Source organism: Stegodyphus dumicola, chromosome 3 (assembly GCF_044657685.1).
Source record: "Stegodyphus dumicola isolate Sdum_Otavi_A_Nest chromosome 3, ASM4465768v1".
NCBI classification, from domain to species: Eukaryota; Metazoa; Arthropoda; class Arachnida; order Araneae; family Eresidae; genus Stegodyphus; species Stegodyphus dumicola.
This window is the reverse complement of record NC_140770.1, coordinates 8,601,865-9,178,580: the sequence shown is the minus strand read 5'-3', so window position 1 is coordinate 9,178,580 and position 576,716 is coordinate 8,601,865. Positions and strand designations below refer to the sequence as shown.

At 33.7% G+C, this 576,716-nt stretch overlaps 4 protein-coding genes, 1 long non-coding RNA gene and 1 other non-coding gene across 22 annotated transcripts in view; 4 read left to right on the top strand and 2 right to left on the bottom strand.

Annotated features, from left to right (window-relative positions):
- The window catches only part of LOC118197552 (uncharacterized), a 214,945-nt gene extending 43,102 nt beyond the window's left edge, over window positions 1-171,843 (top strand). The window contains exons 8-33 of the mRNA XM_085812555.1: window positions 2,240-2,422; window positions 8,536-8,667; window positions 15,981-16,166; window positions 18,372-18,503; window positions 26,802-26,978; window positions 32,223-32,354; window positions 36,815-37,000; window positions 44,744-44,875; window positions 45,515-45,700; window positions 59,467-59,607; window positions 66,299-66,484; window positions 70,906-71,040; window positions 84,361-84,543; window positions 88,994-89,125; window positions 89,209-89,391; window positions 99,001-99,141; window positions 107,136-107,330; window positions 117,817-117,954; window positions 121,927-122,118; window positions 125,347-125,478; window positions 128,932-129,114; window positions 131,124-131,264; window positions 142,498-142,680; window positions 149,744-149,884; window positions 153,708-153,890; window positions 166,734-171,843. Of these exons, the coding sequence (XP_085668681.1) occupies window positions 2,240-2,422; window positions 8,536-8,667; window positions 15,981-16,166; window positions 18,372-18,503; window positions 26,802-26,978; window positions 32,223-32,354; window positions 36,815-37,000; window positions 44,744-44,875; window positions 45,515-45,700; window positions 59,467-59,607; window positions 66,299-66,484; window positions 70,906-71,040; window positions 84,361-84,543; window positions 88,994-89,125; window positions 89,209-89,391; window positions 99,001-99,141; window positions 107,136-107,330; window positions 117,817-117,954; window positions 121,927-122,118; window positions 125,347-125,478; window positions 128,932-129,114; window positions 131,124-131,264; window positions 142,498-142,680; window positions 149,744-149,884; window positions 153,708-153,890; window positions 166,734-166,903 (4,205 nt within the window). The 3' untranslated portion in view covers window positions 166,904-171,843. The remainder of the gene's footprint in view (window positions 1-2,239; window positions 2,423-8,535; window positions 8,668-15,980; window positions 16,167-18,371; window positions 18,504-26,801; window positions 26,979-32,222; window positions 32,355-36,814; window positions 37,001-44,743; window positions 44,876-45,514; window positions 45,701-59,466; window positions 59,608-66,298; window positions 66,485-70,905; window positions 71,041-84,360; window positions 84,544-88,993; window positions 89,126-89,208; window positions 89,392-99,000; window positions 99,142-107,135; window positions 107,331-117,816; window positions 117,955-121,926; window positions 122,119-125,346; window positions 125,479-128,931; window positions 129,115-131,123; window positions 131,265-142,497; window positions 142,681-149,743; window positions 149,885-153,707; window positions 153,891-166,733) is intronic.
- Window positions 171,844-180,552: 8,709 nt separating this feature from the next.
- LOC118204970 (uncharacterized) lies at window positions 180,553-228,653 on the top strand. Of its 5 annotated transcripts, none has more exons than XM_085812551.1 (9): window positions 180,553-184,095; window positions 194,840-194,942; window positions 197,023-197,153; window positions 203,311-203,542; window positions 217,385-217,459; window positions 221,284-221,326; window positions 226,052-227,050; window positions 227,973-228,334; window positions 228,455-228,653. In XM_085812551.1, exon 1 carries the CDS (start codon window positions 181,242-181,244, stop codon window positions 182,175-182,177), a length of 936 nt encoding a protein of 311 aa, XP_085668677.1. In that variant the 5' UTR covers window positions 180,553-181,241; the 3' UTR covers window positions 182,178-184,095; window positions 194,840-194,942; window positions 197,023-197,153; window positions 203,311-203,542; window positions 217,385-217,459; window positions 221,284-221,326; window positions 226,052-227,050; window positions 227,973-228,334; window positions 228,455-228,653. The 5 variants fall into 5 exon arrangements, with proteins under 5 accessions (XP_085668677.1, XP_085668676.1, XP_085668678.1 ...); XM_085812553.1 differs by having other exon boundaries at window positions 182,191-184,095; XM_085812550.1 differs by lacking the exon at window positions 226,052-227,050.
- On the bottom strand, window positions 206,159-283,933 carry LOC118191003 (uncharacterized). Of its 6 annotated transcripts, none has more exons than XR_015040128.1 (12): window positions 283,795-283,933; window positions 267,955-271,157; window positions 267,255-267,417; window positions 264,872-264,982; window positions 261,146-261,255; window positions 253,963-254,167; window positions 247,627-247,750; window positions 241,028-241,228; window positions 231,871-231,970; window positions 228,748-228,819; window positions 228,159-228,594; window positions 220,487-221,654 (listed from the first exon to the last, which is right to left on the bottom strand). It is a non-coding gene; the product is annotated as an uncharacterized LOC118191003 (long non-coding RNA). The 6 variants fall into 6 exon arrangements; XR_015040126.1 differs by lacking the exon at window positions 267,255-267,417 and having other exon boundaries at window positions 220,488-221,654; window positions 228,159-228,316; window positions 228,419-228,594; XR_015040127.1 differs by lacking the exons at window positions 220,487-221,654; window positions 267,255-267,417 and adding an exon at window positions 206,159-206,313.
- Window positions 283,934-298,912: 14,979 nt separating this feature from the next.
- Window positions 298,913-500,173, top strand: LOC118203169 (uncharacterized). Of its 7 annotated transcripts, none has more exons than XM_085812548.1 (14): window positions 298,913-299,060; window positions 384,933-385,081; window positions 434,316-434,457; window positions 447,272-447,580; window positions 457,070-457,402; window positions 460,512-460,622; window positions 464,148-464,255; window positions 467,201-467,306; window positions 476,840-477,022; window positions 480,120-480,282; window positions 483,764-483,855; window positions 489,191-489,342; window positions 491,907-492,183; window positions 499,776-500,173. In XM_085812548.1, the coding sequence occupies exons 2-14, from the start codon at window positions 385,032-385,034 to the stop codon at window positions 499,928-499,930; spliced, it is 2,181 nt and encodes a 726-aa protein (XP_085668674.1). In that variant the 5' UTR covers window positions 298,913-299,060; window positions 384,933-385,031; the 3' UTR covers window positions 499,931-500,173. The 7 variants fall into 7 exon arrangements, with proteins under 7 accessions (XP_085668674.1, XP_085668670.1, XP_085668669.1 ...); XM_085812544.1 differs by lacking the exon at window positions 298,913-299,060 and adding an exon at window positions 312,888-313,760 and having other exon boundaries at window positions 464,151-464,255; XM_085812543.1 differs by lacking the exon at window positions 298,913-299,060 and adding an exon at window positions 312,888-313,760.
- Window positions 365,376-365,448, bottom strand: TRNAI-GAU (transfer RNA isoleucine (anticodon GAU)). Its single transcript has one exon. It is a non-coding gene; the product is annotated as a tRNA-Ile (tRNA).
- Window positions 500,174-524,967: 24,794 nt separating the features above from the next.
- On the top strand, window positions 524,968-572,366 carry LOC118190776 (uncharacterized). 2 transcript variants are annotated; one of them, XM_035361547.2, is made up of 7 exons: window positions 524,968-525,666; window positions 541,372-541,413; window positions 542,366-542,425; window positions 551,766-552,707; window positions 563,244-563,297; window positions 565,267-565,541; window positions 572,097-572,366. In XM_035361547.2, exons 1-7 carry the CDS (start codon window positions 525,144-525,146, stop codon window positions 572,178-572,180), a joined length of 1,980 nt encoding a protein of 659 aa, XP_035217438.1. In that variant the 5' UTR covers window positions 524,968-525,143; the 3' UTR covers window positions 572,181-572,366. The 2 variants fall into 2 exon arrangements, with proteins under 2 accessions (XP_035217438.1, XP_035217439.1); XM_035361548.2 differs by lacking the exon at window positions 563,244-563,297.
- The last annotated feature ends 4,350 nt before the right edge of the window (window positions 572,367-576,716 follow it).

Genomic DNA, 576,716 nt, shown 5'->3' with positions numbered 1-576,716 from the left:
ATAAATTTTAAGAGCTTTAAAACAAGGTTTTTCATTATCTGACAACCTCCGTTCCTCGATATGGTCACTAATTTGTTTACTGCGTCGTTGCTGGGAAATGGTCTTATTTTCCGTACCTCGGGATGTTCTGCAATTTCTTCGTATGTGGCCTTCAACTCCGCAGTTCCAGCATTTTAGAATTAGTTTCTTTTCACTTACGTTCCGTCTCAAGCCACTGACTTGTCTGGTAAAATCATCTGCTTTATATTCCGTACCCTGGGGTGTTCTGCAATTCCGTCTTAGGTGACCTTCACTACCACATCTCCAACACCTTAGAGCCACTTTCTTCTCCCTCCTACTCCGTATCAAATCGTCGACTTGTCTGGCTAAATCATCTAAACGAGCCATCAGTTGATCCACTGGCTCATGGACTTGCACAGCTCTAACTGGGTAGCGATCTCTACTAGTTGCTTGCTGGGCTGCCTCGAACTTCATGGCGTACAACAGAGCGGTTTTTATGTCCTTTACATCTGCCATTCGAAGAGCTTTCTGTATTTCAGGATCCCGGATGCCGTCGATGAAATATTGCAGCGACAGGATTTCTCTTGTTTCTGTCGGGCACTCCGAAAAGGCGTGATGTGACAGCCTTTCAACTTACGTGGCGAGCTCCTGAAGTGTTTCGGTAGGCTTCTGTTGACGAGATTTTAATTGGAGCCTGCTGTAGTCTTTTAAACACTTCTCTTCAAAGCGCAACTCCAAGGCGCCGGACAGAGCTTCGAAATCTAACCTTTTGTTTTCGGGAAGAGTCTGACGGATATCCGCTGCGTCGGCTCTTAGAGAAGCGGCGAGATGACAAGCCTTAGCTTGGGAATCCCATCCATTCGCATCTGCCACGATAGAAAATTGTGTCTTATACACCTGCCAGGAGGTCTTCCCATCATATGTAGATAGCTTCAGAGGTGGACGAGCAGGCATTGGTAAGAATTTAAAATCATCACTCCTGCTCCCTGCCGACGCTACGAATTTCTTTAAAGTATCCATTTCTTTGGCAACTGCAGAAACTCTCTCATCAATTTGTTGTTCGATTTGGTGTTGGACGGCACAAACTCTTCCTTCAATTCGTTCCTCCACAGCAGAAACTCTCCCTTCTATATGTTCTTTTACAGAAGAAACTCTTTCTTCTATTTCTTCTTTCACCGAAGAAACTCTTTCTTCAATATGATCTTTTACGGAAGAAACTTTTTCTTCAATATGTTCAACTTTATTTTCAACTGCGTCAATTCTGCCTTCCATAGCTTCAAATTTATTTTCTATTATGCAAGTAATTTCTCTTTTCATTTCTTCTTGACCAGCTTGAACGGCTTTCATTTCGTCCTTAACGGATTCTTGGCCCAATTTCATTTCTTCCTTAACGGATTCCTGGCCCAATTTCATTTCCTCTTTAATTTCTTCTTTAAAAGATGTTTGGCCAGCTTCCATCTTTTCTTGTACAGCTTTTATATCTTCCTTAACGGAGTTGACGGCTCCTTCCATCTTTTCTTGGAAAGCAGCAAATGCAGTCATCATTTGCCTGAATTGTTCTTCCATCGCTCTTGTTATTGGCATTCAAATCTCACTTCTGACACCAAACATTGTTGCGTGCGTACGGGTTCGTTATGAAATGAATGCACAAGTCCAATGAAAAATGAACAGAAATTTATTATTATCACAACAAAAATGCTTAAATTTTCTCAAATTATCATGCAGAATTACAATATCTCACAGTAGTTATCTTTTAACTACTCAAATATCCAATAGAACGTAATTCAAAACAGCTAAAGAACGCTAATCCGCGAATTCGCTACAATCAACAAGAGCTGTTTTCTAAACCACAACAAACTAAGCAACTAACTACAAACTGAGATGTTTTCCTCCTTTTATAAGATTTTAAAATCACGCGCAAAATCACGCGCTAGAATTTTCCAGTACTTTCTCGAAATCAAAAAGAGATATTTATTTATTTAATGCACGCGCTCTTGTATTTTCAATTTCCCGGCTTAGCTTTCTTTTAATATTCGTCACGCGCTGCACTGCGCGAGAAATAAAACCATTTAATTTATAATTGAACTAACATTAGCTTTCTAAATACCAAATTCGTAACAATATTATTTAAGCTTGCCATGGCCCGCAGAAAAGGACCACATGATGGACCATCTTTCAGCCTCTTCTGTTTTAAAATTGCGTTATTTTCTTTGCTCAGATGTATTTTTTTCCTTTTCAGATGACAGCGGTAGCAATGCCAGTAGGACAGTACTCCAGGAACTGGAGGGAATCGATGACGATTGCGATCAGCATAACATACCATTCGTCAAAATCGATGACAGTCAACTGGAATCTCTCTATGGAATTAAAAATCCTCCAGCTCTAGGATTCTACAAGAAACAAGTTCCTAAGTTCTATGACGGTATGTTATCGTACATTGTATTACGTGACATTAACGTAGTAGATTTCATGACTTGGAAAACGAATATTATGAAAATACTGATAGTTATGCTTTATTCAACTTTCTTTTTTTCCCCCTTTCAAAGACGCATCTTTAGATCCAGAAATATATTCCATTAAAAGTAAAATGGTTTCTTCGGTTTTATCTGTCCTTTCCGTTTTCGTATTATCATCATCGCCTAACAGCCTTTCCCATGATTTGACAACTGCTGTAGCCCAGCGCTGTACAACCGAATAAGCAACATCGTTTACATTCATGCGTTTCAATTTTTCAACCATTTTTTGTCCTTCTCCGATTGTTTTTATCATTTTGGACTGTCACAGATTTTTTTTTCCTAAAACTATTTACCAAGTCGTTTTGAGATCATCCTCCTTGGTAGAGGATAGAGAGTTGTAGTAACTGTTTGAAGTCTTCTACTGGATGACTTCCGTCTTTTAGGACATTTTGGATGTTGTTAATCATTTTCACTCATTGTTCTTCTAGAAAGCTTATAAGGTATTTCTCCCGCCTTCTTAATATGCCTTCGTGGTGTAATGGCCAGCACACTCGGCACGTATTCGAGAGGTCCGTGGTTTGAGTCCCGGCGAGGGCATTGCTCATTTTTCATCTCTCCTGCTTTCAAAAAATACCTAATGCCTCTACAAGCCTCAAAGGGACTTTCTTCATCCAGCATTATCGTATACTATGACTTCTCATCATCTAAAGACCACAGATTTTGAAACTTCCGAAGAATCTGGATGTCAGGACCACTTGATGATATGCCGCAACACTCCTTTGAATATAAGTTCAAGGGTGTGATGATGGCAAGCCAACCACAACAATGCTCGTCCGTTTCCTTTCGTTTCTGGTACATGCCCTTTGGATCAAGTCCCATATTAGACGCTGTGGTACATTAGTACAAAGCACTTTGGTATTAGAAATTTCACTAGTCTGAGATAAAAGTGATCAATGTCTGCAACCCCTAAATATGTATTAATTAATTTTCTTGAAATTTGGCGTAGATATCTTTTACGTCACCGAGACTTGGGACGTAAGCAAAGTCATATCAAACTCATATCTTCGGAAACATGAAACAGCCCGGGACCACACTTGAACTGCGGAATCAAAGATTAAAAATCTGATGTGGGCATCGCATGACTTCCTTGCACACCTATTCAGTTATACATATTTTTGGTTGCACTTCATTTAAAATTATTTCCTCGAATGATCCTAACTGAATGATTCCTCGAGGCAAGTGGAAAATGACATCAAAAATTGTAAGTCTGAAATTAGGTATCCCGGTTCATTTCTGTTCTGCGGAACTCAAATTTTGTGCATTTTTATTTTTTCATAACGAGTATTAAACTTTCCCAAATACAAGTATAGGAACCAGTGAAGACCACAGTGAAAGTTCCATTTCCTTATTTGTCCAAAATTAGTTTTTTTTTTAAAATCAGACGTTATTGGTATTATTATTATAAGGGTACAGCCCCGATCCTCATAGAAGGCACAAGCCAGCCCACACAAAAAAATTTTCACTTAACGTTTTTTACATTTTTACACAATTTTTCAAAAGAACACACAATTTCACATTACAAACAGTTTACATTTTTTATTCACAATACCACTTAACTTTTTTTTTTTTTTTCCTTCAAGCATACTTACATCTCTTGATTGGCTCAGTTACTTAACTCCCTAAATAATTGATAGTTACTACCTTTAGGATTTTTAATTTTTAATTTTTTTTAATATTAATGTTTACAAAAAATTTTTAATATTACAAAGATAGCAACTTGACACTCAACTTTACCTACATAAGCGCCATCTATATAATTTGAAGAACGCACTTACTTCTCTAGAATTAAAAGTTAGTTAGAATTAAAACTTACTATTTACTTGCTTTAAGTATTTTTAAAAAAATTTTTATGTAGTATTTAAGTATTTTCTAAATATGAAATTATATTTTTAAATATATATTTGTTTTTTAAAAATTGTGAATTAGTTCTTTTTGTCTCTTATTGATTTATATGGATTATGTCTAGTTCTTTTTTAGTTTCTTTTTATTGATATGCATATTCGTGTCGGGGATGTTTCTGTAGACAAGGGTTTCTAAAATACATTGGTTTCTAGATTATTTTTTATTTTTTATAAAAAAATTAATTTTTAAAAAAATTTAATTAATTTTTTTTAAAAAAATAGTTTAATTTAATACTTGACTTTACTTGCTTGTTTCTCAAAAGATTTCATTAATATTTTCCTTTTAGAACTATATTCTTAAATTTAATTCTTAAATGTTAATTTCTAAGCGTACCACTTTATTGGTATTACTTTTGGTTTTGACTTTTACCCTTGCCTGCATGAATGACGAAATACGAATTGAATGATTGGAGAGTAAGGTTTGGAGGCAACTTCCCCTTGATAAGTCTGTCTCCTGCCTACTCAACAGTCATTCACATATGCATTTTTAAAAAATTGTTTAGTTTAATTTTAATTTGCTAAATTAGTGAATTTATTTTCATGGATTGGTTTTGCACTTGATTTGCTTATGCTTCTGAATTTAAATGATATTGTAGATTAGTTCGAGAATTAAATCTTTTATATGTTTGCACATTTTTTTAAATTTTTTTTTAAAATTATTTTGGCTTTCTTTCTTTTTAATGCTTTAAATTTGCTTTTTTACTTTTATGCGTGTTTGTTAAAATTTAAATTTAAATTTGTTTAAATTTAAGGAAAAACATATAAATTCCAAAATCTGAGTCTCAGTGCCGTATTCCAATTCTATCTTTGTTCGTATTTATAACCTTCATTATTGTCTCTGCAAAATCTTTCAAAATTGAATAGTTCCTTTTAAAATCTTTCCTAAAATTCGATGAACGTTGAAATTTTGTTTCTATATTTCTCTCTTGCATTCCGGATAAGCGTACATTCATCGACGAAGTGCCTGGCAACCCCAAACTTATCACAAATTAAGCATTTATCATTATTCTGTAGATGGAAACGAATAAAATAAGCCGGGAAACTCCCATGATTAGTCAGTACCTGATTTATATCAACATTATTTATAATGTTGTTCATCTTCTTGTTTAACTTTATATTTTTCATTAACTCTTTTTTTTTTCTCATAAGACGACTGCCAGCAAAAATTCCATTATGTTAAATCCAGTTTTCCATTTTAGCAATGGTCTTTTGTCTTAAATATTGGATATCAAAATTATCGGTCCCATTCCCAAGTGCCGCCATTTTAGCAGGGGTGTCCACTCTTTCATTTCCGACAATCCCACTGTGGTGCTTTTACCCAGTGTAATTTAACAATATGTTTTCTTTCAGCCTTTTTAAACAAGTCTGTTATTTCATTAATCATATCAAATCATGAATATTTTCGTCATTTAAAACATTTTTCACGATTGCAAGTTTAAGACTATGACCGGCGATTGCGAAAATTAAGGCCGGGTGAGAGGGAGTTGGGTGTATGTATGTATTTTTGGTACTGCCGATTGCATAACAAAAGGGAGGTCCACAACTAGATGTTATAGCATTCCCATATACAAAATTTCAACGTTCTACGGCTAATCGTTTTTGAGGTATGTGAGGTACAATAATACGTACATACATGTAGACGTCACGAAAAAAGAAATTTTGAATCTATTTTACAAATTGTTTTTTAATGAAGAGCCTTTATGCTGTCCGTACATATAGACGACTCACAAAAAATAGTCAAAATATATTCGGTCAAGATGAATATTTCCGTTGAAATCCGAAACCCAACATTTTTTGTGATTGCAATATTTTCTTTGTTTCGTACAAGGAGGCAAAAATAGTAAGCATAATTAGTGTTTTACAATGAAAAACGGTTATGTTAAAATAATGCAATTATTGAAAACATTTTCAGTATCCGCTGCTTAATGCGATTTCGTTTATCCACAGTTATTTCGATAACATTAACTGAAAAATTACAGTAAACGGCCAAGCAAATATCCTTCATTACAGCAATGGATGCTAATTAATTTAATATAAATATAATTAATTTTTTACATAATAATTATATTTTTAATGTAAATATAACGAGAAACATTTACATAAGTACTTTCACAAGAGTTTAATTAGGAAAATGCAAAAGTTTATCTATGAATTGCTCATAACGCTTGTGGACATTATTGGACATATGCTGTGTACTGCTAATGTACTTGGGCAATACATCTACATCCTAATTTTTCGTAGATGTTTTCAGAATTTTTTTTTCTTCCCCCCCAGGAGCAATTAAAAGAAAAAAAAAAGTCTGCGAAAATTTCTTTTGCCCCTGAAGAAAAAGAGCCTGTATCTGCTCACCCTCAAAATCGATAGCGTTATTCAAAATTGACTCCAAACAAAGGTTGCTTTTTTGACTTAATTTTAAATGGTTGATAAAAATCGAAACCTAACTGTCTGGTGACATTGTACGGTCATTAGGATTTTTTTGAAGCAGGAAATGTGAAAAATGTGCAGTGCCCTCACCGGTACTCGAGCCCTGAACCTCTCGAATACGCGTCGAGTGTGCCACCGTTGCACCACGAAGGCATGCAGAAATGAGGGAGGAAAACCTTATATACTCCCTCTTTGAAAAGGCGACTGGGGATTAGAGGACCCAATCGCCAAATCCTGGTGGTGAGGAATTATCATCCGTCACCTTATAAGGTATTTCTCCCGCCTTCTTAGCGTGCCTTCGTAGTGTAGTGGTCTGCACGCTGGGTGTGTATTCCAGAGGTCCGTGGTTCGATTCCCGTAGAGGGGGTTGCTCACGACATAGAGAACTCTGCGAAGCTACTGGTACTTAGGCAGTCTCGGCCACGGGGAGTATAAAATTTATGAACTTGGTGGTTCTGAAGGCCCTGAGAAAGGTCACTCATTGGCTGGCCTCGGGGTCTGGCATGTCCTGAGCGGTACGGCTCTGGTAGCCGGGGGTGACGCCCCCGGTTTGCTGGGTAATGGCCCACGCCTACGTTCTCGCCCATGCGACTGGCAGGTAGCAAATTAACAACCAGTGCTGCCTGGTGAATTCCAGGTGGTGCACCAGCCCCTCTGAGAGACCGGAGTGGAGGTTGAACCTTCGCGCCTGGTCCTGAGGGGAAGTTGGATCTGCAGTACGGACTAATGGGTCACGCGGAGCACAGCAGCCAAGAGATTGATTGATGTCTCCTGCTTCCAAAAAATACCAAATGTCTCTACAGTGGCGCCCGAAATAAAAGGCCGGTGGATGATGATTGTCCACACCCAGGGTTTGGCGATTGGGTATCCTAAAAACTCTAGTTGTCCTTTAAAAGAGGCTGGAGTATATAAGGTATTTCTCCCGCTTTCTTAGCGTGCCTTCGTGGTGTAGGGGTCTGCACGCTGGCTGCGTATTCGAGAGGTCCGTGGTTCGATTCCCGGTGAGGGCGTTGCTCAGTTTTCATCTCTCTTGCTTCCAAAAAATACCTAATGTCTCTACAGCATTTTTTTAGTTCGTGTGCCACTGTAGAGTCATTAGAATGTTTTAAGGCAGCAAATGTGAAAAATGTGCAGTGCCCTCGCGGGGACTGGAACCCTGGACCTCTCGAATACGCGCCGAGTGTGCTACCGTTACACGACGAAGGCATGCAGAAAAGAAGGAGAAAGTAACCTTATAACTTTATGTGTTACTTTGCCACATTTCTTTGTCACTTAGTAAATTTTATAATTCATATTCACCTTATTTGTCAACTTTGCCCGTTTAAAAATTACTAAGACAGTTTTAAAAATGTTATTTTTAGCCGGATGGTTGATCGTAGTAAGCGAAGCATTTTACGTATTTTCGTACACAAACGGTAGGGATCTTGGCCATTCGATCATAATATCCGAATGATAACATTACCGGCGATCACATTAAGAGCCGGATACTGTAGACTATTAACCGTTCCTTTCTTGCACTCGCCAGTGCAGAAACGCGCCAAATCAGCATTCTAACCGAGGCCGCTACTTCTGTACCGTAATTTTTAATATTTAATGATTTAAGCCTTTATAACTATTATAAAAAATTGTTTGTAAATGAAATAAACAATAAAATGCTCGATTTCTCATCATTAATTTACTGAAACATTGTGCAGGTGATTTAACGAATGAAGAAACAGTCCTGCAGTGGTTACTGGAACAGATGAAAGCTGAAGAGATTGAAGATGTGTCAACCCCTGTGTTGCATCAAATGATTAAAAACACCGATTTCCTGAGCATCTTATTCTGTGAGTATATTAATATTATTTGCGAGTTATTATTATTGTTATTAAATTATTTATTAACATTTATTTATATCTTTTTAATCTGGTAAATTACTATTAAATGTACCAGATGAAAAAGATATATTGTTGCGTTTCTACGGGTTCATGGATTTGGAGTGACTGAGGACAGCACTTGATGAAGTATCGAAACACAATGTATTCCCAGTATTACTCAGGACAGTTCCAAGAAACACGTTTACGGTCCAAAAACTTTGTCAAGCACGCTCAAACAATCAGCAGCACATCCTTCGGGCTGCAATGGTGAAGAGAGCTTCACAGAAAAACACTAAATACAGCTCCTGACTCTGTTGATCGCTTTCGGGGTTGATCACTCAACGATAAACTCGGCGATGCATTCGATACACTGCTACTTCGCGTACAGGCAGGATTTATATAGCTTTTGGCCTGCTTCGAGAACATTCTGGGGCAAACCGGTACGAATTCGTTCTAGAATATTCTCTCTTCGTCCATGGCATAACTCCAATCTTGTCTCCAAATGGGCAGTTTCGCGCCAAATCTGGTAACCATGCCTTTCCTTGCGATTTTCTAGCAACCTTAAACCCGCTTTGCGGGGATTGGATTGGATTATTCAGTTATGGCAAAGCACACGAGGGCTATCTGCCTGAAGGGAGGGATGCCTTCGTGGAGGACTTTCTATGGGAAACTGGCTCGTATACACGTTTCATTGGAAACGTGGGCCCCACGTTACACATGAGGGAAACCACGAAAACGCCCATGCAGCCAGCCCGTTCGCGAGATTCGAACCTCGGACCGAACTACCAGGGTTCGGCTTCTTTACCGCTCGGCCGCTGGTGGGCCGCCACTTTGCGAGTAAAGTTATCTTACTGCAGCTGGGCAATTCGTAACAATATAAATTACTGTAGAGCAGTGGTCCTCCAACTGTGTCCTGTGTAACTGTGTAAAAATTTGAAGAGAAAGTTATAAAGCAGTCGCACCAGTTGACTAGTGTTTATTAATACAATGGAGCACATTTTTCAATTGAAGAAAGCTATAAAAATATATTTCGCTGAAGAAAAAAACTAAGTATGTCTAGATTACAAAAAAGCCCGTTCGAGTACTATGATAAATCTGAAGGAAGGCTTACTGGTAAAAGAAAAGATTCTACAGATTCGACGTTAAAATCTAAATTTAAGCAAGAGCAGCTTTTAGATTTCTGGTTGTAGATACATGCGGACTACCTAAAAATTTCTCACACAGCTTATCAACATTTTACTTTCTCAACGCATGTAGCAACAAAAATTATACAGGGTGAATCTGAAACGTGAGCGGGGTGATAGTCCGAATCTTGAATTACGAAGTTATTTTTTATTTTTTTTTCATATTTTGTACGAATTTAATAATAGTTTGACGAACAAACTCGACAATTTAAAAGTAATGTGTCGCCACTCGTTATATTGTAATATATTTAGGTTCCAGACTTAATCAGTAAATTTAGGATTTAAAAGAAATGTCACCTACCTGTCAAACTACCTGTCACCATATTCCAAAGATTAGCCTAATTTTGATATCATGGTCACATCATTAGCACTCTAATTAATACTCTTATTAACACTAGATAAATGAAACAGAGAATCTGTCTAATTTTAAAACTACACTGGTGTGCAAAAATTAAGGACGAGACGGTTTTTTCAATATAACTTTGTACAAAAGCTTTCCAAATCAACACATTTAATACCGTAAGATCCCCAATACGTAAGGACATGAGTAACGTAAGCAACACTTACTAAAAGAGAAATCAGAGGGATAAAAAGAAGCTTTATTGAAAAAGTAGCATGGAGCACAATGCGACTGAAGGCCGAAACATCCCTGTGATGGGTGTCCAGCAAGAAACATCCGGTCTTTCATAGGGAATATGACCTCCCCTGACTGCTAGGCAGGTTTCACAGCGTCTGCCCATGCTGAGAACGAGGGTGTCAATGAGTTGTTGAGGCATTGCTGCCCATTCGTCTTGCAGCGCCAATCGAAGCTCCGGAATCGTTACTGGTAGTAAGGTACGAGCTGCCAAGCGTCTGCCTAGAAAATCCCATATAAGCTCGATGCGATTGAGATCCGGAGATCGTGCCGGCCAATCCATACATTCAATATCCTCACTCTCTAAGAGGTGTTCGGCAGCTACTGTGCGATGACATGGTGCATTGTCGTCCATGAAAAGGAACTGCGGACCCATAGCGCTTCAAAAAGACGCACATATGGAAGAAGAATCTCGTTACAATAACGGGTCCCGTTGACTGAACCTGCGTCGAAGATGTGAAGGTCTGTACGACTACCAAGCATGATGCCTCCCCAAACGAGAACACCGCCACCTCCATACCTGTCCCTTTCAATGATGTTCGAGGGATGATTGCGGCTTCCCCGCTCTCTCCAGATGAGTATGCGATGAGAATCGCTACTCAGACTGAATCTGCTCTCATCTGCAAAGAGTACTCGTCCCCATTCATTGTCTCTCCAATTCCGGTGTTCCCGGCACCAGAGAGAACGCCTTCTCCGATGGGCAGGCGTTAGAGGTACACACTGTACAGGGCGTCGTGCAAACAGACCACCACCGTGCAGTCTTCTGGCCACGGTAAAACGCGATATCGGTCGTCCAGTCGCCTGTGTCGTGTGTCTAGCGATTTCTCCCGCTGTCTGCCGCCTGTTTCTTTTGGCCTGTAAGGCAAAATACCGGTCATCTGCGGGTGTGGTTCCTCGTGGACGACCACTACTAAACCCCCGGATAGCTGTTCCTGTAGTTTGAAATTGTCTCCATAGTCGTGAAACGATGCTGTGAGCAATTCCGAACTCTGCAGCCACACTTGTCACACTGCGGCCTTCCTCCAACTTCTCAATGATTAGACCTCGGGTAAAAGCATCCAGATGTCGTCTAACAGATTGATTATTCGCCATTTCTCGCTGAGGCAGCAACTCGGTGTGATTTTAACTGCTATACGGTGTGCAATCTCTTTGCCAGGAATACTGATCTTACACCGACAACATGCTTTATACTACTCGGACACTCCCCCATTACGTCTACCTGCATATCTGCGCATGGGCTACCGTACATCACATTACTTAATGTCCTGATTGGTCTTTCTGTCCGCTCTGCCTCTTCGTTCAGCTGATATGCTAACTTTTCGACTTCGTCCTTAATTTTTGCACACCGGTGTATGTTTGAAATTTAATTAGAAAGCTCAGAGATTTAAAAGTAATGTGTTGCCACTGATCGAGATAAAATATTTTTATATTCCATGTGTCAGTGCAATCCCATTCTATCAGATTTAATCTGTCTGTTGTTAACAATGTATTTAAACGCAGAAGTAAAAGTAATACACGCAGTTTCTCCTTTAATGTTATTTATTATTAATTACTAACTGCACCCGTAAAAATGACATTAGCTGGACTTATTAAAATCATTACATTTATAGTTTCTTTTTTTATGATAATTTCTGTATTTCTTCGCGTATTTCCCCTCTAGCATTTTAGCTCCAAGCTCTCAAAATATAAAAAAATATTCGGGCCATTTTACCCTTCTGGAATGCGCTCGTCGCTTCCCTAAACGAACGAGTTCCCAAATTTTTAAAGTCCTCCACGTGTTTTTCAGGTTACTAACAAAGACAAATCCTCGCAGACTACATGCAAAGGTCACGCCGAACCTTTCTGTTTTAATTGTTGAACGTTTTGCTAGCCTCGTAAGGGAATCGGCCATCGCAGGGAAGTAAATGCAAGCTGACATTGTCTGTGATTTCGCCGAGTCCACTGCATATTCACTTTCTCTAATTACTCATGGATGATTCGAGGCCTAAGGTGTAGCAGAGACGACAATAAGAACGTTCAAAATTCAAAGTACAGGGTGCGGTAGTTGTGGATTTTATGGCGCATAACCTGATAAGATTATATATGCGAAATACATGTTAATTGCATCTATCCGCAAGCTATCGCCGAGCACAAGTACAAAATAAGAATGGGCTTATCAAACGGAGTCATCAAATTTTTAATGCTGAGATGAACAGCAGCACAAAACTCAGATAATGATTTCATATATAAAACTGGAGAAAATAATAAAAGATAAGATACATTAGAGCAGGGGTTCCCTTATGCCCCGGGTACCACGAGGCCCCCTTCCCATCGTTTAATGTGTGCCCATCGGTGTGCGATCACAACAAAAATGTTTTAGTTTTCAATAAAATTCTTTGTGAAAGTTTTCTCATTGTTAATGAAATAGAAACTGCGTCCAACACAGATACCAGCACAAAGCAAAATGCGACCGATCTTTTTTTTTTTTTTTTTTTTTTATGTGAATGCACTGTTAACTCTATCCAACTATAAATTCTCATTGAAAAAGTAACTGGTGCCCGCCGTCCAACAGGTATTCTAGAATATGGGACAAAAAGGTTGGGAACTCCTGCATTAGAGTATTTAACATTCAAATACCAAGAAACTACATCAAATGCCTTCTCCGGGATTCGAACCCGGGCCCTTTGGCACGGCAGTCAGCTACGCTAACCACTGTATCGGTTGGGCGGCCGAATTAAATTATAAATTTCGCGAATAGGTATACAGAGGCTGTTCGCACATTTTTTAGACGATTTTGGTAAGCGGTAATAAAAAATCGTTTTCTGCAAAAGAAGTAATTGCAATTGTACTATGTTTTTAAAAGTCAAAATTATCGTCTGTGGCTTGAAAGTTTTGTTTTTATTCAAAATGGCGAATTTAACAAAGCAGTGGTTCGAAGGCTACATTTACGCTCTTTCCGAAGAGAAATATGCATACTCCGTTATCCAAAAACGATGAGAGAGTCATGGTTTTGTGATATCTAAAGCGTCGATAGGTAATATCATCAACAAGAAAGGAAAAAACGTCAAATTGGAGCCTCAAGTGGGACAAAAATTCCAAACGAGTATCCAAGGAAAAAACGGACATCTTCGACTATTGCAAAGGTCCGTTGTTTAATGTTAAAAGAGAATCCCTCTAGTCAAAGGACAGTTGTAAAGTCATTAAAATGCTTGGCGTCCACTGTAAACAAAATGATAAACGTTGATTTAAATCTTAAGAAAGCGAAAAAACGCAATGTATCGGTTGTCTTCTTCCAAAGCATATCGCTCAACGCAGGACACGTTGCAGAATTCTATATGAGAAACACTTATCCTAAGAAAAATGGAAAAAATTGTCACAATAGATGAACCATGGGTGTATTTAAATGATTGTAACAAAAAAAGTGCCATTTATTATCATAAAAGGGGAGAAAAAAATTTAAGTACATGGTTCAAAAAATCGAAAGAAAGTTTTTCTATGGGATTCGTGATTGTTGCTGGTTTTTCTTATAATGGCAAGTTAAAAATAAAGAGTGCAAAAAAATGTCAAGATTAACTCCAAATACTATCAGGAACATATTTTATCGCCCATTTTTCTGAATGAAATACCATCGCTTTACCCACAGTGCCATCCATCTGTGAGACTCCATCAGGACAAAGCTAGCAGTCACACATCAAAATCCACTGTAAGAAATGGAACAGAAAACGTGTATCAAGGCCATACCCTTCACCGATATCCCTACTAAATCTCCCGATGTGTCACGTATGGATTTTTGTGCTTTCGGACTTTTAAAAACTGCACTATCCAAACGTTGTCACAAAACCCTAACAGGACTCTGGAAAGGTATTCGGAAGGAATGGGATAGAATACCTCTTCTGCCACTTCAAAAGGCATTATTGTCCTAGAAATTGCGGTGTCGAAAGATAGTTGAGAATAAGGGATGTCAAATAGAACATTTAAAACACAAGAATTTTATGTAATTTAGTTTTGTGAATACAATATACATCGTCTAAAAAATGTGTGAACAGCCTCTTACATTACATTATAAAGCATTTTATGATATTATATGTTATATATATATATATATATGTTACATTAGACTACATTATACTATAATAAATTATATTATATTACATTCTGTTATATACCACACTACATCATATACTTTTCTTTTTAGGCTGTAATTTTCATCGTTTTTGTTAAATTCCTCATTTGCATTTTCTGAGATAGCTCACATGCTGGTTCAAAGTTACTAGGCATTGTCCTCTCCTCTCTTCTTCTTTATCACATTTTTAATATCACACGCTTCTTTCAATCACTACAATTATTTTTTAACTTTTTAGAACTTATTTATTTATTCTTCCAAAAAAATATTGTAGGATGGCATCGTCCTTTATAATCGGATGATGCGACAAGCTGTGAAAATAAATCTTTTACTTTTCCGAAGATAGAATTCAGACGATTCCGCCATATTAAGACGATGGCGCGATTAAAAGATGTTTGCGTGTAAAAGACGATTCCTTCTCTTCATCTGTAAATAATCTCATCTATTTCTTTCTACGTACGTAATTACTTTGTAGTTTGTAGCAGTTATTCATATTTACGTTAAATATTCGAGTTATTCATAAGTCGGAATAGTCATTTCAAGCCCGTAGACAGCCACCTTGGAAGTAAGTTTACAGACATCATATGCCTAGGCAATAAAAAACCGATCGAATGAATTATGTATTGTTACGAATTACGTATACATGTGAATATTTTTATCGAAATTATTTATAAACTGTAGTATCTCTAACTTAACGTAACATGAAAGGCCTCAAGAAACGAAGCTTCCCTGGGAAAACAAGGTTACAGGGGAAAGTTCTTTAACATTGAGGTAAATGGTAAGCTTTGCCAAAGTCGCCGAACGGGGCGACCGTTTGGTGATATTTTGGTACTATATCTATGTAACTGTAACTGGTCCAATTCGTATGTAACTGTATCTGGCCCTATGTAATTGCAACTATGTAGCAATTCCAGCACCTTCCAGCAATTTTGAGAAATAGCAAGTATTGGAAATTTTTCTGGCAGACGGAGTTAAACTATATATAAGACCTTGGAAGGCTATCTGCCTAAGGGAAGGGATGCCTTCGTGGAGGACTTCTAAGTGAAACTGAACTTTCTAAGTGAAACATGGGAAAAAAACCACGAAAACGCCCATGCAGCCAGCCCGTTCGTGGGATTCGAAAACTTGTACCGAATTACCAGTATTCAGCGATTTTACCGCTCAGCCGCTGTTGGGCCCGGAGCACTATGTACCTATATCGCTAATACTGTAAATTATTGTTACGTTAATTTATCAGTTTCAATAACGAATGCAAATATCATAACTGTAATTATTATTATAATGTGTATAAAATTCCTAATTATTATTTTTACTGTCACAACTTATACTATATAACTTAACGATTTCTTTTATCTAACTGCAGATGACAAAAACAGCGAAAAATCCCAAGCAGTCATAAAAGAGTTGGAAAATATCGACGACGAAGCGGATCAAAGAAATCTGCCGTTCGTAAAAATATCCGATGATGAATTGGCTAAAATGTATGGAATTGATGATGAATTGCCCGTCCTCGTATACTTTGAAAATCAGATTCCGTGCATCTACAGGGGTAAGTACGATAGTCAGTAAAGCGCAAAAAGTGTTTAAAAAATGGTATGAATTTAATATACATTATCTAGGTTTAAAAGTACATGCGCAAGAGGGTAAAGGTGTGGTGTGTGGTGTATTTAATTATGGCAAAGCACACTAGGGCTATCTGCTTAAGGGGAGGGATGCCTTCGTGGAGGACTTTCTTGTTGGTATGCATATAGTGATGAACTGTCGCCAATAGCACGATAAACTGTATGAACTGGAAACCCTGAAAAAGAGTTAACTGTGTAACTCTCTTATTCTATACACTTACTTTTCTCACTCCTTCAGTAAAGGACAGTGCTATGACACTCTCTATAATATAACTCCATTTTTTCAATGTATATATTTGGAATACTAACGAATTTTTATCTACTTTTCATGTATTAATAAAGAATGTGTTTTGTGATCTTACAATTTCCGTCTACACCTATTTTGGATTACAAGTTAATTAGGTATGATCTCGCTTGATGCTGCGCTGGATAGAAGGTAAGAAGAATTATTTTGCTCTCTATTTTTTATTAATTTGTTGTGAAATTTCGACGCTATAAAATGTTTTATAACATTTCTAAGGGAAACTGGCTCGTATACACGTCACACATGGGGAAAACCACGAAAACACTCATGCAGCCAGCCCGTTCGCGGGATTCGAACCTCGGACCGAACTACCAGTGTTCAGCGACTTTACCGCTCAACAGTGGCGTTTTCGTCGTTTTCCCCATGTGTAACGTGTATACGAGCCAGTTTCCCTTAGAAGGTCCTCCACGAAGGCATTCCTCCCCTTAGGCAGATAGCCCTAGAGTCTTTGCCATAATCACACACGCACAGCACAGTCAAGAGGGTAAACGAGAAAAGTCACTAAAAAAATCCATAAAAATTACTAAAAATCTCTAAAATCACTGAAAAACCTTCCAAATTGCTAACATGCGTTCGCAGAACGAGTTCCCCTAAATTTTAAAATGGGTACGTCCACTTAGCAATTGTTTTCGTCTTATTAACAAAGATAAATCCTCGAAAACTGCTGCTTTATAGCAGCTTATTACAGGAACCGACGCATGGCAGCAAAGCAAACAAAAACTGGCATCCATTCTATGATTTCGCGGAGTCGGCTGCTCATTTAACTCTTCTCATTATTTACGGACGATTTGAGGCGTAAAGTAGCAAACGCGACGACAAGAAAGGTGAGATTCAAGTTACAAAGTAGAAATGAAGCTATATCTAATCAGATTTTGTAATATTAATATTACTTCGTATTCTTGTAGGAATATAGGTTTATTGTGATAGTTACCCGTAGTTTATCCCTGCCTGTAGTTTTCATTTGTTATGCTCTTGTTGTAACAGCGTCGTTCAGAAATTAAGTAATTAGCAACCTTTTTCCCTCTGGACTTTTGGACGATAAAATTAATAAAAGAGAAAAGGGGATACACGAAGAGAAGTAGTATTATACTTGTGTAGAGTCATTAGGATTTTTTTGGAAGCCAGAGAGATGAAAAATATGCAACCGCCTTCGCCGGGAATCGAACCACGGACCTCTGAAATACCGGTTCAGTGTGAAGAACCACTACACCACGAAGGCTCTCTAGGAAAGTGGGAGAAATACCTTATATACTCCCCTTTTTAAAGGGCGACTAGGGTTTTAGGGGACCTAGTCGCCAAATCCTGGGTGCGGAGAATCATCATCCACAACCCTTTTAGTTCGGGCGCCACTTGTAGAGTCATTAGGATTTTTTTAGAAGCCAGAGAGATGAAAAATATGCAACCGCCTTCGCCGGGAATCGAACCACGGACCTCTGAAATACCGGCTCAGTGTGAAGAACCACTACACCACGAAGGCTCGCTAGGAAAGTGGGAGAAGTACCTTATATACTCCCCTTTTTAAAGGGCGACTAGGGTTTTAGGGGACCTAGTCGCCAAATCCTGGGTGCGGAGAATCATCATCCACAACCCTTTTAGTTCGGGCGCCACTTGTAGAGTCATTAGGATTTTTTTGGAAGCCAGAGAGATGAAAAATATGCAACCGCCTTCGCCGGGAATCGAACCACGGACCTCTGAAATACCGGCTCAGTGTGCAGAACCACTACACCACGAAGGCTCGCTAGGAAAGTGGGAGAAATACCTTATACTTGAACACATTTATTTTCGTTGTTATGGATATTACGTTAATCGTTACAATTCTTCTACGCAGGAGACTTGATGAAAGAGGAAGACGTTTTGGATTGGCTAGTAAAGCAGATGTCTAGCGACGAAATTGAAGAAGTATCTGACAAGCTTTTAGACCTCATGATCACGAAACATGATCTCCTTGCTGTTTTATTTTGTAAGTATGCAATTGCTGTAAAGCTTGAAATATTTCACATAAATGCTTCGTAATCCATTATTTTATTATTTTGCCCGTATTATCACATTGGCTCTCGCTAGAATACAAATTATTTTATGTGTTGTTGTAAATGTTTGTATCCCTTTTGATTTTCTGTATTGTTGTAATATTCTGTATTGCTTAATTTATTTATTGATTATTTTCAGAAGGGTGATTTTATCGTTTTATTTTGATTTTAATTTAATTTAGGGTCACATATCTTTATCTAAGTGTTTATTTGTTGCACAGAATTGTAGGTCTTTTAATTCTAAATGCAGCAACGTTGGAATTGTAAAAAATATCTCGATAAGAAGGCAAGATATACAGGGGTTGGACAAAAATATGGAAACACCTTTAAAAAACATGTTTCTTTGCTTAATATGGTGTAGGAAACCCGTTGGCATCCAGCTTGCAGTCTTCTCGGAATGGATAAATACAGTTCCTGTATGTTTACCAAGGGAATATTATACCATTCTTCCTGCAAAACGGTGGCAAGTTCAGATAACGATGTTGGCGGTGGATAACGATAACGCACTTTCCGTTCCAATGTAGACCACAAAGGTTCGATAATATTCAGGTCTGGTGACTGTGGTGGCCAGGGAAGATGGGACAACTCATCCTCGTGCTCAGAAAACCAGTCCTGGACAATGTGAGCTGTGTGAACAGGGGCTTTGTCGTCTTGGAAGACACCATCACCATCGGGGAACAAAGTTTGTACCATGGGATGAACTTGATCGGCCAAAATGTTCACATAAGTCTTGGCAGTCATGTGCCCTGACACAGTTATCATGGGGCTAGCAGAGAACCACGCTATGGCTGCCCAAACCATAACAGAACCCCCGCCATGTTTCACTCTTGGCAACAAGCAGTCTGTATTATAGGCTTGAGATCGCGTTCTCCAGACGTAAAGTCGGCCAGAAGTGGGAAACAATGTGAAAGAAGACTCGTCAGACCATATTATTCGCTTCCACTGCTCTATAGTCCAGGCTTTATGACTTAAACACCACCTTTTCCTGTTACGGGCATTAGCATCACTGATGAGTGGCTTCTCAATTGCAGCAAGGCCAGCAATTCCCTGTTTATGAAGCTCTCTTCTAATTGTTTTGGTACTCACAGGGTTCGGTAACACAACATTCATTTCAGCAGTAACTTTTACAGCTGTGGTCTTCTTATTTTTCGTCACAACTGCCCTTAATGATCGTCTGTCACGATCACTCAGGACACACTTTCGTCCACGCTGTGATTTAGCAGATGATGTTTTTCCGCTTTTCAAATATGCGGAATAAATCTTCGATACAGTACCTCTTGAAATACTAAACACCTCGGCTACCTTGCTTACGGAAGCACCTACCATACGTGCTCCAACAATTTGCCCACGTTCGAAGTCTGTTAACTCTGACATAATGCAATGACAACCTCACATAACAGTACTCCGACAACAACTGAACTGTTTAGCACATTTACGAAGTTGTATAGGTGGCATCAGTAGTCAAAAACGCCAGCGCCACCTACATATTTCATTAAAATCAATCTTTCTTTTTAAACATGCATTTTACAAGGTGTTTCCATATTTTTGTCCATCCACTGTAGGTGCTTTCGTTCCTATGGAACCTTGACGATAATTTTTGACGTCAGGTTGGCGACATTAGAGGATTTCTCGCCAACCAGGCGACATTCTGGAATATTCGCGAAAGCACATTTTCGAAGCTTTACGTCTAAAACTTCCAGAAGTCTGTAGTGCCTTTGCTGCAGGGTATAAATAGGGGTCGGAAAGTTGAGAACATCAGTTACGAATCATCTGTCATACTTAGCAGCTAGCTGAACTACGAGTCAAGATTGACCCTGAGAGTGATTTGAGGAACTTCGTGATTTCTTTTGCGTGCTGAGGAGCAACTGCTAAATATCCGCTTTCTCCTTGGGTTATTTCCAACTATTGTTGTGTACTGTGTGTGCTACTTATTGTGCGAAAGAACCTCAACGACAACGTACAGGCCTACAATATAAATATTCTGAATATCATAGTAAATTTGACTGTAATACTTATGTTTTGTTGTCGCGCAGGACTTTCTAAGGGAAATTAGCTCATATTCACGTTAAACATGGAAACCAACCGTGCAGCCACCCATTTACCTGGGATCGAACCCGAGTCACACTTTCAGTATTCAGTTGTCTCAAAATTCGACAACTAATTGGGTCAGCGCCTTGGCAGACTCGTGTCAAGTCGAAGCTAAAAATAGCCGCGGTTTGAAGGGTACAATTTTTTATAAGCTTCTATATAGCTTACTCGTGGTGTCTATTGTGGTCAAAATATTGTCATCGAATTTAACCTACTTCCCGCTAAGCAAACGAGTTCATATTCTGTACATACACTGTTTGTCGATTACAAACCAATGTGATAAAGCGATGTTTTTAAAATTCGATTGAAAATTTAATGTTTAAGCGGTTTCTCGCGAATATATTCTTGAACCTCTTCAAAAATCCAGACATTTGCTTCTCTCTCCCCCCCCATCAAATCATAAACTCTTTGCCTCTGAAAATAGTATTAAAAACGTTTCTTTCCTTTTTTCATCAGTTCTCAAGACCTATTCAGAAAACGCCTACTTTCACTACTTTTAGCTTTATTATTCAGCATCACTTTATTCTCACTTGCGCCGCATAACATTCAAGATCAAAATCGCAAGATATTTAAAAACAGGCTACTTTTAGAATTCCCGAAAAAAAGTTAGAGATTACCATATTTGGGGGGGGATTCGTTATATTATTTCATTGAAAACCAGCCCCCTAAAATAGTTATCCTAAACAATTTAATGGTTTTATAGAGACATTAGCTCTTTTTTTTTTTTTTTTTTTTTTTTTTTTTTTTAAAGCATGAGACATGAAAAGAGCAATGCCTTCGCCGTTACACCACCAAAGGATGTTGGAAGAAAGGAGAAAATACCTTATATACTTCCCTTTTAGAGCGCGACTGGAGATTAGAGAACCGAGTCGCCAAATTCTGGTGGTAAATAATCATCATGCACCACCTTTTTTAGTCGCGGCACCACTGTGGAGTCTTTGGGTTATTTTTTAATCTTGGCGACGTGACAAAAGTGCAATGCCTTCCCCGGGACTTGAACCTGGACCTCTCGAATACGCGCCGAGTGTGCTAACCATTACATCACGAAGGCGTGCAGAAATGAGGGAGAAAATACCTTATATACTCCCCCTTTTAAAGGACGACTGGGGATTAGAGGACCCAATCGCCAAATCCTGGTGGTAAGGAATTATTATCCGTCACCTTATAAGGTATTTCTTCCGCCTTCTTAGCGTGCCTTCGTGGTGTAGTGGTCTCCACGCTAGGTGTTTATTCCAGAGGTCCGTGGTTCGATTCCCGTAGAGGGGGTTGCTCACGACGTAGAGAATTCTGCGAAGCTACTGGCTAGGATCTGTACCCTAGGCAGTCTCGGCTACGGAGGTATAAAATTTATGAACTTGGTGGTTCTGAAGGCCCTGGGAAGGGTCACTCATTGGCCGGCCTCGGGGTCTGGCATGTCCTGAGCGATACGGCTTTGGTAGGGGTCATTACCCAGCAATCACCAGATTTGTTGATTAGGGGACCTAATCAACAAATCTGGTGGTGACGAATTATTGTCCACCACCTTTTAGTAGTTCGGGCGCCACTGTAGAGTTATTAGGTTAATTTGAGGCAGGAGACATTAAAAATGAGCAATGCCCTCTCCAGGAATCGAACCTGGACCTCTCGAATACGCGTCGAGTGTGGTACCGTTACAGCACGATGGTATGCTGCAGGGAGGAAGAAAATACCTTATAGTTTCTGTTAGTTGGCTGTTCAGTAATGTTCCTCGTAGGCCGTAGTGTTTTGTCCGCTCTGGCGGCAATTCCAAGGGGAATAATATGTACACACACCTTATAGTTTTAATTAGTTTAGCTAGTATCATTTCAAAAAAAGTATTTAATACGTCTAATCAGTCATCTCGTGATTCAAATGCATTCTTATTTCAATCGATTAGATTTAAAAGTAGAAAATATATTCTTAAGAACTAAGTTTGTTGCTTTTAAATCGCTTTGTTTGATACTGAATATCAGAGAGATTAGAAGTTAAATGTCTTATCTTTTATAGAAGGGCAACATGTTGAGTCATGGAAGATAAAAGTATTTTATTTCGAGCAATGGCAGCATATTTGCTTTTAAATAGGGGATTTTGTTTTTAAAAGTCAAAAATCTAATATCTCATTTTTGCCGAATTTCAACAATTCCGTGATCTGGAGATAAAAATGATTCATTTTGAACAGTGCTGCCACTGTTTGGTTGCAAATTACTTATATATTAATCAAACTTATATATTACTGCTACTTATATATTACTTATATATTACAATTACTTATATATTACTAAATATATTAATCAAAAATACATTCAATTCGTCTAAATTACGAAATAAATCAAAACCAAATTCGAAATTCAAAATTCTGGCTTCGAGGTGCCCATGTTCAAAATTCGGTGATTCTATGTGCTGCCGTTTTTCCACAATTGCGAGGAACATAATTTACATTACATCTACAATGCATATACTGATTCCTCAATATTTCATTTCTTTAAAAATAATACATGGTGATTACAACTGATACCAACAATCTGAAAAGTGATTCGAATACAGAAGTGCGTTTCGAGACCATAGAAACAGGTCATCTTCATTATTTAATAATTGGAGATTAATTATTTTGTCTTGTTATTAGACAGAATATTTATTTAGAAATGGGAACAGCTATTTTGGTTGCCCATTCTGTTTACATTCCGAGATGTAGATATGCACAATGCAGTAAGAACCTTTGTTACGATGTGTGCGTTTAAGAATAAGTTTCGGGTAGGCCTAATACTTTATTGAAAAAATTAATTACGCGTACATTTTGTCTTTCAATAAATGTTTCTTTCTTGTCTTTTAAAAAGTTTCATGAGTCACTGATTTTGATACAAAAGAAGCTAACATATATAGATAGACAGATAGATATCTGTAATGAAGCAAACTTAGATGTAATTAGGTTAGAAACAGTTGATCGCGTGTTGTAGAAATGCTGATTGCACAGGATGTTGCTCCGTAATGAAGAGCAAACTGGGCAGCCGAGGCAGATTCAGTACTCATCTTTATTACCAAAACCATGTTGTGGCCACAAAAAAATTGGCCTCGTGGCTTTTCGAGAAAATTGACATTTTAGATAGCTTTGCGGTAAAAAGAGAAGCAGCAGTTTATCTAGGCCGAAGTGCAGAATCCAAGTGAACTAACTATTCAGAACCAGTACTTAATTCGTAATAAGTTAGTTTCGGTTTTCAATGCATTTGATTGGATAATTAATAAAGCTGTTATATTATTATTATATTGTTTTAGTTCCATTTACATCATCAGCTTTATGTAAGAGTCGTAAGGCATGGATTAGCGTCGAAATGATGCAGTGCAGAAAAATGTATTACTATTTTTAGACTAGAGAGGGAAAGTTCCCAAATTAAAATTAAGTATTAAGGGGCTATTGCTAATTTGAATTACAATTTACATTTTCTTAATCTTTTTTCACACACGCACATATCTATGTATATGTTACGGTGAAACACCGAAATCTGGAGAATGTCGACTTTCACCGGTGAATGTCACACATTCACATAGTCTCTTGGTGTATGTCCGAAATATTTTCCAAATACTCTTAAATCTGACTTACACCGGTCAATGTCGACATTCACCATGTACTAATGGTGAATGTTGAACATGTAACAATCTTATATTTTCTTCTCCGTAATTCAGTCGCGAATAAACGCACCTGAGACTTGAAATAAGAACGTAAGAACATGAGAACCTAAAACACACAATGCATTCAAAATGAGAAAGGAAAATAATAGAAGTTAAAAACTTAACTTAATTATACAGTACGTTCTAAATGAGAAAATAATCTAACAGTCATAAAAAACTTACTAAATTATGTGATTCAAATCTTATTTATTGCAACAACTTAAACTATTATGGCACTTTATGACCTCTCTTTTCGTCTTTCACCGGAGCATATCTGTGTATGTCGACAATCACAGATATGCTGTGGTGCAGGTCGAAAGGAGAGGAGTGTGTGTACACACTGTCATTGCAAAAGGAAGTGTTCCACAAATAAATGCAGTGTTAAAAGCAACGGCCTCCTGTGCAATTCAAAGTGTCATAATAGTTTAAGTTGTTCCAATAAATAAGATTTGAATCACATAATTTAGTAAGTTTTTAGCTTTTATTATTATTTTCCTTTCTCATTTTGAATGTACTGTGTGTTTTAAGTTCAATGTTATAAAGTTCTTATTTTAAGTCTCAAGTGCGTTTTCTCGAGACTGAATTACGGAGAAGAAAACATAATATTCTTATATATTCAACCTTCACCATTGGTCCGTCGAGAATCGAAGGTGAGCTCTCCCATTTTATTCTCTATTAAATTTGAAGAGTATAACTGTTATAAATATGGAAGTTCTAAAAACTAGAAAAAGAGTGTTAAAAAGTTCATTGACGCGGCATAAAGATAAAGTTGTTTCGTCATTAGATGTTTCAGATTCAGTTGCGTTGCAGCTATTTGAAACCAAAACTAATGAAATTTCTAACGAACTTAAATCTGTATTTTATTCAATTTTCGAAACATGTAAACCCGAAGAATTAGATAAATATGTTGAGGATAAAGAAGATACAGATGATATTGTTGATGAATTGCTATTGATGATTAAACGTAAATTAGTAGACTCAGGAGCTGGTTGACTGTACTCAGGAGCTGGTTGACTTTGTATTTAATAACAAAGATTATCATCACAAAGATATTTACTTTATTATGTATTTATTAATCATTTTGTTGCTGTAGAGGAACGATCTGGCTCCAAAACATTTTAAATTCTCAATCACAAAGCTGTAAGATCTGTTACAGCAAGTACACAAAAGAAAAGAATACTCAATTCAAATTACGTAGGTCGAGAGTATAACGCGCTAGCAGCGCGTCCTGTCGGCAACTCTTAATCACTACTGAACATACTCCCGACCTTGAAACCTTACGGGTTTCAAAATATTACAATTAGTATACACTGTTTTAAAGCACAATATAATAACAAACAATTGTAAGCAATAGCAATACAATGGTTAAATTTTTAAAATACACATTAAATCATAGATGCAATATAAACACTATAAAGAAACACATTACAATACATAAATCTAATTACAATTCACAGGAAGAACACAAATGTCTCTCACATTTCTTTTTAACATTTTACCACCTGGTAATACTATGTTAATCACTCGAACTTTTTTATCTTTTACAAAAATTATTTCTGCAGTTCTACCTTTTAACCATTTTGTACTGGGCATATGCTCATCCTTGACTAACACAAGTGAATCCACCTTAACATTATCTTTAGTAAACATCCATTTACTACGTTGTTGAAGGGTATTTAAATAGTCTCTCTTCCATAACTTCCAAATTTGTTTACTATATTTCGTTATTTTTTGCCACTTTGAGAGCCTATTTTCTGGTATCTCAACAAGTTGGGGTTCAGCTATTGAAGTTAAAGGCCTCCCTATGAGAAAATGTCCGGGGGACAAGGTTTCAAAATTATCAAACTCGGATGATAAGGGAGTAAGGGGTCTAGAATTTAATACGCTTCCAATTTCTAGAATCACAGTGAGAAATTCTTCAAGAAACAGATGAGCATTGCCAATAATTCGTTTCAAATGAAACTTAAAAGATTTCACCCCGGCTTCCCAAAGGCCGCCGAAGTTTGGTGATTTAGGAGGAATAAACCTCCACTCAATGTTTTCACTTAGCAGGTATTTAGTCAGTGTTTCGCAATTTTCTGAGCTCAATGCTTGCACCCACATAATTCTTTGCATTGTCACTGAATAATTTTGCACATTTACCCCTGCGACTAAAAAATCTTTTCAAACAAGCTATAAAGGCATCTGAAGTAAGATCAGAGACAAAATCTAAATGGAAAGCTTTGGTGCTTAAGCATACAAAGAACCGTCCGTATTTCTGGAGTGAGTAAAGCTTTTTTATTATAGCATTAGAGGAACTATCCATAGAACTCTGTACATGGTGAATGTCGACATTGACTGGTGTAAGTCAGAAGTAAGAGTATTTGGAAAATGTTTTGGACATACACCAAGCGACTAGGTGAATGTTGACATTCACCTCTGAAAGTCGACATTCTTCAGATTTCAGTGTTTGCAGCTAACTCATTATTACTTTTTCATTGCAGATGATGCTTCTTCGGACACTCATATTTTGAATGAGCTAGAAAAAATTGATGACGAGGCGGATCAACAAGGAATCGTATTTTTGAAAACGAGTGATTTAGCTGCGGCTGAGAAGTACGGCATCGAATATCTTCCGGCTCTAGTATTTTTCTACCGACAGATGCCTAATCTTTACTCTGGTAAGCAGCGGAAAAATTTTTCAAGTTCTTGCAATCTGCTTTATACTTTGCTTTTCTAATTTTTATTCCCTATGTCATTGATCTCAAACTTTCAGCTCCCCGAAGCAATTACATTTCAGTTATGTATTTTCTGACAGTACGCCGTTGCAAAGTGTTCAAGGATTTAAGCTACACTCCTATCCATAAATTAAGGATAATTCGGAGTCACGCAGAAATCGAACTCTAAAATAAATATATAACCTGTAAAATCACTACACACATCTTCAAGAATCATATGCAAATTTCAGGAAGTAACCAGATGACACCGATGGTACGTCACAATGACGAGAGTGATATATAAAGAATACAGGCAAAGAAGTAAAATTGTTCGCAGGCGCTTTATAAGCATTTTAGTGCAATAACCGAATAGTTATGACACAAAGGACGCATTTGGATGATTTTTTACGTGGTAGAATTATCGGCCGTCTGGAATGTGGGCGTACCCAACTGGAAGTATCAGACGAACTTGGACTTGCCCAGAGTGTCATCTCCAGGCTTTGGCAACGATTCCAAGATGATGGTAATGTGAGTAGACGTTACAGCACAGGTCGCCCAGAGTTACAACGCCGAATGAGGACCGGTATTTGGCAGTTACTGCCAAAAGAAACAGGCGGAGCACAGCCTCAGATCTGTGTCGTCAGCTCTCTGCAGCCACTGGTACGACGGTTTCAAGGCAGACCGTGTACAGACGCTTAGGGCAGATTGGTCTATATGCTCTTATACCTGTCAGATGCGTTCCACTTACTGCAACTCACTGTCGCTTGCGGTCAGCCTGGAGTAAAGAGCATGCATTGTGGATACCGCAACAGTGGGCTTGTGTGATGTTTTGCGACGAGTCCAGGTTTAGCTTGCTGTCCGATTCTCGCCGGACTTTCATATGAAGAGCTCCAGGTACCCGTTAACAGCAAGAAAACATCCTTGAACGACACCGTTACGGTGGTGCAGGAGTGCTCGTTTGGGGTGGAATTATTCTGGGTTCCAGAACTGACCTACATGTTGAAACTGGAACAATGGCAAGCCAAATCTATCGGGACGTCATTCTGGAACAACATGTACGCTTGTTTCGGGGCGCCATGGGTGCACAATTTGTGTTTATGGATGAAAACGCCCGTCCTCACCGTGCAAACATGGTAAGCGAATGCCTTCAATCGGAGGATATCACTCGTATGGACTGGCCAGCATTCTCACCGGACTTGAATCCAGTAGTGCACTTGTGGGACATACTTGGCCGACGAGTTGCAGCCCGTCATCCTCCTCCTACATGTCTACCGGAACTTCGGAGAGCATTGCTTTTTGAGTGGTGTAATATTCCCCAAGATCAGATCGATAATTTGATACTCAGCATGCCTAGGCGTTGTACGGACTGTATTGCATCGTCTGGGAGACATACAATGTATTAACAATCATACCAACCATGTAATATTGGTTTTTTGTAAATAGGTGTTTTTTGTAATTTGCTCCAGGGAGAATAATCGCTAATTTTTTTAATAATATCAAACATATAGCATCTCTTTTTTGCTCTTTACCTTTTGTTTAATAAATAAGCTTTACAAATAAGTAAAATTTGCTTTGCTTCTAACTCTTCCTTTGCCTGATTTTGCATTATCCTTAATTTATGGACATGAGTGTATTTGAAGTCAGCGTTTACATTATTATAAGAAAAGAATATTTTTATTATAAGAAAAGAAACCATTTGACCCACGAGCATCAACAATGCGCGATGAAGATAATTTTTAACGATTTTTCTCCACTGCACGGACATTATGCAAATAAATTTTACATCTGCATTCAAAATTGATAACTATTTTCACTCAATTATATGCATTTTAGTTTATGTGTTGAAGGAAAAAAATAATAAATAAAAGAAAGTGTCTAGGTTGCCGTTATTTATTACCGTGTTTTTTTTTTTTTTTTTCCCTTTGCAAATTTTCTTTGAAAGTTTTAAATTTGTTCATCATTAGTTTAAATTATCAACATGTTAGAGAATTATTTGAAAGTAATGCTTTTCTATCAATATATTTGAATTACTAAGCGTAATCAAAAAAAGTATATCAGAGGCCCCTAAATTTGAAATTTCAGAAAGACAATAAATATCAATTTCATTTTTTCCTTTTGTGTTATTATTATTATTATTTATCTACGTTTTGGTAAAAATGTAATAAGTGAAATTTAAAATTTAATTAAAGTATTTTTTATTTTTTGATAATTTTTTCCCATTTCTATAAAAATATCTATGTCGTTTGCTGTTTTCAAATCGTGCATTCGAAATTTCGGTGTCCGCCAATAACATCGCGGCAAAATCATCGCGGGCGAAAACGTCGCGGAGAAAACAACGCAAGGCGAAAACGTCGTGCTACAAAACATCGTGGGAGAAAACATAGTAAAGAGAAAACATCGTGGTACAAGATATCGTAGTCAAAAATAAAGCGGTTCAAAAACTTCGCAGTTTAAAAACATCGTCGTCGAAAATATCGCGGTGAAAAATAAAGTATCGACAAATCATCGCAGGACGATAACATCGCAGACCTGCTTTTTTCAGACTTTAATAATTATAAATATTCCCATAATGATTTGTGAGCGCGAAATGGAAAGAAAGATAATTTTTACTTTTATATTTTTTATTAACTAATAAATTTTTGCTGAAAAAGTAAGAAGGAAACTTAATACTTAAGAATAAACTGAAGCAGAACAAGAAATAATTTTCATTATAAGAGTATTAGATTGACAAAAGTGAAGAAAATAATCTCATAATTAGCAATTTTTTATATATAGGTCATGCAGTTACGTAGCTTCCTTTTTCTAAACTTTTTAGATTATACTTTTAATGAAACATTATCAGTAAAATCTTTATAAAAATGATTTATTAATGACCTTTGTTAGTTAAATATGTCAGTTTAAAATTCTATTAAGTGCTATAAGTTGCCTTAATTTTCTATGCTTAAATTTCCTTCCTACTTTTTCAGCAAAAATTAATTACTTAATAAAAAATATGAAAGTAAAAATTATCATTCTTTCCATCTTGCGCTCACAAATCATTATGGAAATATCCATTTACAATTACTAAAGCCTGAAAAAAGTATGTCTGCGATGATTTGTAGATACTTTATTTTTTACCACGATATTTTCGACGACGATGTTTTTAAACTGCGAAATTTTTGAACCGCTTTATGTTGGACGACGATATTTTGTATCACGATGTTTTAGAATTGCGATGTTTTTTCTTTGCGATGTTTTCTCCCACGAAATTTTGTATCACAATGTTTTCGCCTTGCGTTGTTTTCTCCGCGACGTTTTCGTCCGCGATGTTTTCTGCTGTAACCGAAATTTCGAATCCCTTTTCAAAGAATGGATTTCTTCATCGACTCTTTTACTCTTTTCTCTATAATATACAGTGTAAAACATAATAGAAATAATTGTACATAAATAACTTAAACACGACAATTAGGTAAAATATAAATAAATGTTTTGAAAAATGATTTATTAGATTTATGCGCTTAATTATTTTTTTCGTATTATTATTAGTTCTAATTTTATGTGCATAAACAGGTTTAGAGAAACAAAAACTGGTTGCCCAAAATTTTTATTTTAATTTCGATTAAAATTTCAACTTAATTTTGATTTCAATATGTATGTGCACTTGATGCAACATTTTTTAAATATTTACCATAAAGTTCCTTAATTTAATTATAATAACTTAACTTCGTTCTAAAATATTCAGCCTGTTTCTTGTTTTTGATTTCAGTATTGTTTTCTTGGTTCCTGTTTTCATTGTGCTTTCTTGTGTACTTGCGTTTTATTTTTTTATATTGCAAAAAAATATTAAATATTATTGATTTTTAAAATATGTTAATAATAAATGTTAATATTATAATAAAATAGTTTCCCTTATTTTGTATGATACAGTTTTCATCAGTAAACAATTCATTATCTATTTTGTTGATTTTTTTTTTTTTTTTTGTAATCAATGGATCATGCCGATCAATTAACGAAGATTATTCGGCTATCGACCTCTTGATGACCATTAATCCCTTTTAAAATTTCATCGAACCCCAGCGGGTCAATGTATGAGATCGTTACAGAATTATATATTTTACAACTAAAATGTGTCATTATGAATTTATTTTGTTTAATATTCGAACAAAATTATGTTGGTTAATTGGGCTTTTTCTGCTTTTAAAGTGATTGAATTATGTTGTTCTAATGTTTTAAGTGTTGCTACCTAACGTGGCCACCATTTGAAAAAGTAGAATAGTGAATTACATCAGCTTTGTGCATTAATTTCAATATTCTTTTTGCCGAGTAGGACCAAAAATAAACCTTGAATTTTGTGCACCGAAAAATATGCCTTCCTGCCCGCTGGCCGATTAGCTTGTTTTTTGGGTAGAAATCTTAATTTTAATTTTAGAAATTGTTTTCAACTGTATTTGCTGTTTTAGGTTTTTCTTCATTTTACAATTATTAATGAAGATGCTTTGAGTTTTTTATGTATTTTTGCCTTGTTTCAAAGTGAGAACCGAATAATTGAATGAAAAATATACCTGTAATGAAATTCGAGGAAATAAATTTCAATGAAATGCAGCAAAAAATGTGTATAATTTAATAGATCGTTTATTATGTTTTTTTTTAATTCCTACTATTAGCTCACACTCTCCCTATATCTTGTTCAAATTTTCAATCGTTAATAAAATATTTTTTAAACTTGTAGTGGATGACACTTGATGTTAATACAGTTTTTTCACATATTAAATTTTTTTTTTTAATTTTAGTCGAAAGATAAAATTGAAGACGTGACGAAAAATTTTAAAAATCGCTTTTTTGTATTAATTTTTTTTGTAATTTTAAAATTTTTCCTTTGTTGACCTAAGGAATTGACTTTAATTTTTTTCATTTAATTAATCATTAATTAATTAATGTTCAATCGTTAATAAAATACTTTTTATTCATCCCCTCAAGTTCAAATACACTTTTTTAAACTTGTAGTGGATGACACTTGATGTTAATTCAGTTTTTTCACAAAAAAATTAAATTAAAAAAAATTGTTTTTGTATTTTTTTTATTTATTTTTATTTTATTTTATTTTTAAAATTTTTCTTTGTTGACCTAAGCAGGAAATGACTTTAAAAAAATTTTAGATTACTTATTAATAATGTATTTAAAAATATTTCGTTTCAGTTTCTTTCTTTCTTTATTGATTTATATTTGCAGGTGATATTTCGGATGAAGATGAGGTGCTTGAATGGTTTGTGAACCAGCTAACGAAAGATGAAATTGAAGACGTCACAGAAAAAATGCTTCTGCATCTAGTCAAAACTTCACCAGCACTTGCTGTATTATTCTGTACGTAATTAATTCTATGCTACTTTATTTAGATCGATTGTTCAACAGCCTGATAACGAACAAAAGATATTTCTAAAGATGGCTGTGAAATAATTTGCTAGTTTTTAACGTGTTCAATAAATATTCCATTATTAAATTTCTAGAATAAAAATAATAAAATATACTGGAGTATTAATGCTTACTATTAGAGGCCTAAAATAGTTATTTTTAAAAAAATTATTCTAAAAATAGTTAGTATAAAATAAAATGGTTACCCTAAAAATAGTAAATTATTTTTACTAAAAAATAATAACATAAATAAATAGTTAGTGATTGTAAAAAGTTGAAAATAGTTATTATTAAAAATATAAAAATTATGATTAGTTTGGTTTATTTAGTTACGGCAAAGCACTCAAGGGCATCTGCCTAAGGGAAGGTATGCGTTCATGGTTCTCTCCATTCTCTAACGAATCGAATAAGAATTTTTTTTTTTTTTTTTTTTTTTTTTTTTTTTTATTGCTGAGTGCTCTCTGTATCACACATTGCATTTGTTTATTCGCTTTTCCGAAAATGTACTTGCAAATATAAATATTACAGTTACTTGCAAATATAAATATTACAGTTACTTGCAAATATAAATATTACAGTTACATATATATATTACAGTTACATATAAATATTACAGTTACATATAAATATTACAGTTACATATAAATATTACAGTTACGTATAAATATTACAGTTACTTGCAAATATAAATATTACAGTTACTTGCAAATATAAATATTACAGGGCGGAGGGGCGGTTCGCCCCAGTCGGCATTTTGCGCATGAAACATTACTTTATAAGATTTACTTTCGTGGATGTTCAAGGCAGGTGAAGAATTATGAGATTCTGAATCGCTGTTTATTGAGAAATTAAATTGAGAAGAAAAGTAGTTTTTGCTCTAGATAAAATATTTAAAGAAATTCCACTAGATTTCGAAAGCTGCACTTTTTTTTTTTTTTTTTTCTTACTGTACTTTTTATTCTATCAAAACTTTTGAATGAAAATTATGAATATCATCTAAATTATGATAACCGTGTTATTCACAAAGAAGAATTCTTATTTGAGAGAGAATTATTTCACAGTTTTATTTCCATTATTGCTAGGAAAACGGAATAGTAACGTGGAAGGGCGGTCCTTTTGAATTTTTGTAGCTTATTTCAAAATAGAATTTCCAGAACAAAATTTTAAATATTGTAATAACACTAATTTTCCTCCTAACTGTTATTAGTTACGAGAAGAGTTTTCTGAATAAAAATAATTTAAAAAGTATTTCTAAACTATAAATGCTTATTTTGCATTTAAGAAATCTTTCTGTAACTGAAAATGGAGCTGTCAAGTAGATCCATACAATGCCATCGTTGGTCTCGGTAGCAGAAAAAGAAAATATTAATATAGTTTTAAAATGTTGGAATAAAGATTTTTCTTCAAAAATAAACGTAGATTTAATTTATTTCATTCTGACAATTTTTTTTTGAATTTGTGTATCAAAAAAGGCAACAAATTCAGAGACGTCCCCAGGCGGCAATCTCAAGTACGGCACGGGATGGCAAAAGTTCTAACTGGCAACCATGCCCCTAACAATCATTCAGTCAAGCAATGTCGCCATCGCATGCGTTTTTTTTTTTTTTTTTTTTTTTTTTTTTTTTTTTTTTTTTTTTGTTTTGTTTTGTTTTCTTTACTCTTATATATTTGTAAATTGTACATTTTTTGCTTTAAAAATGATTCACTTATGTTGTTTTTATCTTCCGGTTAATTATTTTATGCCTTTAGTAAATCTGTGTGCAATATTTTTAGAATTATCAGCAATTTTAAAGTTGTTTAATTGCCGCTAAGCCTGTTTTTAATGGCGGCCATTGATGTTTACATTTGAAACAGGAGACTAGTGGATTTGTTGCCAATCTAGAGAAACTTAGCTTCGCAACAACAAAGATAACGCTTTCATTTATTATTGCCAATTAAATCATGCTTAATTCTTTATGGAATTTTTTCGAGGAAATAAGCGTTTAAGATTTACTTCGTAATTTTTAATGCAGATATTTTGAGTTTTTATGTATTTTTGCCTTGTCGCGAATTAAAAACTGAATGAATTGGATGAGAAATACTCAATCGTCTGTGAAAAACTGTTTCTTTTTTGTTTTGTTTACTTAATTTCTTTTGTACATAGTTCTAGCTTTATTATAGTATTTGAATAGAACATATGGCAACGATTAGATAATACTTTAAATGATATACATTTTGTGCATTCTGAGTTATAATATGAATGAAATATGTAAACCTAGCATCAGAGTGTCGTTGTGGTAAACAAAGTGAATTTTAAAGAATGCATTTATTCTATTGTGGATTATGCGGTGTCGGCGAAGTAGTTTAATTCAATCTAATAAGTTTAAATAAAATGCAAGAAAAAATGCGTATAATTTAATATTCCGTGAAAGGAAGTCATGTGGTGTACACGTCAGATTTTTTAATGTACAGAGAAATCCTTAATTAACAATTAAAATTTGTATATAAAATTGCTAAAATAAGTTGATAATTTTTGTCAAAGAAGATAAATACCGATAGTTTGAGAACTTTTTTAAAAAAGAAAAAATATCGCAAAACCATCAACTTGCACCCAATTAGTGTCTCACCTTTTCATTTGTAAAAAATCGCTAAATTTGGCCAAGGTGGTCGCATGCTACTTATTATGTTCTTGGATTGTCGTTTTTGAAGTTTATCTTAGTGTTTTTAATATTCGCCAAATTAATTTTATGTGTCACCAAATTTCGCCAAATCTCATGCAGCTTTCGCTTTACTACTAAAATATCTATGACCTAATTATATGTACTTAATTTATGTACTGAAGTTAGTTACGTTATATTATGTTTATATATCTATAATTAATTTTAAAATAAAGTAAGTTTAGTAAATCTTATAAATGTGCAACAAACAAAATAAGAAGAATGAAACTGTGGCGTATAATAAGCACGAAGATTTTATACTAAAATCCCAATCACCTTTACAAAACTTACGCTGAATGAGAGAAAGGCCGGTTAATTAAAAAAGTACAAAGAATTAGTAGTTTGCAAATCAGAGTTTTAAAAATAAATTAAGTAAAATGTTTTTTACACAATAAGATTTTATTTGAAGTCATAAAAATCATTAATGAAATGAAAGAAGAAAAATAATTGACCATGCTATTTCAAAGGAACATGAGATTAAATTATTCTCTTCGCAAAATTCATATACGAGTTTATATCACAAATAATAAAAAGCGCGGGATGCCTTTGATAAATTTATAAATATATTGACTCAAACATTTGACAATACAATTCTACATCGTTACTTATGTTTTTATCATTCGTGACATAAAAATGTAGATGAACTTTGGAAAGAGAATTATTTAATCTCTTATTCCCGTTAAACCTCGTGATAAATTATTTTTCTCCTTTTAATGCAATAGCATATCCATTTTTAAAAAAGTATATTTTATAAAAACGTTTTTTAGTTTCCTTTTTTTATTGTCAATGACACGTTATCCATCGAATTATTCAATTGAAAAATTATTTTTCAACAGTGAAAGCTACAAGTACTACGAGTGAAGTAAATAAAACGTTTATAATAATAATAAAAGATTTATTTTCACAGCTTGCCGCGTCATTCAATTATTATCGATGATGCCATCCTACAACTGCTCGTCCATCCTGATGGAATGCGGCCTCGAATTCTCGTAGTAAGACCATCAGCGTCTGGGGATTTGAAAAATTAAATTAAAAACAAAAACATTCAAGAAAATCTGAAAGGTTTTAAATTTTAAATTACGTCCAAAGGGGTGTTTTTTTAACGTTTTGTGTGTTAGCTTTATTTATTAAATATCATGTTCTACGTGCTCAATCATAAAATTCAGTTCAGCAGCAATATCGCAAAATAATTTTAAAATAAGCCTATCTTTAGAATTTCCGATACAGAGTCTCGCGCGCTGAAGATATTTTCTTTTTCCTTACAGTATTGCCATTGCTTGCTTCGAAACCATGGAGTTTGTTAATCAAAAATTCGTTGAAGTGTTACAAAATATGAAATCGATAATAAAACAAATTTCAAATTCAAATTAGGGCTTCCACATGCCCATATTCTATGGAAGATTACGTTATTCAAATTTGGATGGCTCTAGGTACCGTTGTGTTATCACAGTGCGAGAAACATACATACATTTATGCAGATTCCTTAATATTTAATTTCTTTAAATATAATACAGGGAGATTATATTATGTGTCAACAATTTGAAAAGCGAAACAACGTTTATCGTGAATAGACACAAAATGCCAAAACGAAATTAATAGTCTTTCTGAGCAAATTGCCCCTTTGGACTAAAAAGTATGTGTTATAGTATGAACATATTTATTAAACATATATTTGTTATTTTTTGTTCGCATAATTTTATATTTTCTTCTTCATAGATGACGCTGATTCTGCTATCAGTTCAGTGGTATTAAAAGAGCTGGAGAATATTGATGACGATACGGAACAATACAGCATTCCTTTTGTGAAAATAAGTGATTATAGCCTTGCTCAACAGTTCGGTTTGAATGATGAACTTCCGATTCTTGTTTACTTTGAAAACCAAATACCATCCATTTATGAAGGTAAGTGCATAACATCTCTATGGGAAAACTTAAATGAGTATAATTCTTGTATTAATCAACGTAATCTTAATTTTTCATGCATCGGAAAATTTATTTAACTTTGTAAGAAGGTGAGGCCTTCAGTTTTATCACACACACAAAAAAAAAAAAGGAGGAGGGTAGAAAAAGAAAAATATCTGAAAGGATTTCAGATTTTAACGGTCGCAAAAGATGGTTATGGTAAGGTTTTCTACGCTTTTGCTGAGCTCGCAGTCTACCAGTCTGCTGTTGCATTCAATCCTGCTAAACTATTTCTTTTTGTCTTTTTATCTTTATTATTAAGCATCATTTTCTTCGTACTCAAATTAAATTACAAAGCAAAATTACAAAATCTGATAAAATTTGAAACATACATATTAATAACTTTCCGAGAGGCAACCTATTGCTTTCAAATCTCCGAGATAGCTAATCAAAACTTCCTTCAATTCGCACGATATCTGTATATACAGGGTTATCCAAATTAAACTTCCCCAACTGAGAGGCCTGTGCAGAGTGTTGTATGGGTCATAATGTGATGAAATTTTAAAAACAGACACTTCAGATCATGCGCTGGAGATTTAGTACACAAAAAAAATTAGTACAAGAAGTTGCCGATAGGTGGCGCTGTAACACTAGTTAATGGGCATATTGCAGCAACGTGATTTGCAGAAATAAAGCTTCTGCGCAACGTATCCAAAAGACGAGCCCTACAAAAGTGGAAGACAGGCCTTGCACAGGCAGTTGTTTCCAGCTCGCTGATGCACAATGGCGACTTTGAAAGACAAAGCTCTGTTAGTGAAACTTTTCTGCCAGAATGACGAGAACTTCTGTGCTGCGATATCAGCATTCCGTCGGCTGAAGATCATACGCCGAGTACCAGTGACACCACGCGCTCTACGAGACATGATGCAGAAGTTCGAAAGAACGAGACAGCTTGGAATTTTACCAGGTAGAGGACGACAGGTTGTGGAATCTGCACGCTAAGAAGACGTTGCTTTGGCGGTCGTGGACCCCACTAGCCAATCGCCACACGGTGTTGTCAGTATGCCAACTGTTTCCCGTGCTGTTGATATGCCCTATACGACCGTCTGGCGTGTGATGCGTCGAATCCTCGGTTATTTTCCTTAAAAAATCCATAGTCGTCATCAGCTGTCCGATGGGGATCCTGTAGTTCGGGAAACATTTGCGTTGCAGTTCCTTGCCAGAATGGAAGTCGATACTGCTTGGCCGTGGAACGTCCTTTGAACGGATGAGGCCCATTTTCACCTGAATGTTCAAGTGAATACGCACAAATGCCGCATTTGGGCAAGTGAAAACCCGCGCGCAATCCATCAAGTGCCATTGAAACCTCCAAAGGTTACTGTATGGTGCGGTTTCACTGCAACATTCGTCATTGGCCCTTATTTTTTTTGAAGAGGTGACTCCACCAGGGTTCAAAACCTGCTCTGTCACAGGTACCAGGACATATTGACAACGTTTGTGATCCCTGAACTGCAACAACGTGGCCGCCTCCAGGACACGATATTTATGGAGGATGGTGCACCTCCCCATATTCTTCGTGGCTTCTGGTGTTATAACAACATAAGATTACAACAACGATATTCAACAGGTGTTACGGGCAACTTTTACCGATGCACGTGTGATCAGCCGCTGTTTTCCTACAGCTTGGCCTTCCTGCTCGCCTGATCTCACGCCATGCGACTTTTGGTTATGGGGAATCTTAAAGGATCGGGTCTACCGAGAACACCCAGCAACCTTGGCACATCTGAAAGACGCAATTATTCGACATGTTCGTGAAATTAATGTGGACTTACTGCGTTCCACTGTGGAATCCACTGCTTTGCGAATGGAAAGAATTGTGGAGAACTACGACACACATATAGTACATCTGTAGAATGTCTTGTTGATCTGCAGCGCCACCTATCAGCAACTTCTTGTACTAATTTTTTTGTTTAATAAATCTCGAGCGCATGATCTGAAGTGTCTGTTTTTAAAATTTCATCATATTATGACCCATACAACTCTCTGCACAGGCCTCTGAGTTGCGGAAGTTTAATTTGGATAAACCTGTATATATAAAAAAGAAAGTCTGTTCGATGATAAGTCAGTCACTACTATGACTGTCATCACCAAACTTTCTACCATTCTTTTCTGGGTCCTGGAAAAGGTCGACGTCCACTTTTTTTCAGAAAAAAGCAGCTAAAATTAGAGATATTAATTAAACACTCGGAAAATGCTAATTTTCACTTTCATTTTTCCGAGTGGCAAACAGTCTCGCAAGCTGAGGATGAAAAATCTGCTTTATTTCGAAAGTTGTTCCCACTGCTCGCTTTCAAATCCTAGAGTATAAATAATTTTCTAAATTCTTTTATTAATAATTTTCTAGAAATAAAAAATTTTCTAAGTTTTACCATGAAATAAAAATAGCACTGCCAAATGTTAAATACGTTATCTCCGCCGCTCAACCGGTATAGTGGTTAGGGTCATAATATGTCATAATACAGGGAAGACCCAATCCTCCTAGTCCCACTGGACCATATGATTATAAAGGGTCGACCCCCTCAAGACCACAAAAGGAAAGAAGAGAGAAAAAGAAGCTAATTAACTAAAAATAATTGGAGGTTAATTAACGAACTAAAAATAAGGAAGAGACATACAAACAACGAAGCACAACACCAAACATTCAAAATCCAAAAACAATTAAAAACCCCACGGGCAAACAGAGTGGCGGAAACTCTCAAGAAACATTCATTCACATGAATTTTCGGAACAGGCACAGGCGGTCCAAAGCCATCGAGGAATTCCCAATTTAAATAACCTACAGAAGGTCAAACCGAATTCCCTACAGTATTACTTTAATAGCATATTATTTGTATAATAATAATTCTATTTAAACTATTAATTTATTTTTAAAATTTGCTTTAATAGTCCTACCACTATCTGAATTCAAATGTATTAATTATCTTTAATAATCCTATGATTATGAAAAGAAGCTCCAAGAGTGCCAATAACCAAAACTGGAAAAATTTAAGATTGCCATGTATCATATTAAAAAACTTTAGTAATTACTCCATTAAGAACAGAATATAAGAAAAATTTCAAAACTTTAAAATTTCAAAACATTTTAAAATCAAAAACTACAATTAAAACTATAAGAAAAATTATAAAAATTCCATAAAATTTAAAATTTTAAAAATCAAAATCCTAAAACTCAAAACCATCATTAATTTCCATAATTTAAATCTGGTAATCCATCAGGATTCTCAACATTTGCAAGGCCATATACATGTAACAATCAACTGCAACCATAGTGGTTAGGGTCGCGGACTCACGTGCCGATAAGCGATAAGCAACGGAGGACGTGGGCACTGTCCACGTCCAATTTTGGTAAAGGGACGTGTCCCTTTACCAAAAGGTTAATCGGTATAGCACCACGTCCACCTATATCTAGAGCCTAAAGAGGAATCACAAGACACCACGCACCGGGCTTCCAAACCCAAAGCCAAATTCAACCCGGGGGCAGTCCAACAGACCAAATGCCCACGAAAGACAGTCCCAACAACCGCCCAGCCCCACATTTATTAAATAAAATAACAAAAGCATGCGGGGCCAAAAAGGCCGAGTTTTGACAATAAGCAAAAATTTTACAAAGGTGTAATACACAGAAATATAGAATATACATAAGCTAAAGTACAGTCTGATGTTGGGCAGCCCGATAATATACAATGAGTAAAATATAGACAGTAGAATTAGACTTAATGACAATATAACATAAAAATAGAGAACATAGTGACATAATGAATGTAAATGATTACAACAATACACAGAGGATATACCAAAAGAAATAAAAATAAAATAATACAATATCCATCAGTGTGTGACTGGAAGTACTGATACATGGGAAATGCGTAAAGCATTCAGAATTCGACTGAATTCAAAAGACTAACAACTGGATCGGGATACATTGCATAGCCAAGTACATATATTTGACAAAGCAACATATTGAACGTCAGTGTAATAAACTAGATATTCGCTATGACAAAGTCATGTTACAATACCGCAGGTAGTAATGTGATACAGAAGAAGTAGGTAGCGTACAGTTCGAATCCCGGAGAAGGCATGGATATTTGTAAATTTATAGTGTCGGTGTGGTATGGCGGCACTCTAAATATACGGCGAGCCGAAAGTCCTCTCGTGTGGTTCGTTGAAAGGGGGGACGGGTGGGAGACACTCGGACCCGTCTCCCCCTGGGCGTTCTTCATCAAAATTGCGGGCGGAACTGAGCCAAATCTCACTGTCACCTGATAGGTGCTCAAGGCTGTTGCCAACGGCAGGCGTAATCTAGCGCTCCTGGCAAGAATACGTCAGATAAGTGAGCATATGCAGCAGCAACAACAATACATGATCTCTAATTCAAAAATTTCGTGGGAAGCATTTCGACTATTCCTGTCTGCGTACGACTTTAATCAGCCGAAATATTATTTAAAAAACTTTTTTAAGCAAAAATTTGTAATTTTTAGAAAATCTAGATATATATATGTAATAATAAAATTCCACTAATTAGTCAAGAATACACTTAAAATTCTAACTGTATGTTCTTTTCATTTTTAATGGCGACGTTCTCTTATTTGAAAGTATGTGGAATTAAATTCACAGCCCCGTAGTCAAGTTGTTTTTCGCGCCTTTTCTACACGTACAGTTATAGAATGTTCTGGAAGTATTTTAAAGCGAACTGGATTGGCTGACGTCATTTCTTGGAAGCTCCGCCTTTCCAGAGGCTATAAAAAGACTCGCAAAAGGAATATCGGCGTCTTTTTCTTAAATGTCACGATGCAGTAAACTTCATACAAAAAGTTATTAGTAATTCTTTTTATTTACTCCGGATATCTGATTTTTGTAACTGCTATTTCTCCTGAATAATAATAAATGGATCCTGTTTTTTTTAAACTTATCGTCTGATTATTTAAGCTACGACTAAAGCTGATACATCATATATATATATATATATATAAAGAAGAATGTATTTGTGTATTTGTTCACGTTATTGAATTCTGATCAATTATGATCCATTTTTTGCCATATTGAATGGACTAAAATTATATATTAAATATAGATAAAATTATATAAAAAAATATAGGTGAAATATTGGATGGAACTTTAGCTTTTACGACCCTTTGATTAGAAAGACGAAAAACATTAAAAACTGCATGCCATTGTTGCTCGTATAATGAGAGAGCATTAAAATAGTGGTACTATTCTGTTTTGAGGGCCGTAAGAAAATTGCAGCGAAAATGTACGCGCAAAAGCGCCAAATCTAGCAAACGCGCCCATTTAACAGCGCGCCAAATCTAGCGTACGCATTGATTTCAGATTGCTTAAGTTTATATAGTTCTACATTTCTTAGGGCGCCATTGAAATACTAGTTTAATTTTTAAATCCTTTTTTGATTTTAAATCCTTTTTTGATATCCTATGGATTTAACAATTTGGGAATTGACCATGACGAAAAGTCGGCAATAGAATTTTGGGTAAAGTGCAAAATCACCCACTGCTTGACGCGTTTTTAAAAATTGCACATACTCGGTATCCATGTGCACATCGACCATTTTCACTTAAAAAAAATTCCTAGAATTGCACAAAAATGGCACTGCGCACACCCTTGACTTTATATATGTACACATCGACCTATTTTCACTTAAAAAGTAAAAGAAAATTGACAAAAAATCCAATTGTTTTTACCCTTGTAAAAAGCGGCAAACAAATAACCGAGCGATTCTGCACTTTACCGAGAATATTTTCAAAGAAAAGGCATCATTCATTATAGAAAATTACGTTTGAACAACCAACGAGATGAAATTATGCTTTAGCGATAAGTCGGTGGCGAAATAGCGATGCAGGCATCCATTCGGTTATGTTTAGCAATTTTTATATAAATTATAATAATGATCTGAAATAGGTATTGACTCTTATGCTTCCATTCAGTCATGTTTAGCCTTTTTCATATAAATTTAATAATAAAAAAGTATTATATGAAATTAACCTTTCATCTAAATTAAAACATCAATCTTAGTTATTTACTACTATACTTCCTTTCTTGCCGCAATTATTAGGGTTGCCGTAATTCTTTTTGGCAGCTTTGGCATCAACAATACTTCGGCGATTTTTTACGGCCCTCGAAACCGAATAGTACCAAAATAGTTTATTTTTCTATGGAAATTTTTTATGCGGGTTCCACGCCTCATCAGACTGAAAAATGTACGACTATGAATCGTATTTTTTGCATCATTATTAGAGAAGGATTGCAGCGGTTCGTTCTCTCATGTTAGACACATTACTCTCTATCTAACGTAACTGTCATCAGGTACTTCCGCTAGTATGAAATAAATAAAAAACAAATCCGAAATAAAAATTTTGGGCATCGAAGTGCTCATGTTCAGGTGGAAGACTAATTACCTTCAAAACTAAGAGGCCGTACATGCCGCCGTTTTTATACAATGAGAGGAATTTACATTTAAGAAGATTTTTCATTAGTTTATAGTGTTGCGTGGCCCCAACTTGTCAGCGAGCCCACTAGCGGCCGAGCGGTAAAGTCGCTGAACACTGGTAGTTCGGTCCGAGGTTCAAATCCCGCGAACGGGCTGGCTGCATGGGTGTTTTCGTGGTTTTCCCCATGTGTAACATGCATACGAGCCAGTTTCCCTTAGAAAGTCCTCCACGAAGGCATCCCTCCTCTTAGGCAGATAGCCCTAGTGTGCTTTGCCATAATTAAATACACCACCACCCAACTTGTCAGCAACTATGGTAGTGACTGCTATGAACTGTAAATTACACAATCTCGTAATCAGGGTTTAAATCCCTTTTATTCCACTTTAGAAATAACTGCTGCGTTCACTTGACGCTCACAAACTACGCCGACCCGGCGGTTTAACAAAAAAAGAACTGTGAAACTAAAAATTAATGACAGGATGAATAAACAACCAGATCACTACCTACGAGGGCCCACCAGCGGCCGAGCGGTAAAGTCGCTGAACACTGGTAGTTCGGTCCGAGGTTCGAAACGCTGAACACTGGTAGTTCGGTCCGAGGTTCAAGAAAGTCCTCCGCGAAGGCATCCCTCCCCTTAGGCAGATAGCCCTAGTGTGCTTTGTCGTAATTAAATACACACACCCTACGAGGCTCTAAAATCGTAACTAACCTAACCGTGTTCTAAAATACAGCTGAGATTCAGCAAGCTTACTAATTAAGCAGTTGAAATATTCAGTGAACTACCGAGATAGGCACACAGGCCGAAACGCGCGGATCTTAAATTTCTACCTAGCAACCTTCACGTTAGCGATTCAAGAAGCACACCTACAATCTCGTTTCCCTTCTATTTAAACTCAACTTACTTCTGCTAAAATTTGAATACTCTGCGCGTTTCTACTACGATTTACATACTCTGGCATTGGCAATTCTAGGGGAAAGTAAAGGCTTGACAGGAAAGATAGCTTAAAATAAATGTTAGTTAAAATAAATACAAACCCTACATGTTAATAATGGATAATTAGCTGAATGTCGCTCTTTTTCTTGTAATACATATTTTTTAATTTTTTGTATAATTTATTGCCACAATGGCAGTCCGAGAAAAAAAAATTTTTTAGTGCAACATATTCGAATATTGGTTTTAACATTATTCTTCCAAAGAGTAGCAACAACTTGCATTTAACGTCGATATTTTTTTTTGCAGGTGACCTTACCAAAGAAGAGGATGTGCTCGCTTGGCTTATAAAGCAAAAAACAGAAGACAGCATTGAAGAAGTTACAGAAGAAATTCTTCTAACTTTGATTAAAGAAAGGGGATATGTTCTCACCTTTTTTGGTAATTTTCTTCGTTTACTTGGATAAATCTTAAGACAAAAATTAAACCTTGCGCGTTTGCTTTAAATCAGGCATGAGAGAAATAACACAAACATTTTTCTTGAATACTAAATTTCAGTAAAATTAATACGAAATAAATAATGCATAAAAATGAATTCCTAAGTAGCTTTTAAATAAGCTATTAATTTCGGGAATGCAAAACTGAAAATCATATTAATCGGATAAAAAATATTAGGAATAAAAGTCTTCTGGAATACTAATTCAGAAGTCAAACAACAAAACTCAGCGTTAATTTTCAAAATTTTCCCAGGACTAGTTTCGATGGTTTTACCGAACCACCATCCTCAGCTGCAAAACCGCAAATGAACAAGATAGGAAATAATGATGAGATAAGATAAGAAAGCCATCCCGAGATTTGAAAATATCCGGTTACTTTCGCCAATAACCAGTCTGTTCGCTTCTTATTATCATCGGACACTAAAACAAGATCTCCTATTTTCAGAGGTTGTGAAGCTTTTACATGTTCATAATTTTGCCGTAACTGTCCGAGATACTAAACCTTAACGCATTACTGAAGCTTCAAATGTATATTTTATTGTTATTGTATTAGTTTTAAATTTCGCTTATTTTTTTTTTTCAGCTCCCAACAACTGCACCATTTGCGAAGCTATACTCCACGAATTAGAAAACATCGATGACGAAACCGATCAGCACGGAATTCTGCTCGTGACCACTGACGACATGAACGTGGCGATGAACAAAGCGAACGTTACTGAATTCCCGGCTCTCGTCCTGTTTCGGAATGAAGAACCCGTAGTCTATCAAGGTAAATCCGTCTTGCAAAACCATTCGAGCTCAAGTATGAAAACAGTGCAATAAACTTTCATAGCCGTGACGTTTTTCTTCTGCTGTTGCTATTCCCTATAACTTTTCTGTTTAGAACCAGAGGGCTATTAAATAACTTTTTATCCGATTCAACTAACAAATGGTTGCTAACAAATGTTATCGCCATGCATTATTAAAAAAAATAATGAGGCAGAATGTAACCGCTTTCGAATCACTGAGTTTATTAATCAAAATTAATTTCCTTCGTAATATAAAATAAATATAAAACAAGTTCGAAATTATGAGAAATTTTTACTAGACTTTCAGTTTTAATCAACAAACTCAGTTATTTAAAAACGATGTGTTTCCACTGCTGGAAATAAAATGCTTTTATCTTCAGCGCGAGCGTGATGCCATTCAGTAAAGCGTAACTTTCAAATTAAATCTCTTTGTCGTAGATTAAGAAAGCATTGATTTTAGTAAAAATGCATTTACATTCTGAGGTGTCTAATTAGAAATATTAACTATATTTCTGACACTAGCTGGACTCATTAAAATCTATACAGGGTGTCCCATAAATGTTGAGACAAACTTCTGGGAGAGGTAGGGCAACTCATTGGGATTAAGAATTGCATAGGAACCCATGCCCGGAATTGTCAGGAGTAAATGGTAGCAGAGGTTGAAGATGGGAAAGGAAACAAGAGAGTGATTAATTTAAAACATTTATTGGACATGAATAAAAATGGTGTACGACAGCTTGAAGGCTACAACAGATGCTCAAAGTTTGCACCATCAGACGCCAAACATGCCTGACACCGACGGACCACTGATTGCTGGACGTGTTCAAACACATCGAAAGTTTCTTTGATTGTAGTAGCTGCGCAGGCGAGTCTTGCCACGAGATCCATTTCAGACACAACAGGATCGTGATGCACGATACTTTTGATGGCTCCCCACAAAAAAGAAATCAAGGCTCGATAAATGTGGTGAGCGTGGATGCCAGGGAACCGGTCCACTGCGCCCAATCCATCGATGCGGGAATGTTCTGTTCAAGTGGCTACGAACTTCCAGTCCTGGATGAGCAGATGCCCCATCATATTGGAACCACATCTTCATAACCTCTCCGTTCGTATAGCGTTTCATACTCTTCTTCAATCCTCACTTTCCACTAGCACTCTTCTGTATAACACCATCAGGCGGCGTACAGTGACGTATCTGGGCAGGAATTCCTGTGCAATTCTTAATCCTTATGATGTGTCCTACCTGCACCAGAAGTTTGTCGCAACATTTACGGGATACCCTGTATATAGTTAGTTAGTTCTAAGCACTGGCCCCCAGCCCACCTAGCAGGCGAAACCTGCCATATGGCTATGAGGGGACAGGCCAAGCCACAAAAGCATAACAAAAAAAAAAAAAAAAAAAGTAAAGTGGATACATACATTCCAAGCTTTCTCGGTGAATTAGTACATAAATGCGTCTTTTCCATTTCTGTCTTTTTTCTGAAGTTTAAAATCTTTATAAGTTTTACTTTCAATTAGTTATTATTATTCAAATCTTCTTTATATTATCAAAATTCATCTTAAATTTATAAGTTACCTCAATTATTTCTGTTTTCAGTATGATTTTCTGCTTTGTTATATCTCGATACCAATATTCTTCTTATTCTCATTCACCGTTTGCATAATATTTCTTGCAAATTTTCTAAACAATTTATAATTACTAAATAAATCCTCAAACTTCGCAAATTTATATTTTTCTCTCACACTTCCAGTCAGGCAACAGTCCTCGACGAAATGCTTTGAATCGCCAAATTTATTACAAATTTTACATATATCATTTCCTTGGAGGTGGAACATTTTTAAGTAAGCAGGGAACCTTCCATATGCAGTGAGAATTTGATTAACATCTGCATCTCCTAAAATTCCCATTTTTTTGCTAATTTTTAAACATTTTAGATAGTTTTTGTTTCTTTCAGAGAGATCCTATAATTTTTTCCAGTCTCTAATAAGCTTGTCATATATAATTAACTCAAGGATTTCAACGCGAGCCATGGCAACGTTGTACAGAAAAAAAATTTTTATCTCCAGCGCGCGCGTCTCTGTATCGGAAATTCTAAAGATATGCTAATTTTAAAACTATTTTGCGATATTGCTGTTAAACAATTTTATGGTTTAAGTGCGAAGAACGTGATATTTAATAAATAAATGTAACACACAAAATGTTAAAGAAACACCCCTTTGCACGTAATTTAAAAATCTGAAACATTTCAGTTTTTTTTTTTTGGGGGGGGGGGTGGCTCGTGAAGATGGACTTGTGTTTGACCGCTCTCAAAATCGGTAGAGTTAGTATAACTAAGATTGCTCATTTAGATTAATTCTAAAGGCTATTAAAATCGAAACCAGCGATTCTTTGTCCGTTGTGAAATTTTATTATTCATTTGACTTTATTTTAACTTCCCAATAAGCGACGTAATTTCCATGTTTCACGGAGGGGCGCGATTTCGGCAATTGGATAGCAATACCCGACTGGTAACATTAACTGCTATATCGTTAACCATCCCCGAGTGATGATATATTATTTTCGTTTATGCTGTACAAACTCTTACTTCCCATTGACTTACACGAAGAGGAATCGCAGAAGCATACTGTTACGAGCGTACGAAGTTCGTATAGGCTTGAATTCGCACAGAACCGATGAAAGTTTGATGAAATTTATTTCCCGACAACACTTTAACAGTTCTGCAACTTTCCACATAAAAATACTTATATAAATGTTCTCAGAATGACCATTACCATTTCAAACTACTGAAAACGTCGAACACAGTGCAATGCAAAGTGCCTCAGAAGCAAAAGCCTTGCACGCTGATCTCTCAATAATACTCTGAACTTCGAGCTAAACTAAAAACGGATGCTCTTTGCTCCTATAGTTTTTCGACCGGCGGCCACAGAAATTACCTGTAGCTTCGATATCCCGAAATTGCTGGAAGGTTCGTTCGCTCTGCATAAAGTGTTTCTATCATGTGTTCGCCTAGGCTCGTGCACAAGAGTTGTCTCATTAAAATATTACTACACACATACTATCATATTGTTGCGTGCGTACGGGTTCGTTATGAAATGAATGCACAAGTCCGATGAAACATGAACAAAAATTTATTATTATCACAACAGAAATGCTTAAATTTTCTCAAATTATCATGCAATATTACAATATCTCACAGTAGTTATCTTTTAACTACTCAAATGTACAATAGAACGTAATTCAAAACAGCTAACAAACGCTAATCCGCGAATTCGCTATAATCAACAACAGCAGTTTTCTAAACAACAACAAACTAAGCAACTACCACAAACTGAGATGTTTTCGTCCTTTTATAAGATTTTAAAATCACGCGCTAGAATTTTCCAGTACTTTCTCGAAATCAAAAAGAGATATTTATTTATTTAACGCACGCGCTCTTGTATTTTTAATTTTTCCGGCTTAGCTTTCTTTTAATATTCGTCACGCGCTGCACTGCGCGAGAAATAAAACCATTTAATTTATAATTGAACTAACATTAGCTTTTTAAATACCAAATTCGTAACAATATGTTCTAACACCAACTGTTTACCCTAATATTTATTTGCATCATATGCTCCTATTTGTATTATATCTGCTTTGCATCATGCGTTTCTATTAATAGAATAACATATGCCCTGTACCATGTGTGCCAATAAGTTATTTATGTGTTCTGCATCATTTCTCATTAGTATTATCTCTGTTCTGCATCATGTGCTTTTAAATAGCACCACATCTTCCCAAAGTCATGTGTTTTTATCAGTATTATAGTTGCCCTGAATCATGTCTTTTCATTAGCTCAATATTTACTCTGTATCGTGTAAATACTATTAACATATTTGCTCTGCATCATACACTCCTATCATGTGTTATCCTAGGTTCATGCACTATGAGTTGTCTCCTCATAGGTATTACTACTCATACACTACCATCTGTTTCATATGCAACACCAAGAGTCCATTGCTAATAATTATTTACAACAGATAAGACAGATAAGGCAGTTATAAGCTAAGGCAGATAAGACAGATAAGGCTGTAAGGATCTTAAGTTTTACTAACGTTTATTTTTATTTTAAATCTTTACTATCACTTCTTATTTTCTACTTCCGGCCAAAATTATAAGCGTGAAGGAGTTTATGCAAAGTTGTCTGGCGAACGCCAAGTATTTAAGTGTGGTCTTTTTGCCAAGAGAGAGAGAGGAAGCAGTGAGTTCGAAGCAGGCCGCTTACCTTAGAAGTTACGCAGTTGCTATTTGCCTTCCAGGCCAGAGGTTTTAATCCTCTTGATAAATTAAACGTATTGTAGTGTTCACAGTCTCTGTGCTACATACGCTTCCTGTTACTATAAGGCCAATCTTACACGTGTATTATTCTAAAGTTAAATTAGAGTTTAGTTTTATTTTGATATCTTTTACGTTAGACCCCGAGTGGAGGGTCATTGTATTCCGAAGTACGGAAGTCATTGTATATAAAGAAAAATAAAGGGTTTTGTATACCCTTCGTCTGTATCCTGTCTACTTACTGCAATTAGTGAACATAGCTTTAGTAAGCTCTCTGTTCTAGTCAGGTCATTGTATGTTTCCGAAGAAGGTTAGAAGAAACATTGAACCTGATAGTGGCGCCCGACGAAGAAGAATAACCATGGCCGAGTTTCAAGAAGAACCTGTGCTGCCTGCAGAAACGGTTGAGAATCCAAAAATGCCAGCTGCCGCCCTGGAAGAATTTGGGTACATCGTCCAGACCATGCGCGCTTCGATGAAACCAGAAGCAACATTTAATGGAAACTCACCGGTAACCAGTTTTTTGGAAAAACTGGATGACCACTTCATGCTCTACCCCGTGCACGAGTTTCAAAAAGTTACCTTAGCTACCAGCGCTTTGAGGGGCCAAGCGCTTAACTGGTTCAAATGTATCGGCAGAAGTCTCTTGGGTCAAGCAGGAAGTCCCACCTATACTTACGAAAATTTCAAGACTGCCCTACTAAAAGCCTTCCCTGTTGTAAGGGATCGTGCGAAATTAGAAACAGAACTTTTCAGTATATATCAACAAAGAATGGAAAACCTCTCGAGCTTTATTTTAAGAAAAATTCACGTTTTCAAGCTCTTGTATGGAAACCGTCCGGATCCTGAAATAATTCAAGTGATTTTGCCGAGGTTACTACCCCAAGTGCAAGACTTTATTGAATTGAGAAATCCGACTACACTGGAAAAATTATTTGAGCTAGCAATCCAGTTTGAAAGTAGAAGAACGGCGGACGTCGAAAGAAGACGCCAATATCAACAGCGAAACCAATTTGGTACGCCAAGACTACAGCAAACTCAAGCACATGGCTACGGAGAAAAAGCGAATCAGTGGGCAAGGAAACCCGAGCATTCAAAAACAGCCGGCGAACGTCGACAGTTCAATAGCAACCCAGGAAAAAAGTCTCAAGGCCAGGGGAAAAAGAAGGAAAGCACGGAAAGGAAAAATAATTTAAACTAAAACGGATTTCTGCTGACGAGAGGGTGCGGAAATCCGAAGGCCACGAAAACCCCTCTTCCTACAAGTTAAATACAGTAATGGTGAAAAATTTAACTCTTCCGAAGATTGAAGTCTTGGTAAATAATATCCCGGCCACCGCACTCCTGGATACCGGCGCGCAGTGTTCCTGTGTGGCAGAAGTCTTTTTTAGAAAGTATTTTTGCAAATACCGCATATATAATGCGGATAATACAACAGTATTAGCGGCGCAAGGAGAACAATGTAAGTGCGTAGGTAAAGTACCTTTGTACATCCGTATCAAGGACGAACAAGTAAAGGTGATGTTTTTTATAGTAAAGAATTTGCAAGCACATTTAATCCTAGGAATAGACTTTCTTTCAGACGCACAAGCTACACTGGATTTTAATGAAGCGTCCCTTAAGCTGACGATCAAACCAGTGCGTGTAGAAAAGGTTGAACCGCCAAGGTTAAATCTTGACCACCTGCCTAATGACGAGCAAGATAGCATCCGACAAGTGGTAAGTGAATTTGCTTCCTTATTTAGTGATATTCCAGGATTTACCCAGGTTACTAACCATAGTATTGACACCGGAGATGCATTGCCGGTTCGTCAAAAACCATACCGGTATGATAAGAATAAGGAAAAAATTATAGAATGGCATATTACCGATATGCTACGTAAAAAGATCATAACGCCTATCTCAAGTAGTTATGCTAGTCCGGTGGTTTTATGTAAGAAAAATAATGATTATCCTTTGGAGCATCCAAAAAGGTGGAGATTCGCTATTGATTACCGTAAATTAAATTCCATAACGAAATATCCGGTATATCCGTTACCGATCATAGAAGAAATTTTAAGGAACATAAAATCAACCAAATTTATGACGACTTTAGACTTAACGACTGGTTATTTTCAAATAGGGGTGAGGCCCGAGGACGTGCCTAAGACTGCTTTTATAACCAAGTCTGGCACTTACGCATTTTTGCGTATGCCGTTTGGCCTTTCTGGGGCCCCAGCAACATTTCAGCGATGCATGGACATTGTGTTAAGACCTGTTCTCGGAAAGTCCACATTTATCTATTTAGATGATATCATTATTACTAGTGATAATCTCGACCAACATATACAGGATTTAAGACAGGTGTTTTCTTTATTAAATGAGGCCGGTCTAAAAGTTAATGTCGAAACGTGCAAATTTGCAGCCCCTGAATTAAAATATTTAGGTTACAAAATATCGCAAAAAGGGATCGAGACAGATGAATCAAAAATAATCGCTGTACAAAAGTATCCGACTCCAAACACGGCAAAGAAGCTCTCTTCTTTTCTAGGACTTTGTTCATATTATAGGTCCTTTATAAAAGATTTTGCGGCTATCGCTGAGCCATTGTTAAAATTAAAAAGGAAAAAGGCAAGATTCTCGTGGACGGCCGAAGCCAATAGTGCTTTCGAAAAATTAAAACAAGCATTAACGCAAGCCCCTGTGTTGAAATTTCCTGAAAAGGATGAAAATTTAGAAATTTCAGCGGATGCTTCGGATTATGCGGTAGGAGCGGTACTTTCGCAAAATCAGCAGCCCGTGGCATTTTTTAGCCGAACTTTAAATCAAACACAAAGAAACTATTCCGCGACCGAGAGAGAGGCACTTGCAGTTCTGTTAGCAGTGCAAAAGTTCCGAGTCTATTTTGGAAAGGCGCCGATAACAGTATATTCTGATCATGCGGCGGTAACTAGATTGTACTCAGGGAAAAATTTATCCCCAAGGTTAATAAGATGGGCACTCAAGCTGCAAGAATATAATCTGGTAATCAAGCATACCCCCGGAAAGGAAAATATCGTAGCAGATGCCCTATCACGAATTAAATTAGACGAACAGGGTAATACCGTAAAAGTTGAAATGCTTACAGCGTGTACAATAAATTCCCGAGAAACTGTAATAACCGAACTGGGTAAGGATCCTGAGTTTGGAAGCATTTATGAGTATTTGAAGGATCCTGAAAATTTTAGCCACCAAGATATTGGGGCGATAAGAAATAGGGCGGCCCATTACGAACTAATAGATGGTCTATTATTTTATACAAAAACTACGAATTCCAACAACGAATTTCGACCTGTTATCCCAGCTAGTCTTAGATTAAATATCCTGCAAGAGCTCCATGACAGCCCTTTAGCTTCTCATGCTGGTATTCGAAAAACTACTCAACGCGTACGCGAGGCAGTCTACTTTCCTGAACTGCAAAAGTTAACAAGGGCGTATGTCCAGTCCTGCCCAACATGTCAAGCCGTTAATTATATTAATTTCCGCCCGGCCGGGTTTCTAAATAGTATTAAATCCGAATTTCCCAATGAAATAATTGGCATCGATTTATTGGGCCCTTTCCCAAAAAGTCAGTTAAATAAAAGTCGCTATCTCCTTGTTATGGTTGATCATTTTAGTAAATGGACCGAAATTGTTCCCTTAAAACGAGCCTCCGCGAAATTAGTTACTGATTCTATTTTAAATAAATATATTTTAAAATACGGGGCGCCCCTAAAAGATATATCGGATAATGGTCCTCAATTTGTAAGTAATATATTTGAAGACATGTGCCAAAAACTGGGCATACGTCATTTAAAAATGGTCCCGTATCGGCCGCAATCAAATATAGCGGAACGGGTCAACAGAAATATAGTGAAAATTATCCGTAGTTATGTTAAAAATTTTCATAAAAGCTGGGATAACTATGTCAATGAATTTGCTTTCGCCCTTAGGACCGCAAAACATGATACAACGGGCAAAACTCCTGCTGAGTTATTTCTAGGCAGAAAGGTTATAACACCGTTAGATAAACTATTTTATGTGCAACAAAGAGCCCCAGAATTTAAAATGGGTGATATAGAAAAACTAATAAAAGAAGCAAAAAAGAATACGGAAGTAGCACAAAGAAAACAGAAGTTATACTATGATCTGAAACGACGGGGAGTAACTTATAAAGTAGGGGATGAAGTTTTAAAAATTAAGCATTCACTTTCTTCAGCACCAGGAGATAAAACTGCCAAATTTTTTCCACGCTTTGAAGGACCATATGTTATAGAAAAAATAACTCACGCTGTTCTAGTGTTAAAGGCAAGAAATGGTGAAACCTGTTCCGCAAATATTGATCAAATTAAGCCCTACTTCGATCGTAATAAAATGCAAATCTTTTCAGATCTTTTGCAGGATCCGGCACGGCAGACACCGCAGGTACAAGTTCCAGAGGTGGGAAAACGACAAGTACAAGGGCAAGCCAATGAGAGACAGAAGCAAGTGAAAAGAAAATTGCCCGGAGGAAAAATTGAAGGTAAAAAGAAAAAGAAGCCGTTCCACCGTCCAGAAAACAGAGTTCACGAACACCCCCAGAATGAAGAAGGGAGAAGGACGACGTATGTGGAAAGAACCGGGAGAAAGGACGGCAACTATAACCCGACTTTAAAACGGAAGGTCGACTCATCCGACAGAACTCTCCGCAGCAAAAGTCGCCGAACTGCGGAAGGTCCATCAGCGGCGGAGAAAAAAGTACAAGAAAAATTTGAACGGCCAACAACGAGGTCCAAGCAGGATCACGACAGAAGTATCCCGGTTCCACCAAGACCAGCTGCCTTCAAACGGCCAAGACCACAAGCAGAAGACAAAAGGAAGGTGTTCAAGGGTGGCCGTACTGGTGAAAAACGGAAGCTTCCAGAGGAAAGCACTGAAGGGCGAGCCCGTACAAGAAGGAGGATCAACCAAGCTACTATCTGCTATACCTTTAAAGACTGGGCCCAGAAAAGGATGTCTGAATATTACAAAGATAAGTAAAATTTTATGTTACTTTGCAAACTTGAGTTAATCTTTCATTCTTACTGCAAGTGGCAGATTTCAAGAAGTTTTACCTCATGCGAGGTCTACCTTTATCGCCGAAAGGGCGAGAAATGAGTTGTGACCGATTTTCTTATTATGTTTTTCAATTACTCGCGCGTAAAACTAAAGTTGATGTATAATAGCGTTGTGTAAGAACTTAAATATTGTAAAAAAAGTTATTGTATAAATTTTATTTAAAACATTCTAGCAAGAGAGAAGTTTTAGTCTGAAAGACTTTTTGAAATGTAGTATTATTTCAATGTAGAAAGAATTGGCACTTGCTTTGAAAAGAATAGAAGTTAACAATGTACTACTAATGTATGTTTTCAAATGTGTAAAATTAACGGCATGTTGATATGTTCTTATATACATGTGAACTGTTATTTTAAATGTTAAGAAATACTGTGATATGGTAAAAGTGAAAGTAATGTTAAAAATTTGTTATTCGTGTGACTGTAAAGATTAAATCATGGCAAATATGTGGTAAAGGTTGAATGATGGAGTTAGGCTCTCTGACGCTACACTTTAGAGTTAGCCACTTTTAAAATAGTACCTCAGGGTTTAGAGTTGAAAGTAGGGTGTGTTAAGAGGTCTCGTATGTTGAATTTTAACACGTTAGTGTTTTGATTGTAGGAGGAAGTGTGGCACACGTAGACAGAAACACATTCGTGTTTGGTGTTCTTTTACAACACATGTCAGAGAGCACGGGGAGAGATAATTAAAATAATCATGAATGAAATAAGAATGTTAAGAGAAGTATATTCTATATGTTATTTGCAATGTCATTCTGTAACATTTCATTAAACTAGTTTTCCTTCCAGATCTCTGGAAGGAACCAGAATTGAATAAAGCTCCTGTTTAGATGCAGTACAGATGAAAAAAAAAAAAAGATTGTTGTATATCCCGGGAGCTGCTATTGTAACAAATTTCTTTCTTTAATATTTTCTAGTTTCTAGCGAAGCATTTTTTGTAAAAGGTTGGCCTCGCGTTAGTTTCTAGAGCTAAAAGTTTTCAACAAGGTCGTTTTAGACCTCAGTTTCAAACTAATTAACTCTGGCGGGAAGTATGTAAGGATCTTAAGTTTTACTAACGTTTATTTTATTTTAAATCTTTACTATCACTTCTTATTTTCTACTTCCGGCCAGAATTATAAGCGTGAAGGAGTTTATGCAAAGTTGTCTGGCGAACGCCAAGTATTTAAGTGTGGCCTTTTTGCCAAGAGAGAGAGAGGAAGCAGTGAGTTCGAAGCAGGCCGCTTACCTTAGAAGTTACGCAGTTGCTATTTGCCTTCCAGGCCAGAGGTTTTAATCCTCTTGATAAATTAAACGTATTGTAGTGTTCACAGTCTCTGTGCTACATACGCTTCCTGTTACTATAAGGCCAATCTTACACGTGTATTATTCTAAAGTTAAATTAGAGTTTAGTTTTATTTTGATATCTTTTACGTTAGACCCCGAGTGGAGGGTCATTGTATTCCGAAGTACGGAAGTCATTGTATATAAAGAAAAATAAAAGGTTTTGTATACCCTTCGTCTGTATCCTGTCTACTTACTACAATTAGTGAACATAGCTTTAGTAAGCTCTCTGTTCTAGTCAGGTCACTGTATGTTTCCGAAGAAGGTTAGAAGAAACATTGAACCTGATAAGGCAGCTAATTAAAACACATGATGCAGGGCAGTTATTCTTATAACTGCCCTGCATCATGTGTTTTAATAGTATACACGCGTGCTTTATATCTGGCACTGTTACACGCGTGCTTTATATCTGGCATGCACCATGTGTTTTCACTAGTATCACAGCTTTATCTCTGCTCTACATCCTGTGATCTTACCAGTATTATTACGCGTTTTTATATATCACATAGTATCACATCTGCCCAGCATTATATGTTTTAACAGCATCATATGAATGCATTATTAGTACTCTACTTAGTAGTCTGTGAGTATCTTCTGTGTATTCGTAATGTATGGTCTAAATGTTATAAGTGTTATGTGTTTCAGGTTATTCAATGTTGTTATGTGTATTATGTCTTATATTGTTATGCCACCTCCCCCCCCTTTTTTTACTTCCTTGTACGAAGTAAAAAGGAAGTATTGTAATCGCGAAAAGCTTCAGGCAGCATATTTCAACAAAAATATCCACTTTGACCGCTTTCGAATGCAATTTAACGATGTTTTTGCCTGATATCTGCACGTAAGGACAGAATAAAATACTCTTTTCCTCCAAAAAAACTAAAAAACTGCTTTAAAATGAATTCTGAAGAGAATTTTTCGTGGTGTCTGTACGAACGTATGTACGTACGTACGTATCTCACATAACTCAAAAACGAGTAGCCTCAGAACGTTGAAATTTTGTATATAAGACTACTATAACATGTAGATGTGCACCTCGTATTTTGGTTTTAATCGGCCGCGCCAAACGTATATAAATATATTTATAAATATATCCACTCTGTTACCCGGCTCAGTGATCTCAGTTTCTTTACTCTTATATGTTTGTAAATTGTTTTTTGCTTTAAAAATGATTGAATTATGTTGTTTTATCTTCCGGTTAAGGGTTTTATGCCTTTAGTAAATCTGTGTGCAATATGTTTAGAATTATCAACAATTTTAAAATTGTTTAAGTGCCGCTAAGCCTATGTTAATGGCGGCCATTGATGTTTACATTTGAAACAGGAGACTAGTGGATTTGTTGCCAATCTAGAGAAACTTAGCTTCCCAACAACAAAGATAACGCCTTCATTTATTATTGCCAATTAAATCATACTTAATCCTTTCTTGAATTTTTTCGAGGAAATAATCGTTTAAGATTTACTTCGTAATTGTTAATACAGATATTTTGAGTTTTTATGTATTTTTGCCTTGTCGCGAAGTGAGAACAGAATTAATTGAATGAGAAATACTCAATCGTCTGTGAAAAACTGTTTCTTTTTTGTTTTGTTTGCTTTATTTCTTTTATACATAGTTCTAACTTTATTTTTAATTTCCTGTAACCACTGTAATCCTAAAACTTTCAAATATCATACACATCACTCGTAATGTAGACCATGTCAACCGCCCTTATATGGCCATGTAACTTTCTCATTAAGATTCAAATAAACTCTCGAGGCAGCCTGATGAGGCTCCAGGGAATTGTTGCCACTAGATAGTGGAGGACACGGGGCATATACCTCTTTACCTATGTTAAACATCAGGCGCCCTCGTCCTCCGTCACCTGTCACCTGTCCTAAGGTGAAACTAATCGGAATTAATACCTGATCAGCAGAGGTCAGATCTACTTGTACAACCAGCAGCCACCATAACTGGGTGGACTGCCAAATCAACGACGCCTATTTTGTATCAGCCAAAGTAAATTGTTACAAAAACTAAAGAATATGTATCAATGACATCTTTGCACTTTGTGCGACATATGTACAAATGGATATATTACGTAATCAAAATTTGCATAGAGAGCTAAGCAGTTACAACTGCTGTCTTCAACCATATTTATAAAAAAAAAATACAAGTTTGAAAGTTATTAGAAACCTCTTAATATCATGAAGTCTTGAATTCATATTTTGTTCCAAATCTTATTTTGTTCTTAGCTAGTTGGGAACGGCCACACACTTGAATCCCAGTCAAAGCAATTAGATCATAATTACATGAAAAATGGGGTCACTATTTAAATTAATTTTTTATAAATTCTCAAGTCTAAAAACCAAAACAATAATAAACAATTAACAAATTATCAAATTTCGTTATTCATAGTTAATACAAAAAACAGAGCAGTCAAATTTAATTCAGAGAACATTTTCTATTTATAATGATTCTTATCTATCTAAATCAATTCTTATCTAGGCAATAATTTTTCTTAATTATAGAATAAATGCCCTCCTAATTAATATATTCCAGTTTGAAATACAATTATTCTCAAAAGCTAAGAAAAGGAAACAAATAATATAGCAATAACATTTAGTTTGCTATTTTAAGACATAGCCTTTAACTGAGAACGTAACTCTTTTTTAAAATCAGGGCAAGCATAAGAATTAGAAGTGTGACAGACGATTTCGAATATGGTGGCCAAAAGCCTGGCAATCTTAGCATCTTAAAATTATACACAATTACATAGAGCCAGATACAGTTACAGTTAAGCAATGATCGGGCTAAATGTCGTTAAAAGGTAGCCAGGCTTGGCGACTGTGGTGATAAAAATTGTCAATATGGCGAGATAACAATTTATCTCAATTTTAAAAAGGACTTACTGTATCCCTATTTTTTCGTCAATGCTTCGCATTCTGTATAACATCTCATGATGCAAGAAATACTAATAAAATTGACATATTATTTCTGTAAAATTATTTACATGTGTTCAAAATTTGTAACAATAGTTATTTTTCAGGTGATCTGATGGAAGAAGGTAAAATTTTAGAATGGGTCACAAGAGAGGAGACACTGGATAGTCCGGATGCTATTGAAGAAGTCAACATTCGAATGCTCGAAAATCTTCTCAATACCTCTCATTCCGTTGCAGTATTATTCTGTTAGTATAATTATTTTTTTCTCTTGCGTAACCTATCAAAACCTTAAAACCAAGGTTTCCTAACCTTTTTCTTGCATCTACACCTCTTAAAAGCAACCCCCTTACACCACATGCAGCGTACAACATCATTTTAACGCAAATAATTGTACATAAATAACTTAAAGCTAACAATGAATATTGCGTTTACATACACATGGTCTTGCAGATTCAAAATGTAAATCAAACTCCACGCAGGAAAAGGAAAGCGTTTGAAAATCGTGACGTCTATGGAGAGGCCGGAACTATAAGATTAAAAATATTAACAAAAGCTTTGAAAAAATGACTTATTCATGCGAAATTATGTTTTGTTTTATTATTACTTATAGTTTTACAAATGTAAACAAGTTTTCTGAAAGAAAATTACAGTTTCTAATGGCACAAAAATTTGATTTGTATTGATGCAATTTTTTTAAAATATTTGTCATGAAATTGATTAAATTAATTTTTAAATCCTCGCTTTCAAAAGTATTCCAACTGATTCTTGCTCTTCATTCTTATTTTCGATTCTTCATATATATTATTATTACGTTTTCTTGTGTTTTTTGGTTTTCCTTTTTTATATTGCACTAATTGCATAAAAATTTATACATTTAAAGAAATATTATTATTTTTAAAATACATTAGGTAATTTTAGTATATTTTTTCTCTTACGTACATTTAATATGATATCCCTCTTGCTACACCATTTCTTACTAGCTTTATATCAATAAACAATTATGAATTTTATTAAAAAACTGTTTTATAATCATAATCTTGTGATTTTAATTATGCCGATCATTTGCCGATGCATATTCGGCTATCGCCACCCAGTCGACCTCTTGATGGTGGCCCTTTAAAATTTCGTTGACCAAATCAGAAAGCGTATTCGTTGCGATGTTATATCATCACTCGATGTTTTTAGGTGCTTTGTTTTTTTACCTCGATATTTGGCGTGACAGTGTTTGGAAACTGCGACGATTTTGCACCCCTTTATTTTTTACCACGAAATTTTAAAACTGCGATGTTTTTCCTAGTTTTCTTTTCTCTCACGATGTTTTGTGCGACGACGTTTCTCTTTGCGTTGCTTTCTCTGCAACGCTTGCTTCCGCACTGTTTTTATCTGCAGCCATGTTTCTGGCCCTTTTCTTATTACCTTTCCCGTCACTAAAATTTCATGCGGGACGAATACAGGATCTGAGAACAGCCGACAGGTCTGAAATTATTTATTTATTTATTTATTTTACTTCCTTGTACGATGTAAAAAGGAAGTATTGTAATCGCGAAAAGTTTCAGGCAGCATATTTCAACGAAAATATCCATTTTGACCGCTATCGAATGCAATTTAACGATGTTTTTACGTGGTATCTGTACGTAAGGACAGAATAAAATACTCTTTTCCTTCAAAAAAATTATAAAACTGCTTTAAAATTAATTTTGAAGAGAATTTTTCGTGGCGTCTGCACGAACGTACGTATGTATCTCGCATAACTCAAAAACGAGTAGCCTCAGAACGTTGAAATTTTGTATATAGGATTGCTATAACATGTAGATGTGCACCTCGTATTTTGGTTGCAATCGGCGCGCCAAACGTATATAAATATATTTATATATATATCCACTCTGTTACCCGGCTCAGTGATCTCAGTTTCTTTACTCTTAAATGTTTGTAAATTGTACATTTTTTGTTTTAAAAATGATTGAATTATGTTGTTTTTATCTTCCGGTTAAGGATTTTATGCCTTTAGTAAATCTGTGTGCAATATTTTTAGAATTATCAGCAATTTTAAAGTTGTTTAATTGCCGCTAAGCCTGTTTTAATGGCGGCCATTGATGTTTACATTTGAAACAGGAGACTAGTGGATTTGTTGCCAATCTAGAGAAACTTAGCTTCCCAACAACAAAGATAACGCATTCATTTATTATTGCCAATTAAATCGTGCTTAATTCTTTCTGAAATTTTTTCGTGGAAATAAACGTTTGAGATTTACTTCGTAATTTTTAATATAGATATTTTGAGTTTTTATGTATTTTTGCCTTGTTCCGAAGTGAGAACTGAATTAATTAAATGAGAAATACTCAATCGTCTGTGAAAAACAGTTTCTGTTTTGTTTTGTTTGCTTAATTTCTTTTATACATAGTTCTAGCTTTATTATAATATTTGAATAGAACATGTGGCAAGGATTAGATAATTCTTTAAATGATATACTTTTTGTGCATTCTGAGTTATAATATGAATGAAACATAATACTGTTAAGTAAACCTAGCGCCAGAGTATCGCTATGGTAAACAAAGTGAATTTTAAAGAATGCATTTATTCTATTGTGGTTTAGGCGCTGTCGGCGAAGTAGGTTTAATTCAATCTAATAAGTTTAAATAAAATGCAAGAAAAAATGCGTATAATTTAATATTCCGTACAAGGAAGTCATGTGGTGTACACATCAGGTTTTTTTAACAAAATGAACATTTTATATTAACCAAATGAAAAATATTTTAAGTGAATTTTAAATTTCCCTTACTAAATATTTATCAGAACATACATAAACAATAATAATAATAACGCAGGGGAAAAATTTCAAAAGTTATATTTATTTCCTATCTGAAACCTTAAGTTTCGTCCTTGCAAGACATTTTTGCTTTTGTTAATCTTTAAATAATTTTAATCTAAACTAGAATTCTAGAAATTATGAAAAATTTATGTTTTCAGAGAAGATTCACCAAATGGAAAAAACTTCGAAATAAATATTAATAATCCAATCTGTTTCTCTTATTTTTTATTAAATTTTCTTTGACGCATGAATAAAACACAGGTATGGCTTTACGGAAATAACTATAAGCTTCTTTATTTATGATTACAGCTGGACACTGGATGGCGTTTTGTTCCCATAAAGTTTCTTGTCTTGGAAAGAAGGTACAAGAAATTAACTTCCTCACCGATTGTGGATGCTAGTCGGAAATCGTGCTCTTTTATTATTAGTTTTCAACTGCGTAGAGGGGGGGGGGGATCTGTTCATATACAAATTCCATTTCCCAAACAAAGCGATTATTCTTTAGTTATATTAATTATATCTTTTCTACAGATTAAATTTTCCCCTTTTTAGACGTTTTATAACAGTGGTCTCAGCCTAGCTGCTCCCAAAGCAATTTCATGGGAGCCGCGAAGGTTGCAAATACGATGTTGGGAAGATTTCAAGATTTTAGTTATTTGAAGTCTGAGTTTACGCTAGTTTCCTAACCATTTAAAACAAACATACATAACGCACTGAAATCTGCTGCCAATGACTCCAGTAGATTGGAAAACGCAGTAAGTGTTCCGCAGTCCTATTTAAAAAAAAAAAACCACGCTCAATAGCCTTTTGGAAAAATGGCAGAAAAGATGGGAAAAGGAAAGCACAGGGAGGAGAACCTACAAGTTCTTTCCAAAACTCACGTGCTCAGTTAATACATACAGCGGAGCACAAACTCAATTCTACACTGGCCATGGTCCCTTCCCACATTATCTTAAGAGGTTCGGCATACGAGCATCAGATTTGTGTGAATGTGTTGCGGTAGGTGATGCAGATCACTTCCTTTTCAACTACCCACAAACCGATAAATTGCATTTAAAAATGCCAGGCAGTGAATACTGGCCGCAATGGGCGGAGAATACCCGCGGCAACAAGCAGGCGAAAACTGGAATACACTGGTGTGTAAAAATTAAGGACGAGACGGTTTTTTCAATATAACTTTGTACAAAAGCTTTCCAAATCAACACATTTAATACCGTAAGATCCCCAATACGTAAGGACATGAGTAATGTAAGCAACACTTAACTAAAAGAGAAATCAGAGGGATAAAAAAGAGCTTTATTGAAAACGTAGCATGGAGCGCAATGCGACTGAAGGCCGAAACATCCCTGTGATGGGTGTCCAGCAAGAAACATCCGGTCTTTAATAGGGGATATGACCTCCCCTGACTGCTAGGCAGGTTTCACAGCGTCTGCCCATGCTGAGAATGAGGGTGTCAATGAGTTGTTGAGGCATTGCTGCCCATTCGTCTTGCAGCGCCAATCGAAGCTCCGGAATCGTTACTGGTGGTAAGGTACGAGCTGCCAAGCGTCTGCCTAGAAAATCCCATACATGCTCGATGAAATTGAGATCCGGAGATCGTGCCGGCCAATCCATACGTTCAATATCCTCACTCGATGACACGGTGCATTGTCGTCCATGAAAAGAAACTGTGGACCCATAGCGCCTCTAAAAAGACGCACATATGGAAGAAGAATCTCGTTACAATAACGGTCCTGTTGACTGAACCTGCGTCGAAGATGTGAAGGTCTGTATGACTACCAAGCATGATGCCTCCCCACACGAGAACACCGCCACCTCCATACCTGTCTCTTTCAATGATGTTCGAGGGATGATTGCGGCTTCCCCGCTCTCTCCAGATGTGTATGCGATGAGAATCGCTACTCAGACTGAATCTGCTCTCATCTGTAAAGAGTACTCATCCCCATTCATTGTCTCTCCAATTCCGGTGTTCCCGGCACCACAGAGAACGCCTTCTCCGATGGGCTGGCGTTAGAGGTACACACCGTACAGGGCGTCGTGCAAATATACCACCACCGTGCAGTCTTCTGGCCACGGTAAAACGCGATATCGGTCGTCCAGTCGCCTGTGTCGTGTGTCTAGAGATTTCTCCCGCTGTCTGCCGCCTGTTTCTTCTGGCCTGTAAGGCAATATACTGGTCATCTGTGGGTGTGGTTCCTCGTGGACGACCACTACTAAACCCCGGGATAGCTGTTCCTGTAGTTTGAAATCGTCTCCAAAGTCGTGAAACGATGCTGTGAGCAATTCCGAACTCTGCAGCCACACTTGTCACACTGCTGCCTTCCTCCAACTTCCCAATGATTCGATCTCGGGTAAAAGCATCCAGATGTCATCTAACAGATTGATTATTCGCCATTTCTCGCTGAGGCAGCAACTCGGTGTGATTTTAACTGCTATACGGCGTGCAATCTCTTTGCCAGAAATACTGATCTTACACCGACAACATGCTTTATACTATTCAGACACTCCCCCATTACGTCTACCTGCATATCTGCGCATGTGCTACCGTACATCACCTTACTTAATCTCCTGATTGGTCTTTCTGTCCGCTCTGCCTCTTCGTTCAGCTGATATGCTAATTTTTCGACTTCGTCCTTAACTTTTGCACACCAGTGGAGAGGAGGTCATCAGGCTTTGCTCAGCAAGATACTAAGAAATTCTCCCCCTCTCTTGAGAATTGTATCTTCGCAGCATAATTTTAATAGCAATTCAAAATTGTATGCGATGAGAATCGCTACTCAGACTGAATCTGCTCTCATCTGTAAAGAGTACTCATCCCCATTCATTATCTCTCCAATTCCGGTGTTCCCGGCACCACAGAGAACGCCTTCTCCGATGGGCTGGCGTTAGAGGTACACACCGTACAGGGCGTCGTGCAAATATACCACCACCGTGCAGTCTTCTGGCTGCACGGTGACAACTGAATATCAACACTAGGAAAATAGCTCACCCCGTAGAATAATAACAGGACTGTAAGAGCAAAACTATTGTAGTGTAAGCATATTACTATCCAGTTTGTATGTACTTGATAAAATGATAAAGCAGTTTAAATGATATTGGAAATCCAGTCAATGTGTAAATGAATTACAAGTTTAATTTGATTATCTCAGTAAAAGTATTCTAAATATGAATTCATATAATGTTTAAATGTACACATAGCTGTCATGATTTTATGTATCTATCATATGTAACTTGTACAAGACAATGATTGTAATCAACCTATCTATGCTTATACACAGGCCTTGTATGCCCATGTAATATTTATATGTATATTTTTACACGGAGGAAATTTTCCTTTCTGCCAGGATGACTATTTAACACTGTAAGACTTTTACAACAAAGTCAGGTCAGTGGTTATCTCAGGCGGCGCTCAGTGTACGTGAGAAACTTTCTTTTACAGTCGAAAATTAAGAAGAAAACGTGATGAAGATAATTTTTTGTAATTTCTCTCCAAAGGAGCGAATTTTATCGGAATCGAAATGCCATTAAGTGTCAAGTCGTCATAAGAGATCAAAAAGTTTATAATAATTTATACACAAATGTACCTGTACTTTTATTTATGCGTCGAAGAAAAATGTAAGAAATAAGAGAAATAGATTAGGTTATTAGTATTTATTCTCGAGTTTTGTTCCACTTACAAAATTTTCTCTGAAAACTTAGAAAATTTTCATAGTTTGTTTATTTTTAATTTAAATATAAGTAAATTATTAAATGATTAATTAAGCATGTTGGAACTATTTGAAATATCGGTCTAAAAATTTAATGTTTGGCTATACATTTGAAATACAAAGTGTAAGAAACAAATATGTCTCGTAGGTAATAAACTGTAGATTTCGGACAAAAAATAAATATAATTTTTTCCTTTGCTATATTATTATTCCTATTAATGCATATTTTCATAAATATTTTGTAATAGAAATCTAAAATGTATTTAATATATATTTTATTTTGCTAATAAAAATTTAAATTCTGGCCTGCCAGCTATTTTTCAGATCGTGCATTCGACTGGCATGCGATTTAAATTTGATCCAACTGTTTTAAAAAAGGCTTTTGTCTAGATATTAATTATCCTTTCTCTTTTACCCTAGACAGTAAGATCGATTGCCCGCTATGTGACGAGGTTTTGCAAAGTTTAGAAAATATCGACGACGACGCAGAGCAAAATGATGTGGATTTTGTTAAAGTCTCCGATACTAATATTGCAGAAATCTACAATGTTACGAAGTTTCCCACAATGCTTTTCTTCAGAAAGCAGACCCCGTTCGTTTATGAAGGTACGTATCGTACTGGATATGTTTTGCCAAACAAAATCATTAAATCTCCACACCATCTTGGCATATCTTATTTGTTTCCTTTTATTTTGGTAAGGACATAGTGTACGATCTACCGGTTTTAATTACATAGAACATAGATGGGTTAGTTGTACATAGATGGCGCCACTAAAACGCTATTTTAAAATTCGAGCAGAAGATAAAATTGTGGAAAGAGAAATGATGAAAAATTGGGGGGTATTTTTTTTTTTTTTTTTTTTTTTTTATTATTTATTTATTTGGTAAAATCAGCTTTTATTTAAAACTCGCAACAAGAAAGAAAATGATCACACATTTCCGTGGGAAGATGAAATTAAATATTTCTCTTTACAAAATTCATTTACAAATTTGTGTCGCGAAAAACAGAAGCTTGGGGGCGCCCTTGATAAATTTATAAAGATGATGGCATATACTTCTTCAAATGCATTTATATCTATGATTGACAGATTTCGGTATTTGGGAGCCCATGCTTTTAATATTTGCGATATAAATGTATAGATCAATTTTGTAAAGAGAATTCCTTAATCTCTTGTTGCCATAAAATTATATTATAAATTATTTTTCTCCTTTTAGTTCATTATTGAGTTAATGACCATTTTTGAAATTTTTTTGAAATTTGTTTTTTATTACATTTGAATTACAGTGCTGTGAAAATATCTAGCTAGCTCTTTTCTACGGAATGCGCAAATAATTGTTCGATAAACCAGGTGAATAGAAAAAATATTTTCTTGCGCTTTGCAATTTTCTTCAAAGACCTCGAGGCCAATTTGCTTCTCTGTCATATATCATATGTGCTATACTTGGACATGAGCAGGGTCTGGATTTTGACGACCTAAAAGTTCACTGAAATCGCCTTTAAAATAGCCGGAAAGTGCACTTAAAATAGAAAAAGACAACCTTAAAAATAAAAAAGGTTCCTCCAAAAATAAAAAAAATAGTAGCACAGAAAATGACACAATCGACAAGCATTGAGAAACGGATTAAAGCTTAAATAACGCCACATATCTTTCACTTGAATTTTTATTTTTTCTTCCAAATTTTCAACCCGACACAAGTGTATTACAACTGCACTAAATTATTAAGAGCGTCTTGAATAGTTGTATCTTAAACCTGATATGTGAAAGCACATTTTATGTCCCAGGCCCTTACGAAAAGATATAAACAAAATATATACAGGGAAGATACTAAATTTTTAAAAGTACACTGCTTTTTTCGGCGGTATTTTCAGGGCAAAAGAATCATTTGACGAAAAGTATGATTGCCAGACGTCCATTTGCGTTCATTGCATTCTTAATCCAATAGTTCCTTTATATAAGTGGAAAGATTCAACGTCATTCGTCATTTTATCTTCTCCGTCGGACGTATATTAGATGAATAAAGGCAGAAAATAAAGGAGATTTTATACAGGTAGAAAAATATATTGCACGCAGCGTTGAGTGCATAATTCCAAGAATTTGTCGGTGGAGTAAAAATACCCCCCCCCCCCACTGCATGTATTCCTATGAAAAGGTCATGCACAAAAGGTCTCCAAGAGGCAAGAAATATTGATATGGAAAAATTCATACCTTCTAGTGTCATTCATACCTTCTGGAAAAAACGTCCCATGGTATATAGGACTAACAGGTTACTTAATCAGTTTCCTATGGATAGGACATGTCTACCTAGTAAAAATATCCTTATAAAAGACAGTTTTATTTCCAAGATAATTTTATTTCTCTGTTGGATTACTAGACTAGACCTCAGATTGTCCAAAACAGTACCCTAAAAAGCCCCCCAAATACTCTAAAAACTTTTAAAAAAATTCTTTGAATGAGAGTCTGGTCATGAGAGTATTGACTTTGAGAGCAAACATAATTCTATGTATTTTAAAGATAATTTAGTTGACTTCGAAACCAAAATTCAAATATCATCTGTATGTGGTTTTTTGACGGATTAGGCATTAAAGTTATTTTACTACATGAAAAATACTTGAAAGCATTTTTTGCCAAAACAGTTTTGCCCTTTTATATCCTTATAACCGTTTCCTATTAATTTATTTAAACTGCTTCGTATTAATTAAGACACAATAACACGTCGAACAAATACTAATTCAGAAGTCAAACAACAAAAATCAGCGTTATATTTTCAAAATTTCACAGGATTAGTTTCGATGGTTTTACCGAACCACCATCCTCAGCTGCAAAACCGCAAATGAACAAGATAGGAAATAATGATTAGTTAAGATAAGAAAGCCTGGACAAGAACAAGCAAGTGGCGCCCTCTGTTGATGAAACCAGAACTAAAACATAATTTCTTAAATCCAGTTCTCCAATGTAAGATGTTTTTTGAATAATTTTGGCAGCAGAAAAATTGAAAGTGTGATTTTCGGACCAACAATGTTGGGCAACAGAAGATTTTTGTGTTTCCTTTTTTTTAACATATGCCTCATGTTCCTTGACGCGAAATTTTAAGTCTCTCTTAGTTTGGCCAATGTAAATTAAACCATAAGTCTTTCTTAGTTTGGCCAATGTAAATTAAACCACACTGGCAAGGAATCCTATAAATACCCCAGGAATTCATATCCGGAATGGGGTCCTTGAGTATGGAACTCGGAATTTTATTGAGGGGAGAATAAACGACCCGAAAGTTAAATTTCTGCAAAATATGTGCAACTTTATAGCTAACTGATGGAAAGAAGGGAATGACAACAGAATTTTTATAATCTCCTAAAACAAGAGTGTGCCTTTTAGTACGTTGAGATGAGAATTTTTTAACTGCTTGATTAATAATGTTGGGTGAAAAGCCCCTGTCAATAGCTATTGCTTTTAAATAATTTAGTCCTTCATCAAGGGATAGTTTTGAGGAGCAAACTTGAAGAGCACGGAAAACATTGGAATAAAATGAAGCTAACTTTTGTTTAGTCGGATAACATGATTTAAAGTGTGGTGGGAGGCAAATCGATGAAGCTTTACGGTAAATCGTAGTACTGAAGTTGGATGTGTTACGTGTGACCAGAATGTCGAGAAACGGAAGAGAATTGCAAGTCTCAAGTTCAAAAGTGAACTGAATAGCAGGATCAATAGAATTCATTGTTGAAAGAACTTTATTTAAATCATCTTTATTAACTTCAAACAGGGTAAAAGTATCGTCTACGTAGCGGAACCATACCGGGAAAGTTTAAAGTTTCAAACAATTTTGATTCATAATAATGCATGCGTCGTATTAATTCATAACGTAATTAAACATTAGCGATGATTCTAAATTAAAATAATCTCACTTTAAAATCGTAAATACTTCTTAATGTTAATTTATTTCAAACGATTTTTATTATTTGAAAGTCAGATTATAATGTAATTAAACGTTTTCCGCGATTTTGAATTAAAATGTTATGTTAACTTTAAAATTATATGCGGTTCTTAATATTAATTCATTTAAAATTATAAGGTATTTCTCCCACTTCCCTAGCGTGCCTTCGTGGTGTAACGGTAGCACCCTGGGTAGGTATTCCACAGGTCCGTGGTTCGATTCCCAGCGAAGGTGGTTGTTAATTTTTCATCTCTCCGGCCTCCTAAAAAATCCTAATGACTCTACAAGTGGCGCCCGAAATAAAAGGGTTGTGGATGATGATTCTCCGCTCCCAGGATTTGGCGACTAGGCCCCCTAAAACTCTAGTCGCCCTCTAAAAAGGGCAGTATATAAGGTATTTCTTCCACTTCCCTAGCGTGCATTCGTGGTGTAGTGGTTCTGCACACTGGGTCGGTATTCCAGAGGTCCGTGGTTGTATTCCCGGCAAAGGCGGTTGCATATTTTTCATCTTTTCTGCTTCCAATTAACCTAATGACTCTACAAAATGATTCGTATTAATTGAAAATAAAATCATTACGCACCTGAGCATTATCCCTGATATGAAGTTAAGAAAAGTTTATCTCAACTTAAAATAATAAGCAGTTCTTGCTAATTCATTTGAAATGGCTCTTGTTAATTGAGTGTGAAATCATAATGAAACTTAACATTATCCATGATTTTAGATTAAAATTCCCTCCTTAAATTTAGAGACTGTTCTTATTAATTCAATTAAAATAGTTCTTATTAAATAAAAGTAAAATCATAGCTTAACTATGTTATCCGTGGCTTTAAATTTAAATGTTCTTCTCGCTTTAAAATTATTTGCAGCTTTTATTCATTCGTTTAAAATGTTTCCTAGGAACTGAAATTCATAGTAGCATAATTAAATATTAATTATGAATTCAAGTTAAAATGTTGTTATGGCCTTAAAATTATCAGCGGTTCTTATTAATTCATTTGAAATGGTTTCTATGAATTGAATACCAAATCATAACGTCATTAAACATTGTCCATGATTTTTAATTAAGATGTTATTCTTAATGCAACGTTACCTATTATAGGAGATCTCAAGAAACCAGACGCGCTCTTACAATGGCTGATTGAAAACAGAGACAGACCGGATAGTTTCATTGAGGATGTCGACAGAAGGCAATTGGAAGTGCTTCTTGAAGAGCAAACTGTTGGGGTCTTCTTTTGTACGTATACGAATTTCGTAATTTCATATGTATTTCATGTCGTATCTCCCTCTTTTTTACTTCCTTGTATCAAGTAAAAAGGAAGTATTGTAATCGCGAAAAGTTTCAGGCAGCATATTTCAACGAAAATATCCATTTTGACCGCTATCGTATGCAATTGAACGATGTTTTTGCGTGACATCTGTACGTAAGGACATAATAAAAGACTCTTTCCCTCCAAAAGATTATAAAACTGCTTTAAAATGAATTCTAAAGAGAATTTTTCGTAGCGTCTGTATGTACGTACGTATCTCGCATAACTCAAAAACGAGTAGCTTCCGAACGTTGAAATTTTGTATATAGGACTGCTATAACATGTAGATGTGCACCTCGTATTCTGGTTGCAATCGGCCGCACCAAACGTATATGATCTCAGTTTCTTTACTCCTATATGTTTATAAATTGTGCGTTCTTTGCTTTAAAAATGATTGAATTACGTTGTTCTTATCTTCCGGTTAAGGTTTTTATGTAAGTTTTATTTTAAAAAATTTGCATGCAATATTTTTAGAGTAATCAACAATTTAAAAGTTGTTTAAGTGCGGCTAAGCCTAATTATTTTTGCGATGGCGGTCATGTTTATTTACATTTGAAACTTGGCGGAATAACGGATTTATTACCAGTCTAGAGAAACTAAGCTTCGCGACAACAAAGATAACGCCTTCTTTTATTATTGCGAATTAAATCATGCTTCATCCATTCTGGAATTTATTCGAGGAAATAAGCGTTTAAGATTTACTTCGTAATTTGTAATATAGATATTTTGAGTTTTTATGTATTTTGTCTTGTCGCGAAGTGAGAACTGAATTAATTGAATGAGAAATACTGAATCGTCTGTGAAAATCTGTTTCTTTTTTGTTTTGTTTGCTTAATTTCTTTTATACATCATTCTAGATTTATTATGGTATTTGAATAGAACATGTGGGAACGATTAGATAATTCTTCAAATGATATAAATTTTGTGCATTCTGAGTTTAATATGAACGAAATATAACGCTGTTAAGTGAATCTGCGTCAGAGTGTCGCTATGGTAAACAAATATAGTGAAGTTTAAAGAGTGCATTTATTCTATTGTGGTTTATGCGTTATCGATGAAGTAGATTTAATTCAATCCAATACGTGTAAATGAAATGCAAGAAAAATGCGTATAATTTAATATTCCATGCTAGGAAGTTATTTGGATTTTTCATCAGATTTTTTTAACTAATTTTATCGTCTCAAAATCGAGAGCGGAAAATTTTGCAAGCAATTTGATTTCCGAAAGTCACAGCTACAGTAAAAATATAACAAATGATAAAGAGTCGTAGATAAACTACCAGTAAACTATTACAATATTATTTCTTTCAAAAAAAAAAAAAAAAAAAAGCTACATTCCAGTAAGAATACACAGTAAAATTCACACTGCAGTATCTGACGGGTATTGAGCTGATATCTGACCGTCACTGAGCCAGAAACATCGCGGTCCGGCTCAGCTCCTTTGTAAAGTTCTGGACATCTCACAGGAATTAGTCTTGACCGCAGATCTCGAGAGGGACACCGGAAGAAGGAAGGAGAAGGTTAGGCGAATAAAAGACCCGGATTTCGAAAGATCGAACAATTCGGCAGTAAATACGGGCTACAATGAGCTGGAGCGTAAATAATAGACGTAATCTGAAGTCCCATGTTAGAAAAGTATGTTAAGTGTGAGAAAATCTGCGGCGTCTAGATACTTGATGAAGAATCTGCACAAAATCTTCCTACAAGTAGTAAAGCCGCTGAACACATTCAGGCCGGATTTTGAATCCTGGCGAACGAGCTGACGGCATGGTGGGTTTTCTCCGCGGGTGACGTATACATGAGTCAGATTTCTTTAGGAGGTCTTCAACGAAGGCGTCTTTACATGGAGGTAGGAAGTAAGATGGAGTGGCCCTAAACAGATTTCTCCCGTACCAATGCAATGCCAATGATTTAAAAATTTCGGAGTTCCTATGGTTCAAAACCATCTACCTCCACATCAGAATTAATAAAAGCGAGCAGAAATAAGAAAAATTTGGCATAAGTGATTTACTTGATGCACACTAGAGGGAGCCACAGGCTCGAGAGAGTTTAGGGATAGAGATGAGAAATAAAAACTTAAGTTTCATAATTTTTTTATAAGTTTTTTGGTTTTTAAAATTTTTTTGTATTTTATATTTTATACTTTTTTTGGTTTTTTATAATTTTATATACACAGTACAAACACTAAAGCAAAAAGCGGATAGGAAAGATTTTACGATTAATAGGCTCATTGGCATGTGGCTTGTGTTAGGGAGTGCAAATAATTATAGAGATCGCGATGAAAATATTCTTAGGCAGATTTGAAATCTGCGGGAGATGTGATTCTTAAGTAAACAGATTGATAACTTTGCTTGAAGATCTTGATAGTGGTTGCAGAAGATGTAATAAGCAATTATATGGCAGCTCGCTGAAGAGACGTCCTTCCTTCATGGCGCGGGAGCTGGAACATCCTGTAGCACGAGGTGCGCCAAATTCCCCTTCGAAACCACAACCTAACAATAGCCTACCTCCATTTTGGAGCGAACAACCGGAGGAGGAATTGCCTCCCACCCAACCTGCGGCTAGGGTAGAAGAAAACAGCGATCTCGTGGAGCAACCCGGAGACGGTACTTCCCCCCCTACTGAAAGCTCTAAGAACTCAAAGAGAAAAATTCCTTTCTTCTTTGTAGAGCCAAAAGACTTTGAATTTCTTACCTCCTTAGTGCAAGCTACTGTGCCTACGGCCATCTGCAGGATGAAGGGTAAGTTTCTCCGCATAGAAATGCAGTCCGAGGAAGACCATCGTTCGGTAGCCCAAATTTTAAACAATCAGGGCGCCGAATATAAGTCGTTTAACCTTAAGCAGGATCGGCCCGTAAAGGCAATATTACGCGGCTTACCCAACTCAGCAAAAACAGAAAGAATCAAAACTGAATTGCAACTCCTGGGTTATTCTGTTATCTCTGTAACCCAACTCCGTAGGCACAGGTCCCGCTACCCAATGCCATTATTTTTAGTACAGCTAAATCCTGCATTAAATGTCTATGACATTTTTGAAGAAACCACAATGTTCGGCATTGAGATCAAGTTCGAGAAGCATATCGGGAAGAAGGGACCGAGCCAGTGTTGGCGCTGCCAAGGCTTCTTCCATAGTTCCGCAGTGTGCACACTGCCAATCCGGTGTCTGAGGTGCGCCGGCCCGCATTACGCGTACCAATGCACCAAAGACCCGGAGGAAGCCAACACCTGCGCGAACTGCCTTGGGCGGCACGCAGCCAACTGGTTTCACTGTCCCCGAAACCCAGCCAACAAAAACAAAAACCCCCCTATTAGATCGGATAGCGGGACTGCAAAATTTGTACCGGCTCCGGCTAAAGCTCCGATTAGCAGCACGGATCCCTCATTTAGTGATGTCGTTTCCGGACGGAAAAATCCCGGACTACCATCATCTACCAAGGACCAGAGCAAAGCACCTGTGACGAAGCAAGCTCCCAAGCAAGCGCCGAAGCAGCGTCCTCTCCAGCCAACTCCACCGGCCCAGGCTCCAGCCCCGACCGTAGATGATGGAAGTTGCACAGATACCCTCCGGAGCGTTTTCCAAATCGCCTCGGAATTCGGTATCGAACACAAGATCCTCCTCGAGGCTTTTAGAAATGCTCTCCCCAGGCTCCGAAATGTCTCCACGGGGCCTGAGAGAGCATTTTATATTTATGAGGCATACTGTGGCCTCTTAAACTAACGGCCTCAAGTTCAACTGTGCAACCAGTGAAGATTCTCTCCTGATCTCCTACTGGAACGCTAACGGAATCAAGAAGAAGATTCACGAAGTCCGGGATTTCATTAATGAGCATCACATGGACCTCTTCCTCGTTCAGGAGACACATCTGGTTGAGGGACTTAGCGCGAACATCGCGAATTATTTCTGCTACCGAAATGACAGAGAGGTATGCATCAGTGACACTGTTCGTGCTAGTGGCGGCACTAGCATTTATGTAAAACGCTCCCTAAAACATTCTAGGATTCCCACGCCACCACTGGAGGCCTTAGAAGCGACTATAGTACAAATTCATATTCCAAATTGTCCCCCAATAGCAGTAGCGTCCTGCTATATGCCTCCGAGACAGGGACCCGCATTTATCTCTGATCTCAGAAAATTAAGTGGTGTTGCAAATAACCTGATTATCGCAGGAGATTTAAATGCCCGTCATAGAAGTTGGGATTGTGTCACTGCCAACAACTATGGCGATAAACTCAAAATTTGGGCTCAGGACGCCCGTATCCAAATTATTGCGCTAAACACACCCACCCATTACCAGTTTCCTGGGGGGTTGGGTGCTCCTTCCATTATTGATCTGGCCTTATTTAAAAATATCCCAGTAGATTATTCGATCGAAGTGATTCCGGAATTGTCCTCTGACCATTATCCGGTTCACCTCACCCTTAAAACATCCAAAATTAACCAAAATTTACCGGCGCAAGTCTCCACAAATTGGGACAACTTTCGGTATGTCTTGGAAAATGGTATTCTCCCCCCTATCAAAATTCACGATAATCAGGAGGTTGATTTTGCCATTGACAGGCTCAACCAAACCCTAGGAAGCGCATTTACGGCTGCTTCCAAACCCAAATTCAGGCAAAATTATTATAAATTACCTGATCACATTAAAGATAAAATCAAAATTAAAAACCGCCTTCGCAGAGACTGGCAAAATACACGTTCGGAAAATTTTCGAGTGCAACTGCGAAGGATCCAGAATGAGATCAAGTCTGACATTAAGAAATACACAGACGAAAAATACGCAAACTATCTTAAGTCCTTAAAGACTTCCGATAATAGCCTCTGGGTTGCTAGTGCACGGCTTCGCAAACCAAAACACGACATTCCCCCCCTAATGGGCACGGTCAATGACCGGATGGCATTAACGGACACCGAAAAGGCTGAACGCATAGCAGACAGCCTTCAAACACAATTTTCACCTAACACTGGACTCATGTTCGATTCCTGTGCAGAGCACACGCATGAAGTCCAACACCAAGTTGAAGAATTTCTCTCCTCAGATACAAATTCTGAGGATCCCATCACCACAACAATGACTGAGATTTCTGCTTTGATCAAAAATCTCACCCCTGCAAAAGCACCTGGCCTGGATAGGATTTCTAATCGCATGATTAAAAATCTACCAGTTAAATTCATATTTTACCTAGCAGTTTTGATAAATTCAATGCTAAGGCTAAAATATTATCCCCATAGCTGGAAGAATGCATTAGTCATTCCTATTCTAAAACCTGGAATGGACCCAAAGGTCCCTCAAAATTATAGGCCGATCAGCCTTCTGTCTTCACTTAGTAAAATTTACGAAGCTATACTGCTTAGATACCTGAATGATTTCTGCCGAAACCGAAACATTATTATTCCTCAGCAATTCGGCTTTCGTGCTAAACACTCAACTCAGGCCCAGCTACTGAGGGTAGTTGAAATCATTCATACAGGATCTCACAGTGGAAAGCCTACAGCTATTGTTTATTTAGACGTAGCAAAGGCTTTCGACAGATGTTGGCATATCGGAATTTTATTCAAGCTCATGCGACTTGAAATTTCGGCTAATTTTGTGCACATAATGCACTCTTACCTCACTAATCGTACCTTTTCTGTCAAAGTAAAATATTCTGTCTCTTCTCCTCGCCCTATCCTGGCTGGGGTGCCTCAGGGAGGAATTCTTAGCGCCACGCTCTTCAACTTGTATGTAAATGACATACCACAAGCACCAAGTGTCGATCTAGCACTCTATGCAGACGACACAGCCATCATTTCACAGCACTCAACATTACATGCCACTCTCAATCACCTACAGCTGTATTTAACAGACTTGGAGTCCTGGCTCATTACCTGGAAAATCAAAATTAATGTCGCAAAAAGTGCCGCCACAGTTTTCTTTTCCAGAAAGAGGAATGTCCATAATCAACTCCCTCCACTCAGATTATTTGAAGAAAATATACCCTGGGTGGACTCCTATAAATATCTGGGAGTTTATCTAGATGCGAAGCTGCTCTGGAATACCCACATCAATTACGCCATCTCAAAAGCAAGAAATACAAGAACCCAGCTGATGTCTCTCCTCAAAAGAACCAGCAACCTCTCCCTCAACAATAAGATCCTTTTATACAAGAGTACCATCCTACCGATCCTGACGTACGCAGCTGTCGTCTGGTCTACTGCTGCCAATAGTCATCTAAAGAAAATACAAGTATTCCAGAGCGTCACGCTTCGTATCCTGACAAATGCTCATTATTTCGTCCGTAATGAAGTGCTTCATAACGATCTCAAAATTCTACCCCTAGATGCCTTTTTCCGGCAAAATTCGGCTAAATTCTTTAATAGATTAACGCAGATCGAAAACCCAGTCTTGCATTCGCTTCCTGCTTATGATCCAGCTGAGCCCAGCTCAGCTAAGCGACCTAGGAGCGTTCTTGAGAGAACTTATAACATCTTTCCTAGGAAGCCGAAGCGGAGGTGTCTGCTTGACTAGGAATTCTTTCTAAAAATTTTTAAATTAACAAGCACTTCACGGGCCTAACCCGACGACCCTTAATTAATTCCATACTTCCACATGCCCGCCGGACCTAATCCGGCCTCGTTTCTCGGTTTTATATCCGTGCTGCTATAGGTAACATGCCCCTCCACTTGCCAAGACCTCATCTTTTCATAAAACACGGCCCAGACAATCTTAAATCAGACTTGCAATAGTTTTAACGTTTCTCTATTATTTTATCACCTAACTTAATTATTCAACTTAAACTGCCTAATTTTTTGAAGTTTAAATTAATATTCTAATCTTCTAAATCTAACTCCCTCACATGCTACTCAAAACACTTTATTAATGTATTTTTGTTCCAGCAATCTGCACATGTACAAGCTTGCATATCTTCAAACATCAACAGCAATCAGGTATTTTTGGTCATTTCTGTCCCCATTTTTTATTTCTTTCCACTTTTTAATCCACCTCTCCTCTCCAACTTTTAACGTTTTTCTTTAATTCCCTTCCCTTTAACTATCCTAAAACTTCTCCGTCTTTTCTACAGTTAACTTTCTCTCACGGTTCTTTCCGCTCCAAAAGTTGCTCCTATTGTACTCTCGCCACGGGCGATAGGAGAACTTTTTCTACTCTTGAATCCTTTCCCCCCTTCTCTTCGTTCCACTTTCCCTTGCTCTGCTTTAGTCGTAAGACTCTCTCCCCCCCCCAGCCCATCCCCAAAGCATTAGCGACTACTGCGGTTTTCCGTATTACCTAATACACCTTTCCCGAGCCCTGGAAAATTACGATTCCCGGCTAATTGTCTTTCAATCTTTGCGATTCCATTAATGCAATGCATTCAGGAATCCGCCCTTATCCGCCACCTCTCTCTCTTTCAACCTAGTAAAACAGGTTGAAAGCAGAAAGAATTTATCGTCCATAGAATGGACTCCTTATTCACTTCCTTCCCCGTAAGCCCATAATGGTCTCCTTCATTACCCTTCAGCCAGTGCTTTGTCTTAATCACCTCAGTTTTCCTTAACGAAGTTGTGGAGGTAATTGCATTAAGTTGCAAAGGTACTCCGGAAAATATCGCCTTGGGCTTGGGAGCTGGAACTGATGTTGAGAGGGCGTGTCTTGCCCTTTTGGATGGAGGGTAGATGCCGAACTCTCGGCCAATCACGGCTCTCGGTCTCTTCTGTGAGCTGCGAATAGCAGGATCGTATGCAGGAATCCGCTGAAGTGCTCGGTTATCAATCTGTTCAATTTTGAGGAATAAATTTTGACTAAGTTTTTTAATATGGTAATCTACAGGTTTAATATTTAGGTCCGAATGAATCACATCTGTACGGACGTACCAGGCTGCATTCAGGGCCATACGTAGGGTCTTACTTTGAAAGGATTGAAGTTTTTTCACATGAGTTTTTGCAGCAGTACCCCAGATTGTACATGCATACATGAAGACAGGTCTTATAATTGATGTATAGAGAAGAATTTTGTTTTTAATTGACAGTTGGCTCTTCCGAGCTAAAAATGGGTAAAGTTGGGCTCTAGCACCTTTCGCTTTATTGAGAACACTTTCAATGTGAAGGCGCCAGGTTAATTTAGAATCAAGTACAACTCCTAGGTACTTGTAAGAGTTTGACCAGGGAACATAGTCGTCAAAGAATTTAATATTAATGGAAGGGTACGGGAGGGGGCTACGTTTGAATATCATAGCAGCACATTTAGCAACATTAATTTTTATTTTCCAAGTGATGAGCCAGTGCTCAAGGCTAGAGAGATAACTCTGAATGTTTTGGACTAAGTTTTCCAGGCGTTTGTGTTGAGCTAGGATGGCCGTATCATCTGCATAAAGTGCAAGAGTGATACTTGGTGATTTTGGTATGTCATTTATGAAAATGTTGAACAAAATTGGGCCTAAAAGTGACCCTTGGGGGACGCCGCTTAGTATAGGACGGGGTGTCGAAATGATAGAATTAACTCGTACAGAAAAAGATCTATTAGTGAGGTACGAATTAATTATATGAATTAAATGGGCCGAAACGTCAAGTCGTATGAGCTTGATAATAATTCCTATATGCCAAGTCCTATCAAATGCTTTGGCTATGTCAAGAAATAAAGCGCCAGTAAGCATTTTGTTACGAAACCCTTCGTGAATGAACTCCACTGTCCTCAGCAGCTGGTGCGTGGTGCAGTGTTTTGCTCGAAATCCAAATTGTTCGTCAATTAGAACGTTGTGATTTCGGAGAAAATCATTCAGGCGTTTAAGTAACACAAACTCGTATATCTTTGATAACGAGGATAGGAGGCTGATAGGTCGATAATTTTGAGGGTTAGAAAGGCTTTGGCCTGGTTTTGGAATAGGCACAATAAGTGCTTGTTTCCAGCTTTGAGGAAAATAGCAATGCTGTATCATAAAATTTATAAGCATTACTAAGAAAAATAGATAATGGGTGGGTAAATTTTTAATCATACGATTAGAAATAGAGTCCATACCAGGGTTTTTTTTGGGTTTGAGCTTGGTAATGTATTCACTTACCTCGCTCATGGATGTATATTGTATTTCTCTCGCAAAAGGCGAGGAGAGGAAACGTTCAACATCTTGTGGGAAAGAACTTGCGTTGTTCGCAAAAATTCCTTCATTATGTGGTGTAAATTGAGTTTGAAGAGAATCCGCAATTAATTCGGATTTCTCAGCGTCTGTGTGAGCCACCGCTGCGTCCGTAGCTAAGGACGGAATGTTAGATTTGTGTTTGCGTAGGCGGGCTGATGCGCGCCAAAGACTGTTATCATTGGTCGTTAAGGACTGAATGTAATTCGTGTAATGTGATTGGAAGAACTGGTCACATGATGCCTTGATCTCATTTTGGAGAGTACGGAGTTGAATTTTTAAGCCAGGATTTCTATTTCTTTGCCAAAGTCTCCGTACTCTATTCTTTTCTTTAATTTTGAGTTTAATTTCTTGAGGTATTTTACGAAAATTGGGTCTGAGGGTGGGTTTTGATACTTCCTTATAAGTATCAGTTAGGGTGTTCGTTAACTGATCTACTGCTTTGTCAATATCATGGCTGGATTTAATTTCGAGGGAGGGTATGCTTTTAGAATTTAATTTAAAGCGAAAATTGTCCCAATTTGTAGAGACGAGTGCCGGAAAATTTTGAGTAAAAATAGTACAGCTAAGGTCAATGGTTACGGGGTTGTGATCTGATGATAAACAATTTTCAACAGTCACTTGATATCCAAAAGGGATGTTTCTAAAGAGTGCCAAATCTATAAAAGAGGGGGCACCCCGTGAACCATATCTAGTGGGGGAATCCGGCGCAATGATTTTAATTTGGGCGCACTGAGCCCATTTTAGGTGGCCACGACCAGCAGGGTTTGATCTATGGCAACGCCAATGCTGGTGGTGACAATTTAAATCACCAGCTATGATAAGATTATTTGAAAAATTGAGCAGTTTATTAAAATCGACCACAGGAAAATTTCCACCTGGTGGAAGATAGGCAGAGATCAGGACTAGGGATGGTGAATTTTGAATAAAAATTTCGATAATTGTTGCTTCAAGTTTGCTCATATTTGGAGTGTCAATTCTGCGATGCGGGATTGAATTTTTTATGTAGATACAAGTGCCACCATGATAAACATCACGTGTATTCGAAGCTTGCCTGTCATTTTTATAAAGTGCATAATTTACAAGCTTGGGAGCTCTCCCTGGCTGGAGTTTGGTCTCTTGGACAAAAATGATATCAAAATCCTTCTCTTCTACATAGTCTCTAAACTCATGGAATTTGGAAAGAATGCCATTTGCATTCCAGGTGCATAGTTTTAGATTTTTCAACCCTTTCAAGGTATTGAATTTTAATGAATGTGGGAATCAGAGAATTGGAGAGTAATATAACTCTCAAAGATATAGTAGGCCGCGTCAGCACCAGATGGAGCCACTCTGAGCTGCGGTAAGGCGTTTTTGAATGCCAGAAGTAATTTGCTCTGGTCAATGCCAGGCTGATTAGAAATTTGGATTATAGCCAAAAGGATCTCGGTACAATTTAGAGTCGGATTTGCTCCTAAGGGGACCGATAAATTTGGAATAAGTGGGGGTGCAGTCTGTTGCATACCCGTAAGGGCAGCAGAGTAGGATACTCCAGGACGAGTATTATTTGCACTGGGAGTGTGTGCAGCCGGCAGTGTTGGAAATGAGTTATGTTGTATACTAAATTTGTTCGTGTTGCCAACGGTCTGACTGGGTTTTGTACTTGGCTTTGGTGGTTGACGATTTTTGGATCCAGGGAATCTTGGACAGGATCTCCAGTTTGCTGCGTGGCTTCCAGAACAGTTAGCACATTTGTTGGGTTCCTCGAAGGGCTTGGTGCATTCCTTCGCCTGATGCGGACCAGCGCATCTGACACATCGTTGAGGTAACGTACAGACCTCCGAAGAATGAAAGAATCCCTGGCAACGCCAGCATTGCGAGGGACCTTTCTGCCCTTTGAAGTGTTCCATCACCACTTCTGTGCCAAGGAGTTCAGTAACTGAATATATTTCTGAAGCTTTGAGGCTGTTATGTATCTGGAGGTAGAAGAGTGGCATTGGCATTTTTGTCTTGAATTTCTTCAGCTACGATATCTTATGGATTTTAAAACCAAGTACTTCGACCGCAGTCTGCACAACGTTGATCGGAGTGTTGGAGGGTAATCCCCTAATGACCACTTTGAGTGGTCTGTCAGATTTTAGTGTGTGAGACTTAAATTGAATGTTGTTTTCTGTGAGAAATCTGACGACTGTCCGATAGTCTGTTTCATTAGTGGTAGTGAGTCGTAGAAATTCGATGTCTTGTTTGGATTGGACAGTCGTTGCGTGTCTGCGTAGCTGATTCAGTAAAAAGAACCAATCAGCTCGCGGTTTAATGAAGATGGGTGGTGGTGTCTGAGTTTTGGGTGTTGTAGTTTCAGCCGGCTGCTGCGTTACGTTTTCTGTGGTTTCTGTGACGTTTTGTATGTTAGTGTAAGAGTTTGTAATTGTAATGTTGTTAGAGTTTTCTTTTGTGTTGGGTGGTTTCTTTGCAATCAAATGTTTAGGGGGGATTGCAAAGCCGTCGCTGTCGACTGGCCTGGATCTTTTTTTGGTATCTGAAGCACTGGCGGATCCCTACGTGGTGACCAAAACATTGAGTCATTTACCATTAAGTTCAATGGGTTTTGACGCGATCGGATGTAAATATTTTGTAATTACGTCGTAAATATACATATAAATGTATATATATATATATATATATATATATATTTCTACAACACTTCAGCTCCTAAGTATAAGAAAACAACATATTTTTAAACAACATTTCATTATGAACGGAATTAAATGCTATACTTTTCGCAGGACAGTTTTCTCAGAATGGTTTAATGAAATATTTTCACAAGTTTTCGCTAATTACATTAGAAAAAAAAAATTAAGGTAATTCGATTTTATTCGGTTAAGGTACACAAATTAAGATCAAAGTTTATTGTATTATTAATATTAAAATTATGCATTATTTCTTTTCTATTTATGGAGCTTCTTCCTAAAACACTTTCTTAAATATGACATGATTTTTTGGCTTCTGAGGCATCTTTTAAATCGAAAAATATAAGTCTATTTATAATTAATGCTCTATTCGGTTCATTTTAAATTAGAGAATTATTAGAAATTAGCGAAATACTTTAAATAGTACTTAACTTTCTCTGAACATTTCTGAAAGGGAATAAAATAAGGATTTTATTTTAATTAACCCAAATAAGTAAAACGTAAGCCCAAAGTGATTATTTTTCAGATATATAAAATTAAAACGATGAGTTTAAAATGAGCAGCAGTAAAGCCTCTCCTTTAAAAATTTTTAAAATGTACATGTTACAATAATATATGGATGTGAAAAAAAATTATTTTATTTAAAACATTTTGGCATTTGGAACATAAAATAAAAGTAGCGAATACTCTATCAAGGGTATCGAAAGACGTATACAATTTTAGAGGTACCGTAAGGTATTTTTCATTCTTTAAGCATAACATTTTTGTTGAAATCTATATTTTTGTAGTTCAACAGCTTAAAATTTTATAAAACAAATTCATAATCAAAATCGCTGTTGTTAGTTATCGAAAAATAACCAAGATGTGATTTTTGCGTAGATGTCACTAAACTATACAAATTCATTACACTATGAATGTTTCTTTCATGCGAAAGTGTCCCTTTTTCGATTTGTATGGAACTGCCGTGTATCGAAATACTATCAGAACACTGTCAATGGAGCTTCTGAATGTAAATAAAGAATACCCCATCTGGTGACCGAAGCTTCGAAGCAGTGCTTTACTTCTAGCTCCGGTTGGCCATTCCTTCCTTTCTTACTTCCATACGTCCTTACCCTTTGACAGATAGCCTTCGAGTGCTCAACCGTAATCAAATAAATCACACCAAACTGCAAAAAATACATTTCAAATAACAAATACAAGACGAAATTAAATAGATGAAATGCTAATACGAAAATTTAAATGCAATATATTGAATAAAAACCATTGACTTAATATGATTGACTAATAAACTAGCCTTCAGGGAGAGAAACTACGAACAGTAAAGGAAGGAGAAAATGATGCGAATATTTAAAAAATTTTCAGAACCTAAGCGCTGAAAATCTGGGGTGGGGAATACGCGAGGATATAAAGTAGTTTAGTATGAAAAGGAGATAATATTCTTCTGTAATCTTTGCCTTTTTTACCTCTCTCTAAACAGATGATGAAAACTGTACAGTATGTGATTCTATTTTACAAGAACTTGAAAATATAGATGACGATTCAGACCGTTATGGCGTACAGATACTGAAAACGGATGACATCGAATTTGCGGCAGAGTTGGGAATATCTTCTGTACCGTCATTTGTATATTTTGAGAACATGATTCCAAGCATTTACGATGGTATGCATTTTCATATCTCATTTATAATTCAGTTGTGCATGATAGTTTCACACCAAAATGGCTCTTGTAGTTTGTTTGTATTAAATATTACTCTGTCATGGATAATAAAGTGCAAAAGTATATAAATAACTATTTAAATACATGATTCCATTGATCAAATTAAAAAAAAAAATCTGAAATATTTCAGAGTCTTTCTTCTTTTCTGAAATATTAACATCGTCAGAATTTGCCAGAGAGTTTGTTAAGGTTTTAACCCCTTGCCTGTGGAATATATTTGAGAAAAACGTGCCAAAAGTGGAAAAAATTTCTGTTTAATTTTGTTTGTTCATCAAAATGTTAGAAACGGGTTATTTAAAATAAAACGAAAATTTAAACAGAATAACTACTATATTCAATATTTTCACATATATTGGAAATGTTAATGAATTTTTGCTCAAATTACAGCAAAATAAAACAAATTAAATAATAAATAAACTAATACTACAATATTATTTATATCAACTGCCATGAATTCCATGTCCCTCAGATTCCTTTGAATTTCACAAATCCTTTACAGCATGGTAGTATATACGAAACCGTGACAGGGAACACAAGCCTACACCATAGTCTTTACAATAAACTCGAGTCTCACGTCGTATCCTCTCTACCTTTTCATCAGTTTTACGACAACAAAGGAAACGTTGTCTGACTGGAGTAGTCTTTTTCTCCATTGGTGGTATATGTTCAGGAAAGTGTCGACCCGTAAAAAATCTGATTTGTTTGGGCATCGAGTCTTCTGGAATGCATTTGCGTCCACAGAATGCCATGCATTGGTTATGTAGATTTCTAGATCTTGTCAATTAGGTGGAAGAGGAGTCGGATGCGTCTTTCCACCATATCCCACACATTTTCTATGGGCTCAAGATCCAGGCTATGCGGTGGCCAGGGAAGGTGTTGGAAATCAGACTGATGTTCAGCGAACCAATTTTGAACAATTCTGGTACGATGTAGAGCTGCATTATCGTCCATGAAGTATCCGCGCCGCCATCAGGGTAAAAATGCAACATTGCATGGTGCACTTGATCTGCCAGTATATCTAGGTATCTCATGGCTGTTTGTTTACCCTCGAGGAATACCAGAGCAGCACTTCCATGCCAGCAGAACATGCCTCGTATTATGATACTCCCACCAGACTCTTTCACAATGCGAGTAAGGCAAGATGGGTTCATGTCTTCGTGGGGTTCTCGTCAAACTCAACGTCTTCTGTCATTGCAAAACATGGTGTCGAGCGTGATTCATTCGATTACATTACCCGTTTCGGCTAATCTTTGGAATATGGTAACAGGTAGTTTGGCGACATTTTGGTAAGGCGATAAAGGTTACTAGCTAGGACTTTAGCAGTAATCTGAGAAGTACACAGTTCGAATAACAGATTATTTTGTCTCAGAGAAATGAGAGATCATGAGACATGTCATGTGACATTTTCCGGAAAATTTCGATCGTGATTTTAGCTAATAAACACTTAGAAACAATTTCGCTGCTTAAGTGCAGAATCGCCCACTTATTTGTTTGGCGCTTTTTACAAGAGTAAGAAGAATTGGATTTTTGTCAATTTTCTTTGACTTTTTAAGCGAAAATAGGTCGATGTGTACATAGATAAAGTCAAGAGTGTGTGCAATGCCATTTTTGTGCAATTCTGGGATGTTTTTTTTAAGTGAAAATAGGTCGACGTGTACATGGATACCGTGTATGTGCAATTCTTAAAAACGCGGCAAGCAGTTTGCGATTCTGCACTTTCTCCCAATTTCGCACATAATCTTCGTCATGATTAAGCATTTTTCTTCCATAAAATTTTTAGTATAAGCGTAATTCGGCTAGCAGATTGTTGGAAAAAATGTTGAATTTTAAAAAAAAAAAAAAAAAAAAAAAAAACCTTTACTTCGTGAAAACAAAATGGCGTCCAAAATAAAACTAGCAGGTTGCTGTAACAGGGTTGGTCGCCAAAAAATCGCCAAGTTACCATAATCCGAAGAATCACCCCCGTTTCCAATCGCCAGATGTCCAGTGTCTTCTTTCCCGTCACCACTGCAAACGAATTCTTGAATGTCGGGCAAAAATGACTGGTTTCCTCATAGGCACCCGACTATGCACTCTGATAATCTTCAGTTCTCTGTGCATAGTTCGAGCTGAAATCTGTTGGGAAAAGTTTTGGTTGACGATCGCCCACCAGCGGCCGAGCGGTAAAGTCGCTGAACACTGGTAGTTCGGTCCGAGGTTCGAATCCCGCGAACGGGCTGGCTGCATGGGCGTTTTCGTGGTTTTCCCCATGTGTAACGTGTATACGAGCCAGTTTCCCTTAGAAAGTCCTCCACGAAAGGCATCCCTCCCTTTAGGCAGATAGCCCTCGAGGCTTTGCCATAATCGCACACACACACATTTGGTTGACGATCTGTGTCAGTTGAAGCACAGTGGAATCCATGTTCTGCCGTACAATTAGTCAGAGACGACGCCGATCACTCTCTTGAAAAACTGTGCTCGAACCGCAGTAACGTTCAACTTTTGAAAACCTTTGACATGGCTGCTTTTGAGAAGCTAGCAAGATTCTGCTGTCTTCGAAATCCACGCCCCTGCTAAACGGGCACCAACAATAATAATACACCAACAACAACAATATAAACGGGCACCAACAATAATAATACAACAACAACAACAACAATATAAACGGGCACCAACAATAATAATACACCAACAACAACAATATAAACGGGCACCAACAATAATAATACATTAACAACAACAATATAAACGGGCACCAACAACAACAATATAAACGGGCACCAACAATAATAATACACCAACAATAATAATACACCAACAACAACAATATAGACAGGCACCAACAATAATAATACACCACCAACAACAATATAGACGGGCACCAACAATAATAATACACCAACAACAACAATATAGACGGGCACCAACAATAATAATACAACAACAACAACAATATAAACGGGCACCAACCAACAATAAGCCTTTTTTTTTTTTTTTTTTTTCCAAATGGTGAAATATCTATCATTTTTCGCATTTTACTTCATTCATCGTGAGAAGCATTCTTACACCTTATTTATACTAGCATTCTAACCACGTGTAACCCACATCATAAAAAAAATTACATACTTCATCCCTAGCACGCATTCAAATGAAAATTTCAAAGGTTTCTAATTAATTGGCTAGTGTGTGTATATCAGATTTTCAGCTATTATAATTCAAATATATTATTTCAGGTCAGAAAGGATGCAATAAGACATTTCTGCTGAGATATTTTACACAGTGAACTGCATTCAGATGGTGTTCAGTTAGAACACTGAACATACTTGAATGCAATTCGTACAAAAACTCAATTGATACTTCCACGCCAACGGATGCGTTAGAACGGAAACGGAATAATAGTCGTCTGAATTATAAATATAAAATGTGAAGAATTAATAGAAAGAATAGCATCTGTGACATTCTTGGAAGTCACCTTCACACATGCATAATTAGGAAAAAATAAATAAAAAGAGAAAAATTTTAATGTAGCCTTCCCCTACAGTCACCCCATAATGTATAGCATTTATTTCAGCTATTTATTATTTTATTTATTTAGGTATGTTATTGCTTAGCATATTTATTACCATTTATTTATTACATGTATGTTACTGTATTATTATCTATCATTATATTTATTTCTGGTACATTATTGCATTAAATACCGTATTTCCCCGCGTATTCTTCACCCCTTTTTTTACAAATAGTATTGTCCAAAAAACGAGAGAGGAAAATTATGCCAATCATTTAATTTTTGAAGGACACTGTTAGAGGGAGAACATAACCGATGACAATTGGTGGTGAATGAACTGCACTTAACTATCACAATATTATGTCTTTAAAAGAAACCTACATTCCAATAAGTAATATTAATTGTACAATATCAAATAAGATACCTTCGTTTCTACTTCCCTGTAACTGTAACCTCTTCCGTTCTTATTGGGTTACTCTGCTACTCATTAAGCCTAATCCATTCATAATTAGAGAAGGTGAATAGGCAGCCGACTCGGCGAAATCGTAGACTGAATGTGAGTTCGTGTTTACTTCCCCGTGATGGGTCAGCTATTCTATTAGGCTGCAATTAAGTTCAAAACTTATAAGGAGAAAGGTTCGGCGTGACCTTAGCAATCTGCGAGGGTCCTTTGTTAATAAGTCGAAAGCAACCACTACGTGGGCGAATCCATTTTAAAATTCAGGGTAGCTCGTTCTCTGACCGCATTGGAAATGGGAAAATGAGGCGAATATTTTAAAATTTTTTTTCCAGAACCTGGCGCTAAAACGCTGGGGAAAAATACGCGAGATGGATGTATGGAAAATTGAAGCGTGTATATTGAAAATATCGACGTGAGATTGTATTATTGACAAAATTTAATTTCAGGAGACCTCATGAGCGAAGAAGATCTCCTGCAGTGGTTAATTGAGCAGAAAACAGAAGACACCATAGAAAATATCAACAGAGATATGTTATTCAGGATGATCGAAGAACAGGAGTACCTAGCAATATATTTCTGTAAAAATTTCTCCCTTATTCTTTTACTGAATTTCATTGTTTATTTCCTTCTAAATATGCTTATAATTTTATTGTTTGGGCAGATAAAGAAAATGATAAGGAGAGCAAAGAAATACTAAAGCACTTGGAACAAATAGATGATGACTGCAGCGATTACGAAGTGCAATTATTAAAAATGTCCGACAATCTTATGGCAAAAAAATACAGAGTTCGAAATCCTCCTGGTCTAGTTTTCTTTCGTCACGGCAACCCTATTACGTACCCTGGTAAGTTGAAATTTTGGGTTAAATATTTTAGATAATTTTATTATACTGTTACGAATTTTGTATTTAGACGGCTAATATTAGGATTAAGGGGACTCGGTACCTTTTGAATGATTTTTTTTTTATTTAAGCACTTTCATCTACTTTTTATGAATAATATTAAGTGATTTTATGAGACAAAATGGTTTTAAGCTGAAAAAAAAATTTTTTTGCTATTAATTTTTGTTTAATTTGAATTTTTTTGACAAAAAATTCAACAATTAAAAATTCTTTCTTCTTCCAAAATTTTCAATATTTTTGCTTCAATTTTTTTAATTGTATTCATAATAGTGTCTTAATAACTTAACGGATCGATTTTTCGATTACTGAATTAGTTTCTGAGAAAAAAAAAATAAAAAGCACATTTTTATATAAAAACTTAAAACGAATTTGAAGTTACAATCAAAGCCAGACAGATTTTTCCTTTACACTACCACCGAAGCCGATTATAAAGCTACAGTTGATAAATTCAAGAAAGCACAGATTAGTTTTCATACGTACCAAATTTCCTCAGCCTCTTCAATTAAAGTTATACTTAAGAATATCTCAAGATCCTACACAGAGCAAGTAATTCACGCAGAAGCTTCCCTATAATTAAAGTAAAGCAATTCACGAAGAAAGCGGAAGACCAAATTATCCATTTACCTATATTTTTCCTTGAACTAAAAAGAAATTCTGCAGGAGAGAAAATTCATCAATTAAACAATATGTTCGGATTCAATATCACAATAGAAAAATATCAGCCCAGAAAACGCCCAATTCAATGTTTCAATTGCCAGGAGTTCGGGCACTCCCAAAATAACTGCTTTAAAAAGGTCAGGTGCTGTAAGTGCGGACAAAATCACAGATCCAATACCTGTAAATTAAAACCAGATGAAACACCAACTTGCATTTACTGTCAAGAAAATCACGTTTCTTCTTATCGTGGTTGTAAGGTATACAGAAAAAGATTCAATCATTTAGAGAAGATAGAAAAACCACAAGAAATTCCTACTAAAGATGACTCTCCCGAATTTATTCAAGCTTCAGGCCAAACTAATCAAGAAATGCCTAAAAACCTTTACAGTGACAAAGTTAAGCAGAAAAACCCGCAGGAAAATTTAGCAGAAATCATTAACATTTTCAAAGATCAGAAAACCCTTTTTCTCGTGAAATCAATAACCACAATAGTTCAGAGAATTAAATCAGCTAAATCAAATATGCAGAAACTTTGCCTAGCTTTTCAAGCCATTCTGAACTGTGCAGATAAAGATTAATTCGCAGCTTCTCTCAAGACAAGCATAGCCGAGCGGCAGAAATTCTCAAGTTGCAAATCCTCACATCGTGGAGCCACGTTTACTTCTCTTCTAGAGACTCTGCACTAGGTGCAAAAAGTACGTTCCATCTTACTGGATTCAACTCATCATTAAAGACACCCTACTTATAATATATTGGTAAAGGCCGCACTAGGCCGATTGCCTCTTAATTGTGTTATGACATAGACATATCGGGCCTTTTTCTTAAATGTCACGATGCAGTAAACTTGTAAGGATCTTAAGTTTTACTAACGTTTATTTTATTTTAAATCTTTACTATCACTTCTTATTTTCTACTTCCGGCCAGAATTATAAGCGTGAAGGTTTTTATGCAAAGTTTGTCTGGCGAACGCCAAGTACTTAAGTTGTGGCTTTTTGCCAAGCAAGAAAGAGAGGAAGCAGTAAGTCAACGCAGGCCGCTTACCTTAGAAGTTACGCAGTTGCTGTTCGCCTTCCAGGCCAGAGGTTTTAATCCTCTTGATAAATTAAACGTATTGTAGTGTTCACAGTCTCTGTGCTACATACGCTTCCTGTTATTATAAGGCCAATCTTCCACGTGTATTATTCTAAAGTTAAATTAGAGTTTAGTTTTATTTTTATACTTTTTACGTTAGACCCCGAGTTGAGGGTCAGTGTATTCCGAAGTACGGAAGTTATTGTATATAGAGAAAAATAAAGGGTTTTGTATACCCTTCGTCTGTATCCTGTCTACTTACCACAATTAGTGAACATAGCTTTAGTAAGCTCTCTGTTCCGAGTCAGGTCCTTGTATGTTCCCGAAGAAGGTTAGAAGGAACATTGAACCTGATAAACTTCATACAAAAAGTTATTAGTAATTCTTTGTATTTACTCCGGATATCTGATTTTTATAACTGCTATTTCTTCTGAATAATAATAAATGGATCCTGTTTTTTAAACTTATCGTCTGATTATTTAAGCCACGACTACATTTATGATTCTTCAACAATTTATTTATTCCTGACATATATATATAATAAAACATAGCAGTAGCAGTATAGATTAATCAATTGAGCAGTAGCTCAATTGATTATATGAATATAAATGACAAGCTTTTGTTTAAAACCTTATCTGGCTAGAAATATTACAAAAATATAAAATGAGAGTAGAATTTTTCTTTACCTGTTTTTGTTTTTTAAAACACGCTCAAAGCAATTTTAATGCATGAATTAATTATAATATATTTTCTAAAACGCTTATAGTCATTATTAATAATATTAATTTGTCGTTTTATTCATTTTTAAACAGCAAAATTTGAAATTTTAACGGACATAAAAGATTTTATTTAAAACCACTCAGCAGCTTATGTGATTTCTTCTCTCATTTTAGCCATTTGTTCTGGTATATAAATTGCATTTTAAATTAATTTATGTGCATTTTAATTAATTAAAAAGTTTAATGTTTGTTCCAGCACTATTTCAATAATGCTACGGTCATAAATCTGATCACTTTCATTACACCACCTCTTTCTGTTAGTATCTAATCACAGATAATTTCAACTTTTGAATAAACATAGCATTTTTGTTGACTGATAATACATATAAAATTATTTGCTGAGCTCAATATAAATATATAAACTTGCCAGTTTAAAGGCGAAAAATTTTTTTTTCCAACTTTAATTTGTATTTAAATAAATCAGTAGTATATACGCATAAATAGAGTTTTTTGATAGTTGGAGTCATATTTAATGACACTCCTTTTCATTTACACTGATTTTTAGTAAGTTACTGAAAAAATTAAGAAGTAAAAAAGAAATAAACACTGAGAGGATGTGGCATTTAAAGGGGTGTCAAAATTTTGGGTATATTTTATTTATTATTTATTAATATATATTGGGGTACCGAGTCCCGATTAGGAACGGGGAAGACGGGCACCAAACCTTTACCATTTGGTTGACTCATACACCTTAAAACCCATAAGATGTTCCAATAGGTGACTGTTGCAAGAATTGGGATAACTTATTTATTTTAAAAGATATTATTTCCAACTTTTTACAGCTGCCTACATAATATAGCTGCTTTCTGAAATAGTAATCAGAAAGTTTGTGTTGCCACAAATATTTTTATAATTTAATCCGCTTTGTGACAACATTTTTCGCCATATTTTCAAATTGCGCGCACGGTTTAAAACATTCTGTTTCATAATTTAATTCCATATTTAATATATAGCTTTTATAACATTTGTAAACTACCGTGAACCTAAAATTCTAAAAATTTCATGTTAAATTTTTATTTTATTTGGAGTTGAGTTTATAAAATGTATTTTATTAAAAAAAATCTGTAATGTTTTTGTCCATAAAACTTTTCAATATTAAAATATTCATCAGATTGTTGGTTCAGTTAAAAAAGAGTGCCCAAATAAAGAATTCCATCCAATTTCAAATATGTACCATTAGCCATTTTTAAAATATCATGCGGGCAAGGTGGAAACATGACGAAATATTTTGTCACAAAGAGGATTAAATTACAAAAATATTACTAGTTTCCAAAGCAGTTATATTATGTAGTCAGCTGTAAAAAGTTGGAAGTAATTGCTTTTAAAATAAATAAAATATCCCAATTCTTGCAACAGTCACATATTCGAAGATCATAAGGGGTTTAAGGTGTATGAGTACCCTTAATTGGTTTAGTCTCCCCACTGCGTGATCCCAGCCGTTTATTGAATGAATGCACAAATTACATAATACATAAATAATACATAATAATAATAATACATAAATATATAATTTGGAATGAATGCATAAAGATATTATGTTTGACAGAGGTTAAGTTTTCGAGAGTGATCTACATTTAACTTGTTGGATACATAAATCTTTGTCCACCAGCTAATGGCTTGTAACTTTTTGGTATGACGTTGTGGAAGATGTGCTTTGTAAGTATCTTCATAAGTTTGTAAGAGGCTATTTGTAAAGTTATTAAGATCCTCTGTTGTTTCCACATGATTAAAGTGTGGTACCATACTGGACAGGTGTCCTCGTATACCACTCTCTGTAAATATGTGGAGTTCCTCACTTTGTTATTCTAAATTAATGTTGGAAGTGAAGAATCTTAAGAACTGATAAGCGAATAATCGCTCAAGTTCGGGTGACAAGAAACAACAAGATAGAAGGATAACTAACCCTTTATTATTCCAATAAGATTTAACAAAACTCCGCCTGAGAGTGTACTGTTGCGTGCGTACGGGTTCGTTACGAAATAAATGCACAAGTCCGATGAAAAATGAACAAAAATTTATTATTATCACAAGAAATATGCTTAAATTTCATCAAATTATCGTGCAGTATTACAGTATCTCACAGTAGTTATCTTTTAACTACTCAAACGTTCAATAGAACTTAATTCCAAAACAGCTAAAGAAAGCTAATCCGCGAATTTGCTACAGTCAAGAAGAGCAGTTTTCTAAACAACAAACAAACTAACTACGAACTGAAATCGAAATCGAGTGAATGGTTAGGCGGCATTTAGTAGCCTCTGCTACTTTAACCGTCTCTGTTGGAGATATGCCCTAAGGCGTTGGGAAGAATTAAAAATTAAGGTGATTTACCTTCTTTGGTTCAAGCATCTGGCCGCCGTACAAGCTGTGATGTATCTTCACTAGTATGAAGAAAGATGATACGTCGAGGCCAGTCACGTGGGTGGTCACCCACCCAAGTACTGACCCCGAGCTCTGCCGCTGTAAACAGGTAACTACGAACTGAAAGGTTTTCCTCCTTTTATAAGATTTTAAAATCACGCGCGAGAATTTTCTAATACTTTCTCGAAATCAAAAAGAGATATTTATTAAATGTTTAATGCACGCGCGCTTGTATTTTCAATTTTCCGGCTTAGCTTTCTTTTAATATTCGTCACGCGCTGCACTGCGCGGGAAATAAAACCATTTAATTTATAATTGTACTAATATTAGCTTTTTAAATACCAAATTCGTAACAGTACAAACAAAGCCCGCGCACTTGGGCTTGAACTTAAGAGACTAAGAATTAACTAAAGAAATATAGCCGAAGCTATCAAGATTCAAATCGAGTTGGCCCCTTAACTTATTTGACTACGAAGCTTAGCAAGATCCTGAGTACGGCCGAGCGTAATAACAGCTTGTATGAGAGAGAAAGTGGCCAAAAAGGCAGACGCGCGTAAATCAGAAATTCTGATTCTCTCTGACTCTGTAACTAACTTCGTGGTTTAAATACCGTATTAAATATTCTCCAAAACAAATTACTAGAATAATCCTCATTAAATATTCAGCAAGATTCCAAAACTTCTCTCTGGCCGGAAGTAGTAAGTTGAAGTTAAGAATTTGACAGGAATGGAATTTTAACTTAAAATTTAACTGTTAATAAAATTAACATAATCCTTACAAATATTTGAATTTTCTTGCCAGGCGACTGGCATCTTTTGATTATTACGGTAGATGAAACTTGTGCGATTTGGAAAGCTATATATTTATGATCTTAAAGACTATATTCATCAGAGACTGTCCATTTTTGAATATATGGTGCTACGAATTGATTCGATATTGTTAAGTCTGGCCATCCTATTGCAAAAATAGGGTCAAAAGAAGGAGGAGCGTCTGTGCTATTGTGAGTTATAAGATTTTTTGAGGCGACGTAGTCTTTTAATTAGCGGCCTTTAGTATCTGTGGTATTGTAACCCCAGATGGTATTGTGGGCATTGAAATCACCGATAATAAGCTGATGAGTTGAAGTTTGAGAACGTAGAATGAAACCTGAAAATTGTATATCTCCATCAAGTGAAGCAGTAGGTGGTGAGTAGATTGAAATTAGAAGCAATTGAAAGCCCAGTTATTTCTAGGAAATCCCTACATGATCTCTTTCTACTACCTTCAAGATTGACAGGGTCCAGTCAGAGTTACCAATAACTATGACAGCACGCGGAGGTTGCTCTAAATCTGCTTTTTGGAAGATACTCCATTGCAATGGCAGACCAACTATTATTCCATCTCTAGTAAACGGCTGCTGAAGAAATATGATATCAGCTTGATAATTGATAGCAAAGGTAATGAGATGTGCAGTTGCAGCTCTAGCTTGCCTGATATTAGATAGCTAATATTAGCAGAATTATAATTAAAATTGTTTTATTTCCCCGTGCGAGACGAGTTTTAAAAGAAAGCTATGCCGAAAAAATATAAATATATGAGCGCGTGCATTTGACATTCAATAAATGGATATCTTACTTGTTTGTATTGAAATTGAATAAATGTAATTGACTACTGTGTTAGCTGTAACCTTAATACCATCCATCCTCTTGTTGGTTTCCAGAAATCCGGAGAAGCAAACAAATTACTAGAACTCTCTGGTGACCGATTGAAAGCTTTAAAATGCCGGAGAGAGATACAGTGGATGGACAAAAATATGGAAACACCTTGTGAAATGCATGTTTGAAAAGAAAGATTGATTTTAATGAAATATGTAGGTGGCGCTGGCATTTTTGACTACTGACGCCACCTATACAACTTCGTAAATGTGCTAAACAGTTCAGTTGTTGTCGGAGTACTGTTATGTGAGGTTGTCATTGCATTATGTCAGAATTAACAGACTTCGAACGTGGGCAAATTTTTGGAGCACGTATGGTAGGTGCTTCCGTAAGCAAGGTAGCCGAGGTGTTTAGTGTTTCAAGAGGTACTGTATCGAAGATTTATTCCGCATATTTGAAAAGCGGAAAAACATCATCTGCTAAATCACAGCGCGGACGAAAGTGTGTCCTGAGTGATCGTGACAGACGATCATTAAGGGCAATTGTGACCAAAAATAAGAAGACTACAGCTGCAAAAGTTACTGCTGAAATGAATGTTGTGTTACCGAACCCTGTGAGTACCAAAACAATTAGAAGGGAGATACAGTGGATGGACAAAAATATGGAAACACCTTGTGAAATGCATGTTTGAAAAGAAAGATTGATTTTAATGAAATATGTAGGTGGCGCTGGCATTTTTGACTACTGACGCCACCTATACAACTTCGTAAATGTGCTAAACAGTTCAGTTGTTGTCGGAGTACTGTTATGTGAGGTTGTCATTGCATTATGTCAGAATTAACAGACTTCGAACGTGGGCAAATTTTTGGAGCACGTATGGTAGGTGCTTCCGTAAGCAAGGTAGCCGAGGTGTTTAGTGTTTCAAGAGGTACTGTATCGAAGATTTATTCCGCATATTTGAAAAGCGGAAAAACATCATCTGCTAAATCACAGCGCGGACGAAAGTGTGTCCTGAGTGATCGTGACAGACGATCATTAAGGGCAATTGTGACCAAAAATAAGAAGACTACAGCTGCAAAAGTTACTGCTGAAATGAATGTTGTGTTACCGAACCCTGTGAGTACCAAAACAATTAGAAGGGAGCTTCATAAACAGGGAATTGCTGGCCGTGCTGCAATTGAGAAGCCACTCATCAGTGATGCTAATGCCCGTAACAGGAAAAGATGGTGTTTAAGTCATAAAGCCTGGACTATAGAACAGTGGAAGCGAGTAATATGGTCTGACGAGTCTTCCTTCACATTGTTTCCCACTTCTGGCCGAGTTTACGTCTGGAGAACGCCATCTCAAGCCTATAATACAGACTGCTTGTTGCCAAGAGTGAAACATGGCGGGGGTTCTGTTATGGTTTGGGCAGCCATATCGTGGTTCTCTGCTAGCCCCATGATAACTGTTTCAGGGCACATGACTGCCAAGACTTATGTGAACATTTTGGCCGATCAAGTTCATCCCATGGTACAAACTTTGTTCCCCGATGGTGATGGTGTCTTCCAAGACGACAAAGCCCCTGTTCACACAGCTCACATTGTTCAGGACTGGTTTTCTGAGCACGAGGATGAGTTGTTCCGTCTTCCCTGGCCACCACAGTCACCAGACATGAATATTATCGAACCTTTGTGGTCTACATTGGAACGGAAAGTGCGTTCTCGTTATCCACCGCCAACATCGTTATCTGAACTTGCCACCGTTTTGCAGGAAGAATGGTATAATATTCCCTTGGCAAACATACAGGAACTGTATTTATCCATTCCGAGAATACTGCAAGCTGTTTTGGATGCCAACGGGTTTCCTACACCATATTAAGCAAAGAAACATGTTTTTTTAAAGGTGTTTCCATATTTTTGTCCAACCCCTGTATCTCAGCTCAGTTAGCTACTGTTATTATTGTAGATCGGATGAGCTTTCTCTGTGTTGTGGATTGCATTCTATTTAACGTTTTAGTAGTTTGAAGGACAACTGCTGATTATTATTGCGTGATATTGTGAACATCTGTACAAATATTTCTGAAAAAATTCCAGTGTTGTGTTATATTTCTTTTGATAAGAATAAATTTTATTAACCTTTTACAGAATTGTGCATTCAATCTGTTGCGAACCTGTATTCACGCAATAATACATTTACTGTACATTTATATATTTATTACCGGCTGAGGTTTATTTATCTATTTATTACCTATTTAACTTAGAGAAAATGGCTATCTCACTAAATTGGTGAGATATCGCCATGCTGACGACAGTTTTGGAGACTAATTTTTTGTCGCCAAATTTGGTTAGAAATCGTCTACCCTCCAAACTGGGGGACATTTGGGTCAAGTCTATGTATAACTATTAACTGGTATTTTGATTGATTAAATGTAACTAACTATATGTAACTGTAACCTATATGTAACTGTAACCGTATCCGGCCCTCATATGCCTTCCGGTAATTTCGAGAAATGGAAGGTACTAGAGATTTCTGGGCAGCCGGGCGAAAACTATATGAGATTGGAGAGAATGTTGGTTTTCAGGTGTTTAGTTCAACGTGTGTTTGGAGTACTGAAAGATCTCCGTAGGAACTTTTCCCTTTTAGATGCCCTTTGCACTGCTCTGTGTTTAACGTTCTTTGTGGTTCAAAGTGAAAAACCACTGATAGTACTCTAAGATACTGAGAAGAGTGGATAAGTATTTTTGCGGAAAGTTGCAGAACTGTAAAGAGTTTCTTTGATAGAAATAAATTTTATCAAGCTATTATGGAATCTGTGTGCATTCAATCCTTTACGAACCCATATGCACGCAATATATTGTACAACAATCGGGTAAAAATGTTGGTAAAGAGTGAAGTTGCACGTAACTGAACATGCAAATAACAACTCCTAGCATAACGAGTGATGATTTTCTCTTTAATTAAAAAACAATGTCATTTCAATTCCTGCTATGGTAATTGGTATAAAGATTGCCAATGCCATATTTTTACATTCGGGACTTCTATTTAATAAAATGCTCTTTCTCCTTCTTTAGGTGATTTAACAGATGAAGAGGAAGTTCTTGAGTGGTTGACGAGCCCGGATAATATGGAAAGCAGCGATGCTATTGAAAAGGTTAACAGAAGAATGCTGGAAAGGGTTCTTGCTCGATGTGACTACCTTGCTGTGTTTTTCTGTAAGCTTTAGTTTGACTTTTTTATTTTATAACTTTATACGAATAAATTATCCATGAAAAGTATATATTATAATAACAATTTCACTGCTGTGATGTATAGTGCAGCTAACGTTCCTGCTTACCGTAGAGTTCGAATACTTGAAAAGGTTTACATGTTCGTTAGCATATACAGTAGGAGCATCTTAAGGGGACTCATACACCTTAAAACCCGTAACAACTTCGAATATGTGATTGTTGCAAGAATTAGGATAACTTATTTATTTTAAAAGCAATTACTTCCAACCTTTTACAGCTAACTACATAATATAGCTGCTTTCTGAAATAGTAATCTGAAATTTTGTGTTGCCACAAATATTTTTATAATTTAATCCGCTTTGTGACAAAATGTTTTAGCATGTTTCCACCTTGCGCGCACAGTTTAAAACATTCTGTTGCATAATTTAATACCATATTTAATATATAGCTTTTATAACATTTGGAAACTACTGTGAACCTCAAATTCTAAAGCTTTCATGTTAAATATTTATTTTATTTTGAGTTAAGTTTATAAAATGTATTTTATTAAAAAAATTGTAATGTTTTCGTGCATAAAATTTTTCAATAGTAAAATATTCATCAGATTGTTGGTTCAGTTAGAAAATAGTGCCCATATAAAAAATTCCATCCAATTTCAAGTACGTACCATTAGCCATTTTTAAAATATCATGCACGCAAGGTGGAAATATGGCGAAATATTTTGTCACAAAGAGGATTAAATTACAAAAATATTTGTGGCAACACAAACTTTCTGGTTACTAATTTCCAAAGCAGCTATATTATGTAGTCAGCTGTAAAAGTTTGGAAGTAATTGCTTTTAAAATAAATGAAATATCCCAATTCTTGCAACAGTCGCATATTCGAAGATCATAAGGGGTTTAAGGTGTATGAGCCCCCTTAATGGGATCGAGGCTAATGTTGTCATATGGGTATTATTATGCCCATGTCCGCCTATATGGATATGGAAACATGGAAAATACACCGTTTATTTTGATGAAGAATTCGATTAATACTGTAGAAATTTCGAGAGCCAATGAAAAATCACAATCAGACTCCACCATTAAACAACGGATCGAACTAAGCACGTCCATACACCGGACTCACAAACACACCCGCAACGCAGGCTCAATTTCCGCATCCGCACCAGTACGGCAGAAATATCGCGTGTCCGGCTCATGAAACAAAGCCCAGAGGGAACATGACATTAGGAAATGCCAGACGTGGAGAAGTGGAGGCATAAGATGGGCTTGAGGGGGTGAAAAGAACAAGTGACAAGTAACGGAGGACGCGGGCACTGTCCCTTTACCATAAAGGTTAATCGGTATCGCACCGCGCCCACCCCTGTCTAGAGACAACACCAAGAGGAGCAGCGCAAACATGAGCTACCCACACCCGACGCCGAAGCTCAACGCCCGATGCAAGCCCCCGCACCGTCTGCTACCTCAAAGGCCACTGGGAATTTATTAACCCGCGGGAAAGCGCATGGTGTGTATCATACCGCACCCCTACATAAAAGTGGAATATTCTGTGCTGCATTCAGTAGCTGAGTTTCTAGTTGTGGATGACTCTCAGAACCGCTTTTTCTTTGCCTGTGTATTTCAGAAAATGATTTATCGGTATTTTGTTGAAACTGGGGTATGACACACCCCACGCGCCTGTCCGTGTAAGTGTTTTTCTGACCGAATATTTAGTTCGGAAATTTATTTCTAGAGTGTAAGAGCAAATATTTCTACTCGATTTTAAAGTACTTGACATTAAATTCTTGAAAATTTCTAACCGCATTATGGTAAAAAGACTGACTCCTTATGGATTGAGAGTGGAATTCATCTCTATGAATTGGAGATGCAACGGCTGTGAGATTTATTAGAAATTGAAAGCGAGGACGATTACATTTCGAAAACTGAAGATGAAACTAGGAATATTTTCTACACTGTTTTGGTTTCGAAAAGGATAAAACATTAATTCCTAATGTTCCTAAAAAAGGAAAAACTGTTCTTATGCTTTCAACATTATATAACATTATATTGTACTATAGATGATATTATTGGAGAAAATAAAACGTCAGGAATTATATATTTTTATAGTATGACTAAAGGAGCAGTGGATATGGGGGACGAAATGTCAGCCAATTATTCAATTGCCAGCATTACAATTAATGAAAAAAAGTATTGAACAAAGATCAGAGATTAATACTTTAAGAAGAAACTGACGTACTGCATGCAAAACAAGCACATGTTTCGACGAAGAATTAAAACGAATACATGAAATTCGAAACAACTAAGTATGAAAGATGTGGTAAATTGCCCTCGCGCCAAGGACAGAAGAATGTGAATGCAATGTTTAAAATGTGAAAACATTCTGTGCCGAGAACACATGAATGTATTTCGTTCAAAGTGTAAAGAAATAAAATAAGCATTGTGTATTAGAGATGCAATTAAACTTAGAGGCATGTTGTTTATTTTTTTATTATTTTCATTTATCTTAATTTTAACTCTAAGATTATTTTGGAAATTAATTGTTTGAAACCCAATTATTATTCACGTATTTATAATGCACGAGAACAAAAAAAAAAAAAAAAAAAAAAAAAAAAAAAAAAAAAAGCTTTAAAACTAAATAAAACTATTTTTATCGTATTTTAAATATTGGGGTATGTGATACCCCACGCGCCCACTCTAGTAACTTTTCTTGGTGCGACTTCCGCCGGGTTAAAAACACAAATAAAAATAATACATGCACAAACAAGGGGGAAAGAATTTACAATACAGAATGAGGATATAAACAATCTACATACAAGTTAGGTTAAGAACTAGTTGGTTTTGTACAGGAGTCATAATTATTGCATATGTAATATAAGATATTAAATTTACGAATATTAATGGTGAAGTGACATAATACATTGAAGGATTGTGGCCAGTGAGATAACTACATAAATGTTACAACACAGAGCTAGCAGACTTATTACATCAGATGCGCACAAAAAGGAAATAGTATTATATACATAAGGACAGCTATAATACTCCTAAACGCTGAACATGCTAAACATGCGGGGACGACTAAGCACGAAAGAATGCTGATTGTACTTAATAGGACAAAATGTGCAAAAGAAGAGACATTACAAATTGAAATAAACAGTCTAAAATTGAAACGTTATATGGTATAAAAAATATTGGGAAAGTGGCAATTAAGATGAGAATGGACATACAAAATGACAAATACAACATCAAATGATATCAAATGAAATCAATACAAATGATGGATAACATAAAATGTGTGCAAATATATCAATACAAAAGTGTACAGCATTTATATACAGAATACATTAATGTGGAACAATATATTTCTTTCCCGACATCAGTAAATAAACATAGAATACACAATGCAGGGGTGACCAGGAGTCACAATCCTAAGAAGGCAAATGTAGAAAGTAAGAACCACTAAACGAAGCAGTGAGGAAAACTGAAGGTGCATGTTTGTGTTGTGCTTAAATAACAGAAACAAATCATGACACATAAAGCATAATTAAATGTGGAAAATAACTGACTTATTACATAGTTAAGATACAAATACAAAATACAAGGGTTATATACAAAAATTGACAGAAGCTGTAAAATATATAAATGAGAAAATCATAAAATCATAAATCATAAATACATAACCAAAATTAAAATTAGGTAGAGAAATTTGAGTTCTGGCAACTAATCGCTTCTAATCATACCCCAATAGAATTGTTTTGAAAAGGAATCTGCGGCGACCTCGAGAGCCAATCAAAAACGCTTCCGCTATAAAGCAGTTCAAACAGCTCCTTTTGCGATATCGGTACTGTATTCTTCGGTTCAGGCAAGGCTGGAGCTTGCAATTCGGGTGCCTACGCAGGTGCGTTACCCCGTGAATAGCACAATGTCCGATTTTCTAACACTTGGAAAAGGAAAGTAAACAAGGTTGCATAACAGTCCTTGGAAGTATGTGGCATAATTAGAAGACAGGCATGATGGCATAGGAGTTGAGGAACATCTGTAGAACCGAGGAGAACCTTGCTACCCCTGAGGGCAGTACGCTTGAGGTGAGAGAAGTACAATTAATGTGCGCAGAATGATATCGAGTCAAAGAAATGCGTGATAAAGCTTCCCGAAGAAGTGTGAAATCCTTATGTGTACATATATTTTACAGGTACAAGTAATACAATTCGATGCAATTACATATATGGGATACAATGCAATAAAACAAAAGAATATGAGAACACAAAAATATGTATAAAGATATTTTTTTTTGGATAACTACGCAATAATAAACGGCCTAGAGGAGGTGCCGAAGCACCGCCCGGGGTCTCTTTTTGTTTACATTACTTGCTGGGTCGTAATATAAGATGGGGATTGTGGGGTTATTGACTTTATTGATGTTGTCAAAAAATCTTTTCGCTATTTCGGCAAAATAAGTTTGGATTTCTAATATGTCTGTTTCTTTATGAATTGCTTTATTTCTGCCATGAATCCAGGATCAAATCCCAAGGTCATTTATCATTTTCAAGGCACATACCGAAGAGTAATTACGTACCAAACAGCACCAAGCGATCGTGAAAAGATGAATGCAGTAGACGCCGCTTAATGAGATCATGATTAATGTTATCGTTCGATATTCTATCCGAATATGTGAAGTCCCATCCGTTTATATACATAAACATGGAAAATATGAACGACAAATTAGCTAAAGTACAGAGGGTGTTTACACATTTTTTTTTTAGGTTGATTTCGAGGCTAATGTTTAAAATGTAAAGAATATTTCTTTAAATGTTCGATCTGTTAGCCTCTCTTCTGCACTATAAATCTGCTTCCTCAATTCCTTGATAGGAGAGCTTTTCGTAAAATTTCGAAAGGTAGTAATTTCCGTCCCTCTTCCACTAATTTCTAGAGTTCGTCCATCGCTGTGTATTCGCGCTTAGGAAGAGATGTTTTTGACCTACAGATGACACATCAGTGGACTTCGCAGGAATACGTTTGTAGGGTTTATATTTATTTTAACTAACATTCATCTTTCCTGTCAAGCCTTACTTTCCCCTGGAATTGCCAGTGCCAGAGTATGTAAATTTTAGTACAACGCGCAAAGTATTCAGATTTTCAGCGGAAGTATTCTGAGTTAAATAGAAGGGAAACGAGTTCGAAGTGTGCTGTTCTTACTTCACGAGCGCGGAGGTAGTTGGCCAGAAATTGAAGAACCCCGCGTTTCGGCCTGTGTGCTTGCCTGGAAGTAGTGTTAATCGTTCAACGTGATATTCAAAGTTAGCTGAATTAGCAGCGGTATTGTAAAACGCGGTGAGGTTAGTTACGTTTAGAGAGCCTCGTAGTTAGAGTCTTGTTATTATTTTCTTTTTAGGTTCTTATTTTTATTTTACCGCCGGGTCGGCGTAGTTTGTGAGCGTCGAGTGCACGCATTTGTAATTTCTAAAGTTGAATAAAAAGGGATTTAAACTCTTCTCAAGACTTTGGTCTATTTCCAGTTCTCAGCAGTCACCACTTTGTTGCGTCCAGGTTGGAAGCGCGCAACTTTACACGTTGAAAAGGTATATACTTATATCACTCTTCATTTTTGCAAGGAAAGCAGTGGAATGTTTCGTAGTGTGCTTCTACAATAGTATTTCTTGCAAATAAAACGGTATTCCTTTTGTACAGAGAGTGTTTATATACTTTTAGAACGATTTCGGCAATTCGAAGCGTTTAAAATGCAAAAGGTATTATATGCGATTTTTATGTTGTAAGAATTATGTTAATTTTATTAACATTTAAATTTTAAGTTTCTTTCCTGTCAAATTCTTAACTTCAACTTACTACTTCCGGCCAGAACGTAGTTTTGGAATCTTGCTGAATATTTAATGAGGAGGAGCGGTATTTAAACCACGAAGTTACTTACTGAGTCGGAGAGAATCAGAGTTTCTGATTTATGCGCGTCTGCCTTTTTGGCCACTCTCTCTCTCAAAGCTGTTATTACGCTCGGCCGTACTCAGGCACTTGCTAAACTTCGTAGTCAAATACGTTTAAGGGGCCAACTCGATTTGAACCTTGATAGCTTCGGCTATACTTCTTTAGTTAATCTTAGTTTAATTCTTAGTCTTTTAATTCCAAGCCCAAGTGCGGGCTTTGTTTGTACACTCCCAGGCGGAGTTTTATTAAATCTTATTGGAATAATAAAGGGTTAATTACCCTTCTATCTTGTTGTTTCTTGTCACCGAACTCAAGCGATTATTCGCTTATCACTTCTTAGATTCTTCACTTCCAACATTAACTTAGAATTCCGAAGTGAGGAACTCTACAATGTATTTAGAAGTTTGCTATATCTGTATAAAGTAACTGTTGATAGCAAATGGTTGCGGACTGTGTATTAACTCAGAAACGTCAAGTTGAAAAACTTAAGAACACTGATTTTCTTTTATGTACAATAATGCCGCTTAAACGGACAAAGAAGGAGTAAGGATTATAAGGTATTTCTCCCACTTCCCTAGCGTGCCTTCGTGGTGTATTGGTTCTGCACGCTGGGCCGGTATTCCAGAGGTCCGTGGTTCGATTCCCGGCGAAGGCGGTTGCTAATTTTTCATCTCTCTGGCTTCCAAAAAATCCTAATGTCTGTACAGGATTACAATTAACAATTAACTGCCGCTTTGATCGGGCAGAGGAAAAGAGACTCGATGCGGACCGAGTGCATGCCTATGGTTTACTGATTAGTACTGGGCTCTCGCCACCGGCATTACGTGGCGCTGCAAACGTTAAGCCGGTACAATTAGACAAATATTCTAGCCGAGACGGACATTAAGTCTATTGGAAAATTGAACGAGACCAAAAAGTTCGCTCGTTACACCGGGGGTTCATTATAACCCGGATTCTGATAGCCGAGTTTGATATGTATTTACAGATTTAATTATATCCGATTTTTGTCCATCTAAAAGCTATAACCGTATAAAATACGGTATTATTTTATACGGTTATTATGTTTTATACGGTTGTCTCCCTATAACCGTATAAAATATCATTAGATTTCTGAGAAATTGGAGATTACAAAAAAGATCTCCCGTTACATACGGAGTTTTGGGTTTGCTAGAGCAAGGTTTAAACTGTATATGTTACGGTGAAACAGCGAAATCTGGAGAATGTCGACTTTCACCGGTGAATGTCAACATTCACATAGTCGCTTGGTGTACGTCCGAAATATTTTCCAAATACTCTTATTTCTGACTTACACCGGTCAATGTCGACATTCACCATGTACTAATGGTGAATGTTGAACATATAACAATATTATATTTTCTTCTCCGTCATTCAGTCGCGAATAAACGCACTTGAGACTTGAAATAAGAACATGAGAACCTAAAACACACAATACATTCAAAATGAGAAAGGAAAATAATACAAGTTAAAAACTTACTTAATTATACAGTACGTTCTAAATGAGAAAATAAAATAACAGTCATAAAAAACTTACTAAATTAAGTGATTCAAATCTTATTTATTGCAACAACTTAAACTATTATGGCACTTTATGACCTCTCTTTTCGACTTTCACCAGAGCATATCTGTGATAGTCGACATACACCGCTGAGGGTCCGAATATACAAGAATGTAATGAAATATTCGGTCTTTCACCGACGTATTTGGTGAATGTTGATATTCTCCGGTGAAAGACGACATTCTCCAATTTCGGTCTTTCAGGGTAACATATATACAAAATTCGTCATATCTGAGATTTAGGAGTTCCCTTTAACCGTATAAAATAGCATTAAGTTTATAGGATATTCCAAGAAATAAAAAATTTCGTTCATTATATGCGATGGTTTTCTATATAGGAGTTTGAATGTATACAAAATTAGTATTTTTTACCCATTTAGTTACGAATTTCCGAGTTTCTTATTTTTCTTTTTTTTTTTTTTTTTTTTTTTCAAGTATGTGCAGCACTAATAATTTTTTGTTTTACTATAGATAGAAAATCGCATTGCCGTAAATGTGGCAAAGCACTGGAGGAGCTCGAAAACATCGATGACGACGCGGAGGCAGAAGGCATCCATTTCGTGAAAATAGAAGACGACAAATTAGCTAGATCCTTCGGAGTTTTCAACATGCCTGCTCTCGTCTTCTTTCGATTTGGTGATACAGAGGATGCTGTGGTTTACGCTGGTTAGTAACTTCTAATATTTATTATTTGTTGTAATGCTACTTATACTAAAGAAAGTGTTTGCGTTTTAATTCTGTTTACTGAAATGCTTTTGGGTACACGGTATTTTTACTTCCTTGTACGAAGTAAAAAGGAAGTATTGTAATCGCGAAAAGCTTCAGGCAGCATATTTCAACGAAAATATCCACTTTGACCGCTATCGAATGCAATTTAACGATGCTTTTGCGTGATATCTGTACGTAAGGACAGAATAAAATACTCTTTTCCTTCAAAAAAATTATAAAACTGCTTTAAAATAAATTCTGAAGAGAATTTTTCGTGGCGTCTGTACGAACGTATGTACGTATCTCGCAACTCTCAGTAACGAGTAGCCTCAGAACGTTGAAATTTTGTATATAGGATTGCTATAACATGTAGATGTGCACCTCGTATTTTGGTTGCAATCGGCCGCACTAAACGTATACAAATATATTTATATATATATCCACTCTGTTACTCGGCTCAGTGATCTCAGTTTCTTTACTCTTATATGTTTTTAAATTGTACATTTTTTGCTTTAAAAATGATTGAATTATGTTGTTTTTATCTTCCCGTTAAGGTTTTTATGCCTTTAGTAAATCTGTATGCAATAATTTTAGAATTATCAACAATTTTAAAATTGTTTAAGTGCCGCTAAGCCTTTATTTTCATGGCGGCCATTGATTGTTTACATTTGAAACAGCAAACTAGTGAATTTGTTGCCAATCTAGAGAAACTTAGCTTTGCAACAACAAAGATAACGCCTTCATTTATTATTGTCAATTAAATCATGCTTAATCCAATCTGGAATTTTTTCGAGGAAATAAGCGTTTAAGATTTACTTCGCAATTTTTAATATAGAAATTTTGAGTTTTTATGTATTTTTGCCTTCTCGCGAAGTGAGAACTGAATTAATTGAAGGAGAAATACTCAATCGTCTGTGAAAAACTGTTTCTTTTTTGTTTTGTTTGCTTAATTTCTTTTATACATCATTCTAGCTTTAATATAGTATTTGAATAGAACATGTGGCAACGATTAGATAATTCTATTCTTTAAATGATATAAATTTTGTGCATTATAAGTTATAATATGAACGAAATATAATACTGTTAAGTGAATCTAGCGCCAGAGTGTCGCTATGGTAAAAAATACTAGAGTGAATTTTAAAGAATGCATTTATTCTATTGTGGTTTATGCGCTGTCGGCGAAGTAGATTTAATTCAATCCAATAAGTTTAATTAAATTCAAGAAAAAATGCGTATAATTTACAAGGAAGTCATGTGGTGTACACATCAGATTTTTTTTATTGTGCTTTTTTAAGGTGCAAGTAGAGCAACCGATTTTCTCTCTAGTGGCATGATTGATTTCACAGAAAAAGTAACGTTTTGTGACGATTATTACAAATTCATTTTCAAAAGCAAAGAAAATGCCTGTGATGCAATAGCATGCATTTTGATGCGTGTGTGTTATGGAGTGAAAAACTGAATATTTTACGCTTTGCTGAACGATAACACACTTTGAAATATTTTAATTTGGGCAGTGCAACACATTTCTCTTAAACAGCTAACTAATTTAAGAGATAATTTTATAATTTCTCTTATTAAATTCGATACAAATTAATATAATTGAGTTTTCCGACACATCGCTTTTTATATCGCCGAGTATTCTGATTAAATTTGACATATATATCTCATGCTTTTGCAGAATGGCAATGCAGAGTTTTAAGATCGCTGAATTTTTAATCAGAAGTTTGTTAAACTCGAGTAAAAAATATATATATATATATATATATATATATAAATTTAAACAAATTTAAATTCTAAACAAATACGTATAAAAGTAAAAAAGTAGAAAAGAAAATTTAAATTCTAAAAAAAGGAAAAAAGCCAAAATAATTTAAAATAATTTAAAAATATGCAAACATGTAAAAGATTTAATTCTCGAACTAATCTACAATATCTTTTAAATTCAGAACCATAAGCAAATAAAGTGTAAAATCTATCCATGAAAATAAATTTACTAATTTAATAAATTAAAATTAAATTAAACAATTTTTTAAAAAATGCATATGTGAATGATCGTAGAGTAGGCAGGAGACAGACTTATCAAGGGGAAGTTGCCTATATATATATATGTTGTATGAACTTAAATCCATTTAGTGCGAATACAAGTTATTATTACTTGCGCAATTGCTGCAAAGTTAGTTAATAATAATTTATTTCCTAAACAGTATTGATTAATTGATTATATTATCTCCTAAGTTTAATTAAAGTAGAATTATTTTAAAAGTGTGCATCCATACTGGTAAGTTATATTTTGAAAGATGTTTTGAAGTAATTTGAAAGCAAAATGTTAATAATGTTTTAACGGGGACTGGAGTTAAATCATCACGAAGAATAATATTACAATTGTAAAAGTAAAAATTAAAACATGTAATTATTGTCATTGATCGGAAATTAGTTGACTTTTCAAGGGGAACAAACCAACTCCCGTTCAATGATCAATAATTGATAAAAATACGTAAATATGAAAGTGTTTCGTCTTTACTCGAGTTATAAGTTAAAGCCAAACCGGCAATTCTAGTCAGGCCAAATATTTCCGTGAATAGTTGTTACTCAAAGAGAACTGATTCTCATGAAGCATTTTAGTCAATTCAATTTGGAGTAAAAATCAATTACTGTAGAGAAATCTTGTAAAACTCGAGTAATCGTCCCCGACACTATCATCTTTATGTATTTGAGTACTATATTATTTGTAGAAATTAAACATTGGAAATTGTCATTATGAAATCGAAATCAAAGTAAAGTTGAAATAAACATAGAAGATTATAAAAAAGATAAATAATGCAAACTTTGCAAAAACAAATCAAAGAAAACATAAAAATAATATAAAAATAATAGAAAAATAAAATAGAAAATAATATAAATAAGATCAGTGAATGTACATGAAGATATAAAGGCCAGAAAGGTATTAAGTAACTTACATTCTTTCTAGTGGGGGAGGAGTTGGCAGTGTGTTCTCTTCGTGTCTGACTCAGAAGTGTAGGGTGTCCGAAAATTCTTAGCGGCAGTAGGGGCTTTGAATTATATCAGTCGGTAAGACTTGGGTGAAGAAATTTATGGTAGTGGGTGGGACTCGGAATTCTTGAGGGATGTATTTTGTGGAGTTCTTATCTGAGAGAGACCGTCTGTTAAGATTTTTTTAAAAATACTAGTGAATGGAAATTAATTAATTTCTGGCTAATTGTCGTGTCGCAATGATTAAGAATTTAAGAAAGGAAAAAGGCATTTTCGCTATCCAAGAGCTAGTAGACAGTCTAAAGGCAGGAAATAGGCCCATTTTTTTAGTAACAGTATAGTAACAGTATATGTCTGAAGACAATTAGCTTTTTACAATATATACAATTGAGTAATTACACTATATACAAATCTTTCAACTGACAGTCATCCAACTTATACCGCCTTCTCAGGTTTAGGAATAAATTATCATATCCCTATCAGTTAAATGATTTAGAGTGAGTATTTAACGCCTGCTCTTTTAAGGCAATGGTTGATAAATTGAAAGGGAATTAGATTATTTTTGAGAATTTTGATAAGGATCAAAATTTCGCGTTGTAAATCTATTGTATCTGTGCATATAGTTTTAATTCGTTGTATTTGATTAATTATAGTATTGTTAATTACTTTTTTGGATATGTTGGAGTTCCAATTTATTAATTTGTTAGTATTGAAATTGAAGTTTCTTGTTTTGTCAAAAAGTAAAATTTTTTTGTAGTTAATGATTTGAAGATCTAGAAAGTCTATGCTATTTTGTGAATTATTAGTTTTATTAAGTTTAAGACAATTTGGATAAATGTCGGAGTTTTCAATTTTACCAAAATTATTAATTGTAATAAGGTCATCAATAAATCTGTAGGTGTGTTTGTAGTAATTTAACTCTTGTGGTTGTAGATTTTTTTGGAAGTTAAATTCTTTGACAAATAAAAAGATATTACAGATCGAGGTGCTGGAATGTAAGCCCATTGGCAATCCTCTGACTTGTTTAAAAAGTTGATTTTGAAACTTGATGTAGTTATGAAAAAGTGTGCATTTTAGGTAGGTTTTCCATTTGTCAAGAGTCATGATATTGAGTATATTAGGGAAAAGTTTTGGTAGATCAAGTAGACTGGTATAGATTTCTTCTAGAGGAAGTGAGGTATATAAGTTTTCAAAATCATAGCAGTTAATGTTTTGGATGTTAATGGTTTGAATGGTATTAATGACAGGAGTGTTATTATGAATGATCCAGCAATAGTTATGATTAGTGTTACAATCATTGAAAATAAATTTACAGATTTTATTAAGTTGAATTGAAAAATAATAGTCTATACTTTTCTTGTAATTATTAGTTCCATTAGCTATAAATCTAAATTTTAATGGTGTTTTATGGAATTTGGGAATCGCATAAAGATTAGTAAATCTGTTGTAGTTTGCATTGAAAGTAATATTGAGTTTCTTATGAAAAGTTTTAATCCTGTTCATTATAGATGTTTCTGTAAGGTTGGCTGATTGATAAGTAGTTGCGTTGAGAAGTTCTTTATGAATAATCTCAGTGTAGAATTGTTTTCATATAATGCTAAAGTTATTAGTTGCTTTATCTATTTTTGTAATAGTAAAAAGCTGTTTTAATTGACTAAGATGTAAGTTGCGACCAGTTCAGTGTACTTTTAAATTTGAGGTGACTGATTTCTGTGGATATGCGTTGAAGAATTTTAGCTTTCCATTTTAAGAAGGTATCTATGGGAAAATTCAGTTGATAGCTTGCTTTAACTATAAATTCGTTGATGTTGTTTTCGAAAGTCTTGTAACAGTAATTTGTAGTCATGTTTCTGACTGGTCTAAATTTTGTACCATAACTCATTAGTGTTTTTAGTTGATGGTTTTGTATGATATTCAGGTTGCCAGTAATTATGTGCTGGTGATGAGAATCTACGTAATTGCTGTAAATTGGTGTCTTACAATGTCATTCTGCAGTTTCATCTATTTCATGGTGGTTAGTAAGCAAGTTGCTTAAGGTCCTTTGATATTTAAATGCAATCATTGGTATAGTGTCAACTGCGGGGAAGTAATCTTTACAATCTCTGATGATTCTTGAGAAATGAATATTGTCAAACTGCGGATGCAGAAAATTGACTTTAAAATAAATTTTGCGTTGAGTGAGACTATTAGAGAGTCTGAAAAGACTAAAATCAAGAATCATGTCTTTAATGATTTGTATGTCGTCGTAGCTTTCTTGAATGAATTTTTTTAGTTTGATAAGGAATTTATTAGTACAGGAGTGTAACCACTTTGGATACACTTGCATTGAAAAAACAATTGAAATGTTTTTTTGACTCAGACTGTTTCCCAAGAAACTTCTCAACTCAAACTCTCAACATGACTCTTGACAAATGGAAAACCTACCTAAAATGCACACTTTTTCATAACTACATCAAGTTTCAAAATCAACTTTTTAAACAAGTCAGAGGATTGCCAATGGGCTTACATTCCAGCACCTCGATCTGTAATATCTTTTTATTTGTCAAAGAATTTAACTTCCAAAAAAATCTACAACCACAAGAGTTAAATTACTACAAACACACCTACAGATTTATTGATGACCTTATTACAATTAATAATTTTGGTAAAATTGAAAACTCCGACATTTATCCGAATTGTCTTAAACTTAATAAAACTAATAATTCACAAAATAGCATAGACTTTCTAGATCTTCAAATCATTAACTACAAAAAAATTTTACTTTTTGACAAAACAAGAAACTTCAATTTCAATACTAACAAATTAATAAATTGGAACTCCAACATATCCAAAAAAGTAATTAACAATACTATAATTAATCAAATACAACGAATTAAAACTATATGCACAGATACAATAGATTTACAACGCGAAATTTTGATCCTTATCAAAATTCTCAAAAATAATCTAATTCCCTTTCAATTTATCAACCATTGCCTTAAAAGAGCAGGCGTTAAATACTCACTCTAAATCATTTAACTGATAGGGATATGATAATTTATTCCTAAACCTGAGAAGGCGGTATAAGTTGGATGACTGTCAGTTGAAAGATTTGTATATAGTGTAATTACTCAATTGTATATATTGTAAAAAGCTAATTGTCTTCAGACATATACTGTTACTATACTGTTACTAAAAAAATGGGCCTATTTCCTGCCTTTAGACTGTCTACTAGCTCTTGGATAGCGAAAATGCCTTTTTCCTTTCTTAAATTCTTAATCATTGCGACACGACAATTAGCCAGAAATTAATTAATTTCCATTCACTAGTATTTTTAAAAAAATCTTAACAGACGGTCTCTCTCAGATAAGAACTCCACAAAATACATCCCTCAAGAATTCCGAGTCCCACCCACTACCATAAATTTCTTCACCCAAGTCTTACCGACTGATATAATTCAAAGCCCCTACTGCCGCTAAGAATTTTCGGACACCCTACACTTCTGAGTCAGACACGAAGAGAACACACTGCCAACTCCCCCACTAGAAAGAATGTAAGTTACTTAATACCTTTCTGGCCTTTATATCTTCATGTACATTCACTGATCTTATTTATATTATTTTCTATTTTATTTTTATATTATTTTTATATTATTTTTATGTTTTCTTTGATTTGTTTTTGCAAAGTTTGCATTATTTATCTTTTTTATAATCTTCTATGTTTATTTCAACTTTACTTTGATTTCGATTTCATAATGACAATTTCCAATGTTTAATTTCTACAAATAATATAGTACTCAAATACATAAAGATGATAGTGTCGGGGACGATTACTCGAGTTTTACAAGATTTCTCTACAGTAATTGATTTTTACTCCAAATTGAATTGACTAAAATGCTTCATGAGAATCAGTTCTCTTTGAGTAACAACTATTCACGGAAATATTTGGCCTGACTAGAATTGCCGGTTTGGCTTTAACTTATAACTCGAGTAAAGACGAAACACTTTCATATTTACGTATTTTTATCAATTATTGATCATTGAATGGGAGTTGGTTTGTTCCCCTTGAAAAGTCAACTAATTTCCGATCAATGACAATAATTACATGTTTTAATTTTTACTTTTACAATTGTAATATTATTCTTCGTGATGATTTAACTCCAGTCCCCGTTAAAACATTATTAACATTTTGCTTTCAAATTACTTCAAAACATCTTTCAAAATATAACTTACCAGTATGGATGCACACTTTTAAAATAATTCTACTTTAATTAAACTTAGGAGATAATATAATCAATTAATCAATACTGTTTAGGAAATAAATTATATATATATATATATATATATATATATATATGTATTTTTTTTTTTTTTTTTTGAAAAAAAGAGGACTTCGACCATTCCCAGGACCCAGAAAAGAATTGTAGAAAGTTTGGTGACTGTTTCGCGAACAAACACACAAACAGACATTCTCCCTTATACATACGAGGCGAGGCGTATTCGGAAACTAAGTACTTTTTTGAAAAAAAAAAAAAAAATAGTAAAACGATTTTTTCGAATCCAATTTTATTTTTACATGAAAATACATGTCTTAAACTATTTTTCAACATAGTTTCCGGAAATGATCAAACACTTGTCATAGCGGGTGACCAGTTTTTGTATACCATCGTCAAAGAAACTTCCCGCCAGTTTCAATAACCACGACTCCACAGCATTTTTCGTGTCATCGTCAGATCGAAAACGCTTGCCACCAAGCTCGCGCTTCATGTGCAGGAACAAGCGATAGTCGGACGGCGCCAAGTCCGGGCTGTACGGCGGGTGATCGAACTGCTCCCAATGAAACTGTCGAATTAACGATTGAGTGACATCGGCAGTATGGGGCCGAGCATTGTCATGGAGCAACACAATTCCTTTACTGAGCAGTCCTCTTCGTGTGTTTTGAATGGCACGCCTTAGTTTTGTTAAAGTCTCACAATATGGTGCCGTATTAATGGTTTCACCTCTGGGAGAAATTCAGTAAGCAGAACGCCTTTCCTATCCCAGAAGACAGTGCACATGATTTTTTGCGATGACATTGTCACTTTGAACTTTTGTTTTTTCGGAGAATGAGTGTGTCTCCACTCCATCGATTGTTGTTTCGATTCTGGTGTGAAATGACAAACCCAAGTTTCATCGCCTGTCACAATTTGGTTTAAAATGTTTTCTCCCTCATCACTGTACCGCGTCAGAAATGTCAGGGCACTACCAAGTCGCTTTGTTTTGTGAAATCAGTGAGCATTTTTGGAACCCATCGGGAACACAGTTTGCGATAATTGAAGCGGTCAGACACAATTTCGAACAAAACAGTACGTGAAATTTGTGGAAATGCCTCTGAAAGAGTTGTCATTGTGAAGCGTCTGTTCTCATGAATTGCTTCATCAACTTTCCTTACCAAATCATCGGTGACAACTGAAGGCCGACCACTCCGAGCGTCGGCGTGGACATTTGTTCGACCTGCATTAAACGTTCTTACCCACTTTCTCACCATTCCATCACTTATCGCGTATTACCGTAAACTTCTGTCACTTGACGATCAATTTCGGCCGTTTTAACATTCCTCGCGTTCAAAAATTTAATCACGGCACGAATCTCACAGTCAGCGGGAGAACTAATTGTCTTAAACATTTTGAATGTGCACAGCAAACTGAAAACACAACATAGAGCAACCAAAATGGCGACAATTGAAAGTTAGTGAACAAGGAAGACTAGTGCGCATGCGCGGGACGCCTACCACAGCGCTGCGACGGCGCTAGAATGAAACGGTACTTAGTTTCCGAATACGCTACGTATATAGTATAATAAAAAATACCGATTTATGTGTTTTAAAGATCTTAAGTTTGACTAACGTTTATTTTATTTTAAAACTTCACTATCATCTCTTATTTTCCACTTCCGGCCAAATTAAAAGCGTTAACATGTTTATGCAAATTGTACTCACTAAAATTGTATTTAAGTTGTGGCTTTTTGCCCAAGAGCAGAGTTAGATGGGAAAAGAGTGAGCCTTCTTGCAACTATACTTCACGCGAGCTCCGATCAGTTGCTGTCTGCCTTTAAGGCCAGAGGTTTTATTCCTCTCGAAATCTAAAGACGTATTGTAGATTTCCGCAGTTTGTATACTGCATACGTAATAATTTAAAAGGCCAGTCTTAGTGTTAGTCATTTGTGTAAAATATTCAAAGTTAGCTTTTATTTAAATTTTATTTAGTAGTTCTTATATTTTTACGTTTAGACCACAGGTGATTGGTCTTTGTATCCCGAAGTACGAGAGGGCCTGTAATATCGTGGAAAATAAAGGGTAATTTAACCTTTCTCATCTTCTCCTCTTTGCTACACTCCATAGGACATAGTTTGTAGTCAAACTCACTATCTAGTCAGGACACGTCGATTTCACGCATTGCGGGAAAACGACATCACCTAGAGACACCGAATTTTGAATTTTGAATTGGTTTTGTATTTATTCAATACTAGCCGAAGTATCCGGCGTCTCTCGGGCTTTGCGCGAAGTGAACAGGTTGTATTTAGGGGGATTGGGAATTTTTTTTTTTTTTTTTTTTTTTTTTTTCAAAATCCCAGGCAGACAGTGATTTTCTTTTTATTATGGTTCAAGAGGAATTCTGCAAAATTTTAATAAAGCTCGACTAAAACTATAGAACAGCGTAGAATTTGCTTTATTATCTCGGTTATATCTATTTTTCGGAAATAAGCTTCTACTTCCCTCGATCTCATCACCATTTTCGAAATATTCGGGAAAAACTGATAGACAGCTCACATAAATTCTGCTTCCCTGTACTAGAAAGTTCTACACTTCAGAGGTCAAACAACAAAAATCAGCGTTATATTTTCAAAATTTTCACAGGACTAGTTTCGATGGTTTTAGCGAACCACCATCCTCAGCTGCAAAACCGCATTTTTTGCGTTCGGTAAAACCATCGAAACTAGTCCTGTGAAAACTTTGAAAATATGTCGCTGATTTTTGTTGTTTGACTTCTGAATTAGTGTTTATTCGGCGTGTTATTGTGTCTTGAGTTCTACACTGTTGCAAAGAGTAAATGAACAGGGTGCCATACAAAAGTTCTAGTAAGAACTGATAAGAGAAAGCAATAACGGTGATGTGAATGCGAAGTGTGATGTGGTTTCAAATTTGAAACTATGTAGAAACATTGATTTTTTTTTTTTTTTTATATATATATATATAAAACCTCTCATACATTCTTTGATTAGCATGCGTGACATCTACTGATAGCGAGAAAACAACAACGCTGACACGAACCTGCCATGGATGACGTGCACACAAGATGGGTGCAACGAGAATACCTTTCTAATGCAGTAATCTTGTTGGTAAGAAATGTATCTCGCCACATTGAATGTGAAAAAGAAAAAAATGTGGCGATTGCATTTTTTATTTATTTGACTGTAAAATAAACGTGTTTTTTCAGGTGACTTGAAGAATGGCTCAGACATTCTGGATTGGCTGATTACACAAAAAGATCCCTCTAGCGACATGATTGAAGAAATGGACGGAGACGAGCTTGAAGAACTGATAGAAACGGCAGACTTTCTTGCGGTATTGTTTTGTAAGTTCAGAAAAAAAAGGGGGGCTTCTGGAGCAATGTTAAGGCCTTTTGCTGTTTAATACATTGGTATATGTGGTGCACCTAGTACAAGTACCGATACAAATATGTCGAATTGCTTGTAAATCCACTCATTTATAGTCCTTATTATCCTCGTTTGCCTGTCCTGTAGAGAATTATAATAATTGGTCAATCTTTGGATTATGGTAACTTGGCTATTTTTTGGCGAAAATTTGGCGACCAACCCTGCTACATCAACCTGCTAGTTTTTGTTTGGACGCCATTTTGTTAGTGTCAGTTTGTGTTGCCATTTTGTTGTTTGTCGAAGTAAAGGCATGTTTTTTTTTTTTTTTTTTTTTTTTTTTTTTTTTTTTTTTTTTTCCCTCAAAATTTTTTTTCCATCAATCTGCTAGCCCAATTACGCTTATGCTAGAACTTTTATGGAACAAAAGTGCTTAATCATGACGAAGATTAGGTGCGAAATTGGGAGAAAGTTCAGAATCGCAAACTGCTTGCCGCGTTTTTAAGAATTGCACATACACGGTATCCATGTACACGTCGACCTATTTTCACTTAAAAAAACATCCCAGAATTGCACAAAAATGGCATTGCGCACACTCTTGACTTTATCCATGTACACTGCTAAAGTCCTAGGTAGTAACCTTTATCGCTTTCCCAAAATGTCGCCAAACTACCTGTTACCATATTCCAAAGATTACTCTTCTAATTATATATTACAACTGAATTATTCTATATTCCTATATACTTATTTATCAGTGTTATTCAATGGAATACGACAAAGCACGCGATAGCACGTTAAGCCCTAACTCTACATTTTCTACATGCTTACACCGAAACAAAGCAGACACATAACTAACCGACAAATTTGGCAAGTTTATCAAAAATTAAGGTTAAATTTCTCTCTGTAGTGTAACTCCTTGCGCCATCTAGTCAAGGAAAGAAATACTTTTAACTCAATTTCTAATGCAGCTCATTCACTTAGATTGGAACCCAGGTGGAACTACCAGTGTTCAGTAAAATGAATAATGACATTTGGCGTAATCTATACAGGACATTCAAATAAGATTTTATTTCCTTTCCTTAAATATTGGCCTTATTTCCAATAACAAAGTAGAAATTTTATAAAAGCCCTGTGGATAGGAGAATGGTGTAGGCATAAAATCTAAACATTTCATAGGGTCATAATAGTCATAATACAGGGAAGACCCAATCCTCCTAGTCCCACTGGACCATATGATTATAAAGGGTCGACACCCTCAAAACCACAAAAAGAAAGAAGAGAGAAAAAGAAGCTAATTAACTAAAAATAATTGGAGGTTAATTAACGAACTAAAAATAAGGAAAAGACATACAAACAACGAAGCACAACACCAAACATTCAAAATCCAAAAACAATTCAAAACCCCACGGGCAAACAGAGTGGCGGAAACTCTCAAGAAACATTCATTCACATGAATTTTCGGAACAGGCACAGGCGGTCCAAAGCCATCGAGGAATTCCCAATTTAAATAACCTGCAGAAGGTCAAACCGAATTCCCTACAGTATTACTTTAATAGCATATTATTTGTATAATCATAATTCTATTTAAGCTATTAATTTATTTAAAAAATTTACTTTAATAGTCCTACCACTATCTGAATTCAAATGTATTAATTATCTTTAATAATCATAGAAAAGAAGCTCCAAGAGTGCCAATAACCAAAACTGGAAAAATTTAAGATTGCCATGTATCATATTAAAACTTTAGTAATTACTCCATTAAGAACAGAATATAAGAAAAATTTTAAAACTTTAAAATTTCAGAACATTTTAAAATCAAAAACTACAATTAAAAATTTAAGAAAAAATATAAAAATTCTATAAAATTTTAAATTTAAAAATCAAAATCCTAAAACTCAAAACCACCATTAATTTCGATAATTTAAGTCTAGTAATCCATCAGGATTCTTAACATTTGCAAAGCCATATCTATGTAACAATTAACTGCATTTCCTTGAAATATTGTATGTATAAAACATCTACAATGCATTACATAAAACACTACACAGAAAAATTTCGAAATTTTCGTAGTAAACCTATAAATTCTCATAACTGAGAATATAATACATGTAATCAAAAGATAAATATACACAATACTAAACAAATATTCCAAATTCAACTCTATTAGAATTAATCAAATCCATTGCACATTTAGAATATGTTTTTAAGATTTCCAAGTTCCATGACTTATCTCCCAAACATTTCTTTCTCAAATTTTCCAATAAGGAACAATGATTCAAGAAGTGATCTGCGTTACCAACTTGATGGCAATGACCACACAAGTCTGAATTTTGTAAATTAAATCTCGAGAGGTACGCGGGAAATCTTTCATGCCCAGTTAAAAACTGGTTTAAATCAATATTACTAATTGGTCGCATACCATTTTGAATTTTAATAGACTTCAAAAGACCCACGCACCTCTCTGATTCATTCCATCTAGTATTCCAAATATCATTATAAAACTTTTTCATGTTTCTAATTGCATAACTTCTCGAACCAGAAATTTCTATATATTCATACAGAAACAAAAACTCTGCGGAACAAAAACGAGGTAATAAAATATTTGATTTAATAAATAAACATATAAAGTTCTATGCTTTTAGTTGCAAAATTAACTGCAGTATTCCTAATTAACACTATTTCATTGAACTACCTAAGAATTTAGTGAAGAGTAACAGTATTCAGTACCGTCCATTGACAGTTGCTTCAGCTTTAACTGATTCAGTACGAGCCGCTAATAAGTTACTCATTGATATTGACACATAAAATAATTTATTCAGCACAGATTATTAATAATTGATTCAATACAGACCATTAACGGTATGGACCATTAATAATTCAGTTCAGATTATGAATAATTGATTTAGTACATATCACCGGCAATTTGTTCAGTACGAATCATTAATAATTTATTCAGTACAGACCGTTAATAATTGAATCAGCACCAGCTGATTCAATACGAATTATTAATAACTGATTCAGTACGGACCATACGGATAATTAATTCAGCACTCATTGATTTAATACGGATAATTAATCATTGATAATTGATTCGGGAAGGACTGTTATGTGACCAGACGGATTTTTCTAATTCCGTCCTAAATTTCGTCCAATTTTCTTCAACTTCGATTTGAAATAAACACTGAAATCTTTTTAAATTCGCTGTCAGATATCTTTGCGAACTGTGAATGTTAAAAAATATAGAACCTTTTTAATTTAACTTTTAAACAGTAATGAATATTTTATATATAATCAATAATTTTGAATGACATTTCTGCTCGGCGATAAATACATAAAATGTTAAGTTTTCTACTTACAGAGCCCTTTTATCCCAAGCAAAAAAGCTGTTTTTATAATGAATGGATATATTTTGACATTCAGGTCATACTGGTTCTTTACACTTTTCAAAAATGTACCAAGTTCGTCTTAATACTGTTTTTGGCATAACATCTTGAAGGATTTTAAATTTTATTTTATTGATTAATTGACTGATTTTTTGGGGGGTAGAGGATGGTTAAGGACTTACACAGTTCAGGCTAGTTTCAAGAAAGTGATCACCAAATGGAATAAGATATTATCAGGGCTGCATTATAATCGAGTTCTTTACTTTTACTATTCAGAGATTCGATAGTAAACAATTGTCCAGTAGATTTTCAGTTTATTTTAATTGAGAAAGCCGTAAATATGCACATATGTGTCAGTATTCCTGAGGAGGTTAATACCTATATTACACTTCAACAGCATTTCTAAACGCTGAACGTCTGCCATTTTTATGAAAATATCTGCAAATGTAATTGCGCTACGTACCAAGTATAGTACTTTATTATTAGAAAGTTTTATGACGCATAAAAATTTTATGTTTATAATTGTTTTCACTTGCCTTCATTCTAATGTATTCAAAAATATTTGAATAGATGATCCCGACGAAGAGGACTGTCCAGAGTGTCAAGAAACTCTTGCTGATCTAGAAAATATCGATGACGACACCGACAGGCATGGAATATTATTTGTTAAAACCACGGATGACAGCATAGCTGCGGATTACGGCATAACGAAATTTCCCGCTCTTCTGTACTTTGAGAACAATGTTCCTAGCATATATGAAGGTATGAAATCTTTTTTTTTTTTTTAATTTCGTACACCGTTTCCCCCTCCTTTTCTCTTGTACTTATGTATTACCTCATCGACCGTGAAACTGACGCCAAGCAGCGCGATTTAGAGCCAGTTATGGACTGCTTGGCGCTCTGCTTGCCTGCTGGCCGCGCTGCTTGGCGTCAGTTATGGAAACTGACGCCAAGCAGCGTGATTTAGAGCCAGAACGTGATGTTGCAACGCTCTTCTAATATCTGTACTTTCGTTCGGAGTAACCGCCGCTAAACAGTAGTGATGCAATGAAATTCAATTAATAGATTTCGTTATTGAGACGACTCACATTTTTATTATTCGTGATATAAAATTGTGGCTCAGTTCTCTAAATAGGATTCGTTGATCTAATATTCCCATTTAGCTGTGGTATAAATTGTATTTCTCCTTTTAGTGGACTAATATCCATTTTAAATAAAAATTGTATGGTATAAAAATATTTTTCTAAATTGTATTTCATTTTCTGTTCTCAATTACAGGTTATCAATAATGAAATTTGTAGTTATTATTAAAACACGAGCAATAAATTATTATCAAATTTTGAAATACAGAAAAATAACTGAACATCATTCAGAGAATGACTCTGAATTTCACTCGCTTTGAAATTTATTTATCAAAATTTAAAAAGAAAAAAAAAAAAAAAAAAAAAAAATTGAATATCGCGAATTTGTTAAATGAGCCAAGATGGAAACTTCGTCATTAAGTGTAACAAGATTACAAACTCAAAAGGAATTTTTCTCGAATTTGTTTCAGAATGCAACATATTAAAAAAAAATGAAGAAAATTGCTCAATTAATATTATTTTTTATCATTATTATCATCAAAGTGGTTATACGGAAGAGCCCAGGTTCAAATCCAGGAGAAGGCATGAATGTAATTTGCCCGTCGCTTTATTGAAGGCAACGGTGGCCCACCTATTAGGCGCCTCTAAAATGAAGAGACCGTTCCTTAAATTTTATATCCGATACAACTTTTGTTTTCGAAATTTTAAACTTTTATATCCGAAGAAATTTTGGTTGGCGAAATTTTAAAATAATAAACGTCCAGAAAGGAGAGCGATTTTGAAAAATTTGCCATAATTTCAGAAATTAAGTTAGAGTTTTCATGCAAGTTTCATTGAAGCGATTTTCCTCCGCTCTATTCGATGGTGCCAATAGTAAATTTCTGATACGCTCTAGCTTGTTCGTTAAACGAAGATACGTGCCTAAAATCGTTTAAACATTAAATAAATGAAGTTTTAATAGAATTAACCATATTGCACTCAACAACGAACAGTATACAGTGGTGGCCAAAATTGTGGACACTTTTGGAAATTTTTATGTTTTTGAACTTTGTATGCTTATAGAAAATGTTACGTTTCGCAAAATGCAAACTTGTATATATCATTTTAAAGAAAATTTATGACTGAATTCAATACAAAACACAAAACTCAATTATTTGCAATACAAAAAAGTTATATGTACTTTAATATAAATAAAAAACACAGTTATGAAGTGGTTTGTAATGTCTAGCTTTTCTGGCCAATCACTGTTCTTGTTCTGAGAACCAATCAAATGTTAGTAACTGCCGGTAGAAGCTGACATCATGTTTACACTTCAAACAATTCATTATTTTGCTTTGTTCTGTAGAAGGAGGACCTGTTTCTTATACACTGCAATTACAAGTAGAAGTTTTTGTAAAAATTTTTAGTATTTAGTCAAGAAGCAATGACATCAAATAAAAGAGTAGATTGGACACCTGGAAAGAGATGTAATATTATTGTGTTATGAGAAAGTGGTCTTTCCTGTGTTGAAATTGCAAGACAGGTGGGTGGTTCAGTGACTACATCTCGAGTCCGAAAGTTTTGTTTACGATATCAGGAGACAAATTCAATAAAAAACAAAGAAGGAAAGGCCGAAAAAGGTGCACCACATCTATTGATAACAGAAGAATAAAAAGACTATGTCTCCAAGATGGAAAAATGTCATCAGCGGCCATCATAAGTGATCTGAATGATGCTGGTGTTTCTGTCAGTTCAAGAACAAACAGGAGAAGACTAACAGATGTTGGACTGAGAGGTAGAATTCCACGAAAAAAGCCTTATCTTAATTTTCAGCAACGAAAAAATAGACTACAGTAGGCAAAGGAACAAATTAATTGGACAGATGATCAGTGGTCACAAGTTATATGGAGTGATGAAACTAAGATATCGTTATTCGGTAGTGATGGGCTAAAATATGTAAGACGTAGAATAGGAGAAGAGCTACATCCTGACTGCATTCAAGCAACTGTGAAGAACCCAGTTAGTGTTAGGATTTGGTCATGCATATCAGCAGACGGTATTGGTCGCCTTCATGTCATCGAGGGGACACTGAATGCCAGAAAATACATTGACACTATTCTAGAACCAAAACTTCTGTCTTCCATCAGAGAGCTCTTTCCCAACACAAAGTACGTACAAAGAGCATTAAATTGTTGTCATGGCCAGGAAACAGTCCTGACTTCAATCCTATCGAAAATTTGTGGCACCGTTTGAAAACTCTTGTCCGAATGAGGCGCCTATCAAATAAAAGGGAACTAATTGAGGCTATAATTGTTTCCTGGCATCATGTAATAACGAAAGAAGAGCTTAAAACTCTTGTCAGCTCAATGAAACATCGATGTGAAGCTGCAATCAAAAATAAAGTGTACCCTACTAAGTACTGATAACTCACTGCAATCATCACTATCTAATGTATATCGATAATTATTATCGTTTAACTTTTTTCGTATTGAAAATAATTGAATTTTGTGTTTTGTATTGAATTCAGTAATAAATTCTCTTTAAAATGATATATACAAGTTTGCATTTTGTGAAAGGTAATGTTTTCTATAAGCATACAAAGTTCAAAAACATAAAAATTTTCAAAAGTGTCATAATTTTGGCCAATACTGTATTTACTAAATTTGAATTCGATAACTTATCGGGAAGTATTTTAAAAAATCGATGACAAAATTCCATTCACAGTAAAACACCATGAGTGAACTAAATAAAAGCTTATAATAAAGAGGCGTCAGTTCTTCAGAATTCCGCAGAAGTGACTGGCAACGTTTTGGCAGGATTTCTGACAACTTTCACAGTTGACGGGGTAGTACATAAGTACCGATTTTTCCTAATTTCATTTGAATATGCAATTGCATTTTAGATTCTAACTTTTTGTTACCTTCAACAGGTGATATTGCAGCTGAGGAGGAAGTTCTTCAGTGGTTAATTCACTCCAAATCCGAAGACACCATTGAAACCGTGAATAAGGATATGTGCGATAAACTTATCGAAAGCACACCATACCTCGTAGTAGTATTCTGTAAGATTTGCATTTGAATAGATTGTTGACCGTGCTAAAGTAAATTGCTATAAATTACATCAATCTGCTAACAGAAATTGCTACTTGAAAAAAAAAATTCTTTCTTGTTTGCACTTTTTTCTTATAAATATCAAAGATTTAAAAAAAAAAAAAAAAAAAAAAAAAAAAAAAAATAGAGAAGTATTGTAATGTACAATAGTTGGTAAAATGAAAGCTTTCATAAAAATTTAAACAGTTTTACGTTAAATATCTTTTTATGGAACATCATTACTTCCTTTGCGTATAAATCGATATTTTAAGCATAAAATATCTTCTACATTTAGTTGCAATTATTTAAGAGCCATTTATTATATTTAATATTATATTGATTATATTTAAAATCATTAATTGTTTAGTTGAAATCTAGGAATCGATCTGTACGCAGGATCTGTATGCACCTAAAATTAGTGATTATCCAGATAAAATCTAGAATTCGAATTGTATAATACACCGTGTTTCAAAAGGAATATCTGTATTACTTAATAAAAGTGTTTTAATTCTATAATACTTGTCAACGCAAAAACATTAATTAAAAATGTTTTTACTTAAAAAAAATGAAAAAGAAATAAGATAAATTAAAAAATATATTGACTATCTATGGGTTTCCGAAGACTGTTAAAAATACATTTTTTTCAGGCGAAACAGTTTGCTTTTTTTTAAAAAAAAAGCCCAAAGGGCTATTAATTTCGTTTTGGCACTTTGCGTCGAAAACTTTAAAAGTCTGAATCACTTTTCAGTTTGTTGCCACCAAATATTATCGCCTTGTATTATATTTAAAGAATTAATAAAAATTAAATAATGAAGAATCTGCATGAATGTATGCATGTTTCTCGCATTGTGATAAAACAACGATACCTAGAGCCATCCAATTTTGAATAACGTACGTCTCCACCTGAATATGGGCATCTGGAAACCCAAGTTTGAAATTTGTTTTATTATCTGTTTCATATTTCGTAAAGCATTTATGAGCTTTTGATTAACAAACTCGACGATTTCAAAGCGAGCAATGGCAAATGTACGGAGGAAAGAAAATTATCTCCAGCGCGCGAGACTGTGTATCGGAAATTCTAAAGATATGCACTTTTTATTTTGTGATATTGCTTTTGAATTGATTTTTATGGTTTAAGTACGAAAAACATGATATTTAATAAATAAAGGTAGCACACAAAACGTTAAAAAAACTCCCCTTTAGGCGTAATATAAAATCTGAAAGCTTCCAGGTTTTTTTTTTTTTTCGGTATACTATATAAATTAAAATTAATATTTTTTGTTGATTTATTTTTAAATCTCAGTTAACAATCCTCATCTAAAATTGAGTTTTCATTTATTTCCATTTCGTTCTTTGCATTATTCTGAGAATCTCATTCCGGTCATAAACTACCCCGAGCTTCATTTTCAGTACCAGCTCTCCACCAATAATCAGCTTGTTCTCCATCCATATAACTTAATATAATTATGGAATAGCATCAGCTTTTTTGCTTTCAAAGATAAAAAACATGATCGTTAGTTGGTAATATTTAGACGATCGACTTAATATATCTAAAATTAGTGATTATTTAGATAAAATATAGGAGTTGATATATATGTATATATATATATATACCGCATCTGTATCGGAACTAAATCACTAAAATTAGTGATTATTTATGTATGAAAATCGATCAGTCGATGTACTCGCGGGATATATCTAAAATTAGTGATTTTATACATAAAATCTAGAAATGAATTCTACGTCGGATATATAAAGCTAATGATTGTTTAGATGAAATCTAGGAAATCGATATATACACAGGATATACATTTAAAATCATTAATTATTTAGTTGAAATCTAGGAATCGATCTGTACGCAGGATGCACCTAAAATTAGTGATTATCTAGATAAAATCTAGAATTCGAATTGTATAATACACTGTGTTTCAAAAAGAATATACGTATTACAAAGTGTTATTTTGTCCAAACTATCGATCACTACGCCTCAGCTCGGCTATTGGCGAAACGAATACGTAGTCTAGTTTATGCTAATAACCGCTAGATGTCAGTTGTCTTCTGCTTTACGTGGTAACCGTCATATGTTTAAAATGGCTACTCGAAGCAGAAATCATATTGTGTTCTCGAGTTTGATACTCTGTGATTTCTTCCTGTGGCGTTTCATTAAAGACAACGTTTATGTATCACCACTCCCACAGAGCCTGGAAGAGGTGAAAAACCGCATCCGTACTGTTAAAACATCAGTGACGACGGATATGCTTGCCCGAATACGGGAGGAATTTGAGTATTGATGTGATATTGTTCGTGTCGCTGATGGAGGACTTATTGAACATCTGTAACATCTGTAATCCGAACTTGAGAGGTTCGTACCTATGTGTGTAAAGGTTCATATTCGTATGTCATACAGTTTTATAAATATATGCATTCGAAATACGTATACTCTTTTTGAAACACGCTGTATATCTAAAGTTAGTGAATATTTATATATATCTAGGAGTCAAATTATACTCCGGATATATTTAAATTAAGTGATCATTTGTATAAAACCTAGAAGTCGATATCTATTATGGATATGTCTAAAACTCATTATTTTATAAATTTAGTGATAATTTAGAGATGACGAATATTCGGAAACATACAGTCTCTAGTTCCATTCTTGAATATTTTCTTTTTTATTCTTTAAGGGGACTCATACACCTTAAACCCCATAAGATGCTCGAATAGGTGAGTGTTTCAAGAATTGGGATAACTTATTTATGTTAAAGGCAATTACTAGCTTTCTGAAATAGTAATCAGAAAGTTTGTGTTGCCACCAATATTTTTATAATTTAATCCACTTTGTGACATTTTTCGTCCTTTTTCCAACTTGCGCGCACAGTTTAAAACATTCTGTTTCATAATTTGATTCCATATTTAATACATAGCTTTTATAACATTTGGAAACTACTGTGAACCTAAAATTCTAAAAATTTCACGTTAAATTTTTATTTTATTTTGAGTTGTGTTTATAAAATGTATTTTATTAACAAAAATTGTAATGTTTTCGTCTATAAAATTTTTCAATATTAAAATATTCATCAGATTGTTGGTTCCGTTAGAGAATAGTGCCCATATAAAGAATTCCATCAAATTTCAATGTATGTACCATTAGCCATTTTTAAAATATGCGCGCAATGTGGAAAAATGGAGAAATATTTTGTCACAAAGAGGATTAAATTACAAAAATATTTCTGTCAACACAAACTTTCTGGTTACTATTTTCCAAAGCAGCTATATTATGTAGTCAGCAGTAAAAAGTTGGAAGTAATTGCTTTTAAAATAAATAAAATATCCCAATTCTTGCAACAGTCAATTATTCGAAGATCATGAGGGGTTTAAGGTGTATGAGACCCCTTAAATAAACTTATAAATTTTTCTTTATTTAGATAAACCACAAAATAAACTATCAGAAGAAATCTTAGAGCATTTGGAGAACATTGATGGATTTACCGATGAGTACGGCATACAAATGGTGAAAACACAAGATAATACTGTCGGTAGACGTTACGGAGTGAAACAGTTTCCTGCTTTAATTTATTTCCGGAACGGCCACCCAAATGTATACAAAGGTAACAGTTTTCCTAATGAATAATTTGTTGGCGATACTGAACTTGCACATGAATATTGATTTTGAAGTTTCTTATATTCGCTTCGGACTTAAGCAGATATTTTATTACTGCTATGCATTTTCTCGTTGTAATTGACTGTAAATTTATCTTGCAGACATTTAACATTTTAGATACAAAAATATGGTAAATTTGTAAAGAACATTCTTCCTCGTAACCATCGTGTAATTGGATGCACGTTCGGCTAGTAATCGGAAGGCTGAGTTTGAGTTCCGGCAAGCGCAACGCTGACTTTTCCTGGTTTTTGCTCCGAAGTAAACCTAATGAATCAGTAATTGGCACACGGAGAGAAACTTTTGGCTGACTTTTCCTGGTTTTTGCTCCGAAATAAACCTAATGAATCAGTAATTGGCACACGGAGAGAAAGTTTTGGCTGACTTTTCCTGGTTTTTCTCCGAAATAAACCTAATGAATCAGTAATTGGCACACGGAGAGAAAATTTTGGCTGACTTTTCCTGGTTTTTGCTCCGAAGTAAACCTAATGAGTCAGTAATTGGCACACGGAGAGAAACTTTTGGCTGACTTTTCCCGGTTTTTGCTCCGAAATAAACCTAATGAATCAGTAATTGGCGCGCGGAGAGAAAATTTCGGTGTACCACCAAGGTGCCTGGGTCCAAGACCTTAACTCCTCATCGAAGAATATTGTAATTTGCGAAAGATACAGAAATATCTTTCAAAGACACTTAATATAAAAGATTCAATGATATCAAAGACAATTACTTCTGAAATTCATATTTATGTGGCATATATATTTATCTATCAAAGACAATTCTGAAATTCGTATTTACGTAACATATATATTTAGATATCAAAGATAATTAATTCTGAAATTCATATTTACGTGGCATAATTCTTTTTTTTTTTAAATTTATTTTTGGAGGTTTTATAAGAAGTAAAAGGTATACATTGGTGGTCTAAGTTAATAATGATGTAGGTCGGGCAAAGATCTCAAAAAAATTATTAAAATGCTATCTGGAAAGATATGAAAGGGAGGCCTTCGAACTGATGATAACCTGTCAAATCAGATGACATACATACATATATATAACTAATAGATATAAGTGTGAACCAATGGTGAGCTATGATAACTTAATAGTGAGAATACATACAAAGAATTATACACCTATATATAAAAGAGAGTACAAATTAAATGATACTTATATCCATTAATCTGGTAAGTTGCCAAGCATGACCATTGGTCTTTTGCTGAAAGATGTGTCATTTACATCATAATCATAAACACAGACCCTTATTACACGGTTATTAATGCGTTTTGGTCGTTAAAGAGTTTGCGAGAAGTGCGACAATAAAATGACCTAAGCTGGTTAATGCGTTATTAGTCATGTAATTCTAAATTCCTCACGTACCACAGAGAGTTAGTAATCTACCGCAGTACACAGTTCTGAGCAATTTGTAATTTCTTTCTGGGTGATTTGCATGAATGCGCCCAAACCGGGTAGGCATAACACAGTAGTGTAATTGGTGTCCGAGCTAAAATGACATTGAATTTGGAGACTAGCCTTTACGATAGCCCTTTACGATAGCCCTTTATCCGATAGACTTTCCGATAGCCCTTTATGTGGAGTAGAATGTAGGGAATTTTCTCCCTCCTTACTTCGCAGTGTAATTGTAAGCATGTCCGGCTAGCAATACACTTTCCATATCCTTTAACGAGCAGATATACGCCCTTGAGAAAGTAATCCGTAGGTTTGTACGCAAAATGCGCCTATGCTATGTTCTTCAAACCTATCAAAAATGCTTTGTTCTTCAAACACATAGCGAGAATTCGCTACGCAGTCTTTTTAATGTAAGGTCTACAGTGAATGCTCTCGAAACGAAAACACGAAGACTGTACAGTACATTATATATTTCTGTACAAATTTAGATTAGTTTTGATGCGAAATATAAAATGTCTTCTCTAAATTCTGATGTTTTCTCTTCTGTCTGTTTAGGAAACCTTAGGAATGAAGAGGCTGTTCTGGACTACATTCTGAGCGAGAATACCTTACAGCTTCCAGAAGAAATTGAAGAAGTCAACGGTAAAATGCTGGAAAAACTTATTGAAAAATATCAACTGCTGGCCGTTTATTTTTGTAAGTTTGCTTTATATATTTAATGATCGTGAAATAAGCATGGAATTCTTCTTTCTTTTAGATTTTAGTATTCCTACTCTTAATTTTCATGCAGGTTCAAGAAATCGAGCAGGCATTTTTAAGCATTTTTTAATAAAAGTGATTATTTTTGAGAGCTTTATTTAGTTCACTCATGGTATTTGCTGCTGTGGTCGAAAGTTTATCGCCGGTTTTTATACTACTTCCTGTTAAGCTGACCAGCTCACATTTCGTAGACGGACTGCTTGTAGATGACAATATAATCTGGAGAAGCGATTTTTTTTTTAAAAAAATTCAATTTAGATTCCTTGAGATTTAATACTGAAATAATTTTTCCACATACAGAGTATGTTTACATATTTTTAGAACGACTTCGATAAAGAATTTTAAAAAAAAGTGTTTTTGCATAAGCATTCCTGGCAACAGTTTATTATTTGAAATGAGAAATATCGCCCACCACTTTTAAGTTCATTCTTCTTTCAAAATATTGCATGTGAACAATTTGTTAATTGAAGAATATTTTCGTGGGCTTTACGAAGAGAAATATTCCTATTCCGCACTTCAAAAATATTTCGAAATGCGTGGTATTCAAATTTGTAAGTGCGAAATAAGCAACATTATTAATGGGAACGTTAAAAGTGGTGAATCATTACTTCTTGGTGGAAAAAAGACTCCAAACGAATACCCGAAAACGGTATGTATTGTTTTTACTTCCTTGTACGAAGTAAAAAGGAAGTATCGTAATCGCGAAAAGCTTCAGGCAGCATATTTCAACGAAAATATCCACTTTGTCCGCTTTCGAATGCAATTTAACGATGTTTTTGCGTGATATCTATACGTAAGGACAGAATAAAAGACTCGTTTCCTCCAAAAAAACTAAAAAACTCCTTTAAAATGAATTCTGAAGAGAATTTTTCGTGGCGTCTGCACGAACGTATGTACGTGCGTACGTACGTATCTCGCATAACTCAAAAACGAGTAGCCTCAGAACGTTGAAATTTTGTATATAGGACTGCTATGACATGTAGATGTGCACCTCGTATTTTGGTTTCAATCGGCCGCGCCAAAAGTACATAAATATATTTATAAATATATCCACTCTGTTACCCGGCTCAGTGATCTCAGTTTCTTTACTCTTATATGTTTGTAAATTGTACATTTTTTGCTTTAAAAATGATTGAATTATGTTGTTTTTATCTTCCGGTTAAGGGTTTTATGTCTTTAGTAAATCTGTATGCAATATTTTTAGAATTATCAACAATTTTAAAATTGTTTAAGCTCCGCTAGCCCTAATTTGATGGCGGCCATGGCTCTTGTTTACATTTGAAACAGCTGAGTAGCGGATTTGTTGCCAATCTAGAGAAACTTAGCTTCGCAACAACAAAGATAACGCCTTCATTTATTATTTAAATCATGCTTAATCCTTTCTGGAATTTTTTCGAGGAAATAAGCGTTTAAGATTTACTTCGTAATTTTTAATACAGATATTTTGAGTTTTTATGTATTTTTGCTTTGTCGCGAAGTGAACACTGAATTAATTGAATGAAAAATACTCAATCGTCTGTGAAAAACTGTTTCTTTTTTGTTTTGTTTACTTAATTTCTTTTATACATCATTCTAGCTTTATTATAGTATTTGAATAGAACATGTGGCAACGATTAGATAATTCTTTAAATGATATACATTTTGTGCATTCTGAGTTATAATATGAAGGAAATATAATACTGTTAAGTAAACCTAGCGCCAGAGTGTCGCTATGGTAAACAAAGTGAATTTTAAAGAATGCATTTATTCTATTGTGGTTTATGCGCTGTCGGCGAAGTATGTTTAATTCAATCTAATAAGTTTAAATAAAATGTAAGAAAAAATGCGTATAATTTAATATTTCGTACAAGGAAGTCATGTGGTGTACACATCAGATTTTTTCTAAAGTCAAACTGGTGGTAAGAAGTGAAAATCCGCCGACGCAGAAAATCAATTGCAAAGTTGTTAAATACATCAGTCGTATTAATAAATAAAATAATAAACCAAAATTTAAGACTTAAAAAAGGTAAGAAACATAATGTTCACCAACTTTTACCAAGGCATGTGACGGGGCTGAGAACGATTTGTAAAACCCCGTATAAAAACTACTTAACAGGAGACAAAGGCAAATACATCGTTACTCTCGGTGAAGCATGTGTTTACTTAAAAGACTGAAGTCCCATTTACTATCGAAAAGGAAGAGAAAAATATGTACAAACTAGTTCCTCGATGCAAAGCAAGTTACTGTAAGGGGTTTATGATTGTCGCAGGTTTATTTTACAATGGAAACTTGAAAATAAGAATAATGGAAAAAATGTTTATACCAACATACTTTCAAGAGTAAGTTTTACTTCCGATATTTACAGAAGAAATTGCATTTTTTTTTATCTCAATGTCTTTCAAAGAGGGAAACTTCATTTAGAGGAAGCTAAAAAATCATATTTCGAGAAGTACCATTGTATTCCTAGAAAAAATGAAGACTGATACAGGTATCACATATATACTACTTTTCCAACCCATTCCTACGAAGTTCCTTAACGTTTCACCTGTAGACTATTGTGTTTTTAGTCTTTCGAAGACATCTAAGCGCAAACGCGCCACGATAGATGGACTCTAGGAAGTATTGGGAGAGGAATGGAAATCCATACCCTTGGAAATTTTACAAAAAGCCCTTCTGGTTGTGGAAATCAGAATGCAAATGTTTAGTTCAGTAAAAAGGCTATTGGATCAAATATTTAAAAAATACTATACATTTTAAACATTAATTAAACGGCCCCGAAATCGTTCTGAAAATGTGTAAACACCCTCTGTATATCTTATTTTGCTGAACAAATTCAAAACTGAGTTGCATCATCGATTAGTGCCTAAAAATGTTTTGAATGGAGTTTACATGAAATCTGAATGTGTTCTCTGCCTTGTTAGCAAATTCGCCTTATATTTTTCAATTATTTGACGTAACAGAATTATTTGACATAAAAGAGCAATTTTTCATCTTCGACAAAAATATTTTTCATTTGAATAATTTGTTGAATAATGTTACATTGAGAATAAAAAGATATAAGTACGAATTTTTAAATAAGCTGTTATTTTGATGATTAACTTGTAGAGTCATTAGGATTTTTTGGAAGCCAGAGAGATGAAAAATTAACAACGCCTTCGCTGGGAATCGAACCACGGACCTCTGGAATACCGGCCCAGCATGCACGCTAGGTGTTGGATGCATATTTAATATTTGCATTTCTTTTTTTCTTTGTATATTTTATTTCCTCACTGCTTAATTTTATGTTATGATTTTTGCAATAATCTTGTTACTGGCAACGTGCTTTATTTTACTATAAAGTTTGTGTGAATGGCAACAATTGTTCATGTTTATGTTTCAGTAGAATAGCGTTCTTAGCCGCACTGCGCTGCAGGCAATTTTTCTCTTAAAGAATTTTATGTTTTAGAATAGCAATAAAGTTTATTGTGCAAAGCTGATGCTTTTTAGTTCAAGGCAACTATTTGGTTCCCCAGGTGAGGAATTTAATGCTATTTAATGTGTTATTATTATATGCTTTAGAACTGTGTTTAACGAACTTTTAAGTACTGGTACTGCGAATCGTCTGCGTGACGTCAGAAAGATAAGCGAAAATATTTTTTTGCTGCTTAAGTATCTTGTTGAAGTTATTTGTGATTATTAATCATTATTCATGGTAATAATGACAGAATTAAGTGAATCTGACAAGGTTTTTGGAAGAGATATTATAAGGAGTTTTTAAATTCCTTACAACAAAGATACAAATGGAAGCAACAACTTCCAAATTTGTCTGTAGGTGATATTGTATTAATTAAAGAGGACAACATGCCTCCTGGTGTTTGGCCTTTAGGTCGCATTGTTGAAATCCATCCAGGAAAGGATGGCAATGTTAGAGTTGTTACAGTAAAAACTGTTAATGGTTATTTTAAAAGACCTATAGTAAAACTTTTACCATTGCCATTGCATCGGGAATGATCTATTGTTAATGCAATGGCAAGGGTGGGAGTTAATGTCGGATGCATATTTAATATTTGCATTTCTTTTTTTCTTTGCATATTTTATTTCCTCACTGCTTAATTTTATGTTATGATTTTTGCAATAATCTTGTTACTGGCAACGTGCTTTATTTTACTATAAAGTTTGTGTGAATGGCAACAGTTGTTCATGTTTATGTTTCAGTAGAATAGCGTTCTTAGCCGCACTGCACTGCAGGCAATTTTTCTCTTAAAGAATTTTATGTTTTAGAATAGCAATAAAGTTTATTATGCAAAGCTGATGCTTTTTAGTTCAAGGCAACTACTAGGGAAGTGGGAGAAATACCTTATATACTCCCCTTTTATAAAGGGGATTATTTATAAAGGGCGACTAGGGTTTTTAGGGGACCTAGTCGCCAAATCCTGGGTGCGGAGAATCATCATCCACAACCTTTTTAGTTCGGGTGCTACTGTAGAGACATTAGGTATGTTTTTGGAAGCAGAGCGATGAAAAATTAACAACGCCTTCGCCGGGAATCGAACCACGGACCTCTGGAATACCGGCCCAGCGTGCTACCGTTACACCATGAAGACACGCTAGGGAAGTGGGAGAAATACCTTATAAACTATAAAAAATATTTCGTCATGTACATTCATGGAATCTAAAGAATAAATAATTCTCTTTACAAAATTTATCTACAACTTCCTATTATCACGAATAATAAAAACGCGGTGCCTAAATAACGAAATCGATTTATATTGTCAAAAGTATAAGTTATCAATGTAATTTTATCAATGGCGCCCCAAGCTTTTATTATCCGTGAAAAGCAAAATCGTGTATAAATTTTGTAAAGAGAATTATTTAATCTTTTGTTCCCATTCACCTATGCGATAAATTGTTTTTTTTTTTTTTTTTTTTTCTCTTTTCCTCCTTTGATATTCCTTTTGTAGTGGAAATTACATCATATCTGATAGAACGTAATCTGGTGGACGTAAGTGTAATTAAAATTATATATATTGTATTATAAAAAATTATACTCGGAAGATTTTAGATTTATTCTTAATCCTCCCCATCTTAATTTTAGCATTTTCGGACAAACTGAGTCAGTTTGGAAATTCAACGAAATATGCACACCTATGTTTTACTTTTGGACTACTTTCTATAGCTAAAATGCACTTCGCAGTCGGCTTAACATTGTTACGAATTTTGTATTTAGATAGTTAATTTTAGTAGAATTATAATTAAAATCGTTTTATTTCCCCGTGCAATGCAGCGCGAGACAAATTTTAAGAGAAAGCTATGCCGGAAAAGTAAGAATACAGAGGCACGTGCATTTAACTTTGAGTAAATGGATATCTCGGTGCCCAACTAGCACAAGAACGTTCAGAGAACGTTCAGTGCAAGTGCTTCACAAACGCGTCGGGAACGTTCAAGCAGAACGTTCAAAATGCCGTCTATATGTTACAGTTCTAAGACGGTCAATAACACGTCAAATACTTGTGTTTGTAACACTTTCATGCAACGTGTCATTAACGTTCTAGTACAACGTTTTTGGCACGTTGTACCTGAACGTTCTGAACCACGTATTAGCAAAGCAAGTTACTGTAAGGGGTTTATGATTGTCGCAGGTTTGTTTTACAATGGAAACTTGAAAATAAGAATAATGGAAAAAATGTTTATACCAACATACTTTCAAGAGTATTGCAGTTCAATAACGTCTATGTATTGCAGTTCAATAACGGATGGCCCACCAGCGGCCGAGTGGTAAAGTCGCTGAACACTGGTAGTTCGGTCCGAGGTTCGAATCCCGCGAACGGTCTGGCTGCATGGGCGTTTTCGTGGTTTTCCCCATGTGTAACGTGTATATGAGCCAGTTTTCCTTAGAAAGTCCACCACGAAGGCATTCCTCCCCTTAGGCAGATAGCCCTCGAGGCTTTGCCATAATCACACACACACTCAATAACGGACAGTAGTACGTCAAAAGTGGCACTACTATCACTTTTTTATAACATTCTATGAATGTTCTTCTAACGTTCTAACAGAACGTTCCTTTAACGTTCTGGCAGAACGTGGTGAATCACGTCAATATGTTACAGTTCAATAACGGGTAGTAGAACGTCGAAAAATGGTGTTACTAACAATTTTATAAAACGTCTCTTGAACGTTATATGGAAGCTCCGTTAACCTTCTAACAGAACGTTCCTTCAACGTTCTAACAGAACGTTCTGTTAGAACGTTCTAGCAGAACGTTTCTTTAACGTTCAGGCAAAGCGTTCTGAACTACATCTGTAAGATGTAGTTCATTAATGGACAAGAGAACGTCAAAATGTGGTACTAATAACAATTTTATATAACGTTACTAGAACGTTATATGAAATTTTCTATAACGTGCTAGCAGAACGTTCTCTTAACGTTTGGGCAGGCGTTCTGAATGTCGTCTATAGATTAAAGGTTTATAACGAGCAGTAGCATGTCAAATACTTGTACTGTTCCCCCATAACACAAGACATCCTCAGGATATCCCATTTTAGTTGCAATGTCCCGGGAAGCAGTTAGGATATCCTGAGGATGTTGATTCTCAGATATCCTGAAGACTTCTTAAGTCAACATCCTGAGGATATCGTATTCAAGTCTCAATGTCTCGGGATATATGAAGATCTCCTCAGGATGTTGATTTTCAGATATCCTGAGGACTGCGTAAATCAACATCTTAAGGATATCCTGTTCAAGTCGTAATGTCCCGGGATATATGAAGATCTCCTGAGGATGTTCTTTCTCAGATATCTTCAGTACTTACTTTTTATGGAAGCTCATATCTGAAAATATTAAAATAAAGTAACCTTGTACCACACGCAAGTGATGTTATAAGAATCGAAATCTTACTCTATGGATTACCTATTTTGCATATGAAAATTTAATTGTTATGCTTACGCACTTATTTTTGTCTTGTATATGTTGGCTGTAAGTATTAAGTTATAATGTTTTCAAATTTTTGTTTTTGTTTCACAATGTCTAGTGATCAGAGTCCTTTCTTACAAATTATAGGCACGTGTTTTCAGCCGTTTTGAGTTTCATATTGAAATTGTGTTTACGATTAAATTCTAATTGCTACATAATATATTTGTAAACATTATTTTAGATACTTTTCTAATATCTTTGAACACAAATATTATTTACGTTACAGGTTAGCTCAGAAAAACCTTTCATGAAGACATTTATCCTATGAACAGATGGGCATGATGTACATCCATGCCTTATCTGGCATTCGAACTTGAGCCCTTCTGTACGGCAATCTGTCACTAATCACTTACTCGTCTCTGAGGCACTAATCAGAAACATCAAGTTATAAAAGTATTCTATTAAATTCATCGATAGTTCTTAGCATAGAAATAACTATACTTTGAAACTGCAAAAGAAAAAAATACTTTTTGATCTGTTACACTATTTTATTAGTAATGAATGATGTTTAGTACCGTGTAGTAATTAGTAACAATAATTTTTTTTTAACAAACGAAATTTTAGTTTACAGACGCAGTTAAAAACTAGTCTGTACGAGGTTTAACTTGCGTTAATTTGAATTTATAAACAGAAGAATAATTTTATTGGGCTAAAAAATTCATTGCAGTTTCTTCGTTCATTTTCTGGTAAGTTCTTTAATAATGAGAATTATTAGTCTTTCAAAGCGACTGAGGTAAAATGTAACTTCCTTTTTACCTCTCTGTAATAGGAAAATGAGGTTTAAGAATGGGAAGAACTAACATTAAGTTCTTACTCTCCTCAAACCTCAGTTTGCTACCTCTTTAAACATATAAATATTCGATCTTTGCTAAACAAAGCGCGAAAAAAATATATCCAGCGCTCTGCAGTCTTATACGTTATGCCGGCAATGCTACATGACTCCTCATAATTTAACAATAATTACTGCTTTATTAATTTATTTGTAACATCCAGAAAATACAGTAAACACGTTTGTTCAAGGTATATAACACAAAGTTAAATGTTGTTATGAAAACTCAAAATTAGATAGCAGATTAAATAGATGTTCAAACTTTAAATTAAAATGCTTTAATTTTTAAATTAAACGCGTTCTTTAAACTCAGCAGTTTTATTACTTTATTTTATACTATAAATAACAATTGAAGTTGAAAATCTTAAATCTTTATTTACATTATTTATCATTGTTCGTAAAACTGCTTCTCAACTTTTCTTTGCTTTTGAGAAAGCGAGCTTCGCTAAGAATGTAACACCTCTAAGCACTTTTTCTGTAGCCGATGCCCCAAGAAAATTTCTCTTTTGTTAACGTGGCAGATTTATGTGTCAGACTTTCCTTCTTTGTATCACCCTAAAAGGGAAACCATGGAGGTAGGAACCATGAGGGAAGCATCCCTTCACAACAAAACCGTTGGGGGGCTGAATGCCCCCCAACGGTTTTAATTGCTCCGTAATAGTGATATCCTTGAAGAACTCCACAAAGTGGAAAGTACACGTGCTTACTTTCTGATTTCCAGAATTCAGCTATTCTGCTAAATGTTAATAGCCGTCGTTCCAAATTCTGTTTCAGTTAGGAACTGACTTGCTGACGCTTGCAAGCGTGACACTGAGAGAGTGCGAAAAGTAAGTTTCAAAATCTTTCCTTTATTCTACAAAAATGATCAGAAGTAAAAATATTATCTCAGATATCTAAAAGACGGATTTACAGCAGAATAAATTAACGTATATTAGCGGATTCGTCAGAAGATGAAGTAGCATTTAATTATGAAAAAAGCCTGTATCGAATTTTTGCGCTAGCAAATATTCTTTAAGTTCCATTTCAAACTGTGATTCGAAATATGAACTTTTATGTCTCAAGAAGAACTGACTGATGACGATTACCAAAACGATTATCCCATTTTACGGAATATTCCAAATATAGGACTAATAAATATTCCGTTAGACTTTATGCACCTTGTGTGCTCAGGAGTAGTACAAAAAATGATTACTATTAGGATAGGCGGAGGCACCTTACAAGCACGATTGCCACATAAAAATGTTGAGCTATTTTTTTTTTTTAAATGACCAGTTTTTAAAACCTTACGTACCAGTTGAATTTGCAAGAAAACCAAGGAACCAACTCTAAAAGAATTGAAACACTGGAAAGCTACAGAATACCGTCAATTTTTATTGTACACTAGCCCATTTATTATTTTTTTTTTTAATTTAACAAAAAGCTATATGATCATTTTTTACTACTTCATATTTCGATTACACTCTTATGCAAAATACAGAATCAGACGGCAATTTATGAATACGCACAGTCTCTATTAAAACTCTTCGTAGTAAATTTTGGGCTTTATTATGAAAAACAGTATATGTCTCATAATGTTCACGGCCTACTGCATATTTGAGAAGGTGTAAAAATGTTTGGGTCGTTAGATAATTACAGTGCATTTAAATTTGAATTTTTATAGAAATAAATCTTCTATAAAAAAATTGATTAGAAAATCTTCCGCTCCATTACAGCAAATAGCAAGACGAACTCATGAACTGTTTAATCATATTGTAGCTATGAATAATGATTCAATCAACGTAACCGACTTAAGTTCAGAATTTCAAAATCTACACACATCTGGTCCACTACTTAAAGGTTATTAAATGCTTAATTTTATTATTGAATTTTGAACACAAATTAACTGAAGTCAGAACTGAATTTGTAGAATAATTTAATTATGAATATATCGAAGAATTCAGTTTTGGGCTATTGAATGGTTAAAAATGATCGAAAGATTTTTAATATCTTAAAGCAAAATTTTCTCTTATAATATTTTGTATTAATAATTCATTTCAAGTCTCTTGCTCTGTTTTAGATATATTTAAAAATTATTAAATAAATTGAAATTCAAATTAGAAAAATAAATTGTATAAATATTCTTAACATTTCTTATTTCTCCATAGTAACCACAGATGGAGGACCTGAGACTGCCTGTGGAAAAAAAAGCAAGTTTCAGGTTATCAAAACACCTTCACACACTTTCACTGGAATATAAAGAAGATTTCTGGGGATATACTGGGGTGTAACATTAAGCAGTTGAGAGTATGTATTTAAGAGGTTAAAGGGATATTGTAATTAGTATTTCAAATCCTGATAACATCCCATACGCCGTCGGTGGGACTTAGATAGGATGTCCTAAGGATATACTGGGATGTGACATTAAGCACTCGGGAGGATGAGTTTAGGAGGAAACTGGGATATTACGGGATGTCCTGAGGATGTAGTAAGTAGGACTTTAAATCCCAATAACATCCCATACGCTGTCGATGGGACATAGATAGGATGTTTTTAGGATGTTAGTGGGATATCCCGGGATGTCCTGAGGATGTAGTAAGTAGGAGTTCATATCCTAATAACATCCCGCACGCTGTCGATGGGACTTAGTTAGGATGTCCTGAGGATATCCCGGGATGTGACATTAAGCACTCAGGAGGAGGTGTTTAAGAGGTTCGCGGGATATTCCGGGATGTCCTGAGGATGTGCGCATATCCCGCGAGCAACATCCTCGGGATATCCCAAGGATGTTTTTGTGCTATGTGGGTTAACACTTCTGTATAACATGCAAAGAACGTTCCGAATCACGTTTAACTAGAGCGTTTTGAGTTACGTCTAACTAGAACGTTCTGAGTTCGGTCTATATGTACAGACTCTGAGTGACAACTGTACGTACAGTTTGTATTGAAATTGAATAAATGTAATTGACCGCTATATCAGCTGCAACCGTAATTCCATCCTGCTATTGCTTTGAGAAATATCGAGAAGCAGGAAGTACTAGAAATTTCTCGCGCCCGTTGAAAATCTATAAAAGGCCAAAGAGAGAGCATCAAGTTCAGTTGCTTAGTTCCTGTTGTTGCAAGTTGTTTAGTTCCGCGTGAATTGAGATATTTGGATTAACTTTCTCTTTAGATACGCTTTAGAATGCGTTGTGTTTTTAAGTTTTTAGTAGTTTGAAATACAACTACTGATTATTACTGCGTGATATAGTGAACACTTGTACGAATATCTCTGAGGATAATTCCGGCGTTCTGTTATATTTCCTTTGATGATAATAAATGTTTATTAACTTATTATCGGACATGTACATTCAATCTGTTACGAACCCGTACGCACGCAATAATATGTTACCCAGATTTTCCATTTGAAATTGAAATGTATTCATAATTTTCTTGCAGACGAGAAGGAATGCGAGGAATGCATAGACATTTTGAAAGAACTCGAAGAGATCGATGAAGAAGCTGATTTGTTTGGGATCGGCTTTGTTAAAGTAAGCGACCCAGCTTCGGCTGTCAAGTGGGGAGTTCACAGTGTTCCGACCCTGGCCTATTTCAGGAAGAGAGTACCAGTTTTCTATGAAGGTAAATGTTTATCCCCCATTACTCTCACTCATTATTCTCTTCATACAGCTTTCAACTCATATTATTATAGCATTTGGTCAGAATAATAATTCTTCATATGACTTTCAATATATAATTCTAGGTGCTACTTTGGTAGACGGTTGCACGGATTTTTTGGCGATTTACGTTGGCGCAATTGTTGGCGCGATTTTTACAATCATCAGCCATCTTGAAAACGCTGTTTTTACGCATAGTAAAGTATTCGAAACTTAAAAAAAAAAATAAATAAATATCGTTAAAAGTAATGGATTAATTTTTTCTTGAAAATGTCGTTTTTTAAGATGGCAGGCAAGTGTAAATAAATACATTTACTATGAGTATAAAATACTAAAGTAAGGCTATTATTACTTTCATATAGCAAAAAAGAGAATAAAAACACCGCTATAAAAGCATTGTGCCAACGTTTAATTAGATTAAAATATTAGTCAAATTGAATATCGAATTAAAAACCATCCTACCAACATTTAAAAGAATTAGAATATTATTAAATTCAAATACTTTAAAATACGTTATATAAAATATAATTAACATTAAAACATATGTGACAATAATTATTTACAGCAATTTTTGAAAATAGTGTATTAATTTTTTTAACAAAAATTGAAGTATATAATTATAAAATAAAAGAAAAATATGTACTTACATTTTTTTGGAGTAATTTAGCCTCTTGTTTATTGATAAGTACCACAAAAAAAATCGAAATCACAATTGAATCGGCTCTTTTAACCATCTTCATCTGTTATCCACATATCTCGCACTTCATTGAAGAAGCAATTAGCTAGGTTTCCTTAAAAAATTTAAAATAAATTTCCTCTGACGCTATTAACAATTTATAAATAAATCTTTGGTTGGCCAAAATAAGGTCTCAAAAGGCAATTTTTTTATTCCAATACCAATAATTCTTGGCAATTACCAATAACAACATTCATCTTCGAAACGGAGATATCCATTCCATTTGAAATCTGACGAATTCGAAGAGATGAATAATAAAATTTTAAAATGGCGCTGTAAAGCACAAATATTCAGTAACCAATCAGGGAGCTGATTACATCACGCATACAATTAAAATTATTTAAATAATCATTCATAATAAAATCATTTTTAAAACAAATGCAAAATTAATTTGTATTTTAATATTTAACAGCCATAAATAATGTTTAAAACATTAGATTAAATTTAAAGATATTAATAAAACCAATTACTTTTTAAGTAAGGTGACGTCATTGATTACATCATCAACAACATAAAATTATATAAAATATTATAAACAACAAAATTTTTATTTCAAATAAAAATGTAAAATTAAATTGAATTTTAATATTTAGAAGCCATAAATAATATTTAAAACACGGAAGTTATGCATAATAAAATGCATTATTTTTTTAATAACGAAGTATCGGTTACCATAAATAACTTATCCAGCAATGGGTTTACCATAAGTTGTATTACTCGCCAAAAGAAAAATCGCCAAAAAATCGCCAAAATCCGTGCAACCGTCTACCAAAGTAACACCTAATTCTAACTCTTAGTTATAATCATTATTCGCTTCGTTAGTGTTGACCGCATCCTAACGATTAATCGCCAAATATTTCACGGTTTTTGACAATCTATTGACATTTTCGTGTTTGTACGTGGTTCGATAAGATAGCTGTTTATTAGAGAGTCATTTGTTCGTTTAGAAATCAAGGAAAAATTGTACCTTACTTTTGATTTTTATGGATCTCTGGGGCTTACCTCGAAGTGAAACGGAGGCAGTTCGCTATTTGCAGAATTATGACATACTATCGGAAAATCGAGAATCCGAACTTTTCGCACTCAAAGAAGCTATACGTCAACGAAGATCGCATTTTTTTGGAAAAAATGTAGTAAAAGTATTAGAATGCGTGTAGGAAACCGGTTCGAAGGAAGTCGAATAACATTCACAACAGCCTTGCGTTTCATGTATTGCTGGTATGAAGAACAAACGTCGGGCCGAAGTGGTTAACGTCGCTGACTGCTGTCCCGAAGGGCACGGGTTCGAATCCTGGAGAATGCATGGATGTTTGTAAATGTATAGTATCCGTGTGGCATGGGAACACTCTAAATATGCGGCGAGCCAAAAGTCCTCTCGGAAATAAGAGTGGGAGACCCTCGGACCCGCCCCCCGGCGTGACGTCGATCAAAATTGGGGACGGAACTGAGCTAATCGCACTGTCACCTGTTAGGTGCTTAAGACTGTTGCCAACGATAGGCGTAATCTTGCGCTCTTTGCAACGAGGAATTTCGTGGGCTTGGAGTGATGTTACTGTCAGACAAGTGAGTCAACAATAACAAACGTCGGTCAAGTTCTACAAAAAGCAGGACAGGACAGGAAAAAGTGCAGGGGGCACCACGACATCGTCATAGACAAAAATGGTATTGCCCCACTGCACTAACCTTTTCTGGCATTTATTAAGATAAAAGATTACATTTCAGGTCATTACATTGCGCAGTTGACATAATAAATTACATTAAAGTAACAAGTTATTTACATAGGAAAACAGTTATACAGATAAACTGGGGTACAGGTAATCGAGGTACAGATATATTGGTATACAGGAATCAATATGCAGATAACATGTTACAATTTACAATTAATTAGGTGTTGCAGTTTGACATTTGTTGGTGTGCTTGGAGGAATACCTTAGCATTTGGGAAGATGGATGTGACGTGAGTTATAATGCTATGTTATTTTTGTGTTGGTGGTACCGTTGTGTGATTGTGCACAGATTTTGCAGAGTTTACTTTGCGCAGAGTTCATTGTGCATAGAGTTCAATGTGCACAGAATTGTGCGCAGCAGCATGGAGAGCACTTTGTATAATGAGCATCAGATAATAGTGTAAAGTTCAAAGTACTGCGCTTTGGCAGTTTGAAGGCACTGGTAGTTGATAATCATCACTCACATAAATAGTAATGACTTAAGATAGGAGCACTCCCTGTTGAAAATCATATTTGAATCATATGAGTACCTTAGATTGTTTCCATGGAAAGTTAAATGGTGAAGCTGCAGATTAGGTGTCGTTCTTCGGTGGAGGTGAGCAAACAGTCATGATTCTTTGGACAGCTCTGTGGTGGCACTTCGATTGCTAGGTATTCATCATTACATCCGTATTGTTATTTATGAGTGGTTGTAACCGTATTGTTCTCTACCTTGTTGTTGTAGCTTGTCTATGATTAGTTTAATGTTTTTGTAGGTGTGTTGATGGTTGATTAGGAATATTTTAAATTCCATTCCCACTTGAGTAGGGTGTTTGACGTGTAGGTTGGCGGTTAGTGGGCAATCTAGCAATTGCCGACGAAACGTTAGTGAATTGGAATAATTATCTGCGTTCTCGAAATGGCCGCAGCAGCAAAAGGAGACAATCGGCGGCGTCTGATGCGTTGTGAAGATCGGCGAAAACATGTTCCCGCGACGCAAAAATGCTGCTGGAACAATGCTGCCTGCACAGTGGATTTTTTTTTTTTTGGGGGGGGGAGCATTTGTCGCGACACATTTCTTGTAATGGTCGCCTATCGTAGTAGCATTACAAAAATGAACGAAATTGAAAAGAAAGAAGAACGATAATTTTTTCCGCTGTTGGAAGGTATATAAAACACTTGGACATATGACTTGAAAATCTGTGTATATTCATTGTAAAGTAAATCAAAAATATAATTTCATCGATCCTGAAACTGGCACGCACACGCAAAATATGGAATGCGTATGCGGAAATGTTAAATGGCGAAACAAAAAGCATGGAGGAACAGCTGGCCACCAGCTCTGATCCTACCTTTCTCTGGAGGCAACGACACGCTGCAAATGGTATGTTCGATGTCGTTCTAAAGACAATCGCTAAACACTTTCCGACGGAAACTAAAATGTGACTATATTCGCCAATAAGGTGCATTTAATACGAACCCATTATTCTTCATATAACTTTTGTGTAATTACTCATAATCCCTACACCTCATGCCTTAACATACATTTTATCTTTGATAGAATGTTAATGGTGCTACTTTGGTAGACGGTTGCACGGATTTTGGCGATTTTTTTTGGCGAGTAATACAACTTATGGTAAACCCATTGCTGGATGAGTTATTTATGGTAACCGATACTTTGTTGTCATTTTATTAAAATAATAATGCGTTTTATTATGCATAACTTCCGTGTTTTAAATATTATTTATGGCTTCTAAATATTAAAAATCAATTTAATTTTACATTTTTATTTGAAATAAAAATTTTGTTGTTTATAATATTTTATATAATTTTATGTTGTTGATGATGTAATCAATGACGTCACCTTACTTAAAAAGTAATTGGTTTATTAATATCTATAAATTTAATCTAATGGTTTATACATTATTTATGGCTGTTAAATATTAAAATACAATTTAATTTTGCATTTGTTTTAAAAATGATTTTATTATGAATGATTGTTTAAATAATTTTAATTGTATGCGTGATGTAATCAGCTCCCTGATTGGTTACTGAATATTTGTGCATTACCGCGCCATTTTAAAATTTTATTATTCATCTCTTCGAATTCGTCAGATTTCAAATGGAATGGATATCTCCGTTTCGAAGATGAATGTTGTTATTGGTAATTACCAAAAATTATAGGTAAAGGAATAAAAAAATTGCCCTTTGAGACCTTATTTTTGCCAACCTGTCTTTCCTAATCAAAGATTTATTTATAAATTGTTAATAGCGTCAAAGGAAATTTATTTCAAATTTTTTGAGGAAACCTCGCTAATTGCTTCTTCAATGAAGTGCGAGATATGTGGATAACAGATGAAAATGGTGGAAAGAGCCGATTCAATTATGATTTCGATTTTTTTTTTGTGGTACTTATCAATAAACAAGAGGTTAAATTACTCAAAAAAATGTAAGTGCATATTTTTCTTTTATTTTATAATTGTATACTTCAATTTTTGTTAAAAAAATTAATACACTATTTTCAAAAATTGCTGAGATAATTATTGTCACATATGTTTTAATGTTAATTATATTTTGTATAACGTATTTTAAAGTATTTGAATTTAATTATATTATAATTCTTTTAAATGTTGGTAGGATGGTTTTTAATTCGATATTCAATTTCAGTAATATTTTAATCTAATTAAACGTTGGCACAATGTTTTTATAGCGGTGTTTTTATTCTCTTTTTTGCTATATGAAAGTAATAATAGCCTTACTTTAGTATTTTATACTCATAGTAAATGTATTTATTTACACTTGCCTGCCATCTTAAAAAACGACATTTTCGACAAAAAATTAATCCATTACTTTTAAAGATATTTTTTTTTTTAAGTTTCGAATACTTTACTATGCGTAAAAACAGCGTTTTTCAAGATGGCTGACGATTGTAAAAATCGCGCCAACAATTGCGCAACGTAATTCGCGAAAAATCCGTACAACCGTCTACCAAAGTAGCACCAAATCGTTAATCTTGCTCATATTCTTCATATAACTTTCAATTCAGGATTTTCATGGTTCTTATTCATAAGCATTGCTCTTCATACAGCTTTCAGCTCTTAACTTGTATGCATAATCATTATCCTTTACACAATCTTTCAACTCGTAATAACTACTCTTCATATAGCTTTCACTTCATAACTCTAACTCTTAGTCATAATCATTGTTCTTCATCTGCTCATACTTTAACATACTTTTTAAACTTTAGTAGAATGTTTAACCTCCATAACTCTTAAGGGCCGTTCCCACTGGGGTTTATCTGAGCTAACGGACACAACTAACGTAGCCGACCCATCTCCAAAACCAGTTTTTTTTCCATAGGGCAGCAAGCTGAAAAATCTGAACTGCAGGCCTAGCGGGAACAGTCTTCATATAACTATCAACTCACAATTCTTATAAGTGTTATTCTTAGTCATTATCTTTGTGCAGCTTTAAACTCACAAAGCTCATAACTCATTTGCATAATTATTATTCCTTATATAGCCTTTGTACAATTCTCATAACTCTTGTTCATAATCATAACTCTTCGTACAGCTAGTTCTTATTCATAATCGCTATTCTTCATAAGTTTAGTAGAATGTTTGATTTTCATTAATTCTACTCATAACTATTATTCTTCATATAGCTTTTAACTCGGAATTTTCTCAATTCTAATTCATAATCACTACTCTTCACAAATCTTTTAACTTAATTAGTAGAATCTTAATCCTCATTAATCTTACTCGTAATCATTGCTTTTCATAGAGGTATTGACTCTTAATTCTCAGAACGCTTACTCATAATCATTACTTTTTGTATAACTCAACTCATAACTCTTACTCATTATTCTTCATGAGTTCTCAATTCCTAATTCTCATAACTCTTACTCACAATAATTATACTTCACACAGCTTCATACATTTTTTTTTTTTTTTTCCTTTGAGAACATACAGACTCCCCGTGCACCACATATGTACAACACGGGGCTTACAGAAGTAAGTTAACTAGAACATTAAAGGTTACGTGTATAAATAAACATTAAAAATTACATGCATAAATAAAGCGAACGAAAGCAGAGAACAGCAGTCAGGACTTCACGAAAACAGATAAGTTCACTGGCCAAGTCACTCCGAATATTTTCAAATCGTTCTGTAAGCATAATCTAGGGCCATCAAATGTAGGGCACGAGAAAATGAAATGTTCCACATCCCGAGAAACTCTTTTTGAACGTTCACATAAATTGTTTGATCGTAGATTAAGACGAAACAGATAACTTGCAAATTTACCATGACCAGATATAAAAGCTTCATACATTATACTTCATACCTCTAATTTTCATAACTCTAACTCAAATTTATTACTCTTTATATAGCTTTCAAATCATAATTCTCATAACTGCTACAAATAATCATTACTCTTCACACATCTACCAACTCACAATTCTCACATGAATTCCTCTTCCTATAGGCTCCTTGTATAATTACTCATTCTCACTACTTATATAGGTTTATTAATATAATGCTTTATTAAAAATAATCCATTTTTTATTCTTGAATTTTGTTCATCTAGGTTCCTTAAGCGATCCGGAAAGAGTTTTAAATTGGCTAACTAGTCAAGATATAATCGAACTGAAAAATGAAATTGAAGAAGTTAGCAGAAAAATGCTCGACAAGCTCTTACAAGAAAATGATTTTATTGCAATATTCTTTTGTAAGTATAGTGATTTATTACTGACATTTTAAGCCTATGATATCTGAGTTAAATGCACAATTAAATAAGCGTGGATCGGTAAATAAGGTAATGATATAATATCGGTAATGAAGCGGTAAATCAACAGAATAATACATCTAAACTTCATTGTATTTTTATTGATGTCATAATAATCTCTAGTTTTTGTTCCGCTGTTGGTATATCTAAGTTACAAGTTATCAGGATATACAAGGGTTTTTAGAAAGGCGATTAAAGGTCTCCTTTCTTACATACTGATTTTAGGCACTTAGTTTCTTAATATTGTAGAGTTCCTCACTTTGGAATTCTAAGTTAATGTTGGAAGTGAAGAATCTAAGAACTGATAAGCGAATAATCGCTTGAGTTCGGTGACAAAAAACAACAAGATAGAAGGGTAACTAGCCCTTTATTATTCCGATAAGATTTAACAAAACTCCGCCTGGGAGTGTACAAGCAAAGCCCGCACTTGGACTTGAACTTAAAAGACTAAGAATTAAACTAAAACTAAGCTTAACTAAAGAAGTACATCCGAAGCTATCAAGGTTCAAATCGAGTTGGCCCCTTAACTTATTTGACTACGAAGCTTAGCAAGGGCCTGAGTACGGCCGAGTGTAATAACAGCTTTGAGAGAGAGTGGCCAAAAAGGCAGACGCGCGTAAATCAGAAACTCTGATTCTCTCCGACTCAATAAGTAACTTCGTGGTTTAAATACCGCTCCTCCTCATTAAATATTCAGCAAGATTCCAAAACTACGTTCTGGCCGGAAGTAGTAAGTTGAAGTTAAGAATTTGACAGGAAAGGAACTTTAACTTAAAATTTAACTGTTAATAAAATTAACATAATCCTTACAAGATAAAGCACAGAATTTTATGAAAATCTTTTCAATGCTGCGGGTGGGATTCTTCAGTACGTTAATTCATGTTTCGATGAATATTTTTTAGTTATCTAGAAAGATTTGTCAGAAGCAAATATACTGAAATTAATCTAATTAATTCTTGGGGAATTTATAACGTATCTTACTGATTACAGGTGAAAATAACGCGAGGAAAAAACATCGCAGTTTTGAAAAATCGTCGTAAAAAAATATCATGGTAAAAAAAAATGAATCATCTACAAATCATTCAATCATAACATCACAAACATGGCTGAGAAAACTTTATGTGAAGTTTGGCGTCATAATTTGTGAGCACAAAAAAAGCAAATAATATTTGTAACTCTACATTTAAAATTTTGTATTAACTAATAAGTAACTAATAAGTCAATTTTTTTAAACTTCTCATTTAATACGTTGGAAGAGTACATCTCGAGGTGCTGTTATTAATTTTCTTGTGTCACCCAAACTGGTTAGTGGTTAATGACTCTGACTACCATACCGTATGGCTCAGGTTCGAATCCACGATAGATCATGGTTGTTATTAAATGTATAATGTCTTTGCAGCATTGGGCACTCTAAATACATGGCGAGTCGAAACTCCTCTCATGTAGTTCCTAGGACCCAGCCCCCGAGGTGCTGTTCCTCAAAATTGGGGGGGGGGGAACTGGGCAAAATCGTACTGTCACCTATATACGGTGTCCAGAGCTCTTGCCGACGACAGGCATCATCTTGTACCCCTTCCCACGATGAATTTCATGGACTGTTTCAGATTCATACAAAAAGAGATCAGTTGCAACAGCAACACAATTTTCTTGTTGCCAAATACTGGTCAAAGTTTTGAAAGATATTATTTAATAAATCCCGTGACCATATCTTGAGATTATAAAGGTATTTTCTCCCTTTTTACTTCCTTGTACGAAGTAAAAAGGAAGTATGGTAATCGCGAGAAGTTTCAGGCAGCATATTTCAACGAAAATGTCCATTTTGACCGCTATCGAATGCAATTTAACGATGTTGTTGCGTGATATCTGTACGTAAGGACAAAATAAAAGACTCGTTTCCTCCAAAAAAATTATAAAACTGCTTTAAAATTAATTCTGAGGAGAATTTTTCGTGGCGTCTGTACGAACGTATGTACGTACGTACGTGTCTCGCATAACTCAAAAACGAGTCACCTCAGAACATTGAAATTTTGTATATTGGACTGCTATAACATGTAGATGTGCACCTCGTAATTTGGTTCCAATCGGCCGCACCAAACTTATATAAATATATTTATATATATATCCACTCTGTTACCCGGCTCAGTGATCTCAGTTTCTTTACTCTTATATGTTAGTAAATTGTACATTTTTTGCTTTAAAAACGATTGAATTATGTTGTTTTTATCTTTCGGTTAAGGTTTTTATGCCTTTCGTAATTCTGGAAGCAATATTTGTACAATTATCAACAAATTAAAAGCTGTTGAAGTGCGGTTAAGTTTCAAATAACATGTCGGACATATTTGTTTACATTTGAAACAGCACAATTGTAGATTTGTTGCCAATCTATGGAAACTAAGCTTCGCAACACAAAAATAACGCCTTCATTTATTATTGCGAATTAAATCATGGTTAATCCTTTCTGAAATTTTTTCGAGGAAATAAGTGTTTAAGATTTACTTCGTAATTTTTAATGCAGATATTTTGAGTTTTTATGTATTTTTGCCTTGTCACGAAGTGAGAACTGAATTAATTGAATGAGAAATACTCAATCGTCTGTGAAAAACTGTTTCTTTTTTGTTTTGTTTGCTTAATTTCTTTCATGTATCGTTCTATCTTTATTATAGTATTTTAAGAGAACATGTGGCAACGATAATTCTTCAAATGATATAAATTTTGTGCATTCAGAGTGTCGTTATAGTAAACAAATAGAGTGAATTTTAAAGAGTGCATTTATTCTATTGTGGTTTATGCTCTGTTGACGAAGTAGATTTAATTCAATCCAATCAATTTAAATGAAATTCAAGAAAAAAAAATGCGTATAATTTAATATTCTGTACAAGGAAGTCATGTGGTGTACACAGATTTTTTCCGCTTGCCTTTGTGGTTTAATTGGAAGCATATTCTAGAGGTCCAGTGTTGCAGTTACGGCGATGGCATTGCACAATTTTCACCTCTTCTACTTCAAAATAGGTGCCCACCAGCGGCCGAGCGGTAAAGTCGCTAAACACTGGTAGTTCGGTCCGAGGTTCGAATCCCGCGAACGGGCTGGCTGCATGGGTGTTTTCGTGGTTTTCCCCATGTGTAACGTGTATACGAGCCAGTTTCCCTTAGAAAGTCCTCCACGAAGGGCATCCCTCCTCTTAGGCAGATAGCCCTAGTGTGCTTTGCCATAATTAAATACACCACACCACATCTACTTCAAAATAACGTAATGGCTCTGCAGTGGCGACCAAGCTAAATCGTAATGGATGGTAATTCGTCACCAACAGAATTTGACGACTGGGTCCCTTCATCTCAGATCCGCCTTTAAAATGGGGAGTATATAAAAAGTACTTTCGCCCGCCTTTTCTACGGCCTTCGTGGTATAATTGGAAGCACCCTCGACGCGTATTCGTGCGGTCGAAGGTTCAAGTTCCGGCGACGGCACTGCTCATTTTGCTCTTCTCCTTCTTCAAAACAATCTAATGAATTTACAAGATGGTAATATTGATTTTTTTGTTGCCCACATATTGGACAGTTTTTTTTTTCCTAATATTTAACGTGCTCAGATAACATACCGCGAGAAAATGTTATTAGTTTTTTTGTGCCCAACATATTGGCCAATAACTGTTTATTTAATACGTTGCAGGAACGTATCTCCGGATGCTATTATTAATTTTCTTGTTGCCACCATATTGGTTGGACATAACACTATTTATACGCCTTCATGATTCTTATTTTTTTATAGATGATGGAGATTGCCCAGCATGCGATGAAGCTCTTCGTTCTTTGGAAGAAATAGACGACGAGATAGATGAATTAGATATACTATTTGTCAAAATCAAGGATGCTCGCTACGCTCGGAAATACGGAGTTAAAAATTTGCCATCTTTAACTTATTTCCGCAAAAGATTTCCGACTGCTTACCATGGTAAGTTTGTTATAAATTTTTATTTAGTGAAAAAGTTTTTCAATTTCCTTTGACACGCTTAACAAAGTTTCAAAGTTTTATCACAGAGTATGTTATGATACTACGATATACAGTAGTGGCCAAAATTGTGGACAATTTTGGAAATTTTTATGTTTTTGAACTTTGTATGCTTATAGAAAATGTTGCGTTTCGCAAAATGCAAACTTGTATATATCCTTTAAAGAGAATTTATTACTGAATTCAATACACAAAATTCAATTATTTGCAATACAAAAAAGTTATATGTACTTTAATATAAATAAAAAACACAGTTATGAAGTGGTTTGTAATGTCTAGCTTTCCTGGCCAATCACTGTTCTTGTTCCGAGAACCAATCAAATGTTAGCAACTGCCAGTAGAAGATGACATCATGTTTACACTTGAAACAATTCATTATTTTGCTTTGTTCTGTAGAAGGAGGACCTGTTTCTTATACACTGCAATTACAAGTCGGAATTTTTGTAAAAATTTTTAATATTTAGTCAAGAAGCAATAACATCAAATAAAAGAGTAGACTGGACACCTAGAAAGAGATGTAATATTATTGTGTTACGAGAAAGTGATCTTTCCTATGCTGAAATTGCAAGACAGGTGGGTGGTTCAGTGACTACATCTGGAGTCCGAAAGTTTTGTTTACGATATCAGGAGACACATTCAATAAAAAACAAAGAAGGAAAAGGCGGAAAAAGGTGCACCACATCTATTGATGACAGAATAATAAAAAGACTATGTCTCCAAGATAGAAAAATGTCATCAGCGGCCATCAGAAGTGATCTGAATGATGCTGGTGTTTCTGTCAGTTCAAGAACAATCAGAAGAAGATTAACAGATGTTGTACTGAGAGGTAGAATTCCACGAAAAAAGCCTTATCTTAATTTTCAGCTACAAAAACAAAGACTACAGTGGGCAAAGAAACACATTAATTGGACAGATGATCAGTGGTCACAAGTTATATGGAGTGACGAAACTAAGATATCGTTATTCGGTAGTGATGGGCGAAAATATGTAAGACGTAGAATAGGAGAAGAGCTACATCCTGACTGTATTCAAGGAACTGTGAAGAACCCAGTTAGTGTTAGGATTTGGTCATGCATGTCAGCAGATGGTATTGGTCGCCTTCATGTCATCGATGGGACACTGAATGCCAGAAAATACATTGACACTATTCTAGAACCAAAACTTCTACCTTCCATCAGAGATCTCTTTCCCAACAATGCTTCGTTTATTTTTCAGCAGAATTCTGCTCCTCGCCACTCGGCCAAAATATCGAAAGAGTGGTTTCGTACAAAGAGCATTAAATTGTTGTCATGGCCAGGAAACAGTCCTGACCTCAATCCTATCGAAAATTTGTGGCACCGTTTGAAAACTCTCGTTCGAATGAGGCGCCCATCAAATAAAAGGGAACTATTGAGGCTATAATTGTTTCCTGGCATCCTGTAATAGCGAAGAAGAGGTTAAAAGTCTTGTCATTAAAATGAAACGTCGATTTGAAACTGTAATCAAAAATAAAGGGTACCCTACTAAGTACTGATAACTCACTGCAATCTCAACTATCTAATGTATATCGATAACTACTAACGTTTAACTTTTTTTGTATTGCAAATAATTGAATTTTGTGTTTTGTATTGAATTCAGTAATAAATTCTCTTTAAAATGATATATACAAGTTTTCATTTTGTGAAACGTAACGTTTTCTATAAGCATACAAAGTTCAAAAACATAAAAATTTCCAAAAGTGTCCACAATTTTGGCCACCACTGTATACTAGTACTTCACCGTTACGAATATTTTTTATATAAAATCATAGTTTTTGAAACGATGGTATTATATTAGAAGGCATTTTCTCTCTCTTTCAAGCATGTCTTCGTGGTGTAACGGTTAACACACGCAGCGCGTACTCGATAGGTCCAGGTTCGAGTTCTGGCGAGGGCATTGCTCATTTTTCGCATCTGCTTCAAAAATTCTTTATGACTCTACAGTATCACAAGGACTATATCCACTTTTCAGTCGATATTATCATAAACGGCTGACATGATGAATTACATGACTGAATTTTTACCTTTTTCATGAAATACTTTTTAGGCTTCCGTAATTCCTTCGTGGCCAGTTTTACTCCTAACATTCTAAACATGGAACATTTTAAAGATTATTCATTTTTTTCGGTAAAATTTGCAGAAATTCTGGAGAAAATAGAAAGAAGACCACGGAATTCGTTACATCCGATTTTCCCACCTTTTTTCCCTAGCAATATAAAATAAATTGAACAGTCGCGGACTTGAATAGAGATGGTGACAGCTTTTGTAAATTAACCATTTTTCATCAAGATATGAATCAGCCTGGCACCCTTTCGACGTCCACGAAGAATACAGCCATTGTGGAGATTCCGGGACGTTCCTGTGAAGATCTAGGTGAACAGATGGAACGAAAGTTCCGGAAACTTATGCAAGTTTGCCAACGCTCGTCAAGATGTAAGGGGTGCCGCCGCTTTTGTGAAGTTCATTTTACACCACGAACGATGCAACCTTCATCAAGAGCCCGGGACACCTGTGCAAATGTGTTTGTTTCAGTGACTAGTCACCACATCCTTATGAAGCTGAGTTCACAACTTGAAGAAAGCAACTTCCATGGAAGTGCCGTACCTTTAGGATGGTTCTTCTTGGCGAAATCTCCTAAATGTGCCCGTACCCTCAAAAGTAGTCGCCATTTTAAATACAGTTTTTAACTTGAAGAAAGCAACTTTTGTCGAAGTGACCTTTATAAATAATAATGTTATATAAATAATCCCATTTCAGCTATAATCACTGAGAGTCATACAGATTGTGACAGTGATGCAGATTGATATAGCATAAACGTTTACAGATATTAATAGATATATATGTTATAAAAAAATAGGTTAATAGTTATAGGTTAGTAATAGATATAGCTGAACAGATATAGGTTATTAATAGATATAGATTAATAAATGTAGGTTATTATGGACTTCAGCTTAACAGATATGGGTTATTAGATATAGGTTATTAATAGGTAGAGGCAGATATAGGTAGATATGGATTAAGCGATGCACCCAGATATAGATGAAAATAGATATAAATTAATCGATACAGATATAGATAGATGTAGTTACTAGCTGTAGGTTATTAATAAATGGCGGTTAATAAGTACAGATACAACAATTATTCATGACCTGCTCTGCCACTGGAACTACAGGTAAGTATACATATAGGTACAGATAACAAATCTATATATTGTTACGAATTTCGTATACGTGTAAATACTTTTAGTAAAATCGTGTACAAATTGTAGTATCTATTGTATAATACACTGGAGGGCAAAAATTAAGGACGAAGTCGAAAAATTAGCATATCAGCTGAACGAAGAGACAGAGCGGACAGAAAGAGCAATCAGGAGATTAAGTAAGGTGATGTACGGTAGCACATGCGCAGATATGCAGGTAGACGTAATGGAGGAGTGTCTGAGTAGTATAAAGCATGTTGTCGGTGTAAGATCAGTATTTCTGGCAAAGACATTGCACGCCGTATAGCAGTTAAAATCACACCGAGTTGCTGGCTCAGCGAGAAATGGCGAATAATCAGTCTGTTAGACGACATCTGGATGCTTTTACCCGAGGTCGAATCATTGGGAAGTTGGAGGAAGGCCGCAGTGTGACAAGTGTGGCTGCAGAGTTCGGAATTGCTCACAGCATCGTTTCACGACTTTGGAGACAATTTCAAACTACAGGAACAGCTATCCGGGGGTTTAGTAGTGGTCGTCCACGAGGAACCACACCCGCAGATGACCGGTATATTGCCTTACAGGCCAAAAGAAACAGGCGGCAGACAGCGGGAGAAATCGCTAGACACACGACACAGGCGACTGGACGACCGATATCGCGTTTTACCGTGGCCAGAAGACTGCACGGTGGTGGTCTGTTTGCACGACGCCCTGTACGGTGTGTACCTCTAACGCCTGCCCATCGGAGAAGGCGTTCTCTGTGGTGCCGGGAACACTGGAATTGGAGAGACAATGAATGGGGACGAGTACTCTTTACAGATGAGAGCAGATTCAGTCTGAGTAGCGATTCTATCGCACACTCATCTGGAGAGATCGGGGAAGCCGCAATCATCCCTCGAACATCATTGAAAAGGACAGGTATGGAGGTGGCGGTGTTCTCGTTTGGGGAGGCATCATGCTTGGTAGTCGTATAGACCTTCACATCTTCGACGCAAGTTCAGTCAACGGGACCCTTATTGTAACGAGATTCTTCTTCCATGTGTGTGTCTTTTTAGAGGCGCTGTGGGTCCGCAGTTCCTTTTCATGGACGACAATGCACCATGTCATCGCACAGTAGCTGCCGAACAGCTCTTAGAGAGTGAGGATATTGAACGTATGGATTGGCCGGCATGATCTCCGGATCTCAATCCCATCGAGCATGTATGGGATTTTCTAGGCAGACGCTTGGCAGCTCGTACCGTACCACCAGTAACGATTCCGGAGCTTCGATTGGCGCTGCAAGACGAATGGGCAGCAATGCCTCAACAACTCATTGACACCCTCATTCTCAGCATGGGCAGATGCTGTGAAACCTGCCTAGCAGTCAGGGGAGATCATATCCCCTATTAAAGACCGGATGTTTCTTGCTGAACACCCATCACAGGGATGTTTCGGCCTTCAGTCGCATTGCGCTCCATGCTACGTTTTCAATAAAGCTTCTTTTTATCCCTCTGATTTCTCTTTTAGTAAGTGTTGCTTACATTACTCATGTCCTTACGTATTGGGGATCTTACGTATTGGGGTACTGAGCAGAGTAACAGAGTAGATATATACATATATACATATATTTATTTATATACTTTTGATGCGGCCGATTGTAACCAAAATGGGAGATGCACATCTACATGTTATAGCAGTCCTATATACAAAATTTCAACGCTCTGAGGTTACTCGTTTTTGAGTTTTGCGAGAAACGTACGTACGTATGTACAGTCGCCACGAAAAATTCTCTTCAGAATTCATTTAAATCAGTTTTATAAGTCGTTTGGTGGAAAAAAAATCCTTTACTCTGTCCTTACGTACACATGTCACGCGAAAACACCGTTAAATTGTATTCGATAGCAGGCAAAATGGATATTTCCGTTGAAATATGCTGCCTGAAACGTTTCGCGATTATAATGCTTCCTTTTTACTTTGTACAAGGAAGTAAAAAGACAGAAATTATGATCCCGTGATGATGATACATCGTCATCAGCGTGTCTGGTGCAATCAATGGGTTTCGTTGAAAATTTTTAATTCTAAACAAAAATTGTAAATTCCAAACCAAAACTCTAAAAAAAAAATCTGGTTTTAAATAATTCCAACATTTAAATTTAAGAAAAAAAAAATTATTTTAAACCAAAATCTTTTTTAAAAATCTGATTTCAATTAATCTATATTATTTTGGGTTTCAGATTACTAGCTCTTGGGGGTTAGGCTAACAGCAGCAATAAAATATAAACAACTAAAAGTGCTTACATAAAGTTGGAAGAACAAATATTTCTTTGATTGTAAGACACGTGAAATTATGGAAGTTATTATCTCTAATTTTCAACGTCTGCTGGCATCTCTTTCAAGTGTTTATTACATGAATTCTATTCATTCATCGCGGAAGAATTGCACCTCTAAGACAGCCTAGAAAAATACAGAAATATAACCGTCATTAGACAACTTTTTCGTTGATGATTTTCTAAATATACATCCAGCGACAGGCAACTCCTTCAGCGTGCACTCAGAATGTTTTTCATTCTCCTGAAGAATGAAACTCTACTTTAAATGAATGCATTTTCAAGTTGAATTGCAATTAATTTATGAAAGATTAGATAAGATCATAGAAATATGCGATTAAAATTGTTACGAAACGCTCAGCCGCGATAAGACAGCTTCCTCACAAAGCCGGTATAGGGTTGCCAGAAAATGACAGGGAAAGGCATGGTTGCCAGAGTTGGCGCAAAATCGGCCATTTGGCGATATGCCATAGACGGAGCGAGAACTTTCTGGGGAACGAATTTTCCAGAATGTTCTCGAAATCAGGCCAAAAAACTTTATAAAGCCTGCCTGTACGCGGAATGCAAGGCATCGTCGAGTCTATCTTGAGTGTATCGTGAATTTTATCGTGAAGGAAGTTATGTGACTGCAACATCGTCCTAAAACGCAAATCTTCTCAGACATTTTAATTGATCTCAGATATTTTAATTGATCTTGAGTGTCTTGAGCTCCGAGAGCAATCGCCGAGTCGGGAGCTGTATTTAGTGTTTTGCCGTCAAACTCTCGTCACCTGAAGGCTATGTTGTTGATTGTTTCCGCGTGTTTATCAGTTTTTCGACGATTGCTAACGGGTCTTTGGAACTCTCCTGTGAAATAAATACTGGCGAATAAATTGTGCTTTGATTCTTCATCAAGTGTTGTTATCAATCATTCCAAATCCACGAACCCGCAGAACGCAACAATATAAAAGAATTCTTATTTTTGTATTTAGACGTTTTCACTTCATTAACCGCTTAAAACATTTGTCATAAAGCGTAAAAAATATATAATGATTTAAGCGAGTCCAGTTAGTGCCATTTTATAAAAATAATTACTATTTCTTATTAGACATCTCGTAACTTAAATGCATTTTTATTTCCTTGTACGACATAAAGGAAGTACTACGATTGCGAGAAATTTCAGATTTTAACGGAAATATCCATTTCGTCTGTTCCCAGATCCATTTTGACTCTTTCTTTCGTGGCGTCTAATAGATTGTCCTGTTTGAGGAAAAATGTGTAGGGTAAATAAATTGTACTTTGCTAACTGGAAGTGAATTTTTTTTTTTTTTTTTTTTTTTTTTTTTAAATCCTGAGATATAAACCAATCCGTCAAATTGTTATTAAAGGTAGAAAAATGCTACAACGGGTATAACTAATTAAACTAAAAATTAAAAAAAAAAAAAAAAAAAAAAAGAAGTAATACTAAGAAACTTTTAACCACCTTTTGTTTAATTTCAAACAGAGCTTTTCAAGGGCTTAATACAGTCTCTTCTGTATATATAATAAAAGAAAGAGTCTGTCTATGTGTCTTTCGTTCGTGCTGCGCGTAAGCTAATAGACCCAGGGCTACGAAATTTGGTACATAGGTGCATCTAGACAGCCTAGAAAAATACAGAAAGTGAAATAGTAGCGATTTTTTCAAAATTCGAATCAGATTTTTTTTTAATTTTATCTTTTTTGATGAAATCACATCATTTTGAATAGTTTCATTCTTTTAAAAATGTGATTTGGGCAAGAGTTCTTCATTCATTGCTTTTTATACTGGACTGCTGACTGTTGAAAATCAGCACTGTTGCCACTCGGGAAAAATGAGGGCGATCATTCTGTGCAGTTTTTAAATTTAATGCTTCTCTGGGATACTGGACGTTTGTCGAGAGAAAGCAACAGGGAGTTTTTTAATTTATTTATTAAGATATTTAATATTTGTATTAAGGAATATTGCTTATTTCATTGTAATTTTTTTATTTGTAATACATTTTTATTGAAATTTGTGTCTCTTTTTTTAATTTTTTTTAAATGTTGTTCTGCGCAGTTTTTAATGTTTTTAGTTTAAACTGCGCAGTAAAATTCTGCACAGTTTTTAAATTTTAAATCACGAATTTTGTTATTAATGTATCATGAACTGCTTCAACAAAACTCAACAAATTGGGGCTGTCTCGCTGAATTGGCGAAAAATCGCCAAAAGTCACCAAATATGGTGACCATTTAACGACAATTTAGTCCGATCCCTCTACCACTGTAATTGATCCGTATATATAATTGCAAACCTAGCCGTCCCTTATATGTAACTTTAAACGTATACGCTTTCCAGCAATTTCGAGAAAAGGAATGTGCTAGAGATTTTCCGGCCGCCAGGGCGGAAAACTGCATAAGACTGCACAGAGCATCAGTTTTCGTTTTTTCAGTTTAGAGTTGACTTTTGAGCATATAAAGATCTCCGTGGGAGTCTCGCTCTTTAGATGAGTTTTGCATTGCGTTGTGTTTAACGTTCTTAGTAGTTTGAAGTGGTAACTACTGAGTGTTCTCTGTGATGCTGCGAAGAGCTGCAGAGTAATTTTGTGAAAATTCCGGAACTATAAACTGTTTCTTTTGGTAAATAAATTTATCAAGCTATCATCGGTTCTGTGTGTTTTCAATTCATTATGAACCCGTACACAGGTAACAATGTATGCATATACACGCGCACTCACCCACTTATCCGACTTAAAAATCCTTACCTGGCCTTTATTTTCGCAGTCGTTGGTCATAGCCATATACATCCAATTACAGACAAATAACGAATAGCAGACAGATAACGGTGACAAAAATTTACAGACAAATAACGGTGACAAAAATAGGTGTGACAGTGACAAGCAGTATTATATAAACAATAGACAGACAGTGTTTTGCGTGACAAAAATATTAATGTTTTTGGCAGTTTCAGATTTAAAAAAGAAAATAATTTTAGGCAAATAACGAAATGTAACTTTGAATGCTGTGTCCCGTTATATATTTGGGAAATATATACCGGGATACAGTATCTTATATATAGTACACTTATATATCGGAAAGTTTTATACTCGATATGAAAAAGTAAAACTGCAAAAAGTTTGACTCCCAAGACGAATTAGGATAGTCAACTTCAAAATTTGCAATTTTTGATGTCGTTTTCAATTTACCTTGAGGCATCGTGAATTAAGTTTAGAATAATCGGAAGAAATAAATTTAAAGGAAGTACAGCAAATAATGTGCATAATTTAATAGGCGTACAAGGAAGTCATGGGGTGTCCACATCAAATTTTTATTTAAATTAATCAGATTAAAAAGTAGGAAAACTATTCTTAAGAATTGCGTACATTGCTTTTAAATCGCCTGTTTTGTAAATCAGTAATAGGCAGATTAAATATACGCTTTAGGTTTTATCGAATGGTTGAAAGATAAAAGCATTTTACTCCCGGTAGTGGCAACACGTTGGTTTTAAATAGCGGTGTTTGTTGATAAAGGCGTTAAGATTAATATTGTTACGTTATTTTCTTCCTTCACGTTCGTACGGGGTTCGTAGATTTGGAGTGAATAACGACGACACTTGATGAAGTATCGAAACACACTTTATTTATCAATATTAATCATATAGCTCCAAAATCACTTTTACAGTCGTCGAACTGTTATAAACACGCTGACACGTTCAGCGATACAACCTTCACACTGTCAGGCAATAACGGCGGAGACAGCTTCACTGCAAAGGACCGGAGTACACCTCCCAACTCTGCTTGGTCGTTCTCGGAACTCCATGTACTCTCGAGACTCTCCACGCGACGCACTAAAAGACTCTCTCGATGCACTCGACGACCAACTCGGCGCTAGACTTCGAGACACTCGCTCAATGACTGACTATCAGCTCACTAGACAAGGCATACACACTAACTGACTGCGGACCAGCAGGGTTTATATAGCTTTCGGCTTGTGTTCGAGAACATTCTGGGCTGAACCGTTAAGAACCTTCTGGAGCATCTCCATTCGTCCATGTATATCGCCAATTTTGTCGCCAAATGTGGCAACCATGACTTCCCTTGCCATTTTATGGCAACCCTAAAATTGCTTTGCGGGGAAACCATCTTACCGCGCCTGTATATTTCGTAACAATATCAAGCATTTTGTCAAATGGTATTTTGTCAATGGTATAGTCAAAATGGTATAGTAGTTTTGTCAATGGTATTTTGTCTGCGCTTTGGGGATCAATTTGCTTTATTTCCAGTGGTATTGTCACTGCTCACTTTCAGATCGCTGCAAAAATTCATTAAATTCGTAAAAATGTTAAATAAATTGGAAACAATTTCAATCTTCGTGGTGTCCATGTTCGGGTGAAGATCTACTTTTGTTTAAAACTTCGGCGGCTCTAGGCACCGTCATTTGTCCATAATGTAAACTGCAAAGAACATAATACATACATATTTATGTACATGCATAAGATTCTTAGTATTCATAGTCCTTTATTAATCATTATTTATACTATTAGTCATAATTTTTTTATATTCAGTACTTATTAGTAGTAGTTTATTTCTAGTTAGTTGTTTATAATCATTACTTACATTATTTTTTAGTTATTGATAGTCATTGCTTATTATAATTAGTTTATTAGTAAAAGAATGATTTGGGGGATTTTTTTATCATTATTTAGTCATAGTTTATAGCCATTATTGATTATAATTAAGTCGTTTATGAAGTTTAGTAATTTTCTGTGGTATCATAAATTGTAACCAAACTTTAAATAGACTGGCAGTGAATTATCGATAAGTAACAAATGAAACTTTGGAAGGGTGTAAAAGACCTTCTATTTAAAGCTAAATCAACGCAAATTAGTTTAGCTTGGCAGTTAGTTTACATATTAGTTTACTTATTGGAGCTTACAACTCATTCCAACCACATGTGAGGAGATAATTGTTTCAATGGGTGACAGATCTGGAGACCGTACATGCCAGGCCAGCAGTCGAATACCCTATGTATCGAGGTAGGTCGGAACACAACGTGCAACATGTGGTCTTACATTACCTTGTCGGAACGTGGCATTTGGGGGCTTTGAAGATAGGGCACAACCATTGGACGAGAGATGTCAGAAACGTACTTATTTGCTTCCAAATTACCATCTACCCGAAGTAGAGATGTGCGTATCGTGTACCCAATGGCTGCCCAAACCACCAGACCAGGTGTAGGGCCCCTATGCCGATATCGAATGCAAACAAGCGACGTGCGGTCTCCTCGGACACTCCAGACACGTATACGGCCAATCAGGATACTGCATGCAGAACCGGGACTCGTCTGGAAAGACGACAATGTGCCACTCCTATATCCAGCTTTGTCTTTCGGCCAAAGAATATGTATTTTTAAGAAGGAAAGCTCCGAACGGAAAGGGACACAACTGCGCATGCGTGAAATATCTGTCGCCAAAAAGCGCCAAAGCTCGAAGCTGATGTCGAAGTTCGAACAGGCTCGACGGTCACGTTTATCAAGAGTTTAAAGCTGTGTTACTCCATTTTCTTCTCTACATATTGATAGATATAAAATCAGACATCAAACTGCGATATGGATAATACAAGTTCAACTAGTAAAGCACGAAAATTCGAGTTTAAATTATCGCGAAAAGTCAAAGAACGATTCATCTTAACCTGTGTTCCTCAATTTCCTGTACAAAAAATCTCGGGCAGGTACATCACAAAGGGGAAAATTCTCGCCAACAGGTTCCGTCGCCAAATCCCTTGGCGAATTGTCCCTCTTCTTTCTAGCGGCGTAGAAGACAAACTGGTTTACATTACGTCTATGGAGCCTTTCTTTCTTTACATAGACTTTCTTTGTTTCGGCGCACCGCAGTCGTCGTCTCTCCCTAGGCTGCTTTGTCAAGGGAAGCCGAAGTAGTGGTCGCCTTGCTCATAGTCGATGCTGCTGCAAACGTCGACTCACCGTACGAGCAGATACTGGGCGTGTTGCAAAGATACCCATTTCCTGACTAATACCTCGTTATGTGGTTTTACCGTCTTGCAGGGCTGACCTCACAATATGTCTGTCCTCTCGAGCGTCGGTCATAGGATCTCGGGCGTTGAGATTCTGCATGCCGTTCAGTATGACCTTCAGCAACCCATTGATTCCATATTCGCTTTACAGTGGTTGGATGTCGACCAGTGCGACGGACGATATCGCAGAACGATAATATAGGCAACGATCCTGCCGCTATCGAATTCCGACATTTGCTAGTAAGCATTCCTTCTTGTTATTCGAGATATAACACGATATTCTGAGCAAACTTCGACTTTACAAAGCGCTTTCCGAAGGAGAAATCCACCACACAACTTTTCTTTTATGCAGTGCTTCATATGTCGTTTCTCCCTCCATCGTCTTCTAAATGCGCTGAAATATAGGGTGGCCCAGAAGTCACTTTACATTTTGAAAATTAAATAACTTTTTTTCTATTAATATATTTCTTTTTCTCTTTTCAGAATTAAAAAATATAATCCCTGGAAATTTTTGGCATGAATAAGTTTACAACAGAACAACGAGTGAAGATAATTGAATTTTACTTTAAAAATGGACGGTCAATTGTTGCAACGCAAAGATCGTTATATGCGCCATTTTAATGTTCGACATCCCCCTAGTAGGTCTGCAATAAGGAACTTAGTGACGCGTTTTCAAGGTTCAATTAGTGCAATCTTTAAAACCAGCAGACTTTCAGAAACGAGTAAATTATGCTGTCAGGTTTCAGAGAACTGCAAGAAATGACAATGAGTTTATTCACAAGTTGATCATGGGAGATGAAGCTCATTTCCATTTGAATGGACATGTGAATAAGCAAAAAATAAAAAAGAATTAATTAAATACAGTCATTTAAGAAAAAGTTATTTAATTTTCAAAATGTAAAGTGACTTCTGGGCCACCCTTTACTAATCATTGGCATATACCAGCTTCTTCCTTTTATGTCATTTTTGACGTTCGTCAGATCATTCCTTCCTGGTGTTGCAGCTTTAATGGTCAGCGGTGTATTTTGCGATTTCGCTATTTCATTTTGTGTGGCGTAAGTACGAAGAAAGCGGTGTTTAATAATAAAGCTAAAGACAATAAAATGTTAACAAGAGTCCAAGAGTAGATTGCGAGCTCAGCCAGAGCATGTAAAAGAACCTTAACAAACCCTCTATATTGTTCAGTTGTTTTTCTTTGTTCATGTATTTAATTCTTGATGGGAAAAAAATCGTATTTTAAAAATTTTAATGTTTTCTTCTAGGTAATCTGACAGACACAGGTGAAGTTTTAAACTGGTTAAAGAAGAACCGATATCGCAGTCGAGAGTTAAACCTTTTTATGTTTGCCATCATAGCAATGGGTGCAGTTTTCATCCAATACACCTGTTTCTTGAAATTCTGTTTCGGACCTATGGTGGAAAAACAGAGCTAGCATACTAAACAAATTAAATAATAATAATAATTATATAGAAAGAATATTTAGCCTAAGGAAGAATATTATATAAGCCCAGGCTGACCATATTTCCTTCACACAAAAGCGGGACGCAGCACGAGGGGGACGAGGATTCATCAAAGAGAAATGTTAGAAAATGTTTAATGATACACTATCATTAAACTTACTATGCTAATTTATATGCAACAATTTTGCCGCAATTTGAAGATTTGTTTTACCGGTAAAAAAAAGTTAAAGTAATTGTTCAACTGCAAAAGATTTTGATGTGGCGAACCCCCCACCAATTCTGTGTTTTAAACAGCAACGAGTTTTAAGTGAATTTAAAAAAAGACCTACTTTAAAAACAATGTAGCAACCAGCAATGATATGAAATTTCCAATTTTGCCAATATGAATTAAAGATTTATCATCTCTGGTAAGAAAGAATGGTTACTCCTTACGTATATTTTATGCAGATTTTTCGTTTGAAATCATATGCTTTAAATGCACAATTCAGGAAAAAGCGAAGTGTAATAGGGTGCCTCTAGAAATAAATAAAATTCTTTCCATATTTTACGATCAGATGAACACAATACAGGTGAAATTAAAGGAGCCTATGTGTGACAGATCCTATAGATGTTATTAATTGATATAGAGGTTTTCCTGTTTTTAACGTTACTTGTGTATTAAATTGAATTGCATTTTAAAAACCATTTCGCAAATATATCTACAAAACTCTTATTTTAGTGATTCTATATTTTTTCACAAAAATATGTTAATAGTGCCAAGTAAATGACCAATTCTAGTTTACCATGTATAGTCAAAATTTAATATGCTATTGTCAATCATATGTGTTTTTAAATACCAAATTTCAGATGTTTTGGATTATATTCTGATATTTTTTCACGAAAATCTGTTCGGTTTAAAAACACTGTTTCACTTTCAGTTTATCCATTTTAGCCAAAATCTAGTATGTTGTTCCCATCGATATAAAAGTCTGAAATACTAAAATTGAAAAGCTTTCGATTTTATTTTAATATAGCTTTTCATTAAAATTGTTGTGGTCTTAAAGAAAGTGTCACTTTCTGTTGCCCAATTTTAATCAAAATCTAATCAGCTCTTTACATAAATGCGGAAAGCTTAAATACGATGAACAGAAATTTTCAGAACTTTGCTATAAGAGTCATCCTGGACGAAATAATCTTCCCACCCACATACACACAGAGATACGGACATATGTCATTGTTAATGTAATCCAAACTATTGTAGGGTCGTAATTTGTGCTTATTGATTGAAAAATATAGAATTTTAAAATGTGCTAAACTTTTAACTAGTCAAACTCCCTGTAGAATGTTTGAAGCGAAAACATTACTTCCCTTTCCTATATGTATAAGTTACTGAAAAGTAAAAATTACTTATTAAATACACTGTAATTAGGTATTTATTCCAAAATTCAATCAACAGCTACTTACAAATTGGATTTTATTTCTTTTGTTTCGGCGGAAATTTCGTGGTTCTCTTAAAAACAAATTCAAAACATTCTTCTTTTTAGCAATTTTATGGCCAAATAATGGCGCTTTCCATTTCCAGAAAATTCATCGCAGTTTTTTCCGTTACTTCCAAATTCTACAAGCGCTTATTTTAAAATTGATAATAAGGCCAAAACGTATGAAAATGGTTTGAATTAAAAAAACGCGTAAGAAAATGGCGACTTGGTTGACGAAGAATTGTTATAAGCATGGAGGTAAGAAAGAGCTTCTGACTTCCTGCCTGCATGGTTATAAGTATGATTGCCAGAAGATTGGTTTTGTGCAGGGTTGCCAGAGTTTGGCGCAAACTGAAAATTTGGCGATTTCTAATAAGATGGTTGCGACGATACGTAAATACCCATATTTCTACCATGAACAGTCAACGATGATGAAATGTCCTAATCTACCTCTTTTGAAGAATGATATTTACTTAAATTTAAATCTTTACCGTAATTTGAATATGAATTCTCTTGAATATTATCTTCTCTCTCTCTCTCTTTTTTTTTTTTTTTTTTTCCTTATAGGGATGCTGTATGAATTACATTGGAATGAGAATGGGAGATTTAAAAAATAGAGAATAAATCTAACTTGAAAGTCATATAGATATTTTGAGACTTGGCGATAAGATTAAGCGAATCAAAAACTTCACTGCGCACGATGTCAAAACATTGTTAAACATTAGTAAAGAATGATCAGCTGAGTGCGTCCACTCCACATATATTTTTTTCTCTTCGCATTTTCTTTAATTACGCTAGTAAAATAATAGTAACTAATATTGCATTAAAGTTTGCAGGTTAAAGTTTTGCAATGTATCAATAATGCAATTAGAGCACCATTTATAGATTAGAATATGCTATTAACTAATTAATTAAAATCATTATGATATTGACTATAAATCAAATCGAATTACCATTTTTTTTTTTAGCCGAGCTGAGCAAAATTCATGATTTGTACGCCTGAATAATTTATAAAAGCAGGGATCGCCCTGCTTTGGAAAATTGGTAAGAATTTAAATTTAATGGAATTAAGGATTTAACAACATATTAAAATTACTTAATGGAACCCTTTCCATGTATATATTCTTAATCACTTTTTATTTATTTTCATATTTAAAAACTGTGTTTCAGTGGCGCTATATATGAAATAAATGGCTTAATAAATTTAATAAGCCATTTAAAAAATAAACTGCAATTTATTTAATATAAAATATTATTATAATATAATATAATATCAAATGAATTAAGATTTAATTAACATTCATATATTTTGTTAATTTTTAAATATGAAGAATTTAATAAATATTAATACAATTAATTAATTCTATAAATGATTAATGAAAGGGAATTACTACATTTTAATACAGTATTTTATTATAATTATACGAATTATTATAATAAAATAATGATATTTTGTTCTAATAAATAAAAGTTAATAAGCCATCTAATAAATAAATAAGAAATATGTAACGAACCGCTTACATTATTAACATGTTTTCTTTTACAGTATGTCTGAACCTGTCATAATTTCCGCATACTTCATAGAACAAAAATTGTATCAAAATTTAATTTTCTTAATGCATAAGATAACGCATTCCTGCAAACGATCCAGAAGCCTAGAAAAACTTCAACTAAACCTGCCAAGCGATAAGATACAGGTCTAAATTTTTTATTGTCTTAGTGCATAATCATATATTGAGTTGTATTATAACTTTTTTTTATTCTGAAAATATTTCAAATATCAGTATTAACCGAATATCTCTATTCAATAATTATCCTTTCCCGTGATATATCATAAATAATTACAAGTTATGAATAATTATTTATGATTGTCTAATGATAGCATATTTTGGTACTATTCGGTTTTGAGGGCCGTAAAAAATAGCCAAATCATTGTTGATGCCAATGCTGCCAAAAAGAATTACGGCAACCCTAATAATTGCGGCAAGAAAGGAAGTATAGTAGTAAATAACTAAGATTGATGTTTTAATTTAGATGAAAGGTTAATTTCATATAATACTTTTTTATTATTAAATTTATATGAAAAAGGCTAAACATGACTGAATGGAAGCATAAGAGTCAATACCTATTTCAGATCATTATTATAATTTATACAAAAATTGCTAAACATAACCGAATGGATGCCTGCATTGCTATTTCGCTACCGACTTATCGCTAAAGCATAATTTCATCTCGTTAGTTGTTCGAACATAATTTTCTATAATAAACGATGCCTTTTCTTTGAAAATATTCTCGTAAAGTGCAGAATCGCTCAGTTATTTGTTTGCCGCTTTTTACAAGGATAAATACAATTGGAATTTTGTCAATTTTCTTTTACTTTTTAAGTGAAAATAGGTCGATGTGTACATAGATAAAGGCAAGGGTGTGCGCAGTGCCATTTTTGTGCAATTCTAGGATTTTTTTTTTAAGTGAAAATAGGTCTATGTGCACATGGATACCGAGTATGTGCAATTCTTATAAACGCGTCAAGCAGTGGGTGATTCTGCACTTTGCCCAAAATTCTATTACCGACTTTTCGTCATAGTCAATTCCCAAATTCTTAAATCCATAGGATATCAAAAAAGGATTTAAAATTTAAAAAAAAAAAAAAAAAAAAAAAAAAAAAAAAAAAAAAAAAAAGGATTTAAAATCAAAAAAAGGATTTAAAAATTAAACTAGTATTTCAATGGCGCCTTAAGAAATATAGAACTATATAAACTTAAGCAATCTGAAATCAATGCGTACGCTAGATTTGGCGCGCTGTTAAATGGGGGCGTTTGCTAGATTTGGCGCTTTTGCGTATACATTTTCGCGGCAATTTTCTTACGGCCTTCAAAACAAAATAGTACCCATATTTTTAGGCATAATGAAAAAAGGAACGAAATTGTCATTTAAAAATACTCTCGTCCCTTTCGAAACGGAATATATGGTCAGCCGATATTCACCTCTACTTTTCACTCTGCGTGATAAAATTCCAACAGCCCAGTTTCACCGCATTCCTTTTGTTATTTCATTTTCATACATGATTCATGAGATTTTTGCTATACCACTTCTAAATTCTTATTTCGTTCCATTTGGCTAATTAAAAACTAATTTTAAAAAATGTAAATATTGTAAAATACTTTTATTATGAGTATTTATGCCTCTGTAATTATTCAAATTGTATATTAATTATGTATTCATAAATATTATACAAAATCACGTCTATTAAATAATATGTTTATTGAAGACCAAAATTTGGAAGTATTATAAAATCTACATCAAAATAAGATGTTTTTGAATTAAATATGCCAATAACTCCTATTAAACGTTAAAGTTTTATTCTTCATGTAAATTCATAACTTGGCTCAGATTTTATTTACAAATTCATGTATATTTCAGTTGTTAAATCAATAAATTATCAAGTTTCATATATATTTCAGTTTTGTTTGCTATTATTTTGAATGCGCTTTGTAATATTAATATTGTAATATTAGTACGTGTTCGTAATAAATTGAACGCGCACAGAACCGAAGATAGCTTGATAAAATTTATTTATTCCAGAACGGTAAAGTGTTTCTTTTGGAAAAGGAATACTTTACAGTTTTGGAACTTTCCACAACAAATACTTGTACAACTCTTCTCAGTATCACATAGCACAGTCAGCAGTGACATTTCAAACAGCGCAAAATGCATCTAAAGAGCGAAGCTTACACGGAGATATATCTCAATACTTCAAAGTCAGCTATGAATTGAGAAACTGATGTCTGATCACGGATTATTTTTAGTCCAAAGGGATTTGAATCCCGAAGGACTATTAGTTTCGTTTTGGCATTTTGCGTCGGACGGATAAATGTCGGTTCACTTTTCAAACTGTTGCCATAAAATGTTAGAGTCCTGCATTATATTTGAAGAAATTAAATAATGAAAATCTGCGTAAATGTATTTCTCACATTGTCATAAAATAACGGTACATAGAGTCATCGAATTTTGAATAACGTAATCCTCCAACGAATATGAGCATGTGGAAGACCAAATTTGAAATTTGAAATTTGTTTTATGATCGATTTCCTATTTTTTAAAACTTTGACGAATTTTTGATTAACAAACTCAAGGATTTCAAAGCGAGCAATGGCAACGTTGTGCAGAAAAAACATTTATATCTCCAGCGCGTGAGTCTCTGTATCGGAAATTCTAAAGATAGGCTCGTTTTAAAACTATTTTGCGATATTGCTGTTGCACTGGATCTTATGGTTTAAGTGCGAGGAACATGATATTTAATAAAGAAAGGTAACACACAAAATGTTAAAAAACGCCCCTTTGGACGTAATTTAAAATCTGAAACATTTCAGTTTTTTTTTTTCTTTTTCTTTTCTTTTTCTTTTCTTTTTTTTTTTTTTTTTACTTCTGGTATGTAGATACCTATAGTTTTAATTTGTATTTGTGGTATTTGCCCTGTACCATTCACGGTAATTTGTAATAAAGTGGATTTGCATTGTCACCCGAAGGCGAAAATGTCATGATTATTATGAGAAAGGCCCTAGTAAATGTCCATAAGTCAATTTAAGTTGAATAATTTACTAAATGAGAATTATTTACGGCACTAGAATGCGTAAGATTCGTTAATTTTTCGAAGTTCCATTTTCATACATGAATTCAGGATCACGTGACTGTCGACGAATGTTGAACTTGTATTGACGAAGTTATTAAATTATTAATATGCAATTTTTAACAAAATCCTAAAGCCGTTTTGTCATTTACTAATAGCAGATTCCATACTTTTCCGTGCAGTTGAAAATCCAAGACAACACAAATAACATTCTCTTGATAAATTTTTCTATGTCGGGTTTCTTTTGCTATTGGTTGTGGGAGGTCATGTGATTCAAGTAGATTCTCAGTCCAGTAATTATTGTTATTGGCGTTGGTGTTAATTAGCATAATGCACATATAATTAATAGATAAAATTATTAATCAAATAAAGTAAATCATAGTAACTCAAAAGTAGTTGTCACGCAAAGTCTATTTAACCTGCTTTTGCCAGATATACACTTAACACAATAACACATTAAAATTATTTATATTTTACTCCCAACGCGAGTCATGATGTATTATATGCTTTTTGACCTATTTTCAATTCTTGGGTCGTAATTTGTTAATTCCTTTACTGCTGAGTACGAAGAATGTTTTTAGTACTTTCGAAGAAGTTGTGAGCCGTAATTAGAACTGTATCATAAATAGGTTTAATTTTAAGTTCTTCATAGACGATTGAATTTCTCACAAGCCATGGTGCATTTGCTATCGCTCTGAGGATCTTGTTTTGTAATACAGTAATTTTTTGTCTTTTTTTGTTTGCGGTAGCCCAGGCTGGGATTGCATAGAGGATAATGGGCCTAATTAGGGTGAGGTAGGGACTTCTTTTTGTCCAGATACTTAATTTTGAACTAAACTAAACTCAGTGGCGTAACAGCCCTAATGGGCCAAGGCCTGCAGTGCCCGAAATCTGCTTTCTTGACCGTGGGCCCCGGGGTGCGTAAGCATATGCCCTGAACAAGTGGTCAGCTTGGTCTCAGGAACCCCTGTGTTTAGTCCTCAAGCGAACTTGGTACTCATTTTATCGACCCAAGTGATGGAAATCAAGGGATGAAAGGTTGAGTCGACCTTTGCCCAGCCCGGGAATCGAACCCCAAACCTGTGGTGCTGCTGCGCGATGCGCTAGCCACTGCGCCACCGGGCCTAACTTAATTTTGATTTACATCCAATTAAGCCACAGATTGCCATGAAGGTGGAATTTGCAGGATTAATTACACCATTTGTATGCTCCTTGAATGTGAGTTTTTGTTCAATTATGATTCCTAAGTATTTATAAGAACTTGCCACTGGCAGAACTTCATTAACTATTTTTATTTCAGTATTAACTCTCGTTGTAGCCTTGTACCATCGATATAGCACCACACAGCACTTGGAAGTGTTTAAGCTAATTTTCCACATCTTGCACCATTTAGAGACTGTGTTTACTTGCAATTGCTGGTTGTTTGTTGCATTTTGGGGATTCATGAACTATGTGACAATAACGGTGTCATATGCATAATTTAAAATACTTGCATTGAGAAGGTTGGGAAAGTCGTTTAATATGTTAAAAAGCTTTGAGAACACCGCAGTGGATGGTCTTCGCAGAGAGAGTGCCGCCACACACATCTTTTTAAGTAAGAAAGTATTAGTAGAATGAAACTGTTCGAAGAAGGAAATTTGAAATTTTGGGGATGACACCGTTTGCGAAGCACGGTCGAACGCATTTTCAAAGTCCAGGAAGCATGCTGTCTACTCCAGATTTTTTAATTGTGAGATCCTTTTTCGGTGAGTTCTTTTTGCAGAAGTGCTATATTACTATTGCGTGGTAGTTCCTTTATGACAGCTTTTACGGTGGAAAGGGATTTCACGTTCCTGAAGCATGTGTGTAATTTCACGATAATATTCGATTCCGTATATCCTGATGTTAAGAGTATCACCCTTAAGGTTTACTTTTATTTTTTGTATACCTAAACCTTCAATTCCTTCCTTTAGTACTTCTTAGTCCGCGTTGAAGTCAGCCAAGACTAGGTGGGGAATGTGCTTAACGGTTTTCTTTTGGGTGGAGAAATTCTCCTTGATTGTCACACACCTCTTATCCGTTTGTTCGGGGTTTAGGTCTGAGAATTTGTTCTTTGGGCTGGTTCTATGATTTCTGGTTTAGAGAGAGTTCTTTTGTGTGTAATCCTCCGTGTTGTGAATCCATTACTGTCTGTTATAGCGGATTTCTGTTGTTTTTTGTGCTATTTCATTTTTTGTTAGCTTCCGAATTCGTTCTCTGTTTAGCATTATTATTTAATAAAATTGTTGCGCATTCTAAGTACTATTTTATTCTGTTAAGATGCTCATTTAGGTTTCCTAATTTATTGACTTCCTCAATTTGATTTTCCAGATGAATTTTAGCTCGCGTTAGATTAGAAATCCTTAATCTGACGTATTTTCTCTAAAAAAACTTTAGCTTCTACAATCTTATTCTCCTCAATAGCAACCGTCTCCGTTATCAATGATGGCCGAACCTAACTCAGTAAACTAAGATGTTGGCATCCTCTGATAAAAGAAATAATGCTTACCATGGACGTCTTCTAGGAAATCCACAAGCTAGCTGGGCGTTCAAGCAATCTTGACATTTTCACCGACACTTAAGCGGAGCTCGAAAAAATCTCAGCCCGTTTCTAAACGATGAGAGCTAATACCAATACCAATATCAGGCGGTATATATTGGTCATAAGGTTTTCACTGACGGGTCATCCTCCAATCCAACCAATATCAATATTGAATATTTCCTGAATTATCGCTCGGAGAGCGATGTTATCAGCTCAATTGAAAATACTGCCACAAACCGGCATTTGATTTTGGCACATCTATGGCGATGGAGATTCGCGAGAGCGGAGGAGTGGTGACGAAGGAGAAGGGGGTAATCATGAGTTACCGTGAAGAGTACACTTCGTGACGATGTCATCAGGCAAATAATAGCAGAAAGTTCGTAGTGGCGAGAGAATGCACGGGTCACATGATTTTTAGAGTCCAATCCAGTGAGGCATAATGAGGAGCCAGGTTCCTGGAGCTTCATCCTGAGTACTTGAATTTCAGGGCAGCCAAGTGGTTACGGGAGCCAATCCGAAGCTTGGGCTAGGAATTCACTTCCATTGGTGATGAGAGCTGATACTCTCTCTCTGGTCTTATATAGTTTTGCTCCGGCCGCTGAGAAATCTCTAGTATCTTTCGTGTCTCGAAATTACTGGAATTCGCATACGGTTAGCGTAACATATAGGGGCCGGATGAAGTTACAGTTACAATAAGAATCAATTACAATTATTCGATTACAGTATCAATTAGCTATACAGGGACCAGCTATATATATATCTCATTCTTGAAAATGGTCGCCAAATGGTGGTTAAGTTTGGCGATCATTTTCAATAATGAGATAATTCAAGGCACAATGCAGCAGAATTTAGGACCCGTAGAGTTGAGGACACATAGTAGTAGAATTTAGGACACATCAGGTGGCACAAATTTGTACAGGCGAAATCTTGGTAAGCTTAATCACAGACGTTAAAGATATATTAAGAAATGAATCAAACATCAGGAAATATTCATTGATCGATGATCTGAGTGATGAAAATGCATGCTTAAAACTATCTGGCTTTGCAGCGCAAGACACTCTACATTGCTAACAGTTAATATGTGGAGTTGGGAGAACTCATAAGCGAAGACAGATAAATAATAGCTTAATAATCGGTTTCTGGTCAGCTGACAAGAAAATAGTCTATAATTTACTCTAAATATCATTTTTTACATTTACCACATTATTAGAAAATAATTGCATTAACTATCGCATCATACGTGCGTACGTTCGTGGAGAATATTGTGTCAGGCTTCATTCAAACGAGAGCTCTGTGGTCGTAAGAAGCATAGCCGAGCTTCATTACTCTAGACCTTACTACGTCACAAAAACTGGTTGAGGAATTTTCCCTGAATGTTCTAACTTTACAATTTTATGCCAATTTGTTACAAGAACCGACCATTCACAGCAAAGCAAACATTAACTGACAGTCTGTCGGCGTCGTTGCTGAGTCAGCTGCTTAATTACGCATGCTCAACTTTACTTTCTATAAACGGCTCAACTTTACTTTCTACGGCTTAAATCCTATTACACAAGTGTTAAAACGAACTTAATGACTTTTACGCAATAAGCCACAAAGCCCTCGTCTGAGCGAAGCCTGACAGAATCGGGAACTGATTGGACAAACGATGTTGACTCACATCATAATGAACAATGTCTTTCTTTCCATCGTTTCTTCCCTTTTCCCCCTTTATCTGAAGCATTCGCCCATACATTTGGCAGATTACAGTTTGCCTGAATGGAGAATAATTGCGGTTGAACGAAAAAAATTTAGATATAATTTGTGCAGTTTCGCATCACAATATAGCTTTGAATGCTCTGTTCTCTCTAAACGTAACTAGACTTAAACAGAACTCTGATAAAAGGGGTTGATAAAAATTGGCTATTAAAAGAAAATTTTAATTTCGAAAAGTATAATTAAGAAATTTTAATGAAAAGATAAAAGGCTGGTTAAGTTTTGAAGGACTACTTAGAAAAATTCATGAGTATTAGGAAATTGACCTTGAAGATAAATATAAATATTTTCTACATTTGAATGTGTACTGAACCTGGATCCAAAGCCATCGATTTTTTAGAGTTTTCTCCTTACTTCTGAAGGCTGTATTAAAGCTAGTGGATGTTTGAAATATAGGTCTAAGAAAGACGATTAGTAGTAGTGTATGCAAGAGAACAGCTCTATTTAGCAATGAAAATTAGTAGTAAATCTAATAAATTTTCTGCATTTAAAGTGCATGACAAAACAGAAACGCATTTACGCCTTGTATTTTAACTTTGTGTATTTAACTTTGTGTGCGCCTTGTGTTTAATCTTTCCTTGGCTTTGTAATTTAGACGTGTGAGATCTATGGCAAATAGAACAGTAGCATGGAAAATTCTTGCAGTGTATTTTCTGCAGCAGATTTCGAATATGTTTATTTCTTAATACTTTGCTTCTAATATGAAATGATTTCAATGAAGAACATACTAAATACTAATTCAGAAGTCAAACAACAAAAATCAGCGTTATATTTTCAAAATTGATTAGCAGCTTATTAAGAATGGACGTAATGATTGGGCAAATTCAACACATTTTGAAAACACATGAAAGCAGTGCATCTCACCTTAAACATAGCTCAAAATGCAGTGAACTCAAAATGACTTTGCATAATTTATGTACTATTGATGCAGCTCAACAAATACTTTATGATGCAGAAAAGGCTTACTGGCAATAGGTTATTGCAGGGCTTATTTATTTAATTCAGTATTTAGTCCGGTAATGCCTTGCATTTAGAGGTTCTTCGAAAGAGTTGTATCATAGTGATAATGGAAAGTTTTTTAAGTTGGTTGAAAGCATAGCAAAATTTGATCCAATAATCGCTGAACATCTCCACAAAATTCAAAGATCTCAAAAGAAGAACATTGCTCATTACTTACGGGATCAAATTCAGAATAAAATTATAAGCATTATTTTAGAAGGAATTAAAATGCTTTATTACATATGATTAAATTGTCAAAATATTACTTACTAATTCTGGATACTACACCTGATGTCAGTCATACCGAACAGTTGACTTTTGTAATTCGATTTGTTTATAAGAACGAGGAAACCAATAAAGCCCAAATTGAAGAACGTTTTTTAGGATTTCAATCTGTCGACGTCACTATTGGACAGGGTCTGTTTGAATACATAAATGGTCATTTAAAATGGTCATTTAAAATTGTTAGAACTAAATTTATCAGATTTACGAGACCAATCTTATGATAATGTTGCTAATATGAGAGGAAAGCACAAACGATTGCAACAAAAATTATTGAAAATAACTCGAGGGCACTTTATATCCCCTGCTCTGCCATTTTCTAAATCTAGTTGTAAATGATGCAGCTAAAATTTCCTTCGAAACAGTTAATTTCTTCGGAGTAGTGCAGGAGCTTTACAACTACTTTTCTTCAACCGTTAAACGTTGGTCTATTTTGCAACAGTATGTTGAAAATATTACTTTAAAGCACTCTCCAACATCAGATGGGGGAGTAGAATTCAGGCTTTAAGACCCAACGGTCAAAGAAAACGATTTGAAGAGAAATTTGAGAGCGTTAATAAATATTTAAGAAGATCAAGCAAGACACATAGAAGCAAGAATTCAAGCAAAAAAAATGATTCAGATGGTTTCGTCGTTTAAATTCCTTTGTTCCATTAACATCTGGCACCATATTTTAAATTTAATAAATGTAACAAATGAAATCATGCATGTGATTTACAAATCGTGACTGACAATTTACAAAATCTTATATCAGAACTCAATAATCGTACATCAGATGAAGCGTATGGATATGCAATTGCCAATGCAAGTATCGTTGCTGATGATTTGGGGGTGGATACGGAATTTGCACAAAGGCGAAACAGGTTTAAAAAGAAACTATTTCAAGATCAAACAAACCAATCAACAATCCGAGACAAAAAATTTAAGGTTACATTTTACAATATAAGATTAGACACTACTATTTCTTCAATTACTGAAATATTCAGTCTACATTACATTTACTTCATTACATTTCATTTCATTACATTTAAGAACATTACATTTACTTCAAGTACACTATATACCTAATTTAAAAATCTGGAGTGACAATGAAATTTTAAAACATTGTAAAGAATTCGAACAAAAATTAATGGATGCTAAAAATGTTAATGGAAAGGATATCGATGGATTAAATTTGTTCGAAGAAATAAAATCTTTGCGATGTTTTACCAAAGAGGATATGTCATCTATTGATATTTTAAATCATGTTTATGAAAACAATCTTACCGATACATTTCCAAATATTGCAATAGCTTTACACATTTCTTTAACCTGCCAGTTTCGGTGGCTACTGGAGAAAACGAAATTTTTCAAAACTTAAAATTATAAAAAACTACATGCGATTTACGATGGCGCAGGAGAGATTATCGGGCTTGTCAATTATATCCATAGAGAGCGAAATTTTGAATAAATTAAATAGAAAGGAATTGATATTGATACGCGCGTTTGTAGCTGATAAAGCTAGGAGAATCAGTATTTGAATATATTTTCTAATTTTTATATTTTACTTAAAAAATGTTTTATCATTGTTTTGTTTTTAAAATTTATGAAATAATAAAAAACAATAAGACAAACACGTGTTTTAATGTTATAATTTTAAAGCCTTTCAGTTCGAAAGTCAAGTATTGAATATTATAAAAGAGTATTTCACATATAATTTGCAGCACTTTATAGGAGTGCAACAAAACCCCATAAAAGGGAGCCAAATTTCAATTTGAACAAGGGCGCCTAATACCCACGCGGCTCCTCTTCTAATCCGAGTTTTTTGCATGTTAGCTATTCATCATTAGACTACCTTTCTAATTTTAATACTTAACATAAAAGATTTTCTGTGTAGTCTATAGAAAATCACGAGGTATGTAAATAACTTTTTCAAATTTATTAAAGTCTATGTACATGAAAACGTGTAAAATTGTAGCTATATTATCAATGTATACATGGTAAAACTTGGAAGATCGCTGGAAGTTTGAATGGTATTTTATGCACATTATGCCTAAAAACACTTTTCTGAGCTTGTGGACTTATTTATATTGCTTTCAAATTCTCATATTACGGACAGATATTTACTTTCAAATTCAGTGTAATTTTATTTAATAATATATTTCGTAGTCTTATCCGTAGGCTGTATGGCGCCCATTATAAGATTATTATTATTATTATTAATTTTAAGACTTATTAACTTGGCTTCAACTTTGTGACGTCATGCTTACTCCATGTATTCTAAATTTCATGGCTATAACCAAGCGTTTACAAAAGTTCCTTGATTCTACGGGCAGAAAGATAGAGCTGTTCGAAGCAAAAAGTTGTTAAGGTATGTACGTTGTGATATATTTTGTTTGTAATATTGGCTCAATAAAAATTGCGAAGAGTTTGTCAGAAGTGGCTATACATTATAGAAAACGAAGCTAAAGTGTTCTGCCAAGTGGTAAATTATATCTGGAATTTCTTTCTACAACAGTAATTATTTTTTCCGCAAACGTATACTTTTTGAAGTACGGATTGTTTTGTTTGGCCATACGCTGGATAAATGTAATATTTGCAATATATGCCAGAAATCATTAAAAAAAAAGCTGATTTACTACTACGTATTTATGCAGAAGAATATGATATTATGTAACATGTCATTCATACGTGAACGTCTGTTAGTGGAACGTATGTGTATCCATTCAGAAGAAAAATCACATGCATGTGATATGTGTAACAAAGTATTCATTCAAAAGCATCATTTAATGCAACATATGCGTGTCCACATATCAAAAAAACTTCATGAATGTGATAAATGTAACATGTCTTTCGCGCAGAAACATCGTTTAGTGGAACATAAGCATACACACACAGGGGAAAAACCTCATGCATGCGATAAATGTGACAAATCATTCGCACAAAAGCATAGTTTAACAATGCATATGCGTATACACTCAAGAGAGAAACTTCATGTGTGTGACACATGCAAAAAGGCATTCAGACTAAAGAATCATTTGGTGGATCACATGCGTATCCATACAGGAGAAAAGTCATATGTGTGCGATATATGTAATAAATCTTTTACGCAAAAACGTGCTTTATTAAAGCATATGAGTGTACATACAGGGGAAAAACCTTATATATGTGATAAATGTAACAAATCATTTGCTCAAAAGCATCATTTATCTCAACATATACGTACCCATACAGGAGAGAAGCCGTATGTATGCAATATATGCAATAAATCATTTGCACATAATCATCATTTGTTATATCATATGCGTGTGCATACTGGAGAGAAGCCTCATGTATGTGATATATGTAACAAATCATTTGCACAAAATAATTTAGCGTCGCATATGCGTATCCATACAGGAGAGAAGCCTTATGTGTGCCATGTATGTAGCAAATCGTTTGCACAAAATAGTAATTTAGTGTCGCATATGCATGTTCATATGGGAGAGAAGTCATATGTATGTATTAAATGTAACAAATCTTTTGGACAGAAACATCATTTAGTAGTACACATGCGTATCCATGCAAGAGAAACTTCACATGTGTGATACATGTAGTAGCATGTCATGTACTCGTAAGCAAGATTTTTTAGAGCATATAAATAACCATATACAGAGAGATGCTTTGCATATGTGATATAATTCTTTAAAGAAAAATCTGATGTATGCATGTAAGGAGAAAACTCTTATTAAAAATGTACGGTTATATTATATGCAAAAAATTATTAATGAAATAATAATTGTAATTATTCAAACAAATATAGTTTGCATATTCATTAACATATGTATACAGGAGAGAAATATTATGCAGTAAAATTTCAGAAAATGTTAGATATTTGAAAATTCCAGGTAGTTGAACGTATAAAAATTCATTGTTTCATTTAAAGCCAAATGACTAAAAAAAGAACTTTCTGGTCTAAAATTATAAAAACAATCATCTTATTTGTTAATAGCTAAAATATTAAAAGCCTGTGTAAGATTGAAAAAAAAAATTGAGACATCAAAGCAACATTAGGGGTCTTAAACGTGTAAGAGTAAAATATATTTTTGGATTAAGAAATGTTAGCAACCATGAAAGCTAATGGATGTCTCACCAAACTGTGGTGATCATTTCCACAGAATTTTGAAGGACCCAATAATTTTTTATTTAGATAATAAACAGAAAATTTGCTGATATAATATGTAACAAATTGAAATCACTAGATATGATTTTTCATAGTGCATTGCTGTCATTTATCTCTTTTCAAATAAAGTTGCATATTGTGTCTGATGCACACTTTTTTCGATGCTAGGATCTTGTAATACTTCATTGCTGTATTATGCTCCATCGAAGGCAGGTTCCAAAATTGAATAACTTTTTTTTTTTTTTTTCAAAATATGAAGCAAAAAATGATAAATAGCAATTAGCTTATATTCTTCTTGACAGAAACTAAACCAATTTATTAATTAATCAAGAAAATAAACTCATGCATGAAGATCTTAAGACTATATAGTGATGTCATGCTTATCTATCACTGGCACTAAATTCCAGTGTTTGAGGATCACTTTGTTTTCACCTAAAAAAATGAACTGAATTTTCTTGCTTCTTTAATTTTATTGATTGATTGATTGCTCTTGTATAGAATTCTTAGCATGTTTTCATTTTGAGAAGAATTGTTGCCTTTCGCCCATTTTTTTGGCACAAAATTAGTCCCCGTGTTTGCGAATATTCTCCGAAGTCGTCAATGAATTCATGACTTTTTGGTAGAGGTATAACTACTTTATAAACTACTTGCATGAAACTTTTTGCCATACGAGATGTAACAAAATTATGAATTTAAGAATATTACGCATTGGAGAATCACTAAAGAATATCATCAACTTTGATTTATAATAATTTATATTTTAATCAACCTCATAAGGAAAGCCAGAAAGATGGCCAATTTCCAGATTTCAAAATTAAATATCTGGATCAAATTTTGGGTCAAAGCTCAAAAAATGGAAACCAAACTAATACATAATTTAAACATTTAATTTTGACAGTGGCACAGAATTTAGCAGTTTTCAAAAATATGTCAATATGATGTACTCTAGTTGTATGTCGAGAAAAACTGATTAATTAAATATACAAATCTATTGATGGAAACGTATTAGCAAGTTCATCAGCAACAAACTGACAGTTGTCGAGCTATGAAAAGCAATGCCATTTATCTGTTTGTGGATTAAAACCTTTGAAGATTCGTAAAATTTTGAGCAGTAAGGAAAATAGAGAAATACTCCAAGTTTCTATCAAGAATGACTGAAGAAATATTGATAAAAGATGACAGTTTACTAAAGCATTAAAATAGGTATCTAAATTATTATTTTTCAGTACTATGTGTTGATTGTTGGTGGAAATTTCAGTAGTGGCCACCAATCAATGTGAAATTCTGACACCCATGGTTATTGGCACTAAATCTTGCTACTTGGCTGGTCGATGTGATAATATGTAAGTACCTGTTTTTTACTTACTAATTCATTTATCTTTTATTAATTCATTTAATTGGGCCAAAATGAATTTATCTTAATTAAGTGAAACTGACTGTTTACATGTGTTGTAGAAATATCTGCTTATTACCTTAATTCCAGCATTTTTTAAGCAATGAATCATTAGTCTATAAATAGTGAATGCTTATTTGTAGTGTTTCTGTGTTACAGTTATGTATTTCTTTAACTGTTAAAATCATTTGTGCTTTTAATGAACTGAAATTTATAGTATGAGACAACATTTATGATGATAAATATGCACTTATGTGATATCATGAAACAAATAAGAAACCTCAGATGAGTAAATAATAATTTATTCCTTGCTAAACTATGATTTCAGCAACTCGCATAACAAGAAAACAGTTCCAAATTATCCTAATCAGTTAGCATTTATAATTGGTAGGTAACTTTTTATACTTCACATTTTATTTACCCATTTGACTTATTCTGTCTTGGCAGGAACGCACCAAGTATCTTCGATGTTGTCGTGCAAAATACTGACAGGCGACTTTTTTTTTACTCTGTTTGTATTGAGCCAAAATTACCACCCACTAAAACAACACTGAAATTTATGACACTCTTTATACTTGTTAATACAGGTACGTATTTTTTACTTGAGGCAAACAGTAGACACACATGTAAAAAAAATATTAATTTTTTTTTTTTTAACTACTCTTATATGCGCTCTCAGGTCGCCAAATATTTTTGGCAAGGAACTCCACTTTGCTATATTACTATCTAAACTTTTTTTCTACATTTCGAACTTTAAGCCTAAAATATCTCCGAAAACACACAATTTAAGCTAAAAATCCGAAACAAAAAATTTAGATAGCAAAAACATAAAGTTACTAACCAAAAATATGTGACAAGAATCCATGTACACAGCGATATGTTTTAACTTAAAAAAAATCTACGAATTGCACAATCTAGGCAGCGAAAGAATCTGCAATCTACACACACCTCACTTTAATAAATTTCAAAGAATACCATGCACTGTTTAAACTTATAAAAAATCATCTACGAATTGCACAATCTAGGCATTGTGCACAAATCAACAAAATAAACTAAAATTACAAACAATTCAAATAACAACAGAAGTTCATAGTAAAAAAACAATGAATATAACATTCTACAAAACAAACACAAAATAAAATGCACTTATCATAATACATATGTGAATAAAATTTCGCCAGTCGCACAACGTCTGTGAACAAAAGTGCCACGATTTTGCTATATCGCATGTCTTTCTGCGATTCAAAATTTCAAAAGTAACGATAAAAATTTCCTCTGAAGTTAACTTACTACATGAAAAACCACAATCCAAATCTCAAAACTCAGCTGACAGCCACGTACTTTACCAGCAACCATTTGACTGTAAACCCACGCAAGTCTATCAGAAACATCATTCTTCGTCGGAGTTCTCATATCAGCTCTGCATTTCGGACACGCCAGTTGAAAAGTCCTGACTCCCACAGAAATTCTGAAAATGCACTTCCATCTGCATAAACACACCCATGAATAAAAGACTCGTTAACATCGTACCTTTTAATACTAAATTTACTTTGCACACAATCTAAAGTGCGCGACTGAAATCTTGCCACCATGCCTCTCATTGCAACATTCAAAACACGCACAACACGAGCCAACAAGCAATTAAACCATTGCAACAAATATAATACATATACAGTCGAAAGTCGTTAATCCGGACTCGTCGGGACTTCGACGATTCCGGATTATAGATCATCAGTTTAAATCTCGTAAGATGGCATGCAGAAATTCTAAAATTAAAAATATGAAACCTTAATTTATGAAATAAAGAACAGTTATAATCTAAAGGGTATCAAAATTTACAAAAAAAAGCTTAATATTTATTTGTTTACTTTATTAAACATTTCTTTCAATGTAAGTTATTTTAAGTTGCTTCGTTTTATGTGATAATACTTTCTCTTTAATTCTATAAACAGACACAATTTCTTGTTCAGTTACAAAGTCCCGTTAATTGTTGTGCCGAGAATACCGACTAACTTGTCAATCGAAATTTTTTCGTTTTCACTAACCTCTCTGCCACATTCTTCATGTCTTTATCCATTTTTTGCAGCAATTCCACGTTTTGTTTGATGGACATCGAAACATACTTTCGTTTTGTATGATCCTTTGGAAGCTCCAGAATCGGGAAATTCTGTTTGACATAATCGAAAGTTCAAGTTTACTTTTATAAAATTGCTCTTACAGTCTGCAAAAAATAATAAGCCAGATCCAATTCGAAGGTTAAGGAACAACGCAATCATCAACAGTAACTGAAATAGATAATTAGATAATTTTAGATTATACGGTCCGTTATACATAAAACGCCCACGCGAAAACGTATTCTGCGTTTGCGCACACGCATATGCGCACTTATCATAATACATATAAAGTAAAGTGGTAAAAGGTCTTGTGCGCACGCGTAAACGCCTATGCGCATGTGTCAACGTGGCGCATGCGTAGAAAGTTTTTAGCTTTGAGGTCTGGATTATAGATCATTCCGGATTATGGGTGTCCAAATTAACGACTTTTGACTGTATATGGTGCTCTCATATGGCTAACGACAGTGAAAGATTAATAAACCTGCACTGACCACAAAAGCATTTAAATGTCAAAAGGTTGCCTACAAACATCATCGTCCACCAAACCATCCCACAGCACGGAATCATGCCAAAAACCAGCGCAGAGCACATATCGCTACATTTGGTGATCTTAGGGTGCATGTAAGAGTAGAGCTTTTTTTTTTTTTTTTCACAATAAAATGACAGTAACAAAACAAAACACCATGTTAAAACTCTAAAACGTGCCAAATTATTAAAAAGCAAAAGGTTAAAGAAGATATATTTAGATTGCCCATGCGTTGTTGTTGTCTTGTCCATATTACATGGAACAGAGTTTGTCAGAGCCTACTCCGAAGAGAGGTTGGACATCTATTTCCCCCCACTCCCCAATTTTGAGAGAGAACACCCTGGGCGGAGGATTCCGGGGATCTCCCTCCAATCAACACGAGAGGACTTTCGGCTCGCCGCATACCACACTAACACTGTACATTATCCATATCTCCTTCCGGATTCGAAACTGGTCTTCGGTACCATAGTAGGCTCCTCTAACCACTATACCATCTGGGCGACTGCCCATGTATTTGAATACATGATAGAAAACAACAGAAATGTCTTGTAGAAATTGGAATTCTATAAGATTTTAGTAAACAATGGAAATGTCTTGTAGAAACTGGAATTTTATAAAATTTTCAGTATCCAGCTGCTTTAAAAAGTCAGACTCTATAGAAATGATAGCATGATTTTCAAGCTGCTCCTGGCCCATTCTAGATCATAAGAAATCCATTTATTAACTTTAATTTAGAAAGCAATCTCTTTTATGAAATAAAGAGCAATTATGATCTAAAGGGTATCAAAATTTACAAAAAAAAAAAAAAAAAAAAAAAAAGGGCCAATCTTTGAAATATGGTAACAGGTAGTTTGCCGACATTTTGGTAAGGCGATAAAGGTTATTAGCTAGGACTTTAGCAGTGTACATAGATAAAGTCAAGAGTGTGCACAATGCCATTTTTGTGCAATTCTGGGATTTTCTTTTAAGTGAAAATAGGTCGACGTGTACATGGATGATAACGTGTATGTGCAATTCTTAAAAACGCGGCAAGCAGTGGGCGATTCTGCACTTTCTCCCAATTTTGCACCTAATCTTCGTCATGATTAAGCACTTTTGTTCCATAAAAGTTCTAGCATAAACTAAATAAACAATTCAGCTAGCAGATTGTTGGGAAAAAAATGTTGAGTTAAAAAAAAAAAAAAATTCTTTACTTCGTGAAAATAAAATGGCGCTTCGTTTTTCGTGCCATACGTGCATGCGTAAACATTAAACACCCATGCGTAGCATTAAACGTGCATGCATAAAGCATGCAAAAAAAAAAGTTTGTGGCTTTGAGGTCCGGATTACAGATCATTCTGGGTAATGGACGTCCAGATTACAGACTTTGTACTGTACATAATAAAATTGTAATATTTGGAAATGAGTGAGTTAAGTTATTTATTGTAATGTAGTTGTTTTACTACAGACTTCACATTTTTATCACAATTTTGCAGAAATTGTAATTCGTGTAAAAGTTCTGTTCCATTCACATCTTTTCCAGTTTGATTTTTGTTGGTTAAAGCTTCAAGTTTTTTATGAAAATTAAATTCATCGTGCTCAGTGCTTCCCAAATTCGTTAATATTCCATAATAATTGCTGTAATATTTCAAAAAAATTACCGTACTGCCAAATTTCAGTAAGTATTTATAGAAAATTAGGTAAACTGAATGTATAGTTAAAACTATAAGTTTTTTTTTTAAGTTGAAAAAAGCATTATTGTAATTATTAGTATTATCATATAAAGCTGAGTTCACTTAATCGTTTACCTTACTTTTTAATTATTTTTCACAATCACTATATTAGCAAATCAGGACTATTATACTATGAATACTTATGGTGCTCTCATATGGCTAACGACAGTGAAAGATTAATGAACTTGCACTGACCACAAAAGCATTTAAATAAACCCAAAATTTGCGTGCTTAAACCTGAAAACTTTTGACTGAACAGTGAATGGTGTACATACCTAGAGCCCCTAGAGAAAAAAGAATACTAGTACAGTTTCGCCACCAGTCGGTACTGGTAAGTAAGAAACTTATCGTAGGTGGCTTGAAGGCTTTGTTGTCATTGTGCACCACATGACCTTGCTGCTATAGACGGCACGTCCCTGCTTCTCAGTGATTTCTAAGTGGAACCTGTGTAAGGACCCTGTATTGCTTAACACAGAAGTCTTGTGAGCTTTTTCATTCTCAGAGAAAAAATGGAATGATCAAATAGTCTGGTGAAATATTGATCTCCTCTGTAGTGTTAACTTAAGGATTTGCATAAGGATTGCCGTAATGGCCAAACGCGTGCTTCAAGTTTGTTCATGTGAATGCATAAATTATGTAAAACATTGTACAGATTTAGAAAACTGAGTCACATTTTACAGGTTAGCATTTAATTTATTTAAAATTTAATGTTGTTTCTGAGCTGTCTGTTTAGGCGCAATTTTTTATAATACATGTTAAAATAAGACCTCTGAAATATCAATTACTTGAATTCTTTATACACCAAAAATTACTTAAAACTATTACATAGAAAACAAAATAAGTTTTGTATGCAAATTAAAGCAATATCTTATTTCCTCGCACATTTTTCGTTTTAGTTTTATAGCGCTAGGTCTGAAACTTTTAAAAATATCTGCATAATTTTTCTGTTGTACATAGTTTTTCTCTCTAAAGGCTAGTTTATTGGTGAATTTTATTCCCTTGATTATTAATATATTTGTTTTTATTATTATTATTTGTATTGTCTTTTTTGTATTAGCATTTCATCCATTTTATTTTTCCTGCATTTATTACTTGAAAGTATTTTATGCATTCTTTGTTAAGCTGTCATGTCATGACCTGAACATGTCAAATATTTTCATATTTAAGAAACTTTCCAAACTTGTGATTTCAGCTTACTTCTGGTATTTATGTTCCAATTCATAATAGCCATATTTACAACTGATACATTCGATTTTTTGAAATATGGGTCTTTTGTTTACCCTTTTTTCCTTCATCCTTCTTTTCCCTGAACTTTGGGCGAGACTCATTTACCCGAGGTGCCACTGGAGTTTTAATAGGGAACTGAGCCAGGCAGTGGCTGAACTTCCATCAGATATGAACTCGATATCCATGAGATATTGCAATAGTATTAATATTACAGTGCATTTTAAATCGAATGTAGGGGTTTTTTTCTCTTTAAGAAATAGTAATTTGATAGTTCCCAATAGTTTATGTATGATTAATTTTTATTTATTGTGTACTTACTGTAACTCTGGAAATTAAATTACATTCATAATTTTCCTTTGTTGATTTTGAAAGATAAAATTAGTTGAGGAATGAATACATGAGCAAGTATGGTATTTAAATTTTTTGTAACTCTATCAATTCTAATATGTATTTCTCCCCAAATAAAGCAATTATTGTGAAACATTGCAACCATTACTATAATTAAATCTTCTCCTTCAATGGTACTTATTATGAAAAACAGGGTACAGATTCAGAAAACCGAGTCACATTTTACAAGTTAGCATTTAATTTATTTTATTACAAACTGAATCTTACTTAACACATACTTGGAATTTCTTACTTATAAACTAAAACTGAATTTTACTTTACAATTTATTAACTATGATACATGATGAGGAAGATGGATTGACAAAGATTCAAATCCTTCAATTAAACACATTTTATTTTGAAACATCACTGTGTACAAGTGCAGAAAAATGGCACATTCAGTGAACAGCTATCATGTGGCTGACTGACAAACTGACCGAGATTAACTCCACTCAGGGAAATCGAACATGCTACACCCTCTATTGCAAGAAGTTTGTTTGTTTATTGGGTGGTGCCATTGATTGACATTTTGGTGAACAATTTGATTTTTAGAATGCCCATTACATAAGTATTTCCCTGGTTAGATTTCCCTGGTTAGATAACTTAGTAAAGTGGAGATAATGAGTTGATTACTATGAAAAATAACTATAAAATTTTTTTTACATAAGAGTTGGTCGGTCACTGAATATGCTTAGCAAAACAAATTTTGATTGCACACATGAAAATGTAATATGAAAAGAGTATGCATTATGCATTTGATCATTTCACTGGACTAAATAAGAAGGAAAGGAAATGTTATGACAATTTATTATGAAAGTAACACAGCCCATTTTCACTACTAAATCTACTCATGATACAAAAATCTGCATTATACAGTCAAAAGTCGTTAATCCGGACTCTTCGGGACTTCGGCGATTCCGGATTATCGATTTTTCCGGATTATAGATCATCAGTTTAAATCGCTTAAGATGGCATGCAGAAATTCTAAAATTAAAAATATGAAACCATAATTTATGAAATAAAGAACAATTATGATCTAAAGGGTATCAACATTTACAAAAAAAAAAAAAAGCTTAATATTTATTTGTTTACTTTATTAAACATTTCTTTCAATGTAAGTTGTTTAAGTTGCTTCGTTTTATGTGATAATACTTTCTCTTTAATTCTATAAACAGACATAATTTTTTGTTCAGTTACAAAGTTCCGCTGTTCCAAGTCCTGTTAATTGCCGTGCCGAGAATACCGACTAACTTGTCAATCGAAATTTTTTCATTTTCACTAACCTCTCTGTCACATTCTTCATGTCTTTATCCATTTTTTGCAACAATTCCACTTTTTGTTTGATGGACATTGAAACATACTTTCGTTTTGTACGATCCTTTGGGAGCTCCAGATTCGGAAATTCTATTTGACGTGATCGAAAGTTCAAGTTTACTTTTATAGTATTGCTCTTACAGTCTGCAAAAAATAATAAGCCGGATCCAATTCGAAAATTAAGGAACAACGCAATCATCAACATTAACTGAAATAGATAATTAGATAATTTTAGCTTATACCGTTCCTTATACATAAAACGCGCACGCGAAAACGTATTCTGCGCTTGCGCACACGCAAATGCGCAGTCGTAAGAGGTCTTACGCGCACGCGTAAACACCTATGCGCATGTGTCAACGCGGCGCATGCGCAGAAAGTTTTCAGCTTTGAAGTCCGGATTATAGATCATTCCGGATTATGGGTGTACGAATTAACGACTTTTGATTGTATGATCTTTGTGATCACGCTGTTATTGAACTTTGCCACTTGAACTGATCTTGTGGTTTTATTCTGTCCTCTTTTTGGATTATCCACTATTTTAGCTGTAGACTCCTAGGCAGGAATTGTTGGCAGTATCATTAATTATGAAAGCTGCCTTCATTCTGTCCAAGAAATCACAACCTGCCCGTACTTTTGTATCAGTTTTCGTGGTTTTGTGTCATATTTCATGACAGGATTTCCATGTGGATCAGTATATAGCTGAGATAAGGGTGGAATGATTTTGTCTACATGAAGAGAAACATGTGCAGGTTTTTCATTCAGAATGCAAAAATATCTTTTCCTTAGCATATGCTGTATGATAAGGTTTTATGCAATTCATCCTTTCTTGTAACTGTCGAACAAAGTTAGAAGCCGAAACAGGTTGTTGCGTAGCATGTGCACACAAATCAGCTGGTAGTCGCAGAGATAATCTATACACACTTGAAGCCTTAAGGTCTGTTTTGATGGCAGCTCTGAGACACAGAAGAATTATTTGCAAAACTTTCTGTCCTTATGATTTTCATGAGCTTTTATTGATCTTTTTAACACTTGATGGAATTGTTCTACCAGACCATTTGCTTGTGGATGAAAAGCACTGGTTCTGATTCTCGTGGTTCCTATCAACTGGGTCAGCTGTCTAAAAAGGGAAGCCTCAAACTGTCATCCCTGATCTGTGGTTATAGTGGCGGCAGGACATCCAGAGTGAAATGTCCAACACTAAGCAGTGCACAAAAGATTGTTTCTGAATAAGTATTAGAAATTGGTATCAGGCTATCTTGTATACCTGTCGAAGATCGTGAGATAGTGTGTTTTCTCTTCCTATGGATGTAAAGGGTCAATGATATCAATGTGCAGGTGAGAGAACCTAGTGTCAGTTACTGTAAAGGTACCTAAAGATGTTTCTGTGTACTTGTGAATTTGACAGGCATTGCAACTTTTCATCCATTCTTTGTTGTTTTGCTTTGATCCATTCTTTGTTGTTTTGTTGATGTGTGGGCACACATACCTGGAATGGATAAACCGATATGTACCTGGTACATCAGGATGTGAGAGACCATGTGAGTTGTTGTACTGGCACTGGTTGTAATGCTTTCCTGGATCATCTCGTTGAGTGTCACTAAATGCCTTGAAGTGTAGAGCTGTCAAATTAGAAATAAGGCTGATTTCTATTCTGGAAATCTATATATGTACTATTGTGTTGTTTACTCCACTTATGCGGCAAATATCAGTGCAGAATTGTTCCCATTGATGTGGGCTGCATTTTTCCAGTTTTTGCTAAAATGCACAAACCAGTGTTTTTTTTTTTTTTTTTCTGTTTTGTTATTGGTGGTGTAAATGATCAAATTCCAACCTTCAACCACGTTCAAAATCACTTCACTGCAGTATATATTGCTAACAGTTCTCAATTATATGTGGAGTAGAGCTTCATCCTTCTGGAGATGACTGCTTTTAATAGACCAAATCCAACTGGACCTCGTGTCCATATTATGTGGTGACTCTGTATAACTTCAGACAGACCACATATGCTTGTCCTGGCGTCTGCCTTATCAACTGTCGATGGTGGGTTATATGCCTACAAAAGTCGCAGCGGATGATGGGCAATCAGGGCTCATTTCTGGAGAGGGAGAATGAGAAATATCTACCACATCCAAAGGAGGCAGCAAGTGTGCAAATTATCTATTCTTAGAAAGGGAGGTAGTGATGAAAAATAACAATATGGGACTCTTTTGAGACCCCTTAACTGGAATGAGTGTACGCTAAATCCTTTAACGAGGATCAACAGGAGAGCCATTCTGATGCCAGCAGCCATATTAATTTTAATATATAAAAATTTGCTTTTTATGTGATGTCATATAATTATACTTTAGTTTTAAAAGTTTATAGCTTATTGTAAAGTAATGTATATAAAAGTATGTAAATATAGATTTTTAAATTATTGAAAAATTACAGTTTGATGGAATTAATGGAGAGAAATCTTTTTAATCCCTCACTTTTAGAGAATTAGAATTTTAGTCTTAGCTTTTGTATTTTTTAATGCTTTAGAAAATTTGGCTGTTTGTTTTGATATTTCTGTCATTTGCAGCAAAAATGTTTTTTAACGAGGCTGCTTGACACATAACCCAAATATTTTCTCTAAAACTCAGTACTTTAAAACTTACTGAAGCACTTGATGATGGAGAAGTGCTCTTTGTTTGTGAATTGATTAACAAAACCAGTTCACGGTACTGAGCCAGCAAACAATGATTTATTTAAAAGAGCAGTAGCTCTTTTAGAATTAGCCTATCGAGACCTTTTATTAGAAGCATGCCAGGATGTTTCGATTCTCATTTTAGGGAAAAAAGTAATAATTATCCTATTATGTTAAAAGTGAGTTTAATTTTTATCATTTCCCAACATTCTGAGTAATTTTTATTATGGAATTTTATTGTTGGTTCTATGTAGAAAGGAGGTTTTATAGAATCTCCAAACTGCAGCTGAAAGAAATCAGTCTATGTAGTTAATGGTTTGATTGAGTTGATTCTCCCCATCCTACTGCTCATTTGATTCTCTCCACTTTTTACTCCATCCTTCCAGAATGTTCTTTGATTCACTCCCTGTTCTTTGATTCACTCACTCAGCAAGGTTATTACATTAGTGAGAGGTGAGTCATAAAAAAGAGGATTGATCCAGTCCATTGAGTGAATAGCTCTGATCTGATCCCATAAAAGAGCAGTTTTGTGCTCACCTTTTATGCCTAAGAAAATCAACACGAATTACAGTCAAATAATTGGAGATCTGTGTAATGAACTTCAAAGTGAAAAAGTAAACTGAAGATTTCATTTTAGTAACATTTTATAGATTATTTGTTATGTACTAAAATTTATCGGTAGGAATATTTTCTGTTTAGTGATTTTAAATATTTTTTTATTATGTTAAATTTCTGATTTATTGCAGGTCAGCAATGCACACGAAAAAAATGAAGCGTAAAGAAACTATATTTCCACAAGCAAAGTTAATTAATTTTCTGCAATCAAAAGGCAGAGAATATGAAAAAGAGGTAAACATTTGCAAATACCTTTCTAGTTTTAAATTGCAACAGTTATCTCATTGAACGAAACAAACAATTAATGTAATTTATATTTAAGATATGCAGTTGTGTATATTTCATTTTCTGGAGGGGATTATATTAGAAACTTTATTAACATTAAGTATTTTTATACAATATTTTTGTGTTCATTTATACTGTGTTTGTGGGAATTGTGGCATGAAATACATCACAAGTGTTAAATTTCTTAAATTATTATTTTTAACATTTAATTAGTTATTTGCCAAACTTCATTACAATCAGTCCTCTCTCATATGGTCTTTTGTGTTTTCATTTAATTACAAGAAAATATAGCTTGTAAAGGAAAGATATTTTGTATGTTTTTTGGCATGCTGCTATTTGATGACACCCACATCCAGTTCGCACGCACCCTTTCGCAAAAGAATCCATTTGTGTTACATCTTTATAAATCTAATTTGAATTATTTCCAAACTTTGAATTCTAATATTTTTTTTAATTTGTTTTTACATTAGAAAATATAAAATGAATTAGAAATCTCTAGAAATGTATTTAAAAGATCCAGTTTCATTCATTAGCTGAGAATGACTGTTTGACTTCTCAGTCTTTCTCAGAAATCTGTGCAAGTGTTAATGCAAATCTTAAACTTGTACGTGGATTACATTTTGATGTCTTCGGTATCTTTGTTAATTTTATAGCTATTTTTCTGCTATACTTAAATTTTGCATTTTATGTCAGATTTGTGAATTTTACTTGGAAAGAGCTTTACATCTTTAATTTTTTTTTATTACTGGGGAAAAAATTTTCATTTTTTTTAATATTGAAAGAATGATAAATTTGAAGAATAAAAATTTATAAATCTATATCGTATTTTAATAAACTAAATAAATTTAAATTTCAAAACAAGACAAATACTGTTTAGAGAATGCCATCAGACAAGTACTTTAAATTCTAAAATTTTCACTTTCTGAATCTTGCATCATTTATCATTATCTCCAGTCACATATTTCTCAACTGTTTGACTAAAAAGATTGCATGTTAGCAAATCCTGGAAAATACAGGGGTGTCGACAAATTACTTGCACAGAAAAAAAGCAGATGTTGCAGACCTCTAAATCAAGTACATGTGGTTTTACAGAGAGAAAGTAAGTGTTAGTTTCATGGCTATAGGAAATTATTTATCCAAGTTTTGTACCCCTTCTCATTTTTTACCTGAGGCAAATGCTCTCACTTCTTGAGGTAATTTGATAAAGTCATTTGTAAATATATTTTGTAAGCAAACTTTTCAGTGATTCCTGAAGTTGTGGTCTCCATATTTCTGATTCAGTGTCCATTGTTTACTGAAGCTCCCTTCCCCAAACTTTTGAAAATTCTGCAAACGTGAATACAAGGTTGTTATTGTGATTTTGATTGTCACATTGGCGTGTTTCTCTTCTATTCTACTTTATAAAGTGTCAAACATTATTCAAATTAGAATAAATCAAGAGCATTATTTGTGAAGTCACCTAAATGATATACACAAAAATTACAAAATGATGCTTAAATGCAAAATAGCTTATTATTATAAATAATTGTTAAAATATTATTATAAAATTATAAAAATATAAAAATTTGTAGCTTATGGAACTAAAAAATGATAAACTGTAATTTTTACTTTTAATTCTTAAAATTTAAAAATTAAATTAATAATTTGAAAATTTAAAAAATATTTTTCATTATTATTTTTTACTGTCGTTAAATGAAATTAAAACTTGTAATTGAATACGAATTAAGGGGGGTGAAATAAATATAGCATTAAACTGTTTTGTAAAATTTTTACTTAGTTACTACTTATTTTTTATTTAGCAAAACTGTTTACTAAATTTTACTTTTGAAAATGCTTGAAAACTAGCATTACCGTAAAACTGATTACATTCCTACAAAATCAATATTTTTTATATATATTTCATATCAATATGACAATGCTATAGAAATTATGCATTACTTTGAATGCTGAAAAAAAGCTTAATATCGGATGTTTTATTACTTACAGATATGCTGTATCAGTTTGTGAGTTTTTATATATGTATTTTTAGCAATTTGCTGAAGACTCCACATGAAGCACAAAATTCCTTGCTGATATTAGGAAGCTACATGTATAAAAGTATGAAGTGTTATGCTTGCTTAGATTCTGTGCATTTTGGCTGACCTGCTGCAAAATCTAGAAGTAAGTAATATATAAATAGTTTAAAATGATACCTAAATTATTGATAGCAGTATAACAGAGCTGCCAATTCTCTCGCTTTTACTAGGAGACTCCCAGTTTTTCGATACATCTCTTGGTCTTTTGTTAGATCACCAAATCTGTCGGTTTTTAATTTTGAACCAACACTAATGAAAGTGTTTTGCAGCAAATAAAATTTGCGAAGTTCAAGTTTTATTATTGAATTAATGAAGTTTAGACTGTGCAAATTTAATTCCCCCATCTCTAGTTATTTTCAAGATAACTTTTTGTACTAAATTTTGATTGATCTCAATTGTCTTAATCTATTGTTAGGCATTTATAGAATTTTATGTGAAGATTCAAGCAATGTTTAATCAGTAAATATTTTTGTATAATTTTGTTTTAATATATATATATGGAGTCATTAGGTACATTTTGGAACAAGGAACACAAAAAATGTGCAATACTTTTATGGGGATTTGAATGGTAGACTTTCCAAATTCTGGCCATATATGTTTCCAGTTACACCAGGAAAGCACCGGGGGGTTTGAACCTAGTTGCCAGATCCTTGTTGTGAAGAACTATTATTCATGTTTTAATTTGTATCACCGTAAAGCAATTTTTTAATTTTTAGTGGCAGGAAATATAAAAAATATACATTGCCTTCATCAAGCTTTGAAGTTTGGATGTTCCAATTACTAGTCAGATAGGCCTCTAATTACACTATGAACAATAAGGAAGGTATCTTACAAATATATGGCACTTTAACTATGCTTATCCACAGAACAGTATGTACATTAATTTTATTTTTACCATATTTAAAAGCACTTTGATAAATTAAAGCTTTTCTCACTTATTCAGAATTTTCTCAACATGAAAATGTAAGATAATTGCAAAATGAAATTAGCAAAAGAATATAAAATTTAGAATATGTATTTAAATATTAATATATTTTATGTCAAAATCATTGTAAATAGTTGAATAAACAGAATCATGTTATAAGGGGAATTAGAATCATTTTTTAGTTCTTTTAAAATGGTGCCACTGTACAGCATGAAAACCTTCCAGAAATTCCCAGTTTTGGGTTGGTGAACATCCTAGTTTATTGGCAGCTATGAGTAAAATATGTATTATGGAAATTAAAAAAATTTATAATATACATGAAAAGAATCATAATAATGCTTACATAGGAATATGTAATTGACGAATTATGTAATATTACTCATACATTCTCTTTCAGATATGTCACTTTTCTTATCTTTCAGAAAACTGACACTTAAGAGGTCAAAATGTTCATGCAACTTTTAACAGTACCTCAAAGAAATGTTTCAGTTTTCAGTTAGCATTAAATCCTTTCCATTGTGGCTTAAGATCATAAACATTAAGAACACATTGTTGCTATTCAGCTGTGCACAACATTTTTATTTTTAAAAATAACATTATAATTTCATATGAAATTAATGTCATAAAATCCCTTTCACCGAAAAGCACAAAAAAGTGAATTCTTGAAAGATTATTTTACATACGCTTTTTAGTAATTTGCAATAAGTGTTATTTTATAGCCTTGTGTCATAAGTAAAAAATATGTTTCTAAGACCATATACTGTTATTGATTGCAAAATTTCTAACTTTACTCCTTTGCTGTATTATTACTTACAGTCAAAAGTCGTTAATCCGGACTCGTCGGGACTTCGGCGATTCCAGATTATCGAATTTTCCGGATCATAGATCTTCAGTTTAAATCTGGTAAGATGGCATGCAGAAATTATAAAATTAAAAATATGAAACCGTAATTTATGAAATAAAGAGCAATTATGATCTAAAGGGTATCAAAATTTACAAAAAAAAAAAAAAAAAAAACTTAATATTTATTTGTTTACTTTAATAAACATTTCTTTCAATGTAAGTTGTTAAGTTGCTTCGTTTTATGTGATAATACTTTCTCTTTAATTCTATAAACAGATGTAATTTCTTGTTCAGTTACAAAGTTCCGCTATTCAAGTCCTATAATTGCTGTGTCGAGAATACCAACTAATTTGTCAATTGAAATTTTTTCATTTTCAATAACCTCTGTGTCACTTTCTTCACTATCGGAAGCGAATTATAATGACGAGGAATTTGGTTTAAATCATATCAAAGACGGAGTGCATCGAGATGAAGTACTACATTTAGTAAGGAATTATAAGCCATATAAAATAAAAACATCTGCCCTGAAGATAAAGATAGTGCTGACAGATCAACTTCCAATTCATAATCGTGAGTTCAAGCTTACTTTTATAAAATTGCTCTAACAGTCTGCAAAAAATAATAAGCCAAATCCAATTCGAAGATTAAGGAACAACAAAATCTGCAACATTAACTGAATTAGATAATTTTAGCTTAGCTTATACCGTCCGTTATACATTAAATGCGCATGCGTAAACATATTATGTGCATGCACACATGCATATTCGCAGCCATAAAGGTCTTATGCACATGCGTAAACGCCTATGTGCTTGCGTCAACGCGACGCATGCGCAGAAAGTTTGTAGCTTTGAGGTCCGGATCATGGGTGTCCGAATTAACGACTTTTGACTGTATTTAACTTCTGTTATATTATTATTTAATTTTACTTCTGTTGTTATATTATTGCCTGTATCCAAAATAAAAATCAGATAATGGTGATGACATTTTTTAGTAAACTCCAGCTTGCAATACTCTGTCTCTCTTTTTCCTTACTAATTTATTCAAAATGAGTTATTTCAAACAATCAATTACAATGCATAGTAATGTACATTTTGAATTGAATTTGTAATATGCATTTATTAATATTTTGCTATTTTTCTGTTTATACTAACTTGCATTACAAAAATGTTACAATACTGAAGCTTTTAAAATTGAATTTTTTAAAGTGAATTTTAATATTTAACAATAAAGGTCAACTTCCTGAGTTTGCAGTTGCTAATAGTATTTTAAGAAGAAAATGTAATAGTTGTATGATATTTTAATCTTTTTGAATTGAACAAGAATTTCTTTTTTCTTTAATAATAAACCTCTTTTTTAGATGTTAGATTATACACTGGTATTCAGACTGAATTTTCTTTTAATGTACATATTTACAACTTACCATTTTATACTAAAGTTGAAACTCTTGGATGCACTAGAATGCATATTTATTCACATGTTTGTTATGTAATTACAATTATGATTAACACTGTACTTCTTCCTATGGGATGAAAGCATCTTAATATAAGTTAGCTGCATAATTATATTGTAACTACATCTTTCTAATTTTCTCAATCTTTCTGGCATTGTTATGACTGTGTAAGACTGCTTTGGAACAAAAGAAGAATTATATTATTATTATTATTATTGTAATTAAATTATGAAACAGTGTTATTTAATTTTATTCAGTTAATGTTATGTTCTTCTTATGGATAAAAATGAAAGGCCAAATAAAATCAATAGAATTGTGAAACAAGTTAGCACTAAATTATTTTTAATGTCAGTTATTGAAAAATGTGTTTTATTTTTTCAATACTATTGATATTCCTGTCACTAACTAAAAAAATATTTTTGATGTATACTGAACTTTTAGAAACTTACATAGATTATTTCAATATATATATAAAAGCTATAGCCCTTGAATGAAATACATTTTCCAATAAACTAATAAATTTTCATGCCTTTCATTTGGATTTTGCCTGTGTACATGTTAATATGTTATACTGTATGATCTTATTTCCTATCTGTTTGCTATGCTGGTTCGCTGTGATACGTAAAATAATTTATCGTAGGTTTTGTGTGATATTTTTCTGCACTTGTTGCATCAGTACATGGAGAATTGAGGGTTCATTCTATGACTATTGATGGAGCTGTCACATGTTTTGCTCCATTCCATAGTGTAAATTATCTCAAGGGTCTTTTTGTATTTCTATAAATACGTAGGACTTTTTTAAAAAATTTTTAGATGTATATTTTTTTCCTGTGTAATTTGTTTCAATTATTGTTGATTGTAAAATAACGAAATTTTTGTGCTTAGATTTTCTCAAAAAAAAAAAAAAAAAAAAAAAAAAAAGTAGATAATAAGAAACAAGAAAATATGAATAAAAATCTGTTTAGCAGAAATTTAATGTTGCAGACATATAATGGCAATGCTTAGAGAATAAATTTGAAAGTTTCATTAGAAAAACCCTATTTGTCCATTTTAACTGTTTACTGAATGAAGTAATGTTGTAGTTTGTTCTAAAATGTTTAAAATTGAGTGTTAATCTAGGATTAAATTGTTATATAAAGAAGGTTCATCCTATACTACCGAGAAAAAATGGATAAAATGATTTCACTTGGAGATCAATGTAAAGAATATGATTCTTCCGAGGTTTGATCATTAAATTTATTGACATCCGAAAATATTGTTTGTGCACAGGAGGAAATATTGAGTAATAAGAGATTAAAAGTGAGGGAGGTTCAAAATTGGATCCATCTTGGAGGGGGGAAAAAGATATGAGCTGAGCAGTTTACATGGAAGCATTCACATAAAAAAAAGTTTGTGCAACAGTGTTCTGTACCTCGATTTCTTTTGTCTGTTCCAAAACTGTAATGTGTCAGTGTAATTAAGAAACAGCAGTCTTGACTACATCTCTTTGAGCCTGGATTTAGCTACAAATGGTTATTATCTATTCTTTAAAATGAAACTTAAACTTCATGGAAAGAGTTTAATTCTCTAAGCAGTCAAAGATTTAACCCAAAACCCTAAAATTTCCTAAATACAAACATGCCATGAATAAATGGCATTTTCTTGATTATAATTTCAAAATGATCCTCCTCCTCTGTACTTTGAATTTGTTTCTTCCAAAATATAAAACTTAATTGTACAGTTTCAAGATGCCAGTCTGTGTGCTTAAAAGTCAGCTTTATAATTTAATTTCATAATAGCCTCTTAATTCCTCATTTTTAATTTGGGTATTTCTTCCCTGTATTCTAAAAATCGTAATAACTTTTGCGGACTGTGCAATTCGAGATCAAGGAATTGGAATTGTCTCCAGCGCACGAGACTTTGTATCGGAAATTCTAAAGATATGGTCATTTTAAAATTATTTTGTGATAATGCTGTTGAATTGAATTTTATGGTTTATTTGCAAAGAACATGATATTTAATAAATAAAGGTAACACACAAAACTTTATAAAAAAAGACCCTTTGGGCATAATATAAAATCTGAAAGCTTTCAAAATTTTTTTTTTATTTATTAGTAAATGTAACTTGAATATATTTTGCAAGTTAGGGCGAATTATATGTTTGCAGAAATATCTTGTACAATTTTGAGAATAGCAACTTTTAAGGATATTAATTTTTTTGGTGCAACAATGAAATAATATGGCTGTTCTAAAAATATTAAACACAAAGATAAATACATGAAGAAATGATAAATAAATCATAAGTATATCTATTAAATATTAACATATAAAACTGTGAAAGTGAAAAACACTTATAAACCTTTTACACATATTGTTAATTAATAAGAGAATAGATTTGATAAAAAAATTTTTAATCTTATGCTTGGTTGAATGATAATACACCTAAAAAATATTTTTATTTGGTCAGTGGGCATTGCATTTCTCTAAAATTCTTGAGTTTGTTTATAATTATTTATACATTTCATCTTACTAGATTTAAATTGATAATTTAAAATTTGAAAATTTTCAAAACCTAGAACTGCTGAAATCCAGATGATTCTGGATTTTGGTGTTTGTACTGCATTAAAATTAGAGTATCAGGCTAAAAAACTGTTGGATCTACTTAGTATGATGCACATTGTATCTTATGAATCTTGTACCTTCGTTAAAGTAATTGCATATGTCCATGCACTAATATTTCTTTCTAATATTATACATTGAAATGATTGATTCTGTATTTGCACACACCATTTCTTTCTTAACTCCCCCCTTTTTTTTTACTGCATGATTATGTATTTGAAACATCTACAAATAATCCTGATACTTCTTAATAATTATCGTTTTTGTATTTGGAGGAGCAGTTTGCAGTTCTGTGAAAGAAATTCTTGGACAGATTATGTTTCAAAGAGTTCCTTCTGTATTCTGGAATTTATGTATGTGTGTATGCAAATAGAGTTTCTTACATAAATCATTTAATTTTTCTAATAATTGACATTTTTATTTTAGGAAGAACTTTGAATATGTGTCCTCCTCACTCATTTCAATTCCGATGCCCCCTGGCCTGTTTGTAAAGTACCTCTGTGATATACTCTTCATTTCATCAGTTACGAAGCAAATTGGAAACAAAAGCAGAAACACCCAGAAATAAAGGCATAATGTATAATTACAAGTGACACGGAGAGCAGGAAACTTGTTTGATTTAATAAAGATGAAAAAGAATGTGAAACCATAGAAAGAAGTATGATTTTATTTTAAGTATTCTACATTATGCAATATACTAAACATTAAATTTGCTTATATTAAATTTAATTATTATAATTTACTTACTTAATTATTACTTTATTAATTTATAATTTACTTATATTAAATTTAAGATTTTTATATTTACTAGTACAATGATTTTATATTTACTAAGATGTATATTTATTATTTTAAATTTTAATACTTAACTAATGTTGCATTTTAATTTAATAAATATTTTATGTTAGTTATTCAACACTGACCTTAATTTTCTTATATAGTTTCTTTCTTTCTTTTCCTTTATTCTAGTGGTATTTATGCATTAGCACTACTTTTTTTGTAGAAGAAAAAGAATGACGTATTTTTCTTCTGTATAGATGAAAAAAATATTAAATGTGTACATATTTTACATTTTTATTAAGTATTTACCCTGAAAAATCGATCAATGAAACTAATTACATGCAGGGTTTTGGTCCTTTTGTTCTGGTCAAAATTTCGTTCTTTCAGAAGCGTGAAAATTCATTACTTTGAGAAAAGATTCATAGCATTATTTCCTTTAGCTGAAAAAATCTGTGTTCCTGGATAAATTTTGTCATAATTTCTCAAGTTGCAGACAAATCCCGTAAACATACATTTTAAACTTGAGCTTGGATTAAAAAAAAAAAAAATTCGAGAGCTTTCAGATTTTGTATTATGCCCAAAAGGACTTTTTTTTAACTTTTTGTATGCTACCTTTATTTATTAAATATCATGTTCTTCATACTTAAACCACACAAAATTCATTTCAACAGCAGTACAGAACAAAGTCCAAAATCCGGACTTGTCGAGACTTCAGTGATTCGGGATTTTTTCAGATATTAGATCATCAATTTAAATCTAGTAAGATGGCAAGTAGAAATTATAAAATTAAAAATATGAAATCGTGATTTATGAAATAATCAAGTATTTATGATCTAAAGGGTATCAAAATTTACAAAAAAAAAAAAAAAAAAAAAGCTTAATATTTATTTGTTTACCTTATTAAAAATTTTTTTCAATGTAAGTTGTTTAAATTGCTTCGTTTTTTGTGATAATACTTTCTTTTTAATTCTGTAGACAGACATAATCTCTTGTTTAGTTACATTGTTGAAGTCTTGTAATTGCTGTTTCGGGAATTCCGACTAGCTTGTCAAATGAAATTTTTTCGTTTTCAGTAACAAACTTCTCTGTCTCTTTCTTCACTATCGGTAGCGGTATTTTTTAGATCTAGAGCCGTCATACTACAAATTTTGCCATCCATTATTTGATTGATAATTAAGGAGCATTGTCATCATAATGAAAAATTTCTTTTATATTATCTTCATTTATTACCTACCGCTTCTCCACGTTTTTTTACAAAATCCGTTAATTAGAAAATTTCACCTTTGTTTTGCAATATCCGAAAACCTTTAAAATTTGCAACTATCATCATCAAATTTAGCTACCGTTCCCTACACATATTGGCTATGCATCATGAGCTTGGCGACTAACGACAAGTTCTTCTGTTAAATTTTACCTTGCTTCTATTGCACAGAGACAATTAAGCCTGAATTGTATTAGTTATTTATTATACTTATGTCTATTTCTTGCACATGCTTAAGGCTTATCAGAATTCTGAATTAATAAATTCCCACATATACTTAAGCCTTATTGAGGGCTGGCACAAGTTGTCATATTTTGATAAACATGCAGTGATTAAAGGAAAGTATAATAAATAATGATTCGCCAGTTTGGCGTCAGATCAGCGATGTATCTATGTGAAATGTTTCGGTTTGAGATATGTGTCAAGCAGATACACGGCAAGGAGCCAACTTGCTGATCGTACAAATTTATGCTAAAATGATTGTTTCTTCAATAAAAAGGTATTTTATTTAGTGTCAAAGTGAAATTAATCGGGACTCTCCAGATGTTTTATTATGCGTGGAGAGGGAATCAAATGTGCTTGCATAAAGCTTACAAGAAAAAACGTTGTTGTTGGTTTTGAGGTCCGGATAATGGATGTCTGGATTTCAGACTTTGTACTGTATCACAAAATATTTAAAAACAGTCTATCTTTAGAATTCCGATACACAGCCTCGCGTGCTGGAGATAAAAAAAAAATTTGTTGCCATTATTCGCCTTGAAATTGTTGAGTTTGTTAATCAAAAATTTGTTAAAGTTTTACAAAATTTGAAATAGATAAAAAAATATATTCAAAATTTCAGGTTCTAAGTGCCCATGTTCCTTGGAGGACTATGTTATTCAAAATTGGATGGCTCTATGTACCATCATTTTTTCACAATGCGAGAAATATTCATGCAGATTCTTCATTATTTAATTTTTTTAAATATAATACATGAACAATATTTGGTGGCAACAGTCTGAAAACTGAATCAACACAGACTGTGAAATGACGCAAAATGCCGTTTTGAGACTAATACCCCTTTGGGATATAAAACATCACAGTTTGTCCATTAAAACTTGGAATATAATGAAGTGAATGCACACAAAAAATGGCAATCTTGTTTATTAGGAATTTTTATGTGCATGATTACCATCTTATTTTGAAACTTTGATGGTTTTTACTAAGGTGCGTATGTTATTACATAGTTATTTCTCTAGCATTATATTTATGCTAAATTTCATAGGGGCATTTTTCTGTTAAACTCCTACTATGAATTCTTAGTGCCATATTTCCTTCCCCCGCTCCATGCCTTTGCCTTGAATGCTACATGCTTTTGCTTTCTGCTAGTTTCATTCTTGAAACCTTTTCTGAAAATAGGAAATAGAAAGAAAAACAATAATAGTTATTTTTAATCAATGTGAATTTCATTATATTTTTTCATCAGCAGATACTTTTATGTGCATACATAATACCTTTTGCTTTTGGAGTTTTTTTTTTTTTTTTTAAATCTTTTACTTTTTATTTTGGAAGTTAAAAACAGTAACTCAAAACAGATTCGAGTTTTCCTTTTATATTGGGATATGTTAATTGAAGTTCTTTAATTTCGTTTATTTGTTTTCACTCATATTATAATTATTTTACAACAATTACCATTTTTATTTCTTTGCTAGTATTTAATTATTTGTTTAATATGATATCTTGTTACTTAATATTGTCAAAATAAATATTCTAATTAAAAATCGGTTGTTTTTCAAACAGCAGCATTTGTTTAAATACTTAATATCATAATACGTTTGTCTCAAAACATTGTTGTAATCATTCATTAATACATTTGGGTTTGTTATATAAATTTATGGCTTTGATAAATTTAATTTGTTGTCCCCCCCAGGATCTTGCATTAAAAACAACATTGAATTTATTTTTTATTGGAAATAATATCTTGAGGCCAATGACTAATATATTATCATTACTATCATAATCATAATCGCAGTCGAATGTCATGTTTTTTTGTTAGTCCATAGTTAAGTTTGTATTTATTATATTGGTAGACTCTGAACAGCTTTTTAACCCAAAAAGGGGCTGTTAGTCTCAAAATGGCATTTTGCTTTGGTTCACTATAAATAATGTATCACTTTTCAAATTGTTGCCATCAGATATTATCAACATTTATTACTTTTAAAGAAATTAAATAATAAGGAATCTGCATGCAATATAAGTATGTTCCTCACATTGTGAAAAAACAATGGTATGTAGAGCCATCAAATTTTTAATAATGTAGTCTTGCACTTGAACATGTGCACCTGGAGGCTTGAATTTTGAATTTGTCTTATTATTTATTTCATGTTTTATAAAACTTTAATGAATTTTTGATTAACAAACTCAATGATTTGAAAGTGAGCACTAGCATCACTGTTTGAAATAAGCTATTATCCCCAGCATGTGAGGCTCTGGCCATTTGGAAAAATATATGCTAAATAGCTTTCAATTTTAATTAACAAACTGCAAATATGTGTTGCTGTGGCCAGAAATAATTTTTTTTTTTTAAATTTTTTTTTTATCTTCTGTGTGCCAGCACGTTGCCATCCAGTAAAGCCTAAGATACTTTCAAATTTAAATTGGAATGTTATTACTTAACTAAGGGATTTAAAAGCAATAAACACATTTTGTAATATTTTTTTCTGGTTTTCAATATGATTGATATAAATAAACTTGTATTAAAATTGTGAGATGTCTAATTAGAAACATTCAACATTTTAATGAAATTACACCAGCTGCATTCATTAAAATCATTATGTACATTTTGTTTTTTATGAAAACTGTTTTAGGCAGCCTGCTGTGTGAGCAGTTAGTTTTTAAAGAAATAATATAGCAAATATAAAAATATGCATGTAACACGCTATTGGGAATTCTAAACGATCTGTTGTTTTTAAAATATTTTGTCATTTTGCTGTGGAATTGAATTTTATGTGGTGTAAGTGAAAAGAATGTGTTATTTAATAAATAAAGTTAAGACATGAAAAGTTAATAATAAAAAGACCCCAAAAAATTATTAGCCATTTTACTAAAAAAAAAAAAAAAAAAAAAAAAAACTGAATATATTATGAACTGAGAAAAGACTGAAAAAATATTAAAATGTATGCCAACATTTAACACTTCATAGCTGTATTCACCAAATGGACATGCTATACAGCTTTTAAAAAATTACAATTTTATTGTTGAACTGTATGTAGTGTAAATGCAGCGAAAACAATACTTAGTAATAAAGCTAAAAGGAGTAAAAAAAAAACGAGAGAGAGAGTTAGTGGGAGTGGGTGCCATAACAAACTGGTAGAATATGAGCTCAGGGAGAGCATAAAAACCATAACAATTCCTTTAGGGTGACCGTTAAATCTGAAACCTTTCAGATTTTTTTTTCATTGCTATTACAGTACAAAGTTCGAGATCTAGACATCCGATATCCGGACTGACCCAAAATCTGGACCTCAAAACCGCCAACAATTTTTTTTTAATAAATGCTTTACGCATGTGCATTTGATTTTCCCCCCTGTAGGTAAAACATGTGGAAAGTCCCGATTCTTAATTTCCTTTCAGCACTAAACAAATACCTTGTTATTGAAGAAATAATTTAGCATAAATTTGTGTGAGCAATAGTTTGGCTCCGTAGCTTCCATCTCAAACTGAAACATTCTACAGTCAAAAGTTGTTAATCTGGACTCGTCGGGACTTCGGCGATTACGGATTATTGATTATTCTGGATTATAGATCGTCAGTTTAAATCTGGTAAGATAGCATGCAGAAATTATAAAATTAAAAATATTAAACCGTAATTTATGAAATAAAGAACAATTATGATCTAAAGCGTATCAAAATTTACAAAAAAAAAAAAAAAAAAAAAAAAAAAAGAGCTTAATATTTATTTGTTTACTTTATTAAACATTTCTTTCAATGTAAGTTGTTTAAGTTGCTTCGTTTTTTATGTGATAATAAATTCTTTTTAATTCTATAAGCAGACATAATTTCTTGTTCAGTTACAAAGTTCCGCTGTTCAAGTCCTATAATTCCTGTGTCTACCAACTAATTTGTCAATCGAAATTTTTTCGTTTTCAATAACCTCTGTTACTTTCTTCGCTATCGGAAGCGAATTATAATGACGAGGAATTTGATTTAAATCATATCAAAGATGGAGTACTTCGAGATAAAATACTATATTTAGTAAGGAATTATAAGCCAAATAAAATAAAAACATCTGCCCTGAAGATAAGGATAGTGCTGACAGATCAACTTCCAATTCATTGCGTGCACAGCGTTAAAGATAAACAAAGTTTAGATAAACAAACGTTAAAGTTTAGATAAACAAAGGATATGCCTTTATCCATTTTTTGCAGCTATTCCACTTTTTGTTTAATGAACTTCAAAATATACTTTCGCTTTGTAGATCCTTTACATATTAATAATTATATATATCAGAAATTCTATTTGACATAATCGAAAGTTCTAGCTTACTTGTATAAAATTGCTCTAACAGTCTGCAAAAAATAATAAGCCGGATCCAATTCGAAGATTAAGGAACAACGCAATCTGCAACATTAACTGAAATAGAGAATTTTAGCTTAGCTTATACCGTCCGTTATACATTAAACGCACACTCGTAAATGTATTTTGCGCACGCGCACAAGCATATTCGCAGCCGTAAAGGTCTTATGCGACGAATGCGCAGAAAGTTTGTAGCTTTGAGGTCCGGATTATAGATCATTTCGAATTATGGGTGTCCGAATTAACAACTTTTGACTGTATATAGAAATATCATTGATTTAACTCCTACTAATAGTTTATATCCCTGACTCCAACCTGGCGAATCATTAGTTATTATATTTTGCTTTCATCACCGCATATTTATCAACACATGACAACTTGAGTAGTGACTCATGCAGCGATGGCTAAACATTTTTTTGATATTAGTAATTTTTTATTATTATTACAAAGACTATGGTAACCTTTTATGTTGACATTCTTACACTTCGCAACGATTACAGATTTAAGGTAAATGCGCTAAGAAATATTTCTCTTTTGAAATTCTCTTTTCTGTGAGTTCGTAAAATATTACACTACAAAAAGCTTTCCCCCCTTTTTTTTTTTGAAATATTAGTTCTTTTATTATGCTAGATTAAATTTGGTTACTAATCAACATTTTAACAAATTGAAGATAAGTTTGTATACAAAATTTTTTATTCAGATATGTTAATTTTATGACGACTTTTTTTACAAACATAATAGCATTGATAAATATCATAAAAATAATTATAATATATTAAAATTATATTTAAGAAATAATGTTACTATAAAACATTTTTATTTTCTGCTGCCATAATTTAAACTGACATTACTTTCCATTTCTGTGACTTAAGAATATTTTGATTCTGAAAAATAAACACAATATCAAATGCTATGAAGCACTTTCTAAAACGCTTCTCAGAAAAAACAAAATATTTTAAAATTAATTTCATTTGTCTTTTACATTTTTCATGATAAGAGTTTTTTCTTGTATAATTGTTTTAGTATAGTTAAATATGTATCATTTCTCTTTTGAAAATTCATTTTATCCTATTCTTTTTTAAATTCTCCCCTTTCCCAAAGATCTGGCTTTTTGCTCTTACAGAGTTGGTAGGGATAATTTTTCTTTTGGATTTTAGATCTTGCCCCTTGGAAAGTTTGGAAGGATTTGAAGGCAAGATTTATAGACTTCATAATTAAAGTAAAATGTCACGAAATGAAAAATGTCTTCATGGTATTTATTAACTAGCAATGTTTTATAGGAAAATTGCGATGGATTTCTTATCTTTTGGAAAATGTTTGGAAGAACAGTAAAAACAACATTATTTGAATTTTCTCCTTTTCATCCCAGAAGTGTTTCTTTTAACATGTTCATCTTTCCACTAGAGCTAAGCATTGGAGCAAGAAAAAAAAAAAAAAAAGACACACAATACAAAAGCTGAAATGCAAGTATTGGAGCAAGCAAAAGCTTAAAATTTATTAAAAGTATGTTCTTGACCTAAATTCTAAAAATTTTGCCATCCCTAAATTTTCTTCCTTGGTACTTCACTAAATTCTAAAAATTCTGTGACATTGGCTCTGTCTGTATATCATTTGATATATATTCTCAATACTCGCATGATAAAGAGATAAAATTAGTAGTTTCTTCTACATTCTAAGTGCCTTTAGAATAACATAAATCTTGAATTAAATCTGATTCTAAAATGAAGAAGAAACTCGTTGAAGAAGAAATTGATTTTATAAAAGCAAGAAAATTATTCTTCAAAGGTACATTATTGAAACATTAACAAATTACAAAATGAAGCAGAGATTGGTGAGAATATTCATTTGTTTATTGAAAGAAATAAACTTAGGGAGGAAATTGATATAAATTAGCTGAAATATCTAGAAAATTTTCATATTAAAAAGGCACATACCTATTTTGTTGTTGCTACATCAACAAAATAAAAAAGACCCATAAATATTTTATTGTTTGTTGTTGCTACAACTACAAATCATAAATAACTTGTACCTTGTAATGTATAATTATACTAATCTTATTTTAAAATCAATATTTTAAATTTATAACAGCCACAAAATGATATTAGTGTTTTTTTATTGCATATATTTTAGAAACAAAAAAAGTTTTTGTAACTGTAACCATGCAAATTTATCATGACTAGGGATATTTAACTATGTAATTAAATTTATTTGTACTAACTGCTCATCCATAGAAGTTATCCCTATATGTTAAGGTGAGCTATTGCTTTTCCTTAATTCTTATTGTAGAAGCAAGATATAACAGAAGAATGCAAAAATTTAGCATAAACTATATTCCTTATAGCTAATGAGACTTAATACAAAACAGCCTATCATCTCTGGTGTTTCAGTGGCTTATTGGAACTTTATGTTCAATATTTTAGATTGAATGGGTTGCAAATCTACACAAAACTTTGGCATTAACCGGGTCAGACAAAGTGCAGCTAATTTTCAATAATTACCAACCACATCAGCGTCAGGGATGTCATCTTATGTTTTGCTGACTTACAACACACTGCCAAATGAAAGGTTAAAATATTTTAATTTGAGCAGTGGTAACACATTTCTTTTAAGTTTTCTGATTAAATTTGAACCATAGATGTCTTGTGCTTTTACCGAGTGGCATGCACATAAAGCTTTTATATCGCTTGATTTTTTAAGCAAAACTTCCTGAAATAAATTTTGCACAAATGTGAAATAAATTTTAAAAAAATTAAAAATTTGGGCTTTGAGGTACACATGTTCAAGTAGAAGACTACGCATGTTTACAATTTGGTTGCTCTAGGTGCTGCCATTTTTCCACGATACAAATAAAATTTGAGAGACAAATATAGTGCATTTTGCTGAGTGGCAATACATTTCTTTTATTTTTTCGGAGTTTTTTTTATTAAATTTGAATCATAAATATCTTGCACTTTGCAAGAGCAGCAATATAACGCATTAAAATTGCTGAGTTTTTAATTAACAGTTCCTTAAATTCCCACAAAATATGGAATAAATTCAAACTTATATTTATCTTCTCTCTCAATTCTGCTCTATTTATTCTGGTCATTTTTGTTGGTTAGATTTTGTAATTCAGATATATTGACAGCTAAATATTAAATTCCTAAACCGATATTTCAAATAATTCTGGCATTTAATTAGTTATTAAGTAACTTGCTTTAATTTTAATAAAACATTCTGATTAATTAGAATGTTAATCCTATAAAACAATCTAATTAATTGTGAAAACTTTTTAAGTTTTCAGAGAAAATTTATCAAGTGGGACCAAACTTGAGAATAAATAATAACAATCTAATCTCTTATTAAATTTTTCTTTGATGCATAAATAAAAATACATATGTTTGTAGTAAATAATTATAAAGTTTTTTTTATTTCTTATGATAGTATGGATGTGGATGGTGTTTCATTTCTGATAAATTTTGTAGCCTTGGTGAAAAATTACTATAAATCATTTTCATTACGGATTATAGATGGTGTTGGTTCAATGGGGCTGTGCTCTTATTAATTTTCAAATGCTAAAAAATTAAAAAAAAAAAAAAAAAAAAAAAAAAAAAGGCTGTTCACATTTAAATGTATTTCCAAACAAAGTAGTTATTCTTAGTGCAAAAGTTAATAATTAATTTATTTTCTGATAATTACAAATAAAAATAAACATATCTTTGAATAAGATTTATATCGCATTGAATATTAATTAGCTTCATTTTATGTATTTTCTAGTGAGTTATTCATGTTTGTTTTTAATGCATATGAAAATAATATCAGTGTGGACTTCTGATTATTGAAAATCTTTGCAGCAAATGTATAATTGAAAAAATGTCTTTACAGGCCACATAAATTTTCTACTCATAAATGTGTTATTTTGAATCATATTGCAAATTCACTGTACATTTTTTATTGTTTCAATGTTTGTTTTGAATATTTGCTGATAATATTTGCAACCATAATAATTGTTTTTAACTACATTTGGGCCAGCATCCATGTGTGGTTTATCAGCTGAAAGCCAAAACTCAACAAACCTCAAACGGTAATAATTATATTTAACTGCATTCAAACAGGCATCTATGATCAGTGTGTGGGTCGATCAACTGAAACACTGAATGTATACAAATCTGAAACAGTAATGATTGTATTTAACTGTATATTTGTACAGGCATCCTTGCTGAGTGTTTGAGTTAATCAACTGAAACCCATTTGCTGGCAACATCTGGAAGAGTAATAATTGTATTTAATTACATTTTTACAGGCATGATGCCTGTAAAAATGTAGTCAAATACAGTAATGATGAAACTCATTTGCGTGTTGCTGGACTGAAATCTATTCATCCATCATGCTGCACTGCAGTGTAGTCAAGGAATAGGTTTGCATTTATCGTGATAATCATACCTGATAATCATAGACAGTGAAACCTTCCTAAGGTGACCTCTTATAGTTCTTAATGCTTTGGGTCTTCCATGGAAGTGGTCACCTCATAGAGGCGATGTTTATGTTTTGAAAAGACGTCACTTTTTAAAGTAGTCCACCATGACAGATTTCACTTTATTTAGTTGAAGATAAACCCATTCCTTGAATGTCAATTTATTGCTTTCCCGTGTGCTTGATTAAATTATATATGATTTTGTGTTTGTAGTTATTTTTGTTTCCAAATTTGATTATTAAAAATATTTATTCAGAACCAGAATTAGAAACATTGCTTGATTTTTTAATGCTTTTGTGGCTGTTTCCTGTGACAACCACAAAATCGTATCAAAATTCATTTTTTATTTATCTTTTTATCTGAATTACTGCATTCCAATCTGGCATTGGAATTTAAGCCTCTGCGATTTTAAAAGCGGAAAATTAAGAAAATAAAAATGATTTTATAATAGGTGTTAAAAAACAAGAAATACTTTTATTTGCTAAAATGGACTCTAATATGAATATAACAAGGTACCAAATTGATTGAGACTTTCTTCAGATATAATCTCACTTCTTACGGACATTTGCACTGTCAAAATACCGAATTCTCATCTTCACTGTTGCACCAGAGCATACCGTTTTCTGTGCCATTAAAAGGTAGATTTTTAGATAATTTCTTTAAAGATGTGGAGGAAGTAGGAGATCAACAGAAACAACATGTTAAAATATTTGCTTTAAATTGAAGTCGTACTCTAATGTTAAATCTTAAAAATATGAATAATTAGGGACAGCTTTAAATTTGAAGTAATGCAGTATTAGGAGTTCTTTTCATTTTCTTAAATGTTTGATATCTTAATATCTTCTAAATTTCAGTTATCATTTAAATTGCATAGCTACCAACTCTCCCGGTTTTTCGTTAAATCACTCAATCTCTCAGTTTTTAATTTTTAGCCTTTACTAAAGAAAATGTTTGCCAGCACTAAAATTAATTGAATTAACAAAACTGAAATCAAGCAAATTGCAAGTGATTTTCAGAATAATTTTTTTCTATTAAATTTGGTTTCATCTGAAATGTACTTTTTTATTGATCTTAGTAAATTTAATGCGATTTAACTGGTCTTAATATACTGGTGACATTTGTAGATTTTTATACAGTACAAAGTCCGTAATCCAGACTCATTGGACTTCGGTGATTCCGTATTAAGGGTTTTTCCGGATTATAGATCAATTTAAATCTGGTAAGAAATTATACAATTAAAAATATGAAACCGTAATTTATGAAATAAAAAGCAATTATGATCTAAAGGGTATCAAAATTTGCAAAAAAAAAAAAAAAAAAAAAAAAAAAGGGCTTAATATTTGTTTACTTTATTAAACATTTCTTTCAATGCAAGTTGTTTAAGTTGCTTTGTTTTTTGTGCTAAACGCGCATGCGTAAAGCATACAAAGAAAACGTTTGTGGCTTTGAGGTCCGGATTATAGATCATTTCGGATAATGGACGTCTGGATTACAGACTTTGCAGTGTACAAAGATTCGAGCAATGTTTAATCAGCTAATACTTGTATTCAATATATGGTACATATCAAAGTTTATCCACAGAAATACTGTGTACATTAATCATTAATTTTATTTTCATCGCATTATTTAAAAGTATTTTGATAAATAGAGTAGTTTCACTATTTGGGATTTTCTCAGCATGTAAAAAAAAAAAAAATTAAACTAGCCATAGAACATAAAATTTAGAATATCTATTTAAATGGTAAATTTAAACAAATTTAAATTCTTAACAAATACGTATAAAAGTAAAAAAGCAAATTTAAATTCTAAAAAAAAATTTTACATCAGAACTGTATTACAAATAGTTCAATAACCTGAATCATTCATTATAAAGTGAATTAAAAGTCAGTTTGAAGATAATTTGAAATGGCGTTGCCACTCAGCCTGTAAACCTTTTGGATTTTAAGATTTCGAGAACGCAGCTATAACATTAATTCTAGCAGAAAGATAGGTTTATATATGTGTCTGTATCAGTTACAGGAATAGGAAATAACCATATGTTTATATGAAGAAGAAATTAGAAATTTGAAAGCATGTTCAAAGATCTGCATTATAAAAGTTCCGAGTTTTCGTAAATTTTTAATTTTTAGTTATTTATTTATATTTTTTCCTTTATGATTTGCAACTTAAGTAACAAAGTTCAGTTTAAAATAATTTTCCTTTTTTGGTTATTATCTTGCAGTTTAAAATTTTTCTGTTAGTTTGCAGGTATAGCAGTTAATTAGCATTGAATTATTTTGTTCTTAAAAATTTAAGAATATTATGTAATGTAAATGATGCACACAATGTAAATAACACAAACACTTAACTGAAAATTTCTTTCTGGACTTCTGTACTATGTATATAATAGTTTGAATTTAATAACTGCAAGTTTGTCTTGAGTTTTTTTTTTTTTGTCTAAAATGGATTAAAAAATTGAATGATAGACTTATTTTAATATACAGTACAAAGTCCGTAATCCGGATGTCCGTTATCTGGAATGATCTATAATCCGGACCTCAAAGCCACAAACATACGCATGCATGTAAAGACAGTAAAGCCTTTGAAGAAAGTGACAGTGAGGTTATTGAAAACGAAAAAATTTCGATTGAAAAGTTAGTCGGTATTCTCGACACAGCAATTACAGGATTTGAACAGTGGAACTTTGTAACTGAACAAGAAATTATGCCTGCACTTGTTTTCATTTTAAATTTTATTACTTCTCACTGTAAATAATAGTCTTTATTGTGTTCTTTTTATTAATTTTAAACTTTATTGATGGATTTTATCAGTTAAGACTTTGGAATAATTTGAATAGCGCTTCCGGAAATTATTTTAGAAGATAAGCAATTTTTTAAGTATATTTTCATGTAAAATAAAGAAAAAAATGTTTTTAAGGGCTAATTTTAACATATATAAGAGCTCAAGTAATAATCTAAAACGATACCAAAAAATTACGATGCTAGAAGCGAAACTTTTGTTTTTCTGATTTTTGTTATAAAATTACACTTAGCGATGGAAAACCTCCGTCCTGTACGGTGACTGCCTTTGATTCTCTTCCGCCCCGCATGAGCATCTTAAACAAAGGTGCGCCATCACGATAAGGTTAATAAAGTAAACAAATAAATATTAAGCTTTTTTTTTTTTTTTTTTTTTTTTGTAAATTTTGTTACTTTTTAGATCGTAATTGCTCTTTATTTCATAAATTACAGTTTCATATATTTAATTGTATAATTTCTGCATGCCGTCTTACCAGATTTAAATTGATAATCTATAATCCAGATAAAAACCCTAATCCGGAATCGCCAAAGTCCCGACGAGTCCGGATTGTGGACTTTGAAAAATTTGTATAGTTTCTTTTTCTTTTTATGTGCAGTTTTTAATTGGAATATGTCCGAAATTTTTTATCACATAAAGCATTATTCTGATTTTAGATTTTGATCTTGGATATAATTGACATCATTCCTGAACTAGGCCAGCCACTGATGAGAAATAAAATCAAGATCAAGGTAGATTTCTTTTATTGCTCATTATATAATTATGTTGTATTAGTATCCAGCATATTAGTGCAGTAAAATAACTATATGTGATATGCAGATACTTTTGGTCTTTTATGAAGGTGGCTGTCTTAAAGACAGGTGATATATCAGTGTCTGTTTACATTCTCGAAAGTACTGGTCAAGATATGTGCCAGCTGTCCAGTTTTTGATTGAATTTTTGTTAAACATATTTCTCTGGACTCTTGTCTTATTTCTAAATTTTCTCATGAATTTCATGCAGCTTGGCATATTATCCCTAATTTCTGGGAACTAAAATTGCTCGATTTTTCTTTAAATTACCAATAAAAAAAAAAAAAAAAATGTGATTTATCATTGGCAAGCTATTTAGTGTATTTAGTAACTGAGAGTAGATATGTCTAAAAACATCCTGTTTCAATTCTCCAGTGACCATCCAGCATAATTGCAGGTTCTGCTTGCACATGTCACTCAAGATTGATGCTGTTCTTTGTGTTTATGTTGTAACTAAATGCTTTGAAAAAATTTTAAGGTTTAAAATTAAACAAAATAACAACCTTTTTGGTCTACATTCTGAATTAAATTAAGATTGATAACTAAATCGATTTAAATTTTTTGCTCCTAAAGAAGACGAGCCTTCAAATCCGATTGCCCTCAAAATTTATATAGTTTTATTCAAAGCCTGTGTTAAAATAAAAAATGTTTTCTCTTTTGCTTGATTTTCAGTTTTACATTATTTCTTCCAATATAAGTCTTTGAGGATGAGTAAAATCTTTGAGCTATAAATTTGGAAAGCTGGAATGTTCCGATGGAATTTTAAAATATAGCTAACTACCTATCTAAAATAATAGTCGCCATCTTAATTGTTCTTTATACCAGAATGTGAGAAAATTTTGTTGTTACAAGGATTAACTTTCTATCGCGATTAATGGTGACACACTGGAATAACTTTCATTGGCAAAAAGAGGTCTTCTTGGTAATTTCTATGAACAAATGGTAATTTGGTGATGAACAAATGAAAGTTTCTGTGCTACTTTTTTTCTTAAAGAAAGCAAACATCTGATGCTGTTGTTAATAATCAAATGAATATTGATCAAAGTGTCATTTTTGTATAAGAAGTAAAAAGAAAGTATTTTTGTACAATTTGAATTCAAGAATTAATATATAAATAGTTCATTATTAAAAAAAAAAAAAAAAAAAAAAAAACTCTCACATTTAGAAAAATCTTCCGATTTCTAAGGAAAATTCTCATTTTTGAGTCTGATAGGTTGAGTCATATGGGTCTTTTTTAGAAGGGTTTATTTTAAGAAGGTGGGTGTTAAAAAATAATTAAAAATGTTAAATTAAAAAAATAAAACCATCAAAATTTAATTTTTTTTTTGGGGGGGGGAATTATTTTGCCCATATAAAAACTGAGGCAATAGTTAAAAATATGAGTTGCAGTCTCCACTCTGAAAATCAAATTTGAAAACAGTCGAATGATAACCATTTATGCAAAGTTTGGGCTTTTTTTTCTGTCTGATCCTTGCTAGATATTTTGATCATAAGGAAGGTGTTCAATTAAAATTCTAGATTTAATCGCTCTTCCTGAGGAAATATTAGAAATAATCACCAAGTACAGTATTGATACGTTGGTGATTCAAACAACTTGACACATAAGTTGGTGGGATATTATGCAATGCAATATTATTAATTGCAAACAATATGAATTCAAATTTCAGAGCAGTTTTTGCAAGTGCTATTTGTTCAAAAAAGAAACAAATAGTATATTTTCCCAATTCATTAATCAATTAAATTGCCCAATAATCAGGAAAGGTTGCGCAGCACACATAATCCATCATGCAGTTCAAACTGCATCAGATTTGCAGGTAATTAAAGAATAATTAGCAAAATTTAGTTTATATTACTAAGTTTATATTTTACACTTCAGTTTGTGTAGAGCCCTGAATATTCCCAACATTATAGTGCCTCAGTCAATTTTTAATCTATGAGTCACACTTTTTACATTTTCTTTTTTAGATAGAGTGTAAAATTCTCCTAAATGTTAAATATAGAGACTGAAAAAACATGTATAAAAATATAGATTTTTATAGTTTTCAGAAAATAAAATTGTTTAAATTTTAAAATGCCACATTAAAATATTTGTGTTATAAGTGGTTTATTACATATTTACACGGTTTGAGTAGAAAATCTGAAGAGTTTTTTTGCTGATGCAAAAGTAGAATACTACCTAAGGATATCCAAAACAAGATACCCACAGTTGGAAGAATGTTAACAATCGTTTAATCCTTTAAGATCATGTTTTCTTTCATCTAGAGCCCACCAGCAGCCGAGCGGTAAAGTCGCTGAACACTGGTAGTTCGGTCCGAGGTTCGAATCCCGCGAATGGGCTGGCAGCATGGGTGTTTTCGTGGTTTTCCCCATATGTAACGTGTATACGAGCCAGTTTCCCTTAGAAAGTCCTCCCCGAAGGCATCCCTCCCCTTAGGCAGATAGCCCTCGAGGCTTTGCCATAATTAAATAACCTAACCTTTTCTTTCATCTAATAAAGTTTTAAATTTCTTTTTTAATTAATGAGCCAAAATTGTATTTCAGTTCCCCCATATATGAGCACGAGTGTTCATTATTCAGTAAAAAGAATGGAAGCAAAAAACATATTTTAAAATTACAGAAGAAATTGATCTAATTTTTATATTAATATATATGTAAAGGACGATCTGATATTATATTTCTACCTCCAAGTTTAAACAATATAATTGAAAATGAAAATATAGACCAAAAGTGGTTTAATAATCAAATTATAATTTTATATGAATATTGTTTTTTTATCTAGGGGTGAATGATTTCAGAAAATTGCTCATTTTAAATAGATCAATTTAAAATGTCAAATAGATTGGACCAAAATAGAAGAAATGATAGATTTTGTGAAAAAATATATGCCCAAAAATGAATATTTGGCACTGGAAAATGAACTATTCAATGAAATATATTTGAAGAAACATCCACTCCATAAGCGTTGCATTCAAATTTTTAATTATTTCAGTGAAAAGCATATTCTTTGTGTGCATCTTACAAAAGCTATAGAATTCATGCTTCGTTCACTTGGTACCAGCACAGCTACCAAAAGGGTGTTTTCTATTATAATTCACTAACAGCAGAAAAATCGCATTAGAACATTGATACTATGAAGGCACTGGTCATAACTTCGAGTGCAATACTTGCGAAGGCTTCGAAGAACAAATTGAAAATTGCAATGAAGTACTTAAAAAGGTCCGTTGCATTACAAAGTACAACTAATCATTTGCATGAATTATTTATACTTTTGAGTAAATTTTTTAATATATTTGTATGTTTTTATTTATTTATTTTTCAAATATAGTCTTTTTGGTTGATGGGGAGGGTCAATGCCTCAGAATGGCCCACTGAACAAATGGTCACCATAATTTTATCAGACCAAGGCAATTTTAATAAAGCAAAGACAGTTGTAGAGTGGCAGTAAAATGCACAGAAAATTTATTATACTATATGATAAATAAAAAGCTGGTTTAAATTGTAGCTTTACTGAGTGTTGTGACAGTGTACGAAGGAATATCACCATAAGTGTTATAAAAAGTACATAGAAAATTCTCTGCTTTAAATAGCACAGATAATAGAGAGGTTAATGTGTTTTAATCATTTTTGAATGGAACACTGATTTGTTACTATTTGTGCTTTTGATTTTCATATACTCGATGAGTTATCAAGCTGTAAATAAAATTTTATCTGTATGAATATTATTAGTAAAATTAATCTTAAAATTAATGTATTTTTTATTTCAGAACTTAGCCTCCTGCTGCTTTTAGTAATATCAAAGAAAGTGTGGTAAGAAATTATATGACTTTTTTTAAACTTAGAATAAAACACATAATTAGTGATAGTTTTTAGAAGTGCAGAGGCTTTGTGTTTTTGTCACTGCTGGTTAATTCTTGTGAATTAGTTGTTGTTGGTCAGTTGGATAATAATGGCAGTGTTTGCCAATAAGGGCACTTGCGAATGTTGCCGTTCATGGCTGGGTACAGAATTGGGGAACATGAAGACTGTAGATTTTAACTATAAGACTGTAGATTAATTAAACCAATTTCATCTACGGCAAGCCTTCTCTGAAGTGAGCAATTTTGGCAATATCATTCCTGCACAATGCCTCAGTTACCTGAAATGAATGAAACTTTCAAACTTCTCATTTAGAAATTATCAAATAATAAGTACTGTGTATTTCCACAGATAAAACAATAGTTGAATCATACAAAAATGCCCTCATCTAGGTTTGTCTTATAGGACTAAAATTCTCATATAATTATCTGGGCATTAGCTCCTCACTTTCATTGTAATTATTAGCGATTAATAATAATTATTAGTGTTATTTATTATTTATACTTATTACTATAGCATCATAATCTAATAATCATATAAAAATCATTAATCTAGAATTATTTTTCATTTTCACTTTATGGAAATGATGATACGAGTTAACCGTGCGTCTGTGCAGAAACTGCTTTCCAGAGCATAAGATTCCATGATTAAGATCTCCTTTTTGAAAAACTTTATATTAATCTATACATTTTTCAATACTCTGCATAGAAATGCTTGTTATTTAATAACACCAGATACCTTTTTCTAAGCTAATATTTTAAACTTCAATTTGTGTACAGGCGCTGAAAACGTTATAGTGCCTCAGTCAGTTTTTAACATACAAGAGTCACACTTTTTGTGCTTTATTTTTTAGATTGAGTGTAAAATTTTCTCAAATGTTAAGTATATAAACTGTAAAAAGTATGAAAAGTTAGATTTTGTAATTTTCACAGATTTTCTTTTTTAAATTTAAAAATACCAAATATGAATATTTGTATAATTTTTATAGGTGGTAGTATATGATCACTAATTGTGGAAGTAACGGGCAGGTAAGAACTTCTGCAGGCATATTATAAGCAACCATGTTAAATGTCTGATCATTCCATGGTGCAAAATGGATCACATAGTTTTTGTGAGGGTGCCCACACTTTAAGTAAATCCAATTTTCATTTGTACTACTGATTAATTAAATTAGCAGGGGCTGAAAAAAATCTTCAGCATCTTTCTGAAAGACACTGGATTGATGTAAAAGGTATTGTCACTTTTGTCAACCAGAACAATTTTTCAGGCGGTGCTTCTTGGAAGGGGACTCGGGTACTTTATTGGCCCGATCAAAAGCCACACATTCTGTCCAAATTTCAGTAGCCAAAAATAAGATGTCTTATGCTCACAACCTTATAAAAATGGTTACATCGTAATCAGTTGTTACAGTAGCATTAGCAGTAACTATGCACATTTCATTGCATAAGAAGTCCCAGTAGTTAACAGAAAGCTACCAAAGTATGACTAAAAGTTGTAACCAATTTTGAATAATGATACTGCACTATGTACTTTATTTAGTATGATAAAATGAAACTCTATCTAACTACCAATAATTTCCCTGAATCTACCAGTAAATGAGTACCAGCATTACTTTTTCTGCTGCTTTAAATTTCAGGACGTGGCTTATGTTCGGGTCAATAAGGTATTTCAATGAATTAAATCTTATTTTCACAGAAATGACAAACTGTTATGTGTGTAAGAGGTGCAAATGTTGCATATATGTATATTATTTTTCTTCTTTGGGTATTGAATGAATGTAGATTGTAAATTTATTCCAATGTTCATCCCAAATGCTTTGTCAAATGTTCAATTATTTATACATTATCTGTAATGATCTAAAATACCCTTGTGTCTCATTGAGAGAGAAATACTTAAGAATTTCATTTATGTTATTTCTAATGGAGAAAAAGTAAAGATGTGGAGGGAACTTGAACATTTTGTTGTACATTGCAATCTCCAGTAATTGTATCGTAATATAGTCATGCATTTTCCTCAGAATTGCTCAAAGTGTTGCCCATTGCCATAGGAGTTTTGTATGTAAAAAAAATGATTAAGAATCTCCTAAAACCTACCGTACCATTGAGAAAACTAAAAGAATGCTAGATTTCGATAACGTCATCGATTGTTTTACGCATGATACACGTTAACGATAAGGCACAGTCAGTAGCATGGCAGATTGAACAAAATGTTTTAATTTATTTCTTATACATTATTTTATAGCAGTTCTGGTATATAGTGAGCAGGGCAGCAATCTCAAACTGCCCAGGTGGTAAAAGCTCTAGCTATGTCACCAAAGTGGTCAGTTCCCCATTTCAAGCCTAGTCTGGTAAGAGTGATATAATTATTTGTTTCAGGAGCAATCACATTAGTATTACCAAGACTTACTAGAAAATGTTAATAATTAATGCATCAAGCATGCTGTTCAATGTCTAGATATTCCATTCATATATACTTTCATAAATTTAAAAATATGATTTTTGTTTCAAATTGAATTTAAGACGATATGTCCTCGCCCGACGGGTTCACTACGAAGCGGGAATTTTGTTGCCTGCAAAATGATGATGTGAAATGTTTCATAAGCCAAAATATGAAGCAAGGTCAATAGGTTAAGGGTTATACCCTTAATTTATATGCAAAAAGACTTTTTTAATTTTCTTCTATAGAATTTCTCATAAAATTTAAGATTACGGCAAAATAAATAAATAATGAAGATAAAGAACAGTATCCTTATGTACATTCACTTTTATGAAAGACAAAATTAGTATAAAACTTCGAAAAATATTTTCACCATTACCGCTCCTCCAAAAAAAAAGGCAAAACGCAAATGCATGCTTCGGCTTTTGTGTCATGCAGTTGTTGCACATGAATGTGAATAATTATGATATAGTGTATAGATATATTTTTGGAAAGTAATTTGATTTCCCAAGAAGAGTGATGCAGAAGAAAAAAATGTTAGCCGTGAATGTTAGTCTTAGCAACGAAATAAGCATCTTTTTTTTTTTTTTTTTACACCAACATTGATTGAGGTAAAAACAGAAATTACAGGCATGGTGGTCTGACGGATACAAATGATAATAAGATGTTAATAGAGAATTTTTATAATTTCTCCTTTTCATCCAAACTGTAAGCTCTCAACTTCTAGTACCCAATCTCCGACAGCTGGATGAAACGTCATCGATACTACTGCATTTGCAACTTTTGGTATGCTCGCTTTCTTTTCGTTATCTAAAGCTGAAAGTACATCTTACATATGTTATGTATGCATATTTATGATAGCATTTTTTTAATGAGAAATTTTCCACAGAAGATATTTCAAAGTGTATGAATGATAGATTTCTAGACGTTCACAGGCTCATTGGCCATTGGATATGTAGATGATGCCGATGACATGCTTACTAGAGAGTGTTGATTGTTAGCAAATGATATGATAGTTCTCGCGACGATCAATTATAACTGTTCGTATGACTGGCATGAAAATATGAGTAACTGAACGACTAGGCTTGAAATGGGGAACTACCCACTTCGGTAAAACTCATGACCTTTTTTCTGACCTGAGGAGGTTTCAGTTTGCTGTCACTGTATATTAAAATTGCTAAAAAACATCAAAATGATGTATAAGTAAATAAAACACTATGTTTAGTTCCAGCATTATGAATGCTATTTATTTGTGCAGCAAATTAATCCCGGCAAAATCATTGATGATGATTTCGAAATCTTGCATTACTTTTTTGTGATTTGTTAAGTATGGTATAATATGGTAAGATTTCATTAATGCAACACATTTAATAGATCTTGGGTAATTCTTAATAACTTTTTATTTACAAAACTACTCCCAGAGTAATTCTGAGGAAAATTCGGTTATATTACGAAATGACTTCTACGGATTGCATTTTACAATGAAATGTGAAAGTTCCCTCCATGTCTTTACTTTTTCCCACAGAATAACATAAATAAAATTCTGAAGTCTGCCTCTCAATCAAAAACAAGGATGTTTTAAATCATTACAAAGAATGTATAAAAAATTGAACACTTGACAAAGTAGAGGTATAAAACATGCAATAAATTTACAGTCTATAATCATTCAAAATCCAAAGAAGAAATATATGCAGTGCACCTCTTGTGCTGTGTAGCAGTTTGTTATTTTTTGAAAAAAAAGGTTTCATTTATTGAAATGACAGAGTCCCCTTTCGAGAAACCCGACCGGACAAATCGTTCTGGTTGACAAAAATGAAAACAGTTTAGAGGTGGTAACTAATGCAGGATTTTTTACATAACGGTACCGAAGATGTATTCGAACTGCGAGTGAATAATGAGCAACCATCGAGGGATGCATATCTCCCCTTGTAAAGGTGTTTCATTAAAACGTGTCTAAGGGTTTTTCCTCTCATATTTGTTTTCTGCACTACTTCTGAGAACCGATGTTCCTTATGTGAGGTCTGCTGCAAATGTGGCAGTTTCTATCTCTGACTCTTCTTTCATGCCATGGTTTCTTGATGATTTCGGCTGTGTTCCATTCAATACCGAGTTTGGATACTCCAGGGAGTAACCCGAGATGTTCTATTTTTGTTGTCGGCAGAGAATTGTAAATATCTTGCTGATAATTTTCTCGATGTAAAACTGATATATTGAGTTTTTGTGTTTGTGTCTTCATTACAGATACGAATAGTATACATACCTGAAATATCTGTTGTGGTAGCATCTGATTTGCCCGTTCTTAACAATTTCCAGATGAACGAGACTGGTGTTGTGGTGAGTTGTTTATAACCAAATCTTTATAAAATGGAACCGATAAATGTTCCAATGAAATAATTTTCATTTGATTCTTCTCTCGGTAGCAACTTTACTTTTCAGAAATGACTGTAGAAGCTTATCTATTGATTTTCTTGTTTTACAGATTTCCATCTTGGTGAAATCAATAAAGTTTTCCAGCAAAATTGGGAAGGTTGCAGTTTGTAATATGTACTTATATTTGTTTTCGCAAAGTTCAGGCATAGAACAGAATTCGTTCGCTCATTTTGAGGAAAATGAAAATTAGCTGGGCGAGCTGGTTTAAGGTACACTGTAATCTGAAAAACGCTGCCATTTTTTAAAAATCAGATCAATAAATAAAATGTTATTTAATAACTTCTCAGTTAATTGTAAACTGGTTAGGAAAGACTGCTTTCAAATTTTACTTAAAATGAGTAAAGTCTGTTCTACACCCAAGATTTATGGAAATGAATATAAATACTTACAAACTTCAAGACATTGCACTATATGAATCAAAAGTATCCAGACACTTATATTGTTTCTCCCACAGATAAGCGAAAAAGTAATATGATGTCGGGCCACCTTTTGCTGCAGTAACAGGTGCCTATTTCCGCAGAAAGCTGTCTACTAGTTTTTCGAGTGTTTCAGCAAAAATTGCATGCCATTCCTGCAGAAAAACACTGGTGAATGCCATCACAGACTTGGGACGATGTAGCCATTGGAGTTCACATTCTAATGCATCTGACAAGTGTTCTGTGGGATTCAAGTCTGGGCTTTGAGCAAAGACGGTCCAATTTCTAAACTCCCATGTTTCCAAGCCACCTCTGCACCAGCGATGTAATATGGCCAGGAGCATGATTGTTTTGGAACGGGAATAATCCGTTCCGAACTTTTGTCACAATGCAGGTAATGAGGAATTTCCATAGAGGTTTCTGCCCTGAGAGTGCCATTATGCTTGTACCTTCAAATTTCACTTGCAAATACAGTACAGTCAGATACAAAATGTTCACCAGGCACAATCTCCACAAATCCAAAATCGTTTAGTTCAAGTTTTCCTCCTATTGTACTTTTCTAAGATTTGAAATAAAGATTGCAGGCTTGTCTGGCTTCTTTTATACTTGCTGACAGCTAGAAGCTCAACCTCACTTTCAGATCACTCTTACGACGGGTGTCTGGATACTTTTGATCGCATAGTATAAATACACTCCCAATTTTATTGGAAAACTTGACAAGCTTCTACAGTTTTTTTAAAAGTAAAGTTACTATCAATGAATCAAATAGAGTAAATTCATTGGAACACTCTCTTACTATTTCATCCCCCCCACACATCTGCTACATTTTTAAGATTTGGTTATAAACTCACCATAAACCCCAGTCTCATTCATCTGGAAGACCGGGCAAATCAGATGCCACTAAAACAGATACTCGGGTATGTATATTATTCGTATCCACAATAAAGACACAAATGCAAAAATTCATTATATCAGTTTCACATCTAAGAAAATTATCATTAGAAAATGCAATGCATTAAAAAAAGATATTTACAAGCTCTCTGCCAATCAGGGTATCAACAAAAATAGAACATCTTTGTTTAAATACCATATTTCCTCATATACCCTCCCTTCTTTCACTAATTTTATTATTTGAAAATCAAGAGGGAAAAATTATGCGAATAATTTAATTTCTAAGACAAGCCAATTTTGGTAAGAACATAGCAAATGAAAAGTAGTCACTTCAGTCGATTTGATTTTAAAATATAGAAAAGATTCTTTCCTGAATGCACTTAGAAAGGGAAAAACACTGCAAGAATATATTTTTTAAATTTCAGGAATCTGGTGTTAAAAGCTCAGGGGCATATGTGAGGAAATACAGTACTCCCTGGAGCATCCAAACTCAATTATTGAATGGGACAAAGACAAAATCATCAGCAAACTATGACATGAATGTAGCCTTAAAGATGATAGAGGTAGAAATTGCCACTAAACCATATTGCATAAGAGACCTTTCAACTTACCAAGCATCTGGACATCGATTGAGAGAAGTACCGGAACCCTGAAGAAAACTTGAAAGAGAGGAAGAACTTGATCGAGCCATTCGTTCCAGCTCCAGCTGAATTCTTTCTCATCACTTCATCAACATGGATCAAAAAGTTGAAAACTTTAGCTTTCCTAACTGTAAAGAGCTTAACAGGTGAACTTTTATTATAAAATGTACAGTTAAAAACAAAAATGCTGATTTTATTAAAGCAAATTATATGTAGAAATTTTGTCTTACAAAATACATAACTAATGAAACTTTAATTTTTTGCAGCTGACTGATATCGCAGTTCATTTACTATATATGTGAAGATTAAAAGAATCGCCGTATTTTCTTGAAGGACGGTTTGCAGCAGCCCAAATTCATTCTCAAGATATGTTTTCATGTATGTACATTTTGAGTTGGAATACCACCTGCATAAATACATTAATAACATTGAGCATAAAATACATTAAATTTCATTCATGTGTTATGATTTATAAACTCTTTTCTTATTATATACACAGAACATATACATTATGACAAAAAGCTAGGAACAAAGAATTAGTATCTAAATTCTCACTTACAACCAGGTTTCGTATTTCCTATTCCAAAAAAGTATTTGTTTTTTTCATTTCACAGAAACTGGAAGCATCACCCTAAAATAAAAATACATGAAAGATAAATGTCCATACCAATGGTACACACAAAAATAAAATGAATATAAAATTGGTCTTTCCAACGATAAATATTACAGATGATAAATAAATATTAAATCTTATTTCAAAAAAGAATTTAAAAAACAGATTGTTTTGTAGCAGTTAGACATAAAAACATCTTGAGTAAAAAATAATAATTATGTGGAGTATGACTGATATCTATTAACATTATTTATAATATAATTACAAATAAGAGATGACGTATTCTAGACAAAAACATCTTAATATCAGTTAAATACATAATTTAACTACTTTTTCCTTAATCCAGCACCTCACAAATAGTCCCAATGGCAACAGCATGCATACATAATACTATTTCACAATAGAAAAAGATTAGGTTATTTTGTTATACGGCTTCTAGTTGAACTACTAGTCATTGATGGGGCAACAAAATAAGTTATTTGATATTGCAGGGGGGATACCATTACAAAATGCATTTATTTTTTATTGGATACATTATTAAACATATCTAATGTGGATGCACATGACTTCCTCTGCAGCCTATTAAATTATACACATTTCCTCGAAGTGCAACATTTTTTGCTGCACTTCGCATAAACTTATATCATTAGACCATTAGATTCACTTAAACTAAAAATATAACATAAAAATACAGAAAATGTGAAATACCAAATTAGTTAAAAAACCAATTTTTACAATTAAAATTAGTTTTTTCTAGGTCAAAATATGGAGTTCAACCAACAGGCAGGAAGACCAAATTTTCAATACAAAATTGAAAGTCAACTTTTGGTCCCACGGGGCAAAAATACACTGAAGTTGGTGCACAAACTGACTTAATTTACTATTCTACTAAGAGATTCAAATACAGTGGAACCTCGAGATAAAAGTTTATTTCATTCCAGCATTGAGCTCGTATCTAGAAACAAACTTCAACATCTAAGAGTTTTGGACAGTGCATGGAAGTAACTATAACTCCTTTGGCCACATCAAGTTTCTTAATTTCTTCCTGCTTCTTCCTAGTTCAAATCGTCAATGTCAAAAGGCCGCAAGTTTTCACCAATTCCGTCACTCTTACACCACACTTATCTATCTATTATTTCTTTATTTTTCCTTGCAGCACTATCTGAAGCAACAATCTTCTTGGGAGGCATCGTGAAATGATTATTTTCATGTTAAATGTAATAAACAATTGACTCACAAGGCACACAAACATGTAGATGAAACGATACTGAGTGATCTCACGAGGGGATTTCCTAAGTTGAGCAAGACTGAGAAATGGCACCATGCATAACCAACACTCTGGCTCATTGCCTGTTACTTGAGTCAATGCTCATATTTAGAGATAAATTTTTTCCTCTTATCTTAAATTTCTTGTATATAGAGGTGTTTGTACCTCGAGGTTCCACTGTATAAACAAATGGCGGCTTCACGCCGCTTTTAAATTGTTAATAATGCTACAACTATTGCATGCAGATTAACAGAAGGCATAACAACCTTAACCAAAATATAAGAACAACATAATTCAACACTTTTAAACTGAAAATGCACAATTTACCAATACGTAGGAATCAAAATATTAAGCTCAGCGAACCAGATAACAAGATGGGAATATAAATGTTTGGTAGGGCCAATTGCAACAAGAAAGGGAAGTGTGTAATTACATATTATAACATTCCCATATATAAAATTTCAACATTCTACAGCTACTCGTATTTGAGTTATGCAAGATACGTACATATGTCACAAATCTCTTCTGAATCCATTTTAAATAAATTTTACTATCCGTTTTGGAGAAATGAGTCCTTTATTCTGTCCAAACATACAGATATTATGCAAAAAAATTCTAATGGATTCAAGAGTAGTCAAAATGGCTATTTTCGTCGAAATATGATACTCAAAATTTTTTGCAATTACAATACTTCCTTTACTTTGTACAAGGAAGTAAAAAAATAGAATGATTTAAATTATTAAAAAGTGCTGTCACTTTTAATTAGGAGCACAATGATTGAATTTGAATAATAAATTGAAGATCTTATGCTTTGCCAAATAGCAACACCATGAGAATCAGCTTTGTGGGAAGGCTGTGTGAAAGATAAATTAAAAAGTTTTATTCCTTACACAGGAACAACATACTGATTTTCAACGAATTAATCAATGTTTCAAAATTAATCAAAGCTCTGAAGGTTTTCCAAATGGCAACATTCTGAGAATCCACTTGCTGCAGATGTACATGGAATATAAATTATGGCAGTTATATTTCATGTAGTATTCATTGCCAAGGGTAATTTCTACATTCTTTCACTATCTGTCAGTTTATAGAGTTTAACACATTTAATTATTATTTATTAATAGTGATGTTTTATTGTACCAAATTACATGCACATGTTGCTATGTGATATTACTGTTAACAGTAATTTACCTAGCTCAGATTATTTTATGTAAAAGGATTAAACATCTGACCTGAAAAGTATATTGTAACTGAACAAAAATGAGTAAGTGAAAAAATAAATCTTAAATGAAACTTACGCAATAAAAAGAACACATTGAAGAACATGTGAAAGTAACAAATAATAAACAATAAGAATCTCCATAACCTGAATAGTTTCCAAAGTCTAATAGGATCCCCCCCTCCCACTTCAGCAACTGGAGGAAGACATGCTTCAGAGAAATTTAAGAACATTTTAAATGACAGAAAACAAAACCATTGGCGCCATCTATTGAACAAAAAGTGCTTAACTAAGAAATTCGTGAACAATTTAAAGTAAAAAGTGATCAGGATTGCATCATTAAACAAAAGATTTTTGTAAATGTTAAATGTTTTTGCTTTTCCAGGAAATATAATTCTCCAATGTTTTCTGAATCATCTTAGCTATAAAGAAATATGAGGAGGGATTTTTATTAAACAGAAATTCATAAACTTTGATGTTTCTTACTTAAGTTCCACTGAATTTCCCTTTCACATACAGAGAAAAAACAGTAATTTTATAAAATATTTGTAGTTAAAATTATTTCACAAAATAAAATACATACTTGGAATACTCTGGCATAAGGTGCATGTGGTAACATCATCTTCGAATTCTTTTCTTAGTATAGTGGCTCCACGATTGTTGTAGTAGGTACAGCATTCATTCTATAATTCAAAATACATGCGTATGCGTAAAATTATTTTAGCAATTTACCTCATAAAGCAATTCATTTCAAATCATACTATTTCTTATTTAATTTGTTTACCAAAGGCTAGTTATAAGAATTCTAACATATCTGGATAAATAAAATGAAACAAGCAGAATAAGTAACAAATAAAATTGGCAGTATTATTGTCAAAATTTAAGATTCATGATTGTCTTCACGAGAAACATAATTCGCACATTAAAAGATATAGCATTTAAAGTGATATAGCATTTAAAGTGATAAACATATAATTGTAAACAAATATGCTTGTATTTCTAATTACTATTTATGTAGAGTTGGAGACCCCTGTTTATGAAATAGATATTTTAATGCAGATGTTTCTAATCGATAATTTACCAGATGAATGAAAAACACACAAATACAAAAATAAGCACATTTAATTAATGCAAAAACTGTGTCTGCTTTTATATTAGGGTTCTTTAATACCAAGTCTTTTTTTATATAATGTATATAGGTAACAGTGAAGTTGAAATGTAACCTATTTCCGTTAAGTAGGTAGCATTTATATTATGCCTAATAGGAAGGATGAAAAGTACCTGTAACTAAATACTTATTTGCAAATTTTGTCTCAGACTATAAGGACCCTATTATTATCTTTATCTATGGATTAGGAGGCATGTATTTTAATGTAATTGTGTGTATGACTCCTGTCATATATCATAGACTAAAAATTTTTAAAATATTTAATTATTAAATGTTATCTCTTCAAAAAATTCTCTATGATCTTGTATAATGGTTTGAAATGGTTATGGTCAAATTACAATCAAACATTGAAAATAGCTTCCTTTCAGAATCTGGCTGACCGATAAAGTTGCCGAACACTGGCAATTCAACCTGGGTCAGTTGCATGGGTATTTTCATGGTTTTTTGCATGTGTAACATGGACAGAAGCCATTTTCTCTTAGAGAGTCTAAATTAAAGCATCTTTTCCCTTATGCAAATAGCCTGCTCGTGTTTCATCGTAATCTAAATACACCATTGATCTTTTAAGAACCTGTGATAAAAATTTTCTTCCTTACATTTATTTTTCTTTTGACTCTTAGTGAACCATATCTTCTGACAAAAGCAATCGAGAATCTGCCAGTTTTACCGGAACAGTTGGTAGCAGTACAAGTTTAGTTACTGTGACTTTATTTATTTTCCTTTATCGAGTTATTGTATTCAGCAGACTACTCATAAAGTTTTTGGCCTTATTTTACCTCTTGATCTAAAATATAGCATAGCTAGCTCAACCTTCTTATTTTCTTTTCCTCTGTAATTAACCTGAAAAATTTGTTTCTTATACTGCAAAGCCACATACATCTACATAGTTGGGACACTCAGATGAAGCAACTACAAGCATAAATCTGCGATGATAATAATCTTTGAGAAGAGTTAAATAAGTCACGTGGAAGAAGGCTAGAAAGAAAAAATCAAACCAATGAAAAGAAATGAGACAGGAAAATCACAGTTAGGAGATATTTCTATCATGAAATTTATTAATTAAAGAACAAACCTTAGTGCTATTAAATGACATATTTTGGGGTAGAGAATAGTTTTTAAAACGGAAGATTAGACTCAAGTATCTATTCACAGCAAAGTGCACTATTACTATTAGTGCAAAGGCATTTGACTTTGTGGATAAGTTTCTAATAAGGTTGGTTTTCTTCGGAATAAACTGGAAAGAACCGAAAGTTAATGGAAAAAACTGGAAGAGATTAACAGTGATCCATCCGTTGAGATGGTACACAGGATAAATCTACTAATAGCTTATTAGAAAATACAGTCAAAAGTCGTTAATACGGACTCGTCGGGACTTCGGCAATTCCGGATTATAGATCATCAGTTTAAATCTGGTAAGATGGCATGCACAAATTATAAAATTAAAAATATGAAACCGTAATTTATGAAATAAAGAACAATTATGATCTAAAGGGTATCAAAATTTACAAAAAAAAAAAAAAAAAAAAAAAAAAAAAACTTAATATTTATTTTTTTACTTTAATAAACATTTCTATCAATGTAAGTTGTTTAAGTTGCTTCGTTTTTTGTGCTAATACTTTCTCTTTAATTCTATAAACAGACATAATTTCTTGTTCAGTTACAAAGTTCTGCTGTTCAAGTCCTATAATTGCTGTTTCGAGAATACCGACTAATTTGTCAATCGAAATTTTTTCGTTTACAATAACCTCTGTCACTTTCTTCGCTATCGGAAGCGAATCATAATGACGAGGAATTTGATTTAATAAATCATATCAAAGACGGAGTACATCGAGATGAAATACTACATTTAGTAAGGAATTATTAGCCAAATAAAATAACATCTGCCCTGAAGATAAGGATAGTGATGACAGATCAACTTCCAATTCATTGCGCGCCACGGCATTAATGATAAACAAAGTTTAGATAAACAAACGTTAAAGTTTAGATAAACAAAGGATATGCCTTTATCCATTTTTTGCAGCAATTTCACTGTTTGTTTAATGGAATTCGAAACATACTTTCGCTTTGTAGATCCTTTACATATTAGTAAATATATATCAGAAATTCTACTTGACATAATCAAAAGTTCAAGCTTACTTTTATAAAATTGCTCTAACAGTCTGCAAAAAATAATAAGCCGAATCCAATTCGAAGATTAAGGAACAATGCAATCTGCAACATTAACTGAATTACATAATTTTAGCTTAGCTTATACCGTCCGTTATACATTAAATGCGCATTCGTAAACGTATTTTGCGCACGCGCACAGCCATAAGCCGTAGTATTCGCAGCCGTAAAGGTCTTATGCGCATGTGTCAACGCGACGCATGCGCAGAAAGTTTGTAGCTTTGAGGACCGGATTATGGGTGTCCGAATTAATGACTTTTGACTGTAATGTTTTCCAGATACAGCAATCAAATGCAAAGTAATTAAAGAAATTTCTCAAAAGAATTGTGATGAAAGGTTATCAGCAAAAGGTGTGATAGCATTCTTATCCATTTACTTATGATTAATGGGAAGAGATTATGTTCTGGGTAACAAGAAATAGAAAGTGACTCCAGGAGAAGGGGGGAATCAATCTATTACTTTTTGTGTTCTTTTTTTAAATAGAAAGTGCACCATTTCCCAAAACCTTACTTTACTGGTGCATTACATTCTGTTATAAGGTGTACCGTTTTTGAAATTGAACATAAACAGCATAATACAGTTAAGAAACTTCTGAGCTGTTCTTCAGACTCAGCAGAATTACAGCAACTTTTCCATTAAAAATTACAAAATAAGTATACATGGAACAGCAGAATTTCTGAACACTGTTTTTCCTTCCTTCCTCAGTGACATGACAGCCCAGGGTGGGAACTGGCCTTCTCAAGAATTTTCTTCCAGACCTCTCTTTCCTTGGCAATGGTCTTCCACTTAATCACTCTTAAAGTGACGAAGTGTTCCAAGTTCTAATTGTCATATCCTTCAAGAATTTACCAGGTCGTCTCCTAAAGTTCGGTCTGGAAGATTTCATTACTTGAGATTTCGTAACAGTTTTTTTTTTATATAGGGTGGAGTTGTTAGCACCACATCCAACTGCCAAACTGGAAGACCAGGGTGTTGCTCTTCATCTGGTACTTTGTCACTGGTCTGTCCAGTTTAGAAGACACTACCAGTAGCTAAGCAACCACCGGCATAGCCCAAGCGGGTTTTAAGTACACAGCAAGATGACAACACTGCTTTTACTGTGATGTAAATGAATTGTATACTTTAATTTCCTTTTCATTATGCTTGTATTGTTTCTAAAGAATAATGTTATTTTTCTGTATAAGCTTAAATTCAGCTTCAGAATCTATCTAAATTCACAGATGTGAAAGCAAATCTCGTAGAAACTGTGCAATATTAAAAAAAAAAGAAACATAATTGCAAGTATATAAATAAGGATAATTAATTAAATAGAAAATGAAAATACAGGATGCGTACACATTTCCACACATGAGAATTTAATCTTTTAACAAAAAAATTTAAGGCCCTATTAGCAAAAAGATATTGAATAAACTAAAGCAATTATCTACACCAGAGCTTCACTTGCAATACCACTCTAGGTATAAAACCTATAAGCCAGGTATATTATTATTAAACATAATCTAACATTTAACTTATTTATACAAAAAATTCAAGAATAAATACATCTTCATAAAATGTTTCAAGTAATTGCCATTAGATTATAAAATTTCTTGAAAGATTTATATTTTACATTTATAATAGTCAAACATATTTTAAAGAAAATTAGTGATTTTACATTTAAGCTTTACTAACGGGCCTCATTTCGTCATATACTTGCACAGTCCAGAAGTTTATGCAGATTTTATGTATAGTGGCATGGGTTAGATTGAGAAGTAAAATAATAATCAGCACGATTCGTAAATGACTGACGTTCACGTGATTGGTAAGTGTTGTAGATTTGCTGGAGTAGTAACCCAGTTATTACACAATATTTAATATAAAGTTCCGACAAGCTGCCGAAGCAACAGAGATAAGTTGTTTGTATTATTCGAAGTCTCGTTAGATCTAAGGAATAAAGTTTATGTTAGTTTTGTGTTGTATCTTGCATCCAAAATAAGGCTTAAGCAAAAGTAATAACTCACATCATACATAGAGATAACTTCTGAGGATTGATTACAAATAATTAAATTACATTTTAATTAAATAACTAACCTGAGTACCCTTTAATGACAAATTTTGCAGCAAAAATACACTTTTTAAGAAAATAAATTAAGACTCAAATATCTAATCACAGCAAAGTGCACTATAATTACATGTACACGAACAGTGGACTCTGCGGATGAGTTTGTAACAAGGTTGGTTTTCTTTTGGAACAGATATGTTTCTTCCACTACAGTCAAATTAAATGGAAGAAATTAACAGATTAACTTATTTGAAAGTAAATATTTTGTTATTTTTGCACTCAAATGCAAATTAATTAAATATTTTTTTTCCAGAAAATGTAGTGGAAGTGGTAAAATTCCTAGTCATTACAGATGATTAAAGCAAAGAGGTTAAGTTCTGACTAACAAGAAGCAGCAAGTAACTTGGGAGGGGTGGATAATGATACAGCACTTTTTATGATACTTTTCAAATAAAGAGTTCAACATTTCCAAAAATCGCACTTCATTACATTCTATGCATTATGCATTACATTCTGTTGTAAGGTGGAAACGAGTGCATACAGTTTGAGAAATGTAACATGAATAATGTAATAAAGTTGAGAAACATCTGAATTAAATACAGAATGAAAATATTAGTATCTAATAATGTCATAAGCGAATTCTTCAGGCCGTTTTTCCCTGGTATAGAAGAATTTGCCAAGCATGTTGGGAACACATCATTCCAAAATCTTATTTTATCCTGATACCATTTGCAATACGTTAAATCTCTATGTTTCATTTCTGATTAAGTAAGTAACATACCAAAGATTAAAAGTTCAGTAGAATTAGAGTAAATTTATCCTCTCAAAATTACAAAATAAATTACAGCATGCAATAGCAACACTGTTCTGTCTTATACACCGTTTTCACTGTGGTGTTAATAAACTTTATATTTTAATTCCTACTTTAAAAATCAAATTTTCTTGTATTATTTCTAAATAAGAATTATTTTTCTAGTTCATGTGAGCAGAAAGTCGGTTTCAGAACCTATCTAAATTTACAGATGTGAAAGCAAATCTTGCAGCAGCTAAGCAATATTTAAAAAAAGAAAAGGAAAAGTTATTTCAAGCTAGTACAAGAATAATAGTGAACAAAACATGGATTATGATGATATAAAAAAATTCTGAAGCTCAAAAAGCAGTTTCCTAATTCAGGCTGATTTTTTTCGGCCGTGGAAAACCAAGGGAAAATGTGAATGTGATTAAAGGGAAAAGAAACTTCAAGCAACCAGCCCTTCCAACGAATAAACACAGCAAAACTAATGTGAAGCAAAATTGTTAGACTTCCGTACCTTTATCTATTTGAGCTGCAGAGGAAGGAATAAGAGACACCTTCCTTGCACCAGGATTGATGCAGTGCTGCAAAGTTTTGATAGTCTAAGGGGGTGTGGTACTTTTGCTTACATCCGGAGCACAGTACCTTGACAGTGGCTTAATGGTACTTCTGCACAGTACAATTTCACACAAGTTGAAAAGCAGGAACACTTCTGTGCAAAGAAATATCATTGCTGTATGGGTAATAGCAGTTTGTATATTTTAGTGGCATTTCTACACAAATCACATCTTGGCAACCTTTTGATAGCTTGCAACAACTTTGATTATTAATGTTTTATAAAAGTCCAAGCTACTGGATTATAAAAATATAGATTTTTGCAAAATGTTTCTGTTATGGATAAAGAATGATAAATAGCATAAAATACCTTAAAAATATGCAAATATCAGAAAAAAAGAAAACACTTTAAGGCTCAATTTCCTTATAACTAACTGGTAAAAGCATTGAAATTTTTACATTTCTTTTGATGTCCTTGATAATGTATTTTCTACTTTTATTTTATGTTCCAAATAGGTCAAGTTAAATTTTATAAATAGGGTACAACATGTAAACATAAATATTTATAAAATTATTTTAAAACATATTTGGAAATCAAGGATTTATTCATTGATAAACTCTGTGAATGTTACTGTGAAAAAATATAGTTATTAAATGCATCTACATTTATAATGATTACAAATATTATCTAGATACATAATGTCCGTAGCATTTAATTATAAACAAATTAAAATTTTGTTGAAAAATATATTTATAAAACTATTTAAGCAAGAATTGTTAATACTAATAAGCAATCTCTTAAAAGGTGTCATATAAAGCACGGTCTATGAAACACATACCTACAGTGGAATATTTAGAATGTGTATTGTTGAATTCAAAGATAAAAAAAAATTGATAAGTATTAAAATAATTATTTCCTTAGATGTTTTAATAATTCAGTTACAAGTTTTAAATAATATTAATAACACCTTTTTTTAATACTTTCCCAAAATCCTCATAGAAGGTACATGGAAATCAGAAACTGGCATCAATATTTAACACATTTAACTATTTAAATAAAAGGTGCTCTAATTTGAAATGAAACAAACAGACCATTAATTACAGCATGACTATGATTTTTGGTTTTAAAGATGCCTCAGAAGCTGGGTTACATTAAAAAGAAAATCATCTGATATTTGAAAAATTATTTCAGAAGGAGGCTCTGTAAATATAAAAGAAATAATGCATGATTTTAAATCAACAATAAAGTAAACTTTAATTTTAATTTTTGCACTTGTTGACGAGATAAAATCGAATTACCTTAAAATTCTTTTCTAATGTAATATGCAAAAACTTATGGAAACATTTCATTCAAATTAAAAAGTATTCTCAGTACTGGAAAAGTATAGTATTTAATTCAGTTTAGATTGAAATGCTCTTAAAAAATGCATTGTTTCACATAGTTAAAACTCTGAAATATTGTAGAATAAGAAAATATATACATTTATACTTATATTTATGACATAATTACGAAATGTTTACCTCTGAACATGTCAAAACTTATAAATCTTAATGGTAAATCATTGAATGTTTTGATAAACAAGAGGGCTATATCACTGTTTCAGGGAAGTGTATGGGAAAACCCAGTTTGGGCATCACCTATCCTTCCATCCTGCAGGACTTGAAGAAAAATAGCTCTTTTAGAAATCAAAATTAACCAAAACTTAAAAGCCAAATATGTCTGGAATCTTTACAGAATAAAACTGAGTGCTTTATTTTCACACTGTGTACATATATATCATTTTATGGTACTATTCGCTTTTGAGGGCCGTAAAAAATCGCCAAACTATTGTTAATGCCAGTGCTGCCAAAAATAATTGCGGCAGCCCTAACACAAGAAAGGAAGTATAATAGTAAATAACTATGTAAGATTGATGTTTTAATTTAGATGAAAGGTTAATTTCATATAATATTTTTTTATTATTATAATTTATATAAAAAAGGCTAAACATGACTGAATGGAAGCATAAGAGTAAATAACTATTTCAGATCATTATTATAATTTATATAAAAATTGCTAAGTATAACTGAATGGATGCTTGTATCGCTATTTTGCTATCCAGTTATTTCTAAAGCATAATTTTATCTCGTTGGTTGTTCAAACATAATTTTCTATGATGAATTATGCCTTTTCTTTGAAAAAATTCTCGGTAAAGTGCAGAATTGCCCACTTTTTTGTTTGCCGCTTTTTACAAGGGCAAAAACAATTGGATTTTTGTCAATTTTCTTTTACTTTTTAAGTGAAAATAGGTTGATGTGTACATAGGTAAACTAAAGGGTGGGCACAGTGCCATTTTTCTGCAGTTCTGGATTTTTTTTTTTTTTTTAGTGAAAATAGGTCGATGTGTACATGGATACCGAGCATGTGCAATTCTTAAAAACGTGTCCAGCAGTGGGTGATTCTTCACTTTACCCAAAATTCTGTTGCAGACTTTTAGTCATGGGCAATTTCCAAATTGTTAAATCCATAGGATATCAAAAAAGGATTTGAAAATTAAACTAGCATTTCAATGGCACCTTAAGAAATATAGAACTATATAAACTTATGCAATCTGAAATCAGCACGTATGCTAGATTTGGCGAGCTGTTAAATGGGCACATTTGCTAGATTTGGCACTTTTGCACACACATTTTTGCTGCAATTTTTTTACGGTCCTCAAAACGGAATAGTATCCATTTTATAAATCCAACTCAAATTAGAAAATAATAAACAGGAAAAGATTTATTGTTAATTGCATATTTATAAAAACACATTTTCCCTCCTTCTGTTAAAGAAATAAAACTATCGCCATTTCTCCAAACAGAAACTTTTATTTGTCATATCTAGATGTTCATGATTTTAAACACACAAGAAGAATCATCCACTTATCAATAACTTTACTATATAGTGATAACTAGTAGCAAGCATAACTAACTAATATTTTTAAAAAAGCAATTTTCTTCATCATATAGCAAAAATTTAGAATCTCAATTATTACCTTGTATTCTTTGGGTTCAACTTGAAAGATGACGAGTTTGCACTATTTACTGGCCACTTAACAAAAGTTTCCTCTTCTTCCACCTCTCGACTCTTTTCCTCTTTTCAGACTTATCAAAGGTAAAGACATATTGTTTGCACTTATTGATGATTCCTGAAGATCGAGGCAAGGTGTCTTTTATGAAGCTCAACCAGGAACTTTCTAAAACACATAATATATTAATTACACCATGAAAAATTATAAACAAAGTATTCATATTTTATTAAAAATATATCTATGTAACAACAGTGCAAGATGTTACATCAAGTTATCTTTTTACTCAGTACATTAGAATTTTTCAGTATCATTTATTTTATTGTTTATCCAATTTGAAGATTTCTCAAAGGAATCGTAGACTAAACAAGTCAGTTTAAATATAATATATATATATTTACAAAAGTTATTTTACAAGGTTTCTGAAAACCTGCAACACAGCATGAAGATAAATATATAAGTATGTTGAAAACTGTTTTAAAATAAATTTCTCACTACTTTTTTAAGGGAACATCTGCAAAGATCTGATGGATTGTGTATAGTCATGCATTTTCACAGCAAAACTGTCATATTTCTACTTAAAACAGGAAGAAAATCAAAAGCAAAGTGTTATAAAGTAAAAATTTAATCAGTAAAACTTTTAAAGATAGGGCAACACAAAGACTGTAATTCTGCTTTTTTTTTTTTTTTTTAAAAAAAAAAAAAAAAAAAAAAAAATCTCAAATTACTTTTGTAAACAGAAGCAAAAGGAATTTCATTTGTCATCAAATTGGGTTCCAAACTAGAATTTGGAAAATCGCAAAACTTGCAGATTCTCAATAACATAATTTTTTAAACAGTTTTAAGTTTTGATTGTGGCTTAAGCCACACTGATCGAAAGAAGTCTGATGGTATTTCCTCAAAGCAAATTTGCAATCAACGATAATCATAAACACATGATAAAAAAAATTGCACTAATTGTAATTTTATCATAAAATTATCCGATCTCCAATTGTTTTTATCTTGTACTCCAATCTGCTTCTTTCATATGACTGGTATCAGACATTTTCTCCATAAATCCTGAATTAATAAACTGAATTTCTTTCTCATCATTTTATCAACTTCACTAACTGTAAAGAGCTGAAACGGGTGAACTTTTGTTATAGAAATGTATGTAGTTAAAAACAAATTATATGTAGAAATTTTGTCTTAAATAACCTAATCATGACCTAATGAAACTTTCATTTTTTTCCAGCTCCCTTGATATTATAGCAGTTTGTTTATTATATTCAAGAAGATTAAAAGAATCGCCAAATTTCCTGGAAAACGCAGTTTGTAACAGTCCAGCTTCATCCTGGAAATATGTACTCATATATATTGTTACGAATTTGCTATTTAAAAAGCTAATGTTAGTTCAATTATAAATTAAATGGTTTTATTTCTCGCGCAGTGCAGCGCGTGACGAATATTAAAAGAAAGCTAAGCCGGAAAAATTAAAAATACAAGAGCGCGTGCGTTAAATAAATAAATATCTCTTTTTGATTTCGAGAAAGTACTGGAAAATTCTAGCGCGTGATTTTAAAATCTTATAAAAGGAGGAAAACATCTCAGTTCGTAGTTGTTGCTTGCTTAGTTTGTTGTTGTTTAGAAAACTGCTCTTGTTGATTGTAGCGAATTCGCGGATTAGCGTTCTTTAGCTGTTTTGAATTACGTTCTATTGGATATTTGAGTAGTTAAAAGATAACTACTGTGAGATATTGTAATACTGCATGATAATTTGAGAAAATTTAAGCATTTTTGTTGTGATAATAATAAATTTTTGTTCATTTTTCATCGGACTTGTGCATTCATTTCATAACGAACCCGTACGCACGCAACAATATGTACACTTTATGAGTTGGAATTCAATTTATAGTAAAAGCATAAAATACATTCAATTTAATTCGTGTATTATGATTTATAAATTGTGTACCTATTTCTTGATACACAAACAGATATACATTATGACAGAAAACTGGGAACATGGAGTATTATCTTCATTCTCTCTTACAACCAGAACATTTTGCATTTCTTATTTCAGAAAACTATTTTCCCCCGATGAAGGTGATTTTCATTTCACAAGAACTGCAAATATCACTCTAAAATAAAATTAAATACGTTAAAGTTAAATGAAATGATCATATAAATGATACACAATAAAATTTCCAAACTCACACTGCAGAAGCACCTCAAAAAAGAATTTTAATAAATATTTTTTAGAAATTTAAAAAGCAGTTCTTTTGTAGTAGTTAGATATATTATGAATTAAAATACCTTGAATAAAAAATAATTCATGGACACATGTATTAACATTATTTATGGTATAATTACAAATGATAGCTGGCATTCTTTCCTATAAGACAAGAACATCTTAACACCAGTTGAATGCATAATTTAACTATTTTTTTCATTAGTCCTTTTAGCTAAGTATGTTTAAGTTTTTTTTTGGCAACACACTGCTTTTAAATAGCTCATATTTTCAATCAATAACAGATTAATCTTCAAATTTAATCAAATATCTCAAGATTTTTCAATTGGCAACATTTAAAGAATCCACTAGCTGCAAAAGTATGTGGAGTATATTAAGGCAGTTATATTTCATGCAGTTGGCAACGGCGTTTTACTGTCTATCAGTTTCTGAGGCATGATCGTGTCAACAAAATTGATTTTAACTGAACAGTAAAATTAAAAAATGCATATGACAAACTATAAATTCTAAGAAATGCTACTATGTAAATATACTCAAAGCATACCTGTATAGTACTAGCTTTTATTTTACCAAAATTATCAATTAAACTTCACTGAATGGACATGTTGTTGTGAATAGCATTTGCTATTATCAGTAGTTTACTTGGCTCAGATTTCATATAAAAGGATTGATCTGAAAGTCTGTTATAATAAAGAAACGAAAAATGAAACTTACATGACCCTGCTCCCCCCCCCAAAAAAAAAGAAAGAAAAGAAAAACAGCTACATGTGTAAAAAATAATAAATAAGAATCTGCATAACCTGAGGAGTTTTCAACGTCAGTAAAACCCTCATCTTCAACAGCTGGAGAAAAGGTGAGTTTAAGTGAAAACATCAGAGAGAAATTTTAGAACATTTTAAATGGCAGAAAACAAAGCCAGTGGCGGCATCTATTGACCAAAAAATGGTAAAGAAAGAAAATTCTTGGGAGGGACAGTTTCGAGAATGTTTGGAGATTGACGGCATTTATTGTCAAGCAAAGTCTTACTTGAGTTTCATCATATTTCCGTTTCATATACAAAGAAAAACACAGTAATATTAAAAAATATTGATAGTTAAAATTTTTTACAAAATCACATATATACCTGAAATACTCTATTTTGGCTCTATTTGAATTCTTTTCTTAGTGTTGCAGTTTCACAATTGTTGTGATACTCAAGATGATACAACCTTTACATTATAATTCAAAACACATGTACATACATGTGTACACATAAAAATTTTAGCAACTTACCTCATTATGTAATTTATTTCAAATTATACCATTTTTTTATTAGGCTACATAATTTGTTTACCAAAGGCTAGTCATAAGAATTTAAGCAACATGAAGAAAGAACAAAATGAAACAGTAAACAGAATAAATAACAAGTAAAATAAGCGTCAGTGTTATTGGCAAAATTAAAGATGCATGATTGTCATCACAAGAAATATAATTCTAATGTAAAAAAGACAATGTCAGTAAACTCATTTAAAATTATAAACCTATATTAAGTATAGACAAATATGCTACTGTTTATCTAATTAATTAGCATTTCTAAAAAATTACATAGTATTTTATTGAAAACAAGTAATTTTTTTTTGTCTTTTTTTTTTGTCATGGTCACGTGGAAATGGGCACAGATAAAATCGATGAGTGGCAAGAGTTCCCGTGGGCATGGGGTTTGGGACTCTTGTTCTATGTTATTGAGAGATAAAATAATTAAGATATTTCTAGTCAGTAATTTACTTGATGAATGAAAAATTAAAATAGAAATAAGCACATTTATTAATGCAAAAACTTTCTCTATGCTTTTATATTAGGGTTCTTTTACATCAACTTTTTTTCCTTAATATACAGGGTGATTATAATTAAAGTTTAAGTTTCAAAACGCTATAAAAAAAGAACCACTCATGAAAATGACGTCAAATTTGAAAGGAACGTTATTGAAGAAGGCGGAAAGCGTATGGTAGAAGAAAAAATTTAGTTTCAAAAGTTAGCAACAGATGGCACTGCAAGCAGAAGAAGACGTAAATTAAAATTTTACTTAAATTTCAGTGTTATAAAGCCGCCAGGTACCAGGCTGTTCCTCATTTCGCGTCTCAGACGTTCGCCATGGGTGTTTCACTGCAGGATCGCGTCTGCTGGTAAAGCTGTATTACAAGAATGACGATTGTGCAAGAGTAGCTCTGCAAAAATTCAGGACACTGAAGGGTATAAAAGAAGGCGTTGGTCCAATGAGTGTCGTAGGTCTAAAGAAAATGAGGCAAAAATTCGGAACAACAGGTTCGTTTGATGTGCAATCTGGTAGAGGGAGAAAACGATTGCATTTGACGGTAGTTGAAGAAGTGGCCACAGCATTACAAGAGGGGTCGGCCGGTGGTGTGCAACCGTGCAGTGCACGAGAAATTGCCTGAACATTGGACAGGCCTACGAGCGCGGTGCTGAAAATTGTACGAAACATCCTGCAATGCTATCCGTACAAAATTGGCCATGTGCAGGAGTTGCTTCCGTCTGACTTGACAGCTAGGGAGACGTTTGCGTTAGAATTCCTGGCTCGCATGGAAGTGGATAATGAATGGCCGTGGAAAATTGTGTGGACAGTTGAAGCCCATTTCCATCTGATAGGATACGTGAATACCCAGAATTGTCGAATATGGGCAACAGAAAATCCACTGGCAACGCACCCCTTACCACTTCATCCTGAAAAGGTCACGGTATGGTGTGGCTTTATGGCATCATTCATCCTACAACCATATTTTTTCGAGCAGACGGGTGCTTCCGGTCCTGTTATCGCAACCGTCACTGGTCAGAGGTATGCGTCGATTTTGCGCAACCACGTGATTCCAGCTCTGCAACAGCGTAGACGTGTGGATGAAATCATTTTTACGCAAAATGGCGCTCCTCCGCACATTGCACATCCCGTGAAGCAGCTGCTGAGGGGCCATTTCGGATATGCTCGAATTATCAGCCGTCATTTCCCTACAGCCTGGCCGTCCCGATCGCCTGATCTTACTCTGTGTGATTTCTGGCTGAGGGGATATCTGAAGGATGTTGTGTTCCGTGCTCCAACTGCAAATTTAGCGGAATTAAAGGCACGCATTTCGCAACACATTCTGAACATCACCCCGGAGACACTGCGATCTGTTGTGGAACATGCTGTTTGTCGCTTTCAAGTTGTTGCACACAACGGTGGACACCATATTGAACATGTTTTGCGCCAGTCTCGCGACAGTTCCGAACTGCTTTGATGAATGGTTCTTATGCGGTATGTCGCCGCAAAACTCTTGAACCCGGTTTGTCCCTTTCGATGTGATATGTACAGTCATGCAAATAAAATTATTCAACAATTCTAATTTGTCAATGCGTTTTAATGTGTAACTTCCACCTTAACCCGTTGTTTTACGAATCATTTCTCGTTTCTCGTCGTGATTCTCCCGCTTACAGCGCCATCTGTTGCTAACTTTTGAAACTAAATTTTTTCTTCTGCCATACGCTTTCCGCCTTCTTCAATAACATTCCTTTCAAATTTCACATCATTTCCATCAGTGGTTCTTTTTTTATAGCGTTTTGAAACTTAAACTTTAATTATAATCACCCTGTATATAGGTAATAGTGAAGTTCAGATGCAACCTATTTCCATTAATTCAGTGGACAGCACTTATATTATGCACAATGGACAGGATGAAAGGTATTTGGTAACTAAATACTTATTTGCAAATTCATCTATGGCTCAGTCGGCACGTTTTTTAATGTAACCACGTATACCCCAGTTACAAACTATACAGATTTAAAAGGAAAAAAATATTCTCTATGATCCTTTCTAATTAATTAAAACAGTTGTGCTCAAATAAAAAACACCAAAAATAGCTTTCTGTAAGAACCTGGCCCACTGGGTTCGACCAAAGTTTGTTTCCACACGAATGACCAGTCACATGAGTGATTTTGTGGTTTTCCCCATGAATACAAGCCAGCTTTCCTGAGAGAGTCCTCCACAAAGGCATCCTTTCCCTCGGGCGAATGGCCCTCGCATGGTTCATCGTGATCAAAATGATCTAATGAAAATTTAAAAATTTGTGATAAAAATTTTCTTCCCTGAATTTCTTTTTCCTTCGACTCTTTGTGATCCACATTCTTCTGACAAAAAAAAATAAAGCTTCTGCGAGTTTTATCAGAATGGTTGGCAGCTGTACACATATAGTTACTGCAAATTAATTTACTTTCACTTCCCTTTATTGAGTTATTCTACACAGCAGAACATTCACGAAGTTTTAGGGCTGATCTACCTCCTGTTCTAAAATATTGCATAGTTTAATATTCTTACCTTCTTATTTTCTATTCCTCAGATACTCTGACATAGTTGGGCTGTATAGATGAAGCAACTATACGCATGGACCCATGATAATAATAATTTTTGGCAAGAATTAGATAAGTCATGTCGAAGAAACCTAGAATAAAAATAAATAAGACAGAGAGATTACAATTAGGAAATATTTTTATCACAAAATTTATTAATTAAAAAACAAACCTCACTACCATTATAAACGACCTATTTTGGAATAAAAATACAATTTTAAGAAAATACTCCAGTACCTAATCATAGTGAAGTGCACTATGATTGTGCAAGGACAGTTGACTTCGTAGATGAAACAGGGTAACTTATTTCAAAATAAATGTTTTCCATATTCAGCAATCAAATGCAAAGTAATTAAATAATTTTCACCCCCCAAAAAAAATTACTGATAGTGTGGTAGAATTTTTATTCATTTACCTACAATTAAAGGTAAGAGATTAAGTTCTGATTAACAAGAAATAGCAAGAAACTGGGGGAGAATTATCTATTACTTTTTGTGATATTTTTCCAAAAATTACTTTACGAATGCCCTTTTCAGATGCATTACATTCTTTTGCGACGTGGAAGGAGTGCATATGGTTTTTGAAATTTAACATGAACAATATAATATGTTGTTGTTACATATGAACAATATAGTTAAGAAATTTTCTAACAGCCCTTGAGGCTCGGAAGAATAAGCAAATTTTCTCTTCTCTTATATTTATCAATTCAAAACTACAAAATATGTTACTACACATAACAACAAAATTGTTCTACTTCTAGATACTGCTTTTACTGCGATGCAAATGAATTTTATAATTTAATTTACTTTTTAATGCAAATCTGCTTGCTTTGTTTCTAAATAATTGTGCTATTTTTCTTACACATGAGAACTGAAATTCAGTTTCAGAATCTATCTAAATTAACAGATGTGAAAGCAAATCATGTAGTAACTACACAATGTTTTTTAAAAAAGAGAGCAACATTATTGTAAGTATATAAATTAGGACAATTAATTAAATAGAAAATAAAAATACAGGGTTCAAACACATTTCTGACATGAGAATTAAATGCTTTTAAGGAAAAAGATAAAATTCTCAATGCTAACATAACCATCATAATATTAATTAAGGAAACAGAAATTCAATCTACTAAAGCAATTATAATGCTTTTCTAATAAAATCTGTAAGTCAGATGTATTATTATTAAACATAATCTAACATTTAATCAAATAACTTCAGAAAAATAGTCAAGTAATTAGCATTAAATTATAAAATTTCTTGAAACAGTTATATTTTACACTTATAATAGTCTCATATTTTAATGAAGATCAGTAACTTTTCATTTAAGCTTTACTAACAGGCCTCATTTTGTCATGTACTTGCTCAGTCCAGACGTTTATGCAGATTTTGTGTCTAGTGGCGTGGGTTAAATTGAGAAGTAAAATAATAATCAGCATCATTTTTAACACACTGATATTGGTATGGTTAGTAAGTGGTGAAAGCTAGTTGCACTTTGTCTGTCTGACCCAATTAGTGTCGCAGCTTGGTGTAGATTTGCTAGAGTTGTAACCCAGTTAATATACAGTATTTAATATAAAGTTCAAGCAAGCTAAAGAAGTCTCATCAGCAGCAAGGATTAACGTTTTATATTATCTTCTATATTTTTGCATTGTATCTTACTTTCACAATAAAGATTAAGGGAACGCGATAACTCAACATGTAATGATAACATCTAAGGGTTGGTAAAATTAATTAAATTCAGTAATTAGATACTCTTAGGCATTGTAGATTTACAGTTACTATTAATTTTTTTATTTCTAAAAATATTCATTACAAAAGCGCTAATAAAATCAGTATCTAAGAACACATTACAGCAGTTATAATTTATGATATTGATTCTAAAATGATAGAATACATTAAAATGATATAAAATTTGAAACATTTCAGATTTTAAATTATGTCCAAAGGGGCATTTTTTTAACATTTTGTGTGTTAACTTTATTTATTAAATATCATGTTCTTTGCATTTAAACCATAAAATTCAGTTCAACAGCAATGTCGCAAAATAATTTTAAAATGAGCCTATCTTTAGAATTTTCAATACACAGTCTCGCACGCTGGAGACAATCCCTTCCCCGTACAATGTTACCACTGGTCACTTTAAAATCGTAGAGTTTGTTAACCCTTTGATGCACGGTGGTTGCGCCCTGAAACCACCAATTTTCAAATTTTTTCTTCCTCTTCCTTCCGAAATTTTTGAGTGAAAATCAATTGATTACTGATCTTTTACCTCTAAATAACACAAAATGACTTCAGAATCATACATGTTTTAGGTCTTAGTACTTCAAGTCGGATGCCTTTTAAAATTCGCTTTCGATGAGACAAAATAACTTCCTTTTATTAATATAAACAACTTTAAATTTCAAAAGTTATTCATCGCACATCATGATTTCTAATATAAACAATAAAAAATAGCAATAATTAAACTGCATATATAAAAACAACCCTCTATATGTATGGCATTTGCTTTGTGGTTTCAGGGTGCGACCATTGCCCCAGAGCATTGTGCATAGAGCATTGTGCCACAATGCTTTAGAGGCTCAGTGGTCGCGTCTTGAAACCACTGCTCTTCACAATGGCGTTTGGCGTTTGCTTGCTTCTCGAATAGGAATGTTTATTTTTACCCGGACATAGATAAGGGGTTTTGAAATCACAGAGTTATTTTATTACTAAACAATACATGCACCTGCCCAGTAAAAAGGTCTTTCTTTTCCAGCAACTTCAACACACTTGCTCCCCAAGCTAGTATTGTGATTTTATAAATTCTTTCCTGTGGTTTAAATTTAATGTACATATACTTTGCTGTAATTAAAAATAGAAATCGCATAAAGTTTTATTTAAATTTAAAATATTTTATGAAAATTTTGGAACGAAATACGAATTAAATAAGTGCGAATGGGAAAGGAATGATCCCTATCAAAGCCAAAAAGACTAAGCCCCTCCTCATTAACATAAAAAACCCACAAATGTCATGTGCCAGATTAAAAGAAACTAAATAATGCTGGACATATACCAGTGAAATTTAGATCCAATGAGTGTACATTTTCTAGCACAAGGAAGAAACCTCATAGAAGAAGATACATGTGGCGAAACGTGCAATGTGGGCAAGCACGTACCAAAAAGACAAAAGAAAAAAAAAAAAAAAACACTGAGTCTTTTTTTTATCCTTATTGTACTGAGTTTTTTAATCCATGTAGCCAAACGTCCTTATTATGTAGGTACTTTCACTGCTATAGAAAAATTAGATAAATGTTTATTTTTTAATTTTTCTGACAATTTACTTAAATATAATAAAAATAAATAATGTAATATATATATATATATTATATATTATGCAATTCCTACATGCATTTTGTTTTAAATTCGTAAATTTCGTCATTTACTGGAAACGTGCACGGAGAAAGGTAAGTTTTTTTTCCCTACTTACCTCGGTAAATTTCAAGTCCTTGACGCGCGGTGGTTTCACAGTGCGACCACCACCCTCAGAACAATGGGCAAGAGTAGATTTTCTTAAATTCATATATTATTTGTCTCTAGGATCATAATATTCAATTTCTAGAGTTTTTAGTTAAAAAAATTATAAAAATAATATCATGCGCATCAAAGGGTTAATCAAAAATTCGTTAAAGTTATACTAAATATGAAATTGATAATAAAACAAATTCTAAATTTCAAAATTGGTCTTCCACATGCCCATATTCATAGGAGGATTACATCATTCAAAATTTGATGGCTCTATGTACCGTTGTTTTATCACAATGTGAGAAATATACATACATTCATGCAGATTTTTCATTATTTAAGTTCTTCAAATACAATGCAGGGCTCTAACATTTGGTGGCAACAGTTTGAAAAGTGATTCGTCATTTATAGTGATTCAACAGAAAATCGCAAAACAAAACCAATAGTCCTTTAGGGACAAAGCCCCTTTGGAATAAAAAGCTAAAAAAATGTTTTGTAGCAGTAGCACACAACAAAATATTTATGCAATTTTTTAATTTGAAAATTTTCCTGATATTTTAGCTAATTTACATCAGTTCTCTTCTCTTAAGCATTTTTTCAAAGTTTATTTGTTTCAACACACCAGTCAATATTTCCACTAGTCTCTCCTTCATCTTCTAATTTATTAATTTTTCAATAATAAAACCTTGAAGTACAATGTTCTCTCTCTTTGTGTAATCAATTTCTTCTTCAATAAGTTCCCTCCTTATTTTAGAATTTCCAGATTTAATTGAAGATTTCTGTTATTCTAAAGAACTGCTTCTATTTAGAATGTATAGATAAAACTATTTTTAATGCTAATTTCTTTAGTTGTTCTATTAGCACTGAAAATAAATATGAAATTATATATGATCAGGGCCAGTATGGCAAAATTTTTAGTATTTAATGAAACAGGGAGCAACAAAATTTAGAGATGGCAAATTTTTAGAACTTAGGACAGCACTAGGCAGCTGAATTTAGGACTCATTGGAGATTAAAGCAGATTTTATATATATAACCAATATTATTTTTTTTAATATTCATTAAAAAAGCATTATTAAATTCACAATCTAAGAATATTTTACAGTTTAAAATAACAGATAACTACACATATAATTTATGACATTGATTCTAAAACTATATAAGGATAATTATACATTAAAGGCTACAAAACATATATTTTGTAGTTACAACATACAACAAAATATTTATGCATCTTTTTAATTAAAAAAATTTGCAGATATTTTAGCCAATTTTTATCATTTTCCTTCTCTTTAACATCTTTTCAAAGTTTATTTGTTTTAATAAACAAATTAATGCTGCACTAGTCTCTGCTTTATCTGATAATTTATTAGGTTTCCAACAATCTACCATTTCATTTCAGAATTTTTAGATTTAATTAAAGATTTATGCTATTCTAAGAAGTTGTATGTATTTAGAAAATATTTAAGACACTGTTAATGTTATTTCTTTAATAATATGAATATTGAAAATAGATATGAAATGATACATAGCTAAGAGCGGCACAATTTTTTTAATTTAGTGAAGCACAGAGCAACAAAATTTAAGGATGGCAAAATATTTAGACTACAGAATTTAGACCCACAGAGATTGTACCAGGAGGCAAAACGACTAGCAGCAACCTTGTGTAGACATAGGAGATGAATCTTTTAAATTGTCAGTTTTAATTTTTGTATTACTAGAAAAAATTCTTTCCTACAGATCCCAGCCCATGTAAATTGTAGATTAAAAAACAGTTTTACAAGTTTTTAAATCTGAACATAATGTGAAGATAAATGTATAATGACAAAAATCAGTTTAAAATAAAATTTTAGTGATTTTTTTTAAAAGAAAATTTGTGAAGCATACAGGTTGTGTATAACTCTAAGGTCATGCGTATGCACAGCAGTGCTGTCATATCTTTAACTTGTGTATGTTAGAAAGGACAAAATTGGCAGAAAATTATTTCCAATAATTAAGAGATGTAGAAATTTTAAAATAATTAATAAAAGCAGTAATTCTGATTTTGTTACAAAATTTCATAAATCACTTTTATACACAGAAACAAAACCAATTTGATTCATCATCAAATCTGATTTGAAACTGGAATGGCTGAGACCAAAAAACTGCAAACAGATTTTCAATCAAGCACTTTTCAAATTATTAAGTTCTGAATGTGATTAAAGCCCACATTTATGAATAACGAAGGTCTGATGGGCAATATTCATCTTCTCAAAGCAAATGCATCACTGACCATAATTAAATTACATAATATGGCAACATTTAAGCTTATAAATGAGATTAAACTCTTGGCAGCTAGCCCTTTTAAAGAAAGGGATAGAATTAGGAGCAAACTTATAACTTTTCCATAGCTTAAGCTCCTCGAGCCCTTTAGAAATCAAAAAGATAATTTTAAACACTAACAAATATTTAAATATTTTATGTCATTAAAAACTTTTTTTGGGGGGGGGGTCGGATCTATTTATTTCATTTAAATTGAAAAAATGCAACAAAAATATTCAAGATTATTTTTCATATGTATAAAAACACACTTTTATTTATTTACTTCAAAAAATAAAACTACTGACAGTTAGAAAAGCAGTAATTTTATATGCATTTGTGATTACAAACATACACATATATATATATATTTAATATGTGAAATCAACTAGTAACACCATCCATTTTCTGGTGAATAATAGTTTAGCACCAACAACAACCAGCATGTTTAAAAAGCAGATTCTTCAAAATACAGTTAAATTTTAAAAAATCAGTTATTACTTACTATTCTTTGGGCTCAATAAGACAGCTGTTTCATGCTGTTCACTGCCATATAGCAAAATTTTCCTCTTTTTTTCTGCATGACTGTTGTTCATCTCATTTTATACTTCTTAAAACTAAAGATGGATTGCTTTCTGTTGATCAATGGTTATTTAAGATCAGAGTATGATGCCTTCTGTGACACTTTCGATACAATTATCAGGAACTTTCTATAATACATAATATATTAATTACACTATAAAAAAATTAAGAAGACTACAGTGGAACCTCAAGATAAGAACACCTCTAATATACGAGAAATTCGAGATATGAGGAAAGTATGAGCAAAAAATTTGTCTCTATATATGAACATTGACTCAAGTAACGAGCCGGGCTGTTGGTATACGTGGCGCTATTTCCCGATTCGGCCCGACTCTGACAATCCCCTCGTCAGGTCACTTGGTGTTCTTTGATCTTGTGCGTGTGCACTTGGCGTTTGTGCGCTTGTGAATTAATTGTTTGTTACATTTAACGTGAAAATAATTATTTCGCAATGCCTGCCTCCCAAGAAGATTGTTGGCTCAGATAGTGCTGTAAATAAAAAGAAGGAAGCCATGGCCATTGAAATTAAGAAAAAAATCATAGATGAACATAAGCGTGGTGTAAGAGTGATGGAACTGGCGAATACTTATGGTTGTTCGACATCAACGATCCACACTGTTCTGAAGAAGAAGGAAGAAATTAAACTTGATGTGGCCAAAGGAGTTACCATTACTTCCAAGCACCATTCAAAACTCTTAGAATACGTTGAGAAGCTGTTGTTGGTGTGGATTCACGAGAAGCAGTTAGAAGGCGATTCAGTTTCGGAAGCTATCATAAATGTAAATTATGGTTATATTATTTACCATTGTTATTTATTAGAAAAATGTATTTTTATGTTGATATTTTTGGAGGTGTAAAACACATTAACTGGATTTCCATTATTTTCAATGGGGAAGTTTGTTTCCAGATACGAGAAATTAGCTCTATGAGCTCAATGCTGGAACAAATTAAACTTGTATCTTGATGTTCCACTATATTAACAAAACACACAAATATTATGATACATATAGTAACAGAATATGATGATTCAGACATATTAAGTTACCTAAATAATATTAGAATATTTTACCGTTTAATATATTTTAAAGGTCTGTCAAAGAAAAGGCAAATCACCACTGGAAAAAAAAAAATTTAAATAGAAATCGCGGAAAATGGATTTTCAGTTGGACTCTTTTTAAAAAAGTTTTAGTTTTCATTGTGGTTTAAGTTGCAATTTTCACACAAAATATATCACTGATTATAGATATATAATACACAAAAGATATACTAATTGTAATTTGATTATAAAACTATTGGATTATCAACTGATTTTGCTTCGTGCTCCAATCTGCTTCTTTGGACAATGGAAATCTCTTCATAAATTTTGAAAATACTTCCATTCAATTCAATATAGAAACCTGTTCAAATTTATTCCATCAAATAAGAAAATGACTGTGTAAATTTTGGGACAAAAGTACTTCTGGTTGCAGTTTCAAGACAAAAGTTGAGTACTTTCTAATTATCCACAGTGATCTCCTCTCAAAAGTTGTCACTTAGTTTTCATCAAGCTGATATGGGAAATACCACACCTAATATGAAAATGGTGGCCGAACTAAAAATTCCATAAAAGAGCAATGAATCAATATAAGAAATACCTGTAGTAACACATTTACTTTTTTCCAAAAAAATCTTTTTTTTTTCATTGTTGTTTTCTCCATGTACACAGTGACTTGCATTCTCTTAAAACAAACATCAAAGAATAACTGCATAAATTTAGAATTGCATATGTTGTTCTTCCAATGCACACTGCAATCTATTTTTGCTTACAAAATTCAGAGAATTGTATAAAGTTGGCATTGCTCACAAATTTTGTTTCGTAAGCTTCAATCGTTTAAGAAGTACAATTTCATGGAGTGCAAATTTTTGCATTCTTTTTGCAGTTGGGGAAAAACACATTTCTGAAGAAATGTAATGCTTTTTTTCTCATCATCAGGCAAACTCCATAATCCCATAATGACTCCTTTGAAGAAAAACAAATGTATCCAATGCATAATTAATGAGAATAATTAATGTCAAACTTGAGCGTGAAAATCCACACTTGCCTGCTGCCCACAAACCTGTGTTGTTGCATTCATACGTTTTGGAGCCGCCTCGGATAGACAATTTTAGAAAAATAATAAATTGCCTTTGGAATATTTCTCAGCAGGATGCAGATAATCAGAAAAAAAAAAAAAAAAATACCACCACTTAAGCATAAATAACTCTTTTAGCAACTAAAATGATAAACAAAAAGATAAGACAAAAATATTTAGATACTTTATACAAATAAAATGGGTTTTTATTTCCATTTTCTATGCATACCTTGCTCTCCAAAAAATCATAAAAGACTCCAACTTTATATCTTTCACAAATCTGTTCAGATTTTTGCGTTTGCTGACGATATTGACATAGTCGCACGCACTTCACACTTAGAGAGGCTTTTACATCTCTAGAGGTTGCAGCCAGCAAAATGCATCTAGCAATCAACCAAAATAAAACTAAATACATGCCATGTGGTAATAACAGCAGTCTCTATTTTGAAATTGGGAATTACAAATTTGAAACTGTTAGCAAATTTAAATATTTAGGATCAGAAGTTAATACTCTCAATGATTTAGTGCCCGAGATCGTAGTAGAGTCACAGATGCTAACCGATGTTTTTTCAGCCTAAAAAAATACTTGAAGTCTAACTTCATTAGCAAAAAAACGAAAATTTTAATTTAAAAAAGCTTAATCAGATCTATTATTACATATTCTGATAAAACCTGGGGAATGACAGAAAAATCTAAAAGTATCATTTCTGTCTTTGAAAGAAAAATTTTGAGAAGTATTTTTGGTGGCATAAAATGTAACAATATCTGGAGAAGAACTCTGAATTCTAAAAATCCTTTAAAGAAATAGATATAGTAAAATATATACGGATTCAGAGATTTAAATGGGCAGGACACCTGTGCAGAATGGATGAAAATCGAGTAACTAAAAAGATCTTCTCAGCCAGACCATTCGGCACCCAAAAAAGAGGGAGACCTAAACTTAGGTGGCTCGACTGTTTGGAAACAGACTTATTTATTTTAAAAATAACCAATTGGATGTCCATGGCCAGGGATAGAAGAGCTTGGAATTCGATTCTGAGGAAGGCAAGGGCCCATCCTGGGCTGTCTGACCATTGAAGAAGAAGATGCATACATTTCATTTCAAAATACCCACTCGAATTAGAAGAAAGGAGGGAAAAGATTTCTTGCTATTTACATATATGTAATAGCTCAGCCTCATTTCTGTTACTCAATAAAACTATCCTCAGTCAGCCAAACAGACAACTTATTCGGGATACCTACACTTTCTTGATTTTACACACACACACATAGATATATAAAAATATAATACATACAAAATGCATAACATGTAAAAAATTAATTAAAAGCATCACATTTTATCTGGGCTAAAAATTCTTATTAATAAGAACAACAAATTCACAGATTTCACTAGTGAATACAATATAATGCAGCAAAGTTTTAAAACTCGATTATTACTTGGCTGCTCGATGGCAGCAGTTCTCTTTTTACACCTAATGAAACTAAAGATACACTGTTTGTGTTCATTAATGATTACCGAAGATCAAGGTATGGGATCTTATATGAAGCATTTTGTTTGTTATAAAAAACTTTCTAAAATTCAAAAATATTCAGTTGCAGCATAAAAGTTATTAAGAAAACTATGTATTATTAAAAATACATCTTTGTGGAAACAGCAACAGATCATCAATTTATTGTCTCATTACTTAACATATTACAATTTTTAACTCTCGTGATTATACACTTTGCCTTGTTGCTCCATTTAAATGTTTGTCAAAGAAAACACTCATAATTTTAGACTAAAGGAGACAATTAAAATATTCTATATATTTATAATGAATTTATTTTATCAAATTTCAGTAAATCTGCGATGTAACTTGCAGATAAATATATAAGCAAGTTAAAAATTATTTTAAGGAAAACTTTTAATAATATTTTGAAGATGGGTCCATATACAAAGCCTGCGGATTGTGTATGATTAAGGTGACATGCATGGGCAGCAATACTGTCACATTTTCAAATTATTTATATTTAGAAATGACTAAAATTAAATTTAATGTTTTATATATTTAATCAGTAAAAGGGTAGAACTTTTAGTATGGGTACAAGAGACAGTAATTCTGAATTCCATAAAAGATTTCAAAAATCACTTTCATATGTAAAATATGTAGAAATAAAATAACTGGATTTGTCACCAAACTTGATTTGAAAGTGGAATCGCTGAGAATGAAAAACCTAAATGCCTATGGATTCTCAATCAGACACATTTCAAAATAATAGCTTTAAATGTGATTTATGCTCACATTGATGAATTAGAGAACTCTGATGAGAACTATTTATTTTTTTCAAAGTAAATGTAACAATAAACAAAATTATAAGTATATAAAAATATGAAAAACATACTAACCATAATTTTACTATAAAATTATGAATTTTCATTTGTTTGTTTCAAAAGGAAACTAGGTGTTTTTTTGGGGGGGGGTGGTCACCTAATTGTAAATCAGATAAAATTTACAGATTTGCTAAACCTTGGAATCTTGAAATTCTGAAATTAAGTCTGTTTTTTAAAGTTAGATATTTGTCATTTTCAGGAGGTGTTTATTTTATATCTGAGATGCATTAAAATAGATGTGTCTAAATTTTCTACACTACACAAAAGTTTGGTTGAATGCACACGTAAGACAATTATTGCCCTTATTATGTCATTATCTTGCTAGCAGCAAGAGTATCTCTAGTCAAAAGTCTAAGTTCTGACATATTTCTCTATCTGAAAAGTTTGCAGACTGAATTAAGTCATGCTTCCTTAATTGTTCAGTTGTATTGTATGTCATCTGATTCATTATAGTTGGAACAATATCAGAAGAGCAATAGGACGGTTGGTCAGTAAGTCAGTAAGTAAGCTTTGAGAGGCCTTGATGACAGACGCTGGTCGTTATGATTTTTGTAATGTCAAGTGGAAGTGTTACTGAAGAAGTTATTGCTCTTGCAGTGTCATAGCATGTCATAACAGCTCCAAGACCATGAATTGTAAAGGACCGTGTATACCAATTTATCTTTATGTGGCCTGCCACAATACCATTCAAACAATTAAAAAATTTCTAGGGTATTTCTCATCTTACAAATCCTCCAACTAGAGAAAATTTATTTATAGTAATCTTATGATTGGAAAAATAAAACATAACTATCATCTCTTGAAATGTACAAACTCCTTTTACTGAAAGTAATGTCAAATGAATAAAGCAAAATGTAACATTTTTAAGATGACACACTTTGTATTTTAAAAGATTATTATGTTTATTACCAATATTTTTTTCTTATTTTACCTTCTTCATTTCTTTAGAGAACAAAAAATGTATTATCTATTAATAAATTTTTGATTTTATTTTTCTCACTTCTCATTTTCATAAATAAAGTTTATCATATAAGATGTTTCTCATATGAGATGTTATTAGCCTGAAAATTATTTCAATAATTTAAAATATTAATTTCCTAACATTTTGCTTCATTAAAATCCTCTCAATTAAAATAATATTTGAGATGCATAGCAGTAAACAAAAGTCATTATAAATAAAACACTTGTGAGTACATTAAAAATTTTTTTGTTCTCTAAAGAAATGAAGAAGGTAAAATTAAAAAAAAATATTGGTAATAAACGTAATAATCTTTTAAAATACAAAGTGTGTCATCTTAAAAATGTTACATTTTGCTTTATTCATTTGACATTACTTTCAGTAAAAGGAGTTTGTACATTTCAAGAGATGATAGTTATGTTTTATATTTCCAATCATAAGATTCTAAAAAAGATAAGTTCTAAAAGAGGTTTCTTGCAAGCACAATCATATTTCTTCAAAGACCGTGTAGAAATCTTGTTTGTATTTTTTCCTTTTTATATCTAAAGGTTCTTGGTTCTTTATTTTCATTCGCTTTGCCTTAAACTTTTCAATAAAAATATTTCTCAAAATCTAATTCATCACTGGAAGAGGATGATAGAGACTCAATTAAAATGTCTGCAGTTTGATTGTCCTGATTCGAATTCTCCAGTTGTTCTGAGAATAGTTTCATTCTTAATAAAAGTTCATAGTTTTTTTTTTTTTTTTTTCCTTTTTAATTTATTCGTCATCCAAGAAAATTCAGATCTACATATATTGAACCCAGCAAGATCTCATTGTCTAGCAAACTAGTTTATCTTTTCTTCATTGAAGAAATGATTCCTTCTGCAATAAACCCTCCATTTCAGAAAGAACAAACATCACATTCTTCCATTCTTGCCATTTTTCAGATTGCAGCTTTTTTGTGGCTATATACGGTGTAGAAAGAAGAGTTTCCAATTCTGCAAGATCATTCCAGTCTTTCTGTTAGTGAAATATTAGGGTTATCTACATCTTCTAAAAAAAATTCTTAATTCTAAAAACCTCTTTATCATTAGAAATGTACTTCCTTATCGCGTTGCTTGATCAATAAGTGTTTCTTTTCCTGTTCGCTTCCTAAGAATGGCAGCAATTTTGGGAGTTCTTGTTGCTTTTGCTGCTTATCTAAATTTACCAGTGAAATTTGCAACTAAATAAATCAGTTTAATCACTAATCGCAAATATCCCATCCATCCTTCTCCCTTATATTTATTTATTAATATGTCAAGAAAACAGAAAATAACTATTTATTAATGTATGGACTTCATTAGTCCATAAATAAAAATAATAACTCAGCTTATTATTAATTTTTTTCATTACATTTTTATTTCATTTCAAATTTAAACTGTCCAACAAAAATTGGAGTCGGAGTCGACCTGTTTTTAAGCGACTCCTTTTAAATCTGCCCGACTCCGATTCCGACTCCACCAAAATTCCAAAATCTGCCTGACTCCGATTCCAACTCCACAGCCCTGCAATGTAGTACACGTAGCCCATCAAATAGGGAAAATAAAAAATTTTGGCCTGTAATAAATAATTAACCCTCTTTAAAGTTATGTATTTTTATGCATTCCTTTTCATTATCAACATAAATCAGAACAAAACTTACGATTATTTTTCACATAATATTCTTTATGTAGCTTTCTTGCTTTCTTACTGCTACAGTATTTTTCTACATAAAAGCTTCTATGAACATTGTGGATCTTTGAAAGAAGTCATCTGAAAAGGAAAAAAGAAACATCAACAATTAAATATTTGTAGCAAAAAGAAAATAATTCCACACCTATACTGGTGTGGATACCTCTAACTATCCTACACCTACACTATCTGGGATTCTATTAGGAGGGCAATTTCATCTAGCTATCCCGCTATAAGAACCATCCTGGCATTGAAAACTGCCTTGCTGCAGGAATGGGATCAACTGCCTCCTTCCAGTATCTCGTCAATCTACATGAGCTGTTTGACTATGAGAGGGGGCCATATCCCACATCACACTCATTTTCAATTCGAAAATTTCAATGTGAATTTTGGATATCCTTGTACTATGAGCTTTGCTGATAATCATGTGTACATATAACCACTTTTGAATGGTATATCTCTTTCTTTGTTATAAATACATATTAATTCTAAATTTCGTTAAAATCTATCTACTAGTTTTCCAGAAACTCAACATTATGGGCAGGTTCTCTTAATTTTTCATAAGAGTGTATTTATAATATGATTCTGATGTGAAATATATTAATATTTAATTAGATCCTCTAAATTTTATGTTCTTTGGCTAATTTCATTTTGTAATTTTCTTACACTTTTATACTGAGAAACTACCAAGCAAGGAAGAAACGCTTTAATTTATACAATTACTTTCAAGCAGGATGAAAATAAAATTAATTAACGACTCTGCATGCAATTTTATAGAAAAACTGAGTAATGGACCATATGTTGACATAAAACAAAATTAAATACAAATATTTACTGATTAATTATTGACTGAATTTTCCCGTAGATGTCTATAATAGATTAAGACAACTTAGATCAAATGAAATTTAACATGAAAAATTAGTGCTTTTCTGTTAATTGGGTGTTCGTCACCAAATGTGCATCAAAGGACCAAATGTGGTGCCCAGTAATGATTTTTACATTATGTTACATTTTTTATGGAACCATATAAGCATCTTTTCATAAACTTGTTAACCTTCTTATAAGAAATTTTATAACTGAAAATACATGACTAGGATCAATACTAAAAGAAATAAAGGTCTTAAACCACATTTTTCAATCACAAAACAAACATATTACATTTAGTGGTTAACAGAGAAAATATCATTCCATGAATAAGCATTACATTGCCCTGCAAATTTGTGAAGGCATACTTATGTGTAAGTTATGCAGATGATTATATTTGCAAGTCAGTTAAATGATTAAGACATGGAATATAAGTTCCCAAACAATATGCAAAGCATATTTGTTTTGGCAGTGCTATGTTTATAATACATGAGTTTTTTTGCTACAACTAAGTTTGGAATGACAAAGACAACATAATATCTTTAAAATGTCATCATGCTTAGTATCAGCAAATGGACAAGTTCACAAGTGGCTTTGTTTTAGACATCTGCAGGTAGACCAAGGGATTTTGTGTTTTTCCCCCTCTGAATTTTTTAAGTGAGATAGCATATAGCAGATATCCGTAGTAAAAAACCAGTAAACTTAAAAACTTCCTCAAGCCTTTAACGGTTTCTGGTTTCTTAAAGCTTAAAATTGCAGCTACTCTTTCAGGTGAAGGTGAAATTAAAGTAAATTCATGGAATGCACTTTAGGATTTACTATTAAATGGATATGGTATTGAATCAATTCTGCCCAACTAAATGAATTATTATCCAACGTAAAATGCAAGAGAAAGAAACTATGTGAATACTTGCTAGTAATTAAAAATCTGTGTTCTATATGTAATATTGAAAATTCTGCTTTACTAGAATAAATTATTTTAATGATATAAATGATATTGAACAAAATAAATCAGTTTTATTTATGGTTGTCAATCTTAAGCAGGCTTTCAAGAAAAGCATTAGATATATAAAAAATAAATAAAACTGGATAACAATAACTGTAAATCTGTTAAGCCTAATTTACTACAGCTGACGATGACAAAAGTAAAGAAACTGAAGCTAATGCAACAACTTCGGCTGTCGCAAGAGTAAGCATCAAAGCTCCTTCCTTTTGGAAACCAAATCCGAAGATATGGTTAATTCGACAAGAAGCACAATTTAGAGATGAAAAATTAACTGTAGGCTGAACGAAATATGATTATATGATAATTCCATGAAACTTGACTTTTTTTCATAAGTATCCAATATTTTGCTTAGTTCGCCACAAGATGGCAAGTATCAGGCAATTATGGACAGATAAGTTTCATTATATGCAAACTCAGGGGCTAGAAATGGGTGATAAAAAAGCATCTCAGCTGATGTGCGAAATTCATAGTTTGGCAGGGACAAAATAGCAGATACCTTCCTAAAGACATTGTGGCTCCAGCATCTACCTGTTAATACACACAGCATTATATCTGTTATTGGCAAAGATTTATCAAAGGTGGCAACGATGGCTGATATGATTTGAGAATTAAATCCTATTAACCCTTAAATAGTTGCTACTTTATCCATAACTGTAAACATGGAACTGACTGAAAGCTCATAAAAACAGGTTAGTGAACTTTGCTTACAAGTTTCCACTTTATCCAGGCAATGGTGAAATTAATCCCTATAATCATTACCAGTCCAAATCAAGAGATAGGAGTTACAGTGGTAACAAGTCCAGTGATATCTATTACTATCACAAAACATTTGGAACAAATCATTTTTAAGTGTAAACAGATATACAACTTTTCATCAGGATCACAAACAACAAGCACCTTCTCTCAATGATGGTTGGAGCAACAAGGGGTGGAGCTGAGGCTTCTTTTTATCAGCGACAGAGAATTGACTACCCAGTTTTTAATTGATACAGAGGCAGAATTCTCCATTACCTCCAGATAAGAGAATCATCTCAAAATTAGAACTGTTTGCTGCAAATGACACAAAAATAAAAACATAACAAGCTGAACTAACTCAGACAAGCTAACTCAGACACAAGGGACTGTGAGCAAAGAATTAGAAGTGGGGAAGGGATTAGAAAGCTGGCTAGATATTTGGGCTGATATTGAAGTCTTTAAAAAAACTTTTGAACTCTTTAAAATAAAGAAGACGTAGCATTTAGTAACTTGTGAATGGCAACAGTTTGGATGCATGTAAAAATAGAACTATATTAGTATTGCAGCGGTCTGTATTATATATCACTCTAGGCATATAAATAAATAGTTTAAATAGTTACAAGTGCACCTTTTATATTTTACACCAATTAATAAATTTTTTATTTCATTTTTTCTCATTTCTTATTTTCAGTAAGAAAGTTTATTATATAAGATGTTTATAGCATGAGATGTTATCTGCCTAAAAATTATTTCAATAATTTAAAATATTTATTTCCAAACATTTTGTTTCATTAAAATCATTTGAATTAAAATAATATTTGAGATACATAGCAGAAAACCACTATAAATAAAGTCACTATAAATAAAAGACTAGAAAGTACTTAAAAAATTTCAGTTTTTAATCTAACACAAAATAAAAGTAAAATAATGATATGTAGTACATGTAGCTGGAAGTCTATCAAAGAATGAAAAAAAAAAAAAAAAAAAAAAAAAAAAAAAAAATTGGCTTGTAATAAATAATTAATGCTCTTTAAAGTTAAATACGTTTATGTATTCCTTTTCATTATCAACATAAATCAGAACAAGACTCACCATTATTTTTCACACAATACTATTCTTTATGTAGTTTTCTAACTTTATCCAGTATTTTTTCCACATAAAAACTTCTATGGAGATTCTGTGTTGATCTTCTGAAGAAGTCATCTGAAAACGAAAAAAGAAACATCAACAATTAAATGTTTGTTATAAGAAGAAACTAATTTTCACATATTGAATTATCTAAAATCAGTTTACAATTTTCCTTGCTCACAGAATTTTTAGATCTTTATGATTATTTGCCCTTAATTGAACCAAACATATTGATCCTGCCTTAGTTTTCTGTATATTCTTTCTGGCAGACTACACCATCATCTGGACACTTAGATAGGATTCAATGTCCATTTTCTTTATTCTATGCAGCAAATGAAGGTACTTTCGTATTATCACGACACATTTTAGTACAAATTGCCAAAGCTACAGAATACTCCCAACTCTGGTAGCCATGCACATAACAATTATTCAGGCAACCATGTTCATGATAAATATTCAGTTTTTAATGTTGCCATTTTTGTGTGCATTTTGTTGTATTCCAAGTTCAAATGACTTTTATGCAAAAATTTTGATTTATTTCTTCTTTAAACTCAATTTTAAAATTTATGCTTGTAGGATTTTCTTATAATAGAAAGAAAGAGAGGTGAAACTTCTGCAGGAATACATTATTTTGCCTCAGAATCGCTAAAGGAACAATGCTTCGAATTCTTTATTAAAGTGATCACTATGAAATTTCCACCACAACAAAAACTCATTTGTTTTACTGAGGTTTACTGATTGTCTTTTGGAATAAACATACAGCTGAAACACAGAATATGTATGCATATGATATCTAATTTTTTTTTAATAAAAGTACCGTTTTTTCTATTAAATTAACAAAACTGCCCCAAAGTGGTTCTGATAATACATAAGTACCCCAATGGTCCCTTCATTTTCAGCTTTTTTATCATTCTAAAACATTTTGAATAAGATCCATATTTTAACATAACATTTATTTAACTGATGTATTTTATGTACCTAAACTGCAAATTTGTAAAGAAAGTGTACGTATGTTTAACAATAATTATATCTGTATATCAATTGTGCTGACATGCAGATGCAAACAATCCTGCAACTTGTTTTTGTTAAATATAAATGTTAAGTCGTGAAGATGACGAGCGATTTAATTAGCTAATTGCTTTTCTTCCAGTATACAGAACATGTGTTATGACCTAGTACACTGAAGTCGTGTATCCGACTTAGCACAGTAACACCTAAGGGTGCCAATAGAGGCCATTTGTCTTTGTCATTCCAATGTGCTTTCAAAAAATTAATAATGGAAATTTCCAAAGACTTAATATCTCTGTTTTCAGTAGAGGCTTCTCCTAATTCAATTTCCTTTGCGTATGCTTCAAACAACTTTGGGAAAACCATTATGTCATAATCACGTCAGGATCACCACTGTGCTAAATCGGGTACATCGTTCTAATGTGCAGGGTCATAACACATGTTCATTATACTGGAAGAGATGTAATTCACTAATTAAATCACTCATCATTTTCACAACATAAAAAATTTTTCACTTAATAAAAGCTATAAGAAGCAAAAGCAAGACTATTTACTAAGCATGACCAAGACAACTTAATAGACTACTTACTAAGCAAGACCAAGACAAGATATATAGCTACAGACAAAATAGGCAGATGCCTTGTTTTGCACCTGCTAAGTCTTTCTGCAACGATGGGAAAAAAAAGCTTAGGTGCAAAGGAAAGGTATATAAAAAGGGGGCAATTTTGTATTTTATAGGAGAGTAAAAAAGAACTTCATATATTTTATACAAGTTAAACTTTAGCTACAACAGAAAAGTAAAAAAGAATAATTCTAACATGAGAAACAAAGCAATATGTTTGCCTTTACCTTGAGATAAAGTATATACAAAAGACAAAATATATATTTTTTCAACTAAAATAACATTTACTATTACTGTTCCCAACATATTCATACATTTTTCAGAAAACAGCATCAGATGAAATCGTAAATCCATACACAGTGCGAGATCACATCAACAAAAATTCAATAAATGAATAAATTGCAGTTACTTTTTTTATTTAACATTAATATTTTTTAATTAAGAATAATATTTATTTATTTATTTAACCATCGTAATTTATTAAATTTGTACTAGTTTAACAAATTACGGCACACACCAAGTTACATATATGTATATATGTACAAAGGCCCACATGATATGGAATTAACAAAATGTATTAAACAGGTGCATACAAGTACACATAAGAATAATACCACTTTACATATCTAAGTGAGGAACATGAGCAAGATTTTTTAAATCTTACTGGAGAAGTTGTGGGGAGGGGGGAAATCAATGGAATAAAAGGAAAATTCTTACAGTCATACTGCAGTGTCTCAAAGCATTCTTCATGTTGCTTGATATCCCGATTTCGATGTGGTGATCAGCTTCCGAACATGAAGATGCCTAAGCAATTTGCCTTTCAACTCACAGGAATCTAAACATCAGTCTGGATTGGTTAATGCATGGAATTTCAGAAATCCTTCAAACAAGTAAATTGGATGAGAGAAAGAAACAAAAAGAATTTATATAGGAAAGGAGGAGGGAGACAGGGAGAAGCCCCTCCCCCATAAAGAAACAAATTGAGAGAGGGAGAGAGAGAGAAAGAGCAATCTTGATGAGGACTCCTGTGTCCATAAGATGAAAAAGGAAGCAAAAACTTGACTCTAGCTCAGGTATACACAAAATTTAGCATGCTCACAGTAATTCATACATAAATACTCATGTAAGGTGGGGTTAAATGATATCCCTAAAATAGGGCCAGGGAAATGTTAAAGAATACAAATAAATAAGTGCAACGTAAAGAAGAGCTTTGCAAGAATAGAATGATGAAATGGAGATAATTTGAATAATGAAGGGGCGGAAGAAGAAGAACATAAAGAGGGGGGGACCTGGAACTATTGAAATGAGGAGACATTTATTGAATAGCTATGGACAGTAAGCAGTGACAAAAAGTGATTAAATGATACAGTTATTTTAAAACAGGAAGTAAAGCTCAAACCAAGTACTTGGTACTTACTTTTTTGTAGTTTTGTCTGTCCTGAATGCAGGGTGTTGACGGTATCTAGAAGGGATATTTCCCAGTTGTAAAGCATTTGTCAAACAGTTTTGTTCCTTTCCAGCTATAAAGTGTGCTATGGACTCGTGGCCTTGTAGATAAGTAGAGTAGGAGTAGAAAGGAAAAGGAAAGAAGGGAATGGTGGGCAAATATTAAATGCAGGAAAGCAATCAAATGAGTTAAGCTGCAGAAAAGGGTGGGGGAAAGATAGAGAGAGATGGATGGTGGTGGAAAGGAACAATAATTTATAGCATGTTAATGAAATTGCAGTCCTTTACGAAGTCTCCTTAGAGTTTGAGAATGAGGAAGTGTAATAGAGTGCGAGATAGATAGAAAGAGATCCAGAAAGTGCAAGAAGATGATTTTGAAGAATGTTCCTGGGCACGGAGTAAAGAGAGCAATAAAACAGGTGTTCGAGGGTGTCAGGAATGTTGCAGAGCAGGCAAAGAAGGGAGTATATTTTATTAGATTTAAATAAAATTTCACGAGTTAGAATAGCACCTGCTCTAAGCTGCCGCAGACAGATGTCAACTTTCTTTTGGGGATGCGCAAGTAGCCCTTTTTGGAAAGGGTAATTGAAGAGACTGGATGCTGAGGGTTGGTGGAAATATCTTGGAGAAAAGAAATGAATTCATTATTTAGAGAAAGAGGATAAGTACTATTTTTATTTGACAGGAAGAGGGCAGAAGAGTAATAGGAATACCTGTAGGAAGTTTAGCAAGTCGATCCGCCTTTTCATTGCCTACCAGGTCGATGTGGGAGGGGATCCACTGAAAGTTGACTGATTTACCCAGGGTAGTGCAAGTCTGCTTAAGGATATAAATATCAGATAGAAGTGAATGAAGAAAAGTAGAAGATGGAAGCCCTTGAAGGGCCAGTAGGCCAGATTTGCAATCAGTGAGGATAATACTGTGGGAGAAGTTTGAAGAAGAGAACCACAAAAGCGCATCACGTATAGCAAGGAGTTCGAACTGCATAATGGTGCATTTATCTTGCAGGGCAAAACTTTGTTGAAAGCCAAAGTTTGGGACAACAAACGCTGCACCATTATGAATTCGAGTAAGTGAGCCATTGATGAAGATGGTAATGGAGTCTGGGGAAAGGTTAGCTAGTGTGTCCAGGCAAAGGGACTGAATGGCTAAGTCGGGTAAGGAGGATTTTGAAGGAAGGGAGGGAATCTAGCACCAAGAGGGTGCTGGAGAATTGATAGGAGAAACTGGGGATTTATAAACAAAGAAAAATCTTGAGTTTTAATTTTAAAAAATTCACTGATGTTACCTGAACGAGTTGGTAAAAGCAGCAGAGGAGCCAAGGGATGATTGTGTGATGAGATGTAGATCTATGTAGAAGATGAAGGAGCTGGTGTTGGGCTTTAAGAAATAGAAGTTTATGTTGAGATTCAACCTCAGAGGAGGGGGTGAAGCGGAAAAGTCCAAGAGTTCTCTTAGTGGTCATTTTGTGGGCAATTTCCAAAGGTTTGTGTATATTATTAGACAGGTTGCACAAGGGAAGGCTGTAAGTGGAGGTAAAGCAGAGAGTGGAGATATAGAGAAGGAGCTGTGAGGGTGGGTTAGGGCCAATAGAAGTGCCAGTGCAAGATTTAAGAATGTTGGAGGCGGTTTTGGTCTTTGAGGTTATTTGTTTGATGTGAAATAAGAAGGAAAATGAGGTGTCAAGAGTGACTCCGGAAAATTTGTAAGAGGCAATAGGAATGGGGAGGTCATAGATCAAGAGTGTAAGGGGGCAGGAATGGTGTTTTTTTTTTGGAGAAGAATAGATGATGGCATTTCTCTGGGGATAGGGAGAAATCCCACTCTGTGCAATAGTCACAGACTTTGTCGATTGCATATTGCAAATTAACGTCTTTGTCTGAAATAGACCAAATCGCAATATCATCAGCAAATATAGCATTGAGGAGTGAAGGGAGGTCATTGAGCATGAGATTGAAGAGAAGAGGAGAGAGCACGCCTCCTTGTAGGGTGCCATGATCCATAGAGAAGGGACTGGAAAGATGAGAGCCAAATTTGATACTGGAATCACAGGGAGAAAGAAATAATTTAATATATTCATTGATTTTTGTGCCAAAACCAAGTTTAAGAAATTTTCAGAAGAGTGCTCTAGGATTAACAGAGTCAAATGCACTTTTTAGATCAAACAATATGGCAGAAATCTCTTTTTGGGGATGAAAGGCATCTTGAATGTCGATGGTGAGGAATAACAATATCGATTGATTGTGAACTTTTTGCAATGTATTTAATTTGTCGGTTGACTTCATTTACTCTGCGATAAGCTCTTAGGTCCATTGGGCCTTTAGAGCCATACAATCTTTTTGAAATGAGTTCTAATTGTGCAGAGTAAAAGAAGTAAGATTTTCTTCCAGACAGATGCTGTTATTTATGGGTGCTCTCACAGGCAGCATGTTGAAGGTGAGAGAAAAATACCTCGCAGTTGTAGAGGGAAGAGAAGGAGGCCCGGTTTGAAAATTTGGCTATTTTAAAGACAATTTCAGAACCGTCAAGAATCTTTTTCTTGACAGTCTGAGAAGGACAGAAAGAAGGAAAGTAAAGGAGAAAGGAATATGGTTGCTACCAATAAGAGTGGGGGTGTGCATGCCAGGCAAGCCGACTGGCGAAATTGGATGAAATTAGTGAAAGGTCGAGGGTGCTGACACTGCCAGAATGATGACAGTAAGTAGGAGCAGGATAGTTCATCAGAGTTCATTGGGATTGTAGAAGAAATTTTTTAACTGGGATCCCACTAGCATTTGTGGATGCTGAGGGGGATTGTAGACTTTAATAAGGAGAAGGGGTTTCCTTTAAAGGTGATTTTAATGGCAATAGCTTCATATGGGAGTAGTGCAAAAGATGGTCCAGGGAGACTTCGCATTGCGGGAGATCACAAAGAATAAGAGTGGTGACTCCACTGCACTACACTCTCTGTCTTTGCGATAGAATACGAAGCTGTTAAAGCTGGGAAATTTTTTCCTTTCCAGCCTGGTTTCGCTTAGAAATATGGCATGCACTTTGGTGAATGGATTGCTACTATGCATGACAGTAAGACAGCCGTTGAGTCCATTGCAATTGCACTGAATAAAAATTGAAGACAGAGACTTGAGGAGACCGAACTTAGGAGAGGCTCAGCATGGTTCTGTAGGATGGAGACAGCTGAAAGACAAAGTTTATGTGAGAGGAGGATAAAAATGGTAAAAAAGCAGTAGAGACCTGAAAACAGTAAATTCGCATAGTAAAGACATAAGGGAAGAACAGGGTAGAAGAGGGGTGAGGATGAGCCGGGCTGGCAATGAAACATAATTAATGCAGGGAAAGAAGTTTGTGATAATTTTGACAACTGGGCAAAGGAACTATTACAAACAGATAACACAGGAGAGATATATGAAATGAGGTACATGTAAATATATATTTATATATGTAAAGTATATATAACATATGAGAAATGCACTTTATATGTGTACAAAACGTTAGAAATGAAAAATAAAAAACAATTAATATGAATCAAGTGAAGGACAAATGCTTAAGAAGGCAGACTGAAAATAAGGTAGATTGCAAGACATAAACAATATACAATTCCTAAAAAACACACATACACACACAAAGTGCAGGGAATAAGGAAAAAAGAAGTAAGGCATTACTTTTACTTATTCAAATCTTTTTTGGTTTCTTCTAAATACTTCTTGGCATAGAACCTGTAAATAATCTTCATACTGCCCACCAACCAGTATGAATAAATGATGCGGAGGTAATCCTAATTTCTTCCTAATACACCAGCCAAAGGTACTTATGACGAAGTGTAAAGAAATTACAAGAACAGTGGGTAGAAGTAGCTGGGGAATTTCAAGGAGGCGTGACAGTGGGAGAAATGCAGGGGTGAGAGGGCACCTCCTAAGACTGGGCTCTGCTTTTTCAGTAGAGTAGAAGAAAAATAAGCATAGGCAGAAAATGCTCAAAAGGGCCTAGAACTTGCCAAATGAATTTAGACCAGATATGTTTACTCACACAGAGCATCAGTGAAAGCCGGAATAATGTGTGGGCAAGCGACCAGCACATACGTAAACGAAAGCCTGAGGTAGATAAAGAGGGAAGCATAAGAGGAGTAGGTGCAGAAGGGGGTGGGAAAGGGTATGAAAGTTTACAAAATGTATTTAAATTAATATGGAAAGGTACTAAAAAAGGATGCAAAGTGAATACGAATTTAGGAAACGGGATAAGGGGAGAACAGTTTCACTGTGGAACTATCTACGAGGCATAAAGCCAATGTATGTCGCACCTTAATTTTAGATGCTGAGTTTTTAGTCTAGAATGCAATAGTAAAAAGACATGATAAGATTGTGTAAAAGGAAAGTAATTGTGGTGAGATAGAGAATGCAAACTACCAAGAGAGTAAGATCAAAGAAAGAAAGCTTGTATTTATGCAGATAGCATAAAAAATAAAATATATAGATGTACTTGTAATATAAATGAATCAAATTTACACCAATTTTTGCAGTAAAATTTGTAAGCTAAAAAGGAATTCCAGAGGGTTTAAGAGGATAAAAGTGGTGAAAAAAGGTTAAAAATGAGGAATGGATAAATATGTGACAGTGCAAAGTTAAAATAGTAGTGAAGAGAATGAGGCATCAGAAGTGAGGAATGAGAATATAGGCAAGAGATACTGAGAAAAGGGAGCGAGAGGAGATTTTAAAAAAGCAGGAAGACTATCATTGCTCATGACAACGTAACAAGTTTTGTGCAGTAGAGAATTTGTACGAGGTGCAGGGGCGTGAGTGAAGGAGGGTTTAATGAGATGCAAAAATGTGATGTTAACTTACAATTTAACTATTTTGACCCGACTTTTGCATGATTAAAATTTAAGTACGAAAAGTAGTTTAATTTAATGTTGACATACTAAAAGAAGTATAATACGAGTTTAAAATTTTTAACTTTTCCCATTTCCTGGAAATCTCCAGGGACAATATGTCCCAATCATATTATCAACTGGGACTATTTGTCCCAGTCGTCTAGGATATTACCCTTTCTTAGAAAACAAATATAAAATTTATGGTAATATATAATGTGAATATTACAAAACATAAATTTTGTCATATGCACTAGTTCATATACAGCAGAAATTTTCATATATGTTTTATAAATACAAACATAATATATCAGCATGTAGTAATTTGATCACTGGTGGGACATATTAGCCCACTATTAAATACGACTGGGACAATATATCCCACAAAAAGAATTTATTCAAAATTTCCTGAATCTGACATAAAAAAAAAATGTTAAATTACTACTTAATAAGAAAAATATCATACTAAGTATGCCTTAAATACAATTGTACTTGCTGTAAAATAATATAAATAAATAAAGCGAAACTTGAGTAATCAGTGTGCTCAAAAACATAAGCGTGCCATCTGTAATCTAAAAGTGCTTCCATGCTTCTTTATTCCTATATTTGTTTCCTAATTCCTTAAAAACACTAAAAATGTCAAAACCCATTTAAAAGTGGGTTTTACTTACCCAATAGGGTATGAAGTCTAATCTCTGGGACGTATGTGCCTATTAGGACCGAAAGGGTTAATCAAGTTTGAGAAGAATTTGTGAAGAAAGGGATAATTAATGAAGAGTATTGAGGCGTGGGAGGGAAAAGCAAGAGTGGTAGTAATGGGCAGAGTTAACTGGGAATGGGCAGTTCGAAAAGGGAGGGATTTTGAAGTTTGAGATAGCAGTGTACAACACAATTAGTGGCTTGCAAATATGAGCAGTAGAGGTGAAATACGCTAAGTACCTAATGGAGGCACCCATACTTGACCCCTCTTTAGGCAGAAAAGCGAAAGGAAGGAGGAGAGAAGATTCTGAGAGAGAGAAAAAACTGTTTTATTAAAATAAAATATTCTAAAGTTTAAATCAGAGGCAGTAAATAAAGAAGTGCAAGATGGATCAGTGGAAATTTAAAGAGCACAGAGTTTTCTTTGAGGGGTGTTTAGTGCCAAAGAGATTTTTTACTTTGAGGAAGCTGTGAATTATCTACCGAAGCTATCCAGAGCACATAATACAGCCGAGCGTAGCAACAGCTTACAGAGACGTAGCCAAAAGGCAAACACGGGCTATTCAGAAATTCAGATTCTCTCTTGAAGTCAGTGGAACTTCGACTTAAATACCACTCTTTCTCATTTCCATTAAATACGATTCTAAAAACTCATTTTGGTAAGGAATGGTAATCTGAAATTAGGAGAGATAAAAAAGGAGCTTTACCTTAAAAATAACTGTTATAAACTTAGAATAAACCTTGCAAGTTAAATTTTTAAAAAAATGAAAAAAAGAAAAGGGAGGTTGCAAATGATTTGTAGAAAAGGCTATACGTGATGAAGCATGTTCGTCAAAGTTTGAGTATAGTACATGGATGGAATAGTGTGCAGAAGGGCAGACAAAGAAAGAGTGTTGAAGTGCGAGATGGGAAGAAGAGAAAGAAGGTAGGCGGAGTTTACTGGGCATCGGAAGTTGAGGAGAAATTTGGATAAAGCACATCAGAAAATTTTTTATAGTGAATAGACCTATATACACATTTCCGTACAAACACATATGCAGATGTTACAGTAAATGAAAAATAAATAAATATTTAATGAAGAAATCATTAAATATTTAGAATAAAGATAAAATTTTAAAAAAATTCTGAGGGGGTGCGGGGGAAGATGATGCAATAACGTGAGCTGTATGGATAATATGAATTCCCCCCCTTTTTTTCCAGGAAGAATGCTTGCATTGTGCAGTGGGATGTATAGTATTGTACGATCCATTTATTCATCTCAGAAAGTGAAGTACAGTGGGGTGTAAGATCAATAATACCAACTATGGGAAGAAGGAGGGAGGGGAAAAAGAAAAGAGAGGAAAAAATTAAATTAAAAAATCAGAAAGCTTTCAGATTTTATATTATGCCCAAAAAGGCCTTTTTGTAACGTTTCATGTGTTACCTTTATTTATTAAATATCACGTTCTTCGCACTTGAACCATAAATTCAATTTAACAGCAACATCACAAAATAATTTAGAAAGACCATATCTTTAGAATTTCCAATACACTGTCTTGTGCGCTGGTGATAAAAATGTCTTTTTGTGTGTGTTTATTGCTCACTTTGAAATCGTAGAGTCTGTTAATCAAAATTTCGTTAAAGTTATACAAAATATGAAATAGATAATAAAACAAATTTCAAATTCCACATTTGAGCTTACAGATGCCCATATTTGAATGCAGGACTATATAATTCAAAATATGATGTCTGTAGGTACCGTTGTTTTTTTCACAGTGCAAAAGACTTGCATACATTCATGCAAGTTACATATATAGTTTCTTTATAATTGCAGCTACAGTTTTAGGCACATGAAATAGTGCAATTAAATAAATAGAAAGTAAACAAGAGTTCAAAAGTCCAGTTACAATTAAACCACCACACATACATCGAAGTGCAAAGTAACCAACATTCAGCATCCATGAAAATGTTCAACCTACAGCAAAATTTTAAAACTATGCCCAATCACTGAATACTGTTTTTGGTCAATGAATAGATCTTACTTTTTTCAGAACAAACAAGTCTATTTCTTCACAGCAAAAATTTATTTTAAGTAAAATGCAGAATCTGACAGTATTGTGAATATATTTTGAGCATTTATATATGAGCATTTTACATGGCAGCAGAGAATGAGAAAAATAGCTACCGGTGAATTTAGTTGAATATAATGAGAAAACCCGGCACACCTGCCTTTAAATTTCTAGGAAGTTATAGCTCAAATGATATTTGAGTTATTGAAGTTAAAAGTTAGTTGGCAGAATTTTCTATACACCAATGAAACAGACCTCTTCAAGTGCAACACCAAGATGGCAGATACTTTTAACAGAATACACATAATGTGGCATATTAAAAGATGTAGCCCTTATATTAAAGTAACTCTTCCTTTTTACCATTTATTCTTTAAAAACTTTCTCTACTCATCTCTTACGATAAGAGATGCTTAAGTTTCACAACATCAGGTGTTTGATGACAGAGAAATGAAAAACGAGCTGAAAGATTATTAATGTACAATGTAGCAACATGCTTAATGCACAGTTAACACTTTCTGCATCATTTTCTCCAAGAAAAGATATTTTTACAAAACATTTAACAGATCTGAATATTATAATTATTAAAAATTAACAGAAAATCAGGCTTTCTTATTATTTTTACCACATTTTCAAGAAATGCATCTTTCCCTGGAAACTTTCCGAGATGGAGTTGGACCGCTTGTTGTCTGAAAACTAAAGATTGATGATAGTTGCAAAAATAAACTAAATCTCATGATGTAAAAATTGCACTAATCTCTCTACTGTATAGTCATTCTCTTTTGTGCTGCTCTAGATACACTGACTTTTCAAAAAGTAAAATTTTGCGTGAACATGAAACACAGTTTGGGGAAATCTAAATGAATATTACAATAGGATTTTTAAAGAAAGGCTTGCCGAGCTAAGAATATTTTTAAAATCAGTTCTACCAAACTGCAGTGCGGTGATTAAATCTCATCATGGGCTATTACTAAAAGGTGTCAAAGCACCATGCTTTAACACATTTAGATTTTAATTTATAGCATTAAATTTACATCTAGCTTAAAGATAAATTAGCAGTTTAAGCATTACATCAGAATTGATGACTTTCAACTCATATTTCATTAAGCTTTGGTTACTCATAATTTGATTGTATCATCACTGAAATTCATAAAAATATTATTTTGCTAATTTGCAGCCCTCTCATCAACCTTAATATTGATAATAAAGTTTCAAATAAAATATATAAACTAAAGGTGTTTCTTTACCCGATTTCACATTTTATACCGGTTATATTAATTAGCTTATTTAGTACTGATGTGGGGTACTACTCCATTTCTGGGGGGAGGCGTAAAAAAATCACCAAACTATTATCGACGCCAGGGGCGCTTCACTGCAGTAAACCTAGCACAATTTACGAGTTCAGTTTCCTGCAATTCACAAGTTCAATTAATAAGTCACCCAATTCACAAGTTCATTCATTGCCTGTGACTTTTTTCAAGAAATAAATATTTATTTAAAGTATTTTTTTCGGGGATGGATTTCACGATTTGGATGAAAAGTCCACGACTGAATTTATTTCAAAAAGAGGCATCATCAGAAACAAACAGTTGTACTTGATCTTGGAATGAAATTCAGTTTCGAACAAAAAAACCATGAAATGGCACTGCAGGAAAGGATCTTGTAATAAGAGAAAAGTATTCCAAAATCCCTTTCCTCACAATCCTGAGGTTCATATATTCAAGGTTCATCAACTGAATTTTGCAAATTACAGCTTAATGAGCAATAATAAAACAAACGAACAAAACGAAGGTTATGAAAACGAACAATAATACAACTGTTAGGGCAGTTACATGCAGGAAGTTTACACAGCAGCTTTAATAATCCGGCCATCAGTGAAAATCGGTGGAAGCTTCGAGATTGTCGAAATAGATGAAAGCATTTTCACTAGGAGAAAAAGACTCGTTGAGTTTTCAGGGAATTTTGCACGGAATCCAATGAGTACATTTTAGTTGCAGTTCTTGATCAATCACCAAAAACTTTACTGGCTGTCATTAAGGTGTTGGTGTATTTAATTATGGCAAAGCACACTAGGCCTATCTGCCTAAAGGGAGGGATGCCTTCGTGGAGGACTTTCTAAGGGAAACTGACTTGTATACACGTTACACATGGGGAAAACCACGAAAACGCCCATGCAGTCAGCCCATTCGCGGGATTCGAACCTCGGACCGAACTACCAGTGTTCAGCGACTTTACCGCTCGGCCGCAGGTGGGCTGGCTGTCATTAAGGAAAATATTACAAAAGGAACGTTCATTTACACAGATTGTTGGAAGGCATACAAACTAGATGAACTGTGAGATGCCGGCTTTGAATATTTCACTGTGAACGATAAATTTCATTTTGTTGATCCAGAAAGTGGATGTCACACCCAAGTGGTAGAGCACCTGCGGGAAAGTACAAAATGGCATTGAGGCACAGCTTGACACCTTGAATCGTACTTATCTTGGTTTACGTGGTGACAAATTACTAAAAAAATTAACTTTTTTTTTCAATGATGGAAGCTATTACAAAGTGTTATGTCTTCTCCGTAAATTAATAATTCAAGATTAAGATCTAGATTTCAGATTTGTGCCTTATTTTGTGTCTGGTGCGAGATTTAGCGAAAAAAATTTAACCTTTGCCACGGTCACCCAAAATGGAGTAGAATCCTTTTCGGTTATCGGGACCGGATTCAGAATTGCACGTATTTGTGCACATGGGGGTATCCACGTAGATACAAGCATATATGTACATATATCTATATACATACATACATTTCTGAATCCCATCCTGATAAAAGAAAAGTACCAGCTATTTCAATAAGGTAAAACATACAAGAGCTATCTGCCTAAGTGACAGGATGCCTTCATCAAGGATTTTCTAAGGAAAGCTAGCTCATATTTCCATTATAGACTGCAAAAATGATGAAAACCAACCAGGTAGCCATGCTGTTAATCTGGAATCAAACTTCCATTATTCATCAGTCTTAACAGCATATCACTTTGAGCAATTAGCAGTACATGAACAATCTTAACATTTGGCCACTGGTGTTATTAATTTCATATTGGTATGCATATCTTCTGTACATATACTTGTTACACAATTATGCTACAGTTTGATAAACATGCCACAAAAATTAAACTTGATAAATGCCCTAATTTCAAAAATTAAAAAATATCAATTTCCTCCAAAAAGAAAATATAAAAAATAAAGTCTTATACAAGTACTTATACGGAAAGGATTTTCAAAATAATTCACACTCTTGAATGGAAAGAATCTCGATTTTTAAGGTGAGTAATGAAGTGAAAGTACAATGCTAATTGTTGATTAGAAAAACTCTTCTGCAGCACTGTAAAAGATTCGGTAAGATATTTAAGCATCAGGGATCACTAATGTTACATAGGGTATTAAGGAATTGGAAAAGCCTGAACAAAACACAGAAATACAGATGGACAAACCAAGAATGACAAACACAGTAGGATTAAATCACAGCATGACTTTCCATGTGCAGTTCCATATTCCATAGCAGTTAGTAGAAGGGTATAAATGAATAATAAATATAAAATAGCAAAGACAGCCATCACAAGGCACTGTGCAGTGATGTTAGACTGAATGAATAAATTACTCAAGTTCATATTTAATGATACCAAAGCTTTGTATACTATTTACAACACTGCCTGTATGTATATCAGTATGGGTTAGAGTAGAGAGAAGAATGCCTCTTGTATTATTCAGTTGTTTCATTTATTGCCAAGTTGTTGTTTCATTTATAGTAGCCCGAGTAGTATTTTATGAAAACCCTATTATGACATAATCGGTTGCATGATTGCGGTAAATTTATAAGGGCTTGTGGCTAATCTTTGGAATGTGGTAACAGATAGTTTGGCGACATTTTGGTAAGGCGATAAAGGTCACTAACTAGGACTTTAGCGGTGTATATGGATAACGTCAAGAGCGTGCGCAATGCCATATTTGTGCAATTCTGGGATTTTTTTGTGAAAATGGTTGATCTTTACATTATGGTAACTTGGCGTTTTTTTGGCGACCAACTCTCCTACAGCAACCCTCTATTTTTTTTTTTTTTTTTCCCGCCGCTATTTTGTCTTCACGAAGTAAAGACATGTTTCTTTTCTTTTTATCTACTGAACACTTCTTCCAACAATCTACTAGCCGAATTACACTAATGCTAGAAATTTTATCTAACAAAACTGCTTGATCATGACAAATATTCACTGCAAAATTGGGAAAAAGTGCACAATACCATACTCCTTACGCGTTTTTCAAAATAACACATACACATAAACCATGTACACGCTGACTTATTTTTACTTAAAAAAACATCCCAGAATTACACAAAAATGGCACTGCGCACACTCTTCACTATATCTGTGTACACTGCTTTTTTCTCATAAATTAGAAAAATTTCACGAAAATACATGACAATTTTCTGAATCTTTAAACCCGGTAAAAAGAACATATATGAAATTACCTGATCGCGAAAAAGTTTATACCCTTTCCAAATATGAACATTTCCACATATAAAATAAGTAAAATATCCAAAAACTTTTACCTCTAAATCATCTATTATATTATACACGTCACCAACGAATTCGTACCGCAAGCATTACAAATACTTAGTGTCAAATATTTAAATTATTTCCATGCACGTTTACTTCAACTTAAACGTATACCAAATTCCTACAAACATAAAATTCACAAAATAACTATCATTTAGACTAGAAGAGAAACACGCTGAGTGACAATCAAAATCGTAAAAAACAACCTTATATTTAGCGTAGGTATAGCGTTTTCATTATACCTACGCTAAATATAAGGTTGTTTTTTACGATTTTGAACTATCATTTAATTAAAATATCACTAAACCATGTACACGTCGACTTATTTTTACTTAAAAAAACATCCCAGAATTGCACAAAAATGGCATTGCGTACACTCTTCACTATATCCATGTACACTGCTGTTTTCTCATAAATTAGAAAAATTTCACGAAAATGCATAACAATTTTCTGAATCTTTAAACCCGGTAAAAAGAACATATATGAAATTACCTGATCGCGAAAAAGTACATACCCTTTCCAAATATGAACATTTCCCCGTATAAAATAAATAAAATATCCAAAAACTTTTACCTCTACATTATCTATTATATTACAAATGTCACTAACTAATTCATACCTTTACTTCATAACAAATGGTTACAAATACTTAGTGTCAAATATTTAAATTATTTCCATGTACGTTTACGCAAATTACTTTACTTCCGCCTTACATTTAGAACAATGCATAAAAATAATATCCTCAAATAATTAAAAATACTAACTTACCTATTCTTCTTCAGAATCTTGATTACGTGTCCGATAAACTTTTCTTATTTCTGTTTCAGGATCTTTAAAATCATACTTATAGTTCACACCAAGATACCAGGTAAAATAAATAACTTCATAAAACATCTTTACTTCTATCTCGCACAACCTTAAAGAAATACTTATTACCCCTTTCAATCCCACTAAATACCCATTTCGAATTCACTTTAGTTAGGGCCATGGGATCCAATAATTAACGAACACTGTTTCACACAACACAGAATAAAGGCAAATACAAAATTTCCAGATTTTTTCTCGATTTCCCCCCTTTTCCGATTAAAGAACCGTAATTCGTCCATTAATATCACATGATCTCTCATTTCCCTAACACAAAATAATGCGTAATCGGAACTGAGTACTGCTCACATTATTACCAAAGTCCCAGGTAGTAACCTTTATCGCCTCCAAAATGTCGGCAAACTACCAGTTACCATATTGTAAAGATCAGCCGTGAAAATAGGTCGACATGTACATGGATACCGTGTATGTGCAATTCTTAAAAACGGCAGTTTGCGATTCTGCACTTTCTCCCAATTTCGCACCTAATCTTCGTCATGATTAAGCACTTTTGTTCCATAAAAGTTCTAGCATAAGCGTAATTCGGTTAGCAGATTGTTGGAAAAAAATGTTGAGTAAAAAAAAAAAAAAAAACATGCCTTTACTTCGTGAAAACAAAATGGCGTCCAAACAAAAACTAGCAGGTTGCTGTAGCAGAGTTGGTCGCCAAATTTTCACCAAAAAATCGAAAGGCTACCATAATCCAAAGATTAACCGAGCTTGTTTGTGTGTGTTGGTTAGGAAGTATGTTGCTTATTTTGTGGTTTAGATGAAAAAATGGCTGAACTTGGTAAAATTAATTTGAAGTTTCTGAAAGATTTGGAAAGAAAGGGGAAAAGAGCATTATTTGACTGGTGTGTAAATGAAAGTTTACTTAGTAGCCATTATCAACTATCCTGTTTGTAGGAAGGAAATGTGTATAGTCAAACGTCGGATAATAAACGTCGCTACGGAGGATATTTTTTACTCTTATTTTGTGAATTTATGTGGCGACGCCAGTATACAGATTCTAGTTCAGATAATTTTAAGAAGATTTTGGATGCTATTAAGGAATTTTGTGTCTGAAGACATGTTAATTCGTAAATAAGATGGTAAGTGGATATTTCCTTTGTGTAGTGCAAAGATGAATTTCCTTTTTTTTTATGTCATTTCCTTGTTTGATTTAAAATATAGTTTATTGAGATTATATATTTTTTGTTGGCTGTTCCTTTAACTTTTTAAATGAATATAGTTTGATGTGTACATGGTTTATATGGATATAGTTTGATGTGTACAAGTCATGGGAGTGCGCAATGCCTAGTTTGTGCAATTCTCTGATTTTTATTTATTTATTTTTTTTAAAGTGAAAATAGATCATTGTGTACACAGATACCGAGTTTATGCAATTCTTTGTCTTGTTATTTTGGCTTTCTGTACCGGTGACTTTTGGTGCAAAAATTGCCGCTACATAAGCCAAAGAGTTGCACAAACTTGGTACCCATGCACTGCCCAAAATCGCCAATTATCACCAAGGGGTACCCGTAAATATATTTTTACCATCAGTATGATTCAATGATGTATATATATCAGTATGATATTGATTTCTTCTCTCTGAGGAGGAACAAGAAAGAAAGATTTATAGTAGATTTTTTTCAGAAGAAAATAAAAATGTGCATAAAATGTATAATTATTAATACTAAATCATGGTTTCAATAACACAGCATACGTTGAATATAGTAATTTCAAATTTCTGAACACTTCATTTTTATGATACCTGTATATTATTTTCAATTTTACACCACCATTTTTGGTTGATCTGTGTTTTCTAGTTATGCATACATTGATTTGCCCGGATGATCAAGAAGTCAGCTTACACAGCCTTTACAGAGATAAAATACAACGCACAAAACAAAAATGGTACGTTGTGTCATATCAGCCATACTGAAAGAAAATGTTTGAACACAAAATGCACAATACTGAGGGAAGATGATCAAGTAAAATGCACATTATGGAGAAAAAAAAAATTCCACTTGTTATAAGATAAAAGGCCAAAACATAAAATATTAATTACACCTCATTATTAAAATTACAACAGTGCTGTAATGGAAAAGTGTTAGTATTTTAAAGTTCTCTTGCAGTTGTGTTGTTGCAATTGTGCACCTGAATTCACATAATTCATAAACTCTAAGTTAAAAAAATTATGTATGACAAATTTAAAAAAAAAAAAAAAAAAAAAAAAGTGGATCAAACACTTTTAAGAAATAAATACTATATTTAGGCTCGAAAGATTAAATTTATGTTATTATATATATTTAATAATTAATAATAATCTGATAGAATATAGTCATTCATTGCTCTGATAGTATTATCTTTTAACTTATATATCTTAGGACTTATTGTCTGAATACCTTATTAATGTATTCAAATATAGTCCTCATAAAATAAAAATTTATTTTATGGCATTTAAATTTTTTAATACAAGGCATTTAAATGAACCCATATTACCTGTCACACATCGCATAACAGATAAAGACCATAGTTATTTTTTTACTAGGTAAAGTAATTCCAATTCTGAATCTTAAAGATCTAATTGATAATCATATTATATTAAAAAAAAGGAAACGTTACACCACGAATGAGATAACAGTCTGTTTTCAATTTTCAGTTCTGACTCAAAACCTCTCTTCAAAGAAACTACAGTAAAACTTTAAGATATATTCTCAATATCAAAAAAACTATGCCTATAAATATATCATTTATCAAATACCTTGTCAAATAATACTTTGTTTGCAATACGGCAAATGTTCCGGAGCTTGTAACAAACTTTAATACATTTTCAATTTCCCTCTTCCTGTACCAACAAAGGAAACAAGACACGAACAACTTGTTGTGCACCTTAATTTGAGTGTTTTTGCCCTGGAGGAGAAAAATAAATAGAAGGAGGAAATAAGAACCATTATCAGGTAATGAATTATTTAAGTGATTGCAAAAGATTTCGTGTAACTTGTCTTAAATTGTTCATATTGTTAAGAATATGAGCTAAAATATACCATTTAAAAAAATTTTAGTTACGACGAAACTCGGCTAGGTGAACTAGGTGAATTAAATGCAAGGAGCAGTTTGACAGGTTTCATTCTATGAATCCAACCCTAATATTAATATTTTTAACTAATTAATTTGAAATTATCTATGTCTCTATTTGATAACCTATGTCTCTATGACAACAGGCGTCTCAAGACCAGGAAAAGAAAATGCTTATCTTCACTGTCACTGGCTGTATACAAGGCCAACTTGGCCTTGCTGTATACCACGTGACACTCCCGAAAGGTTTTAGGCGCTATTTCTTCTCCGCGAATTGTCAGCGATTTGTTTAAATCAAGGATTTTGCTTTCTTTTATAATTGAAATGGAAATTGGATTTTATTATCGAAATGTTTAAATGTAAATCTTGCAGTAACAATAGATATTAATTTGAAATTCGATTGTTACCTATGTCACAGAGAATGTGTAGCATACTCTGTGTTTGAAGGTGAACAATGATTTTCCTGACAACGAATACGTAATAAATAGCGTTCAAAATGCGTTTTATTAATTTTGCAGTAATATAAATGTTCATAAAATATCGGAGGGATATTTTAAGAATTAATTCTCGATTTAATTCGAGTATATGATGAGATGTGGCGAAATTTGGGAAGCTATACAATTCCCATGCGTCATTTTTGTACTAGCAACAATTTTCAAAATCACGTCAAAGCCATATCGTATATTAGGCTTTTACTTTAATACTCTACCAATAGCTCAATGAAACGAAAAGCACCACACGGGACAAAAGCTCAGGGCATTTATATTAGAACTTTGCGCTTACAACACTCACCTCAGCTTTAAGCCGCAGTTGTTGTATTTCCGCTATCAAATGCAGTCATGCCTATGCTACCGGCGTATGCAAAGCCAGGAATTTTTATTTATTTATTTATTTTTTACATTAAATAGATACTGATATTTCTACACAGTTTCAGTTTTGAAATGACGTCACCGATTTTAGACTGATTTCCAAAAATTAAGGAATAATCACAAAAAATAGCGATGACTCTTTCAAAAATAAGCCAAACCATATAAGACCTAAGAGACTTTCAAATTTAACTTAGTAAGTGTTTAAAAGCAATAAACACAGATCTTAAGAATACTTCTTTTTACTTTTTAATGCAATTTTAATAATTTTAACTACTTATTAATGAAAATTTTTTAATTATATAAAATGCAAATTTTACCTCACGTCCACTTATTTGACGGCCACGTTACTGCTTGCTGACTGATAAGCATTCCTGTTTACGGCGGTGCTTTAATCTTGTCCATAGTGCTGTCATGCCGATGTAGATTGAGCTAATTTACGCGTTTAAATATAGCTGCGTAGCCTTTGGCTAAAGACTAAAGGCTAAAGTTTCAATTTAAAATACTGTTCACGCCTTAAATCCTGGCTGATTTGTAAGTGGGAGTGCCTTCTGTTCAGCTTATTCAGTTCATAGTACAAAAGTCTTTTACACCCCTAGTAGATTTCTATTTTTATATACAAACACAACAATAAGTGGCTTAGTCTTGATTTAGTGCACGTTACCAAAACGCGTGAGATATTAAAATACGTAAATAATTTTAGTGAGTTATGCCTAAAACTTTAATATCTTCTTTATAATGTCGCATGAGAAGTCTGAAGATAGCTAAGCTTCGCCGGAGAAATGAGATTACAGAGATAAATGGGCGAGATATCGCCAAGCTGGCGATGATTTTAGGACTCATTTTTGCCGCCAAATTTTGCAAATAATCGCTAAAAGTATTCAAACTCGGCAACAATTTTAATCCGGTCTGTGTATAACTGTAATTGGTACAGTAATTGAATAACTAATTCATCGATATATGTAAGTGTTACCGTATCTGGCACTTATACGTAACTTTAGCGCTGATTTCAAGAAATGGAAGGTACTGGAGATTTTTCGGCGGCCAGGGAGAAACCATTTAAGACGGCGGAGAGAGCATCAGTTCCCAGTTTAATGTCAAAGCTGACGTAATAGTGTGAGATCATGCGAGCTGCGCTCTTTGTATGCGCTTTGCATTGGATGCCGTTTTACGTTCTTAGTAGTTTAAAGTGGTAACTACTTGTTGCGCTCTTTCATACTGAGAACAGCTGTACGAATACTTCTGTGGAAAGTTCTAGAACTGTGTTTCTTTTGGAAAAATAAATTTTATCAAGCTGTTATCGGTTCTGTCTGCATTGAATCCATTACGAAACAGTACGCAATATTTTGTGATTTTGCCACTGAACTGAATTCCATATTGCGTAAGAGCGAAGAATGTGATATATAATAAATAAAGATAACACGTAAAAAGAATTTTTTCGTTGTCCATCTAAGAAAACTGAATAGGAGTAATTGCGAAGGATATGTGGACTTGCTATGTGCAGTAAGAGCGAAGGAAACGGTGGCTAATAATAAAGCTAAAAAGACCCACACACACAAATAAGGGAAGGGGAAATTCTGAATGTTTTCGGATTTTACATTACGCCCCCCCCGGGGGTCAACGTAGAGAACTCTGCGAAGCTGTTGGCTAGGATTTATACCTAAGCAGTCTCGGCAACAGGGGTATAAAATTTTTGAACTTGGCGGTTCCCGATGGCCCATGGGGTGGATCCTATATTCACTCTTCATGGGCCGGGAGGTGTAAGTCCTCATCCAACAGGATATTGGTAGCCAAATAGCAAACTGGACCATTGAGAGTCTGGTTACTGCTGCCCTTGGTATTCCATGTAAAGCCTAAGGAGAGGGGCATCACGCCTAGTGCTGGCAGGTAGCGAAAAAGTTGTCATCTACCCACTCCACCCGCTCCCGCTGCAAGTTGTCATCTACACACCCCACCGTGGTCTCGGTCCGGCCGGGGCGGTGGCTCTGGCTGGCCCGTGTTTAGCGGTAATGATTTAGAGGAAGCCTAACAATAGTTGGTGTCTCGGGGTTGTGGGTCCCTGGGCCCAGCTGGTGTGTCTAAAGACGCCCGAAATCGTTGCGTTGGCTAATTGTTTCATATTGGTCCCCATTATGTGATTCAGTTCACGGGGTGGGTATAAAGTTACGTTACGTTTACATTACGGCGAAAGGGGCCTTTTTTACTTCCTTGTACGAAGTAAAAAGGAAGTATTGTAATCGCGAAAAGTTTCAGGCAGCATATTTCAACGAAAATATCCATTTTGACCGCTATCGAATGCAATTTAACGATGTTTTTGCGTCATATCTGTACGTAAGGACAGAATAAAAGACTCTTTTCCTCCAAAAAAATTATAAAACTGCTTGAATGAATTCTGAAGAGAATTTTTCGTGGCGTCTGTACGAACGTATGTACGTACGTACGTATCTCGCATAACTCAAAAACGAGTAGCCTCAGAACGTTGAAATTTCGTATATAGGACTGCTATAACATGTAGATGTACACCTCGTATTTTGGTTGCAATCGGCCGCACCAAACGTATATAAGTATATTTATATAGTATATATCCACTCTGTTACCCGGCTCAGTGATCTGAGTTTCTTTACTCTTATATGTTTGTAAATTGTACATTTTTTGCTTTAAAAATGATTGAATTGTGTTGTTTTTATCTTCCGGTTAAGGATTTTATGCCTTTAGTAAATCTGTGTGCAATATTTTTAGAATGATCAGCAATTTTAAAGTTGTTTAATTGCCGCTAAGCCTGTTATTAAAGGCGGCCATTGATGTTTACATTTGAAACAGGAGACTAGTGGATTTGTTGCCAATCTAGAGAAACTTAGCTTCGCAACAACAAAGATAACGCCTTCATTTATTATTGCGAATTAAATCATGCTTAATTCTTTCTGCAATTTTTTCAAGGAAATAAGTGTTTGAGATTTACTTCGTAATTTTTAATATAGACATTTTGAGTTTTTATGTATTTTTGCCTTCTCGCGAAGTGAGAACTGAATTAATTTAATGAGAAATACTCAATCGTCTGTGAAAAACTGTTTCTTTTTTGTTTTGTTTGCTTAATTTCTTTTATACATCATTCTAGCTTTATAGTATTTGAATAGAACATGTGGCAACGATTAAATAATTCTATTCTTTAAATGATATAAATTTTGTGCATTATGAGTTACAATATGAACGAAATATATACGTTAACTGTTATATAATTATTGGATTATATAACAGTTAACTTAGTTTCCGTTATATAATTATTATATAAGTTAACTGTTATATAATTATTAATACTGTTAAGTGAATCTAGCGCCAGAGTGTCGCTATGGTAAACAAATACTAGAGTGAATTTTAAAGAATGCATTTATTCTATTGTGGTTTATGCGCTGTCGGCGAAGTAGATTTAATTCAATCCATAAGTTTAAATGAAATGCAAGAAAAAAGGCGTATAATTTAATATTCCAATACAAGGAAGTCATGTGGTGTACACATCAGATTTTTTTACGTTTTATGGTTACCTTTATTTATTGAATATCATGTACTTCGCACTTAAAATTCAATTAAACAACAAATAATCGCAAAATAATTTTAAAACAGCATGTCTTTAGAATCTGCGATACAGAGACTTGCGCGCTGGAGATAAAAATGTTTTTCTTTTCCGTGCACCGTTGCCATTGCTCGCTTTGAAATCGTTGAGTTTACTAATCAAAAATTCGTTAGAGTTTTACAAAATAGGAAATTAATAATACAAATTTCGAATTTGGGCTTCCAGATTCCCATATTGAGGTGGAAACGTACGTTATTCAAAATTGGATGGCTCTAGCTGCTGTTGTTTTATCACAATGCGTTTAAAATACATACATTCATGCAGCTCATTATTTAATTCCTTTAAATATAATACAGGACTCTAATATTTGGTGGCAACAATTTAAAAAGTGAAACGTCATTTATAATGAAACGCCACAAAATGCCAAAACGAAACTACGTCCTTCTGGCTTTTTTTTTTTTTTTTTTTTTTTTTAAATCTTTACAAAGCTTTTTTGGCGATGTTATAATCTGAAACCTCTCATAATTTTTTTGAAATTTTATTATTATTGTTATTATTACTTTGTTAAGAAAAATCCAAAGGCATATTAAAGTGATTAAATGCTTGGGCACCACTACGATGCACTATCCACGCGAGCGAGTGATCATCGATTAACAACCCTCTCGCGGACTGCGCAAATAAAACACAAAAAAAATATATATATATATATATATATATATTATAAAGATAATCAGTTCGAGTTCCAAAGCAATACGCCTATACTCTGTTAAACTGTGTAAAAGTATACATTTTTCTGATGCCCTCAATAACACCGCGTCCACAAATGTCCCTTATACGGTCTTTAATATTTGCAACCATTCTTCTTAAATATACACTTCCGATTACTGAAATGTTCATGTTACGATATTTTTAGATTTAAAAAAAAAATGTTTTGTATAAAGTAATGAATTTTACCTTTTTATGCGTTACTTCAATCGCTACATTTAAATTGAAGAATATATTTTAACGTTACAAAAAATGAAAAACAAAATGTTTGACTCCCATACGACAAAAATGGACCAAGATATTTAATTTCAAATTTTGAAATTTTTGATGTCATTTTCAGTTTAAGGCCCACTAGCGGCCGAGCGGTAAAGTCGCTAAACATCGGTAGTTCGATCTGAGGTTGGAATCCCGGGGCTGGCTCCATGGACGTTTCTAAGGTTTTCCCCATGTGTAACGTGTATACGAGCTAGTTTCCCTTAGAAAGTCCTCCACGAAGGCATTCCTTCCCTAACCAATTTCAATTTGGTTGGTTAATAAAAAAAGTTGGGATCATTCCGTGGTTGAATTTTTAACCACGAATGATTCCTCCTAAACGGAATTCAGTTATATTCTTTTGTCCTTTGTGATTTCAGAGTGCCATTATTTATAATTTTGTTACGTTTGGAACGCCCAGGGAGTTTCAAATAATTCACTAGTTTTCAAAGATGAAATATACGTTTTTAATATTTTTATGAACGTTCTAGTCTAAAGGGGTTTTGTTCCTAAGGGACTATTGTTTTCGTTTTGCGATTTTGCGTCGAATCATTCTGAATGTCCGTTTCATTTTTCAAACTGTTGCCACCCAATGTTAGAGTCCTGCATTATGTTTGAAGAAATTAAATAATGAAGAATCTTCTTAAATGTATGTATGTTTCTCACACTGTGATAAAACAACGGTACTTAGAGCCATCGAATTTTGAATGACGAAATCCTTCTGCAAATACGAGCACGTGGAAACCCAAATTTGAAATTTGCTGTTTGTTTTATTATCGATTTCATATTTTGTAAAACGTTAACGAATTTTTGATTAACAAACTCAAGGATTTCGAAGACAGCCATGGCAACGTTGTACAGAAAAAGCATTTTTATCTTCAGCACTTGAGACTGTATCGGAAATTCTAAAGATAGGCTCATTTTAAAATTATTTTGCGATATTGCTCTTGAACTGAATTTTATGGTTTGAGTGCGAAGAATATGATATTTAATAAATAAAGGTAACACACAAAATATTAAGGTAAAAGTTTACAATTGGGTGCCCCTTGTTGTTTGGCGATTCTTTTTTGACGCCAAGATCGGCGCCAGGAAGACACAATTTCAAGATGGCCGCTACACAAAACCAAAATAAGAAGTCAAAGAATTGCATAAACTCTGTGTCCATGTACACATCGATCTGTTTTCACTTAAAAAACATCACAGAATTGCACAAACTAGGTATTGTGCACTGCTTTAAATTTGACCATGTATACATCAATCTATTTTTATTTTAAAAAAATCAAGAGGCTAAAGCAAAGTTAAACTATCATGGTAACCAGAAATGAGATTTGATCGCCAAAATTTTACAATAAATTGTCGCTAATCGAAGGGGCACCATTCTAGAGCCAATATTTAAAAAAAAAAAAAAAAAAAAAAAAAAAAAAAAATAGATAAAAATTTGAAATGTTTCAGATTTTAAATTACGTCCAAAGGGGCGTTTTTTTAACGTTTTGAGTGTTACCTTTATTTATTAAATATCATGTTCTTTGCACTTAAACCATAAAATTCAGTTCAAGAGCAATATCGCAAAATAATGTTAAATTAAGCATATCTTTAGAATTTCCGATATACACAGTCTCGCGAGCTGGAGATAAAAGTATTTTTTTTTCTATATAACGTTGCCATTTCTCGCTTTTAAAGCATTGAGTTTGTAAATCAAAAATTCGTTAAAGTTTTGCAAAATATAAAATCTATAATAAAACAAATTCCAAATTTGGGATTTCAGATGCCCATATTCGCAGTAGGATTTCGTCATTCAAAATTCGATGGCTCTATGTACCATTGTTTTATCACAATGCGAGAAATAGACAATCATTTATGCAGATTTTTCATTATTTAATTTCTTCAAATATAATGCAGGACTCTAACATTTTGTGGCAACAGTTTGAAAAGTGAACACCGACGTTTATGAGTCCGACGCAAAATCGTAAAACGAAAACAATAGTCCTTCAGGGACAAAGCCCCTTTGGACTAATAAAAAAAAAAGGCTCCTTTGACCGTAATTTAAAATCTAAAACCCTTCAGATTTTCTTTTATATTTTTATTACATCAGAATCATAATCCGGTAATCATAATTACGGTGCAAATGGTTACGAGTCAAATCAACTTAACGGTATAATCTAGGTATAAAGGTATTTGTATATTTAGTGATCGAGAGAGGAAGAATTGTTATTGCTTTGTCTGTCTCACTGAACGAACGCGCTGAGAGCTTAAAGTTATTTTGAGCGGGATCGGGGGAACATAAAGGCAGAATTTTACTTCTTACTTTTTTCTTTACTTTACAGAGCAAACTTCTGGCAGCTGCCAGGAAGACGTAATCGTCATTTTATCGTCCCGGCCGGCTCGAGTCGTATGACGTCACAAAACGAAACTCTCAGTTACATTTCGTTCTTAACCGCATACTTGCGGGTCCCGCGTTCTTTGTATTATTAGTCACTGCTTAGAAAAGAATAACCTATTTTTTTCTAAATAGCTTGCATAAAAAGAGATCAATAATAAAAATCGACGATCTGGTCGAGGGTTAGAATTATTGGCTCTGACTCCAAATTAATCTTTACTTTTACAACTCTGTTTCATCAAATAACGTCAATCCACGTTTTAAATCAAAAATAATCTTTATTTCGCTTTTAGCAAAATGTAAACAACTTTTTAGAACAATATCATTAATAATCTATAATTGCCATTCTGAAAACAATAAAAAACAAATAAAAAGATATTAATCAATATTGAAAAGTTTCTGTATAAATTCAAGCCACAACGGAATTACTACACCTATCTCCTTCGAAAAAATGTCTGACGTGGACCGGGTGACTTCCTTGTAAGGCCTATAAAAATGATACTTTTTTTTTTTTTTGTTTGTTTTTGTTTTTGTTTTTGCTGCACTTCATTTAAACTTATTTCCTACAATTCTTCTAACTTAATTAACTCATCCCTCGATGCAAGTTGAAAATGACATCAAAAATTGCAAATTTTGAAATTACATATTACGGGCAGTTTTCGTCGTCATCATCTTGCATTTTTATATTTTTCATTACGAGTATTAAAACTTTCCCAAATATAAATACAGAAACCGAGAGACCGTATTCAAAGTTAGATCTCGTCTTTTGTCAAAAAGGAATTTAAAAACAAAATGTATACGAATATTTTCATTCATTCATATTATTCCCAACAAGTATAAATATTTCTGTCATTTAAAACACTTCTGTCATTTGAAACATGCGACTATTACTAATGTTTTCGAAAAAAAAAAGAAAAAAAAAATTCTAACTGTATGTTCTTTTTCATTTTTAATGGAGACGGTCTCTTATTTGAAAGTACGTGGAATTAAATCTACAGCCCCGTAGTCAAGTTGTTTTTTCCCGCCTTTTCTATACGTACAGTTATAGAATGTTCTCGAGATATTTAAAGCGAACTGGATTGGCTCACGAGACTGACGTCACTTCTTGGAAGCTCCGCCTTTCCAGAGGCTATAAAATAACTCGCAAGAAGAATATCGGGGCTTTTTCTTAAATGTCACGATGCAGTAAACTTCATATAAAAAGTTATGAGTAATTCTTTTATTTACTCCGGATATCTGATTTTTGTAAATGCTATTTTCTCCTGAATAATAAATAATGGATCCTGTTTTTTAAACTTATCGTCTGATTATTTAAGCTACGACTATATTGATGATTCTTCAACAATCTATTTATTCCTGACAAAAGCTGATACATCATATATATATAATAAAATTCCATAGTCAAAAATACACTTAAATTTCTAACTGTATGTTCTTTTCGTTTTTAATGGCGACGGTCTCATATTTGAAAGTACGTGGAATTAAATCCACAGCCCCGTAGTCAAGTTGTTTTTCTCGCCTTTTCTGCACGTACAGTTATAGAATGTTTTAGTTATAGAGATTTATAGAGATACTTAAAGTTATAGAGATATTTAAAGCGAACTGGAATGGCTGACGAGACTGACGTCATTTCTTGGAAGCTCCGCCTTTCCAGAGGCTATAAAAGGACTCGCAAAAAAATATCGGGGTCTTTTTCTTTAATGTAACGATGCAATAAACTTCATACAAAACTTTTTTTAAAGTTTACTGCATCATGACATTTAAGAAAAAGCCCCGATATTCTTTTGCGAGTCCTTTCATAGCCTCTGGAAAGGCGGAGCTTCCAAGAAATGACGTCAGCCTCGTCAGCCAATCCAGTTCGCTTTAAATATTTCCAGAACATTCTATAACTGTACGTGTAGAAAAGGCGGGAAAAACAACTTGACTACGGGGCTGTGGATTTAATTCCACGTACTTTCAAATAAGAGAACATCGAAAATTAAAAATGAAAAGAATATATAGTTAGAATTTTAAGTGTATTCTTGATTATGAAATTTTATTATTACAAATATATAAATCAAATTCTAAAAATCGGAACGAAAAAGAAAAGTTTAATCTCTTTTGTTTAACGCTTCAAACAGAGCTTGTCAATTGAAAAGTGTTTTGAGGCCTTAAACCAAGTTGATTGATGAGTGACGAAAACATATTTCGCTCTGCTGAATTTCTTGAGACTCAGAACCGCTTTAAGTTAACCCAACTTTCTTTTCAAACAGAATTGTTTTAAAAGCTTCATAAAATTCAGCTGTTTTCCCTACACGCCTTCCCACTCGTACAGTACAAACAATTATATACACACACTCACAAAATATACAAAATTTCAACGTTCTACGGCTAATCGATTATGAGTTATGCGAAATACATACGTGCGTAATAAGTGCACACAGATGTCGCGAAAAAAGCCGTTTTGAATTCATTTTAAGTCCATAACAGTAATTAAATTTTAATACAGTTTCCCTTAATTAGATGTATTATTTACTTGTTTCCGTAAATGTAATATAGTTTGTAGAAACATTAGGTATTTTTTTCAAAGCAGGTGAGATAAAAAATGAGCGACGCCTTCGCCGGGAGTCGAACCACGGACCTCTGGAATACGCGCCCAGCATGCAGACCGCTACACCACGAAGGCACGCTAAGAAGACGGGAAAATTACCTTATAAGTTAAGCAGTTTTTCTTGTTATGAGTATACACTTATTGTTATTTTGTGCTGTTACAAAGTCTGAATATCGTAACCAAGTCGGGTAAAAACCAACTGTATAAATCAGGGATGGGCAAACGTTTTCGGTCGCGGGCCAAAAATCCTAAAAAAAAAAAAAAAAAAAAAAAAAAAAATGTTTGGCGGGCCAAGATAAATTTTTCTACAATTTTAAAAACAATATACAATTATTACAATTTCAATATGTTAATGAGATGAATGGTAATAGTTATTGCGATTTCATTTTTAAAAGTTCCTTTGTAATGAGGTTTGAAGTGAGATGTACTGATTCTAAGGAACGAGGCTAAATGTTTTAAGGAACGAGGCTGTCCATTTCTGAAACAATTCTTTCTAAGGTTCATAGCTGAAAACACTTGTTCACATATTTAAGACGAAGCAAACATAGCACTGATCTTCTGGACGGGAGATATTAAATTTGGGTACTTTCGATAATGATTTATAAAACTTTAACTTTGGCATATTTAGAAACAACTCCTTGAGATGATCGTTAGATTGCAACTCAATTAATCAAAGCTGCAAATCTGACCTCACTGCTTCACAATTTACGTTGAAAGGCATGGTAAAAATATCCAATTCTGTTTGAATGGCACTAAAATCTTGAAATCTGCTTTCGAACTCAAAATGCAGTTTATTTCAAGCCATCTTCATAATTCTTAAGCGCTTCTCTTTATTTACTGAGAGTATCGAATTTAAACTCGGATTGGATTGGATTGGATTATTTAATTATGGCAAAGCACACGAGGGCTATCTGCCTAAGGGGAGGGATGCCTTCGTGGAGGACTTTCTAAGAGAAACTGGCTTGTACACACGTTTCACATGGGGAAAACCACGAAACAACCCATGCAGCCAGCCCGTTCGCGGGATTCGAACCTCGGACCGAACTACCAGTGTTCAGCGTCTTTACCGCTCGGCCGCTGGTGGGCTGAATTTAAACTCGGGAAATGAGACAAGTCGTTCTTAGCTAGCTGCCCAGCAAACAGATTAAGTTTTAGTGTAAAAGCTTTGGGATGGGCCCAGGTATCGTCGATAAATTGATTTTTCCCTTGCATCCTGACATTCAAGTTGCTCATATGACAAAGAAGATCTGTGAAAAATGCAAAGTCCGAAAGCCATTCTGTATCTTCTAATAGTAATCTTGTAATTATACAGGCGCGGTGGGATAGCTTCCCCGCAAAGAAGGGTTAGGGTTCCCATAAAATGGCAAGGGAAGACATTGTTGCCATATTTGGCGAGAAATCGCTCATTCGGCGACAAAATTGGCGATATACAATGGACGGATAGAAAATCTTCTGGAACGAATTCTTACCGGTTTAGCCTAGAATGTTTACGAACACAAGCCGAAAGCTTTATACACTGACTACCAATAAGTATTTGGACACCTATGCAAATGATGATATCTGCATCCTAAGGTACGTCACGGACTCCGCCGGTGTATATCGTGTAGGAAACAGCATCGGCTTTAGTCGCATGCAAGATGCCTCGCAGTTCGGAGCTCTCCGATTTCGAGAAAGGTATAACTATCGGGTATCGCAAATGTGGCCGATCCTTAAGGGACATATCTAGCGATCTGAAGTACCCAAAATCGACAGTGGCCAATGTGATTAAGAAGTGGAAGGTGAGCGGTGATTGTCGGAATGTGAACCGAGTCGGCAAACCAACGAAACTGGGAGATAGAGACCGACGAGTGTTGTCCAGAGAAATTCGGAAGAACCGCACCCAACCGATGGCCCTCATCCGCGAGGAGTTTCAACAGGCATCCGGGAGTATTGTTTCAATGAATACCATCCGTAAGGAAGCACATCTGCTTGGTTTTCATGGTCGTGCTGCTGCCCATATGCCTTTGATCACAAAGACCAACCGCGCTGCTCGGTTAATGTGGTGCAAAGCACATCGAAATCGGACCGTAGATCAGTGGAAACGGGTTCTTTGGAGTGACGAATCAAGGTTCACCCATTACGGTTCGGATGACAGGGTCTGAGAACCTGGAGAACGTCTCCTGCCAGAATGCATTGTGCCAACAGTCAAGTTCGGCGGAGGTGGAATTATGGTCTGGCGGTGTTTCTCCTGGTATGGGCTGGGACCCTTGGCCTCCATTCATGGTAAGCTCAACTCCGATGCCTACTGCACTATTTTGGATGACAATGTGCTTTCTGCGTTGTGGCAGTTTTACGGGTTGGACCCTACTTTCAGAACGACAATGCCAGTTGTCATGTTTCGACGTTAACCAAGGCTTGGTGGTTCAACTTGGTGACCAACCAATGGAGTTCAACCAATGGAGTGGCTTGGTGACCAACCAATGGAGTTCATCGAATGGACTGGCCTGCCCAGAGTCCAGACCTTAACCCCATCGAGAACCTTTGGGACGAGTTGCATCGCCGAATTCAGGGGTGCACTACCCGTGTAAAATCGGTGAAGGAACTTCTATATCTTCTCCAAGACGAGTGGAAGAAAATACCACTAGCTGCCATACAAAGACTTGTGGAAAGTATGTCCCGGAGGGTCCACGCTGTAATTACCTCTCGTGGAGGCTCTACCAACTATTGATTTTGAATAAAGTTAGTTTTTCTTTTCTATCACATGTGTCCAAATACTTATTGGTAGTCAGTGTATAAATCCTGCTGGTCCGCAGTAAGTTAGTGTGAGAATGTGTGCCCCGTCTAGCCAGCTGATAGTCAGTTAGAGAGTGCGCCTCGTCGAGAGGGCGAGTCAGAGGGTGTCTCATCTAGTTAGTCCGTGCGGAGACGATCGAGTTAACAGCCGGTCAGCGAGTGCCGAGTGGGTCGTCGAGTGCATCGAAGAGTCTCTTAGTGCATCGTCGAGAGAGTGTGTCAAGCTCCGGGAACGACTGGACCGAAGAGTCGGGAGCTGTGCTCTGTCTGTGTGCCGTCGAGTGCATCGCGAGTTGTAGCGTGGAGAGGTTCGAGAGTACGTGGAGTTCCGAGAACGACCGAGCAGAGTCGGGAGCTGTACTCTGGTGCTTTGCGGTGAAGCTGTCTCCACCGTTATAGCCTGATAGTGTGAAGGCTGTGTCGCTGATTGTGTCAGCGTGTTTATAGTAATTTTTCGACGAATGTAAAAGTGTTTTGGAGCTGTCCTGATTCATATTGGCTAAATAAAGTATGTTTCGATACTTCGAGAAATGTTATCGTTATTCACTCCAAATCCACACGAACCCCGTACGAACGTGAAGAAAGAAAATAACGTAACGACGGTGTCAGAAAAGAAAAACGTAACAATATGTTAGATATAATAATAAGACAAATAATAATATCATTATTATTAATATAATGATAATCATAATATGTTAGACAGAATAAAAATAATGATAATAATAAATAATGTTACGAATTTTGTATTTAAAAAGCTAATGTTAGTTCAATTATAAATTAAATGGTTTTATTTCTCGCGCAGTGCAGCGCGTGACGAATATTAAAAGAAAGCTAAGCCGGAAAATTGAAAATACAAGAGCGCGTGCATTAAATAAATAAATATCTCTTTTTGATTTCGAGAAAGTACTGGAAAATTCTAGCGCGTGATTTTAAAATCTTATAAAAGGAGGAAAACATCTCAGTTTGTAGTAGTTGCTTACTTTGTTGTTGTTTAGAAAACTGCTCTGGTTGATTGTAGCGAATTCGCGGATTAGCGTTCTTTAGCTGTTTTGAATTGCGTTCTATTGGACATTTGAGTAGTTAAAAGATAACTACTGTGAGATATTGTAATACTGCATGATAATTTGAGAAAATTTAAGCATTTTTGTTGTGATAATAATAAATTTTTGTTCATTTTTCATCGGACTTGTGCATTCATTTCATAACGAACCCGTACGTACGCAACAATAATATAATGATAATAGTAATTGTTAATATAATAATTATTAATATAATAGACACACTGCTTTCTAAATGTGTAATTTCTCCTTATCCCCTTCTTTCAGAACTATTATATACTGCATAAGTTTTCCTTCTTGTTTTTCGAAAGGTATATTATAGAAAGGAAATTACTCAATTAACACAGGCGTAAAATAACTACTCTTAAATACAAAATGTTCCATATATTTTAGTGACAAGCTATGGAACTATCTATTTTCATTAACTAAGTACGGCAAACACCACAGTCTATTAATATTGTAATCTAATTTTGCTTTCTTGTTGTTTTGGAGCGACATCAAAAAGAGTGCACGTAAAAAAAGTACCATTTTATTGTTTGCAGTAAGCACATTCCGCGTTTCCAACATGTCCGCCGCAGCGAATTCTAAGATGCAGCTTACGAGTAAAGGTTTTTAGCAGAAAGAACTAGCGTTGGGTCATTGGGAAGGAGTAGAAACGATCTAAGAAACAGAATTCATCTTTTAAATTTTAAAAAACATTTGAGGTAAGTGATTAACTTTACTATTATTAAATAACTAGCTGCCTAAAAATAGTTATCTTAAAAAAATGATTTTGGTGAGTTAAGATTTTCAGTGTTATTTTATAAAAATCTTTAATATTTCAAATTAAATATCTCAAGAAATATATTTTTATTAAAATAAATGCGATTCAAAAGTAGAAAATGTATTTTTAAGAACCACGTTGATTGTTTTTCACTCCTTTGGCATATTCATCGGTAAAAGAAGAGTTAAATTTGAAATTTCAATGTTTTATGAAATACTGAATGGCAACACGCTGGCGAGTGGAAGATATTTATTTCCCTCAGTGGGAACATATGTATTTCAAACATACGCGTTTGTTGATTAAAACTGAAGAATAGAAAGATAACTATCTTTTATTATGGCGAATGGCAACGACTGGCTCGGTGGATACAGAACAAGTTTTATTACGAATAATTTGTTGTTAAATAGTTGAGTTTATTACTAAAAAATTATTTAAAATTTATTAAAATACGAAATAATTAAAAAAGATTCCAAATTTAAATTTCGAGCTTCGAGGTGCCCATGTTCAGGTGGACGAATGTGTGTGTTCAAAATTCTTTGGTTCTAGTTGCCACCGTTTCTCGCAGAGCAAGAAATATACAAATATACCTATATACATACATACTGTTACGAATTTGTACATAGATAGATGATTTTAGTGCAATTATATGTGAAACTAGTAGCTTCGCTGCCAGCCTTCGTCTGGCTTTTAAATGTACCGAAAAAATGGCTGAAGGGAACACCGAACGTTACATTTAAAAACTGCGTAGAATTTTACTCTGCAGAACAACTTCATAAAAAAAAGTTATTACCTATAACAAAATTACAATGAAATAAGCAATATCCCTTAATACAAATATTAATTTTCCTAATAAATAAATTAACCAACTTCCCTTTGCAAAATCTTAAGAACTCAAATGGTATAAAAGAGGTTAAGAACTTTGTTTCCTACACAAATCACTCAAAACTTTTCAATATCTTAAAAACTGTGAAATGAGCAATAAATAACACAAAAGAATACAAAAAACAAAAAATTCTGAAAAGCAAAGCAAGATTAATGATATTTTATCTTATCTTTTCAAGAGAAAAAAAAATTGCAACGAAATAAGCTATATCACTTAATACAAATATTAATTATCATAAAAAAATTAACCAACTTTCCGTTGAAGAAAAAAAATCATGCAAAACTTTTCAATATCTTACAAACAGTGAAATAAGCAAAAAATAACATGAAAGCAACTCAATAAACAAAAAATTCCGCGCAGAATTTTACTCTGCAGAACAACTTTATAAAAAAAAAGTATTATATATATAAAGACAATGAAATATGCCAATCTCTTAAAAACAGTGACATAAGAAATACGATGAAAAATTGTTGACAAACCCATATTTCTAAAAGAATGAAACTATTCAAAATGATGCGATTTCATCAAAAATCTATCAACAACAATAAGAAAGGAAAATTGTCGCCAAAATCACATTTGTAAAGATGTGAGATGTGAGAAGTGTACTCGGAAGCTTCATTTAAATTTTTTTTTTAAAAATGAGAAATATTATCATTTTTCCAAAATTCTTTTTGTATAAGCAGTCGCAAGGATGAAAGTTTAACGTGTCCAAAAATCAAAGAAAGATAAACTGTACATTTTTAAACATAAACGTTTTTAGAAAAAACCCGGTTGAAAAGGTGTTATTAAGCTCACTTAAATAAATTCGCATTTAATCGATTTATTGAAACACGAAATTCATTTTAAGTTCGTAAAATAGCTAAGTGCCTACGTTTCATGACGATGTGAAAATGGAGTGCGTAGAGCAAAATCTCGCTTTCCTGTAGCCCATTATGTCTCAAAATGACGTGATTTCGTCAAAAAACATAAAATAAAAAAAATTCGAATTCGAATTTCGAAAAAATCGCTTCGAGGTGCACTGGCTCTTGTCTAGATGCACCTATGTACCAAATTTCGTAGCCGTGGGTCTATTAGCTTACGCGCAGCGCGAACGAAAGACACTCACACACACAGACAAACTCTTTGTTTTATTATATGTAGAGATTGTTGTATTTTTATGTGTAATATAATGCAAAAAACATTTTTTAAAGAGATAATTTATGTAGAAAAAGTAAGAATACGGAGGAAGCCCATTTAACACTGAGTAAATGGGCATCTCGGTAATTTGGCGAGATATCGCCAAGATGACAATGGTTTTGGTGACATTTTGGTCCGGTCCCTGTATCACTGTAATAGGCATTTGTAAAGATCATGACTTGTAAATATCGTGACTTGTAAAGATCATGACTTGTAAAGATCGTGACTTAAAGAGAACGTGAAATATAAATAATAGGACAAGAACTTGCATTTTACGGTGTGGCAACAAGAAGAGGATTCGGAAGATTTTTATGTATTTTGTTTAGAGAGTTTAAGATATTAGTATTTTAATAGTTGTAAGAGTTTTAACTGTAGTAGTTAAGAGTTTAAAAATTTTAATAGTTAAGAGCTACTGCATTTATTTTTTTGGTTCTGTTATAAAATTCAAATAAAAGTATTTTATTCATTCCGAAAATTTAGCTTTGTTCTTCCTACAAGGTTCAATATCCGTTATATTGAAATAAGGAAAGGATTTTTACTGGCGCAGCCGGTAGGATCGGGATTTCCCCGCATTACGAACCAAAATAACTCAGGTGAGAGCTCAATTTAACTTGTAAACGTAAAATAATTAATTAAGATTATGAAAAGTTAATTATTGTTTCCGTCATGGAATCTTAGTTTATTTACTTGTCAAAGTAATGAATACGCCAGTGTTCGTAAATTGTTCAGTGTTCGCCAGTGTTCGTAATGTAATTTCGTTTGACTCGCCAGAGTAGGTGAACAACACATTAAGTATTGATTCCACTGATTGATTTTCGTGCCGAATAAAATTAAATTAATTTTGAATTATATTTAAATAGAAAAAGAAAAGAGAAAAAAAAATTGCCTTTTATAAAACTAAGAGTCTATTGACTGAATAAAATCGAGACATGACTTTTATGGGACGTGGGAAAAAAGAGGATTTGCTGGTTTTAGCTGCTGAATCAGAAATTCAAGTGGATCCAAGTATGAAAATCGTGGCGATAAAAAATGAAATAATTACATATGATGAGCATTTGCTAAAGAAAGTGATACATATGATGAAGCATTTGCTAAAGAAGTGTTTTTAACAATTATTGAAGAGAGGAAAAGAAAAGAAGAGGAACAGCGAAGAAAGGAGAAAGAAGAGATTGAGGAACAGCGAAGAAAGGAGTGTAACAGTTTTAAATACTATTAAAATCTTGTAGTTTAAATAATTTAAATAGATGAACATTAAGGTATTTGTGAATGGCAATATTTGAAACCAGACTCGAGTGCCTCGTGCGACTCTCGCACGAAGAATGTAATTTATTTTTAAATGATAGAATATGTTTTCTCTTCTTGTTTGTATGTCGCCATTTTTTTGAGTGTTAAATAAAAGTTATTGCTGTGTTCCATCATTGGAGTTGCTTCATTTCGCCAAAGAAGCATCACAGTCTTAATTATTTTTTGGAGGCACCGACCGAGGTCGAATAATCGTGCGTATTTTTATTTTATTAGTTCATCATTGAACATAGTATTAGTGATACCAGATTATATTACCTCCTGTTAATATTGAATTGCTTTATTTTATTAGTTCATCACTGAACGCAATATTAGCGATATCAGATTATTACTTTCTGTTAATATTGATTGCTTTATTTTATTAGTTCATCACTGAAAGCAATATTAGTGATACCAGGTTATTACTTCCTGTTGATTTTGAATTGCCTTATTTTATTAGTTCATCACTGAACGTAATATTAGTGATACCAGATTATTACTTCCTGTTGATATTAAATTGCCTTATTTTATTAGTTCATCACTGAACGTAACTTCCTGTTGATATTGAATTGTCTTATTTTATTAGTTCATCACTGAACATAATATTAGTGATACCAGGTTATTACTTCCTGTTGATATTGAATTGCCTTATTTTATTAGTTCATCACTGAACGAAATATTAGTGATATCAGGTTATTACTTCCTGTTAACACTGAACTGCCTTATTTTATTAGTTTATCACTTGAACGTAAACTTAGTGATACCATTTTAATGCCGTTTCTACTAGAGCTCAAAGGAAAAGAAAAATAGCTGAAGAGAAGATCTTGGAACCGATGAAGGAAGAAAATAAAGCATCCAGAGATGTTTTTAAAGAAGAAGATAATTTACCGGAGCTCAATTCGGAAGATGAAACTCTCATGAAACTGGTAAACATTGACTCAGAAGAAATTGCACAACTTCAGCTTGCTGATAAAGAACTGTCTAAAATCATCCAAGAAGTTAAAGAAGGTACATGCAAAAATGAGAACTATAGTCTGACAGGAAAAGAACTTTTAGTTAAATCACCGGAATTAAACGTGGAAGTTTTTACGAAAATTTGAAAAACGATAAAGAAATTAATATTGAGAATCATTTTGCAATGCAACGTTATCATCATCTTTCGGCTTTCGATTTAATATCAATGCTGCTACTAATAGACGAAGAAAACAAATGTCGAAAGCAAATGACAAATGAATATTATCCGAAAGGCACAGATGAACTGAAGAAAGGCTTTGCTGTGAAATATAGCCGAGGAACTGGTCCGCCATGGAAGAGATCTAGGCGCCGTCAAGAAAAAAAAAAAAAAAAAAAAAAAAAAAAGGAAGACTAATTTGAACACTGTCCCTTTTCTTCCTATTTAAATGTGGTGTAAAAATATTTGTTTAAAATTTAAAATTTTCGGCCTGAAAATTTGAAAACTTATGAGAGAAGTTATCTTTTCTCTTTAAGCAATTGAGCAAGCCGAGCTTATAAACTTTCGAAATTTACAGAATTTTCCCTTCGGTAAAAGTCTCTCCGTTGGGGGAGAGGTTGTAACAGTTTTAAATACTATTAAAATCTTGTTTAAATAATTTAAATAGATGAACATTAAGGTATTTGTGAATGGCAATATTTGAAACCAGACTCGAGTGCCTCGTGCGACTCTCGCACGAAGAATGTAATTTATTTTTAAATGATAGAATATGTTTTCTCTTCTTGTTTGTATGTCGCCATTTTTTTTGAGTGTTAAATAAAAGTTATTGCTGTGTTCCATCATTGGAGTTGCTTCATTTCGCCAAAGAAGCATCACAGGAGAAAGAAGATATTGAGAAACAGCGAAGAAAGGAGAAAGAAGAGATTGAGGAACAGCGAAGGAAAGAAGAGCTTGAGGAAAGGCGAAGGAAAGAAGAGCTTGAGGAACAACGAAGGAAAGAAGAATTAGAAGCACAGCAGAAAAGAGAGCAAATGGAGTTTGAATTGAGGAAACTCGAAATTGAATCTCGTGTTCGACTAACACAAACTCCACCAACAAATGAAAATGGACATCATAATTTTGATTTAATTAAGCTTATTCCCAAATTCAATTTAAGACACGATGATATTGTGATTTATTTATCCTTATTTGAAAGAAAAGCTAAAAGGACAAAGATTGATCCTAAAGATTGGGTTTCATGTTTATTGACTTTAAAGCCATCTGAAATCATTCAATTAATTGGTAGGGAATCTGAAGAAAATTTTGAAGATCATGAGTACATTTAGGCCATTTTATTGAAGAGATTTAAATTAAATCCTGAAAGCTTTAGAAAAAAATTTGTGATGCACCAAAAGAGGGCTAAAAAATCATGGAGAGATTTTTGCTACGAAATTACAAGTTATTTTGAAGAATGGATCAATGGTCTTGAAATTACAAATTTTGCCGCGTTAAAAGACTTGATTATTACTGACCAAATTAAGAAAAGAGACCATCTTCTTGATGACTGGGCGAAGTTCGTTTCTCCAACCAAATTAGCTGATAAATTTGACGAATATGACAGTGTTCGTAATATCTCAAAACGGACTGGTGGTAATCCATCAACAGACAGAACTAATAAAAAATGGCAACCTCGTTCTCCACTTCCAGAAAGAGCTTTCAGAAATAAATCGCTGTCCGCTGAAAACACGCCAAGAGTGTACCCATTCCGTAAGAGTGACGAACCACAAAAGCCTAGTTTCAAATAACTTGCTATAATTGTGGAAAAGAAGGTCATACATCTAAGTTATATACCAAAAATCGGATACCAAGAAGTGCTTCTGCAACAGCACAAAACAACTTAATACAAACACAAGCACCCCTTACAGAAAAAGAAAAAACAGAAGTGCTAACTGCCAAGATCTCTATTCCTGTCTCAAAATCAGTGGACGTGTCTAGAAACATAGATGAATTAAAACTTGTCAAAGTTAAATGTGGAGATATTATTCTAAATGGAATCGTAGACACGGGAGCACAAATTTCTTCAGTAGTCCGTGAGAAATTGGTTGACAACATACCTTGCGAAGAAGAAAGTAAAATAGAGATATCTTCTGCTTTTGGTGAAAACGAAATTACTCCACTAAAGATTTTCCAGATGAAAATTGACGATGATTTTCACCTGGTCCATTACATGTGTCCATTAGGTGTCCATTACGTGTGCTGTTTCAAAAAAGCTAGTTACCGACTTGCTATTGAGTTCTTCAGCTTATGAAACACTCTGTGGAAATATCGAACTGTGGAACTGTGATCGTCATTGGGATGCATCCCCCTTAGAGTACAAAGAGACAGATGATGAACGCTCACCAGTTGAAGACAATACTACAAATTTGGCTGTTGTTAATCAGATTTCCCAAGAAAACATAGAGTCTCTGAAAAGAACGAACAGAGTAAGACTAGAATTCAAGACACATCAAGAACAAGACGAAACTCTGAAAAAATGCTTTGAATGGGCAAATAAAAATCAAAATTCGGTACTTTTCCGTTTCGCCGGCGCAGGCGATAAAGTCGCCAATAATGATACAACTGTTGCCAAACGGAATATCCTCGCTGGTAACCTTTTACGCATCATATCAGATTGATTGTTTCTTTCAATACTGGCATACAATTACATAGAATTTTTACTAGTTAAATTTTATGCCGTAAGACCATTCGCGGTAATTAATTAGGATGCAATTACACCGCTCACCCGAAGGCGAAAATGTAGGAAATTCAAAGTCAAGGGTTAAATTCATCAGTTCTAATGAGAATGCACTAGCGAAGTAAAGCACTACGGTTTCACATAATTTCTGAGTAAGCTATTCGTACGAATTGAAATAATTCTTGCATTTAAACCTGCATTCCAAATTAAGATTTAACTTGAAATTATTGTAGGTAATTACTAAGAAAATTAGATTTTTGGAGCGTAGTTTACGCGAGATGAGATCACTTGGAGTCACGTGATGTGAACCGGCGAATTGGGATGTTGAACCATGAAAGCATAGTAAATTCTTAAATTAATGTCTTTATTTATTGGAATTTTAAAATTTTAAACGATATTATGCATTCAAAATTAAAAAATTCTTAGAACTAACATTTTTTATGTGTATATTTTATGTTGTCGCCAACAAAGTCTGCTTGGCGAGATTTGCGCCGGCGAAACGGAAAAGTACCCAAAATTCATATACTTTCGATGATGGCATATTACCTCATTCCGAATATATCTGTGGTGAAAAACATTAAGCAAGTTGTGTTACCTTTAGGAAAAAGAAGGCAAGTCCTAAGAATGGCACCTGAAATCTCTCTTGCCAGCCATCTCGGTGAGAAAAAGACAATTCAACCAATCAAGTACTCATTCTTTTGGCCTACTATTAAGCAAGATGTTAAAAAATTCTGTGAAAGTTGTAAAGAACTGCCCTTTACAGAAATAGAGAAAAAGTAGATGATAAAAAGAATGACTTAATAATCCATAAGGAAAGTGTGAAAGCTGACTTAGTAACTGAAAATGAAAATGTAAATCACACAGAAGCTGCAGATCTTGAAACTGAAAATAAACTTGCAGATAACAGTGAACTATTACAATTTACTGAAAAAGAAATTCTGGATGATAACAGAAACAAAAAGTACAATAAGGACAGCATAAATACTGTTGAGCTTGGAGATGAAAAAGAAAGTGTAGATTATACAACAAAAGTTGAAACTGAAAAGGAAAATGTCATCATCCACAATGAAACTGAAAACCACAGAAACCTTTCAAGTTCAAGGGTGAAAACATGGAAGATTGAACAGAAAGTTATTCGGATGACAGCGAAGAACTGGAAGACGAGAAAGAAACGGAAGGAATTGCTGAATTAATAGAAGAATTCGAGTCCGAGGTAGACGATCTACATCATGTTGATGAAGAATTATTAGAAAAAGCAGAAGAAAAAATTGCTGAGATTTTTTTAGTTTATAGGACTTTCACCAAGCACAGAAATCCCATATTTGAAGAAACTGATAAAGCTGAAACAATTAATGAATGGTATGAGCTACTTGACAAATTTACTAGCATAGAAGCTGCTAGTAAAATGGTGGTTCAAGATGACATCACATCCTGATAAGTTATGGAGCTCAGATTTTGCACATTCACTTATTCTGTATAACAACACAATGTGGTAAAGCAATCTTTTCTAAATTGAAGTTTTTAAAATTTAATGCTGAAATTGTTTTTGGCACATACCTTCTTTTCGTAAACAACTGCAAAAATTCGTAATTTTACTGCTTCCACCATCCGGTAGAGCGGAGAGCATGTTTATATTGAAGTTTCTATGAGATTTTCTTATATTTCTGTAAAATGTGCACTTTTTGCACATTTTGATTATGTTGTCGAGATTGAATTATGTTGTTCTTATGTTCCGGTTAAGATTTTTATGCTTTTAGTTAATCTGCATGCAGTAGTTGTAGAATTATTAACAATATAAAAATATAAAGCTCATTATCCACTAGGCCTAACGAGGCTGCTATTTGAAACTCTTAAGAGAATAGTAAATTAAGTCCGTTGGTGCACCAACTTCAGGGCCTTTTAGCCCAGTGGGACCGAAAGTTAATTTTAAATTTTGTGTGTGTAACTCTGTGTTAAATTGTAAATTGTAGAAGTATATTTATAGTCATTTTATGCAATGCATTGCTCAAATTAAACATTAAATATTAATTTATCTTGAATTTTCTTTCTTTTCTTCTGGGACAGCGTATGTAAGTAAAATTTAAAAATCAGCCGTATCGTATTTCAATGGAGATATCCAATTTGGCCGTTCCCGAATCTATTTGGACGATTCTTCTTTGCGTCACTTCTATACGCGCGTAATGAAGGACTCTTTTTTTTTTTTTTTTTTTTTTTTGCAAAACGGATTTCAAAGCGGATTGTAAAATGGAATAAAAATGGATTTTTCGTGTCATCTGCATGTACGAACGTATGAATCTGACATAGCTCAAAAACGATTAGCTGGAGAGCATTGAAATTTCGCGTACGGGACTGGTATAACATCTCGTTGTGCACCACCCTTTTTTTATTGAAATTAGCAGTACTAAAAGTATGAAAATGCACTTAATCCTCTTACCCGACTTTAAAGTCCTCACCCAGCCATTTTTTTCCGCTATCGTTGGTTGAAGTTATTTACTTCTAATCAAAGAAGTTTCTGAAATGAAGAAAATATTCATGTTTCAGCAATTTAATATTAAAAAAAACATTGGACCCATAATCGATAATAATTTGAAAAATTATCGATTTTTAATTCCTATAGTAAAAGATTAACTTATTTATAATAATTATACAATAATTATTATATATACAATAATTATTCACAGTTATTAAATAATTTATAATAATTATACTATTACAAATAATTGTGACATGTATTTTTTATTTTCGTGCCAAGATCTATATGTATTATTATTCATACAGGCTGGAAAAAATACTAAATTTATTTTAGAAAAAAAAAAAAAAAAAAAAAAAATGCTAATAAATGCTAAGATTAATATCGGCAAATATCACATTAATTTAACTAAGATCTAGACATAAATCGCACAAAAAAAGTTAACCTTGTTGTCCAATTTTTTCTACGCTACAAAAAATATACTTCTGCTAAAAAGTATACATCTATGATTTTCCTTGATCTTATTTTTTAAAATAAGCGACTGTATACGCACACACATATATATATATATATGTAATAATAAAATTCCATAATCAAGAATACACTTAAAAATCTAACTGTATGTTCTTTTCATTTTTAATGGCGACGTTCTCTTATTTGAAAGTACGTGGAATTAAATCCACAGCCCCGTAGTCAAGTTGTTTTCCCGCCTTTTCTACACGTACAGTTTTAGAATGTTCTGGAAATATTTAAAGCGAACTGGATTGGCTGACGAGACTGACGTCATTTCTTGGAAGCTCCGCCTTTCCAGAGGCTATAAAAAGACTCGCAAAAGGAATATCGGGGCTTTTTCTTAAATGTCACGATGCAGTAAACTTCATACAAAAAGTTATTAGTAATTCTTTTATTTACTCCGGATATCTGATTTTTGTAATTGCTATTTTCTCCTGAATAATAAATAATGGATCCTGTTTTTTAAACTTATCGTCTGATTATTTAAGCTACGACTACATTTATGATTCTTCAGCATTCTATTTATTCCGGACAAAAGCTGATTCATCACATATATATAAATTCAACATGCTTGTTTTAAAAAAAAATCGGAATGCAAGTTTAAATCATTACGAACCTTTACTGTTGAACAAAACATCTTCATTAAATACTGTAAAATACACCAAATACAAACCTAAAACACCAAATAAAGTAAAAAATACAATTTAAATTAGAATTTCCAATTGACATTAGAGTTAAGTCAAATTAGAGTTTCTAATTTTAATTGTAAAAATTGAAAGACAAGCAGCAATTCACCCAACATGCAGGAAGACCAATTTTTCGGTGCACAAAACTGAAAGTTTACGTTCCATCCCATCGGACAAAAGGTAAAGGTAAAGGTAAAAGTATGGGGGACACCAGCGATGTACCATAGGTCAACTGGTAATGCCTTCCCATACTAACTCTTTGAGAGAGAGAGAGAGAGAGAGAAAAAAAAGGGGGGGGGTGTAATTGCAAGTTTCATAAGAATTTGCATAAAGGACACTGAATTTGATGCGCCAACTGACTTAATTTCCCGTTTCACTAATAGTTTCTAAAGTAAATAAATGTCGGCCTCATTAGGCCTAGTGATACTTCAACTTTTAAATTGCTGATAATTCTGCAAGTACTGCATGCAGATTAACTAAAGAAGTAAAAACCTTAACCGGAACATAAGAACAATTTAATTCAACCACTTTTAAAGCAAAAAAAGGCACAATTTACACTAAAGTATAAGAATAAAAAAATTGAGCTCACTGAGACAGGTAACTGAATGGATATATATATTATAATCCATTCCTTCCGCCTTCTTAGCGAGCTTTCGTGGTGTAGTGGTCTGCACGCTCAGAGCGTAATTGAGAGGTCTGCGGTTCGATTCCCGGCAAAGGCGTTGCCTATTTTTCATCTTGCCTACTTCACAAAAATACCTAATGTCTCTACAGTGGCGCCCGAACTAAAAAGGTGTTGAATGAGGATTCTTCTTACTCAGGATTTGGCAATTGGGTCCCCTAAAAACCATAGTCGTTCTTTAAAAAGGGGAGTATATAAGGTATTTCTACCGCTTTCCTAGCGTGCCTTCGTGGTGTAGTGGTCTGCACGGTGGGTCGGTATTCTAGAGGTCCGCGGTTCGATTCCCGGCGAAGGCGTTGTTGATTTTTCATCTTTCCTGCTTCCAAAATACCTAATGTCTCTAATATATATACTGTTACGAATTTGGTATTTAAAAAGCTAATGTTAGTTCAATTATAAATTAAATGGTTTTATTTCTCGCGCAGTGCAGCGCGTGACGAATATTAAAAGAAAGCTAAGCCGGAAAAATTAAAAATACAAGAGCGCGTGCGTTAAATAAATAAATATCTCTTTTTGATTTCGAGAAAGTACTGGAAAATTCTAGCGCGTGATTTTAAAATCTTATAAAAGGAGGAAAACATCTCAGTTTGTAGTAGTTGCTTAGTTTGTTGTTTAGAAAACTACTGTTGTTGATTGTAGCGAATTCGCGGATTAGCGTTCCTTAGCTGTTTTGAATTACGTTCTATTGGACATTTGAGTAGTTAAAAGATAACTACTGTGAGATATTGTAATACTGCATGATAATTTGAGAAAATTTAAGCATTTTTGTTGTGATAATAATAAATTTTTGTTCATTTTTCATCGGACTTGTGCATTCATTTCATAACGAACCCGTACGCACGCAACATATATATACTTTTTGTGCGGCCGATTGCAACTAAAACGGGAGGTGCACAACTACATGTTATAGCAGCCCCATATACAAAATTTCAACGTTCCGCACGTTTTTGAGTTACGTGAGATGCATAAATATCTACGTACAGACGTAACGAAAAAAAAATCTCTTCTGAACCCATTTTAAATCTATTTGGAAAAAAAGAGTCTTTTTATTCTGTCCGTACGTGCAGATGTAACGCGAAAGAATACTTCAATTGGATTCGAGGGCGGCCAAAATCAGTATTTTCGTTAAAGTATGATGCCAGAAATTTTTCTCGATTACAATATTTCACACGAGGATGTAAAAAGGATACAGATTTTTGTATCTGGATCAAGAAAGGAAAATAACATCACCTTTTTACGCCCAAATATAAATGAAGTTATCAAAAAACTTCACTGTTAAATTTCACATTAAATGTAATTTTTAATTAGTCTTTAAATAAACTTTTTGTTTCCTTCGTAAAGCAATTTTACTTCATATTTCATGGAAAGCTATTATCGTAGATTATTATTTAGGTAGCGTATTATAGGCATATCAATCAGTTAACCAAATTAAATTCTTTTAAATATATTTTATTTTTAAGGGGGCTCATACACCTTAAACCCCTCATGATCTTCGAATATGTGATTGTTGCAAGAATTGGGATATTTTATTTGTTTTAAAAGCAATTACTTTCAACCTTTCGCAGCTGATTACATAATATAGCTGCTTTGGAAACTAGTAACCAGAAAGTTTGTGTTGCCACAAATATTTTTGTAATTTAGTCCGCTTTGTGACAAAATATTTCGCCATGTTTCCACCTTGCGCGCATGTTATTTTAAAAATGGCTAATGATACATACTTGAAATTGGATGGAATTCTTTATATGGGTACTATTTTAACTGAACCAAAAATATGATAAATATTTTAATATTGAAAAATTTTACGGACGAAAACATTACAAATTTTTTTTAATCAAATACATTTTATACACTTAACTCCAAATAAAATAAAAATTTAACGTGAAATTTTTAGAATTTTAGCTTCACAGTAATTTCTAAATGTTATAAAAGCTATATATTAAATATGGAATTAAATTATGCAACAGAATGTTTTAAACTGTGCGCGCAAGGTGGAAACATGACGAAAAATGTTGTCACAAAGCGTATTAAATTATAAAAATATTTTTGGCAACACAAACTTTCTGATGACTATTTCAGAAAGCAGCTATATTATGTAGTCAGCTGTAAAAAGTTGGAAGTAATTGCTTTTAAAATGAACAAGTTATCCCAATTCTTGTAACAGTCACCTATTGGAAGATCTTATGGGTTTTAAGGTGCATGAGTCCCCTTAATGCGCTGCCAAATTTTTAAATTATTAAAAATGAAAAGGTTTAGAATCACGAGGTTAGGGAAATAAACCGGGAGAAAACGGGTCTAAAAATAAGGCTGGGATATAAATAACACTGCGGAATATTACAGATGTTCGGTAATTTTCGAACGACCCCTCTCCTCTTCTGGCGTAGGCAGGAAGAGACAGAAGCAGACGAGGTCCGTTGTGCCTAAAATGGATCCTACGGACGCCGGAGAGAGCAAGGAATCTAACCACGAGGAACTAGACTTTCTCTCGGCTATTTCTTAGTGACTGACGCAATCTTATTATTCTGTTATTCTCTTTGGAACGTTTTCGAAACAAATCGATCGAAATTAACGAATGTTCGACAAGTAAGCGGATTATCTTGAGACGCTATTTGCACGGGACAGAAAAATCTTTAAAAGCGGGATTTTAGAAGGAAAAAAAAAAAAAAAAGAAAAGAACAGATGCTATAGTGATCGGTTCTGACTGCCAATTTCCTGGAAAAGATGCTGATAAACTTTCAACATTTCTGATGCGATCTTCAGAATAATTATTTCCAAAATTTATTCAAATTTTTTTTCGGGAGAAGTGTTACGAATTTTTTTGTTCTACAACATACTTCATCTAAAACTGTATTTTGTACGGTTTGGGGCAGTCAGTATCTTCTGATTTAACATCCCATATTGTGGGAACTATAAGAATTGATTCTTCAGAAAGGGTGAATCTGTGAAAAGTAATTCCGACAGATGAATTACCCCGCCCCGTGCAAAAATCAAGTGCTCATTTTTTTATGATAAATATTTTACGGATATGGAATATTATTTGTATATCAGTTAACGAATAGAACTAGAAGAAATCAATATTCATCCTAATTCATCACAATTGATACTGTTTTCTTAACTTAAGAAAGTTACGATTTGCTCAGAACTTCTTCAACTTCTTTGAAGAAAAAGAAGCTGGTCATTATGACGGGCAGAAAAGACCAGTTATCCGTTCTTTTGAGCGGTGGATTTCCTTGGGGGTTTCGACTGCAGGGTGGAGCTGGAACAGGATTACCCCTCGTCGTTTCTAAAGTAAGTTTGAATGTTATTTTGTTCCCCCCAACGAAAAACAAACATATTTGCAAGTAATTATTTTCTCATAAGTTTTTAATCACGTTATGCATTACTAATTTTGATTGAAAGATTGAGTCAGATTCTAATTAACCGGTAGCGGATAAGGCGTAATGCAAATTAACCGGTTTCCTCTTTATTTGTATTATTAATTAATGAAGAATCTGTATGTATGTATGTGATTTAGTAAGCATGTATGTTTCTCGCATTCTCGATACAACGACATCATCTTGAACCACCAAATTCTAAACACATGTGATATTTCATCCATTATGTGCAATTTAAAGCCCGAATTTTTTAATTTCAAATTAATTTTTTATAATTTAATTAATTTTTTGTATGAATTTAACGAATTTTCGATTTTTAATTTCAAATTAATTTTTTTAATTTATCTCATTTTTTGCACGAATTTAACGAATTTTCGATGAACAAACTCAACAATTTAAAAGCCAGCAATGGCAACAATGTTCGAAATAAAGCATTTTTACTTCCACGGAGCCAGACTGCTGCCATTCGGCAAAATGCAAGATATAAAGCTTTCGATTTTAGTCAACACACTAGACTGTTTGAAAGCAATGTGCTGCCACTGCCCGAAATGAAATTAATTTTATTTTCCACGCGCCAACATCTTGCCATTCAGTAAAGCTTTCAAATTTAATCTATCTGTTACAGATGAATTAATTAAGCGCTATAAAAGCAATAATAAATGCAGCTCTTAATTATATTTTTCCTGCTTTTAAACCTGATTAATTAAAATAAAAATGCAATGTGAAATATTGAATATTTTTATGAAATGGTACTAACTCAACTCGTTGAAATAATTACATATTTTTCCTTTTTTATGGTAATTATATTAGGCGTTCGCCGCGCAAACGAATAGCAGTCATATAAGTATGTGTGCGTATGTATGTGTGCACGTATATAAGTTTTTCGTATTCTTCGAAAAACTGCCTCAAATTTTTAAATTCAAGCAGTATTCCACCTGAACATGTGCACCTCGAAGTTCAGATTTTGAATTTAGGATTTATTTTTGACTTATTTCGTATTTTGTGCGAAATAAATGAATTCTTGATTAACAAACTCCACAATTAAAAAGCAATGTGTTTCCACTCGTCAAAGCATAAGGTATTTGTTTTTAAAATTTAAGCTATTTGAAAGAAATGTGCTGCCGCTTCTCGATATAAAATATTTTCATTTTTCTCTCGCCAGTTTGCTGGCATTCGGCAAAACCTAAAATATTTAATTTTTCTTTCTAATTTAATGTGTCTGTTATTGGTTAACAAATGATAAACGATTTAAACTAATAAATTTAGTTCCTTATATCTTTGTTATTATTAATTACCGGCACAACACATAAATGATGGCTCGCGAGACGCCAAAGGGGTAGATTGCTCCGAAGTTCGAATTCCTCCGAACGGGCTACCTGTATGGGTGTTTTCATAGATGTTCCCGATGTGGAACGTGTATACTATACAGTTTTCTTTCGAAAGTTCTCCACAAAAGCATCCCTTCCCTTCGGCAGATGCCCTGGAGTGCTTTGCCATAATTAAACAAACCAAACCAACACCTGAAATGCTGCACTCATTAAAATCCTTATGTATATTGTTTATTTCTTATAATAATTATTTTAGGCTTTTATTTTCTTTCTTATTTCCTTTCTATAATAACTATTTATATTTATGACAACTAATGTAATAATGCCTTATTCAAACTTTCTTATAATAACTGTTTATTATATATTATTTATAACAACTGTTTAATTAACTTTTTTATAGTAACGATTTATATTTTTTACAATGATTATTTTTTATTTTTTTAGTAATAACTATTTACTGCTTTTATAATTATTAGTTCAAAGGGGCTTTGTCACTGAAAGGACTATTGTTTTCGTTTCGCGATTTTGCGTTGGATCGCTATAAATGTCGGTTCACTTTTCAAACTGTTGCCACCAAGTGTTAGAGTCCTGCATTATATTTGAAGAAATTAAATAATGAAAAATCTGCATAAATGTATGTATATTTCTCGCATTGTGATAAAAAAAGGTACATAGAGCCATCGAATTTTGAATGACGTGATTCTCTTACGAATATGGGCACGTGGAAGCCCAAATTTAAAATTTGGAATTTGTTTTATGATCGATTTCATATTTTGTAACACTTTAACGAATTTTTGAGCAATAAACTCCAGGATTTCAAAGCGAGCCATGGCAACGTTATACAGAAAAAACATTTTTACCTCCAACGCGCGAGACTGTGTATCGGAAATTCCAAAGGATATGCTCAATTTAAAACTATTTTGCGATACTGCTGTTAAACTGAATTTTATGGTTTAAGCACGAAGAACGTGATATTTAATAAAAACGGTAACAGACGAAATGTTAAGAAAACGCCCCTTTGGACGTTATTTAAAATCTGAAACCTTTCAGATTTTTTTATTTTATAATCATGTTTCTACTTTTCTGTGCGAAGTCAAGGTTATATGAAGTTGTCATAACATTTATGCACATTTTTTACTGCATTTCATTCAAACGTATTTCCTCGACTTTATTAATTTCTCACTTGATCTCTCGAGGCAAGTCGAAAATGACATCAAAAATTGCAAATGTTGATATTGAATATTCTTCTCAATTCTTGCCGTGTGGTAGTTAAGCTTCTTGCATTTTTATTTTATCTTGACAAACATAAAATTTTCCCAAATATAAGTTTAGGAAAAGACAGAATGCATGAAAAGTTAGATTTCGTTATTTGTCCGAAATAAATGTTTTTAAATTTAACATAGCCGGCCAAACAAGTGTTTTAAATGATGAATATTTTTATCATTTAAAACACTTCTGTTATTTAACCCAGGTAAAGAGGGTTTATGCAATGAAGCAGATTTAGACGTAACGTTGTACAAATATTAATTGCACAGAATGTTGATTCATAATGAAGCGGATTAAATATTCATCTTTACTTCAGTAAACATGTTGCGGCCACAAATAACTTAGAGTGCCAGTTTACATTTTTCACAGCTTTGCCGTAAAAAGAGAAGTGGTAAGCAGCAATCTATCTAAGCCGAAGTGCAGAAAGCAATTAAATTGTGTTCTGGATGAAATTTTAATTCATAATGAGTTAGTTTCGGCTCTCAATGCATTTGATTGGGTAGTTAATGTTGTTGCAGAATTATTATTGGCTGTTTCGAGTTTTAGTTTCATTAGCTAGGGTATTGAATTGTAATCTTATGTGTCACTTGCTAAAGTTTTGTTCATAACTCATAAGTATTATGTTCACACAGATGTAACCATTTTTAATATCTATATTTTGTAACACTAATCAATGTGTCCTATGAGTGGATCTCGTGTGGCTCTAACATGAGTCAGCTTTAGATAAGGGTGGAAGTGGCGCTAAACCAATTAACATAATGGTAAAGGGGTGGTGCCCACGTCCTCCGTCACTAAACTAAACTCTTCTCCTTAACTTTCCGAAAACTCATTGTTAACAAATTTTAGGATTTACTAACTGTTGAAACTGAATACGCGAAAAAGTACAGAATCACGCGAAAAATTTACAGTTATAGCGCGGGTTCTTTACGGAATAGTAACAAAAGACGTCGTGGGCCCTCATAGCACTGTTTCGAAAGGGGTAAACAAGAGAGCTCTCGCACAGTCGTGACTCATCGAACTCGACTTGTTCTAAACAAAAATTTTCGCATAGTAAAGAGGACGAATACCGCACTACAACTGCACTATTAAAATTCCTTAAACATGCATGATTCTAAGTAAATAAACAAAAAGGCACATAAGGGGAGGAATACCTTCGTGGAGGACACTCCAGGAAAACTGTCTGGTATTGAAAAAAAAAAAAAAACACGAAAACCAACCATATAGTCAGCTCGTTAGCCTGGATTCGAGTTCAGGTCGAAATGTTGTTGCTGCGAATAGGATAGGATGTCCTAAGGATATACTGGGATGTGACATTAAGCACTCAGGAGGATGAGTTTAGGAGGAAACTGGGATATTACGGGATGTCCTGAGGATGTAGTATGTACGACTTTAAATCCTAATAACATCCCATACGCTGTCGATGGGACTTAGATAGGATGTTTTTAGGGTATAATGGGATGTGTTTAGGAGGTTAGTGGGATATCCCGGGATGTCCTGAGGATGTAGTAAGTAGGAGTTCATATCCTAATAACATCCCGCACGCTGTCGATGGGACTTAGTTAGGATGTCCTGAGGATATCCTGGGATGTGACATTAAGCACTTGGGAGGAAGTGTTTAGGAGGTTCGAGGGATATTCCGGTATGTCCTGAGGATGTGCGCATATCCCGCGAGCAACATCCTCGGGATATCCCAAGGATGTTTTTGTGCTATGTGGGAATACTCACTTGTCTGACCTATAGTCAGCTCAAGCCCACGAAATTCTTCGGGGCAATGAGCGCAAATTTGCGCCTGTCATTGGCAACAGCCTTGAGCACCATACAAGTGACAGTGCGATTTAGCACATTTCCGCCCCCTAATTTTGATGGAAAGCACCCCGGGGGCGAAGCTTTCTGACCCCTCTTTCCCTACTCCCAACCTCTCCAGAAGACTTTCGGCTCGCAGGATATTTAAAGTGCTCCGAAACAGCACGGACACTAAGTGATAAGTGACGGAGGACGTGGGCACTGTCCCTTTACCTTAATGGTTAATCAGTACAGCACCCGTCCGCCATTATCCAGAGCCGCCGATGGGGTTTGCACGGACACTAAGGATATTTATAAACGTATAGCCGAATTCGAATCCGGACCTTTGAGCACGGCAGTCAGAGACCGCTAACCACTATACCGGTTGTTCGGCGCGGGTCGAACTACCAGTGTTTAGCGAATTGAACGATGGTGGGATGCAGAAGATCAAACATGGATACAGATACAGGTAGAAGTGAGCGGAACATTAGAATTTTGCCATTGGTCGGCAGGTATAATCCCGCCCACAAGCCGTGCAGTTCCGCGTCTGTTTTGACGGAGAACACCCTAGGGGCCTGTCCAAGGGTTTCCCATCTCTCCTCTCCTACAACAATCTCTCGAGAGGACTTTTCGATTGCCGAGCAATTTAAGTGTTTCCCCACCGTACTCACACTAACGCTTTTGAAGATGCAGATATGATTAACTTTCATTCTTACTTTATAAGGTATTTCTTGTCCAAGGGTTTCCCATCTCTCCTCTCCTACAACAATCTCTCGAGAGGACTTTTCGATTGCCGAGCAATTTAAGTGTTTCCCCACCGTACTCACACTAACGCTTTTGAAGATGCAGATATGATTAACTTTCATTCTTACTTTATAAGGTATTTCTCCCACTTCCCTAGCGTCCTTCGTGGTGTAGTGGTTCTGCACACTGGAGGTCCATGGTTCGATTCCCGGCGAAAGCGTTGTTAATTTTTCATCTCTCTGGCTTCCAAAAAGACCTAATATCTCTACAAGTGGCGCCCGAACTAAAAGGGTTGTGGATGATGATTCTCCGCACCCAGGATTTGGCGACTAGGTCCCCTAAAACCCTAGTCGCCCTTTAAAAAGGGGAGTATATAAGGTACTTCTCCCACTTCCCTAGCGTCCTTCGTGGTGTAGTGGTTCTGCACACTGGGCCGATATTCCAGAGGTATGTGGTTCGATTCCCGGCGAAGGCGTTGTTAATTTTTCATCTCTCTGGCTTCCAAAAAATCCTAATGTCTCTACAACTTGTCAAACAATAAATTAGCTGAGTTACGAATATCTGCATTAAGAAAAATCGCTTTGTTTCGGAATGTAAACAGCTTTTTCTCACAGTTGGAAATGAATAGTGATGGGCAACTTCGGTACATTCTTGTACCCGCTACTAGAGTAACGGGTACAGACAAGTACCCGGTACAAAATACCCGTTACTCAAGTAACCGTTATTTTGAAAAGTACCGAAAACCGATTTCAAGTACCGAGTACCCAAGTAACGATTTCGAGTACCGAAGTAACGAAATACCGGAGTAACGGTTTGCTGTACCGGAGTACCCTAGTAACGATTTGGAGTACCAAAGTACCCTAGTAACGACTTGGAGTACCGAAGTGCCCTAGTAACGATTTGGAATACCGAAATACGCAGCTAACGATTTTGCGCACTGAAGGAGCTCTGCCACGTCACCACGTGTTTGATTTTATCTGTACGGAGTAAGATTTTGAATATCAGAAAACATGTCAAGTACGGAAGTGTCTGAGGAGCAGGCCATTCATGGACACAAGGAGCGCATATCTCCATTTCGCAAATACAACCAGATACTACTGTCCTCGTACCAAAACCGAAGTGAGCTGAACCCTCATCGATCCTCCAGTAACGAATACCGAAATACCGAGAAGAGACGCATATTTTCATTACAAAGTAACGAATACCGAAAAGTGCCCGTTTCGGTACAGAAGTAACGAATACCGAAAAGTTCCCGTTTCGGTACAGAAGCAACGAATACCGAAAAGTGCCCGTTTCGGTACAGAAGTAACGAATACCGAAAAGTACCCGTTTCGGTACAGAAGTAACGAATACCGAAAAGTACCCGTTTCGGTACAGAAGTAACGAATACCGAAAAGTACCCGTTTCGGTACAGAAGTAACGAATACCGAAAAGTACCGATTTCGGTACTGAAGTAACGGGTACTTGGATGTACCGATTTTCAGTACCCGTTACAAAATACCTGGTTCCATAGAAATGCCATCCAGTGCCAAGGGTCCAGCTGACGTGAGAAATGTGGAGGTACATAATTTTTAACAAACAAACAAGCATATGTATTTTTATTTATACGTCGAAGGAAAACTTAATAAATAAGAGAACGAGACGAATGAGGTCGCTGTTATTTTCTGGCAAGTCTTGCCCCACTCGATAATTTTCTGTGGAAGCTCAAAAAGTTTTCGTAACTTGTCTTCTTTTTAGTTTAAATTCAGTTAAGTTACTTGATGATTAATTAAACATTTTAGAATAATTTTTAAAGAAATATTTCATGAAAGAAATGTCAGTTTAATAATTTAATATTTATCTGACAAAAAATTAAATTACAAAGTATAATCAACGAATTCAACTCTTTTCGTATAAAGCAAGTATAAAATTAAAATTTAATTAAGAAATTTAAATTTCAAAAAAAATAATAATAAAAATAATTATTGCTGTGAACTATTTTACAATATCATTTAAATAAATATAAAATTTAAATTTAATTAAGAAATTTAAATTGCAAAAAAATAAAAATAAAAATAATTATTGCTGTGAACTATTTTACAATATCATTTAAATAAATATAAAATTAAAATTTAATTAAGAAATTTAAATTGCAAAAAAATAAAAATAAAAATAGTTATTGCTGTGAACTATTTTACAATATCATTTAAATAAATATAAAATTTAAATTTAATTAAGAAATTTAAATTGCAAAAAAATAAAAATAAAAATAATTATTGCTGTGAACTATTTTACAATATTATTTAAATAAATTTAAAATTTAAATTTAATTAAGAAATTTAAATTGAAAAAAAATAAAAATAAAAATAATTATTGCTGTGAACTATTTTACAATATCATTTAAATAAATATAAAAGTTAAATTTAATTAAGAAATTTAAATTGCAAAAAAATAAAAATAAAAATAATTATTGCTGTGAACTATTTTACAATATCATTTAAATAAATATAAAATTAAAATTTAATTAAGAAATTTAAATTGCAAAAAAATAAAAATAAAAATAGTTATTGCTGTGAACTATTTTACAATATCATTTAAATAAATATAAAATTTAAATTTAATTAAGAAATTTAAATTGCAAAAAAATAAAAATAAAAATAATTATTGCTGTGAACTATTTTACAATATTATTTAAATAAATTTAAAATTTAAATTTAATTAAGAAATTTAAATTGAAAAAAAATAAAAATAAAAATAATTATTGCTGTGAACTATTTTACAATATCATTTAAATAAATATAAAAGTTAAATTTAATTAAGAAATTTAAATTGCAAAAAAATAAAAATAAAAATAATTATTGCTGTGAACTATTTTACAACAGCATTTAAATTCTAAGAGGATATGTAAATTAATTGCACGTAACTAAAACCATGAAAAAATATTATTAAAAAAAAATTGCATAAGTGAATAATTGTTGAGCAGGCAGAAGAAAGACTTTTCAAGGGCAAGTTGCTCCCAAACCTAACTCTTCAATTACTCAATTCGCATTTCGTCATTCATATAGGTAAGGGTAAAAGTAAAATTCAAAATCAAAAGTAAAACCAAATGTTGTGAATTACCTAAAAAAGAAATTTTAACAGTGGAATTTTGATAAACTAGCAAGAAAATGACTAGAGTTAAAATTAATTAAAAGTCAATTAAGAGTAGAAAACCAAAGTAATTTAGAAACCCTTGCCTACTGGAAACTTCCCCAACACGAATTATGCATATAAACCTAATATAAACTATATACATAACTATCAAAATATAAAAATAAAAAATAATAATAAAAAGGCTAATAAATAGCAAGTTTTAATTTAACTTACCTATATCTACAGATTTGAATTTCTGAGTTGTACAAGCTTTTGCTAAACTAGTTGAGTTGAGTAGTTTATTACTGCTAACTGTTAAAATAGAAGGCTCTAATCCAATGTAAAGTTGAGTGTAAAGCTACTACCTGTGAGAGCTATTGTAAAAACCTATGCTGTAAATTTTAAAAATGTAAAATGCTTGTTTTGTCTGCAAAAATATTGCTAACTTTGAGTCATGTTATAAAGAGTAAAAAGTAAAAAATAAGAAGTGATACTAATTAAGGTACAATAACACGTCAAACAAATGTTAATTTAGAAGTCAAACAACAAGAATCAGCGTTATATTTTCAAATTTTCACAGGAGTAGTTTTGATGGTTTTACCGAACCATTAACCTTTTTTTCCCTCCGCTTTTCCAGCTGAGAATGATGGTTCTGTAAAACCATCGAAACTAGTCCTGTGAAAATTTGAAAATATAACGCTGATTTTTGTTGTTTGACTTCTAAATTAATATGAACTGCTACTGTTTGTGAAAATAGATGATGCAAACTACTAAAGATGTAAAAATATTTTTGAAAAAATGGTTTTGAACAAATTTAGTAAAAATAAAAATAATTTTTTTTAGTAAAAATAAAAATAAATTTTTTTAGTAAGAATAACAATTCTAATATTTAAATTGAATTAATTTAATCTGAATTAGAAAATTATTGTAAGAAATTTTTTGTACTAGACTGCATTATTTAAAACTGAAGTTACAGGTTCAATCAAAACTTTAACTAAATACTAGCCAAAGGTAAGGAAATTAGAAAAATTAAATAAAAATCTTCACTCAATTCGGGCTATAAGTGAGACTTTCGAAAAGATTGGCCCTTCATTAGTAAAAGGAAAGAATACAATATTGATAAAACATACATTTTTACAAAATTATATTTACAAGTAATCCTTAACTCTTCAAAATCTTCCATTATCCTCCAGTTAAGGTTTAAAGTAATATTATCATACCATAAAGAGTTAAAAAATTAAAAAGAAAAGTTAATGTCTGCTTTTTTAATATAGAATTTAATTAAATGTTTGGAACCTGATTTTGAACTTAAACATTAATTAGTTTTATTATTTCTTCCTTTAAATCTTCTATTTCAGTACATATATTTTTAATTCTAAATATTTGGCTATGAAAAGTGTTACCTATTACTTTTTTAGAGATATTCGATTAATTAATTTAGATATCAAACAACAAAAATCAGCGTTATATTTTCAAATTTTCACAGGACTAGTTCCCATGGTTTTACCGAACCATCATCCTCAGCTGCAAAAGCGCAAATGAACGAGATAAGATATAATGGTTAGATAAGAAAGCCTGGACAGGAGATAAGCCACTGGCGCCATCTGTTGATGGAAACAGAACTAAAACATAATTTCTTTAAAGGCTGAAGGCAAAGATGTATTGGAATTAGGGTCGTTAACTGGAACAGAAATATTTTTTTTTTGAATGTGAAATGCCTCTACAAAATCCAGTTCACCAATGGAAGATGTTTTTTGAATAATTTTGGCAGCAGAAAAATTGAAAGTGTGATTTTCGGACCAACAATGTTGGGCAACACAAAACTTCTGTGTTTCCTTTTTTCTAACGTAAGTCTCATGTTCCTTAACGCGAAATTTTAAGGCTGTCTTAGTTTGGCCAATGTAAATTAAGCCACACTGGCAAGGAATCCTGTAAATACCCCAGGAATTCATATCCGGAATAGGGTCCTTGAGTATGGGAATTTTATTGATGGGAGAATAAACGACTCGAAAGTTAAATTTCTGCAAAATACGTGCAACTTTTACCTAATTGATGGAAAGAAGGGAATGACAACAGAAATTTTATAATCTCCTAAAATAAGAGTGTGTCTTTTGGTGTGTTGAGATGAGAATTTTTTAACTGCTTGATTAATAATGTTAGGTGCTTTTCGGCGTCTTAATTGTATCTTACTCTTTTACGATTAATTAGTTTAATAGTTTCAAACTGGAATGTCCTCCTTTTGTCATATAATTTAATTTTGCTGTGTTTAATTATGAGCAGGTCTAGGTATTCAATATTATCTTGACTCGTATTAATTCTATTAAGTGTTAAACTAAAACATTCCGCCTAGCTTTTAGCTCTAGGTTCTGAAAATTTTAATGAAATTTTAAAAATATTCGCCGTCATTCTCCCCGTCCTCTACTGTACATAGTTTCTCCCTCCGAGATTCGTAAGTTCTATTCCCTTGATTACTTTATTAGTGATTACTTTTTACTAGGTGTATTCAATGTGTATTAAATCCTTTATTAACATGTCACCCATTTTATTTTCCCTCCTATTTATAATTTGAAACTTATTTCGTGAGAGTTCTTCGTACTAGGCAGCTGTCATCACAACTTTGAAACTTTCCAAACTTGGGCTTTTACCTTACCACTATTGCTGACGTTCCAGCTCATTGTAGGCTTACTTACTGTTGATGTGTTCGATCTTTGGGAACCCGAGAGTTTTGTTCACACCCTTCTCCTACATTTTCCGATATCCCTCTCTTGGGAACCGAGATAAAGACTCATTCATGTGAGCTGCTTCTAGAGCTTTACAAGGTAACTGAGCCAGATAAGTCGTGTTGTGCGCGATTTTCATGGCTTTACGTCATCGATTCGATTCGATTTAGGATCGATTATTCGTAGTTAGAAGAAATTTCTTCTGACGTGTGATTTCTCACGAATTTTCAAAACCATTAATAAAGAAAATAATCATATTCTGTTAGCTTTCAAGGTTAAGAGTGGAAGCTAAAATGAATTTACAGTTCATCATCAATATGATTTCTAAAGTTAAATGAGTATATTAAATTTGCAATTTAATGTTTTGAATTAAACTAAATTACTGCAATGAATTTATTCAACTAATCATAAGAATACGAATAAATAATTTAAGTTTTTGATTGTTACCTCCATCATTATTTTTATTAATTATATCATCAATAGCTGAAATGGGGGTGGGGACTGGTTGAACTGTTTATCCTCCTTTAGCATCATTAATAGGACATGCAGGTTAGATTAATAGATTTTGCTATTTTTTCTTTACATTTAGCTGGTGCTTCTTCTATTATAGGTGCAATTAATTTTATTTCTACTATTATTAATATACGTTCTTATGGAATAACTATAGAAAAAGTTCCTTTATTTGTGTGATCAAAAGCTTCAGAAATTGCAATTAAATCTTAATATAATTTTTTTTTAAATTCTATTTATTATTCACTACTGTAGACGTGACAATGCTAGTCACTTTTTAGCATTCAATTAATTTTTGCACGATTTTGTGAGATGATCCATTTTTTTCTTATCCCATCGCATATAACGAATCACCGGGTATAACGAATCAAACGTCAGGTCTTTTGAAGTTCGTTATAGCGGGAATTGGAATGTATTAAATGATTCTGGAAAAATATTACTAATTTCTGCATTATGTTACAGCTGTAAATGAATTACTAGTTGGTGTGTTGATGTCGGTGTATTTAATTATGGCAAAGCACACTAGGGCTATCTGCCTAAAGGGAGGGATGCCTTCGTGGAGGACTTTCTAAGGAAAACTGGCTCGTATACACGTTACACATGGGGAAAACCACGAAAACACCCATGCAGCCAGCCCGTTCGCGGGATCCGAACCTCCGACCGAACTACCAGTGTTCAGCGACTTTACCGCTCGGCCGTTGGTGGGCCCAATGAATTATGAAATGTTAAAAGATAACCTTCCTAAACGATGAATAATTGAGCCTCGCTGTAACGAACGCTGCTTATAACATACAGAGTTCCTCACTTCTATTCTATTAAACTACGTGTCGAGGATCCTAATGAACTGCTTAGTGAATAATCGCTTAAGTCAAAGAACAGAAGCGTAAACCCGAAGGTTAATTACCCTTTATTTACTCCAAATAAAGATTTAACAGTCGGCCCCTTTCTCAGGGCGTACAGAAAAGCCTCCACTTGGGCTTGAACTAAAAATAATAAGAAATAAGACTTAACTGATGACTAACTAAACAGATTTAGCCGAAGCTAACACAAATTCTAACTAATTGGCCCTTTAAATATCAAACAAGCTGGCGAAGCTATTAAGGGCCTGAAATACGGCCGAGTGTAGTAATAGCTTAGAGAACGTAGCGAAAAGGAAAACGCGCGCTAGTCAGAAACTCTGAGCCTCTCTATCGAAGTCACTGGATTCTTAATGCTGGACTTTGTTTGTAATTATTATTCAGAGTGATATTTAAACTAAACCTCACAACATTTTAAGGGGTATCAGAAATCCCTATACCGACAACGTTAAATTGGCCATTTTCGATGTACCTTTTCTCAAAATCTGCTGTAGATACAAGCTTGAAATTTTTTCTGCAATTAAAGTATACCTAACTGATTAGACTGAAATGAGCTTTTGAAGCATTTTGAATTTTAGAATAAATTACGGAATATTTTGTTAGGCATAGTAAAATTTAGCACTTTTCTCACACACAAAAAAAATTAAAGAATTTTTTTTTCTAAGTTTATTACAAAAAGCTCATTTCACTAAATATTAGGGAACCTAATAAATAAGCCATAAAAAGTTCAGATACCTGTGAGCAGTAGTTCCTCAGAAAAGGTACATCGAGTATAAAAAAATTTCGTTCGGAGAAAAACGCGTTTTTATGTAAAAATCCTCATTGATCAAAGCAGTAGATGACAAATTAAAACATTTTTGACATTTTAAATTTTCATAGAGGTTAAAGAATGGTATTTTTAGAAAGATAAAAGTGAAAAGAATTTGAAAATGCAAAAATCCGAAATAACAATTTTTTAAAGATTTTGAGGTTCCAACACCCCTTAAAGCATTTTTTACTTTATAGAACATTTTATTTTTTACATTTTATAGAATGCTGAAAACTGATCAGCAATGTACGAAACGATTAACATTTCGTACATTTTCTGGGCGTTCTCTAGAATGCCAAATGACGAGCAGGCAAAGTGCGAAAGACATCTCCGATTCGTTTCGAATATCCATACATTTCATACATTCTATCAGATGCCTAGGCACTGTAGAGAATGGCGGCGTTTCATATATTAGCCATAACATTATCAAAACGTTAAGCCCATTAAAAATCTGGTTAATTTTGTTAATTAACGAATTAAATTGATAATTAAATTATACTGGCAACTACTACTTACTATCACACGCATTTAATTACATTTGTAAAGGGTTTTTATTTTTTTTAATCCCAAAGGGGGTTAGCCAAGAAGAGCTATTGATTTCAAAACGGCATTTTGCATCGATTCACTTTTTTAACTGTTGCCACCAAATATTATCGCCATTATAATATTTAAAGAAAGTACATAATGAAATATCTGCATGAACGCATGATTGTTTCTCGCATTATGATAATACAACGGTACCTAGAGCCATCCAGTTTTGAATGACGTAGTCCTCCACCGAACATGGGCACTCGGAAACCCGAATTTTGAATTTCGAATTTGTTTTATTACCCATTTAAAATTATGTAAACCTTTAACAAATTTTTGATTAACAAACTCGACGATTTTGAAGCTAGCAATGGCAACACTGTACCCCCCCCCAAAAAAAAAAAAAAAAAAAAAAACTGATGTGTACAACACATGACTTTCTTGTACGGAATATTAAATTATACGCATTTTTCTTGCATTTCATTTAAACTTATTGGATTGAATTAAATCTACTTCGCCGACAGCGCATAAACCACAATAGAATAAATGTATTTTTAAAAATTCACTCTAGTATTTGTTTACCGTAGCGACACTCTGGCGCTAGATTCACTTAACAGTATTATATTTCGTTCATATTATAACTCATAATGCATAATATTTATATAATTTAAGAATAGCATTATCTAATCGTTGCCACATGTTCTATTCAAATACTATAATAAAGCTAGAACTATGTATAAAAGAAATTAAGCAAACAAAACCAAAAAGGAACAGTTTTTCGCAGACGATTGAGTATTTCTCATTCCATTAATTCAGTTCTCATTTCGCGAGAAGGTAAAAATACATAAAAACTCAAAATATCTACATGAAAAATTACTAAGTAAATTTTAATATAGATATCTATAAATTTTAATATAGATATCTATAAATTTTAATATAGATATTCCAGAAAGGATTAAGCATGATTTAATTGGCAATAATAAATGAAAGCGTTATCTTTGTTGTTGCGAAGCTAGATTGGCAACAAATCCAGTAGTCTGCTGTTTCAAATGTAAACAATCAATGGCGTCCGTCAAAAGAAAAGGCTTAGCGGCACTTAAACAACTTTAAAATTGTTGATAATTCTAAAAATATTGCACACAGATTTACTACAGGCATAAAAACCTTAACCGGAAGATTAAAAAAAAAAAAAAAAAAAAAAAAAAAAACATAATTCAATCATTTTTAAAGCAAAAAATGTACAATTTACAAACATATAAGAATAAAGAAACTGAGATCACTGAGCCGGGTAACAGAGTGGATATATATATAAATATATTTATATATGTTTGGTGCGGCCGATTGCAACCAAAATACGAGGTGCACATCTACATGTTATAGCAGTCCTATATACAAAATTTCAACGTTCTGAGGCTAGTCGTTTTTGAGTTATGCGAGATACGTACGTACGTACATACGTTCGTACAGACGCCACGAAAAATTCTCTTCAGAATTAATTTTAAAGCAGTTTTATAATTTTTTTAGAGGAAAAGAGTGTTTTGTTCTGTTCTTACGTACAGATATCACGCAAAAACATCGTCAAATTGCATTCGATAGCGGTCAAAATGGATAATTTCGTTGAAATATGCTGCCTGAAACTTTTAGTGATTACAATACTTCCTTTTTACTTCGTACAAGGAAGTAAAAAAACCTTTATCTCTAGCGCGGGAGACTGTGTGCCGGAAATTACAAAGATAGGCTCTTTTTTAAATTATTTTGTAATATAAAATCTGAAAGCTTTCAGATTTTTTTTCCTTTAAACTGCTAATTTGAAAGTAATCCCTTTTCTTCCTTGAAAAGATTTTTTTTTTCCTCTCTCTTTTTTATTTTTCCCTCTTTAAGATTTTGGCGACCAAGCGAGCGATTGTTTGGCAACTTTTTTGTCGATTCAGCGGGTCGTGGGTGGCAGACGATTTTAGACGCTCATCAGCTGCCTGTCGTAACGAGTCTAGAAATTCAATCCAATCTGCATAGTTGAGTTCCAATAATGAAAATTTTGAAACAAGTTTCATTTGACGCATGGCAACTTCTTGGCCGCTTTTTCATCGTCGTATTCTCTATCCAGTAAAGTGTTGTTCAATATCGACATCAAATTTCTCTTGTTAAAGTTGCTTAATATAGAATTAGAAATGTACTTATCATTTTTTGTCTAGTGCAAATTTTAATATGTACAGTATTTTTATGCGTATTTCCCTCCCTACAGTGGTGGCCAAAATTGTGGACACTTTCGAAATTTTTATGTTTATGAACTTTGTATGCTTATAAAAAATGTTACATTTCGCAAAATGCAAACGTGTATATATCTTTTTAAAGAGAATTCATTACTGAATTCAATACAAAACACAAAATTCAATTATTTGCAATACAAAAAAAAAAGTTATATGAACTTTAATATAAATGAAAAAACACAGTTATCAAGTGGTTTGTAATGTCTAGCTAACCTGGCCAATCACTGTTCTTGTTCTGAGAACCAATCAAATGTTAGCAACTGCCAGTAGAAGTTGACATCATGTTTACACTTGAAACAAATCATTATTTTACTTTGTTGTGTAGAAGAAGGACCTGTTTCTTATACACTGCAATTACAAGTAGGATTTTTTGCAAAAATTTTTAATATTTAGTCAAGAAGCAATGACATCAAATAAAAGAGTAGATTGGACACCTAGAAAGAGATGTAATATTATTGTGTTACGAAAAAGTGATCTTTCCTGTGCTGAAATTGCAAGACAGGTGGGTGGTTCAGTGACTGGAGTCCGAAAGTTTTGTTTACGATATCAGGCGACAAATTCAATAAAAAAAACGAAGAAGGAAAAGGCCGAAAAAGGTGCACCACATCTATTGATGACATAAGAATAAAAAGACTACAGGGGTTGGACAAAAATATGGAAACACCTTTAAAAAAAACATGTTTCTTTGCTTAATATGGTGTAGGAAACCCGTTGGCATCCAAAACAGCTTGTAGTCTTCTCGGAATGGATAAATACAGTTCCTGTATGTTTGCCAAGGGAATATTATACCATTCTTCCTGCAAAACGGTGGCAAGTTCAGATAACGATGTTGGCGGTGGAGAACGAGAACGCACTTTCCGTTCCAATGTAGACCACAAAGGTTCGATAATATTCAGGTCTGGTGACTGTGGTGGCCAGGGAAGATGGGACAACTCATCCTCGTGCTCAGAAAACCAGTCCTGGACAATGGGAGCTGTGTGAACAGGGGCTTTGTCGTCTTGGAAGACACCATCACCATCGGGGAACAAAGTTTGTACCATGGGATGAACTTGATCGGCCAAAATGTTCACATAAGTCTTGGCAGTCATGTGCCCTGACACAGTTATCATGGGGCTAGCAGAGAACCAGGATATGGCTGCCCAAATTATAACAGAACCCCCGCCATGTTTCACTCTTGGCAACAAGCAGCCTGTATTATAGGCTTGAGATGGCGTTCTCCAGACGTAAACTCGGCCAGAAGTGGGAAACAATGTGAAAGAAGACTCGTCAGACCATATTACTCGCTTCCACTGCTCTATAGTCCAGGCTGTATGACTTAAACACCACCTTTTCCTGTTACTGGCATTAGCATCACTGATGAGTGGCTTCTCAATTGCAGCACGGCCAGCAATTCCCTGTTTATGAAGCTCCCTTCTAATTGTTTTGGTACTCACAGGGTTCGGTAACACAACATTCATTTCAGCAGTAACTTTTGCAGCTGTGGTCTTCTTATTTTTCGTCACAATTGCCCTTAATGATCGTCTGTCACGATCACTCAGGACACACTTTCGTCCGCGCTGTGATTTAGCAGATGATGTTTTTCCGCTTTTCAAATATGCGGAATAAATCTTCGATACAGTACCTCTTGAAACACTAAACACCTCGGCTACCTTGCTTACGGAAGCACCTACCATACGTGCTCCAACAATTTGCCCACGTTCGAAGTCTGTTAACTCTGACATAATGCAATGACAACCTCACATAACAGTACTCCGACAACAACTGAACTGTTTAGCACATTTACGAAGTTGTATAGGTGGCGTCAGTAGTCAAAAACGCCAGCGTCCCCTACATATTTGATTAAAATCAATCTTTCTTTTCAAACATGCATTTCACAAGGTGTTTCCATATTTTTGTCCATCCACTGTATGTCTCCAAGATAGAAAAATGTCATCAGCGGCCATCAGAAGTGATCTGAATGATGCTGGTGTTTCTGTCAGTTCAAGAACAATCAGGAGAAGATTAACAGATGTTGGACTGAGAGGTAGAATTCCACGAAAAAAGCCTTATCTTAATTTTCAGCAACGAAAAAAAAAAAAAAGACTAGAGTGGGCAAAGGAACACATTAATTGGACAGATGATCAGTGGTCACAAGTTATATGGAGTGATGAAACTAAGATATCGTTATTCGGTAGTGATGGGCGAAAATATGTAAGACGTAGAATAGGAGAAGAGCTACATCCTGACTGCATTCAAGCAACTGTGAAGAACCCAGTTAGCAGATGGTATTGATCGCCTTCATGTCATCGATGGGACACTGGATGCGAGAAAATACATTGACACTATTCTAGAACCAAAACTTCTACCTTCCATCAGAGATCTCTTTCCCAACAATGCTTCGTTTATTTTCCAGCAGGATTCTGCTCCTTGCCACACGGCCAAAATATCGAAAGAGTGGTTTCGTACAAAGAGCATTAAATTGTTGTCATGGCCAGGAAACAGTCCTGACCTCAATCCTATCAAAAATTTGTGGCACCGTTTGAAATCTCTTGTCCGAATGACGCGCCCATCAAATAAAAGAACACTAATTGAGGCTATAATTGTTTCCCGGCATCATGTAATAACGAAAGAAGAGCTTAAAACTCTTATCAGCTCAATGAAACGTCGATGTGAAGCTGTAATCAAAAATAAAGGGTACCCTACTAAGTACTGATAACTCACTGCAATTATCACTATCTAATGTATATCGATAACTATTATCGTTTAACTTTTTTGTATTGGAAATAATTGAATTTTCTGTTTTGTATTGAATTCAGTAATAAATTCTTTTTAAAATGATATATAGAAGTTTGCCTGTTGTGAAACGTAACGTTTTCTATAAGCATACAAATTTCAAAAACATAAAAATTTCCAAAAGTGTCCACAATTTTGGCCACCCACTGTAGGATTTCAGCACCACATTCAGGAAATTTAAAAAATATTCGCTACGTTTTTTCCTTCCTCACTGTGTCCAGAGAACAAACCCTCTAAAATTTTAATATGGATTCGCCCAAGTAGTAACTGTCTTCATATCTACATACTATAATAAATGGAAGAGTCCTTGTGTGTGTGTGTGTCTTTCGTCCGTGCTGAGCGTAAGCTAATAAAGCCAGGACTACAAAATTTGGTACATTAAGGGTGCATTTAGACAAAAACCAGTGCACTTCGAAACGATTTTTTCAAATTCGAATGTTTTTTTTTTTTTTTTATTATTTTTTTTTATTTTATGATTTTTAATGAACTCGCATCAAATCGATAATTCTCTCTTATTACGTCAGCAACAATGCTACGCAGCCATTGTTGCTGATATCAGCATTGTTGCCACTCGGAAAAATGAGTGTGAAAATTAGCGTTTTAAGAGTTTTTAATTAATATCTCTGTTTTTAGCTTTATTTTACTTCATTGTACGAAGTAAAAAGGAAGTATTGTAATCGCGAAAAGTTTTAGGCAGCATATTTCAACGAAAATATCCATTTTGACCCCTATCCAAGTACGTACATATCTCGCATAACTCAAAAACGAGTAGCCTCAGAACGTTGAAATTTTGTATATAGGACTGCTATAACATGTAGATGCGCACCTCGTATTTGGGTTGCAATCGGCCGCACCAAACGTATATAAATATATTTATATATATATCCAGTCTGTTACCCGGCTCAGTGATCTCAGTTTCTTAACTCTTATATGTGTGTAAATTGTACATTTTTTGCTTTAAAAATGATTGAATTATGTTGTTCTTATCTTCCGGTTAAGGTTTTTATGCCTTTAGTAAATCTGTATGCAATATTTTTAGAATTATCAACAATTTTAAAGCTGTTTAAGTGCCCCTAAGCCTAATAATGTTTTTGATGGAGGCCACTGCTTGTTTACATTTGAAACAGCAGACTAGTCGATTTGTTGCCAATCTAGAGAAACTTAGCTTCGCAGCAACAAAGCTAATCCTTTATTATTGCGAATTAAATCATACTTAATCCTTTCTGGATTTTTTTCGAGGAAATAACTGTTTAAGATTTACTTCGTAATTTTTAATACATATATTTTGAGTTTTTATGTATTTTTGCCTTCTTGCGAAGTGAGAACTGAATCAATTGAATGAGAAATACTCAATCATCTGTGAAAAACTGTTTCTTTTTTGTTTTGTTTGTTTAATTTCTTTCATACATCGTTCTAGCTTTATTATAGTATTTGAATAGAACATGAGGCAACGATTAGATAATTCTATTCTTTAAATGATATAAATTTTGTATATTCTGAGTTATAATGTGAACGAAATATGATACTGTTAAGTGAATCCAGCGCCAGAGTGTCGCTATGGTAAACAAATAGAGTGAATTTTAAAGAATGCATTTATTTTATTGTGGTTTATGCGCTGTCGGCGAAGTAGGTTTAATTCAATCCAATAAGTTTAAATGAAATGCAAGAAAAAATGCGTATAATTTAATATTCCGTACAAGGAAGTCATGTGGTGTACACATCAGATTTTTTCTTTTTGGGAAAAAAGTGGATGTCGACCTTTTCCAGAACCCAGAAAAGAATTGTAGAAAGTTTGGTGACGATAGCTATAGTAGTGACTTTGTTATCGGCGAACAAACACACACACTTCCTTTATACCATTTGAATTCTTAAAATTTTGCAACGGGAAGTTGGTTAATTTATTTATTAGGATAATTAATATTTGTATTAAGGGATATTGCTTATTTCATTGCAATGTTTTTTTTATATAATACATTTTTATTTTTATTATTGTTATTTATATTTCTGCAGAGTAAAATTCTGTTGCAGTTTTTAAATTTAACATTTGGTGTTCCCTTTAGACAATTTTCCGGTACATTTAAAAGCCAGACGAAGGCTGGCTGCGTAAGGACTAGTCTTACTAATAAACTCACTCAAATAACCTGCGAAGATTACGCCGAAACTTTCCCTTTTACTTGTTGAAAGTCATTCCAGTTTACTATAAGAACCATTCATTCAAAAAAAAAAAAAAAAAAAAAAAAAAGCACACACGATCTGAGATTGAGTCCACGATTTCGCAGAATCGGCTGTACGTTAACCTTTTATAATTACTTGAAAATGATTTCAGGTCTAAGGAGTAGCAGATATTAAGTTTCAAGTTACAGGGAAATAGAAAGGAAGATACCTTATTAGATACCCTAACGTCCATATTAATATGTATTTTCTTGGAATGTAGGTTTCTTTCGAAGAAACAATACTGACGTAGTTACACGTATCTGAGATGATATACCAGGCCTAATAGCTATTATTGAAAGTCTTTAAGTAACAAGAATCAGCAGAATCAGCGAATATTTTGAATAATATTCATAAAATTGCAGGATTATCGTCGGAGATCGGTTGCAGAAGTGTAAACGATGAAAGAGAAGCCTGTGCTCAGGCAGTAGCAGTGACAGGAAGGAAGTTGAGGTACTGGCGTCATCTGTTGATGAAAAATGAAAACAACTGCTAAATAATTTCCTTAAACTGTCTTCTCTTTCGTCATTTGCCCTTCTGAAGCTGAAGAGGAGAGGTTCTACGGTTAAACGCTCGAAACTAGTTCTACAAATTTACGAATATTACGTTGTTGTCGTAACATCTCCAATAATAGCCGTAGTTTATCCATGATTGCTTTTTGTTTTTTATATTCTTACTGGCGCCACTCCTTCGAATATTAAATCATTCGTACAATCATCCATTCTCGATTTTCGAAAGATACTAAACTAAATGGCGCAAACAGCCCAGCTCTAATGGGCGAAGGCCTGCAGTGCCCCGAAATGGGTTTTCTTGACCGTGGGCCCCGGGGTGCGTACGCATTTGCAAGTGGTCAGCTTGTCGCAGGACCCCCCAGTGTTTAGTCCCCACGCGAACTTGGTACTCATTTTATCGACCCAAAGGATGAAAGGCCGAGTCGACCTTGCGCAGCCCGGGGTTCGAACTCCGGACTGTGATGCTCCTGCGCGATGCGCTAGAAACTGCGCCACAGGGCCTCTTTCGAAAGATAAAATTAATAAAAAATGGAAGATAATATGCGAGGATATATAGTATTTGCAATTATCTTGCATGATTTAAAGTATCCAGCTTAACCTTGGCTTTACGTAGAGTGAAAAAGGCTTCATTTAGGATGATGGGGGGTGACAGGTGACGGAGGACGGGGACGCCTGACGTATAACAGAGGCAAGCAAGCATATGTCCCGCGTCCTTCACTATCTAGAAGCAACAACTCCCTGGGGCCCCAGGAGGCTGCACCGGGAGTTTATTTTGATCTTAAATAAAAATTACAGGGTCATACAAGGGCAGACGAGTATTACATTTGCTTGTTAGTCTACAGAAGTACGGTAGTTATATGACATCGAATATAGAAACAGAAAATACATACTCAAATAACGGTACAAATACACTAATACAAATACAGAGATAACTGATACGAACGCATGTACGCAGGTACAGAGTTCGCTAGTACATTCAAGCAGTAGGCAGCGCGTCAGTCTCATAATGATGGGGCTTGGTAGTTTTTGCGAAACTCTCTTTCCCTTTAGCAAAAAACTTATACAGAGCGCACTTAAATTTTCCTTTAAACCCTAGTGGCAGCCCACTAGCGGCCGAGCGGTAAAGTTCCTGAACACTGGTAGTTCGCTCCAAGGTTCGAATCCCGTGAACGGGCTGGATCAACAGGCGTTTTGGCGGTTTTTCTCATGTGTATCATGCTAATACGAGCCAATTTCCCTTAGAAAGTCCTCCACGAAGGCATCCCTCCCTTCCGTGTAGTGCCTTACACGTAAATAATAGTAATAACACCTAGCGGCACATCACTTCGGATTTGCTCAGTTGTACTTAAAACAGCTTCTATTAGCCAGATTTATAGAATTACTTAGTTTAGTCTGTTTTCATAGACTTTCATTGATTAAGGTGATAGATATTTACATTAATAAAGAAAGTAAAGTAAAGTAATGTTTATAACTATAATTGAATATACAGTCAAAAGTCGTTAATCCGGACTCGCCGGGACTTCGGCGAGTTCGGATTATCGATTTTTCCGGATTATAGATCATAAGTTTAAATCTGGTAAAATGGCATGCAGAAATTATAAAATTAAAAATATGAAACCGTAATTTATGAAATAAAGAGCAATTATGATTTATCAAAATTTACAAAAAGAAAAGCTAAATATTTATTTGTTTACTTTCTTAAACATTTCTTTCAATGTAAGTTGTTTAATTTGCTTCGTTTCATGTGATAATACTTTCTCTTTAATTCTATTAAACAGACATAATTTCTTGTTCAGTTACAAAGTTCCGCTGTTCAAGTCCTATAATTGCTGTGTCGAGAATACCGACTAATTTGTCAATCGAAATTTTTTCGTTTTCAATAACCTCTGAGTCACTTTCTTCACTATCGGAAGTGAATTATAATGACGAGGAACTTGATTTAAATCATATCAAAGACCGAGTACATCGAGATGAAATACTACATTTAGTAAAGTATTATAAGCCAAATAAAATAAAAACATCTGTCCTGAAGATAAGGATAGTGCTGACAGATCAACTTCCAATTCATTGCGCGCCGTGTCGTTTCCCTCCCCCCGCAGAGCAGCGTGAAATTGATAAACATATTTCGGAATGGTTTCAGAAACGAAGGATATGCCTTTATCCATTTTTTGCAGCAATTCCACTTTCTGTTTAATGGACTTCGAAACATACTTTCGCTTTGTACATCCTTTACATGTTAGTAAATAAATATCGGAAATTCTATTTGACATAATCGGAAGTTCAAGCTTACTTTTATACAATGCTCTAACAGTCTGCAAAAAATAATAAGCCGGATCCAATTTGAAGATTAAGGAACAACGCAATCGGCAACATTACCTGAAATAGATAATTAGATAATTTTAGCTTATACCGTCCGTTATACATTAAACGCGCATGCGTAAACGTATTATGCGCATGCGCACATGTATATTTGCAGCCGTAAAGGTCTAACGCGCACGCGTAAACGCCTATGCACATGCGTGAACGCGACGCATGCGCAGAAAGTTTTTAGCTTTGAGGTCCGGATTACAGATCATTCCGGATTATGGGTGTCCGAATTAACGACTTTTGACTGTATATGCAGTGAAAAAAAATCTCATGACCGGATAAAGGCAGCCATTCTACACTGTTCTGGAAAGTTCCACGCTGTTACATAGAGATTTATATCACGGCGCCACATAACGGCTTCAGTAAGGACTAGCTCCTTGAGCGGTCGGCCGCTAAAATTAGCTACTAGAAAAAAAAAAAAAAAAAAAAAAAAAACATAGTGATATTTATTTTAAAGAGTCCAGGTAGTGCCATTTTTCGGTTTCAGTTAGTAATTAATGATACCTGAAATGAATCTATGTTTACTGCGTTTCAGTTGCTTAATTTGGTAATAAATATCGGACAGATTAACTATGAAAGAAAAATTAACTCTACATATTAATTACGCTTTGTAGAATTCCTGATGTGGCGGCTAATTCTTTATATTTGAAATCTTAGTAGAATAGTGAATTTAGTCACTTGGTGCATCAACTTCAGTGTCTTTTTGCCGAGTGAAACCAAAAATAAACTCTCAATGGTGTGCACCAAAAAACCTGTCTTCCTGCCCTCTGGCAGGTCGCTTATTTTTGCGTAGTTTAAATTGCAAAAATAAATTTTTAAACTGTTTTTAACTGTATTTGGTGTTTATTTATTTATTTATTTATTTATTTATTTTCTATATCTTTAATGAAGATATTTTGAGTTTTTATGCATTTTGCCTTGTCGCGAAGAGAGAACTGAATTACTTGAATGAGAAATGTGTCTAATGAAATTCTTGGCAATAAATTTAAATGAAATGCAGCAAAGAAATCTGTATAATTTAAAAAGTCATTCAATGAAATCGTGGTGTTCATATCAGATATTTTTTATTTGATTTCAAATGACTGGAAGAAATTCTTTATCCTTCCTTTCCGGTGCAGCGAGATTTTCTAGCTGGATAAACTAATATTGGCTTCAGTTTTAAAAAACAGTTTTTGAAATATCGGCAAAAATCTTTAATAATTGAATATTTTATAATACGCGAAACAGGGAATTGTGCGAAAGTTGAGGGTTGCCTATAGACTTTTGAGCTAAAAATCGTTTGAATATTAAATTATAAAAAATCTAAATCGAATCGTGAGAAGATGGCTTCCCCATATTGTACTTCTTTTATTGGAATCAGCAAGTCGGTTAATAGTATCAAACTATTGTAGAACGCGTTTTTTAAACATAAGCAAAGTTACAGAAATAAATTTTAAATCAATCACTTATAAAAACTGCAGGTTACATATGATCCACAAGCAATGTGTGTACCAAAATCTGAACTCGAAAGTTTGGTTTGGTTCTTTATGTGATTACAGCAAAAAGCCTCGAGGACCATCTGCCTAAGGGGAGGAATGCCTTCGCAGAAGACCTTTCTAAGGAATCCTAGTTCGTATACACGTAAAAGCTTATCAGGAATTAGAAAAACTAATAGTTAAGTCCGTGATAAACGCTTGACCTTGACAACAAACATGTTAAGTGAACTAAATAAACCAGAATGGAATCGCGGTTAATGTTACCATTCGGTTGTTATCGAATCACCGAAGTCCCGCACGTCAGTATACGATAACATGGAAAATAGTACACTTATTGGAATCAGCAATTCAGTTAATAGACAGGTGACAGGTGACGGAGGACGGGGACGCCTGGTGTTTAACATAGGTAAACAGGCGTGTGTCCCACGCCCTCCCCTATCTAGGAATAACAACTCCCTCGGGCCCCGTGAGGCTGCCTCGGGAGTTTAATATACAGATCTAAAGATAAATACATGACCAAACAGGGGCTGAGGATTATTGTTTGACAATGGTTGCGTGACAATAACTTTGTGGGTGTGCATGGCTGTTGGAATAACACAGATACATAAAAATATACAAAACAAATACAAGAATAAATACATATACAGGCAAAAACAAACAAATACTAACAGATACGAACATAAGGATGCATTGATATTAAGATAAATATGAAGAGAGACACATATGTAAGATACAAGAGTAAAAACAAGAGTAATAAATACTTATAGAGTCATACGTGTATTGCTGGTATCCTTGGGGTTGCAAATGTGCTGTGAGAACTTAAACACAGAGATGAAGCTATTAGTACCGGATGTCGAGTTATGGTGCCAGGAGTTAGTGTTAGAGTTCGCTGAAAGTACAGTCTGCACTATAGTTCAAATTTGCAAGAGTTCAGGCTACACTAAAGTTTAGTGTACACTGTGGTACTAATAGCACTAAATTTGGATTTTGGCACAGTCGCTAAGTTTTAATGCAATTGCTATAGGTTGGTACAGTCACTACAGCGCAGACACTATGTTAGGCACAGTAATTTCAGTACACAGTCACAATGGTTGCACAGTTACTATGACTGTGAACAAGTACGGTGTAGGTACTGATCTTCACTGATGTGTGCACTAGTGCTTAGGCATAGTCGGAGCTGGTGCATGATGTATACGTGCAATAGAATAAAACTATTGTCGCCGAGATACAGCATAACAGCTGCCAAGTTACCAGATGTCTCCAAGCTACACTTGCCAATGATTAGGAGTTGCCAATTTACAGTTGTTGCCAAATGCTAAGTAACAGCATCTAATTAAAGATACATCTAGGTTTAGGCTTTAATTAGCCGTCTAAAAAAGAATAAAAAAATCTGATGTGTACACCACATGACTTCCTTGTACGGAATATTAAATTATACGCATTTTTTCTTGCATTTCATTTAAACTTATTAGCTTGAATTAAACCTACTTCGCCGACAGCGCATAAACCACAATAGAATAAATGCATTCTTTAAAATTCACTTTGTTTACCATAGCGACACTCTGGCGCTAGGTTTACTTAACAGTATTATATTTCGCTCATATTATAACTCAAAATGCACAAAATGTATATCATTTAAAGTATTATCTAATCGTTGCCATATGTTCTATTCAAATACTATAATAAAGCTAGAACTATGTACAAAAGAAATTAAGTAAACAAAACAAAAAAGAAACAGTTTTTCACAGACGATTGAGTATTTCTCATCCAATTCATTCAGTTTTTAATTCGCGACAAGGCAAAAATACATAAAAACTCAAAATATCTGCATTAAAAATTACGAAGTAAATCTTAAACGCTTATTTTCTCGAAAAAAAATTCCAGAAAGGATTAAGCATGATTTAAAATAATAAATGAATGCGTTATCTTTGTTGTTGCGAACCTAAGTTTCTCTAGATTGGCAACAAATCCGCTACTCAGCTGTTTCAAATGTAAACAAGAGCAATGGCCGCCATCAAATTAGGCTTAGCGGCACTTAAACAATTTTTAAATTGTTGATAATTCTAAAAATATTGCCTACAGAATTACTAAAGGCATAAAACCCTTAACCGGAAGATAAAAACAACATAATTCATTCCTTTTTAAAGCACAACATGTACAATTTACAAACATATAGGAGTTATGAAACTGAGATCACTGACCCGGGTAACAGAGTGGATATATTTATAAATATATTTATATTCGTTTGGCGCGGCCGATTGCAACCAAAATACGAGGTGCACATCTACATGTTATAGGAGTCTTATATACAAAATGAGGCTACTCATTTTTGAGTTATGCGAGATACGTACGTACATACGTTCGTTAAGACGCCACGAAAAATTCTCTTCAGAATTCATTTTAAAGCAGTTTTATAATTTTTTTGAAGAAAAAGAGTGTTTTATTCTGTCCTTACGTACAGATATCACGCAAAAACATCGTTAAATTGCATTCGAAAGCGGTCAAAGTGGATATTTTCGTTGAAATATGCTGCCTGAAGCTTTTCGCGATTACAATACTTCCTTTTTACTTCGTACAAGGAAGTAAAAACATTAATTTGACGTATATTTTCAATGCCTTTGTCGATTTTAAAGGGATCAGATACAGGTCTCTCTTCTTTAGGAATAAAACAGATTCGTTGTGAACATCTCCACCCGAGTAAGGTTACTTTTCCCCTCAGTTTTAAACTTTACATTGGCACCTCGTTTTTCAACGAGGATTGCCCTCCGAAAAATTAAGGATACACCTGTCAAATAATTTCCCAAAACTGCTTTTCTCTAATTAAAATGCTATGAAAATACCTATTTAAATGTTTAACCAGAATAACGCTTAGTGCCTTGCAGTTAACAATATGTAAAAACTGTTATTAGTATATAATATTCAACCTTGTTAGTCTGGAGTCTTCCCCGCCGTGATGGTATATAATTCCGTTTGGTTCATGTCCGTGGTCGGAAGCCATCATAGCGGTGCACTCACTCACTCACTCACTCTTGTTGTATTTATGTTAAATTAGTTAAATTCCATTACTATTTTGAAGGACAATTTTACTTCCTTGGAAAGGAAGTATCGCCGGTGGAAAAATTTCGGATACAGATTTCATGCATTTCGACTAATCCCGAATCCATTTTAAGTATTTCTTCGCGTGATGTGTCAACGTATGAACAGAATAAAGAACTGTATTCCAAAATGAATGGTAAAATGGATTCAAAGCGGATTTTTTTTTTAAGGCTATCTTTCTCTGTCTCGCATAACTGGAAAACGATTAGCTGTAGAACGTTAAAATTGTGTATATGGGACTGCTATAACATTTAGTTGTGCACCTCCCTTTCTTATTGCAGTCGGGAGTATCAAAAGTACATATATAAATTCTTTGGATTATGTGCTCTTAGTTTATAGGAAAAATTTGGATTTGAATTTTTCACTAAAGTATTTTATTATTTCACTTACGCTTTCAATTCTTTGAATAGAATTCTTTTTATTCAAGATTTTAATTTGAATTTACTTTGTATTTTCCTTGCTTTGGGGGGAGAGGCCAGAATTTTCAAGGGAACTGTTATAATTTAAATACATTGAAATGGTTCATCGGCTAATTTTGGATAGAAAAAAGCAAGGATTTTTGTGGAAGAAGAGGTTTCAATTGATTTCAGTGTTCCTTTTCCTGACGAATAGGCATTGAGGGTGATTGAATTCCTCTTCTATTATGTTTTTTTTTCTTTCAATTTGATTGATTTTTTTGATTGGGGTATTGCTTGTTTAAGGAGTTTTGGTTACAACATTTATTAAATTCTTTATTGCATTTATAGTGTTAATAGCATTATTTGAAATTTATTATTTATGAATTTAAATTTTTGCTCTTTGTGAAAAATTGGTTCTAAATTTCTTACTTTATGTCTTTACTGATAATTTTTCAGAAGCTTCCTGCGGCAGAATTCTAGGCATGATTATATTTTGTCTTTTTAAAAGAAATGTTTTGTAATTTTATATATATATAATGTAAGAAAGGCATACTAATTAAACTTAAAGGGACCTGTGAGGTCAAGAATTCATTTTGTACATTGAGCTGCAAAATCTGAAATAAAATTAAAAAGGAAATTCTTCAAGCTATAGCCTATAAGCTAAAGTGATACTTCGGTTCCTTTGCAAAAACATATAAACACAAAGTGAAGATCCAATTGTAATGCAAAAAGTAAAAACATAATATGTATGAAATACTAATTAAGAAAAATAGCAAAAGATGAAAACTTAACTTGATTCAAATTTAAAAGTTAAAATGTATGTACAATAAAGTGTAAGCTACTCAAAACACATTAGAAAAAACTACAAAAACATCATATTAAAATCAATAAGTACTACAAGCAGCGGTAAATGAAATAATTATCCCAATTCGAATATCATCATGAACTTTTCAAGGGAAATGCATGGTGAGATTCGAACTCTGCTAAATTCCAGAACGCGTTTCGTCAAACAGAACATTGAGACTGATAGCCAATAATATATATAAACATTAAAAGTACAACATGAAAGCAACAATTTAAGTCGGCAACATCAATATATATATATATATACACTTTTAAACTACTTTCCTCACTTTTAAGTCTTTGTTTTCGCAATCGTTGGCCGTAGTTATAGACTGCCAAGGACAAAAATGTTTTAAATGACGAAAACATTGTTTTGAAAATTTCAAATTAAAAAAAAATAATTTTGACGAATAATTAAATATAACTTTGAATGCGGTCTCAATGTTCCTATAATTATATTTGGGAAAGTGTTGTTCTCCTTATGAAAAAAATACAAATACATAAAGAATCTGAAAGGTTTCAGATTTTAAATGACGTCCAAAGGGGCGTTTTTTTAATGTTTTGTGTGCTTCCTTTATTTATTAAATATCATAAATAAAAGTAATAAGAGTAATAATTTATTAAATATCATAAAATAAAGGTAAATAAATGTGGAGATAAGAATGTTTTTATTTTTATTTATTTTTTTAATTTTTATTATTATTATTATTATTATTATTATTATTTTGTGTGTGTGTGTGTGTGCAATGTTTGTCATGGCTTGCTTTAAACTCGTTTAATTTTTTAATCAAAAATTCGTTGAAGTGTTATAAAATCTTAAATCGATCATAAAACAAATTTCAAATTCAAATTAAGGCTTCCACATGCCCATATTCTATTGAAAATTACGTTATTCAAATTTTTATGGCTCTAGGTACCGTTGTTTTAACACAATGCGAGTAACATACATACATATATTCATGCAGATTCTTCATTATTTAAGTTCTTTAAACATAAGATAGCACGATAATATACGATGGTAACGATTTGAAAAGTGGCACAAGCCTTTAAAGTTTCGACGCAAAATGCTAAAACGAAATTAATAGTCCTTCAGGGGCAAATTGCATCTTTGGACTAATAATTTAGACTCCCATACGACCAAAATGGACTGGGATATTCAATTTCAAAATGTGCGATTTTTAATGTCATTGCCAATTTGACTCAAGGAGTCGGTTCATTTAGAAAAATTTGAGGAAATAAATTTAAATGAAGAGCAGCAAAATGTGTCTATAATTCAAGGGGGCTCATACACCTTAAACTCCTTATGATCTTCGAATATGTGACTGTTGCAAGAATTGGGATAACTTATTTATTTTAAAAGCAAGTACTTCCACCTTTTTATGACTGACTACATAATATAGCTGCTTTCTGAAATCGTAATCGGAAATTTTGTGTTGCCACAAATATTTTCATAAGTTAATCCGCTTTGTGACAAAAATTTTCGTCATGTTTCCACCTTGCGCGCACAGTTTAAAATTATATGTTGCATTATTAAATTCCGTAGTTTATATATAGCTTTTATAACATTTGGAAACTACTCTAAAGCAAAAAACTGAGAATTTCATGTTAAATTTTTATTTTATTTGGAGTTGAATTTATAAAATGTATTTTATTAAAAAAATCTGTAATGTTTTCGTGCATAAAATTTTTGAATATTAACATATTCATCAGATTTTTGGTTCAGTTAAAAATAGTGCCCATATAAAGAATTTCATCGAATTTCAAGATTGTACCATTAGCCATTTTTAAAATATCATGCGCGCAAGGTGGAAACATGACGAAAAATTTTGCCACAAAGCGGATTAAATCACAGAAATATTTGTGGCAACACAAACTTTCTAGTTACTAGTTTCCAAAGCAGCTATATTATGTGGTCAGCTGTAAAATGTTGGAGGTAATTACTTTTAAAATAAATAAAATATCTTAATTCTTGCAACAGTCACATAATTCGAAGCTCATAAGAGGTTTAAGGTGTATGAGCCCCCTTAATAGGCGTACAAGAAAGTCATGTGGTATCCGCATTAGATTTTTTTTTTCTTCTCTCTCAGTGTTATTAAAATATCCGCGGATAAACGTGATGACCTTAAACGGCGCCTACTCTAATACAAATAGGCTCGAAGTTTAAGACTTCCCATCTCACAACGGTTCAAAAACTTCCTATCGTAAAAGCAACTCTTAAATTTTAACTCCGAACCTTTGGCAACGGGAACTGTACGGAATCTTCCTTCATAACAGGCTGGAATATGATTACATCGTCTGGGATGTCGGCACGCGGAACGGGCAAAGCCCCTGAACCGTCTTACGGCTCCGCCCCCGAAAAAGCAAACGTAACGACGGGGACTGAACGGTGCTGAGTGAGCGACATAAGATACGAAGCTTCTTTTTCAGCTGGCGGAGGGGTTTGGAAGCTAAATTTAGAAGCAGGTATGCTTTATGAATGATGAACATCTCGCATTTGATGAAATTCTTACGCGGTGTAGCCCAAGAGTTTCGTTATTTATCGCTTGGAAAGCTTACTTAAAGTATCTGAGGTACATCATCTCCAAGCGGATGAAAACTTGGCTTTCAGCGCATTCTACAGAGGGTGATTATACATTTTTAGAACGATTTCGGAGCCTATAATTAATATTTAAAATGCATAACTATTTTTACTTCCTGGTACGAAGTAAAAAGGAAGTATTGTAATCGCGAAAAGTTTCAGGCAGCGTATTTCAACGAAAATATCCATTTCGACCGCTATCGAATGCAATTTAACGATGTTTTTGCGTGATATCTGTACGTAAGAACAGAATAAAACACTCTTTTCCTCCAAAAAAATTATAAAACTGCTTTAAAATAAATTCTGAAGAGAATTTTTCGTGGCGTCTGTACGAACGTATGTACGTACGTACCTATCTCGCATAACTCAAAAACGAGTAACCTCAGAACATTGAAATTTTGTATATAGGACTGCTATAACATGTAGATGTGCACCTCGTATTTTGGTTGCAATCGGCCGCACCAAACGTATATAAATATATTTATATATATATCCACTCTGTTACCTGGCTCAGTGATCTCAGTTTCTTTACTCTTATATGTTTGTGAATTGTACATTTTTTTGCTTTAAAAATGATTGAATTATGTTGTTCTTATCTTCCGGTTAAGGTTTTTATGCCTTTCGTAATTCTGGAAGCAATATTTGTACAATTATCAACAATTTAAAAGCTGTTTAAGTGCGGTTAAGTTTTAAATAACATGGCGGACATATTTGTTTACATTTGAAACAGCAGAATTATAGATTTGTTGCCAATCTAGAGAAACTTAGCTTCGCAACAACAAAGATAACGCCTTCATTTATTATTGCGAATTAAATCATGCTTAATTCTTTCTGGAATTCTTTGGAGAAAATAAGTGTTTAATATTTACTTCGTAGTAATTTTTAATACAGATATTTTGAGTTTTTATGTATTTTTGCCTTGTCGCGAAGTGAGAACTGAATTAATTGAATGAGAAATACTAAATCGTCTGTGAAAAACTGTTTCTTTTCTGTTTTGTTTGCTTAAAATCTTTCATATATCGTTTTAGCTTTATTATAGTATTTGAATAGAACATGTGGCAACGATAATTCTTAAAATGATATAAATTTTGTGCATATAAGAGTGTCGTTATAGTAAACAAATATAGTGAATTTTAAGTGCAAATATAGTGCATTTATTCTATTGTGGTTTATGCGCTGTCGACGAAGTAGATTTAATTCAATACAATCAATATAAATGAAATTCAAGAAAAAATGCGTATAATTTAATATTCCGTGTGTTCCATGTGGTGTACACATCAGATTTTTTTTTTTTTATTTCTTTAAGTCCAAACGACTTGCAACAAATGTAGTTAAAATAGCATAGCTGCAATCATCAGCAACCCGTTTAAAAACCTCTCATCATCTTCTTTCATTAAATCTAATTAGAGGCTTAATTGTTTCGAATTGCACTTACATTCACTCGAAAACTTCCACTTCGTTCTGGCTGACGAGATGCGTAATTGCCTCAAAAAGCTGACGTAAAGTCTCGAATGAGTGTTGTATTCTTATAGGCTGACCCGCAGAGACACACAAGGAGAGCTTTATTTGGACACATCAAGTGCCTTATTTCTCATTTCCTGCTTCCAGCTTTGCCTTAGTCCTAGAGTTACGATCGAACTGAATTGTATTTCATACTATCGTCATTATTTACTAAAAGTCTGATCATTTCTTCAACGCGCTAAAACATATCGAATTAACAGTTCTAAGTTCTGCAAAAAAAGAAAAAAAAAATTTGAAATGTTTCAGATTTTAAATTATGTCCAAAGGGGCGTTTTTTTAACATTTTGTGTATAACATTTGTTTATTAAATATCACGTTCTTCGCACTTAAAACATAAAATTCAGTTCAACAGCAAATATCGCAGAATAGTTTTAAAATGAGATTTCTTTAGAATTTCCGATATAGAGACTCACGCGCTGGAGATAAAAAAATTTTTTTTTTCTGTACAATGTTATCATAGCTCGCTTTGAAACCCTTGAGTTTGTTAATCAAAAATTCGTTAGAGTTTTACAAAATAGTTGTCTTCCACATGCCCATATTCGTAGGATGATTACGTCGTTCAAAATTCGATGGCTTTATGTATACTGTTGTGTTATCACAATGCGAGAAACCTACATACGTTTATGCAGATTTTTCATTATTTAATTTCTTTAAATATAACACAGGACGATAATACTTTGTGGCAACAGTTTGAAAAGTGATTCGTTGTTTGTAGTGAATCGACGCAAAATCGCAAAACGAAAACAATAGTCCTTCAGAGACAAAGCCCCTTTGGATTAAAAAATTGTAACTCCGCTACTGCATTCAAGTATTCCCCCCTTTTTTAGTCCAAAGGGACAAATTGCCCAGAGGGATTATTAATTTCGTTTTGGCATTTTGCGTCGATTCACTATAAACGGCGAATCACTTATTAAATTGTTGCCACCAATATTATAGCCCTGTATTATATTTAAAGAAATTAAATAATGAAAAATCTGCATAAAATGTATGCATGTTTCTCGCATTATGATAAAACAACGGTACTTAGAGCCATCCAATTTTGAGTAACGTAATCCTCCACCGAATATGGGCGTCAGGAAACCCTAATTTTGAATTTGTTTTATTATCTATTTCATATTTTGCAAATTTCTGATTAACAAACTCAACAATTTCAATCCCCGAGTTTCTTAATCAAAAATTCTTCAAATCCGTACAAAATACGAAATCACAAATAAATTCGGAATCCAGAATTCCCGCTTCGATTTGCCCACGTTGGGGTGGAGGAATACGTACATTAAAAATTTGGTGGCTCTGTGTGCCGTCTGTTTTTCACAGTGCCAGGAACATACAAACACATACATAGAGATTCTTTATTAATTTTTTTTCAAATATTACATTGGGTGTCAGCAGTTTGAACAGTAATTTGGACAGGAAAGATATACGGAAACAAAGTGAATTTCGAGAAAGCACTGGTGATAAAAACTAAGGGGTATCAGAAACCCCTATACCGACAATGTTAAATTGGCCATTTTCGATGTACCTTTTCTCAACATCTGCTGTAGATACAAGCTTGAAATTTGTTCTGTAATTAAAGTATACCTACCTCATTATACTGAAATAAGCTTTTGAAACATTTTGAATTTTAGAGTAAATTACAGAATATTTTGTTAGGCATAGTCAAATTTAGCACTTTTCTCACACAAAAAAATTAAAAAAATTTTTTTTTCTGAGTTTATTACAAAAAGCTCATTTTAGATATTAGGTAACCTAATAAATAGGCCATAAAAAGTTTCGATACCTGTGAGCAGTAGTTCCTGAGAAAAGGTACATGGAGTATAAAAAAATCACGTTTGGAGAAAAACGCGTTTTTATGTAAAAATCCTCATTGATCAAAGCAGTAGATGACAAATTAAAACTAGATTTTTTTACAGTTCTAATTTTCATAGAGATTAAAGAATGGTATTTTTAGAAAGATAAAAGTGAAGAGAATTTGAAAATGCAAAAATCCGAAATCACAATTTTTTGAAGATTTTGGGGTTCCAACACCCCTTAAAGAAAGAGAGAGAATTTTTAGTTTTTAGAGACAAAAAATTAAGTACAAGATGGAGAGATAGGACTGCTTAACTTATGTGAGTTACAAATGTGAGCAAAACGCTTTTTCTTTCCATAGATATAATACAGGATGGAAAGACGGAAGACAAAAATTTAAGATAATGTTTTTAGGTTTCATAAGTCATTTACCGCATTTTCTCCCATATTTATCTCCCACTAGCCCAAGGTTCTGAAAATTTTAAAAATATTTGAGTCATTTTCCTTTTTCTTGATATATTCAAAGAACAAGCTGCTCTAAATTTTAAAACGGGTTCATCCACGTAACGATAACTTTCGTCTTACTAATAAAGACAAATCTTCGCAAACTACCTGCGAAGAACACGCCGAGCCTTTGCTTTCTAGTTGTTGAACTTTATGCCAGCCTACTATTGTAAGGATCTTAAGTTTTACTAACGTTTATTTTATTTTAAATCTTTACTATCACTTCTTATTTTCTACTTCCGGCCAGAATTATAAGCGTTAACTTATTTATGTAAATTTGTCTGGTGAACGCCAAGTACTTAAGTTGTGGCCTTTTACCAAGCGAGAGAGAGGAAGAAGTTAGTCGAAGCAGGCCGCTTACCTTAGAAGTTTTACTCAGTTGCTGGTTGCCTTCCAGGCCAGAGGTTTAATCCTCTTGATAATTTTAAACGTATTGTAGTGTTAACAGTTCTCTGCACTACACACGGCTTCCTGTTAATATAAGGCCAATCTTCCACGTTTATTATTTCAAAGTCAAGTTAGAGTTTAGTTATATTTTTATATTCTTACGTTTAGACCACAAGTAGTGGGTCTTTGTATTCCGAAGTACGGAAATTATTGTAAATAGAGAAAAATAAAGGGTTTTGTATACCCTTCTTGTGTATCCTGTCTACTTCCCACAGTTATTGAACATAGCTTTAGTAAGCTCTCTGTTCCGAGTCCTTGCATGTTCCCAAAGAAAGTAAGACGGAACATTGAACCTGGTACTATAAGAATCGACCTATCACAGCGAAGCAAATGCGAACTGACATTCAACCGAGTGTTCTGCTTATTCACCTTCTTTCGTTATTTATGCGCGCTTTGAGGCTAAGGAGTATCGGAGATTGAAGTTGCAGGGAGGTAGAAATGAAGATATCTTATTAGATACTGTAATTTTCAAATTAATGTGTGCTTAGTTGAATGCAGGTTCTTTACAACTAATATTAAGATAATTATCAATAGTTTATCCGCGATTGCTTTTCATTTGTTATGTTCTTACTGTAACCGTGTCCTTCAGAAATTAAATTATTTATATAATCCTCCCCTCTCGATTTTCGGAGAGTAAAATTGACAAATAAAAGGGGCAAAATTTGTGAGGAAATGTAGTAATTAAATGAAAGATAGAGAGAGAGAAAGTAACAATGCTTAACCCTCAAATGCATATAGTTCCAATTTGGCAACATACTCATATTGAGTCATGCAAATCAAATCAAAAACAAATTTTAGCTTACTGCATAGTGGAACCAATAGGATACATACAACTATAGGATACATTTTTGTGTGTGTTGTTATTTTGATGTATTCAAAGGTTTAAAATTGTTTAAATAAGTTTATAAAATATGTAGTAGTGCATAAAATTGTTATTACACATATGCCTATCATATTTGTTTTGCATAATGCAGACATTTGGCAACAATTTTTTTTTTTTTTTGAAAAATTGGAATAAAAACTTAGTTTAGATCGTTTTTAGTAGTTTTCCTATTTTATTTGATACCAATTCTAATGTATTTTTTACTTAAATTTAAAAAATAAAATTTAAAAAAAATCTCAAAGCTTTCAAATTTTATATTACGTCCAAATGGGCGTTTTTTTAACGTTTTGTGTGTTACCTTTATTTATTAAATATCACGTTCTTCGCACTTAAACTATAAAATTCAATTCACCCGCAATGTCGCAAAATATTTAAAAGAGCATATCTCTAGAATTTTCGATACACAGACTCGCGCGCTAAAAATAATTTTTTTTTTTTTTTTCCGTACAGTATTCCCATCGCTCGCTCTGAAATCGTCGAGTTTCTTAATCAAAAACTCATTAATGCTTTAAAAATTAAGAATCAGAGGCTCTACTCTTATATACGCCCTAAGATCACCAAATGTGGCGATATGTGTTCTGCGCTGGTTTTTTAGCGCGATGGTTTTGAGGATGAAGTTGCTTGCATGGCAACACTTTTGACGATGAAACTTAACTCTTTTGCTGCAGTGGTTTAAGGGGGTCCCATACACCTTAAAACCCATAAGATGTTCGAATGGGTGACTGTTGCAAGAATTGGGATAACTTATTTATTTTAAAAGCAATTACTACCAACTTTTCACAGCTGACTACATAATATAGATGCTTTCTGAAATAGTCATCAGAAAGTTTGTGTTGCCACAAATAATTTTATAATTTAATCCGCTTTGTGACAACATTTTTCGTCCTGTTTCCAACTTGCGCGCACAGTTTAAAACATTCTGTTTCATAATTTAATTTCATATTTAATATATAGCTTTTATAACATTTGGAAACTACTGTGAACCTAAAATTCTAAAAATTTCATGTTAAATGTTTATTTTATTTTGAGTTGAGTTTATAAAATGTATTTTATTAAAAAGATTTGTAATGTTTTCGTCCATAAAATTTTTCAATATTAAAATATTCATCAGATTGTTGGTTCAGTTAGAAAATAGTGCCCATATAAAGAATTCCATCGAATTTCAAGTATGTACCATTAGCCATTTTTAAAATATCATGCGCGGAAGGTGGAAACATGGCGAAATATTTTGTCACGAAGAGGATTAAATTACAAAAATGTTTGTGGCAACGCAAACTTTCTGGTTACTAGTTTCCAAAGCTGCTATATTATGTAGTCAGCTGTAAAAAGTTGGAAGTAATTGCTTTTAAAATAAATAAAATATCCCAATTCTTGCAACAGTCACATATTTGAAGATCATGAGGGGTTTAAGGTGTAGGAGTCCCCTTAATTGCTTATTGGTTCGTGTCGTGCGTGTTTTGAAGTGGCCTATGTTGCAATGATAGACGTTGTGGCAAGATTTCAGTCGCGTATTTTAGATTGTGTGAAAAGTAAATTTAGTATTAAAAGGTACGATGTCGGAGTTCTTAACGAGTCTTTTGTTTACGGGTGTGTTTATGAGGATCGAAGTATATTTTTAAAATTTCTGTGGTACTTTTAAAACGGAGTACGAAATGCGGAGCTGCTATGAGAACTCGGACGAAAAAAGGGCGTTTCTGATAGTTCTTGTGTGGATTTGCAGTCAAATGCTTGCTGGTAAAGTATGTGGCTGTCAGCGGAGTTTAAGATTTGGATCGTGGTTTCCGTGTAGTATGTTAACTTTGGGGAAAGTTTTTATCGTTACTTTCGAAATTTTGAATAGCAGAAAGACGTGTGATATAGCAAAATAGTGGCACTTTTGTTCACAGACGTTGTGTGACTGGCGAAATTTTATTAACGAATGTATTATGGTAAGTGCCTTTTATTTTACTGTTTTTATTTTGTAGAATGTTATGTTCATTGTTTTTTTACTATGAATTTCTGTTCTTATTATTGTTTTTGAATTGTTTGTAATTTTAGTTTAGTTTATTTTGTTGATTTGTGCGCAATGCTTAGATTGTGCAATGCGTAGATTTTTTTTTAAAGTTTAAACAGGATGCTGTTTACATGGTATTCTTTGAAATTTATTGTTGTTATGTTAATTTATTAAAGCGAGGTGTGCGTAGTTCGTAGATTCTTTTCCTGCCAAGATTGTGCAATTCGCAGTTTAAGTTAAAACATATTGCTGTGTACATGGATTCTTGTCAAATATTTTTGGTTAGAAACTTTACGTTTTTGCTATCTAAATTTTTTGTTTCTGTTTCGGATTTTTAACTTAAATTGTGTGTTTAAAATGTGGTTTTTGCATGGGCGAAATCCACGTTTTTGGAGACATTTTAAAGTTCGAAATGTAGACAAAAAATTTAGATAGTAAAATGGCACCGTGGAGTTTCTCGCCAAATATATTTGGCGAGAAATTTGTCGCCAAGCGAGGGCGTATATAAGAGTAGTTCCAAAACAGATAATAAAAACAAATTCCAAATTTGGGCTTCCAGATGCCCATATTCGGGTGGAGACATACGTTATTGAAAATTAGATGGCTCTAAGTACCGTTGTTTTATATCACAATGCGAGAAACATGCATATATTCATGCAGGATCTTCCTTAATTAATTTCTTTAAATATAACGCAGTGCTGTAATATTTGATGGCAACAACTTGAAGAATGATTCGCCATTTGTAGTGAATCCACGTAAAATGCCAAAACGAAATTAATAGCCCTTCTGGGCATAATGCCCCTTTGGGGTAATAAAAATCCATGCATTTAAGGGTTAATTTGGGTAAGGCATAAAACTGAAAAGACTGTTTTTAGTTTTCGTTCAGCGCAGAAAAATGACTGCAGATGAAACGCTTCATTTAAATTACAGGGGAAAATGAACATAATATTTTAAAATTTCCATTCATTACAGCAAACTAAAAGTTCTAAAACATCGTTCTGTGGGAATTACACAATTGCAGAAGGGACCTATTAGCCGTGAGGCAACGGAAGAACAAAGAACCCTTTTAGCTAATCTAAATCTATCGCTTTTTACTTTTGATAACTTGCCAAATGTACTGCTGCACCGAAAATCAGTCTGAAGGGAACTGCTGACATCAAGTTCAAAACCTTCTATTTTTACCGCCTTAGAATACAATATCAGTATTGAGAATGAGAACTCTCATTATAGAGAGAGAAGCACATTTGTCGTTTTAGAATGGCAGAACGTAATTTGTTGCTCGACCAAATGAATGAACTGTCGAAGATATATAAATCACCTCGCTTTATGTGACATTATACTTCAATGATTAACTTCTTAACGGGTGTTGGAACCCCAGAATCTTCAAAAAATTGTGATTTCGAATTTTTGCATTTTCAAATTCTCTACACTTTTATCTTTCTAAAATTACCATTCTTTAATCTCTATGAAAATTAGAACTGTAAAAAAATCTAGTTTTAATTTGTCATCTACTGCTTTGATCAATGAGGATTTTTACCTAAAAACGCGTTTTTCTCCAAACGTGATTTTTTTATACTCGATGTACCTTTTCTCAGGAACTACTGCTCGCAGGTATCTAAACTTTTTATGGCTTATTTATTAGGCTCTCTAATATTTACTGAAATGAGCTTTTTGTAATAAACTTAGAAAAACATTTTTAAAAAATTTTTTTGTGTGAGAAAAGTGCTAAATTTTATTATGGCTAATAAAATATTCTGTAATTTATTTTAAAATTCAAAATGTTTCAAAAGCTCATTTCAATATAATCAGATAGGTATACTTTGATTACCGAAAAAATTTCAAGCTTGTATCTACAGCAGATTTTGAGAAAAGGTACATCGAAAATGGCCAATTTAACATTGTCTGTATAGGGGTTTCTGATACCCCTTAACTTTCCGCAAGGGCAAAGAACTTCAGTTTTGTAAACTTCCACACTCGTTTCAATACATGTTTTAAACTATCTGTTTAATATTCACCTTATAAGATATTTCTCCCTCCTTCTTAGCGAGTTTTCGTGGTGCGGTGGTCTGCACGCTGGGAGCGTATTCCATAGGTCCGCGGTTCGATTCCCGACGAAGGCGTTGCTCGTTTTTCATCTTGCCTGCTTTTCGTCTTGTCAATCTGATGTGTAGAATAAAATGTAATGTGTAAACCATGTATCGCAATATATAATATGTAGTGTAGTATGTACTGATAAACTATCTTGTTAATTTGATATGTAGTACATTATCTAATACGTAAGCCAAGTATCGTAATATGTAATGTAATCGTAATAGTGTCATATGGATCATAATATATAATGTAATCGTAATAGTGTCATATATATCGTAATATATAATGTAATATGTAATGTAGTGGTAATAGTGTTATATGTATCATAATATATAATGTAATATGTAATGTAATCGTAATAGTGTCATATGTATCATAATATGTAATGTAATATGTGATGTAGTATGCACTGATTAATAAGCAACATGACACACAATGCAAAGTCCAACTGAAACAATGTGAATGCAAACTTTATAATAGTATTATGCATAACGATGTAGGCAGTGTATCGAGTAACGGGTACAATTGGCATGGTCCAGATGACAATTCAATATGCATCCAGTGTATAAGGCCTATCATGTGTATACTTTATCCTGTATAATGCAATGCCTGTGTATAACTAATTTCCTGTGAATAATTTAACCCGTATCGTGCTTATAACCCCCTATTGCGTATAATGTTTCTATGTATCATTAATTTCCCCGTGTATAATGTAATGCGTACCCAGTGTATAATGATAATATAATGCGTATCCTGTGCAAAATAACCCTTTTATAATGTACCAATATAGGGTTTATTAGAAAAGAATTTTAATGTAATAAGTTGATGTGAAGTTAATGTAATGTTAGGGTAAGGTATTAATTCGATATGTAGTATATAATGCAATGTGTAAATCATGTATCGTAATATATAATGTAATACGAAATATAAGATAAAGGTGGACGTGGTGCTGTACTGATTAACGCAAATCGTAAAGGGACAGTGCCCACGTCCTCCGTCGCTTATCGCTTATCTTGCCTGCTTCCAAAAAAATACCTAATGTCTCTACAGTGGCGCCCGAACTAAAAGGGTGGTGGGTGATAATTCTCCACACCCGGGATTTGGCGATTGGGTCCCCTAAAAACCCCAATCGTACTTTAAGAAGGGGAGTATATAAGGTATTTCTCTTGCTTTCTTAGCGAGCCTTCATGGTGTGGTGGTTTGCACGCTGGGCGCGCATTCCAGAGGTCCTCGGTTCGATTCCTGACGAAGGCATTGCTCATTTTTCATCTTGCCTGTTTCCCCGCCCCCCCAAAAAAATACCTAATGTCTCTACAAACTCTACTATCAAATTTCTTCGTTAGTAAAATCAATTCCAATTTCTGCAAGGTATATTTTAATTTTAAAACAGTTATTTTAAGCTTATGCTTCTTTTCTATCCTTCCTAGCTTCAGATTACAACTCCCTACCAGAATGAGTTCCCAGAATCGCGTTAAATGCAAATGAGAAGTAGAGTGGTATTGAAGTCAAGTTCCACTGACTTCGACAGACAGAGTTAGGAATCCTGATTATCCCGATCGCGTTTGCCTTTTGACTACGTCTTCTCTAAGCTGTTACTACGCTCGGCCGTATTGCGTGCCTTTGGACAGCTTGGCTGACCAATTTAATACAGGGTGGGGCAGAGGAATTTCCTTATTTGAAACGCGCGCCATCTAGCGACACTTATTCCGAGGAGGGAGTGGTGGCGCTCATGAAAAGAGTGGTATCTAACGTTTTATGTCATATTGCGTTGAATAGTTGTATTAAAATTGCTGTATAGTTGTATTGTATTGTGTTGTATTTAGCACTATTGATTGAGGTTGTTTAGTTGTATTTGAATTTGTCATTGGAACTATTGCTGTAGTGTATCCTCTAATATTGTTAACATTGATTTGCATTGTCTTGGGTCCTCCTTGAAAGCTATGATCGCTCGTCACGTTTTGCGAACTTCTCCGATTGGATTGTCTTGCTCCTTTTGATACTTCTCTTCTTCCCCTTTTCTCCGTTTTCTCATCTGAGATTTTCTCCACGTCCGGATTTCTTTATGTCAAGTGCCCTTGGGCTTTAATTCTGGAACCGGCAACATTGCTCTTCGCAATACCTCGGTCAATTATAGAGTTTAAGTCTAAGTCTTATGTCATGTAGGTTTAGTACGGATCGTGCAATGGACGAGAGAGAAATACGCGTTCGCCGTGCAGTCGTACTGTTCAACGTACTGCATTTTCATCCATATAAATTGGCAGTGGCGCAAAAACTTAATCCACGCCATTTTCTTTCACGAAAATATGCATGCAAAGCCGCTCTTGACAATATGCCTCATGATGCCCTTGTGTTCTTGAGCGATGAGGCTCATTTTCATCTTTCCGGTTGCAGCATGCATTCATTAACTAATTAACTAAATTTATACCTGCCTCGTCAACTAAATGACACTACACGACTGGATTTAGCCCAACTGAGAACCCCCGATATCAGGCACGGGGCGGGCAACCAGCAATAAACCACCTTGGAGATGGTCCAAGGTGGTTTATTGGAGGTTTATTGGCCCTTGGAGATGGTCCAACTGAGGTCCCGGTGCCCACATCACAGGACAACAACTTCAAAATCAATCTCCACCAGAAACACTGACCCACGGCTACACTGGTCAACCAAGACCACCGTCCCAGCGATCAGAGACCACGATGGGGTGGGCTTATAAACTTGGCGCTTTGACCGGTCGTTGAAAATGCTACCCACCAGTACTACACGGGATGCCCCTCTCCTTCGGCTTTACATGGAATACCAAGGACAGCAGTGACCAGACTCTCAATGGTCCAATTTGCTATTTGGCTACCAATACCCTGGTGGAAGGGACTTACACCACCCAACCCATGAAAAGCAAGTATGAACTTACTCCATGGGCCTTCGGGAACCGCCAAGCTCGAAATATTATACCCCCGTGGCCGAGACTGCCTAGGTACAGATCCTAACCAGTACTGCGCAGAGTACTCTACGTCGACCCCCGGGGGGGGCAAGATGCATTAAGCAAAACATGCGATAATGAAGTGGCAGGAATCCGCGAGAATTTCACGAGCAGCCCCTCCATACAGAACGCGTGACTGTTTGGTGAGCGTTGTCCAGAATACGCATCATTAGACCATGGTTTTTTGAAGACCATTTTGCTGGACGCCTTTTCTCCTTACGAGGCGATCGTCAGCGGCCAGCGCGCTCGCCTGGTTTAGCCCCGTGTGATTTCTTTTTGTGGGGCTATCTGAAATCTCTAAAGTGCAAAGACCCTGGCTAAACTAACAAACAATATTCAAGCTGCTATCGACAACATACCCGTCGATCTGCTGGTAAAAGTGGAAAAAACTTCAAAACTCGACTATCTTCATGCATTGACAGAACGGAGGCCACCTTAATGATATTGTTACGAAAAGTACAGGCGCGGTAACATACCTTCCCCACAAAGCAGTTTTAGGGTTACCATAAAATGGCAAAAAGGCAGAGTTGCCACATTTGGCGAGAAATCGCCCATTTGGCGATTCACAAAATTGCCGATATCCCATGGACGGATGGAGAACCTTCTGGAACGAATTCTTACCGGTTTAGCCCAGAATGTTCTCGAACTCAAGCCGAAAGCTATATAAACCCTGCTGGTCCGCAGTCAGTCAGTGTGTGTGTGCCTCGTCTAGCGAGCTGATAGTCAGTCACTGAGCGAGTGTCTCGAAGTCTAGCGCCGAGTTGGTCGTCGAGTGCATCGAGAGAGTCTTTTAGTGCGTCGCGAATTAGTGCATCGTCGAATTTTGTCTTAGACTGTGCTGAGTCGAGAGCTATACTCTTGTGTATCGTCGAGTGCATCGCGTGGAGAGTCTCGAGAGTACGTGCAGTTCCGAGAACGACCCAACAGAGTCGGAAGCTGTACTCTGGTGCTTTGCAGTGAAGCCGATTCCACCGTTATTGCCTGACAGTGTGAAGGCTGTGTCGCTCATTGTTCCAGCTTTATAGTTGCTTTATAGTAGATTTTCGATGACTGTAAAAAGTGTTATTGGAGCTGTCCTGATTAATATTGGGCTAAATAAAGTGTGTTTCGATACTTCATCAAGTGTCGTCGTTATTCACTCCAAATCTACGAACCCTGTACGAACGTGAAGGAAGAAAATAACGTAACAACTGGTGACAGAAGAAAGAAAAACGCAACAATATTATTTTTAAACCGTAATTAAAAAAACTTTAACTGTCTCTCTGTAACTTACAAAAAAAAATTAAACTGATATCGCTTATACTATTTGTGTTATTCATTTTTAAAATAAGGTAGATTCCCTGCCGCACCCTGTATTACGGGCCAACTAGTTTAGAACTGTGTTAGCTTCGGCTAAATCTCTTAAGTTAGTCAGTAGTTAGTTCTTGTTTCTTACTTTTTGAGTTGGAGCCCAAGTGGAGGCTTTCCTGTACGCCCTGAGAAAGGGGCCGACTGTTAAATCTTTATTTGGAGCAAATAAAGGGTAATTAACCCTTCTTGAAGTTGACGTTTCTGTTCTTGGTCTTAAGCGAATAATCGCTTAGTAGTTCACTATTAAGTTCCTCGACATTACATTTAACAAGATAAAAGTGAGGAACTCTATAATGTCAAGAGGAAGCTAATGAGTGGTTAATTCAACAGATTAGAATTATCTCAAATAACTGTGAGTCTAGAAAATTTAACATTTAGGTACGAACACGTTTGAACTGCAAAGTGTAGCCAACGGAAATTTCTTGCAGATACTGATCTTTAGATTTGCGACAGAAGATAGTAACTATAAAACGAAATTCTTTTTAGATTTTATAAAAAAAAAATAAAAAAAAAAAAAAAAAAAAACTTTTGGGGAAAGTGCAGAATTACCCACTGCTTGGCGCGTTTTTAAGAACTGCACATACTCAGTTTGCACAAAAATGGTATTGAGCACTCCCTCAAGTTTATCCATGTACATCGACCTATTTTCACAAAAATCCACTTCGTACTCTTGTAAAAAGCGCCAAACAAACGCCAAACAAATAAGTGGGCGATTCGGCATTTTACCGAAACTTTTCACTTTCTTTAAAAAGAAAATTTTGACCTGTCAACTGTTTTCAGATCGTGCAATGGACCCTTATGCAATTTTCGTTTGAGGCCTTCGCGAGTGTATTATGACATTTAGCCCAAAGGGAGTTAACTCAGTAGAATTTCGTTTTGGCATTTTGCATCGAAAACTTTAAATGTCGGTTCACTTTTCAAAGTCTTGCCATTAAATATTACAGCCCTGTATTACATTTAAAGAAATCAAATAATGAAGAAACTGCATGAGTGCATGTATGTTTCTCGCACTGTGATAAAACAACGGCGCCTAGAGCCATCCAAATTTGAATAACCACCCCAATATGGGCCCGAATTTGAAATTTGTTTTACTATCTATTTCATATTTTGTAAAACTTTAGCAAATTTTTGATTAAGAAACTCAAACGATTTCAAGGCAAGCAATGGCAACACTATAGGAAAAAGAACATTTTATAGTGAATTTATTAATTTATTTATTTTATACAAGAGTATACTAAAACCGTCACAGAGTAAGATAAGTACTTTTCTTATACTGAATATTTATTATAAAGGAATTCAAAATAAAATTAATTTTGAAGTACTTTTTGAAATATTAATTCGGAAGTCAAACAACAAAAATCAGCGTTATATTTTCAAAATTTTCACAGGACTACCTAGTTTCGATGGTTTTACAGAACCAGCATCCTCAGCTGCAAAAACGCAAATGAACAAGATAGGAAGTAATAATTAGATAAGAAAAGAAAGCCTGGACAAGAATAAGCAAGTGGCGCCATCTGTTGATGAAACCAGAACTAAAACATAATTTCTTTGAAGGCCGAAGGCAAAGATGGATTGGAATTAGGATCGTTAACTAGGACAAAAAGATTTTTTTGAATGTGAAATGCCTCTATAAAATCCACTTCTCCAATGGAAGTGGGGCTTCTATATTTAAGACACAATAACACGCCTAACAAATAGTAATTCAGAAGTCAAACAACAAAAATCAGCGTTATATATTTTCAAATTTTCACTGGACTAGTTTCAATGGCATTTTCTAGAGGCATTTCACATTCAAAAAAAATCTTTCTGTTCTAGTTAACGGTTCTAATTCCAATCCATCTTTGCCTTCGGCCTTTAAAGAAATTATGTTTTAGTTGTTCTGGTTTCATCAACAGATGGCGCCACTAGCTTATTTTCTGTTCAGGCTTTCTTATCTTATCTAATCATTATTTCCTATCTTGTTCATTTGCGGTTTTGCAGCTGAGGATGGTGGTTCGGTAAAACCATCGAAACTAGTCGTGTGAAAAAAATGTTGAAAATATAACGCTGAATTTTGTTGTTTGACTTCTGAATTAGTATTTGTTCGGCGTGTTATTGTGTCTTAATTTTTGAAATGTCTTAGAAATATTTCTTATAATTTTGTATCTACATCTTTTTTTAAGCAGTGCCACTATAAATGTAATTAATAATAAAAAAAAAGCCATATACCGAATTTCTTCGTGTATTTTCCCCCTTTTCTAACTAATTTTATCTTCGGAAAATCGAGAGGGGGGGGGGAAATGATGCGAGTCATTTAATTTCCGAAGAACGCGTTTGCAGTACGAACATAACAAAGGAAAAGGAGGCATGGATAAAGCTACTCGTAACTATCACACTATTAATCTTTCAAAGAAATCTACATTTCAGTAAGAATTCATGGTAATATTACGATTATATCTGACGAATATTGAGACGATGTTTGACGGTAACTGAGGTGGACACATCTCTCTCCAATTCAGTTACCCTATAAAGGGTTACCCTCAAGTGAATAAGTCTCGGCCTATTCTAAGAGGGACATCGGATACGGATTTCTAAAGATCGAACACCTCAGTAGATACAGCTATATTGAGCTGCAATGTAAATAACAGAAGTAAGGTGGAATCCCGTCTCTGCAAAATTTCTCCCACCTGAAACGTCCGTGTACCGTAACGAAGAATCTGTACAAAATAAATTTCAAATAATAATTATAGGGGAAATAAAAAAGATGAAATGCTAGAACAAAAATGCAAAAACAAATTCAACACGCTGAATAAAAATAAAGATAATAAAAAAAGTCAAAGCTTTCAGATTTTAAATTACGCCCAAAGGGACTTTTTTAACGTTTTTTGCACTACCTCTGTTTATTAAATATCATGTTCTTCGCACTTCCATAAAATTCAGATCAACAGCAATATCGCAAAATAATTTTAAAATGAGCCTATCCTTAGAATTGTCGATACACAGTCTCGTGCACTGCAGATGAAAATGTTTTTTTCTGTACAACGTTGCCATTGATCGCTTTGAAATCCTTGAGTTTAAAATTCGTTAATGTATTACGAAATGTGAAATTGTTAATAAAACAAATTCCAAATTTGGGTTTCCAGATGCCCACATTCGGTGGAAGATTACGTTATTCAAAACTGGATGGCTTTAGGTACCGTTGCTTTATCACAATGCGAGAAACATACATACATAGATGCAGATTCTTCATTATTTAATTTTTTTAAATATAATACAGGGCTGTAATATTTGGTGGCAACAGTTTGGAAAGTAAATAAACGCAGAAAGCTAATCAACGCAAAATGCCAAAACGAAATTAATAGCCCCTCTCAGCTTCTCTTTGGGCTAATGAAGGGAATGCAATTTACCAAGAAACTAACTCTCAGATGGAGAAAATATATGCAATAAAGGATGGGGAAAATGATGAAAGTATTTTTAAAATTTTCAGAATTTAGCGATGAAAAGCTAGAAAGAAAATTTCGTGAGGAAATACTCATTAAATAAGTAAAATATGTATATAAGGGAAAATGTGTAATAAATATGTATGCGAGATAAAAAAATATATAAATCAGAATTATAAGTTAAGTTTGCAATGGCAACTTAATTCTTCCTTTTTCATTTTGCTTTTTCCCCTTTCAAGTCTATAAACATTTATTGCTTATAAGAAATTTTTTCTGAACTGTGTCTTTTCTAGATGAATTCATTTCATAAGACTTTTACTCTAACGGAAATAACATATATAAGCCTTTAACCAATAATAATTTCGGCTATAATTATTAATTATGTGATATTATAACGTCATGAATCATGTGCTTTACATTTCGGAAAAAGAAATAACTTCAATTTTGTAAACTTACAGCGGGTTACACTTTTTTTCACTGAAAGTGAGTTTAAAGGTTAAAAATGGTGTTAAAAAGGGCGCCCACAGTTTTATTATTAGTGACGTAAATTTGCAATTAGTTTTGTAAAGAGAATCATTTAATCTTTTGTTGGTATGAAACTATGTATTACTTTTTACTTGGTTTTCTAGGGTTAATCTTTGGATAATGGTAACTTGGCGATTTTTTGGCGAAAATTTGGCGACCAACCCTGCTACAGCAACTTGCCAGTTTTTGTTTCGACGCCACTTTGTTTTCACGAAGCAAAGGCATTTTTTTTTTTTTTTTCCTACTCAACATTTTTTTTTCTAACAATCTGCTAGCCGAATTACGCTTATGCTAGAACTTTTATGGAACAAAAGTTCCTAATCATGACGAAGATTAGGTCCGAAATTGAGAGAAAGTGCACAATTGCAAACTGCTTGCCGCGTTTTTAAGAATTGCACATACACGGTATCCATGTACACGTCGACCTATTTTCACTTTAAAAAAATTCCAGAATTGCACAAAAATGTCATTGCGCACACTCTTGACTTTATCCGTGTACACTGCTAAAGTCATAAAGTACCCTTTATCGCCTTACCAAAATGTCGCCAAACTACTTGTTACCATATTCCAAAGATTAGCGGTCCACCAGCGGCCGAGCGGTAAAGTCGCTGAACACTGGTAGTTCGGTCCGAGGTTCGAATCCAGCGAACGGGCTGGCTGCATGGGCGTTTTCGTGGTTTTCCCCATGTGTAACGTGTATACGAGCCAGTTTCCCTTAGAAAGTCCTCCACGAAGGCATCCCTCCTCTTAGGCAGATAGCCCTCGAGGCTTTGCCATAATCACACACACACACACCAAAGATTAGCCTAGCCGTTTTCTATAAGATATTTCTCCCACCACCTTCATATCGATTAGCCTAGCCGTTATTTTGGTTTGTAGAGTCATTGGGTTATTATGAAGCAGGAGACGAGAAAAATGTGCAATGTCCTTGCCGGGACTCGAACCTGGACCTCTCGAATACGCGCCGAGTGTGCTAACGGTTACACTACGAAGGCATACTGGAACGAGAGAGGGAGAATGATAGAGCGATTGGAATTTAGGGGACCCAGACGCCAAATCCTGGTGGTGAAGAGTCATCAACCACCACTTTTTTAGTTCGGGCGCCAATGTAGACTCGAAAAAGGTTAAATTACCGTTTTATTCACTCAAATAAATAGTACAGTCGGCCCCCCTCCCGGGCTTACAGGAAAGCCTCTACTGGGGCTTTAACACAAAATAAGAAAATAAGAAAACTAATCTAATATTAACTAAACTAGACGTAGCGGGAGCTAGACACAGCGATCTAACGTAGTTGGCCCTTATATTAAACTAGCCGGCGAATATCAATGGGCACGTGTAATACGGACGAGCGTAATAGCTTCAATAATGAATTAGCCAGAAGTCAAACACGCGCCTCTAAGGACTGATAGCACACTCTATCGAAGTTAGTTGTGTAGAGACATTAGGTTTTTTTTTTTTTTTTTTTTTTAGGCTACAGAGATGAAAAATTAGCTACCGCCTTCGCCGCGAATCGAACCACGGACCTCTGAAATACCGGCTCAGTGTGCTGACCACTACACCACGAAGGCACGCTAGGAACGTGTATACGTGTATATCTTTGAGGCTGTTTATGGATTTTAAAGAAGTACATCAGTTCTAATATTTTAACTTTTTCCTCTTCACTTTCATGTTTTCATGCTAGGAAGGTGGGAGAAATACCTTATATACTCCCCCTTTTAAAGGGCGACTGGGGTTTTTAGGGGACCCAATCGCCACATCCTGGGTGAGGAGAATCATCATCCAACACCCTTTTAGTTCGGGCGCCACCGTAGAGACATTAGGATTTTTTTGGAGGCTGGATAGATGAAAAATTAACTACCGCCTTCGCCGGGAATCGAACCACGGACATCTGAAATATCAGCTCAGTGTGCTGACCACTACACCACGAAGGCACGCTAGGAAGGTGGGAGAAATACCTTATATACTCCCCCTTTTAAAGGGCGACTGGGGTTTTTAGGGGACCCAATCGCCAAATCCTGGGTGAGGTGAATCATCATCCAACACCCTTTAGTTCGGGTGCCACCGTAGAGACATTAGGATTTTTTTGGAGGCTGGATAGATGAAAAATTAGCTACCGCCTTCGCCGGGAATCGAACCACGGACCTCTCAAACACCGGCTCAGTGTGTTGACCACTACACCACGAAGGCACGCTAGGAAGGTGGGAGAAATATCTTATATACTCCCCCTTTTAAAGGGCGACTGGGGTTTTTAGGGGACCCCAGTCGCACTTTAAACACCCTTTAGTTCATCCAACACCCTTTAGTTCGGGCTCCACCGTAGAGACATTAGGATTTTTTTGGAGGCTAGAGAGATGAAAAATTAGCTACCGCCTTCGCCGGGAATCGAACCACGGACCTCTGAAATACCGGCTCAGTGTGCTGACCACTACACCACGAAGGCACGCTAGGAAGGTGGGAGAAATACCTTATAGTTGAACTTTCAATAAATACTATTAACTTATTTGCATTCCAGGCGATTTTAAAACCTCATTCTGATAGGGAGTTGTAAGTTGGAAACGATTGAAAGGAAAGGGTTTCAAAATTAAAATAACTGTTATAAAATTTAAATACACTTTACAAGTTCATTAATTCTTTTGTAAGTTTTAAATAAAAGCTTCTTTTATAAAAATTTCTTTTGTAATTTTTTTTTTTTTTTTTTTTTTTTTTCCAAATTCTATATATGGTTCTCATTTAGCCACGAGTGGAAAATTTTCAGAAATGGGAGGAAATGACTAACAGCAACCACGTGATAAAGATTAGTTTGACCTTGGTTAAGTCTGGCCCAAAGATCATGAGCAGACGAAAACTGTTAAAATAGGATGATGATGAAGCCATTCGCCAATTTTCGTAATACAGAGACTTCAAATTCAAGGAAAGGCTTTGACAAGGAATAAGCAGAACTGTTACATCTTTGAGGCTGTTTATATGGATTTTAAAGAAGTACTTGAGTTCTAATATTTTAACTTTTTTCTCATCACACTCATACAACATTCTAGAAACTTAATTTTTAGCCCAAAACGGCTATTATTCTCGAAATGCGATTTGGCGTGGTTGCACTTTTCATTCGAGCCTGTTGCCATTCCGAAGAACGTAAAATACTATTCTATCATACTGAATCTGTCTTTTATTCATTAACAAGCTAAACTATTAAAAAGCAATGCTTACATTTCTTTTAAGAATATTATTTTTTCCTTTTTAATCGGAATGGCTGAGATAAAATTTTTTCAATTCACGATACATCTTATTAGCAATATTAAATACTTTTACAGAATGACATACATATTTTTTCACGTTTACATATACAGAAGATAGTAGAACGTTACGATGTTAGTCTAAATCCATATCCGTCCAACATCATATCAAATATTTCGTTTTTCCGCTTAAGTCATCTCTACTGTTAATTTAGCTGATAAATTATATTCAATTATAAATGATCCCTTTTAGGCGATCTCTAAAAATCCGAAACATTTCGGTTTTTTTTTAATGTTAAAAATCTGATGTGGACACCACATGACTTCCTTGTACGGAATATTAAATTATACGCATTTTTTTCTTGAATTTCATTTAAATTGATTGGATTAAATTAAATCTACTTCGTCGACAGCGCATAAACCACAATAGAATAAATGCACTCTTTAAAATTCACTATATTTGTTTAGTATAACGACACTGTGAATGCACAAAATTTATATCATTTGAAGAATTATCTTATCGTTGCCACATGTTCTATTCAAATACTATAATAAAGCTAGAACGATGTATGAAAGAAATTAAGCAAACGAAACAGAAAAGAAACAGTTTTTCACAGACGATTTAGTATTTCTCATTCAATTAATTCAGTTCTCACTTCGCGACAAGGCAAAAATACATAAAAGCTCAAAATATCCGTATTAAAAATTACGAAGTAAATCTTAAACACTTATTTCCTCGAAAAAATTCCAGAAAGGATTAAGCATGATTTAATTCGCAATAATAAATGAAGGCGTTATTTTTGTTGTTGCGAAGCTTAGTCTCTCTAGATTGGCAACAAATCTACAATTCTGCTGTTTCAAATGTAAACAAATATGTCCGCCTTGTTATTTAAAACTTGACCGCACTTAAACAGCTTTTAAATTGTTGATAATTGTACGAATATTGCTTTCAGAATTACGAAAGGCATAAAAACCTTAACCGGAAGATAAAAACAACATAATTCAATCATTTTTAAAGCAAAAAATGTACAATTTACAAACATGTAAGAGTAAAGAAACTGAGATCACTGTGCCGAGTAACAAAGTGAATATATATATAAATATAGTATTTATATACGTTTGGTGCGGCCGATTGCAACCGAAATACGAGGTGCACATCTACATGTTATAGCAGTCCTATATATACAAAATTTCAACGTTCTGAGGCTACTCGTTTTCGAGTTATGTGAGATACGTACGTACGCACGTACGTACATACGTTCGTAGAGACGCCACGAGAAATTCTCTTCAGAATTCATTTTAAAGCAGTTTTATCATTTTTTTTGGAGGAAACGAGTCTTTTATTCTGTCCTTACGTACAGATATCACGCAAAAACATCGTTCAATTGCATTCGATAGCGGTCAAAATGGATATTTTCGTTGAAATATGCTGCCTGAAACTTTTCGCTATTACAATACTTCCTTTTTACTCCGTACAAGGAAGTAAAAATTAATCGTAGAATTACTTTAAACTCTACACACAGATTTTCTACATTATTATACATGCTGTGAAACATAGGGTGAAAATTTAACACCATAGAATTCTAATAACCTTCAATAACAGGCATGAATCTTTTTAATTATGAATGTTTTAAGAGGATCAAATGTCAAACTAGTGAATTAGTATTTTCCAATTATTCTGCTTCGCTGTACGTTTATAGTTAATACAGATAACATAAAGTCAAAAACAGTTTTTCATCAGCACGCGGGAAATAAAAGTATTTTATATCAGGCAGTGGCAACACGGTGCATTTATGTAGTTGAATTTGTCGAATAAAACGGAAAGACTAACAGCAGAATGGCAGCAAGCCAGTTGGATATTAAAAAGGTTTTATTTTGGACAGTGTTGCCAGGGCTGGCTTCAAACTTCTGAATTTGTGAATCCAAAATTTATTAAATTCTTACAAAATATGAAATAAATTAAAATCAAACTCGAATTTGCAAATCCGGATTTCGAGGTGCCCATGTTCGGGTGGAGGAGTAGGCGGATTCAAAATTCGGTGCTTTTAGGAGTCCGAAAGAAAACAGGTTCTTCATTATTTAAAGGTAGTGATTTGTATTATGCTGTGAATGGAATTATTGATTTTTTATAAGACAGGAGATATAGACGTGCCACACCGGATTATGCTATGTTCTATGGCTTCTCCGGAAATGACTTAGGTATTTCGTTAAAGAGATATACAGTAAACTATATTCAGGGCTTGGGTAATTGTCGATGTTTTAACAGAACCGTAAAAAACCATTTTATTCTTAAATATAGCGTTTGTAAAATGCGTTTTCATTTTTAGAGCATTAAGTGTGTTTATTCCCGTGAATGAAAAATAATTGTGGAATCAAACTTTAATTGTTTCATGAAAAGTGACGTTCTAAGACAGTCGTGGCTTTGCGAAGACACTTACTCATGGATATTTCAAGTAGAATTTATTGCAGCGATATGGTAAGTATCCGTACACATTTAGTAGATTTTAATTATTAACTAACTTCCTTGGGTATTTTCCGCTTAATTTCTTAGTGCAAAGTTTTGCCAAAATTTTTTAATATTAGCATCATTTCCCCCTTCCTCTCTTGTGCGTCGTTTTTTTTCCTTGAGGGCTAATTCATTGGTAAAATGTATTTCCTTGATTATTTTAAATTTTATTCAGTATATTCAATTTGCATTCACAATTTTGTATGAGCATTTCATCCAATTTATTTCGCCTCGCATTTATTATTTTTGTACTGAACGCGTTTTCTCCACATTCTTCGTTAAGCAACCTGGATGTGCCAGGTATTAGCACACTTTCTTTCAAATATGTGATTCCGCCTTACTCCTATTATTTATGTTTCAGCTCATTGCAGCTTTATCTACTGCTTATGTCTTTCATCTTTCCAAATCAGTGTCTTATGTTTGTTTCTCTTATCTTTCGTCTCTTGGATGTCCCTCTTGGAAACTGGTTTCAAGACTCATTCAAGCGAGGTGCCCCTGGGGCTTTACGAGGGAATGTCGGCTCAATATCCGTCAAATATTACAATGTTAGTATTACTATGCATTCTTATTGGAATGTAGCTTTTTTTTTTTTTTTTTTTTTTTTAAGTAGCAACCAGTAGTTTATCCATCACTACATTTCATTTTTCATGCTCTGACTGTAACCGCATCTTTCGGAAATTAGATTATTCGCATAATTTTAAAAAAAGGAGAAAAATACGCGAGGAAATGTGGTTTAATAAGCTTTTATTCACTCATGGTAATGTACTGGGAATATAATTTTGTAATCGATTTTTAACTTACTTTTTGTTAAAGTATCGAGTTCGAATTTTGTACTCATAACTATTTGTGGATGATTCGAATAAGGGTTTTTCCAAATTTAATATTTAAACGATTTTTCGTACATAATCTTCGTTTAATGAACAAATTAAGCATATTAGAATTTAAATATTTGCACCAACCCGTAGAGCAAATTTTTAATGAAATTTGTATCACATTTTAAACTTCATTTATGCAATTTTTTGGTGAATTTTTAAAAATCGCTCGTTTTTTATGACTATTTGACATTTATGATTTTAAAATTTCTACGCCTAAAAATATATTCGTTATAAAATATTAGACTCTATACAGATTAAAAAACAAGCCCTTCACCCTCTTTTAAAACAAAAATAATGAAATGATATTTACTGGTCGATTTTCTACATTTTTTTTTAATATGCTTCTTTCATTGCATGTTGTTACTGCGTCATAATGAAATCCACAGCTCCATGGTTTATTTTTCCGTTATATAAGTTTATATTTATTTTTCGCAGCATTCCATTTTAAGTAATGATTTTTTTTAATGTTATTAGTGTGCCTAATATTTATTATATTGTTGTACGGGACATTAAAATTCTAACAGGCAAAAATATGTATGACAAGATTCGAAATTTTCGAAGTTTATGAAAGAAACTCTCCCGTAAGGCTCGAAGATTGTTCTAAAGAATATGCTAGTTGAAGGGTAACGTTTCTTAGACTTATTTTGGATTAGTGAATAAGATAGTACATACAATTGTGTTTGGTTTGGTTTATTTAATTATGGCAAAGCACACTAGGGCTATCTGCCTTAAGGGAGGGATGCCTTCGTGGAGGACTTTCTAAGGGAAACTGGCTCGTATACACGTTACACATGGAGAAAACCACGAAAACGCCCATACAGCGAGCCCGTTCGGGGGATTCGAACTTCGGGGACCGAACTACCAGTGTTCAGCGACTTTACCGCTCGGCCGCTGGTAGGCCACACACAATTGTGTAAAAATGTGGATACAAATTATAAAATAAACAGATAAAAAAAAATCTGAAATGTTTCAGATTTTAAATTACGTCCAAAGGGACGTTTTTTAACATTTTGTGTGTTACCTTTCTTTATTAAATATCATGTTCCTCGCACTTAAACCATAAGATCCAGTGCAACAGCAATATCGCAAAATAGTTTTAAAACGAGCATATCTTTAGAATTTCCGATAAAGAGACTCACGCGCTGGAGATATAAATGTTTTTTCTGCACAACGTTGCCATTGCTCGCTTTTAAATAGTTGAGTTTGTTACTCAAAAATTCGTTAAAGTTTTACAAAATATGAAATCGATAATAAAACAAATTCCAAATTTCAAATTTGGGATTCCAGATGCCCATATTCGTAGTAGGATTACGTCATTCAAAATTCGATTGTTCTATGTACCGTTGTTTTATCACAATACGAGAAATATACATACATTTATGCAGATTTTTCATTATTTAATTTCTTCAAATATAATGCAGGACTCTAACATTTTGTGGCAACAGTTTGAAAAGTGAACCGACATTTATGAGTCCGATGCAAAATGCCAAAACGAAACTAATAGTTCTTCGGGATTCAAATCCCTTTGGACTAAAAATGCGGTGAACGGATTTTTTTCAAAATTTGATTTAGATTTTTTTTAAAAATTTAATGTTGAAACGGTTTCGGGTACATATAGCTTCACTTAACGAACAAATCAAAACTAACAGAATTTTACTGTTTGCTTCATCAAACAGAGCGGAATAAAATCTTTTAAAGAAAGTTTATATCCCATTTTTAACGTTATTATTAGTCCAAAGGAACAATTTGCCCCGAAGGGCTATTAATTTCGTTTTGACATTTTGCGTCGATTCACTATAAACGGCGAATCACTTTTGAAATTGTTACAACCAAACATTACAACTCTCTATTATATTTAAAGAAATTAAATAACGAAGAATCTGCATAAATGTATGTATGTTTCTCGCATTGTGATAAAACGACGGCACCTAGAGCCAACCAATTTTGAATAACGTACGTCTCCACCCGAATATGGGCAACTATAATCCATAATTTGGAACTTGTTTTATTATCTATTTCATATTTTGTAAAACTTTAACGAATTTGTGATTAACAAACTCGACGATTTCAAAGCCTATTGTCTAGGCCTAAAGGTTTGAAGTATGTTTCTCTGTCTTTAGAATTATAAATTTAATATTCATCGAAAATAATATGAATCGGGATAAATATATAAATATTTCTAATGAAAACCTAAGCATCTGCGAGGAAACTTCAAATGCAAAATACATGCAAGTTCTACGAGAACAACGATCGTAAACATACAGCCCTAAATGTTCGCTTATTGAAATGCTGGCAGAAGGAAGTCCAACAGCAGATTGGTAATCTACGATTCTCAGTGAGGATGTAAAAGACCTTAAAAAACCGTATAGTGCGACGTTAAAAATTTGAATCCTTTCGCATTTTTTACTTCCTTGTACGAAGTAAAAAGGAAATATTGTAATCGCGAAAAGTTTCAGGCAGCATATTTCAACGAAAATATCCCATTTTGACCTCTTTCAAATGCAATTTAACGATGTTTTTGCTTGATATCTGTAAATAAGGACAGAATAAAACACTCTTTTCCTTCAAAAAAATTATAAAACTGCTTTAAAATGAATTCTGAAGAGAATTTTTCGTGGCGTCTGTACGAACGTATGTACGTACGTATCTCGCATAACTCAAAAATGAGTAGCCTCAGAACGTTGAAATTTTGTATATAGGACTGCTATAACATGTAGATGTACACCTCGTATTTTGGTTGCAATCGGCCGCACCAAACGTATATAAATATATTTATATAGTATATATCCACTCTGTTACCCGGCTCAGTGATCTGAGTTTCTTTACTCTTATATGTTTGTAAATTGTACGTTTTTTGCTTTAAAAATGATTGAATTATGTTGTTCTTATCTTACGGTTAAGGTTTTTATGCCTTTAGTAAACTTGTACGCAATATTTTTAGAATTATCAACAATTTTAAAATTGTTTAAGTGCCGCTAAGCCTAATAATGTTTTTGATGGCGGCCATTGCTCTTGTTTACATTTAAAACAGCAGGATAGCGGATTCGTTGCCAATATAGAGAAACTTAGCTTCGCAACAACAAAAATAACGCCTTCGTTTATTATTTAAATCATGCTTAATCCTTTCTGGAATTTTTTCGTGAAATAAGCGTTTAAAATTTACTTCGTAATTTTTAATACAGATATTTTGATTTTTTATGTATTTTTGCCTTCTCGCGAAGGGAGAACTGAATTAATTGAATGAGAAATACTCTATCGTCTGTGAAAAACTGTTTCTTTTTTGTTTTGTTTGCTTAATTTCTTTTATACATCGTTCTACTTTTATTATAGTATTTGAATACAACATGTGGCAACGATTAGATAATTCTTTAAATGATAATAATTTTGTGCATTATGAGTTATATTATGAACGAAATATAATACTGTTAAGTAAACCTAGCGCCAGAGTGTCGCTGTGGTAAACAGTGAATTTTAAAGACTGCATTTATTCTATTGTGGTTTATGCGCTGTCGGCGAAGTAGGTTTAATTCAATCTAATAAGTTTAAACGAAATGCAAGAAAAAGTGCGTATAATTAAATATTCCGTACAAGGAAGTCATGTGGTGTACACATCAGATTTTTTTTCTTTTATTGAACTGAGTTTTGGTTATAGAATAAAGCAATTATTTTTAAATGGTTCTTACGTTTCCAATAGGGGGACATGCAATGAAATATGTTATTATTTTTTAAATCATTTTGATTTAGCGAGTGCAGTGTAACTGAAATTTAAAAGAAGTTAAAATGTAAAAAGTTAAAATTAAAAGCGGGAAAGTTTTTTTTATCGTATACCGTATACAACTAGCTGAATCTGGCTTAAGTTAACAAAGTAATGAGACAAACTTGCTGAAATATTTCTTAAACTAGCTCGTGATTGCCAACTAGGTCACGAATTTAGTATGTATTAGCTAGAGTCTTAAAATAATTCTGATAGAGAAAAAGGCTTGTAGGCTGAGAGAACTTTTAAACAGCAGCCAAAATACACCAACGAATATTCAAGGTTACCTCGTGTCTGAGGCAGAGCATGTTCTTGTTAGTGAGAGCCGACAAGAGTTTCGTTATCTTTTCCTAACAGATGGGGGGGGGGGGGAAATGAAGATGAAAGTTGTTTTCCGTGTATTACTCGGCACATTTTTATTGCTTTTAGTTAAGCGTTGATTTATTTTATGTACAGCTTAAGCAAATTCCATTTAGATATTTTTACAATGCAGTTTAAAGCAATGGTTTCAAACTCAAAACTCCATACCTGAAAACAGCTTAAGGCCTGCTTTTTTTTTTTTTTTTTTTCACTTCCTTGCACGAAGTAAAAACGAAGTATTGTAATCGGGAAAAGTTTCAGGCAGCATATTTCAACGAAAATATCCATTTTGACGGCTATCGAATGCAATTTAACGATGTTTTTGCGTGATATCTGTACGTAAGGACAGAATAAAATACTCGTTTCCTCCCAAAAAATGATAAAACTGCTTTAAAATGAATTCTGTGTAAATCTGTGTGCAATATTTTTAGAATAATCAGCAATTTTAAAGTTGTTTAATTGCCGCTAAGCCTGTTTTTAATGGCGGCTATTGATGTTTACATTTGAAACAGGAGACTAGCGGATTTGTTGCCAATCTAGAGAAACTTAGCTTCGCAACAACAAAGATAACGCATTCATTTATTGCCAATTAAATCATGCTTAATCCTTTCTGTAATTTTTTCGAGGAAATAAGTGTTTAAAATTTACTTCGTAATTTTTAATGCAGATATTTTGAGTTTTTATGTATCTTTGCCTTGTCGCGAAGTGAGAACTGAATTAATTGAATGAGAAATACTGTGAAAAGCTGTTTCTTTTCTGTTTTGTTTGTTTAATTTCTTTCATACATCGTTTTAGCTTTATTATAGTGTTTGAATAGAACATGTGGCAACGATAGGATAATTCTTCAAATTATATAAATTTTGTGCATTTAGAGTGTCGTTATAGTAAACAAATATAGTGAATTTTAAAGAGTGCATTTATTCTATTGTGGTTTATGTGCTGTCGACGAAGTAGATTTAATGCAATCCAATCAATTGAAATGAAATTCAACAAAAAAAAAAAATGCGTATAATTTAATATTCCGTACAAGGAAGTCATGTGGCGTCCACATCAGATTTTTTTTCTTCAAGTTCAAAGAAACTTTGTCCCTGAGGGACTACTGTTTTCGTTTTGCGATTTTGCGTGGAATCACTCTGAATGTCCGTTTCACTTTTCAAACTGTTGCCACCCAATATTATCGCAGTGTATTATATTTGAAGAAATTCAATAATGAAGAATCTGCATCAATGTATGTATGTTTCTCGCATTGGGATAAAACAACGGTAACTACAGCCATTAAAATTTGAATAACGTAATCTTTCATAGAAGATGGGCATGTGGAAGCCCTAATTTGGAATTTGTTTTATTATCAATTTCATATTTTGTAACACTTCAACGAATTTTTCGTTAAAAAACTAAACGATTTCGAAGCGAGCAGTGCCAACACTCTACTGGAAGAAAAATATTTTTATCTCCAGCGCCCGAGACTGTGTATCGGAAATTCTAAAAATAGGCTCAATTTAAAATTATTTTGCGATATTGCTCTTGAACTGAATCTGATTGTTTAAGCGCGATAGATATGTTTAAGCGCGCGAAGAACGCGATATTTAATAAATAAATGTAACACACAAAGTATTAAAAAAACACTCCTTTGGACTAATTTAAAATCTGAAACCTTTCAGGTTTACTTTTTTTCCCCTTTTTTTTACAAAATAAAAAATATACCAAAATAAAAATTATTTTAAATCAATTCAAAATTTCTCTTTCTAAGTAATTATCAAAGCATATATAAACAATAGTAATAACTTAGTAAAGGTGAAAATTTTTTATTTAATAAATATTTTGAGCCCGAAATCTAAATTTTGCTACCCGTAAGATTTTTTTCTTGGTTACACTGTAATTCAAAAATACTGGCAGCCAAACATTAAACCTTCAGACTGAAATTTATTTTATATAATTCTAACATGTTTAACTAATAATTAAGTAATTTAATTTAAATTCAAGATAAACAAATTATGAAAACTTCAGTTTTCATAATTTGTTTATCTTGAATTTAATAGCGCCGATTGCAACCGAATTGCGGCCGATTGCAACCAAAATACGAGGTGAACATCTACATGTTATAGCAGTCCTATATACAAAATTTCAACGTTCTGAAGCTACTCGTTTTTGAGTTATGCGAGATACGTACATACGCACGTACAGACGCCACGAAAAATTCTCTTCAGAATTAATTTTAAAGCAGTTTTATAATTTTTTTTAAGGAAAAGAGTCTTTTATTTTGTCCTTACGTACAGATATGACTCAAAAACATCGTTAAATTGCATTCGATAGCGGTCAAAATGGATATTTTCGTTGAAACATGCTGCCTGAAACTTTTCGCGATTACAATACTTCTTTTTTACTTCGTACAAGGAAATAAAAATGAAAACTCCAGCTCTTTTTCTTATTTTTTAAGTTTTTATTCGATGCACAAATAAAAAATACTTATGTTTTATGTAAATAATTATAAACGTCGTTATATCTTACTATGGCATTGACACTCGATGGCGTTTGGAATTTGACAATATTTGTAGCGTTATAGCCTAGGAGAGGATTTAGTAGAAATTATCTTCATGGCTTATTGACGCACATCGAGTTATCTGTAACACGCGATGCTCAGTGAAAGTATAAAAAAACCTTAACAAATCCTCTGGCGCGATTTATCCCAACGGGCTATTAGTCTCAAAACAGTATTTTGCGTCGTTTCATTTTCTGCGTTGGTTCACTTTTCAAACAGTTACCACCAAATATTATCGCCATGGATTATATTTAAAGAAACTAAATAATGAAGAATTTGCATGAACGCATGAATATTTCTCGTATTGCTAAAAAGCCACGGTACTTACAGCAACGGTACTTTTAAATAGTTTGTGCTATTGCTGTGTAATTGAATTTTATGTAGTTAAAGGGCGAAGAACATGATATTAAATAAATGAAGGTAACGCAGAAAACTTTAATAAAACGCCCGTTTAGGAGTGATATAAAATCTAAAAGCTTTCAGTTTTTGTTTAATGTTATACTTTTCTTTTCTTTATTTTCCTTTTAATTTTTTTTTCTTTTTTTTTTCTTTTTTTTTTTTTTTTTTTTTTTTTTAATGTTATACTTTTCTTTTCTTTATTTTCCTTTAAAAAAATTTTTTTTTGTTATACTTTTCTTTTCTTTATTTTCCTTTTAAATCTTTTTTATTTTTATTTTTATTTTTATTTTATTTTATTTTATTTATTTTATTTTATTTTTTATTTATTTATTTATTTATTTTTTATTTTTATTTTTATTTTTATTTTATTTATTTATTTTTTTTTAATGTTATACTTTTCTTTTCTTTATTTTCCTTTTAAATCTTTTTTTTTAATTTTTTTTTATTTTTTTTAATTTTATTTTTATTTATTTATTTATTTATTTATTTATTTTTATGTTATACTTTTCTTTTCTTTATTTTCCTTTTAAATCTTTTTTTTCTTTTTTTTATGTTATATTTTTCTTTATTTTCCTTTTATTTTTATTTTTATTTATTTATTTATTTATTTATTTTGTGTGTGTTTGTGTGTGCGCGCGTTTCAGACCAATTTAAAGGATTGTGCATGAAGTTACTTATATCTACCATTTAGTAATGAAAAATCTGTAGGTATGTATGTACGTATGTCCTCGCATTGTTGAAAAACGATGACATCAAACATTAAACACACGTGGTCTTCGACTCGAACATGATCAATTCGAAGCCCGAATTTTGAATTTCGAATTTTTTTAAAAAAATTCATTTCATATTTTGCGCGAGTTTAAGAAAATTTGAATTAAAATCTCAGCAATATAAAAGCCACTATGCAGAGTTTAGTCAGGAATTTCATGTATTTTGGCACGCGACAAAACGCAATATATTTGTCTTTCGAATTTAATCTACAGACTCACCGATTTAAAACACGTTTACGTTATCTAAGGTTATATGAATATGTCAAAGCCAAGAGGCTATTTATTATTAATTTTATTATTAGGGTTATTTTCCTAAGAAAAGGGGATGCCTTTTTAGAGGAGTTTCTGAAGAAAATTGGTTCGTACGTTGCATATGGGAAATACCATGAAAAATAACATGCCTCTAGCACGTTCGCCTGAGTTTGAATGTAAAGCAAAGTCGAATTACCATTATGCAGCGATTTCCACCACTTCGCTACTTGTAAGTCCGCTTTGAAAGAAGTGTGTTGCAGCTGCTTGAATTAAAGTATTTTTATGTTCCAAGAGGCATTGTGTTGTCTTTCAGCAAAGCATTAGATGATATTTAATTTTTTAAAAAGTATGATAGTCATGCTTCAAATTTAATGAGAAAAGTCAATAATATAAAAGAAAAGCGTTGCCACTTGGCAAAACCCAAAATATTTGCGCTTGGAATTTAATTAACAAACTCGACGTCCTGAAAGAAATGCGTTGCAACGACCCAAATTAAAATATTTTTAACTTCAGCGTGGCAGCGTTTTGTCGTTCAGTAAAGCACAACCTAATATTTAATTTTCTTTTCAAATTTATTCTGTTAAAAGGTGATTTAAGAGCATTAAAAGCAGCCTCATTTCGGTCATTATTAATTATTATCTGAACACGTCAAATGACGTTAGTTGAATTCATTAAAATCATTACATGCATTCTTCTTTTTTATATAATATTTATTATCTTTTTTATATAATATTTATTATCTTTTTTATATAATATTTATTATCTTTTTTATATAATATTTATTATCTTTTTATATAATATTTATTATCTTTTTTATATAATATTTATTTTAGGCCGACGGCCGCGCAAGTGGCTAGCATTTAAAAACATAAGCATTAAAAATATTTTAAAAATAAGCCATTGTAAAATTTTAAGAAATTACACACGTTAAATGTACAGCAATGATAATATTTTGAATAAATAAAGTTGGAAGACAAAAATTTTTTCAATCAAATATTAAGGAAAGGTAACAAGTTATATATATATATATATGTTAATAATAAAATTCCATAGTCAAGAATACACTTAAAATTCTAACTGTATGTTTTTTTCATTTTTAATGGCGACGGTCTCTTATTTGAAAGTACGTGGAATTAAATCCACAGCCCCGTAGTCAAGTTGTTTTTCCCGCCTTTTCTACACGTACAGTTATAGAATGTTCTGGAAATATTTAAAGCGAACTGGAATGGCTGACGAGGCTGACGTCATTTCTTGGAAGCCGCGCCTTTCCAGAGGCTATAAAAGTACTCGCAAAGGAATATCGGGGTCTTTTCTTTAATGTAACGATGCAGTAAACTTCATACAAAAAGTTATTAGTAATTCTTTTTTAGGTACTTTTTCGTTTTGACGGCGCAAACGATAAAGTCGCCAATAATGGTTTAACTGATGCCAGACGGAATATCTTTGTTGGTAACCTTTTACGCCTCAGTTTCAAAACAAGTTGAAGCCATTTCTTATCAGATTGTTTCTTTTAATACTGGCATACAATAATATATAATTTTTACACGATATTTAAATTTTATCCCCTAAGACAATTCACAGTAATAAGTCAATTAGTTCTAAGTCAATTAGGTTCTAAGTCAATTAGAACGCAATTACACCGCTCATCCGAAGGCGAAATCAAGTGTTAAATTCATCAATTCTAATGAGAATGCACTAGCGAAGTAAAGCACTGCGGTTTTACATAATTTCTGAGTAAGCTATTCGTCGAATTGAAATAATTCTTGCATTTAAACTTGTATTCCAAATTAAGATTTAACTTGAAATTAATGTAGATAATTACTGAGCGAATTAGATTTTAGTAGCGTAGTTTACGTGAGATGAGATCACTTGGGGTCACGTGATACGAACTGGTGAATCAGGATATTGAACCATGAAATCATAGTAAATTCTTAAATTAATGTCTTTTTACAAATTTATTGTCTTTATTTATTGGCTTTTTACAAAATTTTAAACCATATTAAAATGTTTATGCCTTCAAAATAAAAAAAAATTCTTAGAATTAACATTTTTTATGTGTATACTGTATGTTGTCGCCAACAAAGTCTGCTTGGCGAGATTTGCGCCGGCGAAACGGAAAAGTACCCTTTATTATTTACTCCGTAAATATGATTTTTGTAACTGCTATTTCTCCTGACCAATAATAAATGGATCCTGTTTTTTAAAATTTATAGTCTGATAATTTAAGATACGACTACATCTATATTTCTTCACCAATCTATTTATTCCGGGCAAAAGCTGGTACATCATATATATATATATATATATATATATATGTGATGTGAACCAAAGTAGATTATATACTCGTATATATATCTAAATACCTTCACTTCACGGAAATATTTGGCCTAACTTAATTTGCCAGTTTGGGATCACCATTATTATATGGGTAAAAGACGAAACACCTTCGTATTTATTTATTAATTATTGTTCATTGAACGGGAGTTGGTTTGTTCGCCTTAAAAAGTCAACTAATTTTTTTCCGATCAATAGCAATAATGGCTTCCTTTCAATTTAATTTCTTTTTCCAATTGAAATTTTGTTATTCATGATTTACTTCAAGTCCCCATAAACATTTTTAACAATTTACATTCCAGTTACTTTAAACAATTTCCGGAATTAAACTTCCAAGCTGTGGGTTCACTTTTTTTAGATACTTCTACTAAAATTAATATTAGGAGATAATATAATCAATATTACTTTAGCAAATAAGTTATAATTATCTTACTTTGCAGCTATTGCGCAAGTATTAGAATAACTTGTTTTCGAACTCAGAGAATTTAAGAACATACAACGTTATATATATATATATTAGAAAATTCTATGCATTTGTGTTCAAAATCCTAAAAACTTAACTTTCATTACTGTTTTCATCGACAGATGGCGCTACATTCGTTTCCGTTTGTTCTGTCCTTTCGTTGCTCTCCCGCAATGTTTACAGTAAGGAGCTCGACTATTACTTATTTCTGGATACTTAAAATTTTCTGACACTTGCATTTTTGAAAGTTCGTATAGTTCGTACATTTTGTGCGAAATATTGAAACGCAAACTTCAGATATTTTTCTTACATATTAAGCTTCATTTTAAGCTTTGTTTTTTTGCAAAATACCATATTCCTTGTAATAAAATAATACGGTACTTTGAGGGCCGTAAAAACTCGCCAAACTATTGTTGATGCCAATGCTGCCAAAAATAATTGCGGCAATCCTAACGCAAAAAGAAAGGAAGTATAATTGTAAATAATTATTTAAGATTGATGTTTTAATTTAGATGAAAAGTTACTTTCATATAGTACACTTTTATTATTATAATTTATATAAAAAATCTGATGTGTACACCACATGACTTCCTTGTACGGAATATTAAATTCTATGCCTTTTTTCCTAAATTTCATTTAAATATATTGAACGGAATTAAATTTACTTAAATTACATAAATCACAATAGAATAAATGCGTTCTTTAAAATTCACTCTATTTGTTTACCATAGCGCGACACTCTGGCGTTAAATTCACTTAACAGTATTATATTTCATTCATATTATAACCCAGAATGCACAAAATTGATATCATTTAAAGAATTATCTAATCGTTGCTACATGTTCTATTCAAATACTATAACGATGTATAAAAGAAATTAAGCAGACAAAACAAAAAAGAAACAGTTTTTCACAGACGATTGAGTATTTCTCATTCAATTAATTCCGTTCTCACTTCCCGACAAGGCAAAAATACATAAAAACTCAAAATATCTGTATTACAAATTACGAAGTAAATCTTAAACACTTATTTCCTCGAAAAAATTCCAGAAAGGATTAAGCATGATTTAATTGGCAATAATAAATGAAGGCGTTATTTTTGTTGTTGCGAAGCTAAGTTTCTCTAGAATGGCGAAAAATCCACCATTCTGCTGTTTCATATGTAAACAAGCAATGGCCGCCATGAAAAACATTATTAGGCTTAGCGGCACTTAAACAAATTTAAAATTGTAGATAATTCTAAAAATATTTCATACATATTTACTAAAGGCATAAAAACCTTCACCGGAAGATAAGAACAACATAATTCAATCATTTTTAAAGCAAACAATATACGATTTACAAACATATAAGAGTAAAGAAAGTGAGATCACTGAGCCGTATAACAGAGTGGATATATATATAAATATATTTATATACGTTTGGTGCGGCCGATTGCAACCAAAATACGAGGTGCCCATCTACATGTTATAGCAGTCCTATATACAAAATCTCAACGTTCTGAGGCTACTCGTTTTTGAGTTATGCGAGATACGTACGTATGTACGTACATACGTTCGGTATAGTTTTATAATTTTATGGAGGAAACGAGTCTTTTATTCTGTGCTTACGTACAGATATCACGCAAAAACATCCTTAAATTGCATTCGATAGCGGTCAAAATGGATGTTTTCGTTGAAATATGCTGCCTGAAACTTTTTGCGATAACAATATTTCCTTTTTACTTCGCACAAGGAAGTAAAAAGGAAAAACGAAAATCTGAGAGCTTTCAGATTTTCAGATTTGTCAGATTTTAAATTACGGGACTACTTAAACCATAAAATTCAGTTCAACAGCAATGTCGCAAAATAATTTTGAAATGAACCTATCTTTAGAAATTCGATACACGGTCTCGGGCGCTGGAGATAAAAATGTTTTCTCTATAAAACATTGCTATTGCTCGATTTTAAATCGTTGAGTTTGTTAATCAAAAATTCGTTAAAGTTTTTTAGAAAAAAAGAAATCAATAATATAAAAAACAAAATCTGAAATGTTTCAGATTTTAAATTACGTCCAAAGGGGCGTTTTTTAACATTTTGTGTGTTACCTTTCTTTATTAAATATCATGTTCCTCGCACTTAAACCATAAGATCCAGTGCAACAGCAATATCGCAAAATAGTTTTAAAACGAGCATATCTTTAGAATTTCCGATACAGAGATTCACGCGCTGGAGATAAAAATGTTTTTTCTGCACAACGTTGCCATTGCTCGCTTTGAAATCCTTGAGTTTGTTAATCAAAAATTCGTCAAAGTTTTAAAAAATAGGAAATCGATCATAAAACAAATTTCAAATTTCGAATTTGGTCTTCCACATGCTCATATTCGTTGGAGGATTACGTTATTCAAAATTCGATGACTCTATGTACCGTTGTTTTATCACAATACGAGAAATATACATACATTTATGCAGATTTTTCATTATTTAATTTCTTCAAATATAATGCAGGACTCTAACATTTTGTGGCAACAGTTTGAAAAGTGAACCGACATTTATGAGTCCGACGCAAAATGCCAAAACGAAACTAATAGTCCTTCGGGATTCAAATCCCTTTGGACTAAAAACAAATTCCAAATTTCAAATTTGGGCTTCCACATGCCCATATTCGTAGGAAGATTACGTCATTCAAAATTCGATGGCCCTAGGTACCGTTGTTTTATCCCAATGCGAGAAACATACATACATTGATGCAGATTCTTCATTATTTAAGTTCTTCAAATAAAATACAGGGCGATAATATTGGGTGGCTTTTATCAAAATTCATCAAAAGTACCTAAAATTTGTTTAATTTTTGAAACACATTAAAAAATCATCTAAATATAAATAAATGTATTCGTATTTTTCGAGTTTTTGAAAGGAGGAAAGAAGTGATACTTCAAAGGAAGTGATACTTTACCAGACACCCGAACCAGTTTTCCATAGACATTCGAAAGCGAAACTTTACATGAAGCTCATAATAGTTTTGAATGAAAACTTATACTAAAATATAATCCAAATCTTTTCGACTTTAGCATTTACGATCTTCATACAAATGGCAGCATATTAGATTTCAGCTAAAATGAATGAACCGGGAGTGACTTGAAGCTTTGAACAGACTTTCGTGAAACAATATATGTATTAAGAGATAATATAAAACTTTTCAAACATGGTATTTAAAATAGCCATGTTATTGAGAATAATATTTAATGTTTACATGCATAACCATTAAAAAAGAGGATATAATGATTTTAAAGAATCCTAGCTGGTACAATCTCACGTGTATAGTACTGAACTGAAAAAAAAAAAAAAAAAAAAAAATCAAAGGTTTCATATTTTAAAATACGCCCAATTAAACTGAAATCCTTGATTTTGTTAATCAAACATTCGTTGAAGCTTTACAAAATATGAAATCGGTAATAAACCAAATTCCAAATTTAAAATTTGGTCTTACAGATGCCCATATTGGCAGTACAATAATGTCATTCAAAAATTCGATGGCTCTAGGTACCATTGTTTTATCACAGTGCGAGAAACATACATACATTGATGCAGATTCTTGATTATTTAAGTTCTTCAAATATAATACAGGGCGATAATATTGGGTGGCAACAGTTTGAAAAGTGAAACGGACATCGATTCGCCAAATCGCAAAACGATAACAATAGTCCCTTAGGAACAAAGCCCCTTTGAACTAAAAGTAATAATATAATTTTAAAACGTTGGAGTTAATATTTTTCTTCAAAAATAAATATTGAGTTTTAGTTTTTTTAATATGTCCTTTTGACATTCTTTTGGGCATTTAGATGTATATGAAGGGGGGTGGTAAATTCAGAGATCGCCCTGGCCTAGCCACGCTGCTGCATGAGAGAGAGGTTTGTTTGCAAAGACCAATAATAATACCTATTTTCTTGTTCCAGGTCCGGAGAAAAAGCAAGGCTTACAAGCGACTGTGTGAAGGAGACTTGATTTTGAGCGTGAACGGCAAGTCTTGCCAGAATCTCACCTACGACCAAGTTATGGAGATCGCGGACAAAAGTGGCACAGATTTAACTCTCCAAGTATTACGGTGAGTGGAAGGCGCTTCATTCATTTTTACAGCTTTCTCTATCCCAGTTTCATTCCTCGACCTGGATGGTCATTTGAACCAAATCGTGGATCGCTCGGTTAACATAGTAAATTTAACACAGTTGTGGTCCCATCAACGAAAACGAGTCAAACGGCGGGATCGTGCCGTCACGATTTTACTCGACGTGAATGCATACGCGGACACAAAGTAATCAAAACGACTAATTCAGAAAGCAAACAACAAAAATCAGCGTTATATTTTCAAAATTTTTACAGGACTAGTTTCGATGGTTTTACCAAACCGCCATCCTCAGCTTCAAAACCGCAAATGAACAAGATAGGAAATAATGATTAGATAAGATAGGAAAGCCTGGGCAAGAATAAGAAAGTGGCGCCATCTGTTGATGAAACATAATTTCTTTAAATGCCGAAGGCAAAGACGGTTTGGAATTAAGATCGTTAACTAGAACAGAAAGATTTTTTTTTTAATGTGAAATGCCTCTAGAAAATCCAGTTCTCTAATGGAAGATGTTTTTTGAATAATTTTGGCAGCAGAAAAATTGATTGAATAAAAAAATTGAAGTGGGATTTTCGGACCAATTCCGAGTAAATTCCGAGTTCCATACTCAAGGACCCCATTTCAGATATGAATTCCTGGGGTATTTATAGAATTCCTTGCCAGTGCGGTTTAATTTACATTGGCCAAACTAAAATTAAAATTTAGCCTTAAAATTTCGCGTCAAGGAACATGAGGCATATGTTAGAAACAAGGAAACACAGAAGTCTTCTGTTGCTCAACATTGTTGGTCCGAAAATCACACTTTAAATTTTTCTGCTGCCAAAATTATTCAAGAAACGTCTTCCATTGGAGAACTGGATTTTCTAGAGGCATTTCACATTCAAAAAAATCTTTCTGTTCTAGTTAACGATCCTAATTCCAATCCATCTTTGCCTTCGGCCTTTAAAGAAATTATGTTTTAGTTCTGGTTTCACCAACAGATGGCGCCACTTGCTTATTCTTGTCCATGCTTTCTTATCTTATCTAATCATTCTTTCTTATCTTGTTCATTTGCGGTTTTGCAGCTGAGGAGGGTGGTTCGGTAAAACCATCGAAACTAGTCCTGTGAATGTTTTGAAAATATAATGCTGATTTTTGTTGTTTGACTTCTGAATTAGTATCAGAACCCTGGCTACATATTTTTTCACCTGAGGCAAAGATCAATCAATCAATCAAATAAATTATTGCTCGAGCTGTTTCCAGCTCATGAGGATTTGCCAAAATGCACATGGCTTTAAAAATTCTGAGGTGGAAAGCTGAGGCATTGAGGTGATGAAGAAGGAGAGGCAATTTCTTACTGAATTTTAATTAGAAATTTGAATAACTTTAACTAATTTTACTAAAAAGCGTTTTCGTCATAATTCTTACTTGAGAAAAACACGAAACACTTTCGAATTTATTAATTATTGTTAATTGATCAGCAGTTAGATCATTTCCCTTGAAAAGTCAACTAATTTCCGGCCAATGACGATAATTACTTGTTTTATTGATTACATTTTCACTTTTAATTATACTGTTACGAATTTGGTATTTAAAAAGCTAATGTTACTTCAATTCTAAATTAAATGGTTTTATTTCCCGCGCAGTGCAGCGCGTGACGAATATTAAAAGAAAGCTATACCGGAAAATTGAAAATACAAAAGCGCGTGCATTAAACATTCAATAAATATCTCTTTTTGATTTCGAGAAAGTACTAGAAAATTCTCGCACGCGATTTTTAAAATCTTATAAAAGGAGGAAAACCTCTCAGTTCGTAGTAGTTTCTTAGTTTGTTGTTGTTTAGAAAACTGCTCTTGTTGATTGTAGCGAATTCGCGGATTAGCTTTCTTTAGCTGTTTTGAATTACGTTCTATTGGACATTTGAGTAGTTGAAAGATAACTACTGTGAGATATTGTAATACTGCATGATAATTTGAGGAAATTTAAGCATTTTTGTTGAGATAATAATAAATTTTTGTTCATTTTTCATCGAACTTGTGCATTCATTTCGTAACGAAACCGTACGCACGCACCAATTTTTGGTGTCAGAAGTGGGATTCGAACCCACGTCAACGTTGGACCAGAATTGTTGAAATTTGTTCATTTAAAAAAAAAAAAAAAAAAAAAAAAAAAAATTGCTTTTTAGTAAAAGGAGTTAAAGTTATTCAAATTTCTAATTAAAATTCAGTAAGAAATTGACTGTACTGTTAAGTTTTAAAATCAATCTTAAAATCGGAAAATAATTCTTATAAGAGTGAATTTTATTCTCTTGATAAAATTGTGCCCCGATACTTTCGCCTTTAATCAAATCAACTCAATGCAAACTTGTAAAAATAATGAACACAATGCAATATTTGTAAAAACAATTAAACAAGGGAAAAAAAGGTAAATAAAAATATATTCACGTAGTACTAAAATGGAAAAGAAAAAATGTATACTAAATAGTATAATAGAAAATACGACATTTCTTTTATAATATATATATATATATTTGATATGAGATGCGTGTTTGACTAGGGAAGACATTTGCTGTCTCGAGTGGATTGAAGTTAGTAGATTAATGGAAATATCAGTTACGTAATAGAAGATGCGGAGAACTTTTGAAGAATCACAACATCACTTGATAATCCAAATGTATCTTTATTACTTGTTGATTGCTCTATGGCATGGCACATCCCAATAGAGTCCGATCTGCAATCCACAATTTTGATAATGAGGCATTACATTTTTAACAGAAGCAGCCAAGCAAGAGACGCACTTTAGGTAGCAAATACTGCGCAATGAAATTCGGCAAATATCAAAACGGTCTCAAAAACGAACTAAAATTGCCGATTTGTTTACGAAATAAACACATGCAATATGTATGAAAACTACTAGTTTAGATTATCTATGTTCTTTAGTTATCCGTGACCTGTTTTACCGGCACCAGTCCGGATAATCGAGAGTACACTAGGTATATGCACATACATAAACGCGCCAGTTATCGGAACCGAATTTATTACCGTTGTATCTTGTTTTATCAGAACCTTTGTTTTCAAGATTTTCATCCGAGATCAGGGGTTGCCAAAGGGGTCGGTATTGACCCCTGGAGATCGATCAGTTCTTAAAGGGGTCTATAGTCGAATATTTACCGGCAGTTTATCGGCATAATCAGAATCCCACTGATCTTATACCAATAAAATTAATATATGATCAATCAAAAATATACCAATAAAATCGATAATTAATTGTTCATTGGTATTAAAGTTGTATCATGTAGTAAGGTATAAATCATATAAGTAAATACAAAGAACAAAAATGTGCTAAAATTATTTCATATACTTTAAAAATCAATAATATAATTTTTTGTGCGATAAGTGCAATATAAAAAAGTAAAACGCAAAAACACAAAAAAGTACGAAGAACGCAAAGCTAGAATGGGAAATAAGGAACACGTTGAAAATTATGAAAGAAGGGATTTAAAAATTAAATTAAGTGATTTTTTGCTAAACATTAAACCAAAGCACATCAATACATCCAGCATGGCATGAATTAAATTCGAACTTTCGTGCCATTAGAAACTGTGATTATGTTTCTGGAAACTTTCTATTTGTAAAATAAATGATCTTGGCATCGAAAATAACTAATAATAAACAAAAATATAATAAACAATCGTTTTCTCCAAAGCTTTTGTTCATATCCTAAATTTAATTGCTACATTTAAGGCTATATATATGCAATTATTTGTATTAGAATTATGATGTATATTATAGGAAAACACTAAGGAGGTCGATGAAGAAACAAAGGGGTCATACAATAAAAAGGTTGGGAATCTCTGATTTAAATTATTTTTTAGGTACTATTCCGTTTTGAGGATCGTAAAAAATCACCAAACTATTGTTGATGCCAGTGCTGCCAAAATAATTGTGGCAACCCTAACGCAAGAAAGGAAGTATAATAGTAAATAACTATTCAAAGATTATTGTTTTAATTTATATGAAAGGTTAATTTCATATAATACTTTTTATTATTATAATTCATATAAAAAAGGCTAAACATAACTGAATGGAAGCATAAGAGTCAATAACTATTTCAGATCATTATTATAATTTATTTAAAAAAAAGGATAAACATAACTGAATGGATTTCTGCATCGCCATTTCGCTACCGAGTTATCGCTAAAGATAATTTCATCTCGTTAGTTGTTCAAACATAATTTTTTATAACGAACGATGCCTTTTCTTTGAAAAAAATTCTATTCCAGACTTTTCGTCATGGGCAGTTCCCAAATTGTTAAATCCATAGGATATCAAAAAAGGATTTAAAATCAAAAAAGGATTTAAAAATTAAACTAGTATTTCAATGGCGTCTTGTTGGATGAGTAGAATTTTTCAGCATAATTAAGAATGGAAATAGAGAGTTTTAAAATATATATATATTAGTGGGGAAAGAAATTTAGAACTTACGCAATCTGAAATCAGCGTGTACGCTAGATTTGGCGCACTTTAAATGGGCACGTTTGCTAGATTTGGCGCTTTTGCGCATACATTTTTGCTGCAATTTTTTTATGGTCCTCAAAACGGAATTTTACCATTTTTTATATTAACCATCATATTCAAATTTCTAAGAAATCCGAACTTTTAAACGAAACAGATACAATTTTTCTTTCCCAGTCAGATCTAAAATCTCTTAAAAATAAAATAAAATGCACTGATTCTAAACTCTACCGGAGCAAAACTCTTCAAAAGACAAAAAAAAAAAAAAAAAAAAAAAAAAATTAAAAATCACTTGCCAAAGTCGCAGTTGCGTTTCTCGAAGCATGTGCTTGATCCTTTTTCCCCATGAAGTCCAACTTAACGTAGTCTTGTTTCGACGCAAAAATCCTTGTTTGGTGTACGATTTTTGTTCTTCGTCAACCCAGGACGCCTGTTTATATTATTCAGTAAACAATCCACTTTTTAACTCCGCATAATTATATATATACATAATTTATCATAAGAAAACTTTTTAATACCATCTCCAAAGAACAGAAATTCAATTAAAACCATAAATTATTATAATAAATATATTTTATATAGTATTTTAAATTTGTATTTATATAAATATGGTTAATCAGATAGAACATTAAGACACAGGCGATAAATAATTAGATTCTAAATTTTTATACGGAATTAAATTAAGAAATTTTACTCTAGAAAAAGTATTCAAAGGTATCCCTACGTTGATTTCAAAAGTTGTATATTTTTTTAATTCCGTCGAAACTTCTGAATGCAAATTATGAATTTTTAATTTATGACCACAATGACATTCCTTGTTAGCAAAGGACATTTCAGAGTTTTATTTCAGTCATTACGAATTTAAACAAAAAACAGGGACAGGTAGTCTATTTGAATTTTTGCATTTTATTCTAAAATATAATATCCAGAACAAAGTTCCAAATATTGAAATACTAGTAAGAACTTTCGTCTCAATTTCTGTAAGCGCTGCTAGTTGCGAGAAGCGTTTTCTAAATAAAAAGAACTTACGAAGTATTTAAGAACCACAAATGTACATTTTACGTTGAAGAAATCTTTCTCTGCTGTCTAAGAGCAATCTATAACACACAATCCAGTCACATTAATGTGACCATCTGTCAAAAGCAAGAATAACCACCTTTCGCAGAGCAGATAGCTGTCAGACGTGCAGGAAAAGAGTCAATTAGGTTCTTAAAGGTGTTCACTGGGATGTTGAGCCATGCAGACTTCAGTGAAGTGGCCAGCAGCGTTAGATTACGCGGTTGAGGATCCATGGCACGAACAACCCGAACGAGGTTGTCCCACAGATTCTCGATTGAGTTTAAGTCCGGGGAGTTTGTTGGCCAGGGGAAGACGGTAAACTCATTCTGGTGCTCTTCGAACCACGCACGTACCCTGCGAGCTATATGACACTTCGAACTGTCCTGCTGGCAGATGCCATCATTCTGAGGAAAAATAATTCGCATGTAGGAGTGGACATGGTCCGCAAGAGCAGATGCATATTTCTGTTGATCCATCGGGCCTTCCACAATGATGAATGCACCCAGAGAAAAGCCACGAAAACATTCTCAGATCATAATACTCACTCCTCCAGTTTAGACCTTTCCGGAAGTTGCTGCAGTGTTTTCTTTGCGACGTTTCCCGCGGTATCCGCCAACATCTATCTGTCCGATGGAGCATGAAATTCATCGGAAATGAATGCAGTGATTCATCGGAAAAAGCCACCTGCCGCCACTCAGTAGACGTGCAGTTGCGATACTGACGCAAATTCCAGCCTTCTTCGCCGATGAACTACAACGCTGATGGAACGAGACGGCTCCCGACTTAATGCGACCTAATATGCGACAAGTGGAATTAAGTGCCGCCCCGCCCTTGAACAGTCGACAATGTTGCGACCCCACGGAGCAAGGCTAGACAAGGCTGTACCAGTACGGCCTCTGCCGAGCCTTATTAGGCCTCAGGGGCATCCAGAGAATAATTAAATTTGTAACAGAAAACCAGAATTCAATTGTAAAGGAGATGTCGCGATAAGGCATCCCTCAGATAATCATGTAACATGGTCTAAGTCTTGTATATATTGTAAATAGTTATTTCTTTGTATTTTGTTCATTAAAATAATAAATAAAAGAGAATTAAAAAAGATTAATAAAAGTAAGAGGATCTAGATTGCGATCCTCAAATAAAACTATTTGTTGGTGAGACATATAATTTCCCGACAAATCTTCCAGTCATTGGATCGCACTATGGTGTGTGATGCTTTGGAGACTTCGCCGAAAGGCCCTTCAAGATACGATGATCAGCCTAAGGGCATCTACAAACACGGCACCCAAAGACCAGTACCAATAAAGGGCCATTTAAATCAGCACAAACTAAAGTTGCAGATCCCTCCCGCCTGATACGGAGGGACCAAACCAAGTGTCTACGTGGATTCAAAACCACTTACGAGCCAATGATACCGGTCCGCTCAGACCTCATCCTCCCGCCTAATACGGAGGATGGACCTCCCCAGACAGAGGGAGTGTCAAAACAGGTTTTCCACAGTTGCGAAAGATCGCAGGAGTGGTGAGTAAAATTCGATTGATTACTCTGTCCTGAGGGTTCTGTGAAGTCTGTTATTATGCCCTCGTGGTTGAAACTGCCTAGATACAGATCCTAACCAGTAATTCCCAGGCGTTCGCCTGAGTCAACCCCCGAGGGGAGGGGGTGTCCGATGAACTACAGTCAGCATTGGGTGCTTTAAACAGGCGTTTGCTGCCGAGGCCCATTCTCAACAATGTTCGCTGAACTTTCGTTGAGAAGACACTGTTAGAAGACCCTTGGTTCATCTAAGCGGTCGGTTTCTCAACGGTTGCACGTCTATTCGCCCAAAAGCCCACCAGCGGCCGAGCGGTAAAGACGCTGAACGCTGGTAGTTCGGTCTGAGGTTCGAATCCCGCGAACGGGCTGGCTGCATGGGCGTTTTCGTGGTTTTCCCCATGTGTAACGTGTATACGAACCAGTTTCCCTTAAAAAGTCCTCCACGAAAGGCATCCCTCCCTTTAGGCAGATAGCCCTCATGTGCTTTGCCATAACTGAATAATCCAAATCCTATTCGCCCAAACGCATCTTCGTAGACGTCATTCATCTCTGTCATCTGTGGTCCGTGGTGCATCACATTTGCCGCGTCGCTGAATTTGGATAGTGCCATTTTGTCATGCACGGTATACTTTTACCATGGAACTGTTGGCATGCAAAGTTTTACAGTTTAAAAATTAAGCCGTTTCGGAAATGCTTCCACCCTTGGTCCGAAAGCCAATGATCATGCCCTTTTGGACATCAGATAAATCGCTCCGTTTCTAATTTACACCAACGATCGCAATGTTTTACGATTCTTTCAGACACCCTTTATATATGCCCCACCGCAATGGCCCCATGTAAAAGAAAAACTGCTTTTATTATGGATAGAGAAAAAACATCTTTGTTCACTATCATTTGCAGTGCTTCTGTTACGTACAGTATGTATTCCATCCAGTATATCTATATTAAATTTTAGTATTAAACAGTGTTTTTATAATAACAATGGGATATTTTATAAGAACAGATTAATTACTTTCCCTTTATTTCTTACTGTAAAATTTCATTTGATATATGTTGAAGGATCTGGAAAGGATTAATGACGCATACCCAAAGTAGAAGGTTTTTTTTTTTTTTTTTTTACTCCGATTTAGATTCTATCGAATTTACTTAGAACCAGTCAGTCAGAACCAAACCCAATCCTAATTCAACAACCCTCTGTTATTAATAACTTAATTTAATTTTAATGGCTGTCTTGCAAGAAACCCTATTTGACGCAAGTTTTATGTTGAATTTTAAAATCGACCAGTTACCTCTGTTTTATTAAATAACTCCGCTACGCTGCCAGTCTTCGTCTAGCTTTTAAATGTACAGGAAAAATGCCTAAAGCGAACACCAAACATTGAAGTCTGCAGAATTTTACTCTACAGAAAACTTTATAAAAAATAAATAAAAAATAAATAAATAAAAATAATAAAAATTTATTACATATTAAAAAATTTTAAATGAAATAAACAATATCGTCTAGTTTTTAAATGTACAGGAAGTACATTTAAAGGCTAGACGTACAGGAAGTTCTAAGTTTTCTACAGGAAGTACTAAGTTTTCTATTGTACATGAAAATACAATAGAATGTTCCTAAATGTACAGGAAGTTCTAAGTTTTCTATTGGTACAAATCGCGGCTTCTTCTTAATCATATTCTGATAAATTTACATTTTGAAATAAATTTTCATTATGAAATTCCAAACCAGATGTTTATGTTGACGGTCCAACTTCAATTGCCTGTCCGTCTAATCCAGGGGCGTAGCTAATGTTTTAAGCTCCCGGGGACCCCTAAAGATTTTGCGCCCCTTTCTGTGTTCCAAAAATGGAAAACATTTCATTTTGAAATGTGTATTATTAATTTGGCGCTCCTTGGATACTGCGCCCAGTGTTAGAGCCCAATTTGTCATTTATGTCATTTGCTACTAAATAAAGCCCATTTATGTCATTTGCTACTAAATAAAGATTCGGAACTAATTTGACTGAAAATTTAAAAACATTTTTTTTTTTTTTCGGAAAATTTATTTCTAAGAATTTAGTGTGAAATATTTTCTTCTTTCTGCTGATTTAAAATATTCAAGTAAATTGAACTAATATTAATACAATTTACTAAGATGCATTTGTTATAAGCAATTGAAATATTGAAAACATCTCGGGTAGATAATAATTATACACTATTAATGAAAAAGAGCTATAATCATTACTAATTTTTTTAGAATTTTTTTTTTTGATTATTTGGATATTGTAATTGTATATCAGAAGTAGATACATCAAGTTCTGCCCAATTAATGATAAGATTTATCTGGGTTTTATAGAGGTAAATAAAAAGTTTCTTTTTGAATTATTTTATTAATTTGAAAGATACAAGTTTTTCTTAATGAATTGTTTCTTTTTATGAATCTTTACTACTATGAAAATAATACTAATAATATATTTAGTTGTTCAATTATCTCTAAATAGTCATCCTATTTTTTAGAGCAATTATAAACAAAAAACGATTTGAAAACAATTAATCACAATACTTTGCTTGCGAAGCAATTCACAGAATGTACGCACTTTATGAGCAGCGACTAAGTATATGATTAAAAATAAAGGTATACCCTGTTAATTCAAGGATACGCGCCACCGTACTTGTTAAGCCCTTGAATGTAAGAATTAGTCTTTCGTAATTCGCCACATGGCCCTTTTTGGGTAACTGGTAAACTGGAACCTACAATAGGTATCTGGTTTACATCACTAAGGTTTTTCAGAAATGTCAGCCACTTGAGTGGGTCGAGCGAGCCCATGACTGAGTAGTCTTAGCACATGAAAAAATAAAGGGAAAAAATACTAATTAAACACACAAAACAAAGAAAAAATAGAAAATAAAAAATAGCAAAATACATGTGCCCTTAAAATGATAAAAATATATTTGAGTTGAGAATACAATAATCATTTTGAATGGCGACTTTTGGTTGCCACATTTAAAAAATGTATGTATATTACCATTGCCAAAAAAAAAGCAAACTAAACAACGACGTTGAGGTGCAACAGCTTCTCAGCACATAAAGAATAAATATATGCCTATAAAAAACATTCCCAATTCCTGTTGTTACATGTTACAAATTCTTAGATTTTTTAAGTACCGTAGTTCCGTATGGTAGCGCGAAATCCTCACAGAACATGTTTTTATTGTTCACATTCGCAATCAAATTTTGTTTTACACAAACGAAAACAACCCGAAGAAATGAAAACAAAAGTAAAATAAAATTAAAATTAAAATTAAATCTCATTTTATTGCTCAGAAAATATAAAACATGCAAAACTGCAAGAGTATAATTAACAACTTTTATTTAAGTAAGATTAAATTAAAAATATTCAGATATATATTCAATTAATTCAGTTCTCACTTCGCGGCAATGCAAAAATGCATAACACCTCAAAATATCTTCATTAAATATTGAAAATACAGAAAAAAACACCATTAACATAATTTAAAAAACAATTTTTACAATTAAAATTAAAGCTTCTACGCAGAAACAAGCAGTTGCACCAGAGGCAAGAAGGCAGATTTTTCGGCGCTCAAAACTGAAAGTTTCCTTTCCGTCCCGCTCGGCAAAAAGGCACTGAAGGTGCAGAAACTGACTTCATTCACTATTCTGCTCAGTTTCAAATATGAACAAATATGGCTGCTATGGTAAAAAGAAAACTTAGGCTTAGCCGCACTTAAACAACTCTTCAATTGTTGATAATTCTACAACTATTGCATGCAGATTAACTAAAGGCACTAAAACCTTAACCAGAACATACTAGCAACATAATTCAATCCTTTTTAAAGCAAAAATGCACAATTTACCAAGATGTAAAAATAATTAAAAAAAAAAAAAAAAAAGAACTGAGCTCACCGAGCCGAGTAATCGAGTGGGTATATATATACTTTTAATGGTGTAGATTGCAACCAAAAAGGGAAGTGCAAATCTACATGTTATAGCAGTCCTCTATACAAAATTTCAACGTTCTGAGGGTACTGGTTTTTGAGTTCTGCGAGATACATACGTACTTACGTGCAGACGTGACCAAAAAAATCTCTTCTGAATCCATTTTGAGTTAATTTTATTAATGCGTTTTGAAAAAAACAATCCTTTATTTAGTGCTTACGTACAGATATCACGCCAAAGCATCGTTACATTGCATTCGATAGTGGTGAAAATGGATATTTTCGTTGAAATATCATACCCGGAATTTTTCGTGATTACAATTTTTCCTTTGCCTCGTACAAGATAACAAAATCTTTCATTTACTTGGAATAAACTGAATTTGTATCTAAATTCTAAATTAGTATTAATAAGAGAGATATTATGATCTTGTGTTGAGAAATTAACTAGCTACACCATTCTTAATTAACCATCAATATGGTAATCTTCACTTTTCTCATGCTTGCTTCTGTTTCTAGTTAAGTGTCATCTACTGCCTCTCCCTTTGTAACGACCGTTACAGCTAACACAGTAGTCAATTACATTTATTCAGTTTAATATAAATTAACGGATATCTATTTATTAAATGCGCGTGCTTCAGTATTTTTACTTTTTCGGCGTAGCTTCTCTTAAAACTGCGCTGCATTACACGGGGAAATAAAACGATTTTAATTACAACTCTACTAAAAATTACTAAAACTAAATACTAGAATATATTCGCTATTCTCTCCAGATCTAGGTGTCATATATTATTGTGTTGTCTTATTCATCTGTATTATAGCTCTTATGGATTGCTGAGGTATTTACTTACTTCTTCAAGCCTCATGACCTATCTGTAAAAAAGTGAGGATTCGCATTTCTTTTCTTAAATAACAATAAAAACAATATACTAGAAATGGTTATAAAAAGGTAAAAGTAGTTGTTTCAGGAGGAGTGAGTCCAAGAGCAGGCAGATAAATCGCGAGCTCAATGGCAACAGGAAAATAAAAAACCTTAGCAAACTCTCTGATGCGAAGTTACAATCTAAATCCTTTCAGACTTTTTCTTTTTCCTTTTTTTTTTTTTTTTTTTTTTTAATAGTACGTTCTTATTTTGAGTTGCTGTGTTATTTTACATAACCAAAAAGCTTGTCTACAAATTAAATTGCTTCAAAAGAGTTAAAATATTAACTGTCAGTTTTTAACTGTCACATTTTATTCTCCTTTCCTGCAATTTTAACTGCAAATAACCATCAATGGACTAAACCACGAGTGCGTTTCGTTAAATCTTCAATTGCTGTAGCTGCTTTTATATTACCAGTCATGATACAGAGTCAACCTAGCAGCCATTATGGTGCTGTTCCAAGGCGAAAATATTTCAAACACGTGGCATCAGTTGCTGAAATTTATGAGAGTTATTTATAAATTTCAAGTTAAAAAATATTGAATATAATAAAAATAACTTTAAGAAACCTCTTCTCCTCTCTTCCAAAGGCAGATGCGATATTTATCATTTAAATGTTACAATATTATCTTTACAAATACAGCATTATTATTTACAATTATGGAATGGCGGGCCGCGGGTGGCACGTAGCAAAATGGCTGGTGTCGAATGGCACCTGGGCTCTGAAGCAAAATTGCTCTACCTACGAATATATGTTTCGTCCTACTGCTCCTCCTCTTGCTGCTCCTTCTCCTGCTGCTCCTTTTCTTGCTGCTCCTTTTCTTGCTGCTCCTCTTCTTGCTGCTCCTCCTCTTGCTGCTCCTCTTCCTGCTGCACTTCCTCTCGCTACTCCTCTTCTTGCTGCTCCTCTTCCTCCTGCTTCTCCTCTCGCTGCTCCTCCTGCTGCTGCTCCCCCTCTTGCTGCTCCTCTTCCTGTTGCTCCTCCTCTTCCTCATGCAGCTGCTCCTCCTTCTCCGGCTGCTCCTTGCTGCTCCACATACTCTTGAGAGGAGCAGCAGGAGGGGCAGCAAGAGGAGGAGCACGAGGAGGAGCAACAAGAGGAGGAGCAGCAGGAGGAGGAGCAGTAGGAAGAGGAAAAGGGGGAAGAGGAAAAGCGGCAGGAAGAGGAGAAGCAGTAGGACGAAATATAATTATGGGTAGAATAATTTTGCTTCAGAGCCAACATAATGGCCTGCTAGGTTGACTGCTGTTTTCGAAGGAAAAATGTTTGACAGCTTTATCATGACTGCTAATATAGAAGCAGCTACAGCAATTGAAAATTTACCGAAACACACTCGGGGTTTAGCCCATTGACGGTTATGGCGACTGCAGGTAAAATTTCAGGAAAGGAGAATAAAATGTGTTATAATTAATAAAATAACTGACAGTTAATATTTTAACTATGTTTTGAAGCAATTTAATTTTTAGAGAAAAAGAATAAGTCTGAAAGGATTTAGATTGTAACTTCTCATAAGAGAGAGTTTGTTAAGGTTTTTTTTTTTTTTTTCTGTTGCCGCTGAGCTCGCTATTTATCTTCCTGCTCTTGGATCTTGGACTCACTCCTCCTGAGTATTATTAGTTTATTGTTGTTATTTCAGAAAAGTAATGTAAAACCTTACTTGTTCCAACAGATAAGTCATGAGGCTTGCAGAAGTAAGTAAATACCTCAGCAATACATAAGAACTATAATACAGATGAATGAGACAACAGAATAATATATGACACCTAGATCTGGAGAGAATAACGAATATATTGTTCCGGAATTTGTATTTAGTTAGCAATTTTAGTAAAATTGTAATTAAAATCGTTTTATTTTCCCGTGTAGCGTTTAAGAGAGATCAATTTCTTTATGTCTGGTCTTATTTAGTAGGGTCATTAGGATTGTTTTTGTAAGCAGGCAAGATGGAAAATGAGCAATGCCTTCGCCAGGAATCGAGCCACGGACCTCTGGAACACGCGCCCTGCATGCAGACCACTACACCACGAAGGCACGGTAAGAAGGCGGGAGAAATACTTTATATACTCCCCCTTTTAAAAAGCGACGGTGTTTAGGGGACCCAATCGCCAAATCCTGTGTGTGGAGAATCATCATTCACCACACTTTTAGTTCGGGCGCCACTGTAGAGTCATTAAGATTTTGAGAAGCAGGCAAGATGAAAAATGAACAACGCCTTAGTCCAATTAGTCCAATGGGGCTTTGTTTCTGAAGGACTATTTTTTTCGTTTTGCGATTTTGCGTCGAATCACTCTGAATGTCCGTTTCACTTTTCAGACTGTTGCCACCCAATGAAGAATCTGCATAGATGTATGTATATTTTTTGCACTGTGATAAAACAACGGTACTTAGAATCATCGAATTTTGAATGACGTCATCCTCCTACGAATATGAGCATGGGGAAGACCAAATTTGAAATTTGGAATTTGTTTTATTATCGATTTCCTATTTTGTAAAACTTTAACGAATTTTTGATTCACAAACTCAAGGATTTCAAAGCAAGCCATGGCAAACATTTTTATCTGCAGCGCGCGAGACTGTGTGTATCGGAAATTCTAAAGATGAGCTCATTTTAAAACTATTTTGCGATATTGCTGTTGAATTGAATTTTATGGTGTAAGTGCGAAGAACGTGATATTTAATAAATAAAAGTAACACACAAAATGTTAAAAAAACACCCCTTTCGACGTACTTTAAAATCTGACACTTTTCAGATTTTCTTTTATATATATATATTTACTTTTTTATAGTAATCAAGCGGCTAGTCTATTAAAAATTATTCTCTAAAGAAACACTAAAATCGGGTCTTGAAGGATATATTTCTCGAGATCTTTTTCCTTTATCATCGTATTTCTAGTGGTCTAAGAGTGCCATCCTAAGTTTTACTAACGTTTATTTTATTTTAAAACTGTACTATCACTTCTTATTTTTTACTTCCGGCCAGAATTAAATGCTTTAACTTGTTTATGCAAATTGTCTTGCTAACGCCCAAGTACTTAAGTTGTGGCTTTTTGCCAAGCGGGAGAGGGAGAAGGAGTTATAGGAAGCAGGCCGCTTGCCACTGCAGTTTTAAGTTTTCAATCGGTTGCTGGTTGCTTTAAGGCCAGAGGCTTGGCCCTCTTGATATCTGTAAACGTATTGTAGTTTCAGCAGCTCGGCGTACTACATACGTACCCTTTTAAATAAAAGGCCAGTCTTAGTGCTAGGCATTTGTATACTAATTCAAAGTTAGCTTTTAGTTAGAGTTTTAGTTAGTAGTTTTATATATTCTTACGTTCAGACCACAAGTGGTTAGTCTCTGTATTCCGAAGTTCGGAAGTACCTGTAAAGTATTGAAAATAAAGGGTTTCGTATACCCTTCCTGCTTGTGTCGTCTGTTATACACAAATCTTGAACATAGCTTGAGTAAGCTCCCTGTTCCTATTCAGGACACTCCAAGTTTCCAAAGCAAATCAAGAGAAACACAAGTCCTGATAAGAGTATGCGGAAAAAAACCCCTCCAGAGATAATAGTTCCACGGCTTCCTCCCACAATTAGGGCAGCGTAGCGAAATTTATTTACCTTTCGGCTTTTAAATAGGTTCTTCCTGTTTCTAGACTGAAACAAAACCGAGTGTGTATACATTGAACGGACGGTGGGGTTTTTTTTAAGAGTTATTTCGTCGGATATCGTTAAAACGCCCACCTGTCTATCCCGACTCCGTGGAACCCCTTCTGTTGCGATGGACCTGTGCCAAGGGATCCGCCACAAATCAGTTTCACTTTTCTTTCACTCTGAGTCTCAATGCTCACTTTTTTGTTGGAGTCATTTTCGTGTGTGTATCATTTTTCCGGTAAAACGAAGATGCCATTAATAGTTATCGCCATGAATTACTTGTGAAGAAATAATATAGTCTGAAAAAAAGAATGTATGGCAACATATTAAAAAGAATGTTGCCACCAACTGTTATTGCCATGTTACTAGTTTAGAAGAGCTATGAATTTCGTTTTGGCATTTTGCGTCGAAAACTTTAAAAGGCTGTATCACATTACACATTGTTGCCACTAAATATTATCACCCTGTGTTATATTTAAAGAAATTAAAATTTGCATAAATGCGTTTCTCGCACTGGGATAAAAAAAGTACCTAGAGCCATCAAATTATGAATCACGTAATCCTCCACCCGAATACGGGCATCTGGAAGCCCTAATTTGGAATTTGCTTTGTTATCTATTTCATATTTTGTAAAACTTTAACGAAATTTTATTAATAAACTGAACGATTTTAAAGCGATCGATGGCAGCAATGTACGGGGGGTGGGGAAACATTATAATCTCCAGCCCGCGAGACTGTGAATCTGAAATTCTAAAAATATGCTCTTTGTAAATTATTTTATGATATTGCTATTGATTTGAGTTTTATGGTATAAGAGCGAAGAATCTAGTATTTAATAAATAAAGGTAACACACAAAACATTAAAAAAAAACACTTTTGGCTTAAAATAAAATCTCAAAACTTTCAGATTTTTTATTATTAATTTTTTGTAAAGAAATACTATAATATAAAAAATTCCCATGTGCACACCACATGACTTCTTTGTACGGAATATTAAATTATACGCAATTTTTCCTACATTACACTTAAACGTATTGAACTGAATTAAATCTACTTTGTCGATAGCGCATAACCCACAACAGAATAAATGCACTCTTTGAAATTCATTATATTTGTTTACCATAGCGACACTCTGGCGCTAGATTCACTTAACAGCGTTACATTTCCTCCACATTATAACACAGAATACATATAAATTTATATAATTCGAAAAATTATCTAATCGTCGCCACATTTTCACATTTTCTATTCAAATACTATAATAAATCTAAAACGATGTGTAAAATAATTAAGAAAATAAAACAAAAAAGAAACAGTTTTTTACAGACGATTCAGTATTTCTCATTCAATTAATTCAGTTCTCACCGACAAGGCAAAAATACATAAAAACTCAAAATATCTATATTAAAAATTACGAAATAAATCTTAAACACTTATTTCCTCGAATAAATTCCGGAATGGATTAAGCATGATTTAATTCGGAATAATAAAAGAAGGCCTTTTCTTTGTTGTTGTGAAGCTTAGTTTCTCTAGATTGGCAACAAATGCGCTATTTTGCTAAGTTCGAAATATAAACAAACATGTCCGCCATCGCAAAATTCATTAGGCTTAGCTGTACTTAAACAACTTCTAATTTGTTGATAACTTCCCAAATATTGCATGCAGATTTACTAAAGGCATAAAAACCTTAACCGGAAGATAGGAACGACATACTTCAATCATTTTTAAAGCAAAAAAATGCACAATTTACAAACATATAAGAATTAAGAAACTGAGCTCACTGAGCCGAGTAACAGAGTGGATATATATATCTATACACATATATTTATATACGTTTGCTATGGCCGATTGCAACCAAAATACGAGGTGCACATGTGCATGTTATAGTACTCCTACATACAAAATTTCAACGTTCTGAGGCTACTCGTTTTTGAGTTACGTACATATGCACAGACGCCACGAAAAATTCTTTTTAGAATTCTTTTTAAATCAGTTTTATAATTTTTTGGAGGGAAAAGAGTCTTTTATTATGTCCTTACTTGCGGATGTCACGCAAAAACATCGTTAAATTGCATTCGATAGCCGTCAAAATGGATATTTTCGTTGAAATATGATACACAAAATTTTCGCGATTACAATACTTCCTTCTTACAAGGAAGTAAAAATGGAATTAAACTGCCTCGACTGCCATGTTTCTTAGATATTACGATCTCAACATATTGGCATACTACGCAATCAGAATTCTTCCTCTTCAATATGGATCTAATAGCTATTACGCATCATCAATGTTCCGTCTTTTCCTTTGCTGTTTATGTCAATGAGCCAAACAGTATCATCACCAGTGGCCTGAGACCTCAATGTAAAATTTATTCAGCTCTTCAAATCATCGTTTTGTGATAAATTCAAAGGCAATGTGAAAAAAGTGAATCATCAAATTTGCGGTGTTTGGTGTTTTGCAAGTGCTACAAAAAATAATCACGCCATAAATCCAGAAGTTGGGATGTCTAGTGAAAAGCAATATTGAATTTGCTTTGGCTATTTCTTATATATTTAGGGGGAAAAAAAGGTGTTTTAAATCATCAAAGTGTGCCTTGGCTTCACAGAAGTGTTATCACCGAAATTGTGGCTACGATTGTGAAAATCAATTACCTAATTAATGCCTTCATATCTTCAAGATATCTACGGCTCCATCAATCTACGTACGCATCAACACTGCTCGGTTTTTTCCTTGATTTTATTATGTCATATATTCATATATTTACATACTTTTGGTGCGGCCGATTTCAACTGAAAACGGAGGTGATTTTCGAGCTATTAGAAGATGAACTATTGGACATTCAAGAGATTCTAGTACTTTTTAATCCAGCACTAATGTTTAAACTTTTAGTGGAACATATATGTCCCGTTGGTAGTCCAAGGGTTAAGGTAATTGCGAAAATAAAGCACATTCATTTTATTTAGAACAATTTAATGTCTTAGAACGCTGAACGAAGTAGGATGCTTCTTAAAATAGCTTCTAAATTAAAAGCTTGTATAAGTATTACAATAACAGTTTTTTTTAAAATACTTTTTTAGAAAATGTCATGTCTCTCACTGGCAAAGAATCATCTGGAGGAAAGTTTAGTTGAGATTGAGCCAGATTTTTAACACCTACACGAATTTCACAACAAATAATAAAGAATTAGGTTCAAAGAACTGTAAAGTGTTCACTGAGCTATAACTATACCGTTACGTGTTGCCATCACTTGCAGGTTAATAAATACTCAATATACAGAATTAATACGTAAATAAGTATCAAATATATCACAACCGTAAAATAACTAAATAGCAAGATTTTTGGAGGAACACTAAAAATTTTGCATCCAGTGGAATTATCTGTTTTGAATACAAAAAATATGAAAGCGATTTTGACTGTAAATATGTTGGTTCGCTTAATCAGACTTTACAGCTTGTAGTGTCATTCGTTTTACTTCCTTGAACGAAGTAAAAAGGAAGTATTGTAATCGCGAAAAGTTTCAGGCAGCATATTTCAACGAAAATACCCATTTTGACCGCTATCGAATGCAATTTAACGATGTTTTTGAGTGATATTTGTACTTAAGGACAGAATAAAAGACTCTTTTCCTTCAAAAAAATTATAAAACTGCTTTAAAATCAATTCTGAAGAGTTCGTGGCGTCTGTACGAACGTATGTACGTACGTGCGTGTGCCTACGTACGTATCTCGCATAACTCAAAAACGAGTAGCCTCAGAACGTTGAAATTTTGTTTATAGGACTGCTATAACATGTAGGTGTGCACCTCGTATTTTGGTTGCAATCGGCCGGAGCAAACGTATATAAATATATTTATATATATATCCACTCTGTTACCCGGCTCAGTGATCTCAGTTTCTTTACTCTAATATGTTTGTAAATTGTACATTTTTTGCTTTAAATATGATTGTATTATGTTGTTTTTATCTTCCGGTTAAGGTTTTTATGCCTTTAGTAAATCTGCATGCAATATTTTTAGAATTATCAATAATTTTAATGTTGTCTAATTGCCGCTAAGCTTTTTTTTTATGGCGGCGATTGATGTTTACATTTGAAACAGGAGACTATGAATTTGTTGCCAATCTAGAGAAACTTAGCTTCGCAACTACAAAGATAACGCTTTCATTTATTATTGCCAATTAAATCATGCTTAATTCTTTCTGGAATGTTTTCGAGGAAATGAGCGTTTAAGATTTACTTCGTAATTTTTAATATAGATATTTTGAGTTTTTATGCATTTTTGCCTTCTCGCGATGTGAGAACTGAATTAATTAAGTGAGAAATACTCAATCGTCTGTGAAAAAACTGTTTCTTTTCTGTTTTGTTTGCTTAATTTCTTTTATACCTCATTCTAGCTTTATTATAGTATTTGAATAGAACCTGTGGCAACGATTAGATAATTCTCTTCTTTAAATGACATAAATTTTGCGCATTATCAGTTATAATATGAACGAAATGTATACTTTAACTGTTATATAATTATTGGATTATATAACAGTTAACTTAGTTTCCGTTATATAATTATTATATAAGTTAACTGTTATATAATTATTAATATTGTTAAGTGAATCTAGGGCCAGAGTGTCGCTATGGTAAACAAATACTAGAGTGAATTTTAAAGAATGCATTTATTCTATTGTGGTTTATGCGCTGTCGGCGAAGTAGATTTAATTCAATCCAATAAGTTTAAATGAAATGCAAGAATAATTTAATATTCCATACAAGGAAGTTATGTGGTGTACATATCAGATTTTTTTTTAAAGCAGGAAAGGATAAAAATGTGCAATGCCCTCACCGTGACTCGAACCGTGACCTCTCGAATACGCGCCGAGTGTGCTAACCATTACACCACGAAGGCATGCAGAAAGGAGGGATAACATTCCACTTTTAAAGGGCGACTTGGTTTAGGGAACCCGATCGCCAAATCGTGCTGGTGAAGAATCATCATCCACCACCTTTTTAGTTCGGGCGCCAGTGTAGAGACATTAGAATTTTTTATGCTGGAGACATGAAAAATGTGCAGTGCCATCGCTGGGACTCGAATCTGGACCTCTCGAATACGCGCCAAGTGTGTTACCCGTTACACCCCGAAGGTATGTAGAAATGAGAGATAAAATCGCTTGGTTACGGCGTCTGATGTGGGACGCTCATGAGACCTTATGAGCTTGGAAAAAAATCAACCCTTAAGCGGTTTGCGTGGGCACCTTAAAAAATAACCAGTTAGTGTTACTTCATAAAAATATTTATTATTTCTAATTAGAACAGAGATGGACTAAGCAAAGTAAACAAGCATCAAAAATGCGGGCACTACCCCCCCCAAAAAAAAAAAAAATCCCACTGCTGGTTTCACTATGGAATAATGCCGCAGTACAAAATCTCTTCAGTGCTTTAGGACCTCTAAAAGTCTCAGTTCGGCCCTGAATAGATTATATGATCAATTAAATGCATTTTTAATTCCTTGTACGGAGTAAAGTAGGCATTATTGTAAAGGCGAAAAATTCGGTTACCAAATTTCAACGGAAATATCCACTTTGATCAGTTTTTGCTTGATGTCTTTGTGTACGGACAGACTAATGGACTCTTTATTTGAAAACGGGTTGTAAAATGCATTCAAAGCAGAATTTTCGTAACGTCTGCACGTACGGCCGTACGTATATCCGCACAGCTCAAAAACCATTAGGCACAGAACGCTGAAATTTTGCATATAAAACTTAGTTGTGCACCTTCCTTTTTTACTGTAATCCACCATACTAAGTATATATACACTGAAGTGACAAAAGTTATGGAATACCTCCTAATATTTTGTCGGTCCTCCTTTTGCCCGGCGAAGTGCAGCACCTCGACGTGGCATGGACTCAACAAGTCGTTGGAAGTACCCTGGAGGAATATTGAGTCATGCTGCCTCTATAGACGTCCATAATTGTGAAATTGTTGACGGTGCAAGGTTTTGGGCACGAACTGACCTCTCGATGGTGTCCCATAAATGTTCGATGGGATTCATGTCGGGCTATCTAAGTGGCCAGATCATTCGCTGGAATTCTCCAGAATGTTCTTCTAACCAATCGCGAACAATTGTGGCCCGGTGACATGGCGCATTGTCATCCATAAAAATCCCATCGTTGTTTGAGCACGTGAAGTCCATGAATGGCTGTAAGTGCTCTCCAAGTAGCTAAAGGTATCCATTTCCAGCCAATGATCAGTTCAGTTGCAACAGAGGACCGAGTCCGTGCCATGTAAAAACAGCCCAGACCATTATGGAACCACCACCAGCTTGAACAGTGCCTTGTTGACAACTTGGGTCCATGGCTTCGTGGGGTCTACGCCACACTCGAACCCTACTATCAGCTCTTACCAACTGAAATCATGACTCATCTGACCAAGCCACGGTTTTCCATTCGTTTAGGGACCAACCGATATGCTCACGAGCCCACGAGAGTCGCTGCAGGCGATGTCGCGTTGTCAGTAAAGGCACTCGAGTCGGTCTTTTGCTGGCATAGCCCAAGGAAGACAAATTTCGCCGCACTGTCCTATCGAACACGTCCCACGTTGATTTCTGAGGTTATTTGACGCAGTGTTGCTTGTCTGTGAACATTGACAACTCTACGCAGACGTCGCTGGTCTCGGTCGTTAAGTGCAGGTGGTCGGCCACTGCGCTGTCCATGGTGGGATGTTATTCCTGAAATTAGATACTCTCGGCACACTCTTGACACTGTGGATCTCGGAATGTTGAATTCCCTTACAATATCCGAAATGGAATGACCCATGCGTCTAGTTCCCATGAGTTCGTTCAAAGTCTGTTAATTTTCGTCGTGCGGCCATAATCACGTCAAAGCCTCTTCACATGAATAACTTGAACACAAATGAAAGCCCTGCCAAAGCACTTCGCATTTATACATTTCTACGCGATTGCATGTTGCTATCCCATGACTTTTGTCACTTCAGTGTATATACTATGTATTAATGAAGTCTCCCAAATTTTATATTTGAGAAAGTTTTATACTCATTATGGAATGAAGCGAAAATGACAACTATAATTGAGGGAGATATTTAATTTCAAAATTTGCAGTTTTGGTTGTCATTTTCGACTTCCGTCGAAACCGAAGATCGAAATCGATCGGTTCCGTCGAAAGATCGGTCATAAGTTAGAATAATTCGAGGAAATAAATTTAAACGAGGTGCAGCAAAAGAATATACATAATTAAATACGCCGTACAAGGAAGTTATGTGGAGTCAGATTTTTTTAAGAGATCCGATACAGCGTACCAAATTTCTGCTCCACTGATGCTTGTTTTATCAAGGCTCGTTTCTAGAAAATGAGTTTCCGTAAAAATATCACATAATATCCATTTACCAAAGCTCGGTCATTACTATAGCTATCGTCACCAAACGTTCTACAATTCTTTTCTGGGCCTTGGGAAAGGTCGACGTCCACTTTTACCCATAAAAAAGTAGCTAAAATCAGAGATATTAGTTAAAAACTCTGAAAACGCTAATTTTCGCCCTTATTTTTCCGAATGGCAACAGTCTCGCACGCTGGAAATGAAAATCTGCTTTATTTGCAGAAGTGTTGCCACTATTCGTTTCCAAATCGTAGAATTTATTAATAAAAAATTTCTAAGTTTTCCAATGAAGTAAAAATAGCATTGTCAAACAAATACATTATTCCCGATTCCAAAAATTCGCGGAAAGCCATTTCGACTATTTCTGTCTTCGTACGACTTTATTCAGCTGAGATATTAATTAAAAACTCCGGAAACACTCATATTTGCACTCATTTTTCCAAGTGGCAACAGTCTCGCGCGTTGGAGATAAAAATGCTTTATTTCGAAAAGTGTCGCTACTGCTCGCTTTCAAATCGCTTAGTTTTAATAAAAAATTCGTAAGTTAGTCAAAATTTATATATATAAAGAAGAATGCCTGTTTGTGTGTTTGTTCGCGTTATTGATTTCTGATCAATTATGATCCATTTGTGCTACCTTTAATCGACTAAATTTGAATATAGGTGAAATATTGGATGGCAATTGTGCTTTTACGACCATTTCATTAGAAAGACGAAAATCGTTAACAACTGCATGCGATTGCTGCTGCTATAATGAAAGAGAATTAGTTTATTTTTCTGTGGGAATTTTGGTACTATTCGGTTATGAGGGTCTTAAAAAAATTGCAGCGAAAATGTATGCGCAAAAGCGCCAAATCTAGCAAACGCGCCCATTTAACAGCGCGCCAAATCTAGCGTACGCATTGATTTCAGATTGCGTAAATTTATATTGTTCTATATTTCTCAAGATGCCATTGACATACTAGTTTAATTTTTAAATCCTTTTTTGATTTTAAATCCTTTTTTAATTTTAAATCCTTTTTTTGATTTTAAATCCTTTTTTGATATCCTATGGATTTAACAATTTGGGAATTGCCCATGACGAAAAGTCGGCAATAGAATTTTGGGTAAAGTGCAGAATCACCCACTGCTCGACGCGTTTTTAAGAATTGCACATACTCGGTATCCATGTGCACATCGACCTATTTTCATTTTAAAAAACATCCTAGAATTGCACACAAATGGCACTGCGCACACCCTTGACTTTATCTATGTACACATCGACCTATTTTCTCTTAAAAAGTGAAAGAAAATTGACAAAAATTCAATTGTTTTTACCCTTGTAAAAAGCGGCAAACAAATACGTGAGCGATTCTGCACTTTACCGAGAATATTTTCGAAGAAAAGGCATTATTCATTATAGAAAATTACATTTAAACAGCCAACGAGATGAAATTATGCTTTAGCGATAAGTCGGTAGCGAAATAGCGATGCAGGCATCCATTCGGTTATGTTTAGCAATTTTTATATAAATTATAATAATGATCTGAAATAGTTATTGACTCTTATGCTTCCATTCAGTCATGTTTAACTTTTTTCATATAAATTATAATAATAAAAAAGTATTATATGAAATTCACCTTTCATCTAAATTAAAACATCAATCTTAGATACTAGTTATTGACTATTATACTTCCTTTCTTGCGTTAGGGTTGCCGCAATTATTTTTGGCAGCATTGACATCAACAACAGTTTGGCGATTTTTTTACGGCCCTCGAAACCGAATAGTACCTGAATTCTTTATGTGAGTTCCATACCGCATCCGACTTAAAAATGAATGACTGTGATTTATATTTTTTGCATCGTTATTAGAGAAGGATTACAGCTGTATCGTTCTCTCTGTTGTTATATACGTTACTCTCCATCTAACTTAACTGGCATGGGATACTTCCGCTAGTCCAAAATAAAACAGAAATGATCGCTGCGCTCTTCGAATTTCTTAGTTACTTTTGTACAGGATAGAACTCCTTAAAGAGGGAATTGTTTTATTTTTTCCCCGCTTTCTGCAACCCTTTACTACGAACCCGTTCGCGAAGTGGTTTTTTAAGTGCCACATAAGAGTAGCAAACTAGAAATACATCTCTTCAAGTCTCGAAAATTCCCCCACCAACGGAAGAGTTGCACTTGATCCAAAGTTAGCTACACACACCGGCAGGAATAACACGGACGCAGAGGAAGACAGAAAAAAAAAAAAAAAAAAATGTGTGCAAAACAAGAAAGGATAATGAGTTCTCTACTTTTGCTCCCACTTTCATTCCAAAGTGTTAGAAATCGCGATGCTAGCGCGACATGCTCCCCATCCCCAGGGGGATTGAATATCTGTGCGAAATATTCGTGTGGAAAAAAATAGCAGTCATTCGAATGGATGTTCTGGAGAGTGTCACCTGTTGTGTCCTGGCCTTTGTGACCTTCGCAGTGTTCCGCAAAGAGATCTTAAGGGTGAAGGACATACTGGTTTCGTTCTGGATACCAAAGAAAAAGAAGAAATCTCGGGATAAGAAAAAAGAAAGGTAATGCAGTATTATGAAATTCTTTTTTTTTTTTTTAGTCCAAAGGGACAATTAGCCCAGAAAGACTATTAATTTCATTTTGGCATTTTGCGTGGATTCACTATAAATGACGGTTCACTTTCCAAATTGTTGCCACCCAATATTAGGGTCCTGTGTTATATATAAAGACGTTAAATAAGGAAGAATCTGCATAGATGTATGTAGTATGTATCTCGCATTATGATAAAACGATGGTACCTAAAGCCATCCAGTTTTGAATAGCGTACGTTTCCACCCGAATATGAGCATCTGGAAGCCATAATTCGGAATTTGTTTTATTATATACTTCCTATTTTGTAAATCTTTAACGATTTTTACTTCCTTGTACGAAGTAAAATAGAAGTATTGTAATCGCGAAAAGTTTCAGGCAGCATATTTCAATGAAAATATCCATTTTGATCGCTATCGAATGCAATTTAACGATGTTTTTGCGTGATATCTGTACGTAAGGACAGAATAAAAGACTCTTTTCCTCAAAAAATTATAAAACTGCTTTAAAATGAATTCTGAAGAGAATATTTCGTGGGGTCTGTACGAACGTATGTACGTACGTATCTCGCATAACTCATAAACGAGTAGCCTCAAAACGTTGAAATTTTGTATATAGGATTGCTATAACTTGTAGATGTGCACCTCGTATTTTGGTTGCAATCGGCCGCACCAAACGTATATAAATATATTTATATATATATCCACTCTGTTACCCGGCTCAGTGATCTCAGTTTCTTTACTCTTATATGTTTGTAAATTGTACATTTTTTGCTTTAAAAATGATTGAATTATGTTGTTCTTATCTTCCGGTGAAGGTTTTTATGCCTTTAGTAAATCTGTATGAAATATTTTTAGAATTTCAAGAATTTTAAAGTTGTTTAAGTGCCGCTAAGCCTAATAATTTTCTTGATGGAGGCCGTTGCTTGTTTACATTTGAAACAGCAGGATAATGGATTTGTTGCCAATCTAGAGAAACTTAGCTTCGTAACAACAAAGATTTCATTTATTATTGCGAATTAAATCATGCTTAATCCTTTCTGGAATTTTTTCGAGGAAATAAGTGTTTAAGATTTACTTCGTAATTTTTAATACAGATATTTTGAGTTTTTATGTATTTTTGCCTTGTCGCGAAGTGAGAACTGAATTAATTGAATGAGAAATACTGAATCGTCTCTGAAAAACTGTTTCTTTTTTGTTTTGTTTGCTCAATTTCTTTTATACATCGTTTTAGCTTTATTATAGCATTTGAATAGAACATGTGGCAACGATTAGATAATTCTTTAAATGATGTAAATTTTGTGCATTCTGAGTTAGAATATGAACGAAATATAATACTGTTAAGTGAACCTAGCGCCAGAATGTCGCTATGGTAAATAAATAGAGTGAATTTTTAAAGAATACATTTATTCTATTGTGGTTTATGCGCTGTCGGCGGAGTAGATTTAATTCAATCCGATACGTTTAAATGAAATGCAAGAAGAAATGCGTATAATTTAATATTCCGTACAAGGAAGTCATGTTGTGTACACATCAGATTTTTTTGATTAACAAACTCGACGATTTCAAAGCGAGCAACACTGTACGGGCAACACTGTACGGCAACACTGTACGGGGAAAAAAAAATTATCTCCAGCGCGCTAGACTAGATATCGGATATTCTAAAGATAGGCTCATTTTAAAATTATTTTGCGATATTGCTGTTGAATTGAATTTTATTGTTTAAGTGTAAAGAACATGATATTTAATAAATAAAGGCAACACATAAAACGTGTAAAAAAACGCCCCTTTAGGTGTAATGTAAACTCTGAAAGCTTTCAATTTATCTATTTATTTTTTCTTTAGTAACATTACCGCATTTATAAGGGCAGTTAGTAGAACGAAGGTTAATTTTTACCTCGCTCTACGTATATACGTAGGTGGCAAGGAGTTATGTTTTCTTTTTAAAAATTGCATAGTGAAATATTTTTACAAAAATGTCTCCCAACCTGTATATATGTCTGTATCTGTGATGACTTTTTCATCCACGATAAGTACTTAAAGAAACTTCCAAAATTTCTGATTTTGTGTTTAAGCGTTCTATATTCATATAAGGCAGGGGTTCTCAACCGGGAAGGACTTTCACAGTTTCGGCGGGGGGGGGGAGATGCTGTCAGACTTTTATTTGCCTGTTGGATAACTAATTTAGTTTAGAAATATAAAAGAATTACTTTTATTCAATTTTGGTATTTATCAAAATTACCTACAGTTTTGTTTAATTTATGAAACGCATTAAAAATCATCTAAATATAAATAAATATATTGGTATTTTTCGAGTTTTTGAAAGGAGGAGCGAGGGTATTTGTCTAGCGCTGGTGAAAGGAGTGCATGGGGCACAAAAAGATGAGCAACACTTGTTGAGAAAAGTTGAGACTTAAGAGTTGCTAAAACAAGGCAGCCGGAAGTGATACTTTACCAGACACCCATAACAGTTTTCCATAGACATTCGCAAGTGACACTTTAGATGAAGCTCATAACAGTTTTGAATGAAAATTTATATTAAAATATAATCCAAATTTTTTCGACTTTAGTATTTAAGATTTTTATACAAATGGCAGCATATTAGATTGCAGCTAAAATGGATGAACCGGAAGTAATACTTTACAGGAAGCTTTTAACAGACTTTCGTGAAACAAAATACGTATAAAGAGATAATTTAAAACTTCTCAAACTTTGTATTTAAAAGAGCAGTGTTAATGAGCACAATATTTGATGTTTACATGTATATAAGCATTAAAAAGGAGCATATAATGATTTTAATGAATCCTAGCTGATGCAATCTCACGTGTACAGGTAGAGATTAATAATAACTGAAAAAAAATTGAAAGGTTTCAGATTTTAAATTACGTCCAATAGGGCATTTTTTTAACATTTTGTCTGTTACCTTTTCTTATTAACCCGGCAGAAGTCGCACCAAGAAAGGTTACTAGAGTGGGCGCGTGGAGTATCACGTACCCCAATATTTAAAATATGATAAAAATAGTATTATTTAGTTTTAAAACTGTTTTTTTTTCTCGTGTATTATAAATACGTGAATAATAATTGGGTTTCAAAAAATTAATTTCCGAAATAATCTTAGAGTTAAAATTAAGATAAATGAAAATAATAAAAAAATAAACATCATGCCTCTAAGTTTCATTGCATTTCTAATACACAATGCTTATTTTATTTCTTCACACTTTGAACGAAATACATTCATGTTTTCTTGGCAAAGAATGTTTTAACATTTTAAACATTGCATTCACGTTCTTCTGTCCTTGGCACGACGGCAAAAAATTTATCACATCTTTCATATTTAGTTGTTTCGATTTTCATGTATTCGTTTTAATTCTTCGTCGAAACTTCTGCTTTTGTTTTGCATGCAGTACGTCAATTTCTTGGAAAAATATTAATCTCTGATCTTTGTTCAATACTTTTTTTCATTAATTGTAATGGTAGGTTCTTCAAAAACAGACTTCTGTTTCTGGTTAGTGGATTAGCAGTTGAATTTAATATAATTCAAGCATTTATTACAGCAACATTCAGTGCAGGAAAGAAAATTCCCATTGGCCACCTTTAAAATCACTTGCGAGTAGAAATAGTTACTGTTACACTCTAAAAATAAATTTCTGAACTAAATATTCACTCAGAAAAAAACTTAAACGGACAGGTGCGTTGGGTGTGTCATACCCCAATTCCAACAAAATATCGATAAATCTTTTTCTGAAACACACAGGCAAAAAAAAAAAAAAAAAAAAAAAAGCGGTTCTGAAAGTCAACCACAACTAGAAACTTAGCTACTGAAAGCAGCTCATAATTTCAGTTTCACAAGTTAGGAATATTCCACTTTGATGTAGGGTTGGGGTATGATACACCCCACGCGCTTTCCCGCAGGTTAAATATCATGGCCATCGCACTTAAACTATCAAATTCCATATTCAAGAGCAATATCGCAAAATAATTTTAAAATGAGCATATCTTTGGAATTTCCGATACAGAGACTCACGCGCTGGAGATAAAAAATGTTTTCTTCTGTACAACGTTGCCATGGCTCGCTTTGAAATCCTTGAGTTTGTTAATCGAAAATTCGTTAAAGTTTTACAAAATATGAAATTGATAAAAAACAAATTCCAAATTTGGGCTTTCACATGCCCATATTCGCAGTAGGATAATGTCATTCAAAATTCGGTTCTAGAAACACACCCCACAGGAATAATGTTCACAGAATAAGGCTCATAGGTATAAATGCTTACAGGAAAAAAGCCCACACAGAAATATGCTCACATGGAAAAAAGCTCACATGGAAAAATGCTAACTTAGAAATATGCTCACACGGAAAATAGCTCATATAGATATATGTTCACATGGAAATAAGCCCACTGATAAATAAAATACGTAGAAATATCTTTACATTAATCAATCAATAATTAATTGATTTGAACATCGTACACCTACTTGAATTTTTTTAAAGGAAAATTATTTGATCATTTGAAAAAATTATTGGACAAATGCTCATATTAAACAATGAGAATTATAGTAAAATTTTGCATGTACTGTAATATTTTATACCACTGCCCCCTATATTATATGGCCTTGCAAATGTTGAGAATCCTGATGGATTACCAGATTTAAATTATTGAAATTAATGGTGGTTTTGAGTTTTAGGATTTTGATTTTTAAAATTTTAAATTTTATGGAATTTTTATATTTTTTCTTAAATTTTTAATTGTAGTTTTTGATTTTAAAATGTTCTGAAATTTTAAAGTTTTAAAATTGTTCTTATATTCTGTTCTTAATGGAGTAATTACTAAAGTTTTTTAATATGATACATGGCAATCTTAAATTTTTCCAGTTTTGGTTATTGGCACTCTTGGAGCTTCTTTTCATAATCATAGGATTATTAAAGATAATTAATACATTTGAATTCAGATAGTGGTAGGACTATTAAAGCAAATTTTAAAAATAAATTAATAGTTTAAATAGAATTATGATTATAGAAATAATATGCTATGAAAGTAATACTGTAGGGAATTCGGTTTGACCTTCTGTAGGTTATTTAAATTGGGAATTCCTCGATGGCTTTGAACCGCCTGTGCTTGTTCCGAAAATTCATGTGAATGAATGTTTCTTGGGAGTTTCCGCCACTCTGTTTGCCCGTGGGGTTTTTAATTGTTTTTGGATTTTGAATGTTTGGTGTTGTGCTTCGTTGTTTGTATGTCTCTTCCTTATTTTTAGATCGTTAATTAACCTACAATTATTTTTAGTTAATTAGCTTCTTTTTCTCTCTTCTTTCCTTTTGTGGTCTTGAGAGGGTCGACCCTTTATAATCATTTGGTCCAGTGGGACTAGGAGGATTGGGTCTTTCCTGTATTATGAATATTATGACCACTGCCCCCTACACGATATTTTTTTTTCCTGTAACTCCCAATAGTTTTTGTTTTTTATTATTATATTTTTGCATACTTTTGATGTGCATCTATAGAAATTTATGTTTGAATGTAGTTATTTAAGTTTGGGGCCAAAAAAGTTCTAGAAGACCACAGTTTCCAATCGAAGTGTGGAATCATTATGAAGCAGCCTTCGAAAAATCTCCTAAAACAACAAATTATTACGAAAGCTTTCATAAGGTATTAAATTCATTATTTAATTGTATCCATCCCAGTATGTGGTTTTTGTTTGAAGGATGGAAAAAAGATTTAGCCTGTCAACGTTTATTACTAGCTATTGCAAATACAGGGCGTACTGAAGTAAAAAACAAATATGAAAACTTACATTTGGTAATTGCGAATAATGTAAGAAACTATGATGAAATCGATGATAAAAGTAGATATTTACATATATTAGCTAATATTCAGTAAGTTTGTAGATACATTAGGTATTTGGGAAGCAGGAGATGTGAAAAATAGACAAAGTCTTCGTCGGGAATCGAACCACGATCCTCTGAAATACGCGCCCAGAGTACCACCACACCACGAAGTCATACTAAGAAGGAGGGAGAAATACCTTATAAGTTTATGAGAAATAAATATTTATGATTTATATATAACAAGTTATTTTACGTAATTTAAATAAAATATTTATTTCTATTTGCTTATTCTTCTAAAATGAGCCCACCAGCGGCCGAGCGGTAAAGTCGCTGAACACTGGTAGTTCGGTCCGAGGTTCGAATCCCGCGAACGGGCTGGCTGCAGGGGCGTTTTCGTGGTTTTCCCCATGTGTAACGTTTATACGAGCCAATTTCCCTTAGAAAGTCCTCCACGAAGGCATCCCTCCCCTTAGGAAATAGCCCTTGAGTCTTTGCCGTAATTAAATAACCTAACCTTTTCTTTCATCTAATAAGTGTCCGATAGTTTTAAATTTCTTTTTTAATTAATGAGCCAAAATTGTGTTTCAGTTCCTCCAGATATGAGCACGAGTGTTCATAATTCAGTAAAAAGAATGGAAGCAAAAAACATATTTTAAAATTACAGAAGAAATTGATCTAATTTTTATATTAATATATATGTAAAGGACGATCTGATATTATATTTCTACCTCCAAGTTTAAACAATATAATTGAAAATGAAAATATAGACCAAAAGTGGTTTAATAATCAAATTATAATTTTATATGAATATTGTTTTTTTTATCTAGGGGTGAATGATTTCAGAAAATTGCTCATTTTAAATAGATCAATTTAAAATGTCAAATAGATTGGACCAAAATAGAAGAAATGATAGATTTTGTGAAAAAATATATGCCCAAAAATGAATATTTGGCACTGGAAAATGAACTATTCAATGAAATATATTTGAAGAAACATCCACTCCATAAGCGTTGCATTCAAATTTTTAATTATTTCAGTGAAAAGCGTATTCTTTGTGTGCAGTTTCCCTTAGAAAGTCCTCCACGAAGGCATCCCTCCTCTTAGGCAGATAGCCCTCGAGGCTTTGCCATAATCACACACACACTATTCTTCTAAATGTTTATATTATAATATTTGTGACTTATACTTATTATTATTTTATTTTTTTAACAACTAAAATTGTAATAATTTTTCGCTGTTTATTCTGTTTCATTTTTCTCCCTTCCTCCCCTCTTTTTTCTAATTCAAAACGGCTCATTTTTTAAATCTTATATAGCAATTAAATCTACACTTAAGTTATACAGTTTTTGATATATATGTTATATATACCATAAGAAAAAATTTAATTAAATTAAATAAATAATTTAATTTAATTAATTAAATTTAAATACAAATTTAATTAAATAATTCTTCGCGTCATTGCTGCAAGGAATGAAATTTAAATTTAAACAAATTAAATTTAAATTTTAACAAACACGTATAAAAGTAAAAAAATTAAAAAAGCAAATTTAAAGCCAAAATTTAAAAAAAAAGCAAATTTAGAGCCAAAAAGATTTAAAAAAATTATTTAAAAAAATGTGTAAACATATAAAAAAATGATATTGTAAAATGATATTGTAGATTAGTTCGAGAATTAAATATTTTAAATCTTTTAAAAAAGATTACAATATCATTTTTTTAAAAGATTTAAAATATTTAATTCTCGAACTAATCTACAATATCATTTTTTTATATGTTTACACATTTTAAAAGAGATTTAAAATATTTAATTCTCGAACTAATCTACAATATCATTTTACAATATCATTTTTTTATATGTTTACACATTTTTTTAAATAATTTTTTAAATTTTTTTGGCTTTAAATTTGCTTTTTTACTTTTTTTTACTGTTATACGTGTTTGTTAAAATTTAAATTTAATTTGTTTAAATTTATATATACCATAGATGTTTTGGTAATTTAAAGAATTTTTCTTTGAAAAATTCAAGTAGGTATTATGTTCAAATCGATTAATTATTGATTGATTAATGTAAGCTCTTTCTACGTATTTTATTTATCAGTGGGCTTATTTCCATATATAGCATTTATCTATTTGAGCTTTTTTCCGTGCGAGTATATTTCTAAGTGAGCATTTTTCCATGTGAGCTTTTTTCTCTATGTGGGCATATTTCTGTGTGGGCTTTTTTTCTTGTGAACATTTATACCTGTGAGCATTATTTCTGTGAGCATTTTTCCTGCGGACTTTTTTCCTGTGGGCATTTTTCCGGTCACCTCAAAATTCGATGCCTCTAGGTACCGTTGTTTTATCACAGTGCGAGAAACATACATGCATTTATGCAGATTTTTCATTATTTAATTTCTTCGAATATAACACAGGTCGTTAAAATTAAGTGGCAACAGTGAAACGGACATTCAGAGTGATTCGACGCAAAATCGCAAATCGAAAACAATAGTCCCTTAGGGACAAAGCCCCTTCGGACTAATGAATCTTCCTTTTTTTCAATCGCTTGGTTAGAATAAATTTTAAAAGAAAGTTAACACTTCGCCAAATGGTAACAAACTGACGCGTGGAAAATCAAAATTATTTTATACTGGTCAGTTGCAATATTTATTTTTTCTTAACATTTTCAAAACAAACATACGTTACGTTTTACGTTTTGATGGGTGGCAACAGACTTCTTTTATATAGTTCAATTTTCTGATTAAATTTGAAATCTGACGCTTTGCGAAGTCGCAATATGAGACTTTTATATCATTGAACTTTTCATCATAAATTCGCTAAATTAACGTAAAATATCCTTAAATTTGTTCCATTTAAATCGCTTCGTTTGTTACTCAGTAACTTTTCAGATTAATTCAGAAAATTGAATAACTTAGGCTTTACTAAATGACACCATTCTGAGGCGTGAAAAAATATTTTATTTCAGGTAGTGGCAACAGATTGTTTCTAAATAGCCGAGTTTGTTGATAAACTGAAAGCTAAACATCGCACAATTTCCCGAAAAGCAACAGTTTGATATGCAACAATGTTCTGCCATTGCTCGCTTTGAAATATCTGAGAATGTTTATAGAAAATTCGTTAAATTCATACAAAAAGCGAAATAAATGAAAAGCAAATTCGAAATCAAATATTGCGGCTTCGATATGCCCATGTTCGTGTAGAGGACTACATGCATTAAAAGTTCGATGGCTCTAAGGGCCGCCATTTTTTCACAGTACGAATTACGTGCAAACATACATACATATAGATTCTTTATTACCTTAATAATAAATAACATTTATGAGTAAAATTAGTTGAACGAAGGATACTTTTTACCTCATTCCTACCTGCATACAGAGATAAGAGGTCATGTTTTCGATAAGGAGTTTTCAATAAATAAGCGCGAATTAGGGTCCCCAGACCGGGATTAATATTTTTACAATAATGTCCGTCTGTCTATGTGTATGTGCGTGAGGGATTTTTCGTCCACAATAACTCTTATACCAAACGTCCTTATACAAACATCCATGCCTTCTCCGGGATTTAAACCTGGCCCAGCGACACGGTAGTCAGCAACGCTAACCACTTTACCGGTTGGGCGGCATGTCAGGACTATTGCTAGGAATAATAGGTTACAGCCGAAAACATCGCGGCAAAAACATCGCAGACGAAAACGTCGCGGAGAAAACAACGCAAGGCAAAAACGTCGTGCTACAAAACATCGTGGGAGAAAACATCGCAAAGAGAAAACATCGCAGCTCTAAAACATCGTGGAACAAAACATCGTCGTCGAAAATAAAGCGGTTCAAAAACTTCGCAGTTTAAAAACATCGTCGTCGAAAATATCGTGGTAAAAAATAAAGCATCTACAAATCATCGCATGACGATAACATCGCAGACATGCTTTTTTCAGACATGCTTTAATAACTAAAATGGATATTCCCATAATGATTTGTGAGCGCAAGATGGAAAGAAGAATAATTTTTACTTTCATATTGTTTATTAATTAAGAAATTTTTGCTGAGAAAATAAAAAGGAAACTTAAGCATTGAAAATTAATTCAACTTATAGCACTTAATAGAATTTTAAACCGACATAGTTAACTAACAAAGGCCATTAATAAATCATTTTTTTATAAAGTTTTTACTGGAAATTGTTCATGAAAAGTGTAATCTATAAGTTGCATTTAATTTTCTATGCTTAAGTTTCCTTCTTACTTTTTCAGCAAAAATTTATTAGTTAATAAAAAAAATGTGAAAGTAAAAATTATCCTTCTTTACACCTTGCGCTCACAAATCATTATGGGAATATCCATTTACAATTATTAAAACCTGAAAAAAAAAGCATGTCTGCGATGTTATCGTCATGCGATGATTTGTGGATACTTTATTTTTTACCACGATATTTTCGACGACGATGTTTTTAAACTGCGAAGTTTTTGAACCGCTTTATTTTCGACGACGATGTTTTTTACCACGATGTTTTCTCTTTGCGATGTTTTCTCCCACGATGTTTTGTAGCACGACGTTTTCGCCTTTCGTTGTTTTCTCCGCGACGTTTCCGTCCGCGATGTTTTTGCGGCGATGTTATCGGCGGACACCGGAATAATAACCAAAGTAACAATTAAATAAATTAAACAATATTTTAAACCAGGCAACTCATACCTTAAAACTCATTCATCTCGTAATATCTCGAAACTAACATCGAAACAGTTCACAGAATCGTAAAATTAGATCATAATAACAAGGCTTATACACACACACTGACCAATGAATCAGAAACCTTTGAGATTTTCATTTGAATGCGGAAGTGCGCAAATTTTTTTTTTATGACGTGAGTTACACGTGGTTTGAAGGCTAGTATAAGCAAGGTGTAAAAGTGCTTTTTCATGATGAATGAAGTAAAATGGGAAAAACGACAGATCTTTCAACATTTGAAAAGGGCTTATTGTTGGTGCTCGTTTAGCAGAGCCCTCGATTTCGAAGACAGCAAACACTGGATTCCAAAAGGAGCCATATCTAAGGTTTTCAAAAGCTGCAGTCAGAACCCGCAGTCCTTCACTAGAAGACATAACTGCTGTTGGAGTACAGTTTTCCAAGAGAGTGACCGGCGTCTTCTCCGACGAATTGCACGGCAGAACAGGGGCTCTACTGCGCTTCAAATGGCACAGATCGTCAACCAGTGTTCTTCTACAACAGATTTCCTCTCGAACCATGCTCAGAGAATTGCAGAAGAATGCGAAGTCGTGTTATCAGGTTCAATGTTCCGTCTTACTTTCTTCGGGAACATGCAAGGACCTGACTCGGAACAGAGAGCTTACTAAAGCTATGTTCAATAAATGTGGGAAGTAGACAGGATACACAAGAAGGGTATACAAAACCCTTTATTTTTTCTCTATTTACAATAGCTTCCGTACTTCGGAATACAAAGATCCACTACTTGTGGCCTAACATAAAAAATATAAAAATAAAACTAAACTCTAATTTAACTTTAAAATAATAAACGTGGAAGATTGGCCTTATATGAACAGGAAGCCGTATGTAGTACAGAGAACTGTGAACACTACAATACGTTTAAAGTTATCAAGAGGATTAAACCTCTGGCCTGGAAGGCAACCAGCAACTGAGTAAAACTTCTAAGGTAAGCGGCCTGCTTCGACTCACTGCTTCCTCTCTCTCGCTTGGCAAAAAGCCACAACTTAAATACTTGGCGTTCGCCAGACAAACTTTGCATAAATACATTAACGCTTATAATTCTGGCCGGAAGTAGAAAATAAGAAGTGATAGTAAAGATTTAAAATAAAATAAACGTTAGTAAAACTTAAGAACCTTACAGTGTGGCTGTGAGAAAACTACTCATTTCGGTCCGACATGCAAGAATTCGTTTGTAGTGCTGTCGGGAATGAAGACACTGGACATCCGAGGATTGGAAACGGGTAATGTGGTGCGGTGGTATGTGGAAACGGGTAATGTGGTCCGATGGTATGTGGAAACGGGTAATGTGGTCCGGTGGTATGTGGAAACGGGTAATGTGGTCCGATGGTATGTGAAAACGCGTAATGTGGTCCGATGGCTTCATCCGAAACGGGTAATGGGGTCCGATGGCTTCATCCGAAACTGGTATGTGGTCGTATGCATCACGCACGCTACACTTTATTTTGCACTGATGGAAGATGTCGAATTTGGCGAGAACCCCACTGAAGCCGTGGATCCATCTTGCCTTACTCGCACTGTGCAAGGGCCTGGTGGTAGTATACGGGCATGTTCTGCTAACATGGAATTGGTACCCTGGTGTTCCACGAAGGTAAACAAACAGCCACGAGACACCTGGATATAATGGCAGATCAAGTGCCCCCTGCAATGTTGCATTTTTACCCTGATGGCGACGGCTACTTCATGGATGATAATGCAACTATACATCGGGCCAGAAGTGATCAAAATTGGTTCGCTGAACATCAGGCTGACTTCCAACAACTTCCCTAAACTCAGCCCGGATTTTAACCCCATAAAAAACATGTGGGATATGGTGAGAAGACGCATCCGACAGTCCTTTCCTCTTCCATCTAATTGGCAAGATCTAAAAAGCTGCATAGCCAATGCAGGTTAATCTTTGGATTATGGTAACTTGGCAATTTCTTGGCGAAAATTTGGCGATCAACCCTGCTACAGCAACCTACTAGTTTTTGTTTGGACGCCATTTTGTTTTGGCGAAGTAAAAGCATTTTATATATATATATTACTCAACATTTTTTTCCAACGATCTGCTAGCCGAATTACGCTTATGCTAGAACTTTTATGAAACAAAAATGCTTAATCATGAAGAAGATTAGGTGCGAAATTGGGAAAAAGTGCAGAATCGCAAACTGCTTGCCGCGTTTTTAAGAATTGCACATACACGGTATCCATGTACACGTCCTCCTATTTTCATTTAAAAAAAAACACCCCAGAATTGCACAAAAATGGCATTGCGCACACACTTGACTTTATCCATGTACACTGCTAAAGTCCTAGCTAATAACCTTTATCTCCTTACCAAAATGTCGCAAACTACCTGTTACCATATTCCAAAGATTAGCCCCAATGCATTATATTCAGGGCGTAGCTAGAGGGGGGCAAGGGGGCATCTGTCCCCGGGCGCAGAATCCAAGGGGCGCCAAACTGATGTTATGACATTTTAGAATTAAATGTTTTTCCATCCTTGGCAAGCAGTAGAGGGCACGAAATCTTCCGTTGTCCCTCGGCGCTGAAAACCTTAGCTACGACTCTGATTGTATTCTCTGGACGTAAATTCACTCCAGAAGCCTGTAGACTCGATGCCCAAACGAATCGAAGCAGTTATCCGTGCAAAAGGTGGTCCAATAAAACACTGATCGTGGGTTTCTAATTCATTGGCCAGCATGTGTAACATTCTATTGACTATATTATTGGAATAATGAAATTTACAGTTTAAATTACTTGTATATTAGAATGACATCCTACCTGTTTTCCAAAATTAAGAAGAACGTACCAGAAGAGCAAACGAAGTGAACCAAAATTTTTGGGAGCTTTTGTTACAACTTTAAGTAGTATTCATTTTTACAGGTCAAGATATCCGAATTAAGTCCGGATATCTTCATTATCCGAATACTTTCATCAATTTACATGACAAATATAAAGAGTATAGCAAATATTAAAAAAAAAAGTATAGCAACACGTAAGACTCTGTAAACGTGAACATCGATTAGCTGACTGCGTCCACGATAAACACATTTTTTTTCCTCTTTTCGCCTTTTTACTTCGTTTGTACGAAGTAAAAAGGAAGTACTGTCATCGCGAAAAGTTTCAGGCAGAATATTTCTACAAAAATATTCATTTTGACGGCTTTCGAATGTAATTTAACGATGTTTTTGCGTGATATCTGTACGTAAGGACAGAATGAGAGACTCTTTTCCTTCAAGAAAAGTATAAAACTGCTTTAAAATGAATTCTGAAGAGAATTTTTCGTGGCGTCTGTACGAACGTATGTACGTACGTACTTATCTCGCATAACTCAAAAACGAGTAGCCTCAGAACGTTGAAATTTTGTATATAGGACTACTATAACATGTAGATATGCACCTCGTATTTTGGTTGCAATCGATCGCGCCAAACGTATATAAATATATTTATAAATATATCCACTCTGTTACCCGCCTCAGTGATCTCAGTTTCTTTACTCTTATATGTTTGTCAATTGTACATTTTGTGCTTTAAAAATGATTGAATTATGTTGTTCTTATCTTCCGGTTAAGGTTTTTATGCCTGTAGTAAACCTGTATGCAATATTTTTAGAAATATCAACAATTTTAAAGTTGTTTAAGTGCCATTAAACCTTTTTTTTATGGCGGCCATTGATTGTTTACATTTGAAACAGCAGACTAGTGGATTTGTTGCCAATCTAGAGAAACGTAGCGTTGCAACAACAAAGATAAGGCCTTCATTTATTATTGCGAATTAAATCATGCTTAATCCTTTCTGGAATTTTTTCGAGGAAATAAGTGTTTAAGATTTACTTAATTTTTAATTATTTAATTTTTAATAATTAGTAATTTAATTTTTAATAATTAGTAAATTTTAATATAGATATTTTGAGTTTTTATGTATTTTTGCCTTGTCGCGAAGTGAGAACTGAATTAATTGAATGAGAAATACTGAATCGTCTCTGAAAAACTGTTTCTTTTTTGTTTTATTTGCTTAATTTCTTTTATACATAGTTCTAGCTTTATTGTAGTATTTGAAGAGAACATGCGGCAACGATTAGAGAATTCTTTAAATAATATAAATTTTGTGCGTTCTGAGTTATAATATGAACGAAATATAATACTGTTAAGTAATCCTAGCGCCAGAGTGTCGCTATGGTAAACAAAGTGAATTTTAAAGAATGCATTTATTCTATTGTGGTTTATGCGCTGTCGGCGAAGGAGGTTTAATTCAATCTAATAAGTTTAAATAAAATGCAAGAAAAAATGCGTATAATTTAATATTCCGTACAAGGAAGTCATGTGGTGTACACATCAGATTTTTTAATATCATTATATCCTGATCCTATTCAACTATTTTCTCATGGGAATTATTAGTCCAAAGGGATTTGAATCCCGAAGGACTATTAGTTTCGTTTTGGCATTTTGCGTCGGACTCATAAATGTCGGTTCACTTTTCAAACTGTTGCCACAAAATGTTAGAGTCCTGCATTATATTTGAAGAAATTAAATAATGAAAAATCTGCATAAATGTATGTATATTTCTCACGTTGTCATAAAATAACGGTACATAGAGTCATCGAATTTTGAATAACGTAATCCTCCAACGAATATGAGCATGTGGAAGACCAAATTTGAAATTTGAAATTTGTTTTATGATCGATTTCCTATTTTTTAAAACTTTGACGAATTTTTGATTAACAAACTCAAGGATTTCAAAGCGAGCAATGGCAACGTTGTGCAGAAAAAACATTTTTATCTCCAGCGCGTGAGTCTCTGTATCGGAAATTCTAAAGATATGCTCGTTTTAAAACTATTTTGCGATATTGCTGTTGCACTGGATCTTATGGTTTAAGTGCGAGGAACATGATATTTGATAAAGAAAGGTAACACACAAAATGTTAAAAAACGCCCCTTTGGACGTAATTTAAAATCTGAAACATTTCAGTTTTTTTTTTTTTTTTTTTAATTTTTTAAAAGAAGTATAAAATTTTCCTAAATATGAAGACCAGGGTAATGTATAAAAAAATTAGGTATAGTTATTTGTATAATGACTGAAAATATATGTCAACTACCAAAGGTTGCGAAAATAAAGGCTTTCGTGAGGACTTTCGTGGACAGGGTACATTGCACACATGTGTGCTAACTTTATATAATATGTCTGCTTTTCATCTCAGAACATTCAATTTCCTGATACCATGCCCAAACGGTGCATGAAGTTTTTTATGGTTGTGTAAACATTTATGTGTCACCACACACGTTATCAACGTATGTTTGTCTAGAACAGCACATGTTTTCTGTTGTTATTACGCAGTCACATTTCGGTAACTGGCAGGAAAATGTTCGCTATTTATAAAGAGAAGAAGACGTCGGGCAGTTGGTGAAGGAACCTTTCACTCCATTCTTTATTTTCCCTGCCTGTCTGTCTGTCAAATACACGCAACATTTCAGTAATTCTAGTTCGACAGAATCCAGAGCGCTTATCATTAACCGCTAGATTCTTGGCATTTAAAAGCAAACAAATCTGGTGCGTTCTTCTCAGATTACCAATTCTACCCACAGTGCAGCTCCTGTAAATGGTTAAATTAGCCTACCCCCCCAACCCGAATTCTCGTAACTTTCAAAAATGTCGGCGAAGCTCGCTCTATTATTATTATTTTTACCTCTCAGCAGTTCTAATTTGCATTTTTGAATAGTTTTTGGAAAATAAACATTAATAGAATTTAAGATTAGCATAATTAGACAGAATTGCGACTTATGTTAAAAAACCAATATTTTTATAAGCTTTTATTTAATTCACGCTTTGTGTTTGTCGCATCGATTTTAAAACTATTTCCTCGTAAGTTATTCAAATTTAGTACACAGACTATTTCACGATGACAATACGGTATAGTGAAGCAATTGTGTTCGAAAATCCGATTTAGGCTTTTTTTTAGTCCAAATCCCAGAAGGGCTATTAATTTCGTTTTGGCATTTTGCGTTGATTCACTATAAACGAATCACTTTTTAAACTGTTGCCGCCAAATATTACAGCCCTGTGTTATATATGAAGAAATTAAATAATGAAGAATCTGCATAAATGTATACAAGTTTCTCGCACTGTGATAAAACAACGGAACCTAGCGCCATCCAGTTTTGAATAACATACGCTTCTACCCGAATATGGGCATTTGGAAGCCGAAATTTGGGATTTGTTTTATTACCTATTTCATATTTTGTAAAACTTTAACGGATTTTTGACTAACAAACTCGATGATTTCAAAGCGAGCAATGGCAACACTGTACGAGGGGAAAATAAAACATTTTTATCTCCAGCGCACGAGACTGTGTATCGGAAATTTTAAGGATATCCTCATTTTAAAATTATTTTTCCATATTGCTGTGGAACGTAATTTGTTAATCTTCGGATTATGGTAACTTGGCGAAAATTTGGCGACTAACTCTGCTACAGGAACCTGCTAGTTTTTTTTTTTTGGGGGGGGGACACCATTTTGTTTTCGCGAAGTAAAGGCATGTTTCCCACCCTCAACATTTTTTTACAACAATCTGCTAGCCGAATTACGCTTATGCTAGAACTTTCATGGAACAAAAGTGCTTAATCATGACGAAGATTAGGTGCGAAATTGGGACAAAGTGCAGAATCGTCCACTGCTTGTCGCGTTTTTAAGAATTGCATATACACGGTATCATCCATGTACACGTCGACCTATTTTCACTTAAAAAAACATCCCAGAATTTCACAAAAATGGCATTCCGCACACTCTTGACTTTATCCATGTACACTGCTGAAGTCCTAGCTAGTAACCTTTATCGCCTTACCAAAATGTCGTCAAACTGCTTGTTACCATATTCCAAAGATTAGCCCGTAATTTTACGGTTTAAATGCAAAGAACATGATATTTAATAAATAAAGGTAACACGCAAAACGTTACAAAAATGCCCCTTTGGGCGTAATGTAAAATCTAAAAGCTTTCAGGTTTTTTTTTTTTTTTTTTTTATTTCGCAAACGTTTTTGCGGCCAACCGCCTGAAGTAGTCATCACAAAAAGAAAAGGTATATGATAATTTCGATGAATCCAGCTCGAATCATTTCATAGAAATATTTAATATTTCTTATTAGACAATTTCCTGGCTTAAAGGCATTTTTACTTAAATCAAGAGGATTTTAAGAAGTGCGTCGACTGCTTTTAAATCGCTACATCTGTTACTCAATAATAACAAATTAAATTTAATTTACTATATCGTTATCTTACGTTTTGGCGAATGGCATCACCCTGGTACGGAGAAGATAAAAGTATTTTTTTTTCAAGCTGTGGCGACACATTGTTTTTAAATACCTCAGTTTCTTGATTATAGTTGAAAAGCTAATATCAATTAGCCGAATGTAAATTGTCTAGTGTGATACAGATAAAAATGCTTTATTTTGAACAATTTTGCCACTGCTCGCTTTGTTTTGAGTTTGCTAACGAAAAATTCATAAAATTTGCACGAACTACATTAAAAAAAAAAAAAAAAAAAAAAAAAAAAAAATTTCAAAATTCGGATTTCGGGCTTCAGGATGTCTGTGTCAGGTGGAAAGCAACGTGCATTCAAAATTGGGTGGCTCTAAATGGCGGACTGCGAAGAACATACAAAAGCGTACATACAATTCTTAAATTATTTAAGCGTAACGATATTGAATCGTTTTTTCGAACATATCCTCGGTTAACGAACAATCTAAAACTTATTTAAATTTATCGTTTTCATTCTCGTAGAGAGCGGGGGGGGGAATCTTTTAAATACCATTTATATAGTATTTAAACTTAATTTCTAATATTTTGGCAAAATCGCTGGATTTTTTATAACATTTTATGTAACAGAAATGTTTGAGTGAGCAGACATTGAGAATAAATAAGAAATGTTTTAAATAAAGGAAGCTTATAGAATACTTGTATGATAATGAATGAACTAAATGGAGAAAAATAAATTATCATATAGTTTCATGGGAGCAAGACATTAAATAATCATCTTTATAAAATTCATCTGCAATTTTCTATTACCAACAACAAAAGCATAGTCTCCTAAATAAACAAAACTTAATAATAGAATTGCACTGACGAAAGTGAGACCAACTGACTTATAAAAAATATCTCCCGCATGGTTAGTATTAAATATGGAAACTGAAATTTTTAGCGTTATAAAACGATAATTTTTATTTAGTGACGATAATTTTTATCTGAGTATGAGAAATACGCTGTATAGGTTCTTAGTTCAATAACTGGAAAACTAAAATACTTACAGTTTCAAAAAACTTCTATTAATAATACTTATTTCGAAACGAAGAACACTCTTCTTAGAGATAATTTTATAAAACTATAAAGAATAAGAATGTTATATCCAAATAACATATAAGAATGTTAGTTACAAATTTCTTGATGTTTTTAATTCAAAATTCTAAATTCACGAAAAAGGTTTCGCTTACCTTTTTCTTCCAAATATTCTAATCCGGGCTAAGCTATCTAGACAAAATTTCAACGACCTGTAATTGAAATTTATATTCAAAGAAAACATTTTTATTTGAAATAATTCTTACATTTTCGAATACGAAAAACGTAGTTACGAAATATTGCATATCTACACAAAAACAAAACGATCGAAAAAGAATTACAGGCGATGTCTTACATCTCTTTTTGAAATCTGAACTTTTGTTGGTAATGTTAATGACATTAAAAAAAAAAAAAATCTGATGTGTACACCACATGACTTCTTTGTACAGAATATTAAATTATACGCATGTTTTTTTGCATTTTATTTAAACTTATTAGATTGAATTAAACCTACTTCGCCGACAGCGCATAAACCACAATAGAATAAATGCATTCTTTAAAATTCACTTGTTTAAAATAGCGACACTCTGGCGCTAGGTTTACTTAACAATATTATATTTCATTCATATTATAACTCAGAATGCGCAAAATGTATATCATTTAAAGAATTATCTAATCGTTGCCACATGTTCTATTCAAATACTATAATAAAGCTAGAACTATGTATAAAAGAAATTAAGCAAACAAAACAAAACAGAAACAGTTTTTCACAGACGATTGAGTATTTCTCATTTAATTAATTCAGTTCTCACTTCGCGAGAAGGCAAACATATATAAAAACTCAAAATATCTATAGTAAAAATTACGAAGTAAATCTCAAACGCTTATTTCCTCGAAAAAATTCCAGAAAGATTTAAACATGATTTAATTGGCAATAAATGAATGCGTTATCTTTGTTGTTGCGAAGCTAAGTTTCTCCAGATTGGCAACAAATCCGCTAGTCTCCTGTTTCAAATGTAAACATCAATAGCCGCCATTAAAAACAGGCTTAGCGGCAATTAAACAACTTTAAAATTGCTGATTATTCTAAAAATATTGCACACAGATTTACTAAAGGCATAAAATCCTTAACCGGAAGATAAAAACAATATAATTCAATCATTTTTAAAGCAAAAAATGTACAATTTACAAACATATAAGAGTAAAGAAACTGAGATCACTGAGCCAGGTAATAGAATGGATATATATATATAAATATATTTATATACGTTTGGTGCGGCCGATTGCAACCAAAATACGAGGTGCACATCTACATGTTATAGCAGTCCTATATAAAAAATTTCAACGTTCTGAGGCTACTCGTTTTTGAGTTATGCGAGATACGTACGTACGTACGTACGCACGCACGTACGTACATACGTTCGTACAGACGCCACGAAAAATTCTCTTCAGAATTAATTTTAAAGCAGTTTTATAATTTTTTTGAAGGAAAAGAGTATTTTATTCTGTCCTTACGTACAGATATGACGCAAAAACATCGTTAAATTGCATTCGATAGCGGTCAAAATGGGTATTTTCGTCGAAATATGCTTCCTGAAACTTTTTGCGATTACAATACTTCCTTTTTACTTCGTACAAGGAAGTAAAAAAACAATAATTGTGAAAGATTACAACAACAAAATGGGAGGAGGGGACCGCCTGGATTATCAAATTATCCTGCTGTTAGAAATAAGCAGAGATATTATTATTTTTCCATTATGCTTTATTTCCTTATAATTTTACTTAATATACATTGACATTCATCCACTACGAAAGTCATGTATGGAAAGTTATGATGTACAGAGAAAACAACATTACACGCTACGAAAAACAGACGGGGGGGGGAATTTTCGTGGACAGGAGAGGACTGCGAAAGGGTTAATAAACAACGCTACGCAAACAAAATACCTTTCGCTGCTAATTTGGCCGGCGCAAGAAGTTTAAAATTTTATATCCGATGCATTTTTATATGAAGTATTAAAATCACAAACGTCAAGTAGTCTAAAAAAATGTACCGATTTTCGGAAATTGGTCGAAATCCAGAAATTTTTCATACAAGTTTCACTATTATTTTCCGCTCAATACAATGGCGATTCTGGTATGCTTATGTGTTCTTCAATGTTATGGGCAAAATCACGATGAAACTTTAAATTTAAAAAAATCGTTTCACCACGTTACATTTTCATTGCGAAACAATGTTTGCACAAAGTTTGAGGAGGCAGGCTAAAAATCGAAGACAAAATTCCACTCACGGTGACACACCATGAGCAAATTAAATAAAAGCCTGCACGTTTCTTTTATATATATATATATATTATTACATATATATATATATATATATATGTAATAATAAAATTCCATAGTCAAGAATACACTTAAAATTCTAATTGTATGTTCTTTTCATTTTTAATGGCGACGTTCTCTTATTTGAAAGTACGTGGAATTAAATACACAGCCCCGTAGTCAAGTTGTTTTTCCCGCCTTTTCTACACGTACAGTTTTAGAATGTTCTGGAAATATTTCAAGCGAACTGGATTGGCTGACGAGGCTGACGTCATTTCATGGAAGCTCCACCTTTCCAGAGGCTATAAAATGACTCGCAAAAGGAATATCGGGGCTTTTGTTCTTTAATATCACGATGCAGTAAACTTGATACAAAAAGTGATTAGTAATTCTTTTTATTTACTCCGGATATCTGATTTTGTAACTGCTATTTTCTCCTGAATAATAATAAATGGATCCTGTTTTTTAAAACTTATCGTCTGATTATTTAAGCTACGACTAAAGCTGATACATCACATATATATATATATATATATATATATATGGGCTCTTTAGTTTCGAAATCACAATTCATACTCAAACAAAACATATTTAATGAAACATTAATACATCTATAATATCGTTCATCTATTAATACAGCATCTATAACACTGTTTAGCCATTAATACAATATCTATATCATCTTACATCTCTTAATACATCTATTCAACTTACATCTCCTCTCATAAAACAAAGTGGCGAGAGTTCTATCAATTTCACTCGTGCAGTCAACAGCTAAAATTTAGACAGCGCGCGAGAAAAAATATTAAGCTATGGATTTAAAATCCCACATACAGTGGGTACAAAAAATATTTGCACACATACATTTTTGTTCACAATTTATAAGAAAATGCATTAAGAATTGGCATTTAATTGGCATTAAAAAATAGAATAAGCTTATTCATTTATTAATTACAAAAAATACAATAATATTAATAAAAAACATTTTTTTCAACAATATTAAAATAGTTTTTGTCAAAAAAGTATTTGCACACTCAACTCAACTTTAGCAAATTTGCATTTTTATGCTATTATTTGACAGTCATCCCTCAGTAAATAACATACGTAAGACGACTATAAAAGGAGGTGTTGTCGAAACGTTATCAGTTGATTGTCGATTCAAATTGCAATGGCACCTAAGAAAACTGAATTTCCGATTTCGTTGCGAGAAAAAATTGTTTCTCTACGTGAAAATGCCCTAAGTTATCGAGAAATAGGTAAAAAAGTAAATGTTTGCTTCTCTACTGTTGTTCGGTATGTTATAAAACGTTATAGAGAAAGAGGATCTACATCAAATAACTTGCGCTCTGGACGCCCAAAGAAACTTTCACTGCGAATGAAGCAAAAAATCATAAGAGAAATCTATTTGTTAGTGCAATTGCTTTAGCCAATGATGTCGCTTCAGCATCTAGAGTTCAAATCTGTGCCCAAAGTGTTCGAAATGCCCTGCACGATGCACACATTTATGGGAGATCACCAAGGAAAAAAACCTCTCATAACTGAACGAAATAGACTGAAGAGACTTGAATTTGCTAAGGAATATATCAATAAGCCAATTGATTTCTGGAAAAATGTCATATTCTCCGAAGAGGGTAAGTTCAATATCTTTAAATCAGATGGCAGGAAATTAGTTTGGAGAAAACCTTGTACTGCTTTTCATACCAAAAATGTGTTACCTACAGTTAAACATGGAGGAGGTTCTGTTATGATTTGGGGGTGCATGGCTAGCAAAGGAGTTGGTAATTTGTGTTTCATTGAGGGGAATATGACAGCTCGAACCTATATTGATGTGTTGCGAGATAATTTGCCACAAAGTGCAATAAAATTGAGTATCAGTAATTCGTACTATTTTCAGCAAGACAATGATCCCAAGCACACTGCCGGTATAACACGTATTTGGTTGCTTTATAATGTACCCAGAAAACTTGCCACTCCACCACAATCCCCAGACTTAAATCCTTTGAAAAATTTTTGGAATTCTTTGGATTTAAAAATAAGAAAAAGGAAGATTTCAAGCAAATCTGCTCTTAAACAAGCCCTTATTGAAGAATGGTCTAATACTGACCCTACTGTTACAGAAAATTTAATTAAATCAATGCCAGCAAGATTACAAGCAGTAATAGATGCTAAAGGAATGCATACTAAATATTAGTTATTTGAAATTTGCTTATATATTTTACTTCTTTTGTATTCATGCAGGTGTGCAAATACTTTTTTGATACGAGATATTTTAATTTTTGTTACAAAAAAGCATTGTTATTTATATTATTGTAATTCTTCTGTTTGTTTTGGATGATTAAACTTATTCTGATTTGGCAATACCAATTTTTTTATTTCTTAATGCTTCTTTTTATGAATTGCAAACAAAAATGTAGGTGTGCAAATACTTTTTTTACCCACAGCATATGTGTGTGTGTGTGTGTTCCATAATTGCTAATCACAGATTATACTTAAAATTTTTCTCTCAACAGGCAAGAATCGGACAAAGAAAATCTTGCTCCCCAGCTACCAGCATCTTCAGAAGCAGTCAAAGAACCTCTCCACTCCGTCACCAAGCTAGAGAATGGATCCCTTACAAACGAAGTACTTTCTGTCAAAGAGACCAGCACCAAGGTGAGACTTTTTCAAGGTCTGTCTGTGTTGATTTCACGAGAACTGAGCGGCAGCCAAATAGCTTAATGCAGAGAGCAACTGCCAAGTTTATTTACGAAATACAGGAGATGCCACTTAATGTGATCGCGGTTAAGGTTATCATTCGGATTTTGTTATAGAATTGACAAATTCTGAACCATTTGCATACGAAAACTAGCAAAAACATCATTTATTGTGATTAAGAATAAACGATTTTAACTGAATAAGAACGCCAATTAAGGTCAAAATAGATTATACGAATTGCAAAGCTCCCGAGGAATGTCGCCAAATAAAGAATTAACCTTTCGAGTGTGGTGTCAGTGTGTAAGCTTTTAAAAAATTTGGTACTTTTCCGTTTTGCCGGCGCAGGCGATAAAGTCGCCAGTAATGGTACAACTGATGCCAAACAGGATATCCTCGCTGGCAACCTTTTACGCCTCATTTTCAAAACAAGTAGCAGCCCTTTCTTATCAGATTGATTGTTTCTTTCAATACTGGCATAAAAGTACATAGAATGTTTACCAGATAGTTCAATTTTATTTCCTAAGGCCATTCCCTGTAATTAAGTCAATTAAGATGCAATCACACCGCTCATGCAAAGGCGAAAATATAGAAAAGTCAAGGGTTAAATTTATCAATTGTAATGAAGCGAAGTAAAGCACGGCGGTTTTACATAATTTCTGAGTAAGCTATTTCAACGAATTGAAATAATTCTTGCATTTAAACTTCATTTAAATTTCATTCCAAATTAAGATTTAACTTGAAATTAATATAGATAATTACTGAGAGAATTTGATTTTTGTAACGTAGTTTGCGTGAGATGGTTGGGTCACGTGATATGAACCGGCGAATCAGGATGTTGAACCATGAAAGCATGGTAAATTCTTAAATTAATGTCTTTTTACAAATTTATTGTCTTTATTTATTGGCTTTTTACAAAATTTTAAACGATATTAAAATGTTTATGGCTTCAAAATAAAAAATTATTAGAACTAACATTTGTTAACATTTTTAATGTGTATACTGCATGTTGTCGCCAATAAAGTCTGCTTGGCGAGATTTGCGCCGGCGAAACGGAAAAGTACCAAGAATTTTTTAAGTAAAATATTGCTTCTAAATAGTTCCATAAAATGTCTTCTATAAACACTCTTTCCTGATTTTTTACCATTTATTTTACACTAGTTTTTAGAGTTGAAATGCATTTTTTTGGTGTTATTCGGGCTTATGATTCTTTAAGAACACTTAACTCACTAAGAACTTTAGATTACTCACTAAGAAATGCCGCCAAATATGGTCAGAATTGGTTATAAAAATCGCCAAGTGGCAGAGAATTGTCGCCAAGTAAGGGATTAAATCCCCAAACAGCTTGATTTCAGTTTTAATTGAGTATTTAAAATTAGGCAAAACAGCAGTCTTAATTTGGCGTAGATTTTGAATTACCCTATAAATTTGAGGGCGATCAGACATAGGTCCCTCTTCTTCACAAGCAACAAAGTACTTGTATGTGCAGAATTTTTTTTCCCCGCCCCAGAAGGAAGTTCCTTAAAAGTCTCTACAATAACCTAGCATTTTTTTTTTTTTTTTTTTTTTTGCGTAATTATTAATTTTAGATTGACATTTTCTCTTCCACTCAGGGATGCGTTCCATATACTAATATTAGAGGTCCAATAATAGTGAAAAACTTTATGAACCGTTCACAAATTACTCTTTGCACGAACGATATAATGAACGCTTTATACAAAAACTTCTGCATTTTCCAAATTAAAGTGCTTCGGTGTACCTACTCATTTATGCTTCTAGTTTTGCTTACATTAAATTAGCTGAATTCCATTTCTGATTTGAAGGACATTTTTTTCGTCGTTCAATGATATTGGTTTAATGTACTCGAAATGTAAACAAATGTCATCATATAAGGCCGCACCTAGGGGTGTAGGGGTGTAGTTGTATAGGGCTCCCGAATTAAAGATTTTTATGTAGCTAAAATGATCAAGCTAAGGTTTTAAAGGGACGGTGGACTTTAAAAATTATTTTTTTAAGTTTTTGTGCTTTTAACAAGAAATTTTACAAACATATGTTACGGTGAAACACCGAAATCTGGAGAATGTCGACTTTCACCGGTGAATGTCAACATTCACATAGTCTCTTGGTGTATGTCCGAAATATTTTCCAAATACTCTTATTTCTGACTTACACCGGTCAATGTCGACATTCACCATGTACTAATGGTGAATGTTAAACATATAACAATGTTATATTTTCTTCTCCGTCATTCAGTCGCGAATAAACGCACTCGAAACTTTAAATAAGAACTTAAGAACATGAGAACCTAAAACACACAATACATTCAAAATGAGAAAGGAAAATATTAGAGGTGTGTGTGGTGTGGTGTATTTAATTATGGCAAAGCACACTAGGGCTATCTGCCTAAGAGGAGAGATGCCTTTCATGGAGGACTTTCTAAGGGAAACTGGCTCATATACACGTTACACATGGGGAAAACCACGAAAACACCCATGCAGCCAGCCCGTTCGCGGGATTCGAACCTCGGACCAAACTGCCAGTGTTCAGCGACTTTACCGCTCGGCCGCTGGTGGGCGAAAATATTAGAAGTTAAAAACTTACTTAATTATACAGTACGTTCTAAATGAGAAAATAAAATAACAGTCATAAAAAACTTACTAAATTATGTGATTCAAATCTTATTTATTGCAACAACTTAAACTATTATGGCACTTTATGACCTCTCTTTTCGACTTTCACCAGAGCATATCTGTGATTGTCGACATACACCGGTGAGGGTCCGAATGTACAAGAATGTAGTGAAATATTCGGTCTTTTACCGACGTATTTGGTGAATGTTGATATTCTCCGGTGAAAGTCAACATTCTCCAATATCGGTCTTTCACGGTAACATATCATCTTATAACACCAGTTTATAAAATATATGTTCAAAATTTCAATATATTTTAAATTAAAAAATTTTAAAACAAATAATTAATTATTTTAATTAAAGATTAGAAATGCTCATTGCGCTCAAATTTTAAATACTTTTTCCTAACTTTTCCTTTAAGTTAGTTATAAAGATTTAAAAAAAGGTTTTGTATATCCGTTATTGAATATGATGAATCAAAAATTTTTAAAAAGGAATTTTGTGAACTTAAACCCAGTTTTCGAAAATATATCACCTTTTGTTAAATATTATCACAAGTTTAAATTTCTTAATAACCTCATATCCAAAAATGCATACACAGTTCTACTGTAACATATAACTAGATAGTTTCTTCCAAATATCATTAATTTTGAACTAAAAATGAGTCGCATGGAGCATTTTCAAGACACGGGAACTGCCAAAAAATTTGTGTTGTGAAAACCGAATTTAAAGTTTTCCTTCAAACTTACCTTTAATACATAGCCATGAGAAACAGCAAATTAACTTTAAGTATGAATTTGTAAACACTAGACAACATTTTCGTATCATTTAACTATTTTTAATCTCATAATATTAAATATGACAAATATAAACATATCTTAAATTGGTATGTTATTCAAAGTTATAGTGATAACAATTTATGCATTACATCCAATGAAACTTTTAAAATTCACCCGCAGCATATTTTTTACCTTCATTTGTCACATTTACATTATTGCTTTACAATATTTTTTACTATTTCTGTTTTTTTTTTTTTTTTTTTTTTTTTCCAAGCAGGTAAACTTCTTTTTTTGCTGGTGACGAAGCCTTAAAAGAACGGCAGTGTCACAGGACTAGTTTCTTGTCCAGGCTTTCTTATCTTATCTAAACATTATTTCCTATCTTGTTCATTTGCGGTTTTGCAGCTGAAGATGATGGTTCGGTAAAACCATCGAAACTAGTCCTGTGAAAATTTTGTAAATTAACGCTGATTTTTGTTGTTTGACTTCTGAATTAGTATTTATTCGGCGTGTTATTGTGTCTTAACAATCTGATTACTTTTTGTTTCGATCTTTACAAAACTCCTTGAATGGTAAAAATTTCAATAATGATGATGATGTCAAATCGTACCTGATTCAGTTTTTTTGCTAATAAAAACCAGAAGTTTTATAAACGTGGGATTATGATGCTGCCTGAAAGATGGCAAAAGGTCATTGATCAAAATGGGCAATACATTACAGAATAAAGTTATTTAGTTCCATGAAAAAATTGTCTTTGATTTTCTAAAAAAAATCCGCAATTACTTAGTTGCCAACCCAATAGTTACATATATGAAATATTACGAGAGTAAAAAATCAAATTCAATACTTTGGTTAATTTTTAGCTATTTTAAAGTCCACCGTCCCCTTAAGGATTCTTTCTTATCAGATAATTACAATATGTTGGATAAAATGTAGGTACACTGCCCCTCCTCCGAAAGAAAAAAGACAGTTCTATTATCTCCCGTTCTACTGAGAAGATTGGCGAAATTCAACTTGGCGTTTTTCTTGTCTCGAAAGCGCGACTTAGGATATGTATTAGATTTATATATAGCATTGTTCTAATATAGGTATTTTGACACAAAATCGGCTTTCTTAAATGGCATGCCAATTTTTTTTTTTTCCATATTTCGATTCCACGACTCCACTTATGCCAAACTGCCAAGTTTTGTGAAAATCTCGCAAGTAGTTTTTAAAAATTAGCTCTCAAAATTTTAGTTCATTAATCTTAATTGAATTTGATATATATTTATTAATTTCTTTTTTGTATTAAACTTAGTCGATTTCTTCTTCCAGAATTCGAAATTTAGGCTCAAATAAAATTCGCACATTTTTTTATTATTTATTTTTCTAATTTGTATTTTTAAATATTTTTTTATTCATTTTTCAAAAACATTTTTGTATTATAACCTATAACATTTTTAACATCTTCTGAAAGTAGATGTATTTCTAAGCATACCTGCAAAAAATGGGAGTTTTTTATTCAAATTTTTCTGATATACGTGAATTCAAATTTTGGCGCGTTTTGAAATTTGGTGTATTTATCATGGGCGATAATAACGCACTTTGTTAAAATTACTTGAAAGAAGGAACGATGGACCATTTGTTCTCTCGTGCATCAATAAAAAAAGGTACTTACGTATTAACGCAACCAGGCCAAAATTTGCATAAATCGCCATATTTGGCGACCCTACAATCACCAAATTTGGCGACCCTACTTACGGCAACCCTATGTGTTATGTGTAGTTTTTCGTAAAGAAATTATTTTTCTTACTGGTTATGGAATTATACCGAACGAACGTACTTGTAAAAATTCTCATAAAATGAAACTGTATTTTGGAAAGTAAATCTTCTGGAAATGTAACGTCGAAGAGTGCAATCAACATTTGGGTGTGAGAACCGGAAATTGGTTTGAAGGTAACCGAATTTCATTTGTGACAGCGGTTTCAATCAGTGCTAAAAGCAATAGCCAAAAGATTTCCGCCGAAAAAATAATTCTGCAAATTCGAAACCGGAACGGTTTAATTGCTATTTTATATTTTAAAACAAAATAATATAAAAAACTGTATTAAAAATTATCTGTAATTAATAAATGTACATTTTCTTTCTATTCATACTTTTTTACTCAAACTTACAAATTGCGCCAACCTGGTTGCGATAATACGTAAGTACCAAAAAAAAAATTAAAGTAAGTAGGTCACTTCAAATTAAGAATTCTGCTAAGTGATTCTTGACGCAAAATGAAAAAAAATTCGCCAAGATAAATTTTTAAATTTCTCACCAAAAATTACAAAATTTAATATTTAGGCAAAATTTGAGTCGTAGAATCGGAATATGGAAAAACATTTATATGTTTCTTCAGAATAGGGTACGATTTTGTGTCAAAATACCTATAATAAAATAATGTTATATATACATCTAATATACATCCTAAGTCGCGCTTTCAAGAAATGAAAAATGCAATTTGAATTTCATCAATCCGACCAGTAGTACGAGAGATATAAAACTGATCCCCCCTTTTTTTAACAGTGTATCAAGAGATATTAATAGACACCTACCTACTGTTATGCATGCCCTGTCTGGGCGTATGCTTGCATAGATATCGAGGAAAACTCCAAATTGCCCAGAATATTATGCTCAGACAGATTGTAAATGCTCCTTGGTACATTAGGAATAACCGAATTCATGAGGAACTTGGGGTATGCATGCTAAGATGCTTCTACTATAAAATTGCAAAACGTTTCACACAAAACAAAGTACCTTGGCTAACGCAGCTATTAAAATAGTTACTTATGATTATAATAACCTCGACAGCAAAGACAGGCCACTGGCCATTTTAAACATTTGGATCATGTAATTGAAATATGTTACACTTGTATTTTACTTTTTGTATTACTGTATATATTACTATTTAATGCATAATTTTTTATACTTACCATCAGTTTGTACCCATTCTTGTCAAGTTTGCTCCCTTATTGTATTACTTGGCACCAAGATTCTCACACTCCTCTTTCCATGTATTAACTTTTTAACTTTTGGGGCACATTCACCAGCTCGATATCTTTCTGGCCTGCTGTTAAACATAAATCAAAGATTAATCTTAGATCTCATACACTTTATTTAAAAAAAACATGAATACATAAAAGTGATTGTAACATTTATATACTCAATACTTGAGTTTTTGGCTAATCTTAATGTAATCCGTAACGTCTAAAGTATTCTACAAGGGGTAGTGCCTTGGCACAGGTACCCTGGTGTTCAGAAGCACCGTTCCACTGGGAGACACCTACCGAAAATCTGATGGCGCCTTTTGGCGATGACATGCAGTCGAATTCCGCTATAACGAACCCCGCTTATTGCGAATCCCTGAACAGAACGAAAGAACCTTAGTGCCATGCAATTTCTTATACTTAATGTGATTTTATAATTTCTTAATGTTGATATTACAATTTCTTAGACACTTACTTTTACATGGTTGATCTTCGGATGAAACGTTTTTGTATTTTTTGCATAATTTGAATTTGTTACGTTGTGCACTTTTTAATTACAGTCTAAATGCGCTATAACGAACCTCCGGTTACAACGAACGAACCCCTTGGTCCCTTTCAGTTTTCTATACGCCTAATATTATTTTATACTGCTGTCACGAACTTCCAGAACTATGGAAATCGGATATAAAGAACCACGAGATTGCTATCTTCGATTCACACATATATTTTTTGTATTTTTTCCAGAATTTGGATTTATTAGGCTGTGCATTTTTTAATTACACTGTAGCTCCGCTATAACGAACCTTCCGATTTAACGAACGGACCCATTTGTCCCGTCCCGTTTCCTATACAATTAATATTATTTTATACTTTTCTAACGAATTTCCAAAGGTATGAAAATTGGATATAGAAAACTATACTGATATCATCGATTCAAACGTTTTTGTATTTTTTGAATTTTTCCAGAATTCCTGGAAGTTTTAACAAAATCATTACTAACTCTTTATATCATCCACGCTTATCCTAAGCGTGAATCGTGGAGTTAGGATCTGCATTCCGTCCGTCAAGGAAAACACTTGCAAATGCGTTTACTTTTATGTCCCATCCCACTTTTCTCAATATTCTAAACAAAGGCTATGCGAAATAAGCGTGACACCCAATTTGGGAGGACGAGGGTACAATAAGCAAATCTTAGGACACCATATGGCCTTCTTCGTATATACCTGTGACCATCAAGTCACAGAACGTAATTAGGTTGTTTAATTCCATTCAAATTCCTTGAATGAATTGTCAGACAGAGCTCTCTTCAAGGTTGATACAATGATGAAAATGTCGAAATTTTCGCTATTAAGAAAAAGAGAAATGAGTAAAAATGAATTTATGTTATACAGTTGATTTGTCTTCTAGGGAATAAAAATTTCTTTTACCTCCTTTCCCCCCCCTTTCTGGGCTATTCTAGTTCTGTCCTCCGGATGGGGTTCTTACATTCTTTAAATCGTTTGATAACGATACAATATTCTTTACAAAACGTCGTTATTGAGTCTTTTTTTTATATATATAACCATATATATGTCAAGTAAAAATTAAAGGTACATTTTTTAGCTTTAATCTCCCGTTTCCATACAAATATTAAAACACTGTTTTTATATTTTTGTGAAATAATATAGTTTTCTTATTGGGTCGTTATAGCGGAATTCGACTGTAACACCATTTCCGCCAAATTTCTTACTCGGCCGTAATTTCTGCAAATATTAGACACGTACATATACTTCCAAATACAAAAAATATCTTAAATGACCCAAAAACTAATCTTTTATAATTTTTAAACTTAAAGAATAAATTTTGTAAAAATTACGAAGTCTGATACAGTACAAAATCCGAAATCCGGACTCGTCGGGACTTACACGATTCCGGGTTTGGGATTTTTCAGGATATTAGATCAACAGTTTAAATCTACTTAGATGGCATGTATTAGATCATCAGTTTAATTCTAGTAAGATGGCATGTATTAGATAAACAGTTTAAATCTAGTAAGATGGCATGTATTAGATCATCAGTTTAAATCTAGTAAGATGGCATGTATTAGATCATCAGTTTAAATCTAGTAAGATGGCATGTATTAGATCAGCAGTTTAAATCTAGTAAGATGGCATGTATTAGATCAGCAGTTTAAATCTAGTAAGATGGCATGTATTAGATCAACAGTTTAAATCTACTTAGATGGCATGTATTAGATCAGCAGTTTAAATCTAGTAAGAGGGCATGTATTAGATCATCAGTTTAAATCTAGTAAGATGGCATTTATTAGATCATCAGTTTAAATCTAGTAAGATGGCATGTATTAGATCAGCAGTTTAAATCTAGTAAGATGGCATGTATTAGATCAGCAGTTTAATTCTAGTAAGATGGCATGTATTAGATAAACAGTTTAAATCTAGTAAGATGGCATGTATTAGATCAGCAGTTTAAATCTAGTAAGATGGCATGTATTAGATCAGCAGTTTAAATCTAGTAAGATGGCATGTATTAGATCAGCAGTTTAAATCTAGTAAGATGGCATGTATTAGATCATCAGTTTAAATCTAGTAAGATGGCATGTATCAGATCAGCAGTTTAAATCTAGTAAGATGCCATGTAGAAATAATGAAGCATTTATGATCTAAAGGGTATCAAAATTTACAAAAAAAGCTTAATATTTATTTGCTTACTTTATTAAACATTTCTCTGAATGTAAATTGTTTAAGTAGCTTTTTTTTTTTTTTTTTTTTTTTTTTTTTTTTGTGTGTGTGTGTGTGTGCTAATACTTTCTCTTTATTTCTATAGAGAGATATAATTTCTTGTTTAGTTACAAAAGTCCTGTAGTTGCTGTGTCGAGAATTCCGACTAACTTGTGAATCGAAATTTTTTCGTTTTATGTAAGTTCTCTGTCATTTTCTTCACTATCGGTAGCGATATTTTCTTAATCTAGAATCATACTACAGATTTTGTGGGTGCCCCTTGTTTCTTAGCGATTCTTTTTTGACGCCAAGATCGGCGCTAGGAAGGCACAATTTCAAGATGGCCGCTACACAAAACCAAAATAAGAAGTCAAAGAATTGCACAAACTCTGTGTCCATGTACACATCGATCTGTTTTCACTTAAATAACATCGTAGAATTGCACAAACTAGGCACATCGCACTGCCTTAAATTTGTCCATGTACACATCAATCTATTTTCATTTAAATAAAATCAGGAAGTTAAAACAAAGTTAAAACTATCATGGTAACTAGAAGTGAGGTTACATCGCCAAAATTTAAAAGCAACTTGTCGCTAATCGAAGGGGCATCCAATTCTACACTAGAGCCAATGCATTAATTCGAAAATTTCACGTGTGGTTTGCGATATCCGAAAGTCTTCAAATTCGCGGCTATAATCTTCATCATCGTCACCATGAAACATGGTAGCTGGCCATAAATTATGCCAAGCATTTTTTAAAGTATCTGGGGGCACATTCTCCCAATCTTTAGATGTCCCACACAGTATATTTTATGCTAAAGTTTTTCAAAAATCCTTCAACGGTCTTGCCATAATACAAGAAATTTAACATGGATTTTAAAATTGCTACTTTATATTTGCATTTCAGCGCCCGCACTATTCTAATATCCGTAGGCTGAATGATGGACGTACAGTTTGGAGGAAAGAATAAAACCGATAGGCTAATCTTTGGAATAAGGTAACAGATAGTTTGGCGACATTTTGGTAAGCCGATAAAGGTTACTAGCTAGGACTTTAGCAGTGTACATGGATAAAGTCAAGAGTGTGCGCAATGCCATTTTTGTGCAATTCTGGGATAATTTTTTTTAAGTTAAAATAGGTCGACGTGTACATGGATACGTGTATGTGCAATTCTTAAAAACGCGGCAAGCAGTTTGCGATTCTGCACTTTTTCCCAATTTCGCACCTAATCTTCTTCATGATTAAGCACTTTTGTTTCATAAAAGTTCTAGCATAAGCTTAATTCGGCTAGCAGATTGTTGAAAAAAAATGTTGATTTAAAAAAAAAAAAAAAAAAAAAAAAAAAAACCATGCCTTTACTTCGTGAAAAAAAATGGTGTCCAGAAAAAAAACAAAAAACTAGCAGGTTGCTGTAGTGGGTTGGTCACCAGATTTTCGCCAAAAAATCGCCAAGTTACCATAATCCAAAAATTAACCAACGGATAAATTATCTTTTTTTAAAACTTAATAATAAAGTGAAATATGAACCGAACAGTTGTCTACAATCAGGACAATTTTTGCGTCATCAGGTAAACCAGTCGAATTCTAATTTCGCCGAGCCTCGGGTATGAAATGATTTCAAACCAATCGCACATTAAAAGATTGTGTCATCCGGGCTGTTTGATTTGCACGATATATAACGGTAAAACATTTACTCCTTTAAATGCTCGAAGTCGTGTATTTTTTCCGATTACGGAAAGTTTACGTTTGTGCGTTCCTGCAGCATTTGCGCACGCTAAAATTGTTAGTCTAGCTTTGGAATCTTTGATACTAGTTGGAGCGTTTTCTTTTGAGGTTGCCAAGGTATTTCGCTGTACATATTGCCAAAAAGAAGACCAGTTTCATCAGCGTTGTAAATTTGTTCTGGAGATAATGTTTCACTATTAATGAGTTCAATGAATTCATCTGCAAATATTTCAGCAACTTCAGTATCTTTTTCACCTGAAATTTTTAACTGCATTTTACGACGGATCTCGCCAAATTTGGCGAGTATCTTTTTCACCTGAAATTTTTAACTGCATTTTACGACGGATCTCGCCAAATTTGGCGAGTATCTTTTTCACCTGAAATTTTTAACTACATTTTACGACGGATCTCGCCAAGTTTGGCGACATAGCCATTTACCTCAATGTTGAATGGATTTTCCTCTATAACCTTATTTTTCTGGAGGTGATTCACATCCTGAGGCCTTTCATGTTATGTTATAGAAGAGATAATTCAGTTTATATATAATTTCACAAAAATTATTTATATATATGCAAAATCCGTGACAACGTATAAACATTAATTCATTCTGACTAACATTAACTTGCGAATTAATATTTGTTCGGAGTCTTATTGTGTCTTAATGTATAAACATATTGGAAAATGAAGAATTTTTTACATATTCATTCTGGTGGCTACAGGTGAGTAATTTCTGTTAATAATGCCTAAAACATCGACTATAACTTCATTTTTCCTTCGATGGAAGACTGAAAATAGCAAGCATAATGCCAAGCATTTTTTAAAATATATTATATATTTGTAATAATAAAATTCCATAGTCAAGAATACACTTAAAATTCTAATTGTATGTTCTTTTCATTTTTAATGGCGACGTTCTCTTATTTGAAAGTACGTGGAATTAAATCCACAGCCCCGTAGTCAAGTTGTTTTTCCCGCCTTTTCTACACGTACAGTTATAGAATGTTCTGGAAATATTTAAAGCGAACTGGATTAGCTGACGAGGCTGACGTCATTTCTTGAAAAAACCGTTATACTGACACATTGCTATTGCCTAAAACCAATTAGATGGTTAACTGCTTCTTGCTAGAGATGGACAAAACCGCTCTTTTATGACATCGGATCAGAGCGTTTCTCTCACTGAAATGAAACGGTTCTTTTTTCTGACTCACTAATAATAAACTTCATGAGAAAGATCCGTAACGACGAGTGAATCAAGAGCGACTAGCAAAGTACGAGCGAAAAGAATCGAACGAGTAGTGGGATGGGAAAAATCCACCCAATTAAACGCTAACACCTCGATTTGATTTCTTTCAACTGCAATTTTAGGATTCTTTCAGCACAGAATCAACAATCAAATTACAGAATAAAAAGTTTTAAAAAACATAGGAAATGATAAAAAGGAAACTCACATATAATATGGGAGGATAAACATTCTTTTTCCTAAAATGGGAATCAACTTTCCTGGCACGCTTCCAACAAGAGCGCCGTTGTTTTTTAACCACTCAGGCATACGCTCATTTGATAAAGTGAATCAATTCGGAAGGTCAGTAGATCTCTGCTTCTGGTAAGGTTCCAGCAAGAGATCTACATGAACTGCAAAAGAGCTAAAACACCGTTTCTTGGAATCGGAGTCAATTCGCTCCGTAAAGTGAATCGGTAACCGTTTATTTCATGCACATGCGCAGATCGGCAGTTTCTCGCACATGCGCAGATCAATAGCCGTTTGAGGCTCGCCAATGCAGAAACACGCAGAATTAACATTTACGCCAAAACCGCCACAGAAAACGAGTTCCGTATTCATTTCATCTTATATTAAAATATTTTGTACCTGAATGTTTTTATAAATGTTGAAATTCATTACATTTTGTTTTTCTCCAGATTACCAAAGAAACGGAAGGGATGCGGATAAAATCTGCAGTTCTGCTTCCAGACATCGATTTCGCAGCGACACATAAAATCCTCGAAAATTTCACCAGTACCAAGTTACTGGAAGATAAAGACGAAACAGCGGAAAAGGAAGTGACATCTACAGAACCATTTCCACCGTTTTCCGAATTGCTTCAGACTTCTCAAGGACCTCCGAAACCCCCTCGAAGCCCAATCGATCTATCGACGTCATCCAAAACTGAAGAAGTCAGCCAAGACGACAACACATACATTAAGACAACAACTGAACGGAAGCACGAGGTAAATGAACGAAGTATCATTATTTTTGCCCTCCCCCCTCTAATTTTATTATCCGAAAATCGAAAGGGGAAAATCATGCAAATTATTTAATTTCCGAAGTACGCGGTTACAGTAAGAACACAACAAATGAAAAGTAATCATAGATAAACTACAGTAGCTATTATAATATTACTTATTTAAAAGAAACCTACATTCTGATCAAAATGCATATTAACATTACAATATGTGTAAAGGGTACTATTCCGTTTTGAGGACCGTAAAAAAAATTGCAGCGAAAATATATGCGCAAAAGCGCCAAATCTAGCAAACGCGCCCATATAACAGCGCGCCAAATCTAGCGTACGCGCTGATTTCACATTGCGTAAGATTATATAGTAGTTCTATATTCCTTAAGACGCTATTGAAATACTAGTTTTATTTTTAAATTTTTTTTTTTGATATCCTATGGATTTAACAAATTGGGAATTGACCATGACGAAAAGTCGGCAATAGAATTTTGGGTAAAGTGCAGTTTTTAAGAATTGCACCCACTGCTTGACGCGTTTTTAAGAATTGCACATACTCGGTATCCATGTGCACATCGACCTATTTTCACTTAAAAAAGAGAAAATCCTAGAATTGCACAAAAATGGCACTGCGCACACCCTTGACTTTATCTATTTGATTTCTATGTACACATCGACCTATTTTCACTTAAAAAGTAGAAAAAAATTGATAAAAATCCAATTGTTTTAACACTTGTAAAAAGCGGCAAACAAATAAATGAGCGATTCTGCACTTTACCGAGAATATTTTCAAAGGAAAGGCATTATTCATTATAGATAATTACGTTTGAACAACCGACGAGATGAAATTATGCTTTAGCGATAAGTCGGTAGCGAAATAGCGATGCAGGCATCCATTCGGTTATGTTTAGCAATTTTTATATAAATTATAATAATGATCTGAAATAGTTATTTACTGTTATGCTTTCATTCAATCATGTTTAGCCTTTTTCATATAAATTATAATAATAAAAAAGTATTATATGAAATTAACCTTTCATCTAAATTAAAACATCAATCTTAAATAGTTATTTACTATTATACTTCCTTTCTTGCCGCAATTATTAAGGTTTCCGCAATTATTTTTGGCAGCATTGGCATCAACAATAGTTAGGCGATTTTTTACGGCACTCGAAACCGAATAGTACCGTGTAAAGTATCTTCGTGGTTACTTCTCTGTTAAATCTGATTTATTCCTGTTTTCGTCTCCACTGCTCCTTGAGCCACAAATTTTTCATACATAACGTGACTCTGAATGCTCAGTCGACTTGACTAAATCATAGACTGAATGTCAGTTCCTGTTCGCTTCATTGCGATGGGTTGGTCATGGCTGGCATAAAGTTTAACAGTTAAAAGGAAAAGATTCGGCATGACCTTCGGAGGTAGTTTGCGAGAGTTTATGTTTGTTAGTAAGACGGAAACAATCGCTACGAATCCACTTTAAAATTCAGAGGAGCTCGTTCTCTGAATGCACTAGGAAGGAGGAAAATGAAGCAAATATTTTTTTAATTTTCAGAACCTGACGCTAAAAAGCTAAGGAAAAATACTCGAAGAAATACTGTATTTCTGCCCAAAAAGATGTGTAGAAACAGTTTATTGGCCATCAGACGTTTGGATACAGTTAAAATATTTATGTAAATTAAATCATCATTTTTTTATAAAAATCTTCTAAAACGCACTCAAAGGCACTTCTAAACGCTTTCACTAACTTTCACTGGTGAATTCAGTCAAACGACGTTATAACGAACTTTAAGAGTCCGAATGTTTAGTACACTATAATCTGGTAGTTCGCTGTATTCAATCTGTTAGGGGAAAAAATTGGATGATCTTTCAAAGTGCGAAAATTAATTGATAAATCACGCAGAAAGTGATTAACATTGCCACATCTTCCAAACGAAATTAACGGTAACCTTAACCATTTCACCGTTTCCTCCCACGCGGACTCGCATATTCACAAAGCCTACAGACAATTTCGCTACGGGCTGCTCTCGTTGGAGGAAACATCTGCTTGGCGGTCATATTTGGAATGGCGAGTTATCGCCCTGTAGGCGTGGTAATTAACGCCAAACAAACGGAAACAACGTTTATTTCATTCAACATTTTTTTAGTTTATGAATGAAAGCTTAGAGGAATTGTGTGGAATATATCTTAAATAACCTACTGATCTTATTAATAGTTTATTTGTATTTGAATTTAAACTTTTAAAACCACGTAATTGTTTTACAAGAAAAGGTGTTTATATGGAGACAGCATATGCACTTTTTCGTTATTTCACTTAGGAAGAGTCTATTGTGTAAATCTTCATAGCGCATTAATTTATACAAATAAAGGAATATTAAAAAAAATAACCAAATGAAAACATTCAGTAAACATTTAAGGGTGTCGGATACCTATTCTTTTTACGAGTAAGTATAACTAAAATTATATTTTATTCCATATGCGCTATTTCTATTGAAACGCTTTTGCGAGATCTTGGTAATCTCGTAATCTTGCTTACTGGTACCTACTACAAAGAGTACAAACCAGTAAATGAAAATAAGAAAAATTAACATTAACAGAAATAGAGAAAATAAAGGCGTTTAATTTTTAACACCGTACCCGAAGGCGAAAAGACAAATAATGACAAAGTCATTCAATAAAGTTAAAATAAAAGTAAGTCCGTATAAAGCAGAGTTTTTGAAAGCCACGAGCGCGGATAGAACCGGCGACCTAGAATTCTGAGAATTATTCCCGCGCTCGTTACCACTGGGCTGCGGTTACTCCGGTGGTTTATGCTCACTTTTTGGTACACGACGCTCAAATACAAATTGTATAGGCGATGAACCAAAAGTCGCCAAGCACATCGGAGCAAACATCAGAAGAAACGGTCTGTAGGCTTTGTGAATAAGCCGCGGACTCGTCGATTTGAAAAGTGTTTTCAGACCTCAGCAACGAGACTCATCCGCCGGGGTTAAATGTGGCCTGGATCCTTGTCCCGGAAAGAGACTCTTCGCTTCGTGTTTTCCAACCTCCAAAATGCGGGGAAAATTAAAAGAGGAGATTTATGACCTAACTAGTCGCTTTTCCCCGAAGCAGAGATAGGATCATACAAAAAAACAATTTGCTTAAAAAGACTGGAAATAAGAATGTACTTCTAGTCGCTTTTCAGCTGGCATTGAAATGGAAAGGACTGCTCGTCTGAGGGCGTTTCTTAAGAGAGCCGTCTTTGTTAATTTTCAGATAGTTCACTAGGGAATACAAAAGAAGTTTTAGAGGAGGGTGAAGTGGTTTATTTTAAAAAATATATATTGAAAGGGAGTTACAATTATTATTACGAACAATGACTAAATGTATTTTTTTCGTTGTTTTTAAGTTTCTCCGTATGACAATAAATGGTACTTTTCCGTTTTGCCTGCGCGGTGTCTGCCGATAACATCACGGCAAAAACATCGCGGACGAAAACGTCGCGGAGAAAACAACGCAAGGCGAAAACGTCGTGCTACAAAACATCGTGGGAGAAAACATCGCAAAGAGAAAACATCGCAGTTCTAAAACATCGTGCTACAAAACATCGTCGTCGAAAATAAAGCGGTTCAAAAACTTCGCAGTTTAAAAACATCGTCGTCGAAAATATCGTGGTAAAAAATAAAGTATCTACAAATCATCGCATGACGGTAACTTCGCAGACATGCTTTTTCAGGTTTTAATTATTGTAAATGGATATTGCCATAATGATTTGTGAGCGCAGTATGTAAAGAAGGATAATTTATATTTTCACATATTTTATTAACTAATAAATGTTTGCTTAAAACGTAAGAAGGAAACTTAAGCATAAAAAATTAAATGCAAATTATAGATTATACTTTTCATGAAAAATTACCAGTAAAAACTTTATAAAAATGATTTATTAATGGCCTTTGTTAGTTAACTATGTCGGTTTAAAATTATATTAAGTGCTATAAGTCGCATTAATTTTCTATGCTTAAGTTTCATTCTTATTTTCTCAGCAAAAATTTATTAGTTAATAAAAAGTATGAATGTAAAAATTATCCTTCTTTCCATCTTGCGATCACAAATCAATATGGGAATATCCATTTACAGTTATTAAAGCCTGAAAGAAGCATGTCTGCGATGTTATCGTCATGCGATGATTTGTAGATACTTTATTATTTACCACGATATTTTCGACGACGATGTTTTTAAACTGCGAAGTTTTTGATCCGCTTTATTTTCGACGACGATGTTTTGTACCACGATGTTTTAGAACTGCGATGTTTTCTCGTTGCGATGTTTTCTCCCACGATGTTTTGTAGCACGACTTTTTTGCCTTGCGTTGTTTTCTCCGCGACGTTTTCGTCCGCGATGATTTTGCCACGATGTTTTCGGCTGTAACCTGGCGCAGGTGGTAAAGTCGACAATAGTGGTACAACTATTGCCGAACGAAATATCCTCTCTGATAAACTTTTACGCCTCATTTTTAAAACAAATCGCAGCCATTTCGTATCAGATTGATTGTTTCTTTCAATACTGGCAGACAATTACATAGCATTTTTATCAGATAGTCAATTTTATGCCATTCGCGCCGGCAAAACGGAAAAGCACCGTTTTTACGTATCTAAGGAGCATGAATAATAACATAAAACAAATATTCTAAATGCGTCATGTTTATATTTTATATGATAATAAACGAGTTCTTTGATAAGGTCATCCATAAAAGTAAAAATTATGTGCACACTGAAATGATCATTCTGAAATCTGAAGCAAATTAAGGATTTCTTAATTCTGGCAAAATTTGTGTGTGAAAAACGGAAATAGAATAATAGGTACTTTTCTAATAGGTTCTATGTACATAAAATGACATAGAATTTTTACCGGATAGCTCAATTTTATGCCCTAAGGCCATTCGCGGTAATTAAGTCAATTAGGAAGCAATCACACCGCTCACCCGAAGGCAAAAATATAGAAAAGGCAAAGTCAAGGTTAAATCCACCAATTCTAATGAGAATGCACTAGCGAAGTAAAGCACTGCGGTTTTGCATAATTTCTCAGTAAGCTATTCGTACGAATTGAAATAATACTTGCATTTTGAACTTGTATTCCAAATTAAGATTTAACTTGAAATTAATGTAGGTAATTATTGAGAGAATTAGATTTTTGTAGTGTAGTTTACGTGAGATGAGATCACTTCCGGTCACGCGATATGAACTGGCGAATCAGGATGTTGAACCATAAAAGCATAGTAAATTCTTAAATAAATGTCTTTTTACAAGTTTATTGTCTTTATTTATTGGCTTTTTACAAAATTTTAAGCGATTTTAAAATGCTTATGCCTTCAAAATAAAAAAAATTCTTAGAATTAACAGTTTAAACATTTTTTTAAACATTTGTGTATACTGTATCGTGTCGCCAATAAAATTCTTTGGCTCAATGATTTGGCTTTGAGTCAACAACAAAATGATGTCAAATTCTCCACTCCTGAAGCAATTTTGTGAGGCTTGTTTACGAGGCATTTCAATTATGGTGTGATCACCATTATCCGGACTAATGCAAAGAATAACTCAGTTCAGGGATAACCGAATGAAACGATTAATAATTTCCCTGAAAATTGAATTAAAAGCATACGTTAAAAAATTTCAGATTACATTTTAACTAGAGAAAATTATTTTCATTCAGTGATTTGAAACTTAAGAAGATACATAAAAACACGCATTTAAATCAAACTGTTAAAAAAAATTTACTAAAGGATTGGGAAAGTAAATATTTCCTAATCTTTTAGTTGTCCTAAAAGAATTCGTATCTCTGCAGTAGATGGCAGCACTAGAAATTCGCAACGGAACTACTGGAAGCTGTTTCTGTATTTCTCTAACAGATGGCGACACTAGCTACATAAAGTAAATTGGCCCTTCGAAAACTTCGTTGTAATGTGAAAAAAAGGCTTAGTCTCAAACTTGGCATTTTTTTATTCGTATCACTTTTCAAATGTTGCCACCAAATGTTTTCATCCTGTATTATTTTCGAAGAAATAAAGTAGACAAGGCATCGGCAGCCTGTTTTGGCTGATGGTCAAAATTAACAAAAAAAAATGTACGTACGTGTAAAATGTACGTACGTTTCGGATCAGAGGTAATTTCATTTTTGAACAGTCTTTCTTGGTGTATAAAGAGATAAATATTTTGAGAAAATAATTAAAATACGCTTTAAACTTTAAACATAAAAATTAGAAATTTTAAATATTATTATTACAAAATCAAACATATCTGAAAGAATTTTATTTTTCTCTTAATGCCTTACCTGATGCTTGAACTTTGTGATGTCGGTTTAATCAGGTCTGGCTTACGTATGTTAAAGTCCAGACAGCTGAATTTTCGGTAGTTAAGCAGTCCCTATTCTGATTTAAAATAAATTTCATATGTAAATTTTCATATGTAAAATTTCATATAAAAAATTTCATATGTAAAATACATTTCATACATAGAACCGAATGCGGACAATTGGCGTTGCTCCATTTATTAATTTATCCGTGAATATGTCTCGTTATGTTACAACTTTTATAAATGTATGTTTCTTACTGCAACTTTGTAATCAAACAAAAATTTTTGTGTGTTATTCAAGTGCCCGTTTCATAGTTATACTTTATTTTTTTGTATTACACTTTATTTTCGTAACTCAGGTCGGTCGCTTGAAATCATAAAATGGGTCACTCGATGACCCGTTGGTCATAGCTTTCCGAAGCTTGATATAGAGAATATGAAAAATATATGGCAATAGAAATAAAATCCCTATATATTATTTTTAAAGAAATAATATAATGAAAAAAAAAAAAAAAAACTGATGTGCACACCATATGACTTTCTTGTACGGAATTTTAAATTATACGCAGTTTTTCCTGCCTTTAATTTAAACTTATTTCCTCGAATTTTCTTACATATATATTTCTCATTCAATTAATTCAGTTCTAACTTCGCGGCAAGACAAAAATACATAAAAAAAATCAAAATGTCTTCATTAAAAATTGAAAGATATAGAAAAATATTAACCACCAAATACAGTTAAAACAATTTTAAAAAAATTACAATTAAAATTACAAATATAGCTGCTATGGTAAAATAAATTAGGCTTAGCAGCAGTTAAAGAACAAACAGTTGTTCATAATTCTACAACTATTGCATTCAGATTAACAAAAGGCATAAAAACCTTAACCGCAGGATAAGAACAACATAATTCAAAGTCAAGTAACAGAGTGAGTAGAGTGAGTATGTATATATACACATATATAAAATTATATACTTTTGGTGTCGCCGATTGCAACCAAAAAGAGAAGCATTAAATCATTAATACATTTGAATGACAAAGTATAGCCAATAAGCAAGTAACAAACTTCAGCTATCAGATTGTGATTTTAGCTCCCTGTGAGGCTTCCAATTTTTCCTTTAGTCTTTGGGCTCATCGTGATGGACATTCTCTGAAGTGATGTGATTTGTAAAAATGAATTACTCGACAGGTGACTGCGCGATTCCAATGCGAAGTCGATATAAAATATTTTCAACACGCACGCGCCAGTTTATTTCCATTGGACGAAACATAAGATATTTATTTTTTTCTTTTAAACTGAATCGTCCTGTTATTGATCTTAAAAAACAATATAAGCGATTTAAAATGAATAAGCGCTTGATTTTCTTATTACATATTTTATCCGAGAAATGACACTAACTGGATTCATTATTATTATTTTATTATTATTATTCTGTATAGTAACTTCCTTTAGACGACTACCGTACCAGTGGCTAATTATTTGAAAAGTCAAACTGGAAACATAAGCAACTCGACGTTAAGGTTCGATAATAACACCCCTCCTGTGGTAGAAAATGTGTAGCAGCACTTAATACTGTATCGAGAAATCTAATAATATACAGAGGCTGTTCGCACATTTTTTAGATGATTTTGGTAAGCGGTAATAAAAAATCGTTTGCTGAAAAAGAAGTAATTGCAATTCTACTATGTTTTCAAAAGTCAAAATTATCGTCTGTGACTTGAAAGTTTTGTTTTTATTCAAAATGTCGAATTTAACAAACCAGTGGTTCGAAGGCTACATTTACGCTCTTTCCGAAGAAAAATGTGCATACTCTGTTATCCAAAAACGATGTGAGAGTCATGGTTTTGTGATAGCTAAAGCGTCGATAGGTAATATCATCAACAAGAAAGGGAAAAAAAAACGTCAAATTGGAGCCTCAAATGGAATAAAAATTCCAAACAAGTATCCAAGGAAAAAATGGACATCTTCGACTATTGCAAAGGTACGTTGTTTAATGTTAAAATCCTCTTAGTCAAAGGACAGTTGCAAAATCATTAAAATGCTCGGTATCCACGATAAACAAAATGATAAACTTTGATTTAAATCTTAAGAAAGCGAAAAAACGCAATGTGCATCGTCTTCTTCCTAAGCATTGCAGAATTCTATATGAGAAACACTTATACAAAGAAAAATGGGAAACAATTGTCACAATAGATGAAGCATGGGTGTATTTAAATGATTGCACCAAAAAAAGAGCCATTTATTATCATAAAAGGGGCGAAAAAAATTTAAGTACATGGTTCAAAGAATCGAAAGAAAGTTTTTCTAAGGGATTCAGGATTGTTGCTGGTTTTTCTTATAATGGCAAGTTAAAAATAAAGAGAGTGCAAATGAATGTCAAGATTAACTCCAAATACTATCAGAAACATATTTTATCGCCAATTTTTCTTAATGAAATACCATCACTTTACCCACAGTGCCATCCATCTGTGAGACTCCATCAGGACAAAGCTAGCAGTCACACATCAAAATCCACTGTAAATTTCCTAAAAGAAATGGAACAGAAAACTGGTATCAAGGCCATACCCTTCACTGATATCCCTACTAAATCTCCCGATGTGTCACCTATGGATTTTTGTGCTTTCGGACTTTTAAAAACTGCATTATCCAAACGTTGTCCCGAAACCCTAACAGGACTCTGGAAAGCTGTTCTGGAGGAATGGGATAGAATACCTCTTCTGCCACTTCAAACGGCATTATTACCCTGGAAATTGCGGTGTCGAAAGATAGTTCAGAATAAGGGATGTCAAAAAGAACATTTAAAACATAAGAATTTTATGTAATTTAGTTTTGTGAATACAATATACATCGTCTAAAATGTGTGTGAACAGCCTCTGTAGTGCTTTTTCAAATTTTGCGATTTTGGAGTAGAATTTTATGTGACTCGAGTTCAAACGTAGCAATGATTATTCAGAAAGCGGAGAAGAGGGGGGAAATTGTATTGCGAGTCCAAGAGCAGATTGCAACTCGCAATACTCCGCGAAAGCATAAAAAACCTTAATAAACCCTCTGGTGCGATGTTAATAAAGTCTGAATCCTTTCAGATTTTCCTCTCTTCTTTCCCTTTCAGTTCACCAATTGTTTTAACAGTACAGTAGCTTTGCCTCGTTCCAGGTTGTGGGCAACAAAGAGATCTCGTACGTCAAGCAAGAACAGGAATCTGTATCCAAATCTAGCACCAGTCCTGTTCCAGACATCACTCTGGACACGATAGATTTGAACAACCTGATCAGCGCCACGCAGAAGAGGCTGGACAGCTTCAAAAACGGATTCGCGCAGGAAACGCCAACCGTGTCAGACGCCCTGTCCAGCACCTACGAGATCAAAAAGACTGAAATTTCATCTTCGACTGCCTTGACGTCCGAAAGCAAAACCACAGAAGTGACCAACTCCGTGGACCAGAGCACTGATTCTACGTTACAGGATATTGTGGTCGATTTCAAAAAGGTAGAGCTTTTCTTTTAATCGTAATTAAAGTTGAATGAATTATACTAAAATATTACCAATATTTTTCGGGGAAATTTAAAAGATTTCTTAATAATTATCATTCATAATATTTCATAACAAGCCGCCCAGTCGGTATAGTGGTCAGGGAAGCTGACTGCGATGCCGAAGCGCATGCGTTCGAATCCAAGAGAAGGCACGGTTGTAACTGTCCGTGTAACTGTCCGGTTGTAACTGTTCCTTCACAGGAAAGGCGATGGTGGCCCACCTATTAGGTGCCTCCATAATAAAGAGACCACCACATCCGGCCTTGTATAGATTAATGGACTAGGTTACATTGTAATTCTTCACAATCTGCCATTGGGGAAAAAAAATAAAAGTGATAATACAAAAAAAAAGTGATAATACAGTGGTATACCTCGGTACACGTCATTAGTCAGTCCTGGAGCTATGCCAAACGAACGTTGCCAATAAGAAATAAAGGAAAAATAATTAATCAGTTCTTATGAAAAAAAGAATCCTGTTATTACAAACTCCAAAATTTATTACAACACACTTTAAAATTAAAATACAAATACAGTGGGTGAAATATATAATAATTAACTTATTTACTTAAACCTTATATATTGCAGGATTATATGTATATATATATAATATTGTAAGAAAATTGAGTGCATAAATGTTGAAGATGTTGATCTGGTATGAACAGCAAATTTTTTAGCCGAGGAAGATTTAATATTCCCTTTTGTTTCAATTGACATTTACGACCACAATTCACTTGGCACTCTAATACTGTCTATTCAAACATTTTGCATTTTTGATAGCTTTGCGGTAAGAAAGGAAGTAGCAAGCAGCAGTCTGTTTAGGCCGAGGTGTAGAAGGTAAGTGTTTAGTTATCTAGTACGGAGTCTTATTCACAGAGAGGTTTCAATTTTCTAAATTTTGACTTCCGAGTTATCGTCGTTATATATACATCATATGATGGCTTAATCAAATTATTACTATTTTACAATACAGCGGGAATACACTTAAATTAAAATGTGGAATTAAGGGATTATTGCTAATTTAAATTATAATTTATATTTACATATTTTTATCTTACACACACACACATACATACATACATACATATATATATATATATATATATATATATATATATGTATGTATGTATGTGTGTATATATATATATTTTTTTTTTTTTTTAGAATTTAAATTTGCTTTTTTACTTTTATACGTATTTGTTAAGAATTTAAATTTGTTTAAATTTAAATTTCATTCCTTGCAGCAATGGTGCAAAGAATATTTAATTAAATATGTATTTAAATTTAATTTTTTTAATTAAATTCAATTTACTCTTATGAAACAATTATATATATATATACTTGTATTCGCACTAAATGGATTTAAGATCATACAACATTATATGTATATATATATATATATATATATGTAATATATGTATATATATATATATATGTGTGTGTGTGTAATGATATTTTTAAATCAATTGATTAAATTAAATTCTAATAATATTGCTTAATAATGTGTTGGCGATTCTCTACCTAAATTGCATCCCTGTTCCTAAATTTTGGCGAAATCCTTTCTGTAGTATAAAATATATTAACCTGTTGGCGCCCGCCAAATCGCCAAACTCATAAATCTGTCATATTACATAAAGTCCTTAAGAACACTCCTGATGAGAAGATAGCGTCACCTCGTGATTTCAATTAATATCGCTGATTGGATGAGCCTCGTGACGCACACATATGTATAAATAGGGCTTCTGCTCAAGGTACGAAAAAAAAAAAAACGCTTGTGAGATGGATGCTAAAATAAACCTACCACTTTATATTCCAAAATTTGTCTGTTGCCCCGACTGCACAAAACAAATAATGTATGAGAAATTACATTTCATATATGTTGTATGATTTTAAAAATTCACTTGGTTCGAAAACAAGTTATTGTAATACTTGCGCAATAGCTGCAAAGTAAGATAATAATAATTTATTTACTAAAGAGATATTGATTATATTATCTCCTAATATTAATTTTAGTAGAAGTATCTAAAAAGAGTGAACCCAGAGGTAACAATTTACATTCAAGTCGCTTTAAAACAATTTTCGGAATTAAACTTCCTACCTCTGGGTTCACTCTTTTTAGATACTTCTACTAAAATTAATATTAGGAGATAATATAATCAATATTTCTTTAGTAAATAATAAATCACGCACTGTACATGCTAACGTACATAAAAGTTTTTTTTTTTTTTTTTTAAATCCAGATCAAAACCAATTTTTAGCATACTTTTAACGTCTCTGATCTTTGTTCGGTAGTCGATTTCTTCCCTATAGCAACTTCAGCCTATTTAATAGCATCTTAGTTTTCATAATCATAGACTCTATAGTATCGTACTCTAACGTACGTATCATAGACTCTATCGGACTCTATCGTATTGGCATATGATACATAGAACACAAGTCGAGCACGCACGTTTTCGTATTTTTCGACAATCTCTTTTTTCACCTCCCTGAGGATCCTAACAATTTTCTTCGCTGTTCTATTCTCCTCACTGATTTTCTTAAAACTGTTTGCTAACCAGTTTACGAACCATTACAAACAATCATGTTAAAATTCAGAGTTATAGCGCGGGGTGTTTACTGATACTGGCAAACAGAGCGTATATCAAGTTGGACGTATTTCAGAGCAAACGTATACCGAGGTACCACTGTAGCTCATACAGTAAAAAGTTTATTGGTTCAACCTTCGTGCAGCTTTTCTTCATTTTGATTGGTTTAATCTCACATTTACGCAAATTATGTAAAATTGTGGATGAATTCTGCCAACAGAATTATTTAATCTATTATTCTCTTTGAATGTTATCATATGTTTCTCTTTTAGTGCATGCTTTATCTTATCTGTTTTGAATAAAATCTTATTCTATAAAAATATTTTTAAATTTTATTTTACTTTGGATATGACCAGAAAATGATTATATTGGGTTATTAGAAAATAACGGAAGCGTTGAATTAAATAACTAATGTTTCACCTCTGTTAATACCTATGTAACTTCTATTCTTTTGATTTCTGTTCTTTCTTGCTTCTTCTGAAGAATGATACTGGAAAGAAAATTCCCCCTCCTCCACCACCTAAACCAAAAATTCGGCCTCTTAGCGAATCCTATGCCCAAACTTTCAAGGACTGCTTAAAAGAAATGGAGATGGTAAGAAAGCTATGATTGTGCTCGCTGGTTTGCCTTAAGCCTCTAAAATATAAAAAATCTACTACTTTGTAGGTAGATCGCTTTTGTAGTTTAGGCTGATGTGTTGAAACTCGTTTAGTGGTTAGATGTTTTTATGCACTTAGTTTGTACAGTAAAATTTGCCTTTGTGGAATCGACGAGAGACACTTTCGATTGCCATTTCAAGGGTGTTTTCTTCTCAATAATATCGGTTTATGTTGTCTTTTTATACCAACGGGCCAATTACGCCTGTACACTGTCGAGCCAGATTACAATGGTGCTTAGCTCGATCAGGTTGGAATGATGCTGACTGGGGACATATACAGTGGATGGACAAAAATATGGAAACACCTTGTGAAATGCATGTTTGAAAAGAAAGATTGATTTTAATGAAATATGTAGGTGGCGCTGGCGTTTTTGACTACTGACGCCACCTATACAACTTCGTAAATGTGCTAAACAGTTCAGTTGTTGTCGGAGTACTGTTATGTGAGGTTGTCATTGCATTATGTCAGAGTTAACAGACTTCGAACGTGGGCAAATTGTTGGAGCACGTATGGTAGGTGCTTCCGTAAGCAAGGTAGCCGAGGTGTTTAGTGTTTCAAGAGGTACTGCATCGAAGATTTATTCCGCATATTTGAAAAGCGGAAAAACATCATCTGCTAAATCACAGCGCGAACGAAAGTGTGTCCTGAGTTATCGTGACAGACGATCATTCAGGGCAATTGTGACGAAAAATAAGAAGACCACAGCTGCAAAAGTTACTGCTGAAATGAATCTTGTGTTACCGAACCCTGTGAGTACCAAAACAATTAGAAGGGAGCTTCATAAACAGGGAATTGCTGGCCGTGCTGCAATTGAGAAGCCACTCATCAGTGATGCTAATGCCCGTAACAGAAAAAGGTGGTGTTTAAGTCATAAAGCCTGGACTATAGAACAGTGGAAGCGAGTAATATGGTCTGACGAGTCTTCTTTCACATTGTTTCCCACTTCTGGCCGAGTTTACGTCTGGAGAACGCCATCTCAAGCCTATAATACAGACTGCTTGTTGCCAAGAGTGAAACATGACGGAGGTTCTGTTATGGTTTGGGCAGCCATATCGTGGTTCTCTGCTAGCCCCATGATAACTGTGTCAGGGCACACGACTGCCAAGATTTATGTGAAAATTTTGGCCGATCAAGTTCATCCCATGGTACAAACTTTGTTCCCCGATGGTGATGGTGTCTTCCAAGACGACAAAGCCCCTGTTCACACAGCTCACATTGTCCAGGACTGGTTTTCTGAGCACGAGGATGAGTTGTCCCATCTTCCCTGGCCACCACAGTCACCAGACCTGAATATTATCGAACCTTTGTGGTCTACATTGGAACGGAAAGTGCGTTCTGGTTATCCACCGACAACATCGTTATCTAAACTTGCCACCGTTTTGCAGGAAGAATGGTATAATATTCCCTTGGCAAACATACAGGAACTGTATTTATCCATTTCGAGAAGACTGCAAGCTGTTTTAGATGCCAACGTGTTTCCTACACCGTATTAAGCAAAGAAACATGTTTTTTTAAAGGTGTTTCCATATTTTTGTCCAACCCCTGTAGTCTTTAACGATAAATCCCGCTTCCAGCTGTGTCGTGACGATCATCGAAGACGTGTCTCGAGACGCCCAGAGCAGCGTGCCGATTCTGCTTTCACTATGGCACCCCACACAGGCCCTCAACCAGGAGTTATGGTCTGGGGTGCTATTTCTCTTGACAGCCGGACTCCTTACAGCACAGCGGTGCGTCGACGACATTCTGAGACCTGTTTTCATGCCGTTCCTTTTAGAGTACCGTCACCTTATTTTTCAGAAAGATGATACGAGACCACATACGGCATGTGCTGCTATGAACTGTCTTACGGCTTGTCAAACACTTCTTTGGCCAGCCAGATCGCCAGATCCCTCTCCCATCGAGCATGTCTGGGATATGATGAAAAGGTAACTGCATTAACCAGGGAATGCTGATGACCTAGCCCGACAATTGGAGAAAATTTGGCAAGAAATACAGCAGGAGACCATACAGGAGCTATGCCACACCGTGTGGCCACTTTATGCCACACCGTGTGGCAGCTTGCATCCAGGCTAGAGGTGGGTCAATAACTTATAGAGCTTGTTACTTTATAACTATGTAACTCTGAAATAAACCATTCACTTGTTCTGAAATTGTATTCATTTTCTATTATGTACATAATCTTCCTATCCACCAATTTTTGTCTCCATCGGACAACTCCTTCTTGGCGAGTCGATTTTTAGTCCAAAGGGATTTGAATCCCGAAGGACTATTAGTTTCGTTTTGGCATTTTGCGTCGGACTCATAAATGTCGGTTCACTTTTCAAACTGTTGCCACAAAATGTTAGAGTCCTGCATTATATTTGAAGAAATTAAATAATGAAAAATCTGCATAAATGTATGTATATTTCTCGTATTGTGATAAAACAACGGTACATAGAGTCATCGAATTTTGAATAACGTAATCCTCCAACGAATATGAGCACGTGGAAGACCCAATTTGAAATTTGAAATTTGTTTTATGATCGATTTCCTATTTTTTAAAACTTTGACGAATTTTTGATTAACAAACTCAAGGATTTCAAAGCAAGCAATGGCAACGTTGTGCAGAAAAAACATTTTTATCCCCGGCGCGTGAGTTTTTGTATCGGAAATTCTAAAGATATGCTCATTTTAAAACTATTTTGCGATATTCCTGTTGAATTGAATTTTATGGTTTAAGTACGAAGAACATGATGTTTAACAAATAAAGATAACGCACAAAACGTTAAAAAAACGTAATTTAATTTGGACGTAATTTAAAATCTGAAACATTTCAGATTTTTTTTGTTTGTTTGTTTGTTTGTTATTTAGTGTACTTTATCATTTATTAAAATGTTCACTTGCCCAAAACGGCTCTTTATTGCCTTTTATGCAACGCTACATAAATTACAGGACTTTAACGTTGCTCTAAATCAAAATCCACCTTAGCTTAGCCACTTAAATCCCGCACATGACAAAATAGCTGTGCCATTTGGCGACGTCTCTTCTCTATTTCGACTTTATTTGGCGGCTTTATCTTTTATTTGGCGACTTTACTTCAGTTAGAAAGAATCAATAATACTTTGATATTTTGATCCTATTAACCGAATTTTTGATCACAATAAACGACATATTTCGAATATTTTCCTATACAAATGGGTGGGAGTTCAGCAATTCGATAATAATATCCGAAGGATAACATTAATCTCGATCACGTTAAAGGGACCCTACTGTACGTTTTTTCAGCCACGGATTTTCAAAGATTCTACTTTAGGCAAATTTTACTGCATGATTATTGTTTTATATCTGAGAAAACACAAAGATGGCTAGTCTATAACACAGAAAAAATAACTCGTTTAATTACTAATCCCCCACCTTTCATAGTGGTGTTCCTGTAAATGTTGTCCTTTTGACTCTTTTTCTTTTTTGACTCCTTTCGAAGAAGAGCGAAGAGCAAATCATGTCTTCTACATTACCTAAGCCGAAAGTTCGGCCTCTTAGCGAATCGTTTGCTGGAAATCTGAAGGACTGCTTAAAAGAACTGGAAACGGTAAGAAAAACTATGAGTGTGCTATCTGGCCTGCCTCTAATGGTGTAGAAACTTTTACTACTGTAGCTGTTTTTTTTATTAGGTTTGGTTGCGAAAAAAGCGTATTAGCAAGCATTTTTAGCAAGCTTCTAAATTGTAAAAAAAATGTAAAATAGAAGTTGCAGCAAATCATATCCGTAGAGCAGAGCTTTATGCAGTTTTTTGTAGTAGAATCTTTTGCGAATAAGATTTCAGAGCTACTACCTTTTTATAACGGCAATTTTTATGACTGTTTTTTCATGCATGGGGATATCAATTCCAGAGATATGCAAACATCAGTAACTTTGCTCACTCTTCGTTCGAATATTTGTTTAAGGAATTAGCAGAGCTTTCTTATTATCCGCTTTCCCTTGCAAAATGTCTCCAACCGTTGGCACTAATTATTCGCCAAGCTAACACGCAAAAGGAATCCTCCGTTTCTTTGTGGAGATATTTCAGCAGCCAATTAACAAAATTAAAAACACAAGAAACATTCAGAAGGAAAAATACACTTTTTTTTTTTTTTTTTTTTGTGCTTTGTTCTGTCCACGTACACAGTTATCTGTTTTACTTTTAAAAAATATCAAAGAATCGCACAAACTAGCTTGGCATTGAGTAACACTGTCATTTTCTCCATGTACACAGCGATCTATTTTCGCTTAAAAAACATGAGGCAAAAGCACCAATTCGGCATTGACACAAATTTCGATTTCTTAAGATCTTTTTTAATAAAATAAAAATTTCTACATTTCAACAAGCAACGTCCACACTCCCATTACGAGAAAAAATGTACTCAGTGCAATAAAACAAATATTAATGAGAAAAAATAATTTTCGAATTTGAGAGCAGAAATACACTGTCTGCTGCGTGCGCGCGCATGCTTTAAGTTGCCAAATAAATACATTTTGGCTGGTTTGTAGTTTACCTATTTCGGTGACATTTGCTTCGCCTGGACGTGCGAATAATCAGAAAGATCTCAATTATTATTTGATTATATTTATATCTTGCAATTCATATTGTTAGTACTAATAGTGTTAATTTTTTTAAGCAAACCCTAATTTGGTCAGAAGTTATTACATTAAATAAACAAGCAATTAATTTTTTTAGTAAATTAAAGAGTATGCTTAAGGTGAGCATGTAAAAAATAGAAGTCGTTTTTTGACTGTAATGTCAAAAATTCATTGCTCTGAAATAGAACTTTCTTTGCTGAAAACGAAAGAATAAATCTGTTGTCTTGGTTAACAGTAAACGTTATTTCTACTAAAAATTAGTGAAATTATATCTGGCTGATTGTACCTACAACTTCTTTCAAACTTCTTTCATTACTTACTAGAAATGCTATAATTTTATTCAATATGGATTTTAACATTTATAGCACATTTTTATGATACTAAATTCGACTAGCTAACATGTTTGAAAAATTAAAATTTTATATTTGTTTTTTGGCTTAAAATACCATATCAAAACCTTCATCATGTATAACTTTATAATACTTAGTATAAAGTAATACCCTAAAAAAAAGAATGAAGTTTCTTATTTTTGCTGAAACGGAAATTAATTACTAGAAACTTAAACTAGAACTATTATCTGAAACTAGAAAATTAATTTGTGAATATTTTATAGTACTTTTTTGTTAACTGGGCGGCAACCGTAATATATGCGCTAAAATCTGATAGCCTATTTATATCGTATCACTAACGGCTGTGCAATGATCATATGCATAATGCTTAATATAAGACGGGCTGAAGCTATGCGAATTTATGCAATTCTCCAACTCTTTTAAAAGAAAACAGTTCGCGGTTTTGTACATTGGATATAATAACAGTTTCGTTCTCCCCATGTACACAACGATCTGTTTTCGTTTTAAAGAAATCAGAGAATTTCGGAAGTTCGACATTGCATTTAGCCTTGGCATTGCGTACATTAAACATTATATACAATATACTATATTTCCCCCTTTTTTTAACTAATTTTATCATCCAAAAAATCTATCAGGCAAAATTACGCGATTAATTTAATTTCCGGCTACAGTCACAATGTAACAAATGAAAACTATTCATAGGTAAACTACTGGTTACTGTCACAATATTTTTCTTTAATAGAAACCTTCATTCCAATAAGTATACAGAGTAATATAAATATATATGACGAATATTGAGCCGATATATTACGGATGTGTGACGGTAAATTAGCTGGACATATAACGCAGAGCGTGACGAATCCGGATCGGTTACCTTGTAAAGCCCCAGGGGCACCTTACATGAACGAGTCTTGGCCGCAGTTCCCAAGAGGGACATCACAATAAGGAATGAGAAAGAGAGGAACAAAACATCCGGATTTTCGAAATATCGAATACATCGGTAGTAATTAAGTGACAATGAGCGGGAAGGTGAAATCAGGTTTGGAAAGTTTCTTAAGTACGAAATCACCTGCCACGTCCGGGTAGTTCCAAGAAGAATCTGCACAAGATGTCTTTAAAATTACAAATGCGAAATTATATTTAATAGTATACTGGTACAATAGGGATAAAAATACAATATATTGATACACTGGAAAAAGGGGAAAATGAAACGAATATATTTTTAATTTTCAGAACCTAGTGGGTAAAAAGCTAAGGTATACGGTATATTCGTCATATATTTAACAGTGATTCTTTTCATGAAGTATCCTTAGCGGTGCCACCAATTAGTTAGATTTCGTGCCAAATTTTATATTTCGCGTTGTGGGGCGCCCCGTTAGCAGAAAAATAACTTTCAAAGATTGTAAAAATTTTCTATCTCGTGATATAATTATGACCGATTTCAACCTTGGAATGGATGTAAAATTGGGGGGATTTTAAGTTTAAACAACTTAAAAAAGAAACCCCGATTCGCATATATTTTTAACCACTTTTTCCGTACATAAATGGATGTTTCTTATTTTTGCAGGACCTTAATGCCACAAGCGGAGACACGGGATTCACATCCACTTCAAATGAGAGTTCTTACGTCACCACAGAATCGCCTTTTGGCGTCACAACGATTTCAAAAAAAAGTAAACCCCTTTTCAATTAATAGTTGTATCTCTTTTGTTTGACAATGACTCACATCTGATATCTAACATTTATGTTTGTTTAATTTTAATTCCGAATATCAGTTAATAAATATTAACTAAATCACTTAATTTTTCTTCCACGTATACTCTCATTTCAAAAACCGCCTTATGTCGAAAAAAGGTATTCAAGCTTTTTGGCAAAAAAATAGCATATTCGAAAATCCTGAAAATGAGGGTCCTAACGTTCATACAATTCAGACAATTTAAACGAATGGTTTATATTGTTACGGATTCTGTATTTATTTAGTTTGCTATTTTTAATAGAAATGTTATTAAAATTGTTTAATATTCCCGTGCAATGCAGCACGAGACTTATTTGAAGAGAAAGCTAAGCCGAAAAATTAAAAATGTAGGAACATGCAAATTTAACCCTTTCGCCGTCCTCTCCTGTCCGCGAAAATTTGCCCCGTCTGTTTTTAGTAGCGTGTAATGTTGTTTTCTCTGTACATCATAACTTTCCATACATGACTTTCGTAGTGGATGAATATCAATGAATATTAAGTAAAATTATAAGGAAATAAAGCATAATGGAAAAATAATAATATCTCTGTTTATATCTAACAGCAGGATAATATGATAACATCTGCTCCAGGCGGTCCACTCCTCCCATTTTGTTGTTCTAATCTTTCGCAATTATTGGTATTTTTACAGTTCTTTTCCGTGTTCCAACAACAATCATCGAGTTATTATGGACTGTACTCATCAAACGTATATCCTTCTTGTCTTTTCAATTCACAACCTCATTTTTTCTCTTTTTCTGCTGAGTAGACGTTGAAGACATCTCTCACTGTCTTGTATCTTATGTAAAATGGCGCGAATATTCACAAAACTCGGCTCAAATTCAATTAGAAATAGAGTGCCTGATTAGTGCTGCCCTCTAGAAGGTATTAGAACAAACAAAAATAAAAAAACTCAAACAAGTAAAAATTTAAAAAGCGTTTTAAACGTTTAAAAGTTTTAAAATGTAGAAGAACGCTTAAGGCGCGTTGCGGCCGCCGTGAGGAAGTTTCACTTGAACGCCCTAGACGCGTTCCGGACGACGAAGAGGTTAATAAATAGATATCTTGTAATTGTACTCTTTCGTTTTCCAGAAAACTCAAGAAAATATGAGAAAATTCTCGTGCTGCCTAAAAAGCTTATAAAAGCTGGAGGAAAACATCTCAATTAAGTTTGTTTACTTACTGCAGTTGTTGACTGTAACGAATTCGCGGTAAAACCGGATTAGCTTTCTCTGTTTAATTAAGTTCTGTTGAACGTTTTCTTAGTTTAAAAGATAACTACTGTGAGATATTGCGATATATTACGAATATCACTAAATAAATTTAAGCAATTTGTATTTATTCTTAGGATAAGACTAAATTTTATTCACTTTTCATCGGACTTGTGCATTCAATTTATTACGAACCCATACGCACGCAACAGTATTTGATAAGAATATGAAAATTACGGTACATTCAACATTTCGTTGGATAGCCTTTAGATAAAATGATAATTTTATTGCGTTTTTTAATGCGTTTTGGAGCTAATTTCACTCATTTGTTTCGCGTAAAAATATTCCATTTTAATTTCTTGAAACGTAAGAATTGCTTTTAGAAGAGCTTTCGAAGAAATTTCGAATTTCCTTATACTTTTTCCCAACTTATTCCGTACATGTTCCGTAGGATTTAAGTCCGAAGAAAAGAATATGGAGGAGTTTTTATAACTTCAGCACAGTTGTATTATAACCACAAGTAAATATTTAGGGTTATATGTTCAGGATTATCCTGATAGAACTTGAATACATTGAGCACTGTGCAAGTTTTCTTGCAGGTGCTTTCAAGTTTTTCAACAAGATCATTTATATACTTATCCTGAGGGATATTATTTTCCGCAAAAACCAAATTTCCCATCAAAACTATTATGCCTGTACTCTCGTGCTTAAGATTAGAAAATAGGTTTTTCGGATTCAATTTTTCATTCGGTTTTGCCGCGCAATAGTTGTCCATCGCAACCAAATATTGTTGCGAATTCTGTAGAGATGAAAGAGGGCCAAGAAAAGATGGGAAAGAAGCGTCAAAACAGTTCAAGAAAAGATGGAAGCGGGCAAAGACGACAAGAAAACAAATTCGAAGCTATAGAAAGCAGAACAGACACTGTTGAAGATAAAGTTGTATAAATTTCAAGAAAGAATCCAACAACAAATCGAAGAAAGAATTTCTAGGGTCGAACAACAAATCGATTGCAAAGTTTCTCCTACTGTAGCCAAAATAATTTTACAGAACAAGGAAGTTGACAGCTTTTAAGGATTATGTTAATTTTAATAACAGTTAAAATTTAAGTTAAAGTTCCTTTCTTGTCAAATTCTTAACTTCAACTTACTACTTCCGTCCAGAACGTCGTTTTGGAATCATTCTGAATACTTAATGAGGAGGAGCGATATTTAAACCGCGAAGTTACTTTCAGAGTTAAGGCCCATTTACACTAGCGGAACTTTGAGTCTAAGAAATGCACGCGGAAGCTGCTAGCTTCACTAAATGGCGAAAATGTTACTCTTTTTTTTATAACTGAAACTGAATATGTACACATTTAAATAAATAGCCTAACTTATAACATTATTCAAGAGTTTAAGAGTTAAATATTCCCTCATAATACGAAAAAATTGCTGTTTAAAAGCTCTCAAACGAGTCTTCAAATTCGCCTGCGTTTCTTAGGCTCAAAGTTCCGCTAGTGTAAATGGGCCTTTGAGAGAGAATCAGAGTTTCTGATTTGCGCGTGTCTGCCTTTTGGCCACTCTCTCTCTCTCTCTCTCTCAAAGCTGTTATTACGCTCGGCCGTACTCAGGCCCTTGATAAGCTTCGTAGTCAGTTAGAGTTAAGGGGCCAACTCGATTAGAATCTTGATAGCTTCGGCTATATTTCTTTAGTTAATCTTAGTTTTAGTTTAATTTTTAGTCTCTTAAGTTCAAGCCCAAGTGTCAGCTTTGATTGTACACTCCAAGACGGAGTTTTGTTAAATCTTATTGGCATAATAAAGGGTCTTATTGGCATAATAAATCTTATTAGCATAATAAAGGGTCTTATTGGCATAATAAATCTTATTGGCATAATAAAGGGTCTTATTGGCATAATAAATCTTATTGGCATAATAAAGGGTCTTATTGGCATAATAAATCTTATTGGCATAATAAAGGGTCTTATTGGCATAATAAATCTTATTGGCATAATAAAGGGTTAGTTACCCTGTAAGGATCTTAAGTTTTACTAACGTTTATTTTATTTTAAATCTTTACTATCACTTCTTATTTTCTACTTCCGGCCAGAATTAAAAGCTTTAACTTATTTATGCAAATTTGTCTGGCGAACGCCAAGTACTTAAGTTGTGGCCTTTTGCCAAGCAAGAGAGAGGAAGGAGTTAGTAGAAGCAGGCCGCTTGCCTTAGCAGTTTTACTCGGTTGCTGGTTGCCTTCCAGGCCAGAGGTTAAGGTCCTCTTAACAATTTTAAACGTATTGTAGTGTTAACAGTTCTCTGTACTACATACGGCTTCCTGTTAATATACGGCCAATCTTCCACGTAGGCCCTTGTTTATTATTCCAAAGTTAAGTTAGAGTTTAGTTAATATTTTTATATTCTTACGTTCAGACCACAAGTGGTTGGTCTCTGTATTCCGAAGTCCTGAAATTATTGTACAGAGTGAAAAATAAAGGGTTTCGTATACCCTTCCTGTGTATATTGTCTACTTCTCACATTTATTGAACATAGCTTTAGTAAGCTCCCTGTTCCGAGTCAGGTTCTTGAATGTTCCCCAAGCAAGTAAGGAGAAACACTGAACCTGATAACCCTTCCATCTTGTTGTTTCTTGTTACACGAACTTAAGCGATTATTCGATAACTAGTTCTTAAGATTCGTCACTTTCTACAGTAATTGAGAAATACGCTAGTGAGAAACTTACAAGCTTAAAAAATTCCATTGCGACAGCTAGACACAATTCAAATGGCTTTAAATTCCTGACAAATGTCTTCTCTATCCGCTCAGAACTCCTGCCAAGAACTGAAGTTTCTCTATTGGCGGAGGCATATAGATGGGATTCTCAAGTTACGGCCTGCCACCTTACCGCTTCTCTGAGAGTGGACGCAGTGGATATCCTTCAAAGTCTGCCTGAAAACCAAGAGGTTGGATTTCGCAACTCTCTCCAGTGCATTGGAGCTACATTTGGACTTGTCCGCAAATATAACATTGGTTAGGGCGAGAAATCTTTGCTTACCATTGATTTTTTGCGAATGTTAGGAGTATTTTCCTTGCTTTCTTGTTGACGAAGAATTTCCTTCATGCTTCTACAGAGGGTGTTTACACATTTGTAGAAGGAATTCGGGAAGTTTAATTAATGTATAAATGCAAAGATTGTTTTTTAATTGTTTGATATGATAGCCTTTATTTTGAACTATAAGTCTGCATCGTGATTTTTATGATAGAAGAGCTCTGCGTAAAATTTCCAGGGGTTATTGATTTCCATTCCTCTTCCACCACTTCGGTCTTGATGAGTCCATCGTGGTCCGTCGACTGTGCTAGGCTTGAGCTTAGAAAGAATTCTTTTCGATAGACCAAAGGCACAATAGTCCATAGGTGAAAGTCGGAGAACTTCGCAGTAATATGTTGAAATATACAGGGGTTGGACAAAAATATGGAAACACCTTTAAAAAAACATGTTTCTTTGCTTAATATGGTGTAGGAAACTCGTTGGCATCAAAAACAGCTTGCAGTCTTCTCGGAATGGATAAATACAGTTCCTGTATGTTTGCCAAGGGAATATTATACCATTCTTCCTGTAAACGGTGGCAAGTTCAGATAAACGATGTTGGCGGTGGATAACGAGAACGCACTTTCCGTTCCAATGTAGACCACAAAGGTTCGATAATATTCAGGTCTGGTGACTGTGGTGGCCAGGGGAGACGGGACAACTCATCCTCGTGCTCAGAAAACCAGTCCTGGACAATGTGAGCTGTGTGAACAGGGGCTTTGTCGTCTTGGAAGACACCATCACCATCGGGGAACAAAGTTTGTACCATGGGATGAACTTGATCGGCCAAAATGTTCACATAAGTCTTGGCAGTCGTGTGCCCTGAAACAGTTATCATGGGGCTAGCAGAGAACCACGATATGGCTGCCCAAACCATAACAGAACCCCCGCCATGTTTCACTCTTGGCAACAAGCAGTCTGTATTATAGGCTTGAGATGGCGTTCTCCAGACGTAAACTCGGCCAGAAGTGGGAAACAATGTGAAGGAAGACTCGTCAGACCCTATTACTCGCTTCCACTGCTCCATAGTCCAGGCTTTATGACTTAAACACCACCTTTTCCTGTTACGGGCATTAGCATCACTGATGAGTTGCTTCTCAATTGCAGCACGGCCAGCAATTCCCTGTTTATGAAGCTCCCTTCTAATTGTTTTGGTACTCACAGGGTTCGGTAACACAACATTCATTTCAGCAGTAACTTTTGCAGCTGTGGTCTTCTTATTTTTCGTCACAATTGCCCTGAATGATCGTCTGTCACGATCACTCAGGACACGCTTTCGTCCGCGCTGTGATTTAGCAGATGATGTTTTTCCGCTTTTCAAATATGCGGAATAAATCTTCGATACAGTACCTCTTGAAACACTAAACACCTCGGCTACCTTGCTTACGGAAGCACCTACCGTACGTGCTCCAACAATTTGCCCACGTTCGAAGTCTGTTAACTCTGACATAATGCAATGACAACCTCACATAACAGTACTCCGATAACAACTGAACTGTTTAGCACATTTACGAAGTTGTATAGGTGGCGTCAGTAGTCAAAAACGCCAGCGCCACCTACATATTTCATTAAAATCAATCTTTCTTTTCAAACATGCATTTCACAAGGTGTTTCCATATTTTTGTCCATCCACCGTATATATGCAATACCTGTATCAATCTTCATTATTTCGAGGAATACAGTGGTACTTTTCAAAGTATGACTTCGAAGCTTTGTGTTGATGACGTTTCACTCTTTGAAAGTAAATTAGAATAATGAAATGGAATTTTTTGCGTAAATATCGGACGCAAAGATTTTTTTTTTTTTTTTTTTTTAGTAGATTGAAATTTAAATGAACATTTTCCCCACTCTTCTTATTTTTAACTTCCCATTGTATTGGCGAAGGCGTTGCTCATTTTTCTTTTTCTCTTCTTCTTCTTCAAAAAAAATCCTTATGTCTCTACAGTGGCGCCCGAACTAAAAGGGTGGTGGATGATGATTCTCCACACCCAGGAATTAGCGATTGGGTCCCCTAAAAACATCAGTTGCGCTTTAAAAGGAGGATTGTATAAGGTATTTCTCCCCCCGCCTTCTTAGCACGCTTTCGTAGTGCAGTGGTCTGCACGCTGGGCGCATATTCCAGAGGTCTGTGGTTCGATTCCCAATGAAGGCGTCGTTCATTTTTCATCTTTCCTGCTTTCAAAAATAGCCTAATGTCTCTACAATGTTTCTCATCTCTTTTAAGAGGGCCCACCAGCGGCCGAGCGGTAAAAGTCGCTGAACACTGGTAGTTCGGTCCGAGGTTCGAATCCCGCGAACGGGCTGGCTGCATGGGCGTTTTCGTGGTTTTCCCCATGTGTAATGTGTGTACGAGCCAGTTTCCCTTAGAAAGTCCTCCACGAAGGCATCCCTCCCCTTAGGCAGATAGCCCTCGAGGCTTTGCCATAATCACACACACACACACATTTCTTTTAAGCTTGTGGTGTTGCGTGGCCCCAACTTGCCCGCAACCGTAGTAGTGACTGCTATGAACTGGAAATTACACAAACTCTTAAGAAGGGTTTAACTCCCGTTTTATTCCACTTTAGAAGTTACAGATGCGTTCACTTGACGCTCACAAACTACGCCGACCCGGCGGTTAACTAAAAATCAAAAGTGCAACTAAAAATAAATAATCAGGATGAATAAATAACAAGGTCACTACCTACGAGGCTCTATAAACGTGACTAACTTAACCGCGTTCTAAGATACAGCTGAGATTTCAGCAAACTTTCTGAATAAGAAGTTGAAAGATTCAACTAACTGCCGAAGTAAGCTCACAGGCCGAAACGCGCGGTTCTTAAATTTCTACCTAGCAACCTTCATGCTCGTGAATCAAGAAAGCACACCTACAAACTCATTTCCCTTCTATTTAACTCAAAAATACTTCCGCTGAAAATTTGAATACTTTGCGGGTTCTACTAAAATTTACATACTCTGGCATTGGCAATTCCAGGGGAAAGTAAAGGCTTGACAGGAAATATAGCTTAAACTTAAAATAAATGTTAGTTAAAATAAATATAAACCCTACAAGCTATACATCTTGGTACAACTTAAAGACTTTGCAGCTTATTTATTTAAAGACTTATTATTACGTAGTTAAAGACTTTGCAATTGATTTCTGCGTCGCTGAGTTTCTGTTGTTACCAACGGTTTTACTTTATTAAAAATTGAAAGAATACGTATCTTTTTAAGGAGTCTTCTTTCCATGTAGAAGTAATGATTGACGGTTAATAATGCTACTTATTTTGTACTTGGATGTTTTAACAGCATGCATTTCATAACGTTCTCGAATTATGGAATGGGAACATTTATCTTCGAAAAATGCAAATATATATCCTTCAGTTCATAGCTTGTTTTACATGGAACATTTTGAAAGAAGAATTAACTTAAAAATAGCAGACGATATTTATCATTTCAAATTGTAAGCTATTGCCAGAAAGTTTTATTTAAAAAGCATTTGGTTTTTTCTTAATTCTTTATCGAAATCATACTAAAAATGTGTAAACATCCTCTGTATTGTCACACTGACAGTTTATTTGAATATGGCGAAACGCGCAAAGGTTTTCCGCCTGGGGAGGAGGCAAGCCTTCGCGGAGAAATTTCTCAGAGAATCTGACTGGTATTCAAGTTACACGATGGGGAAAGCAGCCATGCACCTCGCCTGTTTGCCTGGGCTCGAATCTGAGAGGAACTACCAGTATTCAATATTCTTAACCACTCGGCCATTGGTGGGGCCCTTTCGCATTGTCAGAAGTTTATATGGAGTAGTCAAATCTCATTCTTCTAAATACAGAGGCTGTTCGCACATTTTTTAGATGATTTTGGTAAGCGGTAATAAAAAATCGTTTGCTGAAAAAGAAGTAATTGCAATTCTACTATGTTTTCAAAAGTCAAAATTATCGTCTGTGACTTGAAAGTTTTGTTTTTATTCAAAATGTCGAATTTAACAAACCAGTGGTTCGAAGGCTACATTTACGCTCTTTCCGAAGAAAAATGTGCATACTCTGTTATCCAAAAACGATGTGAGAGTCATGGTTTTGTGATAGCTAAAGCGTCGATAGGTAATATCATCAACAAGAAAGGGAAAAAAAAACGTCAAATTGGAGCCTCAAATGGAATAAAAATTCCAAACAAGTATCCAAGGAAAAAATGGACATCTTCGACTATTGCAAAGGTACGTTGTTTAATGTTAAAATCCTCTTAGTCAAAGGACAGTTGCAAAATCATTAAAATGCTCGGTATCCACGATAAACAAAATGATAAACTTTGATTTAAATCTTAAGAAAGCGAAAAAACGCAATGTGCATCGTCTTCTTCCTAAGCATTGCAGAATTCTATATGAGAAACACTTATACAAAGAAAAATGGGAAACAATTGTCACAATAGATGAAGCATGGGTGTATTTAAATGATTGCACCAAAAAAAGAGCCATTTATTATCATAAAAGGGGCGAAAAAAATTTAAGTACATGGTTCAAAGAATCGAAAGAAAGTTTTTCTAAGGGATTCAGGATTGTTGCTGGTTTTTCTTATAATGGCAAGTTAAAAATAAATAGAGTGCAAATGAATGTCAAGATTAACTCCAAGTACTATCAGGAACATATTTTATCGCCCATTTTTCTGAATGAAATACCATCGCTTTACCGACAGTGCCATCCATCTGTGAGACTCTATCAGGACAAAGCTAGAACTCACACATCAAAATCCACTGTAAATTTCCTAAACGAAATGGAACAGAAAACTGGTATCAAGGACATACCCTTCACTGATATCCCTACTAAATCTCCCGATGTGTCACCTATGGATTTTTGTGCTTTCGGACTTTTAAAAATTGCATTATCCAAACGTTGTCCCGAAACCCTAACAGGACTCTGGAAAGCTGTTCGGGAGGAATGGGATAGAATACCTCTTCTGCCACTTCAAACGGCATTATTATCCTGGAAATTGCCGTATAGAAAGATAGTTCAGAATAAGGGATGTCGAATAGAACATCTAAAACACAAGAATCTTATGTAATTTAGTTTTGTGAATACAATATACATCGTCTAAAAAATGTGTGAAAAGCCTCTGTATAATGCAGAGAAAGGCTATTATTTGAGCCAAAGAGCGGAAAATTATTAAGCTTTTAAATTCTGTATTGTATTAATTGATGAAATATACGCGTACACTTTTCTTTTCAGAAAAAATGTTCTCTTCTTCGAGTTTTTACGAGGAGCCCCACTCCATTTATCCGACGGTTGAAGAGCAAGTAGAAATGGCGCGAAAAATTGCAAGTTCTCTTGCAGATGACACGAACAAGAAATCGAAGGGATCCAACATGTTCTACAAAAGGGTCAAAAGATCATCGAAATGGATACATGAAGGTGACACTGAGTGCTTTCCATTCTTTCTTTTTCTCCTACGAAATAAATTTCGTTAACATTTTCAGTACTTCTTATAAATATATTCATTTAAAAAATAATATATGATTTAGTTAATTTTGTCAGAAGCTAAGATTTCAGTAGTACTTTGACTAATTCATATGCTCTGAATTATGACTATAAAAGTATTTTTATCCATAAGTAGAAATAATCAAAACCCGCTGAGAGCTTCTTTTGACTGAAAACCCATGCGCTAAATAAAGGAGCATTTTCCTTGCCGTTGAGAGTTTCGCTTCCAGTGAAAATGGAGTTAATACCAGCCTCTTAAAATATACATTAAAAAAAATCTGATGTGTACACCATATGACTTCCTTACCTTAACGACACTCTGGCGCTAGGTTCACTTAACAGTATTATATTTCGTTCATATTATATTATAACTCAAAATGCACAAAATTTATATCATTTAAAGAATTATCTAATCGTTGCCACATGTTCTATTCAAATATTATAATAAGGCTAGAACGAGGTATAAAAGAAATTAAGCAAACAAAACAAAAAAGAAACAGTTTTTCACAGACGATTGTGTATTTCTCATTCAGTTAATTCAGTTCTCACATCGCGACAAGGCAAAAATACATAAAAACTCAAAATATCTGTATTAAAAATTACGAAGTAAATCTTAAACACTTATTTCTTCGAAAAAATTCCAGAAAGGATTAAGCATGATTTAATACTCAATATAATAAATGAAGGCGTTATCTTTGTTGTTGCTACGTTTCTCTAGATTAGCAACAAATCCACTACTCCGCTGTTTCAAATGTAAACAAGCAATGGCCGCCATCAAAAAAATTATTAGGCTTACCGGCACTTAAACAACTTTAAAATTGTTGATAATTCTAAAAATATTGCCTACAGATTTACTAAAGGCATAAAAACTTTAACCGGAAGATAAGAACAACATAATTCAATCATTTTTAAAGCAAAAAATGTACAATTTACAATCATATAAGAGTAAAGAAACTGAGATCACTGAGCCAGGTAACAGAGTGGATATATATATAAATATATTTATATACGTTTGGTGCGGCCGATTGCAACCAAAATACGAGGTGCACATCTACATGTTACTGTAGTCCTTATACAAAATTTCAACGCTCTGAGGCTACTCGTTTTTGAGTTATGCGAGATACGTACATACATACGTTCGTACAGACGCCATGAAAAATTCTCTTCAGAATTCATTTTAAAGCAGTTTTATAAATTTTTTTGGAGGAAAAGAGTCTTTTATTCTGTTCTTACGTACAGATATCACGCGAAAACATCGTTAAATTGCATTCGAGAGCGGTCAAAATGGATATTTTCGTTGAAATATGCTGCCTGAAACTTTTCGCGATTATAATAGTTCCTTTTTACTTCGTACAAAGAAGTAAAAAAGGAACAAAATATAACGATTTTAACGAGTCCAGCTAGGGCAACTTGTGCATTTGTTATACCAAAGACGCTATTAATTTCGTTTTGGCATTTTGCGTCGAAAATTTTATATGTTGGTTCACTTTTCAAATTGTTGCTGCCAAATATTATCGACCTGTGGATACTTACTGAAAATCCCGTCGACCAAAAGAGGCGGCGCCAATCGCGCCAATGCTTGATACAAGCTTTTCAATTTTTAAATATAGGGCCATTTCGTGTCCATTAACACATTTTTTTTTTTTTTTTTTTTTTTTTTTTTTTTTTTTTTTTTTTTTTTTTTTACGCCGGTAAGATTCCATAGGAAATATTCAGCAGCATGCCCTTGTGTAGTAGGTAGGTCCCAAATTTTAATCATTTTTTCCCCCGAAAATGCGTGAGAGAGGGAAAAAAAAAAAAAAAAAATCTGAAGTGTTTCAGATTTTAAATTACGTCCAAAGGGGCGTTTTTTAACATTTTGTGTGTTACTTTTCTTTATTAAATATCATGTTCCTCGCACTTAAACCATAAGATCCAGTGCAACAGCAATATCGCAAAATAGTTTTAAAACGAGCATATCTTTAGAATTTCCGATACAGAGACTCACGCGCTGGAGATAAAAATGTTTTTTCTGCACAACGTTGCCATTGCTCGCTTTGAAATCCTTGAGTTTGTTAATCAAAAATTCGTCAAAGTTTTAAAAAATAGGAAATCGATCATAAAACAAATTTCAAATTTCAAATTTGGTCTTTCACATGCTCATATTCGTTGGAGGATTACGTTATTCAAAATTCGATGACTCTATGTACCATTGTTTTATCACAATACGAGAAATATACATACATTTATGCAGATTTTTCATTATTTAATTTCTTCAAATATAATGCAGGACTCTAACATTTTGTGGCAACAGTTTGAAAAGTGAACCGACATTTATGAGTCCGACGCAAAATGCCAAAACGAAACTAATAGTCCTTCGGGACTCAAGTCCCTTTGGACTAAAAAGAGTCTTTACTCAAATAATAACTAACACGTGTAATCAAGGTTACACGGAACCCAGCGTGTTTGAAGAATACTTTTCCATTTTTGCGGAAAAATCGCGTAGTTTGACGTCTTTTCTTTAATAGGCAAAAATAGAGCCATCGAATCTTGAATAACGTAATCTTCCACAGAATATGGGCATTCGAAAGCCCAAATTTGGAATTTGATATTTGCTTATTTTTCATATTTTGTTATCGATTTCATATTTTGTAACACTTCAACGAATCTTGGTTTAACAAAGTCAGCGATTTCAAAGCGAGCCATGGCAACAAATTTATTTTTTAAAAAAATTATCTCCAGCGCGGGAGACTATGTATCGAAAATTCTAAAGATACGCTCATTTTAAAATTATTTTGCCAAAAGCCAGAAACTCTCAGAAAAAATTCAAAACCCTCAGCCTAAATACATACAAAACTGATTTACATTGGGTTGATGAATATGGAAAGGGGGAATTATAGTGATAGCTTAAGTCTTAACTGGTTAATTAACATAAGATGAGACACATACTCATAACAAAAGACTTTACATGAGAAATGGTGGTCATTTGCTATTTCACTGTAATTTGTACGTGTAATTGCATTTTAAAAATGAAATTTGTGTCAAACTCTAGGACCGGACCCGAGCGACGAATCGGCTCCTGGAACTCCTGAAGTCCAAAATATAGAACCGCCGACGCCCGATCCTTCTCAGGTACCTTTCAAGCCGTCCAAAGGACCTCCCAAACTGAAACTGGTTTTGGACCCTAGGCATCCACTCGATGTCCAAGCTCTCAGGTGAGCGACTGTCGAGGGATTACTTTCAGGTATTACAGATGAGACTGGAAACTTCCCAGTTTCAATTTATTCTTTCTTTTAGATCTTTGGAACAAATTCGAATTTTGCATTAATTGTTAATTTAAACATTAAGTACCTATCAAAATCGTAAAAAACAACCTTATATTTAGCGTAGGTATAATGAAACACTCAATCGATTTCGAGGGCAGCTAAAGGTCCCTCCTCATCAGGAGAAAGAAATATATAGAAAGAAGAAAATAGGAGAAGGAGTCACAGAAACACGTGGTGCTTATCAGCACTGCACGTGGTTATAACTAGATTTTTATTTAGAGTTGCACTGGCCGCCTACTTTTACTGAGCCAGGCTGTCTGATCAAGCATAAAGAAATATTAGCGAAGTTAAAATAGGGAGCGAAGGGCAAATGCACCTTACGCTCAAAATCTGAACTTCAAATAATGGAAAGCTTAAGTGCTTAAATGCTAATTGCTTATGCTTATATTAGCCCAGTTGGGCTTTAATAAGCTATATTGATCTAATCCCCTAAGGACAATCAGAATGTCAACTATCAGCTAGTTCCCAGCCAGGAAATCGGAGCGGGTAAGGAAAAGAGGGCCCATCGGCCATAGTGACAAAGTCCAATCATCAAAGTAACTTAACTCTTACCCCTGAGACAAGAGTAATAATCACGTGTATGGAGCTATGAAGATGCAAAAGAAATGAAAATACATGAAATGTGCATAGGATACAGTGTTGAACATGTAATAAACAAATGAAAGTGAAGTAATGTACGCATAAAAATGTGTTATTTACATATTTGAAAACGAGTGGGCTAAGTGACAAAATTGTGATCCCTCATTCTGTGAGCCGTAAAAGGAACCACTGAACGGATTTTTATACCCTCTGGTAGTACCAAGCGCGAGGAGGTAACGCCATCTATCGGCAAAAATAACAGAATTAAGATAGTAGAATTTTAAAGGCATTAGGAAGGACTGGATTGGACTTCAAATCATTAACTAAACTTTCTAAATCTTTTCTATTTTCTTGAGGCTTTTCACATTCACAAAGATTTAGAAAGTTTAGTTAATGATTTGAAGTCCAATCCAGTCCTTCCTAATGCCTTTAAAATTCTACTATCTTAATTCTGTTATTTTTGCCGATAGATGGCGTTACCTCCTCCCGTTTGGTACTACCAGAGGGTATAAAAATCCGTTCAGTGGTTTCTTTCCATTATTCGAAGTTCAGATTTTGAGCATTGGCTCAGTAAAAGTAGGCGGCCAGTGTAACTCTGATTAAAAATCCGGTTATAACCACGTGCAGTGCTGATAAGGACCACGTGTTTCTGAGATTCCCCTTTATTTTATTTTTTCTTCTTTCTAGGTATTTCTTTCTCCTGATGAGGAGGGACCTTTAGCTGCCCTCGAAATCGATTGAGTGTTTCATTATACCTACGCTAAATACAAGGTTGTTTTTTACGATTTTGATTGTCACATTAGCGTGTTTCTCTTCTAGTCTATTAAGTACCTATTTATCGAATTTCGGACGTAATCAAAATAATTACACAACTTAATTAATCTGTGCGGTATTTTTCTCCCTCCTTTCCGCGTGCCTTCGTGTTGAAATTGGAAGCATACTCGGCGCGTATTCGAGAGGTCCAGGGTTCGAGTCCCGGCGAAGGCATTGCACAAATAATTTTATAAAACGCTTTCAAAGCACACCGAAAGCTGTTGCGATCGCTCAGTATACCAAATTTACGGGCTCACCAACGATGGGTGAGTTCGAATCTCAGTGCAAGAGCTGGCTACATGAGTGTTTTCGTGCTCATCCCATGTGTATCACGGATATGAACCAGTTTTCCTTAAAATACTATCCACGAAAGCAATCGTCCCCAAACAGATAGCTTTACGGTAATCAACCGAACAAAATTAACCCAGTTTAATATTACAGCTCAATGTGATTCCGTTTCTCTGCAACTGCTTTGAAGAATCATATGTTCAATCAATATTTTTGCTGTTATTGCGTTTTAATTCGACTCAAGTTTTATTTCACTCAGCTTTATTTTTTAAATATCAGTAAACGCATATTGCATAAAGCAATCAGTAAATTAAAAACACAATCAAAATGAGCGCAAAGAAATACGAATTCAATATTAGTTACACTGTTTATACTTCCTTGTACGAAGTAAAAAGGAAGTATTGTAATCGCGAAAAGTTTCAGGCAGCATATTTCAACGAAAATATCCCATTTTGACCGCTTTCGAATGCAACTTAACGATGTTTCTGCGTGACATCTGTAAGTAAGGACAGAATAAAAGACTTTTTTCCTCCAAAAAATTTATAAAACTGCTTTGAAATGAATTCTGAAGAGAATTTTTCGTGGCGTCTCTACGAACGTATGTACGTACCTACGTACGTATCTCGCATATCAGAACGTTGAAATTTTGTATATAGGACTGCTATAACATGTAGATGTGCACCTCGTATTTTGGTCGCAATCGGCCGAACTAAACGTATATAAATATATATATATATATCCACTTTGTTACCCGGCTCAGTGATCCCAGTTTCTTTAATCTTATATGTTTGTAAATTGTACATTTTTTGCTTTAAAAACGATTAAATTATGTTGTTCTTATCTTCCGGTTAAGGTTTTTATGCCTTTAGTAAATCTGTATGCAATACGTTTAGAATTATCAACAATTTTAAAGTTGTTTAAGTGCCGCTAAGCCTAATAATTTTTTTGATGGTGGCCATTGCCTGTTTACATTTGAAACAGCAGAATAGTGGATTTGTTGCCAATCTAGAGAAACGTAGCAACAACAAAGATAACGCCTTCATTTATTATTGCGAATTAAATCATGCTTAATCCTTTCCGAAATTTTTGCGAGGAAATAAGTGTTTCAGATTTACTTCGTAATTTTTAATACATATATTTTGAGTTTTTATGTATTTTTGCCTTGTCGCGATGTGAGAACTGAATTAACTGAATGAGAAATACACAATCGTCTGTGAAAAACTGTTTCTTTTTTTGTTTTGTTTGCTTAATTTCTTTTATACCTCGTTCTAGCCTTATTATAATATTTGAATAGAACATGTGGCAACGATTAGATAATTCTTTAAATGATATAAATTTTGTGCCTTCTGAGTTATAATATGAACAAAATATAATACTGTTAAGTGAGCCTAGCGCCAGAGTGTCGCTATGGTAAACAAATAGAGTGAATTTTAAAGAATGCATTTATTCTATTGTAGCTTATGCGCTGTCGGCGAAGTAGATTTAATTCAATCCAATAAAGTTTAAACGATATGCAAGAAAAAATGCGTATAATTTAATATTCCGTACAAGGAAGTCATGTGGTGTACACATCAGATCTTTTAATATAATAATTAGTGAACCATTTATTATCCATTAAGTGTTTCTGCATCACCAATGTAATTCGATTTAAAATTTCAGACTTGACACTTTTTTAATTTTTTTTCCTCAGGTCTTCTGGCTACATAATTAGCGAACACAATGTGGTCAGCCCCGAGGTTTGCCACGATCTCGTCAAGGATCTTCAATCTCCGGTCGGCAAAGGTAAAGCCATCAATTTTAAACAGAAGTTTCAGTTATAATTAAATTTATCGCTCTCTGTTCAAAGAATGTGGATGACGCACAAATCCGAACTGTTCCTCCTTATCATCATCAATATAATTTAATATAAAAAAATAGCTCGCAATAACAGTAGTGAATCTTATAACACACACAATGTCTAATGCACACATATGGATATGGATATGGAGAAGTGTGGTGGACACCCATTGGCAATGTGGGTATTGTCCAGCCACACTAGATATCCAGATAATTACATCCCACAGGACTTACAGGAAACCCTGCCAGTCGTTGCTTGCAATGCTTTGTATTTTACCACACCGCGGGCAGTGCCTTTCTTTTTCCCTTAAATAATACTGTTACGAAATGTCCAGGCCCGGTAAGATGGGTTCCCCGCAAAGCAATTTTAGGGTTGCCATAAAATGGCAAGGGACGGCAGGTTTGCCACATTTGGCGAGATATGGGACAAAAATTGGCGATATACCATGGACGGTTGGAGAATTTTCTGGAACGAATTCTTACCGGTTTAAGCCAGAATGTTCTCGAACACAAGCCGAAAGCTATATAAACCCTGCTGGTCCGCAGTCAGTGAGTGTCTTCGAGAGTGACTCGTCGAGAGGGCGAGTGAGAGTGCCTCGTCGAGTACGAGATCGTTAGTATCGAGTTGGTGTCTCTTCTAGCGAGTCAATCCCTGCGGAGTCAATCGAGTTGACAGCCAGGCAGCGAGTGCCGAGTGGGTCGCCGAGTGCATCGCGAGTTGTAGCGGGGAGAGTCTCGAGAGTACGTGGAATTCCGAGAACGACCGAGCAGAGTCGGGAGCTGTACTCCGGTGCTTTGCAGTGAAGCTGTCTCCACCGTTATTGCCTGACAGTGTGAAGGCTGTGTCGCTGATTGTTCCAGCACGTTTATAGTAGATCTTCGACGACTGTAAAAGTGTTTTGGAGCTGCCCTGATTAATACTGGTAAATAAAGTGTGTTTCTATACTTCATCAAGTGTCGTCTTAATTCACTCCAAATCCACACACGAACCCGTAACGAACGTAGCGAAGGAAGAAAGTAACGTAACAAATGGTGTCAGAAGAAAAGAAAAACGCAACAATACATTGATGTTTTCACAGTTGGTGCCTTTCGCACTTACATGCTATGGAGGGCAGCTCCAGGTCTGCGTACATACAGTGTTTTAAGTAATAGCTTTGTTATATTATTCTAGGCTTTGCTGCATAGCTCAGTGGACAGGAAGTTCATTATAATTATGATTTTTTTCCGAGATGGTGGTTCTTGGTAGCGTATCTAATAACGGGTGTCACTTCTCTCTCTGAGTTCGGGACTTTTAGATGATGTTCAGCATGGAGGTAGGAAAGGGAGGAGGGGCCATTCCGCGCTAGAAGTGAAGCACTGCTTTGAAGTTTGGGTCACCAGACGGGGTGTTTTTTGTTTACATTCAGAAGCTCGCTTGACAAAATTCTGATAGTATTTCGACACACGACAGTTCCATAGAAATCGAAAAAGGAACACTCTCGCATGAAAGAAACATTCATAGTGTGATGGATAATAGCAATTTGTATAGTTTACTGACATTTACGCAAAAATCACATCTTGGTTATTTTTCGATAACTAACAACAGCGATTTTGATTATGAATTTGTTTTATAAAATTCTAAGCTGTTGCACTACAAAAATATAGATTTTAAGAAAATTGCTAAAAGAGATCTGCCAAATTTATTTTCTAGAAGATTTGAAAAGTTTGAAACTTGATGGCTAAATTTAAATATAAAATTATGTATGTTAAAATATTTGTAATTAGGCACATAGGTCAGATTGAGTTTTTATTAAATAGAGTAACGCATGCAAGGGCTATCTGCCTAAAGAGAGAGATGCCATCGTGGAGGAATTTTGAAGAAAAACTGACCTTTGAGTGGGTATTAAAAATAATACTTATAATTTTCATTCAAATTATATTAATATATATTTTTTATGTAAAACTTTCGGGTGTTTGCTAAATTAGTGTAAATTACTTTACACGAAAAATATAGTGAATGCACAGAAATTAAAGATTTGCACATGCCGGAAATGATAAATAGGAAATATGTATGGGTATTTATGCATGTGCTTGCGAAAAGCATGTATCTGCCTTTGACAAAATACTTAAATATTCATTAAATTATTTATAAATGTATTTGAAATGAAGAATTTATTCACTTATAAACAACTGTGAAAGTACTGTGAAGAAATCTAATGATTAAATGTATCTAATTTATAATGATTATAAATGTAATCTAAATATATAATAACCTTAATATTGAATTGTAAACATAAACTGAAATCCTGTTGACAAATACGTTATAAAACTATTTAAGCAAAAATTGTTCCTATTGGAAAGCAATCTGTTAAAAGGTATTTTAAAGCAAATGCTATGAGATGCGCACTTAAGAACGTAATAAAGAGTTTTGGAATATGTATTGTTGAAATGAAGGGTAAAAAGAAAAAAATCTGATAAGTATAATTAAAAGAATTATTCGCTTTACATTTTATAATAACTCAGTTACAAGTTTTAAATAATACTTAAAAAAAAAAAAAAAAAAAAAAAAACTTATTTTATTCCCTTTCAGAAATGTTCAGAGAAAGTCAAATACTATTTTCCTAATAATTCTCTAATTTAAAATGAATCGAATAGAGCATTAATTATAAATTGACTTACATTTTTCGATTTAAAAGAAGCCAAAAAATCATGTCATATTTAAGAAAGTATTTTAGGAAGAAGCTCTATAAATAGAAAAGGAATAATGCATAATTTTAATATTAATAATACAATAAACTTTGATCTTAATTTTTGTACCTTAACCGAATAAAATCGAACTACCTTAATTTTTTTTTTTTTTTCTAATGTAATTAACGAAAACATGTGAAAATATTTCATTCAAATTAAACCATTCTGAGAAAAGTATAGCATTTAATTCCGTTCAGAATGAAATGTTGTTTAAAAATATGTTGTTTTCACATACTTAGGACTCTGAAGTGTTGTAGAAAAAGAAAATATATACATTTATATGTATATTTGCGACGTAATTACAAAATATTTACACCCGAACACGTCAAATCCCATAGAACTCAATGGTAAATGACCCAATGTTTTGGTCACCACGTAGGGATCGCCGGTGCTTCAGAGCAGGGTACGGAGAAACTTGTTTAGGGCGACTCCTTCTTACTTCCTACCTCCATGATGTTCAGCTGTGTGTGGGGGGGGGGGCATTTGGATATATAATGCTCGGGAATGCCTCTTTCTCCACATGCACACTGATCTGAAGTTGCTAATTTCCTTGCATAAAAGTACGTGGGAAAAGGGCCATGCCCTGATAAGAACCACGTTATTTCTCTTGTTATTAAACTCGGTGCTGTGCCGACTTTTGGGAAGATCTTTTTTTGCTTAGAAAAGAAAAAAAAATATTTGTGACGCAATACAAACAGGCTACCACATTTGTAGCTTTAGCGCACATTTGGCGACAAAAGAAAAAGTACCTACTTCTTTTACGTATCAAATGAGCCACCTCACAGCAATTTCCCGAGAATTTTATGAATATATGGATGTAATGTTATAAATTAAACAAATACATTGAATAAATACAAATTTAATTAATTCTTTGCGCCACTGCTGCAAGGAATGAAATTTAAATTTAACAAACATGTGTTTACGTAAAATAGCAAATTGGCTATTTAAGTTAAAATAATGTGCAAAGATATAAAAGATGAAACATGAAAATAAATTCACCAATTTAGAAAATTAAAATTAATCTAAAAATTTTTTTTAAATGCATAAGTGAATGACTGTTGAGCAGCCAGGAGACGGACTTCTCAAGGGGAAGTTACCCCCAAACCTAACTCTTCAATCGTTCAATTCGTGTTTCGTCATTCATGCAAGCAAGGGTAAAAGTCAAAACCAAAAGTAAAGACATAGTGAAGAATGTCCAAAAAGAAATACCAACTAAGCGGTACCTTGAGTAATTAGCAATTAAAAATTAAAGGTCTAAATGAAAATACCAATAATGATGTATTTTGAGAAAATTTAGTATTAAATTATTATTTTCCAGAAAAAATTAATTTAGAAACCAATGCATTTTAGAAAACCTTGTCTTGACATTTTCTTTTTGGACATTCTTCACTATGTATTTACTTTTGGTTTTGACTTTTACCCTTGCTTGCATGAATGACGAAACACGAATTGAATGATTGAAGAGTTAGGTTTGGGGGCAACTTCCCCTTGATAAGTCTGTCTCCTGCCTGCTCAACAGTCATTCACTTATGCATTTTTGAAAAAAATTTTTATTTTAATTTGCTAAATTGGTGAATTTATTTTCCTGTTTTGGTTTTGCATTTGATTTACTTATGCTATCTAAATTTAAATGATATTGTAGATTAGTTCGAAAATTAAATCTTTTATATGTTTGCACATTATTTTAACTTTAAATTTGCTTTTTTTACGTAAATACATGGATGTAATGTTACATATATTAGCATCGTGCACTGAAACTGTGGCCGTGGGATATAAGTACCATGTTTGCCAGCAAAGATAAATATGTAAATTTATTTCTTAACTTACGCAATACGTGCAGACGTTAAGCGAATTATCGCTAAGTCTAAAATAACAGCTAAAACTCGAGAAGGGTGTAAAAGATACTTTTATTTAAAACTAAGAAGAACGAAAGCATACCTGGTGCTTACAACTCAGCCAGCACAAATGGCGAGATATCTCAAAGTAGTAACAGTTAAACGTAAAATTTAAATTCAAGTAAACTAGTGGCCAAAGTCCACACAAATCATTTTAACGCGAAGGTGGCTCAAACTTAACCGGCGTAGAGATTCAATATTGGCAGTTACAATGCAAGGCTGAAAACTACAAATCTCACCTGAGCTAGCAACCTAGTAACGTGGCCTAGGAGGCAGAATACGCTGTGTGTAACAATCTTAAAACCTCATTTTAAATACACGCGAGCTAATATGCATTCTGGGCTGAAAACGGAAGAAAAATGTGACAATAAAAGTTTAAATAATAACATAATATATTAATTAACGTAAAAGAACACTGCAAGTCAAAACTGTATCAATACTTTCTTTAAATCTTAAGCTGTCCGTACAACAGGGAGGCATTCTGTAGAAGGGTATTCTAAAGAATAGACTGTTTTATATTTAAGTCAATATTTTGCTTAATTTTGCGATATTGAAAAGTTGTAACCATAATAATAAAGGACTTACTAGTTATTTGTTGGTAAATGAAACCAAACTCATCGTATACTCTGTAAATTAAAAAGAAGATTTTGCTTTCTCAGGTGCTGCCCTGTTTGCTAAGAGGAAGAAAAAGTCAGAAGAATGGGTAGTAGACGAAGAAAAAGTGAAGACTCTTTTGCGGGAACAAGAAAAGAAATCTAGAGTAGCAACGCCTAATCCACCCTTCAATCAATACTCTGGAATTGGAAGACCAGTAAGGAACTTATAAAATGTTATAACGTAAAATTCTCAAGACACAATAACACGCCAAACAAATACTAATTCAGAAGTCAAACAACAAAAATCAGCGTTATATTTTCAAATTTTCACAGGACTAGTTTCGATGGTTTTACCGAACCACCATCGTCAGCTGCAAAAGCACAAACGAACGATATAATGATCAGATAAGATAAGAAAGCCTGGACAGAAGATAAGCTAGTGGCGCCATCTGTTTATGAAACCAGAACTAAAACACAATTTCTTTAAAGGCCGAAGGCAAAGATGAATTGGAATTAGGATCGTTAACTAGAACATAAAGATTTTTTTGAATGTAAAATGCCTCTAGAAAATTCAGTTCTCCAGTCGAAGATGTTTTTTGAATAATTTTGGCAGCAGAAAAATTGAAAGTGTGATGTTCGGATCAATAATGTTGGGCAACAGAAGATTTCTGTGTTTCCTTTTTTCTAACATATGCCTCATGTTCCTTGACGCGAAATTTTAAGGCTGTCATAGTTTGGCCAATGTAAATTAAACCACACTGGCAAGGAATCCTATAAATACCCCAGGAATCCGGAATTGGGTCCTTGAGTATGGAACTCGGAATTTTATTAATGGGAGAATAAACGTGCCGAAAGTTAAATTTCTGCAAAACATGTGCAACTTTTATAAAGCATTCTGGGGTATTTATAGGATTCCTTGCCAGTATCGTTTAATTTACATTGGCCAAACTAAGAGAACCTTAAAATTTCGCGTCAAGGAACATGAAGCATATGTTAGAAAAAAGATAACACAGAAGTCTTCTGTTGCCCAACATTGTTCGTCCGAACATTACACTTTCAAATTTTCTGCTGCCAAAATTATTCAAGAAACATCTTCCATTGGAGAACTGGATTTTTTAGAGGCATTTCACATTCAAAAAAAATCTTTCTGTTCTAGTTAACGATCCTAATTCCAATCCATCTTTGCCTTCGGCTTTTAAAGAAATTATGTTTTAGTTCTGGTTTCATCAACAGATGGCACCACTAGCTTATCTGCTTCCAGGCTTTCTTATCTTATCTAATCATTATATCATATCTCGTTCATTTGCGCTTTTGCAGCTGAGGAGGGTGGTTCGGTAAAACCATCGAAACTAGTCCTGTGAAAATTAGAAAATATAACGCTGATTTCTGTTGTTTGAATTCTGAATTAGTAAAATTCTCAATTATGCTTTCTCGAATTGTGTTTTCCGTTTCTTCATTGCGATGTAAAATGTACTCTCCATTATCTGAATGCAGGTTATCCGGTTTGAGGATTACGCGAGCGGGGTGGCGAACACACGCTCTAAAAATCTCTGAATTGCGTTATCAAGATTAGTTTCAACAATTGCCTCGTACAGTTTGAAGGCAGAGTCTTCATTGATCAGTGGCATTTATTTTTTTCATTCATATTTTATTTTCATTCTTTTAAAAATTGATTTAAAATTTTAGAACTAAAAATTGAATAAAGAGCATGTTACAAGTAAAGCGCAAGAAAGTTATTTAACATTAAAACAAAAGTTTAGATTAATCGAAAGATTTGAAATGGCGAAACGAATATAAAGCCCACCTAAGAATATGGAATTTGCGCGCAAATTGTTCGTAAAACTGCTAAATGAAGATAAGCATGCATTCGTAAACTGAATGCGAAAAACACGTACAATTTACGAATGAGCATTCTTATATAAATCTTAAGCGTAAAAGTATCATAGTATGTGTCTGAAAACAAATAGTAGAAATTTATGTATGTTTTGCGTTACATTGTACGTTAAGTTTTATGTAAAATTTAGACATATTCACAGGAATTGTAGTACTTATAGAGTTCATGTATCATTTTCGTTTATTTCAACGATGTATTTTTTTTTTTTTTTTTTTTTTTTTTTTTTTTTTTTTTTTTTTTTGGTACAGCTTTATGTATCTCATGGACGTAAACGAATTACTGCATGACGTAAACGAATTACTTAAATGAATATTGACAGAAATTTGGGTGAATCTTCCCTATTTTTTATGTTGCATATACGTATAATTTTGGTAAAAATTTAGCTCAGTCTCCTGCACTTTTTAATATCCGGATATTTCCCTCAAACACTTACGTAAATCTTCAATTACTTACGTACTATTTTTACATATGCAGTTTTGATAATGTACTATTTTTACATATGCAGTTTTGATTTGTACCGTTTTCATAATGAATGAAAACGGTACATTTCGAAAGAAAAATTCTATTAAGCTGGTAGTTTTTTTCAGCACTTTCGAATTTGTATAATTTTCTTAAAAATAACGGTGGAAAATTTCAATGAAGCTTCGGCAATATCTTCAGATTTTATTTTAAAATTTGCATAATTTTCGTAAAAATAACCTTAAAAATACCATACCCTTAGTTCACCAAAATTACGCGCATATTTTTGGAAACTTGCTGTCTGAGAAGCACATTCGTGTCCAAGTTACCTTCCATTTCGTCAAAGATTTGATTTTTCAAAATGAAATACGATTATCTTTATGAAGCGATGCTAAAATACCAAAACTCGCTACTTTGTTTTTGCAGGAAGTGAAACTTGTCAAGACGCCCTGGGAAGCAGCCATGGAGAACCCCTATGGACTGTGCGACGCTGCTTTTGCAAGGGTCAGTCCCGACGAGCTCGCAGACACAGTGATTAAAGCGGCCGATAATAAACGGAGAAATTCTATCACCACCAACAGTCGGGAACCTTCGAGGCTGGAAGACTGCATATCCCCTCCTGCTCACGTGACCCCAGCTGCAGCCCACTACGACATATACCACGCCAAGGCCCCCAAAGGATGGTCTGGGACAACACCAATCGGTAACATTTATTCCAATTTTAAATTTACAGTTGTACCTCAGTATACGTCTATTTTGAAGAATGTCCAATGCAAGCGAAAGTATTTCTCCGGTATACGACTCGAATTCGACGAGTTACGACTGCTCGCATTGCACGCGTTTAACTTTTTTCGGATATTGTTACGACTGTCCATAAGCGCCAGTAGGCCTGTTACTACTATTCCGTAAACAACTTGCGCTATAACTCTGAATTTTCGAGTGATTTTGTGTTCTCTGTCGTAAATTGTTAGTAAGTTCTTTAACAGCAAATTTTAGGAAAATAATGAGAAGCTTCAAGCAACGAAGAAAATAGTTATGATCAACATGGAGGTGAAAAAAATGGATTGTTGAGAAGTTTAGTTTAGTTTAGTTTACGAGTATGCTGCAACCCTCCTGGCCGACAATAATCGGCCTCATGGTTAACGCAGCACACCCGACGTAGACAAACAAAAAAAAAAAAAAAAAAAGAAAAAAAAAAAAATTAAAGTTTAAAATATTTAAAGTCCCATTCCTATGATAGTCTTGTTTTCATTCACAATCCTCATAATTTCTGTTGCATAGCTATTCAAGAATTTTCTTTTTTCAAATACATTCTGTTCATTTATTTTTCCAAATCTCGTCCTCACACTCTCGGTCAGTTTACATTCTTTCATAAAATGAGCTGCATTTCCGTACTCCCCACAAGCCAAGCATGGGTCATTGCCCTGGAGATTAAAACGTTTTAAATAGGCCGGGAATCTACCATGATCCGTGATAACTTGAATAGTATCTATATTATTAAATAGATCCATTTTTCTTTTTATGGTCAAAATCCTCAAGTAACCCTTATTTTTATTTGAACCCTTCCATTCCCGAGCCCATTTCTCAATTATACTTGTTTTCATATTTCTCAAGGTAATTCTTCTGGAATCATTAATAGCGTCATAAATATCACCCTCTCCCAGGGCAGTCTCTTTAGCTAGCATATCCGCCCTTTCATTCCCGATAACAGGATTGTTGAGAAGTATGAAGAATCAGCGATTCGGCTTTTGCCAAGTAAGATGATGTCTGCGATTATGAAAAACAAAGACTCTCTTCAATCGGTTAGCATCGCGAAGGGGGTGAAATCGATTACCAAACAAAGATAAGAGACATCAGAATGAGAAACGAGGAGCATTTATAAAATTGCCTTTAAACTAGCAGAAAAACATTTATGTACATCATCATATATTGTGCTTCTTTTATGTAAAGTATATATTTCAGCCACTGCATTTGTAGTTTATTATTAAAGAGTATATAAGGTATTTTCTCTCTCCTTTCTGCATGCCTTCGTGGTGTAACGGTAGCGCACTCGGAACGTATTCCAGAGGTCCAGGTTCGTGTTCCGGTGAGGGCAGAGCACGTTTTCACGTCTCCTGAATTTTTTAAAAGAAACCTAATGTCTCAACAAGTGTTACAATAATAAAAATAGCATTTTTTTTTTTTTTTTTTTTTTTGTAAGAATGGACTCATTATTTTCTTTTTTTGCTTATTATTAGAGAAGTTCGTGTGGTATACGTCCAAGGTTTGATTTAGGTTTGGTTTTAGTTGATAATGGCAAAGCACAGTTGGGATATCTACTTAACGGATGTCTTCGTAAAGGATTTTCTAAGTGAATCTGGTTCGTGTACGTGTTACACATGGACAGGACAGGAACAAGTACAGGGGGCACCACGCCATCGCCATTGACAAAAATGGTATAGCCCCCATGCACTACCTCTCTAGCGTACCGCCCCTTCCACAGGGGACCCGATTACGGTATACATAGGACATAGTACTAACAACAAATAAGACATAGCACATCATACTGTTACAACATACTTCGACACATAGGACATAGCATTAACATATTGTTACAGATTTTTGACAGTGCAAGAAGTTATGTTCATTATAGAGCTTGTTGATTTTGGCACGGCCCCTCCCACAGGGGACCTGATTACAGTAAACATAGGACATAGCGCTAACAACGTATAGGACATAGAGCAACATACTGTTACAACATACTTCAACACATAGGACATAGCATTATCATACTATTACAGATTATTTACAATGCAAGAAGTTATGTTCATAGGACATAGCATTATCATACTATTACAGATTATTTACAATGCAAGAAGTTATGTTCATTATAGAGCTTGATGGTTTTGGCATAGCATATGCTGGGTGTTATATTTGAATTATGTATTTTGTATTGAATGTTGTCGTGTTACACATGGAAAAAAACCAATAAAACACTCATGCAGCCAGTCCGTTCGCCTGGAAACGAACCCAGGACGAAATTACCGGTGTTCAGCGATTTTACCGCTCGGTCGCCAGTGGGCCACACGTTCAACAAATAGGAACGGATTGGTGACGTATACCGAGGTGGTACTGTAATCGAAAGCGCGAATTCTATCCTTATAACCTCTGAAAACGAAGCAGCAGTGTTTCTCAATAGGCATTCGAGATGAAGTTGCAGTATTTTAAATATTGTTACGGATTTGGTATTTAAATAGCTTATGTTAGTTGAATTGTAAATTAAATGGTTTTATTTCCCGCGCAGTGCAGCGCGTGACGAATATTAAAAGAAAGCTAAGCCGGAAAATTGAAAATACAAGAGCGCGTGCATTTAACATTTAATAAATATCTCTTTCTGATTTTGAGAAAGTTCCAGAAAGTTCTCGCGCGCGATTTTAAAATCTTATAAAAGGAGGAAAACCTCTCAGTTCGTTGTAGTTACTTAGTTTGTTGTTGTTTTAAGAGTGTGTTTAGAAAACTGCTCTCGTTGACTGTAGCGAATTCGCGAATTAGCTTTCTCTAGCTGTTTTGAGTGAAGTTCTCTTGAACGTTTGAGTAGTTAAAAGAACGTTTGAGTAGTTAAAGATCAACTACTGTGAGATATTGTAAAACTGCACGAATATTTTAGGAAATTTAAGCATATTTGTTGTGATAATAATAAATTTTTGTTCCTTTTTCATCGGACTTGTGCGTTCATTTCGTAACGAACCCGTACGCACGCAACAATATATTATTTGTTTCGTATTCAATAAATAATATTAATCGAATGTATTGTTGTGACTCATATCACTTGTCTGACAGTGACATCAGAACAAGACCACGAAATTCAACTTGGCAAGGAGTGCAAGATTGCTCCTGCCGTTGGCAACAGCCTTGAGCACCATACAGGAACAGTACGACATTGCTCAGTTCCGCTTCCAGTGCGTTGCTGGAGAAAACCCGGGGGGGACGAGTCGGAGAGTCGGTACTACTTTGGTAGACGGTTGCACGGATTTTTGGCGATTTACGTTGGCGCAATTGTTGACGCGATTTTTACAAACGTCAGCCATCTTGAAAAACGCTGTTTTTACGCATAGTTAAGTATTCGAAACTTTAAAAAAAAAAAAAAATCACCAAAAAAAAAAAAAAAAAAAAAAAAAATTCTGAAATGTTTCAGATTTTAAATTACGTCCAAAGGGGCGTTTTTTAACATTTTGTGTGTTACCTTTCTTTATTAAATATCATGTTCCTCGCACTTAAACCATAAGATCCAGTGCAACAGCAATATCGCAAAATAGTTTTAAAACGAGCCTATCTTTAGAAATTTCCGATACAGAGACTCACGCGCTGGAGATAAAAATGTTTTTTCTGCACAACGTTGCCATTGCTCGCTTTGAAATCCTTGAGTTTGTTAATCAAAAATTCGTCAAAGTTTTAAAAAATAGGAAATCGATCATAAAACAAATTTCAAATTTCAAATTTGGTCTTCCACATGCTCATATTCGTTGGAGGATTACGTTATTCAAAATTCGATGACTCTATGTACCGTTATTTTATGACAATGTGAGAAATATACATACATTTACGCAGATTTTCATTATTTAATTTCTTCAAATATAATGCAGGACTCTAACATTTTATGGCAACAGTTTGAAAAGTGAACCGACATTTATCCGTCGGACGCAAAATGCCAAAACGAAACTAATAGTCCTTCGGGATTCAAATCCCTTTGGACTAATAAATAAATATCGTTAAAAGTAATGGATTAATTTTTTGTTGAAAATGTCGTTTTTAAGATGGCAGGCAAGTGTAAAGAAATACATTTACTATGAGTATAAAATACCAAAGTAAGGTTATTATTACTTTCATATAGCAAAGAAGAGAATAAAAACACCGCTATAAAAACATTGTGCCAACGTTTAATTAGATTAAAATATTACTGAAATTGAATATCGAATTAAAAACCATCCTACCAACATTTAAAAGAATTAGAATATTATTAAATTCAAATACTTTAAAATACGTTATATAGAATATAATTTATATTAAAACATATGGACAATAATTATCTCAGCAATTTTTGAAAATAGTGTATTAATTTTTTAACAAAAATTGAAGTATACAATTATAAAATAAAAGAAAAATATGTACTTACATTTGTTCAGTCATTTAACATGTTGTTTATTGATAAGTACCACAAAAAAAATCGGAATCATAATTTTAAATAACATCTTTGAAGGAATTCGAAGATATGAATTAAATTTTAAAACGGCCCGAAAATGCACAAATTGTCAGTAACCAATCATGGAGCTGATTACAGCTCGTTAATGCACAACTATTCTATAACCAATCAGAGAGCTGATTACATCACGCCTAGAATTAAAATTATTTAAAAATTCGTACATAATAAAATCATTTTTAAAAAAAATGCAAAATTAAATTGTATTTTAATATTTAACAGCCATAAATAATGTTTAAAACATTAGATTAAATTTATACATATTAAAACCAATTACTTTTAAAGTAAGGTGACGTCATTGATTACATCATCCACAACATAAAATTGCATAGAATATGATAAAGAATAAAATTTTTATTTCAAATAAAAATGCAAAATTAAATTGATTTTTAATATTTAGAAGCCATAAATAATATTTAAAACACGGAAGATATGCACAATAAAACACATTATTTTTTAAATAAAATGACAACAAAGTATCGGTTACCATAAATAACTTATCCAGCAATGGGTTTACCATAAGTTGTATTACTCGCCAAAAGAAAATCGCCAAAATCCGTGCAACCGTCTACCAAAGTAGCACCCGAGAGTCTCCCACCTCTCTTCCTCTACGATCAATCTTTCGAAAGGGATTCCGGCTCGCCGCATATTTAGAGTGCCTCCCATACCGCACAGAGATTCCTGCCTTCTCCGGGATTCAAACCCGTACCCTTTGGTATGGCAGTCAACGAACCCGTACCCTTTGGTATGGGTTTGGGATTCAAACCCGTACCCTTTGGTATGGCAGTCAACGAACCCGTACCCTTTGGTATGGCAGTCAACGAACCCGTACCCTTTGGTATGGCAGTCAACCCGTACCCTTTGGTATGGGTTTGGGATTCAAACCCGTACCCTTTGGTATGGCAGTCAACGAACCCGTACCCTTTGGTATGGCAATCAACGAACCCGTACCCTTTGGTATGGCAGTCAACCCGTACCCTTTGGTATGGGTTTGGGATTCAAACCTGTACCTTTTGGTATGGCAGTCAACGTCGCTAACCACTTTCGCGGTTAGGAGACATTAATCGAATGTTGTAGCCCCAATGCGTGAGTCAGGTTTAAGCATGAGTTGATTGTCGCGTACTGATGAAAGAAAAGTAATGAATAATGGTTCGCTAGATTGGCGTCTCTGATATAAGTTACTGTAAGTGCAAGCAGTGAACTTAGGTACTGTGTATCGGTGTTTGATATGTCATGCAATTATAATCTTTATTATGAAGATTTTTAAAATAAAGAAATGGAGCAGTTTAAGTTCAGTGCCAAAGAGAAATTAACAGCCATGTTTATACTAGATGTTTATTCCTCAACCTGGGGAATCATTGTTCATTACTTTTATCCCTACGTAAAAATCACCTCTTGGATTCACGCAGTGATGCCATAATATAAAATTAATATTAGTCATTGAATGCGAAATTCTATTAATAATTGTCTACGGGACTCCGCGTAGCGATCTTAAATATACAATATAGTAGTTACCGCTTCATGCAATCTCGCTTAATGAGCATTGTTATCGACTTTGCCAAATCTCGCTGTTTCCTATGTGAAAACATGGAAAACACATAGACTAAAAATATTGTGTAGGAAAAAAAGGGAAGAAGTACGCAAGCAAGTATGGTATATAAAAATCCAAACTAAAAAAAAAAAAAAAAATCTGAATGCTTTCAGATTTTATATTACGCCCAAAGGGACTTTTTTAACGTTTTGTGTGTTACCTTTATTTATTAAATATCACGTTCTTTGCACTTAAACCATAAAGTTCAGTTCAACAGCAATATTGGAAAATATTTAAAAAAGCATATCTTTAGAATTTCCGGTAAAAGTTTACAATTGGGTGCCCCTTGTTTATTGGCGATTCTTTCTTGATGCCAAGATCGGCGCCATGAAGTCACAATTTTGAGATGGCCGCTACACAAAACCAAAATAAGAAGTCGAAGAATTGCATAAGATCTGTGTCCATGTACACATCGATCTACTTTTACTTTAAAAAAATCCTAGAATTGCATAAACTAAGCATTGTGCACTGCCTTAAATATGTCCATGTACACATCAATCTATTTTCATTTAAATAAAATCGGGAAGCTAAAACAAATTTAAATCTATCGTGGTAACCAGAAGTGAGGTTTCATCGCCAAAATTAAAAAAAAAAAATGTCGCCAATCGAAGGGACACCCAATTCTACACTAAAGTCGAATTTCCGATACACAATCTCGCGCGCTGGAATTTTTTTTTTTTTTTTTTTTTTTTTTTTTTTTTTTATAATACACTATTGCCATGGCTCGCTTCGAAATCGTTGAGCTTCTTAATCAAAAACTCATAAATGCTTTACAAAATATGAAATAGATAATAAGACAAATTCCAAATTTGGGCTTCCAGATACCCATATTCGGGTGGAGGATTACGTTATTTAAACTTCGATGGCTCTAGGTACCGTCGTTTTATCGCAGCGCGAGAACTATACGTACATTTATGCAGATTCTTCATTATTTAATTTCTTTAAATATAATACAGGGCTCTAATATTAGGTGACAACAATTTCAAAAGTGATCCTCCGTTTACAGTGAATCAACACAAAATGACAAAACGAAATTAACAGCCCTTTTGGACAAAAGTGATCCTCCGTTTACAGTGAATCAACACAAAATGACAAAACGAAATTAACAGCCCTTTTGGACAAAAGTGATCCTCCGTTTACAGTGAATCAACACAAAATGACAAAACGAAATTAACAGCCCTTTTGGGCAAATTGCCCCTTTGGGCTAATATAACGAGTGCAAACATTTCCTAAATACAAATGCAAGGATCGGGGAAATATATGAAAGTTGAATTTGGTATTTTATACAAAGCTAATTTTGTTTCAAATTTAAAAGTGCGAAAACATGAATCTTTGCCTGATTTAAAACATTAATAAGAAATAAACGGAAATAAAGACCGAGTGAGGACTCTCGTGGACATTGTGTATATTCATGCTAATTTTAAAATGAATTGTGTATAATACTTTGTTATATTTCTTTTCATTGCAGTGGATAATACGGCGGTCACAACATCTACTGCCCCCGTTGTCTCGAGAAACATCCAGCAAGATGTACGTCCTAACGGATATACGCCTGCGAAGAAAATGGTTTTCCAGAACTTCAATGCCACTCCAAGATTATGGAAGGGAACGAGTGCTTATTAGGGAGCAGAGGCCTATCTGTAGGCTTTGTAATATATATATATATGTCCTGAGAGTTTGGTATGAAGCTGAACTGAGGCGATATTTTTGGAAGGAATGGCTGCCTCGGATTGGTTGAACGTCTGTCCGTGTGGAGCGAATGCCGAAACTTGACGCACTTCTGGCTTGTCTTTATCAATCATGTGCAGTTATAAGTCTGTGTAATCGCTTCAATATTAAAACATTTCATTTACTGTAATAAGGAAATTTTCTTTTGAAATTTTGTGGTTTAGTCATAACTTTCACTTGCATGAAAGAAATGCATGTATAACAAAAGTAGGCATTTTCCAAATATAACATACATTCCAGATCCCAGATATTTTCCAGATACGTATGGTGAAATGCATATATATATAATTTGAATTTAAATATTAGTAAGAACAAACGAAAAAAGACCTATGTTCTGGTCAGTTTCAATTGTCTGTTTCGGCGAAACGCGTGATGGAGTTAGCTTAGTTCGAATTCATTTTAAAAACTACTTTCCCTTGACAAGCCAAAATGAACTTCAAATTGGGCTAATTAACCATTTACCGCTTCTTAATTTTAGTTTTAATTTAATTTTTTTTTTACCTCGATCGATTGATTAGTATTTTACTGTGTTTTAAATCTACTTAATTCATTTAGCATATAGCTTATTATTTTTATTAATTTTACTTGTAAATATTCAAATGTTGTATATTTCTTCTTGTTCACACATTTCATAGCAACCAAATATGCTTATGTTGAAGTTTTAACGGAGTTTTTGGTAACTTTTTAGCGTGCGTACTAAAATTTATCTTCTAATATATATATATATGTATATTGTTTCATAAGAATAAATTGAGTTTAATTAAAAAAATTAAATTTAAATACATATTTAATTAAATATTCTTTGCGCCATTGCTGCAAGGAATGGAATTTAAATTTTTAACAAATACGTATAAAAGTAAAAAAGTAAAAAAGCAAATTTAAACTCTAAAAAAAGGAAAAAAGCCAAAATAATTAAAAATAATTTTAAAATATGCAAACATGTAAAAGATTTAATTCTCGAACTAATCTACAATATCATTTAAATTCAGAAGTATAAGCAAATCAAGTGCAAAATCTATCCATGAAAATAAATCTACTAATTTATTAAATTAAAATTAAATTAAACAATTTTTTTAAAAAATGCATATGTGAATGATCGTAGAGTAGGCAGGAGAATATATATATATATATATATATATATATATATATATATAATTTATTTCCTAAACAGTATTGATTAATTGATTATATTATCTCCTAAGTTTAATGAAAGTAGAATTATTTTAAAAGTGTGCATCCATACTGGTAAGTTATATTTTGAAAGATGTTTTGAAGTAATTTGAAAGCAAAATGTTAATAATGTTTTAACGGGGACTGGAGTTAAATCATCACGAAGAATAATATTACAATTGTAAAAGTAAAAATTAAAACATGTAATTATTGTCATTGATCGGAAATTAGTTGACTTTTCAAGGGGAACAAACCAACTCCCGTTCAATGATCAATAATTGATAAAAATACGTAAATATGAAAGTGTTTCGTCTTTACTCGAGTTATAAGTTAAAGCCAAACCGGCAATTCTAGTCAGGCCAAATATTTCCGTGAATAGTTGTTACTCAAAGAACTGATTCTCATGAAGCATTTTAGTCAATTCAATTTGGAGTAAAAATCAATTACTGTAGAGAAATCTTGTAAAACTCGAGTAATCGTCCCCGACACTATCATCTTTATGTATTTGAGTACTATATTATTTGTAGAAATTAAACATTGGAAATTGTCATTATGAAATCGAAATCAAAGTAAAGTTGAAATAAACATAGAAGATTATAAAAAAGATAAATAATGCAAACTTTGCAAAAACAAATCAAAGAGAACATAAAAATAATATAAAAATAATATAAAAATAAAATAGAAAATAATATAAATAAGATCAGTGAATGTACATGAAGATATAAAGGCCAGAAAGGTATTAAGTAACTTACATTCTTTCTAGTGGGGGAGTTGGCAGTGTGTTCTCTTCGTGTCTGACTCAGAAGTGTAGGGTGTCCGAAAATTCTTAGCGGCAGTAGGGGCTTTGAATTATATCAGTCGGTAAGACTTGGGTGAAGAAATTTATGGTAGTGGGTGGGACTCGGAATTCTTGAGGGATGTATTTTGTGGAGTTCTTATCTGAGAGAGACCGTCTGTTAAGATTTTTTTAAAAATACTAGTGAATGGAAATTAATTAATTTCTGGCTAATTGTCGTGTCGCAATGATTAAGAATTTAAGAAAGGAAAAAGGCATTTTCGCTATCCAAGAGCTAGTAGACAGTCTAAAGGCAGGAAATAGGCCCATTTTTTTTAGTAACAGTATAGTAACAGTATATGTCTGAAGACAATTAGCTTTTTACAATATATACAATTGAGTAATTACACTATATACAAATCTTTCAACTGACAGTCATCCAACTTATACCGCCTTCTCAGGTTTAGGAATAAATTATCATATCCCTATCAGTTAAATGATTTAGAGTGAGTATTTAACGCCTGCTCTTTTAAGGCAATGGTTGATAAATTGAAAGGGAATTAGATTATTTTTGAGAATTTTGATAAGGATCAAAATTTCGCGTTGTAAATCTATTGTATCTGTGCATATAGTTTTAATTCGTTATATATACAGTTTCTTCGTTATTTAATAATATAAAGTGTATTTACATACTTTTAGAAGGATTTCGATAAAGAATTTTAAAAGAGCAAATGTTTTGGAATCAAAATTTCTGGCAACAGCTTATTATTTGAAATTAAAAATATCGTCTGGTTTATTTAAGTTGATTCTTCTTTTCATAATGTCTTATATTAAACAAGCTGTGGATTGAAGGATCTGTTTTGGCGCTTTCCTAATAATGAATTATAATTATAATAATGTAATTGATACTATTTTTATCGCAAAATAACAATTCGATTATTGGAAGAAATGTTCCTGGGACTGGATTGATTAAAAACATGGATTTAAAACTTTCTAGAATAAAACTAGGGTGTTCTGTCACTCGGTAAAGAGTAAGATATTTCAATTTGAAATTTAATCCCCGAACTCGGCGATTTCAAAGACATGTGTTGCCACTCGGGAGAATGTAAGATAAGTTTTAATTTTTTATTTCCATTCCATTGATAGATCCAGTTGTGTGATTTAAAAAAAAAAAAAAAAAAAAAAAAAAACACCTTGTCACCGCCCAAAATGTAATATTTTGATTCTCTACACACAAGTGCAAGCGAAAGCATATTCAGTATTTATTTCAAATCGCCTGTCATCGATTAAGCCATTATATGGGTTACCGTTATATGAGATAGGATACCTATATGCACCTTCGGTCTTAATTGGGCTAGAGACATTTTTTTTTTCTATGGTAGAGTGTCTCGAGACAAACATTTTGCCTATTTCCGTTTTGTAATGCCTTCGAAATTTTTATTTTTTATCGACTTTTAAAAATTTTTCCAAAATTTAAAACAAAATCGCCTAATGTAGATAGTCACCATTCTTCCGAGATATGAAATGTCCCATAGGGGTACTATTCGGTTTCGAGGGCCGTAAAAAATCGCCAAACTATTGTTGATGCCAATGCTGCCAAAAATAATTGCGGCAAGAAAGGAAGTATAATAGTAAATAACTATCTAAAATTAATGTTTTAATTTAGATGAAAGGTTAATTTCATAAAAGATTTTTTATTATTACAATTTATATGAAAAAGGATAAACATGACTGAATGGAAGCATAAGAGTCAATAACTATTTCAGATCATTATTATAATTTATATAAAAATTGCTAAACGTAACTGATTAAATGCCTGCATCGCTATTTCGCTACCGACTTATCGCTAAAGCATAACTTCATCTCGTTGGTTGCTCAAACGTAATTTTCTAAAATGAATGATGCCTTTTCTTCGAAAATATTCTCGGTAAAGTGCAGGATCGCTCACTTAATTGTTTGCCGCTTTTTACAAGGGTAAAAACAATTGAAATTTTGTCAATTTTCTTTTACTTTTTAAGTGAAAATAGGTCGATGTGTACATAGATAAAGTCAAGGGTGTGCGCAGTGCCATTTGTGTGCAATTCTAGGATTTTTTTTAAGTGAAAATAGGTCGATGTGCACATGGATACCGAGTATGTGCAATTCTTAAAAACGCGTCAAGCAGTGGGTGATTCTGCACTTTATCCAAAATTCTGTTGCCGACTTTTCGTCATGGGCAATTCCCAAATTGTTAAATCCATAGGATATCAAAAAGGATTTAAAATCAAAAAAGGATTTAAAAATTAAACTAGTATGTGAATGGCGTCTTAAGAAATATAGAGCAATATAAATTTACGCAATCTGAAATCAACGTGTACGCTAGATTTGGCGCGCTGTTAAATGGGCGCGTTTGCTAGATTTGGCGCTTTTGCGCATACATTTTCGCTGCAGTTATTTTACGGCCCTCAAAACCGAATAGTACCCACATAGGTATTCATCTACACGCAAAACACTGCTATTTTCTACCAAACAGTTACGGAGAATTCCTCGAAAAACGTTAACATAGGGGTCGAAAACACCATGAAGACCACAGTGAAATGAAGTTTTTTATATGAAAACATAGAGCTTCTTACTCTAAAACCGTAAACGTTGTCGGAGTCGTAGGGGCAGAGAAAATCGATACCAAAATTTGCCCCCTCCCCCCAAAAAAAAACGGTTTTCCCAGCTCCAATCGAAGAATCCCGAAATGTTTTTGATACCAACATGTCGAGGCACGAAATGAAATCGATCGCTGCAAACCGCGTCGAAAATTGGACCGTTAGTTCCCGAAAAAATCGCATTTTTGCCCGCAAAATTCGTATCGCCGCAAAAAAAGTAAATAATTTTGAACTAAAATATATTCGTTTCCGATTTCGGTTTCTACTGTGGCTTCGAGAGAACGGTTTATGTCAGTGACATATCTGCGGAAGGGGAAAGCCTGGGAAGAAGCTCATCGCTCTAACTTTATTAGAAACATGATTTCCCAAGGGCCCATTTTCACGTGGCTCATGCATGCAACTTGAGCCCTATTTGAGCTAGAGACATAAACTTTATGGTAAGAAAGTAAACCATTTTAAAAGCAATCAAAGCACTTCGTCGTGTCTGTTTTTATTCATTACTAGCTGTACTCATTAAAATCAAATATATATATATATATGTGATGTACCAGCTTTTGTCGTAGTTTAAATTATCAGACGATAAGTTTAAAAAACAGGATCCATTTATTATTATTCAGGAGAAATAACAGTTACAAAATCAGATATCCGGAGTAAATAAAAAGAATTACTAATAACTTTTTGTATGAAGTTTACTGCATCGTGACATTTAAGAAAAAGCCCCGATATTCTTTTGCGAGTCCTTTTATAGCCTCTGGAAAGGCGGAGATTCCAAGAAATGACGTCAGCCTCGTCAGCCAATCCAATTCGCTTTAAATATTTCCAGAATATTCTATAACTGTACGTGTAGAAAAAGCGGGAAAAACAATTTGACTACGGGGCTGTGGATTTTAATTCCACGTACTTTCAAATAAGAGAACGTCGCCATTAAAAATGAAAAGAACATACAGTTAGAATTTCAAGTGTATTTTTGACTATGGAATTTTATTATTACATATATATATATATATATACTTTTTTTTTTTTTTTTTTAATTTTCATATGCTCATTAGAAATAAAATGTCTGTTATAAATCGCATTAATCTTTGCAAGAGATATAAAGAATGCTCTGTTTAGATGTTCTTTATTTTTTATGCTACAAAAAAAAAAAAAAAAAAAAAAAAAAAAAAACAAGTAATTGTGCATTCTACGTCAGTCTCAAAACGAAAATCATTTCAAATTTTGGTGCCTATTATGCTTTTCATCACAGGAATATATGACACTTTTTTTTTTTACTTTTCAGCCTTTCTTCTAATTATTATTATTATTATTATTATTATTATTATTATTATTATCAGTCTTAAAAAGACCTACGTTTATTCTTTTTTTATTTTAAAACGATTCTCTGAGTTGTATTTTTTCAACATTCATCTCTCATTTAGTATTCCATTCTGCTACTAGATGGCAGCACGAAACAATCTTTAGCACATGTTTGGCTTCAGTGGAGGATTGAAGGCAATAAATAAGAACTGAAGGTAAGAAATAAAAACTAAAATCTCAGTAACAGAGTATAACACTGACTTTTCTAGTTGTACATATATTATAACACTCCAATTAAGCATATTGCTGTTGCTGTGGTGCTTCAAAGCGGGCACACACAAAAAAAATTTTCCTTTCGAAGTGGAAGGGACAAAAAAAGAATTTTTCAAAAAGGGGTGCAACGAAGCAGCTGAAAGGCCAAGTTTCCACGTCTTGGCATTTCGGCATCTTAAGTTTTACTGACGTTTATTTTATTTTAAATCTTTACTATCACTTCTTATTTTCTACTTCCGGCCAGAATTATAAGCGTTAAGGTTTTTATGCAAAGTTTGTCTGGCGAACGCCAAGTATTTAAGTTGTGGCTTTTTGCCAAGCGAGAGAGAGGAAGCAGTGAGTCGAAGCAGGCCGCTTACCTTAGAAGTTACGCAGTTGCTTGTTGCCTTCCAGGCCAGAGGTTTTAATCCTCTTGATAAATTTAAACGTATTGTAGTGTTCGCAGTTCTCTGTACTACATACGCTTCCTGTTAATATAAGGCCAATCTTCCACGTTTATTATTCTAAAGTTAAATTAGAGTTTAGTTTTATTTTTATACTTTTACGTTTTCCTGTGTATTCCGAAGTACGGAAGTCATTGTAAATAGAGAAAATAAAGGGTTTTGTATACCCTTCTTGTGTATCCTGTTTACTTCCCACAGTTTTGAACATAGCTTTAGTAAGCTCTCTGTTCCGAGTCAGGTCCTTGCATGTTCCCGAAGAAGGTAAGAAGGAACATTGAACCTGATAGGACAAAGTGCAGAACCGCCCACTGCTTGCCGCGTTTTTAAGAATTGGGTATTCATGTACACGTCGGTCTATTTTCACTTAAAAAAAATCCCAGAATTGCACAAAAATGGCATTGCGCACACGCCTGACTTTATTCATGTACCCATCGACCTATTTTCACTTAAAAGTCAAAGAAAATTGACAAAAATCCAATTCTTCTTACTCTTGTAAAAAGCGCCAAACAAATAAGTGGACGATTCTGCACTTTAACAGCGAAATTATTTCTAAGTGCTTATTAGCTAAAATCACGATCGGAATTTTCCGGAAAATGTCACATGTCTCATGATCTCTCATTTCTCTGAGACAAAATAATCTGCGATTCGAACTGTGTACTTCTCAGATTATTGCTAAAGTCCTATCTAGTAATCTTTATCGCCTTACCAAAATGTCGCCAAACTACCTGTTACCATATTCCAAAGATTAGCCGAATATGTATATTAAGAATGAAAGCTTCGGCAAAGCAGGGTTGATTACCTTAAACTGAGGGAAACAAGTCCTATCCATGGAGGTAGTAGCGGTGCAGTTGTCAAACTGGCTGATCCTACGTCAATGGAAGATGTCCGTCTTTATATACATACACTTTGGTTAGGATTTAAGCTTCAGGCAGGCTTTCCTTTGCAATGCTCGAGTGCTGCCGTCTACCGCACAGACAAAGATTCTAATTTAAATGGATTAAAATAATAGAAAAAAAATTATTTTCCCAACCCTATAGTGAATTCTTTAGAATAGCTTGTTTTGAATGCATTTGATGTCAGTGCATCTTCTTTCTGGAGTTTGAAATGGGTCAAAGAAAATTATATTGTAATCTGATTTTTTTTTATTTCTTTAATGGTATTTAAAAATTTCAATTACAAAATTTTCAAGCGGACTTACGAAGAATGATTCTGAATGCAAACTATGTTTGCAATAAACGATACCTGTGTGTTCGTCTAACGCCGTTGCCAAAACGGCAGAACAAATAACTAGTAATGAGATACATTCCACAAGAGAAGAAGAGGAAGAATAATCTTGCTTGTTTGCATTAGCTGTACATAAGTCACGTGATCTCTGAGGTCATATGCATTGTTTGTTTATAAAAGATATACATAATTCACGTGATCAATGAGGTCATTGGAATGTATCTCATTAACAATATTATATTACATATTTATATATCTATGTTACATACCAGAAATCCCGAATTATTCTTTTTAAATATAACTAATAAGGAATAAAATAAGATTCAAATACTGTAAACACTGCCACACTGCAACATTACAGTCACTGCTGGAAAACTAAAGTGGAATAGAATCGATAAATTAAGTAAGTTTAAAGAAAACGTTTCTTTAAAATATGTTTTCATTTAAAACTGCGAAAATAATGCCGCTTTTGGCCAAAAAAAATCAAAAATTCCCTTGAAAGTATCATAAAAACTTCATTTAAAAGACTTTTTTTGCGCTGTATCTGATAACACAAACAGGAACGACCTAAATTCGAAACTCAAATATTTTACGCTTTACTGAATGACAGCATGCTTATGTAGCATACGTGCATATATACAGACAGATTCTTTATCTGGTCACATAACCACAGGAAGCTTCCATTATTAGACTGAAATAAATGAATGTGGAAGTCTAAAAGGGAGCCATTTTCCTAAGCGGTGACCTACCATTCACACAAGTAGTAGTGGTATCTCGTTCAAAAAGAGAAGAATATTGAACGCCCTCAAACAGAATTTAACACGTTGAGGATGGCGTGTACACCGGTGGCTTACCATCAGCTATAGTTTTATAACACAGTTTATAAGGTATTTCTCCCACTTTTCTACCGTCCTTCGTGGTGTAGTGGTTCTGCACACTGGGCCGGTATTTCCAGAGGTCCGTGGTTCGATTCCCGGCGAAGGCGGTTGCTAATTTTTCATCTCTCTGGCTTCCAAAAAAAAATCCTAATGACTCTACAAGTGGCGCCCGAAGTAAAAGGGCTGTGGATGATGATTCTCCGCACCCAGGATTTGGCGACTAGGTCCCCTAAAACCCTAGTTGCCCTTTAAAAAGGGGATTATATAAGGTATTTCTCCCCCTTTCCTACCGTCCTTCGTGGTGTAGTGGTTCTGCACACTGGGCCGGTATTTCCAGAGGTCCGTGGTTCGATTCCCGGCGAAGGCGGTTGCTAATTTTTCATCTCTCTGGCTTCCAAAAAAAAATCCTAACGACTCTACAAGTGGCGCCCGAACTAAAAGGGTTGTGGATGATGATTCTCCGCACCCAGAATTTGGCGACTAGGTCCCCTAAAACCCTAGTCGCGCTTTAAAAAGGGGAGTATATAAGGTATTTCTCCCACATTCCTAGCGTCCTACGTGGCGTAGTGGTTCTGCACGCTGGGCCGGTATTTCCAGAGGTCCATGGTTCGATTCCCGGCGAAGGCGGTTGCTAATATTTCATCTCTCTGGCTTCCAAAAAAAATCCTAATGTGTCCACAAGTTTTATTAGATGAAAAAACTTCATGTGGTTAAAAATAACTTTTTTATTGAAAAACTTATAGACTTAATTTATTACATATTACATACTTAATAGACTTAATTTATTTACATATTTATTTGTTTTTGTGGGTTTTATTTTTTATTTTTATTTATTTATTTATTATTTTATTTTATTTTATTAAGCATTTTAGACATAGTGGTGGTTCACCTTCGCGAAATCGGCAAAACGTTGTAACCCTTTTCGATTTATTTGCAGCAATGTTTCTACCTCGTCGAGCAGGTAAGGATTTATAACATTCACGGCATATTTTGGCGACTTTCTGGCAGTTCCAGAATACTTCTCAAGAAAATGTGTAGTTCTTCTTTTTGGTGTTTGTGGTTCTGTAGGCTCCTGGTGGAAATCTCCAGGAGTCGATCAGTAATATTTTATCTAAATTTCGAAATATTAAAATGCTTGGTACCCCACCTCTAATGAATATATATACCATGCATTGACAACTGATGTTGCGCAAATCAATTCTATGATACGTTTTCTGCACCGCTTAACGGTTTTGCGTACGGAATTGTAATATGATGCAATTGGATCGGATATATCAACGCCTTTTTCCACATTATTGTAGTCAAAAATAGCATCAGGTTTGAGTTTACCCTTTGTTCTTTCAATCACAGTATAAGTAGGATTGTTGCAAATAGTTAACATGCAAACTGACCGTTTGTCTGTCTATTTAAAAAATTGAACTCCTTTCGGATTTTCAACAATGTCACCTCGTTGTTGCTTTAGTTTTGTTTCTGTGGTGGAAATTTTCTATTTACAATTTATTTATTTAAATTTTCTATTTACAGTACCACATAAATTCGTTGATTTATCTAAAGTTCTTCATCTAGAGGCACTGCCGTCCGGGGGAGCGATGTAGCAAAATCTGGGCCGTCCTCAACGTGTTAAGTGAAGAGAGACCTATATTAAAATGGCTTGTCTCATAAACAATAAAATATTATCTGGCGAGGAATATTATTTAATTGTCGTACAAGCTCTTTTTACGTTTTGGAAATGTCAGATTTTTATTCGCAAAAGTGTTACTGTAATTTTTAAATCAGTTTTCATTTGTGATTCAGAAAACTGATTAATCTATTTTACTACTAATCCTATAGGGAAGATACTAGCTTCGCATAACAAACGGACTTCGGGAACGACTTAAATTCGTGAACAGAGTTTTCACTGCATATGTTCTCTGTGACTTCGAAACGTTTTACTTTCAAAGAACCAGGCCATCTTCTGTTTAATTATTTGCCGATAAATATAACAGAACTTAAAGGTTTAGGAACTCATCAAGGCTTATATGGACCGAAACCCGCGCTTTCGGTGCCAAACCGGCAATTTCCCATCACTAAGAACGTGTAGTGGTAGAATATCAGGTGGAAAATCGATATATGCAATCATGAAAAAGCAAAATAATAACATAATATGTTACGTAACACTTTTTATAATGAAATACAGGTTCAATTAAATCCCCTTTTTCATGATAAAAAAATCTGATGTGTACACCACATAACTTCCCTGTACGGAATATTAAATTATACGCATTTTTTCTTGCATTTCATTTAAACTTATTAGATTGAATTAAATCTACGTCGCCGACAGCACATAAACCACAATAGAATAAATGCATTCTTTAAAATTCACTCTATTTGTTTACCATAGCGACACTCTGTCTTTAGGTTCACTTACCACGTTATATTTTGTTCATATTATAACTCAGAACGCACAAAATTTATATTATTTAAAGAATTATCTAATCGTTGCCGCATGTTCTCTTCAAAAACTACAATAAAGCTAGAACGATGTCTAAAAGAAATTAAGCAAACAAAACAAAAAAGAAACAGTTTTTCACAGACGATTGAGTATTTCTCATACAATTAATTCTGTTCTCATTTCGCGACAAGACAAAAATACATAAAAACTCAAAATATCTGTATTAAAAATTACGAAGTAAATCTTAAACACTTATTTCCTCGAAAAAATTCCAGAAAGGATTAAGCATGATTTAATTTGTAATAATAAATGAAGGCGTTATTTTTGTTGTTGCGAAGCTACGTCTGTCTAGATTGGCAACAAATCCGCTATCCTGCTGTTTCAAATGTAAACAAGCAATGGCCGCCATGAAAAAGTTTATTAGGTTTAGCGGCACTTAAACAACTTAAAAATTGTTGATAATTCTAAAAATATTACATACAGATTTACTAAAGGCATAAAAACCTATATACAAAATTTCAACGTTCCGAGGCTATTCGTTTTTGAGTTATGCGAGATACGTACATACGCTCGTACAGACGCCACGAAAAATTCTCCTCAGAATTTATTTTAAAGCAGTTTTATAATTTTTTTGGAGGAAACGAGTCTTTTATTCTGTCCTTACGTACAGATATCACGCAAAAACATCGCTAAATTGCATTCGATAGCGGTCAAAATGGCTACTTTCGTTGAAATACGCTGCCTGAAACTTTTCGCGATTACAATACTTCCTTTTTACTTCGTACAAGGAAGTAAAAATAGGATACAATCAGACGATAGAGAATACTCTGAAAACTAACAAAAATTAATGTTCCACAAATGAATGTCCCTACACCTCATGTTTTGACCAAATAGTTGCCGAAAGAGATTTTCGAAACTTTACACGTTGGAATTCTTCAATTTTTTTTAACAGCTCAAAAATTTCGACTTTATATTTAATTCCCCACTTTTATCAAAAATAAGTAAATAAAATAAAAGCAGATTTTTTTTTTTTTTTTTTGTAGTCCTTGTTCAAAAATACGCATTATTTATAGCTACATGGAGTATTTTTTTTAAATCTTTCCAAACAAATATTTAAGACCTTTTTGTAACGAAATGATCCTCTGACAGTTGAAAATCTCTTTTTCTACACTCGGTGATTCTGACACCTTTATTCGTGCCGGTTCATCTCTCTCTCTTCGAGATAACGCACATTTTGACTTCCTTGCACGCTATAAAGGAAGTATTGTAATCGCAAAAAATTCCGGCTGCCATATTTCAAAGAAAATATTCATTTTGACTGCTATCGAAATGTAATTTAACGACGTGACATCTGGACAGAAATAAACGTAAGGACAGAAGAAAAGGACTCTTTTTCCCCAAACGAATTCTAAAACTAATTTAAAATGGATTCAGAAGAGATTTTTTCGTTGCATTTCTACATATGTACATATTTTGAGTTCTGAGGGTACTCAAAAACGAGTAGACTCAGAACGTTGAAATTTTGTATATAGGACTGCTATAACATGTAGTTGTGCACCTCGTATATTGGTTGCAATCGGCCACACAAAAAGTATATATATATGTATATATATTAGAGACATTAGGTATTTTGGAAGCAGGAAGGATGAAAAATCAACAACGCCTTCGCCGGGAATCGAACCGCGGACCTCTAGAATACCGACCTTCACGGTTACTTCATTCAGATACATTCTACTAACTTTATATTAGATAATAATATAATATTATAAGGTATTTCTCCCTCTTCCCTAGCGTGCCTTCGTGGTGTAACGGTAACACGCTGGGCCGGTATTCCAGAGGTCCGTGGTTCGATTCCCGGCCAAGGCGGTTGCATATTTTTCATGTTTTCTGCTTCCAATTAACCTAATGACTCTACAAGTGGCGCCCGAACTAAAACGGTTGCGGATGATGATTCTCCGCACCCAGGATTTGACGACTAAATCCCCTAAAACCCTAGTCGCCCTTTAAGAAGGGGAGTATATAAGGTATTTCTCCCACTTCCCTAGCGTGCCTTCGGGGTGTAATGGTAGCACGCTGGGCCGGTATTCCAGAGGTCCGTGGTTCGATTCCCGGCGAAGGCGGTTGCATATATTTCATGTTTTCTGCTTCCAATTAACCTAATGACTCTACAATATAATCAATATTACTTTAGTAAATAAATTATATATATATATATACACTTTTTTGGGAAAAAAATCGAAGTACCATGAAGGAAGTAATTGTTTTTGATGAAACTGAATATGTGTATATCTTATACACAGATAATAAAATGATTAAAAATCAAGGTCATATTACCTGTTCACGGTTCACGATCACTCCACTGAGTGTTCAAATTAGTAGTTGATCGAACCGCCCCTGACGGCAACGCATGCTTGAATTCGTCGAGGCAAAGAGGAGTAGAGGTTCCTAATGTCAATCCTGCGAAACATTCTGCAGGCATTCATCAGCTGTCGCTCCAGATCTGCGATGTTTTGCGGTGCCCGAATTTGGTGGCCAACCATGTCCCAGACATGTTCGATTGGTAAAAGGTCTAGTGACCTTGCTGGCCAAGGAAGAGTATCAGCCGCACGGAGACAGTCCAGAGATATGCGAGGGGTATGTGACCTGGCATTATCTTATTAGAAAATAGCCTCAGGATGACGTGCCATGAAGGGTAATGCAACCGGCCGCAGGATGGTATCAAGATATCGTGTTGAGCTGTTTAAGATGTACGGAGGATGACTAAAGATGAGCTTCTGCCATAAGAAATAGAGCCCCATACTGTCACGCCAGGGGTTATGGCTGCATGCCTTTGTGAAACAAAGGCTGATTGGGACTGCTAACCCCGTCCACGGTGGTTATCTGCTTCAAGAGTGGAGCGGGATTTATCGCTGAACACTATACGATTCCAGTCTGATGGCAGCCATGATGATCGGCTGCATCACCACTCCAGATGACTCCACTGATGCTGTGGGTTCAAAGGCAAACGTCTTAGGGGCCTCTGTGAAGGTAAGCCCACCTCAGATAAGCGCCGTGAGATGGTGGACGGTACCACGGGAGGTATAGACGTGGCTGTAGTACGTTGACTAGCCGACAATGATATCGTTGGGGCGGTTCGGGCCTGGCCTGGCGAACAATCATCCTATCTTGCCTCACATTTGTGCTCCTTGGCCTTCCAGAGCCTTCATTTCGTCGACAATTTCCTTGTAGCAACCATTGTTGCCAACATCTTTGCACAGCAGTGCCTGTACGCTGCAGGTGGCGGCCTATTGCTCGGTATCACCACCCAGCTTCACGCAAGCCTACAGTACGACCACGTTCGAAGTCGTTTAGTTGTCTGTAAGGTTTTCGATATCGTCGTAATGGCATCTTCAGTTGCTTCTTTACAAAATTACAATGGGAAAAAAAAAAAAAAAAAAAAAAAAAGATAAATTTCCTCCTCTGTTACTGGTTTTATACTTTGCGAATTGCGCACTAGAAATGCGCGCTATGATCGCAACTTCTGTTCATTTGCCATGAATTTTAAATGGTGGTGTGGTGGTGTATTTAATTATGGCAAAGCACACGAGGGCTATCTGCCTAAGGGGAGGGATGCCTTTGTGGAGGACTTTCTAAGGGAAACTGGCTCGTATACACGTTACACATGGGGAAAACCACGAAAACACCCATGCAGCCAGCCCGTTCGCGGAATTCGAATCTCGGACCAAACTACCAGTGTTCAGCGACACCGCTCGGCCGCTGGTGGGCTCAATTTTAAATGAAAATATTTAGAGTTTTTATGTATTTTTGCCTTGCCATCAAGTGAGAACTGAATTAACAGGATAAGAAAAATATCTCTAATGAAATTTGAGGAAATAAATTTAAATGAAATGCAGGGAAAAAATGCTTATAATTTAATATTCCGTCTAAGGAAGTCATGTGGCGTACACATCAGATTTTGTATTTAAGGTTTTAAAAATGAAACTAAACAGGAAAATGCCTAAGCTACTCTCCGGTGAATGTACTGGGAGAAAAAAGTAAAGCCGAGGTCGTTCGATAGTTTTCTCATTTTCTTTTCCATCCTTTCACGATAAGAATCTGTAATTCGTGATTCCAGCAAATGAATCATCGGCTTTAAAATTCTGAGAAAGAATTCTAGCTGCCTGGTGGTTGTGAAGTATTCTAGCAGCCTGTGTGTGTGGTGCCATCTATTAGATAGAACGGTTTATATAGACGAGTATTTGTATGTCGTCTTTTCTTTATGTTTTAAAATGCCTTCGTAACTGTACTTAAAAATTTATATCCTAGCCGCTTTATATCCTACCTGCCTAATTATAGAGAAATATTTAACGATTTTAGATGTAATTCTGAAATATCTGAAATTTGCAACCTCACCACGAGTTCAGAAATATGATCCTTAATAATATAAAGAACACACAAAACAAACAAAACAAAAAAAAAAAAAAAAAAAAAAAAAAGGAAACAGAAAGAAACCTTTTTTACTTTCCCTTTTTGTCCCATGCAGATTTCTGGGAGACTGAAAATTCTGTATTTTTCAAGAGGTGTTTCTTTTCCTTAAAACCTTCTTTCATCGAATTACTTACAACTTAAATTATTTTTAAAGCTCTTGAAAACAGAATTCTCGCAATAAAATTTAAACTGCGTTATGTAGAAATTCACAGCTAAAAAGAACTTTTCTTATGTTTGTAGGTGAAATTTCGGTTAATCTTTAGATTATGGTAACTTGGCGATCTTTTGGCGAAAATTTGGCGACCAACCCTGCTACAGCAACCTGCTAGTTTTTGTTTGGACGCCATTTTGTTTTCACGAAGTAAAGGCATTTTTTTTTTTAACTCAACATTTTTTCTAACAATCTGCTACCCAAATTACGCTTATGCTAGAACTTTTATGGAACAAAAGTGCTTAATTTTGACCAAGATTAGGTGCGAAATTGGGAGAAAGGGCAGAATCGCAAACTGCTTGCCGCGTTTTTAAGAATTGCACATACACGGTATCCATGTACACGTCGACCTATTTTCACATAAAAAAAATCCCAGAATTACACAAAAATAGCATTGCGCACACTCATGACTTTATCCATGTACCCTGCTAAAGTCCTAGCTAGTAACCTTTATCGCCTTACCAAAATGTCGCCAAACTACCTGTTACCATATTCCAAAGATTAGCCGAAATTTTCAAAAATTAGCTCAGTTTCACTAACTGGACACATTAAAATCATTATACAATTTTTCCATTTATAATGAGAACTTTAGGCAGCTGGACTCGCAAGCGTATAGTTGTTTTAAAAAAAATAAGTAAAAAAACTAAATTATCAGATTATTTCATGAGATGCTTATAAAAATGAATATTTCTTCCCCTAGATACTCGCATAAAATGTATTGGTAAAAGTTTACAATTGGGTGCTCGTTGTTTTTTGGCGATTCTTTTTTGACGCCAAGATCGGAGCCAGGAAGACGCAATTTCAAGATGGCCGCTACACAAACCAAAATAAAAAGTCAAAGAATTGCATAAACTCTTTGTCCATGTACATATCGATCTGTTTTCACTTAAAAAAACATCCCAGAATTGCACAAACTAGGCATTTCCCACTGTTTAAATTTGTCCATGTACACATCAATCTATTTTTATTTTAAAAAAATCAGGAGGCTAAAGCAAAGTTACACTATCATGGTAACCAGAAATAAGATTTCATCGCCAAAATTTTAAAAAAATTGTCGCTAATCGAAGGGGCACCCAATTCTACACTAGAGCCTATGTACTTTGTTTGAAATTTAATTTGAGCTCTAGAATACTACATAGGAAAATGCATGTGATGATTTCAAATTTCTCCTTTTACACTAGATGGCGCCACTACAATAGCAACCAGATCAATCCTCTCCATTATTATCATCATAAAACTAAGGCAAATGATTGTTTCATCACGAAAATCTTGCCCTCAGGTATCCACTGTTACAGAATGATATCGAAAATTGGAATCAACATTGCTCTAAATTTTGACGGGCACCAACGAACGTTTTGAAAGGCCACACTGAGTATTCTCATGTCAATTTCTTACCATTATTATACGCTACAGTAGCGCTTGTAAAAAATTTCTTAGTCGGGAATAGGTAAAAAAAAAATAATAATGCACTATATTTTGTTAGAAGGGTTAGGTCTGGTTTGGCTAGTTGATTAGAGATCTGCCCATGGAAGGGTTTGCCTTCGTGGAAGACTTTCTAAGGGAAACTGGCTCGTATATGCATTACATATAGTTTTTTAGAAGGGAAAGTGGAATAAATTAGGGGTTATATGGAGTTTATTTAGGAAGAAAAGGTTAGTTTTGTTCAGTTTTATGCAAACAAACTTAAATATAAGCAAAGAGCAAGCTTTGCAGTCTACGAAATGATGCTTTGATATTAGATTCTTAAATTCCTTAAAAATAATATCTGATGCGGACATCATTCAATAAATTCAGTTATTACTTCGTGGCAAAGCAAAAATACATAAAAACTCAAAACATCTTCATTAAAAATTGTAAAATTAAGAAAAACATAAAACAACAAGTAAGTTTAAAAACATTTTTAAAAAATATTACGATTAAAAACTAGAGTTTATACCCAAAACAAACATTTCGGGCAGCGGACAGAAACACAGATTTTTCGGTGCACGAGAATGAAAGTTCACTTTGGTCCCACTCGGTAAAAAGATACTGAAGTTGATGTACAAACTGACTTAATTCACTATTCTTTCAAGAGTTTCAAATAGAAATAAATTCTTGATTATTCTACAACTATTGGATGCAGATTAGTTAAAGGCATAAAAACCTTAACCGGAATATAAGAACAACATAATTCAGACGTCACTTTTATAGAAAAAAGTGCAAAATTTACCAATATAACTAAGAACTTAGTTTATAAAAAAACTAAGCTAACCCAGATGAGTGAATTTCACTCATCTGGGTTAGCTTAGCATCTGGGTTAAATTAAATATAAATAAATAAAAATAAATTGAATAAATTGAATTTAATTAAATAAATTTAATTAAAATATGACACATTTAAGTAAAATATGACACATAAATTTAATTAAAATATGACATTCTTCACTTTTTACTTTTGGTTTTGACTTTTACTCTTGCCTGCATGAATGACGAAACACGAATTGAATGATTGGAGAGTTAGGTTTGGAGGCAACTTCCCCTTGATAAGTCTGTCTCCTGCCTGCTCAACAGTCATTCACTTATGCATTTTTATAAAAATTGTTTGGATTAATTTTAATTTGCTAAATTAGTGAATTTATTTTCATGGATTGGTTTTGCACTTGATTTGCTTATGCTTCTGAATTTAAATGATACTGTAGATTAGTTCGAGAATTAAATCTTTTATATGTTTGCACATTTTTTTAAAAATTTTTTAAAAATTATTTTGGCTTTAATTTTCTTTTTTTTTTTTTTTTTTTTTTTTTTTTTAATTTTGGCTTCAAATTTGCTTTTTTACCTTTATACGTGTTTGTTAAAATTTAACTTTTAATTTGTTTAAATTTATATATATATATATATACATATAAACATTATATATATATATATATACACACGTTTGGTGCAGCCGATTGCAACCAAACTGAGAGGTGCACAACTACACGTTATAGCAGTCCTATGTACAAAATTTCAACTTTCTAAGGCTACTCATTTCTGAGCAATGTGAGATATATATTGTTACGGATTTGGTATTTAAACAGCTAATGTTAGTAGAAATATAAATTAAATTGATTTACTCCCCGTGCAGTGCAGTGCGTGACGACTATCAAAAGAAATCTAAGCCGGAAAACTAAAAATGCAAGAGCGCGTGCATTTAATATTTAATAAATAAATATCTCTTTTTGATTTCGAGAAAATTCCAAAAAATTCTCGCGCACGATTTAAAATCTTATAAAAAGGAGGAAAACCTCTCAATTCAGGTAGTTGTACTAATGTACATCTAATGTATTAATAAAGATATACTAATGTACATCTTTATTAATTTTAAACCTAACAAATGTATAATGGTTGTAATTCTCATGGTACTGGTTAAAAACCCTTGGAGATTGAGGTTAGAAGTAAAGATACGATCAAAGATCAAAGATCAATTCAGTTAGTTTTGTTGTTATTTAGTTAGAGTTTGTTTTAAGAGTTTGTTTAGAAAACTGCTCTTGTTGACTGAGAATTCGCGGATTAGCTTTCTCTAGCTGTTTTGAATTAAGTTCTGTTGAACGTTTGAGTAGTTAAAAGATAACTACTGTGAGATATTGTAATACTGTACGAATATCTTAGGAAATTTAAGAGTTTTGTTTTATTTATTTGTGATAATAATAAATCTTATTCATTTCTCATCGGACTTGTGCATTCAATTCATAACGAACCTCTACGCACTCAACAATATATACGTATATAAGTACGTACAAAGACGTCAAGAAAAAAAAAAAAAAAATCTCTTCTGACTTGATTTTAAGTCCATTTTGGAATCCGTTTAGGAAAAAAGAGATCTTTATTTTGATTGCATTTACAGATATCAGGCGAAAACATCGTTTAGATGTATTCGAGAGTGGTCAAAATCGATATTTTCGTTGAAATATGATACCCGACACGATTGCATTATATCTTTACTTCGTACAAAGAAAAAGAAAAAAATCTGATGCGTACACCACATGACTTCCTTGTACAGAATATTAAATTATGCTCATTTTTCCTGCATTTCATTTAAACTTATTGAATTGAATTAAGTCTACTTTGTCGAAAGCGCATAAACCACAACATAATAAATGCGCTTTTGTAAAATTTGTTTTACAATTAAAATTACAGTTTCTAGCAAAAACAAGCAATTCGGCCAGCGTTTTTTTTTCGGTGCACAAAACTGAAAGTTGGTCTCACTCGGCAAAAAGACACTGAAGGGTTAGAAACTGGCATAATTTGTTGTGGACGCTATGCTGAGTCAATATATGAGATAATTTAATAACTTAAATGATAATTCCAGAATGTATTAAGCATAATTTAATTGGCAATAATAGAAGAAGGCGTTACTTCGTTGTTGCGAAGCTTAATTTCTCTAGATCGGCAACAAATCCACTATTCTGCTAAGTTTCAAATGTAAACAAATATGGCTGCTATTATTAGGATTAGCCGCACTTAAAAAACTTTTAAATTGTTGATAATTCCACAATTATTGCATGCAGGATAACTAAAGGCATAAAAACTTGAACTGGAAGATAAGAACAACATAATTCAATCCTTTTTAAAGCAAAAAATGCCCAATTTATAAACATATAAGAATAAAGAAACTGAGCTCACCGAGCCGAGTAACAGATTGGATATAGTATATATAAACATATATTTATACACTTTCGTTGCGCTCTGCAATAAAAACAGGAGATACACATCTACATGTTATAGCAGTCCTATATACAAAATTTCAACTTTATGAAGCTACTGGTTTTCCATGAAAAAATATCTTTAGAATACATTTTAAATCAGTTTTATAATTTTTTGGGGGAAAAAAGATGTCCTTACATACAGATGTCAAGCGAAAACATCGTTAAATTGCTTTAGATAGCCGTCAAAATGGATATTTTCGGTGAAATATGATACCCGAATTTTTTTGCGATTACAATACTTCCTTTTTACTTCGCACAAAGAAGTAAAAAAGAAAAGGAAATAAAACCATTTGTAGTGACTAGGACAATTTTATATCTGAGAAAATGGAGAATTGGTGGATTGTTTGGGTGGGAAGGCAACTACAGCATTCTTGCGGCCTCTGTATTTGCGCGAAGAATTTGTTGAAACCATTTGCAACCGAGGATTTGTACTAATATTTCAAGTGTGAAAAATGTGTATCAAATAAGATAGTATAAATAACTAGCTTCATTACGTGAAAAATTACTACTCCACATTTGATAAATGAAAATTGCATATTTTGTCCTGCTTCGTGCCAAAAGTTTTTCTTCTTTTTTTCCCATGGTTGTGCCTGATAAGAATCCAACATAACATTAAAAAAATTAACTTTTTAAAAAATTTTGTATGATGAAATAATAACAACCTGGTCCTTTTGTGACATGACTTTCCACTTCAAATGAAAATAAAATTTTTAAGAGTATTATTTCTGTATTTAGGAAAAACATTGGGTATAAAATATATTAGATAAATATGTATTTAAAGCAAACTATTATATAGTTTCTGTTTGACTCATTTACATTATATTCGGATTACATAACAACTTATTGATATTATATTCGGAAAGCAGAACTGTTCGATAATTTTTTTGTGGGATAATCAGAATAAACTGGCGATAAAAAGAAATTAATAAAGGAATACTCACAATTTAAATGCATAAACACAGCTATGCTTAGGCATGCTGGTTTCCACAGACGATATAATCCTGTGTAAATTATCCTGGAAAACGAACTAAAATTCACCCTGTAGGTCAATAAATTTATAGTTCCAAACTGGAAACGAATTCAACATTAATAGTTCCAGTAACTGAAATAGTCCAGTCAAATGATTCGTTAACAATTATCAGAACTGTCAACTGAGTACTTTGCAATCTCGTCAGGCATAACATTCAATAAAAATCATAATCTTGAATAAAATTCCAGATTTTTAAGGTAACATCGTCAAAAGGATTAAAATACTGCTATCTGGCGCTTTGTTTTTCAAAATTCAATGGAAATACTCTAGTAGAAACGATTAATAAAATTACGTCGCTACACTTTAGAATGCTTTAAATCACCAGAAATTCATGAAAATAAAATTATTCATATTTAACAGCTAAATTCATGCTTGTTAGCTTTGCTAAAGTACTAATCAATGCCGCTCATTAAAAATCAACACTCTAACAAACATTCAAACTTTAAAAGAATACATTTAATAGCGAAACCAAAGTTGACGAACTTTAATCGTCTGTTTTCTGCTTCCGTTTATCTGTTGCCAATTGTTTTTTTTTTTTTTTTTTTTTTTTTTTTTTTCGCAGTACGAAATTGCTGAATAAAATTAATATGTCGTCTGCTTTCTGTACATTCTTCGTGATAATTCACTGTCAAAGAATTATTGCAGCTGATCCTAAATAAATTTTTTAAAAAATTTTCAGCTTTGAAGAAACAATTTTGTTTCATAAATTAGAAATTGAAGTTTCTTGGTTATATGACATAATGTAAAAAATTCATGATATGACGTATTTGTGTCTCCACAGAATATTGCATGAGCTACAAGTTATGCTTCGGCGTGTTGAAAATATTTCTAGCTGTGGCCAGAACATAATGCATCAAAATCAAATCTAAATATTCATTATTCATCTTTCTAAGTATTCATCGCAAAGAAAGCAGTTATAATTCAAGCAGTTATAATTGACTCTCAAGCAGTTATAATTGATTATCAAGCAGTTATAATTCACTGATTGATAATCATAATTTTATTAAATATAGTGAAGATAACGTTTATTTCGAAGTAATAATTTTTATTAATTTATTTATGGCAAATTAAAATCCCGTGTGGACAGTACAAAGGGCTCTAACAAAACGGATTTTAAAATGGTTTTAAAATTAGTTTAAAAATGCATGTTTGTGACGTCTGTATGTACGCATGTATGTTCTTCGCATAATTCAAAACCTATTAGCTGTGCAACATTGAAATGTTGTCTGAATCCTCTTGAACTGCTGTAACATCAGAACCGGCAAAGACACAAATTAAAATTTTAAGGGGACTCATACACCTTAAAACCCATAATATCTTCGAATATGTGACTGTTGCAAGAATTGGGATAACTTATTTATTTTAAAAGCAATTACTTCCAACCTTTTACAGCTGACTACATAATATAGCTGCTTTCTAAAATAGTACTCAGAAAGTTTGTGTTGCGACAAATATTTTTATAATTTAATCCGCTTTGTGACAAAATGTTTCGTCAAGTTTCCACCTTCAGCGCACAGTTTAAAACATTCTGTTGCATAATTTAATTCCATATTTAATATATAGCTCTATAACATTTGGAAACTACTGTGAACCTAAAATTCTAAGAATTTCATGTTAAATTTTTATTTTATTTGGAGTTGAGTTTATAAAATGAATTTTATTAAAAATATCTGTAATGTTTTCGTGCATAAATTTTTTTAATATTAAAATATTCATCAGATTTTTGGTTCAATTAGAAAATAGTGCCCATATAAAGAATTCCATCAAATTTCAAGTATGTACCATTAACCATTTTTAAATTATCATGCGCGCAACATGGAAACATACCGAAACATTTTGTCACAAAGTGGATTAAATTACAAAACTATTTGTGGCAACATAAACTTTCTGGTCATTCGTTTCCAAAGCAACTATATTATGCAATCAGCTGTAAAAAGTTGGAAGTAAGTGCTTTTAAAATAAATAAAACATCACAATTCTTGCAACAGTAACATAATTCGAAGATCATAAGGGGTTTAAGGTGTATGAGGCCCCTTAAAACAGTCAGGAAAACAAAACAGTAAAAGTAATCTACGTCTTTATCAGCTCAACTCCTACAGATCGAAGTAAACAGTGGGAAAATAATGTGAATCTATAGCATTAAAAGCATAGACAAATCTATGTGCATTGCAACTTATGATGTTTAACACAGAATTCCCTTTTTCTTACTGGCAATAATATTGTTTTCTTCTTTACTCTGTGTTTTGATTCTTCACTTGTACATTTTTGAGCCACCGTTCATTTACTTTAGCAGAATGAGTCAATCGATTAGGCTATTTGTTGCTGTCCTAAAAAGAGTATTTCTTAAAAGTTATGTATTAGAATGCAGGATTATGTCGACTTGTCTGGAAGAATATATATTGCGAATAAAAACTTTGTCAAGTAGAACATCTATATAATATTATCTTTTTTTGATGTAATTTAATAAACTATGAATGGCAACAGTGGAGGTTTTTACATTTATCTGTTGAGCTTGTTCTTTTTTTATTAAAAAATGAGAAAAATGGCTTCGAATTGCTTTTCATGTATATTTGAGAATTAATGAGTATTATCTGACACCATTTATATTTTGAGTGTTGTTTGATATGTCAAAGCTACAGTTGTCACTTGTTGGATTAGTAAAATAAACTGTTTGTGTTGTCACAAGATGTTTTATTGAATAATTGGTACGATCTCGTGGTGTCGTAAAGCTCGCTTCGAGCTGCTCGGTTTGCGGTTGCTTTCTCGTGTCTCCATCTATTAACACCTCTTAGAAGTGCAGCAGTACATGAGTGTGGTTTACCCGTGAAGACTACGATGACCTCATGATTTAATCCTAAGTCTGTTACGTGGCAGTCAAATATCATGTCGCTAACTCAAAAGAGCTCTGTTGTGATAGATTCTGGTATTTGGACTGGTTTGTAGTGCGAGCGTTTGATTGGCTATTTATATCACTACAAAAGTATTACGCTCAGTATGCTATGAAAGCAAAGCCCTGCTGTGCCTCTCACCTTCTCTTATTTTTCGTAATTTAATTCAACTATATTAGAAACATGACATATTCCACACTTTCTAGTGATATCAGTGCGAATTTCTATTTCTTATGATATCCCTGATTTTCTTTGGGATGTAACTTCTCCACAATCACTATATGTGGAGTCACTGGGAGTATTAGTTTCTAAAGACCTAAAATTTACTGTAATTTGTTCATAGAAATTTGGAAAGGTTTTTCTAAAAGCAAATTAAGTTTTAATTTCTTTTCATTTTCCTTATATTTAAATGATTTCATAATTTATGAAGAATTTGCAGAAGTTGAAGGAGAAAGTACTACTACTTCTACCTAATTATATCGATGAAATAAAAGTGTTTTTACTTTCTGTTTAGTATCTGTCCGGCAATTGCTTCTCTAATCAATTAGAACTTGCGTAATTTATAATGCGTATTTATGTGTATCGCTTAAGTATACTTTAGATTTGCTACACATTTACCTCTGGTGTCTGCTTCAATGTAATAGCGTGTTATTGCTTGCAGTTATGGAAGCGATGGCTTTCGAAATTTCGAGATTTTTAAGTGTTAAATATACTATAATGTTTAAATTATTTATAATTGTATTTTGTTTGTCATATATTTCGGCAGCTCCAGTTTCTCCCTCTATTTCTTCATACAAAGAATTTATGAAATATTTGTCCCAAAATAAATGTCGCATGCCTAAAGGTATAAATGTGCCATATCCAACATTGAATGCTCCCTTAGAGCTGTGCCAAAAAGACGACAGTATTCAGAGAAAAGAAACACTATATTTATGCAAAGAAGCATTTCAGACTGTGAAAAATATTACTTGCAGTTCGGTTAACGTTGTACCTCCTATTCGCGTACCATTGTCTCCTGATGTATGCCAGGATTTTACAAACTTGCATGAGTTAATCCCCAAATCCTCAACGAGTATTGGAACGAGGCTTGCAGACACACTTATATGTAATATTATATGCGCCGATGAATTAAATGAAGTGTGCAGATTTTTATTATGGACTTACCAAGTTCAATATAAAGTTGCCAGTAAGTTTATATATTTATTAATTGTTCATGTGATAGAGAATTAATCAGATTTACAATTCTTATGTATGTGTACAACAAGAAATAATTTTTTTAAGACTTTCAAAAACTTCTAGAATATATGATTTTTGTAACATATTTGTATATAAGTAATACAATATCATTTTTTTATATAGTTGTATGTAATATAAATGTAGAGTTATTACTGTTACAGTATGTGTGGATTCGTTTATCTGAACCTCCTTTTTAGTTCCATGTAGTTTAAGTGAAATGCATCATACTTTATATTGATAGAAGATTATTCATTGATTCTGATAATTTTGTGCTTGGGGATTTTTTTTTTAAAGTGAAAATAGGTCGACGTGTACATGGATAAAGTCAAAGGAGTGCACAATGCCATTTTTGTGCAATTCGGGGAATTTTTTTAAATGAAAATAAGTCGATGTGTACATGGATACCGAGTTTGTGCAATTGTTTGTCTTGTTATTTTGGCTTTGTGTAGCGGCGATTTTTGAGGCAAAAATCGCTGCTTTGCAAGCCAAAATAACGAGTCGAAGAATTGCACAAAATCAGTATCCATGTACCGCCAAAAATCACCAAGTTTTGCCAACGGGTACCCTAAAGTATATTTTTAAGAAATGTTTAATAAAGTAAACAAACAAATATTAAGCTTTTTTTTTTTTTTGGTAAATTTTGATACGCTTTAGATCATAATTGTTCTTTATTTCATAAATTACGGAATTGATCTTTACATTATGGTAACTTGGTGTTTTTTTGGTGAAAATTTGGCGACTAACTCTCCTACAGCAACCCTCTATTTTTTTTTCCCGCCGCCATTTTGTCTTCACGAAGTAAAGACATGTTTCTTTTCTTTTTATCTACTGAACACTTCTTCCAACAATCTACTAGCCGAATTACACTTATGCTAGAAATTTTATCTAACAAAACTGCTTAATCATGACAAATATTCACTGCAAAATTGGGAAAAAGTGCACGATACCATACTCCTTACGCGTTTTTCAAAATAACACATACACATAAACCATGTACACGCCGACTTATTTTTACTTAAAAAAAATCCGACAATTGCACAAAAATGGCATTGCGCACACTCTTCACTATATCCATGTACACTGCTTTAATTTCTCATAAATTAGAGAAATTTCACGAAAATACATGACAATTTTCTCAATCTTTAAACCCGGTAAAAAGAACATATATGAAATTACCTGATCGCGAAAAAGTATTTACCTTTTCCAAATATGAACATTTCCACATATAAAATAAATAAAATATCCAAAAACTTTTACCTCTAAATCATCTATTACATTACACACGTCACCAATGAATTCATACCGCAAGCATTACAAATACTTAGTGTCAGATATTTAAATTATTTCCATGCACGTTTACTTCAACTTAAACGTGTACCAAATTCCTACAAACATAAAATTCACAAAATAACTATCATTTAATTAAAATATCACTAAACCATGTACACGTCAACTTATTTTTACTTAAAAAAACATCCCAGAATTGCACAAAAATGGCATTGCGCACACTCTTCACTATATCCATGTACACTGCTTTTTTCTCATAAATTAGAAAAATTTCACGAAAATACATGACAATTTTCTCAATCTTTAAACCCGGTAAAAAGAACATATATAAAATAACCTGATCGCGAAAAAGTATTTACCCTTTCCAAATATGAACAATTCCACATATAAAATAAATAAAATATCCAAAAACTTTTACCTCTAAATCATCTATTACATTATACACGTCACCAATGAATTCATACCGCAACCATTACAAATACTTATTGTCAGATATTTAAATTATTTCCATGCACGTTTACTTCAACTAAAACGTATACCAAATTCCTACAAACATAAAATTCACAAAATAACTATCATTTAATTAAAATATAATTAAATTCAAAAACACTACTTAAAATATAAATGAGCACATACATTAAATTAATACATACATAAATACCCATTTCGAATTCACTTTAGTTACGGCCATGGGATCCAAAAATTCACGAACACTGTTTCACACAACACAGAATAAAGCCAAATACAAAATTTCCAGAATTTTTCCCGATTTCCCCCCTTTTCCGATTAAAGAACCGTAATTCGTCCATTAATATCACATGACATATCCCATGATCTCTCATTTCCCTCACACAAAATAATGCGTAATCAGAACTGAGTACTGCTCACATTGTTACCAAAGTGCCTGGTAGTAACCTTTATCGCCTCCAACATGTCGCCAAACTACCAGTTACCATATTGTAAAGATCAACCAATTACGGTTTCATATTTTTAATTTTATAATTTCTGCATGCCATCCTACCAGATTTAAACTGATGATCTATAATCTGGAATCGCCGAAGTCCCGACAAGTCTGGATTAACGACTTTTGACCGTATCGACGTACCATATTTAGAAATTTCCAATCTTCAGTCTGTGGTACACAAAAATCCTTAACAGCATTAAAAAAAACTTTCTAAAATTATCTCATTTAGAATATACATACTGCATCACCACATAAATTCACAAAAATAAGAGTAAAAAGTATCCTCCATAGTGCCGTACCGTCGTTGGCATTTCTTGCATCAACCTTTGTTATGACTAACCCATCCAAAGCTATCTGAATGATCTTTACTTTTGACCATACACATTTCCTTTGTACAAACAGGACACTTATAATGACTACTATGTAAACCTTTTTTTATACACCAGACAATTAATGCTTTTTTCTTATTCATTCCAAATCATACAGAAACTGCACATTAATCTCATCACATAACAGCCATTTTATGGTGTACAGCACAAAATAAGCAGCGTACTTCCTGACTGACATCCAGTGCAGAAATAAGTCCTTACAAATATTTTCCCATCAGTCAAATTCACCACAATCATGTCATAATAGGGTTTCCATAACATTCAACTACTCAGGTTACCATAAATGAAACAATAACTTGGCAATAATCCAAGGGGCACCCTAAAATATAGACTAACCAAATATTGCAAGCCAAGCAAGAAAACTTCAATTTGTTCTTATGTAACTGAAATGAAACTATTTTGTTAGTAACGACCATTACAAAAGTGAAATGAAAATATTTCACTGTATGGGGAGTCTGATGTTTCTAGTTGTTGAAAATTGATTAATCTTGTTATATAGTGCTATTTAGGTGTCTCAAAGATTCAGTTGTTATCGAAAGTTTAATTTTGCAATTCATACAGTTGTTAAGAATTTTTATAAAATTATCCAAACCAACAACCTTCTGTTTGAAGTATATTTGAACCAAGACTGCCAGTTTCAAAGGCAAAGGAGCACATCCCTCATCATCAGGAGAAAAGATTCTACAAAGAAGAAAGCTGTATCAGAAGCCAAACAGTAAAACAAATAGGGAGGTAGTGTCATCTATCCACAGAAATGGTAATGAAACATGAAAAATTAAGTTAATAGCATTTTAATTAAGAATTAGTTTGGAATTAAAGTCATTAACTAAACAAGATAAATCTTTATGAATGTGAAAAGCTACAAGAAAATCCAATTCACAAAATAAAACCTTCTGAATAATTTTTGTAGATCCATAGTGACCCAAACTGTAATTAAATTTCCAACAGTGATTAGCTATTGAAGATTTATTACTTTCTTTGTTTCGGGTTCATATTCCTTGATGTGAAACTCTACACTGTTTTAGTTTGATTGATATAACTCAAACCACACTGGCAAAATATATTAAATCCCCAAGAATTGAAGTCAGAAATAGGATCGTTAAAAATTGAACAATGGATTTAATTGATAGATGAGAAAATAACTTGGAACTTTTGGAGAATTAGTGCAATTTTGTAACTGATAGAAGAATTAAATGCAAGCACAACAAGGTTATTAATATTATTTCTAACAGCAGAATGTTTCTTCTCATGGCAAGATGAAAATTTTTAATTAAAGTTAAGCTTTATCAATAACTATGGGAAAAATTCTTTTGTCAGTGGCAAATGATTTCAAATAACTGAGCTCACTAGAAAGCAAAGATTCTGAGGAGCAAACTTTCAGAGTGTAAAATGCATAATAGTAAAAAGAAGCCTTTTTTTTTTCTTAGCCTCATACAATTTCAAGTGTTTATTGTTCATATATCTAAAATTTAGATATTTGAATGGCGGGCACCTTAAAATTGATTTACGGGCACCATGTTGCCAGTCCTTGATATAGAGACTCTGTCCATATGAAGCTCAATTTTTTTTATGTCTTTTCCATACAAGGCTTCAAAAATTGATTTTAAAATGTTCTCTGCTGGTAGTGTAGCGAATTAATTTTAGCCTTACTTGAGATTTTTTCTAGTTTAAATATATATCTTTATAACAAAATCCCACAATTATCAGGAATCCTGCTTGGGAATTTTTCTGTACATTGACGAAATCATTTTGTTCAGTCATCTTCATTAGTTGAGTAATCAAAAATTTATCTTTTTTATTTCAGTTGCTTAAATATACCCATGCCTTATTTAGAGTTACCTTAAATTCCCATTTAGCTGTTGGGTGTTTTTCGTATAATTTTGTACAATTTGGTTCTCTTTCTACAGTATGCTTTAGCAAAAGCAGAAGTACTTTAAGTTTTAAAATCTTTTCTCAATTTCATATCTATTAATGATCTTACTTATACAGTCAAAAGTCGTTAATCCGGACTCGTCGGGACTTTGGCGATGATTTATCCGGATTATAGATCATCAGTTTAAATCTGGTAAGATGGCATGCAGAAATTATAAAATTAAAAATATGAAACCATAATTTATGAAATAAAGAATTAGGTTGATCTTTACAATATGGTAACTGGTAGTTTGGCGACATTTTGGAGGCGATAAAGGTTACTATCTGGGACTTTGGTAATAATGTGAGCAGTACTCAGTTCCGATTACACATTATTTTGTGTGAGGGAAATGAGAGATCATGGGATATGTCATGTGATATTAATGGACGAATTACGGTTCTTTAATCGGAAAAGAGGGGAAATCGGGGAAAAAATCTGGAAATTTTGTATTTGGTTTATTCTGTGTTGTGTGAAACAGTGTTCGTGAATTTTTGGATCCCATGGCCGTAACTAAAGAAAAGTTTATCGGACACGTAATCAAGATTCTGAAGAAGATTAGGTAAGTTAGTATTTTTAATTATTTGAGGATATTATTTTTATGCATTGTTCTAAATGTAAGGTGGAAGTAAAGGAATTTGGTATTATTGGGAAAATTGTTATTAGCAATGATTTAGTTTAAAGTAATTAGGATTGTAAGGTAATTTTTATTAATTTAATGTATGTGCTCATTTATATTTTAAGTAGTGTCTTTGAATTTAATTATATTTTAATTAAATGATAGTTATTTTGTGAATTTTATGTTTGTAGGAATTTGGTATACGTTTCAGTTGAAGTAAACGTGCATGGAAAGAATTTAAATATCTGACACTAAGTATTTGTAATGGTTGCGGTATGAATTCGTTGGTGACATTTATAATATAATAGATGATTTAGAGGTAAAAGTTTTTGGATATTTTATTCATTTTATATGTGGAAATGTTCATATTTGGAAAGGGTAAATACTTTTTCGCAATCAGGTAATTTCATATATGTTCTTTTTACCGGGTTTAAAGATTGAGAAAATTGTCGTGTATTTTCGTGAAATTTTTCTAATTTATGAGAAAAAAGCAGTGTACATGGATATAGTGAAGAGTGTGCGCAATGCCATTTTTGTGCAATTCTGGGATGGTTTTTTAAGTAAAAATAAGTCGGCGTGTACATGGTGTATGTGTATGTGTTATTTTGAAAAACATGTAAGGAGTATGGTATTGTGCACTTTTTCCCAATTTTGCAGTGAATATTTGTCATGATTAAGCAGTTTTGTTAGATAAAATTTCTAGCATAAGTGTAATTCGGCTAGTAGATTGTTGGAAAAAGTGTTCAGTTGATAAAAAGAAAAGAAATATGTCTTTACTTCGTGAAGACAAAATGGCTGCGGGAAAAAAAAATAGAGGGTTGCTGTAGGAGAGTTGGTCGCCAAATTTTCACCAAAAAAAACGCCAAGTTACCATAATGTAAAGATCAACCAACATATCTTTCAATGTAAGTTGTTTAAGTTCTTCGTTTTTATGTGATAATACATTCTCTTTAATTCTATAAACAGACATAATTTCTTGTTCAGTTACAAAGTTCCGCTGTTCGAGTCCTATAATTGCTGTGTCGAGAATACCGACTAATTTGTCAATCGAAATTTTTTCGTTTTCAATAACCTCTGTCACTTTCTTTGCTATCGGAAGCGAATTATAATGGCAAGAATTTGATTTAAATCATATCAAAGACGGAGTACATCGAGATGAAATACTACATTTAGTAAGGAATTATAAGCCAAATAAAATAAAAACATCTGCGCTGAAGATGAGGATAGTGCAGTCAGATCAACTTCCAATTCATTGCGCACCGTGGGTTAAAGATAAACAAAGTTTAGATAAACAAAGGATATGCCTTTATTCATTTTTTGCAGCAATTCCACTTTTTGTTTAATGGACTTCGAAACACACTTTTGCTTTGTAGATCCTTTACATATTAGTAAATATATATCACAAATTCTATTTGACATAAACGAAAGTTCAAGCTTACTTTTATAAAATTGCTCTAACAGTCTGCAAAAAATAATAAGCGGAATCCAATTCGAAGATTAAAGAACAATGCAATCTGCAACATTAACTGAATTAGATAATTTTAGCTTAGCTTATACCGTCCGTTATACATTAAACGCGCATTTGTAAACGGATTTTGCGCACACGCATATTCGGTGCTGGTAAAGGTCTTAACGTATGCGTCAATACGATGCATGCGCAGAAAGTTTGTAGCTTTGAGGTCCGGATTATAGATCATTCCAGATTATTTATGTCCGAATTAACGACTTTTGACTCCAAAGTACCAAAAGACATTTCCATATCCGATACAATAGAGCTTTTAATTGGATTTTCATTGAGAATCGGAGACTTCGGTTTCTTGTTACTCACCTATGTTCAGACAGTCTTAGTTTTATGGCTATTTGTATTTTCATATTCTTATTATTTTATTTTCATATTTATTTTTATATTCATATGAAGATATTTTTCCCTTTTGAATTTAATCTATTAAAGTACCTCTCTTTGAAATGCTGTTAATAACCTCGATATTTATACAGCCTTATAATTTGTTGATATGAAAATTTTTCATCATTAAGTACATTTACATAAGTTTTAAGACATATGTCAGTTTTAGGGGCAATTTCTAAAATGAATTCCTTATTCTGCATTCCAATTAAAACAAAACAGTAGTAGACAGTTATATTGAAAATGCCATATCTTTGTCTCAACATGTCAATAGAAAATTGTTTCCATAAAGTGTGAATGACCTTCTGTATTTTCCATTCTATTGAGTATGTATATTAATTTTCAGTTTTTTGATTGAATAAAACTTACCTGTTAATTTTATTTTTTAAGTTTTAGTCACATTAGCTGAACTACCTGTTATCTTATCTGTTATCTGCGTATTATCATGTCTATTTTTGCTGAATGAGCTATTTTAGTTTCTGAAATAATGACATATATTATTTCATCATGGGTAATTTTTATTCAAAACATGAAACCACATCAGTATTTTTATTTTTGCACTTATTTCTTAAACAACTGTATGTTTCATGATTTTCATGAAAGTTTAAGTGTTAAAAATTTGATTTATGAAAAAGTTGTGAATCCATGATGTATGCATTTTAGAACATTTGAATGAACATGTTTATAAAAATGAAGTTCTTAATAATAATTGGTTTCATGTCATATAAATAATATAACATAGAGTAAACAGAATACTAATTCAAGAAATAGTAGTGTAAAAGAATTTATTTCAAAATTTTATGTTCAGAGGTCAAATAAAATGTTGCTAAGCAAAGAAAACATAATGAAGTGAATTAGAGAGATTAATTTCTAGGTATTGGCCGAAGTAGCTATCTATTGAATTTTATTGGTTAGTTAATTAGTTTTATAATAGATGATGCTGCCTGTTTTTTTATTTTGTTTGTAAAAGCAGTGTTGCTTTGACATTCAGTTTTTCCGTTGAATTTGTGAAGAGATTTTTAAAATGCTGCTGATAAATGTTTGTTATCAATTTACTCTAAAAAAAATCCATGTTTTCGTCGCAAAGAGTTGAAATAAGAAGCAAATAAAGTAACTGTGAAGTCAGACTCTATTTATGCATCGCAAATATACACTACTAGAACACACAGCTGGCCCCCAACATCTCCTGGCCTTGCCGTTGCAGTGGCCCTCATCTAAATTGACAATGACTGGACTAGAGACATTCTTTTCACTGACAGAGTTGAGGACATGGCCAGGGAAGTGCCTCAAGACTTTGGCCCTATTTGAGTTCCTGTCTCTTCTCCTTTCTATGTTCCCCCCTCTCTCTTTAGTACTTGTCCTGGACATGGCAATAACAACACAAATAAAATTATTTTTATAAAAATTTTAGTTGTGCCATCTATCAAATCCATAAAGTAACTATACAGTTAAATAAGGTAGATAGCCCTATGGTAAAGTGACCACATTTTCATTGAAACAAAGCAGGACAAACGGAATGAAATGAGAATTGTAATTTAGTTATGAAAGCAGACCAGTAATTCAAAAAAATATGTTTTATTGTATACATTCATATATTTGTCTATAAATATACAAAAATATATTTATTATTAACTATTGGTAACTGTAAAAATATTTGTAAAAACTACAATTTGAATACTATTATGTTTTTTAATTAATTTAAAATTTTATTTAAAAAAATTATGATTTTCTTTCACGGTTATATTTTTTATCTGAGTGAATACTTAGCAATAGGTTCGGATCATTTATTAAAATGTTATGAAATTTCTCATATGAATTGGAAAATTATATTTTAAGCTTAATACAGATTTTAAAGTTTTAATGTTCAACTGCATTTTTTCAGTAGTCCATATTTTATTGATGCTAGAAAAAACACTTTCTGTTGCTACATTTGTTTCCCAAAAGGGAGAGCGCGTGTTCTACAATTTTCAAAATATTTTCCTAAGGAATATTATTCTGTTAAAAATGAAATAATAACTCCGTCCCTTTTTTTGTGTGTTTCCACATTTGCAGACAACCAACATTTAATTTTTTTTTCGGTAACATATCTTTTTACCAATGACACCTCATCAAAAAGATCATTTTCGCAAAATGATTACTAATATATTAAAAAGATTTTTCCACATATTCCCATAAAATCTCTTTTTTTTTAATGTCCCCCAATGCAAATTTTTAATATCCTCGAATTGAACTGTCTGTTCTTCAATATATTCCAAGCAGTTATTATTATAAAAATTTCTTACTTCTTTCAGAAAATCAGGTCGTTTAATGGCACCTTGTTCTTCCAACTAGTGATGTCCTTTGAATAACTAAAGGAACATAATCATTATCAATTTTTTCTTGCAGTTTTGTTTTTAAATTATTGATTTCATTTGACACTCCCGTAATTTAAATTTTGTCCCCTTCAATAATTTTCACAATATTGTGAAATAGCTTGTTTGTGGATGAACTGCAGCCAAATTTGTGAGTGTCATTTTAAAAAAAAAGCTGCAATATTCGTGGACAATATCTTGTGATAAAAAGTATGATTTTAATGGTTCATATAGTTTTTAAATATTTTCTACAGCTGGTAAAAAAAGAGCTAGCCATCGTGTTTTGCTGTAACCAATAATTCTTTTACATTCGATTTCTGCGCTTTCACAAAAATCCTTCAAACTTTCAACACATACAATATATATATAAAAATATGAATAAATTTTTGCAATAATATTTTCAAGATCTACTGGAAGTAAGTCAGATGCTGTTTGAATAGTACTGTGTAGAATCTGTGCTGCACAACCTACTCCAATAATTTTTTTGTTCAAATGTTCGTTAAGTTTCATAAAAACGTTATTGATGCCTTTTCTAGCTTTTCCACCAAAATTTGCATTGGTGTTATCCTCATAATAGGCAATAATTTTATTGTGCAAATTACTCAATTTAAAATAGTACTTATTGAATCAAAAATTATTTGTGAAGTTTCACCTGGGAATGAAACATAATCTAATATTCTAATTTTAATTCCTGTTTCTGGATCAAAAAGTCTAACAATTGTGGGAAATAATTTTAAATCTTTGTGCTGGAACCATCATAATATATGGATATAAATGTGCATTTATCTAATTCTTTCTGCAGTTGTGAAAACGAATATAGTGAAAAAAACATTACAAATAATTGCTTCAACTTTTGTCCTTACACAGGCAAATTTTTTGTCAGACAATGTTCTGATCATTTGTGATGTACAATCAATCTGAAACTTTGATTGTGGTTTATGGTGTGGAAAGCAAATAGCCCTTCAACTAATGTTAGCTGTTCCTCCGCTAACAATACATATTCCTTGACGAGATTTAATGAAAATGATACAACACTATCGAGTAAATCTAACTCGTTACATCGCCTAATTTAGTTTACTCTGCATCCATTTTGTGTGTTTTTTAATTTCTTTATATTTACTATAATAATTAATAAATGATAGGTAATATATTTTTACAGTACATTTAAAATAAGAACTGCAGATGTTTTCTAAAAAGTGAGACATTTTTAAAAATCGGCAGGATGCAGGACAGTCCTCCAAAAAGCGGGACTGTCCCGCCAAAATCGGGACGTGTGGTCACTTTACCCTATTGTGACAGTACCAATTTCTTCTTTAAAAACTAGAAAGTATAGCTTTGCGAAACAGTTTCCAGGAAGTGTAGAGATACTTTTAATAATTTTTTACCTTCAGAATTTAAAAAGCAGTTCTTTGTGAAGCACGTAACAGACCTCATTCAGAAACCTGAAATTGAAAAGGCTTTGATTTAATATCTTTCTTATTGGAATTAAAAAAAAAATTGAATTAATCTTAATTTATTTCCATGCAAAGAAAAGCAAGTTAAAATTCGAGTTGAAAGACATACGGAGGATGTATATCTCAGAAAGACGAAACAACGAAGCATGCTTACTGCCTATGCAATATGTTCATATATGAGCAGCATTGCCAAATCCTGTTTGCTGTATTTATTTAAAATAAACACTGTACAAAAAGTTAGTGTGCAGATTATAAATGCTTTTTGTTCAAACATTTTTGTGTATCAAGATTCTAATATATGCAATATGTTCATATATGAGCAGCATTGCCAAATCCTGTGTGCTGTATTTATTTAAAATAAACACTGTACAAAAAGTTAGTGTGCAGATTATAAACGCTTTTCGTTCAAACATTTTTGTGTATCAAGATTCTAATATAGTCTTCTATTGGAGTCTTTGTCTACTTTTGCAATTAGTTGTAGCTCAGTCACATCTAATTAAATGTTACGGTAAGAGTTGACTTTAGGGTACCCCTTGTATTATCGCCAAGTTGTTTCATTTATCACCAAGTTGTTTCATTTATGGTAACCTGAGTAGTTGAATGTTATGGAAACCTATTATAACTTAATCATTTGCTTTATTCTGGGAAATTTTGAATCATGGGAAGTTTTGTAAGGGCTTTTGTGGTGTGTGTGGTTAGGAAGTACGTTGCTTGTTCCATTGTGTAGAGTTTAGACGGTAGAATGGCTGAATGTAGTAAGATTTATTTGAAGTTTCTGTACGATTTGGAACAAAAGCGGAAAAGTGCATTAATTGACTGGTGTGTAAATGAAGGTTTACTTAGTAGCCATTTTCCGGACAGTCCGGAATACGTAGGATATTTTTTACTCTTATTTTTGTGAATTTATGTGACGCCACCGATATACGGATCCTAGTTCAGATAATTTTAAGAAGTTTTTGGATGTTGTTAAGGAATTTTGTATGCCACAGCAGCGAGGGGATATTTACTTTGTGTAATGATTAAATGCATAACAGATTTTTTCCTTTTTATGTTATTTTATTGTTTGGTTTAAAATGTAGTTTATTGAGATTATGTATTTTTTGTTTGCCTCTACTGTAGAATTGGGTACTCCTTTAACCCTTTAAGTGAAAATATGTATCGATGTGTTCATAGACAAACTCAAGGGAGTGCGCAAAGCCTAGTTTGTGCAATTCTCTGATTTTTTTTTAAGTGAAAATAGGTCGATGTGTACATAGATAAAGGCAAGGGAGTGCACAATGCCATTCTTGTGCAATTCTGGGTATTTTTTTTAAGTGAAAATAGGTTGATGTGTACATGGATACTGAGTTTGTGCAATTCTTTGTCTTGTTATTTTGGCTTTGTGTAGCGTTTTTTTGGCGCAAGCCAAAATAACAAGTCAAAGGCTTGCGCGTATCTGGTATCCATGTACCGCCAAGTTTCTCCAAGGGGTACCCTATAATGTACTTTTATCAATGTTACTTATTTATCCTCACTGAAAAAGAAAACCTGAGGGACTTTTGCATTGGATATTACTAAAATTTTTTTCGAGTGAAAAGATAGACCCAATGATTACGTTTCGGGCTATTTGAATTAAGAATAACTGATTTGTTATTCATATAAGCCCAGAACCAGCACCAGGGCTTGTATGGCCACACCGAGGCGCAGAATTTAGGCCCCACAGAGACTGCATCAGGCGGTAAGATATCTAGCACCGGCACTCAATGAGGCTTAAGTATATGTGGGAACTTATTTCTTCAGAACTCTGATAAGCCTTAAGCATGTGCAAGAAATAGACATAAGTGTAATAAATAACTAATACAATTCAGGCTTCATTTTGTCAGTGCGCGATAGAAGCAAGATAAAATTTAACTGAACAACTTGTCGTTAGTCACCAAGGTCATGATGCATAGCCAAATATGTATAGTGAAGGATAGCTAAATTTGATGATGATAGCCGCTAATTTTAAAGATTTTCGGATATCGCAACACAAAGGTGAAATTTTCCAATTAATGGATTTTGTAAAGAAATGTGGAGAAGCGGTAATAAATGAAGATGACATAAAAGAAGTTTTTCATTGTGATGACAATGCTTCTCAATCATCAATCATGTTAATGAATGGTGAAATCTGTAGTATGGTTCTAGATCCAGAAAATACCGCTACTGACAGAGAAGTTACTAAAAACGAGAAAATTTCGATTGACAAATTAGTCAGAATTCTGGAAACTGCAGTTACAGGATTTCAACAATGTAACTAAACAAGAGATTATGTCTGTCTACAGAATTAAAGAGAAAGTATCAGCACAGAAAATGAAGCAACTTAAAAAACTTACATTGAAAGAAATGTTTAATAAGGTAAAAAATAAATATTAAGCTTGAAAGAAATGTTTAATAAGGTAAAAAATAAATATTAAGCTTATTTTTTTTTGTGTGTTTGTAAATTTTGATTCCATTTAGATCATAAATACTTCATTATTTTATATTTTTAATTTTGTGATTTCTACATGCCATCTTACTAGATTTAAACTGATAATCCAATATCCGGAAAAATCCCAAATCTGGAATCGCTGAAGTCCCTTCGAGTCCGAATCTCGGGCTTTGTACTGTATACGTTTTTGCCAAGATACAGTCATATAAATAAACGAAACTGAATATACAATGAAATGTTGGTTCAGGAACATTTTTAGGTACGTTTCTGAAAGCCATTTGTAAAATTATTTTCCACGTCAGAATTAATGTAAAATGAACAAAACTGTTGTTCCATAAAGACACATTTGTTTTGTTGTTACAAAACAAATGTGTCTTTATGGAAAGAGAGCAAACAACAGATGTGGAAAGTGGTAAGGAAGAGAAAAGACATCAGATTGTTTGAGTAGAGACTTACCTTCCATAGAAACATCAAGTAACTGTTTTTGGAGGGGACATCTTTTATCAATACTTTGTCTCCTAGCACCGCCTGACTACTGGAGACTTAACTTAATAAGCATAACATTATTGTAGTGTTGTAGCTTTCTACTGCTTTTATAAGAGTGGTTTTTATGAAAAACCTAGCATCTTATCCCATTTTGTGCAAACTCCATGAGTCGAAGAACTAGGATTATCATTTTGGTACTTGCGTGTTGATAGAGAAGGATTGGCTGACTTTTGCAATAATTTGATATAATTAGTTTTTCTTTATTTTTAATGGGAAAGTTTGGCAGTTGCTTCTAAAATAGCTTCGAAGGGCCTTTTTAACCCTAAACTACAGTTTTTTTTTACTGCCACATGAACTCCGCTAGGTACAACTTCAAATGGTGTCTTTGTATAGTCCTATGTTTCTTTATCTGTCATTTTGTAGAACCCCATACTCTGGAATGTGCAAATTGGAACACTGATAGTTACTCTGCAATATATTATACTTTTGTAAAAAACTGATATCATCACCTTCATTATTTAGTAGATCCATGATCAAACTATAAACTCTAGGGAAAAAAAAGCTTGGTTCTTAAAACTGTGGTTATAGGTATTCTTAAAACTGAGTGATGTCTTACAGTTACAATAGCAATTAATTTGTGTTGTGGTGCTAAAACTGGTAATTAATTGCTATTCTTTCATACTTGCTCTGAAGGCATTTCCTTCACAATCCCTTTTTGTTGCTGTGGCATAGGTTATCTCGGAATATCTTTGAATGAGTGTTCATAATTGCAGATACCACTTATCACCTAAGGCATTTTTTCTTTAGGTAATTTGTTTGTGATGAAGGGCATTTGTATCTTCTGTTCTGTATGTGCATTACTTCTGTTAGATTAAAGCAGTAATTATTTTTTTATTAATGTATTTTAAAATGTACACTATGTTAAAAGTCTATTTATGAATTAGTGAGCATTGCTAATTAATAAAATATTTGAAATATTTTTGTCGGTTTCTGTGAGTTGGTGCTGTATTCATTTGGCTTTTAATGAAGCATAACCAGCTTTTGTCAGCAGATTTGCATAACCGGCTTTGTAACGGTTGGTAAACTGTTACAAAGTGAAAAAGGAGTCAGCTGAATTACTTTGATGATGGTAATGGTGATTTCTGTTTTAATGTAATGTTAGAACTTATTCTTCTGTACCTGATGTTCATAATAAAATAGAAAATTCACAAATTATAATTATTCTGTCTTTTTAAATAGTCTGGAGAGTGTGTATGACAGTTGTATAAGAAGATTTTATGATTGAGTAAAAAATTAATGTTAATTCAATGATATGAGTATCATATTTTAGGTTTTCATGGCTGTATATAAACTGAACATTATCACAACCAGTATCAGACATGCATCACTTATGATGGAAAAGCTTGATGTCTTTGGTGATTTGAGCATTCAGCGACATTAAGTATTTTAAAAGTCATAAACTTATTAGCAACTTTGAAGAGCATCTGCAAACTTGTTAGAGGGTAGTTTTTTTGTCAAGCTAGTATATGAAAGGTGACAGCCTTTTCGTATCATTACACTAAGAATTTCATATGGGAGCAGTTAATGAATAAAATTTAAAAAAAAAAAAAAAAAATGGAAATAAAATGCTTACCCATTGGTATCATTGGAGGTTGCTACATAATTATTCTAACGACATACTGCTTTTCCTCATAAAGTACTTTTTGCTATTTTTTGGTGAAGCTGCAGATAATCATAAAGTACCCTGATCTTGCTGATATTAATTTCTTATTTGCTGGTCAAAGTGCCCTGATACTTCTGATTACATAGTATATTTAACTTGTTTTTAAAATTTTATATACTTTCAGCTTTCCAAGCAGAAGAAGCAAATGCTGATGTCCAGGAAAATGGTAAGTCAAGTTTTTTTTGTAATAATTTTTCCAGTATTTGTCTTCTGTTAGTTAGAAAAAGTTAAAAATAGGCCTTAGTTAGAAAAAGCACCAGTGCAAGCTCAAGAAAGTGCAATTTGTTACCAAATTTATTAGTATGCAAGAAAATGAAATTGATTAGAGCAAAAAGTAATTCATTCAATATCTACACAATATAAGTTACTTAATACATGCATATAGAAGGAATTTTTTGTATTTATTATAGTATTTTTGTAAATTGTGGAATAAATTTGTACTTATTATAGTATTTTGTACAATTTTGTCAACATTGCATTTAAAATAATCTAATTCATGAGAGCTTATTTATAACGATTTAATATGATGATATAAAGAATTTGTTTAAAGTAACATATGGGAACATGCCTAAAAATTTTGTTTATGCTTTTATTTAATACAGTTTTATTAGCAATTTATTAAAGAGAAGGCATAGAAACATACCAAATAATTATTTACAGACACTTTTTGATGGCCACAGTTGAGCAGTTGCTGGTCATAATGCCCCAAACATCAATTATAACTTCTTTTTTCTATTTATGGAAGATTGAAAACAGTAAGCACAATGAGTATTTTACATTGAAAAACTGCTGTATTGACACAATCCAGTTATGAAAAACCTGATCGTTAACTGTTTCTCGCTCATGAGGAGGTAAATTTTTTTTTCTCGCTAAAACGGCAACATCCAAATCAACATTTTTGCTAGTGCCACTACAGAAGACAAGTGCCATATTTTCTTCTTTCTGCGTAGCTAAAAATATTCAGAAATAGCTGTTTTAGCTTCAGTTTAAGTACATTAAATGGTGATCATATAATTTTGTTAATTATGAAGAATAAGTTTCGTGATAAATGTAGAGATGTGTCTTGTTATCTAATCTGTATTCTGTGTTTTAACTTATGTATGGATCTTTTTTTATAGGTGAAGACTTGCAGACATCTGACAAAAACAAAACAGCTACCCTTGACTCTGGAAAACCCTGTAAGTAAAAACATTTTACATAATTTTTGTCATGTTGAACAGCTGTTGTGACGTGAAGAGTATCATAGTGATGAAACATGTGATTGGAACTTGTTTAATATGTTATGTAACATTTAATCTTGAAAATATTATATTTGAACAAATGAACTTTTTATTCAAAATTTGCCATTTTAGTTAGCGCAACAGAAGATTTAATAAAGAGAAGTGGGAAAAATCGAGGAGATATGAATTACGTTTACTTTCTGAAAATTTTTTCTAAACAAGGAAACCTTTTCAATTCATGAGGCAGTCCAATTTTTAAGGTTGAATATATATTTATTGATAGTTCTACTAATCACTGTTTAAGAAATAGCATATGTTTTAGCATGTTAACCTAGAATATTTTATTTTGTTTTTTAACTTCATTTTTCTTTTAATATTTTGGCATGATTCTTCAACAAAAAATAACTTGTAAGTTTGTATCTGCAAGCCATTTATCAGGTATTTGATGCAATACTAATAAGATTTTTGAAAAATCGAGAAATATTGTATTGGCTTGTTTAGTAATAAAAAAAGGATGTGCTGAACTAGATGCTGTAGCAGTCCCATGTGCAAAATTTGAACTGGAATGCATTTTTATGATCTATTTTGGACAGGGTTCGTACAGTCCTTAAAAGTCCTTAATTTTTTCAAAAATAATTTTTGGTCCTTAAAAGTCCTTAATTTTGGCCAAAATGAATAAACGGTCCTTAATTTTGCTCATTTGACATTTCTTATCATTTCTAATGATTGCCATTCTAAGTGTGAATTACGATTTCTCATGAATATGGAATTAAAATTACACGGCTCTTAACCAATCTGTTGGCGGATTTGCGTTGCAAATGATAAAAAAAAAAAAAAAACAATTAGCTACCCGAACGAAAGTATCGGTGTCTGATTGGCTATTCACCCAATCTTTTGAAACAGGTGTTATCCATAAATTTAGGCAGATTGTGAAGAAAGTGTGAAGCCGGAAGTTCTTTAAGAGGCGAAAGTGATGATGAAGGTGCTCGAGGAAAAAAAAAGGGGGTTCTGAAAATATTTGCCAAAATTAGAGCAATCCGAACCTGGAACAACCCTTCCGACGCCAATAGGAACAAGATGCCTGGAAAGTGCATTTTCACTAAACTGTGGCTTCGTCAAGCTGACTACAAAGACTGAATATTGATGGATGGCAATCCTTAAATGTGGTCTTTGTCTGAAACAAATTGAAATTTCTGGAATGGGAGAGTCAGCGCTGAAAATTCATATGAAAATTAAGTTTCGTTTTATCATTTCAATTTGTTTTTACACGGTTTTGCTTAGCTTAATTTCAGTGTTTGTTTCAATTAAGCCATAAATTAATTTTTTATCACCTTCTACGGAGTTTATTCTCTTTTGCACATACTATATGTATGGGATATCTGGATTATGAGTTTATTTCTGCAGAGGGTCTGTTATCGATTTCGTGGGAAATCTGTTGGCTCCATTTCGATTTTAGGTCGCCAAGGGCGCTAACCGAGAAAAAGTGAAGTTCGGAAATACGTTTTGAAGCTTCAATAGACAATTAAGTATTTGGTTTATGTTAGCGGATGGAAAGTAGACACAAACGTTCGTTATTGCGTTTATTAGACTGTGTGAAGAACAAGTTCGTACAATAGATATACAGGTAGTTTGGCGCTCGCAGGCGCCCTCTTGCAGGGAACAAAATCAAAATTTACATAAGGCACGAACAGTTTAAACCTATGTTGTTGATAGTAATGCATAATTTTTGCTAATGGCGATACAATTATTAGTTGAAAATAACTAACTAATTAAAATTTTTTTAATATTTTTAAAGCTGAAAACAACTAATTGAAACTAATTTTCCTGAATTAACTAGACGCAAAATTAACTTTCATGAATTACTAAAGTTATTGGGTAGAAGTTTAACTGAAAATATACATTTTGTATTATGTATATATATTTATACAGTACAAAGTCCGAGGTCTGGACTCTTCGGGACTTCGGCGATCCCAGATTTGTGATTTTTCCAGATATTAGATCATTTTAAATCTACTAAGATGGCACGTAGAAATTACAAAATTGAAAATATGAAATCGTGATTTATGAAATAATGAAGCATTTATGATTTAAAGGGTATCAAAATTTACAAAAGAAAAGAGCTTAATATTTATATGTTTACTTTATTAAACATTTCTTTCAATGTGAGTTGTTTGATTTGTTTTCTCTGCTAATACTTTAGACTACTACTATAGACATATAATTTCTTGTTCAGTTATTAAGTTCCATTGTTCAAGTCCTGTAATTGCTGTGTCGAGAATTCCGAATAACTTGTCAATCAAAATTTTTTCTCGTTCAGTAACCTCTCTGTTACTTTCTTCACTATCGGTAGCTGTATTTTCTGGATTTAGAACCATACTACAGATTTCGCCCTCCATTAATTGATTGATGATTGGGCATTGTCATCGCAATGAAAAACTTCTGTTTAACTTCGCTAAATTCTGCCGCCTGGTGTGGCCATGCGAGATCTGGCGCTGGTTCTGGCTTTATGTGAATAACAAATCAGTTATTCTTAATTCAAATAGCAGTAAATATAATCGTTTGTCCTATGAGTATCATTAACAAAATCTATTTTTAGCATAAGGAAAGAAATTTCTGCTAAATCTCCCCTTGTCAACATTTTAGCGCATTAAACTTAAATTTGTAATCGGATAATACTCTGTTATTTGGTGTCGCTGCATGATTCATCACTCAAGTTGTCATTCGTTGATAAACATGCGGTGATGAAAGCAAAATACAATAAATAATGATTCACGATTTCGGTATCAAGGATACAAAATATTAGTTGGTGTAAAATTAACAAATGTTTCGGTTTGAGATTATGCCAAGCAGATACGCAGCTATGGAGTCAAGTTACGAATCACATAAATTTATGATAAAATAATTATTTCTTCAATAATGAGATTTTATTTAGTGCCAAACTGAGATTAAGAATCGGGATTTCAGGCATGTTTTTTTATGATGAGGAAAAAAATCTAATGCGCGTGCGCAAAGCATACCCCTTCCCTTCAAAAATGCCCTAAAAAATTGGTTGGTGGTGGCTTTGAGGTCCGGATTTTCATCATTCCAGATATTGGATGTCCGGATCTCGGACTTTGTACTGTATATATACATATATACATCTTTCAAAATATAACTTACCAGTATGGATTCACTCTTTTAAAATAATTATACTTTAATTAAACTCAGGAGATAATATAATCAATTAATTGATATTGTTTAGGAAATAAATTATATATATATATAATATATATAGTAAAAAATGTATATTTTCACTATTCAAGTATTCACTGTGACAAGTATTCTTATCTTGTCACATGAACAGGCCTCTGTGGAAAGGGGCTTCTCTGTAAATAAAGCAATTGAAAATTTAAGTGACTCATCATACATTTTTCAACGCATAGTATTTGATTACATAAAATTTTCTGGAGGTGTTCTTAATATCGAAATTAATAAAGAAATGAGATCAGCAGCAGCTTCTGCAAGAAGTGGAGTTCTTTATTTAGAAGTTCAGTATTTAGAAGAACAAAAATCTTTAACTAAATCTGAAAATTCAAAGAGGAAAAAAATATTATTGAAGAAGAAATTGATTATATGAAGCAGAAGAAAAAATTTCTTCAAACGGGCATTAAGGATATTAATGAAGAAGTAGATGCTTTAGCAGATGAAGCTGAAACCAGCAGGAACATTGATTTGTTTGTCAAAGCAAATGAACTTAAAAGAATAGTTAAAGAAAAGGAAATAGACATAAATAAATTAGATGTTAAAATAGCTGAAAAGATTTCAGATTTAAAAAAAGCACAAATGTTTTGTATCTTTTATTGTACAGTTTATTATTCTAGTATCTTTCAAAAAACCAAGGAAATAAATTGTATATTTACAAATCAATTATTTTAATCTGAAAAATATTCTTACATTGTGATTATAATAGTAGTTGACTGTGTTTAAATAAATATCAAATAAGTTAAATAATAATCATGTAAATCTCTAAAATAGTGACTGTTATTAGTGTAAAATACACTTATACATGTTTTTCAAGAAATTGTGTTCCTAATTTCATGTTATCTACTTCATAACTTGTAGGGAGTTAGTTTAATTTTCAAAATTATTTTATGGTAAGTATTAAATTGAATTTAATAATAGTGCATAATACACACTTCTGTTAGTTTCTTAAAGTGAAATTACAAGCATGAAGTCGGTTGTATGGATAATTGCTTTATTCTATTTATTTTTTTGTTTGCTGATAGGTCCTTAATTTTTTCTTTGATGGTCCTTAAAAGTCCTTAATTTTCATGTAAGGAAATGTGTACGAACCCTGTTGGAATAAAAAGTTCTTTATTCTCTCCATATGTACTAAAAAATTTGAAATCTTTATTTCCGTAGATATCTGGTAACTGAAATTGTTCACCATTACAACTTTCCTTTACTTCATACAAGGAGGTAAAAAGGCAGTGACAGATAAAGGCATGACATATGCAATGAAATATGAAAAATATGCTTTTGGCAGCATTTTTTACCCAGCATGTTTTTAGTGCAGAAAGGTCTCAGTGTAAAGCTGGTTTATGGCTCATTTGTATGGTTCAGGAAGTTGTTCAGGGCAGGAATCACAGCATCCTGGCTGGTGAACCATTTTTCCATCAAGAAGTGTTCCTAAAAATTTGTTCCATAATTTCTGGAGATATTCAATTAGTTGGTCAATTACTTTACATACTTGGTTAGGACTTTTTGAGCATGTGCCTTGAAAGCTCATATTGTACCACATTCGTGGCAGTCCACCATGCAAAAATCAAACTTCTGCAGATGGAAGTCAAATTTGGACAATTTTTTATGGCTTCCGTTTATTGAGTCACTGTTTGCTTTTTGCTGTTTTAAAGCATCTGTGCTTCATCAGCCGTAAAGATCTCGTACAGAAAAGTTGCACTAACATCACTTTCCCGATGCCATGCCTGTCACCATTCTGTGAGCTCATGGGGAACCCCACTATTTGATGCTTTAACCTTACCTGTAATTGTTAGAAATTGTTGCCAGTGATATAACAAATTTGGCATTAATCTTATACATGGTGAAATTTCGGTTCACAAATGAAATTCATTCCCAAAGGTCATTCATCGACTGAAATGTTTGTAAATGGAAGTAATTTTCCCTATTGCAATTAAATACAAAATGGATTAATTTATTTCTGGACCGCAGCGGAATACTTATTTAAGCTGTATAACTGTACTTTGTGGATAAGTTAATAACTCAAAACAATGAAAATCCTTAAATATAAAATCATATTGAAAAAAGATGTTAAAATTAAATATTTCAAGAAAGCAAACTAAAATGCCACGAGAATGATACATGGAATTTCGCATCAAATCACAAGCTTAATTGTAGTCAATTCCAAAACCTACCACTATATACGCTAAAAGTTAAAATAACATTACAAAAAATCTGAAAATGTTCATTTTCTAACAACGACCCAAAAGAGCTGTTTTGAAGTTTAATATGGTTATCAATAGATATTTTGACGGTATTTATGTATTATTCCGTTGATTACGAAACTCTTGCCAAGTAGCATGATTTAGCACCAGTCATGGAGAGCCGTAACGTAACAGCACACTCACAACATCTGTGCTTTTGTTTGATGTAATTCCCAGCTTATACATAACTACGGATTTATGTATAAGCTACATAAGCTATAGCTTGGGGCCCCCAAAAAATTAAAATATAAGTAGTATTAAAATATATTATAACAGACTTACTTATAAAGGGCCCCATATCTCAAATAGGCTAGGACATTATCAAGTTTAAATCTGGCTCTGGTAACTCCGAATGATTTTTAATAAGCCATCTGTTATCTAACTTTTACTTAACAAAATGGTAGAAATCAACAAAAGCTTCTGTACGGAACCCCAAAATGAAGATGGTTAAGTTCTGATGTTTTTAAATAAAGAGATATCGTTTCTTCAGAACTCTGCAGAAAAGATTGGCTCAAATCTGGCGGAATCTCCGCCAGCTTTCATGGTTCGGTGGTAGCCAACTTTCGCAGTCGACGGGATAATACATAAGTAGCTTTTAGACTAACATGGGAATACTATATATTCTGTGCATATTTAAAAAATGCAAAAGTGTTTTTAATTATATGTATCATGAATCAAACCCATTTTTATTTAAATTTATTAGATTTGAAATATATATATATTTTAAGAACTGCATTTCTTGCTTTTCAGTTGTTTAGTTTGCCAGTTAATAACAAGCACATTACTTAATGTGAAATAAAAATGAAGGAATACTATCTTGCATTTTCCCGAATGACAAGAACTCGATTTAAAAGTGGAAAAATACATTAAAATGAAATGACGCAGACTTGCATTTTGAGACAGATAAACCTTTTGAGCTTATAAAATAGACAAAAACTTGGATTAATCTTTATATCTGTATAAAGGAGAGTGCATGGTATATGAGAAAAATTATTAGGGAGATGTTATTGCTTGGATGCAGAATTCCTCTCCAGAAAACAGGTAACTGGACTCAAAATTCATCCAATGTGCTTTGTTGTTGCCTATTTTTTAAAATATTTCTAAAGAGAGAAATGCAATTGTTTTTGAAATTTTACAGATCAGGGAAGTGGGTCATTTTCTTTTATTCTTTTCAGGAAACATCCCTTTCATGTTGAGCCATTTTTGTGATTATTATTTTTTTTTTTTTTTTTTTACTTCTACTTTTTTTACTGTATTGTTATGTTCCTAATCCATAGTTTTGTGTGGAGTCTTAGCAACATAGATAACAAGACTTAAGCATCAAAGTATCTATGTGCAATTCAGTCTGGCCATGATTTCCTCCAAGCCAAATTCACAGTCCCATGCAGGCTCGCGCCGACAATAGGTGCAAGGTTGTGCAAGGTGCAAGTCAAAAAGGCACCGGGCAATCATTAAAACAAGCAGTTAGTCTCACTGCCTGTCTGAACAGAATAATTATTTTCTTATTTGAACGCGCCTCTGGAGGTCGACTCGGGTAAGACCTGGGAAGCTACTGATTAGGAACTGTACCTAGGCAGTCTTGGCCACGGGTGTTCAAAATCAGTCTCCACAGGACTGGAGTCTTCGCTAGCGATGGCTGCTTCAGGCTCGGCAGATACTGTATGGTACTGTCTTGTCATTCCGTTGGTTGTGGTGGAGCTATATACTCAGATATTCATGGTTGTCCAGGCCAGAACATCCCTGTCGACGGAGGTGGCCCGGTGTGTCTGAGAGTGTTTAAGTGTGTTCTGCTGTCCAGGGTTGGGGGACCCTGTTGATGGCAGATGTTTTTACCATCCCTCCAGAACGGGAACATGGAATGCGAGTTGCTGAGTATTCCTGTCTACTCAATCTTAGCCCCTCGGCTCGACTGATAGGTTATAGGCTTCTTGGATTGCCTTAAGGGGTTGGGACATTTAACTGTGTTAAGGCAGCCTCGAGACTGCCAGGTCTGAGTGCCTTTCCTCCTAGCACACTGTCTTATGTGACTGAAAGTTATAACCAGGGCAGGAGTTCGTCTCTAACGTTTGTTCTAAGCATAAAAATACGTGATGCCGATGCGAATGTAAGGGTAGACACATTCGACAAATTGCTTAATCCTTATTTTGTGTCTACTTTTGCAATAGTAGTAATTTGTGCAACATTTATCTTTTTCTGTGATTGCTTGTTGTTATTGTTTTTCTACATAAAAAAGGTCGTTGCATATTATGTTAAACTTAGGTTAACTTTTTAATTTGGAAAAGCAACGATTTCAGCTGTTTACCTCTCATGTTTGAACCATTGTCGTTATTTTGGCCGCTTAAATTACTAATGTCTAAACCATTTTCCTCTAAATTCTTTAATAAGAATGTTCTTTGTTCTTCACCGGTTGTATCAGTTGTGAAACCTCTCTTCAATACTCATGTCTGTATTTTCTAAATTAAGATACTTCATACAAACTAATATCTGCTCTTTGATGGCTGGCATCAGGGGTACAATCAAGTAAAATAGAAAAATACTTTGCCTATTTGACCTTACTTAAAAAAATAATTTGTTTTATATTTTCCCCTAATAAGCTATTTGTTTCCTTTTGAATTTTATATTTAAGGTAATGAAGTTTTTTTTTTTTTTTCCCTTCTTCTAGTTTGAATGTTATTAATATATACAGACATGGTAGGGTCAAATTTTGCAATCATTTCTATATACTTTAAAAAATTCTTATTTCTTTCACATAACTTGTTACTGGAACCACGAAAGACGTAAGTTTTGTTTGGCTAAAAACTGAATGGTATAAATAATTCTTTCAATAATATCACGCCAGTTAGTCTCTGTTAATAAATTTTTAAATTCCGAATCAACAGGTTTATTCTTTCTTAATCATTCTAAAAAATCGGACGTTCTGGAAATGTATTTTATTTTTTTCATGAAGTTTTAAGTATACTTATTTAAGTGATTCCATTCGTTAGATTCAGAACTACAGAGTTTTGCATTGCTGAAGCTGTTAAAAATTTTGCAACAAAAACAATAAACAGAATTTTTTTCAGCAGAATTTAGCAACCTTTTAACTCTTTTGTTGTGTGGAGAGATTCGACAAAATACATCTGAAAACATTTACGTCCATTTTTGTCTTTTGGGAAACTGAAAATCGAAACTAGGTTATAGACCATTTTCTATTAAGACTTGAACGTGGGATAACAGTAATAATGGACTTCAGCATAATCCGGAATCATCAGGCACAGAAAAATGCATATCTACTGCAGAAAGTGTAGATTTCACTACATTTGCTTCTGTTTTTTTGACCGGCTGCATTGAAGTTAAAGGTTGCTGATAAAATCTGCACAGCTTAAACTTCATTATTGAAATAATGAAGCTGAAATTATGCAAATGTCATTCCCCCATACTTAGTGATATTCAGCTTATTTTTTCATATTAAATTTTATCTAATCTCAGTTGTCTTAATCATATCGTTGACATTTGTGAAACTTGATATAAATAATCAACCAGATATTTAATCGTGGCATATTTGCATTTGATTTTGTTTTATCTCAATATGTAGAGTCATTTCAAAACAGAAAACATGAAAAATGTGCGATGAAAATAATTTTATTTTCGTCAAATTTAAAGGTAGTTTCAAGTTTTTCCCAACTGAGAATTTTCACAGTATAAAAGCATAAGAAAATTGCAGTTGCATTTAATATCTGAAATAAATTTTTTAAATGTGTATTTCTTAAAGAATGTGTTGGAATTCTTCTTTATTGATTGTAAATATTAATTTGTTTCTAATTACTTTCTTTTTAAAGCCAAATTTGCCCCACAAAATCATTCTGATGTTAATGCCTTGAAAGTAAACAGTTCTGTGGAAGATATTAAAAACTCACCGAAGTCAAATGATGTTGCAGAAAATGTCGATAAAATCCCGGATGCACTTCAACAAGCTGAAGATGATCATAAAAAAGGTGATCAAGGGAATCCTCCCATAAACGAAAAAGCACTTTCAGTGGATGAAATGGACCAAATGAAGTTAAAAGAATTGTCACAGAATGACTCTTCGAATCAAGTTCGAAGTACACAGGCTGCAGCTTCCATCTCAGGGTTAGGAGAGAATGATTTACATGGGGATATCTTATCTCAAACCCCAAATACTGGTACCAATATTGAAGATCAAGTTCCAGTTATGGATAAAATTTCTGAAAGTCTTAATAATAAAAAAAATAAACCAGATGCAAATGATCAGAATGGAGGAAATTTTGCAAAATTTGTCATTACTGGACAGAGTAAACAATATGAGCATAATAAAAATATAAAAGTGAAAACTTCTAATGAGCTGAAACCTTTACCTCTAGATCCTAAAACTTCTGAGTCTGATCCTGATGTGGGTGATTCTACAAAAAATGCAGTATTGGGTAATTCTACAAAAGATTCTGGAAATGATGGAAAGAAAATAATCATAGCAGGAAATACTTCTGGTACAGCTGCTGATAAAGAAACAAAGCTTCCTGGCGGTGCTATGTCTGAAAAAGTTCATGAAGAAAATGTAAAGCCTAATACAGGTATTAATTCTGGAACAGAAGTAAAAGTTGCTGAACCTACTGCACATGTACAACCTACAGAAGATATTTCTAGTTCACCTTCTAAAAACAGTCCTGAGCTCTCTCTGATTCCCACTACTGTAGATGTTCCTCTAGAACAAATGGAGGGAGAAAATGACAACCATCCAGCTGATAAAGAGTCAGACCAGTATAGTAAGTATCAACTACTTTTCTATCATTATCAACTATTTTTTTTTTTTAACTAAAAACTTGCATTACTTTCACAAAGCAAGTATTTCAAAAGGTTCAATTGAAGAATCTTATGATTAGTTCAAAAAAACTGTAACATGTTGGCAGTCTTGTGTTATAAGTTTTCAATGAACCTATTTCCATTAGGATATTTCTGCATTAGTGCAGCCACATTATAGAAGCCATTATAATTTTCTGAATCTGACAAACTCTAGACATGATGCGCATGGCAGTTCTTCTAATTTAACAAGCAGTGATGCCATTTTTGTATGTATTCCGTTTGAATCCCAAGTTCCGGTGCCTTTTTTTTTTTATATAAATATTGGTACTTTTTGTCTTATAATCAATTTTAAAATATACTCTTGTGGAATTTGCATGCAGTGGAAAAATTTTGTTAAAATTTCTGCAGGAATGCATTTGCACTAAATTGCTAAAAGGAGCAACTGTCTTTTAAATCTATTCTTAAAACACAGACAGAGCATTAAAAAAATTTAACTAAGTTTATTGATTGAGTTTTGAGATAAATAAAAAATTAAAAAGTGAAATATGTGTGAAATAATGTATGCATATAATTACATCAATAATTTACATTTTAACAATGAGTTGCAAAAAGTGTAGTTAATTCACTGCAATAAGTCATCATTATTTCCTTTCATTATTTATGTTTTGATTAAGCCCCATCATCATAAAAAATTTAAAGCTTCGTGAAAGCATTAAGAATGCATTTAAAAAATTGCACTAATGTCAGGGCTATCTTTTGAAGTAAAGTCCATTTCACCATAAAAACTAAATGAATAAAAATTTTCAAAAAAACATTTATTTTTTTAATTTACATGCAATTTTTTTTTAACTAAATTTCCTCAGCGCTTTAAGCCTTTGTTATAACAAACAAAATTATTTATGTTTCTTCCTTGCAAAATCGAGGCTAGTTAAGATTTGTAGAGGCCCTTAACATTAAAAAAAAAAAAAAAAAAAAAAAAAAAAAAAAAAAAAAAAAAAATGAGCTTTTATTTATATTTATGGCAGTTTTTTTCCTCATTTCTTTTCACTTGGTTTTGATTTAGTTGTATCATGTATTCCTTGGTAAAGCTAGAAATGGGAAATTTTTATGGTGTCCTCCTTTCCTGTATCCCTAAGAACTGTTTTGTAGTGCCTCTTTTCCTTGATGCTATAAGCACATGTTTATTTTATTTAATTGATAATCCAGCTCTGCACAGAGTTCCATTGCCCATGTGATGGTATTCTGTGAGATGCACGATAGTGATCTCCTCCGGGAGATGCACGCAGCCATTTTCATTTCACCGTCAGTGATTCTCATTTCTATTTGCCATTTACTGTAATTTCCTGTATGTATGATTTCGGCTCTCGACTAGGCACCAAATCGAAAGCACCGACTGTTGCTGACCAGAGAGTGATTTGTCACAGATGTTTTCGCAGTTTTTCATGAAAAATCTCGCCTATTTTCACTCTTTACTATCGCTCAGTGCATTGCCATTGTACATTTTACATACCTGACAGTGAATGTGTAATATTCATGTTTCTGCTGTTAAGAATTGGGTGACTGACCATATTTCTCAGTTGCTGGGGCACTTGATTTTAACCAATGATTTAATTTTTTACTATGAAGCACATAAACTGATGTTGGCAATGCAAGCAGTAGTGTACCGTGCACAAAAAATGCCAGGAGCTTGCACATGCGAAATTTTGGGTGGGGAATGGACTTTGCTTAAAAAATAGCCCCCATAATTTAGATAATCAAGAAATATGATATTACAAAAAAAGCTTTGCCATTGTAATCAATTATTATCAGTTAAAAAAAATAATGAGAGAATTGGATAAATTTTTGTTATCATGGCTTGAAAACTGGCAGTGGTGTCTTGTAGTAATATGTTTCATGGTCATTTCGAATAGGCTTTGTTAATGCATTATTAGTGAATTTCCACTTGTAATTACAGTCTAGTCTGTATTTAGCTTGGCATATATTTAAAATGGTATGCTAGGTACACTGGTCATCAAAATTAAAAGATAATGACAGAAATAATACATTAATGACATTTAATAAAAAAATTAATAGAAATTTGTACAAAAGCATTAATTAACATAAATTACAATGTTTGGCAGTTGGTTATTTGCAAAATATTGACATTAAAGCCAAATTTATGGAAACTGGAGAATAATAGAAAGATTAAGTCACCTCTTGTGGAAAATTTTTTTCTTTAATATGGTGTATGGTCGCCTTGGATAGATATGCATACCTTGCATCTTGATTTCATAGACTTGTGCTGATTAAGTCTTGTGGAACTGCATGCCACTCGTCTAAAAGTGCACTTTTCAGCTCCTGGAGGGTATGGAAAAGAATTTGGTGTGCTGAAATTTGGCATCCCATACATGTTCAATCAGGTTCGAATAAGGTGGCCAATTCATTCAAGTAATATATTCTGTTTGCAGTATTTTGACACCCCATGTGCTCGGTGAGGCCGAGCATCCATTAACAAAATCTCTAGACCAACATCACCCCTAAACATTCTAACTTGGGATTCCAATACCACATCCATATATCTCCAAGTGGTTACAGAACCTCCTTCAATGCATGCAGCCATTTGTTGATTTGTTCTTTAATCACTCCATATCAAAACAAATCTAGAATCATTGTTCAGACTATATCTGGATTCGTCAGTAAACAATACTCGCACCCAGTCATCTTGGCTCTTTCGAATATGATGCCGGCACCAGTTTTAATCGGCCCCTCTGGAAGCTAGAGTGAGTGGGACACAAAGTATTGGTTTTCTTGCATACAGGCTAACCTCGTTAAGCCTTCATGTAGCAGTAGAATGGTTAATTCGCATTCCTGTGGCAACCTGAAGGTTTAAAACCAAATCTCTTGTAGTCGCTTCATGGTTGCTTCGAGCTGACAAGGACAGAAAATAGTCTTTTGGTGCTTTTGGTCGCCCTTGACCAGGTTGTCTGTCATCTGATCCAGTGCTTAAAAAATGGCTCAAAAATCTTGATATGATATGTTGTTGACCACTTTGAGGAATGTTCAGATCTTGGGCAACCTCCGTTCCAACCTCCCTTTACCAATTACTTGCCACTTTTAACCTTCATTTAAAAGATGCCTTTGAGCCATAACTACTGAATACTGCTTACTCTCATACACCACATTCACTTTAGACAATAATTCAAACCAGAATTCCAACAGGCATCCATTGCGCACAACATTGTCAGTCACCAAACTTTCATATTTCTGGCACTGATGTATGCATGGAGGTACAAATTTGTGTTCAGTTGTAGTTCATTAATATAAATAATTACAGACTTGTGTGTTGGTTGCAACATTAACTGAGTGAGAATATTTTTTCTCATTATCCTTTAATTTTGATGACCACAGTGTATGTTATAATTGCATGGTAAATTTCAAAGCTCTATTTTAATTTTAGTTTCTAGTTTTATAAATTTATTGATATGAACACAATAATATATTCCAGATTCAAAATGGAATGGAATTTAAGGAAAGTCTTTAGAGTATACATTATCAGGCTTGAAAACAGTTGGAAGCAAATTTTGCAAAATGGAATGGAATTTAAGGAAAGTCTTTAGAGTATACATTATCAGGCTTGAAAACAGTTGGAAGCAAATTTTGCAGTGCATTATGAGATCCTCACATTTTTCAAATTTATGTACTTACTGTGATTTTAAGTGCAAAAGAAAACATGAAGCTTATTTATTCACTCTAGAAGCCTTTGTTTTGAATACATTCAGAGGAGTGAGGGAGTCATTTTTTTCTTGTTCTGTCATAATTCTTTTTTGAACTTGTAATACATTTTGAATAACTAGTAATAACTTTTTTTCCCATCTAAACTAGAGTTACTTGTAAACTAGCTTACTGAAGAACCGTGTAGCGACTATTCACTGAGTTCGTGTAAGTAACAAGTAAAAAAAAAAAAGTTAATTTACCCTTTATTCCAACTCAAAATAGATTAACAGATAGCCCCTCTGGGGCATACATTAAGCCTTCACTTGGGCCTTAACTCAAAATAGAAAATATAAAACTGAACTAATGCTAAATAAATTTAATCAGCTGAAGCTGCACAGAATTATCTAATGGAGTTTGCCCTTATTAAAAGATCACCGGCTTATAGTAGCATGTAGAAGTACCATCGTAAAACAATAAGCTTGGACTAATAGCAACAATGTGGCCGAAAAGCAGAACATGCTTTTCTCATGAAAGTGCCCCAGACTTCACCTTAACCCTTTCAGGACGGGCGTCCCATATACAAATCCCCTAAGAACGTCTCTTACAGCCGGCATCCCATCCACGCATCAGTAAAGATCACATTCAGAGGACGGCTGATGCGTATACGCATTTGAAGGTGGAACATTTTTCTGAAGGCCACTAGATGGCATCCTGTGTCCGTTACTTTTGAAATGAACACAGTTTTAGGTTCCTGACCTTGAGTTTGATATATTCTGCTTGACTTTGGTATTTTACTCATCAGCTGTTCGAGGGGGGGGACGGAGGGAAAGCATAAACAGAGGTGGGCTCTTTAAATCACTGCGTGCTAATGAAAACATTCTCGAATCTGATTTATATCCAATTACTTTTTTTATTCTATTTTTTTCCTCTACTATGTACGGTCTTTTAGGGTTACTGTGCGGAGTTTTTTTACGTTTTGCATTGACTTCAGATATATTTCCGTTCCTTCCTTTTTTTATTTAGGAAAGCATGACCTCCAGTCTATTATGGCGGGAAGGCGCTATTTATCAGAGGAAGAATACCTTGGTATGGTTAGTGAACCATTTACTAACGCAAATTAGAGTACTGATTCATTTTCTAAAGAGTTAAAAAGTGATACTTTTTCTAAGAGTTACAAAGTGATACTTCTCTGTGCTTCGAGATTTACCACACTCGTTTTCATTTTAAACATTTCTCTGATTTTTGTTATAAAATTAGGCTTAGCAAAATTCGATACAAAACCTCCATCCTGTACGGTGACTGCCTTCGATTCTCTTCCGTCCCGCACGAGCATCTTAAAACAAAGGTGCGCCCTCGCGAAAAGGTTAAATACTCGTTTCTGTCTCATTTGCATAAATCCAAATCCTGAATTAATTCTGGTAGGAAAACATAGGCACAAAATTAGAATGCATAGAAAAGGCTTGTTCCAAAGTAAAAATAATGGTTAGAAAATTAAAATAAAACCCTGCAACATCAATAGCAGATTCAAGTACAAAATAAAATTAAGTTTATTTGCAAATACAGCTGGCGCAGCTTAATGTTATCTAGTTTGTCAGTGCCTTGTTTCGGTAACATTAAGTGATGAGAAAAAATATCCTTTGATATCCTTACCTGATTTCAAATAATTGACTAAAATTGAAAACAAGCTGTTTGATGATACGAATGTGCGAGGCTTGGCGATATTTAAACGATTACATTGAGTGGTGTCTGTATGATGAAATTACTTGCTTTTTTTCATTTGCAAAAACATTTCATTGTGATAAAAATAATTACATGATTGCTATAGTTTAATCTTCATATTGAGTCCTGGGGAAAATGTCGCTTCACCTGTTTGTGTGTGTGTGTGTGTGTTTTTCCTGTATTGTCTTTTAATAACATAGTGAATTGATAAGACTATGTGTATGGAAAAAGCAGGAGTATCATGGCAAGCCCTGCAAGACATTGCATCTTAAAAATGTTATGTTATGAGTAAATATGAACTGGAACATTGGAAGAAGTGTGCGAGATTTTAAATATATATATAAGTGGGCTTGCCTTAATATCATCTGTTCTATTTAAGACATGAAATCAGCAAAGAATTTTAGTATTTAGTTAATCCCTTATCGGTGTTCCTTATTGCTATGCATCATTCTGTATAGGTTTCTATTAAAGCAGTAAAAATGAGTATGTCATTATGCTAAACTTGACTTATCATAAGTTTTGAAACATTTTTTTTACTATATTTTATCATTTTTATATTTTATGCCAGCAGTGTTGAAATCTGGTTTGTATTACTAGACCATGATAAATTCTTTATTTTAGAGAGTGCAGAGATTTTGCAGCCGTGTTTTAAATCAATGTTAAAAAAAAAGAATCAGTCATTTCTAATTCATTTTGAAATGCACTTTATGATAAAAACATACTTATTCCAAGATTTACTTATCTGTTACAAATTCCCCGATTTTAGGCTTCTCGCTTTGTATATTATTAGCCTGATTTTTGGCTAAATAACCTACAAAATACTATGTAGGTCAATGGCTGCTTTAGTCGAAGATTTTGCCTTCCGAGGCAATCTGCTTGCCACCCCTCTCAATTTATTTTTTAAATGAAGCTTTTAATTAATCATTTCGTAATTATGTAGTATGTGATCTACTGATGGATGGCATCATCATTGCATAAATTTTCATATTTGCATAGAGTTCGACTGCTTTTGTGGCATTACCGCCGTTATTATTTTTATCTTTTATATTCAGAGTATGGCTGCCAGGAAATGTTCAGCAGCTGATAGAATGTATGTTCCTCATGATATTTTATGATACCAAATGTGAAGCTTGCAATAGCAAAGTGAATTGTTATCTCTCTGACTCGTCCCCAGACAGTTGTGAATCCGAAAACAATTCGATGACCATCCAAAATGTTCGGCAGTGGTGCAAAATAGATGTGATAAATATTCCATGACAGTCTGGGTATAATTGTAAATATGGCGAATAATGCAACTGTTTTGAAATATTTCGAACTTGAGAACATGTGGTTCACCTAGAAGAACTTTATCGGATTGGACACACCTAAAAATTTCCTTCTGTATGCACAGAAAAATTGAAAGAAGAAGGATTTGTAAGTTACTCTGAACATTCTTTATTTATAGAAGATGGCAGCTCAACACAAACCAGTCTATATATTTTAGCCATGTTTAGTTTTTTAAGACCCTCATTTTTCAAAGAAATCTTCCAGATTTTTTTTAGGGTATAAAAGGAATTGTTTAAAAAGAAATTTCTATGTTATTTTTTTGGCTGTAGGCTAATATCCTTATTCTATATTAGTTTAAAATTTTTACCTTGAAATCTTGCCTAAAATCAAATGGCGAACCTTAGGTGTGCCCAGACCAGGCTCACCGATAATCTAGGACAACTGAGAGTCTGTATTCTTTGTTTCTCCGCATGTCATCAGTCAGTTAATTGACAACAATGCTCGTTTCAGCACTCTTTTCGAAGCTCTATTCAGTCAGTGTGCCCACTTTGGGCACACCCACATAATTAAAACGAAAAGTGTTATCTTCACAAAATTTTACTTGTGTACTCCTCTAGGCCTAATTAGACTGCCTACTTTTTTTTTTCTTTTTTCTTTTTTTTTTTTAAATCAAAACTCCGACTTTAAAAAGTAGCATGCAGGAAAGGTTTAATCGTACTCTCAACTATTTGGCAGCTCATCGTTTTGCAACCCACATTCCTCTTAATACCATTAAAAAAGAACCTAGCAGACAGCAGTAAAAATCAGAGTTTAATCAAGAATTATTTTCAAAGTTTTCATCTTTATACAATTACTCTTAAAACTGATTTTTATGAAAGCCTGTTTTTATGTGCGAAATTTATATTAAGAAAATCCTGGATATAGAATTGTGCGATGTATTTTAACACTCAAATGTTTGCAGATTTGAAAAAAATTCAGCAATGGGAGGGTTAAAAACTTGTCGTGCTTTTGTTTCATAAAACTGAAGTAATTAAATTTTTTATAGGTTGTTAAATTAATTAACAGAATCATTTTCATTTGTGTATTCTTAATTATTTTAATTCATTTTCATTTGTGTATTCTTAATTATTTTAATTCATTTTCATTTGTGTATTCTTAATTATTTTTATTCATTTTCATTTGTGTATTTTTAATTATTTTTATTCATTTTCGTATTTAAAAATATTTTTTCTAGTGGCAGCATCTGAGACATAACTGATATTTTTAAAATCATTACCAAGATAGCTTTCTCTGATACAAAAGATATTTAAGTAATGTGTATAGTATAGGTATGTGTTATCTTCAGTTTATGCTATCAGTTGAATTTCTGATGAATGGCAGGGCAGACTGTTGAAAGTTAAATTTTTTGGGAGGCAAAGATTATCTGCAGATTTGCAATTGTGTAGGTTGTCAATGTCTGTAAGCTTTAGAGAAAACCGATTTTCAACCGTGCATTCACTTCTATCAATATAATATGAGGCTATGCTGTATCTAAAATAAATAAATAAAATAAAATAAAAAGTTTTTACATATAAAGCTTTTATTTAAAATAGAAATTATATTTGATACACTAAAATAAAAGGTTCTCAACCAGGGTGGAATTCCTCCCTTGGGCAGGATTTCATAGTTTACGGGGGGTGCAGTCAGCCTTTTGTTTGCTTTTAAGAAATTAATTTTAGTTTATGAATGTAAAAATATGTTTTTATTTTAAGTTTTTGGTATTTATCAACATTTTCTGTGCATTTTCATGTCTAATTTATAAAGCACATTAAAACATGATCTAAATTTAGATAAAGGCTAAATTTAGATAATAATTTAGTATTTTTTTGTGTTTTGAAAAAGAGAAGGGAATAAACATTTAGCAATAATGAAAGGGGTGCATGGGGCAGAAGATGTTGAGAATCACTGCTGAACTATTGCACCTACGATAAATTTAAAAAGATAATAACATAAACATTTGGCAGTGCAATTCAATTAATTGATTTCGTTAAAAGTTTAAACTTTTTTCATGCTGTATTTGATAGTGCTAACAGTAAATTTCTTACATGTTTAATATGTTCATTAAACGAAAATATTGTTGCGTTATTTTCTTCATTCGCGTTCTTACAGGGTTCATAGATTTGGAGTGAATAACGATGACACTTGATGAAGTATCCAAACACACTTTATTTAGCCAGTATTAATCAGGACAGCTCCAAAATCATGTTTTACAGTCATCGAAGATCTGCTATACATTTGCTGGAACAATCAGCGACACAGCCTTCAGGCTATCGGGCAATAATGGTAGAGACAGCTTCACTGCAAAACACCAGAGTACAGCTCCCGACTCTCTTTGGTCATTTTCGGAACTCCTTGTAGTCTCGAGACTCTCCACGTTACAACACGCAATGCACTCGACTACACACAGAGCACAGCTACCAACTCTTCGGTTCAGTTGTTCCCGGAGCTCAAAACACTCTCTTGGCGATGCACTAACTGTGATACATTAAGACTCTTTCGATGCACTCGGCACTCAGTACCCAGCTGTCAACTTGATCGACTCTGCACGGACTGACTAACTAGAGACTAACTATCTCGTACTGACTCTCCGCATACCAGCAGGGTTTATATAATTTTTGGCTTGTGTTCAAGAACATTTTGGGCTAAACCAGTAAGAATTCATTCCAGAAGGTTCTCCATTTGTCCATGGCATATTGCCAATTTTGTTGCCAAATGTGGCAACCCTAAACCTGCTCTGCGGGGAAGCTATCGTACTGCACCTGTACATTTTTAGTCCAAAGGGACTTTGTCCCTGAAGGGCTATTGTTTTCGTTTTGCGATTTTGTGTTGAATCACTATAAATGTCTGTTTCACTTTTCAAACTGTTGCCACCAAGTTTTAGAGTCCTGCATTATATTTGTAGAAATTAAATAATGAGAAATCTGCATAAATGTATGTATATTTCTCACATTGTAACAAAACAACAGTACATAGAGCCATCGAATTTTGAATTATGTAATCCTCCTACGAATGTGGGCATGTGGAAGACCAAATTTGAAATTTGTTTTATTATTGATTTCATATTTTGTAAAACTTTAACGAATTTTTGATTAACAAACTCGAGGATTTCAAAGTGAGCGATGGCAACACTCTACAGGGGGGACAACCTTTTCGTCTCCACCACGCGGAGCTGTGTATCGGAAATTCTAAAGACATGCTCATTTTAAAATTATTTTGCGACATTGCTATTGAACTGAATTTTATGGTTTAATTGCAAAGAACATGATATTTAATGAATAAAGGCAACACACAAAATGTTTAAAAAATGCCCCTTTGGACGTAATTTAAAATCTTTAATCACCTTTTTTTTTTGTAACAATATGTTTAAAATTTGTTTAAATATCAAATAAAAAAAGCCTAAATTGAATTTTGAAAAAAATCCCTTCACAACACTGCATTGTTGTGTGTACAAAATTTGAACTCGATAGTTTATCAGGAAGTAAGTTAAAAATCGATGACAAAATTCCAACCATAATGAAATGCTATGAATTAACTAAATGAAAGCTTATAACTGTAGCTAAGAAGCCTGATTTTCGAATCGAGATTACAAATACATTCAGAAATATGGCAGCTTTTTGTGTATTGACAATGTAATATGAAATACCTGAGCATCTTCATTGTAATGTTGCTTTTAATTCTTTTCTCGATCTTAATATGTGTACATTCTGCAGCTTGTTCTTATTTTTGCACTTTTTAAATGTTTACTATTTCTACAAAGTAAGCATAATATTTATTTTTATCAGATATGGAAAACAATGAGGGGGATGTTGAGGGGGAATATTCAAAGTCAGATTATGGTAGGTATATGTATCTTAACGTTCATACTCTATCTTATTGCATGCTGCTGCTAGATATGCAAACCTTCTGCATAATAGCTCTTAGAAGCTTATCAAATTATAGCTATAAATAATTATTCTTGTATTAAATATTGAAATGTGAAAAATCATTTACATCAAGAAAAATAAGTGTTTTTAATAAGAAATACATTTTTCCAAAAACTTGTCAAGGATTGTTTAGAAAAAAATTCTGAAAAGTAAAACTTTTTAAAGTTTCAAGGTGTAAAGAAATTTATCCATTACATTTGATGTCAGTATTTAGTTAACATGTATAGATATACTTTCTGATAACTTTATTCATAGTCATTTGCAGTATAAAAGTCTTGTAATTAAACAGCCTTTGCACTGATTCAAAAATTTTCATAATTAGCAAAACCTGTGAAGAAATCTAAATGAATGAAAAAATACTCCAAAGTTGTTAATGAAAAAACATGTTTTATCCTTAGCTTCATTAGAAAGTATGAAATTATTTAGCATTTTGTAAAAAATGTGAGCTTTTTTAATTAGAAATGCAAAAAGCTTTATGAATATTTAATTTATTAAAAAGCTTCCATAATTTGTTCAAAAGGAACTTTGTATATTAATTATTGGTATAGCTTATTATAATAAGAATAATATATATACTGAAAGCTTAAGTTTTTACTGTTATGTATTTTTATAAAGTTTTTGCAAAAAAATCTGTAGAATTTGAATGTTTTTCAGTAGACTTGCTTTGCAGTTTTTTAATTCTTTATTCTAAAAGATACCAGGTGATTTTAATTTTCTTTTCTTGCCCCCTACCCTTTATTCTTTTATTTTTATTATTGCCATGCACATTTTGTAGTGTATAATAAATTTGCCATCACATAATACTCATTGTAATATCTGTATGTGCTATGAATGTTAAATCTTGCTGCTGATTTGTAATAATACATTTTCGATCATAAAATATAGTCAGTATGTGTGTTTGACATTTCATACATACTGACTATAAGTCATTAAGTCGTTTGGAAGCAAGAAAGTTTAATGTCGCCAGGCAAAATGCCATAATTTTAATAGCTTTTGAATATTAAATGCTGTATTAATTGAGTGAAACAATAACAAAAAACATTATTTTTGCACTGTTTGAAAATGAAAACTTGAATATATAATATTCACATTCAGTTTAAAAATTGTTGAAAATCATCAATAATCATAAGTTCTAAAATTATTGACATTTTTATCTAAAAAGGTTAAATAGTAACAATAAATGCACCAGGAACCTCAGTCATTACCTCAGCCACCTTGCTGAGACGAGCAGTTTGCACTGCTAAGCCTAACTCTGGGGGAAAATGTGCATAAATTTAATTTGTGGTTCAATTGTTCCAGTTTTTGGCACATTATGAGAGGAACACTCAGGTAGTTGTCAGAATTAATTCGGAAACTTTATATTTTTCCTGCCATTTGAAGTTTAAAAAGTGTTTTGCTAAATAATAAAAAAATTCTTCCCGAAGCACTAACAAAACTCTTAAGAGGAATGAAAAAAACCTCTAAAGTAATAGGACATATATCCCATATTGCCAAAAATAAAAGTGTTCAGAAGCATGGAGAACATTCCTATGAGTTTATATCATCTGGATACAGCTGATAGCCAGCACTGTGTATTTACATTATTCAATCCATGATTTCCACTTTCATTCCAAAACAAAATATCAAAACTAAAAAATACTGCAACCAAATGAAACACAACATTCTCCAGTCTCTAGAAATGTCACCATAACAGACATAGGGGCTAGATCTAGTGGCAAAAAATGATATTAATTAAACATTCTATCTAAAAAGAAATCATCAGCAAAGGTATAATAATTATAGCATCGATATCAATATGATTATTGATTTAAATTTTTATGATTTGGCAATGTATATAGGAATCAAATTTTAACAAATAGATTGTTTTATTATTTATGTTTAGATGGTGCCTTAGAGCAGCCTGTAAAACACAAAGAACTTGATTCTAAAGCACCTAGTCCAGTAATTATTAAAAATGAAGTTACAGTGGATAGAAGTAGTCTTGATAAAGCTTTTGACAACTTTCCTTCAAGAAACTCCATGAGTCATGGGATGCCAGATGATATTCCAATGATCTCATCTCTCCCAGATCAAGAAGACAGTCATTTCTTCTTCTATTTCTTATCAATTGTCCTAATACTGATGGCCGGCTATTTAATTGTTCACAATAAGCAAAAGGTAAGTATTGTATATTTCTGAATATAAGCAGATCTATGTGTATAAACCAAGAGTGTTTTTTTCTTGAAAATTTAACACAAAATTCGAAAGCCAAAATTTAAAAAAAAAAAAAAAAAAAATCCTGCAATGTTCATGCCATGAGGTTTGAAAAGCTTGCCAAGCCTGTGAAATGGGGGGAGTGTTTTCCAATCAGATTCCTGTAATGTAGGGGTAATCAACCAGGGAAAAATTTCCCCCTGGATGGAATTTCATACCTTCAAGGCAAATGAATTTCAAGGGGCCAAAATCTTTCTTTATCTGTTATTTAGTTTCAGTTTATGTATATAAGAAATTACTTCAAGTTTTGGAATTTATGAATATTTTCTGTACTTTTCCTTGTGTAATTTATAAAACACAATACAAAATAATCTAAATTTAAATAAATGTATATGTATTTTTCAAGTTTGGAAAAAGAAGGGGAGAATGATCATCAAGCAACAGCAAAAGGGATCTGTAGGGCAAAAGAGGTTGAAAACTACTTAAAAATACCAGATGCTAATGATGATGGTTTTTAACTCGGGTAAATCAATTTAAAGCTAGCATACTTTTATTTTTTATGTGTTTTATAAATTAAACAAGGAAAAAATACAGAGCATATTGAAAAATACCAAAACTTAAATCAAAGCAGTTTTTTATATTCATAAACTGAAGATAAATACTTAACAGGTAAATAAAGGCTGACTACTTTTCCCCTAAAGCTCTTAAATTTTTTCCCCGGAGGAAATTATCTTCTGGTTTAGAAACCCTGACACAGATGAAAAAAGAAGCTGAACTTGCAATGGGAAGCCATCATCTTCAATGGATGACCGGTCTGAATCAGTGGAATGTCCATGAATTTTTTGTACAAATGGGCTATGGTCACAATGCAGTACAAAAGCTGATGAAAAACTTGCCTTATTATAAAATGTGTTGTGCATACCTCGACAGTTGACATCTGATATGAAGCAGAAAAGAATATTCATTTGCCATGATCTATTGAGACTTCAAAAAAAGAGTGGCTCATGTTTTTACTTCCTTGTACGAAGTAAAAAGGAAGTATTGTAATTGTGAAAAGTTTCAGACAGCATATTTCAAAGAAAATATCCATTTCGACCGCTATCAAATGCAATTTTACGATGTTTTTGCATAACATCTGTACATAAGGACAGAATAACAGACTCTTTTCCTCCAAGAAAATTATAAAACTGCTTTAAAATAAATTGTGAAGAGAATTTTTCGTGGTGTCTGTACGTATGTATGTATCTCGCATAACTCAAAAACGAATATCCTCAGAATGTCTAAATTTTGTATATAGGACTGCTATAACATGTAGATGTGCACCTCGTATTTTGGTTGCAATCGGCCGCACCAAACGTATATAAATATATGTATATATGCATCCAGTAAGTTACCTAGCTCATTGATCTCAGTTTCTTTACTCTTATATATTTCTAAATTGTGCATTTTGTACTTTAAAGATGATTGAATTATGTTGTTCTTATTTTCCAGTTAAAGTTTTTATGCCTTTAGGAAATCTGCAAGCAATATTTATAGAATTATCAACAATTTGAAAGCTGTAAGTGCTGTTAAGCCTAATTTTTAAATAACAGGGCGGACATATTTGTTTACATTTGAAACAGCAGAATAGTAGATTTGTTGCCAATCTAGAGGGACTAAGCTTCGCAACAACAAAGATAATGCCTTCATTTATTATTGCGAATTAAATTATGCTTAATCCTTTCTGGAATTTTTCGAGAAAATAAGTGTTTAAGATTTACTTCAAAATTAATATAGATATTTTGAGTTTTTATGTATTTTTGCCTTGTCGCGAAGTGAGAACTGAATTAATTGAATGGGAAATACTGAATCGTCTCTGAAAAACTGTTTCTTTTCTGTTTTCTTTGCTTAATTTCTTTTATACATCATTCTAGATTTATTGTAGTATTTGAATAGAACATGTGGCAACGATTAGATAATTCTTCAAAAGATATAAATTTTGTGCACTCTGAGTTATAATATGAACTAAATATAATGTGGTAAGTGAACCTAGCGCCATAGTGTCGTTATGGTAAACAAATATAGTGAACTTTAAAGAGTGCATTTATTCTGTTGTGGTTTATGTGCTATGGACGAAGCAGATTTAATTCAATCCAATAAACTTAAATGAAATGCAAGAAAAAATGCATATAATTTAATATTCCATACAAGGAACATGTATACACAACAGATTTTTTTCAGTTTTGTAGCCTTTTTCTATGAGGCATAATGTGTTTGAAAGCCAGCAGTTTTTGGAATTGTCTTTTAGGTTAACAGAATCAAATAGAAGGATGGCCTTCGTCATTCTCTTTGAATTTGGGGGTTATACTGTGACTTGCAAGTGGGTATTTTACCCTTTGGGTACACATTTATTTGAGCATTTTATTACACTTGGAGCATATTTAATTTTTTGTGCAAGTAAGAACAGTAGATTTTATGCATTAATTAATTTATTTCGTATTATTCAGTATATATACTTCTACATAATATTGAAATAACTTTAGGCAATTAGACCAAACAAGAAGCTAATGCAATCTGCATTCACTAAGATATGCATGACGTCATGTATCTTTAACAATAATTTAAGTGGTCTGCAGTCAGCAAATTTATTTTCTTCCATCATTCAGTTTGCACACTCTGTGTTGAGTTATACTTTTTATAAAGAAACAGTCACTTGAAAAACATGCAAATCATGGGTGGTCTGTATTGGGTAATAAAAAGGGCAATGTTTAATGTACAAATAGACTTATGGTGTATAAACTGCATATCTTAGTTTGGCAAGATTTTCTGGCTTCCATTATAGAAAAATTATACCAATAACCTCATTTATATGTTTCCATTAAATTACCCAGTTAGTACTTTTTGCAATGGTAAAAGTTGGAAATGAATCTCAAAAACTGGATTTTAGTGCATTTAAAATAATATCTTATTTCTTCTCACTGCTACCTGATTCTTTTCTCTCTTTTACTGTTTTGTTTGCACTAAATGCTATTAACGTTAGAATACAAAAAGTCTGCACATTAACCAAATGTAGTATCATCATAATATTTAACGGTGACTAGTAAGAAAATCATAAGTTGGTAATCATCGTTCTAAGCTGAAATTTTGGATTTGAAAAAATTTTGAATGGGCAAAACCTCTTTCTAATAGTTTCAAGCAATACATTTTGTGAAACCATGACTCTGGAATTCATAGCTTCATTTTCCCCCTGTTGCTTTTGTTCTTATCAATGCGTACCTAGACTAAGAACTTCTTATAATATTCTGTCATATTTTTGATGATGCTTAAATCTAATAACTGTAATTTGATTGTATTATTAACAAGGGTAGAAAATTATTTTATATTTTGTAGAATAATGTCAGACTGATTGTTAATAAATAAAAAGTTGCTCAGTAAACTATTCTTTTATATTTTGGAGAATAATGTCAGGATAATTATTAATAAATAAAAATTTGCTCAGTTTTCCAACATCATCAATTTCTCATCTTGGATTTTACTTTTTTTTTTTTTTAAAGTTGTTGTATCTGTTTATGCTTCCTATTCAAAGAAAATATGTGAATTCTATTTTGAAGGCTGTTTTAATTTTTTCTTCACTATTTATAAAGTCACATCCTGCAATACTGAAACTGGCGTATGGCAGATGAACATTTTGGTCTCGTCAATTTCCTTTAGACTTAATGTTATTTTGTATGACTATAGCAACTTTTAAATGTATAAACAATTAATATAATAAACTTTGTGGATATCATGGATTGAAACATTTTTATAGTTTTCAGACTTTTATTCGGGATTTTTGCAATTTTAAAATGGAAAATTACTAATCCTTAAATTCATCCTGTGAGGCCATTAGATTAATGAAAAACATTTTAAAGTTACTGTTCTTGGTACAATTCTGTTATAAGGACCATAAAAATTGCCAAACTACTGCTATGCCAAAGCTGCCAAAAATAATTACGGTAACCCTAACGCAAGAAAGGAAACATAATAGTTAATAACTATCTAAGATTGTTGTTTTAGTTTAGATGAAAGGTTAATTTCATGTAAATAAATTTTTTGTTATTATGATTTATAAACAAAAAGCTAAACACAAACTGAAATTAAACGGGAGAGATAAATTTTTTTATGTGTTCCAACATAGCAGTTTTTTGTGCTAGCGTCTGTACATAAACTCAGACAAGTAATAATCGAAATGCTGTCGAGCAGTGCAACTTTTATTATGCCATTAAGCACTGCCCCACAGCCACTCTACTGTTTGTCTACGACTCTCACTTTCAAAGTCTACAAAATTATAGTTGTAATTGACAGTAAAATGTTCAAACCCCTCATTTTGCAGTTCATCTGAGTTGTATAATTTCCAGCAGTCAGTATAAATAATGCTTTCTTCTGCGATATTTTCTTTTATGATGTTCAATAAAGGTTTCACCGATCATTCTGGAACAGCAATTAAGAAGAAACAGTCATTTGATTCTCTGCATAACCCACCGAAAACACATTGTGGCGGAAGAACCCGTTCAACGTTATCCTTTCTTCTACTGAAAAGGCTTTCGTCTACTTCAATAATTTTGCCCCATCTACCGATTTTCAAGTTAGGCCAAGTAAATAAAGTTGCGGCACACACCTCGCGCATGTAACTGTTACAGTCTATAGATGTATTGTAGTTCAACTTTAGTTTGGGGGAACGTTATGGCGCGCAATTAACTGGAAGTTGATCTGTCGGCACTATTCTTATCTTCAAGGCAGATGTTTTTATTTTATTCGGCTTATAATTCCTTACTAAATGTGGTATTTCATCTCGATGTACTCCGTCTTGGATATGATTTAAATCAAATTCCTCGTCATTATAAATATCACGAATACACATCAAATAGTTTTCTGGTTGCAATTTCCTAATTTCGACTATGCCTAATGTATGCTTTATGCATGCGCACATTGAAAGAAATGTTTAATAAAGTAAACAAACAAATATTATTATTATTATTATTATTATTTTGTAAATTTTTATCCGCTTTAGATCATAATTGCTCTTTATTTCATGAATTACGGTTTCATATTTTTAATTTTATAATTTCCGCGTGCCATCTTATCAGATTTAAATTTATGGTCTATAATCCGGAAAAACCGATAATCCAGAATCACCAAAGTCCTATGTGACTGTATAGAACTATCTAAATTTATGCACTTCGGCACGTTCGCTAGATTTGGCGCCGCTTAAATGGACGCATTTGCAAGATTTTGTGCTTTTGCGCATATATTTTCACTGCAGTGTTTTACGGTCCCTAAAACGGAATAGTACCCTCTTTTATCTTCATCATGGATTCATATAATCCATGAGGGAGATAATTTCTATTCATTTCTTTCCAAAGCACAAATGTTATTAGAATTGAAATGCCATACAGTGTCAAGCTGTAGTTAGAAACTAAGAAATTTATAAATATTTATATAGAGACATGTCTTTTCATTTATGTAGAGCAGAAAAATTTAATAAATTAGAGAAAGAAATTAGGCTGTTATTATTCTTTAAGTTTTGCCTCGCTCAGTAAATTTTCTCTGAAAGCATAGAAAGTTTTCATATTTTTTTAATGCTTAGTTTAAATTAGAGTAAGTTATTTAATGATTACCGTATTTGACGGCAAGGTTTCGGTTTTACGAAGTTCACTGTAGTTATTTTTAAATATATCTCTTTTGAATTGGAGGAGCAGACATTCTCCTCATTTACTGTTCTTGACATGTAGAGTCATTAGGTTATTTTAAAGCAGAGGAGATGAAAAAATGAGCAATGCCCTCGCCGGGACTTGAACCGCAAACCTCTCGGAGTGTCCTGGCCATGAAGGCATGCTGAGAAGACAGGAGAAATACCTTACATACTCCCCCTCATAAAGGGCGACTGGGGTCTAGGGGACCCAGTCGGCAAATCCTGGTGGTGAAGAATCATCATTCACCACTTTTTAGTTCAGGCGCCACTGTACAGTCATTAGGTTATTTTAAAGCTGAAGAGATGAAAAATTAGCAGTGCCCTCACCGGGACTTGAACCACAGACCTCTTGAATACGTGCCGGGTGTGCTAGCCATTACACCAAGAAGGCGGGAGAAATACCTTATAGGCAGACTCAGAATATCTTTGGATATAAAATACTAGGCTTTACAAATTCTTAAAATTAAGAGTTCTAATGCTGAATGATAAAATAAAATCCATATCTTTCTGATTATTCATTCCTGATCATTAAGCCTGTGTTGAAGGCATACATTGTTTTACGCAATAAAATTTTCATTTACATATTTTATGAAATGGAAAGCTCTGTCTTTCCTGGTATATCTTTAGTTGTTGGTCATCATCAGAAAGAACACAACCAAGTCAAAATAAAAATCGTTTCCTGTTTTTGTAAATCAAAATTGAACACTTACATTCTGAAAACAGTATTTATGTATTCATTTTTTCCGATATATATGTTTTGAAATAATATCAATTTCAATTTGGCTAACATAAATATTATTTTTATATAGATCATTGCTTTAATCGTGGAAGGTCGTCACGAGCGAAGGCGCAGGTCTCACGGAGTTGGATATAAGAAGCTAGAAACCAAGTGATTTTTATGACAGATCCAGCACTCGTGCATTGTATATAGCTAAATTGAACATTTTCTCCTGTTTGAAATTGTTTTAAGTAAATTATGAGGTATAGCAATTGATGTTGTCCATGTATTTATTATCTTGTGGAGTTACTTTTGTAATTTCTCTAAGTCATAAAAATAAATTATGGGTAGTCAACAAAAAGTTGTTTTTCGTCCCCTTCTTTTAAAGCATGTGTATTCATAGAACTTTTGGGGGAGGGAAGCAATATAATGATTTAAAGAAATCCTCAGACATGTTATACATTTTCATACATACATGGTAGTATTTCAATAATTTGCACATCTCAAGAATTGTAAATTCATTAAGTATATTTTTAATGTACTTCATAAATATTGATGTGCGTGTCCACCTTTGCTGGTACACCAGGATATCTGTACAACATCTGGAAGATTTACTTAAACATGTTGAAAATATCTGTTAATATCACACTTTAATAAAAAAAATAGTAATGATTATCTGTTTCAGCATGACACTTGCTTGATTTTTTGCACCAGAGGTCATTTACAAACATACCTCAATTGGAATTTGCCACCATGGTGAACAGGATCTTCAGAACAAGATGATGATGCATTAATGCAGTGGTCGACCTAATCTCTGGATTCAACACAAAAGAAACAGCACCTGTTTTCCAAGCCTGATGAGAGTGTTAATGTGAAAATGACAAGTCAATATCCAGATATGGGCGAAATTTTAAACCATTCCAGAAATTATGCTATTCATGAGTAATATTCCACATTCAAGATAGAAGCATGGAGTATGCAATATATGACTTCAATCTTTGAAACTTGACTGTTTTGAATTGCAATCCATGAATTCTATCTTTGAATTTATGGTGGAAATCCTCTTTGCAGTGAGTGGCAACTTTCATCTTTGCTGCTCAGTATGCGTATATGCCCACCATAGCACAAGGATAAAAACTTAAACTTTTTCGGCGAGACTTACTGCTTGCTTCTCAACCTTCTTTTTGTCTGTTTCTGGCATTGACTTGTGTATGTTAATGTTTAACCTTCCAGCACGTGCGTACGCGCAAAATTTACGACAAATTAAGTTTTTAATGCACATTTTTCACATATCGAAGCTGAGACATCTTCAAGTCATTCCTATTCCTCCTTTCTACCCTTCCCCACATCATGGAATGGGCCAACAGGAAGTCATTTGACTTTTTTCTTTTTTAACTGGTCTTTTGTGCTACGTGGCAGCGTTTTCATAAAATTTATGACACGCACGTGGTCGTGTTTTGAAATTCGAAAAATATTTTTTTCCTCAAATATTTTGTAATTTTGTGTTATTAATTGCTGTGTATAATTTAAATTTGAATACATTTGGCTCTGTAAATTTTATATCAGTTTTCATGGCAAAAAAATATGTGCAACCAGCTGATTTTCCTCGGATTCTTCAAAAATTATCTGGTGAAGAAAAGGAACACAAGGAAACCTTTGGATAGGAAAACAATACCGATTTCCATTTCTTATTTCCTTTTATTTCTATTTTTTAGAAATAAATAAAAACATTAAAGTTAGTTTTAAATGCATTTTTGTAACCAGTAAGAAGTAAATTTCCTTGTGGAAGTAAGTAATGCTAAATTTACTTTTTTTCCTACCAAGGTGTTTTCCTTTTTTATTGTCTATGGTGAATATTAAAATTAGCTTCGATTTTAAAATATAATTATTAAATAATAAATTTAAAATTTTCTATAGTAAAATACATCATTGCATTTCTCTCACTAACATAAGAATTTAAAAATAATTTACTTATATTTGAATGTGATGTCATTTGTATTTTCCAATAATAAGATTAATATTTTATTTCTTAACAAATTTATTATCAATATTCACTCATTTCTGTCGTTTTCGTGCCAAAAACGGTAAAATAACGGATGTCGTAAAAAATACGGTGTGCGCGTGCTCATGTAAAATTGCCAAGCTCACGTGCTGGAAGGTTAAATATTTAGCTTCTTTGCGAGATCTGCTTTTCTTTTTAGTTCCATGTACCAAGTAAAGGAAGTATTGCAATTGCAAAAAAATTTCGGTTATCATAATTCATCGACAGTTTCCATTTTTATTCTTCTCAAATCCATTTCAATGGTGTTTTTGCATGACATATGTACGTACAAACAGAATAAAGGACTTTTTATCTCAAAATGGTTTGAAAAATGGATTCAAATGAGATTTTTTTCATGACATCTTTACATATGTACCTCTCATAACTCAAGAAACCAGTAGCCTCAGAATGTTGAAATTTTGTATATGAGACTGCTATAATGTGTAGTTGGGCACCTCCCGTTTTGTTTACAATTGGCTGCACCAAAAGTGTATGTATATACGTACTATATTACCCAGCTTGATGAGCTAAGTTTTTGTATTCTTATATGTTGGTAAATTGTGAATTTTTTGCTATAAAAGTTATTGAATTATGTTGTTCTTATGTTCCAGTTAAGCATTTTATGCCTTTAGTTAATGTGCATGCTATAGTTATAGAAATTATCAACAATTTAAAAGTTGTTTTAAGTGCTACTAAGCCTAACAAAACTGCCATTTGTTTACTCTGAAACTTAGTAGAATAGTGAATTAAGTCAGTTTTTGCACCTTCAGTGTCTTTATGCTAAGTGGGACAAAAGTAAATTCTCAGTTCTGTGCCCCAAAAGTCTGCCTTCTAGCCCTCTAGCAGAATTGTTTGTTTTTGCATAAAAACTCTAATTGTAATTGGAAAAATATAATTAACTGTACTTAATTGTACTAAACTGTATTTGTTTTTCTGAATTTTACAATTTTTAGTGAAGATATTTTGAGTTTTTATGTATTTTGCCTTGCCATAAAGTGAAAACTGAATTGATTGAATGATATATCTCCAATAAAATTCAAGGAAATAAGTTTAAATGAAGTGCAGCAGAAAATGTGTATAATTTAATAGCCGTGCAAGGAAGTCCTGTGGTGACCTCATCAAATTTTTTAAATGTTAACTAAAGCTGGTTTTAACTGTAATGCTGAAATTTTGTGATATTTATGTCTTTCTGATGAAGTCTAATGGCAATAAAACATCGCCATATTTGGTGAGCTAAAGCAGGAACTACACTGGTGCAACATATGCTGCGGCTATACTTACTTTGAAAATTGGTTGTGGTTTAGCCTATTATTTTGTACGGAATACTCTTCTCTAGTTATAAAATCTTTTGGTTCAGAACTTATACGAATTAAGTATGCTGTAGTATTACATGGTATTGCAGGAAGTTTGAGCAAGCTGAATGGATTTTGAGATTTCACATTGATGTTATGTTAGTACGAATGATTCTCACGAATATTTTGCTGAAGGTTTTCATCAGTATGTGTCGGTGCCGAAATTGGTTTACAGTTTTAAAATTATCTTTTTTTTTTAATGCAAGTAGGATTGTTTTATGTAATTTAAGAATAAGTGGGGTTTTTTTTAATAAGAATTTTTAACTCATAATTTTATTGTGTTTTTGAAAGATTTTTAGAATATCTCTAGAGTGTATTTTTTATTTCTTATCGGGTTTTCTTGGCATTCATTGGAGTTGGTTTTTCATTGTTCTACGAAGCCGTATGCACGAAACAGTATATTTTTACAAGGTGATTATTTTAAATTTTGTTAATATTTATGCATTTTTCAATCTTGAGTGTATCCCTAATGGTTATTGGTTGCGTGAGTGGAGTGCTGTCCTTTTATACCATGCTTTAATATTTTCTTCTGTTTCTAATTAGAATTATATATCTTCTCTGAATTCTACTCATGTCGTGTAATGAAAATTCTATGGATGAATTTATAGCTGAGTATGTAACAGCTATGCATGAATCGCATGTTTCAGTAAAATGACCACATTTTTGGTAAAACAAACCCTGTATTATGGTTTGTTAGATTGGAATTGCAGTTTTCCCTTTCCAGTATTACTTCATATTTATTAAAATTTAACCATGTTGTTGCTGTGGTTTCTAATATATTTAATTCTGTTAGAGAAACCATTTTAATACCTCCCGTTACTAGAAAATATGATACCCTAAAACGAAGATTGATTGCAATGTATTCTGAAAGCAAAGCTTCGAAAATTCATAATCTGTAGTCAAGGGTCTTGAGCTTGATGACCAGCGCCCATCTCAGTTGTTGACTCATACACGCCCTTTAGCAGATGATACCACAGGTGAACCTTTGTTAAGATCTTTGTTGCTTGCAAGAGTCCAAAAGAAGACGAGCAGGAAAGTCACCTTCGTCTGATTTCTGATAGATTGCAAAAATACGGGTTAAAATTGAATCCTTCTAAATGTATTCTGAGAAAATCATCGGTATCATTTATTGGCTGTTTAATTACCCCTTCAGGTGTTCGGTGCCTTCCTGGAAAAACTGCGATAATTTCTAACTTTCCTAAACTTGTAATAATGTCTGAATTAATGAGGTTTCTATCAATGTTGAATTTTTATCGACGATTTTTACCTAAGACCGCAACTATCCAAAATCTGCTTCATTCCCTTTGAAAAGATTTTA

What these genes read in the sequence shown, in the direction of transcription:
- LOC118190776 (XM_035361547.2), top strand. Translation starts at nt 525,144, where the DNA reads ATGGAAGCGATGGCTTTCGAAATTTCGAGATTTTTAAGTGTTAAATAT. An exon ending in AGTTCAATATAAAGTTGCCA is followed by an intron (nt 525,667 to 541,371) that starts GTAAGTTTATAT and finishes ATATACTTTCAG; the next exon opens with CTTTCCAAGCAGAAGAAGCA. An exon ending in ATATTCAAAGTCAGATTATG is followed by an intron (nt 563,298 to 565,266) that starts GTAGGTATATGT and finishes ATTTATGTTTAG; the next exon opens with ATGGTGCCTTAGAGCAGCCT.
- LOC118204970 (XM_085812552.1), top strand. Translation starts at nt 181,242, where the DNA reads ATGCAGAAGAATATGATATTATGTAACATGTCATTCATACGTGAACGT.
- LOC118203169 (XM_085812543.1), top strand. Translation starts at nt 313,653, where the DNA reads ATGACGGGCAGAAAAGACCAGTTATCCGTTCTTTTGAGCGGTGGATTT. An exon ending in CAACTGAACGGAAGCACGAG is followed by an intron (nt 447,581 to 457,069) that starts GTAAATGAACGA and finishes GCCTCGTTCCAG; the next exon opens with GTTGTGGGCAACAAAGAGAT. An exon ending in CTCGATGTCCAAGCTCTCAG is followed by an intron (nt 480,283 to 483,763) that starts GTGAGCGACTGT and finishes TTTTTTCCTCAG; the next exon opens with GTCTTCTGGCTACATAATTA.